Genomic DNA, 575,281 nt, shown 5'->3' on the forward strand with positions numbered 1-575,281 from the left:
TATTGCTTAGGGTGCTTTTCAACATGGCTACGAAGAAAAAACTAAGAAAAACAATAGATGAGCATCGTGACTTTAAAACTGAATGGACTGAATCTTTCGCGTTTATCTCAAACTCAGGTGGCCTTTCAACCTGTCTTACTTGCCAAGAAAAACTGGCGCACAACAAAAAGTGAAATTTGGAGACACAATTCACGACAAAACATACTACATTTGCCAGAAAATATCCTGTCAGCGACACGAGAAAGAGAGCAGTTGAAGAACTTCAGAAAAATGTAGAAAAATCAAGTTATGTATTTAATTATTGGAGAGAGTCTGCCAATGATGTTAATATTGCAAGCTTCGTAGTGAGTCAGGAGATCACTAAGAGAGGAACACCATTCACAGATGGTTAATACATAAAATATTGTTTTGTTAATGCATCTGAAGAACTTTTTTGGGATTTCAAAAACAAAGTAGAGATTTTAAATAAAATTAAAAACATACAGTTATCTGCCAAAACAGTAGCAGATAGGACAGTTATAATGTCCTCAAATGTGGCCAACCAACAAGTCGAAGACATTAAATTAGCTTCAGCTTTATCAATTGCGGTAGATGAATCTTGCAACATCTCAAGGACACAGCCCAAGTTTCCCTTTTTGTGCGGTATGTATCATCTGAGGATCCGAGAGAAGAACTTTTGGGATTATTGCCACTCAAGGGCCAAACGAGTGGAGAGGACATAGCAAATACCGTCCTTGAATGCATGGAAAAAAATCATATCCCACTCAATAAAATTGTGTCAATTGCAACCGATGGTGCAAAAAGAATGACGGGAGCGAAAAAAGGTTTTGTTTCAATTTTAAAAGGAAAAATTAACCATGAAGTAATTACTTTCCATTTCTCCACCAGGAGAAATGGAAAGTAATTACTTCATGGAAAAAAAAAAAAAAAAAAAATAACTTTTTTTCCTAAAAAGTTATCAGTATCAGTTGGAGGTGACATCATTAAAAGATATCCGCAAATGATGAGCTCGCTCATCTCCACTAGCCTAAGCAGACATCTTCTGGAGGAGAGGCCGTGAGGGGGAGTATTGCAGGGAAGACCTCTGTCGCCCTCTTGACTACCCTTTCACTTCACCACCTAATGCTATTTTTTTCCCTCCAAAGTTATCAGTATCAGTTGGAGGTGACATCACTAAAAGATATCTGCAAAAGATGAGCACGCTCATCTCCACTAGGCTGAGTAGACCTTCTGGAGGAGAGGGGGGTGACGGGGTGGGGTGGGGTGGGGAAGCATTGCAGGGAAGGCCTCTGTCACCCTCCGGACGACCTTTTCACTTCCACCACCTAATGCTATTTTTTTTCCCATCCCAACAATTTCGGACATGAGTGAGAGAAATAGTCACATGGTCTAACATCAAAAACACTTTTTGAGGATAAAATACTTAACATAATAAGGGCAAATGATATAGAATACCCTTCGAGCCACAGAGATAAGATTTGCCCTATGATGTCTCAAAGTAAGATAATCTCACATCATATCCAACAGCATGGACTGTTCAATAAGTAATAAGACTAATTTTACTGTGGCGAAACCACTCATCACAATATTAATTTCTGTGGAATAAAGAAATGTTGCTGTCTGTATTAACAAAAGAGGTTGATAGATGTCGTATACGGGCCGATGTGTCAGTGTCACGTGACTAAATGCAAGCTTGTTTCGACGCGCCTACTCTCCACGACCAGTCGTCAAAATGGAAGTGCCCTTGGAACAGCGTTATGCGATTAAATTTTGTGTGCGTTTGCAAAAATCGGCATCGGACTCTTTTAACATGATACGCGAAGCTTTCCATGATGAAGCAATGTCGAGGGCAGGTGTTTTTCGCTTGCATAAAACTTTTAAGGAAGGAAGGCAAAATGTGGAAGATCTTGAACGTGAGGGAAAACCTTCAACGTCCATCACAGAGACATTGATCAACACAGCAGCGATTATCATCAAGGAGGATCGCAGAATTACAGTACGCCAGTTGCATGTTGTCCTGAATATTTCTGTGGGAAGTGTTCACTCAACCATGGCTGAACATTTGGGACTGAAATGTGTTTGCATCCGATGGATGCCCAAACTCTTGACACTGGAGCAAATGCAGCATCGAGTGGATGTGTGCACAGAATGGAAAGAAAGACTGGAACAAGAAGGTGACAACTTCTTAAAACGCATCATTACAGCAGATGAAGCTTGGTTGTATCACTATGACCTACAATGAAACAACAAAGCAGTGAATGGAAGCATCCGTCTTCGCCTATCCCCAAGAAAGCAAAAACTGTAAAATCGGCTGGTAAAGTTATGACCATAATGTTTTTTGACTATGAAGGCATTGTTTACCAACATGCTGTAGAACCCGGGGATACTGTAAATGGCTCATACTATGCAGAGGTTTTACAGACAATGGTACAGCATGTCAAAAGGACACTTCCTTTTGAAGCGTCCGCTGAAGAATGGCTTCTTATTGCACCACGATAATGCAAGGCCACATATTGCTGATTGTGTAGTGGACGTTTCAGAAGAACAACATAGATATCCTACCACATCCTCCATACAGTCCTAATCTCACACCGTGCGATTTCTGGCTGTTTCCTCAGCTCAAGAAACCACTAAGAGGCCGCAATTTTGAAAGCAACAAAGCATGTGTAAAAGCTGCGGAGGCGGTTTTGAAAGAACTCTCAAAAAAAGGACTTTCACATGTGTTTAAGAAGTGGACGCAATGTTGGGACAAATGCTTCGTGTCTCACGGTAGTTGCTTCGAAAAAGACCATGTTAATGATGACAATTAAAGGTAATCTCTTTTCTGTATAAATATAGTCCTTATAACTTATTGAACAGCCTATGTAGAAACATGTCCGTGAATCATCTGCGCGAAAGTTTCATTTTGGAAGGAACGGTCAGGGTTAAGGGTTAGGTAAATTGTACTATAAGGAAAAACAAACGAGTCAAGTGTCTTTGCAGTTACGGCAATTCGTTCATCCCGTGCAGCTATCGTATTGTGTTGTGGTGATTGGTACCCAGGAAAGTAAAGTAAAATAATGGATGAGCCACAGAAGTCATTGAAATTTCTTTCTTCAGGAAAATGGCACAAGACAAAACTCTTCATCTAGCTCTAAAAGGATGGAAACCGATTATTATTTTAGAAGACACATACATTGTGATGTATTTATCCAGGACCACTTGGAAAAAGTTATGCAGAAAGTGGTCTGATATCCTCAACTACTTGTAAAGAAGAGTTGACTATGAAATGGACCTCGGTGAGTGTTATATTCTGAAATGCCAAGATGGGGAACTAATACTTGATGATACAGGAGCTGAGGGAAGTAAAGTTTTTTCTATTAGTTGTTAAGAAGCTGAGAGATTTTCACCAAAAATGTACAACATTGATAATCATTTACTATTTTTGGAAACTGAATTACCATCTATTCGTATCATGGGGAAAATTATCGCTAATCATTTAAATTCATCAATGGTAAAATTAGACTTTCAAGATTTTATCCAATTCGATAAAGATTCTTTATTTTGAGACATTTACGAACATTTTACAAAAACTATGTGTATATTTGCTGACAAAAGAATACGCAGAATGTTTAGGGAGGCATGGTGTCATTTCCAGACTGACACAATATCAAATGTATGGAAGTGTGGTTACCATGGTATCTGATTTAAAAACCCTTTTGCGTGACTAGCTATTTTGATGTAATGTAACCAAGAAACAGTGAGTAACAAAAATTTTATTCATTGAACTCTTTGGAAAATGTTAAGAGTCTAAACTAAATATTGTGAAATATTTTTAGGTAATTACATGTTTCCAATTTATCTCAGTGAATATACTTGTAAATAGTATTTCGGGAAAATAAATATGCATTTGTAAACTTAAATGAACAAAGATTTGTGCTTTTGTTGTTGTGTTTTTCCACAGTGAATAAGTGTTGAAAACTGATATCCATGTATTGATTATTTTAGAAATTGTCTAATTCTACCTATTGACATTATTTGAGTTATCTGAAAACAATTCGTTCACATAATTGAAAATCCAAACTGTTAGAATTTGGTTGTTTTACAGAGAGAGAGTAGATAATTAACCCAAAACATGACTAACTCTTAAAGTTTGGTATAGAAAAAATGTTTGTACTCTCCAGATAACACATATACAAATTTTACCTTTCCCCACACAAAGTAAGATAAAAACACACCAACAGTACATCTAGCAGCATGTGAAAACATGTCGTTGAGTCATCTGTGCAAAAGGTTCATTTTTGAAGGAATGGTCAGGGTATGGCATGGTAAGTGTAAACAGTACTATAAGAAAATACCATAGAGTCGAGTGACTTTGGACTTAAGGTAATCGTTTATCCATTGCAGCTGCTGTTTTGTGTTGTGGTGTTTTGTGTTTGGTAATGTAAAAATAATGGGTGAGCCACAAATTCTTTGAAAGTTTCTTTGTGAACAGTTCTAATTGTTTAGAATTTTGTAACATATATTTTATGTTAACAGAAAGTTAACATAAAATATATGATCAGAGCTAATAATCAGTAAAATAATAATAATAATAATAAATAACTATTTATTTGTGGTGCCATATGAAGTAATCTAAGAAGAAGAAGAAGAAAAGAAAACGATTATCAAAAATCGATAGTGGGTGAAAAATACGAATTTTCAGTTATTATTGGGATAATTGATTGCCAATTTCTTATGAATAAGACCTCAAATTTATTTCCTAAAGAAATTTGTATTTCTGATGGAATTATTGTAAGATATGCATTGACAAAATCACCTTGTAGTTGGAAAGAATTACCTGAAAAAGTTATAAAACAGAATTCTTGGTTAATAAAATATAACTATCAGCTGAAGTGGGAAATTGGTTCACTATCTCTGGACAAACTAAGAAATTAGATGATAGAATCAACATGCAAATATCAAATATTACTCGCCAAAGAGAAAAATCAAACACATTAACGAGATTAATAAGGAGGCCTGTTCTTGATTTAAATGCAATTGGATGCCCAAAATGTGAAAACATAATGTGTACTTTTAAATGCTTTTGGAAACATAACGAAAGATTTTGTGCCTTTAATAATTCTCAGAAGTATATGTATTGGTTTCAAAAAATAAATATGCAACCCTTAATTTTACTATAGTAATAAATTTCCAATGATCACCAAATGAAAACTTAACTTGCAGATGAGAGTCACATTGTCAAAAACCACATTTCCACAAGCATGGGAAAGAACTTTTAATGTATTTTTCAATTTATTTATTTTCTGTATGTTAGATTCAGTAAATACAATTTGTAAATAATATTTCATTCAAATAAAATGTGTAAATTTAAATGAACAAATTGGGTGTCATTGATGTGTTATACAAATTTAAGTAAGACCATAACATTTTTTTTCCTTGTGAAATTTCATGCCACAAAGTAACCAGAGACTTTTTTTGACTCAGTGAATTAAAAGTCTTATTTGTTCATGCAAGTCCTCAAATATTTCATGAAACTGTCAACTCTTGGAAGCAAAAGGAATAATCGGGGATTAAATTAATAGCCAGAATTTTAGTGGAGAAGATTTCACCTGAAAAGTACAATACTGTAAGAATTTGATTATTTTACAGAGCCATTTGTTAATAATATTACAGACAAATAAAAGGTAACATAGAAATTAACAAAGTATATATTACAGAGGTAATATTCATTTGAAATAATAAGAAATAACTATTAATTTGTTGTGCTGGCTAAAGAAATTTCTAAAAGAAAACACAATGGCAAGTTCAAAACCTTGTTTGTTGCATTTCTGTTACTTAAAATTACTAATGCTAAAGAAAAAAATAAATAAAATAAATAAATTTCAGTTATTACAGAAATAGGTTAACAGCACAAGGAATCGCAGGTAAAATTAATAGTCAATATTGGTTTTAAAAAAATAAATGTAAGCATTAACTTACTACAGCAATAATTTCCCACGGGAACAAAGAATGAATAATTTTAGGATATGTGTCATCACAATCATGTGAATGCTAATCCCTTAGTCATATGTAAGTATTTGAGAAACATCCAATCTTGGGAAAATGATAAGTTTTGAACAATACCGCAATTTACGGATGTGACTCATGTCATCTTCATGAAAGACCCCTTTGAAGAAAACCATGATTTGTAGTAACCGCTCGCTGGGGGATTTTGTCATAACAATAACATAGCATCTATGGGCTGAAATCTAAAGGAAAAATACTCAACTATTTCAGGTTACAGACTTCTTCTTCTTCTGCAGCTTCTCCCACTTAAGTGGGGTCACTGTTGATAATGAGTCTCCTCCACACCTTCCTGTCTTGGGCTGTCACCACATCCAAGTTCTTCATCCTCAAATCCTCTTCTACCAGCTCCCTCCATCTCTTCTTTGGCTGCTCATGCTTCTGCCTTCCTTGCACATCCATCTGCATGACCCTCCCTCCTCATCACATGACCAAACCATCTCAACCTTGCCTCCTGTATTTTTGCTCCTAAGTTTGTAACTTTCACTGTTCCCCTGATATAGTCATTTCTCAGACGATCCGTTCTGGTCACACCGCACATCCACCTAAGCATTCTCATCTCTGCTACTTGCATCCTGCTGATGTTATTTTTCCTCAGGGCCACAGTTTCTATAGCATACGTCATAGCTGGCCTCACTACTGTCCTATAGATTTTGCCTTTCAGATTGATTGGCACCCTCTTATCACATAACACTCCAGCCATCTCCCTCCAGTTCCTCGATCCCACTTCCTTCTCAGCTCCTCCATCTTCTTTCACTGTTGAACCTAAGTATCTAAAGTCTCTCACCTTCCTATTGACATTTCCTTCCAGCTCCAGATCTGTCTCCTGTCCACTGCCCACTGTGCAAAACATATACTCTGTCTTACTTCTGCTCAGTCTCATACCTCTCTTCCAGTACTTTTTCCATCTTTCCAGTTTAGTTCCTGCTTCTTCTCTTGAATCTGCACACAGCAAGATGCCATCTCATGTTCTGCATACAACATTGTCCAAGGCACATCTTCTTTCACCTCCTCTGTTACCACCTCCATCACAATATTAAACAGAAACGGACTTAATGCTGATCCTTGATGCAAGCCAACTGTTACTTGAAAACTTTCTGTCTGTCCCAGACATGTCCGAACACGTGTCTTCACATTTCTGTACATTTCCTGCACCAACCTGATATATTTCTCTGGAACCTTCTTCTCCCTCAGACACCTCCAGACTTCTTGCCTTGGCACTCTATTGTATGCTTTCTCTAGATCAATAAATGCCAGATGTAGCTCCCTTTGTTTCTCTTGATACTTTTCCATCATCTGCTGTAACCCAAAGATAGCATCTGTTGTTGATCTGCCAGGCATGGAGCTAAATTGTTCCTTTGCAATCTCCACCTCCTTCTTCAATCTACCATCATGAACCCTTTCTAGGATTTTCATTGTGCGGGATATAAACTTTATTCCTCTGTAATTTTTACAGTCTTGTGCATCCCCTTTACCCTTGTAGATGGGGACAAGAATACTCTCCCTCCATTCCTGGGGTATATTTTTCTGTTGGCAAACTTTTATGAACAGGTCCCACAGCAGGTCAATTCCCTCTTCCCACAGTGCCTTCATGCCTCCACTAGAATTCTGTCGGGGGCCCACCGATTTTCCATTCCTCATCTTCTTGATGGCCTCCATCACTTCCACTCTACTCATGTTCTGCACCATCCCCTCAGAAGGCTGCCCATCTTCTCTGTGAGTCCTTGTATTTTCCTCATTCAAAAGTCCCTCAAAGTATATATTTCCATCTGTTTCTTATGTCTACATCTCTCCATAATACTCTTCCTTGAGCATCTTTGATCTGCCTCACATGTAAGATGTCCTTTGCTGCTTTATTTCTACATTTTGCTGGTTGGTAAATTTTTCTCTGTCCTTCCTTTGTTTCAAATTGATCATACAGATCTTGATATGCCATGGCCTTCGCCTGTGCCACAACTCTCTTGGCTTCTTGTTTTCTCTCTCTGTACACCTCTCTGTCCTCTTCCACTCTTGACTCATCCCACTTCTGTTTTGCCTTCCTCTTAGCTGTCACTGCCACTCATACATTATTATTCCACCACCAACCCTCCTTCTGCTCTCTAATCTTTGCAGATGTCTCACCAAGCACCTCCATTTCACAGCTCAGGATTACTTTTAAATTATGTTTCCACCAATCTTGTACACTTTCCAGTCCATCCGGAATCCTCTGTAACCCCTCTCCCTAAAACGATTCCTCACACTCTCCTCTTTTAAGCGAAACCACTTAATTGTCTTCATCCCATGGCATCCAGAGGTTTTTATCTTCGATCTTATTTTAAAGTCTGCACACAGCAGTCGGTGTTGCTGTGCCGCTTGATTTGTTGGAATTACCTTACAATTTGTCACAACCTTAAGATGTTTTCTTCTAATCAAAGTGTAGTCAATTTGTGAACTGTTGTTACCACTCCTAAATGTTATCGAATGTTCTTCCCTCTTGTAGAAAACGAGTTCACAATTGCCAGATCAAACGCTACTGCAAAGTCCACAACCCTCTCTCCTTCCTGGTTCATCATTCCCACTCCATAGCCACCATGCACCCTTTCACAGTCTCTATTCTGTCTCCCTGTGTGTCCGTTCAAGTCTCCTCCGACAACCACCATCACATTTTCTTCCAGTTCCCTCTTACAGTTTTTACAGAAATTTCGTTCTTTGTGGTTTTGTGTTTTGTTGTGGTGTGGATATAAAATTCAACTATTTTGGAATATTTTTTTGGAATATTCGTATTTAGAAGAGCTATTCTGGAAAGCTGTAAGTAATTTTAAATTATCATTAGAATTTCTAGAATACATACAAAGGTTTTGTAATCCATTTAACTGTCCGTTTATTTTAATTTATTTATTTTAAAATGCCATAGAGACACCAGCATATAATTAAATTATTCAGAAAAGCTCGAAATACCGTCGCCGTGTAAACTTAAAAAAAAAAATCCACATTGAGAGATAGGAAACAACTGATAGCTGGCGGATATATATGTCACCAAACGACAGGTGTTGTGAATATATGTTAGCCCCAGTAACCTATAATGAAAAGTCAACTGCATTTTGAGACTTGTGTTTGTGTTCTGTGCTATGAATATATGTTAAAAATCAACAATTTGGAATATTCAGAAAACCTAGATAGTACCAAGATGTTCCCATTCTGGAAAGAAATGTAAGTTCATTTTTTTTTAACTTCAACATAACAATTGATAATTGTCATTTCAATAATCACTGCTGTATGTTTCGGCAAGCGTAATTCTAATACTGAATAGTTTTTTATGCATTCGTGATATCTGTAAATTCCTATTTCTGCATATTGCATTGTAAATAATATCTGTGAAATAAATATGTAAACTTAAAAGAACAAACATGATGTGTTATGTATGTTTAAGTAAGATCACTTTCGAAATCGCCGTGAATTCACGATTTGTTTATTTATTTATTTATTGAACTTTAAGATCTTAATTTTAGACAAATCAAAATATTCGGATGAATTATGAATAAAATATGAATTTGAATTAGAATATGAATATAGAAGAAAATACAGATGAGCTATGGAAAAAAAGTGTGTGTTTCAGCGACACCAGTATATAATTAAATTATTCAGAAAAGCTCGAAACACACCCGCCATCACGACTTTCTCTAAGAATTCCCACCCTTTAACAGGAAAGAAATACCCCAAATTGTATTGGAAATTAGTACACCCATCTATAGACAACCAAACATGATGACAATGATGGATGTGTGTCACACAAAATTCCAAGATATCTTATCTCAAACACATCGCCCACAATTCCATAGCCAAACCAAAACACCATGTGATATTACAGAGGGACATATGTTCCCCAGAAACTTCCAAACACAAAACGTCACGATTCTTATCTCTAAATATCACCCACAATTCATTAAGCGAACCAAAAACACCATGTGATGTCCCTGACAGACGAGGGCCCGAGCGAAATTCCAAAGATTCCAAACTCTATAACAACAAACATTCACGTCACGATTCCTTATCTTATCTTGATCTGGTCACTAGTGTCCCACCAATCACGCCACGATTCCTTATATCCCTTTCCATTCAAAACAACAACGTCACTTATCTACATCTGAGAACAACACACACCCACGACACGATTTCTTATCTTATCTTGATCTGGTGACTAGTGCCCCACCAATCACAACATGAATCCTTATCTTTACCATCACCCATAATTCCATACGCGAACCAAAACACAAGAACTCATGTCACTGACACATATGCCCCCAGGGAAATTCCTAACATTGCAATCTCATGATGTCACACACACAATGACGTCATCAAATCAACAACCAATCACGTCACGATTCCTTATCTTATCTTGATCTGGTCAGTAGTGACCACTCTACTACTATCGCCGAGTAAACAATGCTCTCATTAACAAAGATTATTTCAAGACAGCAGTTTTAAACATGAGAGAATTTTTTCTTCAAAGGTTTCAGGAATTCAGAAATAATAAAGCGACGCTAGCTTTTATTACAAATCCTCTTAATGCCAATGTGAAGGGATTAAATTTTTCTCCATTTGATATTGACATGGCTAATTTTGTAAAACAATTGCTGGACTTCACAAGCAAAGACTTATGGAGCTCCAAATTTGTACGTCTCGGTACTGAAATAGAAGAACTGGAAAAAGACAAATGCAATCTGATTTCACAGCGCAAGCAGATTGCTATAAAAATCTACAGAAGGCAGACTCAATGATTTTCAATACTTGGAATAGTCTTCCGGACTCATATCATGAGTCGAAAAAATTTGCATTTGGTGTTCTCAATATCTTCGGGTCTACATATTTATGTGAGCAATCGTTTTCTAACATGAATTTCATTAAATGTAAATTGAGGAGCCAAATTACTGATTCCAACTTGGAATCGTGCCTTAAATTAAAAACGACTAGTTACAAACCAAATATAAATATTCTGACAGTCATCAGAAGAAGACAGATGAAATGGTTCGGACATGTGGAGAGGGCTAATGGCATTCCAAAGCAAGCACTAGAAGGAATCATTCCGGAATCAAGGGTTCGAGGCCGACCTCGATTAAAATGGACTGATAACATCAAAAAAATGGACAAATTAACTCCCTTTCTCAACTGACATCAAGAACAAGAGACCAAGACGACTGAGGGAGGCTAGCAAAGAGTACCACCTACCAGCCATGAATGACCCAATGGTTCATTTAGGACTACGGGAGAAGAAGAAGTTACAAACCGGAAATACAGAAACTTTCTAAGGAAATGCAAGCTCATTGCTCACACTGATTAAAACCAATGAGAGCAATTTTGTGCGATTTTTTCTTCATTTAATGAAGATATAATTAATATTATAACTTGTTATATATTACTTTAAATTTTCCTTATTTGTAAAAATATACTTATGGCTTTGGAGTAATTTTTAAATTGCTGTGAGGGACAGGGTTGGCTCTTCTATCTCAAAAGTTTGCCGACCCCTGATCTAGAAGAACAAAAAGTGATCCAAGCTGTCTGTTGACTAACACGTCAAAGAATGTTGTTTTTGTTGCCTAACAAGACAATATTCTTCCGAAAACATCGCAATAGATTCTTGGTTATATTCCAGATTTCAATCTTTTCTATTCATTAAAAATAAATAAATAAATAAACCCTTCGATTATAATTGTACTGGCACCGGAAGTACCACTTACTTTCCATTAGATTAAAAAAAAAAAAAAAAGCTGAAAAGGAAGAGGCATGATTCCAATTTTTAGATCATTCGGAGCAATAGAAAATCCTCCCACGTATTTGAACTGTATGATTATTTACTTAATAATCGACTTTCTGCTAATAATCGACTCGGTCCCTTTGTGTGTGTGTGTGTGTGTGTGTGTGTGTGTGTGTGTGTGTGTGTGTGTGTGTGTGTGTGTGTGTGTGTGTGTGTGTGTGTGTGTGTGTGTGTGTGTAAGCATTACTTTTTAGTTCAATTGGAATTAAAAATCCAATATCAAAAAATTCGCATACTTTAAACATATTCATAATTCGTAATAGATGTGATAGGAATGAACATAAATACCTTGACGCTTTAAAAGCGACAGATTTTTTTTTTCTTATTAAATCCGATCCAAAATAAGTGACATCGATATGCCAACATAGCATGGTAAGTTACCTCTCCCGATAGATCTCCTATTTTAAGGAACAGAAAGGAATTTTACTTTTTTTTTCTAATAAAAGAAAAAAAAAGGGAAGAGTATTTTAAATTGCTGGGAAGAGTATTTTAAATTATTCGCATTTAGTTTGAACAACTTAAATGAGAAATCAACTACAGAACCGTAAAAGTGCTACTGCAGCAGTTACACGGAATTTCAACAAATCCGTGTAGTATTATTAAAACTTGTTTTTACATTCAGAAAAAAAATCTTCAAGTCAATTTCCAAAATAATTTCTTAACTATTATCATCATTATCATCATCTTAGGTGAAATCTTCATATTGAAGGTCCGCAATTATGGATCTGTCCATAATACACTGGAACTAATATTGCACAGGGGCCCCCAAGAACCAAGTGCAGGGGAAAAGTTTCCTACATATTTTTGACTGTAGCAGCGTGTGTTCGAGGGACCGGTTGCCTGTTCTGAGGGATGAAAAACTCGAGTTTCCAGGTGAAAAAAAACCTCTACCCCCGTATAAGACCGGCTAACTCACTTTTCGTCGAAAAACACCGGATAAAGGTTCCTCACGTCATGGACGAGAATCGAACCCAGTTCTTTCCGACCAAAGGGCTTCGTCTATACTGATTGAGCTACTTCATAAATATAAATATCATTTTATTAACCTTTAAATATATTTAGTCCAATTTTAGCATTAGTAGTTTCATATAATTATAATTCAAAACGACTTGCAATAATAAAATACATAAAAATTTTGAAAACATTAATAACAATTAAGTTTCATTAAGATTGTGTGATTAATAATAATTATATCTAATAATTAAAATATCATAATCATGTTTCACTCAAATATCCTTAATTATCTTAGAGCTTCAATTGCAACACTCCTCTATTCAGCCGTGGATGAAAGAAAGATGGGGAAATCGCTTAAGAGTTTTTCGGCTCCTGTTACTCAGTTTGTGGATATCAAGTAATGAGAATAAGATTTTCCTTCGGTCTTTCGGAATTGTGACTAACAATGAATATAATCTTTCAGTAATAATATTTTAAAGCCTCTCTTTTCAAATTAAATCGCTTGTAACCAAATTCCATAGAAAATTAGCAGAGAGAGATATTTTTCAACTTAATTTACTCAATGTTGACTCTGAAATACGCCAGGATATTGCATTGTGGTTGAAGATTTCTTTTAAAAAAAGAAGTTTTTAATTTATAAAACAATATTAGGTCCACTTAGTTAATTATAACTTGCGGTAAGCGAAGAAAAGGCATAAATTTCAACTTTTCAGCTGATACTGACTGAATTATCTGGGAAAGGAAATGCGGCGTTCTTTTACTAGTGTTTTAGTTTTTGCTAGGGGCTACTAATTTAATTTCAGCATTGCCCTTCGTCTGAAAAAAAAAACTTACACCCCGCATTCTAACAAAAGCTAAGTCGCAAAACAGATGATAGCACTTTATGAAAGGCATTTTGCAAAAGTATTGTATGTATTGACTTCGTGGTATAATAATGAACTATGTATTATCAAAGAACAATATATTATTTATTTACTTAAAAAATAAACCTGATATCGTATTTGGGTGAATGATGGAGACGTAATATGTAAAGAGAAGCTCACTCAGACAGATACCCACAGTATTTTTCAAAGGGTTGTGGAAGGCCATTCTTGAAAATCATATAAAGGCATGGTGCATTAGGAGAGTGAGGCGTAACATTTTTTCATGGAGCGAGGTTGGTGAGTAGAATGCCGATTGAAATATCTAGCAGACATATCTGCAATCTAACAGTCAACAGGAAGTCGTATCTCACCTTAATGAATTAATATAAGGTAATATACAGATATTATGCCTGCTAGATTGCTTCCTATTTACGTCGATGAGTACAAACACATCCAGAGTTTTTGACTCTTGTAAGTGTTGTAAATAATAATACTTTAGAAATTTTACTACATGATATTATAGTATACCATAATTAAGTGTATATTAAGTATAAATATTTAATCGGCACAAAAAAGACTCTGGAAGATAAAAGTAAAGCTGTTTTTCTTTGAATCTAATTCTAAAGGACCGACATAAAACTGGGGAGTTAAATGCAGACTATGGCATTCGATTTATGTTTTCAATTCGCTTACATGTTTTCTTAAAAATCAATCTATTAAATAACCTTCTTAATTTCTATTGATTAATTTTATTATCGTCATCTTATAATTGCCTGAATCCTTTATATTGATATTATTATGAGTTTACCCTTTAGAAATTTTAAGCACTGCTCTCATGATCACCGTGACATTTTCTACTGCTAACCGGTTTTTCACTTTACTTTTGGATCTCAAGTATGATGTTTCTAAAAGTAGGCAATTACTTAAAATATAATGATATTTATTTGTTTTTATTATTCGTGACACGATATCATTTTTTCTCCATGTAGTAGTGCCACCATATATGAGAAGTTTGGCCACCAATGGAATAGAGTACAAAATTCAATAAAGAAAAAAGAGCGTCTTGGTAAAAGAATTGTGCACTTCTAAGAGAAGAGAACGGATATCCATATAATAGAAGAGACGGATCAAACAAGAAACAAAATTGGATGATATATAAATCATAAATGAACTAGAAATATGGATAGAAAAACTATCTCGTCTTGAACGAAACATTAGGAGAATAAGTTTTACCACACATATGCAATATTAAGCGACGATGTCTGATAAACAGTAAGCTATATATTTTTCTTTGATTCACCCGTACATCACTGTCTCCAATTTGCTTCTTATACCCACCAAAACAAATATTTTTTTCAAGCAAATCTGCTTAAACTCTTGTTTGAACATGAATCGCTATTTTTGCTATGCCACTTGATTTATGAAACAAGTAACGAAAGTGAAAGGTCTCCATAGCTTATTAATAGCAACGATGCCCTTCGTTTGGAAAGACACTTGGGATCAAATCTTTTCTAAAACGCTCCGAACTGTTATAAAGGCTTTTAAACTGAAGTTGAGTTAATGTCTCATCTAAAAGCGGCAGGGTTTTATTTGCAGGAATTCAGATATTCACTCCAGTAAAATTGCGAGACGTCCACAGAACATGCACTATTGAGACAGCAGATTTATTATAGACAAAATTAACCTATTTATCATAGCATTAAGTTTATATGAAGCCAAGTTATTTGGCTATTATAGTCTGTTTGGACCAACATATTAAGAGGGAGGTAAGATGAGAATCAACTGACGTTGACAAACATTTCTCTATATTTTGTATTATAAAAGCATATGATGTTGCTGAGAGTTTCCTTTTATAGTGTGAATTAAAGAAACCATATGGCACAAGTATCTCTAAAAGACCAGATTATTTTTTAATACTGAGAGTAGCTATATTTATTAGAAGTTGTCCAAGATCTATAATTAAATGTAAATGAAAAAAGATAACTATATATTTTAAAAAAATGTATAACTAGATTCCAAGACTGTAGAAAGATTACAACCATATTTCTAAACTCTGAAGAAAGATTTCTTAAAAGAGATTCCATTGATTAATTTTCTCTTCTCTCTATGATAGCAAGGAGGTTATTACGGATAATCATTATTACCATATATTAAAATATACAATTATTATTATTATTTGTCACCTCCAGGGAGTCCAAAGACTCATCGACTAGAGAGGGTATTTACTCTAGAGCTCTGCTTCCACCACTCACAATCCACCAACTGACCGCAACTACACCAACGCCATCCACTGACCACCACTGGTATTTCCACAGACAATCACAAACATCCATGCCCAGGGCGGGATTCGAACCCGCAGCCTCTTGACTGGAGAGCGGACACGCTAGCCATTCGGCCAGCTAGGCTGGCCAATAAATACAATTATCCATGAAAATTTCATAAGATGTAAAATGTAGCGGTGCCATCCTTTATTATAAACATTTCAACGTAGATACAATGTTGTTTTGACTAATTTTTCCATTAAAATGATCCGAAAGCAATCAAAACGCCCAATAATAGTTACCCTTCAATTTCTTGACAAGTTTTTGTAAAGATTTTAAATACAGAATTTCATTCATCGACCAGAATCCAGGATAACTAGAGTATGTGGACGAAAGGATAAAAAGGAATCTGATGAGTACTTTATCATTGTGAAACACGTTTAAAAACGTGAATCGTCCCAGAGGAAAACAAGACCATTGGTGCATCTATAGTAATGCAACAAATTCTCGTACATTCTTCTACTTATATAATTGTAGAATTATATAAGTAGAAGATAAGTAGAAAGCACAAATCCCTCAGGGAAAAAAAAATAATGACATCTGTGAGGAAACTGTGAGGAATATATGATGGTTTCTTTCCAGGAATCAAATCATCATACATTTATCTATTCAGGAAAACAAGAAAAAAATAGTCAATGACAAGGGACGGAAGGTCAGCAAGTACCAAATGTGCGCGGTGCCAGTAGCAGTAGTATACAAGTTATTATATTCTTGTTTTTATGAATGTTATACGAATCTAAATATGTATCAAAATGCATCTAGACCAGTGGGTCTTAACCTTTTTAAAAGATCGGCACCCCCTTGAATCTAAAAGTAAGTTCTCGCACCCTCTTGAAAAATGTGTTTCTCTTTCTTTATTTAGGAAATTACATCTATTGCAAGATAATTTATTTATTGAAAAATAAACACATATATTTACATATACATACAAAACAATATCTCAATTTTTAATGGCTATGTTATTGTTGTTTATCCATAATAATACTTTTGAAGCGAGGCTCCTTTTTTGAAAGAGCCACGCGTAAGTCATCTTGCATTTAAGCGATTTCTGGCTTTTGTTTTTATGTGCAAAAGTGATTAAAATACCATTTCACGCAGGTAGGTGGTGGCAAATGGTAAAAGTGTCTGCAATGCTGCTTTTGCCAGCTGTGGATAAGGTTCTAAGTCCAGTTTTTCAAATTCCATTTGAATACGTGCATTGGCTCGTATTTCAATAAATCATCTTTTATTAAATAGCTGTCGTGTATCGAATCTGGGTCAAAATTTAGAAACTTCTCTCGCACCCCCAGGGGTGCACACACCCCAGGTTAAGAACCACTGATCTAGACAGTAGTTGGGATTATGCCAAAGTAACTTGGGGAGTATTTACAACGTGTGCTCTCTCTCTTAGTTTGTTTCTGTAGAAATAAAAATTCCAATCTGCGTGTAGGGACGGGTAATTTCGCCTCCCTATGAAAGACCGTTTTGCATCTGAGATAACTTTCTTCATTGTGGAGATAATATTTTGGATAACAATAAGCTATTGGTATCCTTTAATAGGCAACGTGTATACCCGCTAGCATGTTTAATATATTACCATCGAAGGCACATCAATCAAACTCAATCAGCCTACGGGCCACATTCGATATTATGACTTGCAGGTGTCTGTCAGCTGCACCCAAAGCGCTTTAACTGCAATTTTTTCTTCTTCCTAATATGAGTGGAAGTCGAGTGATTATGATATCATCATAATCGAATTCCCGATATATATATAAAAGTTCTGTAACGACAACAATCGTATATATATATATATATATATATATATATATATATATATATATATATATATATATATATATATATATATATACGATTGTTGTCGTTACAGAACTTTTTTAATCAGCCAATAGTTTATAATCAGTTAGGATTTAAGAACGATATCATTGAACTTAATAGTGGTCCGACAGAAATCTTGAAGTAATGATAAAGCTGTGAAAACAACCGTGAAGAAAAACTCTCAAAGCAGACGTAGAAATGAACAAGAATATGCATACGCCACCTACCGACTACGTTTTAGAGTGGAACAAATATTTATTTCGACAGTTCACTGAGAACACAGATGAACTGAGAAACTGTTTTTCTTTTACTGTCAACACCATAACATAAAAATAAATAAATATGCACAAAAAAATCAACTAGAATAAGAATTTTAAAGTGGCCCCGTTTATATTGAACATTAAAATTTCATTATGAGCGATAGAGTTTCGGATATCAGGTATTTAAATCGATTCATGTGTTTGAGATGCGCTAATGGAAGGAGATATACGCTGGCGTATATCTCCTTCCATTTTACTGGATTTAGAAGAAATTGCAATAAAGTCAACTGCTATTAGTATGCAAAAAATAAAGGCACTTTCATATATTATAATTTCATTGTTGAATTTCTTTTTTTTTATATGTTTAGAGCACGTGAATGAAAAGAAGAATATAATTTCTTGTAACTTATGTTTCTTATACCGTAAGAAACATAAATAAGCTTTAAATTGGTAGGCATTCATCAGAAAACTAGTTCTTTCTTTCTTTCTTCCTAAATATCGACTTGCAGGGCTTAATGAACAAGAGAAAGAAAAAGAAAAACTTATCAAATATTTCTACTCTATTCACGTTCTTCTTTGTAATTCGGTTATTTCCTGCAGTGGGCTCTTACAATAAAGGTCAGCCAGCATATTATAAAGAAGAGCGATTAAGTCTGATAGAAGGACTCAGTTCTCCCTTGCGAGAACTGCTGTGGACGCTCACCGAGAATAAGTGCCTTCGTATTTGTTCTTGGAACAGCCATGACCATCTGTCTTTTTCTTCTTTTTCGAGCGTTCCTCTATCCTTTCTCGCAGGAAATACATTTGATCCTCCAGGGGTAGTAGAGTAATCACAGACAGTCTATTCTTCACCTCATTGTACTTATAAAATTTATTTTATCTTTCGTTATAGGAGTTGCTTTTACATTATTTCTTTGGTAATTCGTTAATCAGACTTATAAAGCAGTTTCTGAAATCCTACGTACGTTTGATTGCAACTAATGTCCACAGCTGGGTCAACTTTCTTCTTACTTCCATGATCCAACAAGGCACAATTACTTCCGGTGATTATTTATTGTCTAAGAAAAAAATACTCTAACTTTTTTGTGTGTAGTGTAGTAATTTTGCAAAGGTAGTCTCCAAAGAGTTTTTTTTTTTTTTTTGTCAATAATGTTGGTATGGAAGTCTGTGTAAATCTAATGTAGAAGTTTTGGAAGGTTTCCAAATATGAAGTGAAGACAGGGATTTCAGTTTTGTAATGAACTAGCAACGGTTGCTATAGCAAAAAGAAATTTTTGGTTCGAGATTTACAGATTGCAGATCAAAGGCTATGTGCTGATGTACGATCTGCTAATGTCGTTAACGATGGCTTTTCCACTGAGCTTAGTTTTATTTGCCAAAAAAAATCCACCCCATCCAGAAATGTGTATTCTTTCGTGGTATTCATTACAATTAAGTGATGATTTTTAATTTAAAAAAAAAAAAAACATAGAAAATGCAACGCTTATTTTAAAACAACTTTGCTAACTTTTCAGAAATCCGTGTTTATCAATGCCTTTTCACTTTCTTTGACATTTTGTAGATTTTAATCTTGAATTTCGCTGTATCCCTTCAGGGTATGTTGTTGCTGATTGGTTCCCTGGTGCATCCGCAGGTGCAGCGGGAATCAATCAGTTTCCCCTCTACGAAGAGATGCATTGTGATTAATTAGTAGTACGTGGACAGATATTAGAATTATATAATTAATTACCTTTCCTTGGAGAGAAAAGAGACAACAATGCTTTAATCAAGTTGCCATGGATACCGTACTAGAAACGCACTGTGCTTGAACGTTATTTTGAAAGCTAGCTCTTCAAAAGTTTGCTCAATTTACAGTAGGGTGCCTGAAGAGAAACAGAGCTTCAAAGTAAACGCGTTATACAAGCAGCTTAAAGATGTTTTTAACTGAAATATGTACGATAGCGTGATTTTATTTTTTCATTTGGTGTCATAAATAGACAACCTTGACCAAATATAAAATCCACTGACTATATTTTTCTACAAAAGAATATTTTTTTTCTTTGTTTTATAAATCACTGCGGAATGGGGAAGGAAGAAACAAATGGGGAATGGAAGACCAGAGAATTATCTCTTTTGAAAATAAAACATAGCGAGCTAGACCTTTCCTATTTATGAGTTCAAGTCGAGAAAGAAGAAAGTTGATGATATCTTTAAATAACTATCCTACTGTGGTCATTCGCTGAATCACGAAAACTATTTCGACCGGAGAGGGGGGGAGAGTGTGGGGGGGGTGGGGAGGAAAGAAGGCCACCAGCTATACGATGGAAAACTGTTGCAGGTGTCTCTCACTTTATCGTCTAGGATGAGGCCTAAAACATTCACGACGTAATCTGCGGAAATGTGGCCACAAGATGATTTTGCTGACTATTGCGAAAAGTGATACAGGAAGGTAATGGTTCTTTAGTGCGATTCCTCTAAGTCATTTAGATCCTCTTATTGGTCACGTGCGAGACGCAGCTCTCTGGAATGACAGAAATCTGGCGGGCAACCGTACAAGTCAGTAACTGAATGTGGTAGCAAGAGGTGGTAAGTATTGTAGAATACGGACACGTCATCTTTGCGCTGGCCGTAAGTTGTATGTGCGTGCGTGTGTGAATGTTTCACTACTTGCTCTGACAAAACGCTCGCCGGCACTCTAGAATGCTCGGGCTTTTTAAAATCTGGCCAAATGGACTTTTTTTTTTTTTTGTTGTTGTTACAATCGACACAACCAAATAACGTGCCTGGAGATCAAAAAGACTAGTTCGTCTTGCTTAAGGGGGATACGTGAGCCTTTGGTTAGTGCACATGTACACCGCCTAATAATACTCCCCCCCCCTCAACTCTCAGTTATATATTGTGCCGGTTGTTCCACTTAAATTGGAAGTCTGCGAATTGGTGATTCAGGATTCATTCTAAACTTTTAACTTTTGCTTCTGCGTGATACTTCTATGGTTTTGTCACAAGATCCCCAACCCTACCCCCATCAAATATACAAGCAGAGAAGGACTCTCCTTAGATTACGCTGTCACCGTCAAGTGCTTCTTTGAGGAACAAAGTAAACAGAGCGGTAATTTATAAACACCTGATTTAAGACTTATAAAACAACTGTAAGCAGCATGTGGGAGTTGCTTTGGACGTTTTATAGGTCGGACCCAAGCTTCACGGTAGCTATAAAACACGAGCGATCCTCTCTTCGCCAGTAAATTACGACCCATGGGTAAGTGAATTGTGTTCGGAAATATAACAACACTTGCAGTGTTTGGCCGAGCGACAATCTTTACACGTCAAACGCGACACGTTGCGGTTTTCCTTTAAAAGCAAATGATAACCGCAACAAGAAAATGAAAGGATTAGAAGCTCTTAAAAATACGCAAATGGCTTTTAACAACAATAAGAAGAAAAGACACCAAATGTAAACGCTGTTTAAGTGGCATCTCGTTAATCGCTACATTTCACACTTTGTTACCCGGATCGATCGAGCAAGCGTAAAAGTGTAAGCTCATTGTCACAATGATCAATGGATTTTTCAGAGAAAAGAGGTTTTTCTTTCATTTTCGGAAAAGACTTAGGCACTTCACTTATTACTTGGAGAATAAAATAATGTTGTTCCAGAAGTTCTTCAATGAGCGTTATGACAGTTTGATTTAAATACTGCAGGGCAGCTAAATTGGACCAAATTAAGGTAATGCTATATTAATAAACGATTCTCGTGTTTCCTTTTGGAGATAACAGCTTTCCAAGTTACCAAATTAAATTATTATATTCATCTCACATAGTTGCTATATATATATATATATATATATATATATATATATATATATATATATATATATATATATGCACACTATGATCATTTATCTAAACATTATTTAAATATTTCAGTAATTTAAAAGTTATTTTAAATTATTTATTTATTTCATTTCTTATTTTATTAAATTGACTTATTTCCAGAACAGTTATGTTATTTTAATATTATGTATCACATGTTTTACCGATTAAAATATTTTGCAGTAACAACAGTTCACTGTCATGATTCCTTTCAGATAATTTGTTTTAAATGTTTAAATGTTGGTTCCACGAGAAAAGAACTATTTGTATGAATGTAGAATTCCAGTCTCAAAGTTCAGGGAACACTGTGTTATATGATAACAGTAAAGATATGATACGTTTTCTGAAATGATAATCTTCTTGTTTTTAATATTCAAGAATGCAATATTCAAAATGTATTTAATTTACTTGGAGAATTGAAATTAATATAGTAAAGTAAGGAAGCAAACATTGAGGTTTAATTTATTGATTGGTATTTAAGCACAGATTGGCAAATAGAATGAGTCAACATTAAACACAGAAATTTAATTATTAAAAGCAAATTTGAAATTGTTCTAATGGTATTAATTTTTCATAAAAGCGCCTTTTATTCATTGTGTGTAGCTCTTAATAACTGTAATTTTTAAATATATAATTATTTTATGCATATTTGTCTGAAGTGTTCATTGAAATTTAAGTTGAGCAAAACAAGGCATCGCAATTTTTCAGATTGTCCATAGATAGCCCACATAACTCCCTTTAGGGCTGGATTTTTTAAATAATATATTATTATAAAAATAAATGCCCTGGTTCGAATTGCCTGTGTGTAGTGAAACGTTTCACTTTTTAAGGACTTTATTTCCAAAGCGTTGATGAACCATGCAACATTTTTTCTGCATGAAAATATCTTCAATGTGCGATATCCTAGTAAAGTTTTCTGTAACTGTAAGCTGAAGTATTATTGCAGTTATTCATTGAATTTATTGCATAAACTATGATTTTTATAGAACAGAATACACGCTAAAAAAGTAGTGCTTCTAGCATTTACATCAGTAGAAAATCAAAGAAAGAATTAAATCTAAGGATAATGGAATTCCTTTATCCAGAAACGATAACAGACATTTCCTGATTCTAATCAAGTGATTCCCCATCTCTTTCCTTAAGTATTTTAGTGCTATGCTACTTAATAAAGACTTTTCTTTTCTGTCATTAATTGACTTCCGAATTAATTTTTCATATTTATCTGTAATGAGCTGTCATTACATCAGGTAATTTCGTTCAAGTTTTCGCAACCCAATCGAAATGATATTTCCTCCATTATTTTTCTGCTTGAACGTCTGTTTCACTTCAATTTTTAAAAATAAATAAATAAATAGAAAACTTTTCTGACTTCAGTATCGCTCATAGATAAATGATAATTTGTTACATTTTGGGGTAAAAAAATTATAAAGCATCCTGAATCTTAAAATACTAAAATCATAAATCCTGAAAAAGCAATAAAAATATTACAGCTGAAAGAAAAATTAGTTAGTTTTAAAACTAGAATTTTCAGTATAATATATCATTATTAATATAAAACATACACTAGCTAGCTAGGTCCCGACTTCAGAACTGAGCTTAGCCATAATATTGATAATTCTAATTACGACTCATAAATGCAATTTAAAATCTTATTGCTAATAAAGTATTTGCACAAGTGAGGGTATCAGTTTCGATTATTCTCTTGTTTTGTTACTATCAAGAAACTCTATGCCTATTCTATAGTTAAATCAACGTTCATCCAGTAACATTACATTCGTATCTGCATGCACTATCCCAGTTACTTCTTCCTATCGAAACGCAACATTTCTTGATTGATACCAATTCATTAGCTGTTTTGTATAGATTTTCTGCACTTATTCTCTTTACATACTTTTTAAACTGTCCTTAAGGCAGTTTGAGCCTGCACCACTACAGCAGAAGAGAGTAAGGCTTTGTTAAAGAGAATGCAAATAGTATTCATCCAACAAGTACAATAACATAATTAGCGAGGAGAGGTGGAGGAAGCAAGAAATGTGTGTTAATTATTATGGTTAGGGGAAGACTGAAGTACAAGGGACACATCACAAAGGCAGCGAAGATGACACAGAGGATTGCTGAAATAATGAAATGAACATAGTTATGACATTATATGGAGCAATTTGACCGAATTTAGACTGTTGTAGCAAATGTAGGTCTCTAAATTCAAGGGGAATGGAGAAACATGAGAAATATATCAAGGATAAATAGCTAAGATGATTTCAGGACTGTGGAATTTTGACTATGGGATCAGATTAAGTAACTAAGTTGCAGAGTTTGTCACATGGATGGAAAAGAGGGGAGTTGATAAAGAAATAAAGTTGGCGAGGGATTAGTTATAGATGCAAAAAATATTTTTCAACACATGGTTAGAAAGGTGGATAAAATGACAGGTCATTTATGGAAGGTTCGATCAACAGAGGAGTGAGAAGATTTTTCTCATCGCGCGGGGAATATGTCATCAGGGAATATGCTGAGAGCAACATCTGTGAATGGGTTTAAGGAGATGTATAATGCGTAACGTATGAGCCGAACAGCTTATTCTAGAAAGCTGTTACTGTCATCTGAAGTATTAAGTATAAATAATTAATTATCGTGTCAATAAACTGATGTTATATTCAGTTGTTTGATTCACATCACATCGAATGATGTGAAACTAAGGAGCATTATTCGGCTCTTCAGGAAGAACTGAGTAAGCTGAGAAAATGATTGAGGATGGCAGTTTAATGTCGCTAGATGTAAGGTTTTAAATTATGGAATCCATAGATGGGAGGCTGCATGCTTTTTAGCGTTTAATACTTTGAGCAGGATTCCAGACGATCCTGGTAGAAATTTAATTTTTTAATTGTTCTGCAATTGTTACAGGTCAATCGGGATCATTTTGTTGGGGGGGGGGGGGGCTAATATAAGATAATTAAGAGTCGGGAATATATGCTATTAAGCAATATTAAAAATCAAATTACACATTTCTTGAATATACTTTTACAAAAAAAAAAAAAAACTACTTACAATTTTTTTTGTTGTTCAGCAAAATATTTCAAAATTTTATCTAAATTTAAATTTCTTGCTTTTGGACACAATTAAGCTTAATCTTGGTTCAAGATTTATAGAGTCATTGGTCCACAGGTAGTGATAATGCACTATAGATATGCAAATTTTCATAACCGGGATTGCCATGAAATAAATAAATAAACATCATTCTTTATTATAAAGTGGTAGAGGGTCGAAATCACTCACGGAGCATGAGGGGAAACGCAGAGAACTACAAACCTGAAGATAAGTAAAACAAAAAATTAGTAAAATCAATAGCAGAGGGAATGGCAATTATTTAAAGCTGGTCTCAAGGCAGTTAAGATCCTTAGTGCATCATATTTGTCAGTTACGTGTATTTTCAAGCAGTTTGTGAGAAAATGAAATCCGAACTACCGGAAGAATTTTTTTTTAAAAAAAAGCAAAAAGAAAGCTATGTACCACGTCTGAGACTATCTAAATGAGTTTCAATTAAAAGTTCAAGAAAGATTTTCTTGCGTTCTCCAAGTTTGAAGAGAAAAATATACAAATAAATATAATTTTCGAAAAAAATAAAAAAAGTGAATTCTCGGGTGCAATTTTTTATTTTAATTCAGTTTCAACGTTAAGACTCTTAATCTGTTTTTTTAACACCTCCAGTTTATTGGGGGTGGTAAAAAACAATATATAATGCAATCTCATATACGAGGTCACATCCGTAATATAACCTAGATATAGAATTTGTTGGGCTCTAAAAACAATAAATTACACACTTGTAGTGTGCTTATCAAGCACGCTAAATGTGTTAGAATACGCCTTAAGGTGAATTTTCAAAATTCTGAACGAATAACATGAAACCAATAATTTTTTTTTAATTTATAAGTACTATAAAAAGTGCTAATAGACAAATTTATGAGATGCAAATATTTGCACACTGTCTCTCTTTATTATAATTTTCAAAGTGAACGAACATTGGCTCTTCACTTGTATGGGCGATTTCATCCCACGACTTCTACACACCTCTATCTTAAAGCTGAAGCTTCAATTCTGTCTTTATTTACAAGCGTAAACATAAAACACTAGGCTGTTTATGCCAGATTGCTCTCATTACACTGAAAAGCTACTTTAGTTACACAAACAAGACACTGCAAAAGATAAAAAAAATTACAAAAAAAAATGCAAACGGATTTAACAAATAAGTGTTTGCATACACATACAGTACATGTAAGCTAATCAGCCAAGTTTCCTTCTAGTCCACTTGGTGTTTTTATTGTTGCTGTTTTTTTTTGTTTTTTTTTTTTGCTTTGTTTTGAACGCTTTCCTGCTAGGCGGAACTGCTACTTCATTTATAAAATAAATAAATATTGAGAGCTCAAGACAGCTTAAGAGTAGTTGATCTCTTTGGCTCCCTTGAGATCCTAAGACAGATTTAGAGAGATAAGACTAAATTACTTACTAGAATTTCCTGTGCTGAGTTGTGTAATGGAAAACAAGACTTTCAAGTAATATCTCTAACTCTGAGCCAGCAGTGAACAAGGCAATATTCTTGAAGAATGTCTGGAGTCTCTGGATCGCTCGTTTGTAACTAAAAAGAAGAATATGAATCAAAGCATAGAACGAATAATTACGGATGTAAGTTTTAGGTATGTGTCATGTAGAGAAGGAGGGAGTTCATTACAAGTTTCATTTATAGATTGGTATCTACGTAAGAGTCGAATAAGATGGTCTCATGATTTAAATCGATTTGTAATGACATTTTCAAAAATCTTGTTTTTAAATCGATTATAGATAGATTTAAGGTAGTTTCCTTAATACAAATGTTATAACTATATTTAAAATTTCTTGGTGAGCTTTCTGCTATAGTTTATTTAATAAATAAACCATTTTGTAGTGTATTTTATTATCATATATATAAAATAAAAATTTTCAAATAAGATATATTTTTATTTTATATACATTGAAACTATATATCTATAATATATTTACATCTCTAATTTACAGTTGTTTATTTATTAGATTTTGTTATAGATATATTTTATTTATATTTTATTATTATAATAAGTTAATCCAAATGAGGAACATGGAACGATTCTGAAGCAGTTGCTGAAAACTATTTTATAACTTAAAAAAAAAAAAACTGTTATGCAAATGTTAAGAACCCTTCGCGAAAATTATTCTTTGATTATTGCTTCTTATCATCTTTTGACAACATAAGACCGATTTCCATCTCTTGAGCTTTGTAGCCTTCTCTCTTTTCTTTATTCCTGTGGAGGTTGACAGAAGAATTCCTCTCTCTCCGGACATTTTTTTCTGATGCTTTCTAATGTTATAGGTAACGGGCCATACATGCTTGAAACAGAATTTGGATTACTTATTTGCACAAATATTATAATTTATTTTTATAATGTGATGAAGCAATGCTACTTTGCTAGCGATTTATTATAAAACTGTTGGTTCTCCGTTGCCTTTCTTGTCGAATACTATTCGATGTTTGTAGATATGTGTGTCAATGGGCTGGTTTGTCACTTTTGAGGGAAGAGACCCAAGTTTCCAGGAGAATTAACCATTCACTTTTGTATGAGACCGGCTAACTCATCTTTGATTGAAAAGCATCCCTGATAAATGTTCTTCACGTAACGGAAGGGATTCGAACTCAGGTCGTTCCGGTCAAAGGACTCTGTCGAAATCAATTGAGCGCTCCCGTGGAAGGGTTAAATAATACGGATTCCCTGCTCTAGAGACCACACATCATATTTTCTCAAGCCACTTTATGCTTCCAATAAATGTTAAGCGTTGGAAGAAGTCATTCCCAAATATTCATGTGGCAGCGGGATTCAACCCATTGTTGTTGGTTGAAGAGAGCTGCGCTGTACTCAGCCAACCAAGTAAGCATAATCAACTTTGCATGCATGAGTTTTTATTTTGATGTGCGTGTGGTCAGAAGATATTATTATTATTATTATTATTTGGCACTACAGCCCCATGTAGGGCTTTGGCCTCCCATTTTTGGATTTCATAGCTCACTACGAGGTGGAGTCGTTACTCCCACGCTCAACTATGTGTAATTGTCTGTGAGGCGTTGTGTTCTTAAGACCGGTTTGCCTGCTTTGCGGGAGGGAAAAACCCAGATAAACTGGGGAGAAAACTCTGCAGTCCACGCCTAAGACCGGCTGACTTGGCTATGTCTGAGAAAGATCCTTAAGCTCCTCACGTCAGCGACGAGAATCGAACCCAGGACACTCCTTTCCCATGCATATGGTTGCGGAACGCGTAACCACTCGGATGAAGATATTATATAGAGATCTATTTATGCCTAACAAGTAATAATACAATTATACCAATATGAATAATTGGATAATAGCAATCTGAACGGGGAAGGATAAGTAATTTTTCTCCTTTATAAGATCCTGATACAACCTCACATGAACTATTGCGCGCAGGTTTGGTCTCCTGGTTTTCGAAGTGATATGAAGGAGGATGCTAAAGATGATTTTGAGAGGATTGTTGAATATAGATAACGAGGTTAGATTGATGTGGGATTGCAGATACTAGCAAACAGTAGAAAGAGGGGTGATATGATGAAGCCCTTTAAATTTCTGAAAGGGTCATACAGGACAATAGTGGATTGCAACTTTCATTTTATAGAAGACGGGGAAGAGAACGAGAGAGCATCCTTCGAAATCGGGAATGAGTGAGTGCAATCAGAAAAGGGATGAGAGCTACATTTTTCTCTAATAGAGCAGTGCATATTGGAATGGCTTACCTTTTGAGCTGACGATAGCAAGTAGTGTGAATGAATCTAGAATCAATGAATTGATTATTATTATTATTATTATTATTAGAAACCTCGAAGTAGTCAAGGACTTCTTGGGAGTTTGTAATATGCTATTTTTAATAATTACATAGGTTTCGAATATGTTACTTGGAACTTTGGAATATGATATGATGAGTTAGTAGTGGTACTAAAATTATATATCATTGGCACTTAAATGCTCTTTTGTAGTCTTTATGCTATTTAAGGCATATAGCGATAAATTGAAAATGAATGAAGGCATGGTTTGAACATGTTAGAACACGCATGAACTTGTCTTACCTATTGAACCAGCTCTAGGGTTTTTTTGTTGCCCAGAGTAAAACTTTAGTCGCTTCTTTTTTTGGCTTTTGCACTTCGAAATTAAAATAAAAATAGAAAATTTATATTTCATGTAGTCATTTTTATTTTAATATAATCACGATTACAAATTTGAAGATCTGATAAAAACAAGCATGCACTTGCTTTGCTGGTGCCTGGAGCTAGTGTAACATGAACAGTCTGTTAAGAGTTATGCTCAGAATCGTTCATTTCTTAAATTTATTATTATGTCACATTTAAAAGCTAATCTGCAAAACAAGGGTGAGTTACTTTTGTTATGTGTGCGATTCGTTTGGTATCGAACAGAGACACTGCTCTCATTCTCCCTGTGAGGATTGCACACTTTCAATACTCTGGTGAAATGTGGAATAGAGATAAAAAGGAATTGGACCTTCATTATTGCTGTACGTCTTTTAAAGTTAACTTGACTCAATGGATTCAAGGGCAAGGTCAGGCTGTGATTTTGGGGGTATAAATGGAGAGAATTAAAGATCATGTAAGAGATTTTTTTACTTCTTTTTAGCTAATGCATCTCGAATATCTATGGAAAACAAATATCAACATTTTTTATTGATTCTTAGTAATTCACTCTTTTAGCTCTTTTACTACATGCTCCACTGCAATATCTCGTCAATATTGACGTGAATAGGAAATCGTCGATAAAAGCATTTATGAAGTTTTCAACAGATATCATCCGATTAAACAGAAGGAATTAAAGAATCAAACGACCTTGTTTGAGATTTAAATTTATCTAAATTCGAACTGAATTCAAATCCGTCCATGGATCTGTCAACAGTGAAACTTATTAGCTCTTAGATGGAAAAAGTTTTATTTTAAGAAATAGAAACACAACATTTTCAATATTCTGAGACAAAGAATAGAATTTGTTACTACGTTGATGTAGATGGTCTTTTTAGGAAAATAAACATGACGTATTTGTCTTATTTTCCTCACCACGTGTACTGTTTATTTACGAGAGAAACAATTACAAATCACATTCAGAAATCTCAAATGTTATATTGGAATCATTCAGACGAAATACTGTGACCATAGACATCACCGGAAAATGAAGTGAGGTCACTCACTGTCCGACTGCTACCTTGTTCACCAAGTGACAACTCTCTATTGTAGCAGGCTTTGTAACGATAGCCCTCAGCAACCATTAATTTTTATCAGTACCCCCTGCCCATCGAGTGACAGCTCTGTCTTATGCAGGCTTTGCTACTCTAGCCTTCTACAGTAGTGAAACGTTGTATGCAACCAACCTTTGATTTTTTTTTAAAGAAGAACCAAGTTGGATTATCGAAGCAGTAGGATAGTTGACACAGATATTAACCTCGCCTCGCAAACATATCAAAGCTCTTGGTTTAAACAATGCTGTGATATTAAATCAGCATAAAGAAATTATTATTATTCTATCGTCCCAGATCTTCTTATATTTAAATTACTCCTTGAACATATCCTATTGATAGCGTACATAAATGTAGTATCTCAAACTTACTTATGAAAATGTTATTAAAACAGCTTCCTATATTGTTATTCCCACCCACGAAAGGCTGTAAACCTATAGTTCATTAGTGCCGTGGGTGACGTAGGAATTTTTGACTGTTTTGATATATTCCTTTTTTGTATTTTTATATAATCCGGAAAGCCTGTTCTAGAGATCAAAGATCGAACTTTTTCGAGCCTCTACCGGCTCAACGAGCCGGTTGTCTCATATCCCCCTAAAGAAAATCACAGACATCTATTATTCAGGGCGGTATTCGAATCCACAGACTGTTGATTGGAGAGAGAGAGAGAGAGGATACGCTAACCACTCCATCAATCTATCCTTCTCCTCCGTCTAAGACGGGTTGAGTCCCCTCCTAATGAGGGGTTACTGGCGTATTAATGCAGCCCGTTCACCACTCCTCTGATGCACCCCCTAAGGGATAATTTCATGACTGTATCATCCTTGTACGTTCAGGGGGGTCAGTTTGCCTGCTTGTGGGGGAAATCCTGCATCCACGCCCAAGACCAGCTAACTTGGCTCTGTCTAAGAAAGATCCTAAGCTGCTCACGTCAGCGACGGGAATCGAACCCAGGACACTCTTTCCCCAGGCATATAGTTGCGAAGCACATAGCCACTAGGCTAACTGCGCGGACCTCCATCAATCAGGTTGGCATAATAAATTCTTGAATTTATTCAATCAGTTTCTTTCAGATTAGAAATGTAGCACTTTAATGCAATAATAAAAATGCGCTGTACGTTTAAAGTTCGCAATTTGCGCTATAAAGGATTTCATAATCAGAATTTTATGCATGTGTGTGTTTTTCCATGGCCGGTTTTTAGAGATAATTCCGAGTTGTTTTATCCTTCCGGATAAAACAACTCGGAATTTTCCGAAGGGCATCGTCGAAACGGAGAGAGCCAACTTGAGCACCTTTAACACACTTCAAAATCTTTAAAAATTCAAAATGCGAACATAATTCGGATACTAAATTCAGATAGAATCCAAGTACTGATTTATCTTATGATTATGCTTATATGTTAATGTAAGCACAATTATCGGCAATTATTCAAGTTACAAGAACGGAAATTATGTCCAAAACTCCAGAAAATATATGTGGCATCATGCATTTTTACTGAACCTTCCTTTGCAATCCTGTATTCGTCTGATAGATTAATATTGATTATCTTAACGCTGCAAGTCAAATTTTATAAATTGCAATATTCGCGAGCAGGATGTCAAATAAATGTTTCATATTAATAAATAAACCAAACAAATATAAATTCAGATGCTGAATAAATATTAGAATTTCATGGTAGACGCTTTAATAAACACAAGAATAAAATCCATAAATTACTAGTCACCAGCTGCTCAATAGCTTCTGGGCGAGCATATCTTATTAGTTTCATTAATTGAATGATAAGCAGAATAGTAGATTAATATTATCAGCGGAATATCAAGCACGGTGTTTCTAATTAGAACAGGGTTTAAAATTAGCTTACAGTTTCTAAAATTAAGAGATATGTTTTGGAAAAAAAAAGAAAAAAAAAAGAAAGAAAGAAAATGGTGAGAAAGGTAAAAAGCAGTTAAAACTGCAACTGTAAGGCAATTAATTGTAAGATCACATTGAAAAAAAAAAACAAAAAAAAACGATTAATTTAAAAACAAATTTACTGCAAAGTAATAATGATAAAATCATTATAAACATACACACCAGATGAGCCTGGCTTCAAAGGACAATCCTTCAAAAATCCGCTAACGCTAGAAGAACGCATAACAGACATCCTACTCCAGCCAATAAAAAGCCTTGGTGTTGCTTCAGTCATAATTCAAAATAACCAAGACCAGCAACTGCTAATAAAAAATATTAACACAAACAAAAATAAATATAAATAAAGCATTCTAAATTATAGCTAATAAAGACAAAAATCAATAGAAATCTACGGATAAGACATTATATATATATATATATATATATATATATATATATATATATATATATATATATATATATATATATACATATTTTATGCCAAGGGTAAATATAAAGATTAGTGATCGGAGCTCATGCCACCTTTACCACGAGTTGCCCTGGTCTTGCACTACTTGTAGGATCAGCTAGACTTGCATCACATGCAGGCGCAAACTTGACTTATTTGTCTGTTTGCTTACTTGGGAAATGGAGTAAAACCAGGTTTAAAAATTGCTTGGTATTCATAACATTTATTATACCCAAGGTAAAATACTTTCTACATATATATACATATATATATATATATATATATATATATATATATATATATATATATATATATATATATATATATATATATATATATATATATATATATATATATATATATATATAATATATATATATATATATATATATATATATATATATATATATATATATATATAATATATATATATATATATATATATATATATATATATATATATATATATATATATATATAGAAAGATATATATATATATATGAGAGAGAGAGAGAGAGAGAGAAAACGACGGAAATATAATTCTTATTAACTGAACCCCTTTATTACTTGCGGTTATCAAGGTTGCAACTTCGATTGTTAATCGATGGTCGGATAAAATAATGCGTGGACACAACCTTGGATTATCTTATTAATGGCAATTAACAGCACTTGACGCATTGATTAGACACAAACTGCATGTTTAATCATATTTCAGCGTCTTGTTCGTATTCAGTAAGTTTAACTCTTTTCCGTGATTATCCTTCCTCTGATTTCTTTGAAATTTATGCTAATAGCACTCACGAAAGAGTGTAAACCTAGGGGATATTTAGAGATTGAATAAGAATTAGTTGCTCAAGGTACTGAAATCACCAAATCTGTTACTACTACCCATGTATGGATGCAGATCAAATATTATCAAATAAACTGGTCAAGTTTTTACTAAATAAATCAAACATATAAGATTTATGCGATTTTTGAATATATCTGTATGGCCAGATTAATGCAATATTTTGTATTTTCCATGAAACCAGAAAAAAAAAAAAAAAAGCTTTTGAAACGAGTTACATTCTCAAAGGTACGCTGTAGCAACCTAGATTTAAAGATTCTTCTTTATACTGAAATGACATAGAAAGAGGTAAGATTACGTTTCGTCTTAAAGCAAAAAATCAACTAACCTTTGCTTCGCTGGAATCCCCCTTTTATGATTTTCTTTTTGAGTCTTTATAGTAAAATGAAGCAAATATTTTATGTATTGCCTGTTAGTAGATGGTTATTGAATTCATTTTATCAATTAGAAATTCAATTAAAATTTAAAAGAGCTATTGAATCTTTCGCAATTACATTAACTTTTTTTTTATAATAGGGATGACATCTCAGTTGTCTTTTTTGTTATACTTATCACCGATTACACAAAAATTATTCCTTACCATGCAGCATAAACGTGTATAATTTAGAAATTCTAAACGTCATAATACCCCCCCCCCCAAAAAAAAAAGTATTCCAAATCTGTGATTCATGATACGTAAGCAATATCAGCCTTAGTAAGCAGTGGATATTTTTGAATGTATGCGTGATAATTTTTAAATTTTCTTATGAGATAAGTAAGAAATAAGCTTCTTTGCTATCTACCTATTTTTGTAGCATCACTGCCAAAATCCTCGAATCCTCAGTTTTTTTCCTCCATTTATGCCTTTTTCATATTACGATTTTAATGTTAAAAGAGCTACCAGTAAAGTATTAGCAGACGATAAGCGAACAAACCAGCTTCTACATCTCTTCGCCTAGCGGCGCTAGTGAAAATAGGCAGTAATATGTTTCGCGTCTACTGTTATGAATAAATAAATATTTATAGCTATTCCAGTGAGATTTATTCCAGTAAATAGGAAAAAATAACGTATTGGATTTCGTGCAGATTAAAATGAATGAGCTAAAAGCAATGATGAGATGTTACAAGAAATAAAATTATTTCCCAAGACGGCTCATTAATTACTCTAATATGCACAGGTTCTTTCTTATGTTAACCTTCGACAGATAACAGTTGTGTATTAGTATTATGACATCTGTATACGGTAAACAACTTTAGGAATGCGAGTTAGTCCACACTTTTTTTTTTTTTTAGTATTGGTAAAGCATGGATGTCTATTTGCTCTTCTATTTGAATTAAAACATTTAAACAAATGAGGTTTATTTTAATGCTTGTAATGCCGAGGAAAAAACGTCCTTCCCTTTATGTTAATAAAATGCCATCTGTGAACGAAGCACGGCGTTAATTACGTCATCAATTATTAACCAATAGAAATTGTGAAACATTTTGATGAAAAGGAAATCAAAAACATATCAGAATTATAAATAGTCAAAATTTTAAAGCTGAAATTAAACTTTACAACTACAAGTTAAGTAAGAAATTTTGTTTGGTTTATTAGACGTTATTACAATATTATTACGTATAAATAGATTATGAACCTACTAGTATTGCACTCTAGGGACTAGCGGCTTCGTCAGGGTGGTATATTTAAGAAAGGATTAACGAAATGAAATAAAATTCAAATAAACCGTTAGAATAGAAACAAAACAAAAGGAAATGATGTACAGCATAAGTTACAGGTGATTGTTTGAGAAGCTAATAGTTGAGAGATCTGATTAAGGTTTTCCAGACTCCCTTAATAGACACTAAGGTCTCATCTTAATCGTTATCCGGTCGATTAAGATGAGACCCATGGTTTCTGTTCAAGGAGCCATGTGAGTGAATGACTGTAGTGGATTCCTTGATTTTCCTTGTTGAATGGTATTTGTCCTAGCCTCCTTAGATCTTCAAAGATAGCATGGTGGCTGTCCCAATCAACAGTGTGATGGATTGTGGTAGAATCTATCGCAGTTGTTTTTACAAGCAAGTTTTGGAGCTGGATATGAGAAATCTCTTTTCTCTCCTTCTGCTGATATTTTCAACGAAACTTTGGGAGAAAAGAGTGAATCATTTGCAAGATGATCCAAAACTGCTAACGGGTGAAGATACGTCGAAGACATCTTTATGCTTTTGAAGTATACTGTATCCGATTAAGACAAGCACAACAACGTTCTTCATTTTCTGAGTTCGTTCCATCTAAACATTTGATTCACATTAGGATCAAAATTAGAATTTTCAGATAAACTATCTTTTTGTGATGTTATAATCTCAAAGAAAACAGAATGAGCCATTTCATTTCATTAAAGATTTTCTGTAAAGCCATTCAGGATGCTATCCTGAACAAGAAAATTTTTTTGTCAAAGCTTTGTTGAAAATGTCAATCTCCTCACCGTCCTTCCCAAAAATTAGGCTTAATTCACAAAGCAGCAATTTCTGTTTTAAAAGATGAAAATAAGCTAAAAGAGGAACTTCAGTCTTCCCTTCGCGGCTAGTTTGTTCTTAATGGATATTCCAAGAGCATCCTTCCGATGATACTATTTTCTGATGCTCATCCCCTGCCAAAATCCTAATATTCAGTACAGAAACTCTGTTTGCGATCTCATATATCGGAAACCTTTCAATCGAAATCTCCTGTCTTATTCAAGATTCACAACATAATGATGATAGCTTACAAATCTATCCAAACTCTCGGTAGCCTCCTTAGATCTTCAAGATAGCAATCCAGTATAGAAGAGAAGAAAAATCTGGACTAGAATATCATCTGCCACAAATCACATCATCGATTGGGATACAGTCACCATGCCCTGTTTATGATACAACTGGCTTTCCCGTCGAATCAAGGAATCTACTGCTGTTTGCTTAATCCCATCAACAGTAAGCAGGGTTTCATCTTAAACGACGCCTGGAAATCGTTATTTGGACCTCTCAACTTCTGCAACATTCACCTCCAGACTATTCAAACAGACAGTTAATGCAAGCATGAACTGTCTGTTTGAATAGTCTGAATAGTTTGAATAGAACACGCATATATATATATATATATATATATATATATATATATATATATATATATATATATATTTATTTATATATATATATATTTATATATATATATATATATATATATATATATATATATAAAATTAATAATATATATATTATTAATTTTTAACATCCTTCTGTAAAAATGTTTTTGCTTAATCTCTAGAACAAGATTCTCAGATTATCTAATTTTATCCTGCCTACACAGTCAACGGATACCACATGAGCAAGGTGCATATTGCCATGTAACGCGTCACTTGTTTGTAGCTAAATTAGAGAAATATGATACTCCGAAGCATTGGCGCACCCAGGGAGGGGGCCAAGGGGCCCTGGTCCCTAAAAGAAAAAGGAAAAACACACATAGAAAAATTTCCAAAAATATTTTCCTAATTAAAATGTTTTTTTATTTTTAAAGTTATGTTGTGTCTTCTGTTTCCTACTTATGAATCAGCGATCACATAAGGTGGGAATACCCTATAGCTCTCGGGAATCTTGGCCGCTGTGAACGCAAAGCGAATGAAGTAGTGCTCGGGCGCTACTTCGTTTGGCCGAGCTGGGCCAGAGGAGATCACGGTTATCATATATTGGCGATCACTGCAGATGCTCAGTCATAGCTCGTATACAATGCGTAGTGTGTATTCTCAAATCGTCTACTCAACCACCCCCAAGATTAAATCTTGAGTGCTCGTCCCCCTCCAAGATTAAATCCTGAGTGCGCCACTGCTCCGAAGTCACTGCAACTGTGGTCTGGGTGAAATGGCTGCGAAAAGGGAACTGATGGAGTTTGAAATAGGATTTCAAAACTGTTCGACAAATTGTTGACGAATTGGGCCATCTCAGGTCAATAATCAGTGATACCAAACTGAAATGGAAGCGTAGGGAGTCGGCACACTTAGAGTAATTAGAAGTGTACCGCAGTGGACGACCACATCATACTCGCTGAACGTGACCGTAGGGTACTATGAAGGATAATATGTAAAAATCACCATTCATTAGCCGACCCTTGAATGTGGACTTCCAGGCATCGACTGGAACATGAATCTGCACAAAAACATTCAGAACCGAGGCTCACAACATGGGTTTCTATGGTAGGACTGCAATATACTGCAATATGCAAGTCCCACATTACTCAAACCAACATGTAGCGTCGTCTTCAGTGATGCAAAGAGCGTGTACAGTACTGTGGGACGTGTCTTGAAGCTTGGGAAGCAGTGTTATGGAGCGACGAATCACGCTACACTCCCTCTACTGAGCAAATGAACAGTTGTGGGTGTGACGGATGTCCGGCGAACGTCTCTTACTAGAGTAAGTAACCCTAACTATGAAATTCGGAGGTGGCGGTGTGACGGTGTCGTCCTATATTTCCTGGTTTGGCCTCGCACATCTGTTTGTGATGCCACGAACATTGAACTCCGAGAAGTATCAGAACATTCTGAACAATTCGATACTTCCCGCTCTATGGCATTTCTGCAAAAATGACCATTGTCTCTTTCAATAAGACAATGCACCGTGTCATAAGGCTTCTGACACTGCTGCAACCGCGTGGTTTGTGGACATGAACGTCCCCACACTTGACTGGCATCGACAGAGTCCTGATCTCAACCCTATTGAACATTTGTGAGATGAGTTGGAGCGTCGGGCGAGGTCAAGGGACGTCCGACCCACAATAGTTCAGGGCTTCATTACATGCCTAGAGGCAGAATGGTCCTTAACAGTCATCACAGCGAAAAGAAATCTTACATATTATCAAGGTTGGCGCCATGGCTGTTTGTTTCTTTGATGTCCGTTGACTTCTTTCCAAGTAGTATATATACAGTAGTTTTTCAATTTATTTCGTGGATGTGATTTTACAAAAAACTATTTTTGAAAACACATTTTACTCTAATTCAAAGGATTTAAATGTCATACAAAGAAAACATCTGATGATTACGGGATATATAATCTTAACTCGTTACACCTTTCCATTCTTCCTGTTTCTTGTTTTGAGTTAGCATTTTTAGTATGAAACGTGACACTTGATTTACTCATATGTCATGTTGACATGACACATGCATAAATCACTAGTTAGTGTGTGCTGGCAATGGCAAAATGTTCTATATGAAAATTTTAACAGCTTCTTCTTGAACTCTACCGTCTGTCAAAACAAACCAGTTCGCCAAATTTCCTAGCCTTGCAAACCTTTTTTTTTCGACATTTTAATATTCCACTGAATACTTTGCGAGTGTAACATGAAATTGTTTTCCACTGTGCAGCAAAGCTACGAGACACATGGAATAAAAATCAGAAAATTGCATAAGGCAAGCACGTGGTTTTTAAATGGTTGTAGACTATTGGTTTAACATTCACGATAAGAAAAAAATTATTTTAATCGGACTTCCTCTTTTCTTAAGACCATCCTTTATTTTTTATTTTTTTTTTGAAAAGGCAAAATACACTCGAATTACCATCTCGATGTATCAGACGCAATTACCTTCCGTTTTATGTTAAATTTTAAATGAAGCAATTAATTCACTGTATTTTCTTATAAGTAGAAGATCAAGCTCTCCGAAACCCGATATTGCATTCCTTAATTTACTGAAATGAAAATCTTGCTTTTTGAATTGCTATTATAAAATGAGATTTATTATTATTATTATTGTTCGAATACATCAACTCCTAGTCAACAATTACATTCGCTTTATATATATTATATTACAATTTTCTTTTGGGTTGATTGCTCTCTCTTTCTCTCTCTCTCTCTGTATTATCCAATTGTCTTCTTAGTGGATTAATTTCGTCCAGACCAATTTATTCACAAATGATCCTTCTGCTGACTCGTTTATTGTACTAGAATGGGATGACTGAGCACGATGACTATTCAGACAAAGGCTTAAATCTTTATGATTTTGCTGAAATTACTTTCTAAATTACAAATTGCCTATGACAACGTGTTGTCTTGGGAACCTTTCCGGACAGCAATAAACTCGAACAAGTTCCTAATGGTGTTAAGAGTGCTTAGTTTCGTTTTGAGCGAGACTAAAGCTGTATAAATAATTCAGAATGGTCAACAGTTGCCTTTTATTTTCCCAGCCAATTAAGTAAAGCAAAAAAAAAAGCCAACGAAATATAATTCTTTATCAACAGTATCATCTGTTGATAAAGTCGGAGTATGTTAATATTATCACGTTGTAAAGTTGGCATTACTGTTCTTTCTTAGTGCCTATGAACAGTTGTCGAGACCTTTATCTTTTGATTAGAACGACCCAGTTTCGAATCCCGTTCTAGCATAGGATAAATCTTTAGATGGGTATCATGAGGAGGAGGTCGCAGAAATTTCTCTTCGGACAACTCGAGTTTTTCATACTTCAAAGCAGGCAGACCGATTAGAAGAATACACGCACTTTACTAACAAAATATACTGGCTTCATAGTCTTAGGTGCTTCGGCTGTAATTCTTAAAAACCCAACTCAAACTCTTCTCCCCACAAATCTGTACTCGTGTATTAGATAAATCAAGTGAATATTAAATCCAGCATTATTTCAAAGCCGAATGCAGAAACTATGAAAGTTTTGTACGAAATTTGATCGTCCTATGGCATTTACGAGTTTCCGTAGGACGGACCTTATAGGAGACATGATCGCTTGTGCAAGCGTCCATATATTCGCCTTCTGTTGGTCCATTCTGATAAGGTTGCACTGGCCTGACAACTGTTTCGAACTGATTGGTTCTCCTCAGAGACCAAGCAACTATTTAAGTAAAGTCCTCTCTAAAAATTAGACGATCCCCCGGACCACTCCCTACAAGTGACCGAAAGATCGTCCAATTCAGAGTTGGTTCCACTCACTGAGAGGCTCACCCCCCCCACACACACACACATACACTGAGCAGAACCGTTCATATTCCAGAGAAAAGCACCCACCGACACAGCCCCAATAGAGGCCCTGCGGGAAAACGCCAATTCCCAGATACTCAAATTGCTCTCTCAAAGGGAAAACTCCTCCGAAATCGCTTGCCCAAGAGTTTCGAACATTCGAAACAGCTGTCAGGCCAGCGAAACCTTATCAAAATGGACCAATAGAAAGTGAATCTATGGACGCTTGGGCAAGCGATCATGTCTCCTATAAGGTCCTCGCTGGGGCAACTGGTAAATGCCGGCGAGTGTATTCCCGTAAGCTCTCTGGTCAAATTTCGTACGAAAGTTAATAGTTTCTGTATTCGGCTTTGAAATAATGCTGGATTTAATATCCACTTGATTTATATAATTTTGCATCGCCGAAATGAAGCCTTTTGGCTCTTTATTGTAGTAGCTATACTCATGTGTTTTGCAATCGAAGCTTTAAAAACTGCTCAGTCATTATTTCGGGAAATGCTGATACACTTATGAAAAGAATGTTAAAAACTTCTGTGAATTAATTAAATACATATTACGAACCCAGGAAATGCACTTATCTAAAATCGGCATTCATACTCGATATTGGAGGGAAAAAAAATTAAGAGTATAATATCGGACTTGTATAAGGTAATTAGATGAAATCAGGCTTATGGGCAATATTCCTCCTATAACCCTTTTAAATTAAACTGTCCTAAAGGATGGAAATAATATAGTATCTACGATATTAGAAAAGGTATATCTACAATTTTGCTAAATTGTAGTTTTGTCTTGATGCACAGGTTCTGTAGACATGAAATCATTACAGGACCGACTGAACATAGAAGATAAACCTCGAAAAAGACAGTTTGAGGAAGGTAAAATATTTTCGCTTTAATAAAATGTTTATGCAAAAGGATTTCAAATAATAGTCTACAATAATGTCAATGATAACGATGGCCTGTAGCTGAGATGCTCTGCAGCAGTTGGAGGATAGATGGTTCGATTAGTGATGGGAAGTTCAGGTGATCCTCTTGCGTTACATTATCTTCATATGTTCTGAAGCGGTTTTTTGTGTGGGAAGAAATACCCGACTTTCTCAGAGGGAAAAAAGTGATTTCGTAAAACCGGTTACGTTATCCTCGTTTTAAAAAGATCTAAAAAAAGCTGTTTGCAATCTCGAAAAAAAAAAATTCAAATCAGGTCTTTTCAAGAGAGAAAAATGCCTTCTATAACTATGACATCTGGACAAAAGTGTTAATGAACAGAGGAGAAAACGAGGATTGATGGAATACAAAAATAAAAAGACGTAACTGTGAGACATATTGCCCTTTGAAAGCTGCTGATATTGTTTTGTCTAAAGCATTCTTTAGAACAAGGGTCGCCAAACTTCTTTGACCGTCGACCCCTTCAAGAGTTTCTTGAATTTTTATCGACCCCCTCTATTTTACTATTACGTAATTATAACAGGACAAGCAAAAAAGACGCTTATGTGAGTTTTTAGATTGTTTATGTTATAGTTACAGTGTTTATTGTATGCATAATATATCATATATTATTATACTGACTTAACGTCAAAGGGATACGTTTTTGTTTTTGACGTCCTTCTTAACATTACATATTTGATAGGAGGGATAAATAATATATAAAATATAAAATTTAATTTAGATAACAAAATAACAATAATATAATCTTCCTTATATATATGAAAATAAGACTTTTATTAACTTAGTATACAATTTACTAACGTTGTCAACGTGAAGAGTGTGCTTCGTGACTTTTGACAAGATTAGCAATGTTGGGTTAAAAATTAGTAAGTTTCAGCCTTAAATCGCCACGGAATTCTATATCTAGCTTATTTCTTTGTTTTGTTAAAATGGAATTAACATGACTGAAACCAGCCATTTACGAGCTTGGAAATGCAAGCAAAAAGGGGAGTACCACTTCAGAAAGTTTTGGATATTTTTCTACAACATTTATATTCGTCCGAAAGTAACTTAAAGTCCTATTTTTAAAAAGCGTCTTGGCTTCAAGATCAACTGACAATTCAATAAGTTCATCTTGTAAGTTACATTCGATATTTTCAATATCTTCAGAAAATGGCGTGATAACCCAATCTGGAATGTGCATGTTTTCAAAATCTGCAAAGAGCAATTTAAAATCATCGCTCAAATTTTGAAGATGTTTTGTGTATATTTCTAAGTCTTCATCTTTTACTTCCAATTGCCGTAGATTCGAAAAGTACTGAAAAAAATCTTTTCGTAACAATGATGATTTAAATAAGGCTAATTTAGCTTGGAAGCATAAAAGAATCGTACATGTAAGTATAAGTAAATAAGCAACCGCGCATGTGTTGCAATCTCGCTCTGCCGCGCCGGCCGTACGGGAACCACCGACATCCGTTTATTGGTAAATACGTCATTTTGGCCTACTGTATTGGCCCCCCGTAACTATTTTCATGACCTTGCTCCATCTTACTGGTCCTTTTCATGTTACTGTTCCCACGATTAACTCTTTAATTGCGTTGTCATTCAGGATGGTGTTGTGTCCCAATTTATGATTTTTTTTTTATCTAATAATTTCCTCTCATCTATGTTCTACTATTATCTATGCTCGAGATATCACCAAAATTTTTACTAATATCTAAGTTATTTCTCCCCTTAGTATCTCTAATATTTGTATTATGCTGCGCCTTTTGGGATATTTAGTTTAAGATATTATATGCAAAAACAAGGAGAAAGAACTAAAATATGTCAGAAAGTGTAACTATGTTGCAGTCGTGACACTTTATCTCGTTTCTTAACACATTAATTTCCCGCGTGATTAGGTTCGTATTTTTCAAGTGGTGCATCGGACAGCAATTTCAGACAACTTTTTTTTTTATCATTGGACAAAATGTTTATTAAATTCCTTAACATGGTACAATTCATATTTTTGTTATTACTCAATTCAATGCTAAACTAAATACTTACAAACTAACATTAACTTATTACACGTAATTAGGCTATGATCCTATAATGGGCATTACGATCATGCCGCCATAACAATTCAACACATAACTTCATATGATATGGACATATAAGATTAATTCACACTATTTAACTATTCAAACTTAAGTGGATTAACTAAACCTTTTACTGCACTAACACCCAACTATGACATTTTTACTTTCCTATACATTACAATAGACATGCAAAATTCTCAGGACACTTAATTATTCATATAACATTAACACTAGCCAGCTTACTTTTAATATATTCTGTCAGATACTAAAGTCCTACTATAAATTTTCCTTGGTCACTTCAACCGTTCCGTATTAGAATAATGATACCTATTACAGACAAATTTTAGTTAACATTAGATATATTTTACAGCACCTTTCTTTCTTTCTTGAGTTTCTCATATGGGCCTTTACCTTTTTCTGATTGAACTAGCTTGGTATAACGTCTCCGATAATCTGCTACTCCTACGTTCCTTTTGGAATTGAACTATGCTTGTACGGTCTTAAACTTTCGTAATTTAGGCCACACTTTGAATCATCTATATGACGGCTGTGCAACTCGCGACTTGGATATCGATATCTTTACAGCTTTCCCTTTCTCGTGGTCGTCACTGAAGTTGAAACACAAAGGATATGTTTCCTTTTCTTTGACTCTATGGCATTCTTCGCTTCTTACATAGGAAATCCAGAATCGAAATCCCGCTCACTTTTGTTTCCATGTTGTGACGACGGAGATATAACCCCAATCTCCACTCAGGAAAACCTCGTGAAACCTATAGCACGGAGCTCGTAGAGAACTCTTCGGGAACAGAACCAAAACAAAAACCAAAAAGCCTCGTGGGGGGGGGGGGTTCCAACCCTTTTATACTTGCTCTCCTAACGGCACCCTCTTTAACTTCTTTTCTCCGCCCCCTACTTATTTTTACTTCACCGACCAATTAGGGTGGCGTTTTTTTTTTTTTTTTTGCCAAACGTCCTTTGGTCGGCGAGCCAAACGATGTCTCAATCCGGGAATCGGCCCTGAGCGATAGTCTGTTATTTTTCTTCCGCTAACCTCTAACTTAATCCCCTTTCCAAAATTTTTCTATGAATTCGTTTAATATTTTAATCTCTAGCCTTTCACATACCATCTCTTATGACTAATCCTTTTCTGTCTTATTTAGTTAAACTTTCTCTTTTATATCATATTACAACATTAATATATTCTTTCCTTTTGTTAGTTAGTTCAACCAAACACCTTTATTTTATATATATTTTATTGGATGCAAGAATATTTACTTTTTCTTTTAAATAATTCATTTAAATTAGCTATTAGCCTTTATGCAGGTTTTTTTTTTATTTGCTCTTCATGTTACACCATGATAACTGAGAATTCTGCATTCTTAAGGTATCAGGGTGTAACAATGGAGGTAATCCAAGTTAACCGAATTAAATATTACCCATACAGTGATGTTTTATATTTTTCTATCGACCCCTAACAATATTATATCGACTCCTGGGGGTCGATATCGACCACTTTGGCGACCACTGCTTTAGAATAACAATTTCTTGGGGGGGGGGGGGGGATAAGAGAAAATCCAAAGAAAACTAAATATAATCGGTGATGTCTTCCTATTTTCCAATGGATAGTGCAGTGGCGGCTTATATATAAGCACTGGGACACTGCAGCATCCCCAAGAAAAAACCGAAAAAAATAAATTTTGTTTGTGTTTATAAATAATAACAATGCTTACAACATTATATAAATGCAGCACAACATGTTAAAGGCTACAGCTTATGTTTCGACATTGATTGAATAGTTAATAATTGTAATTGTTCGATTAACGCTTTAGATTATTCCGACACTGCGATCTAACGCCGTGTCGGAATTATCACGTTCAGTCAATTCCGGCTAGACTCGCCGATATTCGTTTGCACTTGTCACTGCATGTAATAAGTGAATCCGACAATGCTAGTTGAGCAGTGTCGCTACCGATAAATTGTATACGTGCGGTTGGTTGTTTCTGTGAGATACGAAACTTTTATTGTTATTTTATTTTATGTTATTTTATTATTGGTGTGTGTGTTCGTGGTGAGAGTGAACTATTTTTGGTAAATCTTATTTAAATCTGTTAAATTAACATATAATATAATATTTATTATAGATACAAGGCTAAATTATGACGAGTGTCACTGTTGAAAATATGAAAAGAATTATATTTTCTCAATTATCGTTACAAGAAACAAATGCACTGCGATCTAATGCAGTGTCGGAATGTCGAAACCGACACTGCTCGTTCTTAAATAGTTCTTAAAAGAACTGGGCGATGGACTGAGTCCTTGATTCTTTATCTCGTCATCTGAATGAAGAGAATCTGTGTGGATGGAGTGTTATCGAGCTAAAAGCTCCAATCATGGCTGGGTAACGGGCAATAGCCGAGCCGCAGTTAAAATTTCATTGGCTACAGCATTGTCATCCGCTACCCTGGAAGTCCTAAAAAGGACTTTTTTTTTTCCTTTTCAAATATCGACACTGCTCGTTGAGCAGTGCTTGCGCGCGTTATTTCTGTGTACGAAAAACTTTTATTATTGGTGTGTGTGTGTGTGTGTGTTCGTGGCGAGGGAGAAATATTTTTAATGAAGCCATTTTTTAATATGTAAATTTACTTATTGGTAAATTGACTACTGATTAGGAAAAATGAATTATTTTTCTTATTTTGTATATGCAGCACTCCCACTTAAAATTTCCACCAGCACTCCCACTTAAAATTTCCACCGGCCGCCACTGGGATAGTGACTGTGAAATTTTAAAGAGACCTCTCGGTGACCAGTCAAATATAAAGTGTTTAGGAACCTCTCACATTCCTAAAGTCTTGAGAGTTAGTTGGTTAGTTAGTTATTGATTTTTAGGGCACAAAGACATCAAAGGTCATACTGCGCCAGGACACAAGTTACAGAAGTGCATATAGCAGATCGTTGGTAGGACAATCACAGACATCCATGCCCACGGCGGGATTCGAACCCGCCGCCTTTTGGCTGGAGAGCAGATACGCTAACCACTCGGCCAACCAGGCCGTCAAAGTCTTGAGAATAAGTGGCTTTCTGGAGAGACACTGTCCAATGTCTTAATCTTAATCATTCGTCACCGGGAGTTGAAGCTCGTACGTTTTTTACTCTCTTGTCAAATACCATGGTATCACAGACCAGAAAACAAGTTAATACTGGATTTAGCGGGAGATAAGGAGCCTCCGTACTTCACTTACTACTGACGATGTCTTTCGATTGGAAAGAACTGGGTTCGTATTCGTATCCCATCCAGGATGCGAATAGTTCGAGTCCCCCCCCCCCGATAAAAAAGCAAACAAGCCCAAAGAACACAGTTAACAAACATAATGCGCTGGCTTCGTAGCATTAATCGCTGGAATTCCGAACAATAGCAGGACTCAATGTGGTGATTCCTTCAAGGCTCTCTTAATCGGAAAGATAAGACTCAAAATGAAAATTTTCAACAGGATATAGCAGCCGGCCATCACCTTTATAATATATGTTTAAAGAACCCAGGAGTTCTTTGTAATTTTTTTACCTTAAAAAAAAAAAAAGAGAGTCTCTAAATATATGTACTACTACTACTACTACTACAGGGCTCCAGATTACTTAAATCCGATTTGCCCTTTGTAAATGAATGTATCCCGAAAGGCTGTTCTCATTTTTTTCCCTAAGGCATCCTGGGGAAAACACTCCAACGTAAACTACATGAAACAAGTTTTATGGAATGTTTTGAAAGATGAGGGTAGTGAAATAAGGAAAAAGACACACACGCAAGAGTCTGTAGGCATTCTATGCACCTTTGGTTCTACAGGATATTAACCTTAGAAATAATGCTGCTGTAAATATTCAAATGTTGATTATTTTTTAGCCTTTGCTTCGCTACAAGTGAAAAAGGTCAAATTACATTTGTATGGAATGAATTCTGTGCCCTTAAATAAAACATTTTAAAGTAAAACAGTTGTTTCTATGTTTACGAAAGTTGCGCATTATGAGTTTGGGTTTCCTTTATGCAAGGGTATAATCGAGTGTTATATGAAGTCAACCCACTGTAGTTAAATAACCTTATTTGAAATTTGAAACTTTTCTTTGAAGAAGAAATTCCCCACTGTAAAATTGTATCCTTACATTCAAACCAATTGCCTTCGTCCAAGTTGATATTCAAACTAGATAAAATTATTAAAAGGTGTTAGAAATAAACTGTAATAATTAATATTATACTCTGTAATACTGAATCATTGATGTCAAGGTACGATAACTTATTTTAATTGCAAAAGAATTTGTAATATTTTTTCAGCATAAATAAGTACAAATTAATATAAAAAGAACTGAACTTTATCAGCATCAATAAATACTAGTTCAGCCAAGAATACTTACATGGAATATATTATTATTAGAGAGTCTCTGAGATGTCTGTGGTTATGTTGAAATTCTTGAGTACCGGTATAAAGATCACATAAGCAATTCTAAGATAAAACTTATTAATTCTACAAGTTTCTACTAGTTTAATATACTTTTTTTGTACATTTCTTCGTCATAAATATTTAACTATAACCTATAGTTGCTAGCACTGCACTGAATACGTGACGCAAGTGGTTTTCTTGTAAATAAATATTCAAAGTAGCATTTTGGACACATATCACTGATTTTTTTTTTGCCTGTCAAGTAATATTTTTCATATTATTATTTTAATAGTTTATAGCTTAAGAATGTGTTCAGAGATATATTATTTTAAGAAGTGCAGTCAAACGTTAGCAAAAAGTAAGAAATGTGTGATTCTGAAATGAGTTTATTGTTGTAAATGCTAAAAGTGCTAATATTAGTTGACAGATAGCTTTGAAGTTAGTCACGTTACTATAACAATTCGTACGCGTGCGCGTTGAATGGAGGTGGGGAATGCAGAAAAATAAACTAATGATAATCGCTTCTTTACTTTTTTAAATTAACATGGAAATAGTGACGTAAATAATAATAAAAAAATGTCAAATAAAAGAATTTACCCCGACATTCTTCGAGAACAGTCTACTGACTACAAAAGCAATGACATATCTTGCTTCGTTTTTTGTGATGCAGGCATTCACGTGTGAAATCGTGCAATGGTTCCGAATAAAATATAAAGGTCATCAGTAATGGCTTTGATTTTCACACGCCTGTTGATATGAATAACAGCAGTCACTGCTCTTGACCGATCAGACCTTTTCGCATCATTGACATCGCTTCTTCTATGTTGGAACTGTTCGTATCACTGCGATATAATAGAGTTGCAAAATCGTACGCATTTTTTGCAACACTAGTTGCATTAATACGGAACAGAGAAGGAGATACTCATTTAGTGTTGCAGCTTGTCAGGAAAAATGCAAAATACAATCTTTCTTTGATGTGATAATTCTGAAATGTTACAATATACTGCGAACTCGAATAAAGTAATCATATACAGGAAAACCTCGCTTAACGCGATTAATTAATCTACCAATTAGTGGGCGCTAAACGAAATCGCGTTAAGCGAATACAATAACCAATAGGAATAATTTTAATTCATCCATAAGTTAGTGTAAATTTGAAAAAAAAAAGTATAATCTATATTAGAGGATAAATCAGCGTTAATAAAAATCAATTGCTTAATTTTTTATACGTAACGTCTAAACATTTAAAAAGAGGCCAATTTCTCGACGTTGAATATTTGCCAATCGTCATAATCACCCTCCTGAATTATCTTTTGTAATTCTTCAGTAAACGTCGCCGCAGAGATCTTTATCAGCACCAGCAGATTCCCCAGTTATGCAGTCCAGTTCGATTTTTTAAACGGTCACACCATCCTAAATCCGCAGTAAAGCTTTCACATTCCTCTTGCAATTTGGTCTCTTTCAATGAGGTAAAAATATTGCGAGCTTTTGCCTGAATATTCCCTCTACTAAGAGGTCTTCTTTTTTGGCTATAATCGTCAATTCAGAGTGATAGAAGACACTCCATCTCGATCATTAAATGGCTTCTATTTCGAGTGATCTGCATCGTAAAAAATCGCGTTAACTGATTAATCACTCGCTTAAAACGGGAAATAGTATCATTTCACTCAATCACGCTAACTGATTATCGCGCATATCGAATTCGCGTTAAACAAGGTTTTCCTGTACTTCAATACTTCAGCTGAAACTGAGACACGAACTAGTAAATGCATGATTTATGACTCATTATTGTGGTTCATGTTTTGAATGTAGTTAACGTTTTATCACCCTGATGATGTCCATGTAACGTTGGATGAAATATACTGGAGAATGAAATCTTATATGTTTTTATTACATGTGCAAGCTTTGAAGTTTTTTTTTAAATAAACTTACAATATGTCAAATAAAAAGACCAAGACTTTTAAATTTATCCTCTTACTGAAATGTAGAGCCCTAAGGCTTAATTTGTCAGTAAGACATTAAAATGTAGTATATTATGGATCCATCCATATTTTATAACCAAATATGAGAAGAAATGTTAAAAGTTTAGAAAATTCCGATACTGAACGCTATATTCTCACTATATGAGAATATAGCGTTCAGTATCGGAGTACCATGGTTTGTACTACTTAAAAGACACGAACTTTGCTCAGAAGTGGATAGGTTCGCCTTCTATTAGTGCTTAAAATTAGGTCTTGTTTCATAGCCAAATATGGAAAGAATTTCAATATTCTTTCCATATTTGGAAAGTTTAGAAAATTACCAGAGAACTTATGAGAAGATATCCTTCAGCATTGGAGCTGCCTTCATATGAATTACTTGAAAGACAAAATATGGATCCATAATATCCTCCATTTTAATATCTTACTTATGCCAAATTGAAGCCTTTTGGCTCTATACTTCAATAATTGATTACATATCTACTAAGAGTTCACTTATGATGATTTTAACTTACTGACGTAGGATTTCTAAGGTACTGAACAGAGAGTTTTTTTTGCTCTCTTTAGGTGTCTTCCTGGTCCCTGATGAGGACCAACAGTTCGAAACAGCTATCATTCCAAAAGAAATCTAAGTTTAAACAATAATAAAAGGCTAACGCATGGGTTCCTGGAACAGAACTCATGTTTTTTAAGTACGAGTAGTACATATAAGCCAACGCTCATATCGAAGGTTTTTTGCTAATAAGATCTCTGGAATATTTAGAAATTTTCAAGTTTCTTTCTATATTAGCTATAAAATATGGATGCATCCATAATATTCTATATTTTATTAAATTATTCTCGTATTTTTGACAATCGTAAAGATGGCATACTAATGATATTTAGCCTGTATCTTTCCCGATGCTGGATGAAGGTCTCTCCCATTGCGAGAAGGTTGGGTCTACTTCTCCCATGGTGATCCATTCCATATTATGTGGGTGTATATATATTTGTATGAATGAATGTATGAATGTGAAAGACAATAATAGATATTCATGTCCCAGACGGGAATTCGAACCAGCAGCCTGGAGAGTAGATATGCTAACTACTCAGCCAACCACGCAGGCTATCATTCAGATACGATACCATATATGGTACTCGACTCTGCCAGTATTACAATAACATCCGTGCTGAACTCTTTCAGACAGAATCACAGTTATCCGAACAATAATTATATCTTCAAGCCAGGCTTCATTATTTGGTTTTAAAAGGAGGATATATTCTTTTGAACAGTGAACATGAAATCTTTTCATAACTGAAATATAATTATTTTATGTTCATTTAAGTATTATAAAAGAAAGATGTTATAATCATTGTACATAATCTTCGTTTCAATTTTATTATTTTATTTTTTTAAATCAAAATGATAAAATAAGGTTTGAATCGTCCAAGATTAATCCATGGACTATTAAATAACGTACAATGTTTCTTTCTTTTTTTTTCATTTTGAATTTTTTTTTTGAAATTGAGGAGCATTTCTATTAGTCCTTGCAACCTGAAGGTAAGTTAGCTCGTCTCATGCTAAAGTGGGATTTTTTTTATTACGTCACAAAAAGGCAGAGAACACACAATTAACAGACAATAACATACTGATCTTAGCTTTATTTACTTCTGCTGAATTAAAACAAACTGAACTTTCAAATGGACATAACTAACATTTAGGGAAAGAGCAAGTATTAGTAAATATCGACGTCGTTTGGTTAAATATTCAGTTTTTATGCTTTTTTATATATATTTTCAAATCCTTTTTCTTTTCTTGAGAATTCTTTGCTAACTTCCTCGTAATTAGAGCTGATGTACAGAAAAGAAATACAACATTTCATTATTCTCTTCAACATGACGTGCAGGTGGGTTGAACAGGAGTTTTGAAAAGTCTTTTTATGATAGCCATTTTTCTGAAAAGTTGTTAAACTAGTTCGTTGGCGTATTGTGAATTGTGGGTGAATATATGACGGGAAGAAAACACACACACACACACACACACACACACACACACACACACACACACACACACACACACACACACACCAATAAGCGGTATCAAATTTAAGAATCTATTTCTTCGTCCATTTTATTGATTTCGATCCCTAAATAGGAATAGAAAGCACCAAAAAAGAATAAAAATAATTATAACAATACATAAACATACATAATCTGTTGAAATAGAATTCATGAATGGTGTGTCTTCTATCAGTTCTTTTTTATACCATTTGCTTCGTGTACATTTTATTTGAAGCGATCTTCGGATATTTACGACAAACCAATGAAACTCCTTAACCATTATATTTGCCACTGTTAACTACGCAGTGTAGTTTGCGTCCACAACAAACAAACAACGAGAGCATGGAGATTACTCAACTGGAAAATTCCTTGTGCAAATATCAGGTTGGTATCGTGGCGAAAATATGATCTGTTGGAGGAAGCAGTTTATCTGACTGAGGCAGATTTAGTAACGTCAGAATCATGGCCGTACTTTCCCGGAGGACACAATAAAATTACGCCGTTGCTAAGCCATACACGAGGTCAATAAAATTTTTCAGCGAGTGCCTTGTCGGCTACTATTTACTGATCATCTGACATCCTCTCCGTTTCTGCGGACGATTAACCCTTGATGGCCACAAAGTGATTTAACACGCGCCCGCGAGCTATGGGGTGACTACCACTTTTGTCCGCTACAAAAGATACCGCGACAAGGGGTACCGCAGGGCTAGTCGCGAACTGACGACCCGCCGCTTTAGTAAGCAGAAAGGAAACAAGAGAGCCGTGTTTAAGGGTAAAAGTTATTCTGATCAGGGATCCTATGACGTTGATATAGTTCAGGGGCCTGCTTGCAGGCAACGGTTCGAAATAAAGGCAGACATCGAACGCCGTGCACCAGAGGCCTCTTGGGAAATAAAGGAAAAAGAAAGCGTGTCCTATACGCATGCGAAAAATCTATCTCCCCCCCCCCCTCACTCCCCTCACCCAACCTCTCCATCCGCTGTTTATGAAGAACCTTTGAAACGAACTGTGCACGCCTGCAGCCAAAAAAATAAATATATATATATATATATATATATATATATATATATATATAAAAGCCAGCACCACACACACACACACACACACACGGACCATAGTGTTCTAAAGCTGAAGGTGATGATAGCAATATTTTAAAAGTGACAGACCACTTGATCTTAAATGCTTTTTTAGCTACATCTCCTTTCTCTAAAAAAAAAAAAAAAAGAAAGAAACGATATTTATTACAGAGGTCAAAAAACGGAAAGAGACCAACAGATAAAAGTATACGTTGACCGTTTCACTGTAATTTCAATAAAATAAAAACAACAAAAGGCAGTACGGGGAATGTTAAATGCTCAACTTGATGTCCGAAATTAGGTTTTGTTTAAATGTTATAAATATCCTTTTATATCGTGGACCGGGTTTATTTCAACATTGTCTTTCTTTTAAAAATGTAGTCTTGATGACTAATATACTTAATGTCATTTGCATAATTTCCTCAAATATTTTCATTCTTCGAAAATGCCACAAAAGCAATATTATTTATACACGTGGTAGTCACATGCTTACTCCCGTTTCCTTCTGAATTATTGTTGATTTTTAAAGTATAGAAAGAAGGCGATTGTTCAAAATGCGGAGATAATAATTAGTTTATTTTGTTAGTAAGGATAAAAATTTCTTACACTATTACTCTACAATAAGTCGCAAAGCTTCCTCATATACTAAACGAAAAGTATACTGATTATGTGTGGTAACCTAAGTACAGTAGATGCAATCGAATCATTTAACTTTTTCTCTTGGCAAACATTTCGTGATTACTTTCAAATTCAATAAATATTTTTGGATAAATGAAGAATTTGCAACATCTGCAAGAAAATAGTCTGAAATGTCCTGTCAACAAATACAGCCTTTAGAATGTAGGCAATCATCTACGCTTCCCCCCACCCCGCCGTTTTTTTTAGTATGGCAATTTTGATAATTGGTAATACCCTGCACTGGTGCTCATGGCAGCTGCCTTAGTGTCGTAGCATTCCTATGCTACTAACCCTAAATTTGTCAAATTTAATTAAATTTATCAAAACGAACTAAATTAAATAACTATATCAACTGTGTTTACCTGTTTCATGTTCACTTATCGTCCAGATTTCGGGATTTTTTTTTTTTTTTTTTTTCATTTAGTTAGGTTTGTATCAGATCGAGTCACTTTTATATCATTATTATTACGTGACACTTCAATGGAGTACAAGACCTCATCGCAGGAGCACTCTACAACAGTGTTTCTTAATGTTACAGATATTAAAAATATTGAAAAGAATAATGCAACCAGTGGCGCACCGAGGGGGGTACAGGGGTCCGATTTCCCCTTCCCCCCCAAAAAAAAAGAAAATTAAAAAAAAATAATAATAACACTAGAAAAATTTCCAAAAATCTTTTCCTAATTAAAATTATTATTTTTTTATTTATGTTGTGTCATGTCTTCTATTTCTATACTACTTATAAATTAGCGGTCACATAAGGTGGGAATACCCTATAGCTCTCTGGAATCACGGCCTCTGTGAAGGCAAGGCGAACGAGGTAGTGCTCGGGCGGACTGAGCGCTACTTCGTTTGCCCGAGCCCTGGAGATCACGGGTATCATGTATTGACGACCACTGCAGATAGTCATAGGTGCGTAGTGTCTATTCTCAAATCGTCTACTCAACTCTCCCCCCACCAAGATTAAATCTTGAGTGCACCACTGAATGCAACATAAGTATTCTGGAAATAAATTAATTTAATAAAAATATTCACTCATTTTTAAATGCACACATCTTAATAAGAAATATTGGGGCTCATCGATCTGCATAAATTATCAATGTTTGGTGTAATTAATGTTTGTTAGAATAGCCTTAAAGTAGATGTCAAATTCGACAAATTTCGATGTTTTGTTAAGGTTTCAGTGAGTGTTAAAAATGCACTTTAACATAAGTACGTTGAAGGAAGATGATCTTAAATGCTTTTTTCACTTAAAAGGCCCATTCGCTGTGAACGTTTACCCAAACTTTATCAAGTGATAAATTTTTCCCAAAAAGTTTCAGTGTTATATCTGAGGAAAAATTTAAGAACATATTTTCATCATTCATAGAGAGAATATTGGTTGTACCTTTGAAATTGAACGGATCAAAACCCACCAAAAAAATTTTTTTTTAAATAATAATTTCAGTTCCGGAAAAGATATGATATTAACATACCTTTGAGAAGTGGAAGCGTTCATGTTGAACTCAATCTTAGGTGGCGTATGCTCTGTGTTAGCATTAGTTTCACTAATTTCTGTCGTTATATATATATATATATAAAAGAAACAAACTTATTATTATTCATATCGGTAAATAAATTTAATAAATAATTACAGTAACATAATTAAGCCTTTACTGCACTTAAATAATTGGTGAGTCACGGTCACTAGCAACGATACAAAATGTCCCCGTACTACATAATACATCATCTACCGCCAGCAAATTGCATGTTGGTCTTCTAATTAAGTGTGCTGACACTTCCATAGCATGACACCTGGGTTCTAATCCAGTGTATGACGCCAAGAACCATGATCAGGGCCTTTTCAGCTAAAGGTAAGTTAGCTGGTCTTACGGAGGCAGAGGATTTTTTTCCCGAAAATCGGGAGGAAAAAAGCGTCACATAAAATAGAGAGAGAGAGAGAGAGAGAGATGCCTCAGAAGAATGACAAGCCCGCTGCATTAAATTGCATAAAACTTCTAATTAGAATACTCCACCCGTCTAAGCATGGACAAGAATTGGATGGAATTACACGTGTTCTGCGGCCGATTTGTCTGTGTGTGGGGGGTGAAAATCCCGAGTTTCCGATGAGATCAGCTAACTCATCTTCTATTGAGTGAATGCCTCTTTCAAATCCATATCAAGGTTGTACTCATCATGATGAGAATTGATCACAGGCTTTTTGCAATCATAGGCCTTTTGAAGGGCTCACTGTTCCGTTGTTCCAACAGCTCCATAATCAACAGAGTATCAGCAATAATTAGTCACTGATCATTATAATAAATAATAAATATTCCCCACTAAAGAGCTTCGTCTATACCGGCGGAGTTACGGAGGCTCTAACAACCACCACTGAACAGGTCGAAATAATACGATACCTTGGAATTTATTGATAGAGATAACTAGAATAGCCACATAAAATATCTACCTACAAAATAAAATCGGGATTATAGCAAGCAAGCTCTCTCTATGTCTATATATATATATATTGAAAGATTTTTCTACATTATATTCAAGGCATTATATGAAAATGTATTAAGATATGCTATAACAACGTATGCATTCTGTGCAAACTATAAATTAAACCGATTGATATCACAGCTTTAGCATAAAGCGATAAAGTCGATCTTCTGGGAGCAAGGATGATGCTAACTTTATCAGCACTGCTGTAATAACAGTACATAAATATTAATAGCTAAAAGCCCATGTCAATACAAAGTCATGCTAAAGTATTACTGTAATGCTAAATATATAATAACTAGAAACACTTACCGTATAACAAAACCCCAGACAACTTACTATATTACATATAAATACAACAATCAGTACGGAAAAGCTACTTGGAATTTTTATATTCCAGATGTGTGAAACAAATGAAACACCTTGCAAACTACAGTACTCTAAAACGAGCCGTAAGATGTAAGAGAAATACAAACCCTAAACAAATTACAGACCTAATATAAAGTACTGTGCTAACTCTGGCTTTCATATCAGCGATACACCATCAAATTCTGGGTATCGTGTGTGTGTGTGCGTGCGTGCGTGCGTGCTGTGGTATATGCATTTGAACTACTATCAATAAATTAATATGCAATAACTGATCAATATGATCCTCAGATAAGTTTCGAGGTTGCATACAATTAATTGCACTGTACCTCATCCAGAACTAACGTTATTAAAAAAGATGTCACTTATTGTTTGTGTGTGTGTGTGATACCTGAAAAAAATGCAAAATCCAACATTGTTATTATCATTTATGTTTATAATAATAGTTACCTACCATTTTGTACTGAATCTTTGGAATGAACAGAAAATGTAAATATCTTATTTGTAGATTTTGAAACACTGTATACATAACGATGATAATAAACTTATTGTATCGTAAAAAATTATTATCATTATTATTAATAAAATTAAAAAATTCCTTTATTGTGTATATTTGAATTTGAATATATAAATATTTTTATATTAAAAATATAAATATTTATAATATTTATAAATATTTTATTATATTTATATTTGATATATATATAATAAGTATTTGATATATATATATATATATATATTTTTTTTTTTACATATCACTTTTAAGGACACATCGCGGGATGGCGCTTCAACCCACACAAGCCATCGTCTGCACTATTTTATCGCCTATCAACACACAGCGCCATCTACCGCCAACAAATTGCATATTGCTGTAAATTGTGTACACGACCTAATTGCTTGTAGGCCGACAATAATTTCTAGATGATGTATTAGCTGGTATCCGTCTGTATATCCACAGATAACGCTATTGTAATAAAATAAAAGGATCAAATTAAGCCATTCCGAAATTCATGGATTAGAAATTGATTACTTTCTGTTCGAAAAAGTAAACAGGACCAAATATTCATCATAGCTAATAACAGTCTGCAATATTCAAGAAGCTGAAATTTTTTTACGCAAGAGGTACTGCAAAAAATATAATATAACAGTGCTCGGGAAGACAAAATATTTGCGAAAAATATTCACATTTTAGATACTGCGCAAGTTTTTGCTTACTTTTTCTTTTTTTGGGGGGTGGGGGGGGGAGAATAGGCTACTACATTAATAAAATAACAACAATAATAATGATTGTTAAATGTTAATTTTTGCATCTGTAATCAAAAAAGATTTAACTATGTTTGATAACTAAAACAAGAATGACGAGCTATAGATAAATTAACTACCTGTTATAGTAGACAATAAGCTTTTGTTTGCGTCCAACTGGAATTCGTAATAATTCATTAATAATAGGATTCCCATCTGTGCTTTCTCACAAGCGTAACATAAAGGCAAGAAATTGTGAACGATCGAAGCTCCGTACTTCAAAAGTTCATTCATATCTCAAGTTAAAATAGACAGAATTCGTTTGAAAATGAAATATAAAATAAATAGTCGAGTTCCTAATATTTTGTATAATTTGTTTGTTTTTGAGATAGATGTCACTGGTAATTTTCTACTGACGTTATGATTTGAAGGAAAAAAATTAAAACAATTGCACACAAAAAAAAGTAAACTTTAGCTGTGGGGAAGCTCACCACAGAAATATTAATGATATATATATATATGTAGAAAGTATTTTACCTTGGGTATAATAAATGTTAAAGATACCAAGCAATTTTAAACCTGGTTTTTACTCCATTTCCCAAGTAAGCAAACAGACAAACAAGTCAAGTTTGCGCCTGCAAGTCTAGCTGACCCTGCACGTAGTGCAAGACCAATATATATAATAATTATATGTAATATATATATATATATATATATATATAATTTTTCTGCTTTAGTTGTTGACTAGAGGAACTTTTTTCTCCCCATTTTCTTAGCCAGCTTCCGAGTTAACCGATCTCTAGCAGTCAACCGATCTCTTTATTTTTTTCTCTCTCTCCTATCTGTACATCCATCCCTCTATTTTGATCCAATCATGTTGAAATTTTTCGGAAATGTTAAACAGCGTTATATGCTCCTATATATCAAATTTAAAAATCGAAGTAGCGCTATTTTCGAAGTAGTTTATTCATCCACTGGATTTAATGCTTCGAATTCGGATGGCTGTATCCTACTGAATAATCTCTTCTGCTTAGAATGAGAGTAACGGTCGAATTTCGGGTATAATGGTTCTTGGAGACTCTACGGTCATCTTCCTCAGGCGTCTTTATTTGTCATAGGTTGCCTTTTAGTGCCAAATTTTTGTATCCATCCAAAGTCGTCATCCAAATTCTTTTATATCGTCGTTTGAAGGAGGTTTCCCATGTATATAGATGAATCCAATCAAATAGTTTTTAGATTCTCTCGTATCTGGCATCATTCTAACATATCCATACCGCTATCAACTTTTTCCTTCCTTTCTACCATAGATATACTTCCTTATATAAAAATTCTTTCAATCGCGAACCTGATAATAGTCTTCTTTGTTTCTTCACATCATAGGATCCCATTTATTATATCTTGTTATCTTATTGTTGTTATTATTATTATTATTATTACGTGATGCCTCCAAGGAGTCCAACAACTCATCGAGGGAGGGTACCTACTCTTCGTCTCCACCACCAAATCCACCAACTACAACGAACCGCATCTACACCAATGTCATCTATTACCCATCCCCCAGTGGTTGGCATATCCACTGGCCTAGTGGTTAGCATATCCGCTAACCACTAGGCCAACATGCAATGCTTCTGTCGCTTGTTTTTTTTTTGCGAAAACCCACGTCTTTCTTACAAGTGCTAAATTTATTCAGCATTTCCCCTAGATATTTAAAATGCTCAATTGATGTCATTTTCCCAACTTTCAGTATATCCAAATTACACTATTCTCTTCCCATCACCAGATATTCTTTTTCTTCCCGAGAACATTTATCTTCAACCTTCTCAATTCCCTCTGATAACATTTTAGTCATATATTCACATCACCTCTATCTTAAGCTATTATCACTGGTCGTCAGCGAAAAGTAAAGTATGTATCATTTGTCCCTCGCTAGGACCAGTCCTAAGTTCATTCTGTAAATAAATTTTAAAAACGAGTTGAGGACATTTGCTATCCCTGTCTTAGTCCTTTTGTTTTTCTAAATTCTTCCGAAATATTTCCTCCGACTTTGATTGCCTGCACTGTATCATATCATAGAGAGAGAACTTCATTAAATGGAGAAGTAGTTCACCGACTCCATGTTTCATAAGTACCTTTCATAGCTAGATAATTGGCACCAAATTATGTCTTTTGTAGGTGTATAAAAACCAGATGGAATTCTTGCCCTTTGGCATTGATCTTCTTTCACATCTGGTGAATTATAAATATTGGATGTTATCTATACAGGAGTCCTCCCTTGTAAATCCTGCTTAATGGTCCGAAATATTGATGCGAATCAGGGCTTCTTCCAGTCAATGTTTTTTATTAATATGACCAGAATCTGATCTATTATCTATTCATTTATTTTTGTGAGTTTTCAAAATATAAATGATTCCAGTTATCAGATATGTCATTCCCTTCCAAAAACGAAATACTTTTGTTATAAATCTAAAAATGTCGTCCACTGTTTTTCATTAATTCCATTGGTATTCTTTCTGGTTCTGCTTTTTAGAAATCGATTGAGCGATGCAACCAGTTGAAGTGTCTTTAGAGGAGAAAGAGGATCATAAGAAGAAATCCAAGTATTTTTTCTATTTTTCAACTTGTAATTTTTATTATTATTAATTTGATTGGACTTAATGCTTTAATATGGCTGACTGTGTCCCATTGACTACTCTCTGTTGAATAAAAGTAATAGATAGATAATATTCAATTTCGAAATCTGAGCTACCGAGGCCTAATTACTGCTCTAATGATTCTTGGCAACTCACTCACTCCTATACTTCGCTTAAGAAGCATCGATGAAATAATAGGAGTTGTTTATTAGTTTGACCAATTCAGCTGAACTTTGACAAGTTTGAAGTTATTTTATCAAACCTCAATTATGAGGTTTGATTAAAATAAAGTGATTTGCATTCTATTGGACATTTTTGGACAAATTTTATGACAAAATTAAACGGTGGATCATTTCTTTAGAATGAGCAAGAAATACATCATTAAAAAAAATGGAATGATTCAAAAAAACACAAAAAAACAACTCTGTATGAAGGCAAATGCAGTAATGTTTCGTTTACTTGCAAACACGTAAATTGAATGTATTGGAGAATTAAAGATTTGTATCTTAATTGTAGCAGACGCATATACAAATGTACAAATGATCTAATCCTAAATCTTTAAAGATCCGCTTTAAATTGTAAAGTTTAATGTTGTTGTCAGGGTAACAGTCGATAAGATTGCAGCAGATGACTTCCGTACTACATTCTTTCGCCTTGGACCAGCTATCCGTGATTAGCTAAGAGTAGAGTGGGCTATCTCCGTGTCTTCAAAAGCTAATTAGAGCTAAAAGGCCTCACGTACTTCTTTTTCGGAATTAAAAAAAAAAAAATATTAGCAGAGTTATTATTATTATTAACTTTTCTGCACGATTCTTTATCCATGTAGGTTAGCTACGTCAGGAACTCCCCGAATTACTCCCTATTCATATTTATACTCTCGTGAATCTGCGTAACTATTTCCGAATGCCTTTGAGGCTAACCCATCCATCCAAGACTAGTTGAACCCCCCCCCAATTAGGGGTTTTAGTAAATGTAATGCAGCCAGCCAGCCTGCCATTCCTCTACAGTCTACAAGTAAGTATTTTACGTCTGTTGTGTGTTCACGATGTCGATTTGTCTGTTTGCAGGAGGGAAAACCAGAGTCACCAGCAATCAAAAACCTTATACCTCACCACAAGACCGGTTCACTCACCTACAGTTGATAAAACCTGATAAACGTTTCTCTCGTTCAAGACGGGACTCGAACTCGGGTCTTTCCAAACAAACAGCTTCCTTTATATCAACTGAGTTACACAGGTTTGTGTTCGAGATAGGTTTTACATTAATTTTATAATAATACAATTGATTTTTTACGCGTTAAAGACTCATTTTATTAAACGTGTATTCAGAAACGTATAATCTGCTTAATAGGAAGATGAAGCAGATTATATTGCTTGTAGTCTATGTGCCTTCCATCGCCACCAAATAAGCTCTGACGAAAACAGATACTCTCTTCGAAAGGATATTTCCTAGTTAAAGAAAATAGAAAAATGTCAAGAGAACGAGTTAATACCAAAAACGGGACAAGATTATTACATCTCTACCGCCAAACTTGACAGTTAAGATACATTCTGGCATAAGGCATTACCCAATATGAGTTCCTGATCGACATACGTATAGTTGAAGTTTGGCTTACGTTCTTTGCAGAGAGAGAGATCCACACCGTTTAATCTGCTGAGATTTTCATAACACCATTCAGAGCACTGTCTGGTCCTTTTTAATTTTCCTGTGAGTTTCTTGGTTGAGATGGAGTTCCCATATTTCCGTTGGCTTATAATGTTATCCACAGTTGTTATAGATAAGGCAATCTTTTACCAATATCACAAATATACTTCTTGGAAAGAAGTCAACAGACACCCCATGGACAAGGTGCATCGCGCCATGTAACAAGTCACGTGTATAAATTGGAGGAATATGATGCTCCCAAGTCAGTGCAACTGTACCCGGGTGAAATGGCTACGAGAAGGAAACCGAAGTTTGAAAAATGTGTTTTGATAGGATGCTATGTTGCAGGCCTATCTGTTCGGCAAATTGTGACGAATTAGGCCATATCAGGTCAATAAAAAGTGATACAATACTCAGATGGAAGTGCAAGGAATTAACTGTTAGTGCTACCTGCAGTGGACGACCCTTCACCGAACGTGACCGTAGGGTGCTACGAAGGATAATATGTAAAAACCATTATTTGTCGGGCGACACATGCGGAATTCCGGGCATCGACTGGAACACGAATCTTCACAAAAACATTCAGAACCAAGGTTTACAACATGGGTTTCCATGGTAAGAGTGCAATATGCACGTCCCACATTACTTGAACCAATATGCAACGTTGTCTTGAGTGATGCAAAGAGCGTGTGCAGCGGGATACGGAAGCTGTGTTATGGAGTGACGAATCACGCTACACCCTCTACAGAGCAGATGGACGGGTGTGATATAGCGAATGCCCGGTGAATATCTCTTACCAGAGTGTGTAACCCCAACTATGAAATTCAGAGAAGGCGATGTAACAGTATGGTTCTATTTTATCTGGTTTGGCCTTGGACCTCTGTTTGTGGTGCCACGAACATTGAACTCAAAGAGGTATCTAAACATTCTAAACAATGCAATACTTCCTACTTTCTGTGGAATTGACCATTGTCTCTTTCAGTAAGACAATGCACCATGTCATAAGGCTACTGCTGCTGCTGCTGTAACTATGTGGTTTGTGGACACGAACGTCACTATACTTGAATGGCCTCCACAGAGCCCTGATCTCAACCCTATTAAACACCAGTGGGATGAAATGGAGCATAGGATGATGTTAACGGACGTCTTCCCCACAACAGTCCAGGGTTTCATTACATGCCTTCAGGAAGAATGGTCACAAATTCTCATTGATCGCTATCACACTATTGTGGAAAGAATGTCCCTTAGGATTGTTATTGCAGCGAAAGGAAGTCCAACATCTTATTAAGGTGGGCGCGATGGATGTTTATTCCTCACACTCTTGTGTCTGTTGACTTCATTCCATACAGATAGACTGATACAACAAAGAATTAAAATTCTTTGTGAACAAAGCACTAATATCGTGCAAATATTTCAGATGCAATAATTAATAATCTTCTCAAGTAATACTATTCATTTCTGTTATTCAACTAACATAAAGATATAAATATAAAATACTGAATATAGAGTCTAACAGTCTTAGTTTAAATAAAGAAGTTAACTTAATGGAGGATATTATGGATCCAGCTATATTTTATAGCAAAATGTAGAAAAAACTTAAAAAGTGTCCAAATTACTTGTGTTTGTTGTTTGGAATTTATAATTATACTATTAATTACTTCATTACTGTATATTTATATTATTAATATAATTAGACATTTATTATACAAATTAGCATTATTTTAAAGTCTTTGCTTTATTTATTACCAGTTAGAGCCATTTCTATTAGCTTTGTACTATTTTCAAAGTTTTATTTTCTTTATTGTTTAAACACCATACTGTAATTTTCTTTTACTAATAACAGCACTTCCAAAATGAGGTATGTTAAACATTTCAGATGACTGGAAGATGGCGGCTCGCGTGTTAGTGTTTCGTGTATTATTGATGGTGAATTGCAAATTTGATTGATATGTTTTTTAGCGATTTATGATTTCGTGTCGAGTATTATGTTCACATGTATTGATCAAGCTTTTTGATTACGAAACGTTTTTGTAAGTTACAGGTGAGCAAATACTTTAATTTCAATTTTTAGTTCCGTCGGAAACCATCTTCTAAGCCTAATCACAGGGCATACTAAACTATATACCGTACTGCTGGAAAACGCCAGATTGTGTCTAAGGAATTTGCTATGGCAAAACCTCTGAACGAGACCATTTTCGAGGAGGTTTATAATGAATTCCTCAGATTAGGAAAACTTCTGAGTGATAGTTGGCCGGGAAAAGTTAAGCTTTTTGACACTCATTTCCACCCTCTGCAGTTACAGAAGATAACTCGGACACTACAAGTGAGGAGCTCATTACTCAGTTGCAGTCTCCCCCAGACTTTGAAGAAGTTCGTGTGCGCAAAAACCACTGACACAGAACCTCCCATAGATTTTGGTATGAAAGAGGATACTCCCAGTTCCAATCCCTCGACCGCCACGAAAGAGAGGGTTCCACCGATAGTCCTACGGGAAAAGAAAAGATGGACACAGTTAAGGTCCACCATGATAAACTCACAAATACAGTATCTCTCAGCCAAGAACACGGATGATGGTATAATAATTCAGCTGGCTACTGTGACTGATTACAGGAACTTGACCAAAGTGTTAGACTCCAGCAATATTCAATACCACACCTTTTCTCTTAGTTCGGAGAAAAATCTGAAGGTAGTACTGCGGGGTGTCACAGAAGATATAACTACAGATGAAATTGAGGCTGACCTCCACCACCAGTACCTGCCACCTATTCAGATCAGCAGAATGACTAGAGCGGACAAATTCCCTATACCTCTGGTCTTGGTGGAGATCCACAAAGCCTATAAGAACATCTATGATTTAACATGTTTGTGAACTCTGGATCACCCTAGAGCCACTCCATAAAAGGGCATCTACTGACCAATGCCATAGATACCAGAAATTTGGCCATGCTCAAAGAATCTTCAAGGCAGAGTATAAATGCCTGAAGTGTGCTAAGAACCACCCCACTAACACCTGCACCAAGCCAAAAACCACCTCAGCTAAATGTGCCAACTGTGGTGGCCCTTATCCAGCAAACTACAAGGGATGTACTCAGCACCCAAAAAACAGAGGATGGAGACAGCTAAACCGCCCTCTTCCCCTAGTAAAAGAGCACCCGAGGCCCCTGCTCCACAGCCTGAGACTTTGCAGCAACAGTCGGTAACCTTCAAAGACAGTGGAAGCCAAAGGCAAACAAGAGGTTTTGCTGGTGTGGCCCATACTAACAAACCAATATCAGAACAAAATCGGCCAATAGAACCTAATCTGACAGCAGTTATTACAGCGTCTTTAGCTAACATGCTACAAGATTTCAGCCTGTCTAACCCTTCAGCAACCACCACTAAGATTCCTACAGGAAACACAGGCCATCCTCACAGCAATCATAAATGGATAAAACCAAACTCATTCCTGCCTCTCTTCAGATCATTGCATAGAATGCGAACGGGTTAAGGAAACAAAATTCTGGAGCTACAAGATTTCACTTACAGATACCAACCTGATATTATACTAATCAGTGAAACACACCTTAGACCCTCTGACAGTCCCAAAATACGGGGTTATATCATGTACAGAAATGACAGATCCAACTACAGATGCAGTGACACTGCAATCTTCATTAAAAAGTAAGCATAACATTAAGCACCATTCTGTGAACAACCTACCAACCACTAACCTTGAAATTACAGACGTGGAAGTTTTCACCAGCTCTGCCGGCAGATTGAAAATCTATTCAGCTTACAATCCACCTTTAAAAACTCTGCTGCACACTGATCTAGATGCCATTTTAGGAGTTGGAGTACCCATCATTATTGCTGGTGATTTAAACTCCAAGCACCCTGCCTGGAATAGTAGAACCACCAAGAGAATGGCTGTATCCTTTCCCACTACATAGGATCAAACTATTATTGGATCATCCTTCCTGTCTTCTTATCCGCCATCTTGCTTTAACGTTGTTCTTATTAAGGTTAATTAATTATATGTTGATTACTAATCCAAATATGGGGAAATTTCTATTATATTGCGCCACCCTATATTCAGATTAGTCTATGCAAAATAGCGTAATCAAATATTAATTAACTTTGGCAGTCTAATGTTTATATATATAGGCCGAATATTACATTAACATTTGAGGTTCCCGCTAGATCCGATTATTTTATGAACGGTGCAGTGAAAAAGAATCAGGAATGAATCCTGGAAGGAATCAGATGAAGATTAATAACCTTCATCATAGAATCAAATGAGACTATATTCTTCCTAGATGTTCTTAGAAAATGGAATTAGATGGTTCCTTATCAACATTTGTCTACCGCAAAGTCTTCCTTCTCAGGTAGGTATACCCATAATACTTCTTTTCACCATCCCTCACAGAAGTAGTCTTGAAATGACTCTTTTCAAGAGCTCATATCATCTGTTCCTTGTCCGAACTATGTCAGAACAATACAAGGTATACGTCATTTGAATATTGTAACGCCCATTAATGCCGGTAGATGGCGCTGGGATATGCTTAACTGATGAACATTTTGCAATTTTTTTTATTCATTTGCATATCACCCGATTAACTTTATTTGCATCATTGTAATGTTAGCCCAACCAATATACTACATTAAATTCGAAGTAGTGATATGAGTTTGGGGAAAGAGTGCCTTTTTTCTGATTTTCATAAAAGTACCGTATGGAATAACGGGAGTCCTGCCCGGCATCCAAATTTCGTCTCCCAGATTGGTTACACATTCTCCTCCTCTCATCAACAATCTATCCAGCTTCACACGGCCATGTTAATTCAAATGCAGACCATCTGTTTTATCCTGCTTCCAATTTATCCCATGCATCCCTCATACTGAAGTCTTTTTTCAGACCCACATTCTAGCTATCATGTCATTCATAACCAATGCTTTTCTCCTCAGCTTTCTACTGACCTTGGCGCCAAATTCGTAATTTTCTCTTACACACTTCCACTCCACCTAATAGCATTACTCCCAAATCCTCTGCTGCTTCAAGCACACTTCGTAGCAAATAATTGTTCCTACAATCAGTCAACTGTTCTGTGCTTCCTCTCCTCACCATAGTCTCGGTCATTATTCCCTATTGTTACTCTTTTCAAACATGCCTTCGATAGTTTTCACCACAGAATCACCATACAGCACTACTACACTTTCTGCTATCCCACTGCAATCTTTGATTCCTCTATCAGTGGCACCTTTAATTTCCTGTAAACTTCCAACAACCAGTCTCTTTTCTAAATGTCCACTCTGTGCTTGGCTCAAATCGTTCCTGTACCAATTCCTTTCTAATGTTTTCAATCGTGTTCATCTTTCATACTAATTCTTACCAATTCTGTCTTCGTTTTCCTAGTTTCTCTGTTTTTCGTTTCTTCCTGTGTTACTACTCTGTACTGTCTACCACTGGCATTCACCCTGGTCAACTTTCGCTACGCCAGTATCGCTTGCATCATTCGGACCACCAATGGTACCTTTTCATTAGATCGCTCGACAATAGTATGTAGCTTATACTATTAATTAAAAGTAGATTTTTATGCAATTGAAACAGGAAAAGAGCTTATATATATTCTGGTAATGAATACCTGCATAATTCAGATTTCATACAAAAAAAAGTTAAATCAAAATATCTTGAATAAGGGAAAAATATATGATTCAGATTACTGGGAACAAAAAAAAAGGTAAACTAAAGAATCCTCATGAAATCATTATATGAGTTATTCAAGCTTTTTTTTTTGTTAATTTTCTTCGTTTTCTTGTAATTTTATATGCAGTTTTGTTTTTATTCATTCTTATTAACTCTATTTTTCCCCATTGTTTTCTGACCAAAATAAAATACGAAGTTTAGAGTTTTAAGATATCTTAGCCACTTTATCTTAAGGAACAAGTTTACTTTCATTATTTCTGACACAAGAAATTCCGTTTTTCTTGTTCTTATTGCACGTATAGCTTAGCTGGTTATACTTTTTTTGGGTGCGCGCTTCACGCTGGCGACTATATTATTTACTTTCTCCTAAATGCTTCACTGATTAAAAAAAAAATGAACTGAAATAAAATAGACGACCTAACAGTAGCTAGATTCCTTCAACAGCTAATAATTTCTGGTCAGCTGCAGTTTGGTAGATTGGCAGCTGATGACGCAATAGTATTAATACTGACAAACTCAGTATTGAAAATCTGACAGGGAACAATATGTGTGTATATATATAATAAATTTATTAATAATATTTTGTTTATTGTACATTATTTTAATACACTTGCGGTTTATTTATTAAGTACAGAATACATTTAATTTGTTAGAAAAACGTTTATTTAGGAAAAACAAGTATACAAAGATGGCAGTTATAAACATTAATATAAATTTTTTTTTTTTAAATTATTAAAAAAACGTAAGTAAAATATAATAGTTTTTAGCTGTAATAGTCAACTACACACAAAAACGGAACAGCCGTACTATAAGATAATAAATAAAATTTGTTAATATTATCAATAATTCTAATTAAAATTGGAGTTCTTTAAGGTGGGAAGAAACAAACGAAAACAATTACCGCTTCTTTTCATATCATTTTAAAATAGTAAATTTGCAGTCTCTACTAGTGATTTAAAATAAAATTTATTTTAAATCTTCCTAAATAATTTTACATATGTACAATGTGTGAAAGTAGTTATAATTAAATATATACTAACTTATCATACATGCATTATATATTTAATTCACATTACGAAAGCAACTGGTTGACTAGCAGATTTCTACAGGAACTTGAGCAACAGCTGCTCACCATCCCTTTATAGTCAAACTGCATACTCGCCAAACCTGCTACTCCCAGTCATTTTTCATCCCATCCACTCACCTCAATTCTGTGGAACAGTCTCCTGCATGAAGCATTTCCAAAGGACTACACTCGCCTGCAGCTAAAGACAAACAGAAACAGATTACTCTGCTCTTGATTCCAGCCCAAACATGTCATTTTTTTGCTACAGATCTTTCTGTCTCTTGTGGGAGTAATATATATATACATAAACAGCATAAATAAAATAAAAATGCACCTCAATTGGTAACTTGATTCAAACTTATAGCCTTTGTGCCTACATAGCCTTGGGGCGATTTTATGGAAGTTATCACAAGGCTATGCAAGCTTATATTATTTGTAAAGTTGAAAGTCAGTGTTCATAAAGGTGCCAATATACAATCACAAAAAATATTGTAAGAGACTATGCTTGAGCTCTTTGGGTCAATGAAGTGCACCTAAGGTGGTGAGCATTGGTTAAGCAGCTTATTTTTAGTGTTTTTTTGAAGATATTTATTCAAGCAATAAGGCAATTTTCTAGTCATAAAGTGCACTTCCAGCATTTCAAGTACATTTTGTGCTCATTTTAATTTTAAACGTATGCTGAGGATGTTTGACTGCATTGTTTCTAATGTGGCTGTCACAGTGCACCTATTATCATGGTAGCATTTTAACCAATAATTCATTACCCTTTATGATACATAAAACAGTGATGAGTAAACCATAACCAACTATGGATGAAAACTATAAAAATGCTCTTTTATTTACAGTGCATGATATAATGTAATGCTTACCCTCTATGGTGGTATTTTAATGCATGGAAATTTGTTACAGTTCTTGGTATCGTTTACAACAGCCAAATTATGTTTGTTAACTTCATGCATTCTCTAATCATGGTGTGTCTTTTGCAGTATGTTTTTTTTTTTAATGTTCACACCAGGCCATGTATGGTATGTGTTGCATATCCATTGGACTTGCTTGATTGTATATTGCATCCCTTAAGTGTTGGGCTGGTACAGTTTTAGAAGTTCTTCATTATTTATGGAATGCCAGTTTTTTTTTTTTTTTTTGTTGGTAGAAGTTTTGTGCAAATCTTATATGTGAACTGTCTCAATGGCATAGAAAATTGCAAATGTCATCATCATCATCAAATTCCTGACATGTACCCTTAAGGGGTGTACAGGATATGATAGTGCTACATGAAAAATTTACGTCATTACTAACTTCCTATCTACAATTTTCCTCCAAATCAGTCTGTTACTTGTCAAGACTCCAACATTATCAGATCTTATATTTCTATCGTCTAAGGCACTTTGTACAGTATCAATCCACCTATATCTAGGTCTTCCTCTGGGTTATTTTCCTGCCAACCTTGCAGAGAACACTTGTTTGGCTTTCCTTGCCCATTCTGTTTAAGTGACCATACTACCTGAGATTAGCTCTGCTAATGCATTCCTGGATGCTGACAATGTCAAGTTCTTTCCTAATATCCTAATTTTAATATGATATTGCCATCTCTCTCAGGACTGTCTTATCTGCGGTCTCTAGTCTTTGGTCAAGTGTTTTACTTCTGACCCGCTCTCAGATCCATAAGCTAAAACTGGTTTGAACACTGTCTTGTATACAACTAATTTAGTGTTCTGACTAATTTCTCTCTTATTCCATATGAATTTATTCAATTGACTGCCTACCATACCAGCTTTGTTGATGCTGTTGTTTATTTCCATATTTAATTTACCATCTTCATTAAAAATCATACCTAAGTAGTTGAAACGTTTTACTTGTTCCACAGGTTCCCTGTTCACAAAGCAGTTGATATTTTCAGAGATTCTGCCTATTTTCATTGTCTTTGTCTTTTTATTGCTGACCTTCATACCATATCTATTACAACAGTTATTCAATTTAGTCAGGGAATCTTGCAGACTTGTAACAGATTTATTTAAAAGTATAACATTGTCCGCATAAAGCAAAGAGCTGACATTAACATCTCCAATTCTAATATCAGGTTTAATACCACTTTCCTTCATAATGTGATCCATATAGATAATGAATAACAGAGGGGATAATGTACATGCTTGTCTCACACCAGATTTAACATTAAACCATCTTCCTGTACTTCCTTCAATTCTAACTGCTGACTTACAACTCAAATAAAGATTAAGTATTGCTTGATATCATGCCCCATTGACACCATATAACTGTAGTGTACTGAATAGCTTCTCTCTCTCTCTTGGCACCTTGTCATATGCCTTTTCTAGATCGACAAAACTTAAATACAGATCTTTGTTATATTCCCATGCTTTCTCCATTATTTATCATAAAGTGAGGATCTGATCCTGACAGCCTCTATTTGGCCTGAATCCAGCTTGTTCTTCCACAATTCTTTTCAACTGTTTCTCAAGTATACTTGCATATATCCTACCAAAAAACACTCAGTAGGGAAATACCTCTGTAATTCTCACATTCAGTTTTATTTCCCTTTTTATATATGGGTACTATGAGAGCTCTACTCCAATCATCGGGAATTCGTCCCTCTGTCCAGGCTTTCTGAACTATGCAGTGCATAAATGTCGTCATCATCATCATCATCAAATTCCTGCCATGTACCCTCAAGGGGTGTACAGGATATGACAGTACTACATGAAAAAATTACATCATTACTAACTTCCTGTCTACAATTTTCCTCCAAATCAGTCTGTTACTTGTCAGGACTCCAACATTATCAGATCTTATATTTCTATCGTCTAATGCACTTTGTACCGTATCAATCCACCTATATCTTGGTCTTCCTCTGGGTCGTTTTCCTGCCAACCTGGCAGAGAACACTTGTTTTGCTAATCTTTCCTCTTCCATTCTATTTAAGTGACCATACCATCTGAGATTAGCTCTGCTAACGCATTCCTGGATGCTGACAATGTCAAGTTCTTTCCTAATATCCTCATTTTTAATATGATATTGCCATTGATGCCATCTGTTCACGCCTCTAATCTTTCTCAGGACTCTCATATCTGCGGTCTCTAGTCTTTGGTCAAGTGTTTTACTTCTGACCCAGCTCTCAGATCCATAAGTTAAAATTGGTTTGAACACAGTCTTGTATACAGCTAATTTAGTGTTCCGACTAATTTCTTTGGGGTGCTTAAGGGTCAAAGCTGTATAACTGAGAGGAGACCTCCACATAGCCTTTAAAGGAATGCGGAGAACCGACCAGGGCTTCTGACCTAATGTCCAATCTTCACCTTCTCGTGGTGCACCCTGTTGGGTATCTACTTTGATACTGAACGAACGAGGATGGGCTGGCAATTTGGGATTTAGCCGACCAAATTGTATTCTTATTGGTTAAACCAAAATAAAAAATGATGGTACAACATGACAAAATTTCATGCCGGCTGGGGCGTCGCCCGGTTAAACAAGGCCCCCGTTGTTTTCGCCAGGGAACCAGGGTGAACAGCGAAAAGTCAGCTACTGGAACAAATCTGAAAACAAACCCCAACTCAACATCACCAGAGTTAAAGATCGGTACTATCAATGTAAGAAGCCTGAATGGCAAAGAAATGGAGCTAGCTGAGGAATTAGATAAGTACCAGATCGACATAATAGGGGTGACTGAAACAAAAAAGACCAAAACTGGTGAGATCTTTCTGAGCAATAAATACAAAATGTTATATTCAGACAATGACAATCAAGGAAAAGAAGGAGTAGCCATAGTATTCAACACAAAATACGAGGCTAATAGAGTAATGTAGTAGAGTAATGTGGAGTAGAGTAGAGTCAAGTAGAGTAATGTGGGCAAATATGAGAATGGGGAACTGGACAATGAGACTTATTTGTGCCTATGGTCCCACAGAAGGTGCTACTAAGGTAGAAGTGGAGGAATTTTTTGAGGCTTTAGAAAAAGCAACTGACACAATGAAAAAGGAAAAGTTGGTCCTTGTTGGGGATCTAAATAGCAGAGTATGAAATTCAATTTTATCCTGCTCAAGACTAAATAGTGATCACTTCCAATTTCAAATCCTCTGTACACTCTGGTGTCCTGCACCAGGGAGAAAACATCACTATCAACAATAACATAGTCAATGAGACTTTTCTTATTCCTAGCCTATTCTCTCCATGTGAATTTGTGCACATTTTTATGTTGGAACATGGTGTTAGTAATAACCAGTCCATGTCCTGAGCAGAAATCCAACAGATATTTGCCATTATTATTAGCTTTGCTCTTTTCTCCAAATTTTCCCAAAATATTTTTGTATGTCTCACAATCATTTCCTACTCTGCTATTTAGATCCCCAACAAGGACCAACTTTTCATTTTTCATTGTGTCAGTTGCTTTTTCTAAAGCTTCAAAAAATTCCTCCACTTCTACCTTAGTAGCACCTTCTGTGGGACCATAGGCACAAATAAGTCTCATTGTCCAGTTCCCCATTCTCATATTTGCCCACATTACTCTACTTGAGACTGACTGCCATTCAAGAAGATTAGCCTTGTATTTTGTGTTGAATACTATGGCTACTCCTTCTTTTCCTTGATTGTCATTGCCTGAATATAACATTTTGTATTTATTGCTCAGAAAGATCTCACCAGTTTTGGTCTTTTTTGTTTCAGTCACCCCTATTATGTCGATCTGGTACTTATCTAATTCCTCAGCTAGCTCCATTTCTTTGCCATTCAGGCTTCTTACGTTGATAGTACCGATCTTTAACTCTGGTGATGTTGAGTTGGGGTTTGTTTTCAGATTTGCATAAATGTCACGTTATGTAATTAAAAAACTCCTCTGCTTTTTAAAATGTTACATATTACAAAAATTGGCTGATTTCTGTACCTAGTAAGCTTTTGATTTTATGATTATAGAAAAGTTCTACATAAGAAATAAAAAAATAAAATCAATTGTAATCTCCCCACCACACACACATTTTATTCAGTGTAGCAATATTAAGGATTCAAAGCATACGATACTAGTTATCTGAGCTGTTATGAGCACATATATATATTTTCTACAACTGCAAGTGTTTTTTTGAGTTCGATAGTTGTTTTAAGGAAGGACTGGGACACAAACTTTATCCATAGAAAGAAAAGTTTGCGATATGTGTTTGAATCATCGATCAATTCATCAAACTTGCAATGATTTTATCTACCCCATCATTGTTACTTTTATAAATTAATCAATTCTGATTTCATTTACAAAGAAAATTTTAAATCATATAATATTTTACATATACTGATGCATGACACAGTTTCAGGCACATCAATAGGAATTTCAAATACAGATTTTGGATAAAGTTTCATGCTTTCTTATTCTGTCCTTTTATTCCAGATGATTTCCAAAAATTAAAGAAGAGATCATAATTGTAGATAGGAAATTAATAATGATGTAATTTTTTTCATGTAGTACTATCATATCCTGTACACCCCTTGAGGGTACATGGCAGGAATTTGATGATGATGATTATAGAATTTTTTGGAAATAAGCTCCAAATGCAAAAAGGATAGGAAAAAAATTCTTAAAATAGTTTTCCTTTATCAATTACCTTAGGAAACTAATGTACTTACAATCTGTAAATTAGCTGCATTGTTTTGTTTACACCAAAAATTAGTTTCTTCACGTGTGTCATGCGCTCATTGTTTTTTTGTGTTTGTTGTAAATAAAAATATTTACATACCTAAACATTTTAAGTATTATTCTAAAATATGTTTTTATTTTTATAACTTTCAAATTAAATATTAAAATATTAAATCATAATCTAGATTAAGAATTTATTTAATAAAGAAAATGCATCAAAAGTAAAAGATAATATATTTTTTCTAACAGATATTTTGGACTGCAAATACGTGAAGGGAAAAAAAAAAAAAACCTGGCTGCAAATCATGTTCAATGTAACAAGTCTCACTATATTGAAATCTCAGGGTATTAGTATTTCTAAGGAATGGAACTCTATATTGTTTTTGCTGAATGGGAGAACAAGTTAATTAACTAGGTCAACTGAATTTCTTTTAAGATAAAATATTTTTGCATTTAAAATGCAAAATTGCATTTACACATCAATGATGATAAAAATTCTACAAGATATCAAGTTCAGTCCATAAAAAGAGTTGTGGCCTTTAAATGGATCAGAAATAGATGTAACTCAACTGCCTTTTATATAGCTAAGCATAATATGTCATATTCAGATCATTTTGACTAGGATTTCCCATGATTTATATGCAATTTTTCAACACAATTAGATAATCATGTTAGAGAAGATATGAAATCTCAAGTATGCCAAAAATTATTGAAATAAATGGAAAAAAATATTTGTTCTTATGTGTGAATCTACTGAGCTTGGTTAACCAACAATGGTATTTAAAATCTTAGATAGATTATCCAATTATTTTTTAAAATTTCATTTAATTACCTAACCAAAGCAGTGAGTAAAATAATACAAAATTTACCAACTTGACTGTGTTTGCATGGATTTGATAACAATTATCTTCAGAGAAATGTTGTTGCATTTACCAGTCAATGCAGTTGTTATGAGTAGCAAAAAATGTGGGTGTTGCACAAATGATTACTGCAAATATTCTTCCATTTTCTTAAAATATTTATGCCCCCCAAAACACGAGAGATCACACCTATAACACAGCATTTGGGGGGATGGTACAAGCAGTTAAAGAGAAAGAATGACCCTATTAACAAGTTTCTTGAAAAACTGGGGATTGTATTCTCTGGAAAAAATATTACTTGGGAGGGGGTGCTAAAGAGAACAGAGGTACGATGGTGTGCTGAAAAGTTGTGATAATCATGAAGGAATCGAGATACAACCATGTCACTTACACATTATTCTGCATATTTCCCATGAAGTGTTATGCACTTGTTACAATGCTGTTGCATCATTTGCAATTCTCTGAGGGGGAAAAAAAAAAAGTCTTTCCCTTGTTGTACAAACCAGTCCTCAGCTGCAGATATGACTTCATCATCTGTAGTAAATTTTATTCCTTTCAAGTATTTCTTTAAATTTGGGAATAGCAAATAGTCAGATGTGGCCACTTCTCACAAATGGGATGGGTGAAGCAGACATTGAAAGCCCAAGTTGTGTATTGTCTGTTGAGTTTCATGAGCAGTGTAAGCAGGTGCATTGCCCTACAAAAGACATACACCTCTGCTCAGTTTCCTGCAGCATTTTTTTCCTTCTATATCTTCTTCAATTCCTTCAGAGCTGTTGAATAAACTGGTGCTGTAACAGTTTCAACTTTTTTTTTTTTTTTTTTTGAGGTACTTGGTAAGGATTACACCATCCTTATCAAGTACAATGGTAACAACCTTCCCAGCTGACATTTAGGTTCAGAACAACTTTGACTGTGGAGAACTTTGTATCTCCACTCTTTTCACCATTGTTTGGTCTCTGAGTCATAGTGATGAAGTATGTTTCATCAACAGTCACAATAAAAGACAAAACATTTGCACCTGATTTCTCAAAATGACCCAAAATCCCTTGAGATGACAGCACAAGTTCCCTTTTTCGATCAGCATTCAAATATTTGGGGATCCACTTCGCTGAGAGCTTCAGCATGTCCAGATGCTGGTGGATAATGACCTGAACTCATTTCCTCCTTATCCCCAGAATCTTTGCAATGCTTTTGGCTGGTATTCGTCTATCATCAAGGACCATGGCATGCACTGCATTGATGTTTTCAGGTGTGATTGCTATGGAAAATCTTCCTGACCTGGGGGCATCCTGTTGTTTCAGGATGCCCAGTTTTAAACTTGGACACCCATCTGGCAACTGTTGGATATTCTGAGACACAGTCCCCTAAAGTCTCACACAAAGTTTGGTGAATCTCAGTTGCGGACTTTTCTTGCAGCATGAAAAACTTGATGACCGCCCACACCTCTCTGTCTTCAAAATCTCTAATATGTCTTCTTATATTATCTAAAAGAAAAAGAACACATTATTATAATTTGATGAAACATGGGGGATAAAGGGTTTTAAGATATGTTCTTTCGTGTGGTTATATGTTGCTTTAATATCATTTTTGTTTTAGGTGTTTGTCAGAACTTTTTAGTCCCCCCCCTTCTCCTCTTGTAGATAGAATGATGGAAGAAAAGCAGAATATGGCATTATGCACATTTATAGACAGGGTGTATTCAAAATCAGATTGTTTGTTTTTTGGATTTATGGTCTGAAGCAATGAAGGCTATGAGGTCAGTGTATTGTGTCTGTAAATTATGTATGTTCCTTTGTCCAGCATACCTGTTTTGTAGGAAGAAAACCTCTCCACTACAGTACAAGACTAGCTAACTCACCTTCAAGTGAAAAGCCCCTATGAAGTTTCTTTGCATTCTAGACAGGATTCAAAACTAAACTAAACTAAACAACTAAAGGGCATTGTCAATATTGAATGAATAATAGAGGCTCAAAAATCAGAGTGTGTGCCTCAGAACTTGGTCAAGCAGTTAAAAAAAAAACGGGCATATTTTTGATGGGCTGCAAGTTCATTCAAAATTCTGTCTGCTGTTTAGCAAAACTATTCATCATCATTTTGAGTTACCAAGCAGTGATAAAAGGCGATCATAAACTGATCAGTGGGTATTTCATGATGGCCAAGCAATTTTTGACAGATCTCACACAGATGTATGATGTTTATTTGAACATCTGACAAGAGAGTGAAAAGGAAAGAATGCTGGAAGCAGATAATATAATTAAGAAAATCCCAGGCAGTTTTTTAACTGGCATTGGGAACTATACGAAGAGCAGAAGATTACTGATGCAAACACAAACCTAGTTTCACTGGGCTTTGGGAAGTTGAAATCATGTCTCTGTGTAAACAATTCAAATTGTATTTTTCAAAAACATTAATTGCATTCCGAGACAACAGTGGATGTCATTTAACTCCAGATTTGAATCCATTAATGAAGTTCTCTAAAATAATTCCATGTAGCTCTTCTGAATGCAAAAGGGGAACTTAGCTGTGTGAACTTAATGAACTGAAACTAGATCCAGATTATTTATAGGACATATTTCAAACTTAACTGAAAAGTGGAACCCCAAGGCATACAAAATTAGCTTAGGAGTCATTGGTCAGCCATAAGCAACCATATGAGACTGTGCAGAGACCATGAAATTACTCAAGATGAGCTTTGAAAGGAATTATAAAGAAAAGCATCCTTCAAGAGTCATTTGTATATATATATATAAAAAATGTTTTTTTTTTTAAATTAATATTTGGAATTTTTTCCAGAAATAAGTAACTTTCAATACATATTTTATTTCAAAAATATTATTTAAAATTGTCTATTTTGATGCTATAAAAATTATTCATACATTTTTTTATTATTTTATATGTCATCGAAGGGTTATCAGGGCATGGAGGTGAATAAAATCATTTAGTTCTGGAACTTTTTTTTTTTTAATTTTTATGTGGCACTACATCACTGAACTAGGTGCAAAAGAGGTGGAAGCAGGTTTGACAAAAGTAACAACTTGAGAACATTGTTTAACAAGAGACCAGAAAGTATGACTGCCTTTTGAATGTTTCAAACTTTAATACAGACAGGAAAAAAAAAAAAAAATTTTCAATGATAGCTGCGTGCAAAATGCATAATTTTTCTCTCCAACTTTAACAGCATTGGCATACTTCTTGAAGAACCATGCTTAAATAAGGGATAAGAATTTAAAATGCAATGGGAAACAAATGGTCCATACCTGTACAAATATTTAATGGTGCACTTCATGCAAATATATGAAGCAGAAGATGGTAAACAATAATTCATCCAAACAAAATGAAGCTCAGAAAACATAAAAATCATCTCACTTTGCATTTCTGATAATGTCACAGAGAACAAGATCAAAAATTGCCAAGTTAACATTCCTATAAGGAAGAAGAGTACACAGCTGTAATCAGAATTGCCTAGAAGACAAACACCCTCCTAATTTTAGAACTGAGTTGAGATGAGATTCTTAGAGGAGGAAATCCTACCACCACTACCTCCATATGAGAATAACTAATGTTCAGTTGTTAAGTCTTTATGACAATTGTTCATATTCAAGACATGATTTGAAAGTGTTTCCAACCAAAAAGCATCACTTTTGACAGTGCTGTGGAGGTGCTGGGGGAGAAACAAGAGCTTATAGGCCTGGTCAGCAAGGATGTCATGAAATCTCTAGATATTCAACCTAAAACAAGACTACATAGAAACTAAAAAATCATAATAAATAGAGAATGGTAATTTTTAAGTTTCATATCTATGACCTAATTATAGGGCCTAAACTATAGGACAGATATTGATAAAAGTTGTGCTGTAGTAAGTTATTAAAAGTCATTATGAAAACATCAGGTTTCAGCTATATGGATTTTGCCTATCTCTCTTTTCTCTTTACATGCCCAAGTGTTAGTAACAGATTAGTCTAAAAGTAGTTGGAGTTTGATGAAATTTGGTATGGGAAATATAAGCTTTGTTAATTGAATGATTTATTCTGTTAGCATCATATGTTTTTTTTTTATTATTATTATTATTCAGGCCTCCATGGAATCAAGATTCATCGCAGGAAGCCCTTCCTAGGAAACACAAAGTCCAGTACTGAGCCCTGTGGGACCCCACTTGCAACCTTCTGCTTCCTTGAAACTGCCCCACCATACACAACTCTCTGATACCTATCAGACAGCCAATCCTGAATCCAGTTGTTCAACCTCATTGCAAAGGTGGTGTTACCTTCACCACCTTCACAATATGTCCCCTGAATTTCAGGTTTTTATCAATCATCAACCTCAGATCTCTTATCTCCCCTACTTCCTCCAGTACAGCTCCTCGAATAGAGTATGCAGCATCCCATCGATGTGTCTCAAACCTCAAGACCTTACATTTTGCTGCATTAAACTGACATCCCCCCCCCAGTCATTTACCTATCTGTCTAGCTTATTCAAATCCTCTTGTAGGGCTACCACATCTGCACTATTACTAATAACCCTTCCCAACTTCACATCTGCAAACAACTAAATATCCCCCTGCCTGCAATCCACTGACAATGTCATTGATATAAAGGTTAAACAATATAGGTCCCAGTACTGAGCTCTGTGGAACCCCACTTGTAACCCTCTGCCTCCTTGAAACTGCCCCACCATACACAATTCTCTGATACCTATCGGACAGCCAATCCTGAATCCAGTTGATCAACCTCACACATCCAAACCCATGTGCTGCAACTTAAATATCAGTTTATCATGAGGCACCCTGTCAAATGCCTTCAAATGTCAAATTTGTGCAAAAATATAAGTAAATCTTTCCAAGAGAGCAGTATTTTTTTTTTTTTAATTCAACAGCAAAAATTTAGGAACAGAAATAATGAAAGAATTCACTGGTATTATATTTTCCAGTATTTTTTTTTCTTGATCGATCACAAAATTTAGATTTATCATTGCTTTTTACAGCAAAATTAATGATGAACTTTAAAACCGTATCTCTCATGCATAATTTTTGTTCATTTTTAATTTTAACTGAATATTTTTTTTCATTTAAAATTTTAAAAAATCAGTTAATTATTAATTATTTTAAGGACTGCTAAACAAAATCTCAGTGAATGGTTATCAGACCTACATTTTTGTATATCTACTCTTACATGAACTTCCAGAAAAAAAAAAAGAAAAAGACAATGACCCAGGGTAATGATTTTGTCATTATGTAAATGCTGTCTTGATACAGACTTAATGTAACCAACTTTGCAGTGGATAACATAAATTCCAACAATGAAAAATAATTTGCAGTAAGTGTTGAATATATAATATAAGGCAACAATGTTTTAAAAAGACACTTTATTTTTTTACCATAAAACTTATCACAAACACTCTTTATTCTTTGCATTTTCTTAGCAATGATGTATTGTCACTGATTTAGGTTCAACAATTTTGCAATCTAAACACAGTTTCATTTTTTAATCTTTTGCATTGGAATTGCAATTCTGAGAGCATAACTTTGTACCAATGAGCTAAAGTTTACCAGATGCACCACCAGTACTAACATTTGTGAGTGGCAATTAATCAAATGAGATTTGAATAAGAGTTTATTTTTCTCTCATTTAATTTTACTTATTTTCTTGCTCGTTCCACATTGCACAACATTTAACAGTATAAATTTTATAACTGGATCATTTCAGCTGACATTTAAAATACAGTATAACAAAAACGGAGTTATAAAATATCTGAACATGACCATATAATAGGTATGAACAAGTAATCTTGGTATCAGTTATTTTTACAGAAACGCATTACGTCAGTATTGGAAAATTACATCATCCTCATTAGGAGACAGAAAAACAGATAATACAAAAATCATCAATAACTATTTGGCAAGCCCAACTGTTTCAAACTTTTGAATTTTTTAAAACAAAACTTATTAGCTGCAGTAATCACTGGAATTAAAGTTTTAAAGCCAGCAGCTTATGAATTCTGTTCATAATCCACTCTGTTATTGCTGTGAACAAAATAAAGATGACAACTAATTCAATGATTCGAACAGCAATAATGGCATGCACTATTAGTGCTTTAGAAATTTGCAAATCCTGTGATTGTCCACCTTTATCCCCTCCCCTTGCAACCCCAATTAACAAAAACTCTTGCCTTGAATGACTCAATGTTTTCTACTCTAGATCTAGGTGATAACTTAGAGTAGTACAATAGCATCGTTAAGTCAGCTCGAAACATGTTACATTGTAAAACAATGTAGAGCAAGAAGAGAGAATAACTTCACAAATTCAGTGTGCTTTCCAGTTACCTATCACGCTGGAAAAATTTTTAAGCAGTTCAGAGATTTTTATGCTGTTAATTTCACTGATGCAAATACATTTTCAACTGCTGCATAGTTTCAATATCCACAGTTGCCATTAGCTGTTCAAATGCAGTAGGTCCCACAGACTGCTGTAGTTTTGACATTTGAGAACAGAGATACTCTTTAAGAATTACAGTATGTACAGGATCTTGTCGAGACAGCTGAAATATCAAGATATCAGTAATTAATAAAAAAAAAATATATGTCCATCTACTTGCAGGAAAAAAAAAGTATAACTAAGCAATTAAATTTAGTCCAAAATTTTCTATTAAATGCAAATAGTTTATTTATTCACTTAATTAGAAAGTAAATTTTAAGAATTATTATTTTTTATAGCAAAATTTATGCTCCTAATATCTGGATAGTTTATTACATAGACATCTTAATAAAAAGCACTTGGTTTGTCCCTAACACCATACAGACTGGCCTCAGAAGCACACAATGATTCTGACTTTTGTGCATTCTAGTATCACTGTTTATTGAAAAGCAATATTTCACTGCAAAAATTTATTTAGCACAAAAATGCACCATAAATAGGTAAATAAATCCTTTAATGCCTTTTATTCCCAAACAGAGTAGGCAGAATTCCTTTAGACCTAACTTTTTGAAGACTAATAGGCAGCCAGTCTCTATCCTTCAAGCATTTATTGAGAGTGAGCCTGGATTATCAATAAAACAAGGCTTTTCAGGACAGAGGGTATAGCAGCCAATGCTACCAACCATGTCATGGCCCTAAATCCTAACACATATTATTATCAACAGTGTGAGTCATAGTCAATTTTCTTGCAACGTAGAGTTAAAAATCTGAATTTCCATTAAAATCCTATGAGCCTGCATCAGAGATCAACTAACATGGGAAATGGTCAAGAAAGGCTTAGAAAGTTCCTCTTGTCAGTGTGACTAGAATTAAACTTAGAATGATTTCTCTTCAGACAGCCCACCACTAAATGCAAATATCATTTCCAAAGAGCTACAAAGGCACTCAAAAATTCCTCATGTGAGCTTCATTAATGAGCATTTCTAGTATAACTACTGACATAAACAAGTAAAACCTAGTTAGCCAAAGTGGACTGGATAGAATCTCTGCTTTTCAATTTATAGGCTGTAGATTTAACCCCCCTCCCCCTCCCCACTGTGGCATGAATGCTTGTTGTTGACAGTCTGGCACAATTTTACTAATCTGCAAAATTTTGTAACTAAACATCCTCAACTTTTTAATGATAATGTCATCCATGAAAGATAAGGTTTATAACCTTTATAGCATAATAGTACAATGGATAATTTATGAGTTATATAATCCAGATATTCTGCTGTACAATATTTAGCCTATATCCTGATATAGGCCAAACATCAGACTTTTCCAAGCTGCTTTGAGTCTCCTAGAATCAGTGTGATGATTTTGTACAGGGTGATATAAATTCCCTAAGAAAAGACATCTACACACATTCAAGTCATGATGAGATTTGAACCCATAACTGCTTATTGGATAACAGACCACCTCTTAGACTAACATGGTGGGCAAACTTGAATTCTACAAACTTAAAAAAAATAACTTTTAACAGACAAGGTGCTATATTGTCACTCCATACTTTAGTGATGTGCCACACAAATTCTTACAAGGTGATCCTATGCCATGCTGTGCTTTCTTGGTGCTTCAACTCTCTGAAGACCTGTCACTTCTGACTGATTGACTACTGTTAGATCTTGAATAAGGATCTTCATCAAAAGGATCATTCATTCAAGATTTAACAAGAATACAATAGTAACCAAGAAATACTTCTCCTGTTAGTAAAGTAACAAACTGTTAATAGAGAACATAATTGAATTACCTTAAAATGAAGTACACAAAAAGGAGGAATTTGTCTGTCTAGATAGAAATATTGTTGTTTGAAAACACTAGTAAGAAAAAAATACTCTATGCACAATGTATGTCAATGCAAACAAAAGTCCAAAGGTTTCGTGTGAGTTACCCACGATAAGCATAATGCCTGAAGCAAAGGCATTTGTGGAAAGTGAATTGAACTCGTGTTCTCTGAAAAGAGAGCTCTTGAGGAGAAGAGTTGTGACTAAACAACTTAAGGGCCAATAAGAAGGTGCTGTGAGAAAACTTCTGTGACGAAAAGAGGGCGCAACAAGGGATAATAAATGCGGGTTCACGCGGGTTTCGAGCCCCGTTTTTTCTGTTCCTGTTTTCATTCGAACCCACGATGCTGACTAGTGGAAGAGAATTCTATGGCATTGGATGGCAAGTTTCTCCCTGTTGCTGACTGGCGAGTATTGGGTGAGCTATACGTGACATGACGGCATCCTCCGACTCAGGCCATCGGTAGACATGTTACCAAAATGAGACAATGGAAGGTTCCTCCAGGGAGACTGGGAAGTCTGACGACAGTGACCAGCGAGACGAGCGTTTGCCCAGCAGAGTGCAGAAAATGATTGTACATGACGAGCAAAGCGACCTCCACGTGGATGCAACCCACTGAAGCAATAAAGTATCTAACGGTAAAGGACGGACAAAGGGTACACGGTAACCTCATGCAGCAGTGGTAATGTACAGAATTCTCTTATTTTATTAACAATTAGCATTAGAGGAAAAGGGTGAATCAATTTCTAGTTGGAAGAAAAATGGACAATTGCCTAGAGAACCGTTTGAATGACTTATATGCATTGTAACTTGTTAGCTTCATTGGACTGGTAATCGGAGGACCTAAGTTCTTGTGTGAGACCTAATAAATGTGGTGGGATCTGTGTTAGCATTTGAAGTTAAAATTGTAAACTTGTATTTTCCCATGCTAAGTGTGTTTTAATTGACTAGAGGATATGAGTTATATGTTCATCAACTAGAGTTTCATTTATGATTGTCAGTTGATTTAGTATAGGTATTGTGATAAGCTTTTGATATGTTTAAACCTAATTGTAAACTCATTAGATCTTTAATAAACATGTTTTACCATGTAAGTCTGAGTTTTGCTTGAGAATGAGACTAATTTACCACTCATAAAAGTTTGAACCTATGCATAAGGGGAAGGTATAGAATAATTAGAAAGGATAGGGCCATGACTGCAAACTGAGATCTCTACAGATGCTATGTATATTTAACGAATTTAGGTAGCTGTTAGAACTCTGGGAAAGTTTCTCTGAGCAAGAATTCTTCTGTCCTAGGACTCTGATTGGCACAGCTGGAACAAACAAATTTGTCAGAATTCGAAAAGGAGATGGCCCCAGAGAGATAGACTGGAGATCTCATTCTTAGTTGGCACAAGGAGGGATAATAGTAATATAGATTTTAAGAAAAACCATGACGTAATACTACTCTCACACACACACACACACACACACACACACACACACACACACACACACACACACACACACACACACACACACACAATCCATCTCTTTGAGGATGTGCATTATCTTCTTTTTCACAGGTATCTACCCCTCTATTACTGTTTTGAAAGGTCTCCTCTTCCATTTTTTTCTCTACCAGTTTTCTTTTTGCCAATGATCTTAAGCAGTCAAAGTTCTAATGATCCTCTCTAGAAGTGCATCTTTATTTATTTGCCTTCTGAAGTATGAGACAAGACTCAAGTGTTCTGTAACACCACATCTCAAAAGCAGCTACCCTTTTCTTATCAGATTTCTTCCAGCTTCAACTAAGTCAATGGGTGTTTTCCTAGCCATTCCTAATCTTTTTTTGCTGTTTTCTGAAGAGCAGTTATTCAAAGTGAAGATGAATCTCAGCTACTCCACTTTGTCTAGTTATTTCTCCATTAAGGTAAACTTGTTTCTCAGGCCCTTCTTTGTCTATACTTTTTTCAAGTACCATAATCTTTGTCCTACTGAGATTGAGTTCAAGTCCTCTACTCTTGCTGATCTCACTAACTTTGTTAAAAAAGACTCTCAATATGAAAATGGGATATACTGACTAAACTTTATTCTATGAACAATATATGGGCAGAATGTTGCAACTTTTTAAATTTGCTATACACTCTGATATCCTGAACTTCAACTTCCTATCTACTAAATCTCCAAGCTTCCTAAGCTCAGTCAGTTTCTTCTAGCGTACTCCCATGAATATAATACACCACTTATCTCATTACATCAAAGTGCATGACTTTATATTTACTAACATTGAACTGACAGCTATTTTCACATGCCCACAATTCCAGCTTATTCAAATCATTCTGTAAGTACTGCAGGCCAGTTACATTCCTGAATTACTCTGCTCATCTTTGATCATCAGCTATCCTTTCCAATGTCATTAATATTCAAATCATTCTGTAAGTACTGCAGGCCAGTTACATTCCTCTGCCTATTACTCTGCCTATCTTTGATCATCAGCTATCCTTTCCAATGTCATTAATGTTAAGATTCAATAACTAAGGACTGATCTATGGGATACACCAATGGTCACCTTAAATCTTGCAGACTCACAACTCCCATATACCACTTTTTTTTTTTATATCTGCCAGCCATCCATCCTCTTATCCAAATTAGTAGTCCATTCTCCAACTTATGCAACAGCATTTCATGTCAAATCCTGTCAAAATCTTTGCTAAAGCTTTAGTTAAGTTCAAAAGTATCATGGTGTAGCTATTCCCTTTGTCTAACTCAACCATTACATTATTTATGTACATTTTTATGCTGGAACATGCCGTTAATGACTATTTAGCATCTAGCAGTTTTTGCTGCTACATTCAATTTCAATGTCTGCTTCCCAATCCAACAAATCAAAAATATTCTATTTCCTTCTGTGGTGCATAAGTATAAAATGTCTTACTTTCTAATTTTCCATTCGAAATTTTCCACAACAATTAACTTAAACTGGCTATCATTCAAGAAGTTTACATTTATGTTGAACACTATAGCTATCTGCCCCCTTCTTTCTCCAATCTTTAGTGCCTGAATAAATCATCATATACTTATTATTTAGAGTACCTCAACCATTTTTTTTTTAATCTCAGTAAAATCAAGTATGTCACAACATGGTATTATTTCTCAGTGGGCTAAGAAATTCATCGGGTGGGCTAAGGATTAGATAATTCAAGAACTCTATTATAGAGACCAAATTTAGTGCTTTTTCAAGGCATGTTAGGCCTATAATAAGTTGAGAAGTAGTATCACACCAGGCAATGAAAATCATTTTTGCCACAGTGGGAGTTGAATCCATAACTTGTTGGTCAGAGGCTAGAGCTGTTATTCTCTCAGCCTACCAGACCAGAAAATTCCCCTACTAGCTAAGTCTCTTTTCTGTTCTCTAAGTCTTATTGGCATTAATTCTCTGATGGAAACAGCAGTGCCTTTGTAAAACTGACAATATCTCAGCTAGCATGATACAGTATTTGATTACTTATTAGATATAATAACAGTACACATCACCTTCTTATTTTATCTAAAAAAATCTTCAGTAACCTTTTCATTGTCTAAATTAACATGTGACTATAACGAAGCCAAGTCAAGCAATCAAATGTTTTGATAAGCACATAACTTCCATCAAAAAATTGTTTTTGAATTACAAGCAGCTAAGACTATGAAAACAACGTATTATGTCTATTGTGTATGTGTGTGTCTGCATTCTTTTGGAATGATCTTGATTCAGATCTCATCTGGGATCTAAAGTACAGGGGGTTTTTAATTGAAGGATGAGGCAGCCATTCTCATATAGAGGTGGAAAGGTTTTATTCATCCCGGCTTGCCTGTTTTGCAGGATGAAAAACTGGAGTTTCTGGGATGAATAAAACCTTTCCACCTTTATATGAGAATGGCTACCTCACCCTTCAATTGAAAAGCCCCTGTAAAGGTTCTTTAGATCCCAGATGAGATCTGAATCAAGATCTCAACCAAAGGACATGGTCGATACCAAATGAGCTATGAAGACCCTTTGGATCAAGAAAACAAAACTAAAGGAACAAAAATATTCAAAAAAATTTCTGCAAGCGTCTTAGTGACAATTCACAACTTACAGAAAAAAATGTTCATTTAATTAGTAGATGAGATTTTTTTCTTTTTCTTTTTTTAATGACTGTAGGAGCTTGACAATATCACATACTATTTTCCAAGGTTAAAAAAATGACTAGTTGGAAAAAAGATGGTTTTGAGTTTTATCAGGAACTGCTGAGAAAACTATTTTTTTTAAAAAAAATATCTTTTAATATAAGCTGAGTGAACCAGTCTAAGAAAAAGGAAGTACGAGTTAGTTTTATCCCTCTATGATTATTCCAAAAACTTGGATTTTGTCTTTCACAAAATACACTGATTAACCTAACACACACACACACACACACACACACACACACACACACACACACACACACACACACACAGTGTGTTAAATCTTGAATGAAAGGTATTATATTGTAAAACATTTCATTCAGATTTAACAGGCACAAAAAAATTCCCAGCGAAAATGCTTGTATATAGGCATAAGTGAAATTGTTGACAGAAGTAACGAAATAATCATTTAATTGCAAATTCTCCTATGTATTATATTGTTAAGTGTCCTTGTAAAACCGATAAGGGTTGGAATTTAATGAAAGTTATGTTAACACGAAATAATCGGCTTAAAGAAATGACCCCCAGGCAGTCATGTACGCAAGGCCCAAGTTGCGCGTGTGGAGAATGCAACGAGGAGAGAATGAGTGCAAGATTTTAGATGCCGGCCAGAAAAGAGTGACGTAAGAGGGAGAACAGCTCAGCAAGGATATATAGAGCTTGGTGACGCCAACTCGGTACTCTTTTTTTTTGTTTGGGATTCCTGTTCCAGTTGTTCCCAGAGAAGTTGCGTGAGAGCGGTCGAAAAGAACGATGTCCAGTGGCAGCCATGCGGCCAGATAGTGATCCAGTGCGGGCATAATCATCGGTACAGTGGAAAAGCCAGCACAAACCGATTAACATGCCATGCAGAACCACGTGGACCGAACCCGGCAGAGCAGCTTTGCCCACATCGGAAAAGGTGATTCGTGATCGTAATCACTAGTTTGTCCTACCTGAAGACAACTGACTGGGTAACAAGCCGTGTGAATTTTTCGGGAGATCGAGGGAAAAGGCAAGAGAGATTCTGATGCTCGGTAATGTAGAGACTTTCAAATTCCTTTGTATGCAAGAAACAGTTAGTGTGCAAATTTTGCAGATATGCTCAGTGATTGGACTTACAAAACTGAACCAGGACTTTAGTATCTAATCAACTGGTAGATTTGTCTTAGCTCTGAGTAAGAATTCATGTACAGTGTGGTATTGAATTGCTAAAGTTTGTTATAGCCTGATGGTTCTTGAATCTAGAATAAGATTGCACAAGAATGTTACTTGAATAGGATCAAAACAGAAATTTAACTGGTAGTAGATATTGTCTCATATTGTTTATGACTAGGAATATTAAGGTTATGTCTGGTTAATCATCTTAAATTTTGTAGGAGAGATTCAGTTTTGTTAAGTGATCTTAATATTTGTACATCGTATTAGAGTAATGAATAAACCTTTCTTTTTCTTATCTAACAAATTGCCTGATCTGTGAACTCAATGCACCACTCATAAAAATAGAACCAGTGCAAGTTAAATTGTGAGGATAGCTATGACTGCAGTAAGAGTAAAGATATACGAAGTTTTTTTTTGTAATTGGGAATTTTAATTGCTTGATTATCGAACAGTGTGTCATTCTGAGTGTTAACTCCCTGACAAGGAAGATTCACCTGTATAAGAATTTGGATGGCACAGCTTTAACAAACAAATTTTTCCATATTCCGACACAGAGTTTATTTCCAGATTTATATCAAAGAAATTTGGCTCTAGCCGTGGGCAATTTCTTTGTCTACCGAGTTTTGCACACGTGAGCAATTTAAGTAGTGGTCACAGAGCGAAAAGGGTGAAAGCAAGCGCGAGAAATTATATCAAGTAATAAGGATATTCACTAAAGATAATAATCGTAAGTTTTAATAATAACAAATTATAAACACAACAAGCACACACAAGGTAAGAATTTAAGGTAAAATAAAGTAATAAAAAAGAGAAATTTAATAGTGATAATTACTTTTTTTTTGCTTGTACATAAAAAAAGAGAAAGTCCGAATAACAATTAATATAATTATTCAATAAGAGATAGTTGTAATACTTTATTATATACAGTGAAATCAAAAGCAATAAAGCTTACTTCTAATTTCCTTCGATCATGTTCGGTCTCCTCCTCTTCTTCCTGCTGCAGAGCATCATTGGCAGGAAGAACAAGTGAACTGTAACATTAATCATTTTAATGAGAATAAAAATTTATTTAACAGAAAAAAAAAAGCATAGATGCCAAACTTTTTTCACTTTAAATGGAGTATAATTTATTTAAATTAATTTTTATTCTTAGCAACTTTTTTTTTTGTTTCAGTAGTATTCAGTAAGTGAAAAAATTATAATTTTATATTTATGCAAACTATACATTAAGAGAGAGAGAGAGAGAGAGAGAGATATGTATACATGCATAGATATACTTATAACATCCATCTAAATGTTGTTATAAAATGTTAAGACACAACACTATTTTGTAGCAACTTTGTGGCAACAACAGTTTAATGAAAAAACTGACTCAGAGGATACAGCAGTTTATATATATTTTATTAATTTATATCATTTACATTCATGATAAACATCACTCAATCTTTTATTTAGTTTCTTTTTTTTTTGGGGACCTAAACTAATTTCACTATAATTTCTTATGTAACACACAACAAAGTAAAGTAAAAGTCTACTAACATAGAATCTTTTTTTTTTGTTATTATTATTATTATTATTAACTGAATCCTGCCCAAGAAAACTTGTAAACCTGTCATATATTTACTAATGTGAGTATAAATAGGTTAGGGATTAAATAATCTAGCTCTCATTTGTCAATCACCTAACAATTCGGGTAGGCAGGAGGGCTTCCTTAATAAGTTTACTGTCAGATTGCCATTTTCTGTTTCTAAATGCCATATCTTTGTTTATCACACTTCCATATTCATTGTTGGTCAACTTTTTCAATGTTTCTAAAAGTCAAAGCATTGTTTATCATGCTTATATTTTTTTATCCCATTAGTATATAAAAGCTTCTAGGGTGAGGAGAGATAACCAATAAAACAGAAGTAAAAAAATGTAATTTCATCATCAAATTCCTAATATGTACCATCAAGATGTACAGTCGACCCTTGAAGAATGCTGGAAGGTTAGGGGAACTAACCTCTGTGTAGTTGAAAATCCACATATAACTTTTGACTCCCCAAAAAAACTTTACTAATAGCTTACTGTTGACTGGAAGCCTTACCAATAACATAAACAGTCAATTAACACATATTTTGTATGTTATATGTATTATATATTGTATTCTTATAATAAGGTAAACTAGAGAAAAGAAAATATTATTAAGAAAATCAAAAGGAAGACTAAACATATTTACAGTACTGTAAATGTATATCTCTAGTATGTACTGTATTTACTGATACCGTAAGTTCATCGGTTTACAAGATGAATTGTCTGTCCGTCAGTACCTACATCAATATTCTCTTATATGATAGAAAACACTGCAGCTGTTATACATATTACTAACACTAGACATGAAAAATGAAAAGATAATGTGAAAAAGAAATTCATATTTACAGGTATAACAATTCATACATACATTGATAATGAAGCAGCAGCAATAATCTGAAAATGTGAATGAATCGTTATTTTTTTATTTTATGCTAATTAATGGCAGTTAATTGTATTATGATTTAATACTGCATCTTTACAGTTGTTTACATTCCTCTCGACTGCAAATGGCACTGTAGGTCTGTAAGTGTTTGTATGTGTAAGTTTTGATAAATTTTAACTTTTTATAATAGATTTGTGCATATTTTATGGTAGTAAATGATGAAATAGACTAGTATCTACACATATTTTATACATTCATGAAATACCTAACTGTTCCTTAATTGTTTTTTTTTTTTTTTTTGATTTTTCTAGGCTACATGGTTTGTCTGAAAGTTTTTTCAAATTGTCACAAATCTCCAAAAATGTTTCCAATGTATTTACCGAAAAAAATCCATGTATAAGTCGACCCATGTTTTCCAAGGGTCATCTATATAGGATACTATGATAGTAGTACATGAAAAGTTATTACTAACTTCTAATCAACAATTTTGCTCCAAATTTTCTTATCTGTCAGGACTCCAATATTGTCAGATTTTATATCTCAGTTGTCTAAGGTGCTTTGAAATGCATCAATCCACCTAGATCTTGGTCTTCCTCTAAGTTGCTTTCTGTAATCCAACTCCTGCCTAGCTAATCCTTCCTCTCTCATTCTGTTTAAGTGACCATACCACCTCAGATTACCTTTGCTTACAAACTCCTGAATGCTAACAATTCTCAAGTTCCTTTCTGATATCTTAATTTTATTGATTCCTCCTTTGATGCCATCTGGTCACTTCCTATTTTTTCAGGACTCTTATATCCGTGATCTTCGTTATTCAACTCTAACTTGTAAACCTTTGAACACTGTCAGTTTAGTGTTTTAATTAATTTCTTTTCTTATTCCATATAAATTTATTCAGTTCACTAACTACCATACCAGCTTTGTTTATTCTGTTGTTCCATATTTAATTTACCATCTTCATTAAAAATTGTGCCAAAATAGCTGAAATATTTTATATGTTCTATAGGTTCTCCATTCAGAATACATTTCATATTTTACATGTTCCTGCCTATTTTCACAGTTTTGGTCTTTCTATTGTTTATTTTCATGCCAAATTTATTACAGCAGTTATTCAACTTAGTTAAGTAATCCTGAAAGTTAATGCTGAATTTATTTAAGAATATACCATCATCTGCATAAAGTAAAGAGGTAAAATTAACAACTCTAATTTTGATGTCAGATTTAATGCTGTTTTTCCTCCAAAATGTGGTTCATGGTAAATAATGAATAATAATGAAGATAGTCTGCACCCTTCAATTCCAGCCTGGTTGGTCGAGTGGTTAGTGCATCTACTCTCTAACCAATAGGCTATGGGTTTGAATCCTGCTATGGACAAGTGGTAAGAAGAAAGATCCTATCCTCTTACTTGTGATGATGTTCAGATTTCCAGTCAGAATCAGTTTTCTCTTCTTAGTCTGAATTTTGCATCTATCTTATCCTGGTATGAACATATTGCATCCATAGCACCTTTCTTATTATTGAGGAAGCTTGTTTTTTTTTCATTCAAAACACTACTTCCCTCCTGCTCAACTGCTAGCAGCTTATAAATTCCAAAAATGACCAATCTTAGAATATTGTTCTCACATTTGGTGTGGTGCCCAAAACTACTCTGATTTCTTGATTATATACTGAAAAGAGCAATCTCTCTCTCTCTCTCTCTAAATAGGTGGATCCTACCTCACAGACTTCCTCTGTCACCTTTGCATACACTTTCTACATTATCTTTCTTTTTTATATATATATATATATATATATATATAGGTACATAGCTATTTATTTACCTATATATATAGGTACATAGCTATTTAGATACATAGACATTTGTTCCACTGAACTGGCCAGTACCACTCCTTCACTTTCCTCTAAGAACATGAGCAGTGCTATTAACAGCCATGCACATGCATCTCAAAATATATAAAAGTTATTATTGTCACAGCAAGAATTGAACTTGGGTCTTTTCCAACCAGAAGGGGCTATGTCCCATTTTTCTCCCAGTTGTGCTACAGAGGAAGAATGGAACATAGGAGAAAGACCAGTTTTTTTTAATGCTATTAAATAATTCAGTTAAAGAACTTTATATTTGGAAAATAATAATACATGAGGGGATACCCAAAAATAACTGAAATTATTTTTTTAAAATATTTTTTAAAAATTTATAATACCAGATTCTAGTCTTCTTCAAAGTACTCACTATGGGAGTCAGTGCATTTGTACCAACGTTTTTTCCACTGCTGGAAACAGTTCTGGAACTGTTCAGCTGGAATATTGTGGCATCCAGCGACTTTTCTTTCACTTTGTCCATATCAACTAATCACTGCCCTTTCATAGTTTTCTTTATCCGTGGGAATAAAAAAAAGTCACATGAAGAGAGATCGAGCAAATAGTGAGGGTGAGGAACAACCGCCATGTTGTTTTTCGCCAAGAACTGTTGGATAGACAAGGCTGTGTGGGCTGGGGCATTGTCATGGTACAGCAACCAATCTCTGCTACTCCACATCACTTTGCACACTACCACACTTTCTCAAAGCATTGAAATAAAAATGTTGGTTCACTGTCTGTTCCAGGAGAAACAAATTACAATTCTATTCATATCAAAAAAAAAAACAAATCAACATTGTCAAGATGTTTGATCAAACTTGACATGCCTTCTTGGGTTTCGGTGGATTTGCATGCTTCCATTGGCATGTTTCCAGTAGCACCAAGACCCTCAAATCACAGCAAACATTCACATGATTTTTTTTTTTTTTTGGTCCTATGTGAGCAAACGAGGTACAAATTTAATGGACATATGTTTCATTTACAAATCTTCTGTTAAAATTTGCTAGCACAAACTCCATGACAAATTCATCTCTTCATAAAATTGCTCAATGGTCTTTCAATGATCTTCATTGATTGCCTGGCAAATCTTTTCGATGTATTCATCATTTCTGATAGTTGAAGGTCAGTAGATCATGGTTGGTCTTCAACTGACATGTCCCCATTTTTGAAATGGGAAAACCATTTGTAGACCTGCATTTTACCTAGAGCATTATCCTTAAAGGCTTGCCAAAGCATAACAATAGTTTCAGCTGCAGTTTTTATTATTATTATTATTATTATTATATGAGACCTCCAGGGAGTCAAGGACTCATATAATAATAATAACAAAGGACTTATCGAGGGAGACTATAAATCATCCAAACCAGCTATCATGCCTTCCCTTAAATTCATTTACACTAGATGCACTCACTACCCCTAAGGGCAAATTATTCCGCTCACTGCTCTCTGTGAGAAAAGCCTAGTGCTTACCCTTTCTTGACTATGAACAAACTTAACTTTCACGGATGCTCCAGTGTTGTTCTCTCTCCACCTTCCATATAACGAAAAATTTCAGCAGTTGAAATGCTATAACACCCATTTATAGACCTCTATCATATCATCCCCTCTTTCTCCTGTTAACCAGAGTATGCAATCCGCATACTCGCAATCTGCCCTCATAATCTAAATTCCATAATCCGGATATAACCTTTGTACCTCTTCTTTGCACCCTTTCCACAGCTTCTTTATCCCCTTGGAACCCAGGAGGCCAAATCTGCGCACATAATCCAGGTGTAGTCTTATCAAAGCCTTATAAAAAGGCAAAATTACTTCCTTATCCTTACATATCAAGGTTTGCTTCAACATAGCAATTATCCTCTGAGTTGTATTTCCAACTTTTGCTATGTGACCCTTGAACTTTAAATTCTTATACACCAAGATCCCTTGCCTCTTCAGTTTCTTGTAGCATAACCCTGCCAATATAATATGCTGCTGGAACTCTAATCACACCAAAGTGCAAAACTTTACACTTGCTAATATTAAACTGACAGCCATTTTTGTTCGCCCAGATTTCCAGTCTATTCAAATCATTTTGTAATTGCTGAATATCAGTAGCATCCCTGATTGCCCTGCCTATCTTTGCATCATCGGCAAAATTGCACATCTGATGATAGACTCTGCTTGATGTCATTAATGTATAGATTGAACAATAATGGCACAAGGACTGAACCCTGAGTACACCACTGGTTACCTTAAATCTGGCACATTTACACCCACTGTATACCACTTTTTGATATCTGTCTGTCAACCATCTCCTGATCCAAGTCAATAGATTATATTCCAATCCCATATTCTCCAGTTTATTTATGCAACAGCTTTTTGTGTGGTATCCTATCAAATGCCTTAGAAAAATCCAACATTATCATAGTGTATCCATTTCCTTTATCCAACTCAGCCATAACATTGTTATAAAATATGAGCAAATTGCTAAAACATGACCTTCCTTTAGTAAACCCATGCTGTTCCCTGCAAAGTATAGAATACTTGTCTACTCATTTCTGTATGGAAGTTCTTACCAACTTCTCTAAAATCTTCACTACCACATTAGCCATACTAATAGGTCAGTAGTTAGACAATCAGTTTTTGCACCACCCTTGTGCAATGGAACTATCATACATTCCTTCCATTCCTGTGGTATCATTCCTGAGCTGAGACTCAAGTTATACAAATGTGTGAAAGGCCTAGCCAATTCAGCTGAACATTCCTTTAGCAAAAGGACTGATATGCCATCTGTCCCTATTGACAAATTCTTATTCAGGTTATGCAAGAGCTTTTCAACCTCATTTTCATGAAACTCTAACTCTTCATCTAATGTAACAGTAGCACTGTGCACCATGCTACATATATTTGGTTGATATATCTTAGGAAAGTGAGCACTCGTTAACTGAACAATCTCCTAAGCTTCCGACACTCGTGTGCCATCTGCATTCAATAAAGTTATTCTTCCACATTCGTTTTTTTTTTTGCTAGTGGCATAACGATAAAATTCTTTTGGACTACTTTTAGCTTGAATGGCCAATTTCTTCTCATACTCCGTTTCAGCTTTCCGCACAATACTCGTTAATTTTCTGGCCTGAGTTTTATATATTTCATAACTCCTTTCACTTTTATTCTCATGATACTCTTTCCACATAATCTTCTTCTTATGGATCTCTTGCTTAATAAGTTTGCACATCCATTTCACTCCCAGTCTATTTATTCTTTGAACAACACTAGGGATACATTGAGATACCACCTCATTCAAGCACTTTTTCAAAGATTCCCATACATTGCTGACATTTTTTCCATTCAGTAACTGATACCATAGGGCCAAAGATAGTATTCTTCTAGGTTGATCATAATTTCCAGCTTTGTAGTTCAGCGTGGAGCCTGTTTTAATCGGAGCTTCAATAGAAGTAGATTTTTACCCAAAAGAAAACAAAATTTCACACACATTCTCTGTTCCTTGTGGTCAGATATCACAAAATCACCAAACTTGCTTGTAAGCACTAACAAAATAGCAGCCAGAATAACAAACCAGTTCACATAGGATGACATCACTTGCCAGACTGGCACAGAAAACACTTACGATGCCTAACGGCATCATCTATAACTTGAAAATGTGAGTGTGTCAAGTTCAGATTCCGGTTATTTTTAGTTACTCCCTTGTATTGTATTTATAAATACATTTCCACATTATATGCATATGATAATCATTGTAGTCCTGTGATTAAATATACCAAATATTGTACATTTAAATCAATCTTATTTTAAAATGGATTTGCTGAGAGTTAATCAGAATGCAGGAAGGAATGCTGCTTTGGAAAATGGATGTGTCCATAGAGTTTGAAAAATTGAAACTTACAAACAAACACATAAATAAATAATTTAATTAAATTAAAACCTCCAAACCAAGCAAGCCTCTTTTGTTTAAAAATGCTCTTCTGAATTAAGCTATAATGTTTGGGCAGATATGCTCTGAAATATTTAGCCTTTACTAGTCCTTAATTATAATGGGCAAATATCATATTAAACTAAAAGTAATTACTTTGTAAATGTTTTGAAGTACTAATGCTATTTTACTTTACTCTCTCTATAGATTCAGTCATAAAAAATAAAGAAAAGTTGTTGAGGTATTTTTGAGGGAAAATGAAGAGCTAAAAAAATAATTTGCTTGTGCTTATATACAGGAAATTATGTTCTTATTTTAGGTATACTGTATATACAGCCTGAGTTCAACACTTATTACTATCTAAATCCTGGATTCCCAACCTGTGGGTTATGACCTACATTATTTTTAAGTTATTATAAACATTTTTTTAAACTTAACATGTAAATAGTTTTCCTTAAAATAAAATTTTTATATATTCCTTTTAAATAAATAACTGATGTAACTTTAAGTTTTTATGCTGTTTTTTCCCCCTATGATTAATCTTTGTTATGTTAAAAGAATAAAAAATGATGAACCTGAATTTTTTTATTCTAACTTAAATACTGGATTTCTACTATGAACTTATGCCTATATTATCTGAATTTATGTTTGCAAAGTAAATAAACATTAATAATTTCATATTTTGAAAATTTATTTTTTATATCAAAACATACTTACTCTATTTGGGCACCAATATCATCACTTTTAATAATGTCATTCAGTACTTCAACAACTGCCAGCAGTACACCACAAATTTTGTCATGTACAATACTGTAACCAAAAATTAAGCAAGTCTATTTAGATGTGCATCTACCTTTACAAACATTAAAGACATATAAATTGTATTTAGCATGGGTATTTTTCTTAGCATAAACTTCATTTTGGAAATATTACATTTATTACACCATAAATATTCTGGTGGGGTTAATTTCCTACTATGGTGTTAAGATCTCTAACAAGGATGACTTTTTCAATTTTCTCTGTCAACTGCCTGTTCTAATGACAATTCCCCCATTTGAGACCATAGTCACAAATAAGTTTCATTGTCCATTTCCCCATTTTGAAGTTTGCCCACATAACTCTATTTGAAACTGTCTTCCAATCAAGAAGTTTATCTTCACGATTTTTTTCTGGTGTTGAATGTTACCACCACTCCTTTCCTTGATCATTTTTGCTTGAAAATAACATCCCATACTTACTTAGCAAGATCTCACCTGTTTTTATCTTAGTAATGCCAATTATGTCCACGTAGTACTTCTCCAAATCTATTAGATTATACACATGCATGTCAAATGTTCATAATACTGCCAAGTATTTCCAGTTTTGAATACACATGCACACCCACAAATGTTGATTTTATGCTTTTTTTTTTTTTTTTTTTTAAATATTCCTACCTAAGGTTTCAAATCTATTGCACATTAGTACCAATTAGTACCATTGGTGAGCTAAGGATTAGATTAGATAGATTTTATACTTTTATTTTAATAAAAGGCAGAGCCAAATCCTTTCTTTTAAATCTTACTGCATTACATTTTATAAATGATGTGGAATGTGATGCAGTATGTGATGGAAAGCAGGTATTATGATGGATATTATTTCTGGGAAAACTCCCATGTTACTCCTCTTAAAAAACTATTATATTTATGGTTATTTGCCTGCTTCTGTTTAGGAGTGCCCCAGTTTAAACCATTGGCAAATACAAATACATCTTCAAACATACTGACTACAAACTGGTATTCACCACAAACCAAAAATTGGCAAATCTCCTAAAACCCACTAAATCTCAGACACAAAAAGAAATATTTGAACACCACAACGTAGTCTATAAATTTCCCTGCCAAAAAGACTGTGATATCACCTACACAGGTTCCACTATCAGGTCTTTATGGGCAAGACTACAAGAACACTTCTGCGATTGTAACATCCCTATTCCGGAACATTTAAATACTAAAAAACGCAACATCAAAAAGAAAAATCGAATACAAAGCACAGGAAAAACGGAAATAGCTGTCCACGCCCTTGAACAAAAACATACCCCGCAGATCGACAAGGCCATCATAGTAGACAGACAAGACAATGAAACAATGCTTAGAATATCAGAAACAATAGCCATAAAGTGTGACGCAAACTCTATCAACGTATACAGGTCCTACATAATCTCCGAAGTTTGGAAGCTTTACAACATAAAATTGAGGTCACAACCCCGACCAATAGGCAATAACACAAACACTTCAAAAGTAGAAACACCTAACCGACCTGACATAGCATCCACTTCCTCCATGTGTTCAGACAACGACCAGGAATAGTCGAAACGGACCGCACCCCGTCAACCCCTCCCCCCCCCTCTAAAAATCAGTTGCTGTTTTCAACTCCTTTCACCCTTTCCCACCTCATATAAATATAAAAAATGCTCCGCCCATCCCTTATAATATATATCTATATATATGTTATTCAAAAAAACCCGGGTTTTTTTCATTTGTATTTCAATTCTCCCACTTGCCAAAATCCCCCCCCCCCCCCCCACGCATACACAGTAGTTGGTATGTGCAAATTTCTTGTCCTCTATGCAACATATATTTATTGATAAATATACATCTACAATGCCCTAAGAATCCGTGAGAAAAGAGCCAATGGCGTTTAAACTGGGACACTCCTAAACAGAAGCAAGCGAATAGCCATAAATATAATAGGTATTATGATATTTCAGTAAGGCATTTGCATAAAAAAGAAAAATTTTGCCTAACATTTACTTCATAGAAACCGAAATCTTCTCCACTCATTTTACAGAAATTGTTTTTTTATTACTTTTTTTCCCCTTTTATTCTTGCTTTTTTTTTTTGTAAATACTGAAAGGGCACATAAATATATACTTCTTGGTAACTGGCAATCGCACTTTAGCGATAAGAAGTTGATGAGATCTGAATAAATTTCAGTATATGGAGACTGATATAGACCTCAGATGAAGATAGCAAATGAGGAAAGAAAATCTTAAGTCAGAGAAGGTAAAAAAAAAAACAACAACAGGACTCTAGATGTGGCATTCTCTGGCATGGAATATTAGACTGCTCAAAGGCACAAATGCCACCCTTGTGGTGGAAGAAAGCATGCAGAGTATAGTTTGAATAGTCAAGGTAGGATTTAAATATCAGTAAGTGATGATGTGCACAAATGTTGGAAGTGGATGTTAAAATATTTTGGTAGAATTCGTTTTTTAACTGCAGTTACCATATACTTGTTTGTTTTCTTTCCAAAAGTTCATTTTAGTGAATAGAGAGTAGAAAGAGATCTCTCTGAATAGGCTTGCTGCTTATACAGAGATCCCAATCACTTTGCTTTACTATAGCCTCAAAAGTGTCCCCCTCCATGTACACTACTCGGATCCCTCCCCCATAAGCATGGCTGGCAAAGAATGTGATAACAGGATTATGTTCAACTGATCAGGAAGTCTCCTGATGCATTACCATCAAGTGTGGCATATTTTTAAAGTGTATCAGTATCACTCACACCACATAAGAAATTCTCTTATATCTATTTTATATATGTCCTTAACTAACTTATAAACTTCAATTGAATCTCTTCTCTGCATCAGTTAGGTAAATTCAACAATAGACAACAGTATCATACATCATCATGTGTCCTTATATATATATTTTTAATATGGTTCTGCTCATGAGGCCATATATTTAATTCCCCTATACCAATTCTCAAGACTCTCATTATCAATGGTCTCAGTCTTTGATCAACTGTTATTTCTAACCTAGTTCTCTAATCAATATGTTAAAAGTGGTTTGAACACTGGCTTGTACACAGCTCAATTAATCTCTTATGCTGATTTTTCTCTCTCTCTTTTCTATATATAAATTTATTCAATTGGCTTCTCACCATACCAAGTGTTTGACTTATTTGATCATCTATTTTCATATTTAGCATGCCATCTTCACTAGAAATTGTGCCTAAATAGGAATGTCTAACCTGTTCTTTAAGTTCACTACTGTTCCGTTAGCTTTTTGGCTTCCCTATGCATTTTTACAGTTTTAGTCATTGTAAGAAAGAATATAATTTGAATAAAGACTCCTGAAGACTTGTAGCATCAGTATAGAACAACAAACTAAGTTTAATAATTCCTACTTGAATATCAGATTTGATACCACGTTCTTTAATAACATGATCCATATCTGTCAAGCTCAGCTGACCAAGTGGATAGCATCATCTGCTTTCTAACCAACAGATAGATATTTTCATTGCCTGGAAATGAAAATATCTACCAAAGTTCCATGTCTGGTTTCTAGATTATATTAACCTTTATAAATAATAACAGCGGATATGGAATACAACTTGGTTATATGAATAAGATTACGTTTGCACCAAGCAAATTTCGTGTTTTTGAAGTGTTGCTAGTTACCATATGCTTCTCTGAAAACAAGGCTTTAATTGAGATTCTTATTATATCCCATGATTTCTTTGTTGTAATATAAAAATCTGGTTTGGACAACATCCATTTAGCCTAAGTTCAACTTGTGCTTCATCAATATTTCCTTTCAATAATTTTTTATTTTTTTCAAGTTTTTTTTTTTAATGGTAAACATGAGAAGTTATTCAGCCTATAGTACATTAGTGCTCAGAATAAATAAAAAGTCAAAGAGAAAGAAGAAACTTGATAACACTGAACTTTAAGATCTGCAGATTTATATATTATATCTATCTGCAGATAATTCTTAGGAAATACACAAGAGGGGAGATTGCTCCAAAAGACAATAGTAGAATGAACGAGGAAGGAAAATTGTTCTGTGAGTTTGGAACTGAACTGTGAAGGAGCATGAAAAGCTGCTGCATATGTTTTGTTTGACAGATTTAGAGACTGGGGGAATCAACAATGCTAGTTTTGATTGGGGGAACCATCAATTCTAGGATTTGATCTTGTAACAAACCCTTCTAGATTATGTAGTCACTGCAAAACCTTTTCTATCACATGTGTGTTTGTGTGTGTGTGTATTCTGACTTGCTTCCTCCTAGATATTTTCTACATTGTTCTGTTGTTTGTAACCTCATTTAATAATTTTTCAAAGTATTTACTCCAGACATCCACATTACCTTAAATATTTATATTACTCTGTGATCTTTGATTTCTTCTATGGTAATCATTCCTCCATTTGTAAGCTTTCTTAGTAGCATCCAAAACATTTTATATCTTCAGGACATATATCTCCTGTATAATTTTATTCATTTTTCAATATCTTCTTGTGACTTTTGTTTAGGTACTTTTACACACAGCATAGCTTCCAACATTATTCTTTCTCTACAATATTTAAGAGCACATACTGCTAGCATCCTCATCATCACCAAATTACTAACATACACCACCAAAGACACTATGATAGTACTAAATGAAAAGTTTAGATTACTATTATCTCACTATCAACAGTTTTCTTCCAAATTAGTCTGTTATCTGTTAGAACTTGCTTCTAACAGATAACAGACAGATTCAGATCTTATATTTTGTTCTGCTAAGGCACTTCTAAACTGCATCAATCCACCTAGATCTCACCATTCCTCTAGATCTTTTTCCTGTCACCTTAGCATCAAACACCTGTTTTGCTATCTTTCCTTTTCCATTCTGTTTAAGTGACCACACTACCTCATGCAAGAGATTAGCTCTGCTTACACATTCCTGAATGCTAATATCAAGTCCAACTTAATGTTTTCATTTATAACATTTTTCTTCCATTGATGCTATCTGTTCATGCATTATTTTTTTCAGGACTCTCATATGAGTGATCTGTAGTCTTTGATTAGCTGTTTGACTCCTAACCGGGTTTTCAGATCTATAAGTTAAAACTGGTTAGACCACTTCCTTGTGCACAGCTAATTTGGTGTTTTGTCTAATTCTCACTTATTCCATATAATTTTATTCAGCTGACTCCCACTACACCAGTTTTGCTTATTCTGTTGTTTATTTCCATATTTAACTTTCATTTTCCCTAAAAACTGCACCTAAATAGCTGAAATGTTTTACTTGTTTATGGGTTTCCATGCCAAATTTGTCATAGTTGTTATTCCATTTAGTTACAGAATCCTGCAGACTTGTACTGAATTTATTTAAGAGCATAATATCACATGCCGAAGTAAAGCACTACGTTAACATTATATTAGTTTAATGGAATACTGGAAGTAAGTCAGATATTATACTAAATTCATCTTTCTTTAAAGAGAGAAAATGATGCAGTAGTAAATGTATTCATAAACAAAAAAACAATTACCTTGCATTTGAAGTAAGAAGTGATGCCAATGCTAAGCCTAACAATTTCCTTCTCTCTATGGGATGTACTACTGGCATTTTGTCTAACCATACGTCTAGTAGCCTGCCAAGAACACTTTCTGTCTAAATTCAAAATATACTATTGTTTATATAGATTAATAATTGCAGTATGTATCACATATATATAATGCAAGAATTTGTACTTGTCTATGTCTATTATTTTAGCAAGTTAAACATATTAGAGGGACATACGGTAAATGTGGAATACCATTTTGTTTGTAAAATTGTATTCTGTATTACACAAACTTCCTCTAAGACAAACAGTAATAGAGTCAATGATAATAAACAAAAACAAAGCAAAACCATATTAAAACCAATTACTAAATGATTTGCATACCTCTAATATAAACAGTAATAAACAGTCAAAAATAATAAACAAAAACAAAGCAAAACAACTGTCACATTAAAATTAATTACTAAATATGTTTGCATACCTGTCCATTTTCCTGATTTGCTTTCTCCTGCAGCAAAACAGAAAAACAATGCTGACTGTGAAGAACAACTCTGGATAATAATGAGAGGTACATAGACATAACTGTTGGCAAATCCTAAAATTAAAAATAATTATTTGAAATATAATTTTAAACTGTGAGATATCTAGGTTTTGAATTTTTCTCTTACTCTTAAATGAAAATTAAAAATGTAAGGATCAGAAAATTCCAGTTTAGAGAGAAAAGAATTTTGCACATAATGCTCTTTCCTAATATTGTCTTGTGATCAAATAAAACTATTGCCTGATGATAAATATTCTTGAAATGAAGTCTTCCTCATGCTGAATTAAGATCCTTTCTAAATTGAGTGCATTAACATAAAAACATATTGTAGATGTCATAGAGAATTGAATTGTCTTATTCAACTGCTACCGTTTTTTCATGTTGATATACTGCAATAAACATTAATGATTCACTTGGGATGCTAAAACAACAAAAACAATATGGATGATTTACTCAGAGTGGCATGATTATTACAACTTGCTCAGTTGTTACTAGCCCAGAAATATATAATGGAAATAAAACTGGCCAGGAGTCAGTAGAAATGTGCAACATATTACCAACTGCAGTATTTATGAATAATTCAACTTGATTTTATTTTCTTGAGAAATTTCTGCCATTGAGAAAAATATCAAGAAAGTGAAATGGCAATCATAATAATAATAAATACTAATGATCAGAATTATCCTTAATTTTGTTCAGTAAAATAATTACACTTGGTGGCTTTCTAATTTTGTAAATCAAAGGCAGCAGTGATTTGTATTTAAAGAAATATTTGACAATAATAGATAAAAATTAGTTTATGAGTCTAAATTGAAGGGAATTCAGTTTGTTATATTAATATTTCATATTCTTTTCCATTAACAAAATAATTAAACATGCTATATACTCATATAAAACTAAAAAATCTTGACATATATAACAAACAAAATTGTGCAAGCTAAGTTATGAGGATACCATTAATGAAATTGTGGAAAATTAAGTTCATCCATATTACACAGGCAATATCATGATCAGTTGTGCCTGAGACAATACTCTGTGTGTGTGTGTATATCCATTAAGGATAGCGAGACTGGTGGGTGAATATGTAGAAAGTGTTTGGAGAGTGAGTGGCAGTTGTGTGGGATGAATAAAACAAGTGAAAATGGAGGGAATGTTGACAAATGGTGAAAAAATTTGTCAGTGAGATTTTTTTATGAAAGTGCAGTGATATAAAGTCAGGAGAATGAAGAGGATATCATGGAAAAAAAAAAAAAAAGTGCACTTACAAGTTCTTCATGAGCTCAAATAACTGCAAAAAACCAGGTAAGTTGAAGAGCTGAGAAGAAAAGAAGAGGAGGTAAGGAAAATAAATGTAGAAAGAAGAGTAAGGACAAAACTTTTTATGGTGATTCTATTGATCAGAAGATACCAAACAAGACTGTGACTAAATCTTGTTTCTCTGGTATGAAAATTAATGATACACTGAGGCAGATAGGAAACAGAAATATAAAATGAGAGAATTGATTGTTGTGGCAGGGACTAATGACTTGAAAGGTGAAAAGTATGAGAGAGTAAGTGTCTTGAGAGAGCATTGTTCACTGAGAGTGTGGAGGTGCTAAGTCAGGGAAACCAGAGCTATGGAGAAGGGGATGCATGTTGAGTGTGTAAGCACCTATAAGGTGAGAATAACCAAAAAACTTCAAAATATAGCTTTTCAGGTAACAAAACTGAATGGGTAGTTGATACAAGGTATAAAGGTAGTTGTGGTCTAAGGGGGGGATACTGCAGTTTATGCATACAAATAGCAGAGGAATCAGGAATAAGTGGGAGGAATTTTTGACATTTGTTGGTGCAACCTCATTAAGAGTTATAAGTACTGAAACTTAGGTGACAGCAGATGACTTAATTACAGGCATAAATTGGGAAGGATATGGTATTTTCAGCAGTAATAGAGTACTGCTGATGATAGTGTTAAATTGTGAATGAAACTATGTTGTGTAATTTATTTTATTTTCATTCACATTTAACATTGCTTATTATGTATTAATCATGATTTGTATAAAAATTATTTATTATTCCTTAATTTAGGATTACTATTTAAATATTTATTCTAAACTTAACCTACTATTAATTTGTTAAGCAATAATATGTGCAGAATTTATAATAACTAAAATATATATATGATGTAACAAAAAGTATTATTATAATTAATTCTATACGTAATGAAAAAGCTGATTAAGTAGCTCAAATATTCTGTTTATTCTTATTTGTGAAAATTTAACGTTATGTAATCACTCATGTAGTAGTAGAGCATTGTATTACATTAGCGAAATATTTGCGTTTATTTGTTGTCATGGAGACGCATGAAATAAACAAGCACGAGTCGAATAGAGCGTGACCTTCGGACTGAAAGGAGAGGAAAAATATATATTAGAAGATTTTTAATTAGAGAGAAGGGAGGGAGTTTTTGCGGAGCGGGAAGGAAGGTAGGATACAAGCAAAGGAAGTGGAAGAAAATTATAAGTTCTCTAGGGCAGAAATTCATGAGAATAGTGCTTAGAAGTGAGCCAAAACATAGTGAATCATATACTTAGCTGCAAGTGAAGTCAGCTGTGTCATATAGGAAAATTAATGCCGTATCCGGATAAATAAAGAACTGGACATTCAATGAAAAATTCTGATTAGTTCCAGTTAGTCTAGGATTACGTCTTAATTCTATGTTGCCCTGAGAAGAATCATATTGAAATTAACTAGTTTGAGAAAAGTAAACAAGGAAAGATATCAGTGCCTTATTGATGTGTTTTTTTTAGAGTAGTGAAGCGTGATTAACAGTAGTTCAGTTAAATCGTTGGAGAATTTTTATTAATGTGTTCCGCTAACGTAAATAAGTTAATTCATAAGTGTGCTCACAATTCATTGATGTATTGAAGATTGTATCTGGTAAGAGTAGTCATACTTGTTTGTTTATTCTAACATTAACATATCTTCGAAGTTCAAAGTCCGAAATAAGATTGCTTGGAATATTGTCTACCTTGATTAGTGCTTCCTGTGAATTTAAACATTAAGTACAGCTGATGGATATGTGGAGACTGATCAAATAAGAAGTTTCGTTTTATTAACTTGAGTTAAGAAAGCTTGTGATTTTGAAGCTGTGAATTGTATGTGAAAGTTTAGAACATTGAATTGGCATGAGTGACTTAGCAAGATGTATTAAGTTAATTGTATTGTTTCATTTTAAAGCAGTATTCTTGTATTTGTTATATATATCATATATTAAATGTTTTATTTTGTTGATCTAAACATTATGTTTGCCTGAATTCCTTTTTATTGCACCGTTCATAAATATTCGAATCTTGCAGGAACCCCAGGTGGAATAGTAAGTAATTCGGCCTAAATAAATGAGGAGGCTGCTAACTTAATTAAGAATTGATCCTACTATTTTATATAGACTAATCTAAAAATAGGGTGGCGCAGTATAATTATAAATTTCCCTACTTTTGGATTGGTGATCAATTTGCAATTAGTTGTTACATTGATAAGAGTGACTTGAACCAAGATGGCGGATTTAGAACATAACATGAAAATAGAACGTCACGACAATAGCAAATGAACTGTACACAGTCTTGTCATAAATACTGTAACAACTTCCACACATTCCCACACATACGAATTTAGGGACACAAAACACGTGTTGAAATGATTATTTTACTCAATTCTTAATAAAATAACACTTGACGTTTCGACCCCTGTATTGAGGTCATCATCATCAGAAGGATACATGTGTATAGAGAACCAAGCTACATGCTCTTGCACTCTATACTGGTAAATGAAATCTACGCTGTTAATTAATCTTTTTCTTAGCCTGACCTCTGCAATCATTAAATAAAATAAAATAATTTTAAAAAATGTATAATTAATAAATAAAATAAATAAAAAACTACAATAAACTTATAAATATAAAAAAAATATAAATTTAATCTTTTAATTATTTTATTTTATTTAATTATCGCTATAGATCAGGCTAAGAACAAGATTAATTAACAGCATAGATTTCATTTACCAGTATAGAGTGAAGCATGTAGCTTGGTTCCCTATACACACGTATCCTTCTGATGATGACCTCAACACAGGGGTCGAAACTTCAAGTGTTATTTTATTAATAATTAGTAAAATAATAACCCGGGGCAGAGCTGTCTACTACCGGGTGCGTCCCCAGGTGGCGGATCGGGGAACAGCCTTCAGATATGGAGGTTAGCTGCGATATAAGCAGAGCAATCTGGCAAATAAGCAGCCGTGGACCAACAGCGACTGAACTATCAGGGCGTGGGGGAGCAGAAGTGGCAACTCTGTCTCACTTAAAACCTCACAAAACCCAATGACAACTCGGTGACATGGCGAGTAGTGCCGCCATTAAATAAGTACCTACTGGGGTCACAGCCCCTGACATTGGGAAGCAGCATTGTCAGTACTGACACAAGGTTGAAGCCAAATGATGACGGAAAAGCTTGTGATCAGAGATTTGCAAATGGCAATATGATTATATTGTGTACGTCTGTAATACTGCGGAGCAGAAAGCAAATGGAGAAACTACTGCTCTACCTTATCTCCAGAACAACCACCATGGCGAGCAAACCCTTACAATTGGCCCCAAGTTCCCGGCGTCCCTTAAATGCGACAGGGGTGCGAAGAATCTCCGGGCTCAAAATGGTGTCCACTTTTAAAATTGCAACTTGGAATGTCAGAACTCTGTATGAAGCTGGCAAATTAAGAAATGCCACAAGAGAAATGAAGAGGCTGGGCATCCGGATTTTGGGAATTTGCGAGACAAGATGGCCAGGATCTGGAAAGTGTCAACAAGATAATATGACAATGTATTGCTCTGGGAATGATGAGAACAAACATCGACATGGTGTAGCTGTAATAGTAGATGAAGAAATCAATAAATCAGTAATAAATTGGATTCCATTTTCTGAAAGGATAATGCTGTTACAACTTAAGGGAAACCCCGTTAACATAAATATCATCCAAGCTTATGCACCCACAGCTGACAAAAGTGAAGAAGATGTTGAAGAGTTTTATGAACACCTAAAAGAGATTAAAAACCTAACAAAGAAACATGATATAAGCATAGTGATGGGTGACTTCAATGCAAAAGTGGGAAGAGGGGGTGATGGAGAAATTGTTGGCGAACATGGCTTAGGCACCAGAAATGACAGAGGAGATCGCCTAGTCCAATTCTGTCAGAAAGAAGATCTAACAATAGCAAATACCTGGTTTAAACTTCCACCCAGAAGACTGTACACTTGGAAATCGCCTCAAGATAACCAACATAATATTGTCAGAAATCAAATTGATTATATACTGATAAATAAAAGATTCCACAGTAGTATAAAGAGTGCAAAGACTTATCCTGGAGCAGATATCTCATCAGACCACAATCCCATAGTTGCAGAAGTACGTCTTAGATTAAAATCAGCTAAAAAATCACAAAAGAAGAAAAAGAAAATTGATGTAGAAAAACTGAAAGACCCGAACATAAATAAAAGTGCCAAGACACAGCTTAACCTGCGATTACAACAGATTAACATAGAAGAAAATAAAAGTGTGGAATCTCTTTGGAATAGCTTAAAGAATGCCATCGTAACAACAAGTATTGAAGAAGTATGTTATGTGAATAATATAAAACAACAGGAATGGGTGACAGATGAGATTCTTTCTCTTATTGATACAAGAAGAATGTATAAAAACAAAGACCTAGCCAGGTATACAGAAACACATAACATCATCAAGAAAAAAATAAAAGCCAAGGAAAATTGGATGAAAAATTTATGTACTGAAATTGAACTGCTTCAGAAACAACATGATAATTTCAATCTGTATAAGAAAATCAATGAAATTTCCAGAAAACTGAGGAAAAAGCAAATAGTGTCTCTAAGAGACGAAAATGGAAAAATAGTTCTAGAAGAAGAGAATAAAGCACAGATTTGGATAAAATATGTAACAGAACTTTTCAATGATACTAGACAGAAGCCTATAAATATAAAAGATAACATTCAAGGACCAGCAATCATGAAATGCGAAATAGAGAATGCTATACAAACAAGTAAAACAGGAAAAGCCAGTGGACCAGATAGTGTGCAAACAGAATTTTTAAAATTAATCGAACCAGATAACATCAAACTTCTTGAAAAACTATTTAATAAAATATATGAAAGTGATGAATTTCCATCAGATTGGCTCAAATCTACATTTATCACTATCCCAAAGAAACCCAAAGCGAATTCCTGTGGTGACTTCAGACTTATTAGTCTAATGAGCCAAACATTAAAAATATTTTTGAAAGTAATTCAGAATCGCATTTATAGAAAAAGTGAAGAAACTCTAAGTGAAACACAATTCGGCTTTCGGAATGGTTTTGGTACTAGAGAGGCCCTTTTCTGTACCCAAATATTGATACAAAAATGCATAGAAAAACAGAAATCTGTCTTTATGTGTTTCATAGATTTTGAAAAAGCATTCGACAAAGTCAGACACACCAACTTAATAGAAATCCTTCAACAAATAAGGCTAGACGAACAAGACATAAGACTAATAACAAATCTGTATTGGAATCAGTCAGCTACCGTTCAATTAGACAACATTACCACCAGTGATATTAACATCAAAAGAGGAGTGAGACAAGGATGTGTGCTCTCACCACTCCTGTTCAACATATATGCAGAGGTAATCTTTAAAAAAGCATTGGAAGAATGTCCAGAGGGAATCACAATAAATGGAAAGATTGTTAACAACCTACGATATGCAGATGACACCGTGCTAATTGCAGATAACATTATGGATCTCCAAAAACTCGTTGAAAGAGCATACATAGAAAGCCAAAGAATGGGAATAAATATAAACATCAACAAGACAAAATACATGATCATCAGCAAACATCCAGCCTCATCAATGAAACTGACACTCAATGGGAAAAATATTGATCAAGTGTCAAGATATAAATATCTTAGTTGCTGGCTTAATGAACGGTGGGATCCAGAAATAGATATAAAGACAAGGATTGAAGTTGCACGGTCCTTCATGAAAATGAGAACACTATTCTGCAATAAAGACCTAAACATGGAAGTCAGATGCCGAATGCTGAAATGCTACGTGTGGTCTATTCTGCTCTATGGAGTTGAAACATGGACATTGAAGGCGACAACCATCAAGAAAATCGAAGCCTTTGAGATGTGGCTATATAGAAGAATGCTAAAGATATCATGGACAGAAAACATTACCAATGAAGATGTCTTAAAATCCATTGGCAAAGCTAAACATCTTGTACAAATAATCAAGAAACGAAAAACATCATATCTTGGACACATCATGAGAAACAGCAAATACCAACTTCTACAAACTATTTTGGTAGGAAGAATTGATGGCAAAGGAACTAGAGGAAGAAAAAGAATATCATGGTTTGACAACATCAAGACGTGGACAGGAAAGAGCAGTGCACAACTGCTCAGATTAGCACAAGAGCGCAGTTTGTTCGCCAAGATGGTCGCTGACCTTCGATAGAAGATAGCACAATAAGAAGAAAATAATAATTTCAACATGTGTGTTTTGTGTCCCTAAATTCGTAAATATGAATGCTGATTACCGTGTAATCTTAAAAGAAAGAGTCATCATAATCCATGGAGATTTGACACACAAGCAGTGCAGCCTCTATGGTAAGCTAAATATACATGTTTCCTTGTTAACTAATCGACTAGCCTTTTTGAAACGATGTAGAGACAGCAACTTAATACCAACTGCATTAAACTAAAGGAGTAGTTTAAATCAGCTAAAGCGCTCTGTATCTATGCCCGGTTGGAAAAAGCGTTGTTAAGAGAACAAATCCACGAGGCACGAAAAAACCTACCCAAGCCAAAGTTGTACAACTTAAATTAGAGCTATCTGACTACATCAATCCAAAAATATTTTAGACAGGATCACAGATGACTCGGCCAAGCACCTATTACTGAAAAACAAGGAAAAGTTAATAATTAATAATAATTAAAAATTAATAATGAAGCACTACAACAACATGAAAGCACAAGACAATCAGGATGCCATAACGAAAGGAGCAGCCAATCACCCACAAACAAAGCTAGGAGCAACCAACTACCATCAGACCACGGCTTGGTTATCAACCAATCAAACTATAATCTCACCCAAGGTGAAACTCTCACTGCTGGAGAAAGGTCTAAACTACGCCATTGCGTCGAGGTCAGTAAACAAACTTGATATCGTTTATCATATCGAGAGAGGTTAAAGATCCCTCCTGGCCAATCTAGCTGATAAAATATGCATGGAAACATCTTGTATACTAAATTCAAACAAAAAATTAAGCAGCAATAAACAAAACGGAAAAACTGGCCCTTAAATCCCTAAAAAATAACCAGGACATTATAATCACAAAAGCAGATAAAGGGAATGTTTAGACCGGACAACTTACATAGAGAAAATGAACCATTTGGTATCGGACCACAACACCTACCAAATGGTAAACTACAACCCCACAAAACATATCAAAAAGAAAACAACTGAACTAATTAAATCCGTTAACACATGGGTGGAACTGAACTAATTAAATCCGTTAACACATGGGTGGAAGAAACAACAAAAAACTAATACCAAATTATGCCCGCATGTCCAGAATTTATGGCCTGCCAAAAATACACAAAACATAAACACCACTATGTCTGATTGTTGAAGGAATCGACAGCCCAAATTACCACTTAGCCAAAAAATTAGCGGCCACACTCAAGGAATTGTTAAGTCAGTCCCCTTCCTACATAAAAAATACACATTTCATAAACAAAATTAAAAACATTACACTCAATGACCAAGATTTATTAGTCAGCTTTGAGATAACTTCCCTTTTCACCAATGTCCTGATCAGTGATACTATCTTGCTCCTACAGAACATATTTCCACATGACATCACGGCCCTCTTTGCCCACGTACTCCGCTCTGGATATTTCGTGTGGCAAAATAATTTTTATCTTCAAAAAGAGGGTACAGCCATGGGCTCGCCACTTTTCCCACCCCCCAATTGCTAATTTTTATATGGAAGACTTTGAGCAATGAGCGCCTAAAACCCAAAATTTGGCTCAGATACGTCGACAATATTTTCGCCATTTGGCCCCACGGCCGTGAAGCACTAAATACATTCCTTAGCCACCTGAACAAACAACACAAATGTATCCAATTCACCATTGAAATAGAAAAAAACAACTCTCTTCTGTTCCTAGACACACTCTTCACACATTCTCCTTTTCAGTCTACCGCAAACCTACACACACACACACACACACACAGGCCAGTACATACACAAAAATTCTTATCACCACCCAACACAAAAACTAGGTGTCATAAGCTCCCTTAAACCCAGAGCTCAAACTATTTGTTCAAATGAACAAGCTCTAAACCAGGAATACAAGATCATCAACTATACATTTATAAAAAATGGATACAATAAAAAAACTATTCACAAGACCCTCCACAGAGATACTAGTAAAAAACAAAAAAGATTTCAAGAATGCTATTGCCATACCTTATGTTAGAGGCATTTCCAAAAAAATAGACAGAACACCATACAAATACAATCTGAAAACCACCTTTAAACCCTTGACAAAATTAAGACACCTACTCAATTCTTCCAAAGATCCTTTTCCACCCAGGGGATATACAAAATACAATGCACATGTAACCTACCATACATAGAGGAACAGGGAGAACCATCCCAATTAGGAAGGACGAACACAAACGACACATTAAATACCTCCATTTTGGAAAAACTGGCCTTTCTGACCATGCACTCCAAACATACCAGAGAATTGATTGGAAAAATACCAAGTCCCTACACAGCACCAAAACCTGGTTTGAGAGGAAATTTAAAGAAGCATGTGAAATGCTCAAACATAACCCAAATCTGAACAAAAATGATGGCCTAACCATTCCAAGAATGTGGAGGACCCATCTGCAACCTTTATAGTAACCAGAACAAACCAAAGAAAAATCCCACTACAAGAGGACTTAGTGAAGTGTTTTTTTCCCCTTAACATTCCATAGCAACTTGAACTGTAACAAGTCCTGAAGAAAATCATAGTATAACAATCTGAACTGTACAAATTCAGAAGAATCTTAGTACATGAGGACTTTAGCAGAGTTTATCGTAGTTTTTTATTTATTTTATTTATTAATTATACTTTTATTTTATTTATTCATTTAATCTTTTATTTTTATTTTAATATTTATTTTTTTTAATTGTTATTTTATTTTATTATCATTAGAGGTCAGGCTAAGAAAAATATTAATTAACAGCATAGATTTAATTTACCAGTATAGAGTGCAAGCGCATGTAGCTTGGTTCCCTATACACATGTATCCTTCTGATGATGATGACCTCAATACAGGGGTCGAAACATCAAGTGTTATCTTATTAATAATTAGTAAAATAATCATTTCAACACGTGTTTTGTGTCCCTAAATTTGTAAATATGAATATCCTTGTTCATGCTGCCATCGAAATGTGGCTTCACAGACTTTGAGCGTGCATGAAGACAAACGGGATGGGGGGGGGAACATTTTGAACACTGAGTGCTGCTATACATATGTGCTGTAATTGAAAGCTGTAAATGATTTACTGGTAGCTAGCCATAAATACTGTTACAACTTGAACAGCATTTATGGTTAGACTAGATAGACAACAAAGAATAGATCACTATGAAGAGATGTGGAATGCAGTGTATTCAAGGCAGTCCAGTGATAGAGGGCACCAGGAAAGCACAAGGGAAAATGTAGATGACATGCACTGGCAAATTAGTACAAGTACAGATTGAAGAAATTATTATGGAGGATCTCAATTATGGGGATATAGAGTGAAATGAGGAAAGATCACATTGCAGGAAGAGAATAGAATTTATTCATCTACTAAGAGATAATTTTTTGAAACAGAAAGTGATGGAGGGAATTTGAGAGAGCTTGATCTGGTAGTAACATCAGAGAATCTATCCATATCCAATTTTCTCAGCGATAGTGCAGTTTTACTTGGGAGATTGCCAAATGTGGAATTTTTGGTTAAGAGGAGTTATTTTATGTTGAATTACAGGGCAGGTGATTATGACAAACTTTGGAGGAGCTTGAAGCAGCACTATGGGAGATGATTAAGGGGTGTATGAAAGAAGAAATGTCAGACTACCAAAGGATAATAAATCAGATAGGAATCAGGTGAATGCAGACTATCATTATGCATTAACTGCAAAAAATGAAAATATTGTGGAGGATATATAAAAGATGAACAGCAAGTTCCCAAGGTGAACAGGGAATAGGCAAGAAGAGTGACCAGCATAGTAAGAAAGGGAAAATCAAATTATGAGAAGAAATTAGCTGAGTAACATTAGATGAATAGCCAAAAGCTGAAGAGTTCTTTCAATATGTTGTGAGTATAATGACTATGAAAGAATGACCCTAATGACTAGAGATGATGATATGGAGCTCAGAGAAGCAGACAAAATAGTGAGTTACTGAGTGGCCACTTTGCAAAGACCTATGAGTTGGGTGAAAATATACTGCAGTGAAAGATGTGACAAGACCTGAGGTTGGAACATGTTAAATTGGAAATACTTAGGATATTATTATTATTATTGTTCGTGACACCTTCAAGAAGTCCGAAGACTCATCGTGGGAGGACACCCATTGCATAACTCCCCATCTCCATCCACCACCAATCACCCACACCAGTGCCATCCACTGCCCACCACCACCACCACAGCTAGTATTTTTTGTCTGTAAACAGCGTGTAACTCCGCCATTTCCGGTCCCAAGCTCGGATGAGAAAGGAGGAGGGTTGTACTCATGGCTAGCAACCATAATATAGAAAAAACATATTACTACAGAAACCTCAACCATTGTTGGAAAACTGACACAAAACCAAGAGGGAGAAGTACTGGGAAAATGAAGCAAGCAGTGAAAGCCCCCATTGGGGAAGATCACAGGCAGAAAACCCCAAGAAAAAACCTCTTTAGCCCAAAACTTTCAGCCAAAATTGGATGCTGGAATATTAGGACTTTGTATGAAAGTGGAAAAGCTAACTTACCAACCAGAGAAATGGACAAGATGGAATGGTGGCAGAGAAATCCATCTAACCACAAACAAATACATTTTATATTCTGAAAACCAAAATGAAGATGACACACATGGCAAAGGTGTAGCTTTCATGCTAACAACAGATGCTAGAAGAGCACTAATTGAATGGAAACCAGTTTCTGAAAGAATCATCAAAGCTAAATTTAAAATCAAATACAGAAATGTGACTATAATAAACATATATGGACCAGCAAACAATGCAAAAACAGAAGAGAAAGAAGACTTCTGTGACATGCTGCAAAAAGAAGTCGATGAAGTAAAAGGTAAAGATATGCTTTTAATTATAGGTGACATGAATGCAAAAGTAGAAGATAGTAATGTGGGATTTGAACGAATAATGGGAAAAGAAGGTTTAGGAAACTGTATCAAAAATGGGGAAATCCTAAAAGACTTTTGCACTTTCAATGATATGATCATAGGAGGAACCTTATTTAAACGTAAAGACATCCGTAAACAGACATGGATATCACCGGATAAGAAATCCAAAAACCAAATAGACCATATTTTAATAAACAGACCTTGGAGAACCTCTTTGATGAATGTAAGAGTTTGTAAGGATAAGTAACATAAATAAAATACAGGTCTACATAAACAAATGCTTGAGAAAGATACTAGGAATATACTGGCCAAATAAAATAACAAACATAGAACTTTGGGAGAGAACAGGTCAAACCAGCATCAGAAATGAACTCACTAAAAGAAAATGGAACTGGATAGGTCAACAATCAGGAACCCAGATAAAGAAATAGTAAAAATTGCACTAGAATGGAATCTCCAAGGCAAGAGGAAAAGAGGTAGACCCAGGATAACATGGAGAAGAGAACTAGAAACAGAGGCAAGACAGCTGGGATGTTCCTGGAAAGAGATCAAAAAAGAAGCACTGAATAGAGTCAGATGGAAGTCAATGGTTGAGGCCCTATGCTCAGCAGGGAGCGAAGAGGATAGGTAAGGTAAACCGTGTGTTCCGAAGGGCCGATTTGTCTGTATGTGGGATGAAAAACCCTAGTTTCCAGGAGAAAAAACCCTGCTACCTCCATATGAGATCGGCTAACTCACCTTCGATTGAAAAAGTTCATATAAAGATTCCTCCCGTCATGACGAGACTCAAACTTAGGCCTTTTCTAATTGAAGGGCGCAATGTACCGTCATTCTTCCAATTGTGCTACGGAGGCACTTAAAACATACAACATTGCCATCCATTACCCTCCCTGGGTATCTGCTCTAGGACCTAATCACAAACCAATAATGCAGAATCTCTAAGCAAACACAGAAATGGTATTAGATGGGATATCAGTCTGTGTGTTACAAGAATGTGCAAAGGAAGTGGCATTGCCCTACCTCGGCTGTTTTAACTTAATCTTCAGTTCTGGTGAAGTCTCAAGGTAGTGGAAGGCAGTCAAATTCCTAACAGTGCCTCGTTGTATAAACAACACTGGACAAACTACAATAATTAATTTATTGAAACTTGCTAATATTTCTCTGGTTATCTTCCCAAATCAGATCAGAGCACAAATTACAACAATGGTAAATGTACACAGCACTCCATTAGGTTGTTGCAGAAACAAAGTGTAACTAAAAAGGAACTAATGTCCTAACAAGGTGCCCTCTAGAGACTGGATAACAACAAAGTTAATGTAGAGAAGGTGGGCTAAATGTGGTCTTAGAATGACTATTTCCCAAGACCTTGGCACTTCAGTTAAAAGGGCTGTGTCATTTGCAGAAATAGCTCTGGTATACTATATTTGAGCAAATATCAATTTTAAGATAGGAAAAAAAAAAAAGCCGTGGAAGTGTAGACAGGCAGTTGGAGTAGATGATATAGAATTGAATGCTCAAAAATATAAAAGTTCTACAGTGACTACACTGCATAAGAATGAATGGTCAGGTGAATTCAAGATGATTGGAATAGAGCTCTCATAGTTCCCATCAACAAAAAAGGGTAATAAAACTGAATGTAAAAATTACACAGTGGAGAATTTCTTATTAAACTCTCTAAGTTTCTTAGCTGGAACACTTTAGTAGAGAATTTCTGTACTGAGTGTTCCAGGTAAGATTTATGCAGGCATACTTGAGAAAAGGCTAAGATAAATTGATAAGCTGACTTCAGGTGAAACAGAGGTTGTCAGAATCAAATTTTTGCTTTATGACAAATAGTTAAGAGATCCAGGGAACATACAAGGATCTGCTGTGCTTACATTTGGAAAAAAATATATGACAAGATGCCAAGAGAAAAGCGATTAAGAATGCTCCAATTTTATGTGGTAAAGAAAACCACATACAGAGCAATACATAATCTATTTAAGTTCAAAGCCAGCAGTCAAAATTGAAGGAAGTACACAAAGTGGGTTAACGCAAGTGTGAGAACAAGAATACACTATCTTCACTCTTACTCATTATCAATATGGATCACATTATGAAAGAAAGTGGCATTAAACCTGATATCAGATATATCAACTTAGCTCTTTGCTTTATGCAGATGATGTTGTACTCCTAAAGAAATCCAGTGTAAGTTTCTAGGATTTTTTTTTATTTTTTTAACTAAACTGAATAACAGCTGTAACAAATTTAGCATGAAAGCTAGTGATAAAACAATCAAAACTATGAAAATAGGCAGAACATGGAAAACTTCAACTGCATTTTCAAGAGAATCTATAGAACAAGTGAAATATTTCAGCTATTTACATGCAATATTTAGTGAACATGGAAATAGACAACAGAATAAACGAAACTGATATGGTGGGAAGTCACTTCAGCAAATTTATACGGAATAAAAAATAAATTAGTATTTGGCCTGGAGTGCTTAAGGGTCAAAGCTGAAGAATAACTGAGAGAAGACCACCATATAGCCTTTACAGGAATGCAGAGAACCAACCAGGGCTTCTGACCTAATGTCCAATCCTCACCTTCCCATGGTGCACCCTATTAGGTATCTACCTGAATACCGAACAAATGAGGATGACTGGCAATTTGGAATTTAGCCAACCAAATTATATTCTTATTGGCTTAAACCACAATATGAAATGATAGTAAAACATGACAGAATTTCATACTGGCTGAGGCATCGCCCAGTTAAACAAGGCCCCTGTTGTTTTCACCAGGGAACCAGGGCGAACAGCGAAAAGTCAGCTACTGGAACAAATCCTGAAACACATACTAACTCAACATCAACATTTGAGATTGGTACTATCAACATAAGAACCTTGAATGGCAAAGAAATGAAGTAGCTCACAACTGAATAAGTACCTGATCAACATAATAGGGGAGACTGAAACAAAAAAGACAAACTGCTCATATCTTTCTGAGCAATAAATACAAAATGTTCTATTCAGGCAATAACAATCAGGGAAAAGAAGGAGTAGCTATAGTGTTCAACACAAAATACGAAGCTAATCTTCTTGAATGGAAGGTCATATCAAGTAGAGTGATGTGGGCAAATATCAGAACGGGGAATTGGACAATGAGACTTATTTGTACCTATGGTCCCATAGAAGGTTCTACTAAAGTAGAAGTGGAGAAATTTTTTGAGGCTTTAGAGAAAGCAACTAATACAATCAAAAAGAAAAGATGGTCCTTGTCGGGGGATATAAATTGCAGAGAAGGAAATTATTGTCAGACATACAAAAATATTTTGGGAAAATTTGGAGAAAAGAGCAAAGCTAATAATAATGGCAAATACCTGTTGGATTTCTGCTAAGGACATGAACTGGTTATTACTAACACAATATTCCATCATAAAAATGTGCACAAATTCACATAGAGAGAAGAGGCAAGGAATAAGAAAAATCTCATTGACTATGTTATTGTTGATAGTGACGTTTTCTCACTGGTGCAAGACACTAGAGTGTACAGAGGATTTGAATTTGGAAGTGATCGCCATTTAGTAATGAGCAGGATAAAATTGAGATTCATACTGAAAAGAAGTACATGTAAGAAAGTTTTAAAGTGAATAAAAGCTGAGCAGCTCTCAGATGTGAACTGTAGACTAAAATACACAAATCTTATTCAAGAAAAAATGAAAGAGTTTGAGAACAGGAACCAAACCTTGGAGATTCAGCCAGAGAGGCATGTGGTGAGGTTGTCTGCAAGGATAGAAATATCACAACTTCATGGTTGATACAGGAAGTTAAAGAGGCAGTGAAAGGAAAGAAGAAGAAAGCACATCAAAAGTTCCTGCCGAATAAGTCAGCTGTACTCTTATAGAATACAGAGGCAAATGTAAGAAAGCTAAACAAAGCCATGGGAAGATATTTGGTAAGAACATAGAAAATAAATATCAAGAAGGTGGCAAGATATTTTGGAGGTTGTTGAAAAAAGCTCAGAAATGGAGGAAAGAGTGCTGTAAAAGCAATTAGAGAGCAAATTAAATTAGAGTAATTGCATTAAAAAATTGCTAAATGAAACAAGCAGTGACAGCACAATGCTAAAAAACACACAACAGGCATGCAATCAGGAATACATATCACTACTTGAAGTATAAAAAAGTAAGCCATCAAAAGCCTGAAATGTGGAAAGGCAGTGGGAGTAGATGATATTTGATCAGAAATGTTCATGTATGGAGATAAAAAAGTATTGCAGTGGCTGCACTGCATAGTTCAGAAGGCCTAGACAGAGGGATGAATTAAAGATAATTGGAGTAGAGCTCTCATAGTACCCATATATAAAAAGGGAAATAAAACTGAATGTAAGATTTACAGAGATAATTCCCTACTGAGTGTTCCTGGTAAGATTTATGCAAGTATACTTGAGAAATGGTTGAGAATGACTGTGGAGGGAAACTTGGTGAAGAACAAGCTGGATTCAGACCAAATAGAAGCTGTCAGGATCAGATTTTCACTTTATGACAAATGGTTGAAAAATCATGAGAACACAACAAAATCTGCATTTACGTTTTGTAGACCTGCAAAAGGCATATTCAAAATGCTACAGTTATATGGTGTCAATGGGGCATTATATCAAGAAATACTTAGTCTTCGAGTTGTAAGTCAGCAGTTAAAATTAAATGAAGTACAGGAAGATGGTTTGATGTTAAGTCTGGTGTCCGACAAGGCTGTACATTATCCCCTCTGCTATTCATTATCTATATGGATTACATAATGAAGGAAAATGGTATTAACCCTGATATCAAAATCAGAGATATTAATGTCAGCTCTTTGCTTTATGCAGATGATGTTATACTTCTAAATAAATCCGCTACAAGTCTGCAAGATTCTCTGACTAAATTGAATAGCTTTGTAATAGATATGGTATGAAGGTCAGCAATAAAAAGACAAAGACAATGAAAATAGGCAGAATCATTGAAAATGTCAACTGTGTTGTGAATGGTACCTGTGGAACAAGTAAAACATTTTAGCTACTTAGGCACGATTTTTAATGAAGATAGTAAATTAAATATGGAAATAGACAACAGAATCAACAAAGCTGGTATGGTAGGAGGTCAACTAAATAAATTTATATGGAATAAGAGAGAAATTAGTCAAAACACTAAATTAGCTGTATACAATACAGTGTTCAAACCAATTTTAACTTATGGATCTGAGAGCTGGGTTAGAAGTAAAACACTTGACCAAAGACTAGAGATAGCATATATGAAAGTCCTGAGAAAGATTAGGGGCATGAACAGATGGCATCAATGGCAATATCATATTAAAAATGAGGATATTAGGAAAGAACTTGACATTGTCAGCATCCAGGAATGCGTTTTCAGAGCTAATCTCAGGTGGTATGGTCACTTAAGCAGAATGGGAGCGGAAAGACTAGCAAAACAAGTGTTCTATGACAGGTTGGAAGGAAAAAGATCCAGAGGAAGACAGGTGAATTGATACAGTAAAAAGTGCCTTAGAAGACAGAATATAAGAAAATAATAAAAGATCTGATAATGTTGGAGTCTTGACAGGTAACAGATTGCTTTGGAGGAAAATTGTAGATAGGAAGTTAGTAATGATGTAAATTTTTCATGTAGTAGTATCATAATATCCTGTACACCACTTGAGGGTACATGTCAGGAATTTGATGATGATGACTAAACTAGCAGTGCTACCAATTTTAACTTATGGATCTGAAAATGTACAACTGGTGGTCAAACCTTAGAGATCACAGATATGAAAATTCTGAGAAAAATTACAGGAGTGAAAAAATGGTATCAATAGAGAATCATATTAAAAATGTAGATATTAGAAACAGATGGATGAATACTAACTTGACACTTTAGTATTCAAGAATGCTTAAGCAGAGCTAATCTAAGGTGATATATGATCATTTAAACAGAAAAAGAGAGAAAAGGTTAGCAAAACAGGTGTGCGATGCCCAGATGACAGGAAAAAAGACCTAGGTGGAATGATGCAGTTAGAAGTGCCCTAGAAAACTGGACATCATCAACATGACTTTTATTTTATGTACTCTCAAGAGATATGCAGGAAAATAAGATTTGATAATACTGGAGTGCTGACAAGTGATAAACTACTTGGAAACAAAATTGTTGACAAGAGATTAGTATTAATGTAAACTTAATTGTATAGTTATGTGTGTGTTGAGGATTAAGTGCTGTGAAGAATTCATGTTAGAGGTTTAATGAAATATTAACAGCACTGAGAAAGGATTAAAACTAATTTTAACACTTCCAATATTTCGTCGCACCTATTGAAGTTCCAGTATTGGATATTATGTACAACACTGAATATGGAATCTGTCACTTAGCTCCAGAAACAGCCAATAACATCACACTTGATGTAGCTAATGTTCTCTCCTGTTCTTCACCCCCTAAAATTAATTTATCTTCCAGTCAACTCTCTGCCCTCAAAAAATTACGGAAAGAAAAAAGTATTGTCATCACCAGAACTGATAAGGGTAATGCCACTGTTGTTCTCACTGCCTCAGAATATAATCGGAAAATGGATATAATTCTCCGTGATTGCACTACCTACATACCACTGGAACACAATCCCACAAAAACTAGTTAAAAATTAAAAAAATCTACTTAAAAAAGTTTCTTCCTGGCCTCCTGACATTATAAAAAACCTCAAACCATTCTGTTCTTGTCCCCACCGGATATACGGTTTATCCAAAATCCACAAACCTAATTCTCCCCTAAGACCTATAGTAGATGCCATCAATGCACCTTGCTACAAATTATCAAAGCAGCTAGCTAACTCTTTGACCCCCCCGCCCACTGGTCTTACCTCATCTTATGTAAAAAACTCCACCCATTTTAAAAACTTAATTGAAAATCTTACTTTAAATAATACAGATATATTGGTCAGCTTTGACATCATCTCTTTGTTTACAAATATTCCCCTAATTGACACCCTTAACACTCTTAAAAAACGTTTTTCCTTCTGATATCTTAGAGCTCTTTTCCTTTGCCATCAACTCTGGTTATTTCTCTTGGAAGAACAAAATCTACAGACAGATAGAGGGAACTCCCATTGGTTCCCTCCCCCTCTTGCCAATTATTACATGGAAAATTTTGAAAAATGAGCCATTGACTCTTCCCCTCTAAAACTTTCTATCTGGCTAAGATATGTAGCTGATGTGTTCTCTATTTTAGCCTCATGGTCCAGATTCCTTCCTCAGTCACCTCAATAGTCTATATCCAAGAATCCAGTTTACGATGGAAAAGGAAAATAACAATAGTTTTAGTAACATGCCTTCCTAATGGTAACCTTTCTTTCTCTGTATATAAAAACCTACTCAATACAGGCAGAAACATTCACAAACTCTCCTACCACCACCCCTCCCAGCAATATGGCATTATTAAAACTCTGACTAATAAGCCCCACAATCTTTGTTCCAGTAAAACTGCCCTTTCAACCGAATTCAAACACATACACAACACCTTCCTTTCCAATGGCTATAATGACTACAGAATTAAAAAAATAATCAAGTCCTTCCCCATTCCCCGACCATCTCTTCAGAAGAACTTCAGAAACCATCACCATTCCTTACATCCGTGGTACTTCAGAAAAAATAGCCAAATCATCAAAAAAGTACAACCTCCATACAGCTTTTAAGCCCCACCGTAAACTTGCTACCCTTATCCACTCCACTAAAGACCAGCTCCCTCCTCTTTCAGTGCCTGGTGTATATAGAGTACCTTGTTCCTGTAAACTTGCCTACTTCAGACAAACAGGCAGGTCAGCATCCATCCAGTTAGAAGAACACAGTTCTTACATCTGCAAACACGATTATGGTCAATCTGGCCTTGCAGACCATGTTTTGGATAGATCCCACAGGATCTCCTGGAAAAAAACTAACATGCTCCACCATAGTAAATTCAAAAAAGAAATACTATGCTTTGAATCTGCATCTGCACTCAGAAATCAACCTAATTTAAACAAATGTGGTTGCATTAAACTTCCCAAAATTTGGGAAACTTTAATTATCAGAGATCCCTCTTTACATCCCAGGCCACCTGCAAATGCCTATAGAGGGCGCACCACCTAGATAGGACTTTCGTTTCGCTTTGTATTCTATTTGTGTGTGTGTGTTGTTACAAAAAGTTTTTGTAATCCCCGAAGATGTCTCTTTGACAGAGACGAAATATTTGAAGTATTAAAATTAGTTTTAATCCTTTCTCAGTGCTGTTAATATTCCATTAAACCTCTAACATGAATTAATTGTATAGTACTGTCATAAATCCTGTATACTCCTTGAAAGTACATATCAGGAAATTGATGGTGAGGATGCCATGGCTACATCATTAAGTGTTTTAAGGATGCTGTACTGTTGGGATGGGTAGCAGCTGTGATTGCTTATGTAAGTGCCTTACTATAGACAGAAAAAATAATGAACCATTTGGTAGTCATGCAAGTAATCTAAGAAGTCAATTGTTAGTTTCTTTTTCTTTAATGGAGTACATTTTTGAATGTTGGTAGTTTAAATGTAATAAAAATGCATCTAAGATATTTAATCCATGAAGCCAAATAAAAAAAAAATCCATGAAGCCAAATTTTATTTACTACATTTCTTTTCTCTAAAACAAAGAGTGAAGATTATTATTTTTTTTGCTATTTGTACCAGCTAAATGCTGAAAATGAATTAATTATAAGAATGGGATTATTAATATTGCTTTAGTTACATGTCATGTAGACAACTTAACTATGTTTATTTTGTCATAAGTGGTTCTGAGAAATGAAGGAATACATTTCAGAGTACTGCAACAGCATCATAAATGTCATGATATGTATAAAGATATGTTTTGTTTTCTATAGAGAAAAACTATGTATAAGTGCAAAAATTAAGCATTAGTTTGTGAAATGATTTTGATTTTTAAAAGATTATAAATAAACAAAAACAGAATTAAAACTTGAATATATGCAATTCTTTAAGAGCAAAATATGCACTATCAACTAGGTATAACAAGATAAAATTAACCCAAACAAATCACTTCTGATTGTTTTTTCGGCAGATGCAACATTTATGTACAATAAATGATTACAACAATTTCCCAGTACCCATCGAGCCCTCCAATGATTAAAAATCATATATTATAGTATGAAAGCATTGTTTTCTCCTGCCATTAATAAATTATAATTATGTGATAAAAGGGGTTTAGTTTATTTGGATTTATGGTCAAAACAATTCAGGCTATGAGGCCTATGTCTGTTAATTGCATGTGTTCTAATGGCCAGTTTGCCTACTTTGCGGAATGAAAAACCATGCTGCCTCCATATGAGACTGGCCTGGCTACGATAAAAGGAAAAGAAATATAAAAATATGGTGTGTGTATATATTTAGACTATCTAATATTTCTATTTAAATTAGAGAAGTTATCCTGCATAGTTTTCACTGGCCTTGAGACAGCTATGAATGTGAGTTAATCCATTATGTATAATAAATGATTATTGTACATAATCATGAGTCCTGCTAAGTGTGAAGGAAGTGTATACAATAAAAGGAGTTTAGTTTATTTGGATTTATGGCTGAAGCAACTCAGGCTATAAGGCCAATGTCCTATTTCTGTTAATTGCATATATTTTAATGACTGGCTTGCTTTTTTGTAGGAGGAAAAAACCCTGCTGCTTCTGTATGAGACCATCTATAAAAATATACTGTATATATTTAGACTATATCTCTGTTTAATATTAGAGATGCTATCCTGCATGAGCCTCTGCAGCTCAGTCGGTACAGACAAAGCCCTTTGGTTGGAAAGACCTAGGTTCAATTCTCGTCTGTGATGGGAATTTTTCTGCTCTCTTTTAATTAAAGGTGAGTTATCCAGTCTCATACTGAGGTAGAGGGTTTTTTCACCTGGAAACTCGGATTTTTTGTCCTTCAAAAAGCAAACCAGCCAGTAGAACACAAGCAATTTACAGACAATACTTAGAGGCATAGGGGTAACCACCTTATCCTCATATTATGGTTAGGAAATCCAAGGATACTTGGAAGGCTACAGGCACTTAAGTGCCTGTTAAAGCCATTGATGAATGAATGAATGAATCCTGCATACTGTAAGGAACTACACTATTCTACCTTTCAGATGAACTGGCTTTGAGATAGCTATGAATGTGGGTTAATCCAGATGAGTCCTGCTAAGTGTGAAGGATTATTAAATCTCTTATTGGAGATAACTGAGCTTGCACTTCTTACCCATATCACTTCAACTCTATTTATACTTCACATGAATATTTTGGCAGGATGTGAAAACACAATGTGGCCAGTAGGGACGTTGAATGTACTAAAAATGTATCTAATGTTCTAGGCCAAGAGACCAATTAACAAACGTATCATTTACATAGCACAGCCAAACTATTGGTTCTTATGTGTGGTGTGTTGAGTGAGTGCTTTGTTTTCCAGAAATTTCATATAGAAATTGGTTAGTGGTGGTAGTGTGTGTGTGGGGGGGAAACCCATTACAGTCCCATCTAAAAATTTGTATATTTTTCCTTTCCATAAAAAATAACGAATATGAATAACTGAAAAATGTCAGAAGGGAAATGTGACATAATAAGGTCAAGGATCTCTGTCAAAGATACATCAGTAAACAATGAAGTAATGTCAACATTTTTCAGGATAAAATTTTTTATTAAGCTTTTAAAGTGAATATGATTTTTAACAAGGGAGAGAGAGTTACCAGTTTGTGTATATGTGGGTGAGAATTTCTAATTATCTTGCAAGTTTTGGGTCATGAATTTTTGGGGCACCATATCTGTGAGGTGGTGTGACATACTAAGGTTTTGGCTTTTTTTTGTAATTTCTCTGAACCAAGATGAAACTTTTTTTTAAAATAATTGATATGCTTTTATCTTTTGAGATTTGGTAGGATCCTAATCTGTATCAGTGCAAAAATTAAGCATTTGTTCTGTGAAGTGATTCCATAATGAAAGCTGCATTATCCTTATCAGCTTTTGTCATATAATTTTTTAATGCTAATATTTCTTTAGGTTGGAAATATATGGGATCCCAAATATTCTTATGGGTAGTTGATATTTAATTATTGCTATTTAAATATTATATTATTGATATTTAATTATGTAAAGTGTGTGTGTGTTAAATAAATCCATGTGCACACGTGCAATTAATTTATTTAACTTATATACTCAAAATGAATTAAAGTGGATTTCATTTTTGTAATAGTATAAATTTTCTTATCTACACTGTGCCTATGGCACAGTGTAGATAAGAAAAAAAGTTGAGGAAAAAAAAAACTTGTTAGCACTGGATGTGAAAACCTGCAGATTATATTCTTTACGAGTATATGAAGAGAAGCTGTTCTTCATACAATTAACAAAAAGAAAAAAAAATTGTTAAGAAGCTGCTTTCTGTGTTTTTAATGGATTTAGAGAAGAATTACCAATGCCAATTCCATTGACTGAATGCCACTGTGAAAGAATGTCATGAATTGGTGAAAAATAAATTATTAATCTATCTTAACTGCTTGCTTCTGTACTGAGCAGATTTTTAGAGAACCCCTTGAAATTCTGCTACAAATACGAGAACAATAGTAAATAGGTGGATGAATTTATGATTTGAGTTAATGGTTCTTTAGAGGGAAGTTCAATCTGAGGTGAAGGAGAAAACCTAATTTCTTTGATAGGGGAGGAGTACCACTACTTGTGATATGTCTGTGCCAAGAAAGATTGACAATCAGGTTCATTATGAAAGACTTATAGATTGAACTACCACCTAAAGAATAAAAATTTATTAACTAAAATAAATTATTACATTTGATATTTTGGCCTCTGTGTTGAGGATGCTGTCTGTGGGAGAAAACAACAACAACAACAACAACAACAAAAAAAAAAAAACAGATGTCTGTAAAGATATTAATTTTTTGCAAGCAAAAGGGGATTTACCAAGTGACATTCACTTTGAATTGGTTGCTGGTATGTCAAAGATGCAGTGTGTTTTTGGTGAAGAAAGCAAGACAAAAAGACAACATTTCATGCATTAAGGGCATCTTTCTTGAAGACCATCAAGTGAAACTGCACAAGCGATGAACTTGAGTAAGTCCAACGAAAAGAGTTTCCCAACGATTACAGCAAGCAACCACTCACGAGTGGTATGCACAGAGTAGCATTGTTAACAATTTCCTTGGATTTTGAAAGGTAGCGTGCTCCCACTGGGTGTGTCAAGAGGAGCACAAGGCAACATGCTTGTGCTCCTCTTCTTGTGAATCTGTTGTGATATAGCAAAAAAGGTGAGGATTTTCTTACTTAGTCACAGGAGACAAAATGTGGGTTCATCACTTTACCCTGGAGAGCAAATAAGATTCCATGACCTGGAAACATCCACAATCTCCTGTGTGCAAAAAATTCCCAAACTGCTCCCACTGTCTGAAAAATCATGGCCATTCTGGGATTGCAAGGTGTTTTTGTTGGTGGACTTCTTGCTGAAGGAAGGAGCAATCAATGCAGAGCTTTACTGTATAACATTGGACAAACTGAAAGCCACCATTCAACACACACATGACCAGGACTCCTGACAAGCAGTGTGATTTTGGTGTATAACAATGCTACTCTGTGCATACCACTCGTGAGTGGTTGCTTGCTGTAATCGTTGGGAAACTCTGCCATATCTCCCCATAGCCCAAACTTAGGCCACATCTTCCCCCCCCTCTCAAGAAACACCTTTCTGGAAGGAATTTCACTACAGATGAGGAAGTTCATCTGGTGATATGATATTGGTTACTAGGTGTGGGCACAGACTTGTTCAGTACTAGTATTGATAAACTGATTTATTTGGAACAAGTGCATTAATAAATCTGGAGACTTTGTAGAGAAGTAGTGCATGTTTGCTTATTTCTTGGTGTATAATTTCAACTTCCTATTATTAAACCTCCTTGAGGAAAAAAATGTGTTGCCTTATTTTTCTGAGACCTCTTGAAGTACCATGGGTGGGCTAAGATTTTTTTTAATTTTTTATCTTAATATTGTTTATTTGCTTATTTTTTTAATAATCTGAAAACTCTTCTCTAGATATCATACATGGAAATTTTTCAAGCCACTTCAGCTCTCCAATAAGTGGGACAGTGTTCAAACATCGATTGATGATATTCACCTTCTACCTTAAAATATTCACTAACATCTAAGCCCACAGCAACCTGCTGGTTAGAAAGAATTAACACTATCCACTCAAACAACCAGACTGGCAATCAAAGTTATTAAATAATTAAATAGATCCATTGTTCATATGTGATTATCAACAGAACCTGAACTACTGTATGTTATTAAGGAACAAAATTATTTCTGAATACTCTGTTCACAGGTGAAGAATAAGTGAAGTATAAAGTTGGAAGAGAAGATGGAATTTAATGTCCTAATGCTGCCACAGTGTGCTTCATGAGGTATAATTATGCTGGCTGGAGTACATATAAGTTTTAATAATTTGTGTAGGAAGGTTTAGTACTGGATGATGAAACTCAATTACCTAGTGGTGCCTAGTACAACAGAAGCTTGGCCTTTCCCATATGTTAATGCTACACCATAACTCCTGCCTGCACTGACTCACTCCTAAATAATTTCCTCCAGTCTGATGATATTAAAAATACTATTAGCAAGAGGATATATTCAGAAGTGCTCAGAGGCTTAGTCAACAATGGTATTCTGAGTAAGCTTAGTTCTACTGGTAACAAAAGGACTATTACTGATAGTTGCTATTGTGACCATCAGTGATTAACATTTCATTTGTTTCTGGTGTGAGATAACATAAAGAAAGTGAATTTAAATGATTGTATAATTGTTAAAATAGCAATTTGTCCACCTTTTCAGTACTGGCTGAATTATTGGCCAGTATATCTGTATGTGTCCTCCAGCTGGTTTGTTTGTTTTGTGGAAGAAAAAAAAAAACTTGAGTTTCCAGCAGGGAAAAAACTCAGCCATCTCATATGAAAGGAGCTAATTCAAATTTAACTGAATAAAGTTTGCTGACTGTGATTTGTACTGGTCTGTCCAACTGAAACAGCACACTGCAGTGCTCTGGAAATGTCCCTTAATTGCACAATCAATTATTGTCATTAGAGCATGTTTATTTTCAGCTATTCATTCAGTTTCACTCTTTCATTTGTTCATTATGCGCTACTACTATTACTAATGATTTATTTTTTATACTCCCCTATTAGTGGAAAATGGAAACCTGCTTATAATAAACATCTATTATGATGTGTGTGTGTGTGTTGAAGGTTAAGTGCTGTGAAGACATCATGTTGGAGGTTTAATGGAATATTATCAGGAGGAAGCATTAAAATTAGTTTTAATCCTTTCCCAGTGCTGCTAATATTCCATTTTAATTTTTTTATTTCGTATCCAAACACAAGTGGTACATTAGTAAGTAAGTAAGTGGTACAACATGATTTACAACAAATTAGGATACATTACAATGAGATCAGCTTAGAATTGGTAGGTGAATTATACAGGGAAATAATAATTAAATATGAAAAAAAGGAAACTATACATAACTTACATACAATAAATATGGTCAGATGTTCCCCCAATATCTTGCACAATCAACTGCTCCTTCTGTGCAGGATATAAGGTCCTCTTTTGTGCAAGATAAAGGAAGAAAGGGGCAAGAAAGAAGGTGTTCCATAGACTAGGTTGTCCCACACTTACAATTCTCTGGGCCAGTGAGGTAGTAGCCCCATTTGATGAGGTTTTGTTTGCAGTGTCCTGTCGTTCGCAGTCTGTTGAGACTTTTCCAAGTATTCCAGTCAAAGTGGGCACCACGTGGAAGATGTTCAGCTGTTGGAATACCAGTATTTTCGGGGTATAGTGCAAGCCATTGTTGAAGCCTTGTCTCTGGGAGGTTTTTAGGTGGTTCAACAGTTGCCAGGAAGCTATGCTGGAATCTTAGTCTTTGGGGCACTCCAGTCTGGCCGAATAGTGGGTGGCATTCATTTGTCTGCTTCTTTCATCAGCTGAGAATGCAGATCTTCAAATTGAAGGGGGTGCAATACCAGCCAAAGTATACAGGTCTTTTAGTGGTGTTGGTTTCAGGCATCCTGTAATTACACGGCAGCTTTCATTCCATGCTGGATCAAGTTTTTCAGCATGGCAGGATCTGGACCATATGGGGCAGGCATATTCAGCAGAAGAATAGCAAAGGGCCAAGGCAGAAGATCTCAGTGTGTTAGGGTCTGCACCCCATTTAGAGGAGGTAAGCTTTTTTAGTATATTGTTTCTTGCATTCGCTTTTGCCTTTGTTTTTTCCAAACACAAGTGGTACATTATATGAGAGGGTGCAATCAAGAGTCACACCGAGGTAGATTGGATTCCGGGAATATTCTATTTTAGAGTCTTCCCAAGAAATCTGTAGCTTCCTTATTGTTAAGGTAGAAAAGGCCGGTCTGGGTTTTCAAGGGATTTGGTTTTAGTTGGTTGCTACTATAGTATGTGGTTAGACTATTTAAGGCAAGTGATAGAATAGTTTCAATGGACTTGAAATTTTTTGATTGAGTAGCTATGGCAAGGTCATCAGCATAGATAAAATTTCTGGTACCTGGAAAGATGGGGAAATCATTGATGTAGAGTGTAACAGTGATAACACACTTCCCTGCGGGAGACCATTTTTTTGGAGGTGCCAGCAGCTATTCCTACCCCTCAGGTCCACGTAAAAGTGTCTGTTTTCCAGGAGTGATTGGATCAGGAGGACATGGCAATAGTCTCTAGTTATTCTGTATATTTTATTTCTGAGTGTGAGATGGTTTATGGTATATCATATGCTGCAGTTAGATCTACAAAGACTGCTCCTGTGGCTAGTTTTTGCTCATAACCATTTTCTATATATTAAGTGAGGTTGAGAATTTGTTATGTGCAGGATTTGCCTGGTCTAAAGCCAGCCTGCTCAGCAATAAGATGGGGTTCGATTAGGAGTTGTAGCCTATTCAAAATTAATCGTTCATAGAGTTTAAAGAGGTTGCTGAGTAGTGATATAGGTCTGTAATTTTCTGCTTCTGTTGGAGTTTTCCCTGGTTTCAGAAAGGCCACCATTTGGCATGCCTAGAGATAATTGGTATCCTTAGGGTTCTGAGGCAAGTGTTGTATAGGTTTAATAACCACTCTTTAGTCCTGTTTCCAAAATGTTTACTCTGTTCATTACAGACATCATCAAGGCCTGCAGATTTTCTAGGTTTTAATAGGTTTATGGCAGGGTTGAGTTCAGTGATGGTGAAGTCTGAGTTAATCATATTTTGTTCCTTTAAGTATCTTGTTTTTTGTGTGCTTTTTAGAGAATTTTCCATTGAGCAGCAGCTGGTGAGCAATTTGATTAGCTGTTACCTGTGGATGCTCATACGGCTTAGTGAAATCCTTCCTAATTCTGTTGATAAAGTTCCATGCCTCTCTGCTACTATGGGTCATATCAAGGGCTTCTATTTCTTTTTTCCATGAGGAATGCCTTTCCTCAGCCATCTTGGAGCATAATTTTTCTCCTGCTTAGATAGTCTCTTCTGAGAAGGGGTTGGTGTTGTAAAGTTGTAAGTAATCAGCATACTGGGGTTGTATGTCACTGGAAAGGCCTGGAATGTAATTTGTGCAGCATCTTTTTTTTTTTTTTTTGGGGGGGGATATTTAATGGAGATTTTCCTCAGTATTTTTATGAGGATACTCTTGAGGGTTTGGAGAGACTTATTCTATGGAGCAGTCGAGATCTTCCATGAAACAATTCCAATTAGCTTTTTGGAAATTAAATCGTCGTCTGTAAGGGACTGTGTTAGGCATAATTGCTGGGTTGAACTGAAGCATTATAGGTCCATGTTGAGTATGTGGAATCGGATTTAAGACCTTTTTTAACACAAATGTTGGATATTTTTGAGCTAACAAAAATTAGGTCATGGTTATAGCCTCGCTTCCACCTGCCACTGTTGAAAGATGCAGAGAGTTTTGGATTATGTATCAGGTTTAGAGAAAGGGTTTCAGCCATTTTTCAACAAGTTTTCCATCTTCATTGGACTTTGTGCAACCCCAGTTAACACTATGGCTGTTAAAGTCACCTAATACAACATTAGTCATGTATGCCTTAATATTGAGGAGGATGTCAGGGAAGGAAAAAGCTTCTTCTGGTGGTTTATAGACTGGGGTGATTGAGATATTTTTAAATGTGATTGTAATAATCTCAATGTTTCTGTTGTTTGTTGAGTCAATGGACGATGGGATCAAGTTCTCTTTTGTAAATATTGCACTACCATATTTATCGTGGGGTATTTCTTTGATGAGTTTTATCCATGAATGTAAGGTTCTTGCAGCATCTTCTCCTCTGTGAGGAGAAGGAGCTGCAATATTCCATTAAACCTCCAACATGATCTATTATAATGATATTTAACCTCAGTTAGTAGCCTGCAAGCCATTGTGTTCTGCTGTCAATATACAATTTCCTTTATGTTTTGTTTCCTGCCATTCTTTGTTTACTTGACCTGAGCCAATTTTCTCCCCACGTTTATCACTCTCTTAGCAGAAGATCAAGTTGTCTTGGTTATAAAATACTGGGTATTTTATTATTCTAAAATTTTAGAGTTACCCTCCCCCTGCGCTAAGTAGCAGTGAGCATTGTAAAAGTGCAGTGGTCAAAATTCTGTATGCTATTACATGACTTACACTGACTTATGCTTCTTATTCAATTTTATTTCCTCCTCATTTTATTATTGCTAAAAAATTTGTTTTCAACCATGTCTTTTTCGTTAATTCACATAAATTTACTTTGGCTTCTATCAATGTAAATGTCAAAAAGATCAATTCTGTTTTTTTTTTTTTTTTTTTTTTTTGAAATAATACAATACTAAATAGGAAATTACTGCCTAAGACAAGAAAAAAAATTTCATCATTTCTTTAATATTCTAGTTTTCACACAATGTATGAATAACTACTTCCCACAACTCTATTTTGTGAACATAGACTGTCATGTCATTTATAAGGAAATTTAGTACACTATCATGAAGTTTTGTGCTGTTACAGTTTAAAATAGCATTGATTACACTCAATGCAACAACAATTGAGTGTACTCAGTGTACAACAATAGCATTGAGTGTACTCAATGCTATTGTTGTGTGTAGTGTACCATTCTTATTTGTATTCATAATCATGTCTTTATGAGAGAGAAGAAATAATAGAAGCATTAAACCAAAACAAGGGAACTCATTCACATAAAGTATGCTATTAAAATTCATATATAAGGCCCTATCTTCAGGGTAACCAAAATTGGTTCATATTAATTTATATCAGCACCCACCACTATAACAAAAGTGAACTACAGAAAATACCTGGCATAAGTCCTATAGAATTGATGCTATTTTAAGCTCACTATTTTAAAGAAGTTATTTTAAAATCTTTTAGGCTTTGCAAAATACAGTATTACACATACTTCATTATTTAACAAGAGCCTTTTTATTTTGATTTCCTGATATGATGTAAAATAAAAAAAGTTAACCATTTTTCTCTTTATTAGACTTTATACCAAATTAAATAGAATTAATGCCAACTAAAATCATTATATATAAAAGTAGTTTTGTTGTTTTTCTTTTACTATTATAATACCATAAATAATTAGTAGCATACAAGACAGTGTTCAAAACAATTTTGTGAGATGGAGCTGAGAGATGACTCAGAAATAAAACTGTTGCTCAGAGACCACAGATATCACTGAAAGTTCAGGTTATTCAGTGATATCTGAATAACCTGAATTCAGATATCACTGAATAACTCATAATGGGTTATGATTGGTTATTTATTCACTCATATTTAAGAAAAATATGAATAAATAAATGGCCTTACTGGCAAAACAATATTAAAAATGATGACATCAGTAAAGAACTTGAAATTAATATTTTAAGAATGTGCAAGCAGATAATCTAAGTGGACATGTCGCTTTAACAGAATGGGAGCATGAAAGTTAACAAAACAAGTATTTGAAGCAAAAATAGTAAGAAAAAAGAACTAGAGTAAAACCAATATATAAATGGGTTGATGTAGTTTGGAGTGCTATTCTTCTTCAACAACCATCCATCCCTTATGATGGATGGTAAGTATAATGATTAGGGGTTACAACAAATTAATACAGCTAGCATGTCATTCCCATAAGGGCAAGTATTTATGGCTGTGGAACTGTGCATTCATGGGACCGATTTGCCTGTTCTGAGGGACGAAAAAACCAGAGTTTCCAGGAGGGAAAAAACCTCTACTTCCATATGAGACGGGCTAATTCACCATTTAACTGAAAAGACCTCATAAAGATTTCTCAAGTTATTGGAGTAGGAGACTGAAATACAGAGCTGATCAACTCAGAGATATGTTAAATAATACATCAATTTGGAAGAAAATTGCTAATAGTAAATTAATAATGAAATATGAATTGTACTATCATAAATATATAATGCATCTATTGAGGGTGCATGTGCCAAAAAATGATGACAGAACAAAGACCAGCAGATCACTAATGATAGGGCTACAGGGTTGTCCATTATACTTGCATTTGGTGACAAATAACATGCATGGTCATGCCAGTCATAGGCTGTACCCTGTTAATTAAATTCATAAAGTGAATACAAAATTTCTACAGTTATAATTTTCATTATGGATAATATAATTTGATATTACATTTCAATTATAAAAAAATTCAGGTAGCTGAAATTATAAACAATAACCAAATATTTAGTTTATTAATGAATAATCAATTATTGCTTTTATCTTTTTAACTTATTGTCTTAATTTATGATTGTCATTTCTAGTAAGTAGAGTATATGTGCACACTACTGTACTGGATTTGGAACATCACTACCTAATTATCTGGGAAGTTCAGTTATTTGATTACCCTTAATTCTTTTAGTGGTCTTCACATAAAATACATTTACGCCAGGGAACCAGGGCAAACAAAGAAAAGTCAGCTACTGGAACAAATCTGAAAACAAACCCCAACTCAACATCATCAGAGTTAAAGATCGGTACTATCAACATAAGAAGCCTGAATGGCAAAGAAATGGAGCTAGCTGAGGAATTAGATAAGTACCAGATCGGCATAATAGGGGTGACTGAAACAAAAAAGACCAAAACTGGTGAGACCTTTCTGAGCAATAAATACAAAATGTTATATTCAGGAAATGACAATCAAGGGAGAAGAAGGAGTAGCCACAGTATTCAACACAAAATACGAGGCTAATCTTCTTGAATGGCAGTCAGTCTCAAGTAGAGTAATGTGGGCAAATATGAGAATGGGGAACTGGACAATGAGACTTATTTGTGCCTATGGTCCCACAGAAGGTGCTACTAAGGTAGAAGTGGAGGAATTTTTTGAAGCTTTAGAAAAAGCAACTGACACAATGAAAAATTGGTCCTTATTGGGGATCTAAATAGCAGAGTAGGAAATGATTGTGAGACATACAAAAGTATTTTGGGAAAATTTGGAGAAAAGAGCAAAGCTAATAATAATGGCAAATATCTGTTGGATTTCTGCTCAGGACATGGACTGGTTATTACTAACACCATGTTCCAACATAAAAATGTGCACAAATTCATATGGAGAGAAGAGGCTAGGAATAAGAAAAGTCTCATTGACTATGTCATTGTTGATAGTAATGTTTTCTCCCTGGTGCAGGACACCAGAGTGTACAGAGGATTTGAAATTGGAAGTGATCACTATCTAGTCTTGAGCAAGATAAAATTGAATTTCATATTGAAAAGAATAACATGTAAGAAAGTTTTAAAGCGAATAAAAGTTGAGCAGCTCTCAGATGTGAACTGTAGACTAAAATACACAAAGATTATTGAAGAAAAAATGAAAGAGTTTGAGAACAGGAATCAAACCTTGGAGATTAAGTGGCAATCTCTGAAGAAAACATTAATTGATTCTGCCAGAGAGGCATGTGGTGAGGTTGTGTGCAAGGATAAAAAAATCAGAACTCCCTGGTGGACACAGGAAGTTAAAGAGGCAGTGAGGGAAAAGAAAAAGCATATCAAAAGTCCCTGTCAAATAAGTCAGCTTGTGCTCTTAGAGAATATAGAGACAAATGCAAGAATGCTAAACACTGTGTAAAACTAGCTAAACAAAAGTCACGGGAGGACTTTGGCAAGAATATAGAAAATAAATATCAGGAAGTTGGCAAAATATTCTGATGGTTGTTGAAGAAGCTTAGGAATGGAGGAAAGAGTGCTGTAAAAGGAGTTAGAGATGATAAAGGTGACATGAAAACGGGAGAAAAAGATATCCTTGAAGTATGGAGTAATTACTTTGAAAAACTTCTAAATGAAACAAGCAGCGATGACAGCATAGTGGTAAAAAACACTCAACAGGCATGCAGTCAGGAATACATATCCATACTTGAAGTAGAAAAAGCCATCAAAGGCTTGAAATGTGGAAAGGCAGCAGGAGTAGATGATATTAGATCAGAAATGCTGAAGTATGGTGGTGTGAGAGTCTTACAGTGGCTGCACTGCATAGTTCAGAAGGCCTGGACAGAGGGATGAATTCCCGATGATTGGAGTAGAGCTCTCATAGTACCCATATATAAAAAGGGAAATAAAACTGCATGTGAGAATTACAAAGGTATTTCTCTACTGAGTGTTCCCGGCAAGATCTATGCAAGTATACTTGAGAAGCGGTTGAGAAGAATTGTGGAAGAAAAGCTAGGTGAAGAACAAGCTGGATTCAAGCCAAATAGAGGCTGTCAGGATCAGATCGTCACTTTACGACAAATAGTCGAGAAAGCATGGGAATATAACAAAGATCTGTATTTAAGTTTTGTAGATTTGGAAAAGGCAAATGACAAGGTGCCAAGACAGAAGCTATTCAATACGCTGCACTTAAATGCCTTCAATGGGGCATTATATCAAGCAATACTTAGTCTTTATTTGAGTTGTAAGTCAGCAGTTAGAATTGAAGGAAGTACAGGAAGATGGTTTAATGTTAAATCTGGTGTGAGACAAGGATGTATGCATTATCCCCTCTGTTATTCATTATCTATATGGATCACATTATGAAGGAAAGTGGTATTAAACCTGATATCAAAATCGGAGATGTTAATGTCAGCTCTTTGCTTTATGCGGATGATGTTATACTTCTAAATAAATCCGCTACAAGTCTGCAAGATTCTCTGACTAAATTGAATAGCTGTTGTAATAGATATGGTATGAAAGTCAGCAATAAAAAGACAAAGACAATGAAAATAGGCAGAATCATTGAAAATGTCAACTGTGTTGTGAATGGAGAACCTGTGGAACAAGTAAAATATTTCAGCTATTTAGGCACGATTTTTACTGAAGATGATAAATTAAATATAGAAATAGACAACAGAATCAGCAAAGCTGGTATGGTGGGAAGTCAATTGAATAAATTCATATGGAATAAGAAAGAAATTAGTCAGAACATTAAATTAGCTGTATTCAACAGTGTTCAAACCAGTTTTAACTTATGGATCTGAGAGCTGGGTCAGAAGTAAAACACTTGACCAAAGACTAGAGACCACAGATATGAGAGTCCTGAGAAAGATTATAGGTGTGAACAGATGGCATCAATGGCAATATCATATTAAAAATGAGGATATTAGGAAAGAACTTGACATTGTCAGCATCCAGGAATGCATTAGCAGAGCTAATCTCAGGTGGTATGGTCACTTAAACAGAATGGGCGAGGAAAGATTAGCAAAACAAGTGCTCTCTGCCAGGTTGGCAGGAAAACGACCCAGAGGAAGACCAAGATATAGGTGAATTGATACGGTACAAAGTGCCTTAGACGATAGAAATATAAGATCTGATAATGTTGGAGTCTTGACAAGTAACAGACTGATTTGGAGGAAAATTGTAGATAGGAAATTAATTAATCATGATGTAATTTTTTTCATGTAGTACTATCATATCCTGTACACCCCTTGAGGGTACATAGCAGGAATTTGATGATGATGATGATGATGACACATATGCACACAATTTATATTTTTAATGAAAATAATATGAGCAAATAAAACACACATCTATAACTAATTCAGAGTTATATCACAACACTAACCTCATCCTTCAGTACTGAAGATAAAACATGAAGAAGAATAGGCTGAAAGAGCTGAGGGCCTTCTTCTGGAAAAACTCGGAAAACTACTTCAACAAGCTAAACAAATGAATAGGATTATTTAAATTACTGTATTTTATAATAGAAGGAATGAAAAGCAGTTTTCAAATAATTTTTCTACAGTGAAATTAAAATATATCTTTATTTAAAATCAAGTCCTCATTCCAAATATTCCAAAATAGTTATCAATGGAGTCCAAAGAGAAAGTCATCATGGGAAGGCCATACTATCAAACTATTCATACTTTTTTAAAACTCTTTCATTGATAGTACTCACAACCACCTCTGGCAAACCCATTCCACTCATCACCACTATTCATGCAAAAAATCTGGTCTTCACACCCATGCTTAACCACACACACAATGTCCGATGTCATCCTGTAAGGTAGTGAAAAATTTCTTTAATCACCTGTAAAATTCCTTTTTAGTAACATATGTTTCCATCACTTTCTTTTCTGCCTACCAGCTAAACTTTGTAACCAACAAATCTTCAGTCTATACTTCTGAGGTTTCCATGGTTATTTTTGAGAGTTCTGGTATGAAGACCACATAATTCTGAGTTGAAAAAATTTTATTAGCACTATATTTTTCTAAGAGTTTTGTGCACCTTTTTGAAAAGTTCTTCAGATTTTATAGATGTAAGTTACCTGACAAGATACCTTTACTGTATCAAAGTTAACAGAAATCAAATCACAGGCTGAAAACTGGTTTAACAGTGGATGCATGATGCTATTGTGCATCTACTGTTAAACTGATTTTCAACCTTTGTTTCAATTCTTAACTTTGATGCAATAAAGATCTCTTGTCATTTAACTTACATTATAAAATCTCCCGAAGAAACGCATGAAACTAACAGAGAAATATAGTCTTTGGTCTATCCTCAGAGGAAACACTCCACAGCCCAGTCCTCATTTTGGTTACTCACCTCTGAATCCTCTGCACCACCATAACCTGAAGAAACCCAGGCAACCTACAATAGTCTCCAGATGTAGTCGTACCAGCCTTATAGAGATAATAACCTCCCCATCACTATCAGTCATGTGCTATTTAACATCCAATGATTTCTTGAGCAATTCTGCCAATTTTTCCAGTTTGCATCTTATGAATTTCAACTCTATCCACCTCACTCTCAAATTTCTAGTCTCATTAATGTTAAGCAGTCCGGTTCTGTCTATGTAATACACAGCTTGTAGTTTTTTTTCAAACCCAAAGGGCATAACTTTGCATTCTGATACAATGAATTAACATTCATTATCCACTGCCCAACTAAAGTCCTAATGCAATCAGCCTTCAGCCGTGGCATCTTTATTAACCATTGTCCTTACTAGTTTAGCATCATTTACAAACAACTGAATAATTCTTATCTAAAATCATTCCCAAAATCATTAATGTATAAACTGAACAGAAGTAAGCCAAGTACAGTGCCCTGAGGCTCACTACTGGTCACTTAAATTAACAACTGTTATCTTCCTTCTCTTGGATTGTACTCTTTCATATACTACTCCTTGATGTCTGTCTATCAGTCATCCTTTTATCCATGTTATTGTAAAGCAAGCAAACAGGCCATTAAAACACATGCAATTAATGAAATAATACACTGGCCTCATAGCTGAGATGCTTCGGCTGTAAATCAAATTAAATGAACTTAAACCAAACCAATCATGTCCACTTGTTCCAACTGTTTAAGTAATAATAGAATTCCATGATAGCCTGACAAATATATTTGCAAATCCAGCAATGTTAATGTGTATTAATTTCTCTTATCCAAATCAATTGTCATTTAACTATAAGAAATTATTAAAACAATACCTCCTCTTCACAAGCTATACTGTCCCATAGAATACCATATTCCTATCCACTTATTTTTGCCTCTGACTAGCTTCTCTAATACCCTAACTAGCACTTCTAAGATATACTGTCTGGTCTATAATTTGCTACCTCTGTCTTGGAGTCTCTTTATTAAACAGAATTATTCCATCTGCTTTCCACTTCTATGGGACTTTGCCAGAGTTGAGACCTTAATCAAAAAGTAACCTTAATAAAGGCACTGCCAATTTATTTCTTTGTATTTTCCTGTAATACATAGGTCTCGTATCCAATCCCATGGCTGCATTCATAGTGAGATTTCTTAATATTCTAAATGCCTCTAGTTCATCTATCTCCAGTTTTAAATCAATCTGCCACATCAATCACTGCATTATTTCCATCTAGATGACATGCACTATCATCAAAATGATCACTCAGTAATTCAACTATTTCTTCAGCTTCTGTCACCTCTCTGCCATCATCGTTTTTCCTTTTATTCGGCACATAATGAATTAACTGACAAATTAGTAAATTAGGAGAGAAAATTAACCAAGCCTGCTTGTTTAATTTCTTCTCCTAATCTGATGTTGCCTTCTGCAGGGTGCTGGTCACCCTTTTTATTTGAGCCTTGTACTGTTCATGATTCTTCTGAACCTTTCTCCTTACATATCCTCCATAACATTTTCTTATTTCTCTCTCTCACTTTCCAGCTCCTATTTAACAAGCTATTTATCCATTTAACTCCTACTTGATTTATCTTCATAATTGTGGATATACAATCTGATGCAGCTTTCCTTAAAAACCCCTTGACTATTTCCTGTGCATTATTTGTTATACCTCAATGAATTTTCAACTTTCTGCCATAAAGCAATCCACATTTAGCCTAATGTGGATTGCTTTATGGCTTCAAAAATTTTCATCAGCCTTCTTTCTCTCACATGTTCTTCTATAATGCTTTCCTTCATGAAACTTTAGTAGAGAAATTCTCTATATAATTTTCACATTCAGTTTTAATTTACTTTTTTTTTTTTTTTTTAAATTTGGTACGATGAAAGCTATTCTCCAACCATCTGGATTTGATCTTGTGACAAAGTCTTCTGGGATTATGCAGCATAGCCACTGCATTTCAATATTTCAGGCCAAATATCCTCTACTTCAGTTGACTTTCCATGTTGCAGGTTTCTGATGGCTTTTTCTACCTCTAGTATTAATGTACACTCCAGATTAAATTCCTCCTGGATATTTTCTACTCTTTTCTATCATCTGATGTACCATTTAACCGTTTTTCAGAGTAATCAATCCATACCTCCTCATTGGTATCCCCACCTTGTTGTGGTGAGCTTTTGAATACCAATCATCCTAAGAGCTATGCCACTGGTAGCACAGCTGACAGGATCACCATAGTCAGACAGGAGGTTAAGTGGATGTGCTAGACTAAAAGAGTAACATTCTAGTCTCCCTGGTTGGAGGTGGGGGGGGGGGCAAGAAGCTGGTAACCTCTTCTTATAATATGAACAAATTAGAAGTACACAATGAAAAAGTAGCACAAATTTAAAGGGAACAACAACAGTAAGAATGGCATTTGAAATGCCAGGGCAATGGTTAGGAAAGAAATGTAACTGTAAGATTAAAATCTAAAAGAGGCTATTTGACAATAATGAGAACATATGCCTAAATGAGAGTGAAAAACATTTTACTATGATTTAAAAAGTTGATGAAACAACTTCAAGTAACTTTAATGCTAGAGAGAGATGACAGAATGTAAGCATATTTAAAGAATAATATTTTTTAAAATAACATGATTGTAAAGTAGGAAGAGATCTCATTGTTTTATGAAATAAAAATGACAAACATTTTCCCCAAAAAACATATCCATAAATATATTTATTTTGGATGTATATTATATTTTTAATCATAGAATGCAAAGGATTTTGGTTAATATCAGATTACACAATTGTTAAAAAAAAAAGGTTCTTTCATCTCGGCTCCCTCTTTTTTCTGAATGACAAAATAAATAATAGCAGTAGCTAATAAAAAAAACAAGGAAGTTCATCAGAACAAGGACAAACAATAAAAGGAAAAAAAAAAAAGGATTGAAAATGTGGAATAACAAAATAGATGGCAGTGGGTATAGAAGTAAAACAAAGCTTAGAGGCTACACTTACTGAAACAAACATCAGAATCATCAGATTGCAATAAAAAATAAAAAATACAGTAAAGGAAATTCATTAAAATTCTTCTTGGGATAGATTCCATAGTAAAACTAATGATCTATATTCAAAACACAGCTTATAAATTAATGAATCATTTCAATAAAACAAAAAAGAACAGAAACTACAGCAGAAATTTCAGAAATCTCAAAGAAGAATGGATACAATATTATAAGCAAATATAGTATTACTCTGTTCTTACTAAAGAATCAAAAAGAAGCTGGGAATGTAAATAACAGAGGAACAGATTTATTGGAGATGGTAGAAATGGAAAAAGGCCTTACCTATAACAAAAAAGTACCTTGGAATTAATTGAATATAGGGATATCTCTTGTTAAAGCAAGGATTGAATCTGTGTATTGGTACTGCAGAAGGGGGGGGGGCTACAATGATATATCAATTTTTAAGAAGGGAGACAGAAGTTTATGTGAAAATTGCAGAGATAGTGCATATAAATTATATACAATCTTCACCTATGTACAACATGCACCCATCATTTGAAAGATGAATCTTGGGGGGGGATAATACCTCCCCTTAAAAAAGCAACATAAATTTCAAGTTTGAAGTGATGCCATTTTAAGTATCAGCAGTGTATTGTACCGACAGTAAAATCAATATGTGCAGTAAGTTTAATTTATTGGACCATTTTTAGGATGGCAATTCAACAAAGTAGAAAATTTAAAATTTTACATAAAAATTTAAAAATGTCTTAATACAATCTAAAATGATATTTAGATATTAAAATATACTAACAAATAGTTTATGGCTTTCAAAGTTATCTTTCAACTGAAAGATAATTTTGAAAAATTGAAAGATTTAGTATTCAGAGTTGAGACAGCTTGAAATTTGAATCTCAAATATCATCCTGCACAGTAATTTTAAGCATTCCGTGTCGCTAACAGCTTGCATCAGAATTTGACTGGCTGATGAGATACCTTGCAAGAAATATGCTTGACCTAGCACAGCCAATGAAATATTTTGCGAAAATGATGACATACATCAGAATACTCAGGAACTACACCTGAGGTATAGAAAATAAGGCCAATTCAATTCTCCCACTTGGTAAACTACCTCTAATTGCCATATATTCACTAGGTGATAATGCCTATGAGTTACATCCATTCAGTAATGGTTAAAAATGGACATTTATTCACTTCTGGTGCATTTTTAATATAATTTTGGCCATTTGCTTGAAAATTTTAAGATTATGTGCTTTATATCAATATATAATATGCATCCTGTTTTGAAACTCTTTTCCAGTATTAAAAAAATGCATATCATACATAGGTGAACACAGTAGTAAGATTTTATTTAAATGTCAATAATTAATCTAATTTCTTATTAGAGAAACAGGTTAGATTTAGGAAATGCAGAGGTTGCATTGATGAAAATCATTTACATTACAGAAAATCATAGAAAGAAAATGGGAAATCGATTTACAAACCCATTTGGGCATTTACAGATTATGAAAAAGATTTAACAAGTGAGTTAATAGATCAAATTATGGAATACATGACATGAACAAACTTATCAAAAATAGTTATTAAATACAATTAAGAGTTTATGTGACAAAACATTATTAATGAATGTACAAAAGGAAAGTTTCCAAATTAGTTCCAAATTCAAAAAAAGTTTTGAAAAGTGAAAACTAATCAAAAAGTATGACAGGAATATAGCTTTTCCCTGTATATTAAATAGGGTGGCTGACAATCTATTTAATATACACAAACACATGCACATATAACATGATAAAAAAAAGTGAAAATCTATAGTAAATCTAAGAATAAGCATCAACCAACATATACTGTAAATGAAGGTCATATGGTTTAATGGAGTGAAGACAACACAAAAATATTGAAATCATTAAACACAGTTTGATTCCAACTTTTTGCCTTTTTTTGTCACAGAGACATCATAGGGGAATACAATATAAACATTAAAAATACACATAAATCACAAAAAGAATAAGTGGAAGATATTAAACTGAAAGACTAAAGTACTAAGAGGGAGGTCCCTCTATGGGTGTTTGTAGACAGCCTTGGATGCTGGTCTAAGAATTATTGTTACTCATACCTCAAAGTTTCAAAAAGTCTCTTGTGTTTGTATCAAATACAGTGAAATAACTATTAATTTTTCAGGAAATAACAACGTATACTAGAAATATTAATTATAAGACTTTTAATTAATTCCTTCCTATATTTTGGCAATGTTACATTGCCATCACCAGGGATCACAGAAAACAACGATATGTGCACGCAGGCATAACAATGGGCAAATGAAGCTGAAGACAGGCAACAGAAATCATGCCTAGAGTCCTAAACAGTATCCCCTAGTGGGCTAAATTGGGTATTCTTGGCTGTTGGGCTGACGATCTAAGAATGTATGCTTCCCAAATTTGGGGCAGGCTCATACACCCAGATTTGTTGAAGTTTGGAAAGTTCTTCAGAGCTGAAGCAGATTTGAGGAATAGCCTTTCAAACTTGTATTTCATGTGGTGTAATAAAGTGTCCTCCTTCCAGCATATCCTGTGGCAGGCGTTGTCCAAAGCACGATCAGCAAGTCCTGAGTGATTGTATTGGTGGAACCAGATGTAGTCCTTGTGTTTGGATATTTTGATATTGGCTGTCCTGCCTGTTTGGCTATAGTAGGACAGTTTGCAACTGCAAGGGATCTGGTATACTCCTGGTATGTCTAGGGGAGGTGGCTGGTCTATTTTGGCACATGGCCAGGATACGTTTGACATTTTCTTAACATATCTAAGCAATCAACACCCCAGATCCAGTTTACCTTGGAAAAAGAAAATAACAGTCTCCCTTTCCTAGAAATTCCAAGAAAATGCAATTAAATTTTATAGTGGTGAAAGTACCAAAAATATTATATAGTTCGGAAAGTTGGATATAGAAAGAAAAATTATATTTCTCAAAGCAGGAGCAATTAAAAAGTTTATGAGAATGGATATAATGTGAAATGCCAAAATAAGAAATTAATAAAAATAAGAAATAAAATTAAAAAAAAAAAAAGACTTAAGTAATAAAAAAGTATAAATTTTCTTTTAAAAAATGAATGTATTTGCTATCGGATAAAAACTGCATTCTTACATACCCTCATTATCATGACCATTCCTTCAGGCTTCATATCTTCTATTAGAGTACAACAACCATCAACAATATTTCTTCCATAACTCTTAAGAGATAAAATGTTCATGTTATTGTAATGTATCCAATATTTTGAAAAGCAATTATTATAACATAGATTTAATAATATTTATTAAACTAGGGGTGGCCACCAATGGCAACATCAGAACTGCTAAGGACTTTTGTTAATTCACAAGTGACTCATTAAAAATTTAGTAAAACTTTGACTTCATGGAGGTCTGACAATGAAAATAAATTTGTGTTATCCTACATGAAAACATAACTGCAGCTCTAATCACCAAAGAACCAAGCTACATTATTGTGACTAACCACCCTGTGCTAATTCTTGTGAAGTTAACATTTTAAAATTTATTTTGCTATAGCACAAAGAAAGCAAATGTACATTTTATCTTTATGTATGCATGTCAATATATAAGCAAAAGGAAATCTTGCTTACATCACTGAAGAAAGGGAAAGAATCTATGCCAGATAACTGATATGATATCAGTTAGTAATAAAAATTCATTCATTTTAACAAGTCATCTATTATTTTAGCATAAACAATGGAGCATGACTAGAAACAAAACAATTTATTTCAAATGATGTGCCAGACCCCAAATCATTTGAAATAAACAGATAACTTAGTGCTAATATAATGCAGAGTAGTAATTCACTTGGATATTGTATAATAATTTTATATAAGATCATTAATTAAAATTACTGGTTTTGTTTACTGCATGATGAATCTCACTTTGAAATTTGAAGCTGATATTGCACAATAATGTAAATACTGACCAGATAGAAAACAAGTCAATATTTTCACACTCAGATTTATTTCCCTTTTTTTTTTAATAAATTGGTCAGATGAATAAACTATTACAATTAAAAGGAGAATACTCACAAAACTAGAAACATTAAGTTATTGTTGACAGTGATGCCTTCGTTTTGGTGTGAGATCAAATATCGTATTATATCCAACTACTATTCTACATTTTAGATTGTGTAGGGGTGTTTATATTTTTATATCTCAAGTACTGATATGTACTTGTGATTGCATTCCAATTGGATTAATTCTGGATTGCTGATTTTTATGACAATTTTATCATTTGTTACCCTTATTTAGTAGCATTTCAAATGAATTACTTAAGATATATTCCATGTTTATGATCTTTCTTACTTCTAATTTTTTTTTTAGTGGTTCTGAAATTTTATTTGTATTTGGCTACTTTTATACATAATTTGGCTTTCCTACATTTTTCTCTATGCTCTCCATATCTTTTGTAAAGTATAACAGAGCACTAGCCAGGAACTTTTTATATGCATCTTCTTTTCATATACTGCTTCTGTTATGTTAATTCTCCATTTTTGTAGACAACTTCACCATCTGCTTCCCTTGTTGAATCAGTGTTTCCTTCATATTTCATTACTCAGTCTATAAGGTTTGATGCTCGATTCCAAATTCATTCACATTCCCACAATATTATTTGTATATTTGAGATAATTCACATCGGAGTTGTTCAACATTAAATTTTTCAAAAATCACTATACATTTTTCTTTTTAATGGGATACTAATTTTTATTTTGCTCCACACCAGGTTGTGGTCACTGTTTATTTCAAATCTACTGTACATTTACTTTCGGTGATGTTTTCAGTGTGTGAGGACCAAAACGAAGGCATCACTGTCAACAATAATGATGTTTCTAGTTTTGTGAGTATTCTCCTTTTATGCATAAGGGAAGAATTATGCATATTTTTATTTGTGATAAACAATGTGTTAGTGATGACTCATCCATGTCCCAACAGAAATCTTGGCATTATTAGAAAGCTCCCCCCCCCCCCACGTTCCCAAAAAATTCCAAAGCAACATGTACAGAATTCATTTCCTACTGTAATGCTTAGGTCTTCAACTAGCTTTTCCTTATTCCTTATACATGATACCCTCTAATAACTTGAAAAACTTCTCTACAAGAAGTAGGGGAATTTTTCAAGAACTTACTAAAACCTTTTATAGAACCATAGGCACAAATACATCTCTCTGTTCACTTCCTCATTTTGAAATTTGCATACTATTCTATCTGAAATTCACTCAAGAAATTCATTTTCATGTTTGGTGTAGAATATATAACTACTCTCCCTGTTTTCTCTGATCTCCAGTGCTTGAATAAATCCCAACTATATATCATTCTTATAGTTATCCTTATTTCAGTAGTAAACACCAGTTTTGTTAACATAGTATTTCTGTCATTCCTTAACCAGCTCCACTTCTCTTTTTTTATGTTGATGCCTACCATTTTCAGTTTTGCTGGGGGGGGGGGGGGGAATCACTCAAGCATCAAAACTAGATAACTGAGAGGAGACCCTGATGTAATCTGTAAGAAATGCAAAGAGTCAACTGGGTTTGTAAGGTAGCACACAATACTCACCTTCCTATACTGTAACCCCTCAGTGATATCCACTTGGATGCTAAACAAAAAGGATTAACAGGAAATTTAGAACTTAGCAAAACAGGCTTAAACCACTACATATGATGATGATATGTAGACAACAATCAGATATTGTGCCAAATAAAGTGTAACTGAGTTATATAAGATTATTAAAAGTATCTTCTCATACCTTTGAAAAATAAAGGTGAAACATATATTCATTCTCATCTTAACTAGGAAAAACAATTTTTAATAGCACTGTTATTATTACTTTCATTTTATTTATTATTTTAAGAACATTTTATTGTCAAGAATAAGTGCATTTAACTTGTTAATATATCCAAATCCACAAAACTGCCAAATAAATCAAACTTTTGTTCCCAGAAGTTTACACTAGCACCCATTTCATTTGGCATAATACAATGGATTTTGTATATTTTTAAATTCAATGAATTTTGAAAAATTAGGTCACAATGATTTTGTAAAATTTTTTTAGTTTCATAGCTATAGCTTAAATGTTCTTTTATAATCTTGCTTTCTAATATATCATATATGATTATATTTTTTAAAAGTAATTATTATTGCAGTGCTTCTTGGCAACATATCTGACTCTTCAAATGAATGCCGATCTTCTTCCATTTTATTTAAGTTAATATTGAAAGCATTTGCATACTTAAAATTTTCAAAATATCTCACCTGCAGAAACTCTTTGGGAGCCAATAAAACATATGCCTGAACAAGATGTAAAGATATCTTTAGGTTATCCACTCCCCATTCTATATGTCAAAGGAAAATGTAATTATAAATATTATCTAAAATATGTAATTTAATCATGATAATTGAGAATATTAAACAATGCTGTTGATATGTAATGTACCTAATAATGGCAATAGGTTATTTGCCAACTGTAAAAGGTCAGAAGAACAACGAGAAGTATTTCCAAGTACTGCCCACCAGAGGTCTAAAGCATCTTCAACTAAATATACATGAGGAGGTTGAGTGACATCTGTGCTGAAGGCAATAACAGGCAAAAGAAAAGGATGGAGTTCTTCACTCAAAGTCCCAAGACCCTTAAAAAAAAAAAAAAAAAAAAAAATCATTGATCAAAAACTTAAAACAAATTATAAAGTTTTGTGCTTATATTATATTCAAGTCAATACAATTTGTTTAGCTATTTGCATACTTAGAATATGTAGATAAATGTAACACTTATAAATCATTTATAGTTTGTGAAATTTCAGGATATAATACAACAAAATGTCACTTATTTCTTTTAAACATATGAAAAATCAACTTCATAAAAAGTATCAAAAATGACATTGAATAAAATAACTAAAGGGATGTATCAGATATTATGATAGTAACACAGTAATATTTAATTACTAGTTTCCTATCAACACTTTTCAAAGATTCTAAATTGATGTATTATTTGTAAAATATCTGCTATAATTAGTTTTTACATTTCATATATCAAAGTAGTCTTAACTACTTTGATATTTGAAATCAACCTATCTATATCTTAGTCTTTCAGGACTTTTTCCTGTCATTAATACTTCAAAAACATTTTCTGCTAATTCATTTTTCACACTGACAACAACTTCTTTGAACAATACCATCTTGAACATTAATAATGCCAAGTTGTTTTTGGATATCTTCATCTCAAACATAGTTTGGCAATTGATTCCAACCATTCATCTTCCTTAACTTTACTCAGAAATCTTACATCTATGATCTTCAGCCTTTGAATAACTGTCAACTGTTTTATTTCTAACTCAACACTCCAATCCATATATTAAACTTGATTTGAATACTATCTTGTTTGGGCAAGCTTGGTCTTTTGGTTTATTTCTCTCTTATTTCATATTAATTAATTGAATGAATATTTCCACCATGCCAGCCCTACTTATTCTATTAATTACCATCAAATTCCTGACATGTACCCTCCAGGGATATACAGGATATGATAGTACTACATGAAAAATTTACATAATTACTAACTTCCTATCTACAATTATCCTCCAGTTCAGTCTATTACTTGTCAAGACTCCAATATTATCAATATCAGATCTTATATTTCTATTGTCTAAGGCACATTGTACCATATCAATCCATCTATATCTTGGTCTTCCATTGGGTCGTTTTCCTGCCAACCTGCCAGAGACCACTTGTTTTGCTAATCTTTCCTCGCCAATTCTGTTTAAGTGACCATACCACCTGAGATTAGCTCTGCTAACACATTCCTGGATGCTAACAATGTCAAGTTCTTTCCTAATATCCTCGTTTTTAATATGATATTGCCATTAATGCCATCTGTTCATGCCCCTAATCTTTCTCAAGACTCTGATACCTGCTGCCTCTAGTCTTTGGTCAAGTGTTTTACTTCTAACCCAGCTCTCAGATCCATAAGTTAAAACTGCCTTGTATACATCTAATTTAGTGTTTTGACTAATTTCTCTCTTATTCCATATAAATTTATTCAGTTGACTTCCTACCATACCAGCTTTGTTGATTCTGTTGTCTATTTCCATATTTAATTTACCATCTTAACTAAAAATCGTGCCTAAGTAGCTGAAATGTTTTACTTGTTCCACAGGTTCCCCAATCACAACACATCTGACATTTTCAACAATTCTACCTATTTTCATTGTCTTTGTCTTTTTAATGCTGACCTCCATACCATATTTATTACAACAGTTATTCAATTTAGTCAGGGAATCTTGCAAACTTGTAGCAGATTTATTCAGAAGTATAACATCGTCCGCGTAAAGCAAAGAGCTGACATTAACATCTCCAATTCTGATATCATGTTTATTACCACTTTCCTTCATAATGTGATCCATATAGATAATGAATAAGGGAGGGGATAAATTTCACACTAGATTTAACATTAAACCATCTTCCTGTACTTCCTTCAATTCTAACTGCCGACTTACAACTTAAACACAGACTAAGTATTGCTTGATATAATGCCCCATTGACACCATATAACTGTAGCGTATTCAATAGCTTCTCTCTTGGCACCTTGTCATATGCCTTTTAGAGATCGACAAAACTTAATTACAGATCTTTGTTATATTCCCATGCTTTCTGGACTATTTGTTGTAAAGTGAAGATCTGATCCTGACAGCCTCTATTTGGCCTGAATCCAGCTTGTTCTTCACCAAGCTTTTCTTCCACAATTCTTCTCAACCGTTTCGCAAGTATACTTCCATAGATCTTGCCAGGAACACTCAGTAGGGAAATACCTCTGTAATTCTCACATTCAGTTTTATTTCCCTTTTTATATATGGGCACTATTAGAGCTCTACTCCAATCATCGGGAATTAATTCATCCCTCCGTCCAGGCTTTCTGAACTATGCAGTGCAGGCACTGTAAGACTCTCACACCACCATACTTCAGCATTTCTGGTAGAATATCATCTACTCCTGCTGCCTTTCCCCATTTCAAGCCTTTGATGGCTTTTTCTACTTCAAGTATGGATATGGATTCCTGACTGCATGCCTGTTCAGTGTTTTTTACCACTGTGCTACCACTGCATATTTCATTTAGCAATTTTTTGAAGTAATTACTCCATACTTCAAGTGTATCTTTTTCTCCTGTTTTCATGTCACCTTTATCATCTCTAACTCCTTTAACAGCACTCTTTCCTCCATTTCTAAACTTCTTCAACAACCATCAGAATATCTAACCACCTTCTTGATATTTATTTTCTATGTTCTTGCCAAAGTCCTTCCATGACTTTTGTTTAACTAGTTTTACACAGTGTTTCGCTTTCTTACATTTGTCTCTGTATTCTCTAAGAGCAAAAGCTGACTTATTTGCCAGGAACTTTTGATAAGATTTCTTCTTTCCCTTCACTGCCTCTTTAACTTCCTAGGTCCACCATGGAGTCCTGATTTTTCTATCCTTGCAGACAACCTCACCACATGCCTCTCTGGCTGAATAAATCAGGATTTTCTTCAAGGCTTGCCACTGAATCTCCAAGATTTGGTTCCTGTTCTCAAACTCTTTCATTTTTTTTTCCAATAATCTTTGTGTATTTTAGTCTACAGTTAACATCTCAGAGCTGCTCAACTTTTATTTACTTTAAAACTTTCTTACATGTTATTCTTTTCAATATGAAATTCAATTTTATCCTGCTCAAGACTAAATAGTGATTGCTTCTAATTTCAAATCCTCTGTACACTCTGGTGTCCTGCACCAGGGAGAAAACATCATTATCAACAATAACATAGTCAATGAGACTTTTCTTATTCCTTGCCTCTTCTCTCCATGTGAATTTGTGCACATTTTATGTTGGAACATGGTGTTAGTAATAACCAGTCCATGTCCTGAGCAGAAATCCAACAGGTATTTGCCATTATTATTAGCTTTTCTTTTTTCTCCAAATATTTCTGTATATCTGACAATTTCCTACTCTGTTATTTAGATCCCCCAACAAGGACCAACTTTTCATTTTTCATTGTTTCAGTTGCTTTCTCTAAAGCTTAAAAAAATTCCTCCACTTCTACTTTAGTAGAACCTTCTATGGGACCATAGACACAAATAAGTCGCATTGTGCAGTTCCCTGTTCTGATATTTGCCCACATCACTCTATTTGAGACTGCCTGCCATTCAAGAAGATTAGCCTCGTATTTAGTGTTGAATACTGTGGCTACTCCTTCTTCTCCCTTGATTGTCATTTCCTGAATATAACATTTTGTATTTATTGCTCAGACAGATCTCACCAGTTTTGTCTTTTTTGTTTCAGTCACCCCTATTATGTTGATCTGGTACTTATCTAATTCTTCAGCTAGCTCCATTTCTTTGCCATTCAGGCTTCTTATGTTGATAGTGCCGATCTTTAACTCTGGTGATGTTGAGTTGGAGTGTGTTTTCAGATTTGTTCCAGTAGCTGACTTTTCGCTGTTCGCCCTGGTTCCCTGGCGAAAACAACGGGGACCTTGTTTAACTGGGCGACGCCCCAGCCGGCATGAAATTTTATCATGTTGTACCATCATTTTTTATTTTGGTTTAACCAATAAGAATACAATTTGGTCGGCTAAATCCCAAATTGCCAGCCCATCCTCGTCTGTTCAGTATCCAAGTAGATCCCCAACAGGGTGCACCACGAGAAGGTGAGGATTGGACATTAGGTCAGAAGCCCTGGTAGGTTCTCCGCATTCCTGAGTTCTCTCAGTTATACAGCTTTGACCCTTAAGCACCCCCTTATTCTATTAATCATCTTTATTAAAAAATTCTTAAACAGCACATAAAACCATTGTCATAATCCTGGTCTATTTATTTACATATTTTTCATGTCAATCCCATCCACAAAATGTTGGAAATCTATAACATATTTAGTGCTGTGAATGAGTTACTGCTGATTTTCATAACAAATTTATCATAGTAATTATTTAATTTGGTTAAAATCTCTTGAAGATGAAGAGATTTATCTAAGAAGATAACAATATTCACTTGGATAAAGAACTAAGGTTAATATTCATTAACAATATTAGAAATGATTTGAGGAGAATATCCAGCAGCTGTTTGCTGATAATGCACAACATGGGAAGCCAACAGTTAATAACGGTAATGTACAGACTTAAATATAAAGAGCCAATAGGCTTCATTTCGGTGATATAAACATTACAATAAATAACTTTTATTATTAAAAGACCAGAAGATAAATGATAAAATATATATACAAAGAGTCAAGAAGTTTCACTAGTCACTGTCTAGCATTTTCAAGGCTGAACTGGTGCGAGAACAATTGCATTGAGTTACGTTTAAAAAAACATACACTTTAGTAACCGTTAGGCCATTACATTTGATCATTCTGTTTGAAGGCATGCATGTGTTCGAAAGCTTCAGTCAGATACCGGTATATGACCACGTGTTTTGTAGTTGTTTGCATATTGTAATTCTGTTGAACTGAGAGAGATGATGAGATCTTTCCATATGTCTTTAAGAACAATGCCCTGATTTCTATTTAAATTATTGCCTGTGCATAATACCACAGCTGCTTCTTTTAAAGTTCTGTATCTGTAGTCATTCTCGATGTAAGGCATAGAACTGTTTTTCCAATCTATAACGTGATTTGATGTTGAGAAATGATGTGCTAAACCAGATGTGATGATTCTATTATGATTAACATCCACCACATGTTCCTTCTGTCTTATTTCAAAACTTCTCGAAGTCTGACCAATGTAAGAAAGGCCACACGTGCATGGAATTTCATATACTCCAGGACATTTGAAGAAAGGTACCTCATCTTTAGGTGATCCTAAGATTTGTCTGATCATGGTAGTTGGTTTAAAAACCACTCTGATGTTATGAGCTTTTAACATTCTTGTCAATTTTGTGGAAACTGAATTAATATATGGAATGACAGCTGTAGACACATATTGGGGTACTGTAACACGTTGTTGGTGGTTATCTTTAAATAGCCATTTGTTTAAAATGTTAGAAGGGTATCCATTAAGCAATAGAGTGTTAGATATTAGTGACAGTTCTCTCTGTACCTCTGTTTCTTTTGAAATCGACCTTAAGGCTCTATTATGGAGCATGTGAATGATGCTGTGTTTTTGTGATCTTATTTTGAAATAAGACAGAAGGAACATGTGGAGGATGTCAATCATAATAGAATCATCACATCTGGTTTAGCACATCATTTCTCAACATCAAATCACGTTATAGATTGGAAAAACAGTTCTATGCCTTACATCGAGAATGACTACAGATACAGAACTTTAAAAGAAGCAGCTGTGGAAATCAGGGCATTGTTCTTAAAGACATATGGAAAAATCTCATCATTTCTCTCAGTTCAACAGAATTACAATATGCAAACAACTACAAAACACGTGGTCATGTACCGGTATCTGACTGAAGCTTTTGAACACATGCACGCCTTCAAACAGAATGATCAAATGTAACAGCCTAACAGTTACTAAAGTGTATGTTTTTTGAAATGTAACTCAATGCCATTGTTCTCACACCAGTTCAGCCTTGAAAATGCTAGACAGTGACTAGTGAAACTTGTTGGCTCTTTGTATATATATTTTATCATTTATCTTCTGTTCTTTTAATAATAAAAGTTATTTATTGTAATACATCAGATCAAATATGTACAAATTAAGATATAAACATTATTTAAATTAAGGGGATATTAAATCCCACATTGTTTTAAAACCGAATAAGAAACTCAAAGATTGGAATCAGAGAGTTTCATGCCGAATATAGTAAACCATAAAAGTATTGGCGATTACTAGCATGAGCTAATGCAAGTAGTCCTAGTACGTAGTACAATCTTGGGAAACTCGCAGCAAAGGAGGTAACCTATACCCTTTGTTATACCTTTTCGCTATACCTTTTGGTATCTATTTGGTCTAGCTACTCACTGACGAAGCCTCAAAAAAGGCTGAAACCGGTCTGGGTAGTGACCTCCAACCATAATGTAATAACAGCATACATTTCCTAGGAAATGTGTTTTTACATTATGGAAAATACCAAGAATAGTGATCAGAACCTACCTCCTTTGCTGCGAGTTGCTCGAGATTGTACTACGTACTAGGACTACTTGCATTAGCTCACGTTAGTAATCGCCGATACTTTTATAGTTTACTATATTCAGCATGAAACTCTCGATTCCAATCTTTGAGTTTCTTATTCGGTTTTAAAACAATATGGGATTTAATATCCCCTTAATTTAAAGTAATGTACAGATCCTACAAGAGGATTTAGATAGATTGACATATAATAAATTTAGTTTAATCCTTTATCCAAGTGTGAGCAAACAAAGTTTGCACCTGAAAGTATCTTCAGGACTGGGTTAAGGTGGTACAACACCAGGGCAACTCCTTGCAAAGGTGGAATAAGCTACCAACACTCCTATCTCAGAATTTCCCATAACGCAAAACACATCTCCTTGCGGATATGTCTAATGTTATGCATTAAGGGAAGGGCCACTACCCAGACCAGTTTCGACCTTTATTGAGGTCTCCTCAGTGGGAGCCAGGCCCAAGTGGAGATACCTGGTGTTGTACCACCTTAACCCAGTCCTGAAGATACTTTCAGGTGCAAACTTTGTTTGCTCACACTTGGATAAAGGATTAAACTAAATTTATTATACTCTAACCAAGTGAAAAATAAACTTCCAACATCTTTCTCTAAATCCAGAGTAATTTATTAAAAAAAGGGTGGCACACCATCTGGCAACTCCTAGAGGTAGAGTTGACATTGCTAATGCTTCTGCCTAGTATCTCCACTTGGGCCTGGCTCCCACTGAAGAGACCTCAATAAAGGTCGAAACTAGTCTGGGTAGTGGCCCTTCCCTTAATGCATAACATAAGACATATCCGCAAGGAGATGTGTTTTGCATTATGGGAGATACTGAGATAGGAGTGTTGGTTGGTAGCTTGTTCCACCTTTGCAAGGAGTTGTACCACCTTAACCCAGTCCTGAAGATACTTTCAGGCACAAACTTTGTTTGCTCACACTTGGATAAAGGATTAAACTAAATTTATTATACTCTAACCAAGTGAAAAATAAACTTCTTCCAGATAGATTGACAATTTGGACAAAGGTTAATAACTGCCAGTTCAACCTGGTAAAGTATAAGTAAAATTTGGAATGAAAAGACTGCAAGCTGAATATGACATAGGGTGGAACTGGAATGCAAGAAAGTGATGAAACAGTTAAGGATTGCAGGGTGATGGGGGACAGAGAGTTGAAGTTTGGAGGACATCATATAACAGTGGGCAAAACAGTTCAAAGAATCACCTGGACATTAAGAAACATTGACTAGTGAGGATAAGGAAGTTATCTTGATTTATATGGCTCTGGTATGACCACATCTGGACTACTATGTTTCTTGGAAATGTGAAAGCTGTGGAAAAGATCCAGAGGGGCAAGTGACCAAAATGGTAATAGTCTGTGGATGTACATTATAAGGATAGACAGAAGATTTGTTGGTTACAAAATTAAGCTGATAAGAAATATCAACAGAAAAAAATGGAATATGATAGAAGCATATAGATTACAAAATAGGTTTTAAAAAAATACATTTATAGCATAGATTTTTAAAGAGTACTGCTGCCTTATATGCATATCTTCCCTAGTTGGAGGAAATACTGGCTACATTTCTAGATGGTAAATGTACTTCATAACCCAGCGAAATGCCACCACCTTGATTAATATAGGCATGAAGTGGCTTCTGTCATGTTTTGTCTCCAGAGTAGGGGCTGTGGTTTCTCTCATCCCCTTTCCTCTCACATGCAGTGCTGGTGGCTGGTCATACTAAACATACTGTTACTAATGAATTATGGAAATCATCTCCTTGATTTGGGAGTAAGTAAAGCAGTTTCTACAGACTGGCCACTGAACAGTACAAGGGAATGAATACAATGGTAATGCATCTGTTGGAGTCTTCTTGATAATATGAATAATCCTATTACTGCACAGACTCTACAATGAAAGATAACCAAAAAAATGCTAGCATCAGTGCAGTTACAAAAATTCTCCTGCAAAAAAAATTAACATTTTGTTAGTCACAAAAAACAAGAAAAAAATTGCAAAAAGTGACAAAAATATACTCCTAAAAAAAAAAACAAAAGCCAAAATTTCATTCAATAAAAATACTCCACATCCATTTTGTCAATATCTGCAGTATCAATACAAACAATACCACCACTTACAGGCATCAAAACTAGCACCTGCTATTCCTAAACGAACTCTAACAGCCTCTGCAACTACAGGTCACCTCAGTTATCCCAACTACATCTTGCATAATGCATTCTTCAAAAAAAGAGGTATGTGCTTTTGTCAAATCACACAAAAGCTACTAGACCTGGTCTTGCTTTTCAATCTGTCTGCCTCTAGATTTCCTTAACTCATTTTATAGCTATCATTTTCTGTTTTTTTGACTATTTATCTCAAAAAGTTGATTTCATGCAATCTAATTACCCAAACTGGCTCCTCTTCTCTAACTTCACAGATCAGATTGGAAGAGAAGTCTAATGATTTGCTATCAGTCATGATCTAATATAACCTGTTAACTACAATACTAAAATATAATCTTCAGCATTCTTCCAACACTCCAGACCTTAACTGACTCTCCCTCAGGATACACTGTAGATGTCTGCTCTCCTCTTGGCACTCTAACCATAATCTTATTGATGTCCTCTTTTCCACAAACAGATCTCCTTTGAGCAGTCTCGACTTCATGCCCTATGGCACTACAATGGTTCCAAAATGACCTCTAGAATTTTTTACACCTCTTTCTCATGGTTGGATTACTGTTTTTCCTCTCCTGATCCAAACATCTGCACTTAACCAAGAACCAAAAGAATCCCCATTGGAATGAGGGTCTTCTTCATTTCCACTCCACTGCAGACCTCTGACCTTATCCAAGCCCTGTCGAATGTCAGATCGTTCCCAATGTCATTAATGTAAAGACTGAATAATAGTAAACCAAGGACTGATTCTTGAGATATACCACTAATCACCATAAATCTTGCTAACTCATAAACCCCATACACCACTTTTTGATATGGGTTAGTCAACCATCTTTTTATCTAAGCTAATAGTTTATAATCCAATTTCATATCTTCTAACTTATGTAACAGCTTTCTATGTTGTATCCTACCAAAAGCTTTAGCAAAGTCAAAAAAGTATCATGGTGTAACCACTACCCTTGCTTCCCTTATGCATAACATTATTATAAATGTGAGCAAGTTACTCAAACATGACCTTCCCTTAAGACTCTCTGTCCATCCCCTTTCTGTATGATTTTTTACCAACTTTTCCAGAATCTTCACCACCACTCCACATATATTACTCTTTGCACCACCTTTGTGCAATTGGATTATCATACATTCTTTCCACTCTTGTGGAATCTTCCATATACCAAGACTCAAATTATACAGTGAGGTCAAACGTACAGCCAGTTCAGCTGAATACTCTTTTAGCGTCAATTCTGATATCCCATTATCCAACAGCTCTATTATCTTTTATCAATTCACATGATAACATTTATTCAAAAGGCATAAATTTCAACCTGAAAATTACAGGCCATTATCCATGGCAAATCGGTGAGCCATATGATGATTTTACATGAAACAATGCAAAGGCATAACTGAGGAGATATTGTATTATTAGTTATTAATTAACTGTATTATTAATTAAAACTAACTATGTGTAATTAAAATAAGCCTCCCATATTTTTGATAGAAAGAGGCAGTCATTTTGATTCAAGTTCTACTGGTAATAAGACCTTTATTTTTTAATTTTTTTCCCACTGAATGTCCAGTTTGTCCCACATATGAAAGACATTCACAAGGAACTTGTAGATGCAGGAAGAGCAAGAGAGGAACATTTATCTTTAGAAAATGGGAACCATGATGATAGTTTGTTCACTGGAATAAATGTAGCCACTAGATTGTACTTAAGAATTCTAAAAATTGATTCTAAGAAATGTATGGGATAGGGTTTCCTTACTGTTTCCTTGTTATTTGAGCTAAGAAATAGGAATCATAAAGATGTTGTGTAGTCTGCTCTGAGAAGCCATTGAGTTTCAGATATTGTTTGATGTTTAAAAGTTCTTGTTTTAGTTGTTGCATGTAGGGCAAATAACGTGAGCATGTCATAATGAAGTTAATTCCAATCTTTGGAGAAGGAATTTTCTGAGCCGATTGCCATTGAATGTTGCATCCAACGAAGGTAGCCTTTTGATAAATAAAAGTAATTAGTTTACCCGATAATGAGCAGAGGAGTAGGATGTCTAAGAAGAGTAATATTTTTTTTTCCCTATTTCCGTCATGAAATTAATTCTTGGTTGTAGAGTGTTTATGCTTGCTGGATATTTAATAGCTGATATTTCTCTAGTGTAATATTGGCATTTCCAGAGAAAACACAATGACCACTGAAACTGTTAATGCTATCAAATCAAGTTTAGTAACTATTCGAAATGCAAAAGAGACTTTGTTCTCTCTCTCTCCTTTCTTATAACTATAATATATATATATATTTTATTTTTTTTGTTGAGAGAAAGGGAGAATCAATTTACAATTCCCTAAACAATTCACATATTTTCTTAATTTTGTATTACTCAAATTAAGAATTTGAGTTCTCCACTAGTTCGCCAGCAATCTCCATCTCTAGGCATGAAACAGCATATAACTTCAATCTATATTCTGTGATACAAATATCCTGTAATCATAAGTCTACCACTGACACAGAATACTACCAAAATTAAACAAGTGTCCAAACCAGAACTATTGAGTAATAACTAAAAATTTTCCAGCTATTTAAAAAGAAAAGAAGATTAGGTAGTGATGTAGATTTACACACACACACACACACACACACACATCTTGGGGGAGAACACACTCCTACCAGGCGCATCCCTTGGGTGTTAGATGGGGGAAACCCAAATGGGTTGCTCTGAATAAAGAATAAAGAGCCATGGACCAAAGGATGTAGCAGAGGCATGGCAAGCTGGCTACATTATTATGCCAGTAATTTCCATGAGCCAGAGAAAATCTACAAACCAAGATAGTGCTACTGAGTACGGGACAGCCGATGCACCTACTCGAAGATCACATAGAGTAGGTGAGAAATCAGCAATGTGATCAGCCAAGGACGTGAAACACATAGCCACTCTCAACATAAGATCATTATACTGACCTAGAAAATTGCAATTAGTCCAGGAAAATTTTAAGAGACTGAAATGGAGTATTTTAGGTTTATCAGAGACACATTGGTGCAGAGATGGATTTATGGATTTACCAGAAGGAAGACTATACTACTCAGGAAGAAAAGATAATATACACAGAGAAGGAGTTGCATTATTAATTGAGAAGAAACTTACACACTCAGTATTTGAAATAAAACCAGTGTCTCCTAGAATAATCACAGCCAAACTTCAAGCAAAAGAAAAAGGTCAAACAATCAAAATAATCCAAATATATGCACCAGACAGTAACCATTCAGAGGAAGAAACAGAAACTTTTCTATGAAGAACTACAACAGGAAATAGGTAATTCCAAAAACAGAGAACTCATGATAGTGATGGGAGATTTTAATGCTAAAATAGGACAGTTCACAGCAGACAAAAAAGATGTGACGGGGAAATTTGGATATGGAGAGCTTAACGACAGAGGAGAACGATTACTCCACTTCTGTAAAGCAAACGATCTAATGATTACAAACACATTGTTCTATCAACGCCCTAATAATAAATATACATGGATATCCCCAGATGGTAATTTAAAGAACTGCATAGACTATATCATCATAAACAAACAATGGAAAAGATCAGTAAATAATGTACGAACATTAAGAAGCTTTGATTTCAACACTGACCACAAAATATTAACTGCCAAAGTGAAGATAAAATTCAACAGGAAAAACAATATCAGAAAAGAAGAAAACATCAACCTATCAAAACTAAAAGATAGCTCAAGCAGAAGTCGATTTTTAGAACAGATGTGCTTGAAATTAAAACCCTCCATCTTCCATAACAGCGGAAAATACTGGGAAGAAGGAAAAGAAACAATGTTATCAATTGCAAAAAGACACTCTAGGTGCCAAACCCAAAATAAACAAACAGTGGATAACCCAAGAAATCATAACTACAATAGAAGAGAAAAGAAAGGCCAAGATACTTGTAAACTAACCAAAACAATGAAGAGAATAGAGAAAAACACAGAGCACTAAAAAATAAAGTTGATAACCTCTGCAAAAAAGCCAAAGAAAAATGGTTAGAAGAAAAAACTAAGAAATGCAAAGCATACCAACAAAACAACCTAAAAGTCTTCCATGATACTATAAGAGAAATTATAAAGGAATTCTTACAAAAGCAGTAACAATGATAAACAACATGATGACTAAAACCAGAAATATTGAAGATATAAGAAAAATCTGCTCAAACCATTTTAAGACTATCTTTCACCAAGGACACAAACCTACAATGCCAACAAAATAGAAGAAAATAACAACCACCCAAAAATTTTACAAGAAGTAGTTCGATACGCAATAAAACAGATGAAAAACAATAAACACCAGGCATTGATACTATCCCTACTGAACTGTGGTCATATGGAGGCAGCACATCAATAGAATATTTAACAACCCTATTTTCAATAAAATACTACAAACAGGAGATATCCCAGATGACTGGAGAACTGGAAAGATCATCCCAATATACAAGAAAGGAGACGAAAGAGACTGCAGAAATTACAGACCAATCAATTTACTCTCCCACACCTATAAAATATTCGTAAGAATTATACAAAATAGATTAAAAAACACCTATGAAGAAATGATAGGCATAGAACAAGCTGGTTTCTGAGGAAACTATTCAACAATAGACCAGATGGGAAGACCATAAAGAACTATATTGTTGTTTTGTGGACTTTAAACAAGCTTTCGATAGCATCAACAGAGAAATCTTTCTTAAAGTTCTACTAGAAAAAGCAATAGACAAATATATAATACAGTTTCTGATAAAATATTACTCTAAGACAAATGCAATAATTAAAAAGGACACACTCACAACAGAACCTATAGAGATCCAAAAAGGAGTAATGCAAGGATGCACATTATCCCCATGCCTATTCAAAAAATATCTAGACAAAGTTGTAAAGAAGGCAATCAATGTCAATGGTTTAAACATAAATAATATCAAATATGTGGATGATCTCGTCCTTATTGCAAGAACCCCAAATGAACTACAAAGGTTGATAAACAAGCTAAACGAAACCTGTAAAACATATGACATGACAATAAATAAGACAAAAGTGATGAAAATAGGGAGGAACAGAACTACCATCTCAGCCACGCTAAATGGAGAACAAATAGAACAAGTAGACAACTTCATATATCTTCGATCAAAACTAACAGAAACAATAGATGAACTCAAAATAATCAAACACAGAATAGCGATAGGATGGATCATCATGGGAAAATTACAGAAAATCTGGAAAACAAACAAGATATCTAAGCAAGCCAAAATCAAATTATATGAATCAATAATTATACCAACAATCATCTATGGAGCAGAAGCATGGACAGTTAAGAAAAGAGAGGAGAAAAAAACTGCAGGCATTTGAAATGAAATGCTTAAGAAAAATAAATAGAACAAGTTGGATAGAAAAGAAAACAAACATCACAGTCAGACAAGAATTATTGTATAAAAAGACAATAATAGAAAAAATTAGAAAACAACAACTGAGATGGTTTGGCCACACTGTATGCATGGACACAGACAGACTTCCTAATGTCCTAATCAATACTTTTCCATCTGAAAAAAAATAAGACCCGGAAGACCAAGAATTATCTGGCTGAAATTAATAAAGAACATTTTGGGATGCAGAACATATAAGGAACTTTTTCGAACAGCAAGGAATAGAGAAGACTGGAAGATCCTGCTCAAGAGAAGACTCAACCCATCTTAGACGGAAGAGAAGAAGAAGAAGATATATATATATATATATATATATACACACACACATTTGTGTTATGTCAAGATTTCTGCAAACCTTGATATAACACAAATTTTATATAAGTTGGATTTAATTCACACCACCCGTTAATCACTCCTACTGCTTACATATTTACAGTATGTAACACTAGCACATTAACAGGTTTTAAAGGTTACATCTGTTAGTGGTTCCTTCACAGTATGCAAATTAGATTTCAATATATAATTATTAATGCAAAGTAATATAATATCTTATAAATGATATGAGAAAATAGAAAATAAAGGTTATTCTGGCAGTTTGACCTTCCTTATGAAATTATAAAGCCACTGAACAGTAGCTTCTTTTTTCTCTTTAATCTCTCTATAACAGGCTAAAGAATGGTTCTTAAATCTCTAAGGCTAAAGAATGGTTCCTAAATCCTTTGCAGCAACCATAACTTGCTGCAAAGTATTTAGAGCTTTCGATTGTACATCATTGAAAAGACCTTATCTTCACATGAAAGCTTAGCAGAATGTACTTTTGAACTTAGTCTTCCATCCACATAGTTAACACTTTTTCCATTCATAAATAGTATTAGAATGCTTTCTGTTATTCTTATTGAGTTTAAAGAGGCAGATATTTTCACACATTCCTTTATACAGGTGGCATCATTTACAGTTGTAATTAGTAGTGATGGTGTGAGAGTGAGATCGCTTCCTAGGGTAGTTAAAATTTGTCTATCTTTATATTTCTTTATAATTTTATGATCAATTTGAGGTGTTCTTATGCATGGGTTTACTTTTTCCACTCTTTCTTTTTTTACTCCACGGTGCATGCAACCACTAAAATTATTAAAGTGAATGAACACAAATAAACAGCCTGTCAGTTTACAACAGTAAACAAACACTGAGGAACATGCATGAGCCCTGCCTTGAGGGGAAGACTGCTGTTATATGGCATGCAAGTAATGTAGGTGTGGTAAGTAAAATTTTTATAACTCGAAATTTTTTCCATAGCTCTTTCAGGATAGCTTGCATAAGATGAATCCAGGTAAGTAAGGGTCTATTGGTCTGTTTCTTTTTTTGTTGTTGTTTTTGTTTTTTTAATCACCAGAGGTCAGGCTTGTAGGGTAAACAGCTAACTAAATTAGTAATACTTTATAAAGTGGTGTGCATTTTTTTTTTTTTTAATGTAGCTCCCACCCATATTACATGTACTTATAGTACATTTATAACATTGGTTTTATTACTAATTATATGAAGAGCCAAAGGCTTCATTGGGATGTAATATCCCTTTAACTTAAATAAGTTATGTCGCCGAATTGAAGCCTTTGCCTCTTCATATAATTAGTAATTTATTAGGACACCTCTTGGCAATTCTCATAGAAGAGATGCAAGTTCTGTTCGCTACAAACTTGGTATTATTAAGTAGGTCTACCTACTCACTGATGAGACCTCAATAAAGATTGAAACTGGTCTGGGTAGTGACCTTCTCTCATAATGTAGAACAATAATACAGCTCCTAGCAGCTAAGTTTACATTATGGGTAAATATCAAGAATAGTGATCGAAGCTTGCTCCACCTTTGATATGAGTTGTCTCAGCTTGCACTACCTAAAGGGTCAGTTGCTGCAGTATCTAGGTATTTGCTTACGCTTGGAATCGCCGAGCGTATATATATAGTTTCTTATTCGGCTAAGAAACAATATGGGATGTAATATCCCTTTAACTTAAATTGGGTTTTATTGATTTTATATATATTTTTGTATAGTAATGTAACTTTTTTCTTTGTATATACTGTATCCCAGATGATCTTAGTATGGAGGTTCATTTTTTTTATGTGACTTCCAATCAGGAAAGATTATAAACCTATAGTAGATTAGTACTGATAATGGGCTGAGGATTTTTTTTCTATTTTTATTAATTTTAAAATATTTGTATTATTTATTATTTTTTTTTACCCAATGTAGAAACCCTGCTCTAGAGACCAAACATGGAACTACTCTAGGTATTTAGATACAATATTTAGTGAAAATGGTAAATAAAATCTGGAAAGAGATAATAGAATAAACAAAGTCGGTATGATTGGTAGCCAACTGAATAAATCTGTATGGAATGAGAGAGAAGATAGGCCAAAACACTAAACTTAGACTGCATGAGAGGGTGTTTAAACCAATTTTAACTTATGGATTTGAAAGTTGGATTTAGAAATAAAAGAGCTGATCAAAGACTGTAGACCACAGACATAAGAGTTAAGAGAAAAATTAGGGAAGAGAACATATGACATAAATGGCAGAATCATATTAAAACTGAAGATACTAAAAAGGAACTTGACATTATTAGCATTCAAGAATATGTAAGCAGAGCTAATCTGAAGTACAGTAGTGAGGTCCACTTAAAACTAATGGGAAAGGAAAGGCTAAAAAAAAAAAAAAAAATAATAATTAAATGCCAGAAATGGTAGGAAAAAAGTACACCAACACAACTAAGATCGATGCAGTTAAAGGTACTTTAGAACACCAAAATTTTATGTGACCATGCTGGAGATGTGACAAATAAATTACCATCATCATCAAATTCCTGATATATATCTTAAGAGGTGTACAGAATATGATAGTACAACATGAAAAATTACATCATTACTAACTTCCTATCTACAATTTTCCTCTAAATCAGTCTGTTAGCTGTCAAGACTCCAACTTTTTCAGATCTTATATTTCTATCTTCTAAGGCAGCGCTTCCCAAACTGTGGGCTGCGGCCCCCTTGGGAGTTGTAGGTTTTGTTGAGGGGGGGGCATGAAATAATGAAAACAAATTTAAAATGTTTTAAGACTAAGTAGATTTTTTTTATTTTAAAAGAAACGCATTTAACTTTTATTATTTATTATTTCTTTTTTTGTTATTTTTTATATTTTAATGGAAAAATTCACACATTGGTGTTGGTTCACAAACTTTGCTTTCTGCGTATTTCGGCACTTAATGAATATTAGTAAATATTGCTTATTCGTATGTTTCATTTCAAAGCAGTGGTTAATTGCATTTACTTCGAATGCTCTTCAGGGAAGCTCCAAATCTTCCTCTTCCTTTCATCATGCGTTCGTAATCAGGGACTGTTGATATTGACTTTATATACATATCAAAACTCGTTTTATATTATCACTGTCATCTGAGCTAGTTTTCTGTTACCAATAAAAGTTTCGCATATGCTTCACACTGAAAAAAAGCTTAAACAAGTTCATGTGGGGAGATAGTAACTTGCTTGCAGTGGTAAACAACACGCCCTCCCTAACAGCCACTATACTGCAGAGGCAATAAAAACAAGTACTTTTATTATGCCAGTGAATGAGGTATGAGGAGTCTGTGTAATATATTTCTCAACAAATAGTGCAATTAGAGACAACTGGGATAAAAACACACTAATTAATGAATCACATGTCCCCTCATACAGAAACTATGCTGTATAGACTGAAACAAAACCATATGTTGCATGGGAAAACATAGTATCTAACTAAAAAAACTATTGTTATTAATTAGATGTGTGTGAGTTCATTTTCCCAAGGTAGCAATAAAATTCAACAGAACGTGTTAAAATTCGTAAAAGTGTTAAAACTAAGTAATATATATATATATATAATGAATGTTATGGCAGTTTCACATATGGAATTTGGTTGAAGAGAGTTAGCATTTCAACTCAATTGTCAGCTATGCTTTTATCTTTCAGTTGCGCGATCTTTTGTTAATACTGCACCAATCATATGCACGTTTTAATAACCTGCCTTTGCTGTCTGTTTCGCGTTAGGCTTAATTACCGTAAAGGGAGAAAAGTCACAAAAGAGAAAAATGTTCCTGGTCCGGGGATTCCCTTATTCAGGTAATATTCACTAATTTCATGTTATCAGTCTGTGGTGAGCCAGTATCGGTAAGTGGTGATATTATTTGGTCTATTCTACGTTAAAAAATTTAATCCTGAGATGGGTAAGTGGCTGATAAAAAAAAAAAAAATTCCTGTGAACAATCAGAAGAAAAAGACTCAAAAAAAAAAAAAAAAAGGACAGAGGCAAAAAATGTAATATATGCATTTATTTTTGCAATATTCGCTGTGTATGTTTTGTATTGAATATAAATACAATAAATATTATAATAATATATCTCTCTATTATGATTTTTTTTTGGAAATTTTATGTGAAATATTTTAATTTTTGCAAAGGGGCCCCGACATCCAGAAGTTTGGGAAGAACTGTTCTAAGGCACTTTTTACCGTATCAATTCCACCTATATCTTTCTCTGGGTCTTTTTCCTGCCAACCTGGCAGAGAACACTTGTGCTAATCTTTCCTCTCCCATTCCATTTAAGGCAAATAAATTAATATGGAAAAAAAAAAAAAAAATTAACAGAAAACTAGTAATAATACAAATAATGAAGTACTACCATGTATACAGTATACCCCTTGAGGAGGAAAACTATTGATAGAAAGTTCATAATAATATAAAGTTATTTGTATAATATTATCACATTATCACATCACATATTGGGAAGTGATCATTTTCCTTATTCATCTGTACCAAAGAAATATACAACAGATTTATGAAATAAATCTGTTGTATATTTCTTTGGTACAGATGAATAAGGAAAAAATTGAAAAAAAATCTGCATTACTTATACTAATCATGCTATGGTCCAATTTTATCCTTGGAGATTCCAAGAGAGCACTCTGTTGAAACATAAGCAGTTAAGCTTATATATCTTAGTTAAATCATAAGGAATGTTATGTAATATTTTCAGATATACCTGCACCAGGTGGACAAGAGTTGAAATAATGGCACATCGTAACATGTTATGGTCACCTGAAGTTTCCCACAGTAAAGGGAGGTAATGAACAAGTGCTGCTGCATGCGGCCTTATTTGACTTCCCACCCGTTCAATAATAAAGGATAGAACATAAAGAACAGTCATCTAGAAATAATAAACCAAGATAGACATGAAATTAAAAAAAATTTAAATATTTTAAATTATTAAGCATAATATGTAATTCAATCAATAATTACTCCATACATAATCAATCAAATGAAAAAAATGAATACAAATAAATTATATTCAAAAAGGCAAAATCATTATAGATATTTCTCCAGAAATATCTATAATGATTTATAATGAAAATTTTCCATGTTACTCCTCTAAATTAATATTAATTTTTTTATGGCTATATTGTCTATTCTTCATTAGGAGTGCCCCTTTTATGATGTCATTAGCTTTTTACTCAATTTTTAGGGCATTATTGATGTTTTAAAGACATAGATACATGGAGAATCATATAATTTTGGACATACCTTTGTAGGATGTTCCTGGTTGTCTTCTTTTGGAGCAGTATCAGGCATATAGCAATAAACATCATATACTACTGCTGAAACAGAAAGGAAGGGGGGGGGGGTTGGAAATGTGGAGAACTGCAATATAAGACAAAGGTATGGGAATTTAAAACCTGTGTTTCAAGGGTGTCTGCGAATTCTATCTCTTCTCTTTATCGGAATTCTTTTTCATCTCTCACATGGAGAGAAGATGCAATGAATAAGAAAACTCACTGACTATGTTATTGTTGATAGTGATGTTTTCTCTCTGGTGCAGGATACTAGAGTGTACAGAAGATGTGAAATTGGAAGTGATCACCATTTAGTCTTGAGCATGATAAATTGAATTTCATATGGAAAAGAAGAACATGTAAGAAAGTTTTAAAGCGAATAAAAGTTGAGCAGCTCTCAGATGTGAACGGTAGACTAAAATACATAAACATGATTGAAGAAAAAATGAAAGAGTTTGAGAACAGTAATCAAACCTTGGAGATTCAGTGGCAAGCTGTGAAGAAAACATTGATTGATTCAGCCAGAGAGGTATGTGTCGGGTTGTCTGCAAGGATTGAAAATTCAGAACTCCTTGGTGGACATAGGAAGCTATATAGGCAGTGAAGGAAAAGAAGAATGCATATCAAAAGTTCCTGGCAAATAAGTCAGCTTTTGCGTGTAGAGAACCTAGAGACAAATGTAAAAAAGCTAAACACAGTGTAAAACTAGCTAAACAAAAGTCATGGGAGGACTTTGGTAAAAACATAGAAAATAAATATTAAGAAGGTGGCAAGATATTCTGGAGGTTGTTGAAGAAGCTCAGAAATGAAGGAAATATACTGTTAAAGGAATTAGAGGTGATATGAAAACTGGAGAAAAAGATATCCTTGATGTATGGAGTAATTATTTTGAAAAACTGCTAAATGAAACTAGCAGTGATGACAGCACAGTGACAAAAAACACTGACCAGGCATGCAATCAGGAATACATATCCATACTTGAAGTAGAAAAAGCCATCAAGTCTGAAATGTGGAAAGGCAGCTGGAGTAGATGATATTGAATCAGAAATGTTCAAGTATGGATATATAAAAGTACTGCAGTGGGTGCACTGCATAGTTCAGAAGGCCTGGACAGAGGGATGAATTCCAGATGATTGGAATAGAGCTCTCATAGTGTCAATATATGAAAAGGGAAATAAAATTGAATGTGAGAATTACAGAGGTATTTCCCTACTGAGTATTCCTGGTAAAATTTATGCAAGTATACTTGTGAAATGGTTGAGAACGACTGTGGAGGGAAACTTCCTGAAGAATAAACTGGATTCAGGCTAAACAGAAGCTGTCAGGATCAGATTTTCACTTTACGATAAATGGTTGAAAAATCATGGGAACATAATAAAGATCTGTATTTAAGTTTTGTAGACCTGCAAAAGGCATATGACAAGGTGCAAAGAGAAAAGCTAAAGGGGCATTATATCAAGAAATACTTAGTGTTTATTTGAGTTGTAAGTCAGCAGCTAGAATTGAGAGAAGTATAAGAAGATGGTTTAATGTTAAATCTGATGGCAGACAAGGATGTACACTATCCCCTCTGTTATACATTATCTATATGGATCACATTATGAAGAAAAGTGATACTAAATCTGATATCAAAATTGGAGATGTTAATGTCAGCTCTTTGCTTTAATACTGCTAAATAAATCTGCTACAAGTCTGCAAGATTCCCTGACTAAATTGGATAACCGTTGTAATAGAATGAAGGTCAGCAATAACAAGACAAAGACAATGAAAATAGGCAGAAGCATTGAAAATATCAACTGCATTGTGAATGGAGAACCTATAGAACAAGTAAAACATTTTAGCTACTTAGGCACGATTTTTAGTGAAGATGGTAAATTAAATATGGAAATAAACAACAGGATCAACATAGCTGGTATGGTAGGAAGTCAACTGAATAAATTTATATGGAATAAGAGAGAAATTAGTCAAAACACTAAATTAGCTGTATACAAGGCAGTGTTCAAACCAGTTTTAACTTATGGATCTGAGAGCTGGGTTAGAAGTAAAACACTTGACCAAAGACTAGAGACAGCAGATATCAGAGTCCTGAGAAAGATTAGGGGCATTAATAGCAATATCATATTAAAAATAAGGATATTAGGAAAGAACTTGTCATTGTTAGCATCCAGGAATGTGTTAGCAGAGCTAATCCAGGTGGTATGATCACTTAAACAGAATGGGAGAGGAAAGATTAGCAAAACAGGTGTTCTCTGCCAGGTTGGCAGGAAAAAGACCCAGAGGAAGACCAAGATGTAGGTGGATTTAGAAGATAGAAATATAAGATCTGACAATGTTGAAGCCTTGACAGGTAATAAATTGATTTGGAGAAAAATTGTAGATAGGAAGTTAGTAATGATGTAAATTTTTCATGTAATACTATCATATCCTGTGCACCCTTGAGAATAAATGTCAGGAATTTGACGATGATGGTGAAATAGCCAAAATCATTATATTTAAATATTCTTGCATTCAAAATTTTTAAATATTGCTCACATCTTTGATATAAGAAATTTTTTATAGTATTGAATATTTGCAATATTTAATAACATCGAAAAAATTAAACTCAAAAATATTAAAAATTAGATGAAAATAACCAATTTTGAATTAAAAGATCTTTGTAGAAATATAAGGATCAAAATTTCTATTATAATGATTAACATTTTTGGTATACAGCAATCCCTCAATTAGTGTGGCTAATGCGTTCTTTAAAATTGGAGCATTAATCGAAAATGCACTAATCGAATATAATAACCTATGGGAAAAAGTATAATTCATTCCTCAATTTTCTTTTTTAACCTTAATTTTTTTATAAAAGAATTAAGGTATGTCTCAGGGCCTAGTTAAAGGAAAATAACAGAAAGACAATAAAACATATTCAGAATATAAATTTTATTATTCTACTTCTTAACAAGGAATTGAGCTAACGTAGTTTGGCAGGCATTTTGTTTCCTTTTTTCATACAACCGACGGTATGGCCCTATTGCCTCTTCCACTCTTCTGCAAATTTTACTGCTTCTCTCTTCATCAGGGTTAGCCTCTGACCATTGCTTCTTAAAAACTTCGATTGTACGAAAAATATTTTAAAATTGTTTCTGTGAAATCTCTTATGGTTGACTATCAGTGGTTAAATTTTCTTCATATTCTTTGGGATCTTCTCACTGTGCATATAAATTTAGCAGGTCAGAATCACTCAATTCTTCAGAATAAGATTTAATTAACTCTTGGACGTTATCATTGAAGAGGAGAAAGAAATGATACGAATTGATGCCCAATACGTGAAATCATGTGCTTTATAGATAAAATTTTCCAACTGTTATACAAGCAAAATAGTTACCACTTTAAAACCTACAATGATCATAAAAGAGAAGTTAATTTTCCGATGTGTAATAATAAACAACTCATCCCAGAAGATGGACAGATTACCCTATTATCGGAATGGATTCTCCTTTTTGTGACATGAGCAGAAGTGTCGAAGGGTCTCGAATCTGTGTGCGTACTATAGCAGACGACATAAATTTTGGAGGTAAAAATTTGGAACATAGTATACATAGTGTACCTGGAAGTAGTGCAGTATGCCATTAAAAATAATTGGGACTCTGTAGACCACACTCAGAACAGGATGGAAAGTAGAACATTTTTGCCATGGTATTGTTTAAAAAATAAATTTAAAAAGTGTTATATTCTTATTTTATTAATTTGCAAATTATTAATAATTATATCTTTCACACAGTTTATGTTAAGGGTATCTGCCATATCCAAATATGAGAATATTTAATGGAAGCCATGAACAACAGGAAATGAATATCAGACATACAGAAATGTTTTGAGAGAATTTGGAGAGAAGGGCAAAGCTAATAATAATGATAAGTACCTCATAGATTTCTGTGCAGGACGTGGACTAATCATCACTATGTGTACAAATTCACATAGAGAGAACCTACAAGAAATAAGAAAGGTCTTATTGACTGTATTATTGCTGATGTAACATTGTCATGTGAGTGCAGAGGAAGAATATATATATATATATATATATATATATATATATATATATATATATATATATATATATGGGATTTCAATTGGAAGTGATCACCATTTGGTCTTGAGCAGGATAAAAACGAATTTCATGTCAAAAAGAAAAATATATGCAAAAGTTTTAAAAAGAATGAAAGTTGAACTTTTGGTTGGCAAGGTGAACTCAAATATACAAATACTATTCAAGAAAAAATGAAAACATGAATCAAATCCAGAGAAACACTGTCAAATGTTGAAGATAGCACTGACTGATTCAGCCAGAGGAATATGTAGTGAAGGTATGTAAGGATTGAAAAAATCAGAATTCCATGAGGACTCAGAAAGTTAAAGAGACAATCATTGAAAAGAAGAAAACATTAAAAAGTCTTAACAAGTTAGCAGACATGTGCTCTAAGAGTATACAGAGAAAAATATAAGTAATCAAAGCAATGCGTAAAACTAGCTAAAAAAATGTCGCTGGAAGATTGTGTTAAGAATATAAAATGAGTATCAAAAAAAGATGGGAAAAAGCTCTGGAGGATATTGAAAGAAAAAAACTTAGAAATGAAGATAGGAGTACCATAAAAGGAATTAGAGATGGTAAAAGAAAAACCTGAAATGTGAACAGGCAGCTGAAATAAATGATGATCAACCAGAAATGCTCAAATATGGAAGTATATGTTTTGGCTACAATGCATAATTCAGAAAGCCTGATCAGAAAATCATATTCCATTCCAGATGACTGAAGTAAAGCTCTCAGAGCACCAATCTATAAAAAAGGGAAATAAAACAATGTTAGTAGTAAATTTCTCTAGAAATTTACCTTATGAGTGTACCAGGTAAGAATTATGCAAGCAAACAGTGAGAAGAATAAATTGGGTTGGGTCAAATAGGGATTGACAGGACAAGATTTTTACTTTAAGATGGATAGTCAAAAAAATCAGAGAAATGTATCAGAATCTAAATTTTGCAGACCTAGAAAAAACATATAACAGGGTACCAAGAGAAAATCCTATTCAAAATTTTACAATTATTGTATAAATGGGGCATTATATAGAGCAATACATGGTCTACATTTGAGTTGTAAGTCAGCAGTTAGAACTGAAGGAGATATAGGAAGATGGTTTGATGTAGTCAGGTGTGACTAGTGTGTCTCATGCTTGTTTCAATATTTATATGGATCACGTTATGAATGAAAGTGGCATTTGTTCTGATATCAAAATTGAAGATGTTAATCAAAGATCTTTATGCTGATGATGATGTTATACTCTTAAATAAATCCAGTACAAGTCTTCGAGATTCCTTAAGAAAACTGAATAACTGCCATATTGAATAATCAACAATAAAAAGAAAAGAACTAGATATTTATAATATAAATAAAAAGATCAAGGAATATATATATATAGAGAGAGAGAGAGACCAGCAACAAGGTGCAAAGACCAGTGAAGCCAGAACAGGCAAATGCCTATTCCTTGAGGAGAAGGAGAAGAAGAAGCAATAAAAAGACACGCTATGAAAAGGCAAGAACATGGAAGACATCACTGCCTAAATGGAGAATCTACAGGAATAGTAAAATATTTCAGCGATTAGGCACAATTTTTAGTGAAGGTTGCAAATGAAGTATGGAAAAAGAAAATAGTATGGTGGAATTAAATGAATAAATTTATATGAAATAAGAGAAATTAGCCAAAGCACTTAGACTATACACTTATGGATCTAAGAGATGGGTTAGAAATAAAACACCTGATCAAAAACTAAAGACCACAAAAATGAGAGTTATGAGAAAAATTACAGAGTGAACACATGGTATTAACAGCAGAATCATATTAAAAAATGAAGATATTAGGAAAGACATTGTTAGCATTCTGGAATAAGTAGAGTGAATCAAAGTGATAAAAATGATTCACTTTGATCAAATCACTTTTTGATCAAAGTGAATCATTTCCTCTCCCATTTTGTTAAAGCAGAATGGGAGAGGAAAGGTTAGAAAAATAAGTCTTTGATGAAAGGGTTGCAGGAAAAAAGATCAAGAATCAGATGAATTTATGCAGTTAGACGTGCTTAGAAGGCCAAAATATAAGATCTTATTCACAGCTTCACTGACAACAGTATTCTTCATCATTTAATAAACCCTGCAGTACCCTAATGTTAGATGCCTCAAGATCTTCCATAATCAATGACTTGAATACTGACCTCCTCAACATCCTGAAATGAGGCGTAGATGACTTAGTAAATTTCCATGCCAAAAAAAACAAACTCAAGCCTGCCTTATTACATACAAGGAAAATTCTACCTCATTCCCTCATATTTCTGATTATGCTCCAGTTTCCTTTCAACATTAACTTTCTCTTCTTGAGTTGACTGTCACATCAGTTTATCCTGGAACAAACATATTACTCACATAGCCTCCTTAGGCCTCTAAAAAGTTTGGTGTTCTTTCCATTCTAAACATTACTTCTTTTCCTCTCAACTCCTAACACCCTATAAGTCTCAGATCCATCCAACTTTGGAGTACTGTTCCCACATTTGGGCTGAAGCACCCAAGACCTCTTGAAGAATTCTTGATGATATTCAGAAGAGGGCAATCCATTTAACAGACAACCTTTCCCTCACAGACTCCCTTCGGTCACTTTATCATAGGCGCTCTACTTCAGCACTGTGCCTTTTCTATAGTACTTTCATGGGCATTGCTCCTCTGAATTGGCTGCTACCATTCCTCTGTTTTTCCCACTGAACACAATCTCCTACTCTTTAAGAAACATATCTACATTTCCTCCTTAATCACTTGCTCACACATGGCACTGTGGTATTATAAGTCTTGTGACCTATCATGTGTGGGGGTCAACATAAAAAAGACACAATTGGATTTCTTTTCAGAATATGAACTAATCATTGCTAACATGTTTCAATATAAACATAAGTACAATTCACAGATAGACTAAGAAATTATGAAGGTCTTATTGACTGAATTCAATTGACTGAATCAATAATGTAATGTACACTTCCAATTTCAGATCTCATATATATGAGAAAATTTTAAAATGAAATCAACCAGCTTTCAAGGTGAACTGGACTCAAATATTCATATACTATTCATGCTTGCATATGCAAAATACAATATAATTTTGTATTTTGTTTGCAAGGATAAAAAATTAAAACCTTATGGACTCAAATAAAAGCAGAGAAGACCTGGGAAAGGAGTAATCATGTGACAAGTAAATCACCACATGTCCTGAAAGAATACAGAGAAAAATGTAAGAAATGCAGGAAAGAGTACTGTAAAAGGAATCAGATGTAGACAGATTGCAAAAATATCAATGTAATGTATCCAAAAAAAAAAAAGCTGAAGATGAATGGATGAGAAAGGAGAGTTTTCTAAATGCTCTCAAGATTTCTGATTTATTAGTAATGCATTGGTAATTAGTAATACACTTGGGTATTTCAGTTGGGAAAAACAAAATCTACAAGCAAATAGAGAGATAGAGGGTACAGCAACAGGGGCCTCTCTCTTCCTTACTTTTGGCAAAGTATTACTACTACAACTATGAATATTTAGAAAACTCTGTTCTCTTTCAGCCATACTCAACTTTCTAGTACACTATAGTGATATTTTTGATATCTGACCATATTCAGAAAATGCTCTGCCCTTTCCTGGAACAAAAAAAAAAAAAAAATCTCCATTCCTATATCAAGTTTACAATGAATGAAAAAAATCTTAGATATTCTGCTTTTCCATTCTCCTTTAGGTGCTATCCCAGTTAGGTATAATCCTAAACCTACCTTCACTGGAAGATATATAAAGGTATCCCCTACTCAACACAGTTTCGATTAACGCGAGATTTGATTAATGCAGCGAAATTAATTGCAACAATCCATTTATATATATGGCAAGAGTTTTAATTAACGTGCCTTCAAATTTACCAAAATTCCACCAAATACGACATCGTTGCTACAAACCATGGACATGGGCGTCATTGCAACTTTCAAAGCCTATTTTTTTAAAAAGACATTCTCAAAGGCAGTAGAAACAACAGGAGGAAATGCGATTAGGCTCCAAGAATTTTGAAAAAAATTTAAGATTAAACATGCAATTGAAAACATTCATGATTCGTGGGAGCAAATGTCTTCTAGCTGCATGAGAGCTGTTTGGAAAAACCTTTTGCAGAATGCGCTAATGACTTAGGTGGTTTTCAAAATCCTGTGAACAACATGGTTGAAGAAATCGTTGCAATTGGTGAAGACCTTGGTTTTGATGGTATTGATGCAGATGATGTTAAAGAATTATTGGATTCAAATTCAAAAGATTTCAGTATCTTCTTGAAACTGAACAACAATGCTGGCCTGGTTGGCCGAGTGGATAGCGTATCCACTCTCCATCCAAAAGGCTGCAGGTTCGAATCCTGTCGTGGGCATCGATGTTTGTGATTGTCTGTGAAAATAGTGGTGGTGGTCAGCGGTAGATGGCGTTGGTGTAGACGATAAAGGCAGTTGCGGGTAGTGGAGTGGTGGAGACGAGAGTTGTAGAGTAGGTGCCCTCTCTCGATGAGTCTTTAGGCTCCCTGGAGGTGTTACGTAATAATAATAATAATATGAAGACAACAAACAAATGGAATGTGAAGATGAGGTTCCAAAGGAGATAACAATCAAAAAACTGGATGGAATATTTCACAGTTTTAGAATCGCTTAAGCAGCAAGTAATGGATATGGATCCAGATGTAATCGAGGAATGCTTGTTTGCCGAGTCTAGAGAAACTAGCAAAACCTCATTTTGCTCGTTATCGTAGAATTTATGCTGATAGGAAAAAAACTAAAACTGATCAAACGACTCTTGATAACTTTTTTTTGATAAAATATTGCAGTAACTAATGTAGGCACAAGCATTTATTAAACATTTACGTTGCATTCGTCCCATATAAAACTAATTATTAATATAGTAATCGATCATGGACGAATTGTAATTTTTAGCTTTGATTATTATATTTGATTAACGCGATTTTGATATATGCGGTAACAGCGAGGGATTAATTAATCGCGTTAATCAAGGGATACCTGTACACCATAATTCAATGCATCATACAGTGTAAAAAACATGAACAATCCTTGTAAGTAGAGTTTGCCTCATCTGTTATTTCTCCTTCAAACTACAGCATTAACTGAACACTATTATAATGGTGTTCCCATTCACAAGATCCAACTCATTATAGACATTTATAATACGTCATCATTATCATCAAATTCCTGATAGTATATAAGAAGGGTACAAGATACTACTACATGAAGAGTTTACATTACTAATTTCCTATCAAAAACTTCTCTAAATTAGTCTGTCCAACCTGCAACATTGCCAGGTCTCATATTCCTGTCTTCTGAGACACTTCTAACTGAATCAATCCACCAGATCTGGAATCAAACATCTGTTTTGGTAACCTTTCCTCTCTTTTATTTAAGTGACATTGCCACCTGAAATTTGCTCTATGCACAAAATACTAACAATGTTTATTCCTAATATCTTCATTTCTAATATGATTCTGAAATTGATGCCATCTGTTCTCCTCTAATTTTTCTCAGGACTCTCATATCTGTTGTCTCTAGTGTTTGATTAACTGTTTTATTTCTAACCCAGCTCTCAGATTCATAAGTTAAAATTAGTGGGACACTGTCTTGTACACAGCTAGTTCAGCAAATAGTTTGTTTCTGCAGATGATCTTATATAATCTTAAATAAATCTAGTACAAATCTACAGGGTAGATCTGTACTAGATTTCAGGTATTAGATCTCTTTCAGGTGCTCATGAAGTGCTCTTTTTAATGCCATCACTCATATTTTGGACAAATGGGTCATTCTACTGAAGAGAAACTTCCAGAACTCCAATACAATATCTGTGACCCAGAAATCTAATAAAACTGGCCTTGCTCAGCATGGAGTTAACACTGATCATAGAATCCTTTTATTTCAAGACATGGATCATCATCATCCACAAAAGGGCATTTAGATATTCAAAGAAAGCTTCAAGGCCTTAATATATTGCCTTAACTTTAATTAAAACAATTGTATATTCTTACTGAGAGTTTTGAAAATTTTGATTCTCAGGCAAAATCACATTATTATTATTATCTTTTTAAATATTTAAAATTTTCTGAATGACTGTTTTAGCAACATTACATATCAGTTGTCTTGACAAGTCGGATGACATCTGTAGCATACAGTGTGCGTGTGTGTGCCATGAGGTGAAATCCACTGTTCTATTTGAAAGGACCTTATTTTATTATTACGTAACATCTCCAGGGAGTCCAAAGACTCATTGAGGACACCTACTCTACATCTCCACCACTCAATCCACAAACTACAACGAACCACAACTATGCCAACGCCATCTACCGCCTGTCGCCACCACTAGCATTTCCACGGACAATCACAACATCCATGCCCATGGCAGGATTCGAACCTGCAGCCTTTTGGCTGGAGAGCGGATACGCTAGCTGCTCAGCCAACCAGGCCAGCAATTTCACTGGGGATGATTCCACGCCAAAATATCAGTGTTTTAATACAGTCATTATTACTATTATTATATATAATCTTGTGTTTTCATTATTATTATTTATTTATTTCATTATTTTCATTTATTATTGTGTATTGCATTACTCTTGCTTGAGAAGAAGATAAGAATTATGGAAAAGAAACTTGGGAAGAATAGGTGGGGTTGAGGCCATATAGAGATTATTAGGATCAGATTTTCACTTTAAGAGAATTGATAAATAATGTGAATATATGAAGCATTTAGAGTTTGTATAAACCTGAAAAAGACATATGACACTTTGCCAAGAAAAAAACTTCAAAATGCTACAATTACATGCCATAAATGGAACATCATGGAAAGCAATACATAGTCTGTATTTTTAAGTTTTAAGTCAACAGTTAGAATTGAAGATGCAGGAAGATGTAAGACAAGGATTTAAACTATCTACTCTCTTATTCATCATCTATATGGTTCGCATTTATGAAGTTGCACTAAATGTGATGTCAAAATCAAAGATAGCAAATTTAGCTCTTTGCTTTGTGTAGAAGATGCTGTACTCCTAAACAAATCCATTACAAGCCTAGAATTCACTGAACAGCTGCTGCAATATAATTTGGAATGAAAATCAGCAATAAAAAAAGGTCTAAACTATGAAAATAGGCAAAACTCTGGAAACATCAGTTACAATCTCAATGGCAAGCCTATAGAACAAGTAAAACATTTCAGTTATTTAGGCAGAATTTAGTGAAGATGACAATTAAATTGGAAATAGATAAACAATGGCATAAACAAATTCTCTAATATAGAAGGCAGTTGAAAAAATATATGTGGAATAAGAGATAAATCAGCCAAAACACTAAACTAGTGGTATATAAGATAATCTTCAAATCAAATTTAAATGGTGGATATGAGAGATGGATTAGAAACAAAAATTTACTCAAAAGACTAGAAACCACAGATGAGTTCTAAGAAAAATTGAAGAGTGAAAAGACATTAGCTCTATCCGCACATTCAAGAATGTGCGGATAGAGCTAATTTAAAGTGGTTTAGTCATTTAAACAGAACAGGAGAGAAAAGTTAAGTAATCAGGTAGGTGTGTTGCATTCCAGAATATAGTGGGAGAGACAGACAGAGAGAAAGATGCTGAGGAAGACCAATATCTAGGTGGATTGATGCAGTTAACAGTAAAGATTTATTTATTTAGTGTATGGATAGAAATTAATGAGTAGAGTTATATATAGATTGACAGTTCAGTTAATCGATTGCACTATTTGAATAAGTGCTAGTTCCTGAGGACTCCAGAGAAGGAGTATGTGGGTCAATCATCAGTGATATGATGAATAGTCTCAGCACACAAGGGTGACTGAAATTGCCCACAGATGTAGTAAGAGGTCATAGCAGCCTTGTCCAGACCTAAAATTGTTTAGTTGGCTCCAGAGGTATTGAGGCAGTTTGAATTCTCGAGGTTACAGTTGGATCTGTGATCAGGTACTTGTTTGCAGTTTGAAATTCATTCCAGTCTTCTCCACCAGTCCTTGGGACCATCATCTAGTATTTACACAAGCCAGATGAGAGATCTGGAACCTCAATGATCAAAATAATTTGCTATCATTGGAGTCCCAACAAATAACAGACTAATTTGGAGAAAAATTGTTGATAGGAAGTTAGTAAAAACATAAACTTAATCATATATTATTATCATATCCAGAACACCTTTTGAAGATATATCAGGAAATTGATAATGATGATTCATGATAACAAATAGTACCTGTTTCAAAACTAATTTGAGCATTAGATAATGAGATAACAAACAGAGAGTGATAGGGTATACAGGTAGGTGAACTGTAGATGTTTATGATATTAAGAAATTACAGCAATGAATAAAGCAATGGGATATCAGCCTGTACATTACAAGAAACTCAGAACAAAATGCAATCCTCTAACCAAGCTGTTTAAGTCTCAGCATTAGCAGGATAAGAGCCTCCATAGCTCAGTCAGTATAGACAAAGTCCTTTGGTCAGAAAGACCTGGGTTCAATTCCCATCAGTGACACGAGGAAACTTTATCTAGTCTCTTTCGATGAAAGTTGAGTTAGCGTCTCATACAGAGGTAGGGAGTTTTTTCCACCTGGAAACTTGGGTTTTTCATCCCCCAGAATAGGCAAACTGGCCCCATGAACACACACACACACGGATTACAGCAAGGAGTGACGAACCAGCCACATTACAATTTGTCATGAACCATTCATTAGGGGACTCTACCAGTCCTAAAGGGATGGATGAGACTTATCAAAATTATCAGGATCCTAAGGGAGCAGAAAGGGGGGCCAGGTAGTCTTCTTGGACAGACATGGACATGGGGATAAGGTATGTCCATGGAGAAAAAAAAAGTGGTAAACAGCACAAATGATCTTTAGTGTGTTAACACATAATAAAGGCGGCACAAACACAGAAGTAACAAATTATAATTATAATTTGTTACTTATTTGTTAAAAAGCCAGAGAGAAATGTGGTGAGGTTGTCTGCAAGGATAGAAAAATCGGAACTCAAGGTGGACACAGGAAGTTAAAGAGGCAGTGAAGGAAAAGAAGAAATCATATCAAAAGTTTCTGGCAAATAAGTCAGCTTGTGCTCTTAGAGAATACATAAAACTAGCTAAACAAAAGTCATAGGAAGACTTTGGTAAGAACATAGAAATTAAATATCAAGAAGGTGGCAAGATATTATGGAGGTTGTTGAAGAAGCTCAGAAATGGATGAAAGAGTGCAGTAAAAGGAATTAGAGACGACAAAGGTGACAGAAGATATCCTTGAAGTATGGAGTAATTACTTTGAAAAATTGCTAAATGAAACAAGCAGTGATAGCACAGTGGTAAAAAAAAACACTCAACAGGCATACAATCAGGAAGAATACATATCCATACTTGAAGTAGAAAAAGCCATCAAAGGCTTGAAACGTGGATGCAGCAGGAGTAGATGATATTCGACTAGAAATGCTGAAGTATGGTCGTATGAAAGTCTTACAGTGCCTGTACTGCATAGTTCAGAAAGCCTGGACAGAGGGACGAATTCCCGATGATTGGAGTAGAGCTCTAATAGTGCCCATATATAAAAAGGGAAATAAAACTGAATGTGAGAATTACAGAGGTATTTCCCTACTGAGTGTTCCTGGCAAGATCTATGGAAGTATACTTGAGAAACGTTTGAGAAGAATTGTGGAAGAAAAGCTTGGTGAAGCTTTTCTTCCACAATTCAGGCCAAATAGAGGCTGTCAGGATCAGATCTTCACTTTACAACAAATAGTCCAGAAAGCATGGGAATATAACAAAGATCTGTATTTAAGTTTTGTCGATCTGTAAAAGGCACATGATAAGGTGCCAAGAGAGAAGCTATTGAATACGCTACAGTTATATGGTGTCAATGGGGCATTATATCAAGCAATACTTAGTCTGTATTTGAGTTGTAAGTCGGCAGTTAGAATTATAATTATTTAGAAATCTCTCATGTGTTTTGGTTTTCTTAATCTCAGTAACTTCAATTACATTAATATGGTATTTCTGTAATTCCACTGATGCTATGTACACTAATAGTATCTGTGTTCAATTCTTGGATGGAAGATGTTCCAATCACATGGAAAAAACATTTTATATTTCATATTTAATATAATAAAACTCCAAAACAGTAACATTATTTCACAATTAGTTCAACTCTTCCAAAATAAATGCATTTAAAATAAGAATTTTATTTTTTTTTTAAATTAAGCATTTTGCATACTTGTAAAACAAGTATGCAAAATGGAAGAGGAGAAGATGAAAATAAGTTTTATTTTTTATGTGATTTTGATAAGTTTTACATATATAAAATATAAAGTATTATACTTACTTTTGTATCACATTCATTGACTTGTTTTAAGAGATTAAACAGAAGATCAACACTTGACTCTATATACTACAAGAAAAAATGTATAAATTATAGAAGATAAATTATAGATCATCCAAAATAAACAGCAGCTATTAAAATAAATTAATGAAATAATTATATCTGATAGTGAGATGTGTATTATGGACACAGCATTAATGTTATTGAGACATGTCCCTTTTTATTTTTTTCTCCCCTCTCACTGAAGAAGTTTTTTGAATTCAGCTTATTACAAACTAGCACAAGATAACTAAGCAATGATGTAGTGGCCATGTGTGATGTTTGCAAACAGCAAGCATTTTACAAATGTTGGTTTGTCTGCTTTATATGTTGAAAACTGGAGGATTATCTTAACAGAAAATTCATTACTAAAGGTACTGCAGCTTGAGTTGATATAGGGCAATTTCTTCCCCCCAAATGCATATAGGGCAATTTTTGCCCTATATGCATTTGGGGAGAAGGATTTTTCATCATCAAATCAGGACCTGGTTAAACAGTTTTGAAAATATTGTGCCTTCATTAAAAAAAAAAAAAAAAAAATGTGATATGGACATTTTGCAATAAGTTCAGAGATAAAGACAGATGCTGCATTGCAAGGATTGAAAAAATAGAAGTTTTTTCTTTTACTGATTTTATTTTCATTTACTCACAGATTATATTCATTCAATATATTCATAGCAGTGCTTCATAGGATAAAAACAAAACAAAAAGAACAAAATAACAAATTAAGTTGCTAATATTTCAGTGGCTTTCTAATCAGCATCTTCAGAGCATAAATCACAACTGTTTTCAAATGCAAATCACTCAACTAGGTACCTTTGGAAACACTTCAAACTGTAACCAAAAAGGAACTAATGCTCAATCATGATACCCTCTGAGAGCTAGATAAAAGAAGATTAATTTAATGAAGTCAGGAAAAATGTAGAGTGACTATCTCCCAGATCTTTAGCAATCTATCTCAAATAGGCTGCCTTCCTATTTGAAAAAATTTGATGTTGGGCCACTAATACCATCTCTGATTGTTTGAAATTTAAACAAAAATTTCATTCTGCTAAAGCTAAATGCATTTATACATGGGCAAATTTAGTATTAATATGGGAACAGATTGGCAGCACTCACATGGGACTTTCCAAAATCAATGTGGCTATCAATATTATAAGAACAACTTGAAATCTTAAACCTGGAACAGTGGTCTATCCTCTATAACATCTCCAAGTCTGCAGCAATTAAAGAATTTGAAAAAAGTCAAACTCATATGAAAAAATTCAAAGTCCTCCTATAGTAGAAATCACTTTAGCCACAACTATGACAAGATCACATGGAGTGAATTTATCATCACAGAGACTTACAGAAGAATTGCTCAATGTCCTCAAGTCGAGGTCACAATTTCGTCACCACTTTTATACCTGTTCTAGAAATCATGATCATCATTGAAGTGACATCTATGATCAACTTCTCACAGTGGCTAACAATATTCTTTTGGATATAGGTAAAATCCAAATCCCCCTAAATTCCACATAAGAAACAGCAGCCATAAAAAACTTATATAACAACAAAAATATTGTTCTAACCAGTCTGACAAATCTGCTTTGGCTATAATAATTTTTTTTTTAACCTCTCAAAAATAGACTGGGGAGTTTGAATCCTAGCATGGGCATGAATGTTTGTAATTGTCTTTAGGTGGGAAGATGAAATTCATTGCTCAGTGTGAAACACCACTGCCCCACTTATTGGAAGCTTTTAGTGGTTTGAAAAAGTTCCATGTTTAGTCTCTAGAACAGGGGTTTCAGATAATGTATATAAAGAAAATAATAAAAATAGAAATATATAAAATTAATAAAAAAAGAAAATCTTTAATTAAAGATTTTAATTTCATTTATTTTTTTTTAATTAAAGAAAATCTTAACCCACCCACAGTATTAATGTACTATAGGTGAGTCACATAAAATAAAAAAAATAATGAAACTGTAATAATGGATCAAACAGAGTATAACAGAAACCCACTATTTTTCAAAAGAAAAGCATGTATAAATTATTTTAAAAATAGTTACATTCTGGTCCAAAGAAATTACTAAAAAGTAAAAATCATACTATATTATACCATCCCAGATATATGGTTGACAAAAAAATTCACAAAAACAATATCTATTCCCCCTCCTTTTGTCTTACAGAATAGACAACCTCACATACCTCATATAGTATTAATATACAAATAATATTGTATATTATTTGTATATTAATACTAATTATATATTATTAGTATTATCACCAGACTAAGGACGGAACTTAAAGGCATGAAAATTCAGCCAGACGGTAGTAGGAGCTATGAAGCATGCAAGAACTGTCCAGGAGTTGAACTAACACCTGCCCATATCTATTCTTGTCCAGCAACTGCTCTACAGAAAACTGACAATAACCCTAGAGAAAAGCTCTACTCTATCAAAGTTCAACAGTCATATCTAAAAGCTCTTCAATGGACTCGACAACAACAACAGCATTAGTATTATTATTGTTTTTTCCGCACCATCAAATTCCTCAAATGTATCTTTGGGGCAGGGGTGTACAGGATATTAAGACTGCTACATGAAAGGGTTACATTATAACTAACTTCCTGTCGACAATTATCCTCCAAATTACTCTATCTCTCAGGACTCCACAATATTGTCAGATCTTATATTTCGGCCTTCTAACGTAATTTTTACTGTATCGATCCACCTAAATCTTAGTCTTCGTGTAAATATATACGTACTATGGGTTTACAAAAAAACACCATTCGTGGATTTGAAATCCAGACAATATTTTATGAGGCTCACATTAAAAAACATCTATATCAGAGCATTAATCAGGCTTTAAGAAGCCAAGTTATGCCACTGAGGCAAACATGAATGAGATAATGGGAAAGAGATATATTATAAAATAATAAGTGATTTTATTATAAATTTTAAATAAATTATTCTTTGGTATTGTTTATACCATGAAGCAGTACTATGAAGAATCACCACAGAGGCAGGGATTGAGGTGTAGCACCCTCTCAAAAAATATGCCAAACACTCTGTGGTATTAGGCATCACTAGAAAGTAGACGAGTCTCACAGCCTAGTGTAATATCACCACTTTGCTTATTGGAAGCTTACAAAGCATACACTGTTATCCATAATCATCACAAACAACAAAAATATTGTTCTAACCACTCAGGCAACTCTGATTTATAACAATTTTTTTTTCACTCTCAAAAATAGGCTGTTGGTTTGAATCCTCTTGTCTAATTGTCTTTAGGTGGGAGATGAAATTCATTGAGGTTTCAAGGTTGGTAACCATACCCTCAGAGAAAATGCCAAAGCTCTGTAGTACTAGGCATCCCTAGTGGTAAAGTCCCGAGTCTCACTGGCTGGTGTAATACAACCACTTTGCTTACTGAAAGTGTAAAGTGGCCATATTTGGATTCCAGAGCAAAGTCCTGGTTAATGTTTTCCTTGATATTGCCACAATTTGCAGAGAATGAAATTCTCATGTGTATGAAGAGTAAAGAATCCATTACTATGCCTTCCATATCTATCCCAATTTCAAACAGATTTAAAACAATCACTATGGAAAGTCAAGTAAAGAGAAAAATTACATATAGATAATGCCAAGTCTCGCAAAGCCTTCAGCTTCACTTCACAAATCTAGGTGGTCTAGTTAAAACTGAGAGTAATATTACAAATATACCTTCTCAACAGCTAAAAAAAAAAAAAAAAAAAAAAAATTAATAAATAAATAAATAGGTTTTCTCTTTTAATTCAAGAGTTTACCTCTGAACTAATTTACCTCTGATCTACTCTTTACATTCCTTTTTTATCCTTGACAGTTTCAAGTTCTAATTTTTCTCTTCTAATATTTTTCATTTTTACAAGTTTTATAGTACATTTACTAATAATATCGCATCATTCTTTACGAAATTTATTCTCATCTTTTAATAGTATCTATCCTATTTTTTTTTAAACTTTTAACTCCTTTATTCCTATCTCAGTTTTAAATTTTAAAAATCAATGCAGATCATCTCACTATTTTACCCATCATTAATATACTTATTCATCACCATCTGCAATCTCCATTTCAAAGACTGTAACTCCTGGAAGTACAACAAAGGTAGGAATATTTAAAATATATATTGATCTTTAATTGACCATGATTTATAAACATCTAATACCAACAAGTTTCGCCGACGGGGCTGTCCGGCTTCTTCAGGGCTTATAACGGTAAGAGAAAAAATTCGAAGTGGCTAGTACAGAGAAAATGGAGAAAAACTATTGTATAAATGAAACATTAAAACAGAATGCGTAACATTACATGCATGGAGTGTGTTGTGTTCACTGTTATGAGAGCACGTTCTGAAGTTTTGAGCGAAATTATATTCTGGCAAACTGAGTGATCTTATTAAGGTTTTCCATATGCTAGCTATTATCATTCCCTGGTTTCTGTTAAGATTTTCTCCAGAACAGAGGACTACAATGGCTTCTTTGAAATTTCTACAATGGAAATCTTCTTCTAGGTAAGGCATGGAGCTGCTATCCCAATCAATGGTATGGAGGTCAGGTGTTAATAATAATATTCCCACCATTGTTTAGATTATATTTGGTCATTCAAACATATAATTAAAATGAAATATATATTGATCTTTAATTGACCATGATTTATAAACTTAAGCCTTTATCTATGCTTTATAGATTACTCCAAGGCCTTTGACTGCATGAGGTGGGATATCATGCAAGAATCAGGAATACCAAACCATATAACCCTCATAAAGAACTTATATCAAGGAAATCAAGCAACAGTAAGAATTGAAAACTCACTGTCCCCTGCATTCCAATTTGAAAAAGGATCAAGACAAGGATGCATACTCTCACCATTACTATTCAACCTTTACAGCGAAACTACAATGAAAAGATCTCTAGAAAAGTGGAATGGAGGTATTAAATTAGGTGGCCAAACAATCACTAACCTATGATATGCAGATGACACAGTGATAATAGCAACAAGTGACCAGGAATTAAAATCCATCCTAAAGATATAGAAGGAATTGAAATTGTTGGCCATTTCAACTACCTTGGAGTGATAATAACAAAAAAAAAGATGGATGGATGGTAAGAGAAAAAAAATTCAAACTTCGGATTTCGAGAAGCCTCGAAATCCGAAAAAAAGAACATATAGGAGATGTTAATAACAACAGAACAGACAACTCAGGTCTAGCCCATCATTTAGTGATTACTAACCATACCATTAATTGGGATAGCAGCTCCATGCCTTACCTAGAAGATTTCCGTTGTAGAAATTTCAAAGAAGCTGTTGTAGTCTGTTCTGGAGAAAATCTTAACAGAAACCAGGGAATGATAATAGTTGACATATGGAAAACCTTAATAAAATCATTCAAGTCTGCCAGAATTTAATTTCGCTCAAAATTACAGAAAGTGCTCTCATAACAGTGACTAACACAACATGCTCCATGCATGTGATGTTATGCATTCTGTTTTAATGTTTAATTTATACAATAGTGTTACTCCATTTTCTCTGTACTAGCCACTTTGAGTTTTTGGACAGCCCTGTTGGCAAAACTTGTTGGTATTAGATGTTTATAAATCATGGTCAATTAAAGATCAATATATATTTCATTTTAATTTTATGTTTGAATGACCAAATATATATTCTAAACAATGTTAGCAATATTATTATTAACACCTGACCTCCATGGAGTCAGAGACTCATCGTGGGAGGTACACATTATTGCACACATGCTCATCCAATGGTGCTGCTTTAAACTGATTCAATGTGTCTACATTCACAACACAATCAGGCAATGCATCCACTCTCCATGCAAAGAACCTTCTCCTCAGTCTTCTGCTCACATCCTCCTTATACAGTTTCCAGCAATGGCCTCTTGTTCTACCCCTCCTCCTTTCCCATTGTATGAAAAATCTCTTCCATGTCAGCTTGATGATAACCCCTGACTAGCTTATATGTCTCAATCATACCCCCCACCCTTTCTCCTATTCACGAGGCTCTGCAACTTACATTCTCTCAATCTGTCCTCGTACTCCACATTCCAAAGACCACTCACTACCTTCGTGAATCTTCTCTGGACCCTTTCCAGAGACTCATCGTGGGAGGTACACATTATTGCACACATGCTCATCCAATGGTGCTGCTTTAAACTGATTCAATGTGTCTACATTCACAACACAATCAGGCAATGCATCCACTCTCCATGCAAAGAACCTTCTCCTCAGTCTTCTGCTCACATCCTCCTTATACAGTTTCCAGCAATGGCCTCTTGTTCTACCCCTCCTCCTTTCCCATTGTATGAAAAATCTCTTCCATGTCAGCTTGATGATAACCCCTGACTAGCTTATATGTCTCAATCATACCCCCCACCCTTTCTCCTATTCACGAGGCTCTGCAACTTACATTCTCTCAATCTGTCCTCGTACTCCACATTCCAAAGACCACTCACTACCTTCGTGAATCTTCTCTGGACCCTTTCCAGAGACTCATCGTGGGAGGTACACATTATTGCACACATGCTCATACAATGGTGCTGCTTTAAACTGATTCAATGTGTCTACATTCACAACACAATCAGGCAATGCATCCACTCTCCATGCAAAGAACCTTCTCCTCAGTCTTCTGCTCACATCCTCCTTATACAGTTTCCAGCAATGGCCTCTTGTTCTACCCCTCCTCCTTTCCCATTGTATGAAAAATCTCTTCCATGTCAGCTTGATGATAACCCCTGACTAGCTTATATGTCTCAATCATACCCCCCACCCTTTCTCCTATTCACGAGGCTCTGCAACTTACATTCTCTCAATCTGTCCTCGTACTCCACATTCCAAAGACCACTCACTACCTTCGTGAATCTTCTCTGGACCCTTTCCAACATATCCTCGTCACCATGAAAACCCGGCGACTAAATCTGTGCATAATAATCCATATGGGGCCTGATCAAGGTCTCATACAATGGCATCATAACCTCTCTATTTCTGTATATCAGGGTCCTCCACATCATTGCCATTATCCAATATGACGTCTTCACAACTTGTGCAATCTGGCCCCTGAATTTCAGATCCTTGTCCGCCATCACTTCTAGATCTTGTCTCCACTACTTCCTTTAAAGTTTTTCCACCAAGTGTATACTTCACATCCCATTGTTGCTTATCAAATCTCAAAATGTTACATTTTGCAACACTGAACTGACATTTCCACTTACCTGCCCATTTCACACAATCTATTGCTTCCCCAGTTTTGCATCATTTGCAAACAGCAGCATATCACTAGTTAAACCCATCCCAATATTATTAACATACAAATTAAACAACAATGGTCCCAAAACTGACCTCTGCAGCACACCACTAGTGACCTTTCTCTTTCGGGATGCTGCACCTCATATACAATTTTCTGATACCTATCTGACAGCCAGTCACTGATCCAACTCAGAAGTCTGTTATCTAATCCCATCTGTTTCAATTCATTTACCAGCTTGTTGTGTGGGAGTCTATGAAGAGTTTCTGCAAAAACCAAGTACACCACTGTATATGCATCTTCCCTGTCCAAGGTATTTGTTACCTTGTTATAGTACATAAGTTAGTGAAACATGATTTCTCTTTAACAAATCCATGCTGATAACCACAGAAAAATTGCTGTTATCACCCCATCTCTGTATCCTTCTTATCACCAATCTCTCCAGTACCTGTACCACAAATCCAGATTGGTCTATAATTTGAAGCTACAGCATTATCACCACCTCTATCCAGTGGAACAATTACCCTCCTTCCACTCCCTTTGAACCTGCTTTATATATATATGTGTGTGTGTGTGATTGTATATGATATAATATATATGATCATACAAGGGTGGTCTGAAAAGTTCTTGGCCTCGACCATAGATGGCAACACTATCTACAAGATTTTTTTTTTTTCGAAGTTGGCACATCTGTCATAACCATCCATGTGAAATTGCAAGTCATTCTATCAAGTAGTTTGTGTTATACAGCTGTCAGAAGCAAAAGTGTTGTCTGTATCCCTTGAAATGGATAAAATTGAGTATCGTGAGGTTATAAAATTCTTTGTAAAAGAAGGTTTAACGGCAAAAGAAATTCATTTGAAGTTCATAAAAGGTTATGGGCACTCTTCTCCTTCATTTTTAACAGTTAAGAAATGGGCTGTCATAGTACTATCATATCCTGTACACCCCTTGAGGGTACATGTCAGGAATTTGATGATGATGATGATGATGATGAGAAATAGGCTGCTGAGTTTAAGCCTGGCCTTACCAGCCTTGAAGATGATCCACGTGAAAGATGTCCAAAAAGTGTAACACCACCAGAAATTATTGATCAAGTGCATGATATGGTATTGGATGACCGGCGAGTCAAAGTGCGTGAAATTGCTGAGACTGTGGGCATTTCAAAAGAACATGTAGGATATATTTTGCATGAAGAATTGCAAATGAAAAAGCTTTGTGCAAGATGGGTGCCACGCTTGCTCACAGCAGATCAAAAACGCACTCACATGAAAATCTCTGAACAGTGCTTGGAGCATTTTAATATGAATAAAACTGATTTTGTGCATCAATTTATTGTAGATAGGAAGTTAGTAATGATGTAATTTTTTCATGTAGTACTGTCATATCCTGTACACCCCTTGAGGGTACATGGCAGGAATTTGATGATGATGATGATTTATTACTATGGATGAGACTTATATTCACCATTACACACCAGAATCCAAACAGTAGTCAAAACAGTGGACAGAAGCCGGTTGTTCAGCACTAAAGAAGACAAGTCGGTTTCGTCAGCAGGAAAGGTCATGGCATCAGTGTTTTGGGATGCTAAAAGCATTTTGTTTATTAATTATCTTGAAAAGGGTAAAACAATAATCAGGGAATATTATTCCGATCTTTTAACCAGACTAGACAAAAAAATTCATGAGAAAAGACCCAGTTTGCAGAAGAAAAAATCATCTTTCATCAAGACAATGCACCTGCCCACAAAGGTGTTTTGGCAATGGGAAAATTACAGGGTTCTGCACTATGAATTGTTGGAACAACCATCCTATTCCTCCGATTTGGCTCCCTCTGACTTCTATCTCTTCCCCAAACTAAAATTCTTCCTCACTGGTCAGTGTTTTTCTTCGAATCAAGAGGTGATTGCAGCTGTAGAGGGATATTTTGCAGATCTTATTGAGAACCACTAGAGGGACGGGATAATGATGCTGGAGCAACACTGGAATAAATGTATTAGTCTTAAGGGAGATTATATTGAAAAATAAAAATAATTTTGAAATTATAAATTCGTTTTTCATTGTTAGGCAGAGAACTTTTCAGACCACCCTTGTGTGCATGTGTGTGTGTGTGTGTGTGTGTGTATATATATATATATATGATCACTTCATACAATTTTTATTTTAATTTTTAATTAAAAAATAGTTGCAGTGAAAAGACACATTCTGATCTAAGGATGCTCCATAACATAAAAGCTTGGCTTATCGCTTTATATCAAAATATTACAAATACATCTTCTTAATAGTCAAAAAAAAAAAGTTCTCTCTTTTAATTCAAGACTTTACCTCTGAACATCTATTAACTCTATAAAAAATCACAAAAACCTGTCCAATCATTAAATACTATTAGGACAATAAATAGAGATGCAAATTGATGATGTAATGATAAATATTGAAATAATAACATTTCATATATATATCCCCCAGAGATGGAAAGAGAGCTACAGAAAGACCAAAGAAACCATGAGATGATGAGATTAAAGAGATAGCTGGAACTCGGTGGCATAGAAAGGACTGAATGGAAGACTCTGGGTGAGACCTATGTTGGACAGAAAATGGCTGAAGAAAAAGAACACTATGTAAAAAAAATATTTGTTTAATACATACAGAATTTTTAGTTAAGTTTCATAACCATTTTCAATCATACGTATGAAAAGAGATAAACATATTAGAATAACATGTTGAATTGGATTTAAACGGTATTGATGTGAACACAGATTGATAAGAAAATAACTATTTATTAACTTAAATGCTAATATTTTGCTGGTATTATATCCAGCATCTTCAGAGCACACAAAACAGTTTGTTACAAATGCGAGACAACTACAATTTGGTGTAACAGTGGGGCTAGTATAAGTAATTTAGTATAAGTAATTTATAAGCAATACCGTTTAAATCCAATTCAACACGTGTAACGAACACATAAGCCTATCCACGTGTTTAAATATTAGAATAACAATTGAAAACTGATTGCATATGACATATTTATTAGCAGAAGGATAACTTCATCTATAAATATTAGAATTCAAAGAAATAAATATAAATAATATAAATTATTTATACTTATTTCTATAAATATAAACTTATTTGACACAGGAATTGGGTATATTACTAAGGATGACTTCCCAAAATTGGAAAGTTTAAGACAGTTGATCTTGTCGAGGCTGTCTATGGATACAGACTTTATATAAAGAAAGTTATGGTTGTCCAAGTAAAAAATAACTCGTGTGTGTAGAACTTAAGTTTTATTCCAATGAATTCTATGAATTTCCAAACTGGATGCAAAGAAACTTGATGGTCAATTTGGCAAAGAAGTCTTGCAACTCTTTCCAACACTCACTTTACACATGGAATAGAAATTCAAACTCAGAGCAACATTTTCATTTTTCAGAGCAAAATTATCATTTATTGCAGTTATCAATTATATTAATTTCAAGACATGAAAATAACTTACTGGAAGAAACTGCTCTATATTGAATTCAAAATCATCTACTGGTGTGATAAGTCAAAGAAAAATATTATTAGAAAACTCTCATATTACAATAAAAATTTAGAATAAATATTGTTAAAAGTTGAAAATAAGTTATATATAAAAGAAAATCAGGAAAATATAATTTGCAGTGTAATATTACATGATGGTAATATAATTTATCAATTTTTCAATAATACAAAATTTCTGATTTCATTAATTTTTACTTTGCAAACTTAATAACAGTTAATGCTTAATAATCACATCTTCCTCATTTCACTTGCATGAGTGAAAATAGTGAAGGATATCAACTTTAAGAGTATTTGCTGCTGTCAGTCGTACTACTAAATCTTCTTTAGAATCTAATAACGGAAGAATTGTTTCATATAATACTGGCCTCAATTCTGGAGAAAGTTTAACACCAATCCACTGTCCAATTAGCCATATTACACGCCTTCTTACTGCCCTGTAACTAAAATAAAAAATAATCTTTCTTTAAACTGCTGGAACAAACACAGAAGAAATCTATTTGCATTTTTAACTTTCAACAAACATTTCAGTATGGCTAACTTTTATTTAACTATGAGTTACCATTTATGGATTAATGATGCCAAGGTCTAAGGAATCTTAACTATTTTGTTATCTCACCTCATCTTACATTATTATTCTAAATTTCCTGATACAACCAAATACCATAAATGTCTATTACTTACATATTTTCTTCTGGCTAGTTTGTCTGTTTTTTGGGATGAAATTTTATGGGAAAAAAAACAACAACCCTGCTACTACCTCACCTTCAAGTGAAAAGTCCATATAAAAATTCTTCAAGTCCCAGACAGGATACAAACCCAGGTCTTTCCAACCAAAGGTCATCGTTGATACCAGTTTGGGGGAGGGGAGGGTGAAGGTGTTTTTTTTTTTTTTTTTTTTTTTTTTTTTTTTTTTTTTTTTTTTTAATTCAGGGACCAAGAGGCTACAAATTCAGAGAGACAGAGAATAGAGCTATGGGTATCCTTGCACCTAGCCAATTTCTACATAGAACATATTCTGAAAAACATGCTCTTAACATTGCCATTCTAAAACGTGTCAGGTTGTCAGAAACATATTCTATATGATGTGTTTTTCCATTTGGCCATGTGACTCAGACACATTAGACATTCTCCTCTATCCCAACAACGAATATCCCCAAATTCAATTCATGAAATAAATAAGTCAGGTTTTCAGAATCATATTCTATATGATGTGTTTTTCCATTTGGTCATGTGGCTCAGACACATTAGACATTCTCCTTTATCTCAACAACCAACACTCCCAAATTCAATTCATGAAATAAATAAACAACAATAATAATAATAATGAAAGTCTGATCTTTCTAGACACTTTAATCAACAAGCATTTTCTTGATGACATATTTTCTTTCATAGTTTACAGAAAACCAACTCACACAAGCAGACATATTCACAAACTTTGTTAATTCTCTCTCACCACAATCTAGTATTAAAACTCTAGCTAATAAGAACCACCAACCTCTGTCTTGACCAAGTTTCCCTCACAGCTAATCTTATTCCTATTGGTTACACCTTATCTAATGGCTACAGTTCTAACTTAAAATAATTGATCCTCCCTCTATCACATAACTCTCTCAACATACCGATTATAATAATACTATTACTATTCTTTATATTCAAGATGCTTAAGAAAAAATAGCTAGAACTTAAAAGAATTATAATCTCTGCACTGCTTTCAAACCTCATATCAAGCTGACTATCCCTTTCTGCTCCTCTAAAAAGTAATTTCTAATCTCAGTTCCAGGTGTATATAACGTTCCTTGTACTTGCAATTTATCTTATTTCAGACAAACTGGAAGATCTACTAATATCTATCTGTGAGAACACAAGAAATACATCTGTTGCCACAATTATGGTCAGTCAGGTTTAGCAGACTAAGCTATGCATATTTTGCTGCAGTGAATACAAACATGAGACTTTTGTCTTTTGGAATCAGCAGTGGATCTTAAAAATTAATCTAACCTCAAGAGAATTGTGAGAAAACTTTCCAAGATATGGAAAACTGTAATTCTTAGAACAATGAAGGCTACCTACTAGCACTTTTAGAGGATGTTCTTCCTAGGACTCACAGGCAATGTTTCCTCTAAGCTAGGAAAGTAAAGTAAATGTAGAAGTCATATCTTCTGAACAGCAGTTTGGTTAACCCTGGGCCAGGAGGAAGTGATTTTTGAAAACAACCGTGCTTACCATAATTTACATTTTATAAGTTCCAAAAATTAATTTTAAAATTTGAAATGTTACACATACTATTTATTCAACTAAAAATATAAATGTACATAAAAAATACATATCAAAAACAATGATGTTAAAAAGTAACTTAGCATGAGTCACTGCCAGTCCCTCTCAGTCTTTATTGTCTTTTGATGGTACACTTCGTTAATGCATTGTCTTTGACAGTGAATGGGAGACTGAATCTCATATGTGGGTGTGAAACAATTTCCGACAGATTATTTCTCAGATATTACATGCATGTGTGCATGCATACATAAATGCATGTGCAAGCGCACACACACACACATCCTAATATAATAACCTCTAAGATGTGCAAAGTGGAGAACAATGAAGAGCAGTTTTTGAATGAATTTCTACAGCATTTTTTTTTTATAGATTAAGCTGCAAGTCAATAATAGTTGGTGACATAACAAAGTGTAATTTTTTTTTAAAATAAAAGCATGTTTAATAAATATGCTTTCTTTCAGCAACTTTAATATCATTTATTTTAATCATGATACATGAAGACAGAACAATATTACAGGAACTCTTCAATTTTGATGAGCTTTCCACTGAAAGTGAACGGCTCTGCGAAATTCAGCTACTGTTATAAATATTTTAGATGAGATGTTTTCAAGTTTCATTCCTCCTTTCTGATATCCCAACCATCTAAAATATCTCAAAGTAAAACTAAAGTTTTTTTTATTCATGTTAATAATAATAGACTTTCAAGATAAAGATTCTTACCTTGTTTCCATTACTTTCAGCTCTGGAATTAGAACCTGTACAAACCAATTATCAAAGTCTACTTCATCATACAGATCAAAGGCTGCCAAACCAACGGCATTGTATACTGAAAACAAATTTATTATTATAATTTCAAAGCAAAAAACTAGTATTTCATTTTTTCAATAATTAATTCAGAGAAAGGCCTTACTAACATATGAAAAAAATTAAAAAAAAAAAAAAAAAAAAAGAACCAATGCATATATACAGGCAGTCCCTGGGTTACGGATGAGATACGTTCCTGAGAACGTCTTTAGGTCGGATTTATATGCAACTCGGATCCCTGATGAACGGCGCGTATATGGTAATAATAATAACAATACTATAATGGCTCATATATGGCAATAATAATACAGTGTAATAATAAAGATGCTGTGCCAACGAACCACTTATGTCACGTGGGTTTGTTTATATGCACAGAAGAAACTAGTTTGCGAATTATTAATTATCCTTATGGGAAGCCTCAGGAGCCCCGTTTGTAAGTACGGAATGCCGTAAGTCGGGTCATCCATAACCTGGGGACTGTCTGTATATAATATTATTATATTTAAATAAGTCAAAACATTTTTGCAATCTATTACTTATTGCCTAATGCAAATGAGAATTTTTTTTTTTACTTATTATTTAATTGTACTACCTTAGTTAAACAATAAATAAAGAATCCCTCTGTTGGTTGTGATACAAGATACTAAGTTCAAGCAACAGTAAGAGCAGTGCATTAATTTTTAGATCATTTAATTCATTGTACAACAAAATGGCATTATCCTACATCATTAAACATGAGATAATCAGCAGGTTGTAGAAACTTTCTACTTGTGATAATGGAAACTGAATTATTGTAACTTGGTGAGAAAACTGAAGTAGGTTTTCTCACCTTTTCTCATAGTTGGGATCTCTCACTGGAAAGAAATATTGAAGCAGTCTGTTTGAAACATTGGATTTTCCTCAAAAATAAGAGTTTACTTATGTCATAGCTGGGATATGTGATTTTACAAAAAAGAGGATCTTCTTCTTTTTGGCCATTTTCTGTCCACTGCTGGTCGAAGGCCTCCTCCAGTTCCTTCCACCTTTCTCTGTTCTTGGCAATGGTTGACCAATTTTATCCAACAAAATTTGACAATTCATCAATCTACCTTCTTTTAGGATGTCCTCGGCCTCGTTTCTCTTCTTTTGGAATCCAGTTCATAGTATGGTGGTCCATTGCTCATCTTCTCTTCTGGATAGATGTCTGGCCCATTTCCATTTTAGTTGTCTGTGGTGAAGAATGATATCAATGATATGAGTCTGATCCTTAATTAATTCAAAGGATCAAGTAAGATTATATTCTCACACGTTCCTGCAAACCCTCAGATCAAATACTCCAATCATAGAAAAGTAATGCAAGAAGCAAAACAGCTCATAGATGGCATGGCATATGCAACATATACATGGAAATTATAAATTATTCATTGTTCCCGTTATCCATATTTGTGTAATATAAAACAGTTTGTCATATATGAAAAGCCAAACGGCTATAGGGTGATAAATCATGAAAATTATGGAAACAACTACTGCAAGAGTAAAACTTTAGTTTAATATAAACCAAAATAAACACTCTACATTTCGACTTTCACATTAAGGTCATCATCATCTGGAGTATACATATATATACAAGCTGCACTACAATCTACATGGTATGCTGAAGTTACTGATCAACTATTAAAACTATTGGCGGCCTGAGCTCTGGTAAAAAGAAAAAAAAAAAAGCCTTACTACATCAAAGCTAGTCCTGTTATTATTATTATTTATTAGGTTACAAAATTAATTGGCACTGGCTTAAAATGAAGAGAAATGTTGGTAGAGAGAGAGTCACTTCTTTCACAGATACCTTTATATATTGTACAGTCATTTTCAATACTGAAATGAAGGGGAGGTTGCTTCCTCCACAAACACATCTATAGATTACATGATGCAACTGTTTTTGGCCCAAATCAGTCCAAGGCTTTTTTTGGGGGGGGGGGGATTGCCACAGAAAATGCATTCCATTGTTCAACTGATTTCAAATGATTATTCCTTGGCTGTTCTATCTACTTCATCTTAAACAAATTGGTTAACATATTGGATTCAAAAATGTCAGCAAAGTACTGTAAAAGCAGTAAGTTAGGTGCCATTAGGAAGCTGATCGTTTACTGATATTATTATTATTAAGAGACCTCCAGGGAGTCAGAGACTCATCGAGGGAGGCCACATACTACACACACCAGCTATCATACTTATTCTTGAATTCATTCAAGCTGCTTGTACTCACAACATCCAATGGCAATCCATTCCAATCACGCACCACCCTCTGAGAGAAAAATCTAGCCCTCACACCCCTTCTTGGCTGCCTTCATTCTCAGCTTCCAAGGATGCCCTCTCATCCTTTCCCCACCCTCCATAAATTGAAATCCTGTATGACCCTTTCAGAAGTTTGTAAGTCTCAATCATATCACCCCTCTTTCTCCTGTTTGCTAGTGTCTGCATAATCAGTATTCCACAATCCTGATATCATTTTTAACACTCTCCTTTGTACTATCTCCAATATATCAGAATCACAACAGAAACCAGACCTAGTTTCCATTGAACAGAACAGAATTTACAAAATTCTGTACAAGACCTCACCCTAAAAAATGGTTACAGCCAAAATACTATCAACAAAATTGTTATGTTATGTTAAGTTATTGTCATGTTAAATTACGACATCATTTTCACCATGACAAAACTATCTATATGAAAGAATGTTTCTCTGATGTTGTCTTAAATAGAATATAACTCTGATGTAATTCATTTAATTTATTTCATTTATTTATTGTAATTTTATTTTATTTTCACTAGAGGTCAGGCCAACAGAATAACCATTAATCAAATCATTGTCTCTTCAGTATACTATGTGAAAGTGTAATTTATGTGTGTGTATATATATATATATATATATATACACAGAGACACACACAGGCAGTCCTCGACTTACAACGGGGTTACGTTCCAACCTCTCTGTCGTAAGTCGAAGACTTTTGTTAATTCTTGATTTGTTTGATTTCTGTTATAATATTTTCATAAATTAAGTTTCTATATAACTTAAAACAGTGAAAAATGTATAAACTTACATAAACATTTATAAATTATTTATTAGCACATACAAATACATAAATACAAAATTAAGAAAGAAAATTATTAATTATATGAAGAGCCAAAGGCTTCAATTCGGCGACATAAACTTATTTAAGTTAAGGGATATTACATCCCATATTGTTTCATAGCCAAATAAGAAACTCAAAGAGTTTCATGCCGAATATAATAAATATACAAAGTTCGGCGAGTCCAAGCGTAAGCAAATACCTGGATAGTGTTACAACTGACCCTTTAGGGAGTGCAACACTGAGGCAACTCATGGTAAGGGTGGAGCAAGCTCTGATCACTATTCTTGATATTTCCCCATAATGTGAACCCCACCTCCTAGGAGCTGTATTACTGTTCTACATTATGAGCGAGAGAAGGTCACTACCCAGACCGGTTTCAACCTTTATTGAGGTCTCATCAGTGAGTAGGTAGACCTAGAAATACCAAGTTTGTAGCAAACAGAACTTACGTCGCCGAATTGAAGCCTTTGGCTCTTCATATAATTAATAATTTATTAGGACACCTTAATTTATTAGGGCAATTCTCATAATTGGGTACATGTAAGTTCTGTTTGCTACAAACTTGGTATTTCTAGGTCTACCTACTCACTGATGAGACCTCAATAAAGGTTGAAACCGGTCTGGGTAGTGATCTTCTTTCACTCATAATGTAGAATAATACAGCTCCTAGGAGCTAGGGGTTCAATTATGGGGAAATATCAAGAATAGTGATCAGAGCTTGCTCCACCCTTACCATGAGTTGCCTCAGTGTTGCACTCCCTAAAGGGTCAGTTGTAACACTATCCAGGTATTTGCTAACGCTTGGACTCACCGAACTTTATATATTTACTATATTCGGCATGAAACTCTTTGAGTTTCTTATTCGGCTATGAAACAATATGGGATGTAATATCCCTTAACTTAAATAAGTTTATGTCACTGAATTGAAGCTTATGGCTCTTCATATAATTAATAATTTATTAGGACACCTTTTTGGCAATTCTCATAGTAGGGTATATGTAAGTTCTGTTTGCTACAAACTTGGTATTTGAATTTCATTGAATTTCATTAATACCCTTGGAGGGTAATGGAAGGCAATGCTGTAGCCAATGAAGTTCTAACTGAGGCTCGGCTATTGCTGTTATCCTCCTGCCATGATCAGAGCTTTAATAGCTCAATAACACCTTATCCCTACACTGTCCTCTACAGATAACGGGGAAGATGAAAAGCATTCTTGCTTCGCCCCTTTAAGCCAGTCCTTATAAGGACTAAACTTGGTATTTCTAGGTCTATCTACTGACTGATGAGACCTCAATAAAGGTTGAAACCGGTCTGGGTAGTGACCTTCTCTCAATCATAATGTAGAACAGTAATACAGCTCCTAGGAGCTGGGGGGTTCACATTATGGGGAAATATCAAGAATAGTGATCAGAGCTTGCTCCACCCTTACCATGAGTTGCCTCAGCGTTGCACTCCCTAAAGGGTCAGTTGTAACACTATCCAGGTATTTGCTTAAGCTTGGACTCGCCAAACTTTATATATTTACTATATTCGGCATGAAACTCTTTGAGTTTCTTATTTGGCTATGAAACAATATGGGATGTAATATCCCTTAACTTAAATAAAAAAGAAAAATTTAAGAAAAAAATACATAAATGCATATCAAAAATGGTGCACTTACTTTACTTTGAAATTCCTTTAAATATTAGTTAACATAAACAAAAAAAATTATTAACAGTGTCTTTAATTAAAGAGGTGAGTAACTGTAACTTATTTGGACGATATGTTTATTTCTCACGATCGGGAGTAGAAATAAGAAAATTGGTTAATGTTGTCTGTTGGATTTTTTTCTTTCTTTCTTCATATATTTCGTATAACACCTGACTGCTTCTTGAATTTGCTTTTTGACTTTGGTGAAGCGATCAGCGTCTTGACCCATATTTTTGAGTAGCTGAAGTCCTGTTCTTGATTTAGTTTAGAAAATACTTCAGCTAATCCTTTTACAGTAAATTTTTTTAACGATTTCTCTTCTTCGTCTTCCTCATTATTCCTTTCTTCTCCTACAACTCTTTCGTTTTGGAAAATCAAGTCTTGATCAGTCAGTTCACCTTCTTCATGATCTGCTAATTCTTCTATATTGGTAAAATTGATTTTTAAATTCAGTTTTCTTGCAATTTCACTGATTTCTTCAACAATTAGTTCTAACATACTATGCTCATTGTACTCTTTGAGTGTCTCCTGCGGTAGTAACTTCTTCCAAATTCCTTGCATACATTGTTCCGATACTTCCTTCCATGAAGTTCCAATGTTATGGATATATTGTTTAATATTGTAATTTTTCAAAAACTCGAGTAATGTTATAGCATAAGAGTCCATTGCTGTTATTGCTTGAGAAAATGTAGTTTTCAGGTAATATGTCTTGAATGTAGCAATCGAACCTTGATCCATAAGCTGAATCACAGCTGTTGTATTGGGTGGTAGATACATCACATTTATATTTTCATTCAAATCGCCGATGTGAAGAGGATGTCCTGGAGCATTGTCAAGCAGCAATAGAATTTTAAAAGGAATGTTTTTTTCAAGACAGTAGGCACGTACTTCTGGAATAAAACAATCTATGAACCAGTCTTCGAATAAAATAATTGTCATCCAAGCCTTAGGATTACTCCTGTAGTACACCAGCAATTTATTCTTGTCAATGTTTTTCAAAGCTCTGGGGTTTTGTGAACAGTAAACAAGAAATGTTTTAATTTAAAACCAGCAGCATTTCCTCCAAGAAGAAGTATAATCGTAATCCTATCTTTAAATGCCTTAAAACCAGGCACCAATGTAGCTTCTCTGTGAATGTAAGTTCGTTCTGGCATTCTTTTCCAGAACAGTCCGGTTTCATCTACATTAAAAATATGCTCTAGCAAATATCCTTCGTCTTTTATCATCTCTTTCAGATTTTTCTTGAAAATTTCGGCACTTTCAAAATTGTAACTAGCAGCTTCTCCAGTTATTCGTATGTTATGCAAGTTAAACTGGTTTTTGAATCGATAAAACCAACCTTTACTAGCGTTAAATGTATGCTCGCCATATTTATCTTCTTGTTGTTTCCTTAAATTGTCAAATAGGCTGCGTGCTTTTGTTTGAATCGTAAACAAACTGAGAGGAATATTCTTGTTGATTTGATCATCTATCCATATCATTAAAAGCTTCTCCATTTCATGAATTGGCCCTTCTCTTTTTTTCGTTAAAATTGTACATTTCATATTAACTGTCCCTTTAGCTGCCTCCATTATTCTCGATTTATCTTTTATGATTGTTGAAAGAGTTGAATGTGATGGTTTTTCTTCTCATGCCATTTTACCAACTTTCTTTCCTTTGTCATATGCTTTAATCACCTTCATTTTAACATCTAAACAACTTAAAGCTTTCCTCACCTTTTTTATGTTGGAATTTTCATCAGTAGTTTTACTTCTCTTACTGGACATGATAGGGTTACGACGAGATACAAAAATTGCAATGAGAGAAAAACGAGCATTTCGACTGCTGATTAGCAACTAACGTGCCAAAGGCTGTGATAAGTTAGAAGTGGATGAATCATAGCAGTGGCTATTGCTTATTGGTGATAGGCTTTGCTTGTCGACTAACGGCAACGCTGCAATGTGTATACAAAAGCAATGTTTTGCTTTTACAGCATATACATACTGTATGTATGTATATGCTGGCGGCAAAGTTAAATTAGAGAATTTTTAATAATAATAATTTCTGGCGACAAAGTTAAATTAGAGAATTTTTAATAATAATAATTTTGGACATCGTAAGTGCGAATCGTCGTAAGTCGAGGACTACCTGTATATATATATATATATATATCCGTATACTCCAGATAATGACCTTAATATGAAGGTCGAAACATCGGGAAATTAAAATAATTATTTATAACATTTTGTAGAGTCCATAATTTGTGTGAAATTTAGTTTACAATTGATATCAGCAGGTGAACCCTAATATTGAGTATGTCTTTGGTTTTGATCACCTACTGCACCATCTGATAAAGACTTTCCACCAATGCAGACATCAGGTGGAATTTGTATCCATTCCTCCACCAAAGCAGCAGTGAGTTCAGCAACAGATTGAGAATGTGCAGCTCTGGACCTCAATCACTGCTCCAATTCGTCCCACAGATGTTTGATGGGATTGAAGTCAGGACTCTGCACAGGCCAGAGCAGTCATTTAACACCCATCTCTTCATAACATTCCATAATAGCTGCAGCTTTGTACAAGCATTCCCCAGGGTGCCTCCACACCCTGGAAACAGGTGAACCTTGATTCATCACTCCAGAATACCATTTTCCACAGATCAATTGTCCAGTTGACATAATCTTTGCAGGCCAGACAAGCTGCCTTGTTCATTGTTGTGATGTTTAGCCTGTGTGCTGCTGCTGCTCTTCTGTGGAAACCCGGTAAATGGAGTTCTTTTCAAACAGTATTAGTGCTAACCATGGTATTACTCATGCTCTGGAACTCATTGGATGTCTGTGCCGGTTTTTGCATTCCACCCATTTCAAACCCTCCTGCCCCTGTCAGTCATTTTCGACAACCGACCTGGGTGTTTTGATGCACCAGTGATGCCAGAATGTCTCCATTTGTTGATCACATCGTCAGCCTTTGATTCTGGATGCTCAAGTTGAGTGGCAATGGCATCTCTCTCGAAGTCACTGAGTTCAAGTCATGTTGCATGAATTCAATTGCTATGATGAAATACTGCTACCTACTACAATTGCTATGATGAAATACTGCTACCTACTACAATTGCTATGATGAAATACTGTTAATAACCTAAAAACCTATACACTGGTTTTTAGGTTATTAACAAATATCGGGATAATTCTTGATAGATAATGTAAGTTGAATGAACAGGCTATGGAACATATGTGAATTAAGATATTTTGGTGACAGGAATTTAAATTTAGGAATTAACTGAGAAGAAAACTAGTAATACTAGGATAAATGTAAGTTTAATTATTATTATACTTCAAATGAGTTATTATTATAATTTATATGAATGGGGTGCTTAAAGATCAAAGCAGTATAGCTGAGAGGAGACTTCCACATAGCCTTTAAAGGAATACAGAGAACCAACCAGAACTTCTCACTTAATGTCCATTCCTCACCTTCTTATGATGCACCCCTGTTAGATATCTACCTGGATACTGAACGAATGAGAATGGGCTGACAATTTGGAATTTAGCCGACAAAGTTGTATTCTTATTGGCTTAAACCACAAATAAAATGATGGTACAACATAACAAAATTTCATGCCGGCTGGGACATCGCCCAATTAAACAAGGACCCCATTGTTTTTGCCAGAGAACCCATGCAGAACAGCCAAAAGTCAGCTACTGGAACAACTCCTGAAACAACATCAGCATCACCAGAGTTCAAGATCAGAAACTATCACCAAGTGATAGTCAGTATTATAAGTCGGAATGGCAAAGAAATGAAGCTGGCTGAGGAAATGGATATATACCAGATTGACAAAATAGGGGTGAATGAAAGAAAAAAGACAAAAACTGCTGAGATCTTTTTAACAATAAATGCAAAATTTTATATTCAGTCAATAACAATCAGAGAAAAGAAGGAGTAGCTATAGTATTCAAGACTAAATAGAAGGCTAATCTTCTTGAATGGCAGGCAATATCAAATAGAGTGATGTGGGCAATTTTAGAATGAGGAACTGAACAATAAGAGATATTTGTGCCTATGGTCCCACAGAAGGTTCTACCAAGATAGAAGTGGAGGAATTTTTTGAGGCTTTAGAGAAAGCAACTGATACAATCAAAAAGAAAAGACAGTCCTTGTCAGGGGATCTAAATAACAGAGTAGGAAATTATTGTCAGATATACAGAAATATTTTGGGAAAATTTGAGAAAAAAGCAAAGCTAATAATAATGGCAAATACCTATTAGATTTCTGCTCAATTCTCTGCATTTATGGACTGGTTATTACTAACACAGAGTTCCAACATAAAAATGTGAATAAATTCACATGGAGAGAAGAGACAAAGAATACAAAGAGTCTCATTGACTATGATATTGTTGATAGTGATGTTTACTCACTTCTGCAGCACACTAGAGCGTACAGAATATTTCAAATTGGAAGTAATCACCTAGTTTTGAGCAGGATAAAATTGAATTTCATACTGAAAAGCAGGACATGTAAGAAAGTTTTAAAGCGAATAAAAGTTGAGCAGCTCTCAGATGTGAACTGTAGACTAAAATACACAAACATTATTGAAGGAAAAATTGAGAGAGTTTGAAAACAGGAATCAAGCCTTGGAGATTCAGTGGCAAGCCCTGAAGAAAACATTGGTTGATTCAGCCAGAGAGGGCACGTGGTGATGTTGTCTGCAAGGATAGAAAAATCAGAACTCCATGGTGGACATAGGAAGTTAAACAGGCAGCGAAGGAAAGAAAGAAAACATATTGAAAGTTCCTGGCAAATAAGACAGCTTGTGCTCTTAGAGAATACAGACACAAATGTAAGAAAGCTAAACAATGTGTAAAACTAGCTAAACAAAAGTCATGGAAAGACGTTGGTAAGAACATAGAAAATAAATATCAAGAAGGTGGCAAGATATTATGGAGGTTGTTGAAGAAGCTCAGAAATGGATGAAAGAGTGCAGTAAAAGGAATTAGAGATGACAAAGGTGACAAGAAAACTGGAGAAAAAGATATCCTTGATGTATGGAGTAATTACTTTGAAAAACTGCTTAACGAAACAATCAGTGACAACACAGTGGGTAAAAAATATCTATACTTGAAGTAGAAAAAGGCATCAAAGGCATGAAATGTGGAAAGGCAGCTGGAGTAGACAATATTCAACCAGAAATGCTCAAGTATGGAGGTATAATAAAAGTCTTGCAGTGGCTGCATTGCATAGTTCAGAAGGACTGGACAGATGGACGAATCCAAGATGACTGGAGTAGAGCTCTCATATTACCCATATATATAAAAAGGGAAATAAAACTGAATGTAAGATTTACAGAGATATTTCCCTATACTGAGGGTTGGTTCCTGGTAAGATTTATACAAGTATACTTGAGAAACGTTGAGAAGGACTGTGGAAGGGAAGCCTTGTGAAGAACAGCTGGATTTAGGCCAAATAGAAGCTGTCATTATCAGATTTTCACTTTATGACAAATGGTTGAAAAATTATGGGAACATAACAAAAAGCTGTATTTAAGTTTTGTAGACCTGCAAAAGGCATATAACAAGATACCAAAAGAACAGCTATTCAAAAGACTACAGTTATATGGGGTAAATGGGGCATTATATCAAGCAATACTTAGTCTTTATTTGAGTTTTAAGTCAGCAGTTAGAATTGAAGGAAGTACAGGAAGATGGTTTAATGCTAAAAGTGTCAGACAAAGATGTACATTATCTATATGGATCACATTATGAAGAAAAACAGTATTCAACCTGATATCAAAATTAGAGATGTTAATCTCAGCTCTTTAACTTTATGCAGATGATGTTATACTTTTAAATAAATCCAGTATAAGTCTGCAAGATTACCTGACTAAATTGAATAACTGTTATTAATTAACTTAAGGAATTCAAAATGTACACTAGAATATAAATGAAATTGGTTCTCACCAAAGCAAGACCACCAAAAACCAACATATCCAATAGTGAATATAAAGCTCTGCAGGAAATGAAGAAAAACAAAGAAATAGTAATCACCAAAGCGGATAAGGGAAATGCCACCGTAGTACTCAACCAAACAGACTACACAGGTAAGCTTAATGCTCTATTAATTAGATTGGGCTACATACCTCCCTATTGAATACAATTCCACCAACTCACACATCAGAAAACTCCATAGGCTACTTAAGAAGGTAACTTCTTGGCCTGTAGAAGTTACTAACAAATTAAAACCGTTTAACTCTATACCTCCCCCCGTATATATGGACTCCCCAAAAATACATAAAGAAAATGTGCCATTACATCCCATAGTGGATGGCATTGATTCCCCCCCCCCCCCCACACACACACATACAAATTAGCTAAACATTTGGCCAAAGCACTCATACACTATACTGGCAACACACCATCACATATAAAAAACTCAGGACACTTCAAAGCCAGCACAGAAAACCTTACACTCCAACATATTGACATAATGGTCAGCTTTGACGTCTCCTCTATAATCACAAATGTCCTCCCTCTCAAGGAACCTTATAGTTAATCCAAGCTAATTTCCTCCTGATATCTCAGCCCTATTTCAGTTCACAATGAACTTATGCTATTTCGTTTGGCAGGGAAAATTCTACAAACAAATAGAGGGGACCGCCATATGTTCACTCCCCCACCCTTGGCCAACATCTTTATGAAGACTTTTGAAGAGAAAGCCTTAAACTTTGCCCCACAAAAATCAACCATATGGCTTCGCTACATTGATGATGTGTTCACTATTTGGCTCTGATGCACTCCTCTCCTTCTTAACACACTTAAACAACCAACACCCCAGAATCAAGTTCACCCTGCAAAAAGAGGAAAACAACAGCCTCCCTTTCCTAGACACACTAGTAACCCACCAGCCTGATAGAACCTTAATCGAAAGCTTGAAATGTGGAAAGGTAGTAGGAGTAGATGATATTCGACCAGAAATGCTGAAGTATGGTGGTATAAAAGTCTTACAGTGGCTGCACTGCCGAGTTCAGAAAGCCTGGACAGAGGGATGAATTCTCGATGATTGGAGTAGAGCTCTCATAGTACTCATATATAAAAAAGAAATAAAACTGAATGTGAGAATTACAGAGGTATTTCCTTACTGAGTGTTCCTGACAAGATCTATGCAAGTATACTTGAGAAATGGTTCAGAAGAATTGTGGAAAAAAGCTTGGTGAAGAACAAGCTGGATTCAGGCCAAATAGAGGCTGTCGGGATCAGATCTTCACTTTACGACAAATAGTTGAGAAAGCATGGGAATATAACAAAGATCTGTATTTAAGTTTTGTCGATCTGGAAAAGGCATATGACAAGGTGCCAAAAGAGAAGCAATTCAATATGTTACAGTTATATGGTGTCAATAGGGCAATACTTAGTCTTTATTTGAGTTGTAAGTCAGCAGTTAGAATTGAAGGAAGTACAGGAAGATGGTTTAATGTTAAATCTGGTGTGAGACAAGGATGTACATTATCCCATCTGTTATTCATTATCTCTATGGATCACATTATGAAGGAAGTGGTATTAAAGCTGATATCAAAATCAGAGATGTTAATGTCAGCTCTTTGCTTTATGCGGATGATGTTATACTTCTAAATAAATCTGCTACAAGTCTGCAAGATTCTCTGACTAAATTGAATAGCTGTTGTAATAGATATGGTATGAAGGTCAGCAATAAAAAGACAAAGACAATGAAAATAGGCAGAATCATTGAAAATGTCAACTGTGTTGTGAATGGAGAACCTGTGGAACAAGTAAAACATTTCAGCTACTTAGGCACGATTTTTACTGAAGATGGTAAATTAAATATAGAAATAGACAACAGAATCAGCAAAGCTGGTATCGTGGGAAGTCAATTGAATAAATTCATATGGAATAAGAAAGAAATTAGTCGGAACACTAAATTAGCTGTATACAAGACAGTGTTCAAACCAGTTTTAACTTATGGAACTGAGAGCTGGGTCAGAAGTAAAACACTTGACCAAAGACTAGAGACTGCAGATATGAGAGTCCTGAGAAAGATTAGAGGTGTGAACAGATGGCATCAATGGCAATATCATATTAAAAATGAGGATATTAGGAAAGAACTTGACATTGTCAGCATCCAGGAATGCGTTAGCAGAGCTAATCTCAGGTGGTATGGTCACTTAAATAGAATGGGAGAGGAAAGATTAGCAAAACAAGTGTTCTCTGCCAGGTTGGCAGGAAAACGACCCAGAGGAAGACCAAGATATAGGTGGATTGATACGGTACAAAGTGCCTTAGACGATAGAAATATAAGATCTGATAATGTTGGAGTCTTGACAAGTAACAGACTGATTTGGAGGAAAATTGTAGATAGGAAGTTAGTAATGATGTAATTTTTTCATGTAGTACTGTCATATCCTGTACACCCCTTGAGGGTGCATGGCAGGAATTTGATGATGATGATAATGATGATGATGAAATGTATTTATTTTGTATTTTGGTCTTCAGTCAGTGAATTATTTGGATTCTGAGACAAATAGAAAAAAAGAGGTCATTGCACCAATTGGAGTGAACCCTTTTGCAATAAATAAATATATAGGTACACTTGGAATTAAAAAAATAATTGTTGAACAGAGATCATCTCTATACAGGATAATATTAAATAATTAAAAATCCTATATTTAAACAATGGCGCAACCAGTAGGATTAATATTATGATAATATCCTCTATATAAACATCTCTAAATAAAAATAAATTTCTAATATTAACAATGTCATCATTGCCAGTCAAGAGGTTCTGATTTACTGGGAGTGTTCTGCCGCAATGAGTGTTCTGACCATGGACTGTTAATACAAATGAGAATCATGGGTGGGTGGGTGTGCTGGAGCAAGTGTTATAGTCTCTGAAACACAGGTAATACCAAACAGCAATAAAACTTGGGATACTAAGGCAGTCACTACAGAGAATCTTTAACAAGCTGGGTCTTTTTGTACGTCATTCAGATGGGTCAGTGTTTTAATAGCAACAGATTATGCTGCACAGCAGAGAATACTGTGCGCATGTGCTGGCTAATGTCTATGAAGATCCATCCTTCCTCCATAATGTCTGGTTCTCGGATGAAGCACATTTCCATCTAAGCGGTCATGTAAACAGACAAGACTACAGGTTTCTTGGTTTCTCGAGACCTGAATTTGTCCAAGAGAAACCTCATCACTGCAAGAAGGTCACTGTATAGTGTGTGTGTGTGTGGTTTTTAGCCATGGCATAACTGGGCCCTACTTAATGTTGTAACCATGACCTTGAATAGAAACTACTACATCGAGAATGTGTTGGTTCCATTCACCAAAGATTTACATAGGATGTGTCGTGCAAAACACATTCCATTTCATGCACAGGGATTCCAACAGGGCAGAGCAACCTGTCACAAATCATGTGGTTCTAGAGCCTATTTATTGGAGCATTTCCCTGGGAGATTCATTTAGAGATTCACAGAATTTCTGAACCCTTCATGTTCTCCTAATCTCACATCACTTGATACCTTCACTTGGGATATGTTGAAGGAATGGGTATTCCACCATGACTTGCCTTCAAACCTTAATGAATTAAGGGATAAAATTGCATGATATGTCCAGCAGATGTCCCAGTTCTTGTTCTCCAAATTGACAGAGAATCTTCGCATGTGCTACAAAACCTGTCTTGAAAGACAACATGCCCAATTTGAGCATGTTATCTGCCATCTTTAATGTTTTATACGACCAAGATTCCAATGATAGTTGTAGATGTATATATCATCATATATAAACATGTATTTCTTTGTTAATAAACTTGTTTAGTCCATAACATATTGTTATAGTTATTCAGTACTTTTTGGGGGGGGGGGGTCTATACTGTATAAAAGGTGTGGTAGATGGGAGAATGCACAAAGTTTATTGTTTGGGAGGGAGGGAGGATGAATATGGATATGAAATGTAAGCATACAAGGGAGTTAGTGGTGGTAGTAAGATACTCATGAGATGAAAAGAATGACAGAAAAAAAAACAGAAATGATTTAAAAAAAAGAACAGCAGAATAAAGCATTCTAAAAGCTGAGAAGAAAAATAAAAACCACTGCCTCTAATACTGTATTACATCTTTGGTGAAGAAGTAACTATGAATTTGAGTAATATACTAAATGTATATTACTAAATATACTAATAATAATTTAGTAATACATTTAGTGACTGTATATTAGTAATATACTAATATATAGTCAGTGTTAAGAAAATAACTTCCTCCCCTTCCTGGAACTTTACTTGGTGGAAGATGAAGGCACTTATCTTGAAAAGGCTGATAGCACTACAGAGGACAACGTACTACTGGAGATTCTCCATCTCAATTCACTTAATATTAAATCCCACAGTTACACGACTTGAATGTAAAATGAAAACCCCATCTTTTTCTCTTTTTAAAATAAACTTTTGCATGACATTCTAGTGAATTGCAACTGTAAGATAAGATTTTTTCTCCTTACTAATATCAATAATCTTTTTAAAAGGAAATAAATATACACAGCTGATTTTTAACATCCATCAAAGTAATTCAAACTCATTCTCCAATTAAATGAAAATGTTTCATTTCTTACCAGCTTCCTTCTGAAGGATCGACCTAATATCTCTAGGAATATTTACATTTTGTATATTCCGTATCATATCTAGGACTAGAGGTGTGAGTGTCTGCCGAAACTCATGGAAGAAAGATAAGAAAAGTGCTTCTGTACAAGGCTGGAAAAAAAACACAAGCGAAACAAATTAAAGATTTTCCAATGATTTCTCACAGTTTCAGCTTACTGTGCATGTGAGCATATATGCAAGAAAAAACATACGAATTAAAATTTAACAGCTAAATTTCTAACAATAAAAACAATTTTATCTCTTGATAACTTATTATTTCATACATAATCAAATGAAATAAATAAAAAAGATATAAACAGATATCTAAATGCAGTGAATGCAAAATCAAGCAAATCAACATATAAGCAATGAAAAATGCTTATTTTAACAGATGAGGATACTCTAAAAGCTAGTCTATATACAGCAATCCTCCAATTAACACGGTTAATGTGTTCACAGCAAAGACCATTAACGGAAATCGTGCTAATTGATTATAATATTCAATATGAACAATTATAATTGGTCTATGAACTTCAAAAATATAGGGACAGTGAACGTCTATTGAGTTTTTGTCATATTTCCGAGAGTTGGAATAATTTTGAATAACAATTTACCAAGAGTGATGTTTTTTCAGTATTACTGCACTATCATGTTGGTGCAACTTAATGTACTGTAGCAACTATAGGCTATAAAAGTTTTTATATCATCCTCTATTTAACAATTAAGAAAATAATGGTATATTTAATCTCTATACACAAAACGTTTATTACAACTGGTACTAACATGTGGCACACTCACCCTCAAACTGAATTTCCACGTTTCACCACCTTCATCAGCAGCTAAGACAAAATGAAATTAATGGAATTAAATCATGACACTGCAAAATTTAAAAACTCATTTATAAAAATTAAGTATCATTGACTTAATGATATCAGATAGATAATGGAAATAAAATAAAATCTAATGAAAAGACATTACATTGACTATCTGAAAAATGAAACACCATTATACATGTTACATGTATTAATCTGTAGGCAGACTCCCAAAATATATCCTACTATACTTAGTCTTTTCATGAGAAAGAAACAGAATTAGTCTTTTAGTATTATCAATAGATAATAAATACGAAAACTGCTATTTCTGAGTTAATAAACCAAAATATTAGTTTCTGCGAATAAGTGTATTTGCAAGAGGGGGAGAGGAATCTATCTTAACCAACAAACGAAGCTTACCTTCTCTAACTAAAACTCAATGATTTCTTGAACTGTAAATTGCTCACTCTATGATTTCTTCTATTCCAATCTCTGAAATATGTTCCTTCTGATATCTCAACCTCATATCAGAGAATACTCACCTAACATCTTTTTTTTTGCAAATATTTTCTTTGATTCAGAAATGTTTTAATTGCTCTAAGGAGCAATTAAAAGAATACTGAATAGAAATAACTAGACCCAGCATATTCACAGTAACTTCTTCCAGATTTCATGCTTAATCCCTTCGTTCATCCATTTTATTTCTACCTTTGGAATACACTCAGGCAAATATGCTACTAAACAGCTCTTGATCAATGCCCACCTGTGTCCTTTCCAATCAACTCCTCTTTTCATACTATAGCTTTACTTGTTTCCTAAGTTTTTTGTAATCACCAGTCCCGTAGTTCCACATATATCCCTTCTTCACAGAAGTTCTTAATGGCAACAACAACCCAAGTGATCACTTCCATTCATTTCAGACAAATTATGGAGAATACAGCCATGTTAGAAATAATTACAGGTGTCCCTTGCTTAACGTGGGATTTGATTAACGCAGTGAAATTAAATTGCAACAATCCCTTTATATACGTGGCATGAGTTTTAATTAACGTGCTTTCAAAGCCTATTTTCTTAGGCTTTGAAAGCACGTTAAAGCATTTTCTACCATTGTTGTTTCTACTCCTCAAAGGCAGTAGAAACAACAATGGTAGAAAATGCGATTATGCTAAAAGAATTTTGGAAAAATTTTTAACATTAAACACGCAATTGAAAACATTCATGACTCGTGGGAACAAGTGTCTTCTAGCTGCATGAGAGCTGTTTGGAAAAACTTTTTGCTAGAATGCGCTAATGACTTAGGTGATTTTCAAAATCCTGTGAACGTGGTTGAAGAAATCATTGCAATTGGTGAAGACCTTGGTTTTAATGGTGTTGACGCAGATGTTAAAGAATTATTGGATTCAAATTCAAAAGATTTCAGTGAGAACGATCTTCTTGAAATTGAACAACAACACACATATGAAGACAACGAACAAATGGAATGTGAAGATGAAGTTCCAAAGGAGGTAACAATCAAGGAATTGGATGGAATATTTAGCAGTTTTGAATCTCTTAAGCAGCGAGTAATGGATATGGATCCAAATATTAATCGAAGAATGCTTGTTTGCCGAGGTCTAGAGAGGTCATTTTGCTTATCATAGAATTTATGCTGATAAGAAAAAAAAAACTACAACTGTTCATATGACTCTTGATAATTTTTATTTGATAAAAAAATTGCAGTAACTAATGTAGGTACAAGCATTTATTAAACATTTACTTTGCATTAATTTTTATCTTTCCTAAAAGAGTACCTATGAAACGAATTTTTACCATTGATTATTATATTTGATTAACGCAATTTTGATATACATGATAACATCGAGGGGTTAATTAATCGTGTTAATCAGAGGTTACCTGTACTTTAATTTCCTGACATTTCGACCTTCATATTAAGGTCATCACCTGGAGTATATACACACATATATATTACATTTCAAACGGTATACCAAAGAGACAATGATTTGATCAATGTCTCTGTATATGTGTATACTCTGTATGTATATGTGTAATTTATTACCTGAATATCCCTCCCCTCCCACCTCTTCAAATCTTCCACTATATCATTAATGTATAAATTAAACAGAAGTGGTCCTAGTACAGAGCCCTGGGCACTCCACTAGTCACCCTCATTTGCCTTGATTCCACTCCCTCACACACCACCTTTTGATATCTGTCTATCAGCTCCCCGCTCCCCTTCAATCCATGCCAATCAACCTCGTATTCATTTCCATTTACTTCAATTTATGTAATAGGAGGGGGTGGGTGGAAAGTTCTGATAAACATATCTAGAACAAAAATGATATTAAAGCAACTGATATAACCACAAGAACATGAAATGAGGTTATAAGACTATACGAACATAAGTAACCTTCATAACTCTGCTACTAGTATGTTCTTCTTGTGTATTCTGTCAAATGGCTTTGCAAAGTCTAGCAGTATCATAGTGTAGCCATTTACTTTATCCAATTCTGCTGTCACCTTATTATAAAATATGAATAAATTACTGAGGCAGGTAAAGGCAGTCTTTTACAAAGCCATGCTGTCCCCTTTAAAGTATCACATTCCTATCCACCCATTTCTGAATTTTACCTTTAACTAACTTTAACCACCATCTAGAGATACTAATTGGTCTGTAGTTTGCTACTTCTGTCTTGGAGCCACTTTTATGTAATGGAACTATCTTATCCCCCCCCACCCCCACTCTTTTCACTCCCTTGAAACCTTGCTAGAGCTGAGACTTAAGATTAAACAACTTCATCAGAGGCACAGCCAGTTCACTTTTTATAGCACACAAGCTGACATGCCCACTGCTGTTTCACATTGATATTTTTCAATATACCAAGTATCTCCAGTTCATCTACCTCAATTCTCACATCAGTCTCTATCACGTCAGCAACTTTGCAGTTACTGACGTGATGGTGGATGATAGTGGATATCATCCACTGCCTGGATGATATCCCCTCTGCAGGTGAATAAACTCAATCATCACAACAGTTTCATCTCCCTTATTTCTGATACTCTGGCATTTATAAATAAGCTTAGCAATTCATTTCTTATCTATAACCAGTCCTACTCATGCCACCTCACCCCCTCATCTGAGACTTCTCAGCTGCTTCTGCATCTGCTCACCTTTACTCTGTCCCATATATATCGCTTCTGATTTGGCTACTCCCTATACATCCCAGGCTATCCAATTCCTATGGTGTAGCATTCAATACTGCTTTTAGAATCCCCTGACCACTTGCTCTCCCAATTTTCCTGTCCAGCTTGCATTCCTGCTCTCCCATTCTCGTCTCTCACGTTATTCTCATCTTCATTCACTTTAGTTTCACCTGGTCCACTCTCCCAACTTTCATTTACATCATCTATGATTTCCACTGATACCTTCTTCGCTTCACTCATTTCTCTTCCTTCCATCAATCAAAAACCATTCAAATGCAGCCCTCTTATGCAGTTTCATTCGTTCCTCAAACTTATCCCATACATTCCCAAACTTCCACCTTTTTCTTTTCACACATTTCTGCTAAAATTTTGTTCATGATTTTCTGTGCTCTGCCTAAACTCATCATTGTCATACCCAGGCAACACACGAACTACTCCTTTTACAATGCTGTCTTCCTACAGTGTTATCTTTCACTCTTCTCAATAATCACCTGATATTCATCCTCATGTTCTTCCTATACCTAACCAAATCATTCATTCCTACTACCACCACTAACTCCCTTGTATGCTTATATCTCATATCCATATTCATCCTCCCTCCCTCCCAAACAATAAACTTTGTGCATTCTCCCATCTACCACACCTTTTATACAGTATAGACCCCCCCCCAAAAAAAAAAAGTACTGAATAACTATAACAATATGTTATGGACTAAACAAGTTTATTAACAAAGAAATACATGTTTATATATGATGATATATACATCTACAACTATCATTGGAATCTTGGTCGTATAAAACATTAAAGATGGCAGATAACATGCTCAAATTGGGCATGTTGTTTTTCAAGACAGGTTTTGTAGCACATGCGAAGATTCTCTGTCAATTTGGAGAACAAGAACTGGGACATCTGCTGGACATATCGTGCAATTTTATCCCTTAATTCATTAAGGTTTGAAGGCAAGTCATGGTGGAATACCCATTCCTTCAACATATCCCAAGTGAAGGTATCAAGTGATGTGAGATTAGGAGAACATGAAGGGTACAGAAATTCTGTGAATCTCTAAATGAATCTCCCAGGGAAATGCTCCAATAAATAGGCTCTAGAACCACATGATTTGTGACAGGTTGCTCTGCTCTGTTGGAATACCTGTGCATGAAATGGAATGTTTTTTGCACGACACATCCTATGTAAATCCTTGGTGAATGGAACCAACACATTCTCGATGTAGTAGTTGCTATTCAAGGTCATGGTTACACCATTAAGTAGGGCCCAGTTATGCCATGGCTAAAATCCACACACACACACTATACAGTGACCTTCTTGCAGTGATGAGGTTTCTCTTGGACAAATTCAGGTCTCGAGAAACCAAGAAACCTGTAGTCTTGTCTGTTTACATGACCGCTTAGATGGAAATGTTCTTCATCCGAGAACCAGACATTATGGAGGAAGGACGGATCTTCATAGACATTAGCCAGCACATGTGCACAGTATTCTCTGCTGTGCAGCATAATCTGTTGCTATTAAAACACTGACCCATCTGAATGACGTACAAAAAGACCCAGCTTGTTAAGGATTCTCTGTAGTGACTGCCTTAGTATCCCAAGTTTTATTGCTGTTTGGCATTACCTGTGTTTCAGAGACTATAACACTTGCTCCAGCACACACACCCATGATTCTCATTTGTATTAACAGTCCATGGTCAGAACACTCATTGTGGCAGAACCTCTTGACTGGCAATGATGACATTGTTAATATTAGAAATTTATTTTTATTTAGAGATGTTTATATAGAGGATATTATCATAATATTAATCCTACTGGTTGCGCCATTGTTTAAATATAGGATTTTTAATTATTTAATATTATCCTGTATAGTGATGATCTCTGTTCAACAATTATTTTTTTAATTCCGAGTGTACCTATATATTTATTTATTGCACAAGGGTTCACTCCAATTGGTGCAATGACCTCTTTTTTTCTATTTGTTTCAGAATTCAAATAATTCACTGACTCAAGACCAAAATACAAAATAAATACATTTCATCATCATCATCATCAAATTCCTGCCATGTACACTCAAGGGGTGTACAGGATATGACAGTACTACATGAAAAAATTACATCATTACTAACTTCCTATCTACAATTTTCCTCCAAATCAGTCTGTTACTTGTCAAGACTCCAACATTATCAGATCTTATATTTCTATCGTCTAATGCACTTTGTACCGTATTAATCCACCTATATCTTGGTCTTCCTCTGGGTCGTTTTCCTGCCAACCTGGCAGAGAACACTTGTTTTGCTAATCTTTCCTCTCCCATTCTATTTAAGTGACCATACCACCTGAGATTAGCTCTGCTAACGCATTCCTGGATGCTGACAATGTCAAGTTATTTCCTAATATCCTCATTTTTAATATGATATTGCCATTGATGCCATCTGTTCACACCTCTAATCTTTCTCAGGATTCTCATATCTGCAGTCTCTAGTCTTTGGTCAAGTGTTTTACTTCTGACCCAGCTCTCAGTTCCATAAGTTAAATCTGGTTTGAACATTGTCTTGTATACAGCTAATTTAGTGTTCTGACTAATTTCTTTCTTATTCCATATGAATTTATTCAATTGACTTCCCACCATACCAGCTTTGCTGATTCTGTTGTCTATTTCTATATTTAATTTACCATCTTCAGTAAAAATCGTGCCTAAGTATCTGAAATGTTTTACTTGTTCCACAGGTTCTCCGTTCACAACACAGTTGACATTTTCAATGATTCTGCCTATTTGCATTGTCTTTGTCTTTTTATTGCTGACCTTCATACCATATCTATTACAACAGCTATTCAATTTAGTCAGAGAATCTTGCAGACTTGTAGCAGATTTATTTAGAAGTATAACATCATCCGCATACAGCAAAGAGCTGACATTAACATCTCCAATTTTAATATCAGGTTTAATACCACATTCCTTCATAATGTGATCCATAGAGATAATGAATAACAGAGGGGATAATGTATACATCCTTGTCTCACACCAGATTTAACATTAAACCATCTTCCTGTACTTCCTTCAATTCTAACTGCTGACTTACAACTCAAATAAAGACTAAGTATTGCTTGATATAATGCCCCATCGACACCATATAACTGCAGCGTATTGAATAGCTTCTCTCTTGGCACCTTGTCATATGCCTTTTCCAAATCGACAAAATTTAAATACAGATCTTTGTTATATTCCCATGCTTTCTCGACTATTTGTCGTAAAGTGAAGATCTGATCCTGACAGCCTCTATTTGGGCTGAATCCAGCCTGTTCTTCACCAAGCTTTTCTTCCACAATTCTTCTCAATCGTTTCTCAAGTATACTTGCATAGATCTTGCCAGGAACACTCAGTAGGGAAATACCTCTGTAATTCTCACATTCAGTTTTATTTCCCTTTTTATATATGGGTACTATGAGAGCTCTACTCCAATCATTGGGAATTCATCCCTCTGTCCAGGCTTTCTGAACTATGCAGTGCAGCCACAGTAAGACTTTTATACCACCATACTTCAGGATTTCTGGTCTAATATCATCTACTCCTGCTGCCTTTCCACATTTCAAGCCTTTGATGGCTTTTTCTACTTCAAGTATGGATATGTATTCCTGACTGCATGCCTGGTCAGTATTTTTTTATCACTGTACTGTCATCACTGCTTGTTTCATTTAGCAGTTTTTCAAAGTAATTACTCCATACTTCAAGGATATCATTTTCTCCTGTTTTCATGTCACCTTTATCATCTCTAACTCCTTTTACAGGCACTCTTTCCTCCATTCCTAAGCTTCTTCAACAACCTCCAGAATATTTTGCCACCTTCTTGATATTTATTTTCTATATTCTTGCCAAAGTCCTCCCATGACTTTTGTTTAACTAGTTTTACACACTGTTTAGCTTTCTTACATATGTCTCTGTATTCTGTAAGAGTAAAAGCTGACTTATTTGCCAGGAACTTTTGATATGCTTTCTTCTTTTCCTTCACTGCCTCTTTAACTTCCTGTGTCCACCAGGGAGTTCTGATTTTTTTATCCTTGCACACAACCTCACCACATGCCTCTCTGGCAGAATCAATCAATGTTTTCTTCAGAGCTTGCCACTGAATCTTCAAGGTTTGATTCCTGTTCTCAAACTCTTTCATTTTCTTTTCAATAATCTTTCTGTATTTTAGTCTACAGTTCACATCTGAGAGCTGCTCAACTTTTATTTTCTTTAAAACTTTCTTACATGTTATTCTTTTCAATATGAAATTCAATTTTATCCTGCTCAAGACTAAATAGTGATCACTTCCAATTTCAAATCCTCTGTACACTCTGGTGTCCTGCACCAGGGAGAAAACATCACTATCAACAATAACATAGTCAATGAGACTTTTCTTATTCCTAGCCTTTTCTTATTCCTAGATAAATATATTTAATATAACAAAAACAATATATATATATAAACTTCAAACAAATATTACATAACTAACTACAAATTAATTGGATCCAAGGCCTTTTAAAAATAAACTTACACTTAAGACTAGACTAAACACTTTGTTTTCGCAATGACAAATGTTCATAGCCAGTTTCTCTCTCTGTCAAGGCCCTTTTCCGAAGATATATGACTTTATTCTTCATTTTCAAAGGATCCTTTTTTATCACTCATGTAGCACACATTAAATCTTCCTGACTCAATTCTGTCTCTTTTTAGTAGAAATAATAGTTAGATCCGGCATCCTTAATACAGATGAAACTTCCTAATCAGAGTTTTCTCAAACATTCCTTTAGAATGTAAATAGCAACTTCTTCTTTTATTCACTAATGCTTATTGACAGTCATAACTCTTCCACTTTAAAAAATTCACAGTTCTACGATTCCCTTTTCGGAATCTACTATAAATCTTCCAATTAGCGTTTCCTTGAATATTCCTTTTAAAACGACCTATAGCAATATTTTCCTTTTATCTACTGCTTTAAAACTTCATAGTTCCACGATTCCCTTTTCGGAATATACTATTAATTTTCTTCCGACTGTCACATAAAAAAAACTCAATTTCCTCCGAATCTAAATGTCTGCTGGCCTGTGTTCTAATTTTCTCTCAAACACTCTTCTTGTTTACTCTCCATTACCCTGATACTGAACGCTGTTCTTGTCAGCTGTCAATCACACATCAAACTTCTCGGCGAGTATGCGCATTCCATGAATGTGGCAAGCGAGAAACTACGTATAACGGCTGACACGTTGTCTCCGTTAGCGACAAGAGAACGTCTTCATAAAACACAAAACTTAATATTTTAAACTACAATAAATTTGTTTAAAGTAACACAACTATTCAAATCCAGTAAGTACATAAATTTTTAACTGCTTTACATATCATTTTTGACAAAACACTTTCAATAACGGGCACATCGCAAGTGCCGACAATCCGTGTTATGAAAATAAAACTAATAAACATTCTAACGTTAATAAACAATACGTAAAAATATTCAGAATTTTAAATTATGATTATTTTTACAATACCATTGTTTAGGGCACACTTACGGAAACGACAAACAAACTGCTCACAAACAAGTTGCAGGCTTGGATCATTTGCACTACCACCTCCGTATGAATGAAAATAATGCTCAATAATAAATGTTTTTTTCAAACATAAACATTGCTACAGCTAAATGTAATGGCATAGACTCTACACATGGTCTTCTATTAATGTGCATGCAGTCGAATGGCATATCTCATAGCACATGTACTGAAGGGAGTGTTGAAGTTCAGTACTTTTTTTTTGTGCACCATTTGACTCTACACATGGTCTTCTATTAATGTGCATGCAGTCGAATGGCATATCTCATAGCACATGTACTGAAGGGAGTGTTGAAGTTCAGTACTTTTTTTTTGTGCACCATACGATACCATAATAAAACCTCAAAACAGGGCTACTCTTGAATCATTTGCCACTTCTTTTTCCTATCTTTCATTTTATTCCAAGAGTGCACAACTTAAATGCTGCAATGGGAAAAATCATGTAATTGTTACACTTACATGGGCTGCATTTTTTAAAACTTGAATTTTTAGGGAAAACAAAAATAAGTATAAAGTTCAAATAGATATGGTTACTAAAAATAGCATTTTAATGTGATATATTACATTTTGCTGAATCAACAATTACGGTAAAATTGGAAGTTGCTGTTATCAACATGCCTCTCAAATTTGCATCTGTGAGATTTGTACAAAGTGGTGACTTGTTTAATTTCACAAGAGAGAGAGAGAGAATGTTTGTTCCAGTACGTAATATTCATTCAAATATATTTTTTCTTTTATTTATTCAGTTTACACCGAGGGCCACATTAAATAATTGAACGGGTCACATATGGCCAGCAGGCCGTATGTTATGCATCCCAATTTTATTCTTTCACGCTCTTCCATTTGTATCCACTATATGTTTAATCTCATTCTGCATATGCCTCATCTTAATCATTTCATTTTTCATTCTTGTATTCCAGCAATGTGATATGAATTTTTCAATATCAATCACTCCTACTTATGCTCAGATCAGGAGTGTGGTATTGTAATATCGGGCCATCAGCGCCATTGTAATATATATATATATGTGATACTTATTTTCTTTAAGTTTTGATTGTATACTTTGTTCGAAATATATACTTATTTATCTTGTTTATCCGTTGCTTGATTTAGTCTACTACAGTTAATCCTTTCTGTCAATTAGACCCCCCCCCCCCCTTTTCTCAATGTCATAACTATGCTAAATCATGTGCACAAGATTCTAAAACATAGGAATTGCCTCTGGCTGGAGTCAATCCCTTTGTCCAAACAGTAAGTTTTTTTCTATATTGATTTCTGAAAAATTTATTTTTTTATTATGACTGCACCATCAGAAATCACAGATAAGACTTAAATATCCTTCCATTAAAAAAAACAGTTAGCAAAGCACGGAAATATCTCTTACACTTATCACCATGTCAAGCAATGCAATACTCTATTCTTCAGTCATGGCTATTTATCTCCCTAGGTCACACAGGTTCAGTCTTTTTATGAGAAGTGCATTGGTATATAAGACGATCACACAAGTTAATTGACAAATAAAACAATTTATTCATGCTAATTAGAATACAATAAAGTTAACACTAAGCACACAATCTTTTTCCCGACTCTATATACTTTTCAGCGATGACCATCGAGATGACCTCTCCTCCTAAGTGGTCTTCTAGCTAACTCGACTCTCCTTCTCAAAAACAAACCCTCTTCATGATGACTGACCTTCCTCGAAAAAAAACTCCTGGTTCTTCTCCCTTGCTCTCTCGATGTCCCTCCCCTTTTATGCTGCTCAATCGACCTTGGTTCTTGCTACTTTTTTTTATTCCCCTGGGTAATCATAGAGATCTTTTCCCCCCACTTTTTAGGTCGCTGCGTTAAGGCAGGAAACCCCGTACATTCTTGACCTTCGTGTGTCCTTTGTTAGGTCTTATTCTTAATCCCGTCTGGATTTTTTTTTTGTCTTAACAATCTATTGTTACAATTCACTCAGACATTTTTTTCTTTGTCCTTTGTTGTTTTACAGCAAGTCATTAGTTAAATAGTAACCAAAATTACAAGTATGTTAAATTAATTTGAATTCTTAAGTAAAATCGGTATAGAAAGAATCTAATTTAAAAATTCTGTCTATACAAGATTTTACAGTATGTATGCATGGGTGAATGCTAGATGTGTTTATTGAGAGATTGAACAAGAGGAATGAAAGGGTGAGGGTGTGCAGAAAGTGTGATATTTTGATGAACTATAATGATTCATTCGAATCAAATGTTAGATGAAAGGAGAAAGGCTGTGAAGACTGAAAATAGTATAAAAAAAGGATGAGCAAGAGAATATGAGTGTAGAGAATTTGATTGTGAATATGGAAATGACTGAACAGACAAAAGCAAGTGTGATTTTGAGAACAGAAGTGAGCCAGACTGACAGACCAATAATAATACTGATACCAGACTAACAGGTATAATAATAATAAAGTTTGCCGTAATTATCTATATAAATATGGAGTTAGCTAGACAGCTAATAGGTCAGTTGTATTTTTAGGCAACATCCTGAAATCCTCTGATAGTATTTCTCATGAAGGTAATTTCCATTTTGTATTGCCTCATCATGCACTTTTACTCTACTAATGATTTCCTTTTCACAAAGCATCATGTCCACTGTAGCAGAGAATATGGAAAAACCTGCTTCACTTGAAATGGAATCAAATCTTTATATCATTAGTTATTCTTGTTTATTTAAGTTTTTTCATTGGGGATGGGGGGGGGGAAGAAAAATTAACAAATAATTTTTACACTATCTTGACACTTTCATCTAATTATTATGAATATGAATGTTGTAGCTAATAAGGAATAGAGGATCCTTTTGATTATAAAACTATGTCAAATACCACTGAAATATTCTGAAAGATTCACATAATTGTTCTGCCAGTCGAAAGACATTTGACTAAGTTCAACAAAGACCTTTTTTTAGCAATTTTTTTTTTTTTTGTGCAATGAGTATACAAAAAAGAAATTTGTGTTCTCTTTGTTCAGTCACTGCATCTTGTGAATACCCTTTATCCTCAAACTAATAATAAAGCACTTCAGCCCTATCAAAAACAACAAAATGTTTGCTGTGGTGGGTAGTTCTGTTGTTACCGTTTGCTTTTTCATCTCTATCACACCCCACACCAAAAAAAAAATTTCTCGCCTCAGCTGAAAAACAGAAAAAAATTATTAACCCTCTCTCTCTCTCTCTCTCTCTCTCTCTTTCCTCACAGTAATATATATTATGTTCATGTAAGCACTCAATTTCAGATATAGTTCAAATCTCCATTCTTCATTCCTATGAGTTTGTTATAGTGAGAGATAACCATCTAATTCTTAAAAATTACAAACCCAAAATATCCAGGTCCAATGTTAAACAAAATCCTAATTTCTCTATCCTCACTTCATCCAATATATTAGAATAATAGTAAGTTTTTAAAAAAAAAAAAAAAAAGTTTATGCTTGCTATTAAAAAATTCATCATATACTAATGTATGATGCTACTATAAAGAGAACAAGAATACCAGAGTTTGAATTAAATAGTTTTATTAAGAACCTAAAAAGCATCATAAAATTTTGATGAAATAGGGAATCTGAAGCTAAGATTTTTTTTCCCATCTCTGTAACATGCAAAATACAAAAATAGTATTATAATAATATATATTCACTTAGTGTAGCTGCCTTTTCATTTTATGCTACATTTTGCTTAACAAATTGCTTAACTATAAAGGTGTAGAGCAAAACCCTTAAGGACAAATGTGCTACAAACAAACTTTCTAGGATATACAAAATTGCAACAGTAAAACATTTACTTTAACCAAGAATAATTGAGTAAAATGAGTGATTTTTACTTTGATGTCAAAATATGAATGGAATTTTTATTTTTATTTGTTCTCAAATTGTCTGTACTTAGCAGCATTCAACCAAAAAATTTGTGAATACGAATTATTAAACAGGAATAAATAAAATTTATAATACTACTCACCAAAACTTTCAGGATCATTATCCCACATATGAAGATCATCCTCAGTAAGAAGGAAATAATGAGACAATAGTCTTCGGCATATTTCAAGAAGAGTAGGATATGTGAAAAATTCCATCTTTATCCTATGTGCTTCTAGAGTGAGTGGCTCCCTAGTATCTGTTTTGTTATATAATGTTAAATTTGTTTCAGTATTGCTTTTTTTTTAAACAATAATAACTAACTTAATTATTATGATTTTAAACTGGGGAAGAAAATCTACTGCAAACAACAAAGAAGAAATCTGAGTTAAATATACATATCCATTCCAAGCATAAGCAAAGAAAGCATTCTACTCTGCAAACTTGATTTTTATTAATAGTTCCAAATAATATCATTTTCCTGAGATACTTGTATATAGAGGCTAATGACTTCACAGTCATGAAGTTACATCACATGCAAACTTTGTTTGCTTACACTTGGATAAAGGATGAAACCAACAATATAATTTCTTGGCATCTTTAATTTATATTCAATTAGAGATAGATGTTGAAAGAATTTTCAATATCTATCTCTAATCTAGAATATTTTAGTCATAAGTTGTGACATCTTTTGACTACTTGTATATGGGAAATATATTATGATTTTTTTCATTATTTTAACCTTGATATCTCTTCTGGGTCTGGCTCCCACTGATGAGACCTCAATAAATGTTGAAATCAGTCTAGTTAGTGGCCTTTCCCATAAGGCATGGCATTATAAATGTCCATTAGAATATGTGCCTTGCATTATGGGATACTAAGGCAATTGATGTGATATAATTAGCCTCTATATACAAACAGCACAGTTGTGAAATTACTTCATGTGCAAACTTTGTTTGCTTACACTTGGATAAAGGATGAGAACAAGAATATAATTTCTCAGCAACTTTAATTTAAGAAGCTTCAATAAGAACAATCTTTGGATAAATAGCCAGGGTGAGAGGAGAAAGGAATAAGGTAGAAGATATTGTTGCTTCATCTTTTTAATATTTATAGTGAATATATTATGACATTGGCTGATTAGATAAAACTCACAAAGAATTAAGACTGGAGGTAGAAAAATATATCTGATATATGCAGATAATGCAATCCTCATGGCAGAAACTAAGGCAAATCTAGAGTGGTCGATTCATTAGTTATGAGGGAAAGCAAAAAAGCTAGGCCTTAATTTAAATATCAGTAAAACAAAATGTGGTGGCTACTGGTAATTAAAATGAATTTATGATCAAGGGAAATAAAGTAGAAGTGGCTGAAAGTTATAATTTACTGGGGTCTAGAATAAGAAATCATGATCAGTATGGTGATGAAATTAAAAGAAGGATAGCTATGAGGGGGGAAAAAAGTATGTTAATAAAATTCTGAAAATTAGATGTTAGTAAGGCTAAAAGTTAGAATTATTAAAACAATGGTTGTTTCACTAGCGATAAATCTAAGTGAAAGTTATAATTAAGTAACAAAAAAAGGAAATAAATGAATTCATTTGAATTATGGATATGGAGGAGACTATTAAGAATATATGGATGGTAAAGAATGATTAAAAAAGGTTAAGAAAACAAAGACAGAATGCTCCATGGAAGTACTGATTACTAAATAGAAGTTAACATACTTGGGACACATTATGCAAGTAGATGAATCATTAGGATAAAAGCAATTATGTTAGGAAGAATTGAGAGTATGAGAAGGAAAGGACAGCAAACAAGTTGGATGGACAACATAAAGAAACTTACCAATATGAAATTAGACTACCAAAATTCAAAAATGACTAGAAGGCATATAACATTTCACAAAGAGATTATACTAAATCTCAATAAGACTGATTTTATGTCAATCTTTTTCTCTCATATGGGAAACAGTTGCCCAAAAAAAGAACATTTAAAAGTGTCATTTAATAATTCTACTGCTGTATTTATTTATTCATTTTTAAGAAACAAAGCTATCACTTTTCTGTTTTAAACATGATCATTTAGAGACTTAAAGGTCAAAGCTAAATGATTTGAAGGAGACCTCCACATCGCCTTTAAGGAATGCAGAAAACCAACTGGGACATCTGACCTAATGTCCAATCCTCACGTTCATGCGGTGCACCCCATTAGTAACTATCCACTGAGTACAGAACAAATGAAGATGGGCTGGCAATCTGGGACTTTGCCAACCAAACTGTACTCTACTGACTTAAACAAGAAATACTTATGATGGTAGAACAACGTCTGGTGCACCCAATTAGTAACTATCCACTGAGTACAGAACAAATGAAGATGGGCTGGCAATCTGGGACTTTGCCAACCAAACTGTACTCTACTGACTTAAACAAGAAATACTTATGATGGTAGAACATAAGATTTCATGTTGTATAGAACCTTGGGCATCATTTAATTAAGCAACGTCTGGTGCTGCTTTTGTCAGGGAAAGGTGAGCATCAAAAAGTCAGCTATATGAACAGACTCAAACTCAACAACTAGAAGGAACAAAGTGGACATCATAAAGAAAAACTGAAGATAGCAACCATCAATATAAGGAGTATTAATGGAAAGGAAATCGACTTGCAGAAGAAGAGGAAAAGTACCAAGTGGACATAATTAGCATCACTGAAACAAAGGGGTGCTTAAGGGTCAAAGCTGCATAACTGAAAGAAGACCTATACATAGCCTTTAAAGGAATGCAGAGAATCATTAGGGCTTCTGACCTAATGATCAATCCTCACCTTGTGGTGCGCCCTGTTAGGTATCAACCTGGATACTGAACGAATGAAGATGGGCTGGCAATTTGGGATTTAGCCGACCAAATTGCATTCTTATTGGCTTAAACCAAAATAAAAAATGATAGTACAACATGCCAGAATTTCATTCTGGCTGAGGCATCACCCGGTTAAACAAGGCCCCATTGTTTTTGCAAGGGAACCAGGGCAAACAGTAAAAAGTCTGCTCCTGGAACAAATCTGAAAACACACCCCAACTCAACATCACCAGAATTAAAGATTGGTACTATCAACATAAGAAGCCTGAATGGCAAAGAAATGGAGCTAGCTGAAGAATTAGATAAGTACCAGATCAACATAATAGGGGTTACTGAAACAAAAAAGACAAAAACTGGTGAGGTCTTTCTGAGCAATAAATACAAAATGTTATATTCAGGAAATGACAATCAAGGGAGAAGAAGGAGTAGCCACAGTATTCAACACTAAAAACGAGGCTAATCTTCTTGAATGGCAGGCAGTCTCAAATAGAGTGATGTGGGCAAATATCAGAACAGGGAACTGCACAATGCGACTTATTTGTGTCTATGGTCCCATAGAAGGTTCTACTAAAGTATAAGTGGAGGAATTTTTTTAAGCTTTAGAGAAAGCAACTGAAACAATGAAAAATGAAAAGTTGGTCCTTGTTGGGGGATCTAAATAACAGAATAGGAAATTGTCAGATATACAGAAATATTTGGAGAAAAAAGAAAAGCTAATAATAATGGCAAATACCTGTTGGATTTCTACTCAGTACATGGACTAGTTATTACTAGCACAGTGTTCCAACATAAAAATGGACAAACTCACATGGAGAAAAGAGGCAACGAATAAGAAAAGTCTCATTAATTATGATATTGTTGATAGTGATGTTTTCTCTCTGGTGCAGGACACTAGAGTGTGCAGAGGATTTGAAATTGGAAGTGATCACCATTTAGTCGTGAGCAGAATAAAATTGAATTTCATATTGAAAAGAAGAACATGTAAGAAAGTTTTAAAGCGAATAAAAGTTGAGCAACTGTAGACTAAAATAAACAAATATTATTCAAGAAAAAATAAGAGTTTGAGAGCAGGAACCAAACTTTGGAGATTCAGTGGCAAGCCTTGAAGAAAACACTGATTGATTCAGCCAGAGAGGCATGTGGTGAGGTTGTTTGCAAGGATAGAAAAATCAGAACTCCATGGTGGACACAGGAAGTTAAAGAGGCAGTGAAGAAAAAGAAGAAATCATATCAAAAGTTCCTTGCAAAAAAGTCAGCTTGTGCTCTTAGAGAATACAGAGACAAATGTAAGAAAGCTAAACACTGTGTAAAATTAGCTAAACAAAAGTCGTGGAAAGACTTTGGTAAGAACATAGAAAATAAATATCAAGACGGTGGCAAGATATTATGGAGGTTGTTGAAGAAGCTCAGAAATGGATGAAAGAGTGCAGTAAAAGGAATTAGAGATGAAAAGGTGACATGAAAACTGGAGAAAAAGATATCCTTGAAATATAGAGCAATTACTTCGAAAAATTGCTAAATGAAACAAGCAGTGATAGCACATTGGTAAAAAGCACTCAACAAACATGCAATCAGGAATATATATCCATACTTGAAGTAGAAAAAGTCATTAAAGCATGAAATGTGGAAAGCCAGTGGGAGAAGATGATATTCGACAAGAAATACTCAAGTATGAAGGTATAAAAGTCTTGCAGTGACTGCACTGCATAGTTCAGAAGGCGTGGATAGAGGGCCGAATTACAGATGATTGGAGTAGAGCTCTAATAGTACCTATATGCAAAAAAGGAAAATAAAACTGAATATGAGAATTACAGAGGTATTTCTCTACTGAGCGTTCCTTGTAAGATTTATGCAAGTATACTTGAGAAACGGTTTAGAAGGATTGTGGAAGAGAAGCTTGGTGAAGAACAAGCTGGATTTAATAAGGCCAAATAGAAGCTGACAGGATCAGATTTTCACTTTACAACAAATAGTTGAGAAATCATGGGAATAACTAAATTGAATAACTGTTGTGATAGATATGGTATGAAGGTCGGCAATAACAAGTCAAAGACAATGAAAATTGGCAGAAGCATTGAATATATCATCTGCATTGTGAATGGAGAAAGCTATAGAACAAGTATAAATTTCAGCTTAGGCATGATTTTTAGTGAAGATGTTAAATTAAATATGGAAATTGATAACAGAATCAGCAAAACTGGTATGGTAGGAAGTCAACTAAATAAATTTAAATGGAATAAGAGAGAAAACACTAAATTAGCTGTATACAAGACAGATTTAACTTATGGATCTGAGAGCTGGCTTAGAAATAAAACACTTGACCAAAAACTATAGACTGCAGATACGAGAGTCTTGCGAAAGATTAGGGGCATGAACAGATGACATCAATGGCAATATCATATTAAAAAATGAGGATATTAGGAAAGGACATTGTTAGCATCCAGGAATGTGTTAGCAGAGCTAATCTCAAGTGGTATGGTCACTTAACAGAATAGTCACTTAAACAGAGGAAAGATTAACAAAGCAAGTGTTCTCTGTCAGGTTATCTTACCCAGAGGTAAGATAAAGGTGGATTGATACAGTGAAAAGTGCCTTAGAAGATAGAAATATAAGATTTGATAACATTGAAGTCTTGACAGGTAACAGATTGATTTGGAGGAAAATTGTAGATAGGAAGTTAGTAGTGATGTAATTCTTTCATGTTATCCTATACGTCCCTTGAGGGTACATATCAGGAATTTGATGATGATGAAGATAAAACAAACATGACAAAAACAGTTAAGATCTTACTAAATATTAGATACAGGATGTTATATTCAGGCAATAATGATCAAGGAAAGGAAGAAGCAGCAAACATGAAGATAAACTTCTTGATTGGAAGGCAGTTTCAAGTAGAGTTAAGTGAACAATCTTCGAAAAATTTTCAATGAAACTTATTTGTAACTATGGTCCCACAGAAGGTTCTAAAGAAGAAACAAAGGAATTTTTGGTCATTAGAGGAGACAGTTGACAAAAAGAAAATGGAAAAAAGTAGTAGAGATCTGTTCGAGATCTAAACAGCAAAGTAGGAATTGAATATCATCAGGCATACAGAAATGTTCTGGGAAACTTTGGAGAACAGGGTAAGGCTAATGATAATGGTATCTGCTGCATTTCTAAGATATGGAATAAGTAATGACTTATACCACATCTTAGGATATGGAATAAGTCATTACTTGCAAGATTCCAACATAAAGATGTGCACAAGTTCACATGGAGAGAAGACAAAAGAAATAAGAAAACCTCACTGACTATGTTATTGTTGATAATGATAGCTGGCTCAAGATACAAGAGCATACAGAGGATTTGAAACTGGAAGTGACATCACTTAGGTTTAAGTAGGATAAAAATGAGTATCACATTGAAAAGAACAGTATGTAAAAAAGTTTTGAAAATAATTAAAGTTGAGCAGCTTTTACAGGTAAAGTATAGACTCAACTGTACAAACATTACTGAAAAAAGAATGAAACAGTCCAAAAAAAGAACTAAACCTTGGAGTCTCAGGGATAAACTAAGAAGAAAACACTGATTAATTCAACTAGAAAGGCATAAGATGGACACGAGAAGTTAAAGAAGCAGTCCTGGAAAAAGAAGAAAGCACACCAAAAGCTCCTAGAAAATAAGTTGGCAGTTGCCCTAAAAGAATACAGAGAAAAATGTATGAGAGCTAAGTTATGTATTGTATAAGAGTAGCTAAACAAAAGACAGGGGAAGACTCTGGTAAGAATATAGAAAATAAATATTAGGAAGGTGGCAAAGTGTTCTGGTGCAAATTGAAGAAGCTTAGAAATGGAGGAAAGAGTACCATAAAAGAAATCAAAGATGTTAATGGTGACATAAAAACTGAAAATAAGGATATAGCAATGTCTGGAGTAATTACTTTGAAAGACTGTTAAATGAAACAAGCAGTGACAGAAAGAACCATAGTAGAAAATTTTCAAAAGGAATGCAAAGAGTAGTGTATATATATATGTAGAAAGTTTTTTGCCTTGTGTATACTATACATTAAAGATACCAAGCAATTTTATAAACTTAGTTTTAATCTTTTTTCCCAAGTAAGCAAACAAACAGGTAAAACCAAGTTCATACCTGAAGTATTTTCAGGTATGAGGCAACTCGTGGTCAAAGTGGAGTAAGCTCTGATCAACTTTCTACATCTTTCTCTCATTCTGATATTTTTATTTAATAAGGTTAAAGCACCTTGTGGCAACTTGTATAGGCAAAATTTATAAGTTCTGCATTATAATAAATTTAGTTTAATCCTTTATCCAAGTGTAAGCAAACAAAGTTTGCACCTGAAAATATCTTCAGGACTGAGGTAAGGTAGTGCAACACCAGGCAACTCCGAGCAAAGGTGGACCAAGCTCTCATCACTCCTTGTCTCAGTATCTCCCATAATGCGAAGCACATCTCCTTGCGGACATGTATACTGCTATTCATTAAGAGAAGGGCCACTACCCAGACTGGTTTCAACCTTTATTGAGGTCTCGTCAGTGGGAGGAAGACCCAAACATGGAGATACTAAGGCAGAAGCAATGCAGTAATGCATTGCTTCTGCAGAAATAATGCAGAACTTCCAAGTTCTGCATTACTTCAACCTTGGCATCTCAGGGTCTGGCTCCCACTGACGAGACCTCAATAAAGATCGAAACCAGTCTGGATAGTGGCTCTTCCCTTAATGCATAGCATCATATGTGTCTGCAAGGAGATGTGCTTTGCATTATGGGAGATACTAAGGAAAGTGATCAGAGCTTACTCCACCTTTACCACAAGCTGCCTCAGACCTGAAAATACTTCAGGATCAAACTTGACTTACCTGTTTGTTTGCTTACTTGGGAAAAAGGATTAAAACCAAGTTTATAAAATTGCTTGGTATCTTTCACACACACACACACACACACACACACACACACACACACACACACACACACACACACACACACACACACACATCAATACTTGAGGTAGAAAAAGCTGTCAAAAACTTGAAATATTGAAAGGCAGCTGAAGTAGAATGATATTCAACTAGAAATGCTTAATGGAGGTATAAAAGTTTTCTAAGATACACCGTATAGTTCAGAGGGCCTGGTCAGAAGGTCAAATTCCAAATGATTGGATTAGAACACTCATGGTCCCCATTCATGTAAAAGGGAATAAAGCTGAATGTGAGAATTATTTTTTCTCACATTCTTTTTCTCAACCCTTGAAAAGAGGTTGAGAAAAACTGTGGAAGAGAAATTGAAAGAGGAAGTTGGATTCAGGTCAAATAGAGGTTGTCAGGATCAGACTTTCACTTTACTACAAATAGTTGAGAAATCATGGGAATGTAACAAGAATCTGTACTTAAGTTTTGTAGATCTAGAAAAGGCATATGACAAGTTGTCCATAGAAAAAAGCTTTTCAAAACACAATACAACAATTATATGGGATAAATGGAGCATTATCAGCAATACATAGTTTATATTTAAGTTTGTAAGTCAGCTGTCAGAACTGAAGGAAATACAGGAAGATGGTTTAATGTAAAATCGGGTGTGAGATAGGGATGCACTTTGTCTCCAATCTTGTTAATCATTTATATGGATCACATTGTGAAAGAAAATGGCATTAAGTTGAATTCTGAATGGGAAGACTAAAGCACAAGTAAAATATTTCAACTATTTAGACCCAATTTTTAGTGAAGATGGCAAATTAAATTTGGAAATAGACAACAGAATAAGCAAAGTTGGTATGGTAGGGAGTCAGTTAAATAAATTTATATGGAATAAGACAAAAATTATCCAAAACACCAAACTAGTAGCTGAAAGACAGAGCTGAAACTAATTTTAAGTTATGGATCTGAGAGCTGGGCTAGAAATAAAGCACTTGATCAAAGATTAAAGAATACAGGTATGAGAGTTCTGAAAAAAAATTTAGGAGCTTGAACAGATGGTATCAATGAAAGAATCGTATTAAAAATGAAGACATTAAAAGGAACTTGACATCATTTGCATTCAAGAATGTGTGAATAAAGGTTAGCAAAACAGGTGTTTGATGCCAAGATGGCAGGAAAAAGACCCAGAGAGGATCTAAGTGGATTGATTCAGTTAGAAATGCCTTAGAAGAACAATGTGTTAGATATGACAATATTGGAATGCTGACAAGTAATAGACTCATTTGTTGGAAAATTGTCAAAAGGAGATGATTAATAATGTAAACTTATTCACATTGTGCTGTCATAGTAGTTTGAACATCCCCTTGAGGGTACATATCAGGAAAATGATGATGAACATTATTTAACTGATTTAATTCTGTACTTTAGCTATTTATCTTGTTACCTTTTCTCTAACATGATGTTACACTAGAGAAATATAAGCTTTAAATGTTTAATAAACTTCAGTTTTTTTCCCTTCAACATGTTTTTTACTCATTAAATTTATTGTGGCTTCATTACTTCTAAACTCACTGATAGTCATGATTCAGCTTTTGATGATAGCTAAAGGTGAAGACTGTTCCACCCCTCCAATTTCCAAAAGATTGATCAGGATTAAAGGGCTCTTCCTACTCTATTTAAGAATTTTTTTATTTATTTAAATTTATTGCAATAGTGTTACAAGAACAGATAAGTTTGAAATCTAGAATTCTAAATCAGGTTGCAGTGAAGATACAAGAATTTAAAAAAAAAAAAAAAAAAAACCATTAATTTAGAAACTAACATATGAATTTTTGCTGAGTGATTTGTTATTTATTCATGTTTGCATATACAATCACAATAATCTGTGATTGTCAATAAATAATGACAGTGCTAACCTTCCGGTACTTATCACAATAATTTCTATATCATAGTAGTGAAGTAGCTTTCTTAGATTATGCAAAATAAGAATAATAAGTCCAGGTCAGTGATTTATCAAATTAGTTCTTTTTTCTAGGAATCTGGAGAAAGTTACAGTAAATGAGCTTACTGTAATGAAGTTCATAATGCTGTATTGCTGATGAAAAGACTTTTCTTCTTCAGCTTTACAGTACGAAAATTTATACTGAAAAATATCTGAACTGAAACCTGATTTATAAGAGCAAAGTTTAAAAAATAATAAACAGATATGACAAAAAAAATTAAAAAAACAAATAGATTTTCTTACCTTCTGGTACTTTGGCAGGTTTGTATTCTGCACACAGTAAGACAGCTTTGATTAGATTTAAACACTGAACTATAAATCTTTCAAACAGACAACCTATGAAGAAACAGAGCAGAACACAAGCTCATTATTTATTTTTATAATCTGACTTTTTCAAGTTAATCAAAAGTGTATAATTTTGGATATCTGCTGCAAATTTTGTAACAAAGACATAACTGCTAAGTGACTTGATTTACATGAGAGATTTTTGATATTTCATAATAGCAATATTGAAATTACAACTAAATTACTAAATTGCTGGTAAAGGAGTAATCACAACATGCTGAGTTTGCCATGAACACTTCAGAGAGATTTTGTTAATCAGTAATGTGGAACCAAAAATTTTTTTGATACTAAAGTAGCTGATTTTAGCAAATGCTACTTTAAAATGGAGAATATTATGGATCCATCCATATTTCATAGAAAGAAACAAAAAAAGTTTTGAAATTTACCAGTGAGCTTTTGGGAATATAACCCAGCACTGGAAACTGCTTTGGCATTATGTTACTTAAAAGATATGAGGGCTGCCTAGGAGCATATATGTTCACCTTTTATTAGTGCTTAAATTAGGTTTCACTGACATGATAGCTGTTTTGAACCGATGATTTTCATCAGAGATCAGGACCATGTTCAAAACTGCCCAAGTTCCCAAAAAGTTGGAACAGATGACCTTTAAAAGACCACTGTTCAGTATCTGCATTGTCAGTCTCCCAAAAGGGATCACTGTCTCAAGTAGCTGACAACTAATCAGTGGTCAAAAGGGTCACTGTCTGAAAAACGCCACATACTGCCATTGCATCAAGTCGCAGACTTCTTTCCAGAGACCAGGCAGAAATCTAAAGAGACAAAACTCTGTTCAATACCACAGTAGCAATCCTATGTCCAAAAGTTAAATTCATTATACGTGAACTCTTGACAGGTGCACATCAATTGCTAATGTACAGAGCCAAAAGGTTTCAATTTCGCATAAGTAAAATATTAAAACGGATAATATTATGGATCGATCCATGTTTTATAACCAAATATGTATTTTCCATTTTAATATCTTACTTATTCCAAATTGAAGCTTTGGGTTTTATACTTTAGTAAATGCTACTTTTTTTTTGCTATCTGAAGGCAATCAAGATACAGTGATCTGATTTATACAACATTCAAATAACTAAACTCCAGTTTACCACTGCTTGAATGAATCAAGTTATTTTTGAAACATCACTTTCATATTCTGTTAATCAAACTGCAAATTAATTTCTCAACCCAACTGGATAACTAAGAGCTAAACGTATTAATCGCAGTTAATATAAGTATAATACTAATACACTACTACCATTTTATTTTTGCTAAGTAATTTAATTAATGGATGCAATATTCCAACCTCATTATGATATATATTGTGGACTTCCTTATGCTATAATTAGGAAACTGTATGTATGGCAAATAAAAATCACTGAAATACAAATACACCTTTATATCTAAGGTTTTTTTATGAGAGAGCACTTTATGAGTTGTTCATTAAAATTGCCAGCAAAAATTCTGAATAATTAACAGTTACTTTAAGCATTAATATTATCTATCATTTTAGCAATTTCAAAATGGATTATTATCATCATCATCATCATGTAGACTCTTAAAGGGAGTTGAGGATTCACTGATTTCTGAGAGAATCCTCAGAAATCAGTGAATCCTCAACATAATAGGTATTTAGGCATTCGACTGACTTCCGAGTCAGTCGAATGCCTAAATACCTATTATATCTTTTCTTGAAAACATTCACTAAAGATGTGCTTGTAACATCCACTTGCACACATTCTGCAAATTCACCACATACCAGGAGGACTTGGACCTCATGTACTTCAAGGGATGATCCCCAAATTTTCTTCCACCTATAATGAATTGTAAAATCACACTTATGTTTATACAGTGAGATCCTCTTACCTACTTGTATATTTCTATTATATCTCTGCTCTTCTGTCTGTCTGTTACAGAAATTACCACATTCTTGCACTTTGTCTTTATATGTACAATTCCATAAGCCATATATCTTGGTTATATTCCTGAATCTTTTCAACTTTCTCCTCATCAATTCTGAACTCAGAAATGCAGATGTGATCTTATCAAAGATTTATACAGTGGAAAAATAACTTCCTTACTCATACAAGTTAGTGTTCTCTTCATCATTGTAGTTATCTGATCTGATGAATTAACCACCTTAGTAATGTGGTCCATACATTTTAAGTCTGTCTACCATCATCTCCAAGGTTCCATGCTTCACTGACCATTTGTAGCAAATTATCATTAATATAATAGTCTGCCTGCAATGTCCTCAGTCTAAAATGCATAACCTGACGCTTAGAAACCCAGCCAACATTCATTGCATTTGTTCACAGAACCATTTGGTCCAAATCAGCTGCAAGGAATTCTGCATCAGAAATGTCTCTTATTACCCTTCTAACTCTGCATCATCAGCAAATAAATCCAGATTAATCCCTTAATATAAAAGTTAAATGACAATGGCTCAAGTACAGAATCCTGTGAACCCTCACTGGTCACACCCTCCTCTTAGACTCAGCACTCCCATCCATTACTCTCCAAACTTGTCAATCAGTCACTCTCCTATCTACAAGTTTATTTTACATACCCATCCCTTTGAATGTGCATATCTTCCAGTTTAGAATCTTGTCAAATGCCTATTCAAAATCCAGAAGTATTATGGTATATCCGATTATCATTATCTAATTTTGTGGTCATTCTATTATCAAATGTGAGTAATCTGCCCATGTTTTGTAATACAAGACCTACCTTTAAGTCATGCTGTTTTCTATTCAGGATGAAGGTAGGGATTTTACCGATCAAATACAAATATAGATATAAGTAAAATTTGGATAAAACTAATTGCTTCCATCCAGGGTTTAACTCTGTATAATGGAATTATCTTGACCTCCTCCTATGAATTAGGAATCATGTTGAGACTTAAGTTGAATAACCAAGTCAGAGTCATTGCTAATTCTCTTGCACATCCGTTCAATACCCTTGCCACTACCATATCTAATCCCACTGCTGTATATGAATCAAACTTTTGCAATAGCTTTAGTATCTCTAACTCATCCACCTCTTGTCTTTCATCAAGTCTAGTTCCACTTCAGCATTCAGATAGTTAATGGGTATACCTTACTAAAGTAATTGTACTACTGCAAAAATCTGATGAGTAAGGAAAAGTGATAATGCATTTTTTGGGCAACCCATTTTGGACTTATACACTGTAGACATAATTTTGTTTTGACCAAGTATGCCATTATAAATAGTCCAGTTGTTTATCCAATAGATGAAAACTGAAATTACTTGACAAATTTTAATAGCAATTCTAAATACTAATTTCATTAAATTCCATACAGCTAGAAATCAGTTTTATTTTTTATGTAACTCCTGCCTACAACATTAATACCATGGTAAGTTTGTTTTTTGATGGTTTTTTTTTTCATTTTATTTTTTGTTCAACATAATCCAGAAACACTGCTCTACAGACAAATCATGGAACTTTGCCAAGCCACTTTAAGCCTCCAATAAGTGAAGCAGTGGCCTCATACTGGGCAAAGAAAGAAAAAAAATATAGCAACAAGAATTCAACTAAATTACAAAAAATAAATACAACTTACCTTCCCATTCAGTAGTAAAACATAAAGATACTGTACATTCTAAGGTAGGCTTGATAAACTGTACATAATCAAATGGATGAAGTTCCAGTACATCATGAAGCTTTAAAAAATATTCCATAATGAAACATGCAATTTTAATTTCATAAATTTTAAATAATTTTTAGAAAAGAAATGACAACATAAATGATAAAATAACTACAAAAAATTAATTATCATTTCTTACATCCCACCAAATTGTCAAATTGCAGACTTCAACAAAAGATATGCACAAGTGCAAATCTAAGCATGCTGACATGACATGAGTGAGACTGAGGATAAAAAAAGAAGTGAAACCTATAGTCGTAAAGGAAGCCACCTGTAGGCATGAACATTGGGAAACTCATTAGTCCTTCAGTCCATTTGGCCAAAGGTTCAATGATAACAGTTCAAAATGTGAGACTGTTATACATGGATTAGGATAGTGTTTTACAGTAGGTGCAAAAAGAAGATGTTTGTTCCATCCTGCAACAAGTATTGAAAGCAAAGTCTAAAAACCTGAGCATGGTGGAACCAGAAATATTCATTATGTTCTGGGATCTTAATGTCGATTGTTCTGAAAATCTCAGTTTGTCAATAATTAACAAGGTGATAAATGCAAGGTATACTTGAAAAACATCAGTAATAATTAACGGTTGGAGGTGATCTTTAGAAGAGCTAAGTTTTTATGGAGTCTAAAGGAAGTAACAAGATTACATTTATTTAGAACTTTGGAAAACTTTTCAGAAGTGTCACAGACATATGGGATAGTTGGGATTTATTGTAGCCTAAGTTTGGAAGGAAGTGTGTGTGGGGGGGGGGAGAGAAGTGTTAGCATTTTACTGAATCAATACACATTTTATCTATTGGCTAAGAATATGTTGCATATATAGCTAACTTCAGAAGCAAAGACAAAATATTATTCGAGCAAATAACCTTAGCCTGTTAACTAAAGTTTTAAAATGTCATATTATTGTGCAGATGGTGGTGTGACTGATGAACATATCCACAGTAAGCCCACATACACAACACACTCACTCTCTCTCTCTCTCAGACAGCACAAAATTAACTAAAACATGTGGATGAAAGAGTCCTAACTAGGATGGCCCCCACTATGGACACCTGTCAGTGGCCTAAGATGTAAACTGGGATCTCAAAGCATTAGTGTTTCCCATATCCACAGTAAGCCCACCTACCCACACACACGCACTCTCTCTCTCTCTCTCTCTCAGACAGCACAAAATTAACTAAAACATGTGGATGAAAGAGTCCTAACTAGGACGGCCCCCACTATGGACACCTGTCAGTGCTTAAGATGTAAACTGGGATCTCAAAGCATTAGTGTTTCCCATATTTTGGGAAGTTTTATGCAACCATATTTATTTAAATTAGGCTGTTTAAGAGCAGCAACAGATTCTAAAAAACAGTCTTTTTCTTCTAAATTTACTATGATGGAGCATGATGGTCTTTTTCCAATTGATTCTGTGAGCTGTATCCAAAGCATGGTCTGCAAGGTCAGATTGACCATAATCATGACTGCAGATGTGATTTTCATGTTCTTCCACTCCACTGGTAGCTGATCTTCCTGTCTGTCCAGAGTAGGCCAACTTGCAAGAACAAGGAACTCAAGAAGCTCCTCCAAAGCAACCTTGGCTACTCAAAAAAAAAACAAAACAAAACATTTTTTTTGTTCATTATTTCCTTTTAATCCCTCACAACACATAGTACTAATTTGCAACAGTTTTTGGAACACACACATATATGAGGGGGAATGCCTAAGAGTCTAAATTATATTAACTGAGAGGATTATCTTCACAACACTTGTGTTAGGGACCAAGAGATGGCAGCACTTGTTAAGCCGTCTTTCTTCACTGTGTGCAGCTTAATTAGAAGGAATGTAAAGACCAACCAGCACTTATGATCTGATGTCCGATTCTCATTTTCTCATAGTGTTCTTCATTATTAGGCAAAAGGAAATATTTGAATAGCAAAGAATGAGAATAAGCTTACAATTTGGGAATTTGCTGATTAAATTATATTCTGTATTGGCTTAAACCACACAATAAACACCATGATATTATCAAATGTTATGCACATAGGGAATCATAAAATAAATCCGATAAAACCTTTTATTCCCTTATAGGGAGTACAAGGCTATTTAGCCCTATCTAACATTTGGAGAAGACTGAGGGGAGGCAGTTCAATATCACTAATTATAAATGGCATCCATTTTATTATGGCTAAATTAAATGCAAAATTAGCTAATAAAAGTCATGGGACAATGCTGGAAAGAATACAGAAGGAAAATATATATATAAAAGAAGAAATACATCTAAAAAATTTTTTTTAAGACTACAGAAAAAAAGTTAAGTCACAGCACTGGACTAAGTAATTGTAAAAAACAATTCAAATTTTAACTGAAATAGAACTAATGTCCTTACATGTGCTCTCTATGAGCAGGATATAATTGATATAATATCAGGTCTCAAAATGACACTCTCTCAGATCTTTAGTAAATTAATACAACCATACTTGTTGAGTTGGAAGAGTGCTGAATAGTTTATGCTATTTTAAAAATAGTCTCTCAGATCTATAATGACTTATAGATCTGATATAATGATGACAGAATGACTTCTATGACCTCTATGTAATATAGAAGTCATAGAAGTCATTCTGTGACTTCTATGTAATATAGATGTTTTGATGACTTCTATGTAATATAGATGTTTTCTTCCATCTAATGCTATGAGAAATGATAGTCTGACTTCTCTAAATTAACTTTATGGTTATTCAGCCAACAGAGGGCACCATGTAAGGACATCAGTTCTGTTTTTATTTAAAATTTTGAGTTGTTTTCGAAAAAAATTACTTAGTTCAGTGCTATGTGCCCATCACAGTTATAATTATGCTCTGACAATGCTGTGTAGAAAATCAGCAATAAGTTTATTAAATTTTTTTTTCTCTCTTGGTGTCGTTTATATTGTGATGCATTACTATGAACATCGTGGAAAAATTTGGCAAATATCATGTGGTGACTCTTGATATCCACAAAGCTTTTGACCAGGGTTTAGCACAAGGGTCTATTAAATAAGTTTCCATCATTTGGTCTGTCCTGTGACTTCTGCAACTGGATTGCCAGTTTTCTGGTAGGGTTCCCTTATCTTTTAACCATGCAACTCATGCAGGGACTTCACAAGGTTCTGTTCTCTCACCTGTCCTCTTTCCTATATATATATTAATGACCTATTATACACAGCTCTGCTGATGGCACCATGTAACACTATACTCCTTATTCCACAAACCATGCATTACAAAAATCACTACAACCTCCAGAACAACATCTACTGCCCTGTAAATTGCAATATCCCAACCATTCTTTGATGGGGTTGGATCACCATGTCAGTTTCAATTCCAGCAAAAACACATGCCTTATATCCCACAAAACACATTTTCTTCCACTCTTATTATTCTTGAAAATACTCCAATCTCTACATAAAATGAGATCTCTCTCTTTTTTGGAATTAATCTGTCATCAAACCTCTTTTGACATAAGCACATTACAGCTGCTGATTCCTTGGTATCCAAAAAATTATAATTTCTCTTTTGTTTAAGCCATTACTTTATCTCAGAAAACAGCTATTAATTCTATACAAATCACAAGTATACATGGCCATTAAATACTGTTCTCACATCTCTCGTGATAGCCCCCTAAGAGTTGTCTAAAAATATTCGATTCAATACAAAAGAGAAAATAGGCTGATAATGAATTATCTCTCACCAATTCACTGATGGCACAACTCACTCTATACACAGGCATATAGTTTCTGCTGCTGGCATCTTCTTCAGCCAATGTACAGCTGAATTATCATCAATGATTCCTCCATTGAAATACATACAGCACTAATGCTGTATGTATTTCAGCTTGCCTCCAAACCCACAGAACAAATGTTACTAATGCACTACAAATTGGCCAACTTCTCCTGTATGCAATCATTATTATTATTATCACTTTCATCATCAGACCTCTGGGGAGTCAAGGACTCATTAAGTTAGGTTATGCATCACCAACTCTTATACCTTCTCTTAAACTCATTCACACTAGATGCACTCACCACTGCAACAGGCAAACTGTTCCACTCACTTGCTGCTCTGTGAGGAAAAAATCTGGTCTTCAACTCTTTCCTAACTGCACACAAACTTAACTTCCACAGATGCAACCTAATCCTCTCCCTACCCTATATACAGGGTGTTCGGGATAAATTTGACAGTTTCGTAAGGAAAAAGAAAATCTTCTTTGTATCTATTAAATTTAATGAATTGACAAAAAAACATTACAGGCAGAGTTAATTACAATACTATCAACAAGATTTACTCAAAATAACCACCATTAGCATCGATCACAGCTTCAATTCTGCTTCGGAACCTCGAACAAGCTGATGCTACAGTCTCCCTGGGAAGGGCCGCAAAAACTGTTTTAATTTTATCCATTAACTGGGCTTTTGTATTACTGGAAGTGCGATTGGTGTCTTTTTCAACTGCGCCCCATACAAAATAATCCATGGGGTTAAGGTCTGGGGAGTTTGGAGGCCAAACATTTGGACTGGTGAAGTCGTAGAAATTTTCAGACAACCATTTTTGACTTTTCCCAGAGGTGTGGCAAGGGGCCGAATCCTGCTGCCATACATACGGCCTACCATTGGCTACCCTTGTTATCCAGGGCTTGACTACAGTTAGCAACTCCACGAACAAAGCCCGAATTCCAATGCCAGGGTTCTTCAACACCTGTTCCTGCAGATTTGCGAGGAATTCTGCTGTACGAACGCAATCAGATCGTCTGCTAGGGATCTTTCTTCTTGCTACATCCTCGTAGTCACCATTGCAAGTCTCCAGTTCATGCCTGATTGTTTTTACTGTATTCAGGGAGCATTGGGCAGCAGTCGTAATATCCTTATTTTGATGGCGGGCACGAATCATCATGATACAAGTTATTCTCTTCCATGATTCAGGTGGGTTCCAGCTATCCATCCTTTCTGACATCTTGTATATGAATGAAGAAGGGTCCAAACTTTTAAATGAAGAGAAGTGTGTGTTAATACATGTAACTTACGGAAAAATATAATTAATTATAAATATGTCAAATTTATCCCGAACACCCTGTATATTGAAAAGGGTCATCAATTGATATCCAATAACATCCTCTGAGTAATTCATAGACTTCTATCATATCACTTTTCTTTCTTCTGTTTACAATTCACATAATCATCATATCATCTCTGTAACTCTCCTTTGCAGCCTTTCCACAGCTTTCCCAAAATCCAAGTGACCAAATCTGCAAACAATAATCCAGGTGTGGTCATATCAAGGCCTAGTAAAGAGGCAAAATGATTTCCACATTCTTACATGGCAATGTTCATTTCAACACAGTAATTATCCTCTGAATTGTATTTGCAATGTTTGTTATGTAACCGTGAACTTCAACTTACTCACCATAATTCCAAGATTGTTGGCCTCATCAGTCACTCAAAGCATAATTCAATCAACATAGTATGTTGGATATCTTATGACACCAAAGTACATAACTTTACACTAACAGCCATTATTATTTGGCCACTCTTCCAGCCTGTTCAAATCACCCTGTAAATACTTTATATCAGTAGCAACTAAAATTTCCCTTCCTATCTTTGCATTATCATCATCATAAAGCTTGTAAAGTTGAGAAAGAAGTACAGGCAGCCCTCAGTTTACGCCTGACTTCTGTTCCTGAAAAAACAGGTGTAAACCGAATCGGCTTAAAACAAACCCAATTTTAATGGGAGGTACAAAGTTATGTTCCACGCAGTCAAAAATTATGCACATGAAGTATGTGTAACATTATTATATTTAAAGCTTTGAGAATACATACATATATATATATTTGTTAAAATAAAATTATTAATAACAAAAACAAAACAAAATTATATACAAAAAATATGAAACTTCGAAAAGATATTACATATTTCTATGTTGAAGTTCCTGGTTTCAGATCACCTGCATTTTTGTTGAAAAAAGTATCCAATGTTAACTGCCTAGATTTTCTTTTTCTTTCTTTAACATGTTCACTGCCAACTACGAGTATACTTGTAGTTGGTATATGAGCCTCACAAGTCAACTACGAATATACTCGTATGTCAATTACCGACCTGCTATACCAAGCACGAGTTAACCCTTAGTATAAGCACCTTAATTTGGACCCTTAGCTTGTGAATAAAGTGGAGAGCACGTCTGGGGGCTTGGTAGAAGGGAAATAATTTCAGCTAAAATATAGTATATTATATATGTGCCTCAGAAACCAACTACGAATATACTCGTATGTCGATTACAGACCTCCTATGCCAAGCACGAGTTAACCCGTAATTTGTAAATCAAATTAAAACTAATAAAATCAATAAAAATAATAAAATGAAATCAATAAAATAAAAACCAATTTATTCAAATTACGAATGATACACTTTAAAACAATTTTCCACGCACAATGGTAGTTTTTTGAAGATTGATATAATCCCCTGATCCATCAGTTGCAAAAGCAATGTTGTGTTTGGGAGCATGTAAACAACCTTGACATCCAATTGTGTTCTTACTTCAGCAAGGTTTTGAGGATGTCCAGGGACATTATCCGAGAGAAGCAATACCTTGGCTGGCAAATCATTTTCTTTACAGAAGCAAAGCACGGTAGGACAAAAATAATTTGTGTACCAATCTGTAAAAACGTCTTGTGTAACCCAAGCTTTCTTGTTCCATTTCCAATAGACTGGCAGCATGGCTTTTAGACCCTTGAAGGCGTGTGGTGTCTGTGAATGGTACACCAACATTGGTTTAAGCTTCAAAGTTCTGGCGACACTTGCACCCAACAAAAGCGTAAGTCTATCTTTTGCAGCTTTAAAACCTGGAGCGGAACGTTCTTCACAGGAAATGAAGGTGCGTGATGGCAATTTTTTCCAGTAGAGCCCAGTCTCATCAACATTAAAAATGAGATCAGGAGGAAGTTATCCTCCTGATCTCATTTAGTCTAAATGAGATCAGATCTACACAGTCTAAATTCTTCAGGAAAGGCAGCTGCTGCCGCAACATCTGCACTTGCTGCCTCACCACATAATTTGACACTATGGCACTTACTTCGAGACTTAAATCTCATGAACCAAATTTTGCTTCCTAAAAATGTTTCTTCGTCTCCATCTGTCTTTTTAAGATCCTCAAAAACCGTTTTTGCTTCCTCAATTATAACAGCCTGTGTCAGAGGAATGTATTTCTGATTCAATTCATCCACCCATAATGATAATAATTTTTCCATTTTTTCATGAAGTTTACCCCTGCTATAACTTACATGTTTTGCATTTAGTACTGCTGTAGATTGTTGCGCAGACTGTTTTATTCTATCTGCATTCCCTGAGATGATCAACAGTCGATGGAGGTAAGTTCATACGTCTACAGACAGCACGTGTCTGCCCATCTTCCATTTTTCGAATCACCTCCATCTTCTTTTCAAGTGCGATTGACTTCCGCGCCTTCTTAACACGAAGTTCTGCTAACTTTTCTGCACTTATTTTATCAGACAGACATGGTATGTAATTACATACTTTATCAATTTAAATACATATGTATGTAAAAAAAAATTAAATAGAACAATTAGGTAGATTCAGCAGTAAAACTAGATTTGATACATTTACTTCGTAGTAGCTCAGTAAATACTCAAACACTAGACTGCTTGCTAGCATCATTTCTCAGTCAGACCACACTACAGTAAGAAAGCACACAGGCATCTGCCGTTATTGTGAATTGCCGTAAATTGAACCATCGTAAACCGAGGGCTGCCTGTATTTATTTTCTCAAAATATTTTTCTTGGTACTGATTCTGACCTATATGTATTTATTTATTTATTTATTTCCGAGTTACTGTTTACTGAGTTACCACTATGTCCTATCACATACCATACAGCCGTCCTTCCAACGATGTTAACTAAAAAATCACACATATGACACAGTATTAACTTTTTAATATGTAAGTTCGTCTTAAGTATCATAAGACATCATCAATACAGTTATTAAACAACAATAGGAATTACATTCAAAAAATATTGGTATGCATGCTTACATTGGAATCTCTCTATGTATACAGTAGCGTGTTTAAGGATTAAAAACTATTGGGCTGTAATTAAATTAAATTAAAATATAACTGATAAATTTGAAATGATATAAATCCAAAACAATGTTTCAGAGCCAATTAGAATTCAGGAATGCGCTAATATAGTTATATGTGTAGATGTAAGGGTTTTAATTTATTCAGAGTGTTTATAATATTGAATATTTTCAATGATTGTTTATAATGGCAGAAAGAACTAATTTTTTCATAAAAATGATTCAAGACATAAGGTGTTAGAAGTAAAAACATGGTGAAAAACAGTATCATTGCTAACAAAAAATAATAATAAAATGGTATTGTATCATTTATAAAATCCACAAATTTTTTTCTTCACAGACTAATAAATACACTAATATATAAGTAGTTAACATATTTACTTCTACACAGTAGTTAGTCACACAATTAACAAAAGCTTATAAATTGATCAGATCTGGGATTAAACACTTGACTATGATATATCAGTCAACCATGCACCAAGACTAGCTTCTGAACTAGTAAGAGCCTGACTGGTGAGCAAGCAAAAACTTTTTCAAGCCTTTTTCTATCCATAATGATTTCACACATTACACCATTCAATTTTTTAAAAGATATTTTTTAAATGCATACATAGAACAATAACAAAACTATCAACATACCACCTTTATTAGTAGAATCAAATACTTTTCACAAAGTTCCCTGAGATGATCATCATAAGAAAGACGCTTGCCTGTATTAAAAAAATAAATAAATCCTATTTAAAAATTTTAAATAATTTTAATGGATACAAATCCTCTGTCTTCTATATAAAATAAAACAAGGTTATTAGACTTTGCAGAAACATTTTGGAATAGAGCGATTTATAATCAATCATACCGAATTGATCTAATAAGCTGTTTTTCCATCAGAATCAGTCCAAGAAATTTTACTTCCTCATTTTCATAAGATAGATCTCAATATTATTATTCGGAAGCTCATATAATATATTTTTCCTTTTAAAAAAGCATTCAATTACATTAGTACTAACACACACACACACACACACACACACACACACACACACACACACACACACACACACACACACACACACACACACACACACACACGTGCGCACGCACGCAAGGCATTCTAAAGCAATGCCTGTGAGTGCAGTGATTGAAGTATGAGTAGCTCTCTGCTATACTTTCTTATATAGTTGTGTACAATCAAAGTTACCCTGTTGGGTATTTACCTGGATACTGAACATATCCAGGATGGGCTAACAATTTGGGATTTAGCTCACCAAATTGTATTCCTATTGGCTTAAACCAATATATAAAATAATGGTACAACATGACAAAATTTCATGCCGGATGGGAAGTCGCCCGGTTAAACAACCCCCCCCCCCCCTGGTGCTTTTGCCAGGGAACCAGGGCGAACAGTGAAAAGTCAGCTACTGAAACAAATCTGAAAACACACCCCAACTCAACATCACCAGAATTAAAAATCGGTACTATCAACATAAGAAGCCTGAATGGCAAAGAAATGGAGCTAGCTGAAGAATTAGATAAGTACCAGATCGACATAATAGGAGTGACTGAAACAAAAAAGACAAAAACTGGTTAGATCTTTCTGAGCAATAAATATAAAATGTTATATTCAGGAAATGACAATCAAGGAAAAGAAGGAGTAGCCATAGTATTCAACACAAAATATGAGGCTAATCTTCGTGAATGGCAGGCAGTCTCAAGTAGAGTGATGTGGGCAAATATCAAAATGGGGAATTGGACAATGAGACTTATTTGTGCTTATGGTCCCACAGAAGGTTCTACTAAGGTAGAAGTGAAGTAATTTTTTGATGGTTTAGAAAAAGCAACTGACACAATGAAAAAGGAAAAGTTGGTCCTTGTTGGGGATCTAAATAGCAGAGTAGGAAATGATTGTGAGACATACAAAAATATTTTGGGAAAATTTGGAGAAAAGAGCAAAGCTAATAATAATGGCAAATACCTGTTGGATTTCTGCTCAGGACATGGACTGGTTATTACTAACACCATGTTCCAACATAAAAATGTGCACAAATTCACATGGAGAGAAGAGGCAAGGAATAAGAAAAGTCTCATTGACTATGTTATTGTTTATAGTGATGACTTCCCACTGGTGCAGGACATTAGAATGCACAGAGGATTTGAAATTGGAAGTGATCACTATTTAGTCTTGAGCAGGATAAAATTGAATTTCATATTGAAAAGAATAATATGTAAGAAAGTGTTAAAGCGAATAAAAGTTGAGCAGCTCTCATATGTGAACTAGACTAAAATACACAAAGATTATTGAAGAAAAAATGAAAGAGTTTGAGAACAGGAACCAAACCTTGGAGATCCAGTGGCAAGCCTTGAAGAAAACCCTGATTAATTCAGCCAGAGAGGCATGTGGTGAGGTTGTCTGCAAGGATAAAAAAATCAGAACTCCATGGTGGATTTGACAAAGGAAGATAAGATACAGTGAAGAAAACGAAGAATCATATCAAAAGTTCCTGGCAAAAAAGTCAACTTTTGCTCTTAGAGAATACAGAGACAAATGTAAGAAAGCAAAACACTGTGTAAAACTAGCTAAACAAAAGTCATGGGAGAACTTTGGCAAGAACATAGAAAATAAATATCAAGAAGGTGGTAAGATATTCTGGAGGTTGTTGTAGAAGCTTAGAAATGGAGGAAAGAGTGTTGTAAAAGTTGTTATAGATGATAAAGGTGACATGAAAACAGGAGAAAAAGATATCCTTGAAGTATGGAGTAATTACTTTGAAAAATTGCTAAATGAAACAAGCAGTGATAGCACAGTGGTAAAAAACACTCCACAGGCATACAGTCAAGAATACATATCCATACTTGAAGTAGAAAAAGCCATCAAAGGCTTGAAATGTGGAAAGGCAGCAGGAGTAGATGATATTCGACTAGAAAAGGTATAAAAGTCTTACAGTGGCTGCACTGCATAGTTCAGAAAGCATGGACAGAGGGACGAATTCCTGATTGGAGTAGAGCTCTAATAGTACCCATATATAAAAAGGAAAATAAAACTGAATGTGAGAATTACAGAGGTATCTCCCTACTGAGTGTTCCTAACAAGATCTATGCAATCTTGTCAGGAACTTGAGAAACTATACTTGATCTATACTTGAGAAACGGTTCAGAAGAATTGTGGAAGAAAAGCTTGGTGAAGAACAAGCTGGATTCAGGCCAAATAGAGGCTATCAGGATCAGATCTTCACTTTACGACAAATAGTTGAGAAAGCATGGAAATATAACAAAGATCTGTATTTAAGTTTTGTCGATCTGGAAAAGTCATATGACAAGGTGCCAAAAGAGAAGCTATTCAATACGCTACAGTTATATGGTGTCAATGGGGCAATACTTCGTCTTTATTTGAGTTGTAAGTCAGTAGTTACAATTGAAGGAAGTACAGAAGATGGTTTAATGTTAAATCTGGTGTGAGACAAGGATGTACATTATCCACTCTGTTATTCATTATCTATATGGATCACATTATGAAGGAAAGTGGTATTAAACATGATATCAGAATGTCAGCTCTTTTCTTAATGCGGACGATGTTATACTTCTAAATAAATCCGCTACAAGTTTGCAAGATTCCCTGACTAAATCGAATAACTGTTGTAATAGATATGGTATGAAGATCAGCAATAAAAAGACAAAGACAATGAAAATAGGCAGAATCATTGAAAATGTCAACTGTGTTGTGAATGGAGAACCTGTGGAACAAGTAAAACATTTCAGCTACTTAGGCACGATTTTTACTAAAGATGGTAAATTAAATATGGAAATAGACAGCAGAATCAACATAGCTGGTATGGTAAGAAGTCAACTGAATAAATTCATATGGAATAAAAGAGAAATTGGTCGGAACACTAAATTAGATGTATACAAGACAGTGCTCAAACCAGTTTTAACTTATGGATCTGAGAGCTGGGTCAGAAGTAAAACACTTGACCAAAGACTAGAGAGTCCTTAGAATGATTAGAAGTGTGAACAGATGGCATCAATGGCAATATCACATTAAAAATGAGGATATTAGGAAAGAACTTAACATTGTCAGCATTCAGAAATGCGTTAGCAGAGCTAATCTCAGGTGATATGGTCACTTAAACAGAATGGGAGAGGAAAGATTAGCAAAACAAGTGTTCTCTGCCAGGTTGGCAGGAAAAAATAACCCAGAGGAAGACCAATATATAGTTAAATTGATACGGTACAAAGTGCCTTAGACGGTAGAAATATAAGATCTGATAATGTTGGAGTCTTGACAAGTAACAGAATGATTTGGAGGAAAATTGTAGATAGGAAGTTAGTAATGATGTAAATTTTTTCATGTAGTACTATCATATCCTGTACACCCCTTGAGGTTGTACAGGAATGATGATGATGATAAAAAATTACATTATTAGTTTTATTGACTTGGGTAGTCTCTCCGCATGTACTTATATGCAATTTTGAGTTCGATTACTGCATCCTGAATCATTCTGAAATATTCTGCAGATACCTGCCATCATTATTATCATCCTCATTATTAGCTTTGCCCCTTTTCACCAAATTTTCATTTAAAAAAAAAATTCTTTATGTCTGGGATTCATTTCATAAAGAGCCTCCATAGCTTAGTCGATATAAACGAAGGCTTTTTTCGGAAAGACCCTGGGTTCGATTCTCATCAATGACATGAGAATTTTTTTTTATCTGGTCTCTTTCAATCAAAGGTGAGTTAGCTGGTCTCATACGGAGGTAGGGAGTTTTTTCACCTGGAAATTTGTTCTTTTTTGTCCCCCAGAACAGGCAAACCATCCCCCTGAACACACATGAATATGTCCCAGCCATATGCCGGCCCCAAGTCTGGATAAAATTGGGGGGTTGGGGAAAGCAATGGTGAACTACCCTGTAAAAATCTCACCAGGAATACTTTGTGGACAATGCCTACAAAGTCACCTATGGTCAGAAACAACTGAAAGGCAAAATCAGATCAGATTCATTTCCTACACTAATTTAAGTGTCCAACAAAATCAGCTTTTTCTTAATGTCAGATATCCTCTCACAATAGCTCTAATTATAAAATTATTTGCCAAAAATGGTCTAAATTAGTGATTCTTTCTTTATATTAACTTCTGAAAGCTAAGTAAAATATATTAAATTCAAAACTTCATATACATACAAACTTCAATATTCAGATCTCAAATCTATTTGATGTATTATAAATATGCAAAATTATATTAAAATGATAATAATGAAACAAGATAAACATTTATTCAAGTAAAGATCTAACCATTTCAATGTTTGCAATTCTTTGAGGATTCGAATCCCTCAGCAGACAATACAAGAATAAATGTAAACTAATTCTGATTCTTATGAATACTGTAATGTGTTTAAATATATCAAACAGAAACATCTTTGAAAGCATATTTCGAAAATCAGCATACTTCTAATTTAACTTATAGGATAATCATATAATCATTAATTATAATTTAATAATCTTTTCAAATGAAACTGAAAAACAGAAAATATGTTTTCTTCAGAATGAAAACATCATATTTGTTTAACATTCCCATATAATGAACTATAACTTACCTACATGCCAGGAGTATTTGGAACAAAGGATAAAGTTTGTTGTCTTGGTGAATATATTAGGGCCTCAGACTAGGAATTGTGAGACCTGGTTATCAGAGGAAGATATATTAAATAATATCAATGTAAAAGGTAAAGTATTTTTAAGAAGGATAGACAGGATAGGAGGTGTGTTACTAATGATACAATGAGGATTTGAGTTCAGTTAGAGTAGAAAGCTATGCCTGCAATACTAGTAACAATTTTCCACATAGGTGTAAGCTTTTAGCCATCTTATGTGAGGTAGATTCTAACAAGATCAAATACATAGTGGGTCTTGTTACAGACTTAATGGATTGGTTGCTGGTGATGATGAAATGCATTACCAAGTAAACAAACATGATAGATGCCAAACAAGTAATCATCATGGGTGACATTAATTAATTCACTGTCTGATACACATATTATTTCCTTTGCAAGAAAAGGTACTTCTGAATCAGTTTTTTTGTGTTGATTTCAAATATGTTTTTAAAATTTTTCTATCACATACCATTCCAGAGAAAAACAATATGTCCTATATGGGTTACTGTTTCCTATTTTGATGCAATCATATTCTGCTGTTATTGTATCAACCATGCATTAACAAGAGATGTATGTAATATGTATGTAACTATTGCATAATCATTGCCAGTACAGAAACACACAACACCTGCAGACAGTGATGGTGAAGAAACAGAGGAAATATCTGAAGTTTGCTTGTATATGAAGTTTGTTATTTAATATATTTTACTTAGCTTTCAGAAGTTAATATAAAGAAAGAATCGCTAATTTAGACCATTTTTGGCAAATAAGATTTCGGAGTCAAAAACGACAATCCACACTTAATCCCTCAAGAGGAATCAAATGATCTTGTAAGGGATCTTAATCTTACAAAGGATCATGCAGAAGTCTTAGCATCACGGCTGCAAGGTTGGAATCTCCTAGATGAAGGAACTAAGGACACCATCAAAGAGTACATCAGTTATTTCAGTGAAAGTGATACCCTGACCTTTTGTACTAACATAAATGGATTAATGGCATTGAACACATGCCACCTGAATGGAGACTTTTTATTGATTCATCAAAATCCAGTCTGAAAGCTGTTCTTCTTCACAATGGGGGTTTATATTCATCCATCCCAATAGTCCATTCAGTTACTATGAAGGAAACACATAAAAACAGTGCTGGGAAATATTACTTTTAATGCCTACAAGTGGAACATCGATGCTGATCCTTTGTTTGGGTTACAAATAGGATACACTAAGTACTGTTGCTTCCTATATGAATAGGACAGCAGGCCCAGGAGTAATCAATCTGTTGTTAAACAATGGCCTTTGCATACACATTTCACACCTGGAGAAATGAAGTTAAACATGCACCATTGGTAGAGACAGAAAAAATCTATTTGTCGCCATTTTTCATCAAACTTTGACTCTTGAAAAATTTTGTGAAAGCAATGAATCAGGAAGAAGCAGGGTTGCAGTATTTGAAACAAAAATTTCCGAAAATAAGTGATGCAAAAGTAAGGGAAGGTATTTTGGGATCATTAATGAATGATCCCAAATTTGAACAAGTTCTAAACCAAAATGAAGGTAATGCATGGACACATTTTAAGTTAGTTGCAGAAACCTTTTTGGGCAACCACAAATGTTCAGATTACAAAGAAATTGTTTCTTCTATGCTCAAAGCATATCATAACATGAGATGTAAGGTGTTTCTAAAAATAATTTTCTAGACTCGCATCTAGACTTTTTTCCCAGAAAATCTTGGATCTGTAAGTGATAAACACAGCAAGAGGTTTCATCAGTAGATTATGAGGATGGTAGGCAGGTATAAGGAGAAGTGGAGTCATGCTGTGTTAACTGATTACTGTTGGGCATCTGAAACAGGAAACACCAAATTCATCTCATAAACAGAAGGCATTAGGACAGTAGTTCTAGTTGACTTTCCTGTGTATAATGTATTGTTAATAGTGTTGATATCATAAAAATGTAATGACTTGTTTCTCAAAAACTATACATGATAGGAAAAAATTAAAAACACGTTTAAACATAAAAACATATGTATTTATAAAATTAAAAAACATATTTAAAATATAAAAACATAATACTGAACATATTAAATTATCCAAATGTTGATTGGTTAATGGTGAAATCTCATGAGAAGAAACTAAATTTACTGAGCTATTGCAATACAACTTCCACAAGCAGCATGTGACAGAAGGAACTTGAGGTCAAGGAGTTAGATCTGATTATAGTGTCAGAGGGAGGTTATAGTGTCATATTTTATGGAGTTAGGTCTCCATAAAATATGACAAGGAGTTAGATCTGATTCAAGGAGTTAGAGCTGATTATAGTGTCATATGAAAACACAAGAGTGTTCTACTTTGAGTTGGTTACAGTGATCATACTGTACTGACTTGGGAAGTGGCTAAGTTTATGGATGTTCAATTCAGAAAAGGTTACATGATGAAATGCAAAGCAGAAAATTATAACAATCTAAGGAGTATGCTAGGTTCTGTCCCATGTGGTAAATGTGCAGTAATCTGCATGGAAAGCATTTAAAAATACTTATATGATGCAATATCAGAATGTGTCTCTAGAGTTTGAAGAATAAATAGAGTAGGAGTGAAATGGATGTACCATTTTATTAAGCAAGAGATTCTTAATGATATGGAAGAAATACCATTTACATAAGGATGATGTCAGTTATGAAAATTATAAGGAGCAGGACAGAAAAGTTATAAATACTGTATGGAAAGGTAAGTCTAAGTATGAAAAGAAACTGAACCATGACAGTTTTGGACTTTGCTAAGGTTTTTGAGAGGAACAGCACAGAAGACTGTTGCATAAATTGGAGAATATGGGAGTGGATTATAAAGTATTATAAAGGATATATATATATATATTAGTCACACACACACAAGAGGTCTCAAGACCTATGACATGACAATGCCATCTATGAACAGGCAGCTAAAAGAAGAAAAGAATTTGTTGATGTATTTCTTGAAGACTCGAGGGTTGTAACAATTCGGACAAAGAACATGGTAAGGACTGTTCCAAAGTGTGGAGAATGAAGGAGGAGGAGGAGCAGTGTGAATAAGAAACTGTTGACTGACATATCATAAAGTGGTATATGGAGAATGTGAGTGTACAAGATTTAAAGTGAACAGTGGTATAACAGAAGAATCCATCCTTGGTCCATTGTCATTCAATCTTTACATTAATGACACTAGACAGGATTTAACTAGTGACGTGCAGCTGTTTACTGATGATGCAAGGGTAGGGTAATCATGGGTAGGGTAATCATGAATGCAGCTGATATGCAGTACTTGGGAAAATTATTTGAATAGACTAGAATTATGGGCATGTAAAATTGCTATCAATTCAATGTTAGTTAAGTCATTCACTTTGGTGCAAGATATCCAATGTCATATTATATTGGTGGGATTATGCTACTGATTAGGCTAGTGATTTTGAAGGTTTAGTAGATAGGAAGTTGAATTTAAAGGGCAATATAGCTCAGATTGCAAATACAACTTAGAGGATAATTGCAATGCTGAATCAAACACTGGCATGTAAAGGATAAGGAAGTCATTTTGCCTTTTTACAAGGCCTTGATATGACCTCACCTGGTTTCAGTGGTGATGCTGATAACGTAGAAAGAGCACAAAGGAGAGTGTAAAGATGATACTGGAATTTTGGAATACAGATTATGAAAACAGACAGTTTGTTGACTGCAGACACTAGTAAAGAGGAGAAAGAGGTTGGTGATATGACTGAGACTTACAAACTTCTGAAAGGGTCATATAGGATAACAGTAGATAGAATTTTTCATTTTGTAGAGGGTGAGGAGAGCATCCATGAAAGTTGAGAATGAATAGAATCAAGAAGGAAGTGAGACCAAAATTTCTCTCTCATAGAGTGGTGCATGATTAGAATGGATTGCTTTTAGAGATGCTGAGTGCAGGTGATGTGAATGAATTCAAGAAAAGATATGACAGCTGGCACAGGTAATATGTGGTCTCCTCAAGGACTTCCTTACTTCCTGAAGGTCTCTCTTAATAATATTTTTTTTCTCAATTATTTTTAAATCAACATTAGAAAAATATATTTGGAAGAATATGGAATGCATTCAGATTATTACTTACGATACTCAATAAAAGGCTTTACTTCTTGGAAGACGAGAGTTAAAAATTTGACACCATCCTCTACTTGACCCAATTCTTTGAAACCATGCACAATTAGCTTTCTTAAAACTGCAATCAAATAATGAAGAAGTCATTTATTAACTTTCTGATAACTTAATTAAATTACAGACTGCACAAATACTTTGTATTATAATACTGCATGTGGACTGGGAAAAAAAAGGTAAAAAGAAAGCTGCATAAAAGTAGTCAAACAAAGGATGTAGACATTCTTCTTGAAGGAGATGCATGACTGCAATGTCTAAGGCTAAACCCAAAGTCTAACATGCATAAGGATCTGATACTCAGACTACTACAAATGTGGCAACTGACCCAACTTTGCCAAAAATATGCAGAGGATTAATAGTCTTAGATACATATACTCCCCAGCCAAGAGGCATAAAATCATCAGATTAAAGGAAACTATACAGGAGCAAGCTAACAAAGGTAAGAGCTGAGGTAAATGAGTTTCATCAGAAGATCAAATGTCTACTTTGCTTACTGGAAGGGTTAAAGTAATAGCCAAAATCATGAGCAAAGTCCTGGTTTGCTCCTGTCTTCAGAGTAACATTAGATATCATGGAGAGTTACAACATTTCCTCTTTTCAAGGGTACAGCTTTAAAATTGTAATTTCTCAGACAGGCTCTTAAACAGTATATACTACACTGAATCTAATAATAATGGAGATATTCAGGTCAGCTATTGAATAATCTTGCTGAAGTTCTTCTGCCAAGGACTTGGACGAAATTTTCATAGGTATGGCTTAGTATAGAATCTATAATTGTGTAATTCCATGTCTCTCCCAATTTCAACCCACCCGAAACAACAAAACACTTCCCAAATTATACGGTTTTAAGACCGCATACTTTGTGAAGTGAATCTAAATTCTAACTTTAGTGATGCTTATTTCCATCTCCAGTGCAAAAACTACACATTTTTCTTAACAAAAACACAAATTTCAGTTTTCTTATATACATACTCTCTGATTCTTTATTCTTTTCAGCTAAAAGTTGGCATTTGTTATATGCTCAATATGACATACAATGACAGAGTTTTCAACACTGCAAAGATAAGAAAGCTATATGTAATGTGTTTGCAATAAAAACCAGAAATAAATATACTACGTATTATATAAACTCTAAAATCTGTTTGCTATGCCTGAAACCATGCGAACTGTAATGATCAATTGCATCACTATACAATCATTATCTCATTATACTGTTGTATAGGAAACTCAAGCACCAGATTAATCCCAAGTCATATCCATCACAATGCATTATAAACAGGCTGAATTGGACAGCCATAAAGAAATCTGCATGAGTTAACCAAAAACAAAATTTTAATTTTAATGATTATGAACTAACAATGTTGATCAAGTGCATATAAGAAAAGTATTAACAAAGATTTTCAAAGTGAAGTTTAATGCCGACAACTGCTGGTAGGAATTTGCTCTATTGAGGATGTAGTAGTGCTTACATCATAGCTACAAGATAAAATAGCTAACTTAAACAGAATCAGAGAGGAAAGATTAGCAAACTATGTGTTTAATGGCTATGTTGGCAGGAAAAAGGTAAGTAAAATACTTTAATAGTGAAATTAATACTAAGATACTGGTGGACTGATGCATTAGAAGTGCTTTAGAAGAATAAAATATAAAATCTGACAGTATTACAGTCCTGACAAATAACAGAATAATTTGGAGGAATAGTGGTGATAGGAAGCTAATACTAAAGCAAACTTAATCACATAGCATTATCACAGTATCCTGTACACCCCTTTGATTGTACACAGCAGGAAATGATAATGATGTAACTTTGCAACTCCTCAATGAGAAGTTTCAAAAACACATCTAGAAATAGAACATTAAGTCAATTAAAATATTTTTGGATGTATATCTAACTTTGTAAATGAAGAAACAATGCAAGATTAACTTTACATTGATAAAACATTGACAGATAACAAAATTTAGGCAATCATGAAATAGTAAAATAAGCTTTAAGCAAACAACTATGGAATCATTATCATTAGATGACTATAAAAAGATGCACTTTGTATGTCAATATTTTTGGTGGGGTCGCTTAAGCCATCAGAGCCATATAGCTTTTAAGGAAAGTGGGAACAGACTGAGGTGCTGCCCTATTATCCAAACCTTACCTTATTGAGGTACACCCCATTAATACGTATCCACTAGGTACTGAACAAATGAGGATGGGCTGGCAGTTTGGGACTAGTTGACCAAATTGTACTTTCTCTATTGAATAAAACTATCCAATAATTCTGAAAAGATAAATGAAAACTTTCCTTGCTTGGATTCTGAGGACTCAGAAGACAAAGGCAAATAATATAACAAGATATACACTACAATCATAGAACTAACAGGATTATTCATAAAGTATAAGTGAATTACCTTTGTCAGAATTTAGCACTTTAGATCCTCTCTAATGGCAAAATTCTTCTTTGAAATAGAAGCATCTTTCACTGTCTGCATATTTCACTAAGAATGTCTAAACCAAGTATATCTTCAAACGAAAACTTCCAAATCAATATAGTCTCCTTTTGACAGCTTAAGCGACCCCACCAAAAATATTGACATACAAAGTGCATCTTTTCATAGTCATCTAATGATAATAATTCTATATTTGTTTGTTTAAAGCTTATTTTACTATTTCAAGATTGCCTAAATTTTGTTATCTGTCAATGTTTTATCAATGTTAAGTTATTCTTGCATTGTTTCTTCATTTACAAAGTTAGATGTACATCCAAAAATATTTTAATTGACTTAATATTCCATTTCCAGGTGTGTTTTTGAAATTTCCAATTAAGGAATTACAAAGTTACATCATTATCATTTCCTGCTGTGTACAATCATTACAGCAAGTACAAACTGTACTTTCTCTATTGAATAAAACTATATAATAATTCTGAAAAGATAAATAAAAACTTCCCCTACTTGGGCTCTGAGGACTCAGAAGATGAAGGCAAATAATATAACAAGATATATACTACAATCAAAGAACCAACAGGATTATTTATAAAGTATGAGTGAATTGCCTTTTTCAGAATTTTAGCATTTGAGATTATCTATAATGGTAAAATTCTTCATTTCAAATATATTTTTCACAAGGATGCTTCTTTGAAATAGAAGCATCTGTCTGCATATTTCACCATAAATGTGCTAAATCAAATATATCTTCAAACGAAAAGGTCCAAATCAATATAGTCCCCCTTCTATGCCCCTTTTTATCTTTTAAAGCGTACAGTTTTAATTATATATCAGTCAAAATAAAACTATAACCAAGTTCCTTCTTTTGGAAAACATACTGTGACTTGCTTCCCTGATGTAACTAAAATTTCATTACATTTCTATTAGGGAAAAAGCCCTCATAATAAAATAAAAATTAGAATACATTTACAATTAATACCACTTCCTGCCCCATTAGTTCTGGCATATAGCCTTTGACCTGCCAGTTAATAATATCATGTCAGATTCCTGCCTACTGCTGAAGAAAACCAACAGTTTGAAACAATACTGTTTCAGATTGTGTTCTACTGCCTTAAACAATACCATTTAAGATAGTGGAACCTGAAATATGAACTAATAAAAGGTGATTATATGAACTCCTCATAGATCATGATTCTATTAGTTTAGCATTATGACTACACCTCTAGGATTTCATATAGTTTAATTAGCCAGCTTGGTTGGCCAAGTGGTTAGTGTATCCACTCTCTAATAACATTTGCAACTAGGGTTGAGAGTTTGAATCCTGCACAGACATGGATGTATGTGAATGTCTTTAAGTGGGAGATGGATTTCAGTGCCTGACCACAAACTTGCTTATTGGAGGCCTGAAGTGGCTTAAAAAAAAGGTCCATGTTTGGTTTCTAGAGCAGGATTTCTGGATCTGGTCAAAAAATAAATAAAAATATCAAAAAAATATAAACAATCAATAAAAAAGAGAAAAAAAATCCTGAACCCACCCACAAAATGAATGCACTACTACAAGTTCACAAATATATCTTTTGTAGGTGGGAGCCACATAAAAAAAATAAACAATTTAAAAAAAAGCAAAAAATTAAAAATTAACATAAGATGGATTTAACTTACAAATATATTTTATTGGTATAACATTTTAACATGGAATGCTGTCACCATTCCATATGTTAAAATGTTAAAGGCATCTTGGAAGGTAAAGCCAAACTACTTAAACCTGTTAGTCTACAAGTGACCTGTCTTATCAACAAGGCATCTACTTTTCTAGACTCTGCTAAAGATAAGTTTCTGCTTTTGGCCCACCCTGGAGTGTATCAAATTCCCCACTAGTGTGGATTACTGTATTTTGGCCAAACAGGTAGATAGACAGCTATGTGTCATGAAGAACATTTCGGCTACATTAAGTTCCATGACCCCGAACAATTGGAACATGCTATCACAACTAGACATTGAATCCTTTGGAAGAAAATTAAGGTTCTTAATAAAAGTAATAATCTTTTAGAATGTTTATACAAAGAAAGTTGTGAAATTTGCTACACTGGCCAAATCTAAATAGGAGTGAAGGGCATAAGTTATTCCTGATGATGGGAGTTTTTTCACTTGGCTATGCTACCAATTATATATTTGGTTTAAGCAAACAAAGTTTTTACCTGAAATATTTTCGAGACTGGGGCAACTTGTGGCAAAGGTGGTATAAATACTAAGGCAAATCTCATCATTTGCCTTAGTATCCCAATAATGCAAAGCACATCTCCTTGCAAACATGTATAATGCTATGCATTATCTTATGGGAAATAATTCTTCATAAGTTCAAGAATTAAGTTTTATTTTATTTTTTATTATTATTTTTAATAAAGCATACAGCATCATGGTCTAATTACATCAAGGTTCTAGTTATTTTTACTAGAACCTTGATGTAATTAGACCACGATTTTCTACACATGTACATGAAGTTTGAGTGTTTCATTGTTGAAAATATGGGTTTCTGTTCTTGTTGTTTAATTTGAAAATCATACTGAAGATGCCCTTGATACTACAGTTAAATTCATCTTATCTTAATTATCATGTTTTATATTGCTATTCATCATGTTATTTCATATAGTTATTTCTTATAGTCTAAAAAGCTGCAGAACTGACAACAATTATTTTACTTTACTCTTTTGATTTAAAGCAAAAGCTGGATATGTTTAAATCTTTAGATTACAAAGAATATATGTATTATACTTTTTATTCCAACATCAGGCTATGTCCCAGAATTATCATATTACATATCAATCAAAAGTTATCCATCATTCAGCTCTTGTCAGTGTGCTTAAATTGACAGAAGTTAAATGATGGATAACTTTTGATTAAAGATATGATATGATCTTACTTATATGGTCTCACACAAACAATATGTTTAAGAGGATGAAAAAAAAATCTAGAGGATTTATTTTTTCAAATTAACTAAAACTTCATGATCAACAGAAGTGCAGTTTGCATTTAAAGTAAAGAGTAAATATTTTTAATTTAAATTAGCAGAACTTAATTTGAACAGCCAGAATATCTCAAAGGATCAATACAAAATTAATAACAGAAAAACTCACGTACACGTACAAAGATTATTTAATAGTATAATTTTTGCCTGTGACACACAGGCGAAAATTATACTATTAAATCATCTTTGTACATGAGTTTTTCCGTTATTAATTTTGTATCGATATGTCACGGTATACCTCTTTTAAAACTTATCTCAAAGGATCATTTGGATAAGAAACACTGACAAGCAGAGATAAGGAAATTATTACAAGGCTTTGATAGAACTAAATCTGGACTAGTGTACACAGATGTGGGATTTTTTTTGGTGCGACCCCAATGAAAAGTTATAAACCTACACTACAATAGTACTCTGGGTGGGCTAAGGTAGTTTTTTTTTTTCGTATTTTTAAATTTTTTTTAATATAATCTGAACACCCAGCTCTAGAGAACAAACATGAAACTTTTTTCAAGGCACTTCAGGCCTACAATAAGTGTGTGTGTGTGTGTGTGTGTGTGTGTGCATGCTTGTGGGTGGGGGGTCTCACACCAAGCAATGAAATTCATCTCCTCCTAAAGATGATTAACATCAATAGCTGGATTCAAGCTCACAGCCTATTGGTTGGAGAGCAAGTATGCTAACCATTCAGCCAACCAGGCCAGCATGGTTGCCATGTTACCGGGTTGTCTGGATTTCTTGAGGATGATGGAAAAGATTCAGAGGCAAATGACAAAGATGTTGACTAATTTGAGGATAGATTTCAAGGATGATGAATTATAAATTTAACTAACAGCAGAAAAGAGGGGGTATGATAGAAAAAAGTAACTAAAGGAGTTTCCTAAGGATGCTAAAGAATTTTCCAATATGTGACTGATGAATGAGAGAGAGTCATCCCTTGAAGTTGTGTAATAGCACGGTAAGCAAGTTATGAGAATTAGACATTTCTGCTTTCATTGTAGAGACAGCCATAAGTTCTTTATTGGTGAATGGCTTTAAGATATGATAGATATACGGTATATCAATAACAGTTAGAGCTCAGGCAATGAATGTTTGGAGGATGTGAATGGAGATGTCTACGTAGCAATAATAATTTTGAAATAAACAAACAAAAAAAGTATGTAAAACCATACTCAGTTGGTGGAGGAATAGGATTCATTTTGGATTAAAGTGTACAAGCTAGAAAAACTGGTGAAGTGTATAATCTCTGCTATACATTCAGTCAATGCATATCTTTCTGGTTATTGGAGATCCAGAATGGCTTTAAAAGTACTGTTTAGTCTCTAGAGCAAGGCTGTTGGATTATCTAATCCTTCACTTATCTATGGTATTAATATTCTGTGTACTGACAGACAACTTTTTTTTTTTACATGGGATTGCTATAAAAAACACTCAATTCATTAGAGATCGAATTAAACAGAATTTACAGCATGATGGATGGATATACACCCACACCCACAGTTAATGTCAATCTTTTAAGCTAGTCCTAGGTTTTCTGGAATTATTAGCCAACTTGGTATGCCATGCTGGTACAGAATATTGTGATAGATTACCTTTGTAGGAGAATGTCAAAGTGCGCACACGCACACACACACACATATAGCTTGGAAAGAAGTCGACGGACACCACAGGATTAGGAACAAACACCCGTGCTGCTCACCTTAAAATATAGGACCTCCTTTCCACAAGTGTATGATAGTGATCAATGAGAATTTTGAACCATTCTTTCTGTATGCATGTAATGGAGGTCCTGGACTGTTGTGAGATAGGTGCCCTTTGACCTTACCCAACGTTCCAGTTCATCCCACAGATGTTCAATAGGATTGAGATCTGGGCTTTGTGGAGGCGTCAAGTGTGGTGATGTGCAACAAACCATGCAGTTACAGCAGCCTTATGACACAGTGCATTGACTTGCTGAAAGAGACAATCATCGTCATCATCATCATGCATATCAAGGATTTAGGCCTAGCATGGCCTTGGTATGCCATGCTGGTACAGAATATTGTGATAGATTACCTTTGTAGGAGAATGTCAAAGTGCGCACACGCACACACACACACATATAGCTTGGAAAGAAGTCGACGGACACCACAGGATTAGGAACAAACACCCGTGCTGCTCACCTTAAAATATAGGACCTCCTTTCCACAAGTGTATGATAGTGATCAATGAGAATTTTGAACCATTCTTTCTGTATGCATGTAATGGAGGTCCTGGACCGTTGTGAGATAGGTGCCCTTTGACCTTACCCAACGTTCCAGTTCATCCCACAGATGTTCAATAGGATTGAGATCTGGGCTTTGTGGAGGCGTCAAGTGTGGTGATGTGCAACAAACCATGCAGTTACAGCAGCCTTATGACACAGTGCATTGACTTGCTGAAAGAGACAATCATCGTCATCATCATCATGCATATCAAGGATTTAGGCCTAGCATGGCCTGTTCCGGCCTTAGAAGTCATCATTGAATGGTTTAAGAGGACGTCCTCGTTTTCTTTTTCCTAATGGCTTGTATTTTAAGGCTTGTTTTGGTAATCTTTCTGTTTTCATTCTTTGAAAGAGACAATGGTCAGTTCAATAAAATCCAAAGTAGGAAGCACTGCATTGTCCAGAATGTTCAGATAACTCTCAGAGTTCAATGTTTGTGGCACAACAACCAGGAAAAACAGAACCATACCATCATAATGCCACCTCCAAATTTCATAGTTGGGGATTAAGTACTCTGGTAAGAGATGTTCATCAAGCATTTGCCACACCCATACCAGTCCATCTGTTCGGTAGCAAGTATAGCATGATTCATCACCCCGTAACACAGCTTTCATGATCATTGCACCACTGAAAAACGGTGTTGCATGTTTGTGATCCTACCATGGGAATCCATGTCATGAGCATTGGTTCTGAATGTTTTTGTGCAGATTCATGTTCCAGTCAATGTCCAGAATTCTGCATTTAACATGTTGGCCAGCGAATGGCAGTTTTTACATATTATCCTTCGTAGGACTCCACAGTCACATTTGGTGAGTGTGGTGGGTCATCCACTGCAAATAGCACTTGTAGTGGACTTCCATCGCAGTTGAACCTGTGCTTCCATCTCAGTATGGTATCACTGATTGTTAACCTGGAAGGGCCCAATTTATCAACAATTTGCCAAATAGATAGGCCTACAACATATCACAATCCTCTTTCGAACTCAGTCGCTTCCCTTCTTGCAGTCATTTCACCCAGACACATTTGCAGTGACTTGGGAACATCATATTCCTACAATGTAGCTTGTTACATGGCACGATGCAACTTGCCCATGGGGGTGTCCATTGAATTGTTTCCAAGCAGTGTATATACATATTATATTGCAATGCAGATTAAAAAAAAATATTTTTCTCTTTTCTTCTAAAATACTGTTCTGAACTCACTATTAGAACACATTAGAAGCGTAACTGTTTTCTAGGAAACAAGATCTGTAGTTGTTTGAGACATGAAAATTGCCCTATACTCACAAATGCAATAACTCTAATTAGGCTTGCATAACAGTTAGAGTGGGTACCACTATAAATATACATTTAACAACTTTTTTGGCTTTCATAAAAGTTGATGAAACATTAGTAACTTATAATGAAACATAAAAGTTGATGAAACCATTGGTAACAAGGGTGGTAAGAAAAGCAAAAGCGGACTACGAAAGAAAATTGGCCATGCAGGCTAAAGAGAATCCCAAACAGTTTTTTCAATATGTTGCAAGTAAAAGGAAAAATGTTCATGGCAGAATGATTTTAAAAAATGCTGAGGGTAGGAAGGTAACCGAATCAGTCGATATAGTGGAATTACTGAGCGAGCACTTTGCAAGAGTATATCATCCAGGTGGTGACATTGCAGGAATGGAAGAACAAACAGCTTACACTGGAATTGAGATGAATGAAGTAGAGGTAAATAGTCAATTACAGAACCTCAATGTCAATACATCTGTGGGATTGGATGGTATACCAGCTCGTGTCGTATGTGAAGCGGCTAAAGAATTGCCAGTGCCCTTGACCATTTTGTTTAATTTGAGCCTCGGGTCTGGGTCAGTAGTCCCAAGGGGGTTGAAAGAGGGGAAAATAGTTCCACTGCATAAAGGTGGTTCCAAGGCTGCTGTTGAAAATTACCGCCCGATTAGCATAACAGAATCGTTATCAAGGTCTTGGAGAAAATAGTCAAGAGGAAAATACAAGATTGGATAGATGAAAATGGGATACTGTATCGGGAACAGCATGGTTTTGTGAAGGACAGGTCATGCCTCAGTATCTTGCTCACGTATTATAACACAGTGACGGCTGAACTGGATAAGGGTAATGGGTTTACAGTGATTCTACTGGACCTTGCTAAGGCCTTTGACAGGATACCATATGGAATTCTAATCAGTAAATGGCAGCATATGGGGATGGATATAGGGTGAGATGGACAGGAGGATGGTTGACGGAGAGATATCAGAGAGTGGTTTATTCAGGAGTAGAGTCCACAAGACGGCCTGTGACTAGTGGTGTGCTACAAGGATCTGTTCGTGTACCACTACTGTTTAATTTGTTCATTAATGATATAGGAAAGGATCTGAGAGGAACAGTTCATTTGTTTGCGGATGATGCAAAGTTGGGTAGGGCAATAGTGAATGCAGATGATGTCAAAATTTTGCAGGATGATTTGGATAGATTGGAGGTCTGGGCTAAGGAGAATCGATGTCAATTTAATGTGGCAAAATGTAAGGTTATGCATTTTGGGGTGAAAAGATTGGCCACAGTTTACTGCTTTGGTGGAACTGTACTCCAGGAAATTGATGAAGCATGAGATTTAGGAGTGTTGGTGGATAAGGAGTTGAAGTTTAGGGAGCACATTGCAAAAGTGGCCAAATCAGCTCATGAAATCACTTGGTTGCTTAAGAATACGTTGCCAAGCAGAGACAAGCAGGTTATTGTTCCTCTGTATCAAGCCTTGATAAGACCCCATCTCGACTACTGTGCCCAGATTTGGTCACCTAGGTTTCTTCTTGATGAGGAGGAGGTTGAGAGGATCCAGAGGCAAGTGACCAAGATGATAGCAGGTCTGTGGAATGAACCTCATGAGACCAGGTTGAGGATTTGTGGGTTGCAAAAATTGGTTGATAGGTGAAGGAGGGGAGATATTATTGAGACATTCAAATTACTGAAGGGTTTCTATAAAATTAATTCAGAAGATATTTTTGAGAACAGGGCTGGTTGTGGGAGGACTAGGGAACATCCATGGAAACTGGGCAAAAGTGTGGTTAGTAAGGGTGTTAGAGCTGGGTTCTTTACTTTTAGAGTGGTAAATGAGTGGAATGGGCTGCAGAGTCTGTGGTGGATGCTGTGACAGTGAATGAGTTTAAGGCGAGGTATGATACTGTATGAATGTCGAATAGTTGTGATGAACATGATTTGGGCCTCCCTTGATGAGTCTAAGGGCTCCCTGGAGTTGCCCGTAATAATAATAATAATAATAATTAATTTTCCTGAGAATTTTTAAATGATGCTACAGTCACAGTTTTTTATGACCAAGCAGTAAATGTTTTTGCCTGTGACTTATGGTTTTAAAGGTAATTTTATACGATTCTTATATTTTCTTTAATGGTTTCTTTTAATTTTGGAAACTAATATATGATCCTCCCCCCTTCCCCAACACACACACACAAGGTTGCAGACCCGTAGCACATAAAGTATTATGTTTAAACTAGAATTCTGCAGGTATAGGTAAAAAGAGAGTGCTTATTACTATAAAAAAAAAAATCATAGAAAGAAAAATATTTTCATAAAAACAAAGCTTAAAATATAAGATTGTTTTATTTGAAAATCTAATTTTTTTTAAAAAACACAGGCTTGAATACAGCCTTGTTGATTTTTTTTCTCCTTCATTTTTAATAAGGAATTTTTCTCTGACAAAAGGTTTTAATATCATTCATTATCAGTACATATTCCAAATGAACATCAATAAATTCCACTCAATAAATTTTAGTTTTGCATAAGCACACAACTCTGGAAGAGTTGAATATTTTTGTAGATTGCTAAAGTAAATTTCAGAGTACAATGCACATGCTCTTAGCATTTTAATTTAACAAAATTATAACAAAGTATTATAAAAGTATGATTAAAATTATTATGACATTATAATACCAACTTTGATAAAGTAATTATTATTTTAAATGCAATCCCACCCTGGGAACCAAGCTACTTCAGATCTCCAAAAAGTGGGATGACAGTCTTATATACTAGTTGAAAAAACTGTCTGGTCATTCTAAAAATGATGTATAAACAAATCTGTTTTTTTACTGTGTTGTGTGTAAGCTTACAGGAGACAAACATGAAAATTGTGTGATATCAGAAGAATGTATTCTACAAAAGGGAAAAAAAAACTTAATGTCTAATTCCATACCACTCACAAATATAATGTCATTTGGTATACTTCAATGAGACCTTTAGTTCATAAAAGTTCAAGGAGATGACCCACTCCCTTCAAATGTAGTAACAACTTGCAATTCATCATTACAGAGTGCAACACTTTTAACATGAATTACATGAGTTATTAATACATGCACACATATGACCAAAAAAAGTTGATATACAACCGACTGGTTCTTCACCATTTTTTCTCCCACTTAATGAATTGTTGATTTTAAGCTATAATTTTGTGTAATAATATGTAAATGCTATTACAGGCTATTGTACAAATTGTGTGTAATTACAACTCCTGGAAGAAGATGAATATGGCTTCAATGAAACTTTAAAAAGTGAAATATGGATGAAAATACATAGTAATGGAACTTACCTTTTAAACACATCAAGGTCTTTTCTAAAAATACATCTACACTGGTTAACTTTTGAGTTGCATGATCAGCAAAAGTTTGTTTGTATGTGGTCCACAATTGTAACATGTAGCTAAAGATATTACTTGTGAGCTAAAAAATAAAAATATATAATATCAAACATGTTACTGTTTGTAATTCAAGTGTTATATTTAATAGTAAGTATGTAGAATGACTTAAGGATAAAATCTAGATAACTTGGAGGAATACTGAGAATATCTGAGTCTTCTTATGATGTATCCCATTGTTAGATAACTGTCTCGATACTGAACAAACAAGGATGAGCTGGAAAATTTGGTACTTAAACCAAATTATATCTTGTATTGACTTAAGCTAAAGACAAATATGATGGTAAATTATGAAATGTTACACTGGTTAGGATTAGATCATCTAGTTAAACATGCCATTCTGGTCAGGACAAACAGTGAAAAGTAAACTATTGGCACAACCTCAAACTCAACATAATTAAAACTATTAATTTTAATGGGACCTGTGACATAGTAATCAAGAGGAAAAAATCATTATGCAAGTTAAATAACTTTAATAAAATTATCACAAATATTTTGTAACCAAAACTAACAGTATATCATCAGCATGGAACAAACAATTCAAACAGACAAAGTACAACAATTAGTTAACCAATAACATTATTAGTTAATTAATTGCTAGGATCATATCAAATATATAATGAATAATTTCTGATATTTACATATGATGAGAATCTTCCAAATTTGGGGGGGGGATCATTCTGATTCAGATTAGAATGATCCCCCCCATTTTTGTGCAACATTTGTGCAAGTCGTCTTGCACAAATGTTGTGCAAGACGACTTTTGAAGTTTAGAGTATGCAATAGTATTTTAGCTGGGTATTTTAGCAAATTTCCAACAAAAGTTGAAAAATTCTAACAACCACTCTGTTGCCTTTTCTCTCAGATTCCTTAGTATCTTGTTTCTGATATCATCTATACCAGCAGCTTTTCCTGGTTTTAAAGCTTTTAGAGCATTTTCTAGTTCCTCTTCAGTAAATCTTTAGTAGAAGAGATTATTTTCTGAATCTCTAACTTTTTTAATATAATCTTTAGGTTTTTTCCTTCGGTACTTGGTTTAACATTCAGAGATAGCTGAGTTGCAATTTGGTTTGCATTTATATTAACTTCGGTTGCTGCTGTTGTGCAGTCACCAGATAATTTTTTGAGTAAGAGCCAAGCTTTCCTGCTAATGTGTTTCATGTCTAAGCTTTTAATTTTCTCTGCCCATTGTTGATTTCTTTTTTCAGACAGTGCTGCTATAAGTTCCTCTCCTGCATCAATTGTTTCTGATAAAAATGGATCTTTATCATATAGGTCACAATATCTTTCATATATTTCCACATTGTGCTCTGTGAAATCTGGATGTAACATGTTATACAACCTCTTGGGATATGCCTGGTAGCAGACCATCTAATAGCTTTGATGAACTTTCCATAATTTTCTGGTCTGGGTGAAATGTTGGTCAGGTTTATGTCTAATTCTCTTGAGAACTGTTCCCAGTTAGCTTTTTTAAAATTAAAGCGTCTTCTAAGTGGGATCTCCTTAAGTTGGACAGGTGGGAAAACTTGCAGCATTATTGGTCTATGTTGTGAACTTGGGATTGGCGTAAGTACCCGTTTAGTGCACAGATTAGCTATTCTATTACTAACAAATCCAAGGTCTGAGTTTATAACCTCTTTTCCATCTTCCACTGTTAAGTGATGATGAAATATTCTGATAAGAAATTTTATACAGAAAGTGATTACCAGTATTTTTGGGGAGGATAAAAATTTCATTATGATTACACAGCCATTTCCATGGAGTCCACACACCTATTGTAAGATGGATTTACATGCTATTATTCTTTCAGGATTTCCTTTGGCAACCCAGTCCAATCATTCACCACTCTCCAAAGTTTGCAAAGTTTTTGAAAAAAGATTCATTTACTATCCTATGTAATATGCACCTAAAGAGAAAGCTGCCAACTGTGTTGTAAACAATCACAAGATAGAGACATCAAATGGTAGTAAATTAATAGATCTTTTCCAAATGTGACTAAATGCCTTAAAGATATCAAGAGAAACCACTTGTTTCTCCATTCTTTTCCATGGCATTTGTCTAAGGATGAGTGATACAAGTAAGAGCAGATTTCCTGTTGATCTATAATGGAATCTATATGGGTCCTGTTGACCCATACTGGCACCTATTTATCAGTTGAGATAGAGATATTTATAGGTAGTGTTGAATTTGTTCATAGATATCTACATTATTTTAGAGAGCAAATAACCTCCATAGAGTCAACAGACTCATTGTGAGAGACCCACTCAACCAGCAACATGTCTATCATAATGAGCTTTGAAGTTATTTACATTACCTGCATTCACAATGCACTTTGGCAATGCATTCCACTCACACACAACTCTCTATATACAAAAAATCTACTCCTCACTCCTTCACCACATCTTTATACAATTTCCATGGATGGCCTCTCGTTTTTCTCATCTTAACATCCACTCTTTTTATAATTCCTTCTGTATTAATCTGATAAAATCCCTTAACTAACTTGAAAGTCTCTGTCATATCTCCTCTTTAACTCCTATCCACCAACCTCTGTAATCCACATCCCTGATATCGCTTTGGTCATTTGTCTTTGGACCCTCTCTAGTGTTTCGACATCACAATGAAAACCAGGTGACCAAATCTGAACACAATAGTCCATATGTGGTCTGACCAATGCCTTATATAGAACATCACCACCTTCAATGTACTTTTTATCATAGCAGCAATACAATGTGCAGTCTTTGCAAGCAATGTGCCCTCGGAACTTCAGTCCACTGTCTACCACCACTCCAAGATCTCGAATCTCATCCACTTCCTGAAGTACCCACCAATACAGTACATAGTCTTATATCTCCGTATCCCAAAGTGTAATATCTTGAATTTATTAACATTAAAACTGCAACTCCACTCATTTGTCGAAACTAAAAGTCTATTCCAATCTTCCAGTAGAGAATTAACATTAGCACTACTCCTGATAATTCTGCTAACTTTGCATCATCAGCAAACATTTAAAGATTCCCAGTCATTCCATGGGAAATATCATTAACAAATAAGATAAACAGTAAGGGCCCAAGAACAGAACCCTGAAGCATGCCTCTGGTCACCTTCCTTTTCTGAGACACAGCTCCATCATATACAACTTGCTGGTATCGTTCAGAGAGTCAATCTCCAATCCATCTAACCAATATACTATCTATTCCTATCCTCTGCAGTTTGTACACCAACTTATCATGTAGTAATTTATAAAACGCTTTCGCAAAGTTCAAGAATATTGCTGTATATGATTCTCCCTTATCCAACACATTCATCACCTGATCATAAAACATAAGCAGATTGCTAAAACAAGACCTGCCCTTCATAAACCCATGTGCTGACCATCACAGAGAATCTTAGGTTTTCCAACACTTTGATCACAACTGCAGATATATAGACCAGTCTATAACTGGAAACTTTTGTTCTCAAGTCATCTTGTGGAGAGGTATTATTTTGCCTTCTTTCCACTCCTTAGGAACATTCTCCACTGCAAGACTTTCATTAAATAATCAAGTGAAGGGTAATAAAGGGTCAAATCAAGTTAATGCTAACTCTTTTGCACATTATTTAAAAACATGTGGTGATATGTCATTCATTCCCACAACCTTTGTTTCACAGCATCATTCACATTATTTTTCCTCTTGCTTGCCACAAAACAGAAAAATTCTCTTGGATTAACTTTGACCTGATTGGCCAATCTCCTCTTATATTCTACTTTTTCTTTTTTAACCATGCCTGTCACTTTTCTGGCCTGCAGTTTATATTCTTCATGCATCTTTTCACTGCAACCTGTCTTGTACTTCATCAGAGAAACACCATTAATATCAGGAGACTTTTCTAGCAACCAGTTTGGAATAGGGCAAGGACATTCACTGCAATCATGAAAGCTAGAATTGAAGAGAAAGAAAAGTCAGGAGATTGGCCTTTTCTGTGGGTAACATGCAACAGCACCTCCTAAGTGCAACAGAGTTGGGTGAAAATTATTATGATCAACAGTTTTAGAGAGCAAATTGGATAACTTGACTGTAAAGATTTTTCTTTCTTCTTAGGAATAGATTGAATATTATTATTATTATTATTTTGGTAACCTCCATGGAGTCAACAGACTCATTGTGAGAGACCTGAAAAAACATACTGACAAAACAGACCTGAAAACAAGCATACTGGCAAGCAGACACTTGCCAGAATACTACCGTTTCATACAAAAAAAAAAAAAAAAAAAAAAATCTCTAGTGGAATTGTTTCCCAGTTCCTTACTAACAGCACTCAATTAGGAGAAAAGAAAATCAAATGTGAATGCAGAAAGTGTATCTTTAATGACATACTGCATGTGTATATAATTTTAGCATGTTTTCTACACTTTTAAAGCATTAACAGTTTTTAAAAATGTTCCATGTTTGCAGTGAATGTCATCAAAAGAATGCCCTCCATAACTGTATGAATTTATGAATAAAAACTCAAATTTATAGTTAAGAAAGGCACTATTTCAATGAAAATAAAAATGCCTTCTTTAATTTTTGCATCATTCATAGGTATTCTTGAGAAAAAGTTTATGATAGTAATCATCACTATTCTTATTTAAAGTTTTAATAAAATATTTTGCTTAAAGGTCAAAGTTCAGTAACTAGGAAGATACCTCTAAATAGCCTTTTAAGGAATATGGATAAATGACGAGGGGTTCTGACCTAATGTCCGATCCTTACTTTCTTGTACACCCTATTAGCAGATATCTTGGATGATGAATGAATAAGGATGGGCATGAAAATTGGAATTTAGCTTACCTAGTTAAAAGATGAATTAGAGAAGTATTGGGGGGAGTGAAATTCTTTCAAGGAGAGTGATGCAAGCAAACATCAAAATTAAAAATTGAACAATGATACGTGCATGGTCTGAAAAGATCTCAGCCTTGACCATAGATGGCAACACTATCAGCATGATTTTTTTTTCTAAGTTGGTACATCTGTAATAACCATCCACGTGAAATTCCACGTCATTCTATCAAGTAGTTTGTTTTATACAGCTGCCTGAAGCAAAATTATTGTCTGTATCCCTTGAAATGGATAAGCTTGAGTATCGTGCGGCTATAAGATTCTTTGTAAAAGAAGGTTTAATATCAAAAGAAATTCATTCGAAGTTCATGAAAGTTTATGGGCACTCTTCTTCTTCGTTTTCGACAACTAAGAAATGAGCTAACAAGTTTAAACGTGGCCGTACCAACCTTGAAGATGATCCACGTGAAGGACATCCAAAAAGTGTAACAACACCACAAATCACTGATAAAGTGCACGATATGGTATTGGATGACCAGCGAGTCAAAGTGTGTGAAATTACTGAGACTATAAGCATTTCAAAAGAATGTGTAAGATATATTTTGCATGAAGAATTCCAAATGAAAAAGCTTTGCACAAAATGGGTGCCACGCTTGCTCACTGCAGGTCGAAAATGCACTCGCATGAAAATCTCTGAACAGTGATTGGAGCATTTTAACAAGAATAAAACTGATTTTGTGAGTTGATTTATTACTATGGATGAGACTCAGATTCGCTATTGCACACCAGAATCCAAACACAGCAGTCAAAACAGTGGACAGAAGCCGGTTGTTCAGTGCTAATGAAGACAAAGTCTGTTCCATCAGCAGGAAAGGTCATGACATCGGTGTTTTGAACTGTTGGAACATCCACCCTATTCCCCAGATTTGGCTCCCTCTGACTTCTATCTCTTCCCAAAAGTAACTCTTCCTTGCTGGTCAGCATTTTTCTTCAAATCAAGAGGTTGATTTGAAGAAAATAATCAAAAGGTTGATTGCAGCTATAGAGAGGTATTTTGCAGATCTCACTGAGAACCACTACAGGGACAGGATAATGGTGTTGGAGCATCACTGAAATAAATCTATTAGTCTTAAGGGAGATTATGTTGAAAAATAAAAATAATTTTGAAATTATAAATTTGTTCTTTCATTGTTAGGCTGAGAACTTTTCAGACCACCCTCGTATATTTGTGTCTATACCACAAATGGTTTTATTAAGAAAGAAATGAAGGAAATTTTCATGCTATTAGAAAAGGCAGCTGATACAATGAAAAACTGATGAGCTAAACAGTAGAGTAGAAAATAAATACCAGACATTAAAATATTTTGAGAAAATTTGGAGCAAAAAAGCAAAGATATGCATGACATGGTATAAAGATATACATGAATCAACATGGAGATAAAACACAAGAAATAAGAAAAAACTATGTTACTGTTATTGAAATATCTTCAGGCTGGTTCAGAAACAACAATTTTAGGGGATTTATTATTATTGTTATTATCTGAGACCTCCAGGGAGTCAAGGACTCATCGAGAGAGACTCTAAATCACCCAAACCAGCTATCATACCTTCCCTTAAATTCATTTACACTAGATGCACTAACTACTCCAAGGGCAAATTATACCACTCACTCACTGTTCTCTGAGAAAAAAACTAGCTCTTACCCCTTTCTTGACTGTGAACAAACTTAACTTCCATGGAGAGAGCACCCCGTGTTCTCTCCCCACCTTTCATATAATGAAAAATGTCATCAGTCAAAATGCTATAACACCCATTCAAAAGTTTATAAACCTCTATCATATCACCTCTCTTTCTCCTGTTAACTAGTCTGCAATCCACATACTCGCAATCTGTCTTCATAATCTAAATCCCATAATACGGATATAATCTTTGTAACTCTTCTTTGCATCCTTTCTACAGCTTCTTTATCCCCTTGGAACCCAGGAGACCAAATCTGCGCACAATAATCCAGGTGTGGTCTTATCAAAGAATTATAAAGAGGCAAAATGACTTCCTTAATCTTTACATGTCAAGGTGCACTTAAACATAGCAATTATCCTCTGAGTTGTATTTCCAACTTTTGCTATGTGACCTTTGAACTTTAAATTATTATCCACCAATACACCAAGATCCCTTGCCTCTTCAGTTTCTTGTACTCTAATCATGCCAAAGTGCATAACTTTACACTTGCTAACATTAAACTGACAGCCATTTTTGTTTGCCCAGATTTCCAGTCTATTCAAATCATTAGCATCCCTGATTGCCCTGCCTATCTTTGCCTCATCTGCAAACAATTGCACATCTGATGATAGACCCTGCTTGATGTCGTTAATGTATAGATTGAATAATCTATAGCCAGGGTTTCTTCTTGATGGGGAGGAGGCGGAGAGGATCCAGAGACGAGTAACCAAGATGATAGCAGGTCTACGGAATGAACCTTATGAGAACAGGTTGAAGATTTGTTGGTTGCAAAAATTGGTTGATAGGCGGAAAAGGGGGTGATATGATTGAGACATTCAAATTACTGAAGGGTTTCTATAAAATTAATTCAGAAGATATTTTTGAGAATAGGACTGGAGGTAGGAGGACTAGGGCCATACATGGAAGTAGGCAAGAATGTGGTTAGCAAGGGTGTTAGAGCTAGGTTTTTTACTTGGAGAGTGGTGAATGAGTGGAATAAGCTGCCAGTCTGTTGTGGGTGCTATGACTGTGAATGAGTTCAAGACGAGGTATGATAGATACTGTGTGAATGTCGAATAGTTGTGATGGACATGTTGTTAGGGCCTCCCTTCCCGAAATAATAATAATGGCTCAAGGACTGAACCCTGAGATACACCACTGGTTACCTTAAATCTGGCAGATTCACACGCACTATATGCCACTTTTTGATATCTGTCTGTCAACCATCCCCTGATCCAAGTCAAGAGATTATATTCCAATCCCATATTCCCCAGTTTATGCAACAGCCTTTCATGTGGTATCCTATCAAATGCCTTAGAAAAATCCAACATTATCATAGTGTATCCATTCCCTTTATCCAACTGGGTTGTAACATTGTTATAAAATATGAGCAAATTGCTAAAACATGACCTTCCTTTAGTAAACCCATGCTGTTCCTTGCAGAGTATAACATGTTTGTCTACCCATTTCTGTATGTGAGTTCTTACCAACTTCTCCAAAATTTTCACTACCACACCAGAGATACTAATAGGTTGGTAGTTAGACACATCAGTTTTTGCACCACCCTTGTGCAATGGAACTATCATACATTCCTTCCATTCTTGTGGTATCATCCCTGAGCTGAGACTCAAGTTAGACAAATGTGTGAAATGCCTAGCCAATTCAGCCGAACATTCCTTTAGCAAGTTTATTTTTCACTTGGTTAGAGTATAATAAATTTAGTTTAATCCTTTATCCAAGTGCGAGCAAACAAAGTTTGCGCCTGAAAGTATCTTTGTTTGCTCACACTTGGATAAAGGATTAAACTAAATTTATTATACTCTAACCAAGTGAAAAATAAACTTTCAACATCTTTCTCTAGATCCAGAGTAATTTATTAAAAAAGGGTGGCACACCATTTGGCAACTCCTATAGGTAGAGATGACCTGCGAATGCTTCTGCCTGGTATCTCAGCTTGGGCCTGGCTCCCACTGAAGAGACGTCAATAAAGGTCGAAACTAGTCTGGGTAGTGGCCCTTCCCTTAATGCATAACATTAGACATATCCGAAAGGAGATGTGTTTTGCATTATAGGAGATGCTGGGACAGGAGTCTTGGTAGCTTGCTACACCTTTGCAACGAGTTGCCCTGGTGTTGTATCACCTTACCCCAGTCCTGAAGATACTTTCAGGCGCAAACTTTGTTTGCTCACACTTGAATAAAGGATTAAACTAAATTTATTATATTCCTTTAGCAAATGGGCTGATATTCCATCTGTCTCTACCTATTGACAAATTCTTATCCAGGTTATGCAACAGCTCTTCAACCTCATTTTCATGAACCTCTAACTCTTCAACCAACATAGTAGTAGCACTGTGCACCATGCTACATACCCCTGGTTGATATATCTTAGCAAAGTGGGCACACATTAACTGAACAATCTCCTTAGCTTCCAATACTCGAGTCCCATCTGCATTCAATAAAGTTATTCTTCCGCATTCATTCTTTCTGTTGCTAATGATTGCCTTTAGCTTGCATGGCCAATTTCTTTTCTTACTCTGTTTTAGCTTTTCTCACAATACTCATTACTTTTCTGGCCTGAGCTTTATATATTTCATAACTCCCCTCACTCTTATTCTCATGATATTCTTTCCACATCATCTTCTTCTTGTGGATCTCTTGATTAAGAAGTTGGCACATCCATTTCACTCCCAACCTATTTATTCTTTGAATACTACGGATATACATTGAGATACTGTCTCATTCAAGCACTTTTTCAAAGATTCCCATGAATTGCTGACATTTTTTCCATTCAGTAACTGATACCATGGGACCAAAGATAGTATTCTCCTAAGATGATCATAATTTCCAGCTTTGTAGTTCAGTATGTAGCCTGTTTTAATTGGAGCTTCAATACAAGTAGATACTTCCCAAGAAAGTATAGCATGATCACTGTCACTAATTAGTGGTAAAATAGCCATATTTCTTGTGATGTTCTTTTCGACCACTGATTATATACAAAACACATATAAACAGGGTTTAACTGGTTGGAGGTTTTTTTATTATTAATTGTAATGTAAATGCCTACTAGTTTCGCTGACTTGACTGCTGGCTTCATCTGGGCATACGAGGCAACGAAACAGCTTAAAAAAAGATCGGGAAAACAAGCTATGGATATCAAGTTAAAACATAAACAAATGTTAAATATTATCTAAATTCAAATAAAATGCTACACCAAACGCATGGAGCATGTATGTTATCAGTCATTGTTATACATGTATGATCTATAATTGGCAGGAAAATTTAACACCAATGTGTTGAGTGATCTTATGAGACTTTTCCGTGTGTGTGTGTGTGCGTGTGTCAACAAGGATCATCCCTTGGTTTCTGTTCGGGCTACCTCTTGAATGGATTACTACTGCAGCTTCTTTGATGTTGCGGGAACGGAAATCTTCCAAGTACGGCATAGTACTTTTATTATCCCATTCAATGTTATGATTGGTATTAGAAAAATGGTGCGCCAAGCCAGAATTGTCTTCTCTGTTGTTATTAACATCCTCAATATGTTCTTTTTTCATATCTCTAGACTTCTAAATGTTTGTCCTATATAATTTAAACTGCAAGAGCAGGGGATGTTGTAAACTCCTGAATGTTTATAGAAAGCAGTTTTGTCCCTAGGTGATCTTAACAGGTTGCGGATTGTCTTTATTGGTTTGAAAGCCACTCAGATCTCATAAGGTTTGAGCATTTTAGCAATTTTCTGTGAAACAGACCCAGCAAAAGGAATGGAAACTGAAGATCTGTAGTGGATATCTTGCATTTTTTGTTGAGAGGGGTTGGAGAAAAGAATCTTATTTATGAAATTTTTTGGATAGCCATTCTTTGTTAGAGTTTCGAAGATGAGGTCTAATTCATCTTTTAATGTTTTGTCATCTCTTGTGATTCAAGATGCTCTCTTTTTCAATATATGTAAAATACTCAACTTTTGGGAAATGTGGCGTGATGAAGAAAAATGGCCAGTGTGGGTTGGTTTGCGGTAAACCTTTAGGTCAATATTGCCATCCATTTGTTTTGTGATTAAGATGTCTAGAAACAGTAATTTTCTTTCTCTTTCAAGTTCTAAGGTAAACTTGATATTTTGATGAAGTGAGTTTATTTTAGTTAGGAATTTAAATAGTTCTGCTTCTGAATCTTTCCATATGATGAAAATATCAGACTGATGGTTTTTGGATATAATTGCGACAAGATGTCTCTTTCAAACTTCTCCATAAACAAATCAGCACATGGGGGAGATAGAGGGCTACTCATCGCAAGACCAATAGTTGTTTATAGATCTTTTCATTCCATTTGAAGTGAGACAATGTCTATAAAGATGAGTAATATCATGAGGAAATAGATTATCTATGATGGTTATGACTTCATCTACTGGGACACAACATCCAGGCTAGCAAGAATATCTGTTTCTGATATGGAGATGTTACTCAGCTTTTCAATTAAATGTTGTGTATTTCTAATATATGTGTCCCCTTTTACGAATATGAGCTTTCAAAAGACAAGCTATGTGTTTTGGTAGTAGGTGGGTAGGAGAGTTAATTCCTTCTACTATTGGATGAAGAGGTACTCTGGTCTTGTGAACTTTCGGTGAATCATATAATCATGGTATCAGCGGATGTAATGACTTAAATTTCTTTTTGAGATCCTTTTGAGTAGGTTGTTTGTTTCTGTGCAGTTTATCCAGGTGGAGTCTGAATCTAATTCATGATAAGTGGATGTGTCTGAGAGAAACTCTGAGATCTTTGATTTATAATCTGTGTTGTTTAAAATTATGGTGGAATTTCCTTTGTCCACCTTAAGGATAATTATTCCATCGTTTCTCTTTAAAGTTGTTAGTGCTCTTTTTTCAGAAGAGGTGATGTTTCTGTTCGGTGGTCATGAAGATGATAGGATTATAGTGGTCTTCAATCTCAAGCCATTAGCAACTGTTTCAGGTAGAGAAAGAAGTGCCTTCTCTACGTTGCACATAATATCAACTTTCGGAATACATTCTGGAGCAACTGCATAGTTAAAACCTTATTTAAGGATGCTGACTTCTGCAGGTGCTGTGGTCCAGATTTTAACTAGATGACAAAAGTTTAAAAGATGAATTAGACCTCATCTTCGAAACTCTAACGAAGAATGGCTATCCAAAAAATTTCATAAATAAGATTCATTTCTCCACCACCTCCCAACAATAATCGCAAGATACTCACTACAGATCATCAATTTCCATTAATTTTGCTGGGTCTGTTTCACAAAAAATTGCTAAAATGCTCAAACCTAATGAGATCCTCACTAAATAACTTAAGGAATTCACAACGTACAATAGAATATAAATTAAATTAAACTTCAATAAATATTTCAAATATTTTGGCAACTTCATGTTGCCATCTTCACAGGTACTTAAAATAAAGACGTGCATGCAGGCACTACACACAGTAAATGAGGAAGAAGCAAGGAAACTATTGTTTCTCCTAAAAGTCCTGATGGTGCCCCACGGGCTACGTAGGTATTCTTGGCCGTTGGGCTGAAAGTCTTCTGATGTATGTCTCCCAGATTTGGGGCAGTCTCATGCAACCAAATTTTTGAGGTTTAGCATGTTTCTTAGGGCTGAGGCTGATTCCATGAAAAGTGTTTCAAATTTGAATTTGCTATGGTGTATTACTGTAGCTTTCTTCCACCATATTCTGTGGCGTGTATCCAGAGCATGGTCTGCAAGACCAGAGTGGCTGTACTGGTGAAAACAGATGTAGTCCTTGTGTTCTGAAATTCTGATATTCACTGTCCTGCCTGTTTGGCCAAAGTAGGACAGCTTACAGCTGCAAGGGACCTTGCAGCTGTAAGCTGTCTGAAGATCTACCGTGTGTATACCAGGTAGATCTAGGGGAAGCGGTTGGTCTTTAGTGGAGCAGATAAGGGAAGCCAATTTTCTATATGGTATGTAACAAGAGATCAAGTCATTTTTTTTAATATTTTGGTAATTTTTTCCGAGGTGCCTCGGATGTAGAGAATGGTGATGGATTTAGAGTAATCCTTGTTGTGTGTGTGGGGGGGGTTATTGGTTTCAATATTTTTTGAATTTTTTTTGGGGGGGGGGATAGCCATTGGCTGAGAAATTGTTGAGGATGTGGTTTAGTTCAGTGGTTAGGGCATTATCATTTGAACAGATTAGTTTAGCCCCGTTGTATAGTGTCTTAATAACCCCATATTGTTTTGTGAGGATGGGGGGGGAATTGTTGGTGGATGTATGGGTGAGTTTTCTATAAACTGAGAAAACCAAGGTTCCATCAGGTTGGCAGGTGACTAGTGTGTTTAGGAAAGGTAACTTACACTCCAACAGACGTCAAATCTGATATAATGGTCAGTTTTGATGTCTCCTCCTTATTCACAAACGTCCTACTCAAGGAAACCTTAGAGTTAATCCAAGCTAAATTTCCTACCGATATCTCAGTTCACAATGAACTCAGGCTATTTCGTTTAGCAAGGAAAATTCCACAAACAAATAGAGGAGGACAGCCATGGGTTAACCACTCTCCCCACCCTTGGCCAACTTCTTTATGGAGACCTTTGAAGAGAAAGCCTTAAACTCTGACCCACAAAAACCAACCATTTGGCTTCGCTACGTGGTGTGTTCGTTATTTGGCCACATGGTTCTGACACACTCCTCTCCTTCTTAACAACCAACATCTCAGAATCAAGTTCACCCTGGAAAAAGAGGTAAACAATAGCCTCCCTTTCCTAGACACCAGCCAACCTGAGGGAACCTTGGTTTTCTCAGTTAATAGAAAACCCACCTATACAGGCAGATACATCCACCAACAATTCCCCCTCCCCCACAACAATATGGAATTATTAAGAAACTATACAACAGGCCTAAACTAATCTGTTCAAATAACAATGCCCCAACCACATCCTCAACACTTTCTCAGCCAATGGCTACCCCCCCCCCAAAAAAAAACAAATACAAAAAATATTGAAACCAATAAACCACAACCCCTCCCCCCCCTTCACAACAAGAATCACTCTAAATCCATCACCATTCCCTACATCCGAGGCACCTCAGAAAAAAATTACCAAAATTTTAAAACAATGACTTGACCTCATGTTACAAACCACATAGAAAATTGGCTTCCCTTATCTGCCCCACTAAAGACCAACCACTTCCCCTAGACCAGTGCTTCCCAAACTTCTGGATGTCAGGGCCCCCTTTGCAAAATTAAAATATTTCACGCCCCCCCCCTTGAAAAAAAATCGTAATAGAGAGAGATATTATTATAATATTTATTATATTTATATTCAATACAAAACATACACAGCGAATGTTGCAAAAATCAAATGCATATATTACATTTTTTGCCTCTTACCGTTTGGTTCTGAAGACGATGCAGGCTGTTCTGGTAAAAAATGAAATACTGTTCCTTTTTTTGAGTCTGTTTCTGCTTCTTCTGATTGTTCGCGGGATTTTTTTTTATTTTTATCAGTCACTTATCTATCTCAGGGTTAAATTTTTTAATGTAGAACACATCAAATAATATCACCACTTACCGATACTGGCACACCACAGACTGATAACATGAAATTAGTGAATATTACCTGAATAAGGGAATCCCCGGACCAGGAACATTTTTCTCTTTTGTGACTTTTCTCCCTTTACGGTAATTAAGCCTAACACGAAACAGACAGCAAAGGCAGGTTATTAAAACGTGCATATGATTGGTGCGGTATTAACAAAATATCGCGCAACCGAAAGATAAAAGCAGAGCTGACAATTGAGTTGAAATGCTAACTCTCTTCAACCGAATTCCATATGTGAAACTGACATAACATTCATTATATATATATATATTACTTAGTTTTAACACTTTTACGAATTTTAACACGTTTGCTTGAATTTTATTGCTGCCTTGGGAAATCGAACTCACACACATCTAATTAATAACAATAGTTTTTAGCTAGATACTGTGTTTGCCCATGCAACATATGGTTTTGTTTCTGTCTATATATATACAGCATAGTTTCTGTATGAGGAGACATGTGATTCATTAATTAGTGTGTTTTTATCCCAGTTGTCTCTAATTGCACTATTTGTTGAGAAATATATTACACAGACTCCTCATACCTTATTCACTAGCATAATAAAAGTACTTGTTTTTATTGCCTCTGCAGTATAGTGGCTGTTAGAGAGGGGTGTTGTTTACCACTGCAAGGGAGTTACTATCTCCCCACATGAATTTGTTTAAGCTTTTTTTCATGTGTGAAGTATACGTGAAACTTTTATTGGTGACAGAAAACTAGCTCGGATGACAGTGATAATATAAAACGAGTTTTGATATGTATATAAAGTCAATATCAACAGTCCCTGATTATGAACGTGTGATGAAAGGGACAGGAAGATTTGGAGCTTCCCTGGAGAGCATTCGAAGTAAATACAATTAACCACTGATTTGAAATGAAACATATCAATAAGCAATATTTACTAATATTCATTAAGCGCCGAAATACGAAGGAAGCAAAGTTTTTGAACCAACACCAATGCATGAATTTTTCCATTAAAATATAAAAAATACAAAAAAGAAATAATAAATAATAAAAGTTAAATACATTTCTTTTAAAATAAAAAAAATCTACTTAGTCTTAAAACATTTTAAATTTGTTTTCATTATTTCACGGCCCCCTCAACAAAACCTACGGCCCCCAAGGGGGCCGCAGCCCACAGTTTGGGAAGCGCTGCCCTAGACCTACCTGGTGTATACCAGGTCCCTTGCAGCTGTAAGCTGTCCTACTTTGGCCAAACAGGCAGGACAGCAAATATCAGAATTTCAGAACACAAGGACTACATCCGTTTTCACCAGTACAGCCATTCTGGTCTTGCAGACCATGCTCTGGATACACGTCACAGAATACGGTAGAAGAGGGCTACATTAATACACCGTAGCAAATTCATATTTCAAACACTTTTCATGGAATCAGCCTCAGCCCTAAGAAACACCAAATCTCAACAAATTTGGGTGCATGAGACTGCCCCAAATTTGGGAGACATACATCAGAAGACCTTCAGTCCAAAGGCCAAGAATACCTACAGAGCCCACTAGGGGGCACCTTCAGGACTTTTAGGAGAAATAATAGCTTCCTCGCTTCTTCCTCATTTACTGCGTGTAGTGCCTGCATGCATGTCTTTATTTTAAGTGAAGATGACAACATTAAGTTGCCAAAATATTGGAAGTATTTATTAAAGTTTAATTTAATTTATATTCTATTGTACGTTATGAATTCCTTAAGCTATTTAGTAAGCATGTATAACCAATGTATAAACCTTCCAGCGAGAATTACCTTATGAGATCCGAGTGGCTTTCAAACCAATAAAGACAATCCACAACTTGTTAAGATCACCTAAGGACAAAAATACTTTCTATAAACATCCAGGAGTTTACAACATCCCCTGCTCTTGTGGTTTAAATTATATAGGAGAAACTTCTAGAGCCTGTTTATTTGAAAAGAAGCAGTTTTTATTTCCTTAAAATGCACAAGCTATGTGCATATATAAGAAAAAAAGAACATATCGAAAACATTAATAACAACAGAGACGACAATTATGGCTTGGCACTCCATTTTTCTAATACCAATAATAATATCGAATGGGATAAAAGTACTATGCCATACTTGAAAGAAGATTTGCGTTCCCGCAATATCAAAGAAGCTGCAGTAGTTATCCGTTCAAGAGATAGCCTGAACAGAAACCAAGGGATGATCCTTGGTGACATATGGAAAAGTCTCATAAGATCACTCAACATATCGGAGTTCGATTTTGCTGCAATTATAGATTGTACATGTATAACAATGACTGATAAGATACACGCTCCATGCGTTTGATGTAGCTTTTTATTTAAATTTAGATAATATTTAACATTCGTTTATGTTTTAACTTGATATCCTTAGCTTGTTTTTTGATTTTTTTTAAGCTGTTTTATCACCTTGTACACCCAGACGAAGCAAACAGTCAAGTCGGCGAAACTAGTAGGCATTTACTTTACAATTAATAGTAAAAAAACTGCCGACATTAAACCCAGTTTATATGTGTTTTGTATAAAATAGCCATATTCTTGACAGAGATCCCTTCTGACGTTATGAGCAAATCCAATACTCTTTGCCCTTGAGTTCCTTCTTTCACATGCTGCTTGAGAAAGTTGTCTCGCAACAATTCAATAAATTCCTCTTCTTATCGTGAGATTTCTCTTTTACCAAATCGATGTTTGGAAAATTAAAGTCACTCATAATGACCATTTGCTTGGTAATCATAAAGCTAAATTGGCAATGCATTTCTTCATCCTCTACAACTGAGCTGCCAGGTCTGTCTATAGCAACACCCACTATATATTTCGTTCTGTTAGCCTCCATTTCACACCAGATAGACTCAAAGTCACCGCTACATGGGTTATTGTTACCATCATTGTTTTCTTGTATTTCTACCCTAACTGGACTCAAGTCATTTGATCTCATTAGTAGTAGTCCTCCCCTCATCTCTTCTGTCATTCCTAAAAATAGTATATCCATTACACTCGATCCCACTTATCATATCTGATTCTGATAGTCGGGTTTCACTAATGCCAACAATCTTTGGCCACATCATATTCAATAAAGCAACAAACTCAACCCTTTTGTTTCTAATGCTCCTGGCATTTGTGTATAGACATAATAAATTACAACCTAGCCCATTCTTATAATTAGATATGCAATATATTTGGTCTTGTTCAGATGTACTTAAAGGGTCTGAACCCAAAGCATATTTTTCCACTCCTTCGCCACATACATAACCATGTTCAAAGGCATTCATATCTTTAATAAATTTAGTTTAATCCTTTATCCAAGTGTAAGCAAACAAAGTTTGCATCTGAAGTATCTACAGAACTGAGGCAACTCGCAGTAAAGGTGGACCAAGCTCTCATCACTCCTTGTCTCAGTATCTTCTATAATGCAAAGCACATCTCCTTGCAGACATGTATAATGCTATGCATTAAGGGAAGGGCCACTACACAGACCAGTTTCAACCTTTATTGAGGTCTTATTAGTGGGAGCCAGACCCAGAAGTGGTGATACTAAGGCAAGGGCCACTACCCAGACCAGTTTCAACCTTTATTGAGGTCTTGTCAGTGGGAGCCAGACCCAGAAGTGGTGATACTAAGGTAGAAGCAATGGAGAGGTCATATTTACCTATACGAGTTGCCAAAAGGTGTACCACCTTATTATTAAATTACTCTGGATTTAGAGAAAGATGTTGGAAGTTTATTTTCCACTTGGTTAGACTATAATAAATTTAGTTTAATCCTTTATCGAAATGTAAGCCAACAATGAGAGCTTGGTCCACCTTTATTACGAGTTGCCTCAATCCTGAAGATACTTCAGGCGCAAACTTTGTTTGCTTACACTTGTAAATGCAGGCCATCATTCTTATACAAATCTTTTCTGCCATCAAACACACCCCACATGTTTAAAAACTCACATCCATATCTTCTACATAGCCTGCCCATGAAATCATTTGCTATCATCACCCTCCTTAACTCAGTACTATCATGTCTAGGTAGTAATCCTACAATTTTTACTCTCTCACATTTCTTTCTCGCTTCTTCCAACAGACCTTTCATATCTTCTTTCATACTATATTTGTCACCACTTAAATTATTAGTACCTACCAGAACTACCATTTCTTTTACATTTCTTTTTTGGTTTTCAATTACGTTTGTCATATTTTTAATTTTTGCTCCCAGGAAACTAGAAGTGGTGACTCCCTCGGCAAGTGCAAATTTTAAAATTGAGTCACCATACCATATTACCTCTTTTTTCTTAGATATTAACTGACTTACCTTGTTATTGAAAAGAAAAAGAAAATAAGGAACAAGAAAGTGTATCAAAAGTGTAAGATAAGCCAGCATGTACTTCGAATACAGAGAAAAATGTTAAAAAAAACCCCACAGAAATGTGTAAAAGTAGCTAAACAAAAGGCATGGTAAAACTGGTAAGAATAAGAAAGTAAACATCAGGAAGGTGGCAAAATGTTTGTAGGTTATTGAAAAAGGCTCAGAAATTGAACAAAAAGTGCTTACTGTAAAATGAAAAGATCACATGGGTGACATGAAAACTGAAAACAAAGATTTTTCTAGATGTCTGAAGTAATTACTTTGAAAGACTATTAAATGAAACAAGAACACAGAACAGTGACAGAAATTATTCAAGAAGAATGCAATCAGGAGTAAGTAGAAAGTCATAAAACAGAAATGTAGAAAGGCAGCTGAAACAGATGATATTCACTGAAATGCTCAAATATGAAGGTATAAAAGTCTTACAGTGGCTGCAATGCAGCAATTCAGAGGGCATGGTCAGAAAATCGAATTCCAGATGATTGGAGTAGAACTCTCTAGTACCCATCTATATAAAGGAAAATAAAATTAAATGTGAGAATTACAGAGAATTTCCCTATGAGTATTTTGCAAGATTTGCACAATCATACTTTCAGGAGAGGTTAAGAAAAATTGTGGAAGAGAAACTTGAAGAACAACAATAATCTTAATAATCTTAATTATGGATTATCAGGATCAGATTTTCACTACGTCAAATAAAAAAGGGACTATGACTGGTGAACGATATTGCAACGATGTTCTTTAATGTCGTGTTCGATTGTTCCATGGTACTGTAGATGAAGAATTCATTTTTATGGATGACAATGCCACATCACATCATACACAAGCAGTGGAGATACTTCTGAAGACTGAGATTAGTAATCGAATCAAGATATCAACCCCATAGGACACGTTTGGGATGCAATAAGGAGATGCATTGCTGCTCGATATACCCCTCCAGAAAATAAACAAGGTCTTATCCTTGCTCCGAAGGAGGAGTGGGCCAGTGTTAAATATTTGCTCTTCTCCTTAAATAATTTATTTCCTTTATGAATTTTTCCATCTCTACAATAACTACATGACTTATAAAATTTCCGACTCTAATATGTGTATCACTTCTTACGTGTTCATTCTATAAGGAAAGCAAATTCTTTATCTCCGATTCCTAATTTTACTCACGTGCTTACCCTGACTGTTAAAGGTCATTCCTTGCTAAAAGAAACGAATCCTCTAATTTCTTTCTGGGGCCGTCTCCTCTTCAGATATTGACAAATTGATTTTTTTAAGCTGCGCCAGCCAATATCTTAGAATAGAGTGGACTCTTGTTCAGGGAGACTTTTCCAGACCTTTGGTGCACATAGGTGAATAAATTTAGTGCTTAAACTCATAAATTAAATGCTCTACTGCGGCTAAGTAAATTCTGGTTTGCAGTCGTAACCTCTATAATATAACAAGTTATGCCTTTCTTTCAACCTCCCCCCCCCCGCTATGGTTCAGATTAATGAGTGGTAGTTTTGGTTCATATCACAGACAAAACTCAGGTATAAAAGAAAAAACATATTTATTGGAATATAAAGACATAATATACACTTAGACCAATCTCACTTTCAATTAGTTCAAGGACATGTTAAATCAAACTTTTTCAAACTGATTAATACTCTAATACATGAATAATAAATCCTTCCTTTGAGTTAGAGACTTAACACACATAATATACACATTATACACTTCTACTCAATTTTCTACCTACTATTTTAGTCTTGCATATTAAGCTAGTCACAATCATCTATAATCATTCCTAACAATTTGTCTTATGGATATCAGCCACTGCTAAATAATCACTTAAAGTTCTTAAATACTGTCCATACTCGATTATTACATTACAATGATCTTTCCCTTTTACTGACTGGGTAATTATACAACAAAATCTGTACTTGGAGATCGGACCTGGATCTGTACTTTCAGACGGACCTGGAGATCCTTCCCCATTTCTTGGGGAAGGATCTCCAGGTCCGTCTGAACTGTCCTTCTTTGTTTGGATCACCTTTCGATACTTCCATAAGCCTGCATCCACATGGTGGGTCACTATGGTCATCAGATTAAACTATGCTCTATACCTGGTGTTTTTTTCCTCATCTATTCTCGATCAGTTTCGGGCCATCTTCGTTTCTAGCTGCCGGTTCATAATATAGTCCATGACAGTATTTCGTTGGAACTTTCAGCGAAGGCAGCATGTGCCAACATCTCACGCTTCAGTACCGGCAGAAATTCAGACATCGAAGGGAAAGGCGCACCCTCCAATATTGAACTATTGCCAAGAAACACCATCAGGAACCACCGGTCCACGAGAGAAGTCAAATCATCATACAGCAAAACAGGCAAAAAAAAGCCTTGAGAAAGGGGTGCAAACCCTTTTTATTCTCTCTTCACTTTTCCCCTTTTTAGCACCTTCTTACTAGCTGTGATAGTGCCCTCTTACTACTTTCTGCGATCTTTTCCTGCCCGCTACTTTCTTCGTCTGCGGCACCTTCGGCACATCGCGAGATCATAGCAGCGTCTTCCAGGAAACGAATGTGCGTTGCTTTCCGAGACTGCCAATGCCTCAGGCCTGTCCGTGACCTTTGGACTAATGTTTACATCTAATTTACTCATTCATTGTATACATGATGCATTTCATATAATACTAATTTATACACGAAGTTCTTACATGGTATTACAATTCTACTAAAAGGAGGTAATTCTATTTCTATTTATAGTTAGTACTTTATTTCTTCTGTTCGAGTACAAGTTTTTTCTCTCAGCTGATTTTTCTGACTTGTTAAATCCCGAATGAATTATTTCTTTAATAAAGTGCTTCATTCAGGATGTAACACCAATTTGCCTCAAGAACTCATGACTCGCTTGATGCTAAGCATAGTAACAATGTTGTGAGAGCTGCCTCACAGTTCAGGATAGACATATCCCATACTGAAATGTCTCTCTGCATGGTTTTCTGTAAGCGCTGTGCATTAATTCCTTAACTACGTCTTTAGAATTGTAACTTTTGCCACAAACATACTGCAATTTAATTTGCACGAAATTTATAACACATTTTTTGTGCAATATTATTTGTTAGTCTGCTGGCAATAAATTTATGTCCACATTTGGTTGTAGTCATGATACCTTTTTCATATACAGGTAAAAATGTAGTCATCCTTATCTTTTGGATACCAGTGTATATTTAAGATGTAAATTAGCAATTATAACCAAAGGAGATGCAAGAAGATTCATATACAAGAAGATCATCATCATCATCAAATTCCTGCCATGTACCCACAAGGGGTGCACAGGATATGATAGTACTACATGAAAAAATTATATCATTACTAACTTCCTATCTACAATTTTCCTCCAAATCAGTCTGTTACTTGTCAAGACTCCAACATTATCAGATCTTATATTTCTATCGTCTAAGGCACTTTGTACCGTATCAATCCACCTATATCTTGGTCTTCCTCTGGGTCGTTTTGCTGCCAACCTGGCAGAGAACACTCGTTTTGCTAATCTTTCCTTGCCCATTCTGTTTAGGTGACCATACCACCCGAGATTAGATCTGCTAACGCATTCCTGGATGCTGACAATGTTAAGTTCTTTCCTAATATCCTCGTTTTTAATATGATATTGTCATTGATGCCATCTATTCACGCCTCGAATCTTTCTCAGGAATCTCATATCTGCGGTGTCTAGTCTTTGGTCAAGTGTTTTACTTCTGACCCAGCTCTCAGATCCATAAGTTAAAACTGGTTTGAACACTGTCTTGTATACAGCTAATTTAGTGTTCCGACTAATTTCTCTCTTATTCCATATGAATTTATTCAATTGACTTCCCACCATACCAGCTTTGCTGATTCTGTTGTCTATTTCTATATTTAATAATTTACCATCTTCAGTAAAAATCGTGCCTAAGTAGCTGAAATGTTTTACTTGTTCCACAGGTTCTCCATTCACAACACAGTTGACATTTTCAATGATTCTGCCTATTTTCACTGTCTTTGTCTTTTTATTGCTGACCTTCATACCATATCTATTACAACAGCTATTTAATTTAGTCAGAGAATCTTGCAGACTTGTAGCGGATTTATTTAGAAGTATAACATCATCCGCATAAAGCAAAGAGCTGACATTAACATCTCCAATTTTGATATCAGGTTTAATAGCACATTCCTTCATAATGTGATCCATATAGATAATGAATAACAGAGGGGATAATGTACATCCTTGTCTCACACCAGATTTAACATTAAACCATCTTCCTGTACTTCCTTCAATTCTAACTGCTGACTCACAACTCAAATAAAGACTAAGTATTGCTTGATATAATGCCCCATTGACACCATATAACTGCAGCGTATTGAATAGCTTCTCTCTTGGCACCTTGTCATATGCCTTTTCAAAATCGACAAAACTTAAATACAGATCTTTGTTATATTCCCATGCTTTCTCGACTATTTGTCGTAAAGTGAAGATCTGATCCTGACAGCCTCTATTTGGCCTGAATCCCGCTTGTTCTTCACCAAGCTTTTCTTCCACAATTCTTCTCAACTGTTTCTCAAGTATACTTGCATAGATCTTGCCAGGAACACTCAGTAGGGAAATACCTCTGTAATTCTCACATTCAGTTTTATTTCCCTTTTTATATATGGGTACTATGAGAGCTCTACTCCAATCATCGGGAATTCGTCCCTCTGTCCAGGCTTTCTGAACTATGCAGTGCAGCCACTGTAAGACTCTTATACCACCATACTTCAGCATTTCTGGTCGAATATCATCTACTCCAGCTGCCTTTCCACATTTCAAGCCTTTGATGGCTTTTTCTACTTCAAGTATGGATATGTATTCCTGACTGCATGTCTGGTCAGTGTTTTTTACCATTGTGCTGTCATCACTGCTTGTTTCATTTAGCAGTTTTTCAAAGTAATTACTCCATACTTCAAGGATATCTTTTTCTCCAGTTTTCATGTCACCTTTATCATCTCTAACTCCTTTTACAGCACTCTTTCCTCCATTCCTGAGCTTCTTCAACAACCTCCAGAATATTTTGCCACCTTCTTGATATTTATTTTCTATATTCTTGCCAAAGTCCTCCCATTACTTTTGTTTAGCTAGTTTTACACAGTGTTTAGCATTCTTGCATTTGTCTCTATATTCTCTAAAAGCACAAGCTGACTTATTTGACAGGAACTTTTGATATGCTTTCTTCTTTTCCTTCACTGCCTCTTTAACTTCCTGTGTCCACCAGGGAATTCTGATTTTTTTATCCTTGCAGACAACCTCATCACATGCCTCTCTGGCAGAATCAATCAATGTTTTCTTCAGAGTTTGCCACTGAATCTCCAAGGTTTGATTCCTGTTCTCAAACTCTTTCATTTTTTCTTCAATAAACTTTGTGTATTTTAGTCTACAGTTAACATCTGAGAGCTGCTCACTTTTATTCGCTTTAAAACTTTCTTACATGTTATTCTTTTCAATATGGAATTCAATTTTATCCTGCTCAAGACTAAATAGTGATCACCTCCGATTTCAAATCCTCTGTACACTCTGGTGTCCTGCACCAGGGAGAAAACATCACTATCAACAATAACATAGTCAACGAGACTTTTCTTATTCCTAGCCTCTTCTCTCCATGTGAATTCGTGCACATTTTTATGTTGGAACATGGTGTTAGTAATAACCATTCCATGTCCTGAGCAGAAATCCAACAGATATTTGTCATTATTATTAGCTTTGGTCTTTTCTCCAAATTTTCCCAAAATATTTTTGTATGTCTCATAATCATTTCCTACTCTGCTATTTAGATCCCCAACAAGGACCAACTTTTCCTTTTTCATTGTGTCAGTTGCTTTTTCTAAAGCCTCAAAAAATTCCTCCATTTCTACCTTAGTAGAGCCTTCTGTGGGACCATAGGCACAAATAAGTCTCATTGTCCAGTTCCCCATTCTCATATTTGCCCGCATTACTCTACTTGAGACTGACTGCCATTCAAGAAGATCAGCCTCGTATTTTGTGTTGAATACTATGGCTACTCCTCCTTTTCCTAGATTGTCATTGCCTGAATATAACATTTTGTATTTATTGCTCAGAAAGATCTCACCAGTTTTGGTCTTTTTTGTTTCAGTCACCCCTATTATGTCAATCTGGTACTTATCTAATTCCTCAGCTAGCTCCATTTCTTTGCCATTCAGGCTTCTTACACTGATAGTACCGATCTTTAACTCTGGTGATGTTGAGTTGGGGTTTGTTTTCAGATTTGTTCCAGTAGCTGACTTTTCGCTGTTCGCCCTGATTCCCTGGTGAAAACAACGGGGGCCTTGTTTAACCGGGCGACGCCCCAGCCGGCATGAAATTTTGTCATGTTGTACCATCATTTTTTATTTTGGTTTAACCAATAAGAATACAATTTGGTCGGCTAAATCCCAAATTGCCAGCCCATCCTCGTTCGTTCAGTATCCAAGTAGATACCCAACAGGGTGCACCACGAGAAGGTGAGGATTGGACATTAGGTCAGAAGCCCTGGTCGGTTCTCCACATTCCTTTAAAGGCTATGTGGAGGTCTCCTCTCAGTTATACAGCTTTGACCCTTAAACACCCCTATACAAGAAGATGGTTTCGTAAAATTAGGTAAGAGATAAAGGTGTACATAATCGTTAGTTATTCATTATCTATATGAATTACATTATGAGGGATCTTTTTCTTGAAGTGAAGGATCGTACTTTTTAACATCAAAATTATACTCTTTAGCTTGACTATTTCCTTGTATAAAATGCAACAATATTTTGGGAAGACTAGCTGCATGCCCATTAAAAGTATTATCACCACAGAAAATGTGGTGACACTGCTCTACCCTGTTAAGGTCCTTAGATGATGGTAGACAACCTCAACTTTACTAAATCAAGTTGTAAAGCCACTGCTCCAGTGAATGATGAATGACTCCTGAAATCTTGCATGAATCAAAGATAATAAATAGCCTTGCCAAAACCCAACAAATCAACTAAAGACCTTAAATTTTCTATAGAATTCTATAGAGCAATTCGATAGAAACATTCTATAGAATTGCTCTGCACTCCTTATAAACTTTTTAAAAGGATTATGCTTTCTAGGATTTTTGCCAAAACCCAACAAATCAACTAAAGACCTTAAATTTTCTATAGAATTCTATAGAGCAATTCGATAGAAACATTCTATAGAATTGCTCTGCACTCCTTATAAACTTTTTAAAAGGATTATGCTTTCTAGGATTTTTCCCAAAAATAGAAACCATCTTATCCAATGAACAGGCTGGTTTTGACCTAGAAGAAGCTGCTGCAACCAGGTCCTGGTCCTCACAACCTATATAGAAGCTTGATACCAAACAGATTTAAAAACAAGTATTGCCTTCACAGACCTAACATCAGCTTATGACAGCATGTGGAAGAAAGGCATACTGTATAAAACAGTCAAAATACTGCCAGAAGACTAAAACTACTACAACAAATGCTGTCCAATAGGAAAATAAACCTTCATCTGAATTCACAAAAAAGCAAAACACACAAGGATCTGTCCTCATACCAGCTATCAACCTGTACATAAGTGACATCTCTCCAACAGCCAGTCAAAGGTTTCCTACACTGATGAAATAACAATTACCACCCAAGACAATACTTTCCAAGAACTTGAGATAAAACTGAGCAAAGATCTGAGCTCACTGCAGAACTATTCTGAAACCTAAGGATATTCCCTAACCCCAGCAAAACTTCAGCTTTCCACCTAAATGACCACAAGGGTTATAGAGAACTAAAAATAAACTTCTGCAATAGGATTCCAATTCATGAAAGTAATCCTTGATACCGGCATCACACCTGATCGCAGTCTCATAGACTGACGACATTTGGAAAAAATTAAGTTAAAGATCTACCAGGAACAATATCAAATACAAGCTCAGAGGCACAACTTGAGGTTGTAATGCTTTGACTCAGAACAGCAGCCTGGCTCTGATCTTCCCAGTGGCATAGCATTGCTCACCAGTTTGGAGCCAGTCACACATGACTCTGTCGTGGACACATAGTCCCCAGATAACTAGGAACTTTTTCATAGTTTCTTTCCCACATCATCACTCTTTCATGCTTCAGAAGGGAAGAAGCTACCATCAAAGAAATAAATAAAATTTAAAAAGAGCATCCACCTCCAGCTTGATGTTTTATCTCCCAATCTCCCATACTGCTCACAGAAATATTAGATGGGTCCCTAGGACTGGTGGAGAAAACTCTGAAATGAACTGCAAGCTAAAACAAGCATCTTAACATAGATTCAACTATAAATCTCCAGGATTCAATCCACTTCAACACATCTGGAGCCAGCTAAACAGACTTAGGCTACTATGCCATCTTTACTACATTTGTGAGGAATTTCAGTCATCCTATGGGGTGTGTGCACTATGCATCATATCACTTATGATAGCCCCACATACTCCTTCCCTGTAGACCTCAGGAACTAGTACTTGCTCTCAAATAGAGCAATCATTTGGTTAATTGAGCTGTCAATCTGTATATAACTTTGCTCATTAATTTATTGTATTTTTACCCATATGCTAAATAAATCAACCACACAAATTCCTTCTTATGGATAGCATATTCTACTGGATGGATATGTATTTCCAGTGTGCAGAAGTGGTCCCTGCAAACTAAGCTTTGATGCATTTATAAAAAATTCCATTCATTGGAATTGTATTTTTTTCTCCCATAGAGTTTCCATTAACTACAAGCCATTATCAAAACATGGATGCAAAGTGTCACTTGAAAGTGAAATATCATTCACATTTCATTGAGATAACAAGGATATGAAATATAAAATGGTTGATATCTTTCATCCATATAGATGAATGGCTAATCCATTCATCAAGTGTTAAGATAAATTTAGGGAAGGTTAATCAGCTGTTGCAAAACACAAGATCACCACAAGGAAAAAGAAAAAAAAAAAAAAGAATAAATCAATAACTAACAACTCTGAATTTTACTGATGCCTTGAAAGAAGGTGACATTCATGCACTTTTCTTAAAAAAAAAGTCAGAAAGATTGCATAAACTAACAGAATTAAATATGAGCAGCTAAATAGGGATGTGCTTTCTTTTCATCATTCAGAGGAATCTGTCAACTTGTAATTTAGAGTGATAACTATAGAGAGATTTGTGCTGAACCCATAACTTCAGTTTTCACAGAAAGGCTGCTGCATACAAACTAGATATCCCCTCAAACAATGCTAGGTTTGATTTGCATTTTGCAGAGGTTAACTATGATTAGAGACTAGGCTGATAAAAAAAAACTGTGTATTACAATATACAAATCAGACATATTTGGTATTCAAAACTTCAGGAAAAAAAGTGTATTGTCCCTATATTAAGAGTTGTTGAAATATTGTTACAGTGGGAAGATGCTTTTCCTGGTTCGGACTAGAACACCAGGTCATATGCCAAGAAAAATGAACAGAAAAATGTATGTTTTGAACAATTTAGTGTTGCCTATGAGGTAGTTTCATGAAAACAGCCTAGATAAATATCATGACAATGCACCATGTCATAAAGATGGTGTACAACAGTTTGAAGAATGGAAATAAAAGTGCAGACATCACACTGAACAGAACAGAATCTAAATCCTAGAGCACATCTTAGAGAAGATTTAGAATGTCTGCTGGTAGTGAAACCAACACATTCCAATTTCACTAGAACAGCTGGCTGTTATTATGGTGGAAGATTGGAACAAGAATTCTGGTCAAGATATTGTGGAAAAAAGCTGCCTTACTCCAATAGAAGCAAATTCAAATATCAAAGACTGTTCCTGGAATCTGCCTCAGCCTTAAGGAACTACCCTAACTTCAATAAATATGGTTGTATGAAACTGACTCAGATCTGGAAAGCACTGATCCTAAGAACTTCAAAGCCCACTGAGAGGCACTATTTCAGGACTTTAGACTTACCTTTGTTGTTTCTGCTTGAATCTTACTTATCTTATGAAGTGCCTATGTGTACAGTATCAATTTGCTCTTTGTTCCTTGAAGATGGCAATTTGACTTTGCCAAAATATCAGAAGTATTAATTAAAAGTTTTTTCTAATTAACATATACTACAAGTTAATTTCCCCAAATAATATCATTTTAGAAGACGTATCCATTTATCACCATTGGCAGAAAATCTACCTAGAATGGATCTGGGTAGATTTTCTGGGTAATCTGAGGGGAAACTCTAACCTAAACTTTAAGCAACAGTGTATACGCACGCACGCACACACACACACGCACACACACACACACACATATATATATATATAGTATATAAAATAAACATTAATCAAATTTCTAGAATTCAATTTAAAAATGCATTTCTAAGATAAATACCTCCTGAAATACCCTCCTGTCCCCTGCAAGGCGTTTTGATGAGAGTGCTTTAATAACATGATGTAAAATTAGTAATGCCCTTCGCTGATGAAGGTCTTCTGTAGTTCTTATAGCTTCTAAAAGAGTAGGAACCAGTTCTGGCCATTCTTTTGGGCAATCAAATCGAGCTACTTTGGAAATTAGGACAGCTAACTGTACAGCCAACTGAAATGGGACAAAGGCAATAATGCTCTTTCAATGATTCAACATGCAAATTTAATCAACAAAAAGTACTGCATAGGAATATGTATAAAATAAAAATTTGATAATTTTTGCTTATTTCAGAAAATAATTTATTGTGTCTACTTTGTTTATTTAAAACTGCTTAAAACAAATAATTTTCAGCCAGAATTTTCCTAAGCTATCTTCAATGCTATAAGTATTACAAGCTAGCGGCATAAAAAAATAAAAACAAGCATTGCAACAACATGTGCATGTAAAGCAGTAGGAGAACTAAGCATAGTATTATCACTAAAGTCCAACAGAATCAGTGTGTGTGTGTGTGTGTGTGTGTGTGTGTGTGTGTGTGTGTGTGCGCGCGCACACATATGCATTGTATAGTGTATTTAGCAAGATTATTTCCAAAAACTGGGTGAATTTAGAGACAATCATTCTTATCTAAGTTCAGTTAATGTACTAGAGCAATGATAGTTCTTTAGCAGAACTTTAGTTTTGTTCAATTTACTTCTGTTCCTAAAGAGATTTAATGATGACTTCTAAGGCTGAAACAAGCCACTCTAGGCCTAATCCTTGAAAAGTGTGATAATAATGACTTCTGTTCCTGGAAGAAATTGCACAATGGGTAAGACCTAGTGTCTTAAATAATTCTGATGTTCTTCTAGGCATATATTCACTGACTTCCTATTTGACTATAACATGATAATTCTCAAGAACCAGATGTGCTACAATGGCACAGTGGATTACTGACCCTTAGGATGCTAACTTGTATATTGGACAAAAAGAAATGTTTAGATTTGAGAAAAGTGTGTATGTTTTACATATCTGATAAACATTTGATATTTGGGATTGAAGATCCTATGTCTAACAACAGTCATAGTTATTTATTACCCATCTATGAGAATAATAATGGAGGAAGTCATCAATATTCAACTTCCTTCTCCAACACCTAGACATCCACCAGTTAATCACTGACCACCAGTATAGATTCTACCATTCAAGGTCCATAGCTGACCTCTTAGCTTACGTCATCCACCTACCACTGGACATGTGCCAAAAAGTTTGGAAAAACATGCTATTGCTTGAAATTTCCAGAGCTTTAAAAGTCTACCATCAAGGCCTGCTAAGCAAACTGCCATCCTTCGGTTCATTCTGCCATCCTCTGTAATTGGGTACCAGCTCTCTCTAGTTGTTCAATGTGTCTTACAGAGCTCTGTTCTATGATCCACCTTCTTTCTCCTTTACATAAATGACACTACCTCTTTGTAGCTTTGCTAACAATAGTACTTCTATTTAACCCCTTTCACAAACCATACAATGCTCAGACATCCCAAGTTCCAAGATAATCTTCACCAGTGCCTTAACATTGACCTCTGTACCATCCTTCAATGAGGAGAGAACAATCACCCAAATGCAGTCTTGCCTTTTCCTTGAAAAGGATCTCGGTTTACCTACAAATCACCAGGCAAGATCAGATCTCTGCTTGGAATGACATTTACCTCCAACCTCTGCTGGCATAAACACATCACATCCACTGCTTCCTCAGTAGCAGCGGATATGATGTGTTTATGATGTAGCTAAGAAACTAAGCATTCTCTTCCACTCAAGACTATTTTTCACCCACCCAAGCTACTAACTCTATACAAATCCCAAATCTGTCCATCTTTAAAATAAATCTTATATGTTTGGAGTGGTGCACCTAAAACATTCCTAAAAATTTACAATGCTATCCAAAGAAGAGCAATTCAACTCATAGATGATCCCTCCCTTATAGACTCACTTCAATATCTATCTCACAGATGTACTGTTTCAGCTCAAGGTATATTTCCATGGTCACTGATTAACTAATTGGCAACAATCATTCCTCCATTTTCTATTGTTACAAAAATAGCAGCTGTCCAGCATTCCTTTCGAGTACAACTGCAAACACATCTAACCTGCTTCTCTTCCTTTTTTTTTTTATTCTATCTACCTACCTCGTCCTCTGAAACACCCTTTCTCATGAACTATTCCCAAAAAAAGCCATCTTGAAAAACAATTTCTGAGATACTATTATTAGTCCATCTGGCATATATTCACTCCCCATTCAAAGCTACTCAGCACAATATTGCCTATATACTATATATCGAAATATATATACTATATACTTCTAATATTGCCTGTGTTCCTATAGACATCATATGCTGTTTCCATAGCAATTTATATCTATTTATAGCCAGTGCTTGCTAAATATCATTAGTCGCATTGATTAATGATATTAAATGACATGCCTAATGATTAAATATCATTTGGCATGGGCGTGTCTCTAATATTTTGATCACATAAAAAAAGTTACATTGAACATTGATATTAATATTGAATTTATGAAAAATATACAGAACGTTTTTTTTATCCTCATAATCAGTACAAAATAATGAACCATAATGCCAGTTACAAAATAATGAACCATAATCCTATAACATCATCTCAAAGATAAAACTCTGTCCAGCAGAATATTTTATTTTAAAGTTTATTTTATTTTGAGCTACCTGTAAAATACAATAATTTTACTAAATAATTAATAATTATGAAAATAATTATAATAATTGTAATATTTAGCTTTCAAATTAGAGAAAGAATAATTTGAAAGGCAGTTTATACAAAAATGTTGAAAGTAGGTAGTGAAAAAAGCCATGAGGATAGTATGACTGAGTGCACTTCCAAAAGTATGATAGAGTTGAAGAAGAACTGTAATTGTGAAATGATGCCTAGATTTAGTGGGAAGAATGGTGTTTAATATATGTGTGAATGCTTGGTACATGTGTAGAATCATATGTAAAATAATTCTGACAGAAGAAGAGAGATCTGTATTGGCAGAATGCAAACTATCCCACTGATATAAAACAAAAGCAATAAAGTGAACATTTTACGCATTTTAAAGAGAAATGTATTTAACAGCTCTTATAATTCATTATTTCACAGAGAAACTGAGATGAACAATAATATTACATTTAAACACAGATGTGATAAGCACATTTACATGCCAGTTAACAGTCACCATATGCTAGCAGGTAAGTCTGCTTAATGGCACACCTGTTTAAATGGAGTATTATTGTTCACTTCAGTTGCTCTCTGTGATGTCTTCAGAGATGAATAGAGATGAAATTATATATATATAAAAAAAAACATGTCAACCATTCAGTTACTTTATTTTATAATTTCATTAAATTATGTAAAAAAAAAAAAAAAAAAAAAAAAAAAAAAAAAAAAAAAAAAAAAACATGTCAACCATTCTTATTTTACTTGGTCTGCAACATACCTTTCTCTAAAATCTACCATTGATACCAGCTAGAACTGGAGAAGCTGTAGATTAGCAGTAAGTGGATGTGAGGAGTTACGAAAAATGAGTTCTTAGAATGCAATATGAAAGGATTTATCAAAGTAAAAGTAAAAGTAAAAGTAAATGACTGGATACATTTTGTATCAGTAAAGAATGGCTGTTCAGGAGGAAGGAGGAATTTGTTGTTGTTGTTTAGGATTATAACAAAACAATTGAAATTATGTCAGCTGCATGAAATAGCTAACACTTAGCCCCCCCCCCCCCCTCCCTCCCTTCCCATGGTACCAAGACTAGTTGTACTCTACAGGCTAACTGCCTTTTATGGGTGCCATTAAAAAGCATGCCAGTGCTTCACAAAGCATGGTCTGTGGAATAGCACTGGCCTTTGGAACAAAATTACATCCTCAGAAAATAAAGAAATTCAAACACGGCATGCAAGCTGTCAATAGAAAAAAAAAAAAATCATTACTTGTTGCAAAGAAATATGGAAAATGTCATAATCCAAGAGGAATTGAAATTTCTTTGATAAATGACATAAAAGAATGTATATCCTTATTAAAAAAAATAAATAAATTAAAGTAAACAATGCCTGTGCCTGTTTTTGTACCTAATCTTTTAAATGTTTTGACTATTTTTGATGTTTAACACAAAGATTTGCAGTTATAATCTGTTCTTCAATGGGCTGTGGGTTCAAATCCTGCTGTGGGCATGGATGTTTGTGATTGTCATTAAGTGGGAGATGAATTTGATCATCTGGTGTGAGATCACCACTCTGATTGATGGAGACCTGAAGTGGCTTGAAAAAGTTCCATGTTTGGTCTTTAGCACAGGGTGTCCAGGCTATGCAAAAAATAAATAAAAATACAAATATATGTGCATATATGCACATAAATATACATGCACTGTATATATAAAATCAATAAGAATGGGAGGAAAAAATCCTTAGCCCAATCATAGTATAAATGTACTATAGGTTTACAAATAAACCTTTTGTGGGTTGGAGCCACATAAAAAAAAACACTTTTTTTACTTTCTATCATGAATCAACTGCTCTAATAACTTAATGGGGAGAAACAGCCTGCAGAAGACAAATGTTGTTAGGAAAGTTTGCACCAGTAGTAAATATATTGCAACAAATACTTTTTTTTTGCAAATACAATGTTTGGAGACACTGCTCTAGACCAAACAAGGAACTTTTTCAAGCCACTTTAGGCTTCTAACAAGCAGAGTGGTAGTCTTGCACCAAGCAATGAAATTCATCTTCCACCTGAAGACAACTACAAACATCCATGGTACACTTTGAACCCGTGAATTGTTAGTTGGAGAGTAGGTATGCTAACCAGGCCTGGCAGTTTACTAAAATAAACTGCTTTTGTTTTCTCTTGTTGAATTTGTAGTGTAATATGAACAGATGTGAAAACTGACCAATTTCTGTAGCATATATTTTGCATAAAAAAAAAATTAATTACTGAAAACAGATAGTATTAGGTGGGATATGAATTTCATTGTATGGTGTGAGACCACCACCCCACTTAATTATTATTACTATTATTATGGGCAACTCCAGGGAGTCATTAGACTCATCAAGGGAGGCCCCAAATCATATTCATCACAACTATTTGACATTCATACAGTATCTATCATACCTCACCTTAAACTCATTCACTGTCACAGCATCCACCACAGAATCAGGGAGCGCATTCCACTCATTCACTACTCTAAAAGTAAAGAACCCAGCTCTAACACCTTTACTAACCACACTTTTGCCCAGTTTCCATGGATGTCCCCTAGTCCTCCCACAACCAGCCCTGTTCTCAAAAATATCTTCTGAATTAATTTTATAGAAACCCTTCAGTAATTTGAATGTCTCAATCATATCTCCCCTCCTCCGCCTATCAACCAATTTTTGCAACCCACAAATCCTCAACCTGTTCTCATACGGTTCATTCCACAGACCTGCTATCATCTTGGTCACTCGCCTCTGGATCCTCTCCACCTCCTCCCCATCAAGAAGAAACCTAGGTGACCAAATCTGAGTACAGTAGTCTAGATGGGGTCTTATCAAGGCTCGATACAGAGGAACAATAACCTGCTTGTCTCTGCTTGTCAACGTATTCTTCAGCAACCAAGTGATTTGATGAGCTGATTTGGCCTCTTTTGCAATGTGTCCCCTAAATTTCAATTCCTTATCCACCAACACTCCTAAATCTCGTGCCTCATCAATTTCCTGAAGCATGGTTCCACCAATGCAGTAAACTGCCGCCAATCTTTTCACCCCAAAATGCATAACCTTACATTTTGCCACATTAAATTGACATCGATTCTCCTTAGCCCAGACCTCCAATCTATCCAAATCATCCTGCAAAATTTTGACGTCATCTGCATTCACTATTGCCCTACCCAACTTCGCGTCATCCGCAAACAAATGAACTGTTCCTCTCAGATCCTTTCCTATATCATTTATGAACAAATTAAACAGCAGTGGTCCAAGAACAGATCCTTGTAGCACACCACTAGTCACAGGCCGTCTTGTGGACTCTACTCCTGAATAAACCACTCTCTGATATCTCTCTGTCAACCACCCTCCTATCGATCTCACTAACCCTATATCCATCCCTATATGCTGCAATTTACTGATTAGAATTCCATATGGTATCCTGTCAAAGGCCTTAGCAAGGTCCAGTAGAATCACTGTAAACCCATTACCCTTATCCAGTTCAGCCGTCACTGTGTTATAATACGTGAGCAAGTTACTGAGGCATGACCTGTCCTTCACAAAACCATGCTGTTCCCGATACAGTATCCCATTTTCATCTATCCAATCTTGTATTTTCCCTTGACTATTTTCTCCAAGACCTTGATAACGATTCTGTTATGCTAATCGGGCGGTAATTTTCAACAGCAGCCTTGGAACCACCTTTGTGCAGTGGAAATATTTTCCCCTCTTTCCATCCCCTTGGGACTGACCCAGTCCTGAGGCTCAAATTAAACAAAATGGTCAAGGGCACTGACAATTCTTTGGCCGCTTCACTTACGACACAAGCTGGTATATCATCCAATCCCACAGATGTATTGACATTGAGGTTCTGTAATAGACTAGTTACCTCTAATTCATTCATCACAATTCCAGTATAAGCTGTTGGTTCTTCCATTCCTGCAAAGCCACCACCTGGATGATATACTCTTGCAAAGTGCTCGCTCAGTAATTCCACAATATCGACTGATTCGGTTACCTCCCTGCCTCAGCATTTTTTAAGATCATTCTACCATGAGCATTTTTCCTTTTACTTGCAACATATTGAAAAAACTGTTTGGGATTCTCTTTAGCCTGCATGGCCAATTTCCTTTCGTAATCTGTTTTTGCTTTTTTTACCACCCTTGTTACCATCCTGGCCTGAGCTTTATACTGTTCCTGCGCCTGATGGTTACCCTTCTTAAATTCCCTCCACAATTGTTTCTTTATTTGCAGCTCAAGCTTAATAGTGTTATTCATCCATTTAACCCCTACTTGATTTATTATTCGGACTCTTGGTATACAGTCAACCATTGCCTCCTGAAAACACTTCTTAACCACCTCCCATGCACTATCAACATCCAGCCCTTGCAGTTTTACATGCCATGACATTGAGCCAAGCACACACCTAAGCTTGTCATACTTACCAGCCCGGTAATTCCACATGTACCCTGTCTTAATTGTAAATTCGACTCCTTTAGCCACCTCCCAAGTCATGACCTTATGGTCACTCTCACCAATTGGTGGCAACATGGTCATGTTCGTTACAGCCACATTCTCGGTTGCAATTACTAGGTCCAGCACTCTCTGCCCCCTGGTATTTTCCAATACATGTTGCCGTAGATAGTTGTCCCTTAATAACCGCATAAAATCCAATTCCTTCCTCCCATGTGCCCTCTCCTCTTTCCAGTCAATGTTACCATAATTGAAATCACCCATAATAATTACCCTTCTTCCACTCATTTCTTCTATTTGCTTATGCATACTATCCCCACCATCCACTCCATCACCCGGTCTATAGCAGCACCCAATTGTATATTTTGTTCTGCTAGATTCTATCTCACACCAAACAGCCTCAAATGTGCTTTTTTCCCCATCATGCAGTTCAACTTCTATACTCCTTGGCTGAAGCTCATCAGCTATCATCAATAACACTCCTCCCCCCTTTTTATTCACCCTGTCACTCCTGAACACGCTATACCCGTCGCATTCGATCCCACTAGCTTTATCATCTTCTGTCATTTCATTTCCATTTTGTCCTCTTTCAAATCATTTGTTCCTGCCATGATTATCATCTCTTTCACTCTCTGTTTTTGCAGTCGAATAGATTCGCTGACGTCCTTTATGTTCGCACCCGGCTGGTACGACTTCGTTAAACTCTCAATTATTACGCCTCTTAATAGCGAATCCCCATACAGCACTCGCTCCTTCATATATCAGATTAGGCAAAAAAATGCAAAGAATAAGTAAAATTAATTTTTAAAAAATCACTAGCCCCTTTATGGTATGAATGTACAATAGGTTTAAGAAATAACCTTCCATGGGTGGGATCTACATAAAAAAAAATTTATAGAATTACTTATGTGACGTTTGTTATGAAAGTATAGTACTGATACAGTTCAAAAACATTCATTTTACATGAAAATTCTACCTCCTCCCAAAAAAAATGGAAAACTGACAGTTTATAAATATGAACAACTTCTTATAAAAATGACCCAATGCAGAGAAGATGTGATATGATATTCTTAGTATTCATACTGGTAAGTATGAATACTAAGAATACCGTAGATAGTCTGAAACTGAAGAGTTTCGGACTATCCTCTCCTTCAGCAGGATTTGAATGTGGGCAGAGGAAATGGATGCCAATTTAATGTCCCTGAGTGTAAAGTTTAACATTATGAAATGAGATGTTATTAACCATTAATGAAACCACTAATGGAGATCAGGGAGGCAATGATTTTAAGAGAGAATATATGAGGAGAAAAAAGTTCATACTGCAAGAGAGGTAAAGATGCAACAAGGATATTTGCAATGTTGAGAAAATAACAAATACTGACGAATAGGGGAATGACATTACTGTACTTTACAAAGACTTGGTCTGTTCACATGTAGCCTAGTGAATATAAAACTGGTCACCTGATTTGAATAAATTTAAAGGTACTTATAAAAATAAAGTGGAGAAAGAGGAGAAACTAAGATGATATCAAGACTAAGGAATGTTGATTGTTAGGACATGTTACAAGAAGAATGTTGATGACAGAGTTCAGTAAATAAGCAGAAAATAGGGACATGACCATGAAAGTTCTTGAAGGTTTTACAGAATAGATTACAGAAATTTTTCAACACATCATGGAAATGGAAAAAATGCAAGATCACTTCTGGAAACTGATCAAACAGAAGAATAACAAACAAAATTTAAATAATTTTTTTAAGTAAATACTAAATCTCTCTCTCTCTCTCTCTCTCACACACACCCCAAAATGTTTACAGAAAAATAGCCTTACCTGATTTACAGGTTCTCCAAAACTTGAAATAAGTTTTTGCCTGATAACTTGTTTTTCTTCATCAGCTATGGCACTGTATTCAAATAAGTATTTAAAAGAGTAAATATGGCAATTGAAATATAAACTTAATAACTTGGTAAAAGAGAAAAAAAAGAAGAAAAATTTTATAAAATAAAGAAAATAATAACAATTCAGGATTTATTCTGTGATTAACTAGTACTAAATGCAGTACCAGTATATCATGTAGTGTAATTTGATAGTGTTAGGTAAAGTTTAATAAAAGCTGAAGTGAAGCTCGAAATAAAAAAAAAAATTATTAAATAAATAAAATTCAATTTAGATTCATCATGAAATTCTATCCTCCCCAGCATAGTAATTATTATGATGTGTGGCAATCATAAAGAGAATGGAGGGTGAAATGGGAATAATGAGAGACAATACCTGGAAGTTGCATAAACATTTAAAGAAGGATGCAAGAAGATTTTATAATGGAGAGTGACTGGTGAGTGGAATGCTATGCTAGAATGTGTTGTGAATACAGGGAGTGTAAATGATTTCAAGGTTCAATATGACAGACACGTTACTAGTTAAGTGAGCCTTCCACGATGAGTCTACTGATACCATGGAGGTTCCTATAATAATAATATAATTTTCTCTCTTTCAGGAGATAAGATAATAAATGATATGCTTAAATAATGTGTCTCAATAGGACATTGGTGGCTGTTTAATATTACGGCAAGATAACAAAAGTTAGCAATACAAGTATTGGATGACAGAATACTAGAAATATACCCAAAGTAAGAACAAGATTATAGTGGGTTATTTTGGTCTTCTAAGGCACTTCTAAGAGTTATTCAAAGAAAATTTTTGATAGGAAATTAGCAAGAATGTGTCCTTTTCATATTATATTATTATAGTATCCTCTCAGCCCTTGAAGATACATATCAGGAATTCAATGATGATGTAATGTCATCTGTCATGATTTTTCATCACATACAAAGGTGTTTAACAGAATATATATATATGATGAAAAATCAAGACAGATGACATTACATCACCATCATCAAATTCCTGATATGTATGAGGATACTACAATAATACAATATGAAAAGGACACATTCTTACTAACTTCCTATCAACAATTTTCCTCCAAAGAAATCTGTTATCAAGACTTCAATATTTCAGCTTTCTAAGACACTAACTGTCATCATGTTGGAGGCTTAATGGATTGTATACAGCATTGGAAAGGATTAAAACAGATTTTAATACTTCTATATTTCGTCTCAGTCACTGAGACATCTGCAGGGATTACAAAAAAACTAACGTAACATATACACAATACCAAGCTAACCACGTGAGTGACTCTAAAGTTCTATCTAGGTGGTGGGCCCCTCTGTGGGCGACTAGGTGGCCTAGAATGTAAGGTGGGATCTCTGATGATTAATGTTTCCAAAATCTTCGGAAGTTTAATGCAACCGTATTTATTTAGATTTGGTTGATTTCTGAGAGCTGCTGCAGATTCTAAAAATAGTCTCTCTTTTTTGAATTTGCTGTGGTGGAGCATGGTGGTTTTTTACCAAGAGATCCTGTGGTTTGTATCCAAGACATGGTCAGCCAAGCCTGACTGACCATAGTCGTGGTTGCAGATGTACGACTTGTGTTCTTCTAGGTGGATGGTTGCTAATCTACCTGTCTGTCCAAAGTACACCAGCTTACAGGAAAAGGGTTGAGTTCTGTGGTTGAAAGGGCTTCGTGGTTGGAAATGGTTGAGTTCATTTGAAAGGATGGTTCTACTGGAACAAAGATTGTGAGTTCTCTTGGTTAGAGTTTTAATAATGCCATATTCTTGAGCAGGGTGGTGATGGGAGAGTATGTGAATGTATCAGTGCCTGGAGCTGTTCCTGTTTGTTTGTTCCTGTTTGTAAGTTCTATTGAATTGATTTAAGTGATTACTTTAAGATGATGTCAAAAAAACCATAAGAAACAGTAAAAGAACAGTAAAGTTGAGAACAGGAAGGCTAGCCCTGCTAAAGAGGATATTGAAAACAATTTAACTGCAAAGTTAAAGCAGATTATTAAACAGATGACCAAGGAATTATAGAAAGGCGAGCAGCATTTAAAAGACATAGACATAGGGAAATGGGAATGAAAATGGAAAATGAGCTGGACATCTATTCAGAAAAGAAGATAAGCGATGGACCACCATACTAGCGAATTGGATTCCAAAAGAAGTGAAACGAGGCTGCAGATGTCCTAAAAGAAAGAGGGGTGATGAATTGTCAAATTTTGTTGGGGGAAAATTGGTCAATCATTGCAGAGAAAGATGGAAAGAACTGGAGGAGTCCTTCGTCCAGCAGTGGACAGAAAATGGCTGAAAAGAAGAAGACATAGGGATGATAAGTAAATTGAGCAACAAAACAAGATACAACAAAGCATGGAATCAGTAAGTTAGTGTGTAATGGAAATCATGTAAGCAACATTAATTGTAAAAAGAAGGGTATTATTTGTTGTCAATTCTAACATTAAAAAAAAGGGCATTGATGAGAAGGTTATAAGTTCAAGTTTTCCCAGAGAAAAAATTAAAAATATAGCACATATAGCTGAAAAACAGAAAAGCAAAGCAAAGCAAAAAAGATCATAATTCTAGTAGGTATGAATGACTAAACCAGCAATAAATTCATTATGAGAGAGGATATGAAAGGGTTGTTGGAAGAAGTGAGAATGAAGAGTGAGAAAGTGAAAATCATAAATATATTACCTAGATATGATAGAAATGAATTAAGAAGGATGTGATGGCAACGATTTAATGCACAAGCTGTGTAGGTGGAATGGTTGCAAGTTTTTGGATGTGTGGAGTCAGTATGAGGGAAGAATGAATTTGTATATGAGAGATTGCTTACACTTCAATGCATTAGGTATCGGAAGTTTTGAAATATTATTAATGGTATGAGAGAGAGTCAGGGAAACTAAATTATGATAGGAGGAATGGCAAGAATCAGTGTGCAAGAGCAACAAATGTTATTTAACTGTATTAATGATGAGAATGAGTATTATCATGGGAATGATTATGAGGAGAGAACGCTTTTGTGTTTGTCAGGTTCAGACCTATCAAGCAAGCACAATGATGTCTGCATAAGGAAGGCACTAGATAAGAACAGAGATCTGCAGGTTGTTCAAATATATCATGCAGACAAAAGAATACAAAAAAGAATACAGATAGCTTATTATGTCTATACATGAATTCTAGAAGTATCAGAAACAAAGGGATAGTTTGTTGCCATGGTCAATATGTTAAGACCTCAGATTGTAGGCATCAGTGAGACATGGCTATCAGAAGCAGACCTACTAACTAGTATTGAGTGTAAAGGGTACAGTATTTTTAGGAAGGACAAGAGAGGATAGGAGAGCAGGGGATGTGCCGCTAATATTGGATGACTTAAATCCAGTTAGCAACGAGACCTATAACTGCAAGACTAGTAACTGGCAGTAAGCCATCTGGTGTGAAGTGCAATCTAACAAGATTAAATACATATGTTATTGGTTGCTAGTGATGAAGAAATGCATTACCAAATAAGGATGATGGATAAGAAACGAGTAACCATAATGAAGGACTTTAATTATAAAAATGAAATTGAATTTATTAGCTGTTGTAAGACAGCTAATAAATAATTTCTAAATCGATATGTGACAGAAGGAACTTGAGGTCAAGTAGTGTTAGATACGATTATAGTATCAGAATGGGCTCCAGTGAAAGATGTAACTATTCTGCCTCTGGTTGATAAAAGTGATCATGTGTTACTCATGTGGGAAGTGACTGAGTTTATGAATGTTCCATTCAGAAAAGATTACATGCTCAACTACAAAGCAGGCTATTATGACCAACTAAGTGGTATGCTGGGTTATGCACCATGTTATCAGTTGTTGGATGGAAGAATACTGATAGTGCATGAGAAGCACATAAAACATACTTAAATCATGCAATATCAGAATGTGTCCCTAGAGTTCAAAGAATAAATAGTGTAGGAGTGAAATGGATGTGTAATAATATTAAGCAAAAGATTCGTAAGAAAAGGATGATGTGGAAGTCCTTTCTTTTAGGGTTACACGGTGATCAGCACTCATTTTAAAAATTTTATGGAATTTACGTCAGGATAATAAAAAAAGTTTTTTTTTAACACAGTTGTAAATTCCATAAAATTTTTAAAATGGATGACGTGGAAGGAATACTGTCCACATAAGGCTGATATATGAAAAAAATTATAAGGAGTAGGCCAGAAGAGTCACAACTGCTGTACGGAAAGTTAAGTCTCAGCATGAAAAGAATCGGACTCTGCAAGCTAAAGACAACCCAAAAGAATTTGATTGTTATGCTGCAAGTAAAAGAATAACTCTACTGAATGCCAATGGTCTGAGGGCAACAGATGCAGAAGAAATTGTTCAACTAATGAGTGATGAAAGCTTATCAATCTGGCATATGCAACAGTGTACTCACTGCTACCTCTTCACTGGATGAAGAAACTCATGTATGAGGAGGAGCTATTAGAGCTGTTGCACAAACTGAATACGAATTTGGCAATAGGGAATGAGGATATCAGCAAGAATGCTAAAAGAGCGTTCAGCTGAACTAGCTATTCCTTTAACCAGCCTGTATAACTTGAGTCTCAGAACAGGGAAAATTCCACAGCAGTGAAAAAGATGTATGGAAATCCCATTGCACAAGGATGGTTCAAAGACTGATGTATCAAACTACTGACCTATCAATATCTTTAGAATAGTGATGAAGATTTTGGAAAAGTTGGTTAGGACTCGCATTCAGAAATGAGTTGACAGAGATTCTCTACTTTACAATGAACAGCATGGGTTTACTAAGAGAAGGTCATGTTTGAGCAACTTGCCCTCATTCTATATTAATATTACTTATATATAATTATATATATTAATATAATTAATATTAATATTACATAGAAGACCGTTGCATAAATTGGAGAATATGGGACTGGATTATAAAATATTGGCATGGATAAGAGTATGACTGACTGACAAATATCAAAAAGTGGTATGTGGGAAATGTGATTCTGCAAGATTTAAGGTAACCAGCAGTGCAGACTCTCAAGAATCATTGCTCGGTCCACTGTTATTCAATCTGTATATTAATGACAATGAGAAGGGCTTTGACAGGCAACATACAGCCATTTGCTGATGACATAAAGATAGGTAAGGTAATCAGGAATGTGAATGATATGCAGTACTTGCAGAATGATTTGAATAAGCTGGAACTGTGGGCAAGTAAAAATATCTGTCAGTTCAATGTTAGTAAATATAATGTCATTCAATTTTGTGTGATTAGATATTGAATGTCATATTATATTGGTGTAATTATGCTAGAAGAAAACTGATTAGGCTAGAGATCTCAGAGTTTTAGAAGATAGAAAGTTGAAGTTCAAGGACCATATAGCAAAGATTGCAAATATAAGTCAGAAGATAATTGCAATGCTGCAATTATGACATCCTTAACTTTGATATGTAAAGATAAAGGTCATTTTTGCCTCTTTATAAGGCCTTGACAAGACCTCACTTGGACTGTTTGTGCAGGTCTGGTTTCCCGGTTTCTGTGGCAATACTGATCAGTAGCGCACTCAGGATTTAATCTTGTGGGGGGGGGGGGAGTTGAGTAGACGATTTGAGAATACACACAATGCATTGTATACGACCTATGATTGAGCATCTGCAATGATCGGCAATGCATGATACCCTGATCTCTGGCCCGGCTCGGGCAAAGTATTGCCTGAGCATTACTTCGTTCGCTTTGCACTCACAACGGCCGTGATTCCCGAGAGCCAGAGGGTATTCCCCTTATGTGACCGCTAATTCATAAGTAGTATAGAAATAGAAGACACGACACAACATAAATAAATAAAAAAATAAAGAATTTTAATTAGGAAAAGATTTTTGGAAAATTTTCTAGTATTTTTTCCTTTTTCTTTTGGGGGAGCCAGGTGCCCCTTGGCCCCCTCCCTGGGTACACCAATGATACTGATATAGTGGGGAGAGAGAGAGAGTGTGCAAAGGAGTGTTAAAAATGATATCATGCTTGTGGAATACTGATTATAAAGACAGATTCAGAATCTCTAGACCGCAGACACTAGCAAACAGTAGAAAGAGGGATGATATGGTTGAGACTTATAGCCTTCTGAAAAGGTCATACAGGATATCAGCTGATGGAATTTTTCATTTTGTGGAGGGTGAGAAAAGGAACGAGAGGGCATCCTTGGAAGCTGAGAATAACTCCCCTCAAGAAGGATGTGAGAGCTAGATTTTTCTCAAATAGAGTAGTGTGTGATTGGAATGGACTGCTATTCAATGTTGTGCATACAAGTAGTGTAAATGAATTCAAGAACAAGTATGACAGTTGGTGCTGGTAGTGTGCCGCCTCCCTCGATGTGTCCCAGACTACCTGAAGGTCCCCACCCCCCTAATAATGATAAAAACAATGTCACCTGAGATTCGCTCTGCTCACGCATTCCTGAATCTGAGAATGTCAAGTTCCTTCTTAATAACATTATTACTGTAATATGATTATTAATATGATTTAGCCATTGTTGTCATTTGTTATTCCTTTAATTTTTCTCAGAACTCTCATAACTGTGATATCACAATTTCGATCAACTAATTTACTTCTAACAAACTCTCAGATACATAAAGTTAAAATCGGTTTGAATATGGTCTTGTAGATTACTACTTTGGTATAAATTAAAGATGCCATGAAATTATATTCCTGGTTTAATCCTTTATCCAAGTGGAAGCAAATAATGTTTCTGCATGAAGTATCTTCATGACTGGGCTACTTGTATATATAGAGGCTAATGACTTCACATCAGTTGCTTAGTATCTCAAAATGCAAAGCACACATCCCTTCAGATGTGTATAATGATGTGCATTATGAGAAGGGTCACTACACAGACTAGTTTCAACCTTTATTGAGGTTTCATCAGTGGGAGGCATACCCAGAAGTGATATTAAGGTTGAAGTAATGCAGAAGTCAATTTCCAATACAAGTAGCCCAAAGGCGTCACACCTTATTACTAAAATACTCTGGATTAGAGATAGATGTTGAAAGTTTTTCCACTTTAATTTATACAATAAATTAGAGATGCCAAGAAATTATATTCTTGGTTTAATCCTTTATCCAAGTGTAAGCAAACAAAGTTTGTATGTGAAGTAACTTCGTGACTGGGCAACTTGTATATAGAGATTAATGACTTCACATCACTTGCCTTAGTATCCCATAATCATCCCGTACTTCATTAAGGTACCCTCAGACTTCACACCCGAAGCGTGATGGATCTCAATTTTTTTTTTACTTACATACATGAGACAGCAAAGCCTATAATAAATAAATACACTACACATTATTAGGTTTAATAGAATGAATACAGCACAGAGAAACAATTAAACAAGTTTAATGGATTCTATATTTCATTACAGTCACAGAGACACATTATCAAGGACACAATTTTAAAATTATAAAAGCACACAAAACACTAAGGCTAGCCAACAGCACCCACAGAGGCACCCCTCACAGGATTTCAGTGGAAGTAAAAAACTTTTTTACACTTATTGTTTTGAGTGTTTTTGTGTGCGCTTTTAAAATTTTAAGATTGTATCCCTTTTGATGTCTCCGTAACTGAGACAAATTATGTAATCCATTAAGCTTGTATTTAATCGTTTCTCTATGATGTGTTCATTCCAGTAAACGTAATAATGAGTTTAAACCACATATAGGCCTTATTAGGTTTAATAGAATGAATACAGCACAGAGAAACAATTAAACAAGTTTAATGGATTCTATATTTCATCACAGTCACAGAGACACATTATATGGAAAGGACCACGACCCAGAAGATGCTATGCAGTTGTTGCTTGAGTTCCTGTAGATCTAGTAGAGACAAAGCATAATGGATGTTAGTTCCACTGAATAGCAGCCATGGAAATATTGTTCGCCCACCGTTTGTAGGTCTCTGCTTGGCGTCTTGCCAAGAATAGTCGATTCATGCTGAAGGGAAGAAAGAAATGAAGGACATACGAATTGGTCGCCAACACGCGAAATCACGTGCTTTATAGGTAAAATTTTCCTATTGTTATATAAGCAACATAGTTAACTACAATAATCATAAAAGAGAAGTTAATTTTCTGACCTGTAATAATAAACAACTCATCCCACAATACGGGCTGATTACCCTATTATCGGAATGGATTCTCCTTTTTCTGACATGCGCAGAAGTGTCGAAGGATCTCTAATCAGTGGGTGAACTATATCTATAGAGACAATGCAGAAATAAACTGATTTTCTATGGGCTGATGAGCATCTGTGAGATGTGTCATTAATCAACCAAACTGCCCTTTTCTGAACAGCATCAAAAAATTTTTTGGGTCTTTGGTGCAGCACCTACCCTAAACATGAGAGCAGTATCCCAAGGCTGGCCAGATTTGGGATTTATATAGAGTAAATAACTCTAATTTTTTATAGCATTATATAAATTTATCAAATGTTATTCACAGCATTATAAAAATCAGGAAGAGGGTGAACATCTGCAACAAGAAAATCTGAAAAAAGATCACCACCCACCATTACACATAGGGATCAATCAGAGAGGAAACTGACAATCCAATTACACAAACAAAAACAAAGGAAGTTCATATGATGCTGATTTGTTAAAAAACCCTTCATGCCAGACCCTATCAAAAGCCTTGGAGATGTCAAGTGCAATGGCACAGGTTTCTTCAAACCATCCCATAGAATGAGTCAAGAGGTACAAGATGTAAGCCAGGAGATCTGCTGTGGATCTAGATTGGCAAAATCCATACTGAAGATTAAAATGTTTCATGCTTTGTAAGCTTGATACTATCATCTCCTGTTTCAAAAATGACAACTTGAGGTTCTAACTTCCACTTCAATTTCTTATGCATCACCATTGTATAAACGAAATAGCATTTTTTATATAAACTTCTGAAATAAGTGTTTTTGTTTCTTATTCTCTATGCTAAATTTTTGCTTATCTCACGTTTTTTAGTCTTTTTTTTTTAGTCTCACGTTTTTTGGGAACTGGCTGTACATGGGTCCATCCCCATACTGTAGGGTGAATGCCAGCTAAGAACTAAGTGTATAGATGATAAAGAACAGGTCTTAGTTCAGGAGCACAATCAATAGGACTCCATCAGGACCAGCTGCCTTTGTGGTAACCAAGTTTATAAGACTCTTCTGATGTCTCTCAGGAAAAGACATGAGATGTAGTGTTCTATGAATGAAGTAATTTGCCATGGTAAATCAGGATATCAGCCTTGTCTAGGATATCAGCCTTGTCTTTAGGTGATGATACAATGCTACCATTACAGTGAGAGAGAGAGAGAGAGAGAGAGAGAGAGGAGATAACACAGATGGACAAAAGTTGCACCCAACAGCTTTAGTGAGGGACAAGGTGTAATGTAACTACCAGTGGTACAAGTAGCAAGTTTTCTACATTTAGCCCTATTGAAATCAGACTTAGCTCTTTTAATAATGGTTTTGCAAGTGTTGCAGACAATTGCATAGGATATGAAGCAAGCTGGTGTTTTTCAAACCACTTGTGATAGGTCTTGGCACACTTCCTAGAGAATCATGATTTAGATATAAGGTGGAAATTTTGAACAGAGTGAAGAATGAAAGCTTTGACTACAGGAGGTGTTTGTAGTAATAATAATAATAATATTCCAATATGAATTATTTATGTAACAAGATCACAACAATCATCTGGAGCTGAAGAATGAAAACAGCAGTCTGACCTTGGGAAAAAAAGCAGCAAGTCATATAGGTCCTTCAACTTTGCATTGCTGTAATGCCAGAGTACAAAAGGTTGTGAATGGCTGAAAGAAGGATGTTCCAATTCCACTGGAGATGAAACCTGAGTGGTATTCCATTGAAAAATGTTCAATTTGCCATTGAAAATCATTGAAGATTTTGTAACCAAGTTTTGAATGAGGTCAGAGTACAAAGGTCCTATATGCCTGTTTGGCAAAACATACGGTCCTATTACGTATACCTGCTCATGCAGATGGAGAATTCCTGTTGATAATTTGACTGAATAGCTGCATGCGGATTTTGATTGATCCACGTGCATGTGTGTGTGTTGTGATAACTGAAATACCATCTAAAGTAAAAATTGCCTCATCTGTGAAAAGCATACAAGAGAAAAATCATTAGTTACAAGTAAAATGTTATAGAAATCAAAATATCAATCAATGACAATGGCCATCTAGAAAAAGTGCCTGAATCCGTTTTCATGCAGAATTTTACATATAACTGCAAGACAGACTCTCTCTTTCAATGCAATGTTACTCATGCTAGTGCAGGGATTCTATGCCACTAGATGAAGTATATTTTCCCAAATTTTCTGTTACCTTCACAGTTCACCATACTTTCCATTTTATAGTGCAGAAGGTGTGTTACTTTCACATTACTTTCATAATGAACAGTTCAGAGCAAAGAATTTGATGACTCTTGGTAAAGCTAACATGCTTCATGTGCATTTCCACTGGCATGTCCATAATAAAAGTGCACATCAGCAAATTCAGTAAACATGAACTCTCCCTCCATTGTAAAATACTGATGTAATAATAGAAAATGGGAGAAACCTAACAGACTGGACACAATTTCAGGCATCTTGCATGTGATTCCGGTTTCGTTACAGTCATGTGATTCGAAATGTGTCCATCAGCTTTGCATATTGTCAGAATTCTTGCTGCAACTGCAAAGGATATCTTGGAAATGCAAGGTTTCTATACCCATGTTTAATGGAACCTTTTTTTTTTGTTAGCTTTAAGGTGGAATATACCTTTAAAGTTTATAACAGAAGTATTATTATTATTACATAACACCTCCAAGGAGTTCAAGGACTCATGGAGAAAGGGCACCTGCTCTACAACTCTCTGTCTCACCCTCAATCCACCAACTACAGCGAACCCTCTCATCTACACCAGCGCCATCTACTGCCCACCACCAACACCACTAGTATTTTCACAGACAATCACAAACATCCATGCCCACAGCAGGATTCGAACCCGCAGCCTTTTGGCTGGAGAGCAGATACGCTAACCACTCGGCCAACCAGGCCCTATATATACAGGGTGTTCGGGATAAATTTGACAGTTTCGTAAGGAAAAAGAAAATCTTCTTTGTATCTATTAAATTTAATGAATTGACAAAAAAACATTACAGGCAGAGTTAATTACAATACTATCAACAAGATTTACTCAAAATAACCACCATTAGCATCGATCACAGCTTCAATTCTGCTTCGGAACCTCGAACAAGCTGATGCTACAGTCTCCCTGGGAAGGGCCGCAAAAACTGTTTTAATTTTATCCATTAACTGGGCTTTTGTATTACTGGAAGTGCGATTGGTGTCTTTTTCAACTGCGCCCCATACAAAATAATCCATGGGGTTAAGGTCTGGGGAGTTTGGAAGCCAAACATTTGGACTGGTGAAGTCGTAGAAATTTTCAGACAACCATTTTTGACTTTTCCCAGAGGTGTGGCAAGGGGCCGAATCCTGCTGCCATACATACGGCCTACCATTGGCTACCCTTGTTATCCAGGGCTTGACTACAGTTAGCAACTCCACGAACAAAGCCCGAATTCCAATGCCAGGGTTCTTCAACACCTGTTCCTGCAGATTTGCGAGGAATTCTGCTGTACGAACGCAATCAGATCGTCTGCTAGGGATCTTTCTTCTTGCTACATCCTCGTAGTCACCATTGCAAGTCTCCAGTTCATGCCTGATTGTTTTTACTGTATTCAGGGAGCATTGGGCAGCAGTCGTAATATCCTTATTTTGATGGCGGGCACGAATCATCATGATACAAGTTATTCTCTTCCATGATTCAGGTGGGTTCCAGCTATCCATCCTTTCTGACATCTTGTATATGAATGAAGAAGGGTCCAAACTTTTAAATGAAGAGAAGTGTGTGTTAATACATGTAACTTACGGAAAAATATAATTAATTATAAATATGTCAAATTTATCCCGAACACCCTGTACACTAATTTTCATAGAAACCACCATCACCTTATATAAATATAGTTTTTAGTAGTTAGTCATTTTAATTGGTTTAACATAGATATTGCATTGTATTGCATCATATATCATTCCCACATCATATATCATTGCTGATATTGGATCAGAATTTTTTTTTTTTTTATGCTATAGACAGACAGCAAAAGTGCTCATATTTCTGTGCTGAGATTAGTATGGCTAGTTACATGCAGGTAACACCTCACAGAAAAAGTGTGATTCAAGCTTTGAATAGAGAAGGCTATTCCTCTCCTGAAATAACTAAAAGGGTGTCCTTTAGTCAATCTACTGTGATATGGCTACTGTCGGAAGTGAAGGAAACCAGATCTGCTGAAAGGAATAAAGGAACAGGAAGAAAGCCACTGTTTACACCATGACAAGATACAGTCCTAAAATGGCTCTGCTTTAAAAACTGCCATGCATCGTTCAGAGAACTGAAACAGCAGTACTGGGAAGAGCAAATGGGAGTTGTGGCAAGCTCTGTAACTGTCAGGAGACGAATCATTTGAAGGGACTGATAGCTAGGTGCCCTAAAAAAAAAGTCCTTGTTAACCAAAAAAATGAGATTAAATGAAATTGCCTTGGTTAAATTAATGCAAAGAGAATGCCAAATGGACCTCTGATCAGTGGAAAGGAGTAATTTTTTCTTTAATTTTGGTTTATATTAAACTAAAGTTTTCCTCAAACATGGTAGTTGTCTCCATAATTTTCCAAAATGCATTCGGATCACTGTGTAAGCCTAAAATAAAGTAATTTTTTTCTAATGGGATAAAGTTTAATCTGTAGGGCACCAATGGCACAGACAGTCTGAAGATGATCAGAAGGAAAAATTCAACCCTGACCATCTGGTGTCAACAGTCAAATTCTCAGCCAGTCAGATTATCTGGAGCTGCATGTCGTATCATGGTGTTGTTCGCTTGCATTTCACAAAAGGTTCAGTGAATGCATAAGTATACCAGAAAATTTTAGAAGAATTACTGCCTACTATCAGAGACTGTTTTACCGAAATGACAAACTGCATCTTTCAGGAAGACTCTGCTCCCTTGTCATATGGCAAAAAGTGTAAGTAATGCTATTATAATCCTAAAATGTACCATACAAATTGAGTTTAGTACTTAAAAAAACTTTAATTTTTGTTGCAGGTTAATAAGTGGCCCAATGAACATTGAATGAATTCAGTGACTAACATGGCAGGAAACAGTCCAGATCTCAACCCCATTGAAAATTTATGGTACCAAATGGAGACTAAAATATATAAGAAGAAGCTGAAAACACTTCAGGAGCTCCAAGAAAGAATTATAAAGCCATTATAAACTATGAATAGACAATTGCATCCATCAAGAAATTGATTCTGTCAATGCCATGCAAATGCCAAGCTGTAATAAAGGCAATAGGAGAAGGACTCATGAAGTACTGAACAGCAAAAAGTGAATTTTTAACTTTGAATGCTAGTAAAACTGCTAGTACATAGAGTCATATTTTCCAGTGAAAATATGACTCACCATCCCATTTTGAAATATTTGCAAATTTGCTAAATTTGTTATAATTTTCTAATTATATCACATCTTGTACTATAATGAGCCAAATATTAATCAAAAATAAAAATGTTATATTACATTCTTCATTATTTGTGACAATTATTGTGCTATTATCCATTTTCAAACAGGCATCAAATTTAATTAACAAAAAAAAAACAAATAATAAAAAAAAAAACATGGTTTTATAGCAGGTGATGCAGTTTCTATGAACATGAGTGTATATATAATTTTATACCACTAATGCATTTCTTGTTGGGGAAAAAAAGTTTTAATCCACAACTATTTTCTCTTCCTACCGTATAAAAAACCAGGAGACTGAAAGAGATAAGCAAAAACTTAGCATGGAGAATAAGAAATAAAACACTCATTTCTGAAGCTCATTTTAATCTGGAGCCAGAATAATATTTAGCACAGGTCTGTGAAATCCCAAGATCATGGACTAGTAATATGGAAGAGAAAATGTTCTTCAAACATATTGGACTGTGTTTAATTTTTTTAATGAAATATTTAATGATAATACAAATGCTTGCATATTCCATTCAAAATTTGACTCACAAATTATAACATGCGTAATCTGTATCCCCATTAACTGATCAATGAAGTTAAGCCTAACCAAGCATCCACTGTCCAAATATTGTTCTTTCACTACCAAGAAATTATTATTGCAATTTGGCTTCTAAAGCACTAAATTGTATGTGATTTTTTAAGCAGGCCACAGACTTCAGTGTTAACCGAGCAGGTAGTTACGAAAGATATATCCGAAGTGTGATATTCAAAAACTAGTGAATGTCCAGAAGTTTCCTTGGTTGTTCTGAACTTGTACAAGAGAGTAAACTAATGAACAATCTTGGGACAACTGTGGATTAATTTCAAGAACAGCTATAACAAAGTATTATTTTGAATTTCAAATTTACTGTTGATTATTAACGTAAGAGAGAGATCTTTCTTTAATCAGTTTGAAATAAGACAGTTCAGAATTAGTGTAAAAACATTCATAGAAGTAAGTTCTTTCATTATGTCTAATTTTGAAGTAAGGAATCCAGAAATATCTGCTTATGCAGAGAAGTCTGTTAATTCTGTATCCCGTTTTTAATTTTGATAATGATATTCACAATTATACAGAAATGGCCCCTTCAGAAGTTTTGGATTCAGAAGAAAACTATAACTGCAAAGCTATAGATCTGATAACAGAAACTGAATTAAAAGATTCTTTTAGCTTCATTGAAGGAATAAAATCAGACTTGAATTACAGAGAAAATTCTTACTTTCCTGCATCAGATAGTAATGCAAAAAGTAGATATCACAATGTCGCCCAAGTTATAAATGATATTGATTCATATCAGAATGAAATCAATTATCATAGTACTTCTAATAAATTTAGTAGTACTTCAATGTGCACAAATTGTGTATCTGAAAATACCAGATATTTTTGCTACATAAATAGACTCTTTACATTTTCCATTGATGAATCAAGTGGCCAACATCAGTTTACTGCTGTCAGGCAATATCAGGTAACAGCATGGATGAAACTATTGTGGTAGAAAATCCAAGGGAAAGCATTCAATGTGATATAGAAAAAATTAATGATTTAAGTAGATACTGTGATGGAAATGACTGTACTTCTTTTAACAGTGGCATAGAACAACCTGCATACTAATTCAAGTTCCCATGAGTACGATCATATTACATTTCTCATGGAATCAGATTCCATCATGGGAGATGATCATATAATGTTTAGCAGTATGCATTCTGATCAGAATGGAGAAAATGCCATGTTTTTCACAGATGAGGAGGACATGGATAGATTTTTGAATCCAGAAACGTATATAATTCATTTAAAAGAAGATGATTTCCTGGAAAATTAAATGTAAGTAAATCAAAGTTTTATTTAGATTAACTAATCATTTCAAAATAAGTAATATATCTTGTTATAGTAAAAATATGTAATTATTTCTGCTGTGATAAGAAATAGTAAAAATAATAATAAAATTTCTGTAAGATTTAAAATTATCTGATAAAATCATATGCTCCTACAGTTTGATAACGAATTGAAAAAAAAAAAAAAAAAGAAATATATTAATTAACTCAGATATATTCAAGAAGAATTAATACTTGAAATTCCGATAGTTCATGCTGTTCTTACACTTAAAGAAAGCAAAGCTATTTTTGGTAATAGAGCAATCCTTTTTTCAATTCAACTATGAACAGAGATAACTGTATTTTTAAGGAAATCATAACATAGAATAATATATTAGTTAAAATAAATTAATTCATACTTCCAATATTTTGGTAAAGTCAAACTGTCATCATCGTCAGGGAACACAAAATGATATCCAGGCAAAAAATCTCATTCACCACCCTCCAGGCGAAAAATCTTGAGAACAAGGTTTTTCGTCTGGAGGGTGGTGAATGAGTGGAATGCATTGCCTGTCAGTTGTGAATTCTTCATCTGTAAATTAATTCAAGAAGAGATATGATAGATATTGTTTTGATAGTTTGGGTCTCCCGCAATGAGTCTACTGACTCCATGGAGATACCCGTAATAATAATAATTACATAAAAATTGCTATAACAGTGATGCATAAGAAATTGCAATGGGAGTTAGAACTTCAAGATGAGATGTCATTTTTGAACAAAAGATAGTGTCAAGCTTACGAAGCATGAAACATTTTAAGACAAATAACAAAATATTTCTGTGACTTAAAAAGTTTTGATATTAAAAAAATATTAACTGAGATTTTCTCAATCAAGTTTTAGAAGTAGAGCCAGGATATATATCAAAAATGAAAGTACTGTTAATATCTAACAAGACTTGTAGAAAGAAAATCATACCAAATCCAGTATGGAAAAAAATTAAATAAATAAAAAATAAGTGTTATCACACAGTCAGAGTGGTGAGGATGTATGACTTAAAAACACAGAAACAAATACCTTTTCTTACAAGCATCTGGATATTCTTGTTACAATATAAATGTTCATATTAAACTGATTTCTAATACACTTTTTATATTTAAAATCCAATAATGCAACTTGTGTATTTATACTCTGATAAAATAAGTCCCTTCCACCCATTTAAGAAGGAAACATACTAATGTGCATATTCTGTCATCACATTTAGCCTCTGCTATAGAAGGCAAGCATCTAGTCGCTGAATGGAAAAGAACTTTGAAGGAGGTCTTTATCGTAGAATATCATATCAGTGGTTTATAACACTGGTAAAAGAGTGTTTAACCCAAAATGCGTTCAGGCAATTATTAGCCAATATCGGTTAAAATTTATGCCAACCAAGGCGCTAGAAGTAAGCACACACTTCATGACTCATTCTTATGATTCATGTTTTAATATTTCAGGTTAACATTTTGATATTTCTATTTGTAAATATTGGTTATTTACTTTATTTGTTTTTATTTTATTTTTTCAAAATAAAATAAAAACAAAACAAATAAATAAAGTTGTATTTAAAATAATAAATAAATAAATAATAATAGATAAATAAAATAAAATGAAATAAAATTTCATTTCATTCTTGTAAACAATTAGAAAAACCCCTCTCAGCAACTACATATATGCATTACAGAAATTTTATGTCAATAGTTAAAGATTAATGAACTTACTTTGGTGCTGTCCTTCTCCAATACCGATCCACTCCATTTTTGACATAAAGAACTGCTAGCCATCGCACATTTACATCTATAGAATGACTGGAAAATATTGTCTAAAAAAGAGAAACTTTTATAAATAATTTTAACTCTCTAAAACATATAAATATTTGTATATACAATAATTGTTCTTGTTCTAATTACTATTATATAATTATATATTTATACAATAAATAAGATTATATACTTTTTTATTATAATAATCTAAATATTTAAAATTGGTTAAATATTGAATTATTCTACCAAGCCATTCCTGTTCAGCAAATTAACTGGATAAATATGACAATAGTCAATTTTTATTATGAATATGTAAATTGTAGCTTCTAGAGCTGCAATAGTTATTTCTATAGGCAAAGTTTAAAAGTTGTACTCCTATACAATTATTTTTTAATCAGGGAATTTGAACTGGTCTTGAGTTATAAAGAAGTTATATTTACATATTACTCATATGTATAAATAAACTAAATATATATTTTGCTATATATAAAATTAACAAGCATCACTATTATCACTTATAAGGCAATAAGCAATTATAATGTGTAACTCAATTTTTTTCTGGCTTTCGTTTAGCTAAACTGTTTGTTATAAGGCTTTTTTTTGTTATTGTTGTAATCTCATGTTCATTACATAATATCTGTATATACAATAATTGTTCTTGTTCCAGTGTTGACCTAGATATATTTAAATCAGAGTTAACTAAAACCTTTTTCTAAAACAATATACAAAGAGAAAAATCTGTAAATCTACTGCATTGTTTAGATACAGATTCCACAAGATTATATTTATGAATGACTTGTAACAAATTTATGGATACAGCTAATTTACCATTTAGCAAAATTCAGAGTGCCTGGTGTTTGAAACTTTTAATTTTCATTCAACATATCTGATCCATTCAAATTGTTGGTATATTTTAAGGCTAAACCTGTAGTGTTTTTTTGCAACTCCATTGAATCTATATTAGTTAAGCCCATAACCTGATAAAAATGTGCAAAAATATCCTTACTTTTGCTTTAAAATTATTATTTCAACAAACACAAAAATGATATATATACCAATCTGTATACCAATAAAAGCACAGATTATGACACAGAAAAATGAAATATTAAATTAAAAAAAATAAGTGTTGCTATATTTATGCCTTTTGGTATCTTTAATTTATAGTATAACCAAGTGCAAAAAAACTTCCATCAACTATCTCTAATCCAGAAGATTTTAATAATAAGATGTGACACCTTTTGACTACTTGTATATGGGAAATATATGACTTCTGCATTACTTTAACCTTAGTATTACCTCTGGATTTGGCTCCCACTGATGAGACTCAATAAACGTCGAAACCGGTCTGGGTAGTGACCCTTCCCATAATGCATAGCATTATATGTGTCCACAAGGATATGTGCTTTGCATTATGGAATACTAAGGCAAGTTATGTGAAGTCATTAGCTTCTATATATTTGTTGTCACAAATTCTTCTTATATGCTATTTTTATTAATTTATTCATATTGGGTTCCCCTGTTCCTCGACCTACCCTTAAGAAGGGTTTTAGGGATTAAATATGTATTTTATGATGGTAAATCCGTATGAATTCACAGGCCGATTTGCCTTTCAGAGGGATGAGAACCTTTCATATGAGACCAACTAACTCACCTTTAGTCAAAAGAGACTAGGTAAAGATTCCTCACAATATGGACGGGAATCGAACCCAGGTCTTTCCGACCAAAGGGCTTCGTCTATACCAGCTGAGCTACGGAGGATCTTTTTATTCTATTAACAGTTCTAGTAGAAGCTTTGAGCCCTTCCCTTGGATCAAACTTTTCGCCACCCTTCTTTCACTGTACCTATTGAAGGCTTTTTTTTTTTTTTTTCCAAGATCTAAAAAAATGCAAGTGAGCTTTTCTTCCAATATTCTTTCATTTTTTTGTTCACTTATCTTCCTGAAAGTGCAAATTTGATACTATGCTTGTCTGTTTGGGCAGAAGACACACTGGCTTTCTTCCAGTTTTTTTATTCTGATCCTCAGTCTGACTTCTAGTATCTGGAGCTAGATTATTCCTGTATATGTTAAAAAGTAAAATACTGCTGTGGCACTTGCATAATCTGTTGTCTTTTTTTGTAAATAGGGACAGTTATGGAAATATTCCAATCTGTTCATGTCATTTGGTAGAGAAAAAGCCGGCCTGGTTGGCCGAGTGGTCAGCATATCCACTCTCCAGCCAAAAGGCTGCGGGTACGAATCCCGCCGTGGGCATGGATGTTTGCGATTGTCTGTGAAAATACTAGTGGTGATGTTGGGCGGTAGATGCTGTTGTTGGAGATGATGATGATGGTAGTTGCGGTTTGTTGTAGTTGGTGGATTCAGTGGTGGAGAGAGGAGAGAGAGTTGTAGAGCAGGTGCCCTCCCTCGATGAGTCTTTGGACTCCCTGGAGGTGTTACATCATAATAATATATGAGTTGCCTCCTGAAAATACTTCAGGCACAAACTTTGCTTACATTTGGATAAAGTTTAAACCAAGTATATAATTTCTTGGTATCTTTAATTAATAGTATAACCAAGTGGAAAAACTTTTAACAACTATCTTTTTTTCCTTCTAGAAACTTGGATTTTTCATCCCATGAAACATGCAATTAATAGACAAAATATGCTGGCCTCATAGCCTGAGTTGCTTTGTTGTAAATCCAAAATAACCTAACCTAGCCTGTATAATTAGTAGTTAGCTTTATGTCAGTTCTGATTTCATTACTATCTTGACATAAGTTTTGGAAGAAGTCTAGGCAGGTTTTCTCTTTGATTGTTTCAAGTTAATCTTTTTCTTTTACCTCCTTATTCATGTTTCTTAGAATTTTGTATACATTGTCTCTTCACTGCAAGACTCTTTCCAATTTTGCTATGAAGTGATCCCATGTTTGTCAATTCCTTTTCCTGCATGCTTTCTTGTGTTTATAATTAATTTCTGCTTCTAGTGATTTTGTGTTCAATCATTGTTTATATACTTCTTTTTTGTCTTGATTATTGCTTTCAACAATAATCAACAAAACAAAGCAATTTCAACCATAATCCCAGTTTTTTATTCCCTTCTGGTGTGGTGGTGATATCACAACCAACAAGTCGCTTGGGTAGGACTGGTTATAGACCTAAAAGTGGACTGTTGTGTTTATTTACAAATGTCAGGAGTATCAGAATTATGGAGATGAAATGTTTCACTGAATGAGTTTATTTGCACAAAAATTGTTGGAATAAAGTGAAACATGGTTGAATGAAGATGATATCCTGACAGGAATAGAAATGGAAAGGTACAGCACTTTTTGTGAGGATAGAAAGGACAAGAAGGGAGGGGAGTGCTGCTGATGACAGCAGTAAAATTATGTCCACATACATAAGGTAGACATGAAAGAAAGAAATAGTGGCAATGGTTTTGAGACAGTGTGCTGTGAGGTGGAGGGTGGACAGGAAGAGATATTTATGAGGGTGGTCTGAAAAGATCTTGCCCTTGACCATAAATAGCAACACTATCGGCAAGATTTTTTATTTCAAAGTTGCTACATCTGTCATAACCATCCATGTGAAATTGCAAGTCATTCTATCAAGTAGTTTGTTTTATATAGCTGTCTGAAGAAAAAGTGTTCTCTGTATCCCTTGAAATGGATAAAATGGAGTATCGTGTTATAAAATTCTTTGTAAAAGAAGGTTTAACACCAAAAGAAATTCATTTGAAGTTCATAAAAGTTTATGGGCACTCTTCTCTTTCATTTTTAACAATTAAGAAATGGGCTGCCGAGTTTAAATGTAGCCAATTTCATATCAGCCTTGAAGATGATCCACATGAAGGACGTCCAAAAATGTAGAAATCATTGATCAAGTGCACGATATGGTACTGGATGACAGGCGAGTCAAAGTGTGTGAAATTGCTAAGCCTATAGGCATTTCAAAAGAACATGTAGGATATATTTTGCATGAAGAATTGCATATGAAAAAGCTTTGCACAAGATGGATGTCGCGCTTGCTCACAGCAGATCAAAAACGCACTGGCATGAAAATCTCTGAACAGTGCTTGGAGCATTTTAACAAGAATAAAACCGATTTTGTGCATCAATTTATTACTATGGATGAGACTTGGATTCACCATTACACACCAGAATTCAAACAGCAGTCAAAACAGTGCACAGAAGCCGGTTGTTCAGTGCCAAAGAAGACAAAGTTGGTTCCATCAGGAGGAAAGCTCGTGGCATTTGTGTTTTGGGATGCTAAAAGCATTTTGTTTATTAATTAGGGAGAAATCTTTATGTGGATGTTTTCAATCGAAGGTGAGTTAGCCCATCTCATACGGAGGTAGCAGGGTTTTTTCTCCCGGAAACTCGGGTTTTTCATCTCGCATACAGACAAATCGGCCCTTCAGAACACAAGCAATTTACAGACAAAAAATACTAGTTGTGGTGGTGAGCGGTAGAGGCGTTGATGGAGATGATTGGTAGTAGAGGTTCGATGTAGTGGTGGAGACAGTTGTATAATAGTAGGTGTCCTCCCACGATGAGTCTTCGTACTCCCTGGAGGTGTCATGAATAATAATAATAATTATCTTGAAAAGGGTAAAACAATAACTGGGGAATATTATTCCCATCTTTTAACCAGACTAGACGAAAAAATTCGTGAGAAAAGACCCGGTTTGCAGAAGAAAAACATCGTTCATCAAGACAATACACCTGCCCACAAAGGTGTTTTGACAATGGGAAAATTAAGGGATCTGCACTATGAATTGTTGGAACATCCACCCTATTCCTCAGATTTGGCTCCCTCTGACTTCCATCTCTTCCCAACACAAATTCTTCCTCACTGGTCAGCGTTTTTCTTCCAATCAAGAGGTGATTGCAGCTGTACAGGGGTATTTTGGAGATCTTACTGAGAACCACTACAGGGACAGGATAATGGTGCTAGAGCATTGGTGGAATAAATGTATTAGTCTTAAGGGAGATTATGTTGAAAAATAAAAATAATTTTGAAATTATAAATTCATTTTTTCATTGTTAGGCCGAGAACTTTTCAGACCACCCTCGTAGTTAGATGTTACTATAGACCAGGGAATATGGAGAGAGAGGCGATGAAGAAATGTATAAGCAACTTGGGTTGGTGAACAAGGGAAGGGTGATTATTATGGGTGATCTTAATTATGACAGTATAGATTTAAATGTAGAGATAACATTTGGGAATAAGAAAAATTAATTTTTTGAGAGACAACTATCTTAGGCAGTAGGCAAAGGAGAGCATGCAAGGATCGAGAGTTTTAGATCTGATCATTTCATTAGAGGATGCAATTATAAGTGAGGTTTCACATTTCCCTCCAGCTGGTGAGATTGATCATGAAGTGAGAAACTAGGTTGTGTCCAGCCATATGAGTACTTCTGTAAGGAAAGGTATATGTGGAATTACAAGGCTGGTGATTATGATAAGCTTAGAGCTATAGCATGAAATGAAGAGTTGAACAGTAAGGAAATAAATATTGCTTGGGAACTAATTAAGAAATACTTAAAAGCATCAATGTGGGAATGTATCTGAAGATAAAAAAGGTGAATATGATAGGTGACAGGTGGATGAATGAGGGAATTAAGCATGAAATCTGGAAGAAGAAAACGTCACTTTGGAGGCAGCACAACATTCATAATGATAATAATCAGTTGCATGAAGAGCATAAAGAACAAGCCAGGAGAGTGACCCAGTTGGTCAGCAAAAGGACAGCAAAAATGCAAAATGAGCAAAATTAGCAAATCAGGCCAAGAAAAATCCTTGGGAGTTTTTTCAATATGTGGCAAGTAAAAAGAAAGTTTTCATAGAATGGAGAGGGATTAGAACAAGTAAACATCTCTGGAATCTGTATAAGGAGGGTATATGAAGGGACATAAGGAGCAGTTCTTTGCATGGAAAGTGGTTAGTGAATAGAATGGACTACCTAACATAGTGGTGAATGCATTGAATGAGTTTAAAGCATTGATTAATGGGCGATTAATTTGTGTGTAACAAAATTGGAGATATTCTGAATTTTTGTAATAGATAACAGTAATAGATAATAGATAACGGTCTAATTCTATTTCTGCACCTCTAAATACCGTGCTATCTTTTATCACTGTTTTCCTATTAGCTATTCTATAGACTATCATAGAATGGTAAATTCACCCCAAGTGAATTTATGGCAATCTTTATGCTTGAAAAAAATCATGTCATATTTAAGTTATTATATGTGGAGAAATCCCTATGTGTCTGCATCCATTTCTACTGCATTTAGTTTCACTATTTGTTCTTATATTTGTATCAAATGGAATGTTCCCTACTCTGGCACTAAAATCTCCCATTATTTAATAGATAATCATTCATGTTGATTTTATCCTTTACTTTTTGTAAATCTGAATAGAAGGCACTGTTCTCTTCTTTTCTCATGGTTATGGACACCAATAAGAGAGGAAGCCACAACTTATTTGTAACCTTAGTTCTTGAATTCTCTCACTTTCCCTCTTTGGAAGCATCTGTAGCTAAAACCAATAAACGGAATGAGACCAAATTTTATATTGAGACTTTTGAAGGCATGGGGAGATGATTTCCACAAAAGAAAGATTTAGTATCAAAAGTCGCCAATAGGAGAAATTTTGGCACTGGCTGAGCCAAAAGCAGTCAAATATTTGCAGTAAACACAGGTAAAAAGGATTATGCAAATTTTACTGTGCATACGTGACAGCAGCGCACACCAATTCCACTTAAAAAGGGATTGGGAAAGTTCAGGAAGTTATTCGAATGACTGACGAATTGTGCTCAATATGCGTCCTACCCTGCCTCAGCGTGCTTTACTTGTTAAGTTGTTTTACCTTAAACAGTGCAATGCCGTAGCAGCCCTTCAGGAATTTAGAAGGCTTCATAACCTATGTACAGGTCCTATGTCAGCTGTAGCACTGAGAGCTATGATTACGAAGTTTGAAGAAACTAGATCACTAGGAGTTAGACCTAGCAGAGGACGAAAAGCAGTGCAAGAAAGGTCAGCACATTGAAAATTGTGTATGTGGTCCAGATGACCCTGATTCTGATGAATACAACATTATTTCCTGTGAGTTCAATCACTACATTAATTTCTGTCTCTCTCACAAGTTGTTGTTTAGTTTAATTATTATTATTATAAGGCGCCACATATCCAGCTGGAATGAGTGACGCAGCTGTCGCTTACACCGTCAAAATGTTATTATTCCATTTTATCTGCCTTTAATGTAATTATTCGCTCAGCCAGCCAAAATTTCCCCTATTGGCGACTTTTCATACTTTCTTTCACGGAAATTATCTCCCCATGCCTTCAAAAGTCTCAATATAAAATTTGATTTCATTCTGTTTATTAGTTTTAGCTACAGATGCCTCTAAAGAGGGAAAGTTATTTTATAGCCACCCTGTAGATTGTATAGGATATAGACATACTGTATAGGATTATGTGCAGTATGTAGACATATGGAGCAACTCTGATGGTCAAAGGATTTGTACACACGATGGATTATATACCAAACCCATCAAGCACTTAAAAAACTCCACTGACTTCTTTCCAAGCAGTGTACATAAAGTCCACCATTGGAACGGCATTAGAATGCCCATGAAATGTAATAAGAACATAGTTATTACTACAGCCTACAAAGGCACAGTTGTTCATGATAAGAACAATTATTTTAGAAAACTTAATCTTCTACTTCAAGAGACCAAACTTAATCACAAATCAATAAAATCAACGATCTCTTAGACGAAGTTCATTCCTGTATTAAAGAAACATCAAAAAGGCTAAAAGTTCATTTAGGTTCTTCTAAATTACATAAAGAAAATATTCTGTTAAGACCTATAGTGAACAACATAGGATGTTTAAATTATAAACTCTCAAGATACCTATGTAATCTTCTCTCTGAATTTACAAGAAATTGTTTCTTTCAAAAAAAAAATTCAATAAGGAGTAGTGGTAAAAGTATTGGAAAAGTTGGTTAAAGACAAAATTCAAGAATGGGTGGATCAGGATATGATACTCTATAGAGGCCAACATGGTTTTGTTAAAGGTAGATCCTGCCTTAGCAATCTATTAACTATCCATAATAGAATAACATCAGAGTTGGACAAAGGAACTGGCTACACAGTGGTACTTCTGGATTTTGCTAAGGCTTTTGACAGGATACCCCATAGAACACTGTTACGCAAATTGGAGCAGATGGGAATGGATATTAAATTGGTGATATGGATAGGAGAATGGCTCAGGGAGAGATACCATAAGGTGGTGTATGGAGGAGCCGAGTCCAGAATGAGGCAGGTGACCAGTGGTGTGCCTCAGGGCTCTGTGCTTGGGCCAATGTTGTTTAATTTGTATATAAATGATATAGGAAACGGCTTAAAGGGAGATATTCAGTTGTTTGCTGATGATGCAAAGTTGTGTAGTGCAATAAAAAATCAAGCTGATGTTGAAAGTTTGCAGGAGGATTTAAATAAGCTGGTAAAATGGGCAAAAGAAAATGGATGTCAGTTCAATGTGGAAAAGTGTAAAGTCTTGCATTTTGGGATTAAAAGATTACCAGCTGTGTACTACATCGATGGAAAGGTACTCCAAGAGATTGATGAGGCTAGGGACTTAGGGGTATTGGTAGATAAGGAGATGAAGTTCAGAGGACACATTGCTAAGGTGTCCAAGATTGCACATAGGATTACTTGGTTGTTGAGGAACACACTGACATCCAGAGATAAAGAGGTTATTATTCCCCTTTATAAAGCATTGATACTTCCACATTTGGATTACTGTGCTCAGGTCTGGTCACCTGGATTCCTTGGAGATGAGGAGGCTGTGGAGAGGGTTCAGAGAAGAGTGACCAAGTTGGTGAGTGATATAAAAAATGCTCCCTACATTGATAGATCGAGAGCTTGTGGATTGCAGAGATTGGTTGATAGGCGAAGAAGAGGGGATATGATAGAAACATTCAAATTACTAAAAGGTTTTTATAGGATTGATGCAGGGGAAATGTTTCAGCTGTGTGATAGTGATGGAAGAACAAGAGGTCATCTCTGGAAATTAAAGAAGAGTGTGGTTAACAAAGGTGTCAGAACAAGGTTTTTTGCCTGGAGGGTGGTGAATGAGTGGAATTCATTGCCTGACTTTGTTGTGAGCTCTTCATCTGTAAATGAATTCAAGAAGAGATATGACAGATATTGTTTTGCTAGCTTGGGTCTCCCGCGATGAGTCTACTGACTCCATGGAGATACCCGTAATAATAATAATAATTTTAAGAATAAAATTTCAGGATTATCTTTAAAACCCCCAGATCTTCCTAGTAAGTTTTGATGTCTCACTCTTTACAAACATCTCTCTCACTGATAAAATTGAATTGTTTCATAATGATATTCCTCCTGATATTGTAAAATTATTTGACTTTGTCATTAATTCTGGATACTTCAGTTGTTCAGAATGAATTATACAAGCAGATAGAAGGAACAGCTATGGGGTCTCCCATTTCCCCTACTCTAGCTAATTACTTTATGGAACATTTTGAATGTGTTCTCAATGTTTTTTCATCTAACCATCACCAGCATATCAACAGACATGTTAATGATGTTTTTTCTGTATGGAACTCCTCTTTGTCCAGTCTTCATGAATTTCTTGAGAAAATTAATTGAGTAAACTCAAGAATCAAATTCACCCTAGAAGTAGAAGATAACTGATCTTAAATTTTCTGGATGTTCTCATTAAACGTCAACCAAATGGCAGTCTACTGTTCTCAATATATAGAAAACCAACTTATACTGGCAAATACATTGATTCTAACATTCTCACATCATCAGCCTTGTCAGAAATATGGTGTAGTCAAATCTCTGGACAATCAACAGAGATCATCAAAAATATGTTTGACAGAATTTGTCTTCCATATGTTAAAGGACTTTCAGAAAAATGCTTCACCAGATTGACAGGTTTCTTTCCATCCAGTTTGTAAACTAAATATCTTCCTTATCTCTCCAAAAGACAAATATCCTCCTCTTTCCTATCACTGAGTTTACAGAATCCTGTACTTTTGCAGCAGCTTTATGTCATTATGGACAGACTTGTCGTTCTGCACAAATTCATCTTGAAGAACATGAAGAATTTCACTTAAGGAGTCCAAAAAATCTGGTTAACTATTTTATTTTAATTTATTTCTTGATATCTATTAATGCAGAGTTATTCTCAGGGAGTTATTCTCTTGCAGCCAATAGTGCATCTAATATCACATGCTTTCAATTAAAAGATGTATTGAAAATGGCTATGAAGCCATTTTCAATACATCCAAAAATTCTATGAATAGAGGATTTAAATTTACATAAGTGATTTCCATCATTAATTAGTTTTATAATATCCCTTTCTACGTATATCTCAATTTTTAGATCAATTGGTGTGACTCAAATATAGAGTTACATAACCCATTATTTAAAATTTAAAAAAAATATGAATAGTTAATTGGCACCTGTATATGGAAATATTTACACCCATAGTGCCTGGCCATAAATCTGAAGAAAAACTTACAGGTTCAATTCTAGCTGCCAACTAGAGGAACATTTTCTAAGCCTTTCTTTGACTGGCTCCTGAGTTAGCTGACCTTTGGCACAGGCAAGTAAGGTTTCTCCCCCTCCTGGAAACTTGAGTTTTAAATCAACAATCTCAAAAAATCAACCAGGAAACTCTCACTATTAGAGAGTGAGTTCTATGAAACACTAACACTCATGGCACTCTAACATTTGTCTTATTGTGAGTTACATAGCCCCCACAATACAAATGTCAAGGTTTAGGGTCATGAGATGAGATCAGTCGTCTGCTAAACACTCTCTTTCTCCCTATCCGAAAAAACAGTCTTTACTGACTGATAGCATAAGCTCACTATCTGATACTGTCATTAAAAAGTTAGTCAGAGCTAAATGAGCTCCAGCCTTATACCTTTGGAAAATAAAACACATTAATGAAGGTTTTTTTTTTTTTTTTTTTTTAACAGCTAACTGTGATTATTTCCAAAATTTTAAGACAGAACATTATGCTATCAGAATGACTGAGATTCAGATAGTGATGGTGTAGTTAGGTTTCACAAATTTCAAGGAACAGATGTCAAATATAAACTGACTTGAACACAGAATTTTTGTTTGATTCCAAAGAACTTTTTGTCTAGTATCAATGTATAGCAAAAAAGGCCAGCCTTATCAGATTCCAGAAAGTTGACATAGTCCTGATGTTCTTGGATTCTATCTCAGCAAAACAGCCCATCTGTCCAAATAACAAAAAATCAGTATGAAGAGGATGGTTAATAAACACAGACAAGAAGAAAAGTTTTAATTTATCCTTGGAAAGTAGAAAAGGAGACAATTTCCAAAATGGTTTGAGGATGGTGCATAGATTATACATGTGAAGAACTTATACAAAACAAACCTGTACATTACAACTGATCGCACTCTGCATGAGAGAAAATATTATTGATGGCTTGGTTAAACTGATTAGTGGTGATGGTGATTTTTATTTCATTTAATTCTTCCAACAGAAGGGAATTAGTGAAACAGATGGAGTGAGCTCAGTGTATAAAAGTTTTAACGATACTCGTCCTCTTGTCTTTTGTGATGGCTGATGGTGTGAAGATGGATGGATGTATTTGCTGGTAAAGGAAGGTTTGAGATAAACAGAAAATGAGAACCTCTTGTAAATGGTAGGATTATTAAAGTATTCAGAAAGGCAAGGCTTTTGTTAGATTCACATGCAAGTCAACTTGATATGGGAGTAAGTGGAGTTTGACCAAACTGTGAAGACATCTACAAAGCAAAGTCAAATAGGAGGTTTCAGATATTCCAAAAAAAAAAAAAAAAAACAGCCAGTAAAGTGACATAGCCCAAGAGAATAGCCCTTGGGCTATTTTGAGGGAATAACTGAACACAAATAATTGCACAAGTAAACTGATTCCCTCAGTTTACTTGTGCAACTTATTTTGCCATGTGACATAGCCAACACTTATGGTGAATATATGTGGTATTGTTAGTGAAGAAGGAAACTATAAAGCAAACACAGTTCCTTAATTTTATTTTTGAAGGCAATGCTGTTCTTAATATAAGAACTACTGTGGCAGTAAGGTTTCAAACAAGACTAGAAAGATATTTAGCAAGATGGCAGATCCTCTGTAGTTCAGTCAATATTAACAACTCTCTAGTTCAAAAGACCATACACAACCCCATGGCCTTTGTCACTATAAAGGTACCAAGTGGGATTATCTCCAGAACTACTATTCTTCTTTTCCATGGCATGACTACTATTTCCACTGTTCTGACCCAGAAACCTGTACCGAGAGAGTCACAGAAATCATTCACACTGGCAAGAGGGCATTCACCCTTCATTCCATCCAAAATTTCTATCCACTTCGCAGGCCTAGTTCAACAGAAGATATATGAAAGTAGTTAAAGGAAAAAAAAAAAAAAAAAAACTTACCGCAGGTGACTTACATCAAGAACCTCAGCCTATGCAGAAGCACACAATATGTGTAAAACAACTATCAGCAAATCTAACTTCATAAAGACTAAATGCAGAAAACTTGCCTTTTGTCCAAATGGAAGTCATGCCCTCTAGTCCCTCGCAAAAACCATCAGATGCAACTTTTGCTCGCCTGCACTTCCTCCTCTCACCCCAAAAGGTGACAAAGGCAAATAACCTCATTCCATGTCAGTAACCGTGCATCATATATCTTCTGTGGTCTTTTAGCAAAAAAAAAAAAAAAAGACATAAGAAGAATATTAGATCACCTGAAATTTACACATGATATTAATTTAGATGGTGCCGACAGCATCTCTCCTACAGTACTCAAATGCTGTACTCCAGAACTAACATCTGTCCTATATCATCTTTCTAATCTTCTATACTCAGCTGTACCTATCCCATCTCATTGAAACAATCATATATCCAACCCATTCCAAAAAAATGAAACAAAAGTCTGCCATCCAACTAATGACCAGTACCTCAATCCTCTCCAAAATAATGAAGAAAGTTATCAACAGTCAACTTCTTCGCTACCTAGCTCACCAGTTAATCAGCAACCATCAGTATGGATTATGCCAATCCACATCCAAGACTAATATTTTAGCTTATATCACTCACCAGTAGACAAGTGTCATAGAAAGGTTTGGAGAAATGTGTGCTGTTGTCCTTGACATTTCCAAGGCTTCTGATTCTGTTTGACATCAAGACTGCCTTCCTTCAGTCTACCTGCCACCCTCTGTATTTTGAATAGCCAGCTTTCTCTCTAATTGTTCCCTGCATGTCATGGTGGATGACACCTGCTGTTCGAGCTTTGTCACCAAATGCAGGAGTGCCTCAAAGCTCCATTCTATCACCTATCCTCTTATACATAAATTACTTCCTCTCAATCACTAGAAATCCTATCCATAGCTTTGTTGATGATGGCACTCTCCACTTGTCCTACTCCTTTACAAACCATGTAGTTTCTAGATATCCCTTACGTCTAGATCATATGCAACCAGTGCCTTAAACAGTGATGTTCATACCCTCAGTCAGGCAAGGATAACCTTGTCACCTTCAATGAAGCCAAAATGCAGTCTTGCAAAAGGGATCTCAGCTTACCTTCCCTTATCCTCAGTAATACACACATCACGACAGGATCTCCTTGGACTGACATTTACCTGCAGCCTCTCCTGGTACAAACACATCACATCAACAGCTTTCTCAGCCTCTAAAAATCTAGGCATTATTTTCTGCTAAAGAAGCTATTTTATATCCAAAAATTCTTGATGCTGTCCAGAGGAGAGCAAGTTGGCTCATAGATGACCCTTCCCTCACAGGCTTCAACTTCTATCTCCCAGATGCAATGTCTGAGCTCCGTGTCTCTTCTGTAAGTACTTCCGTGTTCACTGCTCCAGTGAACTGGCAAACATCATTCTTCCACTTGCTGTTGGGCCTGTTAAAACAAGAGCAGAAAGATCCCTTTTCAGTATAACTGCAAATACATCAATCCTGTTTCTCCTCTTGCTCATTTATTCCATCTCCTCTGGAACAGCCTTATGTGTTTTCCAACAACTTCAATCTCTAGATCAGTGTTTCTCAAACTTTTTTCGACTACGGAACACTTCACAAATCCTGAAATTTTCACAGAACACCTTCATTATTTTGTAATGTATAAATTAATAATTAATTGGTAATTTAGCTGATTTTTATTATTAATCAATAACTGATAATTATTAATTAAACATTAATTAAACCATTAAATTAATTTGTGCTGACAAATTAATTTTAAAATGAAATTCCAGAACTTCTCACAGAACACCGGTTAAGAACCACTGCTCTAGTCATACTTTCTCAATCTTTATCTGCATCTGACACACTACACTGATATGCTAAAGTTCTCTCCTGTGTGGGATAAATATTTAAAAATAAATAAATAATTGGATCTTTTCATTCTGCAAACTAGCCAAAAGAATGTATGAAATTTAATTTAATTTATTTATTTTATTGCATGCATGCAATTTACAAACATAAAATAAGAAAATAAAAATAAATTGAAGGCATTATTTTTGGCTAGTTTGTGATTTTTTTGTGACTGGACAACTCTTATAGTACCCATCTATAAAACTGGGTTCAGACCATATAGAGGTTGTCAAGATCAGATTTTCAGTTTTCAATAAATAGTTGAAAAATTGTGGGAATATGACAAGGATCTGTATTTAAGTCTGTAGCATTGGCAGCTCCAGCCACAATCCCAAATAACAACAAGACAGTAGGTGAGAGAATAAATACAATCAACTACTGGACATAGCCGATTATATTTACTCTACATACTGTATTAACTAGAATATTACTCGCCCTTGCATATATCTTGCACCCCTATTACTTTACAAAAAAAAAAAGAAATTAAAAAGTTTTACATAAACCTCACATGTGAAAAGAGTTTAAAACTTTAAGAAATAGACAGTGGATGTTATTATGTAAGTTTCAGATATTTTGGAATTCAGCTGAAGAGAATCAACATTTCAACTCAACAATTGTCGGCTTGCCTTTATTGGTGAGCCACGCAATATTTTGTTAATACTGCACCAATCATATGCGAGACCAGTAGTGATAGCGAATAGCAGATTCTTGGTAAGTTATACCTGTTTTCAGTTTTTTACCTTGGGTATAATATATGTTAAAGATGCCAAGCTATTTTAAACTTGGTTTTACTCCATTTCCCAAGTATGCAAACAGACAAACAAGTCAAGTTTGCGCCTGCACTATTGCAAGTCTAGCTGACCCGCAAAGTAGTGCAAGTCAAGGCAACTCGTGGTAAAGGTAGAATAAGCTCTGATCGCTATTCTTATATTTACCCTTAATGCAAAGTCCATCTCCTTGAGGAGATGTATAATGCTATGTATTAAAGGCAAGGGGCCACTACCCAGATCGGTTTTGACCTTTATTGAGGTTTCATCTGCATTTAATATGCCTTTAATACATAGCATTATACATCTCCTCAAGGAGATGGACTTTGCATTAAGGGTAAATATTAAGAATAGTGATCAGAGCTTATTCTACATGAGTTGCCTTGACTTGCACTACTTTGCGGGTCAGCTAGATTTGCAATAGTGCAGGCGCAAACTTGACTTGTTTGTCTGTTTGCTTACTTGGGAAATGGAGTAAAACCAGGTTTAAAATAGCTTGGCATCTTTAACTTATGATTCCTAAATGATAAAAGGACAAGCAATAATGAAACTGTGTTTTAATTTAACCATAAGCACTGTCACTATAGATTCAAATATATCGCGTGATGAAGGTGAGTGGCCGATCTCGTAAATATGTTGATAATTAAAATTTAAATACATTCATTTTATAAATAATATAAGTAATTATAAATTATAATGAATACTGAGAATTTAATTATAAACATCAATTTAATTTTTTCCTGAAAACGTTTAGTTTCTGAAAATCCCCGCATATATCTGGCACAATTTTTTAACTTTAATTTTTGGGAAAAAAAGTGCGAGTTATATTAGAGTAAATACATATAGTCTTCCTAAGGTCCATAAAAATGAACGACCATCTTTATTCTCCTTGGGAAGACAGCAGATATGTGGAGGATGAACATGCATGAACCTGCAATTTATCAACAGTGGATGTATCTCAAGAATGTAAATGCTCCAATAATTTATTAAATTAGTTTATTTGGCTCTGAGTTGGTTTTTGCTAATTACTGTTCTTGAGTAAAATATTGAATTTGCAGTTATACTTTATAGTAGTCATTCGTACATAGCATTGCCTTTATTAGCTCTAGTGATGAACAATATGACATAAGGAACGAAGAGCTTGCAATTCTGAAAAAGGTATATATTCAAAGGATGAGGTTTTGCTTTGTATAGAATCTACATAATTCTCATATGCCTTTTTCTACACCTACCATAATTTTTAAGGAAGGCATGCATCCATCAAGGGGGAAAAATTCAGAACCTTTGATAATGTATTCAATTCATCATGTGTAAATGTTCTTTTTGTTAAATTTACAACTAACTTGATACAAATAACGGTGGACAACAGGTGAATTTGTGATGGCTTCATCGCTCTAATAATGAAAACTTCCAAATTGATCTAAGCTTTTATTTTAAGTAAGACTGAGGTTGGTGAAATTTGAAAAGATAAAAAATAAATAAATAAATAAATAAATAAATAAAAGAAAGAAAATACTACCAGCTAAACTTTTATTTTAAAGTGTTTTCAAGCTCTAAATTTTGAACATTATTTGAAAAGAACTGCTTGTTGGTTTGATGTAACTGATCTATTAATCACATCTTGTTTACTTTTTTGATAAAGTCTATGTGTACTTAGAGATTTGATATTCTCTGATTTTTACGTTAGGAACATTGAGACAGTACTTAAGAAATGTGCCTGTTATATAAACCAGCTTTGTTTGAACAAGCTGACTCATCTGTTTTTTGAATGTAATTAAGCCTTCTCTTCCAGTTTAATAAGACTTACTAGCAGGGGCAAATTCTCCATGCTTGCTGTGCAAGCTCATTAATTGAAAAAGTAGTAATATTTATTTGTTAATAAATACATGCATTTATAAGCATTCCATTTAGGCTTTTATTTTTGTAGACAGAAGACGTCTTAAGCTTGCACGGCAAGAATTGAGTTTTGCGTTGTGTCGAAGGCCGATGCTTGCTTGTCTAGTCAAAGCTACCTTGGCTTGCTCGGTTATAGGAGCTTCCAGGTCCTCGCAGCAGCACTGTGATTTCATGTGCGTGCATAGCCATTTCATGTTGTCTCACTCTGTTGCTTAAACACAGGCCATATGCAGTCAACGTAGCCTCAGCCAGCCTTTACAAGTGTGTGTGTTGCTTGGGAAAATTAAGTTACAACCAACTTTTTATGACGATGTTATTGGCCAATTCATAAAGAAGAATCGTAGGGTAGAATTTGTATTCAAGTAGCTAAATTGAAAAAGATTGAATATCATTTGTAAAATAAATGTTGCATTTGTATGAGTAAATGTACATAAATTTCTAAATATATAGTTTTAAATGGTCAGTAATTCATTATTCTGCTGATCAGACTTCAATCACACCTCTCACTCCCTGAATGATAACAAGAGCAAGTGGGAATTTCAAGACCAGCATTCGCCCCTTGCTTACTGAGTTAATAATTGAAAATTCAGAAGAGGAGGCTAAATTACAAAATGATTTAAAACATCTTTCACATAATTTAAGGATTAAAATGATGAGATAGACTAGCTCCAATGCTTTTTAACTTGATGAAGGAGCACATTTTCCGATCATAATCCCTAACAGATACTAATGACACTTGAACAAATCAGTGTAGACTGTAACATATGCATATGACATTAACATGAAATCAAGAACAAAACAGAAAGCAAAAGAAACATGTTTAGAATTAGATAAATTAGGAATGCAGAGAACTGACTGAAATTTCTGACCTAATGTCCAATCCTCACCTTCACATGGTGCACCCTGTTAGGAGGCATCTACTGGGTACTGAACAAACAAGAATGGGCTGGCAATTTGTGACTTAACAGCCAAATTGTCCTTTCTGTTGTCTTAAACCACAAAGCATATGATGGTACACAAGATGAGATTTCATGACAGCTGGGATGTTACCCAGCTAAACAAGATCCCTGCTGTTTTTGTCAGGGAACCAGGGCAAACAGTGCAATGTCAGCTACTGGAATAAACCTGACATCAGAACCATCAATATAAAGGAGTATTAATGAAAAAGAAATCGAACATCCAGAAGAATTGGAAGAGTACCACATGGACATAATTGACATTACTGAGACAAAGATGACAAAAACAGATGAGATCTTACTAAATAAAAGTATAGGATGTTATTTTCAGTCAATAATGATCAGAAAAAAGAAAGGGTAGTGATAGCATTCAATACCAAAGAGGAAGCTAAACTTCTTGATTGGAAGGAGGCAGTTTCAAGTAGATTATTATTATTAAACAAGACCTCATGGAGTCAAAGACTCATCTAGGATTATGTGGACAAACTTCAAAATAGGGAGATGGCCAATGAAACTTATTTGTGCCTATGGTCCTACAGAAGGTTCTAAGGAAGAAGTGAAAGAATTTTTTGAGTCATTAGAACAGGAAACTGACATGAAAAAAATGAAAAAAGTGGTCCTCATTGGGGATCCCGACAATGCATATAGGAACATTTGAAGAAAAGGGCAAAGCTAATAATAATGGCAAGTATTTACTGGACTTCTGCTCAGGACACATACTGGTCATTACCTAACACCATGTTTCAACATAAAGATGTGCAAAAGTTACAAGGAGAGAAGAAACTAGAAATAAGAAATGCCTCATTGACTACATCATTGTTGACAGATAGTGATATCAATATGCTGTTCAGGATACAAGAGTATACAGAGGATTTGAAATTGTAAGTGACCATTACTTAGTACTAAGCAGGGTAAAAATGGATATCACATTGAAAAGAACAATATATATAAGAAAGTTTTAAAGAGAATTAAAGTTAAACGGCTTTTACAGGTAAATTCTAGACAAACATTATTGAAGAAAAAATGAAACAAACTGAAAACAAGAATCAAAACTTGGAGTCTCGTTGGCAAACTCTAAAGAAGACAGTGATTGATTCAGCTAGGGAAGTGTGTAGTGAAGTTCTCTACAAAGATAGAAAAATAAAAACAAGAAAAATGTAAGAGAACTAAGCTATGTGGAAAAGTAGCTAAACAAAAGTCATGGGAAGACCTTGGTAAGAGTATGGCAAATAAATAGCAAGAAGGTGACAGTGTTCTGGAGGTTACTGTAAAAGCTCAGAAATGTAGGAAAGAGCACTATAAAAGGAATTAAAAATGATAAAGGTGACATGAAAACTGAAGATAAGGATGTCTTAGATGTCTGGAGTAATTACTTTCAAAGACTGTTAAACGAACCAAGCAGTGACAGAACCATACTAGAAAATTTTCAAGAGGAATGCAAAGAGGAGTACATATCAATACTTGAGGTAGAAAAAGCCATCAAAAACTTGAAATGTGGAAAGGCAGCTGGAGTAGATGCTATTTGACCAGAAATGCTTAAGTATGGAGGTATAAAAGTTTTGCAGTGGCTACACCATAATTTAGAGGGCCTGGTCAGAAGGACAAATTCCCAATGATTGGAGTAGACCTCTTATTGTACCCATCTATAAACTGGGTTCAGGCCAAATAGAGGTTGTCAAGATCAGATTTTCAGCTTACAACAAATAGTTGGGAAATTGTGGGAATATGACAAGGATCCATACTTAAGTTTTGTAGATCTAGAAAAGGCATACGACAAGTATTTACTCCCAGAGAAAATACTTCAATTATGAAGTGAATAGATCATTACACAGAGCAATACATAGTCCATATTTGTCAGCCGGTCAGCAATTTTTCAGCTTTTACTGGCCACTATCCATACCGGTTTGCTGTAATTTATATGTATAATTATATAAGTTTTTTTTTTTTTTCGTGTGTGTGAACATGTTGCCAGAGCCGTGCCAACCCGAGGGTGCACAGCACCAGGGTGGCAACATTGATATTTTATTTATTGTAGTAAATGCTACATGCAATTTCTTATAGTTATTTTTTTAAGGGGAAGACAATAAAAGTTTGCACCCAGGCAGCAAATACCCTTGGCGTGCGCCTGCATGTTGCTCTCCATCTTAATTTAATTTTGTAACCTAATAGATAATAATAATAACAGGACTCTAGTTTTGATGTAGTAAGGTTATTTTTTTTTTTGCCAAGAGGTTAAGCCAATAGTTTTAATGGTTGATCAGTAACTTTAGCATACCATGTAGATTGTAGTGCAGCTTGTTTTTTTGTATATATGTGTATACTCCAGATGATGATCTTAAAGTGAAGGTCGAAACGTCGAGTGTTTATTTTGGTTTATATTAAACTAAAGTTTTACTTTAACACAGTAGTTGTTTCCATACTTTTCATGATGTATTCTAATCACTGTATAAAAGAAAGTGGCACTAGGCCTGATTTTAGAATTGAAGATGTCAAACTTAGTTCTCTGCTTTATGCATATGTTATACTTTTAAATATATCAGTACAAGTCTCTGGGATTCTTTAATTATATTGAATAACAGCAATAAAAAGACCAAAACTGTGAAAATAGGCAGGAGCATAGAAAACTTAAGCTGCATTCTGAATGGAAATCCTATACAAGTAAAATATTTCAGCTATTTAAGCAGTTTTTAGTGAAGATGGCAGATTAAATCTGGAAATAGACAACAGAATAAGCAAAACTGTTATGGTAGATTGCCAGCTGAATAAATTTATATGGAATAAGAGAGAATTAGCCAAAACACCCAAGTAGCAGTATACAAGACAGTGTTCAAACTAGTTTTAAGTTATGGATCTGAGAGTTGGGTTAGAAAGAAAGCACTTGATCAAAGACTAGAAACCACAGATACAAATGTTCTGAGAACGATTAGGGAAGTGAACAGATGGCATCAATGGCAGAATCATATTAAATATAAAGACATTAAGAATAAATTTGACATTGTTTGCATTCAAGAATTAGTATATGAGTATTTAGGTTTAGGTCCTGGCTTACACTCATACATTGTTTTTCTCAATCAGTAAAACAGGCATGTTTTACTCAGAGACTTCACCACTTATAAACCACTAGATTATGATCCTCAAGTCTCAGAATAAAACATTAAAAAGGTTTCTAAAAAAATGTCACATTTTGGCCTCCTGAAGTTGTTAAAAAGTCGCAAACCTTTCGCTTCCTCATCCCTGGATATATGAATTGCCAAAAATTCATAAAACCAATTACGCTCTCCATTCCATAGTTGATGCTATTGACCCCACTCCCATATAAAGGGATATAAACTTTCTTTAATTCCACTTACTGGTCAACTTCTTCTTACATAAAAAATTCCATCCATTTCAAATCATTAATCCAGAATTTAGTTTTAAACAATAATGATATCACGATGAGCTTTGATGTCAACTTCTTATTTAATATAAATAAGTTGGTAATAACATTACACAAGGGTAACTATGGGTACAAAGGGACAATGAAATGTATGTATACGAATGCAAAAAGTATAAGGAATAAGGGTGATGAGTTTTTGGCATTGGTAAGATCGACTTGGCCAAAAATTATAGGCATCACTGAGACCTGATTGACTGAAAATGATATAGTTACAGTGATAGAATGTAAAGGACACTGTATTTTCAGGGAGGATAGAAGGAAGAGGACAAGAAGTGAGATATTGCTGATGATAGCTGCAGAATTACAACCAACAAAATTAGAAGTTAAAGAGGTTATTACATCTGAAGGAGATGGTTCATTTGAGGCTGTCTGTTGTAAGATAGAGGCAAATAGGACAAAATACATTATTGGATGTTGCTAGACTGGGAGGGGGGGGATCCACAGGAAGATGTGCCATGTATTGGCCGAGCAATTATTATGGGAGACTAACTATGGGGGGGGACATTGATTGGAGGAAAGAAAAGGGGATATAGAAAGATGGAAGTGAGATTTATACAGTAGCTAAGGGATGAAACATGTTACAAAGGGGACAAGGGGGTTTGATGGTGTTGGATCTGATAACAACATCAGAAGATGTATCCATAACCAAGGTAGATACTCTGCCTCCCATTGGAGGAGACTGACCATGCAATCTTGTTCTAGGAAGTTGCCAAACACATGGAGTTCAATGTCAAGAAGGAATTTATGTTTGATTATAAAGCTGGTGATTATGAGAGACACAAAAAGTCATCTTGGAACACTGGCATGGTTTGAGAAGCTACAAAGAAAGCATGTCAGAAGTGCATGGCAAGTGGTCAGAGATTGCTCAATTCAGGGTAGCAGTATCAGACTGCATACCCAAGGTTAGGAGGATAAACCAAGTTGGAATTAAGTGGATGAGTAGGGATATAAAGCAAGAGCTGCAAAAAAAGAAAACATTGTGGAGGAAATATAAAGAAAAAGTGATCAGCATACTCATGAGCAGTACAAAGTGCTTTGTAAAGGGTGGGTACTGTCTTAGTAACTTATTCACATTTTATAATAAAGTAACAGCAGAATTGGATAAAGGATATAGCTACACCATGATACTGCTTGACCAGGGCATTTGACAGAATGTCACATGGAAAACTATTACAAAATCTGGAGAGGCTAGTAACATGGATAGGCTATCAGACAGACACCAGAGAGTAGTATATGGTGGAGTGGGGTCTAGGAGAATGGTGATTAGTGGAGTAGCTCAGGGTTCAGTACTAGGGCCTCTATTCTTTAATTTGTATATCAATGATATAGGAAAAGATTTAAGAAGGGATATTCAGTTGTTTGCTGCATTGCAGACACAGGATAATGATTGTCAATTTAATGTTGAAAGGTGGCATATGGCATCATATTGATGGTATCGGTTTGCAGGAAATTGATGAGGATAAGTACTTGGAGATAATGGTGGACAAAGAGTTAAAGTTCAGAAGGCATATCGCAAAAGTTGGTAAAATTGCTCAATGAATTACTTGGATGTTGAAAAACACACTGACGAGTAAAGATAAGGAAGCTATTATCCTTCTTTATAAGGCTATGATTCGGTTACATCTTGGCTACTGTGCACAGATGTCAGCTGGGTTTCTTGGGGACCAGGAGGTGGTCGAAAAGATTCACAGACAAATGACCAAGATGGTGACAGGTCTCTGAAATACTCCCAATGGGTATAGGTTGAAGGTTTGTGGGTTACAGAGTTTAGTTGAGTGGAAAAGAGGGACCATGATAGAAACTTTAAAGATATTAAAGGGGTTTTATAAAATTTGATGTAAGTGAAATTTTTCAATATATGACAAACAGTCAGAGAACTAGGGGCTATCCGTAGAAGTTGTGCAAGAGTGGTTAGTAGGAGTGTGTGGACCAGATTTTTTTGCATGGAGAGTGGTGAGTGAGTGAGTAGAATGGATTGCGAATTGGTGTGAGTTCCCTGATAGTGAACGGATTCAAGGAGAGATATGATAGGATTTGCATGTATGATGGTTGACTTGGGTCTCTAGAGATGAGTCCCTGGACTCCATGGAGATGCCATAAATAAAATAATAAATATCCCTCTTTCTGATATTCTAAATTTACTGAAATATGCGTTTTTCTCAGACATCATTGATCTTTTTAATTTTGCCATCCATACTGGTTACTTCTCTTGAAAGGACATCTTATATAAACAGGGAGAAAGTACTTCTATTGGCTCTCCCCCCCCCCAACTTCCCCTAACCAATTTCCACATGGAGCATTTTGAAAAACATGCTCTTGTTACTGCCAGTCTCAAACTTTCATGTGGTTAAGAGTATACTGATAATGTGTTCTCTATTTAGCAAGCAACTTGACTCAGACACATTATTATTATTACATAACACCTCCAGGGAATTCAAAGACTCATTGAGGGAGAGCACCTACTCTACAGCTCTCCATCTCCACCACTCCACTAACTGCAACTACCTTCATCATCTACACCAGCACCATCTACCGCCGACCACCACCACTATTTTCACAGACAATCACAAACATCCATGCCTATGGCAGGATTCGAACTCACAGCATTTAGGCTGGAGAGTGGATATGCTAACCACTCAGCCAACCAGGTCAGCACTCCTTTTAGACTCCTTTCTTTTCCCTTCAACAGTTAGCACCCCAGAATCCAGTTCACTATTGAAAAAGAAAATAACAACAGCTTGCCTTCTTAAGATATTCTAATCACACATCTGCCAGATGGTACCTTTCTTTCTTCATTTACAGAAAACCCACCCATTTACAATATGTATGTATGTATCTACTATTGTAGATACATACATAAACTATCCCACCATCCCCCTTCTCAATAATATAGTGTCATTAAACTCTTTGTGACCGAGCCTCCAACCTCTGTTCCACCCAAGCTTCTCTTACAGTGAAACCTGCCTTCATTTGTCAAACATTTCTGTCCAATGGTTACCATGCCAAAAATATCTACAAATTATCTGTCTCTTCCACCTCCTCGCATCCTTCTTAGCATAAAGGCTACAGTAAAGCCATTACTATTTCCTATATCTGGGGCACGTTGGAAAAAATAGCCAGAACTTTAAAGAAATATCTCTGCACTGCTTTCAAACCTCACTTCAAACTGGCCTCCCTTCTCTGCTCTCTTAAGGATCCACTTTCCTCACTCCATTCTCTATTCCAGGTGTTTACAAGGTTCCTTGTTCTTGCAACTTATCATATTATGGTCAGACTGGGAGATCTGCTATCAGCCACCTAGAACAGTGCTTCCCAAACTTATGTATATAAAGAACCCCTTTGGAAAAATTAAAATATTTCATGCCCCACCCATCAAAAAAAAAATCGTAATATAAACATATATTATTATAATATTTATTGTATCTATATTCAATACAATTTATATTCAAGATTTTACATTTACAAGCTTTTTTGTGCTTCTTATCAATACCTTTGAAATGAAACTTATATGAATAAGCATATATTTACTAATATTCATTAAGTACCAAAATACGCAGGAAGCAAAATTTGTGAACCAACACCAATGTGTGATTTTTTTTCCATTAAACTATAAAAAATAACAAAAAAGAAATAATAAATAATAGAAATTAAATACGTTTCTTTTAAGATTAAAAAAAGAACTACTTAGTCTTAAAACATTTTAAATTTGTTTTCATTATTTCACGCCCCCCCTCAACAAAACATGCGGCCCTCAAGGGGGGGCCATGGCCCACAGTTTGGGAAGTGCTGGCCTACAAGAACAAAAAAAAAAAAATACCTCCACTGCCCCAACTATTGGCAGTCGGATCTAGCAGACTATACCTTGGATACTTTACACAGAATCACATGGAAGAAAACTACAATGCTCCATCCTAGTAAATACAAACATAAAAGGCTTTTTTTAGAATCAGTAGCAGATTTAAAAAATCAGCATAATCTTAATAAATATGATTGCATTAAACTTCTCAGGATTTGGGAAACTAATTCTTAGGCCTCCTGTGCACATCCAAGGCTAGTCAACGGCATCCATAGAGGGGTAACCCCTCACAGGACTTTAGTCTCTGTTTATTCTAATTTCATTTCTTCCACTAATTATTTCTTGTGTATATTTATGTATATTATTATAATTTTAACATTGTAGTCCTGAAGATGCCTCAGTGACTGAGATGAAACACTGAAACGATTAAACCAGATGGTTAATTATTTCTTTTTGTGCAGTATTATTCCATTAAAATGTAACATGAGCATTCAAGAATGTGTGAACAGAGTTAGGTGGTATGGTCACGTCAACAGGATGGGAGAAGAAAGGTTAGCAAAACAGTTGATGCCAAGCAAAAGATCCAGAGGAAGACCAAGTTCTAGGTAGATTGATTCAGTTGAAAGTGTCTTATAATGAAATGTTAGATATGACAATACTGGAGTATTGACAAGTAAGAGACTACTTTGGAGAACAATTGTTGATAGGCGATTAATAATAATGTCAACTTAATCATGTAGTGCTGTCATAGTAACCTGAACACTTCTTGAGGCAGGAAATTGAATGATGAAATTATATTCTTGTTTAATCCTTGATCCAAATGAAAGCAAACAGAGTTTACTCATGAAGTATCTTCACAACTAGACTACTTGTATATAGAGGCTGATGATTTCACATCAATTGCCTTAGTATTCCATAATTCAAAGCAAACATCCTTTTGGATGTGTAAAATGCTATGCATTATGGGAAAGGTCACTATCCAGACTGGTTTTGATCTTTATTGAGGTCCTATTAAGGTGTGGGAATACCTCTCTCCAAAAACTAAGTGATCTACAATATCAGTCTAAATCTCACTGAGTGACCCAAAAGGATCACTCCTAAACTCATCAAACTCTCAATGGTAGCTTTACTCAGTAACTGACAAAAACCTGCCACCAAGTAGAACTGCACCACTTTTCAAAATGTGAGCCAAATCCAAAAGAGAAACAAATTTTGCATTAATGCAAATCATATAATTCTCATATACAATTCATAAAAAGGTGTCTTATTTTATTAAAATTCTCTGGATTAGAGAGAGAGAGAGATGCATAGAATTTCTTCACTTGGCTACAAATTAGATTAAACTTGCCAAGAAATTATATTCTTGGTTAACTGTTTATCAAATTGTAAGCAAACAAAGATTGTACCAAAAAAAGATGGGGCCTTTGCATTCTGGAATACTAAGGCAATTGATGTGAAGTCATCAGCTTCTATATATAAGTAGTCTAGTCATGAAGATACTTCCCAAGTAAACTTTGTTTGCTTTCACTTAAATAAGAATATATAATTTCTTCATCATTATCAATTTCCTGCCTCAAGGAGTGTTTAGACTACTATGACGGCACTACATGATTAAATTTGCATTATTATCTAATAAAGTAAAGATGCCAAGAAATTATATTCTTGGTTTCATCCTTTATCCAAATGTAAGGAAACAAAGTTTGTACATGAAATAATTTCACGACTGGGGTACTTGTATATAGAGACTAATTATCAATCTCCTATCAATTTTCCTCGAAATTAGTCTATTACTTTTCAATACCGAATTGCCTAAGTATCTCATAATGCAAGACACACTTCTTTTCAGACCTCAATGAAAGTCAAAACCAGTCTGGGTAGTGACCCTCCCCATAATTATAAAGAGGAATAGTTCTTATTCCTCTTTATAAGGCACTGATACTTCCACATCTAGATTGCTATGCTCAAGTCTGGTTAAATAATATGGTAAAACATAAGGTAACAAGTCTGGTTGTCTGGATTCCTTGGAGACGAAGTAATGGAGAGGATTCGAGGAGAGTAACTAAGTTGGTGAGTGGTGTAAAAAATGCTCCCTACATTGAGAGATTGAGAATTTGTGGATTACAGAGGTTGGTTGATAGGTGGAGAAGAGGGGATATGATAGAAACATTTAAATTACTAAAAGGTTTTTATAAGATTGATGCAGGGAAAATATTTCAACTGTTAATTTCCAGGGAAGAGATCATCCCTGGAAATTACAGAAGAGAGTGGTTAACAAGGGTGTGAGAACTAGATTTTTTGCTTGGAGAGAGAGTGGTGAATTAATTGAATGCATTGCCTGACTCAGTTGTGAGTGCTTCATCTGTTAATGAATTCAAGAAGAGGTATGATAGATATTGTTTTGATAGTTTGGGTCTCCCACGATGAGTCTTCTGACTCCATGGAAATACCCGTATAATAATAATAATACACAACAATATACATTTCTGAAAGGAAATGTGCTTTGTACTATAGGATATTAAGGCAAGTGATGTGAAGTCAATTTTTACATACAAGTGGCCTAGTCATGAAGATACTTCACGAAAAAACTTTGTTTGCTTACACTTATGAATTTAACTATTATATAAAATTATTGGATCAAAAAAAAATGAGAATAACTTTGTTATTTTCTATTTCAGAATCTGCACCCTCCATTTGTTTATCTCAATTTTTCAGATGCTATCCTCAACGTCCACTAGCTACCTCATGATCCAATGGCTGTAAAATTTTGTCATCTGTCTAAAACAAATTTCTACTTGCAATTTCAGTTTGTTTGTTTTTATATTCTCACCTTTACTTATATAAGTGTACAATACATATATAAAACCATAAAATTCTGCAACATGGATTTGCTCTATTAATCATGGAAATTTGAAATGTTGATGAAGTTTGATACTTCATGTGAAGAAAATGTCACCTACAATGCTTAAGAACTGCAGTGATAAATCAGATCCAAATTTCAATAAATATCATGAATAACAACAATCTATGCAAGAGTCAGCTATACTAACTCTTGCAGTTTCTGATGCTCTAGTTGTATTTCAATTCACAATTATCCCTACAACAAATTAATTCAAATGTCCACAAGGATGAAAATGCTAAACAATGGCTAAATAGAAAGCTGTTTATGGGAGAATTACTTCTGTACAAACATCCATTTGTCAACCTCTTATCAGCAATCCCCAAATCTATCTATCCAGTCATCATTCCCGACATATGATATTATCTTGGCTGACTACATCATTTTTAGCATCTTTTCAAAACGCCGTACTGTAAAATCCTTAAGACTATAAAATTCTAAATTATAAAATGCAGAGCTAAACTACTAAATGACATAAATAATATGTCACTTACTTATAATATATTATAAGATAACAAACATTTTCATGTTGGAATTTTATGAATCTTCAAAGTGCTGCAATCCTTAAAGATCAGAGTTCAAGTTTTTTCATTATCTTGAACTGTATCTGAAACTAGACAGATGAAGATATTTGCTGCACATCTATATTAAGAGATTATAACACTTTTGCTTGGTAATAAATATAGCCAATATAGTCAATAAATCATGTGCCTTTAAAGTTACACAGATAAATACGATTTCTTCATGTAACTGACTGAGCTACATAGTTGGTTTTGACAATGCCTTTTGGCTAGAATGAACTGAATTCAGATCCAGTCTAGGATGTGAAGAGCTTTCATTAGGACTTTTCAAGTGAAAATGAGTTAGCCATTCTCACACAGAGGTGGCAGGGTGTTTTCTTTTGGAAACTCAAGTTTTTTTATTCAGCAAACTGGCCAGAAGGATGCACAGCTGACAGTCACAATATGTAATGCAAATAGGATTAACCATCCTATCAGTGTTGACTATTTTATTAAGAAGCCAAGTTTCTTGAATGTGATAGGCCATTCGGCCCAACATTCAAGGGAAAATGCAATACATATAATACTGTTCTGTTGAAAGGAGCTCATTATTGTGATATGGGAACCTCCAGTCTAAAGCCTTATAGGAGGTCCACATTAATCATTATCCACACAATACCTACCATATCTCTCCTTAAACTCATCCCACTCATTCAGCACTCTATACCAAAATCTAGTTCATATTCTTGTTAATTATAAAGAATTTCCAGGAGTAGTTTCTGGTTCTCTCTCTCCTGTCATGCATTGAAACAATTCTTCAGCATCTACTCCATAAAATCCCTTTAATAACTTATTCTGATTATATTATGTATTTTCTATCATATGACCTCTTTTCTGTCTAAACTTTGTAATCCATAAACCTTCTCACAGCAAACATTATACATGCTAATCACCATTTTAGTCACACACTCACTATCCCCTCCACCACTTCCACATGTCTCAGAAACCCAAATGTTCTCTGCACTGTAGTCCAGATGTAGGTTACACAAAAATCTTGATAAAGCGGTTGTTATCCCTCTTTACTATATCTAGTGTGTTCTTCAAAATCCAAGTGATCCTTCAAACTATTTTACCCACTTCTGGGATATGCCTTCTGAACTTCAAATCCCTGTCCACAATTATCCCTAAATTTCCCTAGTGTCACCATTTCTGCAATCTCAATTCCATCAATGTAATATATAGCTTGTAATCTTCTGACCTGAAAGTGCATAATCTTATCCTTTGTCACATTATTTTTTTTTTTCTTATTTCTTAAATGAGAGAAATAATAGGTACATGTAGGCTGAGTGAGTATTCTAAAGTAATAATGCTGCACTTTAAATAATCACAGGTAATAATAACAATAAAAATTAATAAATCGTGAAGTAACACTAAAAATCTGTGATATCTGATTAACGGAAAAACTACATAAAACGAAAACAGCTTTGCAACAGAGAATTTTTATATAATCGCTTGCTGTCACCTTACATTTATGATTGCCTTTATTCATTAAATATACAAATATTTACAATTTACAGTGTTCTGACTCAATGAAATATGGTAATTAATACGCCTGTAGATAAGTAACAAAATGATTATGCAGTTCTATTATATATGGACAAATTGTCAGAATTCTATAGAAAAGGAATAATCATCATAGACATTTTTTTCCTTCATTTTAATTATGATCCTCTATCACTCTCTCTTTCTCTTGGAGAACGTTCTTTTCCCCAAAAAAATACAATTATTAACTCAGGGGTTAAAGCAGCAATTACGTAAGTTAAGATGGATCTAATAAATTTATTCATGGCCTCTTTTCCATATGATCATGGCAAAACTCTGCCGATATCTCGTATATTTGAATCGTAATATCACTAAATCATTACTTAGTTTTGAGAGCTGTCAAAACTAATTTCAAGTAAAGAAGTATTTGAAAAAAAAAAATCAAGGAAATTTTGTACATTTTTATAAAATAACCCACTTTATTATACTGTCAACAATATCATTCAATCTTTACACAGTGGTGACATAATTTGGGTTTGATTAAGAATTACATTAAACGGCGTGATCTTAGTTTTGCAGATGTCAAATGAATAAAATGATATCTTAATTGAAAATTCAATCCAACCACAACATTTTAAGCGATGTTCTTGATGACACCAGATGTTTACTTGTTAATGTTAGTTACGTAACGAGTCAAGACTGAATTGCTTTACATACCAATAACGTAGAATAAAATCCTGGTTCCGTTTCCCAAGCTTTCAGCTGCTGTTCGGCAGGTTTCAACAATTCTGCATTTTGACTAGCTGCTTTTGATAACACATCTAAAACCACTAAATTACATATCTCCATATTTACTTTCATCGGGTAAATAATTGTAATTGGACTGTTCAAATTAAATAAAATAATTCGGAATGCATCTGTTGAAAACCCTATCGCTATCACCGTAAATTCACGTTTCTCTTGGGGGCCGCCATATTGAACATACACACACAACCACTACAGTATTCATAAGATTTTAAAAGAGTCGAAAATAATGTTAATACTAAATTTACATAGATACTTTTCTGATGACTACTATTGACTACAAAAATTCAAAATAGACTTCAAATTTTTATTTTAAATAAAATTATAATTTTTCCTCTCCAACACAAAGTTATACTGGTATTATGATTAAATGTTATGTATTAAGAAGCATCAACGTCTTTTTTCTTCTTTACTTTGATTCACAATGATTTTAGTTAACAGCTTAATCGGACTGCAAAGGGTAAAATGAGAATTTAGACCGTACAGTTTCAAAAAAAGAACATTTTTGTAGGCAAAGCTATAGGAACAAGTAATAACTCTCTGTGTTTTGACTTATCCATTGTATTTCGATATTGATTAGAATTAATTTTTCATCAGCAACCATAAATCAATGCAGTTAGGAAACACATATTTTAAATTATTTTCAGCATGTTGGTGGTATAGTATAATGGAATACAGAGAGTACATTCACAGAGCTTTATTTTCCATTTACTGAACTTTCTTTCTGGTAAGTTTGGATTTTGACTAAGTTCATCAAACAGTTTTACTCGAAAGGCCATTATATGATTTAGTTTCGTAAATTGCTTTTTTTTCAAATAAAACAAATAACCCAAAGCTCTCGAGAAGCCTATGATGCTTCTCGTAGGCAATTGTAGCTAAATATTTTTCACTGACCAGATTTATATTATTACTGTGTTTTTCAACATAATGTGTAATAGTCTGATTGAAAAGAGGTACGGACACACTCTCATGAGCCGAGTGCTTCGTTCCATGTAACGAGTCATTTGTTTCTTGGCGGTATAAATTGGAGGAATATGATGCTCCCAAGTCATGTGTCCTGGCGAAATAGCTGTGAGAAGGAAAGTATCGGCGTTTGAAAGAGGCGTTACGATAGGATTCCATGTTGCAGGTCTATCTGTTCGGCAAATTGGACAATCCTGAGTCAACGGTCAGTGACACCATACAGAGATGGAGGCATAGGGAGTCAACTGCAAATGCTACCCTCCGTGGACCACCTACCACTCTCGCCGAACGTGACTGTGGGATGCTACAAAGGATAATGGGTTTGGATCCGAAGATGGTGATTTGGATTAAAGGATGGCTGGCGGACAGATATCAAAGAGTGGTTTACAGAGAAGCTGAGTCCAGGAAAAGGCAAGTGACTAGTGGTGTACCTCAGGGCTCGGTTCTTGGTCCTCTATTGTTTAATTTGTACATCAATGATATTGGAAATACCTTGAATGGAAATATCCACTTTCCTAAAGATGCACAATTGGGAAGAGCGATAATCAATACAAATGATGTGGATATTTTACAGGATGACTTAAATAGGCTGACACTATGGACTGAGGTAAATGGCTGTCAGTTCAACGTGGCTAAGTGTAAGGTGATGCACTTCGGGAGGATGACATCGCATGCTCTTTACTATATTAACGGAACTGAACTGCAGGAAGTTGATAAGACAAGAGACTTGGGAGTTATTGTGGACAGAGAACTTAAGTTTAAAGGGCATATTGCTAAGATTGCCAAAACATCACATCAAATTACATGGTTGTTGAGGAACACACTAACAAGCAGGGATAGGGAAGTTATTGTTCCACTCTATAAGGCATTAATAAGGCCGCATTTGGACTATTGTGCACAGATCTGGTCGCCAGGATTTCTTGGTGATGCACAGGTGGTGGAGAGGATTCAGAGGTGGGTTACAAAGATTGTTGCAGGTCTGTGGGATGTTCCCTATGAGGATAGATTGATGATCTGTGGGCTCCAAAAACTAGCTGATAGACGTAGGAGAGGAGATATGATAGAGATATTTAAATTCTTAAAGGGATTTTACAGGATTGATACTGATGATATTCTTAAGATCAATGCAGGATGTGAGAGAACGAGGGGCCATCCCTGGAGATTGTGTAAGAGTGTGGTTAACAAGGGTGTTAGGACTAGATTTTTTACTTGGAGGGTTGTTAATGGGTGGAATGCTTTGCCAGAACTGGTTGTGAATGCTTCAACTGTGAATGAATTTAAGGAGAGGTATGATAGGTATTGTGTAAATAATGGTTACTGTGTCAATGTCGGGTCTCCCGCGAAGAGTCTTTTGACCCCATGGAGACACCGTTAAAATAATAATAATAATAATAATATGTAAAAACAGCCATGCGTCAGCCGACACTTTGAATGCAGAGTTCCGAGCATCAATTAAACACGAATCTGCAAAAACACATTCAAAACCGAGGCTCTCAACATTGATTTCCACGGTAAATCCACAATATGAGGGCCCAACATTACCCGAACCTACATCTCCTTCAGTGTTGCAAACAGCATGTACAGTGAAATGTGGAAGATTGGAAAGCGCTGTTATGAAACAAGAAATCACGCTACACCCTCTACTGAGCAGATAGGCGAGTGTGGGTGTGATCGATGCCCAGTGAACGTCTCTTACCAGAGTAACTCCAGCTATGAAATTCGGAGGTGGCAGCGTGATTGTATGGTCCTGTTTTTATGGTTTGGCCTGTGATTTTTGGTATCACCTCAATGTTTGTATCACAAACATTGCTCTAAGAGGTATCTGAACATTCCAAACAAAACAAAAAAATCTGTATTCAAGTATAGTAATACCTGTATTCAAAAAGGAATATAAATTGTAGCTCAGTGGATGTGGCGTTTGCACACCACCGCGCTAGGCCGCACGAAGGAAGTCTTGGTTTCGAGTCTAGTCGGCGACTAGAGGAAATTTTTCTAAGCCTTTTTTCGACCGGTTCCCGAGTTAGTCGATCTCTGGCACGGGCAAGCAGGTTTTTCCTCCCGGAAAGTCGGGTTTTTCGTCCTGTAAACTCAAGAAAATCGACCGTAGAACCCACATTATTTCAGACATTAAATATATTGTGTTAGGGTTAGAGACAACGAGATGGCGGCACATTTGAGCCGTCTTTCTTCACTGCGTACCGCTTAATTAGTGATAGCCTTGGGCCATCTGTCTCTGATTGGGTACCAGTGGAGATTGAACTGCCCACTCAGTCTCCAAAAGTTAGATAGGGCTAAATGGCCTCGCCTACTCCCGTATATACGGGAATAAAAAGGCGTTAGCTGATTTTTTTTTTTTTTTTATATAAAAGAAATCCTGCTGATTACTGAGGTCTTAGTTTATACAATACGTGCCACAAAATACTGTATATAGTAGAATACTTAATGAAAAATTGAAAATATGTGAAAAAATATTATCATCATCATCAAATTCCTGCCATGTACCCTCAAGTGGTGTACAGGATATGACAGTACTACATGAAAAAATTACATCATTACTAACTTCCTATCTTCAATTTTCCTCCAAATCAGTCTGTTACTTGTCAAGACTCCAACATTATCAGATCTTATATTTCTATCGTCTAAGGCACTTTGTACCGTATCAATCCACCTATATCTTGGTCTTCCCCGGGGTAGTTTTCCTGCAAACCTGGCAGAGAACACTTGTTTTGCTAATCTTTCCTCTACCATTCTATTTAAGTGACCATACAACCTGAGATTAGCTCTGCTAACGCATTCCTGGATTGTGACAATGTCAAGTCCTTTCCTAATATTATCATTTTTAATATGATATTGCCATTGATACCATCTGTTCACGCCTCGAATCTTTCTCAGGACTCTCATATCTGCGGTCTCTAGTCTTTGGTCAAGTGTTTTACTTCTGACCCAGCTCTCAGATCCATAAGTTAAAAGTGGTTTGAACACTGTCTTGTATACAGCTAATTTAGTATTCCAACTAATTTCTCTCTTACTCCATATGAATTTATTCAATTGACTTCCCACCATACCAGCTTTGCTGATTCTGTTGTCTATTTCTATATTTAATTTACCATCGTCAGTAAAAATCGTGCCTAAGTAGCTGAAATGTTTTACTTGTTCCACAGGTTCTCCATTCACAACACATTTGACATTTTCAATGATTCTGCCTATTTTCATTGTCTTTTTCTTTTTATTGCTGACCTTCATACCATATCTATTGCAACAGCTATTCAATTTAGTCAGAGAAACTTGCAGACTTGTAGCGGGTTTATTTAGAAGTATAACATCATCCGCATAAAGCAAAGAGCTGATATTAACATCTCCAATTTTGATATCATGTTTAATACCACTTTCCTTCATAATGTGATCCATAGATAATGAATAACAGAGGGGTAATGTACATCCTTGTCTCACACCAGATTTAACATTAAAGCATCTTCCTCTACTTCCTTCAATTCTAACTGCTGACTTACAACTCAAATAAAGACTAAGTATTGCTTGATATAATGCCCCATTGACACCATATAACTGCAGCGTATTGAATAGCTTCTCTCTTGGCACCTTGTCATATGCCTTTTCCAAATCGACAAAACTTAAATACAGATCTTTGTTATATTCCCATGCTTTCTCGACTATTTGTCGTAAAGTCAAGATCTGATCCTGACAGCCTCATTTGGCCTGAATCCAGCTTGTTCTTCACCAAGCTTTTCTCCTACAATTCTTCTGAACCGTTTCTCAAGTATACTTGCATAGATCTTGCAAGGAACACTCAGTAGGGAAATACCTCTGTAATTCTCACATTCAGTTTTATTTCCCTTTTTATATATGGGTACTATGAGAGCTCTGCTCCAATCATCGGGAATTCGTCCCTCTGTCCAGGCTTTCTGAACTATGCAAGTCAGCCACTGTAAGACTTTTATACCACCATACTTCAGCATTTCTGGTCGAATATCATCTACTCCTGCTGCCTTTCCACATTTCAAGCCTTTGATGGCTTTTTCTACTTCAAGTATGCATATGTATTCCTGATTGCATGCCTGATCAGTGTTTTTTATCACTGTGCTGTCATCACTGCTTGTTTCATTTAGCAGTTTTTCAAAGTAATTACTCTATACTTCAAGGATATCTTTTTCTCCCGTTTTCATGTTACCTTTATCATCTCTAACTCCTTTTACAGCACTCTTTCCTCCATTCCTAAGCTTCTTCAACAAACATCATAATATTTTGCCAACTTCTTGATATTTATTTTTTATGTTCTTGCCAAAGTCCTCCCGTGAATTTTGTTTAGCTAGTTTTACACAGTGTTTAGCATTCTTGCATTTGTCTCTATATTCTCTAAGAGCACAAGCTGATTTATTTGACAGGAACTTTTGATATGCTTTTTCTTTTCTCTCACTACCTCTTTAACTTTCTGTGTCCACCAGGGAGTTCTGATTTTTTTTATCCTTGCACACAACCTCACCACATGCCTCTCTGGCGGAATCAATCAATGATTTCTTCAGAGATTGCCACTGAATCTACAAAGCTTGATTCCTGTTCTCAAACTCTTTCATTTTCTTTTCAATAATCTTTGAGTAATTTAGTCTACAGTTCACATCTGAGAGCTGCTCAACTTTTATTCGCTTTAAAACTTTCTTACATGTTGTTCTTTTCAATATGAAATTCAATTTTATCCTGCTGAAGACTAAATAGTGATCACTTCCAATTTCAAATCCTCTGTACACTCTGTTGTCCTGCACCAGGGAGAAAACATCACTATCAACAATAACATACTCAACGAGACTTTTCTTATTCCTAGCCTCTTCTTTCCATGTGAATTTGTGCACATTTTTATGTTGGAACATGGTGTTAGTAATAACCAGTCCATGTCCTGAGCAGAAATCCTACAGATATTTGCCATTATTATTTGCTTTGCTCTTTTCACCAAATTTTCCCAAAATATTTTTGTATGTCTCACAATTATTTCCTACTCTTCTATTTAGATCCTCAACAAGGATCCTTTTCCTTTTTCATTGTGTCAGTTGCTTTTTCTAAAGCGTCAAAAAATTCCTCCACTTCTACCTTAGTAGAACATTCTGTGGGACCATAGGCACAAATAAGTCTCATTGTCCAGTTTCCCATTCTCATATTTGCCCACATTACTCTACTTGTGACTGACTGCCATTCAAGAAGATTAGCCTCATATTTTGTGTTGAATACTATGGCTACTCCTTCTTTTCCTATATTGTCATTGCCTGAAAATATATAACATTTTGTATTTATTGCTCAGAAAGATCTCACCAGTTTTGGTCTTTTTTGTTTCAGTCACCCGTATTATGTCGATCTGGTGCTTATCTAAATCCTCAGCTAGCTCCATTTCTTTTCCATTCAGGCTTCTTATGTTGATAGTACCGATCTTTAACTCTGGTGATGTTGAGTTGGGGTTTGTTTTCAGATTTGTTCCAGTAGCTAACTTTTCGCTATTCGCCCTGGTTCCCTGGCGAAAACAATGGGGGTTTAACCGGGCTACGCCCCAGCCAGCATGAAATTTTGTCATTTTGTACCATCATTTTTTATTTTGGTTAACCAATAAGAATACAATTTGGTCGGCTAAATCCAAAATTGACAGCCCATCCTCGTTCGTTCAGTATCGAAGTCGATACCCAACAGGGTGCACCACGAGAAGGTGAGGATTAGACATTAGGTCAGAAGCCCTAGTCGGTTCTCCGCATTCCTTTAAAGGCTATGTGGAGGTCTCCTCTCAGTTATACAGCTCTGACCCTAAAGCACCCGAAAAAATATTATTAGAATCACAAAAGGGATTCAGAAAAGGATGATCTACAATGAATGCAGCTTTTTTGTTTAAAACTACTTAGAGAGAGAGAAAAGAAGAAAATTAAATTTAAAACTCACCTTTTCTTTATAGATTTAGAACAATTACTTTTATTATCACTATCTCGGGCAACTCCAAGGAGTCCACAGATTCATCGAGGGAGGCCCTAACATCATGTCAAGAGCAACTATTCGACATTCACACAGTATCTATCATACCTCGCCTTGAACACATTCACAGTCATAGCACCCACAACAGACTCTGGCAGCTTATTACACTCATTCACCACTATCCAAGTAAAAAACCTAGTTCTTACACTCCTGCTAACCACACTCTTGCCTAGCTTCCATGTATGGCCCCTAGTCCTTCCACCACCAATCCTATTCTCAAAAAAAATCTTCTGGATTAATCCTGTAGAAACCCATCAGTAATATGAATGTCTCAATCATACACCCCCTTTTCCGCCAATCAACCAATTTTTGCAACCAGAAATCTTCAACCTGTTCTCATAAGGTTCATTCCACAGACCTGCTATCATCTTGGTCACTCGTCTCTGGATCCTCTCCACCTCCTCCCCATCAAGGAGAAACCCTAGCGCCCATATCTGGGCACAGTAGTCTAGAGCAGTGCTTCCCAAACTTCTGGATGTCAGGGCACCTTTGCAAAAATTAAAATATTTCATGGCCCACCTCGAAAAAAAATCGTAATAGAGAGATATATTATTATAATATTTATTGTATTTATATTCAGTACAAAACATACACAGCGAATATTGCAAAAATCAAATTCATATATTACATTTTTTGCCTCTTACCGTTTGGTTCCGAAGACTATGCTGGCTGTTCTGGTAAAATATGAAATACTATCCTTTTTTCTTTTTTTTTTTTGAGTGTTTCTGCTTGTTCGCAGGATTTTTTTTAATTTTTTATCAGCCACTTATCCATCTCAAGGTTACATTTTTTAACGTAGAATAGATCAAATAATATCACCACTTACCGATACTGACACACTACAAACTGATAACATGAAATTAGTGAATATTACCTGAATAAGGGAATCCCCGGACCAGGGGATTATATATATATATATATATATATATATATATATATATATATATATATATATATATATATATATATATATATTACTTAGTTTTAACGCTTTTACAAATTAACATGTTCGGTTGAATTTTATTGCTGCCTTGGGAAATCGAACTCACACACATCTAATTAATAACAAACGTTTTTAGTCAGATACTGTGTTTGCCCATGCAACATATGTTTTTATTTCAGTCTATACAGCATAACTTTTGTATGAGGGGACATATGATTCATTAATTAGTGTGTTTTAATCCCAGTTGTCTCTAATTGCACTGTTTGTTGAGAAATATATTACACAGATTCCTCATACCTTATTCACTGGCATAATAAGAGTACTTGTTTTTATTGCCTCTTCAGTACAGTGGCTGTTAGGGAGCGCGTGTTGTTCACCTGCAAGCGAGTTACTATCTCTTCACATGAACTTGTTTAAGCTTTTTTTTCATGTATGAAGTTTATGCGAAACTTTGATTGGTAACAGAAAACTAGCTCGGATAACAGTGATAATATAAAACGAGTTTTGATATGTATATAAAGTCAATATCAACAGTCCCTAATTACGAACGCGTAATGAATGGGACAGGAAGATTAGGAGCTTTCCTGGAGAGCATTCGAAGTAAATACAATTACCCACTGCTTTGAAATGAAACATATGAATAAGCAATATTTACTAATATTCATTAAGCGCCGAAATACGCAGGAAGCAAAGTTTGTGAACCAACACCAATGTCTGAATTTTTCCATTAAAATATAAAAAATAACAAAAAAGGAATAATAAATAATAAAAGTTAAATACGTTTCTTTTAAAATAAAAAAAATCTACTTAGTCTTAAAACATTTTAAATTTGTTTTCATTATTTCACGGCCCTCCTCAACAAAACCTATGGCCTACAGTTTGGGAAGTGCTGGTCTAGATGGGGTCTTATCAAGGCTTGATATAGAGGAACAATAACTTGTTTGTCTCTGCATGTTATTATGTCTCTGCAAAGTATTTTTCAGTAACCAAATGATTTGATGAGTTATTTTGGCCACTTTTGCAATGTGCCCCCCCTAAACTTCAACTCCCTCTCCACCAACACTTTCAAATCCCTGGCCTCATCAATCTCCTAGAGTACGGTTCCACCAATGTAATATACTGCTGCTAATCTATTCACTCCAAAATGCATAACCTTACACTTTGCCACATTCAATTGATATCCATTTTCCCTAGCCTAGTCCTGCATAATTTTGACATCCTGTGCACTCACAATTGCTCTACCCAACTTTGCATCATCAGAAAACAAATGAACACTTCCTCTCAGATCCTTTCCTATATCATTGATGAACAAATTGAAAAGCAGTGGTCCAAGAACAGAACTCCTGTGGCGCACCAATAGTTACAAGCCGTCTTTTGGACCCCATTCCTGAATAAACCACTCTCTGGTATCTCTCCATCAACCACCCTCCTATCCATCTCACCAACCCTATATCCATCCCCATCTGCTTCAGTTTACTGATTAGAGTAACATGTGGTATCCTGTCAAATGCCTTGGCAAGGTCCCGTAGAATCACTGGAAGCCCATTACCCTTCTCCAGTTCAGCCATCAATGTGTTATAAAACGTGAGCAAGTTACTGAGGCATGATTTACCCTTCACAAAACCATGTTGTCCCCTATACAGTATCCAATTTTTATCTATCCAGTCCTGTATTCTTCTCTTGACTAATTTCTCCAAGACCTTGACAACGATTCCTGATATGCTAATCGGACGGTAATTTACAACAGCAGTCTTGGAACCTCCTTTATGCAGTGGAACTATTTTCCCCTCTCTCCACCGCCTCGGAACTAACCCAGACCCGAGACTCAAATTAAACAAAGTAGTCAAGGGTACAGACAATTCTTTAGCAGCATCACGTACGACACGAGCTGGTATTCCATCCAATCCCACAGATGTATTGACATAGAGGTTTTGCATTAGACTACTCACTTCCACTTCATTCACCACAATTCCCATATAATCCATTTGTTCATTCATTTCTGTAATGTCGCCACCTGGATGATATATTCTTGCAAAGTGCTCGCTCAGTAATTCAACTATATCAGCTGATTCGGTTACCTCCCTACCATCGGCATTCTTTAAAATCTTTCTGCCATATATATTTTTTCTTTTACCAGCAACATATCGAAAAAACAGTTTAGGATTCTCTTTTTCCTGCATTTTATGTTTGGGCAATGTTTTTTCATAATCTTTTTTTGCTTTTCTACTACGCTCGTTACCCTTCTGGCCTGCGCTTTATACCGTTCATGTGCCTGTAGGTCACCTTTCTCCTTAAATGCCCTCCATAGTTGTTTCCTTTTTTTGCAGCTCAAGCTTCATGGTGTTATTCATCCATTTAACCCCTACTTGATTTATTATTCGGACTCTAGGTATACATTCAGCCATTGCTTCATGCAAATACTTGATAGAGAAAAAAGACACATTGTTTATAAATATACCTGATATTTTATTACAGGCAGTATTGATCATATACAAAGTTAATGAAATAAAATAATGAAACGAAATAATAAACAAATGAAAAAGATCACCGAAACGAATCTTTAACCAAGCAGTAAGACATGAATGTTCTGTGTTTCCTACGCTTTCTAATAAAAGGGGCAAAAATCAGCTAATGGCTTTTATTCCTTATAGGGAGTAGGCGACGCCGTTTTAGCCCTATATAATTTTTTGGTGACTGAGTGTACAAGTCAATCTCTGCTCAAAGCCAATCACCCACAATGCTTAAATCAGTGATAGCTGACCCAAGGCTATCACTGATTTTAACAGCCAGCATTGAAGAGACGGTTTAACAAGAGATGCCATCTCGTGATCCCTAAACCTAACAGAATATTTTTTATGCCTGAAATACTATGAGTTCTGCGGTCGATTTTCTTGAGTTTAAGGGACGAAAAACCCGAGTGTCAGGGAGAAAACACCCGCTTGCCATAGCAGAGATCGGTTCCGGAGATAGTCGTTCTCGGAAACCATTCTCTGACAGGGCAAGCGGGTTTTTGAATTAGAACTGAACTTGCAACGCTCTCTCTTCGGGCGGTTTAGCGTTGAGGAGTGCAAACCCCACATCCAATGAGCTACACAGGCTATATACCAATGAGCTACACAGGCTATATATAGAAACAACCTTTAAAATAGAAACAAAGACAAGACGAGAATGTTATTAAAATTTATGCAAAGAAGTATAATATATACATTATATGCAGAGGAGGATGAAGAAAAATAAATTACTTCATAATAGAGCTACTATTTGGAGGAAGATACACAAATAGAAAGTTTTTTTTGTCAGGCATATTATTTTATGATTTAATTAATTTTTTTTTTTAATCAGGGAAATATTTATTTCATTTCTCGCATGCCTGTCTCGTTCCGTTAATAAAAGATATTAAATAAATGACATATACAAATGAAGTGCGATATACACCCATGAATACAAGATGCGCCATCGTTCCAGGATTTAACATCACAATTTATAAGTAGTCTTGGACTTTGAAAATTGTGGAGTTCAAGCTCAACTAACATTATTATACAGTATGGTTCAATAGAAATCTATTGACTGGAATATCTCAATAATCTTGTGAAATTTTTCTTGATTCTACGTAGATGAAATCACGTTCGATTCTAGCCTGTGAACGTTTATTGAATTGAACAACATTTTCGTAGCCATTTTTTTCTTTCTAAAATAAATTCATCGATGAAGTATCTGTGGGTGAATGTTTAAATAAAAACCGTCTATTAAACAGTTGCCAAATACATTAGGAGTACGCGTTAACGCTACTGTCTTTAGAAAATAAGAAAACATAGTGAATTTATATGGTGGTGTCGGAGAAGTACGTGAGGTTGGTGAAGGAGATGTGTGAGGGAACAAAAACTCAGGTCAGGTCTAGAGTCGGTATGACAGAAGTGTTCCCTATTGTCGTAGGGCTACACCAAGGGTTGGATCTGAGCCCCTACCTCTTTGACCTGGTCATGGATGTACTAGTGGAGGATGTCAAGAAGGAGGCACCATGGAGCATGCTGTTTGCCGATGACATTGTTCTATGCGAATCATCCCGAGAGAAGCTTGAAAATACCCTGGAAGAGTGGAGAAAGGCATTGGAGAAGAGCGGCATGAGAATTAACCGGGTGAAGACTGTCAACAGGAAGTGACGAGGATATCGTCATACGACTCCAGGGTGAAAGGCTAATTTCAGGGAAGAAATTCAAGTACCTTGGGTCGGTTGTCGAGAGGAATGACGACCTGGATGAGGAAATACAGCACCGAATAACATGCGGTTGGATGAATTGGAGAAAGATGAGCGGGGTCCTGTGCGACATGAGAGTGAGTTGTAAGAGGAAAGGAAAGCTCTATAAGATGGTGGTGAGGCCGGCGATGCTCCATGGTGCGGAGACGTGGCCTATAACCAAGGCACAGGAGAGGAAGATGGAGGTAGCGGAGATGTGGATGTTGAGATGGATGAGTGGTGTGACAAAGAAGGACAGGATAAGGAATGACTACATCAAAGGGACGGTTAAGGTGGGACCAATTGGCAAGAAGATACAAGAAAGTAGGCTGAGGTGGTTTGGACATGTTGAGAGGAAGGGTGAGGAGTATGTTGGTAAACGAGTGGAGTATATGGAGTTGGAGGGAAGGAGGAAAAGAGGCGGGCCCAAGCTCAGGTGAAAGGATAAGATGACAGAGGATCTTAGGGAGAAAGGACGGAGTCTGAAGGATGCCCTGGACCGGAGAACTTGGAAGAGGAAGGTTAAAGATTGGTGCGCCGACCCCGTTTAACATGGGATAAGGCAGAGTGAAAGAAGAAGAAGAAGTGAATTTATATATTTATTTAATATTACTTTTAACATTATTATTGTTGATAATAATAGCTGCCTGTGTAAATCTGTTGAAATGTTTTTTTTTCCATAGCTATAGACTTTTTTTAAGGCAGACCGTCATAGATTCGTCTCTGGTTCTTGACTAGAGGAATTTTTCTAATTTTTCCTCTGGTCCATTCTAGAATTATTTGCTCTCTATCCGAGAAGTTAGGGTTTCTCTTTAGGAAATATCGTTTTTAACCTTGCAGCTCAAAAACCGACAGTATAAAATACATAATTTCAATATTAAATATGTCTGTTCCAAATAAAATATACCTGGGCAACAAGATATCACTTGTCAGCTACAACTTTCTCCAGAAATCTTAATTCGTTGAGAGCTGAAATTTTGAGTTTCAGCTCTCAATGCCACTAGTTACTAATCTTTAAAATTTTTGTTTGAGTTCTATCTACTGCTTTTTATTATTTTATATATACTAGGTTACAAGTACTATACTTCCCTCTGACTAGAGGAACTCTTCCGGGCCGTTTTTTCATTCACACCTCTGTACACTCCAGTATCTGATGGGATTTTTTATCGGGAGATGGCGACAGCTGTTTGCACTACGTCTTGCAACGAAGTATTGAAAAAGGGTTAATGACCATCAGCATACCGATTTGCAAAGATTACCCTAAAAGAGTTCTGTGTACTTCCTTTAAATGAATTTAAATGCAAAATCACGTAATATTTCATTATCTAATATCTGACATCATCACGTGGAGCACCATGAGCAAAAATAGAATGTAAATAAACTGTGAAAAAGTTATTAAAAAATCCTGATATCATGGATACAATGGATATCTCTAGTATAATTTGTCGTATGCAGCGGATTTCATGGGCTTCGTAAGTAATTGTTGCCATATAAGAGAATGGATGATTTCTAATTCTCGAAGAGAATGGCGCCTTATTTCTTGTTTTGATGGCCATACGAACTTATAATCTCGCATAATCTGTCTATACATAGCAAGCAATCTTCGAGGAAGGCACCTAATACAGACAGATTATGCGAGATTATAAGTCTAGAGTCGGTATGACTCTAGTCGGTATGACTCTCCTGGTGTGCCGGAACACATCGGAATTGAGATCAACCTGATTATATTTAAGTCTGTGGACAACTTCGCTACCATGTTCTCCTTCTTATACATTAGTTCTCTTGTATGACTTTCATAGGTGTTGCATGTAACAGTACCACTTATAGACAGCAGGATACTTTTAGAAAGAAAGAGTTTTGAATATGGTAAGATTCTCATTGTAACAGTTTGATTGATTTACTTTTGATTGTGATTAGAGCAGAAGCAACATGGAAGCTGAAGTATAATGATTTCATTTTAGAAATTATGGACTTTACAACCGTGTTATAAATAACTCTTTTAATTTCCCGACGTTTCGCTCTTCATATTAAGATCATCATCTGGCGTATATACAAATATACAAGGACAAGCTGAGTTACATTACACACAGTAAACTAAAGAAACAATGATTTGATCACAGGTTATTCTACTGGCATGACTTCTAGTGAAAAAAAATCACAAATTAATTAATTATTAAAAACTACATCAAAGCTAAATTCTATTTAAGATAACATGAGAAAAACATTCTTTCTTATAGATGGAATTCTTTCTTCTTTCAGTAGCAATGATGTACTATTTTTAACATTACAATTGTTATTTAAGATTTAGGATTCTGGATTATCTACAGTCCTGTTTATAGTTAACTCTTAGAGAGAAAGGTTCCGTAGGTAGAATATGTGCCTTCCATATACTTGGGATTTTTAGACCATCATTATTGTTCAGATTGGGGTGGTTGATAAGAATCTTACAAGCTTCCTTAAATTTGCCTTCATACCATGTTTTGGTGTTATGTAAACAACTGGTGCTTTTCCAGTCAATTCTATGTAAAGTGGTGGTGGTGGTGGTGGGGAAGAAACCTTCTTATGATTATGAGACCAGTTAACCGACTGTCATTTCAACCCGTGTTCAGGTTGTTTACTTTCTACACGGAACTGTAAATTCGAATCCAATTTTTGCATCTGATGGGAAACATACATAAAATCTGCTAACGCCATCTATTTCCTTATAGCAGGTAGGCGACGCCTTTTATCCCAATGTAACTTTTGGAGACTGAAGCGGTAGTTCAAGCTTCACCAGTAGTGATAGAATTTTGCCAGCTGTTGAAACAGCTGGCAAAATACTATCACTCCCCGCCAACGCCATTTTATATCCCAAATTGTTTAAACCGTAACTTTTTGAAAATTGAACATTTTGGTGCTAGTTTATTCTACTTGTTCATGCTGTTATAAAATTGTCTAAGTGAATAATAGGATGGTTGATGGAGAGATATTAAAGAGTAGTTTATTCAGGAGCAGAGTTCAGTTGAAGGCCTGTGACTAGCGGCGTGTTATGTCACATGTTTTTGTTATTGGGCTGCCACTGTTTAATTTGTACATTAACGATTTAGGAAAGGTTCTAAGAGGACCTGTTCAATTGTTTGCCGATTATGCAAAATTGGGTAAAACAATAGTTAATACAGATGGTGTTTAAAGTTTACAGTATGATTTGGGTAGACTGGCAATCTAAGCAGAGGAGAATGTATATCATTTTAATGTGGAAAAGCGTGCATTTTGGGATGAAAAGACTACCAGCTGTATACCAATTTGATGGAACTGTTCTCTATGATATTGATGAAGCCAGGGATTTGTGGGTGTTATGGATATGGAGCTAATGTTTACAGTGCACATAACAAGACCGACTAAAGCAGCTAATCGGATTACTCAGTGACTGAGGAATACTTCGACGTGCAGAGAAAGCAGATTATTATACCTCTCTATAGAGCTTTGGTAAGACCCCATCTTGATTACTGCAATCAGATCTAGTCAGCTGGGTTACTGGGTTTCAGCTGGGGATAAGAAGGAGGTAGAGAGGATCCAGAGGCGAGTTACTAAGATGACAGCAGGTTGATGGAATAAATTTTATGAGGATAGGTTGAATTTTTTTTTTGGTGATAGAAACACGCTAACAGGCGGAAAACAGGTGATATGATTGAGGCATAATTTACTGAAGAGTTTCTTACAAGATTAATACACGGGAAATATTTTCAGAACAGGTATGGCGGGAGAAGAACTACGAGCCCATCCTTAAAAACTGAGCAAAAATGTAGTAAGTAGGGGTGTGTGAGCTAGATTTTTGATTGGAGAGTGGTAAAAGTGATGAATAGGTTGTCAGTCTCTGTTGTGAATGCCTTCACTGTGAATGAATTCAGAGCAAAGTATAATGATGCTGCTCAAATATTGGCTAGTGCTTGTTATGATATTTAGGACCTCCCGAGATGAGTCGAAGGACTCCATCGAGTAGCCAATAATAATAATAATAATAATAATAATAATAATAATAATAATAATAATAATAATAATAATAATAATAATAATAACCGATATGTGCGCTGGAAAAATAAACCCTTGCATGGCCAATTTCTTCGAGATACTGAGGACAAAATGACGTGAACAAGACGTGGCAATGGTTACAATAATACTGATACATTAAAAAAGAAACAGAAGGATTTATTCTAGCAGCTCAAGAACAGGCATTACAAACTAATATAATCAAAGCAAAAATCTTGAACATCAATAATAACAGCAAATGCAGATTATGCGATCAGAAAGATGAGACTGTAGAATATGTAATCAGGCACTGATTACATATTCTTCGTAATCAGTGCCTGCAGCAAAATAGCTCAAACTGACTATAAATACCGCCATGATCAAGTGGCCAAAATAGTTCATTGGCATGTATGCAAAAAATATGGCTTTCCTACTTCTGATAACTAGTGGCAGCATAAAATAGAGACAGTACTGCAAAACGAAACAGTAAAAATTCTCTGGGACTTTCGAATACAAACTGAAAGGCATTTGGAACACAATAGACCTGACATCATCATTATCGAACATCGACAGGTTTGGATTATTGATATCGCAATACCCAGTGATAACACCATTAACAACAAAGAAGGAAAAAATTACTAAATATCGACATCTGGCAATCGAAGTTGGTCGACTTTGGCTTAAAAACACACCAAAGTCATCCCAATAGTTATCGGTGCACTTTGTGCAACTTCAAAGAAGTCCAACTATTTACAGCAATTCAACATCAGTGAAGTGACTCCATATGACCTACAAAAAACAGCATTACTTGGAATAGTTCATATTTTACAACGGTACCTGACGGACTATTCTTAGATTCTTGGGTAGAATCTGAATTGTTCTGTGTCACCAGTCAAATCTTTGTTTATATATATTGTTTTGACTGTGTATCAATTATGATAATAATAGTAATAATTTTTTTAAACTGCAATAACATTTTATTTATCATCATACAGAGCATTTACATACTATTACATTTTCTGTTCAGTACAAAATGTAGAGTACAGTCATTTTTTAAAAAAATGTAAATGTACATAATTAAAAAAAAATGATTGATTTCTGAAATATTTACATCATTACGATCATGATCTTTAGTGACATTCCAACTTGCAATTTTTACAAAAATCAGCACTAAGTGTGGCATATGTGATTCATTTTCTACATTGATAAAATTTTGATAATAATATTTTTTGCATCTATATTTACAACACGTGTTCTTCTAATACTAACAATGATGATTACACGGAAATTTTGCATAATGTATAATAATAATAATAGTATCATAATGTCTTAGATAAATTACATACACATGATTATTACAGACATTTTTTGCATGTTTACACAATATGTATAAAATAACCATTTTTCTATTTTCATCGTACAGATATTTACAGATTTACAATTAATGCATATTGCAATTGATGCTCTGTACATTATACTGTACTCAATTAAAGGCACATTATTTCTTTTTCATATTTTTTTCTTTGGTTACAAATTCATATATATATATTTTATATATATCTACATTTTCATTATTATTATACACCGTACTGACTGTTTTGTTACATAATTTGCAGTCTTTGATTATGAGAATTACGTGTGGATGAGTGAGGTTAATTAATCCCATCTACTTCGAAGTTTGGGTTAGCTTTTATGAAGAGAGTGGGATTAGCCTTCACTATTTATGTTGTTGTTACTGTTTATGGATGGGATGTAGGCATTGGATGCTGGTGATTTGTGATGTGTATATTAGTATTAATGGTATATTAATTTTGTTGGTATATGTTACAGCATTCGTGTTTTAATGTTCTGTAGTTATCTATGTGTTTTAAATTTCTTGGTAGGTTGTTGAACAGCGTGGGTATCTGATGTGATCTCACAAAAGAACCGTATGAGTTGTTGAAGGGTGTAGGGATGTAAAGAGTAGTTGTAGGTCGTGTTAAACGATATATGTCTCTGTTGTTTCGATAGGTGATGTTGAAGTAATTCCTTATTAATGTTATGTAGTGTATCAGATTTTACGCTCACAATTCTGTGTATCGCCATGTGCTGTCGGATGTTGGTTGTTGAGTATAAGTTGTTCAAATTACTGCTGACACAATTTTCCTATGTAATATTTCTAATTTTGTTAGGTTGGCTGTTTGATGTGCTTGCATATACTGTTATATCGTATCTGAGTAGGGATTCGCAGATACCGTGATATAGGAGTTTTTTATGTTAGATGAAATAATGTCTTTTACTTGAAGAGTTTTACTGCGATGATCCGGAGTTTGGTGTGTAGGTATTCTATATGTTTTGTCCATTTAAGGTGGCAATCTGTGTAGAGACCAAAGTATTTTGCATGTGTTACAGGTTTGATTTCGAGACACTGGAAGTTTTTTTTTGTTGTTAATGCAGCGGTATATGTGACAGTGTATCGACAGTGGTGCGGGGTACATGATTCTCGGGTTGGGTATAATAATAATAATAATAATAATAATAATAATAATAATAATAATAATAATAATAATAATAATAATAATGGGAAGAAATATGATGTTTCTAATCGTAATCCCAACCAGTCCTTATTATTATAATAATTATTATCATTACATACTCTATGGAGTCGTCACTCATCATGGGAGGTTCATTCAACTGACAACATATTTATCATACGGAATTTTAAAACCCTTAACACTCTTTGCAGTAACAACATATTCTGGTAATGCATTCGATTACTCTGTAAGAAATCTACCTACACACTCCTCTTCACCACACTTTTATATAACTTATCGGGATGGCCTCGGTTCTTACCCTTTCGCCTTATACTCTTTTTTATAATACCCTATGGATTAATATGATAAACTATTCTTACTAATTTAAACGTCTATCTTATCACCTCGTTTCCTCCTCTCCACCAAACTCAGTAATTCAAATTTCCTCAACCTTTCTCCACAGCCAGCATTCCAAAGTCCTAATATTGTCTTGTTCAGTCGTCTCTAGACCATCTGCAATATTTCCCCATCACACTGAAAACCAGGTGACCAAATTTGAGCATAATAATGAAGGCCGTACTTTTACTTTTTCCCGAGGCGCTGGATAGCCCTTCCTTCAATGTCTGGGATCCTTAAATTGTCCTCAATTTTTCCTTATATAAGATACACAAGTCTCTAGCTGGGCTCCAGCTAGAGACTTGTGTATCTGTGCATAAGTACGGTCTTACAATAGTTTAAGTGTGGTCTAACTAATGCTTTATCCAGTGTCATAGCCATTTCCTTAACCCAACGTATTAGAGAACTTGTACTCGTAACAGAGGCACTACGATGTGTAGTCTTTGCAATATCTCCCCAAACTTCACTCTACTGTAAAACATCACTCTAAATCTCAACCACTTCCAGCAGCACAGCCCCTTCAGTATAGCACAGAGCCTTGTATTTCTGCACTCCAAAATTCAACACCTTGAACTTAAAACTAAGAGTCTATTCAATTTTTTTCTGAATCTCCCAACTTTTGAAGACCCCCAGTAAATCCACATGATATATCATCTACAAATAATTTAAACAGCAGAGGCCCAAGAACAAAATTCCAGGGAACGCCACTAGCTACCCTCCTTTGTTGAGACCATGCTTCTTCATACACAATTTGTTGGTATAGTTCAGAGTGAATCTCTGATCCATCTAACCAATACACTCGCTATTCCCATCCTCCGCAGCTTCAACTTCACACCACAGAGATTCAAAACCTGTGCACATACACCAAATTTTGCAGCTTACGCCCCTATTCCTTCACAATCATTAACAGCACTCCCTTTCCTCTTTTCACCTTCTTTCCTTTCGGAAAATTATATAGCCTTCTATTTCTATTCCTGACATCACATTATCTTCAGACAACAAACGTTCACTTATACCAGTTATCTTTGGTGGTGCTGAGTCAATCAGTGCAACAAACGCAGTATTATGTAAGGAATATTTTGAATACTCCTTACATTTGTGTTTTACAACACGAGTTCCTCGAATTGTAATTACAAACACAATAATCCCTGTGCTTTCAGGCCATTCTACCAGTACCAATAATCTCTATTCTAGTTGCTATACTACACCCCATCTCTTGGGGCTTCTCACTCTCGTTTCCCTGATTCTGACTCTCATTTCTATTCATACCTCTCTGATTCTTCACTTTTAAGCATTCTGTCATCTTGTAATACTGCAATCACATCTTCAACCAACTTAAAAAAAAACAACTAACGCTTTTTTGTTCCTTCATAGGGAGTACGCGAGGCTGTTTTAGCCCTATCTAACTTTTAAAGACTGAGTAGGCAGTTCAATCTCCACTGGTAGCCAATCAGAGATAAATGGCCCAAGGCTATCACTAATTAATCGCTATGCACTGAACAAGACGGCTAACAACTGCCGCCATCTGATGGTCCCTAACCCTACCACAATATTTTTCATGTCTGAAAATAGTGTGGGTTGGACGGCCGATTTTCTTGAGTTTATGGGATCAAATACACGAGTTCCTTGAGAAAAACTCGCTTGCCCGTGCCAGAGATTGACTAACTCGGGAACTGGTCGAGAAAAGGGTTAGAAAATGTTCTTCTAGTTGGCGACTAGATTTGAACCCAAGTCTTTCGTCGTGCAGTCAAGAGCCGTGAGTGCAAATGATACTTCAACCAACTTTAAAATAATAATAATAAATAATAATCCAACTAACGCCTTATATTCCCTTACAGGGAGTAGGTAAGGCCTTTATACCGTATCTAGCTTTTGGAGACTGAGTGAGCAGTTCGATCTCCACCAATAGCCAATCAGAGATAGTTTGCCCATTACTATCACTAATTATAAGCCACCAGCAATGAAGAGAGGGCGAACAAGTGCTGTCATCTCTGGGTACCTAATGCTAGCAGAATATGTTACTGTCAGAAAAAATATTCTACGGTTAAATGTACTTGAGTTTACGGGACGAGAAACCGAATTTACAGTTGGAAAACTGGCTTACCCGTGCCGGAGATCGACTTACTCGAAAACCGGTCGAATATAGGCTTAGAAAATGTTCTTCATGTCAGCGACTAGACTTGAACTTAAGTCTACCTTCGGGCGGCCTAGCAGAGGATGCCGCATTACTTCCACTAAGTGACCCAAGCCGGATGGGTACCTAGAGTGTTACTGGGTCCCTAAAGTTTCTACATTTGGAAAAGTTCATGATATTTCTCTCGGACTCGTGTGGTAGTATTGAATTTGTCTTTATTTTCTTTTAAAAATAGTAGAAACTGTTCCAATTCATCACCAAAACGTAATATCTATATCTATAGGCTAGGACTCCCGAGTTATGCAGAAAATTAAAAGAGATCGTATAGATCTCTTTTAATTTTCTGCATAGCTCGGGAGTCCTAGCCGCTGCCAGGTCTGACACCCGCTCGAACTGCCTTTGGCCATCCAAAAGCTTAAAAAACTGTGGAATCGGATGAAGCATACACGAAGAAATGTTCGGCTATAATCCGGAAGTAATACACGTACGACAAGAAAGTTACCAATAGGATAAGAAGAGACCTAATCTATTCAACTTACTTTCTACTCTAAATACTGTATAAATTAACCATGTCATAATCCCATGTGCCCTGGAGGGTACGTCAGTTTACAGGCCGAAGTTAACCTTGTGAGAATGGCCACTCCTCAACAGAGTGCCAACAGCATCGGACGATCGAGCCCCCTCCATCTACTAACCGCGCTCAGATTTGCTTAACTTTCGTGAGCCATTAGTAGCGGAGACTCTACCAATCGACCAACTTTTGCCGGGCTATAAGGTAATAACCATAGAAGGCAATAAAGAAATTTTAAGCTTTCAAAATATTAGTAAATTGCAATAATTTCATTTTCTGTTAAATTATACTCTTTAGTATTGTGCAACAATCTCAGTCCGTCAGGTAGCACAACGGTAGCTTCCGTTTTGAAAATGTTATACACATATTTGTATACAGTAATGAGTAATGGTTGCAGTCAGCTGGATATACGTTATGTTAGTGGTATATTAAGATGATGAGACTGTGGTCACTTAATTATGTGCTTCTCGTGTTGTTAATAGTAGAAGGCACTTTTCACGATCATTATTTTATTGCTTTAAAATTTGGCGATTGCAAGTTCTAGTCAATTATGGCTTATAGTAACGAGCACTGCTCTCTCCAATTTGACAGTAAAATTCTCTTTGATATGTCCTGTCTTTGAATACATCAGTGATTTATAAACTATGGGGGATGAAAAGCGACGTACTGAAGTGATCGAGGATGGAGGTCCTGGGCAAGTTTATATGCCATTTGTAGTTATGGAAGACCTTTTAGACAAACTTAAGCTTTTGAATTATGATCAAGATTTTTCGCGTGAGCTTGGATTAAAATCTATAAGCAGGCATTATTTTGCTGTCCAGACAAATCCAGGAGAGCAGTTTTATCTTTTTACAACGTTGGCAGCATGGCTTATAAGGAAATGTGGGCGCCAGTTTGATACACCTCAAGAATATGACGATCCAAACTCGACAATATCAAATATTTTAGATGTACTTAGGCAAATGGGAGTAACTATTGACTTTCCTCCAAATAAGTTAAAACAGGGTTGGGGTGAACAAGTCATATTTGTTTTAGACCGTTTGGCTGATCAAGCGCTAAAATCATCTAGTTTCTCATGGAAAAGGCCCATTCATCCGAAGGAAGAAACAGAAGAAGAAAGTCTAATAGATGATAATGCGGAAGTTACATTAGAAAAAGTCGAAGAAGAAATGCTGGCAGAAGCAGATAATGATGAAGATGATGATGAAGCTATTTTAGATTTGGAGGGACTGAAAAATTTGCCTGGAGGTAGCTTAGTTGGAATTAAGGATATCACTAAGCCAGATGATGTTCTTGAATCTACAACCGATTCATCAGAATGGAAACTGGAAGTGGAAAGAGTGCAACCACAGTTAAAAGTAACTATTAAGAGTGATGTCAAGGACTGGAGAAGTCGACTAGAACAAATGTACCAACATCGCAAAGAAATTGAAGAAAGTCTGTCAACTACAAAAACTCAACTGGACAGACTGCATTCAGAAATTACAAGAGTTTTGGAAAAAATTGGAAGCCGAGAAAAATATTTAAATAATCAGCTAGAGCAACAGTTACTAGAGTATAGATCTGCACATAATCGATTAGCACAGGCAAAAGAACAATATCGGACTGTTAGTGGGGGAGTGATGGAACGATCCAGTATTCTTGCCCAGATAACTGAAGAGTTGGAATCCCTTAAACAAGAAATGGAGGAGAGAGGATCAAGTATAATTGATGGCACACCATCAGTAAATATTCGTAAGGCATTAACAAAGTTAAAGACTGAGGCGTCTCAGATGAATGTACGGATTGGTGTTGCAAGTCATACTCTCTTACAAGCTCGATTAAAAGAAAAAGGTAATATGAAAAGAGCCACTAGTGCTCCAGTTAATATACCTGGCTTTGATAGTGTATTTTAAAGCATTTCTTTTCCTTTCCTCATGTGTGATGAGAAATCCACTTTTTCTGTGATAGCATCAAGACTCTATAGACATCTTACAAGATTCTATTATCACAGTATTTTCTTCTAAATTATGTGAATTTTATTTGTACTACATCTGTGTCTGCATAATTTGCCTTTGTAGATAATTTCTTTAAATATATCAAATGTAGAGCTATTTTTTGCTAGTCAATCATTCTTAAAAGGAATGAGAACCATTCACATTTTCATTATTGATAATTTGTAATTGATTTTGCGTGTTTATATCCACTGGATACGTTGAAATAGGAATTATTATTTTAAATAAGGCAGTTAAATCAAAAACATTTAAATTAAAGTGCCTATAGTATACTCCTGAAATATCTAACATATTTGCATTTCCTTTAATTGAGCAGATATTTTTTCATCAATTGCTGATGTAAATACACCAGCATGGAAGTGACTATCTTTAAAATTATCACTTTAATTGGGGTGTGTGTGTGGGGGGGAAACATTATTTTTTAATAATATACTGAACCCAGAATTAATAGTATGTGTAGAACGAAAGTAGTAAATTGCCAGGTTAAATGCAGCCTAACACCTATAACTTTAAACCTCCACCAAACAAGAAGAATGTTGTTAAAGATGCATTTACTATGATTTTGAATGATAATTCTGAATATTAACAATTCATTGTTAATTTTGAGCATAGGCTTAGTATATTTGAAAAATTAAAATGTCATGTGTTGGCAAAACTGAAACTGTACATAAAAATATTAATGCTTGTTTTAATTCTCTTGGAATGCTTTTCAGCAATAAAGATAAAAAAAAAACAACAAAAAACATATTTTTCTATTCGTATTTGTGGAGATTTTGAATTTAAGTTGAGTTTTGTATGGATTTGTTACAATTAATACATAGCTAGCTTACATTTCTTTTGCTGGAATGGCATAAAATTATTAAAAGTTGCTAATCTCACTAATTTAGAATTTTTACAACTTAAAAATTTTTTACTATGATTTTTGGTTGATCCTAGATATTTAGTAAAATATGGAATTGAACTAAAATTTATACATCTGTATAAATTTCAGTAATTTATACAGATGGATATTGGGATTATGGATTGAGTATATATTATTACTTTTTAAGTCATTATGCTTTGAGTTCACTTTATGATATCAAATGCTTTAGAGTTGCTGCTGTTGTTGAATGCCAAATCGTTCCAGTAATAAATCAGTATGCTATGATTTACTCTGACAGATAGAAATTTTAGGTTTCTCATGAAAACTGAACTGATTGATCTTTTGTTTTTGTTTAACCGTACACAGTTTGCTTTTGCCATGAAACCATTGTAGCTTTGTTTCTGTGGCATTAAGTGAATTATGTGTGTGTGTGTGTGCATATATATATACACGTTGTATTGTAGCTCATTCATTATTTTTACTTATTTATTTATTTTTTTTTTAATTTCGAAATCTTGCACATATACAGTAAAATGTGTTAATTAAAGAACAGGGTATGAAATGTAGACTAGATTTTTCAGGGTTTATTTGCAAACTATCAAAAGAACTATTTAAATTTTAAAAAATAAAATATTTGGATTTCAGCATTTTGGAAATGAAATTAAAAATAGCATTTGTGGTGGCTGAATAAGATAAGAAAATTATATTAGCATTCATTGTTAGAATTCTTTACAGTAATTAGAAGAGCTAAATGCTGTATACCACTTCATTCAAAGGAAGGATGAGACATCCTCATCTCTCCTTTAAATTCAAAAGAAATTAAGTCTCTCCCTCTGGTTTTATTTATTTTTTTTTTACTCTCACCTTAATTTTTATTGTCATATGCATTTTCAAATATATAAGGCAGGACTGTACTGTAAGACCACACGCACTGATTCCCTAGTTGATAAATAACTGTTGTTTTTTGGTACACTATATTCTAAGATATCAGATTTGTACAGGGTAAGTATCTGGACATGTCCCGAATGGAAAAAGATGCCACGTTTTTGAGAAGCTAAGGAAGTAATTGATGTGATGTGTTTGTGCCATACTATCATTCATCAAAATGTTTAACCACCATACCAGCCTTGACATGTGCATGCGTCCATAATTACATGGATGCAAAGTGTCTGAAGTCAGTATAACCTAACTTTGGTTATTATAGAAATAATATGGATACAGAGAGTATATTTTTGATATTATTATTATGTGACACATCCAAAGAGTCCAAGGACTTGTTGTGGGAGAGCACACTACTCCACTACAATTAACCGTCTCACTTAATCCTTCAACTGTATGACACCACTGTCTACCACCACCACCACCACCAATAGCATGCATTGTCGTAAATCGTGTGTTCTCATGGCCGATTTACTTGTACGTGGGATGAAATATCCGGGTTTCCAGAAGAAAAACCCTGCTACCTCTGTATGAGATCGGCTAACTCACCTTCAATTGAAAAAGCCCATATATAAAAAAGATTCCCCTCATCATGATGAGAATTGAATTTATTTTATCAGTGCAGCCATTTGGGTGATTAATAGGGTTCAAGGTGAGAGAAGGTCATTTATGTATATAGGAGCAAGCAGGTATAAGGGTGATTAGTTGGCTGGCTATTGTAGTAGGTAGGTAATAGGTTGGCTCCCCTATTTAGTTACCAAAGTACCTTCTTATTCAATTTCTTATTATCTGATTTTTTTCTTATCTGATGTAGGATTTTTGATTATCTGATCTAGGAGTGGAAGATTTTTTCTTCTGCTCCTATATCAGATTTCTGATACTCTAATTCCAGATCCTACCTCCACATCCTCTGCATAAATCTAGTGTCTTAGACTAATTGTAGCCAATACGCTGCATTCAGACCACCCATAGTAGTGGGCCTCATGTTCTTGACTGACTACTGTATGTCCTCAGGCCAGTTTCTCTGCTTGTAGAATGACCCCTCTCACATGGATGAAAGTGACTAACTAATTTTCAGTTCAAAGAAAATCCCTTTTAGTTCTGAGATGAAATTCTTCATATCAGAAAACTGAACCCAGGTTGTTTCCAGTCATTGGACAGTGAGCCTTGAACCTGCATTAGTAGAGAAATCTGAAGAAAGAAAGCCTTTAACCATGGCATAGTAAATGATTATAAAGAAACTGGCTATCCAGTTACAAAGACTGGTGGCAGATCATAAGATAGCTTTGTTGACTAGGCTCTATACCAGATTTCATCAAATGCCTTGGAAATACCAAGAGCAAGACAAATTTCTCCAAACCTTTCTATAACAAATGTGGAGTTATGTAGGTGAAATCTGTTGCAGATTTAGGGTAGCAAAATCCATACTGGTAATCACTGATAAAACTGGTAGACCTCCAGATGGCAAAGACATTGGATGTTAATGACTTTCTTCATTATTTTGTAAAGGGTGAAGGCCTAATATCAATAAAACTGGTTATTCAAACAAAATATATAAAACATGCCAAAATTTCTACATGGAAAAAAAAACCCCAACATAAATGATGTATACCATCACTTAAAAATATCTAGACAAGACCTCCTATCCTTGACAGAAACCCAAGTACAGCTGCAGCTAAATTTCTATCATGAATGCAGCTGTAATAACAGGCTACTTTAACTGTCCTAATCACAACTGCATGATTCCTTTTGCCAAAAAAGTGTACATGTACTGTCCGACCACACATACAAGAACCTCAGTTGGCTCGCTGCCAAGAAGATTTAATTCTGTTGAAGGGGAGAAAGAAATAAGGCGATGTATGAATTGGTCACCAACACGAGAAATCATGTGCTTTATACGTAAATTTTCCAACTGTTATGCAAGCAAAATAGTTATTACTTTATAAACAACAATATTCATAAAAGAGAAGTTGATTTTCTGACATGTAATAATAAACAACTCATTCCACAATACGGATTGATTACCCTATTATCGGAATGGATTCTCCTTCTTCTGACATGCACAGAAGTGTCGAAGGGTCTTGCATCTGTGGGTGTACTGTACCTTGGTAAAATCTGACATTGCTTGTCAGAGAATGTCAAATTTTAAATTCTCTGGTTTAAGGTTTCCTTCTCATTCAGCAATATTTGTGTGTTGTTATTTACTGCTTTCAAACTTACTATGACCTTTTCATCTTCTGATGTGCCCTCAACTTCAACTGGTTTTCCTTTTCCAATGTCACTGACCAAGCTGGAGGAGATGTGGAAGTATTTGCTATAAGCAGTGGCCTAAAGCAAATCATACACCTACAACTCAGATATCTCTATTCTCTCAATATTTATATTCTCTCTTGATTTTTTTTTTTTAATTATTTATTCCAGATATATAAAAAAGACAAGTGAAAGCTGCAGAAATGAAGTTCCTAAGACTGTTCGCAGGCTATAAAAGAATAGACAAGATAAGAAATGAAGAAACAAGAAAACAGTTATCCATAATTAACAATAACAGAAGACATCACAAACTATAGAAAGAACTGGAAAAAACCCAGTTATTTCTATAGGATGACAGTCTTTTATCTCTTTCTCTCTCTTTTGAATAAACTAAATATAGGCTTGGTTCCATGCTGTTGTACCTATGCCGGAATCTACATACTAGTTGAATATAAAAGAGTGCAGACATCAACGTAGGATAGTTGTAGGTCTGGAGTTCAGCTTTCATTAAGGAGGAGGAGGCTTTGTTTTTGGATGTTATTATAGCAGTGCCATAGAAAGAATGAATGAGGACAGATGGCCAAATATTGCTTGGAAATATAAACCAAAGGTATTATTTTAATGGCTAATATAGCCTACTTTTGTTTAGGAGTGCCCCTTTTTTTTTTTTTTTTTTTACAATGTCATTGGCTCTTTACCCAAATTCTAGGGCATTACTGAAGTGTTATAAAACTAATATATGAAGAATAAAAATTGGAGAAAATTTGGATGTACCTTTTTGAATGTTGTTTTCTATCTCCTTATTCTGGCGATGTGCTTTCATATGCTGTTAAGCTGTTAAAGGAAGGTTTTTTTTTTTGGGGGGGGGTAAAGTAATTTAGGGGGAATTATTTGAAAAAACCTGGGTTTTTATATATGTATAATATTATTATTACGGGTGGGTAGAGAGCATTTGTGAGGGTGGGGATGTGAGAGAAGGATCTAAAGATAGAAATTATTTTTTGGGGGAAGAGGAGGGATTTAAGGGAAAAAGTCAGGGGTGGGAGTAACAGGGTGTCAGCTGCTTCAACAGCTGTCATCTTTGGAACTCGTTGGGGGAGTGGATGCTATGTCATATCGGTTAGGTGTTTCTGTCTTTGGTGAACTTGTGTTGTCTCCTATTGGTTGGAGTCGTGACCTAATTGGAGCTTCCAACTCAAACCAAAGGGACACTGATCAAGAGGAAGACCCAGGAGGAGATGGGCAGAATAATTTTTAAACTCTTGATAACGTTACAGGCAAACAATTGCCTAATATGGGAAGCCAAGAAGAAGAAGAAGATTCCAGATATATTATTAAATTGTGAATGAATACAATTCACTAAGGAATGTTTCATTCATAGTTTAACAAGCTTAAACACATAAAAGAGAAATGCTTGTATTTTGGTATAATTGTAAATAGCCTGTAAAAACTTTAAGATAACATGATTAGTATAATTTTTGTGAGTATTCACGTGTGAAGTTTCTACTAAACTGTATATTAACAATGAAAATAATATATATCTTGTCTGCTAGCAATGATAGAAAGTTTGTGAATTGTATATAACCAAGTAGTAACACAAAGTCAAAGTATGTGGGCGAGACACTGGGATTAGTGACATGCCTGAAGCAGTTATGTACGCATAGGGCACATGGCACACTAAAGCCTTCTTGGAAGATGCTACGGAAAGGCAAGACCCACGAGTACAAGAAAATAGTGTATCGGGTGAAAATTAAGTATTGCAGAAGAGTGCCAATAGGGTTGATATAAAAGGGCTGAAAACCCCCCAGAAAGGTTCTTATGTTTTCTCTCTCTCTGTGTTCGGAGTTCTACTGGTGTCCTTGTCGAGGTGCATGCCACCAGTTTCAAGCATTACGATGAGCTGGTAGAAGTTTTCCTACACAGCAGGGAAGTAGCGGCTAGGTAGTGAGTTGGATGGATGCAATTTTGTCTATGTGCCAAGAAATCTCTAGGCATAGTTGATTGATGTGTAATTCCAAGTGGGCCAACCTAAGCTGATGAAATTCCCACCTACAACCTAGAAGGAAGACAATGTGCTGAGAAAAGGAACTAAGATACAAAGAGATGAGCCTGATGAATCTTCAAGTTTGGTAAGGTACAAGCCTTTGATCAAGTTTTGTATGAAAGGAAGAATTTTGTAATTTAAGAATCAAGGACATTCAAAAGGGTTAGAACTCTAATTAAGATTAAGGCAGGACTGTGATATATAACCAAAGATGGTGAACATTTCGAGCCAAGGGCTATGTCAAATATATGTGATGACTGTTAATTATGTCTAAGGTGTTATAGCATTACCTAATTCTAACTGTTTTACTAATACCTTAAATTTATTGTTGATTAGAGAACTGAGAAAGTGAGCCGCTGGAATTTGAACAAGATTGTTCCGAAGCATTGATTATTGTCCATTATATGTTGATTTCTTTAACTTTGTAATCTAGTAGTATAGTAATGATTGAAAATTCTGTGTTGTGTAAAATTATCAATATGTTAAATAAACCTTTTGCTCTTATTCATTTGGTTGCCTGAATTTAAGAATTTGATGCACCACTCATAAAAGATTCAGCCCGAAGCGGGATATATAGGGAGTAGACTTTATAATGGAGGGTCACGACTAGCATTAGAATTGAATTAGAAGGTATTATCATTTCAAAGTGGGATATTTTAAGTATGACAAAGTAACTATGTGCCAGTCTGAGAGTTCGCTCCTTGGCTGAAAGGTATTTCCAATTTAGGGGTTCAGGGTGCCACAGCAAAACAAATAAATTTTCCCTGAACCTTAAAAAGGAGATAACTCCAGAAATTTAGGAAAGGTCAGTCGCTTACTTGACTACTTAAACAGCAAGATTGCACACAGAGCTCTATATCTTAAATTATTAATAAGGGGATTGTATGCAGTACCATATCTAAATATAATATAGGGATAAGGGAAGCAGGACAGAAGGTAAAGACAAATATACGAGAACATTTTAAGAACATATAATGAAAAAAAAACAGTATATAACAATATACCATAAAAGTCATATCATATCTCTTCTCACTAACTCAGATCAATCTTTTGCAAGTTTTTTCTTTGCTTATAGAATACCCTCCATCCAGCCACTCCAACCTCATGCTCTTTGACACTACAGAGATGCCAAGTGGGATGACATCCAGAACTACTCTTCCTTTCGTGGTTAGACTACTACTTCCCATTTGATCCAAACACCTGCTCTTAGTGAGTCACAGAAATCATCCTCAATGGCTTGAAGGCTTTCATTCCTTATTTCATCCAAAATTTCCTCCCATTTTCCAGACTGTGATTTAACAAAAAGTGTACCAAAGCAGTTGAAGAAAATTCACCATATCACAGGTACACTCTGTGATTGGGTACCCATCTTTCTCTCTGATAGTTCTCTGCATGTCATAATAGATGAATCCACCAATGCAAGCATCCCTCAGGACTATTTTCTATCATTTTCTTAATGACTTAATCACCACTAATGCTATCTATAGCTTTGCTGACAATAGTACACTTCAGTGATTTTTATCAATCCCATACTCTCGTGTATTGCACTGATGAAAAAAAAAGTGATGGACCAATAGTTTGATGACAGTCTTTTATCTCTTTTTCTTGCTTTGGAATAAACTAAATATAGGCTTGATTTCATTGTGTTGTACCTATGTTGGAATCTACATACTAGCCAAATATAAAAGAATGCAGACATCAATATAGGATAGTTGTAGTTCTGGAGTTCAGCTTTTAAGGAGGAGGCTTTGTTTTTAGATGTTCTTATAGCAGTGCCATTTGGATGAGAAAGATAGGCAAGTTTCAGCTATCTTCGAAAGAGCTGCATTTAGCTCTTCTGAAGTTAGCATCGGATTTGTTGATAGGTTCTTTACAGCTGTCCCATTCAGTACTGAATTTTTTCTTGGGCTGCCTTCATATATCTGCTGGAAATAAATTCTTGAATAATGAGCAGAATTTTGACATATTTGGATCAAGAGAGCAGGAATAAGTAGTCTTACCATGAACGAATAGAAGTTCCACAAGGTGTTTCACTTGGTGGCATTTGTAATGCCATATTGACAAAGTTGAAAGTGACTGAGGGGAGGGACACATTCCATAGGAAAAGAAACTTGAATAAAGTTATGAACGCCACAGAGCTCTAACAAAAATGATCTAATTGTATGAAACAGAACAGTGGATGGCCCTCCAAACTGAGTAAATAAGGATCAGAAGCTTTACTTCAAGAATTTTTAAAATAAAAGATTATGAACATATAATTGGAGTACTACAGAATTTTGTAGCTGAAACAGTCAAACTTACTCTGTGTGTGTGTGTATATATATATATATTTTTTTTTTTTTGTAATTTATTTTTTTAAATCCCACACATGAAAGGTATAAGAACCTATAGCACATCAGTGTCACGTGTGAGATGCAGGTGAGGGCTGAGAAAGAAGAAACCTATTAACATTCTTCTTAAAGAGCTGTATGTTGAAACTGTTTGGAAACACATAAGGACAGAGGTAGATGGAATAAATGAGGAATAGCAGAAGCAGGTTCAATGAGTTTGCAGTTGTACTGTAAAGAGATGTTGGACAGGACAGCAACTGCTCTTGTTTTAACAGGCCTACCAGCAAGTGAAGGAATGATGTTTACCAATTCACTGGAGCAGTGAATATGGAAGTACCTGTTGGAGAGAGAGAACTAAAACATTGCATCTGTGAGATAGAGGTTGAAGTGAGCCTGTGAGGGAAGGGTTATCTATGAGCTAAATTAAAAATTGCTCTCCTCTGGACAATCAAGAATTTTTGGATGTAAAATAGCTTCTTGAGCAATTGAACCTTTGCATGGCACATGTCCACTAATAATGCCTTGTTTTTTAGAGACTGAGGTAAATGTCAGTCAAAGGAGATCCTGTCTTGTGATGTGTGTATTACTGAGGATAAGAGAAGTTGAGCTGAGATTCCTTTTGCAAGAGAAAAGGTAAGATTTCATTGAAAGTGACCAGGCTATCCTTGTCTGACTGAGGGATGGTTTAGAGATCAGTGTTTAAGGCACTGGTTGCATATGATCTTGATGTAAGGGATGTCTAGGCACTACATGGTTTGTCAAAGGAGTAGGACGAATAGAGAATGCTATCATCGACAAAGCTTTGGATAGGATTTGTAGTAATCGAGAGGAGGTAATTTATGTATAAGAGAAAGAGGGTAGGTTTGAGGCATTCCTGCATTGGTGGAAGCTCAAAGAAAGGGTGCCATCCACCATGACATACAGTGAATGACCAGAGAGAAAGCTGGCTATCCAGTTACAGAGGGTGGCAGGTAGACTGAAGGAAGGCAGTTTGCAAAGCAAGCCTTGATGCCAAACACAATCAAAAGCCTTGGAAATGTCAAAGGCAACAGCATATGTTTCTCTGAACCTTTCCATGGCACATGTTCACTGATTAGTGATAAAGTCTAGGGAAATGGCAAGACATATATGCTAGGTTATAAGCAGTGGATATGGATTGGAGGAATCCACACTGGTGAGCTTCCAGGTAGAGAAGAAGTTCACCACTGATTATTTTGGAGAGGATTGAGGTGATGGCAATTGGTCGGTAGTTAGACTTTTGTCTCCCTTTTTTGGAATGGGCTGGATATATGCTAGTTTGCATGAGATGAGATAAGTGCCAACTCAGTATAGAAGATTAGCATGATCATGGAGGACAGGTGTTAGCTCTGGAGCACAATATTCGGGTACAATAGGAGGGAGATGTGCCATTGGGACTAGGTGACTTTGTAGCATTTAGGTTGTTTGTCTTTCTGCCAAGAGGCATATGGTGCTTAGTGGCTGGTATGGAAGGAGGTGATTTGCCTTCATTGTTTATGCAGGAGTTAGAGGAAATGGGTGATGTTAGGAGGACAGTTTTTTTTTCTTTTGGTATTGTAACAGTGGTCCCATCTGGATGGAAGAGAGGTGGGAGCACAGGTGAACAGAAGTTGTGCCCGATGGCTTTTGCAAGGGACCAGAAAACATAGCTACCATTTGGACAAGAGAAGAGTTTTCTGCCAGTGGCGTTTATGAATTTGGATTTGCTAATCATTGATTTACATTTATTCCATTCTTCTGCATAAGCTGATTCTGAAGCTTGGATTCTTGATGCAAGCCACCTGCGGTAAACTAAGTTTTTTCTTCACTGCTTTCATACATCTTCTGTTGAACCAGGGCTTGTAAAGTAGATGGGAATTTTGGATGAATGCCTTCATACCACTGAGGATGATTCTTGGACTCACTCAGTCCAGGTGTCTGGGTTAGAAGAGCAGAAGCAATAGTCATGCAATGGGAAAGAAGAGTAGAGGTTCTAGAGATCATCTCACTTTGTGCAGAGGATAAGAGGTTGGATGTGGTCAGAGGAGGGGGGCATTCTGTGAGACTGGAAGCATGCACTAGATTGTGGTCTGAGTTGCTGAGAGAATAGATAACTTCTACAGTGTGTCTGGGATGAAAACTAGTTAAAAAAAGATCAAGTGTATATTGGGAAAGTGAAGAGGATTATTTGGAAATTGGGCGGGTAGTTGCATTTGCATTAGATGCAAATGCAACTTTGCATTTGCACATGGTGACAACTCCACATCATGTCCAGCTTGATCTGTAGTGTTGGAGAAGGGGGAGCCAGTTGGAGTTGTCACCATTCAGGTCACCTAGGACAATGACTTTGCTATTTGGATAACTGGGTTGTCCAATTGAAAGTGAAGAGGTCAGTGTGGTTTCAGAGTTTGAAGAACAGTAAACAGCAGATGAATGCTACTAAGTGAGGAAAAGAAGCCTTTAGCCAGAGGAAGTCAAAAGCAAGGTATTCTAAATTTGGCATTCTCCGGTAGGCAATATTAAAACATACAAAGGCACCTATGCATATAATAGTATTATAATGAATTATTCTAATTCATGAGTATAATACTATTATATGCTCATGAAGAGTATAATTTGGGCATTGAACATTGCCCAAATTATACTCTTCATGAGTATAATTTGGACAATGTTCATCATTGTTTATGTTGGGAATTCCAACATAAACAATGATGAACATTGTTTATGTTGGAATTGATGCCATGAATGTTTGTGAAGTGGATATGGAAACAATTTTTTTTTTAGTAGGGATCCTGGTAAGTTTGGAATATTGTGTTTGGTTTGAATTGTTTGGATGAACTGGTGTTGAGGGAGATTTATTATGTTTGCAGTGTTGCTGTCATTGTTTGTCTGTTTCATTTTACATTTTTGGTTTATTATTAAATGATAGAGTGGAGACATGCAGTGGGAAGGGGATAGACTTGTGAACATGACACCCACAGAAAGCTACAAGTCAGTCTCCTTGCCATTCTGTGGCCTCAACAGTGCCTCCTAAACTACTAAGACTCCCTCAGCAGGTACGACCTCACAGAGTATGGCAGTGGGATTATGTGCTAGTTGACCAAGAAGCCTCCTGACCGGTTCTGGCAGTGGCCTGCATTACCACTGTTTACCTGCTCCTCATACCCTTGAAATGGAGGAGGGTTTGGGTCTCTAAGTATGTTAGTCATGCCCTTGAAGAGTATCACTAGTGCTGCATGGGGAAGATGGAGGCCAGAACCCCTGCCCTGGAGGCCAAACATAGCAATTGTCACCAGGCCTCCAATATTGTAAAATGTTTTGAGAGTAAATATTACTACTTTATTTTGCAAAGAGGAAACATGCTTTCCACTTTGCAAAACAGACACGCCAGCTGGAGAACATATGCAACTGGCAGAGGCAAAATACACTTGCCTCATTGTCTCAGCCAGACAACAACAAATGATGAATAGGTGAAAAAATTCTATAGAGTAAAGTGATGCATGAGATTTCTAATAGCATTGAGTATCACCAGAATATGTAAGAAATTCTTAAAATGTTCAATAGCAAACAAACAAATGGAAGAAATTCTAATAATAGCTTGATCAGCATAACAGCTGATATTATTCAAAAACTAAAATGCTCTCAAAAATTTGTTAACATAACATCCCCTTTATAAAGCATTGATACTTCCACATTTGGATTACTGTGCTCTGGTCTGGTCATCTGGATTCCTTGGAGACAAGGAAGCTGTGGAAAGGGTTCAGAGGAGAGTGACTAAATTGGTGAGTGATGTAAAAAATGCTCCCTACATTGATAGATTAAGAGCTTGTGGGTTGATAGGCAGAGAAGAGGGGATATAATAGAAACATTTAAATTACTAAAAGGTTTTTATAAGATTGATGCAGGGTAATGTTTCAGCTGTGTGATAGTGATGGAAGAACAAGAGGTAATCCCTAGAAATTAAAAGGAAAAGTGTGGTTAACAAGGGCATGAGAACGAGGTTTTTTGCCTGGAGGGTGGTGAATGAGTGGAATGCATTGTCTGACTCAGTTGTGAATGAATTCAAGAACAGATATGATAGATATTGTTTTGATAGTTTGGGTCTCCTGCAATGAGTCTACTGACTCCATGGAGATACCCACAATAATAATAGTAACTTTGATCTACATTCTGTATTGGATTCACTTATAAATTAACAAAATTTCCATCCTGTATATTATTTTACTAATGTAAATGTATTATTATTATAAAAAACCTCTATAGAGTCAGACTCATTGTGGGAGCTCCACTGTTATACACACAGTTTATCATACCGCTCCTTAAATATATTCACTGTCTCTGCACTCACCACACTCTCGGGCAATGCATTCCAATCACTCACCACTCTCCATTCAAAAAACCTGCTCCTTGCACCCACTCTCCTTATACAGCTCTTGGATAACCTCTTGTTCTCTTCCTATCTTCACCCATTCTATGCAAAACCTCCCCGACATTAATTGGTAATAATCTCTTAACAGCTTATATGTCTCATTCATATTCCCTCTCCACCTTCTATCCACAAATTTCTGCAAATTGCATTTTATCAATCTGATTTCATACTCAACATTCCAGAGACCAGAAACAACCTTAGTCAATTGTCTTTGAACCTTTTCCAATACATCATCTTTTTGAAAACCAGGTGACCAAATCTGTGCACAGTAATCACTATGTGGCCTGATCAAACCCTTATACAAGGGAACCATAACATTTTGCATGCATGAAGTGTGAAATGATGTGGGAGGCAAGTTTTTATATATAATATAAATAAGTTTTTAAATTATAATTTTCGATAAATTTAGAACTTGTTTTGCCCATATTTACAATGGGAAACAGTATTGTAGTTGAAGGAGATAAGCCTCATACTCCTTTTCCAAATTTTACACCTTTGAGTAATTCAAATAGCATTCTCCTTCATTATTGTTTTCTAATATATCTTAAAACAAATACATTGTCCCCTACTCTGCACAGATTTGGTTACAAATTATTGATAAATTAAAGTACTAGTTATCCTACAATTAATTGCATTGGACCAATTAACATGAACACCGATGTGCTATACACTCTTAAAACTTTCATACATCGATAAAAATGCAATCATATGGTCAAATTGACATGAATTTTGTGGCACAGGTTGCATAAGCCACGACAGCATACCCAACTGAAATGGGCATGCGATGCCACTGGGCAAACTATCTTCCTATATCCTGACTCACAACTTAAAATATAGACTGCATATATTGCTCTGTATACTGTCTACAATTATATGAGGTAAATATTCCATTTACTTAATATAATTGTAGTGTGTTGAACAAATTTTCTCTCGAAGCCTTGTCATAAGTCTTTTCCAGCTCTACAAAACAAAAGCATAGATTCTTATCGTTTTCCCATGATTTCTCAACTATATGTAAAGTTGATTTTCTTGAAGTTTGAGATACATCGATGGGAGGCTGCATACTCCGTTGAAGGTAGTAGGGAGGGCAAGGGATCTGGGGGTGATAAGAAAAGCAAAAGCAGATTATGAAAGGAAACTAGCTATGCAAGCTAAAGAGAATCCCAAACAGTTCTTTCAATATGCTGCAAGCAAAAAAAACTGTACATGGCAGAATGATTTTAAGGAAAGCCAATGGTAAGAAGGTCACTGAATCAGTCGATATAGTGGAATTACTGAGGGAGCACTTTGCAAGAGTATATTATCCAGGTGGTGACATTGAAAGAATGAAGGAACCATTAGTTTATATGGGAATTGTGATGAATGAAGTGGAGATGAATAGTCTATTACAGAACCTTAATGTGAATACATCTGTGGGATTGGATGGTATACTGGCACGAGTCTTACGTGAAGTGGCTAAAGAATTATCAGTGCCCTTGACCATGTTGTTTAATCTGAGGCTTGGGTCTGGTTTAGTCCCAAAGGTGTGGAAAGAGGGGAAAATAGTTCCACTGCATAAAGGAGGATCCAAGACTACTGTTGCAAATTACGACCGATCAGCATATTATGAGTCGTTGTCAATGTCTTAGAGAAAGTAGCCAAAGGAAAAATACACAAATGGATTGATGGAAATGAGATACTGTATGGGAGACAGCATGGCTTTGTGAAGGGTAGATCATGCCTCAGTAACTTGCTCAAGTTTTATAACACAGTGATGGCTGAACTGGATAAGGGTAATGGGTTTACAGTGATACTGCTGGACATGGCTAAGGTCTTTGGCAGGATACCACATGGAATTCTAATCCATAAACTGCAACATGTGGGAATGGATATAGGGTTGGTGAGATGGATAGGTGGGTGGTTGATGGAGAGAGATCAGAGAGTAGTTTATTCAGGAGTAGAGTCCAAAAGACGGCCTGTGACTAGTGGTGTACCACAGGGTTCTGTTTTTGCACCACTGCTGTTTAATTTGTTCATTAACGATATAGGGAAGGATCTAAGAGGAATAGTCCATTTGTTCGCTGATGATGCAAAGTTGGGTAGGGCAATAGTGAATGCAGAAGATGTCAAAATCTTGCAGGATGATTTGGATAGATTGGAGTTCTGGGCTAAGGAGAATGGATGTCAATTTAATGTGACAAAATGTAAGGTTATGCATTTTGGGGTGAAAAGATTAGCAGCAGTATACCACATTGGTGGAACTGCTCCAGGAGATTGATGAGGCCAGGGACTTGGGAGTGTTGGTGGATAGAGAGATGAAGTTTAGGGGACACATTGCAAAAGTGGCTAAATCAGCTCATCAAATCACTTGGTTGTTGAAAAATACTTTGACGAGCAGAGACAAGCAAGTTATTGTTCCTCTGTACCGAGCCTTGATAAGATAAGACCTCATCTCGACTACTGTGCCCAGATTTGGTCACCTAGGTTTCTTCTTGATGGGGAGGAGGTGGAGAGGATCCAGAGGCGAGTGACCAAGATGATAGCAGGTCTGTGGAATGAACCTTATGAGAACAGGTTGAAGATTTGTGGGTTGCAGAAATTGGTTGATAGGCAGAAAAGGGGAGATATGACTGAGACATTCAAATTGCTGAAGGGTTTCTATAGGATTAATTCAGAGGATATTTTTGAGATCAGGACTGGTGGTGGGAGAACTAAGGGACATCTATGGAAGCTAGGCAAGAGTGTGGTTAGCAAGGGTTAGAGCTGGGTTCTTTACTTTTAGAGTAAATGAGTGGAATAAGCTGCCAGAGCCTGTTGTGGGTGCTATGACAGTGTATGAGTTCAAGGTAAAGTATGATAGATACTGTGAGAATGCCGAATAGTTGTGTGGACATGATGTTTAAGTCCCTCCCTCGATGAGTCTAGGGACTCCCTGGAGTAGCCCATAATAATAATAATGATTGATAGAAACTTGAAATTCAGGGAACCCAGAGAATTGCTGCAATACTGAAAAGGATACTGACCTGCAGAGATAAGAGTTATTCTATTATATTATAAAGCCCTGACTACACTTGGACTATTGTTCTCAAATTTGGTCCCCTAGATTTGAAGGGGATAAATGAACTGTGGAAAGGGTGTAGAGGCAGATAACAAAGATGATATCAGGACTGTACAATGTTAGTTAATTAGACGGACTGAGAGAATGTGGACTGCAGAGTTTAGCAGATAGAAGGAGAGGTGATATGATTGAGACTTTTAAACTGTTGAGAGGTAGTTATAGGGTTGACAATGGGGAGTTCTTTTGTTTGGTGAAACAGGGGAAGGAGCGAGAACAAGGGGCCATCCCTGGAAGTTACAAAAGGAAGCTGTGAACAAGAGAGTGAGGAATGGTTTCTTTGCATGGAGGGTAGTTGAACCATGGAATTCTGGACACCTTCTGACTTATTTCCTAACAATTTTCAGTATGCTTTCTTATTTTTCAGGACTACTTGTTTTAACTTTAACAATTTTTTTCCAAATTCATTATTTGTCAGGTCTACATTTTTCTTCAAGGCACTACTAACTGCATCAATTTCTCCTGCTTTTTGTCTTCCATTTGAGTTTTTTTCCCAGCATCCAGGCAGTGAACAATGTTTTGCTTGCCTTCCTTCTTCAATTCTGTTTAAGTGATCATATCACCTTAGAATTATCTCTGTTTTGACACACTGATTGCTAATAATGTCAGGTTCTTTTAAATATTCATTGTTAACCATGTCACCATTAATATGGATAAAATACATCACTCCTCTACACTTCATATCCATCATATATTTCAATGTAATATCAATGGTATTACAATTTTAATAAGCACTTCGCATCCATGGTAACCTGGACATACATATATGGTCTGTTGGGTGGTTAACACACAGACATAATGGTACAACATAATCAAATGAACTTTTTATGACAAGGAAAATTATTTATTATTATTTTGTGACACCTCTATGGAGTCTGAAGACTCAATGAGGGAGGGCACCTACTCAACAGCTCTCTGTCTCCACCACTTAATCCACCAACTATACTGAACTACCACTACCATCATCTACACCAACGCCATCTACTGCCCACCACCACTAGTATTTTTTGTCTGTTTTCTAAAGGCTAATTTGTCTGTATGTAGGATGAAAAACCCTGCTACCCCCACATGAGATTGGCTAACTCGCTTTCAATTGAAAAATTCCCACATATAAAGATTCCTCTCGTCATGATGAGAATTAAACTTAGGTCTGTGCAAATCGAAGGGTGCAATGTACCATTGTTCTTACAATTGTGCTACAGAGGTGCTAATTATATTAGCATTAGCAAGGGAGTGCCCAGCTACAGATCCTCTTAATAAGCACTTATTAAGTGCTTATTATTTTCCCACATATAGTTAATTTTTTGTTAACAAACAACACATTGAATTTAACAATTTTGGTGAAGCAGGCCTCTCAGATTATGCTCTTAACACCCTACACCAAATTGATTGGAAAAGTACTTGTTCTTTACGTCATACAAAAACCTGGTATGAACAGAAATTTAAAGAAGCCTGTGAAATTTTAATTAACGATCAAGAATTTAGATGGCACACATTTAGCCCACTTAGTTTTACAGCAAACCCTACTGTAGATTAGATCTCTAAGCAATTTTTCAGCTTTTATTGGCCACTATCCATATTGTAATTTTATATGTATACTTATATAAGTAATTTTTTTGTGTGAACATGTTGTTCTCCAGCTTAATTTAATTTTGTAACCTAATAGATAATAATAATAATGGACTCTAGCTTTGATGTAATAAGTTTTTTTTTTTCACCAGAGGTCAGGCCAATAGTTTTAACAGTTTATCAGTAACTTTAGCATACCATGTAGACAGTGGCATATTTAGGTATTTCCTGCCCGTAGGCCCGCAGAAAGTGCCGCACCCCCCCCATATTTAATGAACATGTTGATTACATACATAACCTATTTATATCGTAAATTCGTAATTTACGATATAAATAGGTTATTTATATCCGATATGTTTTCGTAAATTCCGATATGTGTATATATATATACACACATATCGGTCTGTATAGTTATGCAAAATCTGATTGCAGACTAAACTTATATGTGAGGAAAATAAAAATATTTCTCTACTTGTGAGTAGATGCAGCATATAAAGAACATGCTATAATTACAAAAATGAGAGCCCGGAAATTTCCGCTGCCACTCTAGGCCCGGGCCTTTACCTAAATACGTCACTGCATGTAGATTGTGGTGTAGCTTGTTTCTTTGTGTATACTCCAGATGATGACTTTAATGTGAAGTTCGAGACGATTTTCCTCCAAATTAATCTGCTATTTGCAAAGACACCATATATGATTGACATCATATATTTAGGCCTTATAGGGGATTTCCAACCGCATCAATCTGCTTCGATTTTAATCTTTCCCATGTTATTTCTGTCATCAAACATCTGGTTTGCTAACCTTTCCTATTCCATTCTGTTTAAGTGACTATATCACCTTAGATAAGCCCTACTCACACATTCTTCAATGCTAACTGTATCAGGTTCCTTCATAATATCTTCATTTTGAATAAGATTTTGCCATTAATGTAATCTGTTCACTCCCCTAATTTTTCTGAAAACTCCCATCATGTTAGGTTAGAAACAACATAACTCTAACTCTCAGATCCATAAGTTAAAAATAGTTTAAGCTAGCAGCATACAAGACAATGTTCCATGTTTTTGGTATTACTTTCAAATGTTATTATTATTATTCAGGCCTCCATGGAGTCAAAAGACTCATCGTGGGAGGTCTCTCCTTTGAAACACAAAGTCTATCACACCACTCCTTAAACTCATTGACCGTTCTCGCTCTCACCACTCTATCAGACAATGCATTCCACGGTTCAACTCCCTCCATGCAAAGAAACCACTCCTCGCCCTTTTGCTCACAGCTTCCTTTCGTAACTTCTAGGGATGGCTCCTTGTCATCACTCCTTCCTGCTGTTCAACCAAGCAAAAGAACTCCCCAGTGTCAACCCTGTAACCACCTCTCAAAGGTTTAAAAGTCTCAATCATATCACCTCTACTTCTATCTACCAAACTCTATCCACATTCCCTCAGCGGATCCTGAAACCATCTTTATTATCCGCCTCTGTACACTTTCCACAGTTAATTTATCCCCCTTAAAATACTGGGGACCAAATCTGAGAACAATAGTCTAAGTGTGGTTTGAGGAAGATATTATATACTTAAGATTATAATTAATGAGGTCTCCAACTGTGTCACACAGACTACAGACAAAGTATTCATGCAGGTAACATTGTCTGTACACAAATGCTAGGAGTATCAGAAATAAAGACAGAGTTTATTGCCTTGGTCAATACACTGGGACCTCATATTGTAGGTATTAATGAGACCCGGCTATCAGAAGCAAACATACTAACGGGTACATTATTTTTAGGAAGGACAGACAGGAGAGTAGAAGAGGGAATGTGCTGCTAATGATATTAGATGATTTGAATCCAGTTAGAGTTGAGACGTATGACTGCAATACCGATAACAGTTTTTCATATAGCAGTGAGTTTGAAGCCAACTGGTGTGAGATGCAGTATGACAAAAGCAAATACATTGTGCAGTGTTGTTACAGTGAATCAGTTTCTACTAACAAAGAAATGCATCACCAAATAAAGACAATGGGTGTGAAAAAAGTAATCATAATGAGAAGACTTTAATTATCCAAACATTGATTGGGCAACAGTAAAATCTCATGAGAAGAATGAAACTGAATTTATTGAATTGTTGCAAGACAACTTCCTCGATCAGCATGTGACAGAAGGAACTTGAGGTCAGAGAGTACAGTAGAACCTCGGTTGTCGAACGACTCTCATTTCAAACAAATCAGTTCCTGAACATATTTTCCGAACAGGCAAACCGGCAACCACGTGCTCCGCAGGCTGATATGTGAGGTGGGAGAGCATCAGTTACATCGCAGCCTCCCCTCACTGCACTGCAGACACCTGCTTGAATTTGCAGTATGTTTTCTTGATTTTCTTTGTTTTTCATAAATTACAACTCTCCTCCGTATAGTTAAAGTGAAGTTAAATTTTCGTCTATATTTTATCTATTTATTCTTTTTGTGTAAGATTTTATGCATTTTCATTGTTTTTGTGTACGATTTTATGCACGAAGTACTGTTATAAAGGTTTTAAATAAGCAATCATCTGGGACTCGGGAACAGATTAATCCATTTTACATTAATTCTTATGGGAAAATGGTTTCAGTTTTCAAACAAATCGGTTCCCGAACAAATTATGTTTGACAGCCGAGGTTCCACTATATTAGATTTGATTATAGTGTCAGAGGAGATTTCAGTTAAAGATGTGACTATTCTGTCTCTGGTTGGTGACACTGACCATGCAGTACTAAATGGGATAGTGGCCAAGTTTATGAATATTCCATTATTCAAAAAAGGTAACATACTGAACTACAAAGTAAGAAATTATGACCAGACGAGGAGTATGCTGGATTCTATACCATGGTATCAGTTGCTGGATGGGAAAGATATCAACAGAGTATGGGCAGTGTTTGATGCAATATCAGAATGTTCTCGAGTTTAAAAGAAGAAATAGGATAGGAGTGAAATGGATGGGTAATCTCATTAAGCAAGAGATTCATAAGAAAAGGATAATGTGGAAGGAATACAGTGTGCATAAAGATGATAGCCATTATGAAAATTATAGACAGTAGACCTGAAGAGTCACAACAGTTGTAAAGAAAGGAAAGTCTGAATATGAAAAGAAACTGACTCTGCAGGCTAAAGACAACCCAAAAGAATTCTGTTCTTATGCTGTAAGTAAAACAAAGAACAAACATGAAAGAAAAACTACTGAATGCAGATGGCGCAAGGGTGGCAGATGCATAAGAGGTTGTTCAACAAATGAGTGCCCACTTTGCTAAAAGCTATTAACCTGGTGTATACAACATTGCACACACACTGCTACTTCTTGACCTTGTATCTTCTCCTCAACACGAGAAGGCACTAGAGCTGTTGCACAGACTAAATAAGGATTCAGCAATAGGGACTGATGGGATATTAGCACAGATGGTAAAAGTGTTTAGCTGAACTGTCTATTCTTAGGCTCTAATTCGACTCTCAGAACAGGGAAGATTCTGAAGGAGTTGGAAGAATGTATGGTTGTTGTTGGGCTTATGGCAGTCTAAATGCATGTGAAAACACTGCTTGCTGGAAAAAAAAAACCGTCTCTTTGCACAGTACATTGGAGCTCAGATTGATACTGCTGAGCACCTGGATTTGCAGTTCTTTGAGGCAAAAGAGAAATATCCAGAGGATTTCTAAATGTTAACGGAGAATTGTTCTGTATATGAGGTGGACTGGCTCTATAATCATGCTGATTCTACAGAATTCATTAATGGAGATTTAATATCATCAGTAACATTTTCCACAGCTTGACCAGATACTGATGGTTCTGAAGAAGCTGCAGGACTATGTTCATTGGAAACATTTGCTGAAAACGACAATAAACCTTCCACACTACTTGTTACAGGAACAAGTCCTTGAGAAGAAGAAGATAAAGAAAATGGCAGGTTTGGCTGAGTATTAGATAATTATTATTATTATTAGACACCTCCAGGGAGTCCAAAGACTCATCGAGAGAGAGAGTGTGCCAACAGCATCGAACGATTGGACCCCTTCCAACTACTAACCACGTTCAAACTTAAGGGTGGCATCTTTATCTATTCTGAATAGATAAATGTATGGAAATCCCATTGCATAAGGGTGGTGCAAAGACAGAGAAATCCAACTATCAATCTATTAGTATCTCTAAAGTGGTGGTGAAGATTTTGGAAAAGTTGGTTAGGGTTCACAATCAGAAAATCTCCATTTTGCAATGAATAACAGGGATTTACTAAGGGAAGGTCATGTTTTAGCAACTTGCTCACATTCTATAATAATGTTGCCACTGAGTTAGACAAGGGTAATGGATACAACATGATACTTTTTGATTTTACTAAGGCTTTTGAGAGAATACAGCATGGAAAAATGTTGCATAAACTGGAGAATATGGATTTGGATTATAAAATATTAGTGTGGATAAGAGAATGAATGTAGTATAGATGTATTACCATCATCAATTTCCTGATATGTACCCAAAAAGGTTATTATGACAGCACTACATGATTAAATTTATATTAATCTTCTATCAACAGTTGTCCTCCTAATCAGTCTATTACTTGTGAGCACTCTATTATTGTCATATATATTTTATGCTTATAAGGCATTTCTGATTGACTCAATCTACCTAGACCCTGGTCTTCCTCTGACTCTCTTTCCTGCCATTTTGGCATTAAACACCTGTTTTGATAACCTTTCTTCACTCATTCTGTTTAAGTAGCCATACCACCTTAGATTAGCTCTTTGCAGATATGTATAATGCTGTGGATTATGGGAAGGGTCACTACTCAGACCAGTTTTGAGTTCTATTAGAGCCAGACCCAAAAATGATACCAAAGTTGAAGTAATGTAGAAGTCATATTTCTATATACAAGTAGCCAAAAGGTGCCAGACCTTATTAGTAAAATACTGAATTAGAGATAGATGTTGAAAGTTTTTCCATTTGGTTATACTATAATTAAAGATGTCAAGAAATTATATTCTTGGTTTAATCCTTTATCCAAGTGTAAGCAAACAAAGTTTGTGTGTGAAGTAACTTCACAACTGGCAACTCGTAATATAGAGGCTATAATGCACAGCATTATAGCCTCTATATTTGCATAGTATATATTCGCACAGTATTACCTATCTGTAAGGATATGTGCTTCATTATGGGGTACTAAGGCAAGTGATGTGAAGTTAGCCTGTATATTACAAGTTGCCCAGTTGTGAAGTTACTTTACATGCAAACTTTGTTTGCTTACACTTGGTAAAGGATTAAACCAAGAATATAATTTCTTGGCATCTTTAATTTATTTCACAGTTTTGGTCTTTTTATTGCTAATTGTCATGACAAATTTGTTACAGCTGTTATTCAATTTGGTTAGTGAATCCTGGACACTTGCACTAGATGTGTTTAGGAGTACAACATCATCTGCATAAAGCAAAGAGCTAAGTTTGACATCTCCAATTCTAATATCAGGCTTGATGCCACTTTCTTTCATAATGCAATCCACATATATAAATGATGAATAAGAGTGGATATAATGTGCATTCATGTCTTACCCCTGATTTCACATCAAACTATCTTCCTGTATTTCCTTCAATTCTAATTGCAGACTGACAACTTAAATATAGAGTATGTATTGCTCTATATATAATGTCCCATCCACTCCATATCATTGTAGTGTTCTGAATAGCTTTTCTCTTGCCACCTTGTCATATGCCTTTTCCAGATCTACAAAACTCAAGTACAGATCCTTGTCATATTTCCACAATTTCTCAATTATTTGTCTTAAAGTGAAAATATGATCTTGACAACCTCTATTTGACCTGAACCCAGCTTGTTCTTCCCCAATCTTTCTCAACCTCTTTTCAAGTATGCATGCATAAATCTTACCTGGAACACAGTAGAGAAATTCCTCTGTAATTCTCATATTCAATTTTATTTCCTTTTTTATAGATGGGCACTATGAGAACTCTATTCCAATCATTAGGAATTTGCCCTTTCTGACCAGGCCCTCTGAATTATGCAGTGTAGCCACTATAAAACTTATATATTATTATTCATGACACTTCCAAGGAGTCCGAAGACTCATCGTGGGAGGATACCTACTGTACAACTCTCCACTACTACACAGAACCTCTACTAACAATCACCTACATCAATGCCATCTACTGCCCACAACCACATCTAGTATTTTTGTCTGTAAATTGCGTGCGTTCTGAAGGGCCGATTAGTCTGTATGTGGGATGAAAAACCTGATTTTCCAGGAGAAAAAACCCCGCTACCTTCATATGAGATCGGTTAACTCACCTTCAATTGAAAAAGTCCATATAACGATTCCTCTCGTCATGATCAGAATTGAGCCTTTTCTAATTGAAGGGCACAACATACTGTCGTTCTTCCAATTGTGCTACAGAGGCGCTTATATACCTCCATACTTAAGCATTTCTGGTCAATATATCATCTAAATGTTCTAGTATGGTTCTGTAACTGTTTGGTTCGTTTAACAGTCTTGCAAAGTAATTACTCCAGATATCTAGGATATCCTTATCTTCACTTTTTTTTTTGTGTCACCTTTATCTTTGATTTCTATTAAGTACTATTTCCTCCATTTATAAGTTTCTCCCATAGACTCCAGAACATTTTGCTTCCTTCCTGATATTTATTTTCTATATTCTTACCAGTCTTCCCATGACTTTTGTTTAGCTACTTTTACACACAGCTGAGCTGTCTTACATTTTTCTCTGTATTCTTTTAGGGCATCTGCCAACTCATTTGCTTGAAACTTTTGGTATGCTTTCTTCTTTTCCAGGGCTGCTTCTTTAACTTCTTGTTCATAGGTTCACCATCTTGTTCTTATTTTTCTATCCTTGCAGACAACTGCACCACATACCTGCCTAGCTGAATCAAACATGGTGTTAGTAATGACTAGTCTGTGTCCTGAGCAGACATCCAGTAAATACTTACCATTATTATTAGCTTTGCCCTTTTCTCCAACTTTTTCCAAAATGTGCCTCTATGCCTGGTGGGATTCATTTCTAACTCTGCTTCTCAGATTTCCAACAAGGACCACTTTTTCCATTTTCTTTGTCAGCTGCCTGTTCCAATGACTCAAAATTCCTGCACTTCTTCCTTGGAAGAACCTTCTGTGGAACCATAGGCACAAATAAGTTTCATTGTCCATTTTCCCATTTTGAAGTTTATCCACATTAGGTAAGGTAATCAGATGTTGTTGCTGATATTCAGTATTTGAAGAATGATTTAAATAGGTTGGAATTGTGAGCATATGAAAATGGCTTTCAGTTTAATATCAGTAAATGCAAAGTCATGCACTTTGTTGGGACTAGATATGTTGTATACTGGTGGGATTATGCTAGAAGAAAAAAAACTGGTCAGAATTTTAAACAGGTAGCTGAAGCTCAAGAGTCATATTAGCAAATACAACTATTGCAATGCTGGACTTTTACATGTAAAGATAAGGAAGTCATTTTGCCTCTTTACAAGGCCTTGATAAGCCCTCACTTGAACTATTGCATGCAGGTCTAATTTCTGTGGTGATTCTGATACAGTGGAGAGAGTGAAAATGCACTTGAGAGTGATATCAGGATTGCGGAATACTGATTATGAAGACAGATTGAGAATTTGTAGACTGCAGACACTGGCTAACAATAGAAAGAGGGGTGTTACGATTGAGACAAACTTCTGAAAGGATTATATACAGGATTTCACTAGATGGAAGGTGAAGAAAGGACGCAAGAGCATCCTTGGAAGTTGAGAATGAATGCTGCCAATAAGGGATAAAAGCTAGATTTTTCTTTCACAGAGTGGAGCATAATGGAATGGACTGCCATTGGATGTGGTGTGTACAAGTAGTGCGAATTAATTCAAGAACAGGTATGACAGCTGGTGCAGATAGTACTGCCTCCCTCGACGAGCCCCTGACTCCATGGAGGTCTCTCTTAATATTTGATGACAAATACAAATTTTTGGATGTAACCTACCATTACTGATCAGTGGTTCATGCCAGAAATAAAGAACTGACATCCTTTTGGCATACTTCTTTCCATGAAGAAAGTGGAATAGATCACTTATTTTATATATGCAATTCATAAAATACAAAAATTATTACTTTTGTAAATTTATTAAATTGTTTTTCATGAAGGGGTTGCTTAAGAATCAAAGCAGTATACCTGTACAGAGCCTATATGGAATATAGAGAAATGGCCAAACTTTCTGAACCTAATGTTCAGAAACAGTGCACTTTGTCACTAATATTCATTTGGATGCTGAATGAAGAACAACAAGCTGGTTGGCAGTTTGCAACTTAGGGAAGCAAAACTATATTCTGCATTGGCTTAAACTACACTGACCCTATGTTGGTACAACTCAAATGAATATCAGACAAATTTTGGTTTTAGAATATCGTTATTTTCATTTCATTTAAATCTTTTCCTGTCTTATCAGTGATAATAAAAATTTATTTTGAAATCTTTCTTGATTGAAATTTTTAGTGTTATGAGTTTCATTTTACTCCCTCTTATATTTAAGATCATTCTTTACTGTGATTTACATGTTATTTGATGATCAATGCTATTCAAACATCTGTTACTGACTGTTTTAAATTGTTCATTTCTCCAGGTGGAATTTTATATGTTTTCTCCTTTTTTGTGATATTCAATTAATAGTAATAATCACTGCAAAAAAAAAATTAAAATATTAATTACTAATGTGTTAAATGGCAGGTTTTCCTTTTAAGGTCATGTAATTATGGACTTGATGTTTCTCACAAATAAGATGTATAAGAAAGTAAAAATAAATACTTTATTATAAAATTATATTTTGTTATAACATTAGTTTTTACATCACTCATGATTCAACTACATGGCACTTATCCCATTACATATAAATAACAGTTTGCTTGCAAGCGTAGTATTTACAAATAAGAATGGTATGCAATTCCATGTTTTTCTCAAAATGAAAAACAATTTTAATTGCTTGACATGATATAAATTTTGTATATTTTCATTTATTGCACTGATGACATGATCTTTCAAGAGATTCTGAGTTAATAAAAATACACATTAACAAAAGTATAGACTAGAATTATACAAGATTCCAATTTAGAAAATAAAGAATGCATTTTCAGAGCAAATGTAAACATTTTAAAACAATCTTTTAGAAATGGTTCTAGGCTGTATTATACAGCATTTACTATAGTATCAACAAAAATATAAAATGTTTTTTTTATACATAATTTTTTTTTTTTAAAGTCAGTACAAAAAAAAAGCAGCACAGATGAAACTATGACATGAATTTATAAAAGCTGCATCAAATTTTTTTGCTTGATTAGTAAAATTAGAGTTGACTAAAAGAAAGAACTAAAATGAGAGTTGACAAGAAATTATATTCTTGTTTTTATCCTTTACCCAACTTCTGTTTGCATGAGAAACAAGTTCCCATGTGAAGTAAAGTCACAACTAGGTACTTGTATATGGCAGCAGATAACTTGGAATAAAGAGGACATTTGGGAATTAAGGAAAATTAATTTTTCAAGTTTTTGAAGGACAACTATCTCAAGCAATATGTAATGGAGAGCATGCAAGAATCGCAAGTCTTGGATATGACAATTTCATCAGAGAATGTAAGTGGGGGTTTCGCCCCCCTTTCCTCTTTCAAGATAGTGACACTCGCATACACAACTTGCTAATACCTATCCAACTCACTAGTCTATCATCCAGTTCCATCTGCTTCAGTTTTGTGATCAACTTGAGGCATGGCAATCTATCAAAAAGCCTTTGCAAAATCTAAGTATATCACTGTATGTGCATCTTCCTTGTCTAATACATTCATCACCTTGTTATAGTACATAAGCAAGTTTGCAAAACACAACCTCCCTGTAACAAACCAATGCTGACAATCACAACGTAAGCTAGATGTCGATAAGGCAATAGGACTTGATGACATGTCGAGAGAATGTTCCAGGGATTAGAATCAGCCTTGGCCTACCTGTTCAACAAATGTCTTGCAACAGCACAAGTTCCAAATGAGTGGAAAGAAGGCAAAGGTGATAATACCAAGCTAATGTGTAAAAAAATTATAGGCTGATCTGTATATCTGGAGTTGTAATTATAATTATAGGCTGATCTGTAATTAAGGTAGAGGAAAGGTTGGCAAGATATAGGATACAAAAGTGGGTTGATAACAGTAGTATTCTTTGTGCTTGACAGCATAGGTTTGTTACAGGGAGGCTAGTGTTTTGCAAACTTGCTTATGTACTATAACAAGGTGACGAATGTATTAGACAAGGAAGATGCATATACAATGATATACTTAGATTTTGCAAATGTTTTTGAGTTAGACAGGTATTAGCAAGCTGTGTATGTGGGAGCACTATCTTGAAAGAGGAAAATCACTAGTTTTGGGACCATCATTATTTAATCTGTATATTAATGATAAGTTTAACTGGTGATATACAGATGTTTGTGGGTGATACAAAACTGGGACGAGTGATGAGGAATCAAGCAGACGTTGAGGCCTTACAGGACTTGGATGAGTGGAAAACAGTATGGAAATGTCAATTCGATGTTGCTAAGTGTAAGGGTTCTGAAATTTGGCAGGCAAAGAAGGAGATAAGGCCTTGAAGTATAGAGGTCAAATTGCACAAGTTGTGAAGACATTACATCAGATTATGGCAATGATGCAAAGGACCTTAATTTGTAAAAATAAAGAGGTTCTGGTTCCCTTGTATAAGGTCTGGATCAAACCACGTATGGATTATTGTGCACAAATTTGGTTTCTTGGTTTTCATGGTGATGAGGATATGTTGGAAAGGATCCAGAGAAGACTAAGGTCATAACTGGTCTTAGGAATAAGGAAAAGGAATTTCTCGTGTCTTGAGAAATTGAAAACATGAGGATTGAGAGTTTTAGATCTGATCATTTCATGAATAGATGTGCGCGATATGAGGAGAAATTGAGAGAGTGCAGTTTGCAAAGCTTTGTGAACAGGAGAAAGAGAGGGGATATGATTGAGACATTTAAATTCATAAAGGTTTGCTACCAAGTTAATGTGGAAGATTTTTAGTGGAATGGGGAAGGCGGTAGAACAAGGGGACATACTTGGATGTATAAGGAGGGTGTCAGCAGGAGCATAAGGAAAAAGTTCTTTGCATGGAGAGTGGCTGGTCAGTGGAATGCTTTGCCTGACATTGTGGTGAATGCAGATACATTGAATGAGGTTTAAAGCATGGTCTTTGGAATCCATGGAGATCTGGTGTTAACAATAACAATGACTTCACATTACTATTGTCCTAGTATTCTATAATGCATAGCGCTCATACATCCTTTTGGATGTGTGCTGTGCTATGCTTTGTTTCATTTAGTGGCATTATATGGCAATATACATATCCAAAAGTAAATATACTATGCATTTTGAGATGCTGGGCAATTTGATGGTATGTCACTACTTCTGTATACAAGTACGTTTAAACTGTGAAGGTGCTTTATATGCAAACTTTTGTTTTGCTCATATTTGGACAAAGGATAAAACAAGAATATAAATTTCTTATTAAGAATAATTTACCATTATGTCTATAGATTTTATACAATTAATCCATCCAAGGTAGCTTAAGAATTTGATTCATTCTAATGATTATTAGACAACGGCTTTGAAAATAGGGTCAAAGCTGTATAGCTGAGAGGAGACCTCCACATAGCCTTTAAAGGAATGCGGAGAACTGACCAGGGCTTCTGACCTAACGTCCAATCCTCACCTCCTCGTGGTGCAACCTGCTAGGTGTCTATCTGGATACTGACTGAACGAGGATGGGCTGGCAATTTGGGATGTAAGAAAGCAAAACACCATGTAAAACTAGCTAAACAAAAGTCATGGGAGGACTTTGGCAAGAATATAGAAAATAAATATCAAGAAAGTGGTAAGATATTCTGGAGGTTGTTGAATAAGCTTAGGAATGGAGGAAAGAGTGCTGTAAAAGGAGTTAGAGATGATAAAGTGACATGAAAGGAGAAAAAGATATCCTTGAAGTATGGAATAATTACTTTGAAAAATTGCTAAATGAAACAAGCAGTGATGACAGCACAGTGGTAAGAAACACTGACCAGGCATACAGTCAGGAATACATATCCATACTTGAAGTAGAAAAAGCATAATTTAGAGACATAATTTCTTAGAAGAATTTAACACAGATGTTATTCAACAAGACTGAGAAACAAGAGTTATTCTTTAGTTAAGGTTCTGGCAGTAACAAGTTTTCTAGTTCATTACTGATGACTGCATGGAATCCAGGTATCTAACAATGCTGTTAGCTAGTTTTCTCTAATAGATAGAAAAGGATAAATGTCCTATGAAATGTTTATTATTTTTTTAATGACAATCCAATCCACCAGGTTGTAAAAATTAGAGCACTTCAGTACTGTGTGTGGACTAAAGGTCAGATAATCTGGAGACCAAAAATTAAACATTTTTATTTACCAACATCCATGCCACAGTGGGATTCAACCCCACCAAATGAACAGTGAACATGCTGTTGACTCAGCCAGCAGCCAAGAATTCAAAAAGGGAAGACAACTGTTTATTTCCTTTGTGTAAACTTAATCTTGGAATTGTTTTATTTGGACAAGAAAAAGGCAGTGAAATATCAGAACAAAGGACTGTCTCTCACTCTCTTGCTCACCACATATATACACACAATATATATTTCACCTTAAAACCATATTTCTGGTTTTAAGGTGACGTGTTAATGATTTTCTCTTGCAGGTGATTCACATAATATTGACAGTGATGAATGCAGAAAAATGTAATTTAGTGTCTGCTCAAAACAGCTAAACATAACATTTGAAATAAACAGAAGTATCTAACACACAACAATATTTAGCAAACATTTTGGCCAATCCACAGTACTAACAAATAAAGGTTTACATCCTTTTGTGTTAGGATTTACATTAAAATAATAACAATTGAGCAACAAAATACATTTGTGAAAAATGAATGTTATTGCATACATGCATTTTGTGCTGATAACTATAAAAGTTTCAACAATACAATTGTTTTGTATGTTACTGAATTCAGACAATCTCATTCAGTTGTTCAATTCAAAACTGGAATGTGCTGATCTTTATCAGCACATTCCAATTTTAATGTGTTCTCACTTTACCCTGTGGTGCTCAGAATTGCTTTATTATTATTATTGCATGCACATACAGACTAGACATACGTATTTGTGCACCTTAAAATGTATGGAATGTACTATTGTCAGAATATTTACAGTGAACCTCATCAGTGGCTAATGAAGTTCACTAAATAATCCAAACTATTATCACCCAAAATATAAAAACCAAAAAACATCTTGCTAACAAATGCCTACTGAATATGACAATACTGAATATAAAAATATTTGCATTTCCCATATAAATACTAAGATTTCAAAAAATGAAATAACTACTTTGCAAACCGCCTTTACATATTCACACAATATTAAAACACTTTTTATTTCTCTATAGCTATTAACAGTATTTTTATATATCACATATTTGCATTTTTCTTTGTACTACAGGTAATTTCTAGAGTTTACATGCAAGGAGAATATATCTTCTTCAACACATGTAGTATCATTTTATTTACAAAAATGATTTTCCCTGTATGCATACATTAAACTAATTTGTTTTTATTTAGTTAAAGAGAATTTTTTATTTAATGTTTTGTTAGCAGATAAGACCAGAATTCAATTATAATTTGCTTTCTATTTTTCCATTTGTGCAATGTACATATATATATTTTTTATGTACATTTGAAAGTTTTATCCATCCATCTTAATAATGTAAAAAAAAAAGTTCCTAAGTACACACTCCTAAGTATATACAACAATACCTCACATAGTCTGGTTTTAAATCCTAAAAAATTAGTACACAAAACTATTTTTTTTTATACATAAATGTTCAGTTTTTTCCCTTTATACAGTCAAGTCTCTTTTTGTGCAGTTTATTTTTATGCGGTTTTAAAGTTATGCGATACGATATTTCAATTTTTTCGGGGGTTCCCCCATTGTATATGTATTTACCTCGACTCGGCGAGAATGTAAATGCGACATTATGTTCAACGTCTTAATGTGTAAGCTATGTATAGTACAAGTAAGCAGTGGACGTTTGTGAACTTTAATGTTGAATTAACTTCTATGTCTATCAGTTTTCGATGTGCAAATTTACAGTAAAGTTGATTTGTGATAATTACATTTTAATCCCATTTAAGAAAACTACATAATGAGTGCAAAAAGAAAACGTGAAAGTGATTCTGTCACCAAGAAACGTAAATGGCTCACTTTAGAACAAAAGCTCGATATAATCAAGTTTCATGAAGGTGCACCCTTTGTTAAAATAGGCCATGAAAAAGGAATGGACGAGTAATCAGTTCGAAACCTTATCAAAAAAAAAAAAAAAAAAGATCAATACAAATTGCAAGGTATGGCTACGGCTTCTTATTTATCAAAAATAGTGACTAAAACCAGAAGCACTTGAATGGTAAATATGGAGTGGCTATTATCCATATGGATTAAAGACTTAACTCAAAAGCGAGTTCTGCTTAGTCAAATGGAAATTCAAGCCAAAGCATTAAGTTTTTACAATGAATTGAAGACTACTAATGATATAGAAAACAAAGTTGCGGGAACTAGTGAAAATTTTAGGGCAACTCGTGGGTGGTTTTTTTCGTTTTAAGCAACAAACAGGTATTTACAATGTTCTTATCGTTGGCGAATCTGCCAGTGCAGATGAAGAGACTGCTTTAAGATATCCGAAGGAATTGAGCAAAATCATACAAAAAGGGATTATTCTGGAAAAGTTGCCATCACGCACTTTTTTATAGCAGCCAATGAAAAGTCATACCTTGGATATAAAATTTCAAAAGACCATCTCACACTGTTATTAGGTGGAAATGCAGCAGGAAATTTCAAATTTAAACCGATACTTGTATACCATGTGGAAAATCTTAGAACTCTAAAAAATGTATCAAAAAATAATCTTCCAGTGTTGTGGCATTCAAATAAAAAAGCATGGATCACAAGAGTTTTATTTAAAGATTAGTTCATCAACTATTTTTGCCCTACAACAGAACGTTATTGCGGAGAAAAAGGATTAGATTTTAAGATTTTATTGATCTTAGATAATCCCGGTCATCCGACTGGTCTTTGTGATTTAAATGAAAATGTACAAATAACTTTTCTTCCACCAAATACGACATCGGTGATCCAACCAATGGATCACGATGTCATTGCGACATTTAAGGCCTATTATTTGCGCTGCACTTTTTCGCAAGCCATAAAAGCTACAACAGGAGAAAATGCGCCTAATTTAATGGAATTTTGGAAGAGCTACAACATCAGAAATGTTATCGAAAATATAGGCGAAGCATGGCATGAATTAATGGCAAGCAATATGAGATCAGTATGGAAACATATCATACTGCATTGCGCAAATGATTTCATTGGTATTGAAACTCATTTTGCTGAAGTCACTAATAACATAGTGGAAACTGGAGAGCAACTTGGTTTCAAAGAGTTAGATTCCGTCAACGTAATTGAGTGCATTGAACCGAACAATGATGAACTGGATAATGAAATACTTATTAACATGGAAAAACAACAAGCTTATGAAGAGCGGGAGGACAACTTAGACAACAATGACTGTGTTGAAGTGCCTGCATGAGAATTAACAGCTGAACAACTATCAAAAATTATTGGAATGGTTGAAACCTTGTCAGAGCATATTATGGAAGTTGATTCCAACATTGAACGTAGCCTTACAATTCGCTGAATGATAAACAATGCAATTTGTTGCTACAAAGAAATGTATGAAGAGAAAAAAGCAAAGAAGAAAAATGTGCAAACATCGATGTTGCAATTTTTAGAGAATAAAAAATGAATTATGAAAAATGTATATTTTTTGTTTAATTATTTTTGATAAAGACATTTGAATTTATTAATCTCATTTTATTTATTAAAAAATAGGGAGAATATTTTTTTTTTTGGAACCAATTATCATTTTTTGTATGTATTTAGTTCCTTGATTTGTCCAGTTTCAAACACTCTGGGATATCGGTGGAACCGATTACCTGGACTCTGCAAAGTATTGCTGTAGTTCGTATTCTTCAGACAAGTTCTGAAATGTTATCCACTCACAACAAGCAAATTTGGAATATGAACTTTCCATGCTGATACTTGAAATTTTTTGGATTAGCTATTTATTAATACATGAATGTTGGCAATTAATTGTAAGTTTACTAGATTATGGAAATGACTAGGTAATTAGATTTTGTCTAAATGGCTAGCAGATTTCTGAACTTTTGGAGTACTGTCTTACAAATTTCATCATTTTTTTGATTGGTTTTATCTTATTCCTATAGTTATGAAATACTCCAAATGAACTAAATGAAAGAAACTTCAAGTGATCCACATACTTTCCAAGCACCTTTCAATGCTTACTTACATATTCAGAGAAAATAACTTTACCATACCTACGTACAGATTTTATATATTGAGTAATTATGATAAAGAATTTTAAAAGAACAGTTAATTATGAATGCATCAGGATCTATATATGAAAGACACACACACTATTTTCATATAAATAATTAAATTAAACATTACATATGCATCATTCAAGATGCAAAATCCATATATTTTATAAATAAAACCTGTACAGTAATTTTAGTTGGAAAAGTGTGCATTTATGTTCAAAATATACAACTTTTAATGATATAATTAAAAAAAGGAAAATATTTAAAATCATTAAAGAGAGAATAATTTATTTTTAACTTTCTATGCTAATTTGTTTATTTTAAAGTATTCTGACTAGAACGAATTAACCACCCAACTTCTGTATCTGAATATTTTGTCTGATAAATAAATCTTGTCTGTAAGTTAAGGGGATAAAAATCCCTTATTGTTTATCAGCCAGTAAGCGAAACTACGATCGAAAACTTTTTATTCCCTTAACTTATCAACTTCTCCAGAAAGAAATAGCCGTTTGGCTTTTCATCTTAAATCTTGTATTTTTTCTTTGCAAAAAAAAAATCATTAAAATAATTCCATTCCAACAGATAAAACAATTTTGATCTCAAAAACATCAGAATACCAGTAAAAAGCATTTAATAAAAATTTAAACATAATCACACAAATTAACAATTGTTTCTTGAAATTTAATTCTGGATTTCAACTTATTGCTCTTGAAAATTTCTGCGAAACATTTATTCAGAAGTGTCATTATGAATTTTTTTTTTTTTTTCAAGCAATGGACTCTCTCCAGGTGGATAGTAAAGATACTGTAGGTGATGTTTAAAATCTTATGAAAACACTTATAAAGTTATTTAAAACTTTTTTATAATCTTCCCTCTAACTAGTGGAAGATGTTCATCACATAGTGTCATCTTATTTACCAAAGATTTGAAATGTCAAAACATTTGGCGTACAGAGTGTTTAGTTAATTTGATTCCTGTTCACCTACAGTAATAGTTTTATTAGTTCTCAATATTTCTGGAGAGAAACTGAATCAAGATTTTAACTTTATCTGAGTCACAGATTATGGAGTAGTTAATACAAATTCCCTGTAAGTTGTATAAACACTTTGCTCTTATTTTCAGAGATGCTACAACTTAATAATACAAAACATAGGAACATATACTACTTAAGAACATAGACTTGAAATATCAAAACATTTAGTGTACAGAGAAGTGTTTAGTTCATTTGATTCTTGTCCACCTACAGTAATAGTTCTATTAGTTCTCAATATTTCTGGAGAGGAAATGAATAAAAATTTTAACTTTATCTGATGAATATTCTTCAATAGAGATATGTTTTTGATTTTAAGTCGCAAATTATGGAGTGGTTAATACAAATTCCCTGTATGTTTATACAACTTACAGGGAATTTGTATTAGCCACTCCATAATCTGCAACTTAAAATCAAAACCAAATTTTTAGAGATTCTACAACTTAATAATACATAACATATAGGAACATATACTATAAAATTAAAAATAAATAACATGAGCCCTTTTAAATTTATCCTACCAATGCAAATCTTTCTTTGCAAACAGTGCAGTTCCAAAAAGTTACCATTATAGAACAAAGGAATTTTAACATCTATTTACTGAACATTGTGGTTTATTGAACTGTAGAAACATACTAATATTTGTTCAGAAACTTTTTGAACTACCTGTTGCAGCTCATATAATCTATTTTTTCCTCCCACATGATTCAAGTGAGAAGATCAAGCTTGAACATGATTAGATTCATTCCCAAGCAATGGAGTAATTTCATCATCACTGTGTGTACCATATTCAGAAGGAATGTCAGTCTTAAACTTTTGAATACACTTCTCAATAGTATTCTCATAAGATACATCTACAGAGAGAAACCATAACGAATATTTTCAGCGATTTATATGCAATTCATTTATCAATTCTTTAAATATAAAATGAAATATAAAACAGCATATTAATGTGTTCAAAATATTGTACATTTTGAAGCAGCTATGAATTCTAGCCATAGTGACATTACATAATAAAAATATTTAAATATTGTTTGAGTGACTGATAAGGCTAAATTCTGTATGATGGCTCATATACATAAAGGGTATTTTTAATATGCCATCATGGTTTTACTAAAGGTTACTCACTTTGTAAAGATACCATGGTTCAAACCATGTGGCCAGAAAAACGTTTAGGCTTTTTTAAAGTCTTTGTAGAAGATTTCAGATTTTACTTCCTGCAAAATGTACCATAAGTATAAACATTCAGTAGACAAAATGTGGCTTAAAGATGGTCACTATTCCATTACAGTCAGATTCAATGTAATGACCGACCTTCTCATTCCTTGAAAAAAATATTAAAAGGACTGAAGATATTACTAATGATTCTTTTAGTATGGAAAGCCTACATAATTCCTTTCTTTTTCAATTGGATGCATTCAAAATATACATTTCCCTACAGGAAATATGAATAGAGAAAGCTCATTCCAAAAGTTTGTGATTAAACCAAGATAACTGGAAAATCCAAGGCGATCTAGAATGTGAAAAATTTTTCCTGTATGATAAGAGGTAATGTTCTTTGGACACTGACATTGGCATTTGTAAAGTATGAAGAAGGTTGTTTAGTCTTTTGGCAATGTTGCAAGAGGATCATCTCATCTAAACAAAGAAGGGGAGAAAATAAAAGTAGAGATGAGCAGAAGTTCATGAAAAAACAACTAACACAAATGACTATGTTATGTCTGTTTATGCTGCATATGCATTGGAAAAGCCAAAAGGCTACTTGCTGCAACTTTGTCCTTCCACCTCTCATTCACATACAGATGATACTATCACAACATCACCCAATGATACACTATCTGATCAAAAATATCTGGACACACTTTTGTAGTAGTGAATATGGCTACATACATCATAACCATACCTCATACACGTATAAAAAGAAGCGCATAGCCTTGCAAATCTTCATTGACAAATATTAACAGTAAAGTGGGATGTACTGAACAGCTTAGTGACTTTTGATTTGACACTATCATAGGATGACACTTTTTCCACCAATTCAATTTGGGACAGATGCAGTAGGGCAGAAATTTTCTAATCAACTGTAATTAATGTTATTGTGAAGTGAAAACATCTTGGAACAACAACAGCGTAATCACTACTTGATAGGCCCCATAAGATCACAGAGCAGGACCATTGAGTGCTGAAGTATGTGGTGTAGGAAAAAAAAATGCCTGTCCTCAGTTGAAACAATCACTGCTGAATGCTAAAATGCCTCTGCAAGCAACACCAGCACCACAACTGTTCACTGAAGAACATGGGTTTACATGGTCATGCAGTAACACAAGCCTAAGGTCAGTCAAGGCAGTGGCAAGCATTAGGTGGAATGATGTAAAGGTCACCATTGGACACATTTGGGATGCAATAGGGAAATGCACTGCAGCTCAAAATTCTCCTCCAGAAACAAACAAGACCTTATCTTTGCTCTGAAAGAGGAGGAGTGGGCCAGTTTGCCTCAAGAACTCCTGAATCACTTACTAAGCATGATATAATGTTATGGGAGCTGTATCACAGTTCAGGGTGGACATATTCCATAGTGAAATGCTCTCTGCATAATTTTATGTAAGCATTGTACATTAATTCCTTAACATCCTTAGGAAATTTGTAGCTTTTTCCAAAAACATATTGCAGTTTTATTTGTATGAAATTTATAACACATTTTTTGTGTAATATAATTTATTAGTATGTTGGCAATAAATTTAAGTCCACATTTGGCTGTAGTCATGAAAATTTTTTCACGTACAGGTAAAAATGTAGTTTGTTCTTATGGGGGAGGGGGGGCTGGAAAGTTCTGATAAAACCTAGAACAAAAATGATATTAAAGCAACTGATATAATCACAAGAAAGAACATACTAGTTCAGATATAAACAACTGATATAATCACAAGAAAGAACATACTAGTACAGAGTTATGAAGGTAACTTATATTCTTATATCCTCGTATGTTCTTTCTTGAGGTTGCTTTTATATAATTTTTGTTCTAGGTGTTTATCAGAACTTTCCAGTCTTTCTCATAGCTTTTGGACATTGTAGCTGCCTCTAACTCTAGATATTCCCACCAATGCAATAGCACCTCAGGAGTTACGTGATTTTCCTCCAAAACATATATAATCGTCTCTTGCTAACTTCAAATCCTATTTGCAGTTTTCTCTATGTTAGTACATTTCTACAATTCCATTCATCATCATACCTGACATGTACCCTAAGGGAGATATACAGAATATTATGATAGTACTATATGATAATGTTACCTCATTATTAACTTCTAATCAACAATTTTCCTCCAAATTAGTCTGCTATATGTCAAAACTCCGATATTATCAATCTTCTAAGGCACTTTTTATAGTATCAATCCATCAAGATCCTAGTCTTCCTCTAGGTCTTTGTCCTGCAATTCTGACAAAAATCTTTCCTTACCAATTCTGTTTAAGTGACCGTACCACCTAAGATTAGCTCTGCCCAAGCATTCCTGAATGCTAACAAAGGTCAATTAGAAATATATACAAGTTAGCACAAGAATAATGTTTAATTTGCCAAATATTTCAGTCTGAATATTACAGACCATCTTCATGAAATGGCTACATGGGAATAGGTTTAAAAACAAAGTGGAATACAAACAATTGATTATTCATACATAGAAATATGATCTAACAGCCACTTATACACCCAGTTTTAACAAATTATCCACCCAGTTTCCTTCATCTAAAGATAAACGCTCAACCTTGTCTCTACCTGGTGTGTATCAAGTTCCTTGTAATTGTAATCTTTCTTGCTTTGGACAAACTGGACGTTCCATAGAAAAAAGAATTCAAGAGCATCAGTCATCAATTCAATACAACAAACCTGAGAAATCTGGATTAGCTCAGCATGGATTAGAAACAAACCACAGCATCCTTTGGTCCAAGACTTTCCTCCTACACAGATGTCACTACAAATTTGGACGTTTATTTAAAGAAAGTGTAGAGGCCTTACTTCAACGTCCTAACTTGAATCGTAATGCCTGTATATCTATATCAAAAATTTGGAAAAGTTTAATCAGGATAACACATTAAATTAAAAAAAAAAAATTTTTTTTAATACTTAGCAATATGACATCACACGGCGCATTCTATGTATGAATGATCAATTGTTCGTATTCCACTTTGTTTTTAAAACTATTCCTATGTAGCCACTGAAGATGGCCTGTAATATTCAGACTGAAATATTTGGCAAATTAAACATTATTCTTGTGCTAACGTGTATAAATTTCTAATCATTATGTCACAAGTATCGTTAAAAAATCAACAAAAGTAAAGTTCTTTTCAATATCTCAATTTTTAATATGATACTGCCATTGATGCCATCTGTTCACTACCCTAATCCTCCTCTGAAATCTCATATCTGTGGTCTCCAGTCATTGAATGTTTTTTTTTCTAACCCAGCTCTCAGATCCATAAGTTTATATTGGTTTGAACACAGTTTTGTATATAGCTATTTTAGTGTTTTTGACTGATTTCTCTCTTATTCCATATAAATTTATTCAGCAGACTTTCTACCATACCAGATATACTAATTCTGTTCTTCATTTCTATATTTAATAAATTTAGTTTAATCCTTTAACCAAGTGTGTGCAAACAAAGTTTGCGCCTGAAAGTATCTTCAGGACTGGGGTAAAGTGGTACAACACCGGGCAACTCCTTGCAAAGGAGTTGCCTGGTGAAGTCCTGAAGATACTTTCAGGTGCAAACTTTGTTTGCACACACTTGGATAAAGGATTAAACTAAATTTATTATAGTCTGACCAAGTGAAAAATAAATTTTCAATTTCTATATTTAATTTGCCATCTTTACTAAACCCACCATGTCTTCTGTTACACATCTGTACCCACAATATTTAGTATAATAGAAAACAGTTAACTTTTTTTAAAAGCTAAACAACTCGCTATCACACAGTCAAAAAACTACCACAAATGAACAGTTATTAACTAAATTCACAAAAAAAATTTTTCTTCTTCTTTCTCTACTGCTTTAATAATCTGCCTTGCACATGCCTTCTAGCAGCAATCTTACAACCAGATATTCATTTGAAAATGTTCATATATGATGATTCAAAAGATCAATAGAACTCTCATAGTATCCCATATATATATATATATATATATGGGGTACTATGAGAGTTCTATTGATATTGATTGATTGATTCTATTAATATATATATACACAGGGTGGTTCAAATTCCACATACAAACTTTGAGGGGGAGGGGGGGCAGAGAACATCAAAATCAACCATATTCACATAGCAAAGCATGACTGGAAATACCACCAGAAGGTACTAACAGGGACACAAAGATACAGCAATAACACAAGGCAGTAAGTAGTGTAAAAAACTTTATTATGTGTAACTGAACAGTTCAATAGTAGTTGGATACATAAATATGGTAAACGAGGTGCATGTCTGCCATCTCAGCATTCGTACAATGATGCATGTTCTTCATATGCCATCAAAAGCTTGAATGAGGAAGTCCCAATTGCTCACCTGGAGCACTCGCGAACAGCACCATCTATCACCTTTGGGTGGTGTTTCCAGTCATGCTTTCCTATGAATATGGTTGATTTTGATGTTCTCTACCTCCCCTCAAAGTTTGTACATGGAATTTTGAACCACCCTGTGTATATATATAAGTGAGAATTACAGAGGAATTTCCCTATGGATCTCACATAAGTAATTTATCAGGTAATTTATAAGTAATTTATTCGTTTTTGCCAGTTTTTCAAAGGAAATTACACAAAGAATTGTCATTGTATTATTATTACTATAAATCCTTTTGTATGCAATAATTTAATTATTGCATACAAAAGGATTAGCTTAATCTATTATTACACATATTAACACATATTAGTTTAATCTTTGTTAAGCTAATATGTGATGCACAAAGTGTGATGTCATCATGTCTAGATGTTGATGCATGACCATATATGGAAGTTTCGAGAGATGCGTGCATGCATTCACAGCATGAAGTCTGGGCCTTTATAAGATCTCGCCTTAAGGACTTCGTCTGAAGGTTTTGCCTTCTTTTCCTGGGTCCACTGCCACGTGAAGTCCAATGTTTGTCATCGAAAGAGAAGCATCTTATATCCGAAGGTTCGGTCTGTTCCCTGAGTCCACCATCATGAAGTCTGCTGCCAATTGTCGGAATGCCTCATTGGAAAAGAGCTGCCCATTGCTGCCATGAAAAGGAATCATCACCAGCACAGGAGTCACTTGTCATGTGGTTGTTGCAACCACGTCGCCTAATTAAGGGTTCAAGAGGATACAAAATTATCGACAACTCAGATATGGACAAATATGGAAAGAAGAAATTTGGCAGGAGATCAAGAATAAGCCAGCAGAAAGAAAGAAAAAAGGGAGCACCATCGTGTGGACAAAAGAATCGTGTAATGGACAGTGCTGTAAAGTACTGTAAAGATTGCAACTGATTGTAAGTACTTAGATATGTAATAATTTCGAACAAATTCACATCAAGTGTGTCTCTGTTCGTAGTCAATTATGATGACACAAATAATTATGATAGAATTGTGTAAGTTAATATTATAAGAGTAAGAAGAGTGCTGTATGAGGTAGTGTAAGTTAACATTGGGTTAGGCTCACTCAAGGTATGCTTTACATTCAAATTAAGTGGATATTGAATTCAAACATTACTTCAAAGCCGAGTAGAAAAACTACATGAGTTTCGTGCCGAATATAGAAACCGTAAAAGTTTCGGCAGAGACAAGTGTAAGCAAAACTTTCATGACAGGGGAAACTCATAGTAAAGGTGGAGTAAGCTCTGATCACTATCCTTAGTATTTCCCATAATATACAACACATCTCCTAGCAGACATGTATGATGTTATACATTATGGGGGGGGGGGGTCACTACCCAGACCGGTTTCGACCTTTTTTTGAGGTCTCATCAGTGGGAGCCAGACCCAAATGTAAATACTCAGGTTGAAGTGATGCAGAACTTATACTTTACCATACAAGTTGCCAAAAAAGGTGTCACATCACAAAAGGCACCAAGAATTACTGAAAATGAAAGGTTTGCTTAAGCTTGTATCCACCAAAACTTTTATAGTTTCTATATTCGGCACGAAACTCTTGTAGTTTCTTTACTCGACTTTGAAGTAATGTTGGATTCAATATCCACTTAATTTGAATAATTTTGCATCGCCAAAGTAAAGCTTTTTTTTCAGTATTAAATTGTATTTAGGTTTAAGAGTAGAAATGTAGGAGAACTAAACCTAATTTAGAAACATTTGTAACTAGGAGTTGTGATTCGATTGTGAATGTGCTAATGTGGATCAAACAGTGTAATAAGAATTCTTGATTTAATTAAATGGTTTGTGAACAGCACTTTGGACTGATTTTGTCTATGCACTATCCCAAATATTCAAACCTGCATGTGACTGAGTAATGAAATGTTGAGTATCTATCTTAGATAAAGTGATTAAGTTCAAGCCATGACTGATCTAAAGGAAAGATTAAAGTTAGCAGGGAATCATAATCTAAGAACAATATCTGTTTTATTTTCAGCCTAGAATCTTACAATCGTTCATGCAATACGTAGTCTAATTGGTGCAGTCGAAAGACAAAAAGTCGAAAAATGCCCACCCCAGGGTGCACCAACAATAACAACACTATCCTCTATTGACAATGAGTCATGTTTAAAACATCACTCTCCATTGGGCCAAAAGGGTTTAAGAATAGTTGAGAGTATGATAATAAACTCTAGTACATGTTCTCATCAAAAATACTCTGGAATGAAGCAGAAGTAGGAAAACCTCCTACCTCAATCTTTAAAAAAAAAGATACTGTTGGAATAGTCCATATCTGATTTGTTTTCTTTTTTTGTGAATTCCACCCACAAAAGGTTGTAAACCTATCAGTACTGTGGTTTCATATATATATATATTTTTTTTTTTTTTTTTTTATATCTGACCAACACATGAAAGGCCACAAGACTTATAGCAGATTAGTGCCATGTGGGGGTAAGAGGATAAGAAGGAATTTCTTCACATTTTGTTGGACAGCTGGAGGTTATATTCTTTGGGGAAGGATATTCCAAAGAACAGAAGTAGATGAAATGAAAGAGGAGACAGTGAAGTTGGTTTGATGAGTTTCAAGATGAAACTTGGAAGGAAATGATTTTGAAGGAAAGTGGAGGTATAATAGTAACCAATTCAGCAGAGCACTGTTCAAAGAAAGTATCTGTAGAAGAGGCATAAGGCAGAAAAGGAACATCTGTGAAAGAGGGATCATTAACCAGACTGCTCTCTTCTGGATAGAATTGAGCAATCTTAGAGAGGATTCTGGGGCAAACATGGAATGAATATTGCTTCCAAATGTGGAAGCAATATTCATTCCATGCTTGGACAGATTTAGGATTTGTATAGAGTTAGCAGCTATGAGGGTGTAAAGTAGTGTCTTGAGCAAAAATATACACTAAGTTTTTTTTTGCAGCTGCAGAAGCTATAGTTGAAATGTGTTTGCACCAGAAAAGGTCAGAGGTACAGGTCAGTCCAAGAAGGGAAATCTGATCATGTTTAAATATCTGGTTATTATTAAAGGTAAAGGAGGAGTGCTGAGAGCTCTTTCTTGCATGAGATCAGACAGGACTGAGTTCTGGTAGCATTGAAGACCACAAGGTTGTCCTTGTCCCATTGGGATATAGCTAGGAAGTTGGAGTTCAGGTCATAGTTTATGCTGAATCTTAAAGATTCTAATACTTGAACACTACACAGTTTGTCAAATGAAAAGAAGGAATGGAGTGTAGTGTCATCGCCAAAGCTATTGATAGGAACGAAAGTCTGTGAGAGCAGATAATTTCCGTAGTTCAGTCAGTATAGACAAAGCTATTTGGTCAGAAAGACCTGGGTTTGATTCCCGTCCATGACATGAGGAACCTTTATCTAGTCTCTTTTGACTAAAGGTGAGTTAGCCTTTCAATAGAAATATAGGAGTTTTTTCACCTGGAAACTCTGGTTTTTCATCCCCCAGAACAGGCAAACCAGTCCTGTGAATACACACGAATCTACAGTCATAAAATATCATAAAATACATACTTGATCCCTTATTAGGAGGGCTCAACCCTGTTTTAAGGGGCAGGGGAGAACCCCCATATGAAATAAACTTACATATACGAGGAAGCGAGTGGGTGAGAGAACAGAACCCTGGGGTACCCCTGCATTGGTGGGGAAATCTGAGGAGAGGATACCGTTCACCATGACATGTAGTGAGCAAATGGATGGATTAGGGGTTAGATAATCCAGAAACTTTATGCTTGAGACTATGTATTCCATGTTTAGTCTCAAGCATAAAGCCAATTCAGGCCTTCAATAGGTATAATGATGATGGTCTCTGGCAATGAAGGTCGTATTCCATCTAAGGACATTCACAAATTTATATACATATGGTAGTATTTGTATGCCCACAACCTGATGATTGGAAAGCAGATATGTTGTGCAATCATCCAAAGAGATATGTTGCATGTTTGAAAATTGTGACTACTTCTCAACTCTATGCTAGAGTTGGAAACACTTTTTTTTTTGTCTGAGCACCACACATGTACATCAAGGAAGAAAGACAGATACAAATAATATTTTATACAGACCAAATATGGAAAGACCTCAATTCTAAAATTAAAAAGTTTGGGGGAACTTACCATTTCTTGTGACTTCTATAGGATGTGGTGCCAATGAAGCAAGCGCTAGTAGTGCAACACATACAGCCCCTCCACAGGCAAAAACCAAAACATATATGTAGTATTCTCGGCAACCTTCACAACAACGTCTGGCATTGAAAAAAAAAAAAAAAAAAAGCATCATCCATTGAACTAATAACATTAAAGATATACTAAAATTTGTTGTGCATGTCTATGTTTCTTCAAGAAATATTGACAATATTTCTAGAAATATTGTCAATCATGAATATTTATAACTCAAGCTAATTATAATAACAGATTACAAAAATCCATTTTCTTCTTGGGAGTTAAAAAAAAAAATCTGATTATATCAAAATAATGAAACTAAATGTGGGTTTATGAAAAACATTTATCACTGAGAACAATAAGAATGCCAAATTGTCATATGAATTTTTTTTTTCATGGAAGAATAAATAATTTATTTTAAAATTTAAATACAGGGTGTAAACATTGGACCTCCCTAATTTCAATGTATTACTATTAAAGTGTATGGACCATGGTGTTGAAATTATGCAAATGAGAAGAAACTCACTCACCAAGTTTTTGTAAAAAAAAAATCAGTACACTTCCACGTGCGCTCCTTTAGTAGCACACAATGTCAAGTCGATAGTTTACTCTGACCAGTTCCTCAAAGCATGGCAGGGTGATGGAGGACACAGCAGCAGAAATGTGATGTTTCAGGTTCTCTAGGCTGTACACTTTAGTTGTATAGACTGTCCTTCACATACCCTCATAAGAAAAAAAATCAAGTGGGGCAAGATCTAGTGATTGTGGTGGCTAGGTCCTCCATGTCCGATCCACCGTTGAGGGAAGACCCTGTCAAGAGTTTCACAGACCTCCAAATGCCAATGTGGCAGAGCAACATCCTGTTGAAAGAGGATGTGCAGTTGCAATCATTCCATTGATATTGCGTTCCACAAAAAAAAAAAAAGCTAATGACAGTGTTTTTCGCATTACACGACACCAGACGTTTACCTTGGGACTGTCAGGCATGTGTAGAAAACATAGTGAGGAGATTTCCATTCCTCCATATCCTGACATTGTGCCTGTTCACTTTTCCTCTGACATGAAAAGTGGCTTCATCCGAAAAGCAAATCTGGATTCTTGTTGGCATGTTCCAGAATTTCAGCTGCAAACATTACCCGTTGTGGCTTATCATTTTGCTTGCTTTCCTGCAATATCTACACTTTCTATGCATGCAGATGCAACTCATGATGGACAACCTTGTGAAAGGTATTTGCAGTTCACATGATGCTCTAACAGATTTTGTCATACTTCATGCAAAGGTCTTGCGAATCCTCTCTACCTTCTCTTCTGATATTGGCTGCTTCCCTCCTACATGTTGTTTCAAAATGCTTCCTGTTATTAGGAATTTTCTTTCCACAAACTGATAATCTTTGGGATCAGGTGCTGCCTTTTTCTGTCACCTGATGGAACTTACGCTGCACTGCTTTGATTGATTTCAGCTCAGCTAACCATTACATGACATGTACTTTCTCTAACCCTGGCACCATGTTTAAAACTATGACAGCCCTGTCCAGCAGAGCCAATGCATCGTGACACAGGAAAAAAATTCTGGATGAAACTTGTAGTCCCTACAACATTTGAAACCCAAAACTTATATATTTCTGCATTTTGATTTTTTACTATTCTTTGAAACTAGGGAAGTCCAATGTGGACACCGTGTATCATTATCATCATCTGAGACCTTCAGGGAGTCAAAGATTCATCGAAGGAGGGTATAAATCACCCAAACCAGCCGTCATACCTTCTATTAAACTTATTCACACTAGATGCACTCACTACCCCTAAAGGCAAACTATTCTACTCACTTACTGCTCTGTGAGAGGGAAAAAACCTAGCTCTTACCCCTTTACTGACTACAAACAAACTTCAATAGCTATCCCCATGTTCTCTCCCACCTTCCATGTAATGAAAAATTTAATTGGACGATATCTTATAATGCATTCCATTCAAAAGTTTATAGAGCTCTATCATATCATCCTTTTTCTCCTGTTAACCAGAGTCTGTAATCCACATTCTTGTGATCTGTCTTCATAATCTAAATTCCATATAACTCTTCTTTGCACCCTTTCCACAGTTTCTTTATCTCCTTGGAACCTGGGAGACCAAATCTGCATTCAATAATCTAGGTGTGTGGTCTTATCAAGGCTTTATAAAAAGATAAAATAACTTCCTTATGTCAAGGTTTACTTCAACATTACAATTATCCTCTGAGTTGTATTTGCAACTTTTACTCTGATCTTTGAACTTCAAAATCCTATCCACCATTATGCCAAGATCCCTAGCCTCATCAGTTTTAGTATTACCCTGCCAATATAATATGCCACTGGACATCTCCTCACACCAAAGTGTATAATTTTACACTTACTTGCATTAAACTGACAGCCATTTCTGTTTACCCAAATTTCCAGCCTATTCAAATCATTTTGTAAGTGCAGGATATCAGTAGCATCCCTGATTGACCTGCCTATCTTTGTACATCTCCTGTTTGACTCTTCCTAATGTCATTAATGTATAGACTTTACAACAATGGCCTAAGAGCTGAATCCTGAGGTACCCTAATGGTCATTTTTTATTTTTTTTTTATATAAATCTCCGTACTGATTTATGGGCAGTACTACCCAGTACATCTCATCCCGAAGGACACGATATAGGCCGAAGCCTTTACAAGAATCTAACCGATGCCAGTTCTTGCTATTCGACTAGTCATTTGATGGTGGAAACACCAGGCCATCAGTGTACCTTGCAGGGCTCTCAAGGAGATAATTTGAAAGTCTCTAGTCTCTAGACCTAGTGGATGCAGAGGGAGATAGTGGCACTTGTAAAATGAGGAGCCCCCCCTCCCCCCAAAAAAACTCCTCTTCTATCTGTCTTACAAGTTCTGCATTTCACTCCTGGTAGCACACCTTGTTCCTATGGCAGTCGGTAAATGGGTGCCCCGAACCCACTACCTGGGCATCAATGACCAATACATCACTCCCTCTTCTCATTACTAAGTCCGGTTTCCTTACCCCAATGTTGGTCCAATAGTGTGGCTCTACCATGGTCTCCCAACCTTTGTTTCTGAAACAGTTATTTAATATGGAGACCATGGCATCATGCCTCTGCACCTGGACACCATGTGTGTGGAAGCAACACTGGGCAATATGATTCAAAGTTTCATTGTAGAGGCAGCCAGCCCTACAGTGGGTGTCATCTCTGCTCCCATCTGGCTGTGCAGGCCCTAGTGGGTAGGACATTGATTCTAGTCCTCAAAATATCAATGAATTCATGACCTGGTAGCATCCTGGTGCCATCCCTTGCCCATTGATGCTGGGGGGGGGCACCATCCACAGAGTTGTAGAGCAGAGATGCCCACATCTTGTACTCTGCTAGCTCAATCACAATCAGGAAGCTCTAATACTGGGTCCAACCCTTGATATGCCTTGATATTAGGCAGTAAATAATAGGATAGAATAAAGAGCAGAGGCTCTTTATTCTATCCTATTATTTACTGCCCCACTTTTACCATAAATCAGTACTGGGCAGGACATGTCTCAGTACTGTCCCGAATGGACAGGGCTGTCTGCTCTGCCGTTAGATCGTGGCTCCGATTGCCGCCAGACACCCCAATCGCATATTTTCATGCGAGGGTGAAGGATGGTGGACTCTGAGTGCCATCACTCAGGTGGCTTGTTCCTCACCTAAGATTTAATAGATTAGCCAAGCTAGTCATCCTCCTTCCCAATCTGTGGGGAGGCTTTCATTAATCCTATACTACATATATATATATACATATATATATATATATCTATCTTACCCAAAAGGATGGTTGAGGGAAAATGGATGAGAAGAGGACTTTTTCTAGATGTTTTAAATAAAAGTTGGCTAAAGCAGGAGAGAGAGAGGACATCTTTACTGTATGGATGCACAACAAAGACTCCTTACCTTCTTTTTTAAACAGTATCAATTCCTTACATCACTGTATAAAGTTTACTATGGAAATAGTAGAAAACAACCAGTTATCTTTTTTAGACTTTCCCTTCATCCGGTCACCTTCAAATCCTCTTACAACTACAGTCAGGAAATCAACGTTCACAGGTTGTTATATTCTTAAAGAATCAGCCCATCATCCTTTGTCAAAAAACAGGAATCATAAAATGTCTAATCAGAAGAGCCAAAACTAATTGTTCTACTTCTAATTTTCTACAGAAAGAACTTTCAACTATCCAACAATACACGAAACTCAATGGCTTTTCCGAAAAGAGTACACAACATCTTCGATTCTTATAATCCACCACAAAACAACGAAGATTCAATACGTCGAGTTCCAATTCCATTCATCTCTGAGATTCAGAGCCTATTGCAAGAATTCTGAAGAAATATGAGTTAACAGCTACATATTCACCTATTAACAAATTATCTTCCCATTTTCCTTCTCCTAAAGACAAACGGTCAACTATATCTCTTCTTGGAGTTTATCAAATTCCTTGCAACTGTGATCTCTCCTATTTTGGACAAACTGGATGTTCTCTTGCAAAAAGAATTCAAGAACATCAATCCTCCATTCATCACAACAAACCTGAAAAGTCTGGATTGGCTCAGCATGGGATTGAAACTAACCACAACATCCTTTGGTCAAAAACTCACCTCTTACATATATCCCGTTATAAATTTGAATGTTTATTCAAAGAAAGCGTAGAGGCCTTACTCCATCGTCCTAACCTGAATCGGAATGACTGTATATCTGTATCAAAAAATCTGGGAAAGTCTAATCAGGATAACTCATTAAGTAGCCTGTGTAGCTCAGTGGATGTGGCGTTTGCACACCACCGCGCTAGGCCGCACGAAGGAAGTCTTGGTTTCGAGTCTAGTCGGCGACTAGAGGAAATTTTTCTAAGCCTTTTTTCGACCGGCTCCCGAGTTAGTCGATCTCTGGCACGGGCAAGCAGGTTTTTCCTCCCGGAAACTCGGGTTTTTTGTCCTGTAAACTCAAGAAAATCGACCGTAGAACCCACATTATTTCAGACATTAAATATATTGTGTTAGGGTTAGAGACCACGAGATGGCGGCACATTTGAGCCGTCTCTCTTCACTGCATACCGCTTAATTAGTGATAGCCTTGGGCCATCTGTCTCTGATTGGGTACCAGTGGAGATTGAACTGCCCACTCAGTCTCCAAAAGTTAGATAGGGCTAAATGGCCTCGCCTACTCCCGTATATACGGGAATAAAATCATCATAAAAAGGCGTTAGCTGATTTTTTTTTTTTTTTTTTTTATCTTTATTCCAATCATGTCTCTGCTTAAAAATATTCCCTTTAATACTTAATGATATAACATCACGCGGCTTGTTCTATTTTTAAATGATCTATTGTTAGTATTCCACCTTGTATTTTTTTAAAACTGTTCTTGTAGTGCCACTGAAGATGGTCTGCTATTTCCAGACCGAAATATTTGGTTCATTAAATATCTTTCTTGTGTTTACGTGCATATATTATTCAGTCTTTATGTCACAAGTATTCTTAAAACATCAAATTTCTGGTTGAATGTCATCTACTCCAGCTACCTGTGCACATCTCAGGCTTTTGATAAGTGTAAGTATTTGTACTTTTGATAAGTATTGATATGTATTCCAGATTTCATCCCTTCTCCCTTGAATATTTTCCACCACTATTCTGTCAGTGCTTGTTTTCTTTAAGTCTTTCAAAGTAATTACTTCACACATGTAAGATATCTTAACGTTCAGTTTCCACGTCACCTTTCTCATCTCCAGTTCTTTTTACTATACTCTTTTCTACATTGCTAAGCTTTTTCAATAGCCTTAGAATATTGTCCCATTCCTCTGGATATTTATCTTCTATACCAAAGTCTTTCCATGATTATTGCTCAGCTAATTTTTCCCTGTATTCAGTTACCGCTTCTACTGACCGACTTACTAGGAACTTCTATTCCATATTGAGTATATTCCAGTACATGAAATATACTCAAACTTGGTGTAATTGGGTCTGTTTGCAAAGTCTTTAGGCATCTGTACATGCAAAGTGCTGCTGCAGCAGTTTCCCCCATGCCTATAGAAACATTTCAGAAGCAGTTCAGGCAAAGTGAGACCATCAAATAAGTTAAATGATTGTAGAGTCATAATGATTACATCTCAAGTGATATGCAAATTCACTTTGCTCACAGTACTATATTTCCCGTATTGGTCATTTTTTGAACTAATTTTTTTTTTATTGTCAAAGTCTCTTCCCTATGATCTTAGGTACCCACCAAGTGAGGATATTTCATCTACTGGGTTTCCAGAAGGAAAGAAATGCATTAGTAAAAATAAAATAAAGCCTCATTACTGTTAATTTTGTCCTCAACCTTTTAAATTTCAGGAATTGAAGTAATTTTTTGAGATGAAAACAAAAATGAATCACTTATAACTACTTGGATGATTAATAACTTAAAAAGTAATTTTATAAATTTTAATTAAAAAAACAACAGAAAAATATCTTACATGCATGGGTGCAAATCTTGAATAATTATAACAGCCAGTCCATTGGAAAGTTTATCCATGAAACTCATAGCACCAAAAACAAAAGCACCACTAGACTGCAAGTAATACAAATATACTGCTTAATTTTTAATTAAGTGATAATTTTAAAAAAAATATAAAAAATCACAGGAAGGAAAAAAACTCAAAGTATAATTTCAATTCCTACTACACAAAAATGTATGTCAATTTTTCAGCCAACAAATCGAATTTTGAGTAGTAAAATTCACTGATCAAGCACAGTTTTCTCAAAATGCATAACTAGTTCAGGTTTCAATTCTTTTTTAAAATAACAATGTAAAGTGAAAATAAATTACGGAATTCTTTATTCAGTTTGTGCAGAGGAGACCAACTAAAATTATCAATAATAATCTTTTACAGAGCAATTCATATCCTGTCTGAGATTTCCGTGGTTTTGTATATGGGCACCCAAAAGAAGGTATAAGGACCACATTATGTTAGGAGTTAAAAAAACACATCAGCTTTGCAACCTCAAACATATAAACTGTAACCCTTAATGGGTATGACTTCAAGGCAACAAGATTTTAGAAATCCTACCACCTAAGATGCCAACTAACAAGTAGGAATTCAATGGTGCGATTATCCCTCCCTACATCAGTAATGCACGATAAATGAAATGCATCATGGCTGAAAGCTAAGATTAATCATTTTAGTCAAAGTGGTCTTTTACACAATTAACATCAACCATCCAGTACTGTAGCAGAAAACACAAATGCATTATGTTTTCAAGAATATTCAAGGATGTCTCTGAAAGCTATACATCCCTACCCAGTGCAATAAAAACCAGGACTTAAGCCTGCACTGGGTTTAGTCTCCATTAAAAATCTGACATCCTTGGACCTGGCATATGACTTACATTGTTTAGCTTAATTTTTTGAATCTGTTAGTCTTTCAGTTCCCAATGTTTCCGGTTTTTAAACCTTTATATAACATCGATGAGCTGACAATGTGAGCCTATCAACTTACAAAACTAGTAGTTAAACTTGAACTTTATATTGGCTTTATTAGTTGACCAGAGATTTTTTGAAAAATATATACAACTGTTTACAAGTTTCACCGGTTCTGTTTGTTTTATAGTTTATTTGGCACAAAAACTACAAAGGTCATACTGTGACATGCTAAAGGTTACAACATTACCATTTACAGAAAATTTTAAACAATATGTCTACAAGAATCTAGTTTCACAAAGCATCTCTAGGTAAACAGAACAGCTGCAGAGGGCACAGCAACACACAAGGTCAGAGGTTATTACAGTAGTGCAAAAATAGTTAACAATATAAGTTAATACATAATATATGAAACACTAAGCCAAGGAATGCAGTATCTACATATATGTAAAATTATAACAGATGCCTTTATAGCAGTACAAAAATAGGCAAAAAGGGATTATTATACAATATACATGGATGAAAATTAAAATTTAGCAATGCAGTATAAACAGAATTACTAGAGAGTACACAAATACAGGGTGTTCGGGATAAATTTGACAGTTTCGTAAGGAAAAAGAAAATCTTCTTTGTATCTATTAAATTTAATGAATTGACAAAAAAACATTACAGGCAGAGTTAATTACAATACTATCAACAAGATTTACTCAAAATAACCACCATTAGCATCGATCACAGCTTCAATTCTGCTTCGGAACCTCGAACAAGCTGATGCTACAGTCTCCCTGGGAAGGGCCGCAAAAACTGTTTTAATTTTATCCATTAACTGGGCTTTTGTATTACTGGAAGTGTGATTGGTGTCTTTTTCAACTGCGCCCCATACAAAATAATCCATGGGGTTAAGGTCTGGGGAGTTTGGAGGCCAAACATTTGGACTGGTGAAGTCGTAGAAATTTTCAGACAACCATTTTTGACTTTTCCCAGAGGTGTGGCAAGGGGCCGAATCCTGCTGCCATACATACGGCCTACCATTGGCTACCCTTGTTATCCAGGGCTTGACTACAGTTAGCAACTCCACGAACAAAGCCCGAATTCCAATGCCAGGGTTCTTCAACACCTGTTCCTGCAGATTTGCGAGGAATTCTGCTGTACGAACGCAATCAGATCGTCTGCTAGGGATCTTTCTTCTTGCTACATCCTCGTAGTCACCATTGCAAGTCTCTAGTTCATGCCTGATTGTTTTTACTGTATTCAGGAAGCATTGGGCAGCAGTCGTAATATCCTTATTTTGATGGCGGGCACGAATCATCATGATACAAGTTATTCTCTTCCATGATTCAGGTGGGTTCCAGCTATCCATCCTTTCTAACATCTTGTATATGAATGAAGAAGGGTCCAAACTTTTAAATGAAGAGAAGTGTGTGTTAATACATGTAACTTACGGAAAAATATAATTAATTATAAATATGTCAAATTTATCCCGAACACCCTGTAGGTAAGATGTCCTACAGCCATGATTATTCGAAAAATAAAGTAATAAATAAGATGCATACACAAAATGTATGGTAAGTGATGAAGTATCTACATATAAACAAAATTACTGCAGAGGTTTCAGCAGTACATAAATAGACAACTATAGGTTAACATATGTATATACAAAACAGTTCTGCTTCATAACGAACATATTTGTGGCGAGAATATTTGACAAGTAGTGCTACCGTGTGTGAAATGAGAAAATGTCTTAAAGATGGCACATGAAATCCCTCTTGCTGGCCATCTCGGCAAAAAGAAAACCTGTCAGCGAATCAAGTACGCATTCTTTTGGCCTACCATTAAACAAGATGTGAAAAAATATTGCGAAAGCTGCAAGGAATGTCAAATGAGAAGGACTGCTACATATAGAGATAGAATCCCCATACGACCTATCATCAGACCAGAAATTCCGTTTGAGGTATGGAGTGTGGATTGTGTTGGACCATTAGAACATCCATCGGAAAGAGGACATCGATTCATAATATGTGCTGTTGATTTATGCACTAGATGGGCCGAAGCCATACCTGTCAAGGAAATAAGTGCTAAAACTACATGTAATGTTCTGATGAGGATTTTTACTCAGACGGGATTTCCTAAAATGGTCTGTACCGACCAAGGTACGAATTTCACATCTAAACTCACTCAAGCTTTTGAAGATCTGCTAGGCATAGCTCCACGTTTTTCCACTCCAGGACATCCTGAGAGTATGGACGCTGTCGAACGTTGGAACAGAACTTTAAAAGAGATGATGAATAAGAATATACAGGAGCATGGAAGAAACTGGGATTTACATCATAGAAGTACCACATAGCACTACTGGGTTATCACCTTTCCAGAGTATATGGAAGATTACTTCCAGGCCCCTTATCTTTGTTAAAGGAAATTTGGACTGGTGGACGAGGCATCCCAACCACTGCCTCTCGCTCGATTGAAAATTATTTACAAGAGCTTCTTGAAAATCTAAGAAAAGCTCATGAAATTGCATCCGAGAACACCAAAGGGTCTCAAGAACAATACTCCTCCAGATATAATCTTCGTTCCAAAGAAAAATCCTTCATTGTTGGTGAAAAGGTTTTAGTATTGTTACCTTCATCCTCTCATAAGCTTCTAAATACTTGGACAGGACCTGCTAAGATGAAGGATGGGAGTATCAGGGAGCTCCACATAAATAAGCTTCGACCATATATTCAAAGAATTAATCATGTCAGTCTAGTTTTCGAGCTAGATGAAGATTTCAGGACACTCCACTATGCACCCGCTGACAAGATGAATAAATCAGTCGAAGATATTAGGAAACACCTTGAGGATATGAAAGCTCTCTTGATGGGAGAACAAAAACAAGAACTTTTTGACATCCTCCGGAAATATGCAGATGTTTTTAGTTCCAAACCTGGTCATGCCAAAGTTGACGGACACTCCATCAAAGTTACAGAGAAATGTTTCCCTAAAAGACTCAAACCCTATAGGGTGCCAATCACTCTACAAAAGGAAGTAGATCGACAAGTCAAAGAACTGTTAGATATGGGTCTCGTTGAGCCAAGTGTCAGTGAATGGGCTCATCCCGTGGTTTGTGTGGCTAAGAAAAATGGAAGTGTCAGACTATGCATTGACTTTAGATTGCTAAATAGTTTTACTATTCCAGATGCTTATCCAATAAAAATAGCTAGAGATTTATTATTTGAGGTAGGACAAGCAAGATTTATCACTGTAGTTGACCTCACCAAGGGATATTGGCAAATCCCTATGGAAAAGGAAGCAAAGCCCTTCACTGCATTCGTGACACATTCTGGTCACTATCAATGGAACGTCTTACCGTTTGGAATGAAGAACGCTGGAAGTACATTCCAGAAATCATTGGATAAAGCACTAGCTCCTCATAAGGCATACTGCCGATCTTATATCGACGATTTGGCTATATTTTCTAAAACATGGTCTGAACATCTCACCCATATAGATGAAATCTTCAAAACATTAAGAGAGGTGGGTTTAACAGTAAACCTAGAAAAATGCGAATTCAAGAAAAATCAAGTGAAGTTCCTAGGTCATTTGATTGGATCCAGTCAACATTCCCCGGACCCAGAGAAGGTCGAGGTTATAAAAGGTTTAGCGACACCAGCAACAAAGAAGGAAGTAAGAAGTCTACTTGGGCTGGCTAGCTACTACCGTGACTACATACCACGATTCTCCCAAATTGTATTACCACTGACAAATCTGACTAAGAAAAGTGTCCCAAACAATATTCCTTGGACTACTGATGCTGATGAAGCTTTTACGAAACTCAAAGAAGAGCTTATAAAAATGCCTTCTTTGCATACTCCAGATCTCAACAAGCCGTTCCAGTTGTATACAGATGCAACAGCAATTGGCGCATGCTTAGCTCAAAACAACGAACAAGGAAAAGAATTGCCCATTGCTTTCTTCAGTAAGAAACTAAATTCCTGTCAAATGAAATGGTCAACCATTGAAAGGGAAGCTTTCTGTGTCTTGGAGGCGTTGAAAAAGTTTGACACATGGGTATTTGGTGCTGAAATACAGGTAATTTCAGATCATAACCCTCTGACCTATCTAACTAAAAGTGCCTCTCATGGTGCCAAGTTGTCCCAATGGGCTTTAGCCCTACAACGTTATAACATGACCGTTACATATAGAAAGGGTAGTCGTCATGGTAACGCCGATGCCCTTTCCAGATTAAAAACTGATATAATTAATGTTATTGGCTTGTTTCTTAATAATGATTATATATTTTCTTGATGTTTAGTTAATGATGATTATATAGTTTTTTTTTGTTTTGTTTGTTTGTGGGAGCTGCATCGCACCATAAAGCTCTCACCTCATTTCTTGTATTTTAGAGTCAATTACTTGCCTGAGTTTTCTTTTAGATGCAACATCGACACGCCTGTGACAGATGTGCTTCCCCCAAAGGGAGTTGTAAGGATTTTTGTCACGAAGACTTGCGAATTCTCTTTAAACTGTGTACTGGTGGCGAGGAGGCGCGGCAGTCGTAACAACGGAAGCAGACGATGCTTAGGACTTCTTTTAGCAAAGTTTCTGCAGAGTGGTATCCATTTTTTTTTTTTTTTTTTTTAAATGTGCCCGAAGTGAGAGAACAAGTACAACATTAGTGTTTGAAAGCAAATATAATTTTCTAGTTAGATCATATACTACAGTATAATAGGTCATCGGCATTGCAAAAAAGAGCTATGAGTTAATTTCAGCGAGCATTCATTCTGAGTAATGATCAAGACTTTCACCAGCTTTACCATTCATCACGAGTTCGAGTTTTACTGTGTGCTAGAAATGTGAGTTTTCTGTCAAAGATGAGTTCCACATACTTGGTTTCTGTAGTTACTGGAACAACAGTAGGTCCCATTCTTAGTTCAGGATCTAGGTGATGAGTGCATTTTCGACAGAAGTGTACAGACACTTTTTTCTGTTGAAAACCTAAACCCATTATTAAGAGCCCACAGAGAGACATGATCAATTGCTTTCTGAAGTTGTCTTTCAATTACCCTCATGTCAAGTGAGTGACAGTAGACTGTGAAGTCGTCAACATATAGAGCATTGTTTACAGTGGGAGGAAGCTGTTCAATGATTGAGTTAATTTTAATAGCAAAAAGGGTTACACTTAAGACAGAGCCTTGGGGAACACCTTGTTCTTGAAGATATGGTCAAGATAATGTACTTCCCACTCTGACTTGGAAAGTTGGACAGAAAGTTTTTAATAAATATAGGGAGGTGTCCTTTGAGACCTAGGTTATAGAGGTCTTTTAATATGACATATCTCCAGGCTGTGTCATAAGCTTTTTCCATGTAAAAAAAAACCGAGACAAGATGTTCTCGCTTCAGAAATACATCTCTTATACAAGTTTCTAACCGAACTAAATGGTCTAAAGTTGATTGATGTCTATGGAAACCACATTGTGTATTGGAGGACTGTTGCTTTCTAAATACCAGAGAAGTCTGGCATTAACCATTTTTCTCTAGTATCTTACAAAGACAGCTGGTCAGAGCAATGGGTCGATAATTATTTGCTTGTGTTGGATCTTTTCCTGGTTAGAGGAAGAGTTTCCAAGAATTTGGAAACTCTTCCTCTGCAAGTATTCTATTCTATTGTATAATAAGAGAAGAAGATCCATAGCAGATGATGGTAGATATTTTATCATTTCATAATGGATGTCATCAGGTCCTAATGCACTAGGGTGAGATTGTAAGAGAGCTCTTTTTAGTTCCTCTTGACAAATGGCTGAAGAATGTTGGCAGAAAAATTAAGCCTTTGTTTCTCTTGCTGCTCTTTCAGTGTTAAAAATTCTGGAGAATATGAAGCTGTTGCTGATATTTTAGCAAATGTTTCTCCCAAAGTATTTGCAATAGCTTTGAGATCAGCAAGAACACTTCCATTATAGTCTAAGGTGGACAAACAATGTGTACTATATCTGCCTTTCATTTTCCGAATTTTATCCCATACAATTTTTGGACTGGTCATTTGATTAATTGATGTAGTAAATTGGATCCATGATTGTTTTTGACTCTGATGTCTTACATAATGCTTTGGCTTGAGCACACTTGAAAGTTATTAAATTTGATGTGGTGGGGTATCTACGAAATATGCTCCATGCACTGTGTTGATCTTTTTTGGCTGCCTGACATTCTGGATTCCACCAAGGCTTTGGATAGACTGGAAATCGAGATGATGTTTTTGGGATGGAGGTTGTTGCTGCCTGGACAATGCATTCTGTTATATATTTTATAGCTTCATTGATAGGTGTTTGACTGATGGCATCAGCATTAAATTTTGCAAGATGAGAGAAAGTGTTCTATTTTCCATATAGGTGTGGGTGAACATGGTTCCTGTGAAGACATTGTACAAAGAACAGGAAAGTGATCACTTCCATATATATGTTCTCTTCAACATTCCACATGAGCAGTGGAAGAAGGGAAGGGGAACGGATTGTAAGATCAATTGCAGAATATGAGTGGGTAGGCATATGGAAGAAAGTATTGAGTTTATTATTTAGAAGGGAAAGGTTATTATTATCAAGAATTTTTTCAATGATTCTACCTCGTCTATTAGTGTTGGCACCACCCCATAGAGTATTGTAACCATTAAAGTCGCCCATCAAAAGTATAGGTTCAGGCAGTTGCGAGATAAGGTTATCAAGATCAATTTCATTTAACTCAGCATTAGGTGGTAAATAAATTGAACATACTGTAATAAGAAATCCCACAGAGAAGCGAATCGCTACTGCTTCCAGAGAAGTATTAAGTTGGACCTGATCGAAATGAGTATGACTGCCCGCTAGGATAGCTACTCCTCCATGAGCAGGACCATCTCCAGTTCTATCCTTACATACAACAGTGAAATTCCTAAAGGTACGGTCCTCATTGGGTCTTAAGTAAGTTTCCTGTAGACAGAAATGGAAAGGTTTGTGTTTCTGCAACATCATCTTGATATCGTCAATATTCTCGTGGATCCCAGAGCAGTTCCATCGTAAAAATTTTCCTATTGTTTTGATTTTATTGACTTGTCTGGTTTTTGATATATTTATCCATTGTTTTAGGGAAGTATGGACAGTCAGTGTCCATCTCATCCTCTGGTAGAGTGTTCAAAACATCAGATGTGTTAGGGATCAGTTGGTATGCTTAGTTTGCTTTCAGTGAGGTATCCATTTTTTCTGTGTGAGTGTCTGGTGGTTTATCTTTGAGTGAAGTCTCCACCATAATTTTTTTTATCAGATGCATTTTCATCGGATGGGACCATTTTTGAAGTTGTCTCTGGAGTAAGGCCATAGGTCTTGTGATTAATGCACTCAACAGAGAAGCATTTGCGATCGTAAAGTTCAGGTAAGGTGAAATTATCAAATGGTGGAATAGACATACATGTTTGAGTTGCTGTTGGCACTTTTTTAATTGTTACTTTTTCAGCATAAGAGGATCGTAGAACAGGTGTAATGGTGGCTAGCTTTCTTTCTGCATCCTGATACGTTTTGTTCTGTTTTGTTTTATTTTTTTGTATCTCTTTTTCATCTTTCCATTTCTGACATGCATGAGAGTATGCTGGATGATCTCCATGACAGTTGACAGACACATTTAGCTTTTTTTTCACAGCAAGATTTATTATTATGTTCTTTACTACCACATCGGGCACAGGTAGTAGAACCATGACAGGCAGTTTAGGCATGTCCATATCTCTGACATTTAGAGCATCTCAGCAGGTTAGGGATGTGCATTCTAACAGGACAGCTGAGATACCCTGCTTTTACAGATGTTGGAGGCTTAGGTGTATCAAAAGTAAAAATGATGTTCTTGGTTGAGACCAGACGACCATCCCTGCGTATCAGGATGTGCCTCACACCTGTCACTCCTTGATCTTTAAGCTCTGAACATATCTCCTCATCAGGAACATCAAGGAGATCCCATTCTGATATCACTCCTCTACTGAAATTGAGTGTTCTGAGGTGTTACTGCAATTTGTATTCCATCCATTGTCGTTGCTCTTGGTAGTTTCTCGGAATATTGTTTGCACATTGTTTCCATGAGAATATCACCGGAATGCAATTTCTTGACAGTTTTGGGAGGTTCTGCCAGTCCTAAACCTTTTTGGATAAAGAGGGGTGACATTTTCCCAATTGGTTTTTCACCTGTTGCATGAATGATTAAAAAGGTTGGTACATTTATGTTAATATCCGATATCTTTTATTTCTTACTTCTGTTTCCATATGCTGTGTCTATATTATCAGTACTTGGGACTTTGTTAGGGTCCCTGAAACATTTGAGGATGAAGAATTCATATTTAAGGAATTTTTAATTTGGTGCCAGAGCTACCCACCCACCACGGAGCCACACATGGGTGCCCACTACCCAGCAAGCAAAGACTGCGCTCAGGAGTGGAACGCCAGGGCTACCCTGGACACTATACCAGCACTGCAGCAGGTCTAGGATCCTGACCCCGAACTGATTTACTGAGAGATTTACTGCAACACCGTTGACCCTTGCAGGCAAGCCCACTAGCTATTGATCCTGGCTGGGCCATTCAGGACCACCCATTCTTGCCAAAGCAGGGGTCCAAGTAGTGTAAGACTACCAGGATCTCCCTTTCCGGATATCCACAGGTCTAACCGTACAGCAAACACGGCAGCAGGGCGTTGGATTCGGTTAATGGTGGTCTGGAAAAAGGATAGTGAAAAAGACACAGGAGAAGTAGAGCAAAGAATATGGGAAGAAAAGCAAAGAAAAAGAGGAAGAATGAAAAGGGCCAGCACCATCACTGGGAGGTCCCTTCCACCACAAACAGGTGCTCCACATGGAAAGGAGTGGTTCTGGCTGGCTTCTTCAGGATATGTGTAATGGTACATGGAACTCAACGTTTGCTAGTAAAAAAAAATGGAGTAACACTATGAAATAAATTAAACTGATGCATAACATCATAATCATGGTGTATCAGTCATTGTTTTTTTTGAGTGTGTTATAGTTTTTAGCGAAATGAAATTCTGGTAAGCTGAACGAACTAATTAAGCTTTTCCAGATGTCTTTCAGAATAATTATTTGATTTCTGTTTAGATTTTCTCCAGAGTGGAATACCACGGCAGCTTCTTTAAAGTTTCTACATTAAAAATCCTCTTCTATATAGGGCATGGAGCTTTTATCCCAATCGATGGTGTGGTTAGTGATCGAGAAGTGATGGGCTAATCCTGAAGTATTTGTTCTGTTGTTGTTCATGTCTCCTCCTCCTCATCATCAAATTCCTGACATGTACCCTCAAGGGGTGTACAGGATATGATAGTACTACATGAAAAATTTACATCATTACTAACTTCCTATCTACAATTTTCCTCCAAATCAGTCTGTTACTTGTCAAGACTCTAACATTATCAGATCTTATATTTCTATCGTCTAATGCCTTTTGTACAGTATCAATCTACCTATATCTTGGTCTTCCTCTGGGTCGTTTTCCTGCCAAACTGGCAGAAAATACTTGTTTTTCTAATCTTTCCTCACCCATTCTGTTTAAGTAACCATACCACCTGAGATTAGCTCTGCTAACGCATTCCTGGATGTTGACAATGTCAAGTTCTTTCCTAATATTCTTGTTTTTAATATGATATTGCCATTGATGCCATCTGTTCATGCCTATAATCTTTCTCAGGTCTCTAGTCTTTGGTCAAGTGTTTTACTTCTGACGAAGCTCTCAGATCCATAAGTTAAAACTGGTTTGAACACTGTCTTGTATACAGCTAATTTAGTGTTCCGACTAATTTCTCTCTTATTCAATATGAATTTATTCAATTGACTGCCTACCATACCAGCTTTGTTGATTCTGTTGTCTATTTCCATATTTAATTTGCCATCTTCACTAAAAATCGTGCCTAAGTAGTTGAAATGTTTTACTTGTTCCACAGGTTCCCCGTTCACAACGCAGTTGACATTTTCAACAATTCTACCTATTTTCATTGTCGTTGTCTTTTTATTGCTGACCTTCATACCATATCTATTAACAACAGTTATTCAATTTAGTCAGGGAATCTTGCAAACACTTGTAGCAGATTTATTTAGAAGTATAACATCGTCCGCATAAAGCAAAGAGCTGACATTAACATCTCCAATTGTGATATCATGTTTAATACCACTTTCCTTCATAATGTGATCCATATAGATAATGAATAACAGAGGGGATAATGAACATCCTTGCTCACACCAGATTTAACATTAAACCATCTTCCTGTACATCCTTCAATTCTAACTGCTGACTTACAACTCAAATAAACTACTACATATTGCTTGATATAATGCCCCATTGACACCATATAACTGTAGCGTATTGAATAGCTTCTCTCTTGGCATCTTGTCATATGCCTTTTCCAGATCGACAAAACTTAAATACAGATCTTTATTATATTCCCATGCTTTCTCCACTATTTGTCGTAAAGTGGAGATCTAATCCTTATAGCCTCTATTTCGCCCGAATCCAGCTGGTTTTCTTCACCAAGCTTTTCTTCCACAATTCTTCTCAACTGTTTCTCAAGTATACCTGCATAGATCTTGCCAGGAACACTGAGTAGGGAAATACCACTGTAATTCTCACATTCAGTTTTATTTCCCTTTTTATATATGGGTACAATTAGAGTTCTACTCCAATCATCGGGAATTCGTTCCTCTGTCCAGGCCTTCTGAACTATGCAGTGCTGCCACTTTACAAGTTTTATACCTTCATACTTGAGCATTTCTAGTTGAATGTCATCTACTCCTGCTGCCTTTCCACATTTCAGGCTTTTGATGGCTTTTTCTACTTCAGGTATGGATATGTATTCCTGACTGCATGCCTGGTCAGTGTTTTTTACCACTGTGCTGTCATCACTGCTTGTTTCATTTAGTAGTTTTTCAAAGTAATTACTCCATACTTCAAGGATATCTTTTTCTCCTGTTTTCATGTCACTTTATCATATCTTACTCCTTTTACAGCACTCTTTCCTCCATTCCTAAGCTTATTCAACAACCTCCTGAATATCTTACCACTTTCTTGATATTTATTTTCTATGTTCTTGCTGAAGTCCTTCCATGACTTTTGTTTAGCCAGTTTTTTGCACAGTGTTTAGCTTTCTTACATTTGTCTCTGTATTCTCTAAGAGCACAAGCTGACCTATTTGCCAGGTAACTTACTTCACTGCCTCTTTAACATCCTGTGTCCACAATGGAGTTCTGATTTTTCTATCCTTGCAGACAACCTCACCACATGTCTCTCTGATTGAATCAGTCAATGTTTCCTTCAGGGCTTGCCACTGAATCTCCAAGGTTTGGATCCTGTTCTCAAACTCTTTCATTTTTTCTTCAATAATCTTCGTGTAATTTAGTCTACATTTCATATCTGAGAGCTGCTCAACTTTTATTCGCTTTAAAACTTTCTTACATGTTATTCTTTTCAATATGAAATTCAATTTTATCCTGCTCAAGACTAAATAGTGATTGCTTCAAATTTCAAATTCTCTGTACACTCTGGTGTCCTGCACCAGGGAGAAAACATCACTATCAACAATAACATAGTCAATGAGACTTTTCTTATTCCTTGCCTCTTCTCTCCATGTGAATTTGTGCACATTTTTATGTTGTAACATGGTGTTAGTAATAACCAGTCCATGTCCTGATCAGAAATCCAACCAGGTATTTGCCATTATTATTAGCTTTGCTCTTTTCTCCAAATTTTCCCAAAATATTTTTGTATGTCTGACAATCATTTCCTACTCTACTATTTAGATCCCCAACAAGGACCAACTTTTCCTTTTTCATTGTGTCAGTTGCTTTTTCTAAAGCATCAAAAAATTCCTCCACTTCTACCTTAGTAGAACCTTCTGTGGGACCATAGGCACAAATAAGTCTCATTCTCCAGTTCCCTGTTCTCATATTTGCCCACATTACTCTACTTGAGACTGCCTACCATTCAAGAAGATTAGCCTCGTATTTTGTGTTGAATACTATGGCTACTCCTTCTTTTCCTTGATTGTCATTGCCTGAATATAACATTTTGTATTTATTGCTCAGAAAGATCTCACCAGTTTTTGTTTCAGTCACTCCTATTATGTCGATCTGGTACTTATCTAATTCTTCAGCTAGCTCCATTTCTTTGCCATTCAGGCTTCTTTAGTTGATAGTACCGATCTTTAACTCTGGTGATGTTGAGTTGGGGTGTGCTTTCAGATTTGTTCCAGTAGCAGACTTTTTGCTGTTCGCCCTGGCGAAAACAACTGGGGCCTTGTTTAACAGGGCAACCCCCCAGCTGGCATGAAATTTTGTCATGTTATACCATAATTTTCTATATTGGTTTAAGCCAATAAGAATACAATTCGGTCAGCTAAATCCCAAATTGCCAGCCCATCCTCGTTCGTTCAGTATCCAGTTGGTATCCAGGTAGATACCCAACAGGGTGCACCATGAGAAGGTGAGGATTGGACATTAGGTCAGAAGCCCTGGTTGGTTCTCCGCATTCCTTTAAAGGCTATGTGGAGGTCTTCTCTCAGTTATACAGCTTTGACATTTAAGCATCCTACATGGTCTTTTTTTTTTTGAATTTCCAGGCTTCAATGTTTGACCTATGTAATTTAATCCACAGGAATATGGAATGTTATATACAACTGCGTATTTGAAGAAGGCATTAATGTCCTTTGGCGATCTTAAAATCTGGCATATTGTCTTGACCGGTTTAAGAGCAACTCTGATGTTGAAGAACTTAAGGAGTTTTGCAATTTTTCTGGCTTCTTATGACGATGGACAATGTATGGTGAATGACAGAAGGTTGCTGTTGTGAAGGGTGTCTATGAAGAATATTTTTGATTATATTTCCTGAGTAACCATTATTTACCAGGGTCTGAGATATGAGAGTGACATCAAGGAGATCTTTTTCTTTTGAGATAATGTTCCTCGCTCTATTCTTAAGCATATGAATTATCCTGAGTTTCTGTGCAATATGGTGAGTCAATTTGAAATGTAGGTAACGTCCAGTGTGTATTGGTTTGTGGTAGATTGTGAGCTGGATTTGTCCATCCTCTTGTTTCTTGATTACTGTATCTAGAAAAGGCAATTGGCTATTCTTTTCAAGCTCTAACGTGAACTGTATTTTTTGGTGGAAGGAATTTATTTTTGTAAGAAATTCAAATAGGGTTGTTTCTGTGCCCCTCCAAATTATGAAAACATCATATACATATCTCCACCAAACCAACAGCTTTGAGTTTAAATTGGAAAGGATGTCAGCTTCTAATTTTTCCATGAACAGATTAGCACAGGGAGGTGATAAGGGACTGCCCATGGCTAAGCCATCAAGTTGTTCATATATTGTGTCATATATGAACTATCTATCGAATTATTTCAATATATGTTCATATATTGAAATAATTCGATTTGAGGCAATGACAAAAAAAACTGAGCTGTCATATGGATAGAGGTTGTCCAGGATATTGATAACTTCTTCAACTGGTACAATGGTAAATAAAGAAACCACGTCTAAGCTTGAGAGGATGTCTATTTTTAAGATGCCTTTTAATTTTTCAGTAAAATGTTTAGAATTTTCTATGAAGAAATCTTTTTTTTTTTTTTTTTGTTTTCTTTCAATTAGATGGGCTAGATGTTCAGCGAATAGATATGTAGGAGAATTTCTTCTGTCAAAGATCGGGCGGTGCAGAACTCCAATTTTGTGCACTTTTTGGGCACCATATAAGCATGGAGTCAGTGCATGTAGAGATTTCAGACTTCCTTGTAAGTCTAAAAAATTTAATAGAACCTCATTTAATAAAAACTAGTAGTTTTTATTAAATAAGGTATATTTTTTATTCCTAGTCCTTTCAGCTAGACATACAATTCATACTTTGTTTCGAAAATTTTCAGTTTCCGTGCATGTGTTTCTTACAGATATTCTCATGATGACTATTCATCAGAATCGCCATTAATAATCCCTACTCCCATTTATAAATAGCAAAGGGAAAAGAAATATTGCACATTTTTTGTGAGAAAAAAAAAGAAGACAAAATTGTGTTTTAGAAGCATTAAAGTTGATTAGATTGTTCTGATCAAAGGATGGTATGGAGATCAATGTTTAGGTACTGATAATCAATGATCCCAAAGCTCCAGATGTTTAAGCACTGGAAGGTTTGTTGTATAAGTATACAGGAATTTGAAACAGGAAGTGTTTTGAGCAGGATAACAAATATCATAATGAAAAGAAAAATACATACGAAAGTTTTCAAAAGAATCAGGATCAAGCAACTTTCAGAGAAGATGAACTGTAGATTCAAATATACAAATATTATGGGGGGAAAATGAAAAAAATAATAATCAAGCATTAGTGACACAATGACTAAATTTTAGGAAAACATTGACAAATTAAGCCTGAGAGACGGGCAAAAAAATTTTTCAGAAAAATCAAAACTTTTTTTGGTGGTCAAGAAATTATATCAAAGTTCCTGATAAGTAGGTGCATGTCCTCAGAATACAGAAAAATGTAAGAGAAATAAGTTATAAAAGAAGCTAAACAAAAGTCTCATATCATCTCCCCCCTTTATAATTGACAAGCAATCATATTCTTGTTTATGAATGTGAGCAAACCAAGTTTGCACATGAAGTACTTGATCTTTTAACTATACTTGTGACATAATGATTAGAAATATATACATGTTTGCACAAGAATAATGTTTAATTTGCCACATATTTCAGTCTGAATATTACAGACATCTTCAGTGGCTACATAGGAATAGTTTTAAAACACAAAAAGTGGAATACGAACAATTGATCATTCACACATAGAACGAGCTGCGTGATGTCATATCGCTGAGTATTAGAAGAGCAAACATTTTTAAAGTCATAATTAAAGATATTAATTCAGAAATTCATATAATAATCTCAAATAACATTAGACTAATATAGGAAATTTACAAAAAAAAAAAAAAATTAATGTGTTATCCTGATTAAACATTCCCAAATTTTTTATATAGATATACAGTCATTACGATTCAAGTTAGGACGTTGGATTAAGGCCTCTACACTTTCTTTAAATAAACATTCAAATTTGTAGTGACATCTGTGTAGGAGGAGAGAGTCTTAGACCAAAGGATGTTGTAGCTTGTTTCTAATCCATGCTGAGCTAATCCAGATTTCTCAGGTTTGTTATGTTGAATTGATGATTGATGCTCTTGAATTATTTTTGCTATAGAACATCCAGTTTGTCCAAAGTAAGAAAGATTACAATTACAAGGAACTTGATACACACCAGGCAGAGATAAGGTTGAGCGTTTATCTGTAGATGAAGGAAAATGGGTGGATAATTTGTTAATAGGTGTATAAATGGCTGTTAAATCATATTTCTTCAGAATTCTTGAAATCGGTTCTGAAATCCCGGAAATGTAAGGAATTGGAACTCAACGTATTGAATCTTTGCTGTTCTGTGTTGGATTGTAAGAATCGAAAAGATGTTGTGTACTCTTTTTGGAGAAGCCATTTAGTTTCATGTGATGTTTGATAGTCGAAAGTTCTTTCTGTAACAAATGAGAAGTTGAACAGTTAGTTTTGGCTCGTCGGATTAAACATTTTTGATTCCTGTTTTTTGACAAGGATGATGAGTAGATTCTTTGAGAATATAACAACCTGTGAAAGTTGGTTTTCTGTAAACTGTTGTTGTTGTAAGAATACCAGGTGAACGGATGAGAAGGACTTCTAAAAAAGATAACTTGTTGTCTTTTTCAATCTCCATGGTAAACTTTATACGAGGATGTAAGGATTATCTTTTTTTTTAGATGTCCTTCTCATCCGTTCACCTTCTGGTATTCTTACAACAACATTTACAGAAAACCAACTTTCACAGGTCGATATATTCTCAAAGAATCTGCTTATCATCCTTGTCAAAAAACAGGAATCATAAAATCTTTAATCCGATGAGCCAAAACTAACCGTTCAACTTCTCATTTATTACAGAAAGAACTTTCGGCTATCAAACATCACAAACTAAATGGCTTCTCCGAAAAGAGTACATCTTTTCGATTCTTACAATCCAACACAGAACAGCAAAGATTCAATATGTTGAGTTCCAATTCCTTAGATTTCTGGGATTTCAGAACCGATTTCAAGAATTCTGAAGAAATATGATTTAACAGCCACTTATACACCTATTAACAAATTTCCCACCCATTTTCCTTCATCTAAAGATAAACGCTCAACCTTGTCTCTACCTGGTGTGTATCAAGTTCCTTGTAATTGTAATCTTTCTTACTTTGGACAAACTGGATGTTCTATAGAAAAAATAATTCAAGAGCATCAGTCATCAATTCAACACAACAAACCTGAGAAATCTGGATTAGCTCAGCATGGATTAGAAAAAAGCTGCAACATCCTTTGGTCTAAGACTCTCCTCCTACACAGATGTTGCTACACATTCGAATGTTTATTTAACACGTTCGCTGCCAACTACGAGTATACTCGTAGTGGGTAAACCTGCTTCACAAGCCAGCTACGAGTATACTCGCAGGACGCTTACCGCTGGGAACGAGATTATTGTAGTGACCTTGAAGAAGTGAAAATGCTTGGCTTGTGGGGCTAGCTTCAAAACTGTGTATTCTCATAGACCGTATAGGCTCTGTACAAGCCAACTACGAGTATACGCGTAGGACGTTTACCTCCGGTAACGAGATTATCGTACTGATCTTAAAGAAGTAAAACTGCTCGGCGTAGGGGAACAGACCATGCCAAAGTAGCGTGGCAGTGAACGTGTTAAAGAAAGTGTAGAGGCCTTACTTCAACATCCTAACTTGAACTGTAATGACTGTATATCTATATCAAAAATTTGGGAAAGTTTAATCAGGATAACACTAATTTTTTTTTTTTGTAAATTTCCTATATCAGTCTAATGTTATTTGAGATTATTATATGAATTTCTGAATTAATATCTTTAATTATGACTTTAAAAATATTTACTCTTCTAATACTTAGCGATATGACATCACGCAGCTCGTTCTATGTGTAAATGATCAATTGTTCGTATTCCACTTTGTTTTTTAAAACTATTCCTATGTAGCCACTGAAGATGTCTGTAATATTCAGACCGAAATATACGGCAAATTAAACATTCTTGTGCAAACGTGTATATATTTCTAAACATGAAGTACTTCATGACTAGCCTACTTGTGTAAAGAGGCTGCTGATGTCACACCAATTGCCTTAGTAGCACATTTCCTCACGGATGTGTATATTGCTATGCATTATGAAGAGGTTCACTACCCAGACTGGTTTCATACTTTATTGATGTCTCATCAGTGTTTCTGGCTTTCACTGATAACACCTCAATAAAAGTCAACACTTCTCTGGATAGTAACTTGTCCTACAGTATAATGCATAGCAATATACATGTCTGAAAGGAAGTGTGCTTTGCATTATGGGATATTAAGGAAATTGATGTGAAATCAACCAGCCTCTATCTGCAAGTAGCGTAGCCATGAAGATACTTGATACACAAACTTTGTTTATGCTTGGATAATGGATTAAACGATAATGTAGTTTCTTATTAAGTATAGTTTACTTTATAATCAAATGAAAAAACTTTCTATATCATCTTCTACTAAATATGTTAGGTGGTCATTCATAGTCAAGTAACTTGGCTTTATAGAAACCCAATGAATTATGGAAGGTTGCTTAAGAGGCAATAAACAAGATAACTGCAAGGGGACCTCTCCATAGCTTTAAGAAATATGAAGAACTGACTGGGGTTCTGACCAAATATTCAATCTCACTTCGTGTGGTGTGCCCAATTAATAGGTATCCACTGAGTATTGAGCAAACGAGGATGGGCTGACAATGGGACATGGCTGACTAAACTACACTCTTTACTGGCTTAAACTAGAAATAAACATGATACAACAAGATGAGATCTCATGCTAGATGTAGCATTGCCTAGTTGAACAAGGCCTCTAATGTTTTCATCGGAGAACCAGGCTAAACAAGTGAAAAGTCAGCTACTGTAACAAGCATAACATGAAAAGAACTGAAGATGGGACTCATCATCATAAGGAACATCACTGGAAAGGAAATTGAACTTGCAGAAGAACTGGAAAAGTACCGTATGGACATAATTGGTGTTACAGAAACAAAGAAGACTAAAACAGGTGAGATACTACTAAATAATACAGTAATAAAGTATGTTGAATTTGGGCAATAACAATCATAGAAAAGGAATAGTGATAGCATTCAACACCAAACATGAAGACAGATTGCGTAGAAAGGCAATTTCAAGTAGTTCTATGGGCAAAGTTCAAAAGGAGTAAACAGACAAATGAAATTTATGGTCTCACAAAAGACTGACATAAAGAAAACTGAAAAGCTGGTCCTTGTTGAAGATCTAAACAGCAAAGCAAGAAATGAATCCCAGGCATACAGAAATGTTTTTGGAAAATCTGAAGAAAAGAGTAAGGCTAATAATAATGGTAAGCACCTGCTGGATTTCGGTTCAGGATACAGATTAATCATTACTAACGCTGTTACAACATAAAGATGTGCACATGTTCACGTGGAAAGAAAGCAAGAAAAGTTTCACTATGTTCTAGTTGATAGCAATATGTTCATAATGGTTCTGGATAGAAGAGCACATGGATTATTTGAAACTGGAAGTGATCATCACTTAGTTTTAAACAGGATAAAAATGAACATCATACTGAAAAGAACAATATGTAAGAAAGTATTAATAAAATTTTAAATTGAGCAGCAATTACAGTAGAAATGTATATTCAACTATACAAATATTATTCAAGAAAAAAAAAAAACTGTGAAAACAAGAACCAAACTTGGGTGCATCAGTCACAAGCTTCCTAGCATATAAGTCAGGAGATGCCCTAAAAGAATAGAGAAAAATTTAAGAGAACTAATGTGGAAAAGTAGCTAAACAAAAGTCACAGGAAGACTTTGGTAGGAATATAAATGATAAATATCAAAAAGGCAGCCAAAATATTCTGGAGACTATTGAAAAAGTCTAGAAATCCAGGAAAGAATACTGTAAAAGGAATCAAGGATGAAAATTTATATTAAAAAATGAAAATGAAGGGGTTCTAAATTTCTGGAATAATTACTTTGAGAGATGGTTAAATGAAACAAACAGTGACGGCATAGTGGTATACATGGCCCAATTTGTTAATAATTTGTCGAACAGATAGGCTTGCAGCATTGCATCCTATCACAATGCCTCTTTCAAACTCCTTCAGTTCCACTTCTCACAGTCATTTCACCCAAACACATTTGCACTGACTTGGGAGCATCATTTTCTTCCAATTTATACTGGCTAAAAACATGTTACTCTTGGAAGTTTTTTCCCACTTGGCTAGACTATAAATTATATATTTAGTTTAATCCTTTATCCAAGTGTAAGCAAACAAAGTTTGCACCTTAAGTTTCTTCAGGACTGGGGCAACTCATGGTAAAGGTGGACAAAGCTTCACATCACTTGTCTTAGTATCCCATAATGCAAAGCACATCTCCTTGCAGACATGTATAATGCTATGCATTATGGGAAGGATCACTACCCAGACCGATTTCCCTGTTTAAGTGCGGATTATTTCTCCAAAAACTTGTGGGATCCGAAAGATCACAGGACCCGCAGGATCAAAAACTGAGTGTTGTTCTCCTCAGTAACAGGCTCACCCTGTCACTGAGAAGAACTCTCAGCATTGGCTCTACCCTGTGGCAGGCTCACGTGACACCACCGAACAGTCTCTCATATTTCATCTGAGGGGTAACAGCAACAGCCGTGCCTCAGTTAGCTTCATGGACTACAGCACTGCCATTCATTACCCCCCACCACCACCACCACCCACCTGGATAGCAGCAACAGCTGTGCCTCAGTAAACCTCATTGGCTACAACATTGCTATCCACCACCTAGAAAAGTGACCCGCAGGATCAAAAACTCAGCGTTTGTTCTCCTCAGTAACAGGCTCACTCTGTCACCAAGAAGAACTCTCAGTGTTGGCTCTACCACGTGGCAGGCTCACCCCACCACCGAGCAAAGTCTCTCATATTTCATCTGAGGGTAACAGCAACAGCCATGCCTCAGTTAGCTTCATGGGCTACAACACTGCTATCCACCACCCAGGCATTCAACCGGTTTCAACCTAGAGGTCTCATCAGTGGGAGCCTGACCCAGAGGTGATACCAAGGTTGAAAGGTTGAAGCAAAGCAGAAGTCATTTACCTGTACAAGTTGCCAAAAGGTGTCACACCTTATTATTAAATTACTCTGGATTAGAGAGAGATGTTGGAAGTTTTTTCCCACTTGGTTAGACTATAAATTATATATTTTTAATCCCTTATCCAAGTGTAAGCAAACAAAATTTGCGCCTGAAGTATCCTCAGGACTGGGGCAACTCGTGGTAAAGGTAGACAAAGCTTCACATCAGTTGTCTTAGTATCCCATAATGCAAAGCACATCTCACTGCAGACATGTATAATAGGTAGTGACCCTTCCCATAATGCATAGCATTATACATGTCAGCAAGGAAATGTGCTTTTGCATTATGGGATACTAAGGCAAGTGATGTGAAGCTCTAGTCCACCTTTACCACTAGTTGCCCCAGTCCTGAATATACATCAGGTGCAAACTTTGTTTGCTTACACTTAGATAAAGGATTAAACTAAATATATAATTTATAAACATGTGACTCATTACATGACATGATGTGCCTTGCCACTGGGGTTGCCCTATATACTTCCAAGCAGTGTAAAAGACAGAGTTCAAATCAATTTTAACTTATGGATATGAGATATCATATTAAAAACAAAGATATCAAAAAGGAATTTGACATTGTTAGCATTCAGAATGTGTGAATATAGCTACTCTAAGGTAGTACAGTCACAAACAAAATGGAAAAGCAGAGGCAGATCAAGTAGATGTCGGACCTAGTGGCAGCCAGGATCCCTAAACTATGTGGAAAAATTAAAAGAGATCTATAAGAACGATATAGATATAACGCAATTTGATGATGAATTGGAACAGTTTCTACTATTTTTAAAAGAAGATAAAGACAAATTTGATACTGTCACAAAAGTACACCAAGCTCAAGAAAATTTCATTAACTTTTTCAAATGTAGAAATTTTTTTTTAGGGGTTAATCTACCAGGCTTAATCTATCCCCCCCCCATGTGGAAAAGTTAGCAAACCAGATGGAAAAATCAAGATATAGGTGGACTGATTTCGTTAGAAGTGCTCTAGAAGACTGAAATGTTGTATATTGACAAGATTGGTGTCTGACAAGTAATAGAACTATTATTATTTGACACTTACAGCGAGTCCAAGGATTCATCGAGGGAGAGCACCTGCTCCACAATTCTGTCTCCACAATTCAATCAGCAACTACACCAATGCCATCTACCGCCGACCACTACTGGTATTTCCACAGACCATCACAGACATCCATGCCGGAATTCGAACCTGGAACCTTTCAGCTGGAGAGCGGATATGCTATCTGTTTGGCCAGCCAGGTAGAATAATTTAGAGGAATAATAATAGATTATTAATAACACTTAATCTTGTAGTATTTGTACGCTGCTTAATGGTATACATATCAGGAAACTAATGATTAGGCTGATAAATGGAAGCTCAAAATAATGTATACTTAGAGTATTATCATAATATGCTATATACTCCCTGGGGATTCCTATTTGTCACTGAATGGTTATGAATTACATTTTCAGTGAGGCTGGCTCATATTTTGATTTTTTTTGTAATATTTCTGTCTCCTAGCAAGCATATCACATATCTGCATATTATTATATTTTAGGGGAAAAATGCATTTAAGTGAATTAAAGTCATCATTATCATCATCAAATTCCTGCCACGTACCCTCAAGGGGTGTACAGGATATGATAGTACTACATGAAAAAATTACATCATTACTAACTTCCTATCTACAATTTTCCTCCAAATCAGTCTGTTACTTGTCAAGACTAACATTATCAGATCTTATATTTCTATCGTCTAAGGCACTTTGTACCGTATCAATCCACCTATATCTTGGTCTTCCTCTTGGTCGTTTTCCTGCCAACCTGACAGAGAACACTTGTTTTGCTAATCTTTCCTGTCCCATTCTATTTAAGTGACCATACCACCTGAGATTGGCTCTGCTAACGCATTCCTGGATGCTGACAATGTCAAGTTCTATCCTAATATCCTCATTTTTAATATGATATTGTCATTGATACCATCTGTTCACACCTCTAATCTTTCTCAGAACTCTCATATCTGCAGTCTCTAGTCTTTGGTCAAGTGTTTTACTTCTGACCCAGCTCTCAGATCCATACGTTAAAATTGGTTTGAACACTGTCTTGTATACAGCTCATTTAGTGTTCCGACTAATTTCTCTCTTATTCCATATGAATTTATTCAATTGACTTCCCACCATACCAGCTTTGCTGATTCTGTTGTCTATTTCTATATTTAATTTACCATCTTCAGTAAAAATCGTGCCTAAGTAGCTGAAATGTTTTACTTGTTCCACAGGTTCTCCTTTCACAACACAGTTGACATTTTCAATGATTCTGCCTATTTTCATTGTCTTTGTCTTTTTATTGCTGACCTTCATACCATATCTATTACAACAGCAATTGAATTTAGTCAGAGAATCTTGCAAACACTTGTAGCAGATTTATTTAGAAGTATAACATCATCCGCATAAAGCAAAGAGCTGACATTAACATCTCCAATTTTGATATCAGGTTTAATACCACTTTCCTTCATAATGTGATCCATATAGATAATGAATAACAGAGGGGTACATCCTTGTCTCACACCAGATTTAACATTAAACCATCTTCCTGTACTTCCTTCAATTCTAACTGCTGACTTACAACTCAAATAAAGACTAAGTATTGCTTGATATAATGCCATTGACACCATATAACTGCAGCGTATTGAGTAGCTTCTCTCTCTTGGCACCTTGTCATATGCCTTTTCCAAATCGACAAAACTTAAATACAGATCTTTGTTATATTCCCATGCTTTCTCCACTATTTGTCGTAAAGTGAAGATCTGATCCTGACAGCCTCTATTTGGCCTGAATCCAGCTTGTTCTTCACCAAGCTTTTCTTCCACAATTCTTCTCAACCGTTTCTCAAGTATACTTGCATAGATCTTGCCAGGAACACTCAGTAGGGAAATACCTCTGTAATTCTCACATACAGTTTTATTTCCCTTTTTATATATGGGTACTATGAGAGCTCTACTCCAATCATCGGGAATTCGCCCCTCTGTCCAGGCTTTCTGAACTATGCAGTGCAGCCAATGTAAGACTTTTATACCACCATACTTCAGCATTTCTGGTCGAATATCATCTACTCCTGCTGCATTTCCACATTTCAAGCCTTTGATGGCTTTTTCTACTTCAAGTATGGATATGTATTCCTGACTGCTTGCCTGGTCAGTGTTTTTTTACCACTGTGCTGTCATCACTGCTTGTTTCATTTAGCAGGTTTTCAAAGTAATTACTCCATACTTCAAGGATATCTTTTTCTCCCGTTTTCATGTCACCTTTATCATCTCTAACTCCTTTTATAGGACTCTTTCCTCCATTCCTAAGCTTCTTCAACAACCTCCAGAATATTTTGCCACCTTCTTGACATTTATTTTCTATATTCTTGCCAAAGTCCTCCCATGACTTTTGTTTAGCTAGTTTTACACGCTGTTTAGCTTTCTTACATTTGTCTCTATATTCTATAAGAGTAAAAGCTGATTTATTTGCCAGGAACTTTTGATATGCCTTCTTCTTTTCCTTCACTGCCTCTTTAACTTCCTGTGTCCACCAGGGAGTTCTGATTTTTTTTATCCTTGCACACAACCTCACCACATGCCTCTCTGGCAGAATCAATCAATGTTTTCTTCAGAGTTTGCCACTGAATCTCCAAGGTTTGATTCCTGTTCTCAAACTCTTTCATTTTCTTTTCAATAATCTTTCTGTATTTTAGTCTACAGTTCACATCTGAGAGCTGCTCAACTTTTATTCGCTTTAAAACTTTCTTACATGTTATTCTTTTCAATATGAAATTCAATTTTATCCTGCTCAAGACTAAATAGTGATTGCTTCAAATTTCAAATTCTCTGTACACTCTGGTGTCCTGCACCAGGGAGAAAACATCACTATCAACAATAACATAGTCAATGAGACTTTTCTTATTCCTAGCCTCTTCTCTCCATGTGAATTTGTGCACATTTTTATGTTGGAACATGGTGTTAGTAATAACCAGTCCATGTCCTGAGCAGAAATCCAATAGATATTTGCCATTATTATTAGCTTTGCTCTTTTCTCCAAATTTTCCCAAAATATTTTTGTATGTCTGAATTAAAGTCAATCAGTAAAAACATAAATCAATCACAAATGTGATAAGATTATGAATTCACTGTTATAACCATGCAAGGAGGTTATGTTTAAACTTTCACATACCTTCCAAATCTTTCCTAAGGATAAACACTGATTGCACTGTTTAGATTAGCTACAGACAATAATGAATATATGCAGTATTGAGGGTAAATATGTGGCTTAAATGCTGATTTGTATGCTTTGCAGAGCTAACTAAGTTCCATTATCATTTGGAATTCCAAACATTCTTAAGCATTTAAATTCAGAAAGTAAAATCATTACAGAGTAGATCAGAAGCCCTAAAAATAAGTTGATGTTAAACTATTGTAAAAAATAAATAAGTTTAATAATTAACCAAATATGCTATACAAAAACAAATATGTACTTTAAAAAAATATTTTATAGGAAAACTTAGAATCATACCACTACTTACAGTGTTTTCTCCTACAAGATCTGAAGTGAAAGAAAGGCAGATTATCAGCATTGTAGAGCCAGATATTCCAATGAGAACAGCAACTGCATATACTTCCCCATAACGATATGTATCACCCTCACCAAAATAAAGGCATACGGATGCTATTAATGCTAAAAGGCATCCCATGAAGAAGGTTATCTGAAGAAATACAAATAGAATATATTATTCTGTTGTAGAAATTTTTAAAAGATAACAAAGATATAAATGCTAACACAAAAGGGAAAGGCATTATTTTTGACTATTATAAGGAAATTAAAATGAGCAGAATACAGTATAAAAAATTCCACAAATCTATCTGTATACTTTTTTAAAAAGTATTTTCTTATGTTTTTATAGTCAAATTCAACTTACTTTCATCAGGAAAGATAAAAGAAGCTGAAAGATATTAATGAATTATTTCAAAGGTAAGGTATGGTTTACCTAAACCACTACAGTAGCCATTAAAACATAGTAGGAATCCTAAAAAGTTGGCTAACTTACGTTTTGATTATTCAGAATGATTGTAATGGCTGCAATATTGTGAATAGACAATTTAAATGACCATACCATCTTGGATTATCGCTGCCTGGCACATTTTTGAAGATTCATAATATGAATCTGATATTTTTAATATTTATGCATTGATGTTCATTTCCTCTGAGTTTTCTCAGGATTCTGTCATTTCTGGTCTTTGATCAATTGTATCTTTAGTCCAACTCTATATTCAAGTTAGTTTGAATACTGTCATATACTAGTAATTTGATTTTCTTGGCTGATTTCTCTGCTGTATGTAAGGTTAATAAATTTATATGAAACAACTGTTATGTGGTTTATTATTTACTTCCATATGTTGTTTGTCATCTGCAACAAAAATGGCTAAAATGTTTAACTGAGAACACTATTAGGTTTGACTACTTGGAATTAATTATATTTTCTGTTTGCCTATTTATTTTCAAAGTTTTTTTTTTTGTTGCTTTTTTTTTTTTTTATACCAAATTTGTCAAAGCAATTATTTACTGGTATTTTCATAAGGAGATTGCAATGTAGAACATATTAATTAGAGTAATTTTAACTAATACTTCCAATATTTTGGCAAATTCAAATTGCTATAATCAGGAAACAATCTAGAAACTGATTGTGTGTGCGCGCACGTGCGCAAACTACATCAGGTGACAATGAAGCAGGGCAACAACAAAAAGTAGGACTTGCCTTCTAAATACTATCCAATCTGGATTGGGTAGCATTCGTTCTCAGAACATCAGACCAGTCTTCACAGGTCTGATGTTCTGAGGACGAGTGCTTCCCAAATTTAAGACAGTTTTATGCACCCAAATTTGTTGATGTTTGGATAGTTTCTTAGTGATGTAGCAAATTCCAGGAAAAGTATCTTGCATTTGTAATAGTGAAGTAAGGTGACTTTTTTTTACCAGCACATCCTGCGACAGGTGTCCAAAGTGTGGTCTGCAAGTCCCAAGTGGCAGTAGTAGAGAAACCAAATACAGCAATTCCTCAATTACTGCACTCTTTAAAAACAAGCGCATTAATCGAATATAATAACCTATAGAAAAATATATAATTTGTTTCTCAGATTTCTTTTTTGACCCTTTATTTTTTTAATAAAAGAATTAGGGCCTAGTTAAAGGAAAACCATGAAGCTGAAAGACAATAAAACATATTCAGAATATAAATTTATTATTCTGCTTCTTAACAAAGAATTGAGCTAACGTAGTTTGGAGGGGCATTCCGTTTCTTTTTTCCATACAACTGATGGTATGGCCGTACTGCTTCTTCTGCAAATTTTACTGTCGCTTCATCAGGGTCAGTCTAAGCATTGCTGCTTAAAAACTTCGATTGTACGAAAATTATTTTCAAATTGTTTCTGTGAAATCTCATTGGGCTGTCAGTGATTAAATTTTCTTCATATTCTTCAGGATCTTCCCACTGTGCATCTAAATTTAGCAGGTCGGAATCACTCGACTTCTCAGAATGAGATTTAGTTAACTTAGATTCATTCGAAAAGCCTCTAAAATTATTTGCACAATGTGGAAGAATGTACTTCCAAACGGCTCACATATTGCTAGCAGTAATTTCGTTCAACTTTGCGACTTTATAACCAGGCTGAGATTTCTCTAATTTGGCTAGGAAAGTCTTGGAAGGCATTCGCTTCCAAAAAAAAGACCAGTTTCATCGACATTAAATATTTGTTGATGACAACAGTCTCCTTCTTACACAATTTTCTTCAAAATCTCTGGATATCTCCTTATCTGCACTTGTAGCTTCTCCTGTGATTAGAACATTATGTAGGCTATTTCTCTTTTTTAAACACTCAAATCACCCAGCACCAACGTGGAATTCTTCTCCTTTTCCATCATTGATAGCCCTTTCTTTCCAGGTTACAAAGAGACAATGCTTTTGATTTAATAAGGCCAGTGTTTAGCAGGATCTGTTTTTGGTTACAATCTTAGATCCATGTAAAAAGAAGTCTCTCTAATTCAATCATTATAATACTTTGATTTCGAGTGCATACATGATGAACTTGAAGCAGCCTTACCTTTCTCTTTGTATTCAGCAGTTGATTCACCCATTTTTGTGTTCTTGTCCTATCTCTGCTCTGGACTCGCCTTGTTCATTTTTCTTTATTATTTCAAGTTTTTCTTCCAATAAGATTACTTTTCAAATCATTTCCACACTTCTATTTTTTTTTTTTACTCATGATTAAAGGTAAAATAATTTAAAATAAAAAAGTAAGGAAAACAATTGCACGTGATATGATCAACAAAATGCTGTGTAATGCAGACGACATAAATTTTGGTGGTAAATTTGGAACATAGTGTACATGGAAATAGTGTAGTATGCCATTAAAAAATAACTTTGTAAAATGTTTCAAATCGGTAACTAAATTATTTCATCCTGGCCAGTGATTTTTTAAACAGTTAGCCATAAAAAATGTATAGAACGAAAATTTTTAAAATCTGTAACATTTATTTTTAAGTGTATATAGGTGCACTAATCGAATTTGGGTATTGAAAAAAAATGACACACTAATCAGGGGTGCATTAATCGAGGGATTGCTGTATAGTCCTCATGTCAGAAATTGTTATGTGGTTTCCCCAAAAGATTACTCAGTCTAAGAACTGACTAATAGTAAAAATCTGATGGCAGCAATTAATATTAAGTTTAAATCCATATTGTTCTTTGTTAACTTTCTCTTCGGTGATTTTTTCTTAGCCTTCTCTCAATTGCTTACATAAATCTTTCATGGCACATCAAGAGATTCCTCTAATTCTCATATTTCCTCCCTTTTTTTCATATATAATTTGGTGATGCCTGTGTAGACTCATGATAATATCCAGGATGTCAGAACAAACTCACATAAAGCCAAACTCAACATAATCAGGAAATGAAAAGAAGTGGAACTAGCAAAAGAATTAGAGAAATACATCAAAATAATATACATATGTCACTGAAATAAAAAGACAAGCAGTTCAGATTCTTTTAAATAACTAAATGTTATATTCAATAACATTTAGTTATTGTATATAACTGGCAATAACAAGAAGATAAAAGAAGAAGTAGTTATAGTATTCAACACGAAGATGATCTCGAATGGCAAACAATTTCAAGTGGAGTGATGTACACAAACATCAAAATAAGAAATTAGACAAAGACTTATTTTTTGTTTATAGTCTCACAGAAGGTTCTACTAAGTGGAGGAATTTTTGAAGTCATTAGAAAAGACAGTAAACAAATAAAAGGGAAAGTTGATCCTTGTTTGAGATCTAAACAGCAGAGCAGGAAGTAAATGTCAGATACAGAAATGTTTTTAGAAAATTTAAAGAAAAGAACTACTAATAATAGTAAGCACCTGCTCAGAACATGGAATAGTCACCACTAACATGTTCTAACAAAAAAGGAATATTCAGTTGTTTGCAGATGATGCAAAGTTTGAACAAGCTATGAGGAGTAGAGCAGATGTTTCGGCTTCACAAGAAGACTTGAACAGATTGAGTTAATTGGAACAGGAGTGGGGATACCAGTTCAATGTTGCAAAATGTAAGGTTTTAAAATTTGGGAAACAAAGATGGGATGTAGAATTTACTCTTGGTGGGATATATTGTTGGAGGTGGAGGAAATAAGGCATCTTGAGGTGATGGTGGATAAGAATCTAAAATTTATATGACAATTTTCCAAAATTGTGAGGACAACACAACGAACTCTGGGAGTGATGCAGAGGACATTGACTTGGAGATTCTTGTTTCATCGTATAAGGCTCTGATTAGGTGACCTGTTCAAAGGGATAATGAGATGTTGGAAACAGTCCAGAGGTGACTGACTAAGGTAGTTTCTGATCTCTGGAATGTTGAATATGAGGAGATGCAATTTATAGAGTCTAGTGGATAGGAGGAAGAAGGGTGAATATGATAGAGACCCAATTCCTTTCTTTATCAAACTTCAGTATCTTGTTTTAAAATTCGTATATAATAGTTTTCGATTCTGTTTATTTTATTTGTGGCAATGTTTAAGGATTTCATTTGACAAAATATGTTAGCCCTGATAAGGACAGTTTTTGATGAGCCAGTCAGCAAATGTCATCTTCGTCAGAATCATTGTAATTTGCTTGGATAACAATAGAATTTACTTAATCTTTGGAGAGAGAATCACGTTCGCAAAACTTCCCCTTTTTTTTTTTAATTGTGTGTGTGTTTAATGAAGTTGTTCCACATTTCCGGTTTTACTTTGCATACCATCTGCCAGTAAACTAACTTTTTCCTTCTTGAATGTGGTGTTGTTGCAGGCAACGTATTCCCTGTCTCCAAGCAAGCTGTATTGGATAGTTTGCAGTAATATGGAGAAAGCCTGAGAGGTGTATGTGTCCTGCCTCGGTTACCATGATGTCAACTCAATAGGCTGACAACATATGCTTCTTCCTATTCTCAATTTCAAGCAACTCGGCTTTCAGCTTATCATTGTAATTTTCTCAAAGCAATCCTTTTTTCTGTAACCAAGTGGCAACGTCGGCTTTTCTCATAGCTATGGTTAGGGATTATAGACACGTTAACACAAGAATATTTTAATATTTGCCAAATATTTCAGTCTGAAACTAGCAGACTATCTTCAGTGGCTACATAGGAACTGTTTTTAACAAAGTCCATTAGAAGTACAGAGAGAAGCTGGGAGATATCGAAGGAGAAGTCAGACCAGCATGCACTGCCAGTAAGATGGTCTGCCATCTGCATCAGATGCCGAAAGCCATCGGCTGACCCAGAAAGCATCGGTGTAATATACATTGAGCCCCAGGAGTCCTCCATGATGCGACGATGCTAAAGGAAAAAAGCCCCCACAAATGTTGAGGCCCAGGATGGAAAAAGCAGTCAGTGGGACCCGTAAAGAGATAAAAACATCAGTTAAGATATGTGTCAGAGAAGAACTGCAAGTAGAATTTTTTGTGTTTGTTTAACATTACGGAAGATATACTGATAGTCCAAGGAACACAGATTAATTTGTATAATTTAGATATGAAAAATCTGTCAATTGAAGTACGAGGGCTGTTCAATAAGTAATAAGACTAATTTTACTGTCGCGAAACCACTCATCACAATATTAATTTCTGTGGAATAGAGAAATGTTGCTGTCTGTATTAACAAAAGAGGTTGATAGATGACATATACGGGCTGATGTGCCAGAGTGTCAAGTGACTAGATGCAAGCTTGTTTTGGCGCGCCTACGAGCCGCAACCAGTCGTCGAAATGGAAGAGTCCTTGGAACAGCGTTATGCGATTAAATTTTGTGTGTGTTTGCAAAAATCGGCATTGGACACTTTTAACATGATACGCGAAGCTTTCCACAATGAAGCAATGTTGAGGGCAAGTGTTTTTCGCTGGCATAAAACTTTTAAGGAAGGAATGCAAAATGTGGAAGATCTTGAACGTGAGGGAAGACCCTCAACGTCCATCAACACAGCAGCCATTATCATCAAGGAGGATCACAGAATTACAGTACACCAGCTGCACGTTGTCTTGAATATTTCTGTGGGAAGTGTTCACTCAATCATGGCTGAACATTAAGGACGGAAACGTGTTTGTGCCCGATGGGTTCTCAAACTCTTGACACCGGAGCAAATGCAGCATCAAGTGGATGTGTGCACAGAATGGAAAGAAAGACTGGAACAAGAAGGCGACAACTTCTTAAAACGCATCATTACAGCAGATGAAGCTTGATTGTATCACTATGACCCTACAATGAAACAATAAAGCAGTGAATGGAAGCATCCATCTTCGCCTACCCCAAGAAAGCAAAAAAACTGTAAATTCGGCTGGTAAAGTTATGACCATAATGTTTTTTTTAACTACAAAGGCATTGTTTACCAACACGCTGTAGAACCCAAGAATACTGTAAACGGCTCATACTATGCGGATGTTTTACGGACAATGGTACAGCACATCAAAAGGAAGCGTCCATTGCTGAAGAATGGCTTCTTATTGCACCACTATAATGCAAGGCCACATATTGCTGGTGGTGTAGTGGACATTTTGCAGAAGAACAACATAGATATCCTACCACACCCTCCATACAGTCCTGATCTCGCACTGTGCGATTTCTGGCTGTTTCCTCAGCTCAAGAAACCACTAAGAGGCTGCCATTTCGAAAGCAACAAAGCATGTGTAAAAGCTGCGGAGGCAGTTTTGAAAGCACTCTCAAAAAACGGACTTTCACATGTGTTTAAGAAGTGGATGCAACGTTGGGACAAATGCATTGTGTCTCACGGTAGTTACTTCGAAAAAGACCATGTAAATGATGACGATTAAAGGTAATCTGTTTTCTGTATAAATATAGTCTTATAATTTATTGAACAGCCTACGTATATATTGTATGAAAAAATTAGTATTGGGATGAGAACATAGATTCTTGTATGAGAGTATTGCTGCATATTTTAATGTATATACAATTATTGAGATATAATAATTCTTATATTTAGATTTTTAGAAAGAGCCAATTCATCTAAGATACAGTATAATTGCATCGTAGTTTAATAAATATGTTTTTATGTTAAAGAATTTATATTCACTGATCCTTAATCCAATGCACTGTAATCACATCCAGTGCATTGTAATCAAAAACTCTGAAGGTCACATCCCTTTTGTGGGGAATATTAGGGGTTCTCAACCCTTAATCCAGGGACCTGAGAATTCTAGATTCCATAAAGGAGAATCTTGGTTGCACATAAATATGAACCTATGAGCGAAGGTAAATAACAGTAGCCACGACAGTCCATAAAGCTTAAGATAGATCTAGAGACATTCTGCAGGTAATCTTAAATATATTTAATACCCATAAAGGGGAATCTTGGTGGTGCAGTCTTAACATTAAATAAAATTTCCAAGATTCTCAAGGTATTAGAAATTAACCTGTAGTAACTTAAGGTAAAGAGTAAAAGTGTAATTACAGTGTAAAAGGAACATAAAATAAATAATAGCATAATATTACTAAGGAGCCAACAGACTATACGTTTATAAACTGAATCGTGTAGTACAATGACATATCAGGAAATTGATGACTAATCTGAGGTGTGGGAAATCTAAGGCAATTAATGTGAAGTAAATTACTTCTATATTCAAGTAGCCTAGTAGTGAAGATACTTCATGCACAAACCCTATTTTTTTTTTTTTTTAAATAGAGAACTCATCCATGAAAGGATGAGTTCTCCATTATTGAACTTATGGCATACTAGTATCATGAATGGGCAATAAGGAACTTGTTCACATTTGACTTGATAAGCTGTGGATTTTATTTTTTGGGAAACGTGAGATAGCAAACTGTTCCAGAGGTCAGCAGTGAGAAATTTGTTCTGTAGGTTTGAAGTTGAACTGCGAGAAGGTGTTATTGGCTGCTGCACATGTTTGAATGAATTTGACAGATAGCGGGGGAATTACTGATGCCAATTCTGATGAATAGCAGCCATAGAAGTATTTATAGAAGATATTAATGAGTGAGGAGTCATTAATCAATTTGACTGCCCTTTTCTGTATACAGAATCCCGTATTTTAGGGTGCTCTTATGGCACCAACCCAGATGTGAGAATAGTATTCAATGGTCGAGCAAATTTGTGATATATACAAAATTAGGAGCTACTTGGAGTTAAAAGTAATACCTTAAGTGAAAAAGAAAACTTAATTTTTTTGGATGCAGAGGAGGCAATATTTGTGATACAGCAGACAACAAATTAATCCCAACAAACCGAATTTTATCAAGTTTTTATTGGTTTTTGTTTCAGTTTACAATCATTTTGGTTTTGGCTCACTATTTTGGTTGAGTCCTGCATGTTTTAACTGTCTCTACAATATTTATTAATAGTGTTGCGGGTTTTTAATAGTGTAAACAAGTTGACATTCGTGGTGTTTTATTCATTTTGTGTAACTATAAAATGGATACATCTCCAAGAAAGCATTCAAAAATATGTATTCTTTCTTATTACCAATGAGCGTGGTGTTGGTTTGGGTATTGTTAATGTGATATTAAAGAGATTTAGGGAAACAGGTACTTTTTTTTTCTTCTGAAAAGAATGAGCAAAAAAGGAAAACTACACTTACTCAAGATCATTTACTAGTTAGGAAAAGCAAAATTAATTGAAGATTGTCTGCTGCAGACTTAAATAGAGACCTGTCAGCTAGTGGGATTAATGTTTCTGACAAGACAGTCTGTCTAAGATTGTTGGAAGCGGGGAGGACCGCCGACAGAACAAAAAAGAAAAACTACCGATGAAAGCTATGCAGAAAAAGAGGCTCCAGTGGGCAAAAGTTTACAAGGATTGAACTGTTTTAGAAGTCATATTCTCAGATGAGAGCCATTTCTTTGTCCAAGGAAAGCAGGCACCCTATGTTCACAAATCAGTGGTTGAGAAGACTTCTCCCATCCATCTTCAAGAAGCTCCTAAACACCCAGCTAAAAGGATGTTCTGGGGGTTGTTTTACACATGACGGTCCAGGATCACTTGTGCCTGTTGATGGTACGATGAAAAGTGACCAATACATAAAAGTATTGGAGAAAAGAATGGGTCCCAAACATCCAGAAAGACAAAGAACTCATCTCATCTTACAACAGGATCTCACCCCATGCCACACTTCAATATTAGGAACAGAGGAGCACATAAATGATTAGGTAAAGTTGGAGTTTAATTTTTGTACTTGTTTTCTTGCAAAATTAAAATTTTTCTTTAAAATGTGCATGTTTGGATTAATTTATTCACTACTGTATGTTTGTGCCAAGAGATTTGAGGTTAGCATTATCGCAAGAAGGTAAATCTCTTACTGAATAGAGATTTGGATATTGTCAAAGTTAAGATAGGAAGAAAAGGGTTCTTTTTTTTGTTGGAAATAGCTGAGTTTTGTTGGCACTGAAGCTAACAAAGTTATCCAAATCCCATTGATAAATGTTTTGAAAATCAGAATTTAAGATAGTTGAGGTTAGGGTTTTGCAGGTTGTGGTGATTTGTACTTTTCAAGGTTTGTCAAATAAAAAGGAGGAATGCAGTATGCTGCCATCAGCAATTCAGCAAAACTGTATACTGGATTGCAGTCTGCTGGAGTATAGCATTTATACACCATCTGTTCAAAAAGAAACCGAACTTTTCGAAAATAGAAGAAACTAGTGGCTCCACCTGTTGTGTCTTTTTGTTGTCGAAAGTGGCAACCTTCATTAGTGTTGTGTCAACTGTTTATGATATTTGTTTCATTAGAAGCCGAGTTATAGTGCCAAGAGTGACAGTCTATTTTGACGAACGGCCAGAAAATGAGTTTCAAACAGAGCTGCGATTGACTTTTGTGTTAAACTTGGTAAAAGTTTTACCGAAATGAATCAAATGCTTCAAAAAGCATATGGTGATGAATTGATGAATGCTTATCCCATAACTCAAGTTTACGAGTGATTTAAACAATTTCAAAGTGGTTGTGAGACGCTTAAGGACGACGAAAAGCCAGGCCGTCCAAAAACTGGACTGAGTGAAGTTAACATCCAAAACATGCTTGATTTCATCAAAGAAAACCCAAAATCGTCCATGAAATTGATTGAAGATGAATTGGAGATTCCAAAATCAACTGTGCACAACATTTTGACCGAGAGTTTGGGCCTTCGTAAATTGAATTTGCAATTTATTCTCCACAAGTTGACCGACAACCAAAAAAAAAGTATCGAATTGAACACTGCAAGGACCATTAAAACTGCTCATAAGGACTCAAACTTCCTTGAAACGATCGTTACTGGTGACGAAACATGGTGTTTTGAGTATGAGCCAGAAACAAAGCACCAGAGTGCTGAGTGGAGACCACCAGAAGAGGCACAACCGAAAAAAAGCCACTTAGAGAAGTCAAAAGTAAAGACAATGCTGATTTGTTTCTATGATTCCAAGGGCATTATCCACAAAGAATTCGTTCTGCCTGGTCAAACGGTCAATGGCGAGTTTTATCTCAAAGTTTTGAAGCGATTGATAGCGAGAAGTGAGAATTCGTCGTGCATGGCATGATATCGTGATGCAGGCAGCTGGTCACTTTTGACGATAATGCACCATCTCATCATTCGAACATTGCGAGACAGTTTTTGAGCAAAAACCAAGTTTGTGTGTTGCATCACTCGCCACATTCATTTGATTTAGCACCCTGTGACTGCTTTCTCTCCCCCCGACTGTTTGCTGATGAAATTAAAGCGATATGACACCATTGAAAACATTCAAGCGGCAGGAACCACGACCCTCAACAGTATTCGAAAAAAAGATATAAAAAATTCATTTAACGAATTAATTGACCATGCCAAGCACTATATCGAAGCTGAGGGAGAGTATATTGATTGAAATAAATGATTTGAATAATTATAATTGGCTTGCGTTTTATTTTTCTATCAAAAGTTCGGTTTCTTTTTGGAAGAGGGTGTGTGTGTGTGTGTGTGTGTGTGTGTGTGTGTGTATAGAAGGAAGAGAGTGAACAAAAGACCAGAGCCTTGTGAGACTCTAGCATTAGTTGTATAGTTAGAAGATAAGGAGTCATTCACTATTACTCAAAGTGAGCATCCATTCCAATTGCAGTCAGGGGACAGACCAAATGATAGGGGGTTTACTTAATAGACCTTTGTGCCAGACTCGATCAAAAGCCTTGGAGATATCAAGAGCAACCACTTGAAATTTGCCAAACCTTTTTGTGGCATTTGTCCAGAGATGAGTGACGTACATTAGTAGAATCCATACCGTGTCATTTACTAGATGAGTCTTCAAGGTAGCATAAGATGTTGATGGTTCTTTGAGGTGAGAGAAACAGGACAGTTGTTTGAAGATAAAGATGGGCTAATCTTTCCCGACTGCAGGATAGATACCAGTGGAATAAGAAAGTGTAAATAGGAGGCATAGAATGGGAGTGCAACTATGGAGGTCTTTTAGAACAATTAGAGGAATACCATTAAGGACAGGTTACTTTTTTGGTATCGAATTTGAGCAAAATTTTTCTGATCTCTTTTTGGTGAAAGATCAAACACAACACTGAGTGTTTGGAATGGTTAGGGAACATTTATCATGATCACCTATGCAAGAATTGGAGAAGTAGGAAGCCAGGAGGTTAGCTTTTTTTGTGGATGATGATACAGTTGTACTATCTGGGTGTAATAGTGGTAGGAGTAGTGTTGGGCAGAGGTTACAATCAATAGTTTTGGGTTGAGCCCAGAAGGCATGGATGTCATTTGGGCAGGATACAAGTTTGATGCGTTTAGCTCTCTCAAAGTCAGTTTTTCATGTGGTGATAATTTTCTTGCAGTTATTCTGGGCTTTGGAAGCAGTATAGGAGGATGGAGTTTTGTGTGCAAGCCAGGTGCGGTATGCCTGACTTCTTTTTTGGGCAGGATACAAGTTTGATGCTCTTTGCTTCGATACTTTTAGCTCTCTCAAAGTCAGTTTTTCATGTGGTGATTTCTTGCAGCTATTCTGTGCTTTGGTGTAAGCAGTATAGGAGGATGTATGCAAGCCAGTTACTGCCTGACTTTTTTTTTTTTTTTATACAGCACTGCCACACTTGTCGGAGAACCAGGGTTTAGATAACGGATGGGAATTAAGGAGGAGTACCAAATAAATGTTTCCATGCCAATAAGAATTATTTCAGTGATTCATTCTGCATGTAGATTTGGCTTGGATGGCTGGAAACAATAATCTGACTAGGGAAAAGCATAGAGGCAAAAAGGCATTATTGGGTAAGAGATTAAAAAATAATATAATTTCTTGTCAAATATAATGCACTGTTTCTTTTAAGTCCCCAGGACAAACTAGCTTTCCCTTTATATCTGCTGCTCTTTCTAATGACAAAAAAGTTATATTTCTTCCCTAAAAGAAGTTTCAGTAGGACCACAGACATTAAACTTTCATCTGAGAATTTTTTTCAGTTTGGTGTTGACAATCATAGCAACCCCCTCCTTTCTTGAATCTCTATTACCTGAAATAAGTAGTCTTATTATTTAGAAGAATCACACCTGTTTTAGCTTTGTCTCAGTGACATAATAGTCAATATGATATTTTTGCAATTCTCCAACTCATGTCCACTGATGGTATACCTAACTTATCCTGATAAAAAACTATTGGAGACTGTGATACCAGCCTCCAATTAGTTTCAGCCAACATAGAAAAAAATTGTTAGCTAAGTTTTGATCACCAGTCCTTCCTGAATGATTCCAGTTCATTAAAATCTTGAAGAGTCACATCAGCACTGTTACCGATAACCTTCAAGCTTCACATCTTCTTCAAATCACAGAATCTCTCTCTCTATAGTGTCCAGTGATGATATCACTGACAAAGATTGGACAGTAATGATCCCAGTACCAAACCACATAGAATTCCACCTATATAACCTTCTGACTCCCTGATCCCTATCAGAAAGCCAGTTACCAATCCACTAACCAGAACCCCCACAAAAACTCACCGTTTGGCTACGCTACATGGATGATGTGTTCTCTATTTGGCCACATGGCTTAGACATGCTCCACAACTTCCTAACACACTTAAACAATCAATACCCCAGAATCCAGTTTACCTTGGAAAAGAAAACAACAACAGTCTCTCCTTTCTAGACACTCTGATTACATGCCAACCTGATGGATCCCTGGCTTTCTTTGCTTACAGAAAACTGACCCATACAGGTAGATACATTTATCAGCAATCACTTCCCCCCCCCCCACAACAATATCTACCCTATTATACAAGGTGTTATCAAAAAGTTTTGAGACTAGGTTTGTAACACACCAACAGATGCATACACATCACGGGGAGCACCCACCTTCATAAATCAGTGTGCCAAAAGACATCGTCCTGAGTACATCGGGAGCTGTGCAACTGATGCTATTCTGACCGCCTGGTTACCACATATGTGATTTCATCATGGACAGCAAGTTAGAACAAAGAGCAAACGTGAAATTCTGCATGAAACTGGGCAAATCTGCCACAGAGACGTTTGACATGATTCGGCAAGTTTACAGCGATGCTGCAATGAGTCGTTTGAGGTATTTTGAGTGGCATGCATGCTTCATCAAGAGCAGAAGAACATCACTGGAAGACGATGAGAGATCAGGAAGACCTTCAACGAACTCAACCCCCAAAAATGTTGAAACCATTCGGCAACTTGTGCATGAGGATCATCGGAGAACACTCCACAACATTGCTGCCATTGTCGGTGTGTCATATGGAACAGTGCAGGCAATCCTCACGTATGATTTGAACATGCGCCGTGTTGCTGCCAAGTTCGTCCCCAGGCTGCTGCCCCCAGGAGCAGAAGGAACACCGCATCAAAGTCTGCCAAGAACTCCGTCAGAGTGTGGTGGATGACCCATTCTTCATATTGAGGATCATTACCGGTGACGAAACTTGGGTGTACGGTACGACCCTGAGACAAAGCAACAGTCTTCACAGTGGAAGAGCCCATCATATCCACGACCGAAAAAGACGAGGCGGGTCCGCAGCTCGACCAAGTATATGCTCATTGTCTTTTTCGTGGATGACCCATCCTTCATATCGAGGATCATTACCGGTGACGAAACTTGGGTGTACAGGTACGACCCTGAGACGAAGCAACAGTCTTCACAATGGAAGATCCCATTATCTCCACAACCGAAAAAGGCGAGGCAGGTCCACAGCTCAACCAAGTATATGCTCATTGTCTTTTTCAACATTCGCAGCATTGTGCATCGAGAATTCGTCCTCAGGGGACAGACCGTCAATAGAGAGTTCTACTGCCAGGTTTTTAAGGCGTCTGAGAGAGGACATTCAGCGAAAGAGACCAGATCTGTGGCGCACGAAAAAATGGACGTTTCATGCAGACAATGCACCCTGTCACCAAACACTCCTTACACGCGAGTTTCTCGACAGAAACAACATGATCTCACTTCCGCACCCACCCTACTCGCCAGATTTGGCTCCTGCAGACTTCGTCCTCTTCGCGAAGATGATGATCCAGCTCAAAGGTCACCGTTTTGACACCATTTCAGAGATCCAGTGCGAATCGCAAAGGTGTATAACTGAGAGGAGACCTCCACATAGCCTTTAAAGGAATATGGAGAACCAACCAGGGCTTCTGACCTAATATCCATTCCTCATCTTTTTGTGGTGCACTCTGTTAGGTATCTACCTGGATACTGAACGAACGAAGATGAGCTGGCAATTTGGGATTTAGCCAAACAAATTGTATTCTTATTGGCTTAAACCACAATACAAAAGAATAGTACAACACGACAGAATTTCATGCCGACTGGGGCATCACCCGGTTAAACATGGCTCCCATTGTTTTTGCCAGGGAACCAGGGTGAACAGCAGAAAAAATGGATGCTTCATGCCGACAATGCACCCTGTCACCAAACACTCCTTACACGCAAGTTTCTCGACAGAAACAACATGATCTCACTTCTGCATCCACCCTACTCGCCAGATTTGGCTCCTGCAGACTTCGTACTCTTCCCGAAGATGATGATCCAGCTCAAAGGTCACCCGTTTTGACACCATTTCGAAGATCCAGCGCGAAAAGGTGCTTGACATGCTTCGAAAAGAAGACTTCCAGGACACATTTCAGAAGTGGCAACGCTGTATTGATATGCAAGGGGACTATTTTGAAGGTGATAGTGTGTAAATAGATAAAGTAATTTCTCGTAAATAGAGCTAGTCTCGAAACTTTTTGATACCACCTCGTATATAAAATGATAAGCCTTTTTATGTCACATTTGTATGTCACGTTTTTTGGAACGTTTTGAAACTTAGGGGCTACCCTGAGTCTTGAGTCTTCAAAATTCGAGTCATCAGAATTCAAGGAGTACTGGCCTACCAGTCCGGAACTTGTGAAGCGTAGGCGCTGGTGGGGAGACCCCCTTTTTGAGTCATCAGAATTTAAGGAGAACTGGCCTACCAGTCTGGAACAGAGGGGGGAGTTGGGTGCCGTAGGCGTCGGGGGGGAGATAGTGTGATTATAAAAAACCCTATATAACAGGGCTAAATTAATCTGTTCAGAGAACAATGCCCTATCTACTAAACTTAACCATATCCTTAACGCCTTCTTAGCCAATGGCTACAGCCCCCAAAAAAATCCAGAAAATACTAAAACCAGTTAACCACAACCCCCTTCTTAACAGATTAAACTAAATCTATCACCATTCCTTATATCAGGGCACTTCTGAAAAGCTCATAAAAATTCCAAAGAAAATATGACCTAACTACCTGTTACAAACCACATAAGAAACTGGCATCCCTTATTCGCTCCACCAGAGACCAGCCACCTCCCCTAGCCCTACCTGGAGTATACCAAGTCCATTGCAACTGTAAACTGTCCTACTACAGTCAAACAGGCAGGACAGCTAATATCAGGTTATCTGAGCACAAAGACTACATCCGGTTTCACCAATACAGCCACTCAGGACTTGTGGACCATGCACTAGATACCCACCACAAAATATGCTGGAAGAAAGCCACTTTACCACTGTAAAAATATAAATATGAAAGATTGTTCCTGGAATCAGCCTCAGCTTTAAGAACTTCCCAAATCTGAACAAATTTGGGTGCATGAGAATGCCCCAAATTTGGGAAGCTTGCATCCTTAGAACATCAGCCAAAACAACCAAATTTAGCCTGCTAGGGGGAACCTTTAGGACTCTAGGACCAATGGCAGTTGCTTTCAGTCTCATTTACTCATTGTTAGTGTCTGTGTACATATCATAGTTTTATGTTCTGAGAAGATTGCAATGTAACATTGCCGAAATATTGGAAGGTATTGATTAAAGTTTTTTAATTAATATTTTAGTATACGTTGTCATTTCCTCAAAAATTTAAAGTCATGTGTAACCAACATATGTCTCCACTAACCTGATATATAAACAGATATGCTGCAGCATAAATTCCAGGTAGTTGGAACCCTGTAAATGCCTTTGCAAAATCCAAAAAATGACATCCTCGCTCTCATCCACTGCTCTTGTCACTATTGTAAAAGGCAACCACATAACTTAAACATGAACACCCCTTAACAAATCCATGCTGGCTTGCATAAATATTACCCTTATCTGCTTCTGTATACAAGTGCTTTCCAAAATCTTAACAACCGACATTCTTCCCTTGTAGCTTATGCCATGGCACTGCCTCCTATATTTGTCATAATCACCAGTTTTGTAGTTCCATGTATACTTTGTTAAAGCCAATCTCCCAGATAAGACCTACATGGTCACTTTACGCAATCTGAGGTACTTCAGATATGGAGATATCTTCTGATGTTTTTAACAGATGTAGCACTCCCAAAGCCCTAGTCCCCTGCATCACATGCTATTTCAGGAAATTATCCTTCAGTAATCAATTTGAAAGTTTAATGGAGTATTGGCAGTACTAAGAAAGGATTAAAAACTAATTTGTATGCTTTAGTAACTGTAAATTATATTTCTATCTTGCTATGCACCCTTTCTTTCTTCCAATCTGTCTCCACAGCTGAAGTCATCCATATAATTGCTCAGTCAGCACTCACTGTGCTAAATCTGCTAATGCATGCTGCATAATATATTTTGTACTATTGGCATCTATCTCGCACCAGATAACCTCAAACTCTCTCTCTCACACACACACACACACACCAAAAATCCTCTTTAACTTCTATTTTTGTTGGCTGAAGTTAATTATAGGATATTATAGTTCTCCAGGATAGGTTATCAATCATGAAAACAGACTGAAGGCATGCAACATATAGTTTGGTCAATGGGAAAAGGGGGGGGAGTTGCGAACATGAAATTTACAGAAAAAAAAACAAACAAACTGTGGTTGATGGTAATGGGTGATAGTAGTGTCATTGTGTGTATAAGTAGTAGGTGAGATCATGAGATGTGTGTTTAGCAGAGTAGAATACCTTCCTGCAATGAGTTCTTGGACTCCTTGGAGGTATCAGTAATAATAATAATGAAGTGGATGCTGAATGATGAGGAAAAGCTGGCAATAAAGGACTTCACTTACAGGACTCGATATGGAAAATGAAAAATAATCATTGGGTTGGCTAATTTTCATTTCCCCCACTTTGTGGCATTCATGCAACTTCATAACTTTGCCACATAATTAAATATGAACTATTTTCAAGATGTAAAGACTGGTGGACTTAGCACCAGTCCTTCCACAGATGATGGACTCATGATAAGTCCATCAGCTCCTATCGTATTAGCACCTTGTGTTTATGGGCCATTCAATGTTGGGTTCATTAAAAAATAAAAATAAAAAATACTAATGCATTTTAATTTTTTTAAAAAAAAATCATCATCAAATTCCTCACATGTACCCTCAAGGGATGTAGAAAATATGATGGTACTACATCAAAAATTTACTAACTTCCTATCTACAATTTTATTCCAAATCAATCTGTTACCTGTTCAAGACTCCAACATTGTAAGATCTTTTATTTCTATCTTCTAAGGCACTTTTTACTGTATCAATCCACCTATATCTTGGTCTTCCTCTGGGTCTTTTTCCTGCCAACCTTGCAGAGAACAAAACAAGTGTTTTGCTCTCCTCGCAGGGAACACTTCACTCACTTATATTTCCTTTCCAATTCTGTTTAAGCAGAGAACCATACCACCTAAGATTAGCTCTGCTAACACATTCCTGAATTTTAACAATGTCAAATTCTTTCCTAATATCCTTATTTTTAATATGATATTGCCATTTATGCCACTAATCTTTCTCAGGACTCATATCTGTGGCCTCCAGTCTTTGGTCAAGTGTTTTACTTCTAACCTAGCTCTCAGATCCATAAGTTAAAGTGGTTTGAACACTGTCTTGTATATAGCTAACTTAGTGTTTTGACTAATTTCTCTCTTATTCCCTATAAATGTATTCAGCTGACTTCCTACCATACCAGATTTGTTGATTCTGCTGTCTATTTCCATATTTAATTTATCATCTTCACTAAAAACTGTGCCTAAATAGCTGAAATGTTTTATTTGTTCTATAGGTTCTCCATTCACAATGCAGTTGATATATTCAATGCTTCTGCCTATTTTCATTGTGTTTGTCTTGTTACTGCTGACCTTCATACCATATCTTTTACAACAGTTATTCAATTTAGTCAGGGAATCTTGCAGACATAACGGATTTATTTATTATTACATGAGTAATAATAATAATATAGGGTTGGCTAATTGACTAAATCCACCAACTACACCAATGCCATCTACCTCTCACCACCACCACCACCACCAGTATTTCCACAGACAATCACAAACATCCATGCCCACAGATGAATGTTCAAATGGGATTCGAACCCGCAGCCTTTTGGCTGGAGAGCGAATACGCTAACCGCTCAGCCAACCAGGCTGGCATTTAGAAGTATAACATCATGCACATAAAGCAAAGAGCTGACATTAACATCTCCAACTTTAATATCAGGTTCAATACTATTCTACTTCATAATGTGATCCACATAGATAATGAAGAACAAAGGTGATAAACATACATCCCTGTCTGACAATAGATTTAACATTAAGCCATCTTCCTGTACTTCATTCAAGTACAAGAAGAAAGACTGCTGCCTGTAATTCTAACTGCTGACTTACAACTCAAATAAAGACAAAGTATTGCTTGATATAATGTCCCACTGACACCATACAACTGTATCATTTTGAATAGCTTCTCTCTTGGCACCTTGTCATATGCTTTTTTCAGATCTACAAAACTTAAATACAGATCTTTGTTATATTCCCATGACTTCTCAACTATTTGTCGTAAAGTGAAAATCTGATCCTGACAGCCTCTATTTGGCCTGAATCCAGCTTGTTCTTTGCCAAGCTTCTCTTCCATAATCCTTCAACCATTTTTCAAGTATACTGGCATAAATCTTACCAGGAATACTCAGTAGAAAAATACATTTGTAATTCTCAATTCAGTTTTATTTCTCTTTTTATAGATGGGTACTATGAGAGCTCTACTCCAATCATCTGGAATTCGTCCCTCTGTCCAGGCCTTCTGAACTATGCAGTGCTGCCACTTTACAAGTTTTATACCTTCATACTTGAGCATTTCTAGTTGAACGTCATCTACTCCTGCTGCCTTTCCACATTTCAGGCTTTTGATGGCTTTTTCTACTTCAGGTATGGATATGTATTCCTGACTGCATGCCTGGTCAGTGTTTTTTACCACTGTGCTGTCATCACTACTTGTTTCATTTAGTAGTTTTTCAAAGTAATTACTCCATACTTCAAGGATATCTTTTTCTCCTGTTTTCATGTCACCTTTATCATCTCTAATTCCTTTTACAGCTCCATTTCTGAGCTTCTTCAACAAGCTCAAGAATATCTTGCCACCTTCTTGATATTTATTTTCTATGTTCTTGCTGAAGTCCTCCCATGACTTTTGTTTAGCCAGTTTTGCACAGTGTTTAGCTTTCTTACATTTGTCTCTGTATTCTCTAAGAGCACAAGCTGACCTATTTGCCAGGAAACTTTTGATATGCTTTCTTCTTTTCCTTCATTGCCTCTTTCTGATTTCTGATTTTTCTGATTTTTCTATCCTTGCAGACAACCTCACCACATGTCTCTCTGATTGAATCAGTCAATGTTTCCTTCAGGGCTTGCCACTGAATCTCCAAGGTTTGGTTCCTGTTCTCAAACTCTTTCATTTTTTCTTCAATAATCTTTGTGTATTTTAGTCTACAGTTCACATCTGAGTGCTGCTCAACTTTTATTCACTTTAAAACTTTCTTACATGTTATTCTTTTCAATATGAAATTCAATTTTATCCTGCTGAAGACTAAATGGTGATCGCTTCGAATTTCAAATCATCTGTACACTAGTGTCCTGCACCAGAGAGAAAACATCACTATCAACAACAACATAGTCAATGAGACTTTTCTTAATCTTTGTCTCTTCTCTCCATATGAATTTGCGCACATTTTTATATTGGAAAATTTTATGTTAGTAATTACCAGTCCATGTCCTGAGCAGAAATCCAACAGATATTTGCCATTATTATTAGCTTTGCTCTTTTCTCCAAATTTTCCCAAAACATTCTTGTATGTCTGACAATCATTTACTACTCTATTTAGATCCCCAACAAGGACCAACTTTTCATTTTTCATTGTTTCAGTTGCTTTCTCTAAAGTCTCAAAAAATTCCTCCATTTCTACCTTAATAGAACCTTCTGTGGAAACATAGGACAAATAAGTCTCATTGTCCAGTTCCCCATTCTGATATTTGCCTGCATCACTCTACTTGAAATTGCCTGCCATTCAAGAAGATTAGCCTGGTATTTAGTGTTGAATACTATGGCTACTCCTTTTCCTACAATTGTCATTGCCTGAGTATAACAATTTGTATTGATTGCTCGGAAAGATCTCACCAGTTTTTGTCTTTTTCATTTCAGTCACTCCTATTATGTCAATCTGGTACTTATCCAATTCCTCAGCTAGCTCCATTTCTTTATCATTCAGGCCTTCTTATGTTGATAGTTCTGATCTTGAATATGGTAATATTGAGTTGGGATGTGTTTTAGGATTTGTCCCAGTAGCTGATGTTTCGCTGTTCACCCTGGTTCCCTGGCAAAAACAATGGATGCCATGTTTAACCAGGTGACGCCCTAGTCGGCATGAAATTCTGTCATGTTGTACCATGCTTTTGTATTGTGGTTTAAGCCAATAAGAATACAATTTGTTTGGCTAAATCCCAAATTGCCAGCTCATCCTCGTTCGTTCAGCATCCAGGTAGATACCTAACAGAGTGCACCACGAAAAGATGAGGAATGGATAGTAGGTCAGAAGCCCTGGTTGGTTCTCCACATTCCTTTAAAGGCTATGTGGAGGTCTTCTCTCAGTTATACACCTTTGACATGTATTACACTATTTTACAGCACAAATACAAATGAACTTGACCATATAACTGATTTCTCTTGGGATATTCCACTACCTGTTTAGCTTCAAAGTCTATCACCACCTTCCCCCGTGATTATACCATTAAGTCTCTAAGACTTTCTGTTAATGTTGTTAAGTCTTATTTTTAATTCAGTAATAACTGCATGCTTTGTCTAAGAATAAAGAAAGAAGAGTTTTTAAACCCGCGAGAAGTCTACCAGATTCCCTGACTAAATTGAATAACTGTTGTAATAGATATAATATGAAGGTCAGCTATAACAAGACAAAGATAACGAAAATAGGCAGAAACACTGAAAATGTCAACTACATTGTGAATGGAGATCCTATAGAACAAGTAAAACATTTCAGCTACTTAGGCATGATTTTTACTGAAGATGGTAAATTAAATATGGAAATAGACAACAGATCAACAAAGCCAAGTATGGTAGGAAGCCAACTGAATAAATTTATATAGAATAAGAGAGAAATGAGTCAAAACACTAAATTAGCTGTATACAAGACAGTGTTCAAACCAGTTTTAACTTATGGATCTGAGAGCTGGGTCAGAAGTAAAACACTAGACCAAAGACTACAGACCGCAGATATGAGAGTCCTTTGAAAGATTAGAGGCGTGAACAGATGGCATCAATGGCAATATCATATTAAAAATGAGGCTATTAGGAAAGAACTTGATATTATCAGCATCCAGGAATGTATTAGCATAGCTAATCTCAGGTAGTATGGTCACTTAAGTAGAATGGGAGAGGAAAGTTTAGTAAAACAAGTGTTCTCTGCCAGGTTGGCAGGAAAAGACCCAGAGGAAGACCAGATATAGGGGTGGATTGATAGAGTAAAAAGTGCCTTAGAAGACAGAAATATCTGACAGAAAGACCTGACAATATTGGAGTCTTGATATTTAATAGACTGATTTGGAGGAAAATTGTAAATAGAAAGTTGGTAATGATGTAAATGTTTCATGTACACCCTTGAGGATACTTGTCAGGAATTTGATGAAGAGTTTTTAAACAATTAAATATTAAATGTTAAAAAATATGCAAAAATGAACTACATTCAGAAAAAAAAAATACTCTTACCTTATTCCCTACCCTTTGATTTAGAAATTTCATAAAAAATGAGGCAACAAATCCACTTATATAAACAACCATTGGAATAATGGCAATACTTTTCTGTAGAAAAAATATATGTTAAAAGATGACATATAAAATTAATTTATTTTATAAACAGAAATATATAATACTTAATTAAAATGACCTATAGAAAAAAGAGTGTATGTTTTTATGCCAAAATATCTAGATTTCACTATGTATGAGTTTTAAGAGCAAATTATCAAATAAATAATAAATAAATAAATAAAATATTGCATTTCAAAACATTTTTAAGCTGAATGTTAGATTGTTTCAAGTCTGTTGGTGGGGAAGGGATGATTTTTTCCTATTCTGTCTTTAAGGTAAAGATGCTTCTCCATTATATTAAAGACTTCACTCTCACATGCTGTTTGGCTGTACGATTTTTGTTATATTATTAATTTTATACTTTAATATGTGTGAGCTTGATCTGCTCCACATGTTATTCCCCATCTATGTCCAACCTTTATTTAAAGACAGCCATGGAGTAAAATAACAGCACATTTAATTTTTGTTGATTAGAAAATTCCTGATTTTTATCCATAATAGTGCATTGACTTCAGGACCAACAGGTTGTGTTCTAAAGAATGAAGCTCAATTCTAAAATATTTAATTCAAGGGTTTATTGTAACACAAATGAGCTAAATTTTCTCTCATATACACTAAATAATACATAATACAGTAAACCCTCAATTTAACAGACAAAATTTCTGGTCCATATGTCACATGTGAAAATTAATTCCTTGTTAATTTTAAAATGCTTTTAACCAAGATTTGCTTAATTAAATTAACTGGTTATTTTTTGTTATTAATTTCCTGTTATTTTTGACAAATAGGCCATCATATGTTGGAAAAACACTGTAGTAATTTAGCTGATATAAATGAGTCACTGCTCATAAAACATGTTCTGTGAATGATTAGGACATTCCCCACAATCACTGTAATTGGTTCTTTTGTCACGTTACATGACTTTCTGCGGCAGTTTCATTACACATTTTCGTAATTTTAGGGAGTTAATTATAAAAAAACAGCAGAATTCAAAAGTTCAAAAAAAAAAAAAACTTGATAGTTTTTTTCAAAGCAGGATTACCTAAACCAAGCACCTCAACATCGAACATTAACTTATCTAAAAGTGTGTGTAAAACAATTTTTTTTGTTATTACAGTGCTAATGTTGATAAAATTGCAGTATAATGTTATGGATATTTTTATTTTAAAAAATGTGCAATTTAACGGACACCCCTTAGCCCCTATTAGTCTGTTAAATTGAGGGTTTATTGTAACATAAATGAGCTCAATTTTCTCTCATACTCTATTCAATATTGAGAGACAAAACAAAATATTTCTACAAAAACAAACTGAATGTATCATTCAGTTAAGCATTTTGTAGTCTCATTTGGCCATATAGAAGTTTCCTTTAATGCATCAATCAAGAAAATTTTCACAAACAACAGGAATATATTAACTGAACAGTTCCAAATGCATTTCAATATCAGAACTGTCATTGCAGATTCCAAATTGCTCCTTGGATATATATCACTTGCCTTTACATGAGCAAAATATTTTCACATACAAAAGGCTTAATATGTCATGCTGTACTTTAGCTATTAGTTTCACAGTTCTATATCTTTGGAAAACAATTCAAAATGCATATAAAACTTTTCTGAGAATTGAAAACTTAACTTGGTAGATTTAAGTTAAGGGATATTATATCCCATATTGTTTCTTAGCCGAATAAGAAACTCAAAGAGTTTCATGCTGAATATATAAACTATATAAAGTTTGGCGATTCCAAACATAAGCAAATACCTGGATAGAGCAGCAACTGACCCTTGAAGGTAGTGCAAACTGAGGCAACTCATAGAATGGGTGGAGCAAGCTCTGATCACTATTCTTGATATTTACCCATAATGTGAACATAACTCCTAGGAGCTGTATTACTGTTCAACATTATGAGAGAAAGTCACTACCGAGACAGGTTTCGACCTTTTTTGAGGTCTCATCAGTGAGTAAGTAGACCGAGTTAATACCAAGTTTGTAGCGAACAGAACTTGCATCCCTTCTATGAGAATTGCCAAGAGGTGTCCTATTAAATTGAAGCCTTTGGCTCTTCATTATAATTAGTAATTAACTTGGTAGTTTATTAAACCTCTTCAGCTCTGCTCCCTTGCTTGCCTACTCTTTTTTCTCGTGTTGCTGTTACCAAACAACAACTGTTCTAAAAAAAAAAAATAATAATGTGCATGTCCATTACTGAGATTCAAAGTGAAACTCGAGTCACAAAATAGATGTTGTTATTACAATGCTAGTATTTTATGGGTATTTGATATACGAAGACTACTGTAACACAACATAATTTATAATATACATTCAACATTGCTATGTTATTCCATAAGGATTAGAATACATGGTAGGTAAGTTCACTTACAACTAAAATTAAATTGCTTTACACTGCTACCGCTTAATCACATGGTGGCTCCAATAATACTAAATGACAAATCAAATATACTTTTAGATTTTTTTATCATATAAAAAAATGTATTTCTCAAAAAATTCTCACCAAACATACATAAAAACTGTAAAAAATGAAAACATAATAAGCAAAATGTTTGTGAGAATTTTACATTGTGAACGATTTAATCACAAACTGTCAGAAGCAAATTCAGTTTACAGTCAGTTCCAATTATGGAAAACACTATTGTAAATTCTTTTTCTACATAATCAACATACTGCCAAAAGTTAAGGTCAAATCTCATAGCATCACTGCTACACTAAGGAAAAGTTAAACTAATAAACCTTTCACTATTGGCAAACTATTTCTTTAGTTTCTACAAGTATGCTATACTAAAAGTTGACTACTGAGTACTCTTCTGGCAGAATTTGAAAAGTACTCTTCAAATAATTTTTTTTTTTTAAACCTTAATATAGCACTCAGCTAATCAACTAAATTGAGCAATAATGGAAAAACTTTTCAGTTATGTTAAAAAATTATCAGCTTTCATTTACTTATCAATTCATACTAAAATGTCAACATATTATCAATGTCCTTTTAAGTTATTATTCCCATTAATGCTTACAAAGGCAAAATGCAGGTCATGATATATTACTTCTGTGTTTCATTATTATAGTGTATGGAGATTTCTTCTTCCCATGAGACTACTTTCAAGTATATTAACTTTACAAAACATGAACATTTCTGATACAAGGTCAAACTTTAATATTAGATACTCCTCCCACTCCCTCCAAAAAGTTAAAATGTATGAAATGTCAACTAACCTTTTCTAATTGTAAAGAATCCTGTATATATAAAGGCATATAAACCTGAGAAAGATTAATATAAAGTCGAGTTGCCATATATAAGACAGCAATCTGAAAAGAATCATATATAAAATAGTAAGCAGCCATAATTAATTGGTGCTAATATTTTACACATTAAACCACTGTTTTTTTCAACACAGAGGTCTAAAAGTTAATTAAATTGTAAATATTAATTGCATTTATAATTCTTAAATCAGTTAATATAATACAACATAGCACTGATGTTGTACTGATTGATCTCTAGTTAATATTTTCAGAACAATCTTAATATTAAAAAGTCTAAGACTTGTATGCACAGACAAGTTGTTTAAATACATATTAGAGTAATTGTTATTATATATTTGTGTAGTAGCTTCTCAAAGCTAAGTTCAGATCTCAAGAGTAAAAAAAACACCAATGAAGACTGTTTATTTTTCATTAATGAGCAAGCAGATAATGAGACAAAATATTTTCCTTGCACAACATGCTTTGTTAGTTATCAGAGTCAGTTAAATCTTACTGGAGACATGCAAATTCTACTAAACAGTTAGTAGAATTTACCAACATGACTGTTCGCCATTTGTGCATATAGCTGATTCTAAAAAAATTCTGGAATTACTTATTTTTTTAAAATGCATCCTTTATTACTGAGGCTTTAGCTTAGGTAATCTCTATGCAAATGACCTGGGGACTGTTAGAGATGCCTATAAGAAAATGTTTTTTAAACAGTTCCTATGATTGCCTTAATATGTGTAAAAGGAATTAAGTGTAAATCTGAACTGGAGAATCATAATTTGATCAGTAAACAAAAAAACAATGTGATGCAGCTCACTCAATGAAACATAATGAAGGCTCTGTAAAATGTAAGAAGTAGTAAGTAAAATAGTAACAAGATTATGATGAACAAATTACTAAACTTTAAGGAGGTTCCAAAATAATAATAGTGGAAATGAAAAGTGAATTATTATGCAATTATTTTATATTAGAACTTATACATACATATGCAAACCAAATGTTGTAATTTCACAGATTTGAAAATCCTTAATGCATTATTCATTTTTGATGCAAAAAAATAAAAATAATAATATTGCTATGATTTTATTGTCTATTTGATAGTATGATAATGTTAATAGTCAGATCAGGGTTTTGAATTAGTGCCCAGGATCTAATCTAACCTAACTGGTGATCACTACAGTATCTGCAGATTAAAACCTGTTGCAAGTTTGGAAAAAATTTAAAAAATCTATCAGTGAATCAACAATGGAAAGAAGGAATTTAACATTTCATGTTTTTGATTACTTTGAAGTTTTTTTTTTTTTTTACTTATTAAATAGAGAAGATTATCTTTCAGCTGACAAGGTTGTCTCACCTCACTTAAGAATACTATGAAGATCAGTGTTTAAAGCATTAGTTATGGAAGATCTGGAAATGGAAACTTAGAACATCAGCACTACAAAGTCTGTCAAATGTAGAAATGAAGTGTAATGTCATCAACAAAACTATGGGTAGGATTTTGGGTTAGCTGCTGTGGTTGTGCTGAAAAACTTGAATTTCTGATAGGAAAAATCCCTGAACCTCTGTATGATTTGAGGTCAATGAGAGAAGTTCATTAATGCAGAGGAGGAAGAACCCATGCAAAAGTGCAGGACTCTGACATTGGCAGGGAATTCTGAAAAGAGGAACCATGGGCTATGAAACACAGTGAAACTAGATCCAGCAAATGATAAAAGGCAGATCACAGGATGCTAGACTGCTAGTCTCTATGACACATACAGTCAAATGCCCTGAAATATCAATGATCACATGAATATTTCCAATTCTTTCCACAGCTTGTGTCCAAAACGTACAATGTAAAATAGGAAGTGCATGGCAAAGCAAAAGTGGTAGAATATTGGTGATCAATAATTCATGTTAAGTTTTTGCACTGTTTTTGAAAGAAGTAAGACAAGATGAATTGTATTAGTTGTATGGTTGACTACCTCCCATTTTTTTTTTCTCTTGGGAGAGAGGGAGAAAACAGGCTGAATATGGATTGCTTCACAATTTGTGAAGTATGACCAATGGTACACATAATAGGATAGGTGCTAATTCCTGGAGGTGGGGTTACCATCATGACCAGAAAACATGATGGTATCCAAGCCTTTTAAGGATTCTTTTCCCACTGGTGCAGGACAGCAGAGTGTACAGAGGATTTGAAATTGGAAGTGATCACCATTTAGTCATGAGCAGAACAAAATTGAATTTCATATTGAAAAGAATAACATGTAAGAAAGTTTTAAAGAGAATAAAAGTTGAGCAGCTCTCAGATGTGAACTGTAGACTAAAATACACAAACATAATTCAAGAAAAAATGAAAGAGTTTGAGAACAGGAACCAAACCTTGGAGATTCAGTGGCAAGCCCTAAAGGAAACATTGACTGATTCAACCAGAGAGACATGTGGTGAGGTTGTCTGCAAGGATAGAAAAATCAGAACTCCATGGTGGACACAGGATGTTAAAGAGGCAGTGAAGTAAGTTACCTGGCAAATAGGTCAGCTTGTGCTCTTAGAGAATACAGAGACAAATGTAAGAAAGCTAAACACTGTGCAAAACTGGCTAAACAAAAGTCATGGAAGGACTTCAGCAAGAACATAGAAAATAAATATCAAGAAGGTGGCAAGATATTCTTGAGCTTACTGAAGAAGTTCAGAAATGGAGGAAAGAGTGCTGTAAAAGGAATTAGAGATGATAAAGGTGAAATGAAAACAGGAAAAAAGATATCCTTGAAGTATAGAGTAATTACTTTGAAAAACTACTAAATGAAACAAGCAGTGATGACAGCACAGTGGTAAAAAACGCTGACCAGGCATGCAGTCAGGAATACATATCCATACTTGAAGTAGAAAAAGCCATTAAAGGCTTGAAATGTGGAAAGGCAGCAGGAAAAGATGATATTCGACTAGAAATGCTGAAGTATGGTGGTATAAGAGTCTTACAGTGGCTGCACTGCATAGTTCAGAAAGCCTGGACAGAGGGACGAATTCCAGATGATTGGAGGAGAGCTCTCACAGTCCCATATATAAAAAGAGAAATAAAACCGAATGTGACAATTATAGAGGCATTTCATTACTGAGTGTTCCTGGTAAGATATATGCAAGCATTCCTGAGAAACCGTTGAGAAGGATTATGGAAGAGAAGCTTGACAAAGAACAAGCTGGATTCAGGCCAAATAGAGGCTGTCAGGATCAGATTTTCACTTTACGACAAATAGTCGAGAAGTCATGGAAATATAACAAAGATCTGTATTTTAACTTTTGTTGATCTGGAAAAAGCATATGAAAAGGTGCCAAGAGAGAAGCTATTCAAAATGATACAGTTGTATGGTGTCAGTGGGACATTATATCAAGTAATACTTACTTTTTATTTGATTTGTAAGTCAGCAGTTAGAATTGAAGTCCAGGAATATGGTTTTATGTTAAATCTGGTGTGAGACAAGGATGTACATTACCCCTCTCTTATTCATTATCTATATGGATCACATTATGAAGGAAAAGGTAGAAAGTCAACTGAATAAATTTATATGGAATAAGAGAGAAATTAGTCAAAACACTAAATTAGCTGTATACAAGACAGCTAATTTAAACCTTTCTAACCTTGTTTAAACCAATTTTAACTTATGGATCTGAGAGCTGGGTTAGAAATAAAACACTTGACCAAAGACTAGAGACTGCAGACATGAGAGTCCGGAGAAAGATTTAGGGACATGAACAGATCACATCAATGGCAATATCATATTAAAAATGAGGATATTAGGAAAGAACTTGATATTGTCGGCATCCAGGAATGCATGTGCAGAGCTAATCTCAAGTGGTATGGTCATTTAAGCAGAATGGGAGAAAAAAGACTAGCAAAAACAAGTGTTCTCTGCCAGGTTGGCAGAAAAAAGACCCAGAGGAAGACCAAGATATAGATGGATTGATACAGTAAAAAGTGCCTTAGATGAGAGAAATATAAGATCTGATAATGTTGGAGTCTTGACAAGTAACAGACTGATTTGGAGGAAAATTGTAGATAGGAAGTTAGTAATGATGTAAATTTTTCATGTAGTATTATCATATCCTATACACCCTTGAAGGTATATATCAGCAATTTGATGATGATTATCTTTCTGGTGTAAGAGCAGAGGAAACATGAAGTGAGCTGGTCCTGGTATAGTGAGGTGTGCTACGATAATCTATACAGGAGTCGGGAATGATGCAAAATTTCAACTTCTGTCCCTACATGCTTTTACTTCCTTCATATCCAGTTAAAATATTATAAATTACGGAATGAATGAATAATAGAAGCTAGAATAAAAATAGATAGAGGTTATTTAAAAATAACTGGTTTATATGCCCTAGAAGAAGGAAGAGAACAGGATAATATTGAATTTTATAATCAGTTAAAATATATATATATATATATATATATATATATATATAATAAAATAAATAAAAATGATTATGTAATATTAGCATGAGACTTAAATGCAAGAATTGGAAACATGAAAATTAATAATAATATATGGAGAACATACTCTAAACAAGAATGGTAAAAAAAATTGATCGACTTTGTAGTTTATAATAACCTTAAAATAATGATATCTGAAAGAAGAAAGCATATCAAAAGTTCCTGTCAAATAAGTCAGCTTGTGTTCTTAGAAAATATAGAGACACATGAAAGAATGCTAAACACTGTGTAAAACTAGCTAAACAACAGTCATGGGAGGACTTTGGCAAGAACATAGAAAATAAATATCAAGAAGGTGGCAAAATATTCTGGAGGTTGTTGAAGAAGCTTAAGAATGGAAGAAAGAGTGCTGTAAAAGGAGTTAGAGATGATAAAGGTGACATGAAAACGGGAGAAAAAGATATCCTTGAAGTATTGAGTAAATACTTTGAAAAACTACTAAATGAAACAAGCAGTGATGACAGCACAGTGGTAAAAAAAACACTGACCAGGCATGCATTCAGGAATACATATCCATACTTGAAGTAGAAAAAGCCATCAAAGGCTTGAAATGTGGAAAGGCAGCAGGAATAGATGATATTTTACTAGAAATGCTGAAGTATGGTGGTATAAGAGTCTTACAGTGGCTACACTGCATAGTTCAGAAAGCGTGGACAGAGGGACGAAGTCCCGATGATTGGAGTAGAGCTCTCATAGTACCCATATATAAAAAGAGAAATAAAACTGAATGTGAGAATTACAGAGTTATTTTCCTACTAAGTGTTCCTGGCAAGATCTATGCAAGTATTCCTGAGAAACGGTTGAGAATGTGGAAGAAAAGCTTGGTGAAGAACAAGCTGGATTCAGGCCAAATAGAGGCTGTCAGGATCAGATCTTCACTTTACGACAAATAGTGGAGAAAGCATGGGAATATAACAAAGATCTGTATTTAAGTTTTGTTGATTTGGAAAAGGCATATGACAAGGTGCCAAGACAGAAGCCATTCAATACGCTGCAGTTATATGGTGTCAATGGGGTATTATATCAAGCAATACTTAGTCTTTATTTGAGTTTTAAGTCAGCAGTTAGAATTGAAGGAAGTACAGGAAGATGGTGTAATGTTAAATCTGGTGTGAGACAAGGATGTACATTATCCCCTCTGTTATTCATTATCTATATGGATCACATTATGAAGGAAAGTGGTATTAAACATGATATCAAAATTGGAGATGTTAATGTCAGCTCTTTGCTTTATGCGGACGATGTTATACTTCTAAATAAATCTGCTACAAGTCTGCAAGATTCTCTGACTAAATTGAATAGCTGTTGTAATAGATATGGTATGAAGGTCAGCAATAAAAAGACAAAGATAATGAAAATAGGCAGAATCATTGAAAACGTCAACTGTGTTGTGAATGGAGAACCTGTGGAACAAGTAAAACATTTCAGCTACTTAGGCACGATTTTTACTGAAGATGGTAAATTAAATATAGAAATAGACAACAGAATCGGCAAAGCTGGTATGGTGGGAAGTCAACTGAATAAATTCATATGGAATAAGAGAGAAATTAGTCAGAACACTAAATTAACTGTGTACAAGACAGTGTTCAAACCAGTTTTAACTTATGGATCTGAGAGCTGGGTCAGAAGTAAAACACTTGACCAAAGACTAGAGGCTGCAGATATGAGAGTCCTGAAAAAGATTATAGGCATGAACAGATAGCATCAATGGCAATATCATGTTAAAAATGAGGATATGAGGAAAGAACTTGATATTGTCAGTATCCAGGAATGCATTAGCAGAGCTAATCTCAGGTGGTATAGTCACTTAAACAGAATGGGTGAGGAAAGATTAGCAAAACAAGTGTTCTCTGCCAGGTTGGCAGCAAAACAACCCAGAGGAAGACCAAGAAATAGGTGGATTGATACGGTACAAAGTGCCTTAGATTATAGAAATATAAGATTTGATAATGTTGGAGTCTTGACAAGACTGATTTGGAGGAAAATTGTAGATAGGAAGTTAGTAATGATGTAATTTTTTTCATGTAGTACTATGACATCCTGTACACCCCTTGAGGGTACATGGCAGGAATTTGGTGATGATGATGATAAAATAATGAATTTTTTCTATAAACATAAAGACATACATAAATATACTTGGGTAGCAAGAGGATGTAAATCAATATTAGATTATTTTATCTTAAATGAAAAGACATCAAAGTTCTCTTTGGATGTTAGAGTTCACAAAGGATATGAAATAAGTAGTGTCCACTTCCTTGTTAAAATAAAATTAAGATAACCACCGAAATAGCCACAAATAACAAGAACAGAAAGAAAATTTAAAACATTTGTTTATAAAACTAGATTATTAAATGACACAAATATATATAATGGCTATATGGCCAAAGAATTAAGCGATATTTAGATAAAACAAAATGAAATGAAGAAATAAAAATAGAATGGCTTAATGTATAATTTATAATATGAAATACAGCAGCAAAAAATTCAATAAAAAGAAAAAACTGAAGATATGGGACAATACAATCAAAGAAATAATCAAAATGAAAAAAAGAAGCATATCATAAATGGTTAAGCAGTAAAAGACTAGAAGATGAAATAGAATATAAAAGAATAAGAGCCATAGCTAAAAGGAAGTTAGAAAATGAGAGAATCATGGAACAAATTTGTTTCTAATAATCATGCGGAGGTTTCTGTGGTTAAGAAGTTCAATCGAATTATTCTGGTTTTGTGACCACATTTTTATTATAAAGACTGTTTTTTAAAACTAAACAAGTATAAATACTAAAAAACTCCAAAGTAGTAATTAACCTCTTCTCAAGAGTTCTAACGAGAGATGAAACAAATCTTCTTATGAAAGGCTTTAATTCTGCTGTAACACCACAACAAGTCTCGAAAACTGATATCATAGCCCAAATTGAAATAAGAAATGTACCAGGAGATATAGCAGATCTGATCTGCATTCAAAGCACAGCATTACTATTAAATTGCAAATTACCACCAAAAATCCTACAAAAAACAGAATTCGCAGCCCTTAATAAACTCAAATCAGACAAAAACATAGTCATAATAAAAGCAGACAAAGGAATGCAACAGTAATTTTAAACTCAGAAGATTATAACAAAAAAATGAAAAGCCTTCTTGAAGATTCCAACACCTACACAGCATTAGACAGAGACCCCACTTTGCAAACTCACAACAAAACCAATGAACTTATCAAAAATATACCAAATTGGTCTGAGGAACTAAAAAGAAATTTACAATCAAAACACCCCCTAGTTCCTAGAATATATGGAGTTCCCAAAATTCATAAACGAGATATACCACTAAGACTAATAGTAGATGGAAGGGACTCTCCTACCTCAAAATCTGGCAAAGCACCTCAAACTTGATTTTACTACATATTTATTTCTATAAGGATGTCTAGGAAAGGAAGTTTTTTTATTTTCTTCTAGTTCCAGAGTAAATTTTATGTTAGGATGTAAGTTATCAAGATAATCTTTAAATGCAGTCAGTTTTAGTGCATATACTACATCGTTCATTAAGAACAGCACAGACTTCATAGAGAAAGTAAAAGATATACACATTGGTCTTTCAGACATATTAGTGAGTTTAAATGTGGTCAGCCTTTTCACAAAGATTCCAAGAAATGAAACAGTAAACATCCATCCTAGAAAATCTCTTCCCTCCAGACATTGTACAGCTCTACGAACATTGCATTAAAAACATGTTCTTCCTTTACCAAGACAAATTCTGGGAACAAAAAGAAGGACTAGTAATGGCTCCAGCAAACTTTCTATATGGAAAATTTTGAAAATAATGTTCTACAAAACTGGCATATCAAACCAAAAATTTGGCTCCGCTATGTGGACGATATCTTCATTTGGCCAGGAACAGCACTAGAATTGACTGCATTTAAAGATTATCTTAATAACTTACATCCTAACATAAAATTTACTCTGGAACTAGAAAATAAAAAACTTCCTTTCCTAGACATCCTTATAGAAATAAATAAAAGGAAAAACAGATTATCATTCTCCATTTATAGAAAGCCAACAAACACAGGAATATTCCTTCATGCTACCTCACCACCACCCCGTGCAAAAATTAGGCCTCATAAAACTTGTTTGATCTTGAAGCAACAGGCACCGGCAAATGCTGACATGCGTCACCAGTTACTCAATCAGTTTACAGCTGGCTCTTGTGTTATAACGTTTGATGAACTTCTGATTCAATGTGAGTGAACAATTCTATATTTTCGAACTTTATGTTTTTATTAACAGATCTTTAAGTTTAAGATAAGATTTCTGTTTTCATGAAGGTTTAATATAGTTCTGTAAATTTAAAAATAAATGTTTTCATTTTGAACGCATATGTCAAGTTCTTGCCCTCTCCCCTAATTTGCTGATTACTGAAACCTGCAATTATTCGGTGTATTTGTATGTGTGTGTTTTTTGTATACAATATCTTTCCTTTTTATTTATGTATAGTAGGTTTATTCCTAAAATTTAACTGATCATCAGCAAAGCTTTCATGATGAGGATGTTTGGGTTGTGTGTGAGATGGCCAGCTGATCGACTGTTTTATGGCAGGAAGCGATCTCTTATTTCATTGGACATAATATATTAAGAGAGAGAGAGACGACAACTCTCTATGAAAAAAAAATATATGTATGATTTTTAAACTTATAGAACTGTATTAGGCATTCATGAAAACAGGAATCTTATCTAAAACTTGTAGAACTGTTTTTGAATGTTCATAATGTTTAAAACGATAAAATAATTTAAATAAATTATTTAACAATAAGCTTTACTTTTTGAAATAATTTTTTTTTTTTACTGTCAGTTACCCATTACTCTGAAAAAGAAAATGAGCAGAAGAAAAGCAAAAGGTGATAGCAAGTGCCAGTTTAATGAACTGTGGGAAAATGAGTTCTTATTTATTGCAGGTCCTTCAGGAAAACCGTTGTGCATTGTTTGTGAAAGCACTCTCTCATATAATAGAAGACATGATCTTAACAGACACTATAGAAAACATCAAGCTGAATTAGAAGAAAAACTGAAGTTAGTTCCTGGGTCTGAGTTGCATAAAGAATATGTGTTTAAGAAAAAGGAAGAAATAAGAAAGAGACAAAATATGTTTGTGAAACGAAGTTGTGAAAGTGTGGCAATGTTGGAGGCGTCTTATGAAATTGCCTTTGTGTTGGCTAAAAAACACAAGCCTTTCTCTGATGGAGAGGAAGTTGTTAAGCCCTGTCTCGAAAAATTTGCAAAATGTCTTGGTGATAAGAATGTTGAAAGAAAAGTAAACCAAATTGCTCTGTCCAAGCAAACAATTACAAGACGCATCAAAGAACTTTCCCATGATGTTACTGAGCAATTGAAAGACCATGTTCATGATTGTTCTTTCTTTTCTTTAGCCTTGGACGAATCCGCTGACATATGTGATTTAGCCCAATTAAGCATTTTTATAAGAGGAATTGATGGTAATTTTAACATCTTCGAAGAACTTATTGGTCTTGAGTCACTTCATGGAAAAACCAGAGGGGGTCATACATATTTAACAAAGTAAAGTCATGTCTAGAAAATCAACAACTAGATTCTAGTGAGCTCATCTGTGTTTGCACTGATGGAGCACCATCAATGGTAGGTAGAGTTTCTGGGACTAACTTTATTTGAAAGGTTTTTAGGTAGTTCTCTACTAAAGTATCACTCTATTATACATGAAGAATCTCTGTGTGGAAAAACTCTAAATTCGAAGCATGTTATGATACCAGTTGTAAAGTGTGTGTGAATAAAATTAGAGCAAGAGGGTTAAACAGAAGAGAATTCAGAGAATATTGTGAACTGCTAGATATGGAATATGGTGATCTCATTCTTCATTGTGAGGTGCCCTGGCTTTCTAAAGCAGAGCTTCCCAAACTGTGGGCCATGGCCCCCTTGGGGGCCGTGAAATAATGAAAACAAATTTAAAATGTTTTAAGACAGATTTTTTTATTTTAAAACAAACATATTTAACTTTTATTACTTATTATTTCTTTTTTGCAATTTTTTATATTTTAATGGAAAAATTCATACATTGGTGTTGGTTTACAAACTTTGCTTCCAGCGTATTTCGGCACTTAATGAATATTAGTAAATATTGCTTATTCATATGTTTAATTTCAAAGCAGTGGTTAATTGTATTTACTTCGAATGCTCTCCAGGGAAGCTCCAAATCTTCCTGTCCCTTTCATCATGCATTTGTAATCAGGGACCGTTGATATTGACTTTATATACATATCAAAACTCGTTTTATATTATCACTGTCATCCGAGCTAGTTTTCTGTTACCAATAAAAGTTTCGCATATACTTCACACATGAAAAAAAAAAAAAAGCTTAAACAAGTTCATATGGGGAGATAATAACTCGCTTGCAGTGGTAAACAACATGCCCTCCCACAGAGGCAATAAAAACAAGTACTTTTATTATGCCAGTGAATAAGGTATGAGGAGTCTGTGTAATATATTTCTCAACAAATAGTGCAATTAGCAACAACTGGGATAAAAACACTAATTAATGAATCACACGTCCCCTCATACAGAAACTATTCTGTATATATAGAATGAAACAAAACCATATGTTGCATGGGCAAACACAGTATCTAACTAAAAACTATTGTTATTAATTAGATGTGTGCGAGTTTGATTTCCCAAGGCAGCAATAAAATTCAACCGAACGTGTTAAAATTCGTAAAAGTGCTAAAACTAAGTAATATATATATATAATGAATGTTATGGCAGTTTCACATATGGAATTCGGTTGAAGAGAGTTAGCATTTCAACTCAATTGTCAGCTATGCTTTTATCTTTCGGTTGCACGATCTTTTGTTATTACCGCACCAATCATATGCACGTTTTAATAACCTGCCTTTGCTGTCTGTTTCGCGTTAGGCTTAATTACGGTAAAGGGAGTAAAGTCACAAAAGAGAAAAATGTTTCTGGTCTGGGGATTCCCTTATTCAGGTAATATTCACTAATTTCATGTTATCAGTCTGTGGTGTGCCAGTATCGGTAAGTGGTGATATTATTTGATCTATTCTACATTAAAAAATTTAACCCTGAGATGGATAAGTGGCTGATAAAAAAAAAAAAAATTCTCGCGAACAATCAGAAGAAGCAGAAACAGACTAAAAAAAAAAAAAAGGACAGTATTTCATATTTTATCAGAACAGCCCGCATCATCTTCAGAACCAAATGGTAAGAGGCAAAAAATGTAATATATGCATTTGATTTTTGCGATATTCGCTGTGTATGTTTTGTATTGAATATAAATACAATAAATATTATAATAATATATATCTCTATTACGATTTTTTTTCGAGGGGGGCCGTGAATTATTTTAATTTTTGCAAAGGGGGCCCTGACATCCAGAAGTTTGGGAAGCACTGTTCTAAAGGACAAGTTCTCAGTAAATTTTGGAAGCTGAAAGAAAGTTTTCATAAATTTCTGGAAGAGAAGGATGTGCTGCATGAAGAAAAAGCCCTGTTGTGTGATGAGAAATGGCTATTTGATTTAGCATTTTTAGGTGATGTTACCAGCCACCCCAATGATCTAAATTTGAAACTGCAGGGCAAGAACAAATTGTTTCCTAGCTTAGTAAATGACACCAGTGCATTCAAAATGAAATTAAAATTGTTCATCTCCCAGTTAGAAAACGGGGATTTAAGTCAATTTCCACATTTAAAAGAACATAGTGAATCTGTTGAAGATAATGGCAACTTTACAGAATATACTGAAAAACTCAGATTATTGCAAGAGTCATTTAACAGTCATTTTGGCGATTTTGCCGAAGAAGAAGACTGCATACTTGCATTTATAAATCCCTTTTCACTTACTGAACAAAAAATCTTGACGATGCCTAGTTAACATACAAATGGAACTTACTGATCTCAAAACCAATTCTTTATTGAAAATGAAATTTAATGAACTTCCATCACTCCCAGATGCTTCTGATATAATTAATTTCTGGCTATCGTTGCCCTGTGAACATTTTCCAGAACTGAGAAAATTTGCTCAGAGTTATATCTGTCGTTTTGGAACTACATACAGATGCGAACAAGCATTTTCTTCAATGAAATGATTAAGAACAAACTACGATCGAGACTGACTGATTCAAATTTGAAAAACTGTTTGATACTTTCTGTAACTGATTTAACTCCAAAAATTACAAGCTTAACAAAAGCAAAGCAATTTCAAAAGTTTCAATAAAATAATTAATGTTTATCTTGTCTTTATATGAAATCCTTTCATTTAAAACTGCTAAAAGTGTCTATATTACCATATAAATAATTTCATGCATAAATGTTAAATATATCCATATTACCAATATTTTAAAGGGGCTGAAAAGTGGTATAAGTTTGTATGGCGCATCTTAACTAAAAAATGAAAAAATTGACGCATGAACTATAAAAGGTTGGCCACCCCTGCCTTAAGGGATAAAGCATACAGCACCCCCAGTACAGAAGAAATACAATACTTAACACAGATTCTACAACTGAATGGTTTCAAAACTAAGACAATTAAGAAAATTCTCAATACAGCACCTACAAGAAACTTAAATAAACAAGATTTCAAGACTGCAGTCACCCTTCTTTATATTAAGAATGTAACAGATAAATTAGCCAAACTTCTCTACAAGTATTAACATAAAAGTGACTTTCCTGCCACTTGAAAAAATATCAACATCTCTTCATCCTCCACATCACCCAATGAAAAAACCAGGAGTTTATAATATTCACTATTCCTGTGGCATCTGCTATGTAAGCAATTGGGAAGATTGGGAGAAATCCGCATGAGTCAACATCAAAAGGATGTACAAAAAAAAAAGACCATAAGTCTGGTTTGGCATTTCACACAGCTTCTACTGGTCATGATGTACTCTGGGACAGAACAAACATGTCCTACATTGATAAAAACTGTTTCACAAAAAAATTCAAAGAGGCAGCAAATATGATTAAAATTCCTATGCAATGCAACAAAAATCAAGGTTTGATTTTAAATTAAGTTTGGTCAGCGTTTATTAAAAATTTACCCAGTTCAGACCTCGGATAGAGTGAAAGTGAACCACAGAACACGACATCAAATAGCATTGTTTCTAGCTAACATGCATTAACAGTTTTATAGATCTGTTATTCAGTTTTTTTAACGAACTTTTTTGATGTTCATAATACCAACAAATGAACTTGTGTTTTCATAATTTCTTATAGTTTGTGCTTTAAACTGTTAATTCTCTTTACCCCTGAAGATGTTAGTCTGACGACTAACGAAACTTGTGGGGTTTGTTTTTTAGTACTCGTTTAGTTTTAAAAAAAAAGTCTTTTTTTTTATAAAAATGTGGTCACAAAACCAGAATAATTCGATTGAAGTTTGTTTGTAATTTAGAGCATGATTTATATAAAATAAGACCCAATGTATTAAGATTTTGAAACATTTAAGTACAGGTACTAAAGTAAAATTAAACACCAAATTGAAATCAGAAAAATTTCAAAATTTCTACACAGAATTATGGAGAGAGAAATATTTTAAAAAAGATAACTGGCAAACATTTAATGAAAGGGAAATAACTAAAGAAGAATTAGAAATCAGCCTGAAAGAAACAAGAAATGAAAAATCACCTGGAGAAGATAAGTTAGGTTCAATATTATATAAATATGCAGGAATAAGGTTCAAAGAAAGACTTTCTATTTTTAAATAAAATCTATTCAACTACGAGATTTGCTAATATAATGGAAAAAAGCAATTATGATTGCTATCTTTAAAAAAGGTGGTAGGAGATAACCCTAAAAATTATAGAGGTATAAGTATTCAAAATTCCTGTTACAAAATATATAAGAGAATTTTAAATAAACTAATAAAATATTATGAAAATTTTATTTTAGTAGTACAGAATGACTTTAGAAAAGACAATACAATTTAGAAACACATACTACATTTATTGACTTTGAAAAAGCATCTGACAAAGTTAAAACAAGCATTTAATTTAACATATTAAAAGAAAGACAAATACCAAATAATATTCTAAAAACTATCATAAGTATATATGAAAATAATCAAATACAAATAAGAATAAATCATGAGCTATCATATATGAGAGAGATAAACCAAGGAGTCTGCTTTTTAATATTTATCTAAATGAAATAATAATAAAATGGAATAAAAATTTCCATCAAAGTATTAAACTTTCTAATACTGTGAACTTAAACACTCTCCTTTTTGCCGATGACCAAATAATAATTACAAATTCTGAAGGTAACTTAGAAAGATATTTTAAATTTAAACGAGATAGCCAAAGATTATGGAATGATAACATCAACAGAAAAATCAAAAACGATGGCCTTTAAAGGAAAAGATACAGTAAGAACTAAAATAGTAATAGATAACAAGATTTTAGAGCAGGTGAATTCATTTAACTAACTACGATGTATCATTACATATGAAAATGAAAAAGATATGAACTTAAAAATTGCAAAATATTTAAAAATAACATGTAATTAACTCTATATTTAAACCTAATCTAGAACAAAAACAAACCAGACTAAAAGTATACAAGAGTGGTCTGAAAAGTTCTCAGCCTAACAATGTGAAAAAACAAATTCCAAAATTATTTTTATTTTTCAATATAATCTCCCTTAAGACCAATACATTTATTCAAGTGATGCTCCAGCGCCATTATCTCATCCCTGTAGTAGTTCTCAGTAAGATCTGAAAAATACCCTTCTACAGCTGCCTCTTGATTCAAAAAAAATATGCTGACCACTGAGGAAGAGTTTTAGTTTTGGGAAGAGATAGAAGTCAGAGGGAGTCAAATCTGGGGAACAGGGTGGATGTTCCAACAATTCATAGTGCAGATACCTTAATTTTCCCATTGCCAAAACACTTTTGTGGGCAGATGCATTGTCCTCATGAAAGATGATTTTTTTTTTCTTCTGCAAACCGGGTCTTTTCTCATGAATTTTTTCATCTAGTCTGGTTAAAAGATTGGAATAATATTCCCTGGTTATTGTTTTACCCTTTTCAAAATACTTAATAAAAAAAATGCCTTTAGCATCCCAAAACACCGATGTCATGACCTTTCCTGCTGATGGAACCGACTTTGTCTTCATTTGCGCTGAACAACTGGATTCTGTCCACTGTTTTGACTGCTGTTTGGATTCCGTTGTGTAATGGTGAATCCAAGTCTCATCCACAGTAATAAATCAATGCACAAAATCAATTCTATTCTTGTTAAAATGCTCTAAGCACTGTTCAGAGATTTTCATACGAGTATGTTTTTGATTTGCTGTGAGCAAGCATGGCACCCATCTTGTGGAAAGGTTTTACATTTGCAATTCTTCATATAAAATATATCCTACATGTTCTTTTGAAATGCCTATAGTCTCAGCAATTTCACGCACTTTGTCGCTGGTCATCCAATACCATATTCTGCACTTAATCAATGATTTGTGGTGTTGTTACACTTTTTGGACATCCTTCACATGGATCATCTTCAAGGCTGGTACGGATACATTTAAACTCGACAGCCCATTTCTTAATTGTCAAAAACGAAGGAGAAGAGTGCCCATAAACTTTTATGAACTTCGAATGAATTTCTTTCGTTAAACCTTCTTTTATAAAGAATTTTATAACTGCATACTCAATTTCATCCATTTCAAGGGATGCAGACAATACTTTTATTTCAGACAGCTGTATAAAACAAACTACTTGATAGAATGACTTGCAATTTCACACGGATGCTTATGACAGAGGTACCAACTTTAGAAAAAAAAAATATTGCCGATAGTGTTGGCATCTATGGTCGAGGGCGAGAACTTTTCAGATCACCCTCATACAATACTTTAGCTCTACCAGTTGTATGGAAATGAAATCTGAACAATAAAACAAAAAGACAAACAGAGATTAACAGCTGAAATGAAGTTTATGAAAAAAGCTGAAAGTATACACTATTTGATCACAAAGGAAATGAAGAAATTATGAAAGAATTAACCAGGAATCAGTAATAGAAAAAATTAAAAAATATAAACATAAATGGATGGAATACGTTGAAAGAATGAAAATAAAAAGATTACCAAAATACGAAGGTAGTCTGAAAATTCTCGGCCTAGACAATATATATGACGACACTATCAGCAAGAATTTTTTTTTCTAAAGTTAGTACATCTGTCATAAGCATCCATGTGAAATTGCAAGTCATTCTATCAAGTAGTTTGTTTTATACAGCTGTCTGAAGCAAAAGCTTACTGTATCCCTTGAAATGGATAAAATTGAGTATCATGTCACACAAGAATCCAAAATTCTGTTTGGATTCTTGTGTGACAGAACAGTGGACAGAAGCCAGTTGTTCAGCACCAAATAAGACAAAGTTGGTTTGATCAGCAGGAAAGGTCATGGCGTCGGTGTTTTGGGACGCTAAAGGCATTTTGTTTATTAATTATCTTGAAAAGGATAAAACAATAACTGGGGAATATTATTCTGATCTTTTAACCAGACAAAACAAAAAAATTTGTGAGAAAAGAGCTGGTTTACAGAAGGAAAAAAATCATCTTTCATGAGGACAATGCACCTGCTCACAAAAGTGTTTTGGCAATACAAAAATTAAGGGATCTGCACTATGAATTGTTGGAGCATCCACCATAATCCCCAGATTTGGCTCCCTCTGACCTCTATCTCTTCCCAAAATTAAAACTCTTTCTCACTGGTCACCATTTTTCTTCAAATCAAGAGGTGATTGCAGCAGTAGAGGGGTATTTTGCAGATCTTACTGAGAACCACTACAGGGACAAGATAATGGCACTGGAGCATCGCTGGAATAAACGTATTAGTCTTAAGGGAGATTATGTTGAAAAATAAAAATAATTTTGAAATTATAAATTCATTTTTTCATTGTTAGGCCAAGAACTTTTCACACCATCCTCATAAGCCTTAAATTACAAACCATTAGAAAAAAGAAAACCAGGATGTCCTCTTAAGAGATTCAATGATGACTTCTAAGGCCAAAAACAGGCCACTCTAGGCCTAAACCCTTGACAAGCATGATAATGATGATATCCAGATGGTCACTTGAGATATGCTAAATTTTTTATCTTGAACTACTTTGGCATTGCACTTGAAGAACCAAGGAATAAATATTATTGAAGGCATATATTTCAGCAAGAATCAGTTATTCAGTCAGAAGAGATTTCTGAATCAGGAGAGCAGAAACTCCCACGATAAAAGGAATCATACAAAGCCTATGTTGGATAGTTGAGGAGGCTGGCAGAGTTGTTCTGATACCTGAGGTTCTGAAATAAACAAAAGATCTGGTTTCGATGTGGTGCATGTGTTCATCCAATTTACCACTTAGACTTTCACAACCATCTATGCCTCAGCTGAATTTAAACCAACTGCCCGTTACTTAGCAAGTCAATTATATCCAATTAGTTAACCAGGTTGGCTGACTAGATATTATCATACACATATACACCAGCATCCTTTATGATAAAAGTAGTGATATACAGTGATATCTTTTTTATGATTATATCACCATGATAGTGATATGAGACATTTAATAGTGAGAATAAAGAATGTTTTTTCACTTCTATTAGACCTAATAGAATTAGAATAGAAGTGAAAGTGAAATCAATTTATATTACCATTCATGACTCAGAGAATTTGTTATTAGAGACAATTAAAGTCCATTTATTTTACCTTATAAAACAATGGTTGTTTAAACCACTCTTTCCATGTCAAATGAGGCATGTTACTGTGAGTGCTATATGAATTGATAGCCAACCTTCGTTCGTCAAACTCATCATGATTTTCTTTTACTAAAACATGGAAGATAATGGATGTTATAACACCGAGGCCCAAAACACATATGACAATATCCTGCAAAAAAATAAAATAAACATTAAAATTACCTGTAGACATGTTGGCATACATAAAATTAATAAAGTTGTATAAAATTGAAATAAAGGAAAAATTTTCTATTAAGATAAAAAAAAATTCAAATTTTAGAAAATAAGAAGCTAGGCAGTGAGAAAATAGAAAGCTCAGACGATATAACTGAAAGGCATTAGGAAAATTTTAGGATAGTATATAATGAGTTGGCAATAGACTGCATGCTGAGAGAGGAAAAAAGTAAAGATTGGTTTATCAAACAAAACCTAGAAGCTCATAGAAGAAAGGCATAAGATTAAAATGTTTGAAAATGCTAAATCTCAGAGAATTAAAGAAATCCATTTGAGTAATTAGAGAGAGAGAGAAGTCAGCTAAAAGATCCACAAGAGAAGAAAAAAAAGAATTGTGGACAGTACAGCAGAAGAAGCACAAAAGGCTACAACATTAAGACACATTGGGAAATTGTATGATGTGACAAGGAAAATATACTCTGAAAAAAATAAGCAAGTAAATGCTAGAGGGGATAAAAAATAGTTTTCTGCTAACTGAAGAATGAGATTAGAAGATGGAAAGAACACTTTGATGAGATTTTAAATGTAGAAAACAATATAACTGTCATAAATTCAATCATGCAAGAACCTCCTATAAGCATAGATTCAAATATTACATTAGAACCAATATCTAAAAATAATGACCACAACAGAGAGGATGAAAAGTGGAAAGGAATGTATGTGGCAATAATAATAATAATAATAATAATAATAATAATAATAATAATAATACAGCAACAGAAATGCCTTAGGCAACTAAATTGTAAGTGATCTTTAACAATGTGCTAGAGATTGAAAAGATATAGTAATTAACTAATTCCAAAGAAAGGAAATCTCATTAGATGCAAAAAATATGACAGAAATTAGTCTATAGCAGGACCTGCAAAATTTTTCTGTAAAATAATGATAAATAGAATTAAAAGTGAGAAAAGATTAAGGCATGAGCAAATTGGTTTTAGAACAGGTCAATAACATCATCAATCAAATATCTTGCATCTTTGATATATATCTACTCTATATATATAAAAAGATAAGCCAAAATTTGAAGCATTTGTATGTCATGTTTTTTTGTCTTACCAGCTTACCGGTTTACCAGTCCGAAACTGGGGGGGGGTTAAGCGCAGTAGGCACCAGGGGGGGGAAGAGCCCCCTAGTATATATATATAGGAATTACGACCCTGTATTTAGAATTAGTGAAGTAATTTTCAAGTTTCATCCTCTTCATACCCCATGGCACATAAGGCCAACCTTTTCAAAGATTGATCTTAAAATATAATTACAACAAAAATTCTTAAACTGAACAAAAAAAAATTTAAATTGATCAACTTGTAGAAGTTCAGAATTTTTGGGAGCTAATGTTGATACTAAAGGTGGAACTGAAAATCTAAAATTTAGGTATAATGAGCTTCTAAATTCCATTAGAAGCTCATTATACCTAAATTTTAGATTTTGCCAAAGCATTTGAGAATACTGAGAGGAACATTATGGATAATTATTAGAAGCTATGGAATTCCTGACAAATTGGAAGCATTACAAAAGAGTTGTTCAATAAATTTTTTTGTTCAATAAATTGAACAAAAACAGCTTTCAAACAAAGTGCTTGCATATAAACTATTAAAAACATTTCCAGATGTATCTATTCCAAAAAGGAATCTATCACCTAAGTTCCTGAATTCTTACGCTGCTGGTTCCTGTTGTATCAGCTTTTGGGTCCTAAGCTCCTGCATGTCACTGCAATTCTTTTTTACACTATGAGGAATTAATGTGTGTAGAGTCTTATGTACCTGGAATAAGAAATTTCATGAGTCCTGAAATTCTGGGAATGCAATCAGGCATAGACTGAAAGTAGTTTTGATACAGACCAGAAGTCAATGTTGTTGTTGTTGTTGGCATCTGAATCGGTTATATCAACAGTGCTGGCTTAAATTGGCTAGGAACTTGTAAAAACCTGAAATTTATCATTATGGTCCATAGCTGAACTAAAGAGGCAACTAACTTTCTCCCCCCCCCCAAGAAAACAGATTGAAAGTAGAATGGGAATGGCTCCTGACAAGCAGGTTGTTTTGATATAGGTAGACTGAATTCTGAAGACTGAGGTCATCATTTCTATTCAGGTTGGGAAAATTAATGATAGCCTTTCAAAGCCAGCTTCTTTAAGCTGTGTCTAGCTGATACTGTATTAACAGAAATCCTGTTTCAAGTGGATGAAAGAAAGGCCAACTCAGCCAATTGTGCATGCATACCAACAATACTCCCTACTCTACCTGAATACTACATATCCGTTTCACAGATGTATGGCAAAAAATGTACCTATGTAGCATCCTGTCAACACCTGTATAGGTGTTGAACTAAAAAGGCAATTAACTTTTTTTCCTGAGAGAACAGATTGAAAATATAATTGAATTTAAAGAATGCTCATACTATATTTTCTGAAAGGCTTTTCATTGTAAAACTCTGATAGTTTTCAAAAATGCAATAGCGATCATGTACAATAAAGGCCTATCTGAAAATATAGCATGGGCATTTCATAACTTCACCATTACATCCCCCCCCCCCGCCAAAAAAAAACTTACAATTTTATCCCGTGTGACCTAAGAACATCCTTTCCCTTTACTCATTCAGGCATTTAAAAAATACCATGCAGTCATGAATTATCATACATCAGTGAAATAGGGAGTGCAATTAAAAGAGGTTATAGTATCAGCTAGAAAAGAAAACAACTGCTCCACCAATCCAAATTCTGATTCAAGAAAATTTAAACAAGCCTATAATCACACAAGTTCAATAGGAATGATAGCCTCAAATCTCTAGCATTTTGTTCTGTCTGTTTCAGATAACCTGTTAGGACCATTCTACAGTCCAAAACAATGGGCTTCACAAGTTGCTAAACAGATTCCAACCAGCATCATCTCTGCAACACGAATTGTCAACATCAACAGACCTCCAAAATAATTAAAAGAAAAGTATAATCAGCATGTGATTATCACAACAGCATTTTAGGACTTACTAAGTGTTGGGTATCTTGAAATCAAAGTGCACAGGAGTGATAACATAACTATCCATGATGTTAAAAACATCTGCAATAATGTGCAAGAACTCAAGACTAGCAATCTGATGCCACAGAAACAAATAGTGTAATCACTCTAGGACTTGCAGATTATAAGTTCAGTTTTAATAAGTTTTATTATTATTATTCAGGCCTCCATGGAGTCGAAGGTCCTTCCTAAGAACATAAAGTCTGTCAAGACTCATCGAGGGTAGGTTTCACCCCCCTAAGAAACACAAAGTCTATCATACCACTCCTTAAACTCCTTGACCGTTCTCGCTCTCACCACTCCATCAGGCAATGCATTACATGGTTCAACCACCCTCCACGCAGAGAAACCACTCCTCACCCTCTTGCTCACAGTTTGCTTTCGTAACTTCCAGGGATGGCCTCTTGTCATCCTTCCTGCTGTTCAACCAAGCAAAAGAACTCCCCAGTGTCAACCCTGTAACCACCTCTCAACAGTTTAAAAGTCTCAATCATATCACCTCTCCTTCTTCTATCCACCAAACTCTGCAATCCACATTCCCTCAGCCGATCCTCGTAACTATTCTTGTACAGTCCTGAAATCGTCTTTGTTATCCGTCTTTGTATCCTTTCCACAGTTAATTTATCCCCTTCAAATCCTGGAGACCAAATCTGAGAACAAACAGAAATTTAAAGACCAGTCCTCCACAGAATCAAAAGACTTATCACAGTTTTATGATTTTATAAATAATATTATTTAATAATTACAGAAATTTATGCCACTTACCCTAAATGAAGAAATATCCTGAGAGCTCAGAAATTTTTCTTTTGTGCTACTGATTCCCAATATCATCCATGTAATGAAATAAACATATATATTTGATGCTACTGTACATGCATACCTGAAAATATCATAAAACATGTTTTTCATATGAGAGAAACAAAAATTTATGCATTTTTGAAAATTATGGAGACAACTATACCATGTTTGAATAAAAACTTTAGTTTAATATAACTAAAATTTAATTCGACATTTCAACCTTTATGTCAAGGTCATCTTCTGGAGCATACAACTATACACAGGAAACAAGCTATACTACAATCAAACTGGTTTGTTAAAGACACTGACCTCAGTGTCTTGTAAAGTATTAAAATATTTTTGTGGTTCTCTTGTAAAGATATCAAACTTTTGAAATTGCACTCTTTTAGGTGTTGATCAGTTGCAGAATGCTATGCAGCAGTGTCAGCTCTGTAGTATTATTATTACATAAGCAAAATGGATATCAGATCCAGCATTATTTCAAAGCAGAATGTAGAAACTATCATAAGGTAAGTTGACAAGAGAGCTCACAGGAATACATTCCCCAGCATTCACGAGTTGCCTTAGTGTGGACTACTTAAAAGACATAAGCATGCCCAAGCATCTATATATTTGCTTCTTATTATTCCATTTTGATAAGGTTTCACTGGCCTGAGAGATGTTTTGAACTGGTTGGCTCTCTTCAGACCATCATTTTTTTTTTATTATTTTGGTTTAACCAATAAGAATACAATTTGGTCTGCTAAATCCCAAATTGCCAGCCCATCCTCGTTCCCTCACTCATATTCCTCACCTCTCCACTCAACAAGCTTCTCTATCCCACTTTTCTGTTCTTCCACATCACCTCTTACTTCCTCAGGTCTTCTAATCACTGCAGTCATTACTCTCACCAGGTGACTCAAACCAAAACCATTCAAATGTAGTCTGCATTTCTTATTTAAGAAACACAGACCACACAAATAAACTGAAAATATGTAGTTATGTCAAGATAGACAAAATACCAAAATTCCTCACAAAAATTGTTTTCTACAGTCTACAAATTTTTTTATAAATTTTTACAAGTTTATTTAAAACATATTTTATAATAATCAATTGAAGTATACCTATAAGCTCCTAGTTCTGCTCTTTCACTAGAAATGGGTGTTAAATCTGGAATTAATGATAAATGAGATACTTGTACTGCTGCCCATCCAAACTGGAAAATGATAATAAAAGGACTGTAGTAAACAAACTGAGCATATTGAGGAGACTGTGAACATCCAATACACTCATTAAAGATAAATGGAAAGGTTCCAATAACACATATAGTACCTGAAATATAAAATGACCATTAAAAATTATCCATTTACAAATATGATAATACTTTATATTTCATAAAATAATATAACATTTGCTGAAGTAATAAGTTTATTGTTTTGTATATCACAAGGCAACCTTCCTTTCTTTAATCAATACTCCATTTCTCACAGACAACAGTAACCAGGAAAACAAAGGAATAGCTATTGCAATTAACATTAAACAAGAAGATAATCATCTTGAATGGCAAGCAATTTTAGGTGAAGTGTTGCAAGCAAATTTCAAAATGAAAAATTGGATAAGATTATTTTGCCTAAAGTTCCACTAAGGAAGAAGAGAGACATTTTTTAAGTCATTAGAGAAGGCAGTTGATGAACAGCATTGGAGATCTAAATAGCAAAACAGGAAATGAATAGCAGACATACAGGTATGTTTTGGGGAAAATTTAGAGAAAAAGGGAAAAGCTAATAATAGTGATAAGTATCTGACTGGGTTCTGTTCAGGCCATGGATTACTCATGCCATAGTACACCATAAAGATGGTGCATAAATTAAGACAGAGCAGAAATGAGAAATAAGAAAAATCTTAATGACTATGTTACTGGATTGAAATGAGAGTTGAGTGAGAAATAAAACAGTCGATCAAAGATCACTGACATAACAGTAGCAGAGTGGAGGAGTGCTTTCCTGCGACAATGTCACATAACTTATAACCATAACAATTCCAAAAATGGAGGGGAGCAAACAGATGGCATCAATTGCAGAAACATATGAAAAATGAATATCTGGAAGGAATTTGGCATTCTTAGATTTGAATCTGAAAGCAGAGCTTATCTCAAGTAGTATAAACAGAATAAAAAAGAAAAGGAAAGGTTAGCAAAGTGCTTGATAGTAGATAGCATTTAAATGGCTTACAAGAAAAATCAAGATCTACATGGATTTATGCAGTTAGATTTTAGACTTTGAAAGGCATTTCTAAGATCTGACAATACTGACATCATTACAAATAATAGAATAATTTGGAGTAAAATTAGTGACGGGAAAGTAAGTACTAAGTAAACTTAATCATGTAGAACTATCACAATATCCTATACACACACAGCTACATATCGGGAATATGATGAACAAACAATTAAGAAGATGAGCCGTACATCTGTAAATTGTATGTTTTTCAAGTATGACCACTTAGCATAGTAAAAACTCCAGGTTCGTGAAGGAAATATCCCTACCTCAGTATAAAACTAGCTAACTCAACTAAGGTTGTTATGTGCCATCTAGTTGTTTCCAATTTTTGGTGATCTTGTGATCATACTCATCTCACTCAGTCTCATCTCCTCTTTCAACAGTTGAAATTTAATATTGGTAAGTTCCTTTATGTTGTCCATGATCAGTCACTTCACATACACACACACACACACACACACACCATCCATCCATCCATCTCATTGATGGCCTACCCCTTCCTCTTTTCCAGGAACTTTACCTTCTATTACTGTTCTGAGAAGTCCTCCTTCCATCCTTTCAATGTATCCAAATTATTTTAATATTCTTCTGTCAATATCCTTAAGGAGCCTTAAAGTTCTACTGATCTTTTCTAACAGCCATTCATTTGTATGCCTTTCAGTATATGATATTCTCAACAGCCTTCTGTAACACCACATCTCAAAAGCAGCTATTCTTTTCTTATCTGACTTCTTTATGTTCCAAGTCTCACATCCATAACTCGCCTGTTGGAAAATCCTCAACTTTGTTCACATGGAGATAGATCCATCCATCCAGATTTTAGACAAGTCTCTGTTTTAGTCATTCCTAATCTTCTTCTGATATCTTCTGAACAGCAATTCTTCACATTAATAATGAATCCCAGATACTCAAACTAGCTGACTTCCTTGATTCTTTCTCCATTAAGATAAACTTGTTTTTCAAGCACGTCCCTGTTTGTATTTCCTTTGAGAACCATAATCTTTGTCTTGCAAAGATTGAGTTGAAGTCCTCTGTTATTACTGATCTTGATAACTTTATCAAGAATTTGTCCTAGCTCTTCCTTGTCACAGAGGAGTACAGCATCATCAGCATACCTCAGATTACCGATCAATATATCTACCACCTATCTGGCTATCGACCTGATAGTGTGTTGAGGAAAACCCATTCTTTTCATTACTTCCCACAGTTTCACATGCTGTACACAGTCAAAAGCTTTAGAGCAGTCTAAGAAACACTTAACAGAGGGAGTCTGAATTCTTTATATTTTTCTATGATCTGTCTAAGGCAAAGGATCTGATCTCTAATGCCCCTTACCTTTCACAAAACCAGCTTGTTCCTCAGGCATCTCTGCCTCAATCCTATTTAGCATGATCTTAAATAAAATTTTGCCTGCATGAGATATTAAACTAATAGTTCTATAGTTCTTGCAAGCCTTCATATCTCCCTTCTTATGTAGTGGTATGAAAACGGACTTCTTTCAGTCCCCAGGTCATGATCCTGTCTTCCATATCCTTGTAATCAATCTACAATACACTCTTATCCCCACATTCCCTGTGGCCTTAATTAACTCTGCTGGGATTCCCATCTGCACCTGGTGCATTATTGCTGTTAAGCTGCTTAATTGCTCATTCAATTTCATGCCTAAGTGGAGGAGGTTCCAAATTGGAATTTTCCTGGTGAGAGGGCTTCTCCAAATTTCTTTATCCACTCTGTTGTACAGTTCCTCACAGTATTCTTTCTATCTGTTTTTGATTTCCAATTCTTCTGTAAGTAATGCTCCTTTCCCGTCTTTGATGACATTTGATTTGGGCTTCAACTAGATCAGAAACTAAATTAAACATGCTTTTATAATTGTGCCTCCTCATCTGTAACTCTACCTCTTCACATTTATTAGTAAAGAACTTTTCCTTGTCTTGCTAGATGGCTCTTCTGACTTCTCTGTGTAATCTCTTATATATATTCTTCAGCCCTTGTATCTCTTTGTTTTTCCAACTGCCTTCTTTTGATTAGTTTCCATGTTGAATCTGATATCAATGGATCTCTTGGTCATCTTACTGAGATGAGATACTTCTTGGCTGTATTATTATCACCTTGACTCCTTCCCAAAGCATTTCTGGCAAGTTCACCTCATTGGTCTCCAAAAAATCATCAAACCGAGTCGATGTTTCTTCTGTGAATCCACTAGGAATTACTCTAACATCCAATCTAGTGGGATGTGCCTGACTTGGAAGTTTTCAGAGTCTTAGTCTTACTTTGGCTCTTACTAGCTGATGGTCTGTACTACCACAATCTGCTCCAGGGCAAGTATGCACATTAGAGATGCTTGTCTTCTACTGTTGGAGAGCCAGGATGAAATTAATCTGGTGCCTTGACTTATGTTGGATATCCAAGTATAGGTCTGTCGTATTGGTAATAACTAATCTGTTAACGTGGGCAAATTACAACAGTCTTTCACAACGGGTGTTACGTTCACCTAGACCAAATATGCCACACTCCGGTCTAACTCTTATACTCTTTCCCACTTTTGCATTTAAGTCCTCTAAGATGCAAAGTATGTCTCGCCTTGGTAAGCAGTCCAAAACAGTATGTAAGTTTTCATAGAATTCCTCACTCTCTTCTTCAGGCCTATCCATGTGGGGGTGCATAAATTACAATGATTGATACATTTGGTAGGCTGAGCCTTAAGTCTAATTGAAAGTATCCTATCAACAGGGTAATAACCAAGAAGACTTCTTTCCTGAACAGTCTTCAGTATCACAGCTACCCCATGATGCTTTGAGTCATCACCTGAGTAAACAACTAGTGTACCATCGTGTCTTTTAGAGTGACCTTCTCCATTCCATCTGGTCTCTGTAATTCCCAGGATGTCAATTTTATACCTATCCATCTCTTTACAGACAATCTCAAGAGTAACTATCTGTAGACCATGAACATTCCATGTGCCTATGTAAAATTCCCTTCTAAGATTAATCCTATACCTTCTGTGTTGCTCATTTACAATATCACTCACTTTTGTTGGAGACTAATATACTTCTCGAACAGGACCCTCTGCCTAAGCTTCGAACGCAGCTCTGATTATTCTGTGCGACAACTGATAGAATAATTGAGATGTATTAATATTATAAGGCAAACAACCATATTAGCATTTTGGAGTGAAGTTACTGCAAGAAGAAAAGTGGTAGGGTTGCAGAGGCCCTTTCCACGTAAGATGAGATGAAATAGCGAAATAGGAAAGATTCACTGCTAGTTGTCGAATACTCTAATAGCATTGGGGGGGAAGGAGCAAGAAGAGAAGAAAAGAAGGAAAGAAAAATGAGGAGACAGATGTATATGAACTAAGGCATGGTCCAGCATCATGTACCTCAAGTTTGCCAAGCCTGTACTCACTAAAGTGAGCCCTTCAGGAGATTTTTATCTCACTAAATCATAAATTGATCCAAATTGCTACTGGACTAGTTGGCTGGCTAGTTAGAATATCCAATCTCCAACCAACAGGTCATGGGTTTGAATCCAACTTCAGGCATGGATGTTTGTGATTGTGTTACCTTGTGCACTGCTATAACTCTTTAAATGCACAGTATGACCTTTGCTGTTCTTGCACCATTAAAAACCATAAATCATCATCCAAATTGCCTGAAGTAATCACTTTTTTTTCATTGATATTTAATACATTCACATTGTGCAGCATCTCAGGTGTGCTGCACAGCAGGCAAGAACTTACTTGAGTCATCTGATGAATCCCTTCTGTCAGAGAGGCACATTTTACAAATATTGTCAATATTATTATTATGTGATGAATCCAAGGAGGCCAAGAACTCATCGTGCGAAGGCACACTACAAGGGTGGTCTGAAAAGTACTCGGCCTAACAATGAAAAAACGAATTTATAACTTTAAAATTATTTTTATTTTTCAACATAATCTCCCTAAAGACTAATACATTTATTCCAGCGATGGTCCAGTGCCATTACACTATCCCTGTAGTGGTTCTCAGTAAGATCTGCAAAATACCCCACTACAGCTGCAATCCCCTCTTGATTCGAAGAAAAACGCTGACTAGCGAGAAAGAGTTTTAGTTTTGGGAAGAGACAGAAGTCAGAGGGAGCCAAATCTGAGGAATAGGGTGGTTGTTCCAACAATTCATAGTACAGAACCCTGTAATTTTCCCATTGCCAAAACACCTTTGTGGGCAGGTGCATTGTCCTGATGAAAGATGATTTTTTTCTTCTGTAAACTGGGTCTTTTCTCTTGAATATTTTTGTCTAGTCTGGTTAAAAGATCGGAATAATATTCCCCAATTATTGTTTTACTCTTTTCAAAATAATTAATAAAGAAAATGCCCTTAGCATCCCAAAACACTGATGCCATGACCTTTCCTGCTGACGAAACTGACTTGTCTTCTTTAGCACTGAACAACTGGCTTCTGTCCACTGTTTTGACTACTGTTTGGATTCTGGTGTGTAATGGTGAATCCAAGTCTCATCCATAGTAATAAATCAGCACATAAAATCAGGTTTATTCTTGTTAAACTCTGCAACATGAATTGTCAACATCAACAGACCTCCAAAATAATTAAAAGAAAAGTATAATCAGCATGTGATTATCACAACAGCATTTTAGGACTTACTAAGTGTTGGGTATCTTGAAATCAAAGTGCACAGGAGTGATAACATAACTATCCATGATGTTAAAAACATCTGCAATAATGTGCAAGAACTCAGGACTAGCAATCTGATGCCACAGAAACAAATAGTGTAATCACTCTAGGACTTGCAGATTATAAGTTCAGTTTTAATAAGTTTTATTATTATTATTCAGGCCTCCATGGAGTCTAAAGACTCATTGTCGAAGGTCCTTCCTAAGAACATAAAGTCTGTCAAGACTCATCGAGGGTAGGTCCCCCCCCCTAAGAAACACAAAGTCTATCATACCACTCCTTAAACGCATTGACCGTTCTTGCTCTCACCACTCCATCAGGCAATGCATTACATGGTTCAACCACCCTCCATACAAAGAAACCACTCCTCACCCTTTTGCTCACAGTTTGCTTTCATAACTTCCAGGGATGGCCTCTTGTCATCACTCCTTCCTGCTGTTCAACCAAGCAAAAGAATTACCCAGTGTCAACCCTGTAACCACCTCTCAACAGTTTAAAAGTCTCAATCATATCACCCTACCTTCATCTATCCACCAAAACTCTGCAGTCCACATTCCCTCAGCCGATCCTCATAACTAATATTGTACAGACCTGAAACCATCTTTGTTATCCACCTTTGTACCCTTTCCACAGTTAATTTATCCCCTTCAAATCCTGAGGACCAAATCTGAGAACAATAGTCTAAGCGTGGTCTGATCAGGGACTTATACAATGGAATGATAACTCTTATCTCTGCAGGTCAGCGTCCTTCTCATTATTGCAGCAATCCTCTGTGTTACCTTCATCACCTTTGCAATATGTCCCCCCTGAATTTCAGGTTTCTATCAATCATCAATACCAGATCTCGTCTCCCCTACTTCCTCCAATAGAGTATGCAGCGTCTCATCGATGTGTCACAAACAACCTCAAGACCTGACATTTTTGCTGCACTAAACCGACACAGCCATTCATTTTCCCATCTCTATAGCTCATTCAAATCCTCTTGCAGGGCTACCACATCTGCACTATTACTAATAATCCTTCCCAGCTTCACATCATCTGCAAAAAACTGAATATCCCCCTGCAATCCACTGACAATGTCATTTATATGAAGGTCAAACAATATAGGTTCCAGTACTGAGCCCTGTGGGACCCCACTTGTAACCCTCTGCCTCCTTGAAACTGCCCCACCATACACAACTCTCTGATACCTATCAGACAGCCAATCCAATCCTGAATCCAGTTGACCAACCTAACATCCAAACTCATGTGCCAAAACTTAAATATCAGCTTATCATGTGGTACCCTGTCAAATGCCTTTACTAAATCCAAGAAAATGGCAGTATGTGTGTTTCCCTCATCTACTGCTCTTGTAACGTTATTATAAAAGGCTAGCATATTACTAAAACAATACAGTCCCTAACTAATTTCTCCAAGATCTTAACTACTGATGACACACAAACTGGCCTATAATGAAACACTTCCAGTCTGCTTCCGTCCTTATGCAATGGCACTATCTTACCTTCCTTCCATTCCCTGAGCACCTTTCCCATAGGTCCCAGTACTGACTTTCATTGAAAAACCAGGTCAAAGGAGCTGTCAGTTCTTTAGCACATTCTCTCAAAATGCATGGTGAAATACCATCCAGTCCCACAGCTTTACTGACATCCAGAGTACTCTGTATTTGGAACACGCTCTCCTCCTGCACCTCTAAACCTCAAACCTGCCCTATCCCTCTAGTATTAAAATTTACTCCTCCAGAATGAAATACTCCAATAAAGTGTTCACTGAACAATTCCACTATGTGCTCTGCATCAGTCACTCTATTCCCATTTTTATCCCACAATGTCATTCTTCCACAATCATTTCTCCTCCTACTGGCCACATAGCTAAAAGATTCCCTAGGATTTTCTTTTTAATATAATTTGTCAAGTACAATATACTTTGTGACCTAGTGGTAAAACTTTCTAAATCAACAAATGTAATGAGTAAAAATCCATTTATTCTGGTGAATAAAAATGAATCTTCTATTTTTACAAGGAAAGGACTGCATCCAGTTATCTCCAACAAAATATTAGCATATCCAGGATTTATTACTATGTAAAAAAATCTACACTGATTATAACAATTATTAACAAATTAAAGAAAATTCTTCTCAAAAAACAAAGAAGCCAAATATAAATTTCGAAAAAAAAAAAAAAAAATAATCATAAAAAAATGCACAACAAATTATAGAGGATAATAATGATATGTTCAATTAGTGCTAAGGTTGGTCGATTGGTAGCGCCTCTACTACTAATGGCTCAGTTAAGTAAGTTTGAGCGCGGTTAGTAGTTGGAAGGGGACCCAATCGTTCGATACTGTTGGTGCACACTCTCCCTCAATGAGTCTTTGGACTCCCTGGAGGTGTCAAATAATAATAATAATAACTCATGCCACCTGGATCAATCATCTAATCAACATCAGTTTCATGGATAATACACTTCTCTATAATTATTTACTAAGTTACCAATGTATACGGGCATTGATTTTTATTGTTTACTTATTTATATTTCACAAACAAATCTTTCCTCTCCAGTTTTTATTATTATTACCATTAAAACAGCAAATATGCATGTGCAGAGATTATAGCATGACAATGAAATTCATTCCACTCCACACATTAAACCAACTTACTGGATACAAATATAATACCATACCACAACTGTAAATTAGTAATTCATCTGCCTCTAATGAAAATATTTCTATTTATTATTATTATTATTTGATAATAATAATATTGTTATTATCAAATAATAATAATTATTGCATGGTTGCAGTTAAAGAAGCAAGCCAAGCAAGTGGAGAGAATGTTGCAAGTGGGAATGTTGAATGTTGGAAACATGCCTGAAAGGGGAAGAGAGGTGGCAGACATGACACGGAAGATGGACATTTTATGCATGCAGGAGACAAGGTGGAAGGGAGAAAAGGAGAAGGAACTAGGAGATGGGTATAAATTGTTCTACTCTGGAGCGGAATAAAGAGGGAAGAAATGGTGTCAGAATTGTGGTGTGAGGCAGAATGAAGGGTGAAGTACTGGAAGTGGGTAGGAGGAACGACGGGATCATGCGAATGAAACTGGGTCTAGGAGAAGAGCAACTGGGCATCTTATGTGTATACACCCCCACACGTTGGATGTACAGCAGAAGAGAAAGATGAATTCTGGAATGTGCTAGATAAAGAAATGAGGGAACTGGAGAAAACGAGATGGTGATTGTTGGAAGAGACTTGAACAGACACATAGGGAGACAGAATAGGGACTGTGAAAGGGTGCATGGTGGCCATGGAGTAGAAATTATGAACCAGGAAGGAGAGAGGATTTTGGACTTTGCAGTAGCGTTTGATCTGGCAATTGTGAACTCCTTCTTCTGTAAGAGGGAAGAGCATTTCATAACTTTTAGAAGCGGCAACAATAGTTCACAGATTGACTACATTTTGACTAGAAGAAAACATCTAAAGGCAGTAACAAATTGTAAAGTAATCCCAGCAGATCAAGTGGCACAGCAACACCAGCTGCTGTGTGCAGACTTTGAAATAAAGTCGAAGATAAGAACCTTTGGAAGCCATGGGAGGAAAAAAATTAAGTGGTTTCACTTAAAAGAAGAGAATGTGAGGAACCATTTTAGGGAGAAGGTGTTAGAGAAGATTTTGGATGGATTAGAAAGTGTATAAGACTGGTGGAGACATAATTCAAAAGTAATTCTAAGCTGTGCAATTGAGGTGCTTGGTGAAACATCCAGAAAGATTAGAGAGCAGAAGGAGGGTTGGTGGTAGAATAATGATGTACAAGAAGGAGTAACTGCTAAGAGGAAGGCAAAGCAGAAGTGGAATGAGTCAAGAGTGGAAGAGGACAGAGAGAAAAAGAAAGAAGCCAAGAGAGTTGTTGTACAGGCAAAGGCATCAAGACCTTTACGATCAATTAAAAACTGGAAGGACAAAGAAAGATTTATCGATTGGCAAAATGTAGAAATAAGGCATCAAAGATATCGTACATGTGAAGCAAATCAAAGACTCTGGAGGAAGGGTATTAAGGAGGGATATGGATATAAGAAACAGGTGGAGGATATACTGTGAAGGGCTTTTGAATGAAGAAAATGCAAGGACTCAGAGAAGATGGGGAGCCTTATGAGGGGATGGTGCAGAACATTAGTAGAGTGGAAGTGAAGGAAGCCATAAAGAGGATGAAGAATGGAAAATTGGTGGGCCCTGACAGGATCCCAGTGGAGGCATGGAAGGCACTGGGGGAAGAAGGAATTGACCTGATGTGAGACCTGTTAAAAAAAGTTTGTCAACAGGAAAATATACCCGAGGAATGGAGGGAAAGTACTCTTGTCTCCATCTACAAGAGTAAAGGGGAAGCACAAGACTGTAAGAATTACAGAGGAATAAAGTTGACATTCCACACAATGAAAATTCTAGAGAGGGTTCTTGATGGAAGAATGAGGAAGGAGGTGGAGATTGAAAAAGAGCAATTTGGCTTCATGCCTGGTCGATCGACGACAGACGCTATCTTTGGGGTACAACAGATAATGGAAAAATTTCAAGAGAAGCAAGGGGAGCTACATCTGGTATTTATTGATCCGGATAAAGCTTATGATAAAGTGATAAAGAAGACAAAAGTTCAATTCAAAACCTGCCTGGGAGAGACAAAGTTTTCCAGCGACAGTTGGCTTGCATCAAGGGTCAGCATCAAGTCCATTCTTGTTTAATATTGTGATGGAGGAAGTGAGAGAAGATGCGCCTTGGACTATGTTGTATGCAGATGACATCGTGCTGTGTGCAGAATCAAGAGAAGAAGTGGCAGCCAAACTGGACAGTTGGAGGAAAGTACTGGAAGAGAGAGAGGTATGAGACTGAGCAGAAGTAAGACCAAGTATATGTGTAGCAAAGTAGATGGCAGCCAGGAGACAGATCTGGAGATGGAAGGAAATGTCATCAGGAAGGTCAGTGACTTTAGATACTTGTCTAACAATGAAAGAGAATGGTGAGGCTGAGAAGGAAGTGGGATGCAGGATACAAGCAGGATGGAGGAACTGGAGAGAGATGGCTGGAGTGCTATGTGATAAGAGGGTGCCGATCAATCTAAAAGGCAAAATCTACAGGACAGAAGTGAGACCATATGATGTATGCTTTGGAAACTGTGACCCTGAGGGAAAAATAACATCAGCAGGATGGAGGTAGCAGAGATGAGATGCTTAGGTGGATGTGCAGTTTTACCAGAAGGGATCATCTGAGAAATGACTATATAAGGCGAATGGTGAAAGTTACGAACTTAAGAGCAAAGATACAGGAGGCAAGGGTGAGATGGTTTGGTCATGTGATGAGGAGGGAGGAAGAGTATATGGGAAGAAAGGTCATGCAGATGGATGTGCAGGGGAAGAGGAAGCACGGACGGACAAAGAAGAGATGGAGGGAGATGGTGGAGAAGGAATTGAGGATGAAGAACTTGGATGTGGCTACAGCCCAAGATAGGAAGTTGTGGAGGACACTCACCACAAACAGCGACCCTACTTAAGTGGGAAAAGCTGCAGAAGAAGAAGAAGAAAATTATTATTTGTCACCTCCAGGGAGTCCAAAGACTCATTGAGGGAGGTTGTGAGTGGTGGAAGCTCTGCTTCCACCACTCACAGTCCACCAATTGACTACAACTACACCAACACCATCTACCACCAACTGCACCACTAACATTTCCATAGAAAATCGCAAACATCATACCCATGGCGGGATTCGAACCTGCAGCCTCTTGAATCGAGAGCGGACACGCTAACCACTCGGCCAGCTGTCTGAAAAGCATTTGCAGAAAACCACATTCTGAAGCAATGTTTTACTTTTAAAAATTCAAAAATCTATTCTTTCCCTCCATTATATTTGCCTCTCTTTCTCACTCATGTAAATATACATGTTGATTAATGAGACATCCTTTAGTAATTTAAATATACCAACCAAATATAGGGATTCCCCATAATTACGGGTTTCTAATATTCTAAAACAAACTATTTTCATCTCCCTCTACACGACTCACAATTGTGGCTTCAATCGATGCATGTGCCAAAATTTGTAGCATGCCTTCCTGATATGCAAACAGAAAATATGACGCAATTTGTCCCTGCCTAGCATGAATGTGTTAAATTAAACCCAGCTTTTTTTTATTTCCCTGTAAACTAACACAACTGACTACTCTAGATCTTCTTAGTTTGCCATAAGGGTTGCATCATCTGCATACTTTAACTTATTTTTCTAATTTCTCCAATCTTAATTCCTGCTGGATCTTTAAATCAACCACTTGTAACATAATTGCTATAACAAGAGAAGGCAACAATATACATCCAACTCTATCCTTTTTTCCTTTCTTCAAAAATTGTCCATTTCTTGGAAAAAACTGTTTTTACTGAAGATTCTTGGTTGTCATACATCTGATTAAGAGAAATGATGCTCAGGATTCCATTGCTTTCATCACATTGCACACAGTAAATGAGTAACACAGTAAAATGATTTCTTAAAGCATGGATACTTCATTTTGAAATTCTCTTGTTCTGTACTCATACATAATCCATCTCATATTTGCTATTTGGTCTAGTTCCTCTACCTCTCCTGAAACCTGCCTGCTCGTCTAGAATTTGTCTATTCGCATATGGTTCTTCAGCCATTTGTGGATTATCTTTCGCAATTGGAAGAATGACGGTATGTTGCGCCATTCAATTGGAAAAGGCATGAGTTCAATTCTCGTCGTGATAGGAAAAATCTTAATATAGGTTTATTTCCATTGAAGGTGAGTTAGTTAGAAAACCCTGCTATCTCATAGGAAGATAGCAGAGTTTTTCTCATGGAAACTCTGGTTTTTCATCCCGCATACAGACAAATCAGCCTTCAAAACACATACAATTCACAACATAATACTAGTGGTTGGCAGGTAGATGACATCGGTGTAGATGATGGTAGTGGCAGTTCAATCTAGTTGGGGGATTACGTGGTGGACACGGAACGTTGTAGAGTAGGCATCCTTCCTTCATGAGTCTTTAGACTGGTGGGAGGTGTTACAAACTAACAATAAATAATAATAATCTTCAATGTACTGTTACTTGCATATGAAATTTAAATAACAGTTTTTTAATTCTTACAGGGGGTGCTTAAGGGTCAAAGCTGTATAACTGAGAAGAGACCTCTACGTAGCCTTTAAAGGAATGCAGAGAACCGACCAGGGCATCTGACCTAATATAAATCCTCACCTTCTCATGGTGCACCCTGTTGGGTATCTACTTGAATACTGAACGAACGAGGATGGGCTGGCAATTTGGGATTTAGCCGACCAAATTGTATTCTTATTGGTTAAACCAAAATAAAAAGTGATGGTACAACATGACAAAATTTCATGCCGGCTTGGGCGTTGCACGGTTAAACAAGGCCCCCGGGAACCAGGGCAAACGGTGAAAAGTCAGCTACTGGAACAAATCTGAAAATAAACCCCAACTCAACATCACCAGAGTTAAAGATCGGCACTATCAAAGTAAGAAGCCTGAATGGCAAAGAAATGGAGCTAGCTGAGGAATTAGATAAGCACCAGATCGACATAATAGGGGTGACTGAAACAAAAAAGACAAAAACTGGTAAGCAGTAAATACAAAATCTTTCTGAGCAATAAATACAAAATGTTATACTCAGGCAATGAAAATCAAGGAAAAGAAGGAGTAGCCATAGTATTCAACACAAAATACGAGACTAATCTTCTTGAATGGCAGTCAGTCTCAAGTAGAGTAATGTGGGCAAATATGAGAATGGGGGAATTGGACAATGAGACTTATTTGTGCCTATGTTCCCACAGAAGGTTCTACTAAGGTAAAAGTGGAGGAATTTTTTCAGGCTCTAGAGAAAGCTACTGACACAATGAAAAAGGAAAAGCTGGTCCTTGTTGGGGATCTAAATAGCAGAGGAGGAAGTGATTGTCAGACATACAAAAATGTTTTGGGTAAATTTGGAGAAAAGAGCAAAGCTAATAATAATGGCAAATATCTATTGGATTTCTGCTCAGGACATGGACTGGTTATTACTAACACCATGTTCCAACACATTTTTATGTTGGAACATGGTGCACAAATTCACATGGAGAGAAGAGGCTAAGAATAAGAAAAGTCTCATTGACTATGTTATTGTTGATAGTGATGTTTTCTCCCTGGTGCAGGACACCAGAGCGTACAGAGGATTTGAAATTGTAAGTAATCACTATTTAGTCTTGAGCAAGATAAAAATTGAATTTCATTTTGAAAAGAATAACATGTAAGAAAGTTTTAAAGCGAATAAAAGTTGAGCAGCTCACAGATGTGAACTATAGACTAAAATACACAAAGATTATTGAAGAAAAAATGAAAGAGTTTGAGAACAGGAATCAAACCTTGGAGATTCAGTGGCAAACTCTGAAGAAAACATTGATTCTGCCAGAGATGCATGTGGTGAGGTTGTCTGCAAGGATAAAAAAATCAGAACTCCCTGGTGGACACAGGAAGTTAAAGAGGCAGTGAAGGAAAAGAAGAAAGCATATCAAAAGTTCCTGGCAAATAAGTCAGCTTTTGCTCTTAGAGAATATAGAGACAAATGCAAGAATGCTAAACTCTGTGCAAAACTGGCTAAACAAAAGTTATAGGAGGACTTCAGCAAGAACATAGAAAATAAATATCAAGAAGGTGGTAAAATTTTCTGGAGGTTGTTGAATAAGCTTAGGAATGGAGGAAAGAGTGCTGTAAAAGGAATTAGAGATGATAAAGGTGACATGAAAACAGGAGAAAAAGATATCCTTGAAGTATGGAGTAATTACTTCGAAAAATTGCTAAATGAAACAAGCAGTGATAGCATAGTGATAAAAAAACACTGTACACGCATGCGGTCAGGAATACATATCCATACTTGAAGTAGAAAAAGCCATCAAATGCTTGAAATGTGGAAAAGCAGCAGGAGTAGATGATATTCGACCAGAAATGCTGAGGTATGGTGGTATAAGTCTTACAGTGGCTGCACTGCATAGTTCAGAAAGCCTGGACAGAGGGATGAATTCCCAATGATTGGAGTAGAGCTCTCAAATTACCCATATATAAAAAGGGAAATAAAACAATGTGAGAATTACAGCGGTATTTCCCTACTGAGTGTTCTTGGCAAGATCTATGCAAGTATACTTGAGAAATGGTTGAGAAGAATTGTGGAAGAAAAGTTTGGTGAAGAACAAGCTGGATTCAGGCCAAATAGAGGCTGTCAGGATCAGATATTCATTTTACGACAAATAGTCGAGAAAGCATGGGAATACAGCAAAGATCTGTATTTAAGTTTTGTTGATTTGGAAAAGGCATATGACAAGGTGCCAAGACAGAAGCCATTCAATACGCTGCAGTTATATGGTGTCAATGGGGTATTATATCAAGCAATACTTAGTCTTTATTTGAGTTGTAAGTCAGCAGTTAGAATTGAAGGAAGTACAGGAAGATGGTTTAATGTTAAATCTGGTGTGAGACAAGGATGAACATTATCTCCTCTGTTATTCATTATCTATATGGGTCAAATTATGAAGGAAAGTGGTATTAAACATGATATCAAAATTGGAGATGTTAATGTCAGCTCTTTGCTTTATGTGGATGATGTTATACTTCTAAATAAATCCGCTACAAGTCTGCAAGATTCTCTGACTAAATTGAATAGCTGTTGTAATAGATATGTTATGAAGGTCAGCAATAAAAAGACAAAGATAATGAAAATAGGCAGAATCATTGAAAACGTCAACTGTGTTGTGAATGGAGAACCTGTGGAACAAGTAAAACATTTCAGCTACTTAGGCACGATTTTTACTGAAGATGGTAAATTAAATATAGAAATAGACAACAGAATCGGCAAAGCTGGTATGGTGGGAAGTCAATTGAATAAATTCATATGGAATAAGAGAAAAAATTAGTCAGAACACTAAATTAGCTGTATACAAGACAGTGTTCAAACCAGTTTTAACTAATGGATCTGAGAGCTGGGTCAGAAGTAAAACACTTGAAAGACTAGAGACCACAGATATGAGTCCTGAGAAAGATTATAGGCGTGAACAGATGGCATCAATGGCAATATCATATTAAAAATGAGGATATTAGGAAAGAACTTGACATTGTCAGCATCCAGGAATGCGTTAGCAGAGCTAATCTCAGGTGGTATGGTTACTTAAACAGAATGGGCGAGGAAAGATTGGCAAAACGAGTGTTCTTTGCCAGGTTGGCAGCAAAACGACCCAGAGGAAGACCAAGATATAGGTGGATTGATATGGTACAAAGTACTTTAGATGATAGAAATATAAGATCTGATAATGTTGGAGTCTTGACAAGTAACAGACTGATTTGGAGGAAAATTGTAGATAGGTAGTTGGTAATGATGTAATTTTTTTCATATGGTACTATCATATCCTGTACACCCCTTGAGGGTACATGGCAAGAATTTGATGATGATGATGATGATGTAATTCTCACATTCTCTTAGATTTAATGTTTTTGGAACAGTTGTGAATAGTGATATTTTTCCAATCTGTAGGCCAATATATCTTCACTCAAATTTGTTGAAATATTTCGGTTAACATTATCACGACTTCATGGAGTCACAGACTCATCTAGGAGATCCCTTCTGTCATACTCATCATACCATGCTTTAAACACATTAAAATTCTCTGCAGACACCACGCTCTCAGGTAATGCATACCAATCTTTCACGACAATGCAAAAAATCTGCTTCTCACACCCCTGTTCACACCCTCCTTATACGGCTTCCAGGGATGACCTCTTGTTCTCCCCCAATCTCCCACCATTTTATGAAAAACCTCTTCAACATTAACCCTATAACAACCCCTTACCAACTTGTCTATCATATCATCCCCCCCCCCCCCTCGTGCAACCAAGTTTAGTCAAAAGTATTGCTCTTTAAACAGCTATAGCTACTTCTTTGCAACACTTAACTCTAAGACCTACATGACCATTTGAGTCTCCTATTGCTACTAAAGCTGTAAATCTAGTTCTCTGACCAGCACAAGTTTGTTTCTGAATGCATAATCTTGAGAACTTAATCTTTTACTAAGGAACTCAGGAAAAAAAATCTATTATTTCAAATTCCTTGATGGGAAGTGAAAATAAATAGATATATTCAATTGTCTTTATTTTTCCATCCTTAACAAGTCTTACTAGCTTTGTCACTGGTATCCACTCCTTCCTTTCTTCCTCCTTTACCTCTTCCATGACCACCACCCTCAAATCCACCACGAAAACCTCCTCTTTCACCATCACCACCGGAGACCGGTGTTTGCTCATTGTGTATACCTCTTAGCTTTGAGAAAAGACAATATTTGCTACTTTATCCTTGGCTTCTCTCATCAATTATGCTGGTTAGTCATCAACTCCAGATTTTCTTTTATGGCAGCTGTTTTAAATGCCCATATCATCTTACTTTTCATCATTATGGTTGTCAGAACAAATTCTATCCTTCAATCTTAATATCTTTCTTGTACAAATTCTCTACAGATTCCTTTCATTTTTTTAAAAATTTTATCTTGTTCTTTCAAACTTATGCCGAAATTAAGCTTTACTATTTCCAATCTAGGAATAACTTGTTACCCCATTCATCTTTCTAATCAAATCGCTTGGTGTTCCTTTGTGCTCTAATGTTACTTTCTTCAATTTCCTTGAACTTATTGTTTAGATATCTTTTTCTTTATCTTTTCTAGCCTATCTCTGAAAATCTGCGCTCAACTATATAACTCTTTATTTGTCGTCCTGAAGTTTCATTTTTCTTTTCTTCTGTTAATTGAATAGCTTCTTCTGAGAACCATTTACAATCTGTCTTGTTGATTTTATTAGATTCTTCTGTGCTTCTTCAATTACATATATTTTATCTCTTTCTAGTCCTTTTAATTTAACCAAAATATTGAGATTAAAATATAACTTAGTTTCTATCATATGTTTCTATTTGCTAATGGAAATCCAAAAAATAGTACACCTAAGTGAAAAAATTAAACTTTCTTGCCTCCACATATGAGACAGGTGATGAAATTTATGAAAACAAATTTTTCACAAATTTTATATAGTTTTTATAAAATTTCATTTTCTATATAGAAAATCAAATTAGTAAATGAATTCATTATTCACAAGAAAAATATGAAATAAGTCATTAACAACAATAAGTTAAAACCATTGAAATATTCAATGTGTTCGCAGATGATGCAAAAATTTATATTAAAAAATAAAACTTACCTACAAGATGCCATGTTTTTCTTTTACCATATCTACACAACCAAAAATCATCTTTCCTATCAGATTCAAGTCCTACAAAAGGAGTTGATAAAGCATCTGCTACTTGACCAACCAACAAAAGTGCACCAGCTATTTTATTATCAAAACTTAAAACAGAGTGTTGATACACAAGAAGATAAGTGAACCACATGGATGCACAGAGATCATTAAGAATATGACCTATACTATATGCAAGTCTAGTCTTTAATGGAAGAAAATGACAAGTAATAGTACTTCTTCCTGAACTTACAGTTTCTGACTGCTTACTGTCTTCCATAGTATCCTATACTATAAAAATCCTTTTAGCTTTTTATTTCTTCTTTTCTTTTGAAAAGCTTGAAATATCTCTGAAAGATTTCAGAAAATAGACAATTAAGTATTACCTTAAAACTTTCATATACTGAAAAAAATGCAAAGAACTTAATCATTTCTTTAACAATATCATGTATTTCTTTTGAAATGTTTAAACGACTACAATTCAGTTCTTCAATTCAGGACTGCCAACCACGGCGCTTAGCCGCACGAAGGAAGACTTGGTTTCGAGTCTAGTCGGCGACTAGAGGAAATTTTTCTAAGCCTTTTTTCGACCGGTTCCCGAGTTAGTCGATCTCTGGCACGGGCAAGCAGGTTTTTCCTCCTGGAAACTCGGGGTTTTTCGTCCTGTAAACTCAAGAAAATCGACCGTAGAACCCACATTATCTCAGACATTAAATATATTGTGTTAGGGTTAGGGACCACGAGATGGTGGCACATTTGAGCCGTCTCTCTTCACTGAGTACCGCTTAATTAGTGATAGCCTTGGGCCATCTATCTCTGATTGGTACCAGTGGAGATTGAACTGCCCACTCAGTCTCCAAAAGTTAGATAGGGCTAAATGGCCTTGCCTACTCCCCACATAAGGGAATAAAAAGGCGTTAGCTGATTTTTTTTTTTTTTTTTTAATTCAGTTCTTCTAAAGCAATCTCCACGTCACTGCATTTTGGTATTATGTAACAAACAAATGCAAATTAAAACAACAGAGGACCAGGTACTGAATCCTTCAGTACACCACTAGTCACTTGCCTTCTCCTGGACTCAACTTTTTCATTAACCACTCTTTTAACATCTGTATCAGCCATCCTCTAATCGAAATCACCAGATTCATATCAATCCCCCCCATTTGCTAAAATTTATAGAGTTCTATGTAGAATCCTATCAAATGTCTTTCCAAGTTCAAAAAGTATCAATAAGTAGCTATTTCTCTTATCCAACTCCATCTGACTATTATAAAAAGTAAGCATAAGCAAATTACTAAGGTAAGATCTATCCTTCACAAAATCATGCTGCCCCTTACAAAGTATCATATTTCTATCAACCCAGTTCTGAATTCAGTCTTTTACCAATTTCTCCAATACTTAAACCACCACTTCTGAGATGTGGTGGTTTAGGTATTGCTGATTGGCCTATAATTTGCTACTTCGATCCTGGAATCACCTTTATGTAGTGGGACAATTTTTCCCTCTTTCCACTCTATTGGCACCTTCCCAACATACTGAAGCTCGCATTTAATAGATTGGTCATAGGAGCTGATAATCCTTGCACATTTTTATAATACATGGGCTGATATGCCATCAAACTTCACTGCAGTGTTTGCATTGAGGTTCTGCAATGTTTTAAGTATTTCTATTTCTTCAACCTCCATTCTCCCATCAGTCAATGTCACATCTGGGATGGCTACATCCCAGATGTGACATTGACTGATGACTATCTAGATGGTACACCTTTGCAAAATGATCACCCAGTAATTCAATTATTGTATTTTGTTTGCTTCAGTTACCTCACCACATCAGCATTTATTAATGTCATCCTTCCTCCTTTTACTTGCCACATAGCAAAACTATGATTTCTTTTGGCCTCATCAGTCAGCTTTCTCTCATAATTAGCTTTTACCTTCCTCAACTACATAGGTAACCCTTCTTGCCCATATCTTGTATGGTTCATGGGCAATGTGTTTTTATTTTTTTATGACTTCTCCATTGCTTCTGCCATAGTATCACCACTTCTGGATCTGGCTTCCACTGACGAGACCGCAATAAAGGTCAAAACTGGTCTGGGTAGTGGCCCTTCCCTTAATGCATAGCATTATACATGTCTGCAAGGAGATGTGCTTTGCATTCACCCAGGTCCTGGGTGTGTGTGTGGGGGGGGGGGGTAATGAATGGCAATGCTGTAGGCAATGAAGTTAACTGAGGCACGACTTGCTGTTACCACTCGGATGAGAGATGAGATATGAGCAGCTCTGCTCGGTGGTGGGGTGAGCCTGCCGTAGAGCCAACCAGTTCTGAGAGTTCTTCTCAGTGGCAGGATGAGCCTGTTACTGAGGGGAACAATGCTGAGTTTTTGGAGTTTGACCTGTACTTGAACATTGAATAAAGATCAAAACTGGCATGAGTAGTGGCCCTTCCCTTAATGCATAGCATTATACATGTCTGCAAGAAGATATGCTTTACATTATGGAAGATACTGAGACAAGAAGTGATGACAGCTTGGTCCACCTTTACCAGAAGTTGCCTCAAGTCCTGAAGATACTTCAGGCACAAACTTTGTTTGCTTACACTTGGATAAAGGATTAAACTAGTCTAACCAAGTGGTAAAAAACTTCCAACATCTTTCTCTAAATCCAGAGTAATTTAATACTAAGGTGGTACACCCTTTTGGCAACTCATATAGGTAAATAAGATTTCTCCATTGCTTCTGCCTTAGTATCACTACTTCTGGGTCTGGCTCCCACTGATGAGACTTCAACAAAGATCGAAACAGGTTGGAAGCTTGGGTGATGAATGGCAATGCTGTACCCATGAAGTTTTAACTGAGGGTTGGCTGATGCTGTCACCCAGGTCCTGGGTGTGTGTGTGGGGGGGGTATGAATGGCAATGCTGTAGCCTGTGAAGTTAACTGAGGCACAGCTGCTGCTGTTGTCCCTCAGATGACATATAAGCAAATGAGCAGTTCTGCTCGGTGGTAGGGTGCAGTGCCGTAACGAGGGCATGGCGAAAGAGGTATCTGCCACAGGTGCAACTAGGTCTAGGGTGCAAAATGTAAAAAATAATAAATAAATATATATAAAAGTCTGCTATTTTATATTGTATTTTTAAATTTCGGCAATACGTCGCTTTAGACACACAAATTCTGCAACACACTGCAACTCATTTTGATGGGGGTTAATAGCAAGTAATTAATACATTGCATTTAGTCAAATTTAACTTGTTACATTTAAATTTTTCAAAATTTTTGTCATTTTTGGGTTGTGGGGGAGTTAGACACTTGCCACAGGCGCATCATACCCTCGTTACTGTACTGGTGAGATGAGCCTGCCATGGTGTAGAGCCAACCGGTTCTGAGAGTTCTCAGTGGCAGGGTGAGCCTGTTATTGAAGGGAACAATGCTGAGTTTTTGGAGTTTGACTTGTACTTGAACATTCAATAAAGGTCGAAACCAGCCTGGGTAGTGGCCCTTCCCTTAATACATAGCATTATACATGTCTGCAAGGAGATGTGCTTTGCATTATGGGAGATACTGAGACAAGGAGTGATGAGAGCTTGGTCCACCTTTACCATGAGTTGCCTCAGTCCTGAAGATACTTCAGGCACAAACTTTGTTTGCTTACACTTGGATAAAGGATTAAACTAAATTTATTATATCATGAGCAATACCTATCACCTTTTCTTTATATTCCCTCCATAACTTTTTCTTGGTTTGCAACTTTCTTCTTAATGATACCATTCATCCATCCAATTCCTACCTGACTTATCCTTGACTCTGGGTATACAATCTGAAACTGCTTTCTTCAAGCATTCTTTGACTACCTCATGAACCACTAACATTTCTCTCATCCAAATTCTTATGCCATGCCACTGCTGAAAGCCCACTCCTCAGCTAGTCATAGTCATTATTAGAGTTACATATTAGATACATTTACACAGAAATTCTGTAATAACTTAAGCATTAAACATATTGCGATTGCCTTCCAGTTTATCTACCTCTATTCTGACACTAGTCTCTCACATATCAGTCACTGCATTTTTTCACCCAGATGATATACATGCCGGCCTGGTTGGCTGCGTGATTAGCATATCTGCTCTCCAGCCAAAAGGCTGGAGGGCGGATACACTAACCACTCGGGTTTGAATCCCACCGTCGGCATGGATGTTTGCGATTGCCTGTGAAAATACTAGTGGTGGTTGGTAAGCAGTAGATGGCATTGGCATAGGTAATGTGGTGGAGACAGAGTTGTAGAGTAGGTGCCCTCCCTCAATGAGTCTGGACTACCTGGAAGTGTCACATAATAATAATAATTTGTCAAGTGAACACTCACTAATTCAACAATACTGATCCTCCTGTCACATGCATTTATCATAGTTATCATTAATGAAGGATTTTTCTTTCTGCTCATCAAACAACAGAACTCAGATATTCTTTAGCCTGATCATTATCTAATTTTGCTTTCTACATCATTCTTGTCACCCTTCTTACATGTATTTCATACTTTCCTTGAGAATGCTCAAAACATTTATCCCGACATTCCCTCTAAAATATTTCCTTTTTTTGCTTAATAATGCAACATATTCACTTAACTTCCACTTAATTTATCTTACTGGATATGCAGTCTCATCAATGTTTGAGGGAATACAGTATGCATCCCTCAAACAACCCTTGTTCGTTTCCCATGCACTGTTAACATCCCTCGCACATAGTTTCTTATGCATTGGTATTACATCATTATTTTAACTACAAAATAAAAAAGAATGTAATTCACTTACTTCCTGAATTCATTTGCATCAAACGAAATAATATTTTAGCTATACCAAATGATCCAAGGAGTCCAAAGGCTCATCGAGGGAGGATACCTACTCTACAACTCTCCGTCTCCACCAACTATGGCGAACCGCATCATCTCCACCAACACCATCTACTGCACACCACCAGTAGTATTTTCACAGATAATCACAAACATCCATGGCAGAATTCAAACCTGCAGTCTTTTGACTGGAGAGCAGATAACAACTTAGCCCAAAGACATCCCCCCCCCCCCTTCCCCTTAATACTTCATCAGCTTATTTGCTTTTATTTACTGGAATCCAAGCAAACGTCATAAAAGAATCTGATCATTTATGTAACATCACAACACTGAATTAGTGGGAAATTAAAGGACAGCTTACATGAGAATTTTGACGAACTGATTCCTATTTTTATACCTGCTAATGTAAAAGCAGGAGCTGATCCATGTATTTTGTGTACATACAAGCAATATAATCAGCACAGTAATGATCAATATTAGTCAAACATTCATAACGTATTCATCAATAGCTATGAAATAGCAATCTCAATCTTGAGAACCTAATCAATATTAAGTGACCATCAACTAAGTAGCACCATCACTGATCCTTATCCAAAAGATATTGGAAGTTTTTCCCCCACTTGGTTAGACTATAATAAATTTAGTTTAATCCTTTATCCAAGTGTAAGCAAACAAAGTTTGTGCCTGAAATATCTTCAGGACTGAGGCAACTTGTGGTAAAGATGAACCAAACTCTCATCACTAATCAAGTGGGAAAAAACTTCCAACATCTTTCTCTAAATCCAGAGTAATAATAATAATAAGATGGTACACCTTTTGGCAACTCCTATAGGTAAATATGACTTCTCCATTGCTTCTGCCTTAGTATTGCCACTTCTGGGTCTGGCTCCCACTGACGAGACCTCAATAAAGGTCGAAACCGGTCTGAGTAGTGGCCCTTCCCTTAAAGCATAGCATTATACATGTCTGCAAGGAGATGTGCTTTGCATTATGGGAGATACTGAGACAAGGAGTGGTGAGAGCTTGGTCCATCTTTACCACGAGTTGCCTCAGTCCTGAAGATACTTCAGGCACAAACTTTGTTTGCTTTACACTTGGATAAAGAATTAAACTAAATTTATTATATCCAAAAGATACTATGGACAAAAGTGTACATAACACTATTTGAACACAAAAGTTTGTGGTTAGAGCTAAGTATTCTGCCATCTAACATGAATACTACCTACCTGTGATGACTAAATGCCCAGCAAAAAGCAGTCTTTAGGAACAATTGTGCCTTTCACAAGTGACATTATGAGGCAGTTACCTCACCTATCTGGCTGTCCTTGGGGCTTCAATACCTTGAAATGACAATTTATAGTTCTAATATTATAGAACATGCTGTTTCTATCCTAGATTCATTATGTGTTATCTAGTATTTTTTATAAATTAAAAAGTTAAGAGTAACAATATATAAAATAGTTTAAAATTATTGGAAGAGCAGTCAGAAACAAACAGAAGTTCAGTTCTTAGAATAGTGTAGGAATCTCCTGCTCCAGCAGGATGATTTGAACCTTAAATTTTGTTTGTTGCCTCCTCCCTCCAAAATTTTTTTTTTTAGTATCCTGATATTTATAGTAATATTTCTTTGCCTCAAAGGCACAGCTTTCAAGTATACATATAATAGTAAAAATCCAGAATTAGGTCACTAGGACTTCATGAACCATGTCTTGTGACACCCCTTATATGCAAACTGAGGTAAATGAAATGGAGGTGCATAGCATATTACAGAACCTTAATATGAATACAGCTATGGGATAGTATACCAGCCTCAGTTTCACTTGAAGGTGCTAGGGAATTGTCAGTGCCTTTGATCACATTGTTTAATCTAAAGCTCAGCTCTGTTTTAGTAACAAGGATGTGGAAAGAGGGGAAAATAGTTCCATTGCATAAAGGAGGCTCTGAGATTGATGTAGCAAATACCGACTGATCAGCATATTTGGAGTTGTTGTTGTTAAGGTACAGGAGAAGTTGGTCAAGAACAAAATACAGGCATGGATAAATTGAAATGGGATATATTGTATGGGAGAAATGGTTTTATGAAGGGTAGGTCATGCTAAGTAAATTGCTCACATTTTATAATACAGTGACAGCTGAGCTGTCACTGTATTATAAAGGTAATAGATTTACAGTGATACTGCTGGACTTTGCAAAAGCCTTTGACAGGATACCACATGGAATTCTAATCAATGAATTGCAGCACATGGGGATGGATGTAGGAATGGGAGGTGGATATAAAAGGGAATGGTAAAGGTTGATGGAGAGATATCCCAGTGTAGTTTATTCAGGAGTAGAGTCCAGAAGAAGGCCTGCGGCTATGGCATACCACAGGGCTCTGTTCTTGGGTTGTACATTAATGATATAGGAAGGGATCTGAAAGGAACTGTTCAGTTTTTTTTTTTTTTTTTTTTTGCTGATGATGCAAACTTGGGTAGAGCAATAGTTAAGACATGATGTTAAAATTTTGCAGGATGATTTGGATAGACTGGAAGTCTGGGCAAAGGAGAATGGATGTCAAATGTAAGGTTATGCATTTTGGGGTGAAAAGATTACTAGAGTATACCATACTGATGGAACTGTACTCCAGGAAATTGATGAAGCCAGAGATTTGGGAGTGTTGGTGGATACAGATTTGAAGTACAGAGGGCACATAGCAAAATTGGCTAAAGTAAATCATTGGATGACTTGGTTACTGAAGAATACTTTGACGAGCAGAGATGAGGTTATTATTTCTCTTTATTGAGCCTTGATAAGACCCATCTTGACTATTGCATACAGTTATGGCACTAAAGTTTCTTGGTGATGAGGAAGAGGTGGAAAGGAGGCAAGTGATCATGATTGTAGCAGGTCTATAGAATGAACCGTATGTGAACAGGTTGCAGATTTGTGGGCTACAGAAATTGGTTGACAAGCAGAAAAAGGAGTGATATGATTGAGATGTATATTACTGAAAGGTTTTTACAAGATTAATACAGAGGAAATTTTTCAGAACAGGTCTGGTGGTGGGAGAATTAGGGGCAATTCTAGGAAACTAAGCAAGAGTTTTAGAACTAGATTTTTTGCTTGGAGAGTGGAGAATGAGTGGAATAGGTTGCCAGAGTCTCTTGCAGGTACCATGACTGTGAATGAGTTCTAAGCAAAGTATGATAGATACTGTGCAAACGTTGGGTAGTGCTTGACATTTAGGGCCTCCCTTGATGAGCCTAAGGACTCCATGGGGTAGCTAGCCCATAATAATAATAATAATTATTATGGATGTGTGAATGGGGAATCCGAACTCAATAATCCTAAAAAAAAAAAAATCATATTATTACCAGTTTCACTTTAAATGAAATAAAAAGGACCTGACCATGAATATTATTCTTAAACTCAAACTCAATGACAAACACATCTAAAAATTTATGCAATATTACTTTTTTTCTCAACCTGATCCAAATATATATAATATAATATTTAACTCACAGAATTTCAGTTCCGTATGATTCAAATAAAAAAGCAATAAATATATAAATAAAAACATAATAAGTACTGTTTTCCGTATCACAGCTCTACATCTTTTCGCAACCGTAAAGCAACTAGTAAACACAAGCCACGCGCAAATCATATGAGACGATTTCCTCAATGACAGTCATGTGATTATTAACAAGACACGTGCACCCTCTCATGGAAAAATAGAGGAACACCTCGTTTTTGTTGAACCTTTGTAATAACTAAGATAAGGAATTATCCAAAATTTTTGAAACTTTTTTTGGGAAAAGGGGGGGACTAGGGTTGTTGTTTGAATTTGAATTTGACATTTGTATTGTTTGAAATTACAATGAAGCAACTGAAGTAAATGAAGCTAAGAGTATTATGCTTCTTTATTAAGCCTACTGATAGCGATTGTTCTCTAGTTATTTCACTGCATTGCGGGATGAAAAACTGGAGTTACCTCGAGGAAAAATCTCATCGGCAGCGTATGACAAGCTAACTTATATTTAGTCTAAAATCATTCATAAAGGTTCCTTAGGTCATCATGTGACTTCATGTATAAATGATATAACCTACATCATTACAACCAAATGGTGTCAGTCCGGTCGTCCTCTCAACTGCGATATGGAGGATCTAGCAGGACGTTATATGGTTGTTAGAATATATTAGGTAACAGAAAACATGTCCTTTTCACAAAATAAAATAAAGGAATCCTCTAAAGCGTTTCCATTCTAACTAACTCTTTAAGCCTGATCTTTCTGAAAATATTTAGGCAGTAGGGTTCGCTCTCATCATAGCTGATTGTTAAGCTCATTGGTATCAGCATCTTGTACATCTTACGTGACGAACAATTGCTTCAGTCCGACGTTCTAAATCCTAACTGACAATATTATGTGTGAAATAACGAGATTCAATGGTTCATTTTTTTGAGTTGCATGGTTTAAAACATGCCTATCAATTCTTCTAATAATACTAGGCCGAATGTTCTACAGCTAGCATTTCATTAAATTGTCCGTTCCCGATCTGATAATACTTTAGTCGCTTTCCTCCAGATTTTTTTCATAATCTCTTCATTTCTGAATGCAACACAGTATGCCTGTCCTATTAAATAACGAGACAGATTATTTACGGGCATAATGTAAATAGAACTGGACATAATAGTATAGGGAGGTCCACATTGGACCTCCCTAGTTTCAAATAACGGTAAAATAAGAAATGCGAAATATGTAAGATCTGGGTTGTTCAAACGTTCCAAAGACTCTACAAGAGTCATTCAGAATTTTTTCCTGCGTCACGATGCTGTGGCGGTGCTGGACCGGGCTGTCGTAGTGTTGTCGTGATATGCCACAACGGATACTGTTTGCAGCTGAAATTCTGGAACGCGTTATACTGTATAATAGGTTGCGTTAAAGTCCCAAGGTAAACGTCTAGTGTAATATAATGCAAAACACTATCACTGGCCCCTTTTTTTCGTGGAAAGCAATATGGACAGAATGATTTACCTCGACATGCTGGAAAATTTCGTCTTTCCACAACTCGAAGATTTGCAACCGCACATCCTCTTTCAACAGGATTGTGCTCCGCCACACTGGTATTTGGTGGTTCGTGAAACCCTTTAACAGGATCTTCCCTCAGCGGGGAGGACCGATTCTCTGGCCACCACGATCGCCGGATATTCCCACTTGATTTTTTTTGTGGAGGTATGTGAAGGACACAGTCTCCGCAACTAAAGTGGGCAGCCTAGAGAACCTGAAACATCACATTTCTGCTGTTGTGTCATCCACCACCCTGACATGCTTCAAAGAACTTGGTCGGAGATAGTCTGTCGACTTGACATTTGTGCGTGCTACTAAAGGGGCACACGTGGAAGTGTACTGATTCACAAAAACTTGGTGTGTGTTCCTTCTCATTTGTATAATTTCGACACTATGGTCCATACATCTTAAGTAGGTGTAACACGTTGAAACTGGGAAAGTTCAATGTAGACACACCGTATATTATTTTGACCGGTAGAGCGTGCTCTTTTCAATGAGTATGCATATTACGATAGCCTTGTTGTTAGCATAGGCACTGTTTGAGTGACAAAGTGTTAGTGCATCGTATCAACAGTCGTTGATGGTTTACCCTTTCCTCTTTTTCCAGGAACTTTACCTTCTATTACTGTTCTGAGAAGTCCTCCTTCCATCCTTTCTATGTGTCCAAAATATTTTAACTTTCTTCTGTCAATATCCTTAAGGAGCCCTAAAGTTCTACTAATCTTTTCTAACACCCATTCATTTGTACGCCTTTCAGTATATGATATCCTCAACAGCCTTCTGTAACACCACATCTCAAAAGCAGATATCCGTTTCTTATCTGGCTTCTTTAGGTTCCAAGTCTCGCATCCATAAGTAGCTGTTGAAAAAACAACTGCATCTAAAATCCTCAACTTTGTTCCCATGGAGATAGATCCATCCTTCCAGATTTTAGACAGGTCTCTGACTACTGTTTTAGCCATTCCTAACCTTTTTCTGACATCTTCTGAACAGCAATTCTTCACATTAATAATGGATCCCAGGACTCAAACTTGCTGACTTCCTCAATTCTTTCTCCATTAAGGTACACTTGTTTCTCAAGAGCTTCTCTGTTTGTTTTTCCTTTGAGAACCATGATCTTTGTCTTGCTAGAATTGAGTTGAAGTCCTCTGTTATTGCTCATCTTGTTAACTTTGTTAAGAATTAGTCCTAGTTCTTCAATGTCGTTACAAAGGAGTACTGTATCATCAGCATACCTCAGATTACTGATCAATCTACCTCCTATCCTAATTCCTGTCCTGAGCTCATCCAATGCTTCACGCATGATGTCCTCTGCATATATACTAAACAAGTGAGGAGAAAGTAAACATTCTTATTTAACTCCTTTTCCAACTTGAAGTCAGTCAGTCAATCCAACACCTGTTCTTACTGGGGCTTCTTGTTCCTTATACAAGTTGGCTATCAACCTGATAGCGTGTTAAGGAAAACCCATTCTTTTCATTACTTCCCACAGTTTCACATGCTCAACACAGTTAAAAGCTTTAGAGTAGTCTAAGAAACACATCACCAGAGGGAGTCTGAATTCTTTATATTTTTCTATGATCTGTCTAAGGCAAAGGATCTGATCTCTGGTGCCCCCTTTCCTAAAACCTGCTTGTTCCTCGGGCATCTCTGCCTCAACTTTGGCCTCAATCCTATTTAGCATGATCTTTAATAAAATTTTGCTTGCATGAGATATCAAACTAATAGTTCTATAATTCTTGCATGCCTTCATATCACCTTTCTTATGTAGTGGTATGAAAACTGAATTCTTCCAGTCTCTAGGCCATGATCCTGTCTCCCATATCCTTGTAATCAATCTATGAAATACTCTTATCTCTCCATCCCTTGTGGCCTTAATTAACTCTGCTGGGATTTCATCTGTACCTGGGGCCTTATTGCTGTTGAGCTGCTTAACTGCTCTTTCAACTTTGTGCCAAGTGGAGGAGGTTCCAAATCAAAATTTTCTTGGTAGGAGGACTCCACATTTTCTTTATCCACTCTGCTGTACAGGTCCTCAAAGTATTCTTTCCATCTGTTTTTGATTTCCAACTCTTCTGTTAGTAATGATCCATTCCTGTCTTTGATGACATTCAATTTAGGCTTAAACTTATGCTTTAAGTCATGAACTAAATAAAACATCCTTTTATAATTATGCCTTCTCATCTGGAACTCTATTTCTTCACATTTATTAGTATAGAACTTTTCCTTGTCCTGCCTGATGGCTCTTCTGATTTCTCTGTAATATCTTGTATTCTTCAGTTCCTGTGTGTCTTTGTTTTTCCAACCGCCTTCTTTTGATTAGTTCCCATGTTGAATCTGATATCCATGGGTCTCTTGGATTTCTTATTGGGCCGAGATACGGCTTCGCTGTATCCTGTATTATCATCTTGACTCCTTCCCAAAGCATTTCTGGTGAGATTTCCTCATTGGTCTCCAAAAAATCATCCAACTGAGTTGATGTTTCTTCTGTGAACCCACTAGGAATTACTCTAACATCCAGTCTAGTGGAATGTGCCTGACCTGGAAGATTTTGGAGTCTTAGTCTTACTTTGGCTCTTACCAGCTGATGGTCTGTACCACAATCTGCTCCAGGACAAGTATGCACATCAGAGATGATTGTCTTCCACCGCTGGAGAGCCAGGATGTAATCAATCTGCTCCCTTGACCTATCAATGTTAGATGTCCAAGTATAGGTCCGTAGTGGATGTTTCTGGAAGCAGGTATTGGTAATAACTAATCTGTTAGCACGGGCAAATTCCAACAGTCTTTCACCATGGATGTTATGTCCACCCAGACCAAACATGCCACACTCCAGCGTGACTCTCATACTCTTTCCTACTTTTGCATTTAAGTCTCCTAAGATGTACAGTGTCTCTCCTTGGTAGGCAGTCCAAAACAGTTTGTAAGTTTTCATAAAATTCTTCACTCTTTTCTTCAGGCCTATCCGTGTGGTGGTGCATAAACTACCACAATTGATACATTGGTAGGCTGAGCCTTTAGTCTAATGGAGAGTATCCTATCATTCATGGGGTTATAACCAAGAAGGCTTCTTGCCTGAGCTGTCTTCAGTATCACAGCTACCCGATGATGTTTTGAGTCACTACCTGAGTAAATAACTAGCTTACCATCCTGTCTTTTGAAGTGACCTTCTCCATTCCATCTGGTCTCTATAATTCTCAAGATGTCAATTTTATACTTATCCGTCTCTTTACAGACAATCTAAAGAGTACCCATCTGTAAACCCCGAACATTCCATGTGCCTATGTAAAATTCCTTTCTAAGATTAATCTTATATATTCTGTGTTGCTCATTCACAGTATCACTGACTTTTGATGGAGACTGTAATATATTTCTCGAACAGGACCCTCTGCCTAAGCCCTGAACGCCGCTCTGATTATTCTGCACGACAGCCGATGCAGCATGAGATGCGTTATTAGGCACAATCATAGTAGCATTTTGGAGTGAAGTCACTGCAAGAAGAAAGTGGTAGGGTTGCAGAGGCCCTTTCCACATAAGTTGAAACAGCCAAATAGGAAAGACTCACCCCTAGCCCTCGAATACTCTAATAGCATTGGGGGGGGGGGTAGCAAGAAGAAAAGAAAGAAGGAAAGAAAAAAGGGAAGAGACCTGTCTACAGATAATATAACAGATGTATATTACACGAAATAAGGCATGGTATAAACAAACAATAAACAATCGCTGAGGACTTGAATTTAAACTTTTAGTGCAATTAGTTTGAACGACACAGTTGGGACGCGATTCTGCCCTCCATCAGACGCTGCCCTAACAGAGATCTTTTGATTATATATCAAGATAGACATTTTATTGAAAACTTCCTTTAATTTTTAATTCCTTCCTTTAATATTTTTACTTATTTAAAAATTAATTATAAACCAGGCGACGTGCATTTATATGATAAAACACGGCAACAAACATATTAGTCATAAATAAGTAAGTAAACTATTAAATCACTGAATAAGTACAAATGAAAATATAATACAACAGATGCAGCAAATATTTAGAACGATACAAGTGATAATATTAGATTTGTAAAAAGTAATTTATTATTACATGTTTGGAAGCCGAGAAATAAAAACAGAAAGACTATTTTTTATTTAATTAAGCTCACAACTAGTCTTCTTAGAAGACTTCATCAGATGCACTACATGAAAAGAGAAATAAAAAAAAAAAAGAAAGAAACATTGCAAAAGAATAGCTATAAATTAAATCGCCAGCCTATTTACTGAAATTTGAAGGCGTTCCGGATGCCGCTGTATTGTTGGGCGTGTACACACAGGTATGATCTCGTGAACGCCAAAGTTGGATGGCAGCGCAGTGCAATCAGAGTGATTACCTTTTCTATAGATTTTTGTTTTAAATCAGCGATGCTCCTTCGAATAGGTCACTACAGCAATCCCTCGATTAGTGTGCCTAATGCGTTCTTTAAAACTGGCACATTAATCGAATATAATAACCTATGGGAAAAAGTATAATTCGTTCCTCAAATTTCTTTTTTGAACCTTAATTTTTTATAAAAGAATTAAGGTATGTCTCAGGGCCTAGTTAAAGGAAAAAACCATGAAACTGAAAGATAATAAAACATATTCGGAATATAAATTTTATTATTCTACTTCTTAAAAAAAAATTGAGCTGACGTAGTTTGGCGGGCTTTTTTTTTTTTTTTTTTCATACAACCGACGGTGTGGCCCTATTGCCTCTTCTACTCTTCATTAGGGTCAGCCTCAAAGCATTGCGGCTTAAAAACTTCGATTGTACGAAAAATATTTTCCAATTGTTTCTGTGAAATCTCTTTTGGCTGACTATCAGTGGTTAAATTTTCTTCATATTCTTCGGAATCTTCCCGCTGTGCATCTAAATTTAGCAGGTCGGAATCACTCAATTCTTCAGAATGAGATTTAATTAACTCTTGGACGTTATTATTGAAGGTGAGAAAGAAATGAAGGACGTACGAATTGGTCGCCATCATGCGAAATCACGTGCTTTATAGATAAATTTCCCCAACTGTTATACAAGCAACATAGTTGCTACTTTAAAAACTACAATGATCATAAAAGAGAAGTTAAGTTTCCAACATGTAATAATAAACAACTCATCCCAGAAGACGGATTGATTACCCTATTATCGGAATGGATTCTCCTTTTTGTGACATGCGCAGAAGTGTCGAAGGGGTCTCGAATCTGTAGGCGTACTACAGCAGACAACATAAATTTTGGCGGTAAAAATTTTGGAACATAGTATACATAGTGTACATGGAAGAGCCTAGCATGCCATTAAAAATAACTTTGTAAAATGTTTTAAATAGGTAACTAAATTTTTTCATTCTGGTGTGTGATTTTTTAAAATAGTTAGCCATAATAATGTATAGATAGAAAATTTTTAAAATCTGTAACATTTATTTTTAAGATGTATATAGGCGCACTAATCGAATTTGGGTATCGAAAAAAAAGATGCACTAATCGGGGGGAACGCATTAATCGAGGGATTACTGTACAATTCTACGAGTTTTTTTTTTTTTCCTGATCATGTGAAAATATGAGTAACGGCTTGTTATATCCATGCTAAGTTTAGTTTCTTCTTTCTTTTTCCCAGCCTCATAGGACTCTTATGTTATAGATTTTGTAAATTCTCGTGTAAGGACTTGGTCGTTTTTGTTTATTTACTTATTAACTTGATTGCTGACTTTAATCTTCGTATACAAACACGGTTAGACAGTTCTTACTGATTCAGTTCTAGTCGTCGAATAGAAAAATTTTCTATAATGTCGTCTATTCATATGTTGAATAGACGGCATTGTAGAAAGAAAAAAAAACGCGTTTTTTTAGAAACGTATATAAAAAATTTTGTTTTTCCTGTAAATCGCCGGCCTGCTGAAAATTTCATACTATATATACTACTTTACATACCAGAGGGAGATAATGCATGAGGTATTTAACGATTCCAATAAATATCTTCAAGACAGAAAGATAAATTCTTATTCTTATAGAAATCTAATCATCACGCTACTTAGTCCACTTCCAAAATTTTCATTTATTTTAAGATTGCATATAAAGGAACAGACACTACAAATGCATCTGTTAGCATGATTGAGAACATAAGTTTCCGGAAGTATGTGGAACATGAAAGGAAAAAAAAAACAGTTAAGATTGCAGCTGAAACAGGAACTCATACAGTATATTATCATATGATTTTCTGTTTCACAAGATGTGTTGACGCTAGATATATTCTCAAAGCTAAACTTTAAATTATTGTAAACAACTTATTTAGTTTTCAGAGCATACAGGTAAATATTGCTCTGGTACAGAATTACCTAGGCGTTTCCTTATAATATATTAAAACTAACGGCATCTTAAATACACTCCCTGGAAAGAAGGCAATAAACACACCCATGGGCAAAAAGGGCATCGTGCCATAAGCGAATGACGTGTTTGTAGCCGGTGTAAACTGGAGGAATACAATGCCTCAGGTCAATGCAACTGTGTCCGAGTCCAATGGCTGCCAGAAGGGAACTGACGGAGTGTGAAACAGGCTGATAGGATGCCATGTTGCAGACCTATACGTTCGTCAAATTTTTGACAGATTGGGCCATCTCAGGTCAACAATCAGTGATACCATACTGAAATGGAAGTGCAAAGAGTTAGCCGCAAGTGCTACCCCCTGTGTACGACTCATCACATTCACCGAACGTGACCGTAGGGTGCTGCGAAAGATAATAGATAAAAACTGCCATTCGTCAGTCGAATGTAGAGTTCCGAGCATTGACTGGAACACGAATCTGCACCAAAAACATTCAAAATCGAGGTTCGAATCTGATTTCCATGATACGACTGGAATATGCAAACTCCACATTACCCGAACGAACTTGCGGCTTTATCTTCAGTGGTGAAAAGAGCATATACAGTGGAATGTGGAAGCTTGGAAAGCTTTGGAGCGACAAATCATGCTACACTCTTTACCGGGCAGATGGGTGAGTGGGTGGAGGATGCCCGATGAAATTCTCTCACCAGAGTGCATAACCCTAACTGTGAACTTCGAAGGTGGCTGTGTGAAGGTATGTTCCCTGTTTTTCCTGGTTTGACCTCGGACCTCTGTGATGCCACGAACATTGAACTCCAAGAGATATGTGAATATTCTGGAAAATACAATGCATCCCACTTTGTGGCGTTTCTACTGAACTGATCTTTGCCTCTTTCAGCGTATCATAAAGTTGGTGCTCGTAACTGCGTGGTTTGTGGACATGAACGTCACCACACTTGACTGGCCTCCATAGAGCCCTGATCTCAACCCTACTGAACATCTGTGGGATGAACTGGAGCGTCGTTTGAGGTCAAAAGAGTCCAGGACCTTATTACATGCCTACAGGAAGAATGGTCTAAAATTCCCATTGATTGCTATCGTACGCTGCAGGAAAGTATGCCCCGCAGTCACTGCAGGAAACCTACAGCATCCTGCATGTTATTAAGGGAGGAACCACGGCGGTTTGTTCTTTGCACTATGGTGACCATTGACTTCTTTCCAAGCAGTTTAGTTAGCTACAAAACAGTACAGTGTAATACAGCATGATAGCTGTCACCAATGTCACAAATGGCAAAAACAATCATATTCTTAACTAATACCCTTCTGACGCTATGAACAAATCTAACATCACTCTTTGACCTCGTGTTTAATTCCTTCTTTCAGATGTCGCTTTATATATATATATATATATATATATATATATATATATATATATATATATATATATACGAGGGTGGTATGAAAACTTCTTGCCTCGACCACAGATAGCAACACTATCGGAAAGAATTTCTTTTTCTAAGTTGCTGCGTCTGTCATAAGCATCCATGTGAAATTGCAAGTCATTGTATCAAATAGTTTGTTTTATACAGCTGTCTGAAGCAAAAATGTTGTCTGTATCCCTTGAAATGGATAAAATGAGTATCGTGCAGTTATAAAATTCTTTGTAAAAGAAGGTTTAACACCAAAAGAAATCCATTCGAAGTTCATAAAAGTTTATGGCCACTGTTCTCCTTCGTTTTCGATAATTAAGAAATGGATTGCCGAGTTGAAACGTGGCCGTAACAATCTTGAAGATGTTCCACGTGAAGGACGTCCAAAAAGTGTAACAACATCAGGAGTCAATAGAAAGGGGGATGGTAAATCCCTTTATGTTTTAAAAGCCGGGTACGAAACTCGGATCGAAATCCATCGAGTTTCATGCCGAAAAAAAACTATCGTCAGGCCCAAGTACAAATGATCACTTGATAGTACAACACCAGAGCAACTCCATGCAAAGGTGGAGCAAGCTCCCTCACTAATGTTAATATTCTTTCATGATGTAAAACCCAGCTCCTAAGAGATGTATATATATTGTTTTATATATTGTTTTGCATTATGAGAAGAGATCACTACCCAGACCGGTTTCAACCTTTTTTTGAGGTCTCATCAGTGAGTAGGTAGAATGGGAGTTCATGTCTTTCATCATCGGCCTTTGGAGTATAAAGATTGCTGAGTGTCAGCAAGTAGTAATAGGGGAAGTTAAAGAAAGGTAGAGTAGGATAGTAGGAGGAAAAAAGAGGCCTCAGTCAACCTGTTTAGCTGTGTAACCCAGAGGTTGTGGCTAAAAGGTCTGTAAAACATAATCTCCTTACACCTGTTCTAAAAAAAAACTTAAAATTTACACTTCACTTTATACGAAAAAGATAACTTTAGATTACATTAATCCAGGTGTCTGGAGACGTCATCTCGTAACCCCTAAAAAAAAGAAAAATGTTGGTTAAAATTTGGAACTTAAGATTATTCTTAAACTATGCCTTACAACTGAAAAAGAGAAAAAAAAAACTGCGGTAGCGGGATTCGTATTGAGGTGGACTTTATCAACCAGAGAACCGAGAGTTGGGGGAAGAACCCGGCTCGAGTGATGCCGCCCACAAGGAGCTGCACCGCCTCGACGTAAGCCTTCGCAGCCCGGGTTTTCAGGTCTACCCCCTCCTTAGTGAACTAGAGAAACCAACAAGTTGTACAATAGAATTAAGTATTTAGTTGGTCCTGAAAGGAGGACAAGTTTTTAGTTTGCCCTTAACTCTTTTTTTGTTGTATTTTTCTGTAAGATTTGAGAAGCTACTGTTTTTTCCCGGCCATTTATTATTTGGTGAAGAGCTTTATACAGCCTCTGGAATATCAAGATTTTAAGTGAACATGAACTTACATACCTCTACTATCGAATTGCCGAAGTGGTGTACTCCTATATTTAATGTTAATTACTAATTTAATAAGCCGAAAGGCTGTTTTACCGGCGAACCTGTTAATAGAAAGGGGGATGGTAAATCCCTTTATGTTTTAATAGCCGAGTACGAAACTCGGATCGAAATCCATAGAGTTTCATTCCGAAAAAAACTATCAGCAGGCCCAAGTATAAATGATCACTTGGATAGTACAACACCAGGGCAACTGGTGTTGTATTATCTGATATTCTGATATTCACTAACTGATATTCCAGGTCTACCTACCCGCTGATGAGACCTCAAAAATGGTTGAAACTGGTCTGGGTAGTGACCTCTTCTCATAATGTAAAACAATATATATACATCTCTTAGGAGCTGGATTTTACATTATGAAAGAATATTAAAGTTAGTGAGGGAGCTTGCTCCACCTTTGCATGGAATTACCCTGCTGTTGTACTATCCAAGTGATCATTTATACTTGGGCCTGCCGATAGTTTTTTTCGGCATGAAACTCGATGGATTTCGATCCGAGTTTCGTACCCGGCTTTTAAAACATAAAGGGATTTACCATCCCCCCTTTCTATTAACATGTTCTCCGGTAAAACAGCCTTTCGGCTTATTAAACATTAGAAGTCATTCATCAAGTGCACGATATGGTATTGGATGACCGGCTAGTCAAAGTGCGTGAAATTGCTGAGACTATAGGCATTTCAACAGAACGTGCAGAATATATTTTGCATGAAGAATTGCAAATGAAAAAGCTTTGCGCAAGATGGATGCCGCGCTTGCTCACAACAGATCAAAAACGCACTCGCATGAAAATCTCATGTAATAGTAAAGATGATTGGATAAAATAATAGACTGTTAATTTTAAATGTTTCGTTTTGCGTATCACCAAGCATTTCTCAGTGGGGAAAAATTAAACAACAGTGTTCAATTACAGCAGAATTAAAACTACATGAGTAATCAACTGTTATATTTTGTGCAGTTGTGAGGATGTCTGGTTGTAAGCTATTGTGTTTATCAGGATCATAAAAATAAAATAAAAAAATACAGTTGCTAGTAATAATTTCCCAAATTTTGAGCATGGACAGTCCATCGTCTAGATTTGGGATAAACAAACTCAAACATCTTTAATTTAACAGCGTGCACGCACCCACACCCACCTACAATATCGTTAATCTGATTACAACTTTTTTGTTGGAAAAAATTAGACAAAACAAAATATCTGTAGTCCTTGTTCTAAATTCATTTGTGAGCATAAGTGTCTATAACATTTTCTACAATATGTGCCTTTCTGGTCGTTTACAGCTTATCTTAGATGGCTCCTTCTCCTCAGATTTCTCCACCGATGTTGGAGTATTCCAAGGCTTTGCATTTTCATCCACTCTCTTCCTTCTGTACATAAATAATTTGCTCTCACTATGAAGAGATTTGCTGATGACAAATACCCCTAATTCGTCTCTCATTTGAAAAACTTGTAATGGCAAATTGTTCGAAGTTTCAAGACCCTCCATAACCACTGTCTTAAACTCTGATCACATTGCTATTCTTCAGTGAATTTCAATGCTACAAAAACACAGTCCTTTCTTATCTCTCACGAGAAATATTTTACTATACTCTTTCCCTTTACTGTTGATAATACTCTTGAAAATATCCCCCCCCCCCACACACACACGCTTACTCTTGATAATTTTGATCTTCAAACAGGAGCAGGTTTCTTTTCTTGGACTGACTTATACCTACAGTCGCTTCTGAGACAAACATATCCCATTCATAGCTTCAACCTCCGAAGAATGCTTGATGCTATCCAGAAGAGGGATATTCAAATAAGAGGATTATCCCTCTCTCTCTCTCTCTCTCTCTCTCTCTCTCTCTCTCTCTCTCTCTCTCACACACACACACACACACACACACACACACACACACACACACACACACACACACACACACACACACACACACACACACACACACACACACACACACACACAAGCTCCAATTACTCTCTCATAGATGTTTTGTTTCTGCTTTTTATTGCTTCTATAAGTATTTTTATGGACAAATGTGCTTCTGAACTGATCACCATCATTCCTCTACTTTCTTTCAATTCTTTAAGAACACGAGAAGCTATTAGTCCACATCCATTTACTATCTCTGGTTTTCCCTTTCAATCGTTTCCAACTGTAGGTGACTTTTTAGGCATGTCCACAAAGTATTCCTGGTGAGATTTTTACAGGGTGATTACCATTATCCCCCCCCCACACACACACAATTTTATCCGAGCTCGGGACAAGCATATATTAAAAAATCATCATCATCATCATCATGCGTATCAAGGATTTAGGCCTAGCATGGTCTGTTCCGGCCGTAGAAGTCATCGTTGAATCTTTAAAGAGGACGTCCTGGTTTTCGTTTTGCTAATGGCTTGTACTTTAAGGCTTGTTTTGGTAATCTTTCTGTTTGCATTCTTTGAAAGTGTTTCATCCATTTATGTTTTTATTTTTTAATTTTTTTCTGTTACTGGTTCTTGGTTTAATTCTTTCATAGTTTCATTTCTTTTGTGATCAAATAGGGTATACTTTGCAGTTTTTCTCATAAACTTTATTTCTGCTGTTATTAATATTTGTATATCTTTTCGTTTTGTTGTCCAGATATCGCTTCCATACATTAAGACCGGTAGGGCTAACGTATTGTATACTTTTAGTTTGGTATGTTTTTGAACTAGGTTTGGGTTAAATATAGAGTTAATTACACCTGTTATTTTGAAATATTTTGCAATTTTTACGTTTATATCTTTTTAATTTTCATATGTGATCATACATCCTAGGTAGTTAAATTAATTCACCTATTCTAAGATCTTGTTATCTATTACTATTTTAGTTCTTGCTGGATCTTGTCCTTATATATATAAGGTATATAATAGTATTTGCATTAAAAAATGCAAATACTATTAAGAAAGGAACTTTTTTTTTGTAATTGTATGCAATAATTTTCTCCCTTGTTTCATGAACAATAAATTTGGAAGAGTTATTTTTACTTATAGTCCGATTTTTATTAAGTTCATACACCATGTATTTTGGTATGTAAATCCCAACCACGAAAGGTAAACTTTTCGCAGCTTTAGTGCTGGAGACAACGCCATTCCTCTGCAGTAGAGAGTAAACATAGATTTTTTTTTCTCTCCAATAAGTACAGTAGTTTTCTCAGACCGGAAAAGGGAAAAAAATTTTTTTGTTTTTCTCAGTTATATAACTTTGGTTTTCTCGCGTCTGTTTGGTTTTGAGTTTGTGACTTAATGATTCAAAGCGAAAGCAAAACTTAAATAATCATTTCAATATGTCATTCAGTATCATTTTGAAGATTTGTGTCCGCCATATATTTCACACGGAGTCTGTGATCATACAGGATATAATCCAACATCATGTTTAGTTATTTTTCATCAAAAACCTATGGACACTCAGATCTTAGATATTCTGGTTATCACATTGTTAGCTATCATAATACAACATGAATCGCGTGTGCGCAAATTGTTAGTCGATTTCGAATATTCTCTATATCACTATTTTTACTGTATTATCGTTAACATTGTTGTTTAATTCAATTAATGCAATATCATCAATCAATAAAGATGTAATATCATCTTTCCACATAGCACATGTAACAGGAACCAAAGAATGATCCTGTGTGATATTTGGAAATCTTTCATCATAACTTTTCAAGTTTTTAGCTAACATTCTGCAAACAATACAGTAAACTCATGACATATCCTCACATGTTTCTATAATTTATACTGTAACGGTTAGTACATAAGCTTTGTTTAGTAATGTTTTAGTTTATGTTTACCGACGTTACATTTATTTTTATATATTTACGCAAAAGAAGCCACACGATTTCTGGCGAAACTAATAGTAAGTTAATTAATTGCCGTATTTAATTACGTTCATTATAAAAATATCATTTTTTTTTTCTTCTTTTCTTGGTATACTCATTGGTTAAAAGTCTCTTGTGAAATGTAATATCACTTTAGTGTTTTTTTTTTTTTTCCCCACTCTCCTGAAGACTTGTGCTGTAATGCACACGAAACTAGTTAAAATTAAAATAAAAATAAACAAGTGTTCAAAAAAATAAAAAATAAAATAAACAGTCTTCACGTGGAATATACTTCTTCACTTTAATAGACCATTTAGGTTTAATGATGCCATCACTAGATTTGGCAGTCGGTCTCTGTTATAAGCCACATCTGGTGAAAAGTGCTCTACCAGCTATTTTTATTTACTGGTCATCTGCTCTCCAAACATGACTAAACCATTCAATTGTCTTGCTTCTTATAAATGGTAGGAAGTTGGTCCTTTGAAATAGGTTTCGTAGTTCCTCATTATGTCTTCATTCACATAGTACAGTATTTTAATTGCAAGATGGTCCAAATTTTTTTCTCAGTCCTTTTCCCTTCCAACGTGATAAGTTTTCTATTATTTTTCTTTGTTGTTGACCATGTTTCACAATCGATAGATTAATGTCGGTAGTATATTGTTAAAATACAGTTTTTCTTTGGATTTTCTTGATAATATTATATTATAGACTTCAGAATTGTAAAGTTGCAAAAGATCCACGACTGGCCTTTTCGATTCTCTCCTCTATCTCATGATGCATATCATTGAGCTGTTAATATTGACTCCTAGATATAGTTATCTGCTTGCTCAAAGATATAATTATCAACAACCAACTTAGATGGATCTTGATGGGTCCTTGAAACGCATATATATTTAGTATTCTCCTCGTTTATCACAAGACCCATAGGCTTGCTTGCCTTGATTCAATTAAAGAATGTATACTACCAGCTTACACCGATAACGTTATCCTCAAGAGAGTATTCTAGGATAAAATTATCGGTGTAAGCCAATAGTATACTGTTCCCATTTATTTCCATCCTTCGTTGTCCATTTAAGTCTCAAATTTTCTCCCCTTTCAGATTGAATAGATAAGACCTGTGTAGCTCAGTGGAAGTGGCGCATGCGTCCTCTGCACCTTGGTCGCTCGAAGTTAGACTTAAGTTCAAGTCTAGTTCAGACTGCAGGAACTTTTTCTAAGCCTTTCTTGGACCAATTCCCGAATTAATCGATCTCTGGCACGGGCAGGCGGGTTTTTCCTCCTGGAAACTCGGGTTTTTCATCCCATAAACTCAAGAAAATCGATCGTAGTACCCACATTATTTCAGACAGTAACATAGCCTGTTAGCGTTAGGTACCAAGAGATGGCAGCACTTGTTTGCCAGCCTCTTCATCGATGGCTGCCTATAATTAGTGATAGACATGGGTAAGCTATCTCTGATTGGCTACCTGTGGAGATTGAACTCTCACTCAGTCTCCAAAAGCTAGATAGGGTATAACGGCCTCGCCTACTCCCTATAAGGGAATAAAAGGCGTTAGCTGATTTATTTATTTATTGAACAGGATTGATGAGGGAGCATCTCTTTGGCAGAGTCCAGATTTATTTCGGAACTTGACGAATGCTTCTGGAGAAAACATATCTTACATAGGGTGTAGTGATTACAATCCTAAAATACTTTTATATAGTATTTAAAAAGTCTCAGTGCATCCCATAGTGATTTTCGTTGTATACTGTTTTATAATTATTAATAGTCCACAAATACTAGATGTAATTATTTATCCAATTCATAATATTTGTCTAGTAATTGTTGACGATTAAAAATATGATCTGTGGTCGACTTTTCTTTGCACAAGCCACATTGATACTCTCTTACACTGCTTGGAAAGAAATCAACGGACACCATACTGTAAGAAACAAATAACTATGGCGCCCATCTTAATAAGATGCATGACGAAATATATCCCGCAGTAATCCTATGGCGTATACTTTGCACGACTGAAGACGACTCTGACAAACCATACAACCAGTTATGGTTTGTATCTTCTATGTATGTTGGTTCGAGTAATGTGGGGCTTGCGTATTGCGGTCCAATCATAGTAATCCATGTTGTGCTGATTGGTTTTGTCCCGTCGTTGCTCGGAACTCCGCATTTAACGTGTCGGCCTACGAATGGCGGTTTTCACATATCATCCTTCGTAACACCCTACGGCCACATTCAGCGAGTCGTCCACTGCGGGTAGCACTTGCAGTTGACTCCCTACGCTTCCATCTCAGTATGGTGTCACTGATTGTTGGCTTGGGATGGTCCAATTTGTCAACAATTTATGGAACGTTGGTACAGGCTACAACCACGTGACTCGTTACATGGCACGATGCACTCCCCCCCCCCCTTCACTGCTCATTTTTTTTCTTTTGATGATATTGTTATGATAAAACTTGACATTTGACTTGCCTGTTTAAAATATGCTAAATTATTAAGCGTTTAGACTACATATCTCAGATCTGACATTTTGCCCTGATTTAGTTCATGTCAAAGAGCAATGTATGCATTTAACACATTGAATTAAAAGATAAGAATAACGTATATGTCATGCGTGAAAAGATTCAGAATTAATAGTGTTGTGTTATTCGTTATTAAATATGACATGTTTCATGTTATCAGGTACGATAAAACCAGATACTGCTATCTTTTAATAAAAATAAAATAAAAAACACCACGGAAAAGAAAACAAAGAAAAGAATTCGCCAGTAGATAGCGCATTCATAAACATGACTTAGATTTCTTATCGGAATATAATGCTTCATTATAAACAAAAGACGTGCAATAGTACTTTTTTTGTTTGTTGGCGTCATATCCATGAGTGAAAATATCCTTTTGCCTGACGACAGGTCTCGATTAACTTTCACTCACTGTTATCACATACTGAAGAAGTTGCAAACATTTTTTTTTTCGCTTTTGATTTACCAAATATATATGCTATTTGTTTGGAAGAAGAAAATAAAAGATTTTACAGCCAGCTATGGTTTGTATCTTCTATGTAAGTACAGCCAGGAACAGTAATTAATAATGATATTTAGATAGACTGGTAAACACAATTGCAAATTCGGAATGTTCTGAATACTAAACCCTACAAAACTAGGGTCCCATTTTGTTTTATCTTGAACAGCCAATATTTCTATTTTTAAATAACAAATTTTGTTATTCCGTATAAGAATAATAGTAATTATATTAATTTATTTTATTTTATTTATTTATTAAATAAAATAAATAAATTTTATTTTACAGATAAACTCATAAAACTCATATCTACAGATAAACTCAAAACCTGTGAGTTTATCTGTAGTGCATCTAGAAAAACTGGACGTCTACCCCTTCGATTGGATAATGCCTGCAGGATAAGGATCTTTGTATGACTTTTTCAGTTGAAGGTTAGCCGGGGGGAGAGAGTTTTTTCCCCCGTTAGGAGAATTGCAAATATCTTGGTTGGATTTCACAATTAACTTGAATTATATTGTTACAAATTAGGAAACGCTAGTTACTATATTATTATTATTACTTGACACCTCCAAAGGAGTCCAAGGACTCATCGTGGGAGGGCACACCACTCTACTTCGCTAGTCTGTAAATTGCGTGTGTTCTGAAGGCCAATTTGTGTGTATGCGGGATGAGAAACCGAGTTTCCGAGAGAAAATCCCTGCTACCTCCGTATTGAATCGGCTAACTCATCTTCAACTGAAAAAGCCCATATATAAGGATTTCCCATCGTCATGACGAGAATCGAACCCACGTCTTTTCCAATCGAAGGGCGCAATGTTCCGCTATTCTTCTAATTGCGCTACGGCAGCTACATACAAGGATTTGGGTATTATTGTGGCGAGATATTAAGTTTCGAAATCATACTGGTAAACTAAAGCACAGAGAATTCTTAGATTGAATTAAAAGAATAACAATCTTCACTTGTAAGAGAAAAGAAGTTATATTATTATATAAGTCTCTGGCAGACTATTTTGTGATTACGAGAAGCGGCTAAAGAATTGTCAGTACCCTTGACCATTTTGTTTAATTTGAGTCTCGGGTCTGGGTTAGTCCCGAGCGGGTGGAAAGAGGGGAAAATAATTCCACTGCATAAAGGAGGTTCCAAGACTGCTGTTGTAAATTACCGACCGATTAGCATATCAGGAATCGTTGTCAAGGTCTTGGAGAAATTAGTCAAGAAAAGAATACAGGATTGGATAGATGAAAATGTGATATTGTATGGGGGACAACATAGTTTTGTGAAGGGTAGATCATGCCTCAGTAACTTGCTCACGTTTTATAACACAGTGACGGCTGAACAGGATAAGGGTAATGGGTTTACAGTGATTCTACTGAACATTGCCAAGGCCTTTGACAAGATACCACATGGCACCCTAATCAGTAAACTGGAGCAGATGGGGATGGATATAGGGTTGGTGAGATGAATAGGAGGGTAGTTGATGGAGAGATACCAGAGAGTGGTTTATTCAGGAGTTGAGTCTAAAAGATGGCTTGTGACTAGTGGTGTGCCGTAGGGGTCTGTTTTTGGACCACTGCTTTACAATTTGTTCATCAATGATATAGGAAAGGATCTGAGAGGAAGTGTTCACTTGTTTGCTGATGATGCAAAGTTGGATAGAGCAATTGTGAGTGCACAGGATGTCAAAATTTTACAGGATGATTTGGAGGACTGGGCTAGGAAAAATGGATGTCAATTTAATGTGGCAAAGTGTAAGGTTATGCACTTTGGGGTGAAAAGATTAGCAGCAGTATACCACATCGGTGGAACCGTACTCTAGGAGATTGATGACGCCGGGGATTTGGAAGTGTTGGTGGATAGGGAATTGAAGTTTAGGGGACACATTGCAAAAGTGGCTAAATCAGCTCATCAAATCACTTGGCTTCTGAAAAATACTTTAATATGCAGAGACAAACAAGTTGTTGTTCCTCTGTATCGAGCCTTGATAAGACCCCATCTGGACTACTGAGCCCAGTTATGGGCACCAGGGTTTCTTCGTGATGGGGAGGAAGTGGAGAGGATCCAGAGACGAGTGACCAAGATGATAGCAGGTCTGTGGAATGAACCTTATGAGAATAGGTTGAAGATTTGTGGGTTGCAGAAATTGGTCGATAGACGGAAAAGGGATGATATGATTGAGACATTCAAATTACTGAGGGGTTTCTATAAGATTAATCCAGAAGATATTTTTGAAAATAGGACTGGTGGTGGGAGGACTAGGGGTCATGCATGGAAGCTGGCCAAGAATGTGGTTGGCAAGGGTGTTAGAGCTAGGTTTTTACTTGGAGAGTAGTGAATGAGTGGAATAAGCTGCCAGAGTCTGTTGTGGGTGCTATTTATCATACCTTGCCGTGAATGAGTTCAAGGCAAGGTATGATAGATACTGTGTGAATGTCAAATAGTTGTTCTTGGCACGATGTTAATGCCTCTCTCGATGAGTCTGTCGACTCCTCGGAGTTTCCCGGGATAATAATAATAATAATGGTTCTTCAGCTTAGTCATTCAAATTTCTAATGGACTTTAAAAGAGCTGAAGGTAATACAAGAGAAGGGTCACTCAGTTGATTAACTGCAAGCTGTTGAGCTTGTGTAATGGAAAAAAGAGGGCAGATTTAATTGAAGTTTTAATTAGTTCATAACATTTATAATGTTGATACCAATAATCTCATTTCCACAACTAAATTGCGACCTTCTAAGAAGCATAAGAAGAAAATAAAGCAGAAAGTTATAGGTAATATAAAGAACTCTTTTTTATTTTTAGAGTTAAGGTAGAAATTTTATGTAATATTGTTCCTCAGAGTTGTTTGTTTTGCTGTGGATTTAAGAATTAGTTTTAAGAATGAAACAGTCAAATGTTATAGAGGAAGGTAGACTGAATGTAATCAGTAAGTTAATAAAAAGTAACAAGAGATATCACTGTTAATTGTTTTTATTACTGATAAATTTTGAATGAGAGTTATATTAACTGAATATTTTATTTTGTAATGTGTAATAATAATGGGAACAACATTCAAAAAATACAGTGATCGACTGTTAGGACATTTAATGATAATAAGAGGGGTGTAGTTACTGGGCTACTTACTGAATGGACGGCATTGACAACTCAAAAATAAACTAACGCTTTTTATTCCTATGGATTAAGTGAGGCCGTTATAGCCCTACCAAACGTTTGGTTTGAACTGGAGGCAGTTCAATCTCCACCCGTAGCCAATCAAAAATAGCTAGCCAAAGACTATCACTGACCATAAACGGCATCTACTGAAGATAGACAAGTGCAGCAATCTTTTGGTCCCTAACACAGTATATTGTTTGCCTGAAATAATGTGGATTTTATGGGATGAAACAAGTTTCCGGTAGAAAAAAACTTGCTTTCCCTTGCGCAACTAACCCAGGAAATGGTCGAAGATAGGGTTAGAATTCATGTAATCAGTGACTAAATTCTAACTGAGTACGACTTTCTTTAGGAGGCATAGCGCTATGGATACAAAAGCTACCACCCGCCATTATTCAACGCAGATTCTTCTGTAGGATTTTACATTGGTTAAAATTTTCTTTTGCAATAAAAAGGTCATTGTTGGCTTAATAACAACAATCATGTAATTCTGAAAGGTTTTTGCTTTTAAATGTTTAATAATACTAACGATTTAATTTTAAAACTGAGGAGTACTTATTTTATTCTAAGTTGGGTTAACCTGGAAGAACCCTTTTTCTTTTTTCTCAACACGTTCCAGCAGGGCGGCATATTATTATTATTATTATTATTATTATTATTATTATTATTATTATTATTATTATTATTGTTGTTGTTGTTGTTGTTGTTGTTGTTGTTGTTGTTGTTGTTATTATTATTTTAACGGTGTCTCCATGGAGTCAAAAGACTCGTCGCGGGAGACCCGACATTGACACATTAACCATTATTTACACAATACCTGTCATACCTCTCCTTAAATTCATTCACAGTTGAAGCATTCACAACCACCTCTGGCAAAGCATTCCACCCATTCACAACCTTCCAAGTAAAAAATCTAGTCGTAACATCCTTGTTAACCACACTCTTACACAATCTCCAGGGATGGCCCTTCGTTCTCTCACATCCTGCACTGGTCTTAAGAATATCATCAGTATCAATCCTGTAAAATCCCTTTAACAATTTAAATACCTCTATCATATCTCCTCTCCTACGTCTATCAGCTAGCTTTTGGAGCCCACAGATCATCAATCTATCCTCATAGGGAACATCCCACAGACCTGCAACAATCTTTGTAACCCGCCTCTGAATCCTCTCCACCACTTCCGCATCACCAAGAAATCCTGGCGACCAGATCTGTGCACAGTAGTCTAAATGCGGCCTTATTAATGCCTTATAGAGTGGAACAATAACTTCCGTATCCCTGCCTATTAGTGTGTTCTTCAACAACCACGTAATTTTAATGTGATGTTTTGGCAATCTTTGCAATATGCCCTTTAAACTTAAGTTCTCTGTCCACAATAACTCCCAAGTCTCTTGTTCTCATCAACTTCCTGCAGTTCAGTTCTGTCAATATAGTAAACAGCATGCAATGTCATCCTCCCGAAGTGCATCACCTTACACTTAGCCACATTGAATTGACAGCCATTTACCTCAGTCCATACCGTCAGCCTATTTAAATCATCCTGTAAAATATCCACATCATTTGTATTGATTATCGCTCTTCCCAATTGTGCATCATTAGCAAAGTGGATATTTCCATTCAAGGTATTTCCAATATCATTGATGTACAAATTAAACAACAGAGGACCAACACTGAGCCCTGAGGTACACCACTAGTCACTTGCCTTTTCCTGGACTCAGCTCCTCCGTAAACCACTCTTTGATATCTGTCCACCAGCCATCCTTTAATCCAAATCACCATCTTCGGATCCAAACCCATTTGCTCTAATTTATGCAACAGAGTTCCATGTGGAATCCTGTAAAAAGACTTTGCAAAATCAAGCAGTATCACTGAGTAAGGATTTCCTTTATCCATCTCCACTGTTACTTTATTATAGAAAGTAAGCAAATTACTTAGGCAAGACCTACCCTTCACAAAACAATGTTGCCCCTTATAAAGTATCATATTGCTGTCCGCCCAATCCTGAATTCTAATTTTAACCAATTTCTCCAAAATCTTAACCACCACTCCAGATATATTGGTTGGTCTATAATATGCAACCTCAGTCTTAGAGCCTCCCTTGTGCAATGGAACTATTTTCCCCTCTTTCCACTCTATTGGCACTTTACCAGAACTGAGGCTTAAATTAAACATTCTGGTTAGAGGAGTTGCTAATTCTCTTGCACATTCTCTTAACACATGGGCCGATATGCCATCTAACCCAATGGCAGTGTTAGCATTAAGGTTCTTTAATATATTAAGCACCTCAATTTCATCTATCTCTATACTCTCATCAGTCAATGGCACATCTGACACTGCACTATCACTACGAAGATGGTACACTTTTGCGAAATGATCACTAAGCAACTCAACTATTTGATTAGCTTCAGTAATTTCCCTACCATCAACACTTTTTAAAGTAATCTTTCCATGGATATTCTTCCTTTTACTAGCCACATAGCGAAAGAATATCGGACGTGTTACGTATCATCTGCACGTTACGCGAGTATTTCATGTCACTTCCAATTCGGGAGTGCGCATTTTTAGAAATTCGCCAATATTTATGAAAAAAGTTTGTTTTTCTCGGTAGAATTTTATGTATGTCTTCTATTTATGAAATGTATCGACACCGATGTTAACTTATTTCATGCATTAAAATAAATAAAAAAAAAGTCTTTTCGTTTAAAAATGTCATGCATTATAGAAATCGGTTGGTTTCTGTGCTCAGCGTAGTACACATAATTCCTAGGGAAACTGAAACTTCGCTAGAAATTGCAATTTATTAAAAGTGACATATTACAATTAATAATTAATTTTAATAAGTGAGCTTTAGTAGTAAGCATAATTGATCGTGTTGAATGAGATATGCAATTTTGAGTGTGCAAAAATAAAAATCGAAATAAGTGGAAAATATCTGCTTTTACTGAGGAATCTATAGCTCTTGACAAAAAATAAAAATAAGATGCTGGTAGTGTACTTAAAAATACGATAATAGGTATGTTACCTGATCAAAAATATCCACGCTTTTTCGTAGTACTAGATATGGTTATATACCGAACAGCTATGGCTCATACAGGTATAAAGGAAGCATAGTCTTGCAATCTTCATAAATATTAACAGTAAAATGAATCGTGCTGAAGAACTCAGTGACTCGATGTGCTACATTCATAGAATGCCACCTTTGCAACAATTCAGTTCGGGAAATTTGTTCCCTCCTTCAGCTTTCCAGAGCACCTGTATCTGATGTTATAGTAAAGTGGAAACACCTAGGAGAATTAACAGCACCATCACGACCTGTTAGACCACACAAAATCACAGCACAAGATCTCCAATTGCTGAATCGTGTGGCGCGAATAAATCGCCCATCCTCAGTTAAAACCATTGGCTACCGACTTCCGAAATGCCTCAGCAAGCAACTCCTGTACCATTGTTCTTTATATATGTATATATATATACAGTATATATATTTGAAAAAAATAGATTTAATGACTCCAAGACCGAGATAACATATAAAGATTTTAATGATAAATACTACTAGTTTCGGCATATAGCAGCCTTCTTCAGGTATTTATAAAGGAAAGGAATACTAATAAACATTGAATTATTTAAAAAAACTGGAAATTACAGGTACAAATTGCCTCACGTAATCGATACATAAAAACGTTGTATTTTTTCAAGTTGTTCCAACTGGCGTGCCATTGTTTGTTGCAATTGTGCGTGCAGGTTCACGTGAACGCCAATATTGAATAACTGCAGCATGGCTATCTGGGATGTTATAACTTAAATTATTGTTTAAGTGGACCGGGTTCAGTAGGATTTCCCTTGATTCTACGATTTTCCTTTCAAACTCATCTTCACAGCGAAAGATATTTTCTGATCTATTCCAGCAGAGTGGCTTTGTTGGTCATCATTAGGATTATTTGAAAAAAGAACATGACTGGATAACGCAGTTGCATGAGATCTTTTGTAAGAGATGTCTCTCTTATGCTCTTCTATGCGTTGTTCAATAGATTTGTTAGTTTGACCAAAGTATGGGATATTGCAATCACACCACAATTTATATACTCCAGGGTACTTAAGGTTGTGATGAGTAGGTTTTGGATGGCTGATTAGAGAGCGGATTTTTGGAAGTGTGGTGAAGAAGGTCCCGATATTATATATATATATATATATATATTTTTTTTTTTAAGGACTTTAGCTATTTTCTTAGAGACTGTGCTAATGTATGGAATGGAGATGCTGCCTTTAAAATTAATAGTTTCTGTTGTGTACTGCTTAGGAGGGTTCAGAAGAAATTTCTTAATTGTTTTTTCAGAATATCGCTTTTATTTAAAAATAAGAGTGAGGTGATTCATTTCTTTTTGTAGTTCATCTTGTTCATTTAAGAGAGAACGTGCTCTGTGTCCTAAGGTAGATATAATTCCAAGTTTTTGTGGTGGAAAATGATGAGAAAGATTATGCAGATATCTATTGGTATGCGTAGGTTTTCTGTACATAGAGATTTTTAATCTTTCAGAGCATCGTGTAAGCATAACATCCAAGAAAGGTAAAGAGTTATTATTTTCTATATCAGCAGTAAATTTTATATTAGAATGTTGGATGTTTAGATGACGAAGAAAATTTGTGAGAGCTGTGTGCCCGTGATTCCAAATAATGAATATATCATCAACATATCTTTTCCAAACTTTTGGTTTAAATGAGAAGGAAGATATGGCTTTCTTTTCAAAGTCTTCAAGGAAGATGTTAGCTAGCACTGGGGACAAAGGGTTGCCCATTGCCAGGCCTTGTTTTTGTTGGTAAATGGAGTCCTTATATCTGAAGTAACCAGAATGAATGCAATGCTTTAATAAAGTGAACATTTTTTTGGATAATTTGTCTTGTAGTAATGTAAGTACCTCGTCCGTAGGAACGTTAGTAAATAAAGATATAATGTCAAAACTAGGCTAGAATATCATTATCATCGATGGGAATATCTTTAATATGAGAAACAATATCTGTGGTGTTTTTGATGAAAGATGAAGATTTATTGGAGAAACACTTGAGGTACTTTGCTAAATATTTTGAAAGTTTATATGTAGGTGAATCAATTCCTTCCACAATTGGGCGAAGAAGGATGTTTTCTTTATGAATTTTTGGAAATGGTTCCAAATGCGTTATCCAGTCATGTTCTTTTTTCAAATAATCCTAATGATGACCAACAAAGCCACTCTGTATGCTGGAATAGATCAGAAAATATCTTTCGCTGTGAAGATGAGTTTGAAAGGAATATCGTAGAATCAAGGGAAATCCTACTGAACCCGGTCCACTTAAACAATAATTTAAGTTATAACATCCCGGATAGCCATGCTGCAGTTATTCAATATTGGCGTTCACGTGAACCTGCACGCACAATTGCAACAAACAATGGCACGCCAGTTGGAACAACTTGAAAAAATACAACGTTTTTATGTATCGATTACGTGAGGCAATTTGTACCTGTAATTTCCAGTTTGTTTAAATAATTCAATGTTTATTAGTATTCCTTTCCTTTATAAATACCTGAAGAAGGCTGCTATATGCCGAAACTAGTAGTATTTATCATTAAAATCTTTATATGTTATCTCGGTCTTGGAGTCATTAAATCTATTTTTTTCAAATGTATAACAACCGAGTAAAAGCTGATCGCCATATATATATATATATATATATATATATATATATAAGCTGAAGAATATGGGTTTTAATAGCTGTGCAACCACACCCAAGTCTATCATCAGCAAGGACGCCAAAGCGTAGGATGGGATGTAAAGCTAGCCGCCATTGGACTCTGGAGCAGTAAAAACACTCACTGGAGTGATGTATCACGCTTCATCTTCTCGTAGACCTAAGGATGAGTTTGGGTCTGGCAGATGATAGGAGAATGCTACCTGCCCAAATGTCTTGTGCCAATTGTGAAGTTTGGCAGAAGAGACATAATGGGCTGGGGCCCCCAATTTTCAGCAACGGTAAATCTTAATATTGCTGTCTGTGACCCTCTAGACAATTCTGTACGTCTAACTTTATGGCAGCAGTTCGGTGACGGTCCTTTGCCGTATCAATACAATTTCTCCGTCGACGATGCAAGGTATGTGAAGAAATTGTGACTACGTGGGTGTTGAACTTAATTGGCCTGAACAGAACTGAATTCCATCGAACTTGTGTGATGAATACCAGGCCAAATCAATTGACATCAGTGGCTGACTTCTCTAATGCTCATCTGGAAAAATGAAAAAGAAAGCCTTCCTAGAAGATTTAAGGCTGCTTTAACAGCAAAGAATGAACCAACTCCATATTAAATGAACCACTTTTTTTTTTTTTTTTTTTTTTTTTTTTTTAATTTGATTACCCTAACTGAAGAGCCACAACAAGAACCGAATATTTACTGACTTGTACTGTAACTGTAAAAGTGGAGACAAGTGTTAAACTTGCGAAATGTGTTAAGTTACTGCAAATATTCCAGTATTGTAATATGACTGTCTTAGTCATCGTTTAGAACTGCCGGTCGGATAATTCACCTTTCCAAAGCGGACTGGAATGAATAATTTCCGCATTTTTATGGAGAAGTGCAAAAGATCTCAAAGTGTGCAGAATTCGCAAACCATACACGTATACATTAAGTGTAAGGTTTGTCACGTTTACTCAAACTGTGACTGCTTTTCGGCGTAATTGTTCAACGTTAAAAGTCGATCCAAAAACTGATGCGAGTATATTTAAATTTAAAACTCAAAGCATTTCCTTTAAGCAGTTTTAATTTTATGGATATGGCGTAATTATGAATTTCTCATATAAACTTTTGCGTTTCTCAACATCTCTTAAAAATAAATAAAATTGTGTGTGCCGATAAACTGATTCTTTGGGCAATTCGGTTCTGAAAGATTGAAAAAGAAATAAACGTTGGAAGCAGATAATGAAATTTGAATTCATAGAAATGATAAACAATACGAAAATATCAGTAAATCCAATCCTGACCAATTTTTAACTATAAACAATGGGAGTAGATTACCGTCCATAAAAATCTCATCCACTAATAGGCCAATGTTTCATCGTTATGGGTTTTAGAAATCAATGAATGCCAACTGTAGAAAAAGTTTCTACACTCGTCGCTATCTTGTACCCACCACTGAATTGCACATCGTTCTTGGTTCCAATGAAGTTTTTACTATTCTTGCCTTCAAAACAGATAAGAATCAATATCCTTCAGTTCAAACTACTAAATTTAACTGTTTGAGCCTAGTGGTTAAAAAGGGTCAGCTCCATTGTATATATATATATATATATATTATTATTTGTGACACCTCCGTCTTCACCATTACACCGAACGTCTACTACTAATCATCTTCATCAACGCCTTCTACTGCCTACCACCAACTAATATTTGATCCAACAGTTTTACTTGGCTATATGACAACCATTTAGATGCAGTTCATCAGCATTATACAAATCCTTTCCGTCAGAGCACAGATCCCGCATCATTTCTGCACTCTTTGGCTATCAACACTTCTCAATTCGCCTGTATCAGTGTTGTGGGAGACTTAGAATCTTCACCTTCTTGCTCTTCTAACTCCTTTACATCCTCCCTCAAAATACGTTTTGCATCTCAAACCCATTTGTAGAACCAAGACAATCATTTCCTTCGACTTACCTTTTTGAACCCGAAACACTTTCATTAAGTACTCCCCTGATCACACTGTACATAATCTTCTCCTTGATGTTCAAGTTGTCTTTATTATTCCTTCGGAATGCATGGAATATTACTTCAGGAAAAGATAGGGTATTTTTAATCTGATAGCTATCCTAATTCTCAGAATAAAATGTATACTTGTCTTGTTCGAAGTTGTGTGCAGAATTGTACACTTTCAAGCAAGATAAATTCAAGTTTATTGTATTGAACTTATTAGGATGAGACAGCTTCATTTTTCATCTGGTATTTAATCGATTGACCAGGTGGATGAAAAAAAAAACGTTTATCAACTAAGATAGTCATTGTTATTATCAGTAATAACACCTTTTATTCCCCCAAAAGGCAGACCATTTACTAACGTCTAGAAAAGAGAATAGCTAAGAATTATCTAATTATACATAACTAGCCCAAGACTATCAGCAATTTTAATTGCTGTCTGGAGAAGACAACTTCCACCATCTTGTGGTCCCAAAATTAACTGTGTTTATGATTTAAGGGATTATAATCCATTCTTGACCATGCTAGAGATCGACTAGCTTGGGAACAAGTAGAGGGCAGGCTTACAAAAGTGCAAGTTGTGACTAGAATAACTTCATGCAGCCTAACACTTCAGATGCAAATACAAATTACAGCAGGGGTGGGGAACCCCTCGCCCGCGAATCTATTTCAATTCGCTCCTTTGCTAATGTACTCGTATGTACATCAGCATACTACATACACTATGTATATGAATTAAAATATTCCAGTTGCCCACGGAAGTTTTTAAATTAGCAATTTTCTACCTTGTTACTAAAAAGGTTCCCCACTCCTGATTTACAGGAACTAATAAAAATTTCTCAAGGTGGCATGGGAAGGGTTTGACACTAGTGTCATGAGAATTCACCTATTATGGAAATTGCAATACTATAAAGGTCCTGAGCAACAAATTTGGAAAAGGTACACACAAAACAGCTTTGCTGTTGCATCTAAAGAGAAATGCAGCTATATCGAAAAAGTTCCAATTATGGATTTCTTCCATAACCACCATTATATGCAATATAATACCACTAGCAAAATGCTTTGAACTGTTAAGTTTTATAAGCTGCCGTTTTATTTTTTTTTGTCAATTCCACCTGCAAAATGCATCTTAATGCCAGGATAGGATTCAATAATAAAGAACATGGAATCTTTTCAAATTATAAAATTTAAATCGTTTCAGGAATCTAACAATGCAGATGGTTAACAGGAAATAAATTATCTACCACTTTAAAATACATTTGCCTTAATATCCATAATGAAAGCACACTTCCTTTCAATGTGCATATTCCTAAGCATTATGGGAAGGATCACTCTACTTGTATATGCAAAATATTATTTCTGCACTAAATCAACCTAGGTCTACTCCCACTGAGACTTCAAAGGGTGAAACGAGTCTGGGGTAATAACCCTTCTCATAATACACACCTGAAAGTGATTTGCACTATGGGATACCAAGACAACAATTTCTTAATGATTTTTGTATGCATTTTGGCATAATTCACTTTTTTAAAATCAGGGTTACGTGGCTCCAAGAGATTTGAGATTCACTGCTCTCAACTTATCAAGCAATTTTTCACATGGAATAGATGGACAGAGTGTTCAACTACAAAAGGTCTTGACAAGAAAGTAGCACTAGACAACTATTCTACAAAATAAATGCACATTTTTAGCTATGAACTGAAAAAAAAAACTGTTTCCCAAGACATTTTTATGCTAGTTTCATGAATGCTAATACTAATGTTCACATAATTTCCCTTGTAAGCAAGATCCTGAGGACTTATTAAAACAGTACTGTTGATATAAAAAACAAAGAAAGTGCAGAAATTAGCTATGTAATTGCTAAATTTAAATGCATACTTTTTAAAATGAAGGTTAAGCAGATAGCTTTATGAAGTACAATACAAAAAATTCGTAGCTAACACCAAACATGTTTCATGTAAGTCCCTGTAACCCTAAACTAATAGAACAATGTCAACTTAACATGTTCACGTCAGGCAAGAGAAAACATACCTCACGGAAATTTAATACCCACATTTGAGCAGACACTGCGCATATCCTGAGATCTAATTGCAACCAAATCTGCATGAGGAGAGGGATGTTTGTTTCAGGATGTATTAGAAAACAAGGAGAATGCTATATTCTGTTGTTTCAATTTGAATTCCTAAAAAGTGTAAGCATGTTAAATATTAAGCCATGTGATGATGAGAAATATATAGGAGAAAGTGAATGGAAATACTTCCATTATTAGAAATGAATTATTAATAATAAGCACGTGAGCCTATAAATTCTAGGTATGTATTCATGGCATAATTAAAAAAGCCTTACAAAAACAGAAATATTTGCTTGAAAAGTATAATTAATCAATAATAAACAGCCACTTTATATATTTGGTAGCTCAGTAAATGAGGAACTAATAATGTTGATCAGATGATTCATTTTAGGCTTGGCAGGAATAGATGGTTGATACAGCAGCAAATAATATTGTAAATTTTTTTGGTTCTTACTACATGTATTTACTTGTTTTATTTATATTTCACCAAGAGTTTTCTATTTATACACAGTAAGAGGATACAAATCATTTTCAACGAACAGAATTATCCACCTTTTCCACATGGGGGGGGGGGGGAGGGGTCACCAGTTCTGTCTGATCAGTAATAGATATCTCATGTTAGAATTTTGTTGTACACCAACCATTCTTATAATGCATACCAATGGCGCACTCAGGATTTAACCTTTGGGGGGGACCGAGTTGAGTAGACGTTTTGCAAATACACACAACACATCGCATACGACCTATAACTGAGCATCTGCAGTGATCGCTAATTCATAAGTAGCACACAACATAAAGAAAATGAATTTTAAATAGGAAAAGATTTTTGGAAATTTTTCTAGTGTTTTTTCCTTTCCTTTGGGTGTGCCCAGGCCTCTTGGCCCCCCTCTGATACATACAGAGTATTGCATCAATAAATACAGTAGACATTTTACAGTCTTTGTACTATATTTGGTAACAATGTAATTCATCAAATTTCTGACATGTACCCTCAAGAGGTGTAAAGGATGATAGAACTACATGAAAAATTTACATCATTACTAACTTCCTATCTACAATTTTCCTCCAAATCAGTCTGTTACTTGTCCAGACTCCAACATTATCAGATCTTATATTTCCATCGTCTAAGACACTTTGTACTGTATCAATCCACCTATATCTTGGTCTTCCTGTAGGTTGTTTTCCTGCCGACCTGGCAGAGAACACTTGTTTTGCTAATCTTTCTTTGCCCATTCTGTTTAAGTGACCATACCACCTGAGATTAGCTCTGCTAATGCATTTCTGGATGCTGACAATGTCAAGTTCTTTCCTAATATCCTCGTTTTTAATGATATGCCATTGATGCCATCTGTTCATGCCTTTAATCTTTCTGAGGACTCTTGTATCTGCAGTCTCTAGTCTTTGGTCAAGTGTTTTACTTCTGACCCAGCTCTCTGATCCATAAGTTAAAATTGGTTTGAACTCTGTCTTGTATACAGCTAATTTAGTGTTCCGACTAATTTCTTTTATTCCATATGGATTTATTCAATTGACTTTCTACCATACCAGCTTTGTTGATTTGTTGTATATTTCCATATTTAATTTATCATCTTCACTAAAAATCGCGCCTAAGTAGAAATGTTTTACTAGTTCCACAAGTTCCCCATTCAAAACACAGTTGATATTTTCAACGATTCTACCTATTGTCATTGTCTTTTTTTTTTTTTATTGCTGATCTTCATACCATATCTATTACAGCAGTTATTCAGTTTAATCAGGGAATCTTGCAAACTTGTAGCGGATTTATTTAGAAGTATAACATCGTCCGCATAAAGCAAAGAGCTGACATTAACACCTCCAATTCTGATATCATGTTTAATACCACTTTCCTTCATAATCTGATCAATATAGATAATGAATAACAGAGTGGATAATGTACATCCTTGTCTCACACCAGATTTAACATTAAACCATCTTCCTGTATTTCTTTCAGGATTTCCTTCCCATTTGCAACTCAAATAAAGACTAAGTATTGCTTGATATAATGCCCCATTGACACCATATAACTGCAGCGTATTAAACAGCTTCTCTCTCTTGGCACCTTGTCATATGCCTTTTACAGATCGACAAAACTTAAATACAGATCTTTGTTATATTCCCATGCTTTCTCAACTATTTGTCTTAAAGTGAATATTGGATCTTGACAGTCTCTATTTGGCCTGAATCCAGCTTGTTTTTCACCAAGCTTTTCTTCCACAATTCTTCTAAAACGTTTCTCAAGTATACTGGCATAAATCTTGCCAGGAACACCCAATAGCGAAAGACCTCTGTAATTATCACATTCAGATTTATTTCCCTTTTTATATATGGGTACTATGAGGGCTCTACTCCAATCATCGGGAATTCGTCCCTCTGTCCACACCTTCCGAACTATGCAGTGCAGCAACTAAGACTTTTATACCACCATACTTCAGCATTTCTGGTCGAATGTTATCTACACGGGCTGCCTTTCCATATCTCAAGCATTCCTGGCTTTTTCTACTTCAAGTATGCAAGTATAATTGAGAAACGGTTGAGAAGAATTGTAGAAGAAAAGCCTGGTGAACAAGAAGCTGGATTCTGGCCAAATAGAGGCTGTCAGGATCAGATCTTCACTTTACAACAAATAGTGGAGAAATCATGGGAATATAACAAAGATGTCTATTTGAGTTTTGTAGATCTGGAAAAGGCATATGATAAGGTGACAAGAGAAGCTATTCAATACACTACAGTTATAGGGTGTCAATGGGGCATTATATCAAGCAATACTTAGTCTTTATTTGAGTTGCAAGGAGCAGTTAGAATTGATGGAAGTACAGGAAGATGGTTTAATGTTAAATCTTGTGAGACAAGGATGTATATTATTCCCTCTGTTATTCATTATCTATATGGATCACATTATGAAGGGAAGTGGTATTAAACATATCATAATTGGAGCTGTTAATTGTCAGCTCTTTGCTTCATGTGGAGGATGTTATACCCATCAATAAATCCGCTACGAGTCTGCAAGTTTCTTTGACTAAATTGAATAACTGTTGTAATAGATATGGTATAAAGTTCAGCAATAAAAAGACAAAGAAATTAGGCAGAATCATTGAAAATGTCAAATGTGTTGTGAACGGAGAGAACCTGTGGAAAAAGTAAAACATTTCACCTGTGTGGAAAAAGTAAAACATTTCACCTGTTAGGGACGATTATTAGTGAAAATGGTAAAATAAATATGGAAATAGAACAATAAAGCTGGAATAGCAGGAAGTCAATTGAATAAATTCATATGGAATAAGAGAGAAATTAGTCGGAACATTAAATGAGTTGTATACAAGAGAGTGTTCAAACCAATTTTAACTTATGGATCTGAGAGCTGGGTCAGAAGTAAAACACTTGACCAAAGACTTGAGACCACAGATATGAGAATTCTGAGAAAGATTTGAGGCGTTAACAGATGGCATCAATGGCGATATCATATTAAAAATGAGGATATTAGGAAAGAACTTGACATTGTCAGCATCTAGAAATGCGTTAGCAGAGCTAATCTCAGGTGGTATGGTCACTTTAACAGAACGGGCGAAGAAAGATTGGCAAGACAAGTGTCCTCTGCCAGGTTGGCAGGAAAACGACCCAGAGGAAGACCAAGATATAGGTGGATTGATACGGTACAAAGTGCCTTAGACTACAGAAATATAAGATCTGATAATATTGGAGTCTTGACATGTAACAAACTGATCTGGAGGAAAATTGTAGATAAGAAGTTAGGAATAATGTAAATTTTTCATGTAGCACTCTCATATCCTGTACACCTCTTGAGGGTACATGGCAGGAATTTGATGATGATGAGTATGGATATATATTCCTGACTGTATGCCTGGTGAGTGTTTTTTTGTACTGTGTTATCACTGCTTGTATCATTTAGCAATTTTTTCGAAGTACCCTATTTGCCGGCGAATAGGACGCACCCTCTTTTTTGTACACATTTTTTAGGAAAAAAACTATCACTGAATACAATATAATAATGAATTTACATTATTTCAAATAAAAGTAATAGATTAGGTATTTGTTAAAAGTAGACCTATTTAACTAAGAAAGAGTACCCACCTTTTAATCATCAAAACCCAGAAATTCATCTCCAGAGCTAAATGAAGCTAATTTCATACTTCTTAAATTGTTTAACCACAGTCTCAGTTTTCAGAGCTTTCCATGAAACTTTGACCCCAATCATAAAGTTGCGAAATGCTAGGCCTCTTCCTTCTTCCTGATGGCGTAACCTCAAAATCTGAAGACTGCATCCAGCTGTTCCACTTCTCCTTCATAAATCCCTTAAATGGTTTTTCAATACAAACATCTAAAGAGAAAGCCTGTGTAGCTCAGTGGATGTGGCGTTTGCCAACCACGGCGCTTAGCCGCACGAAGGAAGACTTGGTTTCGAGTCTAGTCGGCGACTAGAGGAAAATTTTCAAAGCCTTTTTTTGACGGTTCCCGAGTTAGTCGATCTCTGGCATGGGCAAGCAGGTTTTCCTCCCGGAAACTCGGGTTTTTCGTCCTGTAAACTCAAGAAAATCGACCGTAGAACCCACATTATTTCAGACATTAAATATATTATGTTAGTGTTAGGGACCACGAGATGGCGGCACATTTGAGTCGTCTCTCTTCCCTGTGTATCGCATAATTAGTGATAGCCTTGGGCCATCTATCTCTGATTGGTACCAGTGGAGATTGAACTGCCCACTCAGTCTCCAAAAGTTAGATAGGGCTAAATGGCCTCGCCTATTCCCCGTATATGTATGTACGGGAATAAAAAGGTGTTAGCTGATTTTTTTTTTTTTTTTTTTTTTGAACATCTAAAGTTTGAAGCTGACTAGTTAGACTTCCTGGAATTACAGCTAAACGAATTGTCAATTCCTTGAGTTTATTTGTAACATCGTCGTTCTGTGAGAACGAAACTAATCCCATACTAGCATGGCAGGCTTCAACATTCCACTAGGCCGCCTTGATCAAATTTTATCTATCCGTGACTTCATTCCTCCTCCGTCCATCCAGCTTTTGCGTGAACATTTACAAACACTCCTTTAAGCAGTTTTTCTTTGGGTAGAGTCTTCCTTTTAAAAATCAATAATGGCGGCAATTTTGTCCCCCATCAGCACAGCAGGATAAAACAATCATACGTATCAAGGATTTAGGCCTAGCATGGCCTGTTCCGGCATTAGAAGTCATCGTTGAATCTCTTAAGAGGGCGTCCTGTTTTTCTTTTTCCTAATGGTTTGTACTTTAAGGCTTGTTTTGGTAAGCTTTCTGTTTTCATTCTTTGAACGTGTTCCATCCATTTATGTTTATATTTTTTAATTTTTTCTATTACTGATTCTTGGTTTAATTCTTTCGTGATCAAATAGGGTATACTTTGCAGTTTTTCTCATAAACTTCATTTCTGCTGTTGTTAATCTTTGTCTTTTGGTTTTTGTTTTATTGTCCAGATTTCGCTTCCATACATTAAGACCGGTAAGGCTAATGTATTGTATACTTTTATACTTTTAGCCTGGTTTGTTTTTGAACTAGGTTTGGTTTAAATATATAGTTAATTACACATGTTAGTTTTAAATATTTTGCAATTTTTACGTTTATATCTTTTTCATTTTCATGTGTGATCATGCATCCTATACATCCTAGGTAGTTAAATGAACTCATCTGTTCTAAGATCTTGTTATCTATTACTATTTTAGTTCTTGCTGGATCTTGTCCTTTAAAGGCCATAGTTTTTGATTTTTCCGTTGATATTATCATACCATAATCTTTCGATATCTCATTTAGATTTAAAATAGTTTCTGTAATTTATCTTCAGAATTTGTAATTATTATTTGGTCGTCTGCAAAGAGGAGAGTGTTTAAGTTAACTGTAGGTGAAAGTTTAATTCCTTGATGTAAATTTTTACTCCATTTTATTATTATTTCGTTTAAGTAGATATTAAACAGAGTTGCTGAGAGGGGACATTCCTGTCGGACCCCTTGGTTTATCTCTCTTGTATATGAGAGCTCGTGATTTAATCTTATTTGTATTTGATTATTTTCATATATACTTGATAGCTTTTGGGATATTATTTGGTATTTGTCTTTCTTTTAATATGTTAAATAATATGTTTCTTTTGACTTTGTCAAATGCTTTTTCAAGGTCAATAAATGCAATATGTGTTTCTAAATTATATTCTCTTCTTTTCACTATTATTAATATTAGGCAAAAGGCTGGGTCTATACATGATTGTACTTTTCTAAATCCATTCTGTACTTTTAAAATAAAGTTTTCGGAATATTTCATTAGTTTGCTATTTAAAATTCTGCTATATATTTTGTAACAGGAATTTAGTATACTGATACCTCTAATAGTTTTTAGGGTCATCTCTATTACCTTTTTTAAAGATAGGAATCACAATTTCTTTTTTCCATTCTATTGGGGGGATACCAGTTGAGTGAATTTTATTTAAAAATAAAAACGATGTCTTTCTTTGAATCTTGTGTGTGATCATACATCTTGTTAATAAATAAAACAACTATGTAGTCAGTTTTTTCGTGTCCCGAAAAAAACTCACTACATGGTTGTTTTAGTGCCCTTGGAATCTAGTTTTATTTGAGGGCACATCAAGTCAGCGGAACTTCGTCCATGATTCCTATTTGCGCAAGTTCAAAATTTTCTCGTTTCCTTGCGTTAATGACGAATCGATGAAATTCAATCATTTTTTCTTCATATTCAGCTGGCATCTTTTTTTTTTTTTATTTAATATTTTTTATTTTAGTCCGCATACATTGCTGGTTTCTCTTCATGAATCTTGAACACCGTGATGTTGATCCAGTAAAGTTGGCGATCCCTCTGTTAGTGGCTATCGCTTGTTGAATAATCATTTTTGTAGACACTGAAAGTCCTGCTTTTCTGTGGTCTTAAAATCCAAGTATTCAGTTCTGCCCATTTTGCAGTTCCACTTCATAGGTTATGTTTATTCAGTTCTGCCCATTTTGCAGTTCCACTTCATAGGTTATGTTTATTCAGTTCTGCCCATTTTGCAGTTCCACTTCATAGGTTATGTTTACTGTGAGTTGCTTTTTTTAAATTCTCTTCCTGATTCTGCCAAGTTCTTATCATTTTCTCAGTTGGGGTTGGTCCGAAATGCCTCTCTGCAGCCCTGTTTCCATGTTCTTTGGAAACAATTGCATACAATCACACGTAGCTTGTATGCAATATTGCCGATGTTTTTCAGCCAAGAAATTTAGAGAAAATTAACGGCAGAAATTTATCACCGTTCACAACTGCGACAACAATTGGAAAGTTTAAACCAGGGGTCGTCAAAGTTATTTGCCCGTCGACCCCTTCAAGTTTCTCGACCCCCTATATTTTACTATTACGTAGTTATGATAGGACAAGCAAAAAAAAAAGACGCTTATGTGAGATTTTAGATTGTTTATTTTATAGTAAGTGTTTATTGTATGTATAATATAGTATATATTATATTACTACTATTACTATCACTGGTATTACTAGTGATATTAATAAACTACTGGTATTACTACCAGCGCTGCTCAGCTCTTCAACATAGAGGTTTAGTTCGTGAATGAATAACGATTGAATTATATGTATGTTGATGAATTTTAGAACATTAACGCTCACTTGTATGTCGATGCCCAAAAATGAGACTGGGATCGAATACTTGTACCAGTAAATAAGAACCACGCACGTGTTGCAATCTCGCTCCCACTGCGCCGGCCGGCAGGAATCACCGACATACGTTTATTGGTAAATTACGTCATTTTGGGCTACTTGATTGGCCTCAGTAACTATTTTCATTACCTTACTCCATCTTACATGTCCATGAATAAGACCTGTAAGATGGAGGTACTGATTCCACGATTCATTCTCAATTCCGTTGTCATTACCTCCACGTCTTTGTCATGGAAGTAATCCAAGTTAACCGAATTAAATATTACCCATACAATGATGTCTTATATTTTTCTGTCGACCACTGGTTTAAACGAACAGGACACAGCTGTGATCGTCGATGACAGCGCATGCCCATCCACTGAACTCTACATCAGTGTTTCTGTAAGTGTGGTATGCGTACCCCGGGAGTAGTAAAAAGTCTTCAGAGGGGTTCGTTGCAATTTTCGGCTATGCATCATTAACGCACAGAATATAAAATTCAATATCGTAAAACGTTCCTATTGTATCACTCAATAAGGTACAGAGACATCTGCAGGCTGTGCAATATGTTTAACGAACAGTGCAATTAGAGACAACCGGCACTAACTAATGAATCGCATGTCCTCCTCCCACAGAAAATGCTGTGACTCAAGGTGGACAAAACCATATGCTGCCGGTTGTTTTAGTGAACGTGTTAAAACGAAGAAATTTTATATATATATATATATTGAATGCGTTTCAGAAATTATATAAGGAATTTGATTGAAGAGAATTAGCCTTTCAACTCGTCGGCTTGTCTTTGTCATTTACTAGCAGGATCTTTTAATATCGCACCAATCATATGAACGCGGATGTCCGAAGTTTGAGAAACAATGCTATCACACACAGCGCAAGGAAGCAATAAAAAATTTGCGTAACTCGGAACAGAGAAAATTTCCAGAAATAAAAATAAAAAACTGAGTATCGACGTATAAGACGCACGCTGTTTTTCAGACCTATTTTGAAAGAAAAAAGTGCGTCTTATACACGCCAGCAAATACGGTAATTACTTCATACTTCAAGGATATCTTTTTCTCCTGTTTTCATGTCGCCTTTATCATCTCTAACTCCTTTTACAGTACTTTCCTTCATTTTGTTGAAGAAAATACTTTTCTTCAACAACCACTAGAATATCTTACCACCTTCTTGATATTTATTTTCTATGTTCTTGGCAAAATCCTCCCATTACTTTTATTTAGCTAGTTTTAGTTTAGCTTTCTTATATTTGTCTCTGTATTCTCGTAGAGCACAAGCTGACTTATTTGCAAGAAACCTTTGATATGCTTTCTTCTTTTCCTTCACTGCCACTTTAACTTGTGTCCACCATGGAGTTCTTTTTCTATCCTTGCAAACCTCACCACATGCCCCTCTGGCTGAATCAATCAGTTTTCTTCAAGGCTTGCCACTGAATCTCCAAGGTTTGGTTCCTGTTCTCAAACTCTTTCATTTTTTCTTCAACAATCTTTGTGTATTTTAGTCAGTTTACATCTGAGAGCTGCTCAACTTTTATTTGCTTTAAAACTTTCTTGCATGTTATTATTCTTTTCAATATGTATGAAATTCAATTTTATCCTGCTTGACTAAATAGTGATCACTTCCATTTCAAATCCTCTGTATGCTCTAGTGTCCTGCACCAGTGGGAAAAAAAAAAAAAAATCAACTATAACACACACTTTTCTCATTCCATGTCTCTTCTCCATGTGAATTTGTGCACAATTTTATGTCGGAACATGGTGGTAGTAATAATTAGTCCATGTCCTAAGCAGAAATCCAACAGGTATTTGCCATTATTAGGTTTGCTCTTTTCTCCAAATTTTTCTGAAATATTTGGATGCCTGACAATTATTTCCTACTCGGACCAACTTTCGTTTTTCATTGCGTCAGTTGCTTTCTCTAAAGCAGCGTTTCCCAACCTGTAGTCGCGAGTAATTCAAAGGATAGTCCACGGGATAGTTTATTTTCATTAAACTTTAGTATGGTCTCCAGGGCCAGCCAGCTGTTGCTCACACCTGGGCTAATTGATATGTTCATATTCTTCCAAATATCTCCATTTATAAGTATTGCATTGTCATAAATGACACATTTAGTGTTGTAAAGTTGCAATTCATTACTTCATCTTTATACGTAAACTATAAAAAATTTCCATTTTTGATTTTATGTTGGCCATGGTGAATTAACATTCGCTACAGGGGGGTGGGGGGGTCTGCGACCTAAAAATTTGGGAAACGCTGGTCCTAAAGCATAAAAAAAATTGCTCCACTTCTACCTTAGTAGAACCTTCTGTGGGGCCATAGGCACAAATAAGTGTCATTGTCCAATTCCCCATTCTCATATTTACCCACATCACTTGTCTGCTATTCAAGATTCGCCTTGTATACTATGGCTACTCCTTTTCCTTCATTGCCTGAATATAGCATTTTGTAATAATTGCTCAGAAAGATCTCACCAGTTCGTCTTTTTTGTTTCAGTCACCCCTATTATGTCGATCTGGTACTTATCTAATTCTTCAGCTAGCTCCATTTCTTTGCAATTCAGGCTTATGTTGATAGTACCACTTTTACTCTGGTTATGTTGAGTTGTGGTGTGCTTTCAGATTTGTCCCAGTAGCTGATTTTTCACCCTGGCAAAAACAACGGGGGCTTGTTTAACTGGGCGATGCCCCAGCCAGCATGAAATGTTGTACCATCATTTTGTATATTGGTTTAACCAATAAGAATACAATTTGATCGGCTAAATCCCAAATTGCCAGCCCATCCTCGTTTGTTCAGTATCCAGGGATACCCAACAGAGTGCACGAGGTGAAGATTGGACATTAGGTCAGAAGCCCTGGTCGGTTCTCCGCATTCCTTTAAAGGCTATGTGGAGGTCTTCTCTCAGTTATACAGCATTGACCCTTAAGCACTCCAACAATGTAATTTGAGAACTCAAATGACACTTCATGATGAAAAACATTCCCTCCAACAGATGATGTTGCATGCATGCAAAACATTTATTGCAACACTAAACACATTAATCCTAACATGATCTTTCAAAT

At 35.3% G+C, this 575,281-nt stretch overlaps 3 protein-coding genes and 1 long non-coding RNA gene across 4 annotated transcripts; 1 reads left to right on the top strand and 3 right to left on the bottom strand.

The window, feature by feature from the left end:
• Positions 1–5,531: 5,531 nt before the first annotated feature.
• Positions 5,532–34,217, bottom strand: LOC150107690 (uncharacterized). The gene is made up of 4 exons (XR_016548216.1): positions 34,195–34,217; positions 32,280–32,419; positions 26,400–26,528; positions 5,532–5,591 (listed from the first exon to the last, which is right to left on the bottom strand). It is a non-coding gene; the product is annotated as an uncharacterized LOC150107690 (long non-coding RNA).
• Positions 34,218–80,500: 46,283 nt separating this feature from the next.
• Impbeta11 (importin beta11) lies at positions 80,501–357,503 on the bottom strand. Its single transcript, XM_090391468.1, has 26 exons — positions 357,256–357,503; positions 326,286–326,386; positions 309,027–309,099; positions 299,975–300,178; positions 271,043–271,172; positions 258,700–258,807; positions 249,588–249,658; positions 240,762–240,861; positions 237,076–237,168; positions 227,172–227,327; positions 214,391–214,431; positions 213,565–213,703; positions 198,082–198,187; positions 195,364–195,527; positions 195,041–195,081; positions 184,239–184,304; positions 169,221–169,385; positions 149,871–150,063; positions 149,690–149,769; positions 146,538–146,618; positions 139,364–139,459; positions 103,736–103,849; positions 103,243–103,364; positions 97,664–97,756; positions 89,677–89,755; positions 80,501–81,691 (listed from the first exon to the last, which is right to left on the bottom strand). The coding sequence occupies exons 1-26, from the start codon at positions 357,397–357,399 to the stop codon at positions 81,530–81,532; spliced, it is 2,922 nt and encodes a 973-aa protein (XP_090247594.1). The 5' UTR covers positions 357,400–357,503; the 3' UTR covers positions 80,501–81,529.
• A 22,012-nt stretch (positions 357,504–379,515) lies between these two features.
• IFT57 (intraflagellar transport 57) lies at positions 379,516–381,886 on the top strand. The gene has a single exon (XM_090391469.1). It carries the CDS (start codon positions 379,764–379,766, stop codon positions 381,012–381,014), a length of 1,251 nt encoding a protein of 416 aa, XP_090247595.1. The 5' UTR covers positions 379,516–379,763; the 3' UTR covers positions 381,015–381,886.
• Positions 381,887–457,989: 76,103 nt separating this feature from the next.
• Positions 457,990–525,831, bottom strand: LOC150107693 (major facilitator superfamily domain-containing protein 12-like). Its single transcript, XM_090392170.1, has 8 exons — positions 525,516–525,831; positions 507,419–507,626; positions 506,283–506,397; positions 502,241–502,420; positions 484,010–484,102; positions 480,684–480,776; positions 458,210–458,389; positions 457,990–458,097 (listed from the first exon to the last, which is right to left on the bottom strand). Exons 1-8 carry the CDS (start codon positions 525,829–525,831, stop codon positions 457,990–457,992), a joined length of 1,293 nt encoding a protein of 430 aa, XP_090248296.1.
• Positions 525,832–575,281: the final 49,450 nt, after the last annotated feature.

Source organism: Typopeltis vanoorti, chromosome 4 (genome assembly GCF_054136105.1).
Source record: "Typopeltis vanoorti isolate ZY-2024b chromosome 4, IOZ_Tvanoo_1.0, whole genome shotgun sequence".
Lineage (NCBI taxonomy): Eukaryota > Metazoa > Arthropoda > Arachnida > Uropygi > Thelyphonidae > Typopeltis > Typopeltis vanoorti.

Excerpts from the sequence above, each read along its gene's own strand:
- IFT57 (XM_090391469.1), top strand. The coding sequence starts at position 379,764 with ATGGGGGATGAAAAGCGACGTACTGAAGTGATCGAGGATGGAGGTCCT.
- Impbeta11 (XM_090391468.1), bottom strand. The coding sequence starts at position 357,399 with ATGAAAGTAAATATGGAGATATGTAATTTAGTGGTTTTAGATGTGTTA. Across the intron at positions 326,387-357,255 it reads GATTTTATTCTACGTTATTG|ACAATATTTTCCAGTCATTC; the intron begins GTATGTAAAGCA and ends TCTCTTTTTTAG. Across the intron at positions 309,100-326,285 it reads TGGAGAAGGACAGCACCAAA|TGCCATAGCTGATGAAGAAA; the intron begins GTAAGTTCATTA and ends ATTTGAATACAG.
- LOC150107693 (XM_090392170.1), bottom strand. The coding sequence starts at position 525,831 with ATGGAAGACAGTAAGCAGTCAGAAACTGTAAGTTCAGGAAGAAGTACT. Across the intron at positions 502,421-506,282 it reads AGGATATTTCTTCATTTAGG|GATATTGTCATATGTGTTTT; the intron begins GTAAGTGGCATA and ends ATTTTTTTGCAG. Across the intron at positions 458,098-458,209 it reads ATCTTGTAGGAGAAAACACT|TTTAACATCAACTTATTTTT; the intron begins GTAAGTAGTGGT and ends TTTTTACAATAG.